At 47.1% G+C, this 576,716-nt stretch overlaps 2 protein-coding genes across 2 annotated transcripts; one reads left to right on the top strand and one right to left on the bottom strand.

The window, feature by feature from the left end:
- The first annotated feature begins 55,793 nt into the window (after window positions 1-55,793).
- trh (thyrotropin-releasing hormone) lies at window positions 55,794-58,738 on the top strand. Its single transcript, XM_060835043.1, has 3 exons — window positions 55,794-55,983; window positions 57,850-57,876; window positions 58,164-58,738. The coding sequence occupies exons 1-3, from the start codon at window positions 55,794-55,796 to the stop codon at window positions 58,736-58,738; spliced, it is 792 nt and encodes a 263-aa protein (XP_060691026.1).
- A 52,974-nt stretch (window positions 58,739-111,712) lies between these two features.
- Window positions 111,713-369,001, bottom strand: grip2b (glutamate receptor interacting protein 2b; the record flags this gene model as incomplete). The annotated part of the gene is made up of 23 exons (XM_060835042.1): window positions 111,713-111,925; window positions 116,109-116,255; window positions 118,777-119,001; window positions 130,766-130,877; window positions 141,714-141,870; window positions 150,081-150,257; window positions 154,366-154,505; window positions 155,573-155,717; window positions 156,883-157,028; window positions 160,489-160,555; window positions 162,937-163,017; window positions 165,946-166,091; window positions 171,994-172,180; window positions 181,124-181,276; window positions 186,536-186,670; window positions 192,421-192,590; window positions 193,897-194,044; window positions 311,578-311,723; window positions 312,203-312,278; window positions 313,519-313,605; window positions 322,041-322,186; window positions 366,503-366,638; window positions 368,917-369,001. Coding segments are annotated over 23 exons (3,225 nt in total), but the record flags the coding sequence as incomplete, so codon positions are not given.
- Between the last annotated feature and the right edge of the window lie 207,715 nt (window positions 369,002-576,716).

Here is a 576,716-nt window from a genome sequence, read left to right as displayed (position 1 = left end):
AGCTGAGATCAGCAGAATTTTCCAGAAAAGCCTTGGGAACCATAAAGGATTAACTGGCGTGGAGACAGAAGGTGGAGGATGATAAGCAGATGAGTGCTGAAGCAAACACTACCAGGAACGGAGCCAGGCTATGTCCAGATAAGAGGCTTTGCCGTTGATGTGATTATGTACTGACAAGGTTGAATTTCAAATATTGAGTTATGAATGTGAATCCTTGTGTATAAAAAAGATTGGTTTCTTACATTTGGGAGCACTAGCTAGCCTGGGAAAGTTTCTCCCGGTGTACACTTGACTAAACAATTGTGAATCTGCACTTGAGACTCCTGTGACCAATCAATAGAAATAATCGCAACAGTTTTTAGATTAGATTAGATTAGACTTACAGTGTGGAAACAGGCCCTTCGGCCCAACAAGTCCACACCGACCCGCCGAAGCGCAACCCACCCATACCCCCACATTTATCCCTTACCTAACACTACGGGCAATTTAGCTTGGCCAATTCACCTGACCTGCACATCTTTTGTCATTGGAAAACTGGGCCTTGATAAATGCTGAGGTCATCTTGGGTTCAAATTCAATGCTTAGAAACAAATGTCACATCTTCTTCCAGAAAATGATTCTTTGATTTTCACGGGGATAATTTGAAGCTGATCACCCCTTCACATGTAACTCTGTTGTTCTGTGGGTCTTTGGGCTTCAGGTATTGGATTGCAGGTTTACAGGTGCTCTCCCAGCCAGAATGCAATCCATTGCCTTACCCTCTCTTCCACCTTTGCTGATGATGCCACAGTGATTATCTCTTGCCAACTCATAATCCAATACTTTATGTCTTTTAATATCAGTACAGTAATGACTCTCTGTGACACCACCATCAATCTCAACATCATAGATAGAACAGCAGATCTATTTTTTATTCAATGGCATGATGAGGGTGTTGCTATCTAGGCCAATATTTATTGCCCATTCCTAATAGCCCAGAGGGCAGTTAAGAGTCAACCACTTAGCTGTGGGTCTGGAGTCACTTGTAGTCCAGAGCAAGTAAGGATGGCAGTTTCCTTCATTTCTGACAATCAACAATGGATTCATGGTTATCATTTGACTCTTAATTCTGATTATTTCATTGAATCCTGACAGTGTGGAAACAGGCCCTTTGGCCCAACAAATCCACACTAACCCTCAGAAAATTAACCCACCCAGACCCATTACCCTACCCTATATATATATATCCTATATTTACACTTGACCAATGCATCTAATCTACACACTCCTGAACACTATGGGCAATTTAGCATGGCCAATTCACCTAATCTGCACATCTTTGGGTTGTGGGAGGAAACCCACACAGACACAGCGAGAACGTACAAACCCCACACAGACAGTCGCCCGAGGCTAGAATAGAACCCATGTCCCTGGTGCTGTGAAGCAGCAGTGCTAACCACTGAACCACCAGGCCATAGTGTTTTAAATTATGGAATTCAATTGCTCCAGCTGCCATGGTGGGAATTGAACTCGGGTCCTTGGAACATTACCTGGGTCGCTGGATTAACCATCCAATGATGATGGCACTAGGCCATTGCCTCCCCTCATTGACGATACTCATCTCTTGACTCCTCGGAAACTTTCCACCATCATTGAGACCCAACACAGGGCCCTGATTGTATACTCACCACTCACCTAGTTAGGGGCAGCCATAACAACACTCAAGGTGAATAACACTGACTGCGGTAAAATAATTCATTAGACTAAGCTCCATGCTGCTGTTAGAAATGGAAAGGATTAGGACCTGACACCGATCAGTTATAACAACGATTGATTGTCACACAATAGAGATCAACCCATTTCAGAGTTCAGATAATAAGCTTCAATTCCAAACATTATTTATTCCCCATTCAGTTAGTGGGTAGAGTAGTACTTTTTTCTTCTCTTGTTTTCCCTGCTTCATATTTTCTTCTTCATCTTTGTAGTTAATCAGCAATCTAGCCAGTATTTACTCCCACCCACTCATTGAACATAAAACATTACAATGCAGTACGGGCCCTACAGTCCTTGAAGTTTGTTGACCTGTGAAACCAATCTGAAGCCCGTCTAACCTACACCCTTCCATAATCATCCATATGTTTATCCAAAGATCATTTATATGCCCTTAAATCTGGCGAGTCTGCTACTGTTGCAGGCAGGGTGTTCCACATTCTTACCACTCTCTGGGTAAAGAACCTATCTCTGACGTCTGCCCTTTATCACCCCTCAATTTAAAGCTGTGTCCCCATGTGCTAGCAATCACCATTTGAGGAAAAGGCCTCTCGCTTACCATCCTATTGGATCCTTTGATTATCTTATATGTCTCATTAGGTCACCTCTCAACCTTCTTCTTTCTAACAAAAACAGCCTCAAGTCCCTCAGCCTTTCCTCATCACACCTTCCCTCCATACCAGGCAACATCCTCGTAAATGTCCTCTACACCCTTTCCAATGCTTCCACATCCTTCCTAAAATGCAATGATTAGAACTGTACACAATATTTCAAGTATGGCCATACTAAAGTGTTGTACAGCTGCAGCATGATGTTATGGTTCCAAAAATTAGTCCTTCTGCCAATAAAAATAAACACACTGTATCTTAACAACCCTATCAACCTGGATGGCAACTTTCAAGGATCTATGTACCTGGACACTGAGATCTCTCTGCTCATCCACGCTACCAAGAATATTACCATTAGCCCAGTGCTCTTTATTCCTGTTACTCCTTCCAAAGTGAATCACTTCAGCGTTTTCCACATTAAACTTCATTTGCCACCTCTCAGCTGAGCTCTGCAGCTTATCTATGTCCTGCAAAATTCTTCTGCGCTGTCCACAACTCCACCTACCTTACTGTCATCGGCAAATTTACTAACCCATCTTTCTACGCCCTCATCCAGGTCATTTATAAAAATGACAAACAGCAGTGGCCCCAAAACAGATCCTTGCAATATACCACCACTAGTAACTGAACTCCAAGATGAACATTTCCCATCAAACACCACCCTCTGTCTTCTTTCAGTTAACCAATTTCTGATCCAAACCACTAAATCACCCTCAATCCCATGCCTCTATATTTTCTGCAAGGAGGGAGCCTTATCAAAAGCCTTACTGATATCCATATACACCACATCAACCACTTTACTCTTATCCACCTGTTTGGTAATCTTCTCAAAGAACTCAGTAAGGTTTGTGAGACACAACCTACCCTTCACCTAATCAACTTAATCCTTTCTAGATTATAAATCCTTTCGCTTTTAATCCTTTTCAACACTTTACCCACAACCAAAGTAGGGCTCACTCGTCTATAATCATCAGTGTTGTCCCTACTCCCCTTCTTGAACAAGAGGACAACATTTACTATCCTCCAGTCTTCTTGCACTATTCCTATAGAAAATGGCAACATAAAGATCAAAGCTCTGCAATCTCCTCCATAAGTTCCCAGAGAATCCTAGGATAAATCCTATCCAGCCCAGGGGACTTATCTATTTTCACACTTTCCAGAATTGCTAACACCTCCTCATTATGAACTTCAATCCTATCTAGTCTAATTGCCTGTATCTCAGTATTCTCCTCGACAACATTGTTTTTTGCCTTTGTGAATACTGACGGAAAATATTCATTTAATCCCTCTCCTGTCTCCTCGGACTCCACACATAACTTCCCACTACTGTCCTTGACTGGCCCTAATCCTACTCTTTTATTCTTTTATTCCTGACATACTCATGTGAAGGAACTCTTTCCACCATCTTCTAACTCAGTTAGAATTCATTAAAATTCCTTCTCCTCTATACCCCTTTCTGATGGTTATGTAACCCAGTGAATCTAATCATGCAGTTACCTATTTGAGGTCCCCTATCCATGCGCACTAATGCTTTTACCACTCCCCTCTTTCCAATTTAAGAGGGACTGTGCTTTTCTCCTCTCTCTACACCTTGTCAACCTGGTCTATCCAGTTCAACAATTACCCAATCATCCACTGTAATAGCTAAAATCTCAATGAGCAATTTGTGATACAGAATGGCAGTTGCTATTATAAGTTGATAGTTTAGACTCATCATCAATCATAAACGCCTCTCTAAAATAGTTTGTTATTCAAATAGTTCATTTTCTAGACATAGGATTCACATTAACATTACTCAAATTGCTGCATTTCTAAAATTACCCTTATTACTGCGTCTTTAACATTTACTCTGACTACTGCATTATCAAAGACAAGGAGCTGGAGTAGGGCTGTGGGTAGCTGTATTATCTATGAGCTGGAAGACCCACAGTTCAAGTCCTACTGCAGAGCCTCTTGGCTCTGAAAGAACCCCACTTATGCAGGCAAGCCAGTGTAACTTGGTGCTGTTACCCAGCCTGGATAAATGGGTGGGGTTATTGAGAGGAATAAATCCTTTGTCATATACACATTTGAAAGTCCCAGCATTATGGCAACTTCTCCTAACATGGGAAAGGCTGCAAGAGGAAGAAGTAAAGACTAATGGGGTAATCAAATTACTTTTAAGTGAAACAATCTTCTGAATGCTTTACCCACAAGTGAAATAAGGCTCACTGATCTATAATTGCCAGTGTTGTTTCTACTCTCCTTCTTGAACAAGGGGACAACATTTGCTATCGTTCAGTCTTCTGGCACTATTCCTGTAGACAATGGCAACAGAAAGATCAAAGCCAAAGGCTTTGCAATCTCCTCCCTAGGTTTACAGAGAATCCTAGGATAAATCCCATCTGGCCCAGGGGACTTATCTATTTTCACACTTTCCAGAATTACTAACACCTTCTCACTATGAACCTCCACAATCAACTCTATGTAATGTACAGAAAGCACTACAGGATGTCACCAAACGTGATTGGACAGAACCCCTCAGCTTCTACCAGAATAGCAAATTATTGGAATCTATAAATATACACTTCGAGAAATATGAGCTGATCAAGGAGTAACAACATGGTTTTGTAAAATATATGTTATACCTAATGAATTAATTAAAATTTTGAGGTTTATAAGAAACAGAAGACTGGGGAATGTCTCTAGATGTAGGTCATACGAATTTCCAGAAAGCATAAGGTAAGGTTCGACAGAAAAGACAGTTATCTGAAATTAAAGCCCATGCAATTGACAGCAAATTGTTGTCTGTTTCCTTCAAGGTAACAGTGCTACCCGTACATTGAGATACCAGGCTGGAGTATCTCAGGCTGTGGGTGCCTGCACATACACTGTCTTTAAGACTATTTCCACCTTATCTTTAATTAAGGGTTTTCAACTCCTTAATTTTGTAACTTTTTTTCACATATATACACAACAAGTTATTAAATACAGCTCACAAGCATAAGAGCTAAGACTTGTTGTTCACATGCTTATTGTAGACTTGTGTCTTCTCTCTTCCTGATATTAGAATCATGCCATCAGCTGCCTTACAATTCATTATTGATCTGCATATGTGATTGGTTAGACAATGGAAGACAGAAAGTAGGATATCAAATTGAAATGAAGTGACTTGCAGTATTCCACAAACAGCTTTGTTGTGTCAGCTTTGCAATGAATCATAGAATCCTAGAATGCTTACAGTGGGTAAGCAGGCTATTCAGCCCATCGAATCTACATCGACCCTCTGAAGAATATCTTCAGAGTTTTAAGGCTTGAGTTTACCATTTCTTTACCCCAACACCCACTCACTTGTTCCCACATAGTCTGCTAATACACACAATCCATTGTTAGCCACTAACAGTCCCCACTAATAGCTATTCACCCTCCTAGCCAGCTTGTTATCCATTCCTTTGTTATTCTCTCTCTTTGCGGTCCCTCCCTACCTAACATTTACTCCTTACTCCCTCCCCACTCACCCACCCTATTTTCTGCATATAAAATGACATTTTCCTAGTGATCATCAGTTTTGAAGAAGGGTCACTTAGCCTGAAACGTTAATTCTGATTTCTTCCCACAGATACTGCCAGACCTGTCACATTTTTCTAGCAATTTCTGTTTTTACAACGTCCATATTTATTTCAGTTTTTATAATTACTTTTATGCTCATTTCCTCTTGTAAAAAGCATAAAATCCATTTAGCATTCTAAATTACTCACTGCAACCTGCATATTAACCCGTTATACTCATGCACCAGAATTCCTAGATCCCTCTACACCTCAGAATTCTACAGTCATTCTCCATATAAATGGCAGTCTGCTCTTTCATTCTTCCTTTCAAAAGGAAACATTTGGCATTTTCCCACATTATGCTCCATCAGCCAGATGTTTCTGCACTCACTCCATCTATAAATATTTTGATTGACTCATGGGATGTAGGCATCATTGTCTAGGTCAGCACTTACTGTCCATCCCAGTTGACCAAGGGGTAACAAGGAGTCATCCACATTGCTGTGAATATGGACTCACCAGCCAGATTTCCTTCCCTGAAGGGTATTAATGAACTGATGGGTTTTTAAACAAACAAAAATGTGGCTACACAGTCATCGCAAGGCCAGTTTTTTATGCCCCCTTCCCCCAGATTTTTATTAAATTCAAGTTTCACCATGGTGGGATTCAAACCCGTGTCCCAGAGCGTTTGCTTGGGTTTCTGGTCCAGGGACATTGCCACAAAATCATTTATCTGCCTCAAATTCCAAACATACCTCCTGACCTGTCTTGCTGAGGTCTGCAAATTCAGCACCAAGCCTTCAGTCTCAGCGTTGATGTAAATGGAAAAAAGATTGAGACCTCAGCACAGACCCCTGTGAGACTCCACTCATCATATTCTGGCAATCCAAGACTCATTTATGCATTGCCAACCAATATTCTAATCATGCAAATATGTTAGCCCCTCCCCCACACCATGAGGGCGGCACGGTGGCTCAATGGTTGGCAATGCTGCCTCACAGCGCCAGGGACCCGGGTTCACTTCCCACCTCAGGCAACTGTCTGTGTGGAGTTTGCACAATCTCCCCGTGTCTGCATGGGTTTCCTCCGGGTGCTCCGGTTTCCTCCCACAGTCCAAAGGTGTGCAGGTTAGGTGAATTGGCCATGGTAAATTGCCCGTAGTGTTAGGTGCATTAGTCAGAGGGAAATGGGTCTGGGTGGATTACTCTTCGGAGAGTCAGTGTTGACTTGTTGGGCCGAAGGGCCTGTTTCCACACAGTAGGTAATCTAATCTAATCATGACTGCCATTCTTAATAACTAACCTAACTACTATTATGTTATTTACTTACTTATGTTGCTTTTTATAGGTTAAATACCTTGAAAACCAGTAATTGTAAACTATAAGAATTGGGAAGTGCATTGAATAGAGGAATTGGGAGGTTATGTTGTGGCTGTCTAGGGCATTGGTTAGGTCACTTTTGGAATACTGCATTGAATTCCAGTCTCCCTGCTACAGGAAAGATGTTGTACCCCATTTGGAGTACTGTGTCCAGTTTTGGTCCCCACACCTCAGGAAGGACATACTGGCACTGGAGCGCGTCCAGCGAAGATTCACACGGATGATCCCTGGAGTGGTTGGTCTAACATACGAGGAATGTGTGAGGATCCTGGGGTTGTATTCATTGGAGTTTAGAAGATTAAGGGGAGATTTAATAGAAACTTACAACATAATACATGGCTTGGAAAGGGTGGACGCTAGGAAATTGTTTCCGTTAGGCAAGGAGACTAGGACCCGTAGACACAGCCTTAGAATTAGAGGGGGTAAATTCAGAACAGAAATGCGGAGACATTTCTTCAGTCAGAGAGTGATGGGCCTGTGGAATTCATTGCCGCAGAGTGCAGTGGAGGCCGGGACACTAAATGTCTTCAAGGCAGAGATTGATAAATTTCTGATGTCACAAGGAATTAAGGGCTACGGGGAGAATGCTGGTAAGTGGAGTTGAAATGCCCATCAGCCACGATTGAATGGCGGAATGGACTCGATGGACCGAATGGCCTTACCTCCACTCCTATGTCTTATGGTCTTATGTCTTATGTTGTGAAACTTGAAAGAGTTCAGAAAAGATTTACAAGGATATTGCCAGGCTTGGAGGGCTTGAGCCAGAGGGAGAGGCTGAACAGGCTGGGGCTACTTTCCCCTCGAGCATCAGAGGCTGAGGGGTGACCTTATAGAGGTTCATGAAATCATGAAGGGCATGGATAGGATGAATAGCCAAGGTCTTTTCCCCAGGGTAAGGGTGCCCAAAACAAGAAGGCATAGGTTTAAGGTAAGGGGGTAATATTTAACAGGGACTTAAGGGGCAACTTTTTCCTGCGGAGGGTAATGTGTTTATGGAATGAGCTGTCAGAGGAAGTGGTGGAGGCTGGCACAATTACAACATTTAAAAGGCATCTGGATGGGTACATGAATAGGAAGGGTTTGGAGGGAAATGGACCAAATACTGGCAAAAGGGACTAGATTAATTTAAGATATCTGGTCGGCATGGACGAATTGGACCGAATGGTCTGTTTCTGCGCTGTACATCTCTATCACTCTAAAGACCTCACCAGAGACTCGCCAAGCAGATCCTTTCATTAGAGCAAGAACCAATTCCAATCAGCTTCAACAAATTCTAGCTCAGTCTCTGAATGTCTGCCATGAGTCCTTTCTCAGTTGCTCCATTTGCCGATATTGACAGTGTGTCTAGGAATCTTGAAATAAAAGCAATTAAGGGCTGATTTAATTGGGGTTATAGGATTTGGAATGACGTCTTTCAGTAGATAGAGAGAACTTTTCCTGCTGGTAGCTGGGACAAGAGGACATAACCCTAAAATCAGAGCAGGGGCTTTTCAGAGTACAGTCAGAGACATGTTCTCACACAATGCCAGGTGGAAGTGTGGAACATTCACTGACAAAAAGCAACTGTACTAGCTCAGTTAATCATGTTCAAATTATTTCAGCTGAATTTTTCTTGGCCAAGATTTTAAAAGATATCAAGCATAAGCGAGGGAACTTTGAAGAATACTGTTACTAATACATTGATTCAACAATTATTTTTATACTGTAACAATAGAAGGACCTGGGTGTATATGTGCATAAGCCTTTGATGGTGGTGAGATGGATCGAAAGAACAGTTAATAAAGCAGAGACAATCCTTGGCTTTATTAATAGGGGCATAAGGGAAAAGAATAAGGAGGTTATATTGAAATTGTACTAGACACCAGTCCTCGAATCATGGTCTGGGAAAAGCCCAGCATAGCTTGAGCAAGCCTTCTGCTAACTTACACCCCAGTTACTGCAGAATTCAACAGTCCTGTTTTTGCTGCTCTTCTCAATCAGATTGAGAATCAAGTCAACATCATTCTATGGAAGATTTTCATTCGCTGTTTTCCTTCCTAGACAGAACATTTTGCATGGCTAACTTTAGATCCTATCTGTAATTGTTCTCCACTTCGAGGGGAAGTAGCCCCAGCCTGTTCAGCCTCTCCCACTGGCTCAAGCCCTCCAAGCCTGGCAACATCCTTGTAAATCTTTTCTGAGCTCTTTCAAGTTTCACAACATCCTTCCTGTAGCAGGGAGACTGGAATTCGATGCAGTATTCCAAAAGTGACCTAACCAATGTCCTGGACAGCCACAACGTAACCTCCCAACTCCTCTATTCAATGCACTTCCCTATTCTTACAGTTTACACTGATCCAACTCAATTCTGAGCTGCCTGCTTCGACTGGCACCCCCTTGGCAGGTTTGGCATTTTCATGTTGAGTTCCTCAAGTTGTCAATGGAAATAAGAAAAACAGATAAGGTTCTGAAGTACCTTTCCTCTCCACATTTCTTCCCCTTCCCACAGCCCAGACAAACCCTTTGAGTAAGGAGCCGCTTTCTAAATTTGCAAGATTCCCAATATTTCCCCTGAATCGTCATCACTGGGCAGACGTCAATGAGTGGACATTAGTGCCCTGACATTACTGAGCATGCACTTGTGGGTGGACGCTGACGAATTAACAGTCTGACATTTCTAATACTTTCACCATCAATTGAAAGGAAATCTTTTCTTTCTCTTTCAACAAAACTGAGATACAAACCCTTTAGAAGCCATGACATCAATAAAAATGATTTTATTTCAAAAAAGCAAAAATCCTCATGATCCTTTGAGAGTTTTGAAGTGAGTGTTCTAATTGACATGTTGCCAACGGCAGTAGAATGTTTGGTAGTTTTTCAAAACAAAAATCCTGTCAGCGAAAATTGCTCACGACTTCAAGAAGTCTCCTTGGCATTTCTGAACCTGGAACTCAGCACAAATGAGAAAGTTCTCTCCATTTTCATTCACAGACCATAACTTGAATGGAAATGTTTTTGTACTGAATCAATAGCACGTGGAGAGGCCATTGCTCCGTACCATTGCTTATTTTCCAGAGAAACACCCTCTAGTCCTGTTTCATCGCACCCAATCTGCACATCTAGTTTCTCTTTAAATGCATTGATAAAACTTGCCTTAACCACTTCAGTGCTACCTAGTCCGATATTCTAACCACTCACTGCACAGGGAAGTTTCTCTTGGATTCTTTTTGTCATAACGACTGCCTGATAACTTTAGCCCTCACTCACACATTAAACCCCCTGTCTTGCTTTCATGTTTGAAGATATGCACTGGAGTCCAATTCTTAATTTGGTCCTTAACTTGAAGCATGTTTTAACGCAATCAGATTGGATGTTAGATAAGAGGATCTTAGAGCTGAGATGAGGCACAGAGCTGTGTAGTTGGCCGGTGGTTTATTATTATGCATGCTTGTGATTGACTATTGCTTGAGGATTTCAATGAAGTTCAAAGTGCCCAGGAGCTCCCCCCCACTGACCCTCACACCCCACCATAGAGCCAGTAGGATTCCATTGTCTTGTGTTGTACTCTGCCACACAAATCAGGAAAGACTTAACCCAGTCCAGTGCTTTGACTCCTGCTGGAGTGTGGTTTGCTATTACTATGAGTCTGGTGAGTTGAATGTAAGCAGCTTGGGTTCCTACTTCTGCGTTTGTTTCATGTGTCGGTGAGCACGTGTGGAGAGTCTGGGTGCATGTGTGTGTGCATGCTTGTATGTGTATGTGTATACGATTATATATGTGTGCATATCTGTGTATATTTGTTTGTGTGAATGCATGCATGTGTGTGTGTATGTTTGTGTACGTGTGTGTGTGTGTGTGTGTGTGTGTGTGTGTGGACACCTGATGAGTGATCCATTGGCTACTTGACTGAGGGACTGGAAAGCACTCGGTGCCCAATGGAGCCATAAGGAGTAGTATTTCAGAGTGAGATTGAGAGGAAATTCAGGAGGGTGAAGGATTAGCTAAGTCTGAGTTCAGGTTATGTATCTGCACTTTCTACAGTTTACAAGCATACTTGCACCCCCAGCATGGGCAAGTTTGGGTAACCTCAGAAGCAATTTATTACATTAGCGCTTTTAGTTATGTTTGGAATCATATATCTGACTGCCAGTGACCTTACATCAGCAAGTCACTGAGTTAGTCTCCAATTATCTTCTGTTGTCTACCGTACTAATTAGGAGCAGGAAGGCAAAACCATTAGATGAAGTTATGTCCTGAGATCTGTTTCATTCTTTGAACTGATAAAATTGCCAGGCTGACTAGTCAAGATGGATATTTTTTGCTGACAATCAGGATTAGAACTCTTGGCCAAAGGCAATGGAGTCTACAATGGGGACAGGATGGTAACTGGAGGTGGTGCAGAAGTGGGTGCCATGTTGGCCATCATCTCCTCATCAGCATTGGAATGTTACCCAGAATAATGGAGGCCCGAAAGAGAATGATTGACGGCCTATTAAGGGCCTTCACCCACCACCTTTGAAACATTCTCTGTGGCAGGAGATCTCAATGTCCTGCCAGTTGAGTCCTGGTCCCCCTGTTGTTTCTGTGCCCAGCCACTCCTCTTATACAGAAACTAGTCCCTTTCCACACTCACCCTCAGATTGACTTCGCAGTGTGGGGCCATGGTGACTCTCCTCATGCACTGCCAGTAGTCCCAGAAATGGCCTACACTCCCAGGGACACTGCAAGGACTAGAAGGATGCTGATCATTTGGTCAACTTGTAGATCATGCACATGGAGCTTTTACCTCACCTATAGCTACCAAAATGAAGCATTTAATCAATATGCCATAAGGACTAATGCTCTTTGAATGTCTTTATCAAATGCAGATACAGACCTTGCAGTCTGAGTTCACGTCCCCTTCCACCTGAATATTCGCTTCTGATCTCTTTCATAGGTGCTACTCCATATGCTCCAGAAGTGCGTGCCCTCCAGAGCTCATTGAAATGTCCACTTCACGTGTGTGTCGTTCCAGATATTGAGAGTTTGTCTGTTTGACTGTGGAAGGCGTCAGAGGTAAGCCGGACAGTATCACTTTACCCTGTGTAATCAATAGACAGATTTTGCAGCTCCCTCAGAAATCCTGGAATCCAGTAGAGGGAGGTAATGGCAGAGTGGTGATGTCACTGGTCTAATTTTAAGGTAATATGCTAGGTTAACATTAGGGTTCTTGGGTCACAGGTTCGAATCCCATCGTGACTGATTTGAATTCAATAAAGATCTACCAACAATGGCGATCATGTTGCAAAAACCCATTGGGTTAACTAATGTTCAGTGAGGAGAGTAATCTGCCATTCTAATCTAGTCTGGTCTACACGTGAGTTCAGCTCCACAGCAACGCAGTTGACATAACTGCTCTCTGGGCAATGTGGGATGAGAAATTAAGGCTGGCCAAGTCAGCAACACCTACATCCCAGGAACGAGTGAAAGAATTGTGGCATTGTCATAACTTCCATCTTTCAGAGCTCCGTATGGCCTCTCAGACTGGCATCAAAGATCCCACAGGACTGCTAACAGAAATGCAGGACTGTTCTATTAAACATTGCACACTACCTAAAGCACATAATCAGATCATTTTCTCACTGCTACTTGTAGGAGCATGGCTGCACAGATTCTTGGTTTGCAGCACTTCCAAAGTATTTAATTTTCTCTCTGAAATGCTTTTGGGACTTACTGAGACGGTGACAGCCGCTATGTGAATGCAAGTTTCTTTCTTCCTTCCACAGTTTTATTGTTCTTCCCTGAGTGCAGTCCACTAAAAAAGACTGTGATATCTGGAGGTTTGATCGAAACAGTTCACTGTGCTGTACTCGCAATTTACACTGAGCTTAAAATGCAGAGTAACATTCCCACCCTGTATGGAGCTGTCCCAGTTGTTCCAGTTGCTGACTGTAACTGTGTATGGTGTGCAGGGAGAGACGAATGTGCAGCCTCTGGCAGACAGCACACAGAGGAGTTGTAACTGCAAGAGAAGCAGACAACAGAAATAACAGAGCATGGAAGCAGCCATTAACAGAGCTGCAGGGTTAAACATTTTCAACTTGAGGCTCCCTGCTCAAGAAGGATGGGGTTAAAATGCATTCATGAAAATTACAGAACATTAGCGAACTAGCTTTTCATTGTTCTTGGTGAAATTGCTCAGTGTGAAGGTAGACAACTCAGAAAATCAGTCTGGATTTCCACAAGAAAGTGAGTGGACAGGACAGATTAATCCCGGGGCAGCTTCCCTTGTCGCTGTGATATCATGCACGCCTGGGCAAGTACAACACAGGAGTTAGAAGTAGAGGTCAATAATGTAGAAAATAATTGTTCTGAAAGAATTAATGATAAAGTTGCTTTATTTCCACACAGCCTGATGTTGTTTTTTCAGGGAAAAGTAGCTAGTCTTGCTTGGAAGCCCTTAGGAGACAGATACGAAACACTTAGTTCCTCTTGTAATAATGCCTAAATAATTAATTTTAGTTGTACCTATTATTATGTTTACCACCTAGGTTGGAAATGTGCACTGTTTCCTTTTCTAGATTCCTTCTCCAAGGATCAAAATCAATTTTAAACATAATCAAGTCTGCGGGTTCGATATTAAGAAACAAGTCAGTCAGATCTCTTCAGGCAAAAACAAATAACTGGCTTATTGCCAAAAGTATACTGATGTAAACAAAGACTGTTGATGAACAATTTGGATGATGTAAATACGTACATCTATATTTTACACACGCACACAAACACACACATATTAGAAATGCACACACACTCACATACGTACACACAGAGACATAATACTTACATACGCACACACAGACACAGATGCATGCAAACGCGAAGGCACACCTATATGTGCCCACACACATACACATAGACAGATGTGTTCTCACAAACACACAATTTCAGGCCCTGGATGTCAATGCCATGATTGGTATTCATACGTGAAACATTAGAGCATTTTGGGGAATGTTGCTCACAAATCTGGGGAGAAACAAAAAAATGAAAATTCTGCAGAATGATAACTTTAAAGGATGAACAAAGGTAACGTTGTAGATTGTCCCAAATGGTGTCCAGCATCCGGAGTTATTCTGCACACACAAGCTGCTGGCACTGGGACATCTTCCTGGAACTGTGGCATCTGGTTCAATTCCTTCTGTCTGAGACAATGGGGTTGATTCCAACATGTCCGCTCCAGCAATCCACCAAGACTTTGATGGGTTTTTTACCTTACACACTTTGCAGAGAGAGATTGCAAGTAAAGAAAAAGGCAGCAAAGGGCTGATGCTTCTCAGTCAGGTCTCAAAATCTTTATGACTGAGTTCGAAATGCAATAATCGTATTCAAGACAAAACCTGCACCATGTGACTTTACTCTGAAAATCTTCCAAACCGAACTACTCCATCCAAACTCACCACTTCTTGCTGTTGTATCACCATTCATAGAATCCCTACAGTGTGAAACAGGCCCTTCGGCCCAACAGGTCCATATTGACATCCAGTGCCCAAAATCATGTGTCTATGAGATTACATCCGTGAAGTGTGTGTGTGTGTGTGTGTGTGTGTGTGTGTGTGTGTGTGTGTGTGTGTGTGTGTGTGTGTGTGTAATGCAGATGTACGTATTTGCATCATTCACATTGTTTCTCAACACTCTTTGTTTACATAAGCATATTTTTGGCAATGAGTCAGTTATTTGTTTTTGACTGAAGAGATTGACTTGACCCAGACCCATTGCCCCCACCTATATTTACCCCTGACTAATGCATCTAACCTACACATCCCTGAACACTATGGGACAATTTAGCCTAGCCAATTCACCTAACCTGCACACCTTTGTGATTGTGGGAGGAAACCCATGCAGTCACGGGGAGAATGAGTAAACTCCACACAGACAGTTGCCTGAAACTGGAATTGAACCCAGGTCCCGGGCACTATGAGGCAGCAGTGCTAACCGTTGAGCTACCATGCTGCCATTCCTTCCTTGTTGCCACAGGTCAAAATCCTGGAACTCCCTCCCCAACAGCATTGTGTTTTCTTACACCAAATGGACTGTGGTGGTTCAAGTAGACAGCTCACCACCACCTTCTGAAATGCAACTAGGAATGAGCAATTAATGCTGGTCCAGCCAGTGATTTTCACATACCATGATTGAACATAAGAAAAAAGACAAATGCAACTTCGTGTTAAGACTACTTAATGATCAAGAGAATTTATGGAATACAGAACATGCAGAGAAGCTAAATGATTACTTTGTGCCTGTATTCACCGAGGAAAGTACAAGAAATCTCACAGAAATAGAGATTAAATGACTAAGGAGAATAAGGAGTGGAAGGAAACTGGTATTAGTGAGAAGATTGTACTGGAGAAGTTAATTGTGCTTAAAATTGGTAAGTCCTGGGACCTGATAGTCTTCTTCCAGAGTGTTGAAGGAGAATACTATAGAGACATTTGATATGTTGGTGTTTATCTTCCAAAATTTCTGAAATTCTGGGATGATTCCTGCAGATTTGAAACTTGTAAATGTCATCTTATTATTTAAGAACAGAGCAAAGGAATAAAATAGGAAACGACTGAGCTGTCAGCCTGAAATCAACAGCAGGGACAATGTTTGAATTTATCATATGAGATGTGATAAATGGATCAAAATGATCTGATTGGGCACAGCCAGCATGGATTTGTGAATCGTGTTTGACGAACTTATTGTGAGAAACCAGGAGCCGTGGAGGAACAAAGAGATTTAGAGAACCACCTCCAGAAATAACTAAAGTGAATCGTGGAAAAATAATTAAAATTAAAATGGCAACGGAATATGAGGCATTATCTTAAGGGGTCTGCAATACAAAGGATTGAAGTTATATTAGAGTTATATAAAGTTCATCTTAGATGCTACTCTGTTCTGTCTGGTTACTGCATCTCAGGCCTTGAAATAATGCAAATTCATCAGAATGGACTGGGGTTAAAAGGGTTAAATTATGAGGACAAATATTTCTATTAATTCATGGGATGTAGGTGTCATTTGTAGCCCACTTTTACCTACCTTTGAGAGGTTAGTAAGCTATCTTATCCACTTCATCCACACAGTGCTGTTGCCCCCACAGTGCTATTAAAGAAGGAGTCCTATGATTTTTAACCTCATTACAATGAAGGGCAAAATATTTCTAAGTCAGGAGTTGGTGTAAATTGGAAGGGGAGGATCTTGAAGTTGATGGTGTTCCCATATATCCACTGTCCTTGTCCTTGTAGGTAGGAGAGATTGGGAATTGGAGTGTGCTGTCAAAGGAGTCTGAATGAGTATTGCAGTGCATCTCGTAAATGGTACACACTGTTGATACTGTGCACTGGAGGTAAAGGGAATAAATATTGAAGACAGTGGATGTGATGACAGCCAAACTGGCTGCGATGTGTTCTATAGTTTATGTTTCCTGTTAGGTCTGCAGTGATACAAGCTAGATGACAGTATTCATCACATTCCTGACTGGCCCCTAGTAGATGGTGGACAGACCTCCTTCCCAAAATCCACAAAACCAGGCTGTCCCAGTAAGCTCATCGTATCAGCCCGTTCCTGCCCCACTGAGCTCATTTCCTCCTACCTTAATTACATCCTGCCTCCCCTTGTCCAGACTCTGCCCACCTACATCTGTGATTCCCTTGATGCCGTCTGCCATACTGACAATTTCCAGTGCCCTGGCACTAACTGCCTCCTGTTCACCATGGATGTCCAATCCCTTTATAACTACGTTCCTTGACCAAGATGGTCTGAGAGCTCTCGGCTTCTTCCTTGACCAGAGGCTTGAACAATCCCCATCTACCATCACTCTCCTCCTCCTGGCTGAACTTGGTCTGTCATTGAATAATTTCTCCTTTCATTCGTCTCACTTCTGCCAAGCCAAAGGAGTGGCTGTGGGCACCCGCATGGGTCCCAGTTATGCCTGTGTCTGCATGTGGAATAATCCTTGTTCAAGTCCTACACAGGCCCCCTCCCACAACTGTTCTCTCAGTACATCAACAACTGTTTTGGATGCATTTCATGCTCCCATCTGGATATTGCAAAGTTATTTCATTTTGCCTCCAATTTCCACCCCTCTATAAATTTCACATGGTTCATCTTCAACATTTCTCTTCCTTTCCTTGACCTCTTTGTCTCCATATTGGGGAATAAACTGTCCACTGCCATCCACTGACCCCTATAGCTACCTTCACTACAGCTTGTCACACCTCACCTCCTGCAAGGACTCCCTCCATTTGCCCTGTTCCTTTGCCTACATTGTATCTGTTTGGATGATGCCAGCTTCCAAATCAACATGGTTTCCTTCTTCCATGGCTATGGTTTCCCACCCACTGTGGTTGACAGCGCCCTTAACCACATCTGACCTGTGCTTTCACTCTTGCCCCTTCCCATCATTCACAACAGTGTGATCAGGTTCCACTTGTCCTACTTTTCACCCCACCAGCCTCTGCATTCAAAGAAATTATTCCCATCATTTCAGACAACTCCAGCAGAATGCCACAATCAAACGTATTTTCCCCTCACTCCTCCGACTGCATTTTGCATGAACCATTCCTCGCAGGACATCCTAGTCCATTCCTCGATCACCAACACCACACCTCCCCTTCCAACGGCACCTTCCCACGTAACTGCAGAAGGTGCAACATCTGCTCCATTACCGAAACCAGCAAATCCATTCTAAAAGATGAAAGACTTAACAATCTAGGTTTGCTCAATGCATCATTGTATCGCTGTAATCTTTTTGCTATAAATTCTGTGTCTATTGTCCTGTTTCACAACCACCTGCTGAAGGAGCAGTGCTTCCCAATATATCTGTTGGACTATAACCTGATGTTGTGCGATGTTTAACTTCATCTAGATTTGGAACATTAGCATGCCCTTTCTCTCTGGACGCTGTCTGACCCACTGTGATCTCCAGTCTTTTGTTTTCAGATGGTGGACAGAGTTTGGGAAGTCAAACAGTGATCTATTGTAGTACACAGGCTCAGTGGGTACCTCTCTAATCTTGGATTTTGAAGTTTGTGGTTTCCATTAAGCATTAAGATTACTGCTCCAGTGTAGGAGGGGTGGAGGTGTTGCTTTTTGGATGAGATGTTAAATCAAAGCCCTGCCTATCTCTTCAAATGGATGTTACATATTCTGCAGTGTTATTTCAAAGAGCAGGGGATTTATTCCTGATGTCTTCGCTCAATATTAATTAACATCAATAAAAGAGCTTTTGTAGTTGCTTATTGTGTTCACGCCAGCTATTGTATTTCCCACATTATAGCTGTGACTAGTTTTCAAAACTGGCAGTAAAAATGTATAGATGAATTTCTAGAAATTTGCAGCTTGTTTTGAGATTTCTGGTAAGTGCATATACGACTTGTCCTATGTTCTCCCTTCTGTCATTTTTTTTGCACAGTTTCCTCTTCAAAATTTTAAAAACACGTATCAGTGATCCCACACTCAAGCAAAATGACAGGGCTGAGTGTGCAGCAATAAACAGGAAACTAACTTCAAATCGTTGTCACTGACTAACTCTTCTGGTGTTGCCAGCTGCTAAATGCTGGAAGCACCTTTTCTACCCTGTAGGAGTTCAGAGCACTGAATATATTTGCTCAACAAGTTTGCTCGTGTCACTCAGGGATTGAAACCTTGTATTGTACTTGCCTCAGACCCTGCACCATTCAGATGTTCAGATTGTCCCCTGGAAGGGGTCATAAGAGGTGCAAAATGCATTTGGGTTGCTCTTGTCTTCACTTGCTACAGAGCACCTAACCTTTTATCAGCCCATGTAACCACAGTATTCACGATAGGCTAAGTTTCTGATATGAGCATCACAGGCCCTTTATGAATTTTACTTCCCTTTTCCATATAAACCAGGGATCATCTCACTATGAGGGAGCTTTCCATACATTCCATTGGGTATGAAAGGTTCAAAGATGATCTGGTTGGAGTGCTAAGGTGATTCAAAACAGAGAGGAGACAGAGAGAAACCTGCCCCTCTCGTTGGGAAGCACAGAGCAAACCATCAGCCGAGAGCCAGGCATTCTGGGTGGTTCCGGGAACCACCAGACACACAGTCCGGTAGTCCGGTGGAGATTTAGAACTCTGGCCCCACAAAATGCTGCTGAGACTGGGGTGGTTTCAAATGAACATTTTAAAACTGAGATTGCTAGATTTTTGTTGCGGTAAATGTGCTAAAGGCTTAAAATATTTATTTGCTTTGATTTAAAAGAACGGTTGAACAGAACAAGAAGGCTAAGGTCTATGATGTCAGGGTATTAGTGGGGACACCGCTCACAAAGAGGTAGCTTCAATCTACCACGTATCGAGTGACATCTTGTTATTTGTACTGCTTTCCCCTGACCAGTCTTCCACAGGGAGTGAAGTTAGCTGGGTTGAAATATTGAGTCTCCAAAGCATTAACACTGACCGACCCCAGTTTGTTTGGATATGTAAGACATCTGCATTGAAACAGGCTCTTTGGCACATCCAGTCCGTGCCAATCATTCCTGCTTGTCACCCATTTGAAAGGAATACAAAGGTCAATGCTGTAGAGTCTGCCCCTCATAAAACCCAACTATGGAAACCTTTGGACCGAATCACATAAATGACGCATCAATGAGATTCTAGTCTGGACAACCAGTACAAAAGCCCCTTGTGACTGTCCCCAGATAAGCACTGGCCAGCCTTGGGGAGGTATCCCTGAAGAAGTTGGACCGGCAGAGGTACAATCCGGGTTCCCATTACTCAGTTCATGTCACCTCCTGTGCTCTGCGTGCCATTCATGGTGTGCGCCACTACAATCCAAACTTTGCAGCATGCCGTCTCCATGGAGACAAACCTCAAGGCAAAGAGACGATATTTTCTGCATGGCCATTTAATTTCATGAGCCTAACTCTGCAAATTAAGTGTAGATTAAACCACGAGACTGTGGAGAGACTCTTTGCTGCTGACAGTAATTGCTTTCTCTTTTTGTTGACCCATTTAAAGAGGAGAGGTGTCACATCATTGCAAATAAGCAGCAGATTAAGTGTAAGGTTTATTGTAGTGATTTGGAGGGGACGTCCCTTGGCATTGTTCATGTCACCTCATGAGATTACATGCTTTACAAAGTGAACCCACTGCAGCTCCCCAGTGGTGTCAGACGCCAATAAGTTTTCGAGGTCCTTCCTTTCCTCCCTACTTGACAATAATTAAGTTGACTGAGTCTCATATGAACTGAACCCTGCTGTTTTTATTTATTCCTTGTCATGTTTTCATTAGATTAGCCCGAGCCTAACATGTATCCCTGAAACATGTTGCATCGTTTGCAGAAGATTATAAAGGAACCGCCGCCACAATTTCCCATCCCCTCAGTTGGTATGCCAATGTTACTCACTAGAGTACTGCATGCAAGCTAAAATTATAGTCCAGCCTTATTTGCATATAAAGAAAAATAAAAAAGATTTATGTGTGCATCGCAGCTTTCACAATGTCAGCTTGTGGAGCATTATTTGAAGTGTAATTGTTCTTGCTATTTAGGAAATGTGTTGGCTAAATTTGCACACAACCAGTTCCCAAAAATATGCTCATGAACAAATGATGTTATTTTGTGAGGGCTAAATACTGATATAGATGCTGGGCCTGGTGCTTCTCTTTTTCTTTGAAGAATGACATGACAACTATTCAAATAAGAAGGGCTTGCCTGGATTTTGCCTGGAGTGGGACTAGAATCCAAATTAGTCTGTTTAAAATGTGACACCGAAATGAGGCATAAAGCTTGCTGGGAGGTAATAAATGGCAATGTCCCATCAGCTCAATTAACATGACAATGTTACCCTGCTAGATTGTTATATGCAGGCTAAAGCTATTGCCCAAATTTATTTACAGATCAATGCTATATAAAGAAACATTGTGACTCCACCAAAATATGGAAGTGAAATGGGTTTGTTTTTACAAACAGCTCAAGATGGCTTGTCAGAAAACTGTTATTTGCTGCAGCTTGATACTCTTTCCAAGAAAGTTGGTTTGTTTCCTAGGTCATTGTCTTCTGGGCTAAAATGGTACTTGTAGTTCTCAGGAGTTGATTCTCCTGCCCCTCAGATGATGCCTGGCCTGCTGTGCTTTTCCAGTGTCACACTTTTCGACTCTGATCTCCAGCATCTTCAATCCTCACTTTCTCTCAGGAGTTCATCCTGCTCATAGAAGCTGAAAGGTTTCATCAGGACTCCTGAAAACTTTCCTTGTTTATGCACTTTTATTCAGAAAATGATTTCAAGAGAAACTCACTTCATGTTAAGTGTGTAGTATCTGGTCTCAAGTACATGTAAGATTCTTCCACAATATGCATTACAATCTGTACATGAATCAAAGCAAATTTAGCTCAACCAATTTGTTGATTTGACTTTGTATTGTGTTCCTGCAGATGGCAATGCTTCCATCCCAGCTTCGAGTTTAGCAAGGTGGAAAGTAGCCTACATGTTAATCCAAGTTGCTTCAAACTCCATGAAATGGGGGCAAACAAAGTGATCAGATTCTGCCTATCATTCCTCCAGCTTCCACCTTTCCTTTATTAGGGTCTTTCCCATTGGAACATTCTCCTCCCACCCCCCGTCCTCCCCACCCCTGCCCCCGCCATAGCAATCTTCCCATTCCCATTACCATCACAACTAAGTTTGTTTCTTTTATCCCTGACTCAGTTATGTGGAAATCTTTCTCTCTCCTCTGTCCTTCCTAATACCCTCCTCTCTTTTCCCTTGCTTTTCATTCCCGCTGCCTGATCTCCAACAGTGTTCATTGATTTGATTCAGAGAACGCTAATTGCTCAGTTTCGGGAAATTCTTCATTATCAAAAGATTTTCAAACATTTTCATTTTAACCACTGAGCATCTTGTTATCCTCCAGCTAGGAACCATGAGTCACAGCATGGTTACAGCTCAGAAGGAGACCATTCTACCACTCATGTCTGTGCTAGCCTTCTGAAGGAGCACTTCCCCTGGGGCCACTTCTTACCTTTCCCCATAACTCTGAATACTTTCCCTTTTCAGATAATAATCCAATTCTCTTTAGGGTGTCTCGTTTGAAGCTGTCTCCACCATACTGTCGGGCAGTGCAGACCAGATCTTAACTCCTCGCGTGTTAAATAAGCTTTTTCCTCATGTTGCCATAGCTACTTTGGCCAATTATTGTACAACTCGGCCCTCTTATTCTTCAACCTTCTACCAAGGGGAACAGCTTCTTTCGATTCCCTGATTATGAATACCTCTATCAAATCTCCTCTCTCTCATCTTCTATAAGCAAAACAGTGCTACGTTCTCCAATTTATCTTTCTACGTGAAGTTCCAATCCAGGACCAACTTTTTCTGAATCTTTTCTACACACTCATTAAAATGCCTTTCCTAAAGTGGGCTGCCTAGAACCAAGTTCAGTAGTCCAGTTGAGGCTAGGTCAGTGTTTTGTAGAGCTCTACACAATTTTAAGCTATCTGCTTGTGGTCCATGCTCCTTATTAACAAGGCCTATGGTACTGTATGCTTTAGTAACAGCTCTCTCAATCTGTTCTGCCATTTTCAATGATTTTGGCACTTGTACCTCCAAGTCCCTGTGCTCCTGCAATTTCTTGAGAGCTGTACCTTTGTCTTGTATTGCCTCTCTGTGATCTTCCCAGCAAAATGAATCTTGTCTTGCACATGACGTGCACTCGTCTGACAGCAGGAATCCAACTGACAACAGCACCCCTGGGCAAAGCAAATCAATGCCAAGCCCTAGTTCAGACTGAGCCACAAAGGGATAATGTTTCTGGAGTAGGAATAGAGGCAGAGGAGTCCTCTGTCACACCCTGCCAGTACTCCGGTCCTGCTGCCACCTCCTCCCCACCCAAAGCAGTGCTGAGATGAGGGTGATACAGTGGCTCAGTGGTTAGCACTGCTGCCTCACAGTGCCAGGGTCCCGGGTTCGATTCCAGCCTCGGGCATCTGTCTTTGTGGAGTGTGCACATTCTCCCCGAGTCTGCGTGGGTTTCCTCCCACAGTACAGGTTAGGTGAATTGACCGTGCTAAATTGCCAATAGTGTTCAGGAATGTGTAGGCTAGGTGCAGTAGTCAGAGGTAAATATAGAGTTGGGGAATGGGTCTGGGTGGGTTACTCTTCAGAGGGTCAGTGTGGACTTGTTGGGCCAATTGTCCTGTTTGCACACTGTAGTGAGTCTATGAGTAAGCCTAAAAAGGCTGGAAGGGGCTTCATCCTTCAACATTCAGAGGGTAGATAGTGGAAACAGTGGTCAAGTGGCAATTCTGGCAGGAGATTCAATGAGGGGCCAAATGGACTCTTTCGGTGCTGTATTTATGATTCTTTGAGATTGTCAGACTACCACAGTGGGATTATGATCTCGCAGAACTGCAGGTAACAGATCTGCACTTCCGATTATGCTTTCAATTACTAAAGATTAAATGAACACAGTTCAGGAAGAATGCTTCAGACAACATTCAGAAGAGCTTCATTTCTGTAATTGCCTCCAGAAGATTGACGGGAGTTTTCATTAGACACTACTAGATTGTGCAATCGTCTAGTTGAGCTCTGGTGCCTCTGCTCCTCACAGAGTCTGTGCACTGCCTGCACTTTCATTATAACTGATGCTCTCACTGGGGAACACATTTCACCAGAACAGTATGAGTTTCATATTTATCATATTGCAAACACAGAGCAGTTCAGTCCCTGAATATTTTGCTGCCATATTTCCTTGTATCAATAAACTGAACAAAGAAATTTGAAGACAGTGGGGAAATGTGTTCCCCGTGATCTCGCAGCTCCCATGCTTTGACTTGCTATTATTATCACACAGATGTGAAAATAAATGAATCAACACAAGTCAACTGACTGCCCCTGTAACTTAAGTTGTAAGGTTCTGAGATCCATTCAAGGTCTGTGCTGACTTTGCTGATCCTAGGAAGTTGCTGAAGGTTGGGGAGGGGTTGGGAGTAGGGGGGGAAGGGGTTTTTACGCTTGGTTGCAGCATCCTGTGGTTTGAGCAAAAGTTACACCTGGTTAATGCTCATGCTTCTAATTGTTATCTGAAAATAGAATGCATATATATCAGTAGGATTGGTCCGGCCACCATAAAGATCGTTTCAAATGTTCAAGGAGAAGGAAGCTGACAAATTCAAATAGTGAACTAAATAGCGAACATACTCTAGAATCCTGGAGAAAGAAAAGAGAGGTTTGAGTTAAGCCTCTGCAATCTAAAATGCTGGTTGAAGTGCAACATTAAGTCATTATTTGACATTTCCGTTACAGGCTGACATTGGTCATTGTAGTGTCTTATTTCCAGTTACAGTGTGACATTACACTATAGGATGGTTTTCTGGTTACAGGCAACATTTGCCAGTTAGCATGTGGCATTGCTGGTTATTCTGTGATATTGCCGGTAATGAGTGACATTATCATTTAAAACGATAGTAATGGTTACTGTGTGTAGTTACCTGGTTTCAATGTGACATTTTACTGCTATTTACAGTGTAATATTGTCACCTAAAGTGTCACATTGCTGGTTAAAGTGTCACATTTCTAGTTACAGTGTCACATTTCCAGTAACAATGCAATTTTTCATTGCTAGTTATAGTGTTACATTCCCATAGTGTGATATTGTTGGTTACAGTTCTACATTATCAGTTATAGCATGACATTGCTGGTTCCAGGACCATATTACTGGTTATAGGGTTACATTTCTAGTTACGATCCAACATTTCTAGTTAGACTGTGGTATTTCAGTTAGTGTGTAGTTTTTCTGCTTAGAGATCAACATTTCCATTATTCGACGAGGATCCTCGATTATCCGAATGAGATGGGCAGGCACTATTTCATTCAAATAATTGATTATTTGGTTAATTGATTCAATGGCTCTCCTCTGGGGCTCAGAGTTTTCCAAAGTTCTCTTTTTCCTCATTCTGCCTTCCTTGCTCCCTCTCTTTGTCTCAGGGTTTGTTTCTGAGCAGACACACACTTGTGTGTAAGGAACTTGCAGCATTGCTGAGCATCACACCCCCTCCCCCCACCCTCTTCCCTCCCCCTCCCCCACCACCAAATCAGTTCAATGGGATTGACACAGTGAGCACTTGCAAAGTCCGCTCCCCAGGCATCGAGGCTGCCCCCAAACCTCAGTGGCCCCTATTTGCCCCCTACCCCATCCAAACCTACCCCCTGCCCGCTCCAAGGTCATTCAACTCCGCCCCCTGCCTGCTCCGAATCCTGTCCAACCCCACCCCCTGCCTGTCACAACGCTGTCCAAGCCTCTCCGCCCCCAACCCCACCCTGCCTTCAGCACCCACCCCCGTCCACATGACTCTCCCCCCAGCTCCATTAATTTCTGCCCTATGTCCACGCCCCCAATCCCACCCCGCCTTCGGCCCCCAACCCTGTGGTCCCATCTGTCACGACAACCCCGCCGCCCCCCCGTCCGACCGCCCCCAACCCCATCCAATACTGCCTTTCATTTGCCCCTCACCCACTCTCTCGCACCCCCCCTTCTGACCTGCCCCCCCTGCCTCCGCCTTCCCATCAGCACCCGTGAGCCGAGCATTTCAGCAAGGCAGAAGTGGGTACTGCAGATGCTGGAGGTGAGAATCTAGATTAGAGTGGTGCTGGAAAAGCACAGCAGGTCAGGCAGCATCCGAGGAGCAGGAAAATCAATGTTTCGGGCAGGAGCCCTTCTTCAGGAATCATCATGCCTGACCTGCTGAGCAGTTCAGTGAGCTGAGTTCATTTTTGATCATTGTAAACAAAAGACACAATCAGTGCTGAAACACCTCTTTGATGTAATGTTTCTATTGGGACCTTGTGATCTTTTTCGGATAATCCAAAATTCAGATAATTGATATTCGGATAATCGAGGTTCCTCTGTATATGGTCACAGTGCTGGTCATGGTGCGACATTGCTGGTTGCTGTGATACTTTTCTTGTTACCAAGTCACATTTGTAATTGCAATAGAATATTACTGATGTCATGTTGCCAGTTACAGTGTTACATTTCTAGTATATTTAATTTCAAAAATATACTTTATTCATAAAAATATTTTGATGATCTGTACAATTGGTCATGCCATACATACGTAAACATTCCATTTCTTTGCATACAGAGATAGAGTAATCATTCGTATATATAGGTCTGTACGTTTACAATGCATATGTTTAGCTGAGGCGTCAGCGGAGCCCACTTACTGAGTGGGCCCCCTGTTCTTCTTAGGCAGGCATGCATTACACAGTGGTCTTTCCCACCGTGCCTTCGCGGCAGCTGCCCCAAGCTTCAGTGCGTCCCTCAACACATAGTCCTGGAATGTGCCAGTCCGCAACACTCAGTCGGGGTCAGCTCCTTCAGCTGGAAGATCAACAGGTTTCGGACAGACCAAAGCGCGTCTTTCACAGAGTTGATGATCCTCCAGGCACAGTTGATGTTCGTCTCGGTGTGCGTCCCGGGGAACAGACCGTAGAGCACGGAGTCCCGCGTCACGGCGCTGTTCGGGACGAACCTTGACAAACACCACTGCATTCCTCTCCAGACTTCTTCTGCGTAGGCACATTCCAGAAGGAGGTGTGTGACAGTCTTGTCCTCCCCGCAGCCGCTTCGAGGGCAGTGTGTGGTGCGGCTGAGAGTCCGGCCGTGATAAAGGATCTCACAGGCAGAGCCCTTCTCATGACCAGCCAAGCCATACCTTGGTGCTCGTTGGAAAGTTCTGGCGATGAGGCATTCTGCCAAATGGCTTTGACAGTCTGCTCAGGGAACTGCTCGAGAGGATCCATCCTCTCCTTTTCCCGAAGGGTCTTAAGGACACTACATGCTGGCCACTTCCTGATGGACTTGTGGTCAAAGGTGTTTTTCTTCATAAATTTCTCCACGAAAGACAGTGATACGGAACAATCCAACTACTCGGAGCGTTCCGCGGCAGCGAGGCCAGGCCCATCCTTCGCAACACTGGGAATAGGTAGAGCCTCAGTACGTAGTGACACGTTGTGTTTGCGTACCGGGGATCCAGGCACAGCTTGATGCAGCCACACACAAAGGTAGCCATCAGGGTGAGGGTAGCATAGGTTGTATTTTTTCCCCTATTGCCCAGATCTTTATACATTGAGTCTCTTTGGACACGGTCCATCTTTGATCTCCATACAAAATGGAAGATGGCCCCGGTGACTGCAGCAACACAAGTTCTGGAAATAGGCCAGACCTGTGCCACACATAACAACACTGATAGTACCTCACACCTGATGACCAGGTTTTTTCCCGTGATGGAGAGCGAGCGTAGCTTCCATCTGCCCAGTTTCTGCCTCACTTTCATGATACGCTCCCCCCAGGATTTGGCACACGCCCCAGCCCCTCTGAACCAAATACCCAGCACCTTCAGGTGGTCGGTCCTGACGGTGAAGGGGATCGAGGATTGATTGGCCCAGTTCTCGAAGAGCATGGCCTCGCTCTTGCCTTGGTTTACTTTGGCCTCTGAGGCCCGTTCGAACTGGTCACATATGCACATGAGTCTGTGCACGGACAGCGGATCCGAGCAGAAAATGGCAACGTCATCCATGTACAGGGAGGCCTTAACCTGCAGGCCCCCGCTGCCAGGAATTGTCACCCCTCTCAGGCTCGCATCCTTCCTGATGGACTCGGCAAATGGCTCTATGCAGCACACAAACAAGGCAGGAGAGAGAGGGCAGCCCTGCCTGACTCCAGATCTGACTGGGAAGCTATCTGATTACCACCCATTGATTGAGACTGCACTGACAATGTTGGTGTAGAGCAGTCTGATCCAATTACAGATTTCCTCCCCAAAGCCCATTTTGGAGAGAATATCCCTCATATATGTATGCGATATCCTGTCAAAGGCTTTCTCCTGGTCCAGGCTGTTTACTAAACAGTCACAGCTACCACAATAACTTTCCACACAAGATGGTGGAGCCAGCAAGGTAGGCAGCACTCAGGCTCTTGGGTCTGCTCGCTCCAGGTAGCTGCTTCCTCCCATCTTTCCTTACCCTTTGTGTCTCTGTTCTTTTTCTTTCTCTTCGTCTTCTTCATGGGTCGGTGGAAGCAGAGGGAGTGACATTGTAGAGGGCAGTGTGACTCTTGCCAAGGCAGCACCCTGGCCTGGTGGTGGAGCTAGGATCTCCCACCTATGGTGGGCCCAGAACAGGGGGACTTCCTGGCTGTGGTGGGCCTGGAACAGGGGGACTCCTGGCTGTGGTGGGCCCGGGAAGGAGGAGACTCCTGGCTGTGGTGGGCCTGGAGCTGGGGGACTCCTGGTTGTGGTGGGCCTGGATCGGGGGGAATCCTGGCTGTGGTGGGCCTGGAGCTGGGGGACTCTTGGCTGTGGTGGGCCCGGAGTATGGAGACTCCTGGCTGTGGTGGGCCTGGATCAGGGGGAATCCTGGCTGTGGTGGGCCTGCAGCAGGAGGACTCGTGGCTGTGGTGGGCCTGGAGCAGGGGGGCTCCTGGCTGTGGAGGGCCTAGAGCAGGGGGGCTCCTGGCTGTGGTGGGCCTGGATCGGGGGGACTCCTGGCTGTGGTGGGCCTGGAGCAGGGGGATTCCTGGCTGTGGTGGACCTGGAGCAGGGGGATTCCTCGCTGTGGTGGGCCTGGAGCAGGGGGATTCCTGGCTGTGGTGGGCCTGGATTGGGGGGACTCCTAATTGAGGAGTGAGTGTGGTTCCAGCCTGGGACTCGACATCGGTGGCCCAATGGCGAGCTGGGCCCAGCATGAAGAAATGGTACCTGAAGAGTGGCGACTCTGATATTGATGGCTGCAGTGTGAGAGGGCAGTGCAGATAGCATTGGTCAGATGGCTCAGGGCTTGGGGACTATGGTGGGCTTTGCCTTTTTATTCTTTGTACTCTTGAAGTATTCAAATGACGCTGGATTGTGGTGACAGTCAAAGCTTTTCACTATATTTTACCGCGTTGCTCACTGTAGAGTAAAAGTGACAATAAATCATTCACTCCCCCCCCCGCTCATCAAAAATCTATCTACTCCTGTCTTAAAATATCTGAAAGACTCTGCTCCCTTTTAAGAAAGAGAATTCTTCTGTGAGAAAAATATTCTTCTCATCTTTTTCTCATAAATGGGTGACAGCTTTTATTTAAACAGTGACTTTTTGATCTTCCCTCAAGAGTCATAGAGATGTACAGCATAGAAACAGACCCTTCGGTCCAACCCGTCCATGCCGACCAGATATCCCAACCCAATCTAGTCCCACCCGCCAGCACCCGGCCCAAATCCCTCCAAACCCTTCCTATTCATATACCCATCCAAATGCCTTTTTAATGTTGCATTTGTACCAGCCTCCACCACTTCCTCTGGCAACTCATTCCATACACGTACCACCCTCTGCATGAAAAAGTTGCTCCTTGGGTCTTATCCCTCAGGATTTTATATGTTTCAATCAAATTGTTTCTTACTGGTCTAAACGCCAATAGTTACAAGCCCAATCTGTCTAACCTTTCCTCATAAGACAACCTGACCATTTCAGGCACTTGTTTAATGAGCTTTCTCTGAACCACTTCCACCACGTTTACAGCCTTCCTCAAATAAAGAGCTCAGTATCGTACACAATACTCCCAATGCGGTCTCACAATTTCCCTGTATAACTGAAGGATAACTTCTTATGTTCTGCATTCAATTCCGCTCACAATAAACAATTACATTCTATCAGCTTTCCTATTTACTTGCCATACCTGCAACCTTCCACAATTCATGCACGGGGACACATAGATCCCTCTAAACTCAGAGCTCTGCAATCTCTCACTATTTTCATGCTTGTTGCTGACAATACTGCCAGTTTCACATTTTGTTGCTTAATACTCCGTTTGCCAGATCCTTGCCCACTGACCTAACTTGCCTGTACCCCTTCTGGCCTCCCTGTGACAGGTTAGAAGGGAGGAAAGTGGTGAATGGAATAGGAGGTGCTGTTGATGAAATGGTAGCATCGCAGTAACATCACCAAACTTGTATTGCAGATGTGCAGGCTCTGAGAAAATGGGTTCAACTCCCATAAGATCATAAGAGTAGAAATTAGGCCATTCAACCCATCGAGTCTGCTCTGCCCTTCAATCATGGCTGATAAGTTTCTCAACCCCATTGTCCCACTTTCTCCCTGTAACCATTGACCCCCTTGATACTCAAGAACCTATCTATCTCAGTCTTAAATATACTCAATGACCTGGCCTCCACAGTCTTCTGTAGCAATGAGTTCCATACGCTCACCACTCTCTGACTGAAGTAGTTTCTCCTTATCTACATTCTAAAAGGTCTTCCCTTTACTCTAAGGCTGGACCCTAGGGTTCTAATGTCTCCCACCAATGGAAACATCTTCACAATGACCACTCTGCCTAAGCTATTCAGTATTCTGTAAGTTTCAATTAGATTCCCTGCTCCCCCCCTCCACATCCTTCTAAACTCCATCGAGTATAAACCTCAAGCATTCCTCATTTGTTAAGCTTTTCATTCTTTGGACATCTTTGGACCTACTTCCTGAGATATGATGCCCAAAACTGCACATAATACTCCAGATGTGGTCTGACCAGAGCCTTATAGTCTCAGTAGCACATCCCTGCTTTTATATTCAAGTCCTCTCAAGATTAATGACAACATTGTATTTGTCTTCCTAACTGCTGACTCAACCTGCAAGTTAACCTTAAGAGAATCCTGGACTAGGACTCCCAAGTCCCTTTGCACTTCAGTCTTCTGTATTCTCTCCCCATTTAGAAAATAGTTTGTGCCTCTATTCTTCCTACCAATGTGCATGACCTCCCAATTTCCCACGTTGTACTCCATCTGCCACTTCTTTGCTCACCTCTTCCTAATCTGTTAAAATCCTTCTTCAGCTTCCCTGCCTTCTCAATACTATCTGTCCCTCTACCTATTCTAGTATCAGTAAACTGAACCAGAATGTCCCCAGTTCCTTCATCTAGATTGTTAATGTATAAAGTGAAAAGTTGTGGTCCCAGCACGGAGCCTTGTGGAACACCACTTGTCACTGGCTGCCATCCTGAGAAGAACCCTTTTATCCCCACTCTCTGCTTTCTGCCAGCCAATCTTCTATCCATGCCAGCACCATGGGCCCTTATCTTACTCAGCAGCCTCCTGTGAGGCACCATGTCAAAGGTCTTCTGAAAGTCCAAGTAGATAACATCCTTGGTCTAACCAACTCATATTGTCCTCAAAATAGTCTCACAGATTTATCAGGCATGATCTCCCCTCGGTGAAACCATGCTGAGTTTGCACTATTTTATCAAACACATCCAAGTATTCATAAAACTGATCCTTCATAATGGGATCGAAAATTTTAACAATAAGTGAGGGCAGGCTAATCAGTCTGTAATTCCTGTCTTTTGCCTCACTCCCTTCTTAAATGGTGGGGGGGCGGGGGGGGGTGGTACTAGCAATTTTACAGTCCTCTAGGACCCTCTCTGACTCCAGTAATTCCTGAACTTACACCACTGAAGCCTTTACTAGTTGTTCAGCTATCTCCTATAGTACTCTGGGGCGTACTCCAATTGGCCCTTTCAATTTTTCTAGCACCTTTTCCTTGGTGATGGCTACCTACTCATCTCTGCACCACCTAGCACCACCCCCCCCCCACCCATTCTCTTAAATGTTTGAGATGTTAGATTAGACTTACAGTGTGGAAACAGGCCCTTCAGCCCAACAAGTCCACACTGACCCGCAACCCACCCATACCCCTACATTTACCCTTACCTAACACTACGGGCAATTTAGCATGGCCAATTCACCTGACCCGCACATCTTTGGACTGTGGGAGGAAACCGGAGCACCCGGAGGAAACCCACGCAGACACGGGGAGAATGTGCAAACTCCACACAGTCAGTCGCCTGAGTCGGGAATTGAACCCGGATCTCAGGCGCTGTGAGGCAGCAGTGCTAACCACTGTGCCACCGTGCTGCCCAAATTATTAATTACTCGTGTCTTGCACAGTGAAGACTGATGCAAAGTACTTGCCATTTTTTGGCAATTTTATTTCCACATGCCATGCCATTTCTTTGCTCCCCATTACTACTTCTCCAGTGTCATTCTCCAGTGACCGAATCTACACTTTTGTCTCTCTCTTACCTTTCATATAGCTAAAGAGATTCTTGCAATCTTCTTTTATGTTACTGGCTAGCTTACCCTCATCTTTGGTCTGCGCCCTCCTAATTCTTTTTTTTTTAGTTGTCCTCTGTTGGTCTTTGTGGGCTTCCCAATCCCCTGGCTTCCCACTGCCCTTTTGCTTACAGCCTTACTGCACCTTCATTCAAAATCATAGGATCTTCAAGCACCCAAAGAGAAGGCCAATTGTGCTTGCGCCAACACTTTGACAATGTCATCCAAGTAAGTGATTGCTTTGGCGGGAAGGATGCATCTTTAACATACCGTTTTTTCTGACCACTGTCAGAATGGGCAAGAGTAGAGTGCCTTGCATACCATCCCAGTGATACTGAGGATCCAGTGGGAAATATAGCTTTCCAATTTTTTTCTCCACCTGTTCCCTCAGGCAGCAAATAGTGACATTGCCATTTCTCAATGCTGAGCTGTAGTGTTGAGTGATTTCTTTCATTGGATTTCTCTTTAATTTCTTAAAGTCACGTAGCCTGGGCAGGACAAGACTCTGACCTTTGTCAACTGTCTGCCCACCATGTCTTCAATCAAATGATGGATGTCGGCTCCTGAACTGACTTCACAACCAGGACTGTCTGCTTTGGAAAAGTTACATCTGATCTGCTGCTCTCGGAGCCAGGCCCCATACACTGGATCATTCTCTCGCTGCACAATTCCACCTCGCATGTTTTGCGTAGAGCTTCCAATCAACTGAGAGGTATTTTGCACAGCAACCATTCCTCTCTTTGATCAATGATTCTGCGTCAGTTGTATCTCAATTGGTTTCCTTTCAAAAAATGCAAAGTAAAGAATGACAGAGAGCAAGAAGCGAGACTCTCAAATTAACATTACTTTGTGTCAAAAATGCAAATTGCTCTTTGTGAACTGATGTACCAAAGAGTCCATGGGGAAGCTCCCTTCTCTTTATTTGTCAGCTTTAGTTCCATGGGTGACATTCTTGGCTCTGAGTCAGACGGCTGTGGGTTCAAGTCCCACTTCTGTTATTGGAAGAATAAGGAGAACTGAAGGGAGGGGGAGGGAACAAGCCAGTGGCATTATCACAAGACTGTTAATCCAAGTACTGTTCTGGGAAGCCAGGTTCAAATCCTGCCACAAGAGATGGTGGAATTTGAATTCAGTTAAAAAAAAACCTGGAATAAACAGTCTAATGATGACCATGAGACCACTGTCAGAAAAACCTATCTGGTTCACTAATGATCTTTAGGGAAAGAAACTGCCATCCTTACTTGGTCTGACCGACATGTGACTCCAGACCCACAGCAAGGTGGCTGACTAGCCTGGCCAGTGATGCCCTTGTCCTGTGACTAAATAAAAAATTGTAGACTGCGCTGAAGAAAAGGCATATTTGACTTGACATGTCAACTCTATTTCTTTTTCCGCAGATGCTAGGGACTTGCTAATTACTTTCAACACTTTCTCTTCCTACATTCGAAAAATGAGGTTACTATGATAGTGTGACACTGTGAGATGTCTTGAGATGGTGAGAGTAGGTATTATTAAAGTAGATGATGGCCGGATGGTATTATTGCTAGGTTATTAACCTTTTACACACAGACCATATGGACTAGCTGCCAGAGGAAGTGGTACTGACAAGTACCATTACAACACTTAAAAACATTTGGACAGTTACATGGATAAGAAAGGTTTAGAGGGATATAGGCAAAATGTAGGCAAATGGGACTAGTTTAGTTTCGGAAACCCCAACTTGGCATGGATGAGTTGGGCCAAATAGTCTGTTTCCATGCTTTATGATTCTAGAATTGTAGAACGATTGAATCCCTACAGAGTGGCAGCAGACCAGTTTGGCCCATCGAATATACACCGACCATCCTGCCCACACTCACCCCACCCCACTCCACAGCCCTCTCCCTGCTTTACATTGGTATTGTGATCGTTTGGGAGGGTGCTCCTGAATTGGCTGCCATGCAGATTAATTTTGTGGGTTCCGATGAAATAGTTCTGCTCATCCATGCTCCCGTGAAGCTAAGTTGGCACTCACTGTCTTTAGGTCTATTCCATGTCCCGCTGGTGGTAGTGAAGGACTGGAACACTTGCAACCCAAAACATCAGTTGTTTTCCGTTTACCCAACAGGATGTGATTTCCCTGTTTAAAAGGGCCCTTCTCCGGAGCAATCAGATCCTTCAGGAAGCTAGTACCTGCCTAAGTAGCAGTGGGCCCACTGTGAATGTAAAATGGGTGCTAAGGCTATTGACACTGGGGTTTTTTTAGGTTATACAACCAGGGTCTTTAGGGAACATATTTTGTAGCTCCACCACAGCCAAGCACAATGTATGACATATACATGTGTCAGCTCATAATGCTTTATGAGGTGGCACTTGTGGTGAGGGTCTCTGCCATTATTTGCTTTAATTGTAAGAAATTCCAGGTCCTGTTTGGTCCAGTATGAGAGAAGAAAGTCCCTTCCTTTTTTTATGTAATCACCCATGGAGCATGGGTATCACTGGCTCGGCCAGCATGTCCCTAGTTGCCCTTGAGGCGGTGGAGGGGAGATGCCTTCTTGAACCGTTGCAGTCCATGCACTGTAGGTTGGCTCACACTATCTTTAGGGAGGGAATTCCAGGGTTCTGATCCAGATACAGTCCTGGATTAGCTAGAAGACTATCTTGTAGTTGACATCATCATTGCATTTTCACCCTTTCTCCATAGTTCTCCACTTTTGAATTCCTCTGTTATGTTTCATTGCAGCGTTCCACTTTGGCCAACATCCTGAGATGAAATCACGAACAAAACAATCATTCCATGACAACGTTATCGAGCAACTATCCAGTAATACACACAAAGCTGAATAATTTCCACTTGCCTTAGTGCCTGTCCAGTGGGTACCTCTGCCTGTCCCGCTGCTCCCACCCCAGTGGCTGTTGCAGTGTAGCTGCCTGATGGAGAGCTCCTGACTTTCACTGGAGGGAGCCACAGGTCAGACTGAACACCACCACCAAGAAGAGTCTTGGAGTAGCGGGGGAGAAGATCGCTGTCATTCCTGAGGGAGCAGGGCGCACTCGTGCATATTGGAGTCACCGCCACTCTGGAATCCTGGCCATCCTGGGGTTCCTGGATGGCTGTGTGCCAGGCGGTAGGCCCCTGGATGTTGCAGAGATCCAAAGCCTTGGCATTGGCAGCAATCTTGACACCAAGCTCGGATCACTTGATCCAAGGTCCCTCTGCAATACTCAGAGGTTGGAGTGGGGGAGAACGTTATTCCGCTACTGCTGAGCAGTGACTGGAACACTGGGTAGGTGAAACCATGTGATGGCGCTACATCCATTGACCTTGACCATTCAAATGAGATTGTTGAACCTTTTGTGACACTGAGATCAGACTCATGGGTCAGACTCCAGGAATCACACTGCCTGATGACTTGATCCTCGGAATAGTCTGTTTCAGAGCTGTATGCCAGTGCAATCTGGGTATCTTGAACATGTCCTGCCTTACTGTGGAAACAATGTCTCCTTTCATTCACCTCTGTCCTAATGCATCTAGCACCATACCTGGAAACCTGTGAGCCTGTCTATCCTTCAGTGCTCTATTTCCTCATGTAGCCAATTCCTTCACAGACAGTGAGCATGCAGTATCAGTTTGGGGACACAGGACCCCTTTAAGAGGAGCAGGCTGCCTTTAAGAAATGCAGATTAGATGAAACAATCCAGCCACACCCACAGCTGAATGTACAGAAACCTGAAACCCATGCGTGAAAATGAGAGTACTCGATTTCACCTCGTCATTGCCTCTAGATGTTGGATGGAGTTGGGTGAGGGAGCGAGTTAACTCATGTAGCAAGTGTGTGGTTTCAAATGGCACCAACAGCCAGGATTCAATCTGATTGAGCTAGAGGCTTCCTGCTGGGAGTTGCCTCCCTGTCTTAGGTGAAGCACAGCAGAAACTGTGCCAAAGTCCATAATTGAGTTACTTACAGGGACAGAGTGAGTGAGGTGGGCTGGGGATGGTCACGGCCTAGTTAATCCAGGGGCTCATGCTAGCTGGCTATGGTCAGCATTCATTAAAAGGACATCAGTGGCAATGGCAAATATTTAAAAGAGTCCATGGACGAACTGCAGTAATGGTTCATTCCTGTCTGACACGAAAAAAAAGTGGCGAAGCTGTCCCAACTGTGACATAACAAGGGAAATTAGAGATTGTATATCTCATAGAGCCATAGAAATCTTAGGGATGTACAGTATGGAAACACACCCTTCAGTCCATCTCGCCCATGCTGACCAGATAAATCTAGTCCCATTTGCCAGCATTTGACATATCCCTCTATACTCTCCCTATTCATTGAGTCATAGAGTCAGATGTACAGCATGGAAACAGACTCTTTGGTCCAACTTGTCCATGCCGACCAGATACCCTAAATTAATCTAGTCCTATTTGCCAGCAGTTGGTCCATATCCCTGTAAACCCTGTCTATTCATATACCCATCCAGATGACTTTTAAATGTGGTAATTGTACAGGCATCCACCAATTCCTCTGGCAGCTCATTCCATATATGCACCACTCTCTGTGTGAAAATGTTGCCCCTTAGGTCCCTTTCAAATCTTTCCCCTCTCACCTTAAACCTATGACCTCTAGTTCTGGCTACTCCCACCCCAGGGAAAAGACCTTAACTATTTACCCTATCCATGCTCCTCATAATTTTATAAACCCCTATAAGATCACCCCTCAGCCTCCGACACTCCAGGGAAAACAGCCCCAACCTATTCAGCATATCCCTATAGCTCAATCCCTCCAAGCCTTGCAACATTCTTGTAAATCTTTTCTGAACCCTTTCAAGTTTCACAACATCCTTCCTATAGCAGGGAGACCAGAATTGCACACAGTATTCCAAAAGAGGTCTAACCAATATCAAAATTAGCAGGGCACCATACAAAGTAGGAAGGTGCATCCAATGTCTAGGATGCTTCTGAGGCCAGTGACGCACACAACTGACAATCATAAGGAAACTTGTCTTGCTTGTTCTGTGATAAACGCCCTTTTATGTCAACATTTGTAGCAGAAACTGTCACAGCAACTACTTTTGGCAAATCGTTTCAGGGCGAAAGCTAAGGTTTTAGAAGCAAGGTATTGACTAAAAACAGGAAGCACCAAGCTAAAAAGGTGAAAATGTCAAGAATTACCCAATGAGGAGTGTGAAAGTTGGCTGTCAAATTCAATGCAGGTTGAAGACTTGAGGACGTACTGGACTGTACTTAAGTCCTTAACATCCAGTATTGTGGATGGTGTTTCATAGAATCCCTGCAGTGTGGAAACAGGCCATTTGGCCCAACAAGTCCACACCGACCCTCTGAAGAGTAATCCTCCCAGACCTATTCCCCTATCTTATTATATTCTATATTTCCCCTGACTAATGCAACTAACCTACACATCCTTGAACATTATGGGCAATTTAGCATGGCCAATTCACCCTAACCTGCACATTGTTGGACTGTGGGAGGAAACTGGAGCACCCGGAGGAAACCCACGCAGACATGGGGAGAATAGGCAAACTCCACACAATTACCCAAAGCTGCCATTGAACCCGGGTCCATAGCACTGTGAGGCAGCAGTGCTAATCACTGAGTCACTGTGCCACTATTTTTCAGGCAAGTCCTGTGCTCATTTCCTGCTCCATGCCATTTGGTCAATCCTCCTCCTAGATAAATGTTTAGGACACAGGCCTGAAGATGCTGCTAGGTCTAAAGAGGGGGATTTGTTTGCACCTGATCAAACCCAGAGAGAGTTGGAGGTTGCCGTCAGAATGGTAACTTTGCCATTCTCTAGAATAGGTGCGAGACAGCAGGAAGCCTCTGTCAGATCTACATTAAACCCATGAGTTACTGTAATTCCTTTTTACTGGCCCCGCTCCATTCCACTAACTACTTGGGATGGCACTGATGCCAGTTGAGGCTAAGGGCTGTGCAACTCCCTGTGGATTTGCTCGCAGTTCACAGTGACTAACCCGGTGAGGCTGGTATACCAGCTTGTTATCCTGATCCTGACAATATCCTGTCTGGCCGAGGCTGCCCCCAAGACAGAAACACCACCCAACTTAAGCAGGTCGGTTCAGGATGAAGTGGCAAGGCAGCTCCTGGTCCATTGTTGTGTTGTGTTTTTGCCTCAGACGGGGGAGTGTGTCTCAGACTGGGGCCCACAGGGGGCTGAAGGAGGTTGACAGCCGATGAGTCCTCCAATCGCAGCTGAGAAGTTGTGACCTAACCACAGCGCCTTCATTAAGCGATAATTTGTGGGTGATGGCACAGTCATTATTTATTGCAGCAAGGCAAATGAAAGCAGAATCTAAAGCTCAGGAGTATGAATATAGAGGAAGAAAATAGCAACACTTTCTTATCAAGGAATGGAGTTACAGAACTTATTGTGTAAAATGACATCCGTTCCTCCCTCCTGTATGAGGCGAGTGTTATAATTATACACTGCTATTAAATATGACTACACTTAATGAATATTTATTTGCAAAACTGAACACTAGTGAATCACAGTAAACATCAGGTATGATAGCACAAAGTTGACTTTTTGAAAGTGGTTAGGTCATATTTTTAGACACATGAAGGTCCTTTATGTAAAGCTTCCATGAACTTGCTAATTAACTGAGTATTTTTGATCTCTCAATTGCTTCCTTGCACCGCACCAAATTACTCACTCTAAGGATGGCCAAAAAAAGCAATGTTTTCTGTCATTAACAGGAAAATGAATTGGCCTTAAAGAGCAGGTAACTCAATCAACCTCCATCACTTGGTTCTACATTAGGATGCATCTTGAAAGATTTTATTATAGGTCAATAGAGTTGTGCGTGTACACTGTACAATGTTTACTATTTGAAAGAAAACTCATCTGTTTGTTTAAAAGGAAATATAACACAAGCATCAGAGCTGGTGCCAGAGACGGGAACTGACACATTCCTCACTATCACATTCCTCATTATCATGTATTTCATTATCGCATCCCTCATTATCATGTCCCTCACTGTCACATCCCTCATTATCCCATCCCTCATTATCATGTCCCTCACTGTCATATCCCTCATGACCACATCCCTCACTATCACATTCCTCATTATCATATCTCTCACTATCAGATCGCTCATTATCATGTCCCTCACTGTCACATCCTCATTATCCCAACCCTCACTATAACACCCCTCATTATCACATCCCTCACTATAACATTCCTCATTATCACATCCCTCACTGCCCCATCCCACATTATAATATCCCTCATTATCACATCCCTCACTGTCACATCCCTCACTATCATGTCCATCAATATCAGATCCCGCATTATCACATTGCTCACGATCACATCCCGCATTGTCACATTCCCCACTGTTACACTGTTGCTGTCATTCCTCAGTGCCATCCCATCACTGTCAACAATCTCTGCCACACGCTCACTTTCACCCTGTCATTTTACCCCCCTCATTGCCATTCCCCTTTTAGTCATCCCTCACTGTCATATCCCTCACTATCACATCCATCACTATCACATCCCTCACTGTCACCCCCTCACTTTCACCCTGTCATGGTTACCCCCCTCACTATCACCCCACTCTTGGTTACCCTGTTATTGTCATGTCCCTCACTGCCATTCTCTGACTGTACAAGCTGTTTGCAAAGCCCTGCCTTAGATGATGGGTATCATTCCAGTCACCTGTCCAGACATTGCTGTAAGTACCTCCTACGTAAATTACTCAAAGATATCGTTTTGGTGATATCCACAGGACTAATGAAGAACGTAAATCTTCACAGTCCTCTGTCAGAGAGAAAGAAGTTTGAAATACATTGAATTTGTTGTTTCACTCATCAATGACACCGACTAATACCTTAATGTGTTTATTTCATATCTTGGGATTTAAACACATCAAATTACAAATTGCTTGTCTGACTGAGAAGTTTGAAATAAAGGCTCATATTACATTAAACTTCTTATAATTTAGATTAGGGAAACCAGAAGTAAATGTGAAATCCTTTAGAAATGACAACAAGTTGGACAAAGACAGAGTGGTTAGTTAAGTTTAATACTCATTATGTTGCCAGGAACAAGGTACTTCTAATTTTAAAAGAATTGACAGCAAAAATATATACTGATAACACCTCAGGGCCAGACAGTAAAAGAGACCCTGTCTGTTCACTATAAGACTGTAGCCAGTGGAGTCTCACCAACACTGGTGTTCTGAAATCTCTATTAGACAGCAATCTGTAGAGTCTCTTGTTAATATTGAGGACTGGCTGTGCAATCTCTCTAAACTGGGACAATTAAACCACTGGCCTGTAGAATGAAGAGTCTTTGTTAGAACCCTTGCTGCTTTTTCATCACTTTGACTTTATTATCTTATCCATTTTGGTTTGGAGCTCTGAACTGGGAACTGTAAGTTAAAGAGAACTTTGGACTGTGGGCAATAGCTTGTGCTTCAAGGGAAACAGATGAAACAAATTTTTGTTTATTCATGAGGCCAGTCCTGAGAGTTAATTGCAGGTTTAGTTTCTGATCAGAAGGTTTTTTAGATGCTTTGTCACTGGGGAAAAATTTAGTGTTTAAATAGAGAGCAGAAGTTATTATTAACAAGGTCAGTACCTGGAATTGGTTCCAGCAAGTATGGAAAAACACTTACACTCAAGCAGATGGAAGATATTGAATGGTATCTGGGACCTGGTGGAGGAGATTATCAGTCTGTTAGGGAGTAGTCAGAGCTGAGTTGGTTTTCGACAGTGTTTACAAAGTGAGAACAAAGCCAATCTGGCTATTGATACAGATTTGAACAGTCCCATGAGCAGCTCTTGGAAGCTCAGAGAGTAGAAAACCAAATTATAAGTATTACTGCCTTTACCTGAAAAGGTGAACCTGTATGACACCTTCAGCAAATTAACCAAGGCACCACCATCTCTACCTGTGAAGCAACACAATGTGAAAACCACTGAAGTAATCTGGTCAGTTTTGTTATTTTCTTCTATTTATGATCTCACCTCTTGCCTGAGCTATGGTGACCCTCCCAGTTAAACACACTGCCAGTCATCTTTCTCTAGTGCTAGAGGACTCCAATGGTCCTCTGTGACGATACTGTTGCCTGAGGTTGTAGCACTGCCACTTCAGGAGTGGAACATGCAGGGTTCAAAGTGCACTCAAGGCAGTCCCAGCAAGTGAAGACTGGAACTCAGGTTCTGACTTGTCAATCAGTGAATACATGTCTGCCCCTCATCATTTGGATTGTGGAAGTCTGAATGCCCTTGCACAATACTATTGGCTGAAATAAAGATGGCTATGGACATAGGGAAAGTGTTCACTTTCTACCCTAGCAGCCTGAGAATCTTTTTTTATTATCCAGAGAAAGTTACAAAGGCAACAACAGTTTGTATTTTTAATTTGAGACAAGGTTTTCCCGTTGGGTTTTAAGACTGTAGCTGAGGCTAAATATGCCTTTTTAATCACAGACAATACATTTTCTTGCTCTTTTATATGACAAAAATAACAAACCTGCAATTAGCAACCAGTGAGTTGATAGACTTCATCTGAGCAAAACATAAAGAAGAAAATAGATTCCAGAGAGGGCTTTCTGGCTCAGTGTAAGATTAGCATCAACTGATTTATCCACCATACATCTTAGGAGGAAGACTGTAAGAGTTATTTTATGCATTTTTGTCAGCTAATGAAATGATTCAAATCTGAACCACTATGTGACTACTATTAACTCATAACAAAATAAAGAATGTTTGTGCTAGCTAACAATGATGGTTTGGAAATATTAATGTATGATGATAGCTGTCTTCTGAATCCTTTGTGCTGAATGGAATTCATTTTCTCTCGTTCTTCGCCTTCATGTCTAACTGTGATGATAGCACAGTTAATAGAGCTGTTTTGCGACTGGAATATTTAAGTGATATGGAAACTAATTTTCACACTAAGCAGGGGAGCAGCAGGAAGCTCAGTGCAGAATGGAACACCTGTCTCAAGAAGTAATTGTCCGATGTTGTACATTCCCGATGTAGGATACATAATGTTTCATCTGAAATAATAAATTGATAGTACATTCCCACTTCTTCAGCAGTCCAAGTTCTCCACTTTTAATTTAATTAATGCTCACTGGGTATCTGGGGCGAGTATTCATTTTCAGTTCACTCTGATTCTACCAGTCAGAAGAAGTTGGGAATATAGGCACATAGGAATTGCTGCATTAACAAGGACCAAAGACCCATCTGGTTTGCCATCTCAATAATGAATGATGCAACAATATAGGTGTTGGCTAAACAGGGTGATCAATCAGTTAGCACAGAACATGACATGAAACCTAAACATGAAACAAGGAAAACTCCAGTGCCAGACACCATGGGAACTGGAGTCCAAAAGACTGTAGACCTCATCTTAGTAAAACATATATGACGGAAGAAAAGAGATTCAAAAACTAGAGACCCTGAGTCACTTGTCATCTCAGCACATCAAGTTTCAAATTACTTTTGTATGTTACCTTCTTTCATTCAGATGGCACCTTATCATGTCATGTCTCACATCACAAAGCACTTCCAAAACAATGAAATAACTTTGATATATAATTGCTGTTACATACACAACATGGCATACGCACACACACACACCAAAGTCACCATGTCCGGTTACAATAGCTTCAGAAAGACTACACCATATATCTGGAAGAGCTCCAGTGTGCAATATCTTTACAGTTTTATTTACTGAGGACATATATGGATGCCACTTACCAACAGATTCACTGCACACACTGTTCAGTTTGTCTCATCGTAATGTACTTGTCATTCACTTTGCAGGCCATCATTATCTTAGATTGCTTATAGCACATTGGACAGTGAGCATTAGCTCTCCATTGCATTCAATGTCTTACATAACCATTGCAGATTGAGTATTAATATGTGGATGTGTACTTTAACTGTTATTGTTCTACCTGGTCTCTCACAGGAGGCAATGGCCAGTTGTATTATTGTTGGACTATCAATCCTGCAACTCAGCTAATGTTCTGGGGGCCAGGGTTCAAATTCAATTAAAAATATCTGGAATTAAGAATCTACTGATGGCCATGAAACCATTGAAAAGCCCACTTGATTCACTAATATCCTTCAAGGAAGGAAATCTGCCATCCTCACCTGGCCTGACCTACACATGACTCCAGACCCACAGCAATGTTATTGACGCTCAACTGTCCTCTGAAATGGCCTAGCAAGCCAGTTGTATCATTTGCTACAAAGTCTCAACAAAGGAACAGACGGACCACCAGGCATCGACCCAGGCACCAGAAAAGACAACAGCAGAAACAGCCCTGTTGACCCTGCAAAGTCCTCCTTGCTAACATCTGAGAGCTAAGTGCCAAAATTGGGAGAGCATTCTCACAGACTAGTCAAGCAACATCCTGACATAGTCAAGCTCATGGAATCATACTTTACAGACAATGTTCCAGACACCACCACTACCATGCCTGGATGTGACCTCCCACTGGCAGGACAGACCGGTAGAGGTGGTGGCACTGTGGTGTACAGTTGGGAGGGAGTTGCCCTGGGAGTCTTCCAAATTGAATCTGGACTCCATGAAGTCTCATGGCTTCAGGTTAAACATGGGCAAGGAAACCTCCTGCTGATTACCATGTACTGTTCTTCATTGTCTGATGAATCAGTGCTCCTCCATGTTGAACAACACTTGGAGGAAGCACTGAGGGTGGTAAGGGTACCAAATGAGCTCTGAGTAGGGGATTTCAATGTCCACCACCAAAAGTGACTCGGCAGCAGCATTACTGATCCGAGCTGGTTGGGTCCTAAAGGACATAGCTGCTAGACTGGGTCTGTGGCAGGTGGTGAAGGAACCAACAAGAGGGAAATATAAAATTTGACCCCATCCTTACCAATCATTCGGCTTCAGATGCATCTATCCATGACAGTATCGGTAAGAGTAGCCACCGCACAGTCCTTGTGGAGATGATGTCCCATTTTTACATTGAAAATGTTCTCCAATGTGTCATGTGGCACTATCACCATACTAAATGGGACAGACTGCGAACAGATCTAGTAACTCAAGACTGGGCATCCATTAGGTTCTGTGGGCCATCAACAGTGGCAGAATTGTACTCCAGCACAATCTGCAACCTCATGACCCAGCATATTTTCCACTCAACCCTTACCATCAAGCCAGGGAATTAACCCTGGTTCAATGGAGAGTATGGGAAGGCATTCCAGGACCAGTACCAGGCATACCCGAAAAGGATGTGTCAACGTGGTGAATTAGCAAACATGCCCAACAGCACCAGCAGCAAGGGACAGACAGAGCCAAGCGATCCCTCAACCAATGGTTCAGGTCTAAGCTCTGCAGTACTGTCAGGTCCAGTCATGAATGGTATTGGACAACTAAACAACAACATCCCCATCATCAATGGTGGAAGAACTCAACATATCAGTGCAAAAGATAAGGCTTTAGTGTTCACAGCAATCTTCAGCCAGAAGTTCAGAGGGGATGATCCATCTTGGCCTCCTTCAGTGGTCCCCAGCATTACAGATACCAGTCTTCTGCAAATTCAATTCACTTCATATCATATCAAGAAATGGTTGGAGGCACTGGATACTGCAAAGGCTAAGGGCCTTGACAACATTCCGACAATAGTACTAAATGTGTGTATGGCAAAACCAGCAGCTTAGCTAGCCAAGCTCTTTTAGTATAGTTCCAAGGCAGGCACCTATCTGACAATGTGCATTGTACACAAAAGTGCATCAGTACACAAAAAACAGGAAAAAATCCAACCCGGCCCCATCAGTCTACTCTTGATCGTCAGTAAAGTGATGGAAGGTGTCATCAGCAGTGCTATCAAACAGCATCCGTTCAGCACGAACCTGCTCAGTGGGTTCTGCCTGCGCTACTCAGCTCTTGACCTCATTACAGCCTTGGTTCAAACCTGGACAAAAGAGCTGCATTCCAGAGGGGAGGGGAGAGTGACAGGCCTTAAAATCAAGACCACATTGAACTGAGTTTGGCATCAAAGAGCCCTAGGAAAACTGGAATTAATGGGTATTGGGGGTAAACTCTCCAATGGTTGGAGTCATACCTGGCACATAGGATGATGATTGTGGTTATTGGCGATCAGTTATCTTAGAGCTAGAACATCTCTGCAGAAGTTCCTCAGGGTAGTGTCCTAGACCGATCCATCTTCAGCTCCTTCATCAATGACCTTGTCTCCAATATAAGTTGTCATGTTCTGAAATGATTACACAATATTCAGTATGATCCTCAGATACTGAAGCTGTCCATGTTCAAATGCACCAAGATCTGGGCAATATCTAGGCTGAGGCTAAAAAGTGGCAAGTAACGTTTGTGCCACAGAAATGCCAGGCTATGCCAGGCCATCACCAATAAGAGATACTCTAACCACTGCCATGTGACATTCATTGATGCCACCATCATTGAATCCCCCACTATCAATATCCTGCAGGTTTCATTGACCAGAAACTCAGCTTGCCACGTAAACACTGTGGCTACATGAGCATGTCAGTGGCTAGGAATATTACTTCTGATTCCCCAAAGGCTGCCCACCATCTACAAGGCACAAGTCAGGAGTGTGGTGAATACTTCCCACTTTCCTGGATGGGTGCAGCTGCAACAGCACTCAAGAAGCTTGACACCATCCTGGACAAAGCAGGCTACTTGATTGACACCACATCCAGTCACAGCAGTGTGTACTATCTACAAAATGCATTGCAGTAGTTCACCAGAAATCCTCACACAGCACCTTCCAAACCCATGACCACTTCCCATCAGGGCAGCAGATAAATGGGAACCCCACCATCTGCCAACTCCTCTCCAAATCACTCACTATCCTGACTTGGAAATATATCATTATTCCTTCATTGTGTCTGGGTCAAAATCCCAGAATTCCCTACCTACGGACATTAAAGGGCTTCCTACAGCAGGTAGACTTCAGCGGTTCAGGTAGGCAGCTCACCACTACCTTCTCAAGGACAATTAGGGACAGGCAATAAATGCTGGCCAACCAGCAACACCCACATCCCATGAGTGAATAAAAAAATATCTGTATTCCTACTCCCCTCCCTGGCAACTAACCATCATCAACAAAGTGGTACTTGCATTTATATAGTCCCTTTATCATCTCAAGATGTCCCAAAGCACTTCACAACCAATGTCATCCTTTTGACATTTCTGATATAATGTGGGAAAGGCACAAGCTAATTCGAAAATAACAGCTAGTATGATAATGTCCCATAAACAATGGGTTTAAGATGTTGGTCATGAACTGAATGTCAGCCAGGACATCATGGTGGCGGGTGGGGGTGGTCTTCCCTGGTCCACTTCAGGATCATTTGCATCCATCTCGCAGCACGGAAACAGACCCTTCAATTTAACTCATCTGTGCCAGCCAAATTTCCCAAACTAAACTAGTCCCACTTGCCTGTGTTTGGCCCATGTCCTTCTAAACCCTTCCTATTTATATACCTGTCCAAATGGCTTTCAAATGTTGCAGCAGTATCTGTATCCACCACTTCCTCTGGCAGTTCATTCCACCTACAGACCACCCTCTGTGTGAAAACGTTGCCTCTCGGGTCCCTTTCAAACCTTTCTCCTCTCACCTTAAAACATTATTTTTGAAAACTCCCACATCTGAGAGGGACGCCCCTGTTTAAGGATACTAGTGCTTCACTTACTTAATGGAGTGTCAGTCTAGATTTTGTGCTCAAGTCCTTGGAGTGGGACTTTAACACATACCCTACTGACTCAGAGATGACAGCGCCACCACAGAGCTGTGGATGAACCTGTTCAATTGATCTTTAGCACTTGGGAAATGTGCTGTGCACAAAAGTGGCTGCCACAATTGGCTTCACCACAGTAGTCACTATATTTCAAAACCATTCCTTTTGTACAAAACCCATGAGATGCTTTTGAAAGATGAATAGAAGCACGATTTTCAGTCAAGCCAGTTTAAAGAATGATGCGACCTAGATTAATTATTTTATCTTCTTTATGTTCAGCAGACACTGTAAAGAGACTCTACCTTCACGAAAAAGCCTCTGCTAAACACAGGCTACCACAACACTTAGGAGAAGCTGATTACATAGAACTACACTGCACTTCCAGCCATTACAGGTCATTTGGCCCAACTAATCAATTGCCTGCCACTTCAATGTCTCACTGTGTTCCCTGGCCAATATCTCTGTCTGGGTCTTGCTACAGTTACCCCAGCGAAGCTCAGCGCAAGCTAGAAGGACAACACCTCATTTTCCATTTGAGAACTCTGAAGCCTTCTGGGACTTAATAGCAAGTTCAATAACTTTAGGGTTTGTGGCACCTTCTTCCATTTCCTCAACCCAACCCCCACACACCAGACCTTGTTATCACATGGGCTGCTACCACACTCAACCCATTTTCAGCTACCAGTAGTCCCCATTACCAGCTATTCATTCCCCTAGATTGACTTTCAAGCACTCCTTTGTCTGTCCAACTGTACCTCTCTCTCTTTGTGCTCTATCTTCACCTTTCATTTACTCTCTCCTCCTTCCTCCATCCCATAGAACATAGAACAGTACAGGCTCTTCAGCCCTCAATGTTGTGCCAACATTTTATCCTACTCTAAGATCAAACTAACCTACATACCTTACATTTTACTATCATCAATGTGCCTATCCAAGAGTCCCTTAAATGTCCCTAATGTATCTGACTCTACTACCACCGCCGGCAGTGCACTCCACGCACCCACCACTCTCTCTGTAGAGAACATACCTCTGGCATCTCCCCAAACCTCCCTCCATCACCTTAAAATTATGAACCCTGTGATAGCCATTTTCACCCTGGGAAAAAGTCTCTGGTTATCCACTCTATCTATGCTTGTCATCATCTTGTACACCTCTATCAAGTCACCTCTCATTCTTCTTCATTCCAATGAGAAATGTCTTAGTTCCCTCAAACTTTCTTCATAAGGCATGCCCCCTAGTCCAGGCAGCATCCTGGTGAATCTCCTCTGCACCCTCTCTAAAGCTTCTACCTCCTTCCTACAATGAGGCGACCAGAACTGAACAATATGCCAAATGTGGACTAAACAGAATTTATAGAGCTGCAGCATAACCTCACGGCTCTTAAACTCAATCCTCCTGTAAATGAAAGCCTTCTTAACAACCCTACCAACTTGGGTGGCAACTTTGAGGGATCTAAGGATGTGAATCCCAAGATCCCTCTGTTCCTCCACGCTGCCAGGAATCCTGCCTTTAACCCTGTAATCTGTATTCAAATTTAACCTTCCAAGATGAATCACTTCACACCTTTGCAAGTTGAACTCATAGCAATTGATATCATAGCAATTACAGAAACATGGCTCAGGGATGGACTGGACTGGCAGCTTAATGTTCCAGGATACAAGTACTACAGGAAGGACAGAAAGGGGGGCAAGAGAGGAGGGGGAGTGGCATTTTTGATAAGGGATAGCATTACTGCTGTACTTAGGGAGAATATTCCTGGGAATACATCCAGGGAAATTATTTGTGTGGAACTGAGAAATAAGAAAGGGATGATCACCTTATTGGGATTGTACTATAGGCCCTCTAATAATCAGAGGGAAATTGAGAAACACATTTGTAAAAAGATCGCAGTTAACTGTAAGAATGATAGGGTGGTTATGGTAGGGGATTTTAACTTTCCAAACATAGACTGGGACTGCCATAGTGTTAAGGGTTTAGATGGAGAGGAATTTATTAAGTGTGTACAAGACAATTTTTCTGATTCAAAAAGTAGTGCAAAACTTGACCTACTCTTGGGAAATAAGGCAGAGCAAGTGACTAAGGTGTCAATGGGGGAGCACTTTGGGACCAGTGACCATAATTCTATTAGATTTAAAATAGAGATCAAAAAGGATAGACCAGATCTAGAAGTTGAAGACCTAAATTGGAAGAAGGCTAAGTTTGATGCTATTAGGCAAGAACATTCAAAAACTGATTGGGGGCAGATATTCGCAGGTAAAGGGACGGCTGGAAATTGGAAAGTCTTCAGAAATGAGATAATAAGAGTTTAGAAACAGTAGATTCTTGTTAGGGTGAAAGGAAAGGCTGGTAGGTGTAGGGAATGCTGGATCTCAAGACAAATTGAGGTGTTAAGAAAAAGAAGGCAGCATATGTCAGGCATAGATAGGAGAGATTGAATAAATCCTTAGAAGAATATAAAGGCAATAGGAGGATACTGAAGAGGGAAATCAGGGGGACAAAAAGGGAACGCGAGATAGCCTTGGCAATTAGGGTTAAGGAGAATCCAAAGGAATTTTGTAAATACATCAAAGACAAAAGGGTAACGAAGGAGAGAATAGGGCCCCTCAAAGACCAGCAGGGAGCCTTAGTGTGGAGCCACAGGAGATGGGGGAGATACTAAATGAGTATTTTTCATCAGTGCTTGCATCAGGACATGGAAGATATAGAACGTGGGGAAATAGATGGTGACATCTTGAAAAATGTCCATATTACAGAGGAGGAATTGCTGGATGTCTTGAAATGCATAAAAGTGGATAAATCCCCAGGATCTGATCTCCTGGGTACCCTAGAACACTGTGGGAAGCTAGAGAAGTGATTGCTGGGCCCTTTGCTGAGATATTTGTATCATTGATAGTCACAGGTGAGGTGCCGGAAAACTGGAGGTTAGCAAAAGTGGTGCCACTATTTAAGAAAAGTAGGAAGGACAAGCCAGGGAACTATAGACCAGTGAGCCTGATGTAGGTGGTTGGCAAGTTGCTGGAGGAATCCTGAGGGACAGAATTTACATGTATTTGGAAAGGCAAGGACTGATTAGGAATAGTCAGTATGGCTTTGTCTGTGGGAAGTCATGTCTCACGAACTGGATTGAGTTTTTTGAAAAAGTAACAAAAAGGATTGATGAGGGCAGAGCGGTGGATGTGATCTATATAGATTTCAGTAAAGCATTCGACAAGGCTCCCCATGGGAGACTGATTAGCAAGGTTAGATCTCATGAAATAGAGGGGGATCTAGCCATTTGGATACAGAACTGGCTCAAAGGTAGAAGACAGAGGGTAGTGGTGGAGGGTTACATTTTCAGTCTGGAGACTTGTGACCAGTGGAGTGCCACAAGGATCGGTGAAGGGTCCACTGCTTTTTGTCATTTGTATAAGCCATTTGGATGTGAATACAGGAGGTATGGTTAGTAAATTTGTAGATGACACCCAAATTGGAGGTGTAGTGGACAGCGAAGAATTTTACCTCAGATTACAACAGGATCTTGATCAGATGGGCCAAGGGGTCGAGGAGTGACAGATGAAATTTAATTTAGATAAATATGATGTGCTGCATTTTGGAAAGACGTAGGAATGCAGGTTCATAGTCCCATGAAAGTGGAGTTGCAGATAAATAGAATAGTGAAAAGATGTTTGGTTTGCTTGCCTTTATTGGTCAGTGCATTGAGTATAAGAGTTGGGAAGTCATGTTGCAGCTGTACAGGACATTGGTTAGGCCACTTTTGGAATATTGCTTGTAATTCTGATCTCCTTCCTATCGGAAGGATGTTGTGAAACTTGAATGGATTCAGAAAAGATTTACAAGGGTGTTGCCAGGGTTGGAGGGTTTGAGCTGTGGGGAGACACTGAATAGGCTGGGTCTGTTTTCCCTGGAGGCTGAGAGGTGACCTTATACAGGTTTATAAAATCATGAAGGGCATGGATAGGGTAAATAGGAAAGATCTCCTCCCCAGAATTGGAGAGTGCAAAACTCGGGGACATAAGTTTAAGGTGAGAGGGGAAGATATAACAGGGACCTAATGGACATCCTTTCCATGTGGAGGGTTGTGAGTGTATGGAATAAGCTGTCAGAGAAAGTGGTGGAGGCTGGTATGATTACAACATCTAAAAGGCATCTAATGGGGGCATGAATAGGAAGGGTTTAGAGGGATATGGACCAAGTGCTAGCAAATGGGGCTAGATTAGGTATGGATATCTGGTTGGCTTGGATGAGTTGGACACAAGGATCTGTTTCTGTGCTATATAGCTCCATGACTCTATGATTCTATGAGTCTGCACTGAGGAAAAACAAGCCCTAAATATCCTAATTCCATTTTCCAACACTTAGACCATAGCCTTGTTGCGTTCACATTGTAAGTGCTTATCTAAGTATTTCTTAAAAGTTATGAGGACTTTGCCACTCTTACAGGCAGTGAATTTCAGATTCCTATCACCATCTGGGTGAGAAAGCTTTTCCTCACAATCTCTCTGAACCTCCTGCCTCTTCCCTTCAATCTATTCCCCTGGTCATTGATCCCTCCATAAGGGGAAAGGTTCCTTCCTGTCTGTGCCCCTCACAATTTTATCCATTTCAGTCATGTCACCCCTCAGCCTCCTCTGCTCTAAAACAACCCAGTCTGTCCAATCTCTCTTTGTAATTAAAATTGTTCAGTCCAGGCAACATCCTGGTAAATCTACTCTATACTCTCTCCAGTGCAATCACATCCCTTCTAGCATAACCTCCCTGTTCTTAATCTCTATGCCTCAAGTATTAAAGGCAAATATGCCATATGCTAGCTTAACCCTTTATCTCCCTGTCCCGCCTCCTTAAGTGGACATGCACACCAAGGTCTCTCTGATCTATGGTGCTCTCATGGCCATCATGTAGTCCCTTGCTTTGTTTATCCTGTCCAAGTGCATCACCTCACATTTATCTGGATTGAATCCCATTTGCCACTGATCAGCTCATCTGACCAACCTATCGATATCCTCCTGTAATCTCATTATTTACCATACAATAAACCTAAAATAGACCTGAGCTGTGCAATAGTGATTTTGATAAAGTAATAGCAAGCTCCTGATAGATTGTTTCAGAAGAGCATCAGGCGAAGTTTGTCACACCTCCATTCTCACTGTTCCTATTTATTCATGTTAATATATGCAAATGAAAGGTATTGCTTTTCATTAGCAGTTCTAGGGTTAAGGGAGAGGGGGAAAGAAGGAGACTGACTAAAAAAATCAGGACCCATAATTAGAAATTAGGCAACTGACTGAGCTTCAGGGTCCTCAGCCGAAGTATCCCCTTTAGATTTGAAGCCATGATTAACTTGCCTAGAGATTAACAAGAAATGTTACATAGACAGTGGGCCAGTGTTGACTCACTAACTTCCCACCTGGAATCGATCCTGCTCTTGTGTTATTTCTTTCTCTACATCCTCCTTCTTGGCTTCTTACTTTGATTAGTTTTGCATTTATATCTCCTTTCACACATCATGTATTAAATAAAAATTTAGTTTCAAATTCAGAAACCGCCTGTTACTCATACATAACAAATTTGTCCAATTACCATTGTAAGCACTCTGCGCATAAGTCTCTGATAGCTGTATAATGAAATCTCGACACGACAGACGGCCTGTCATCTCCAATACAGACACCTGTCAATATTACACTAAATTAGGGACACAGACATCGATCAAAGATGCTTGTGTACCCAGGTGCCATGTTTTTGAAATATGAGCCTTTCATCTGTTTGAGTAAATGTCCCCTTCTGTTTTGCTCAATTCACTAAAGTGAGAAGCGAGATGAGGAATGGGATTCCAGTCAGGATGGTAGCTGCACACTGCTCCACAGCTCCCCCAAGGATATAAACTGAGCACACGGAGAATAAAGAGAAGGAATAAGGTTAGCAGCTGTGGATAGAGACCAGGTCTGACAGCAACAGCAAAGAGAAGGACAAAATACAAATTACGAGAATTGAATGAAAGCCAGAAATAAAATAGCAGAAGCAGAACAGGAAAAAGCAACTGACCTGAGCTCACTCATTCTCCTCTGAATTGTTCGTTCTCTACTCTCTGAGGCTTAGGATGTTGCAATGGTTACATTACACCTCAGCCATCCCTGAGTGCAGTGACTGTATCTGCATAGGTCAGTGAATAAGATACAACGGCACAAATTGAGTGGCATGGCATTAGAGGGAATTGATCTAAATTAGCATAACTCTGCAGCAGGAAAGACTGCAGTATTGAAAACAAAAGGACATGAGCAGGCTTGGACAGATTTGCATACCTTTTCCACATCCACGTGCTCAGATGGCTGTTCATAAAAAAGGTTGTGCTGCCAGGCTGAGATTAATAAGGTGGATTGAGGCCCAGGTGGAGGCATAAGCACCATCAACCAACCTGTTGACCTGAATGGGCTGTTGCAGGGTTGTAAACTCCTATACCAATTTGTGAGTGTGAATGATGCTGCAATATAATTTAACCTTCTAATTATTTTTAAAGTCTTCTTACTGTCAAACTGTAGAAAAAAAAGTGATGATTGCTTGTAATTAACCTATTGGGAATATATTAGCTAACAACACTGTTAAAACAATTGCCTGAAGAATATGTTATTCAAGTGCTTTTAGTGTTTGCCCAAGTCAGATTGCTAACAATAGATGATAGCCTTATACTTTAGATTGCTTGCTGTGTGCCTTTAGATCAAACTACATTAGTCTTGATTTCCTTGCTGTGCTCAGTCAGTCACTTAAACCAAGGAGATCATTAGATTTGTGAACGGTACGTGATGCTTGAACTGAATTAGCAGTGAAGACCAACAGCTAAGCATTAGCTGTCATGGAAGTGTGGCAACATTCACAGAGCACATTCATTCAATGGAACGTTACGCAGTACTTAAACAATAAATGTTCCCTTTCATTCATAAGCCTTCAAGACATCAGCTTTGGCTTAGTGAGTAGCGCACTTACCTCTAAGGCAAATGGCTTTGGGTTCAAGATCCTCTTGTGGATTTTGAGCATATACAATAGACTGACAGTTAGATGCTGTACTATTGGTGATGCCATCTTTCAGATGAGAAATAAAACCAGGGCCTTCTTAGATGGTTATAAGATTTCATATAACTACAAGAGGTGAAGAGGAGCAACAAATGTTGCCCTCAAATAATGCTCAAAATTTATCTTTCAGTCCTTATCACTTGCACAGATTATGTGGCCAGTTTTATCACTGCTGATTGTGGGACCGTACATTGTATACAATTGCCAGCTGACTATCCTACCTTAAAGTTATGACTACACACTACTACAATAGTTGCAAAGCACTTTACCAGTCCGGAGTTATGAAAAGTATTATATGAGTCTAAGATTTCTTTCATCTTTTGAAATGTTGCAAAAGGAAAATCTAGTACCTGTGAGTCAGCAAAAGTTGATTAAATTAGACATTGATTAAATACCCATGTATTAACTGTTTGGTCTGAGATTCATTATGCAAAAGCATTTTTAATTCATATCTTTGGGAATTTTGTACTCCACTTCACCTAACTCTTAACCAAATAATACAAACAAGAGAACTAGATTTGAGAATGGAAACCTCTGATTATCTGTTAATGGATGTATATGGATATCTAGGAATGTTTCTGTGAGTGTGTCTATTAGTGTATGTGTATGTGTTTCTATCAATGTTTCAATGAATAAATGTGTTTGAGCCCGCATGTGTATATTCTTGCTTGTGTCTGCATACATATGGATTTGTGCCGGCATGTATATTTTCAACTGTTTATTAAGATGTGTGCATGAATGTATTTATGTGAAGCATGTACGTGTTGCTGTATACCTGCATGCATGTCTGTGTGTACGTTAGTGATATGTCAAGGTGTGTGTATTTCTGTGACTTTGTTTACAGTTGAATGCAAATATGTCTAAGTCCATGTGCAGGCTTATATATGACATAGATGTCTCCATGTAAGTGTATATATATGTGTATATATATATCCATCTATATGTGTGCGTGTAGTCATGTTTTCATGTTTCTGTATGTATGTATCTCTCTTTATGTGTGGGTCCAAATGTATCCATCCCCTCTTCCGATATATGCATGCGTGTCCGTTTCTATGTGCGTGTGTAAATTTGAGCTTTCAGGAGATATACGTTTAACTTACGACTTGCTAATTTGCATATTAGGGGGTGGGGGAGATGCTAAACGGCTATAAATGTGCAGCCTTCGATCGTCAGAGGCAAACACGTTCCTACAACGATATTGGGAGCAGAAAAGCTCAGTCCGAGACAAGACCTTCGACATAGGACCAAGTCTGGGACAGACAGAACATACCTGACCCGCCGGACAGGTAACAGTACTCAGGAAGAACTTGTGCCTGTTGCTGTTTGCAAGTGTGACTGTGTATTTAAATGTTTTTGTGTGTGGCTGTTTATGTTGGTGTGTCGTGTGTAGCTGAGTGTTGAACGTGTGTGTTGTGGGGGAGGTTGGGGGGGGGAGGTGGTGTGTGGGTATCAGTTCTGGATGTACAAGTTGCTTGTTTTCAGCACGGTGGACAGCGCACAGCGTCTCCCCTGTAACATTGGAAGTACTGTAAACTCCAATTCTTTGTTTCTCGCACACAGAGCGGCCCAAACTTTTTATTTTATTTTTTCTCTCTCTCTTGTTCTCATTCCCCACCCACCCCGCCCTGTTATTGCACCGAGATGAGGTCGGGATGGTTCCTGCTGCTGCTGCTGGGTTACCTCAGCCTACACAAGTCTGTGACCGCGAGTGAGCACACGGCGGCGGGCGAGGACAGGCTGGGGGCAGAGGCACAGCCGCTGGAGGAGATGCTTCAGAGAGCGGAGACCGTCCTCATTCGCTCCATTCTGGAGGAAGGGCGGAACGATGACGGTACACACCCAATTCTCACTGTGTCAGCTTCGGCCATCCTTGTGTTAGTCTGACCCTCGAAAGTTAAGCAACTGTAGCTTCTTAAATCTCAACTGCATGTTTTTCCTTCTTAACATTTAGAGCTGAAAATGTGTTGCTGGAAAAAGGGCTTAGTTGAGCGAGCTTGATGTTAACGCCTCGCTCTAAGAGTTAGAATCACACTTTTAGATGTTTTGCAGTATCTGACATCGGGTTCTGGAGAGAAAGTCGCTAACGAAAAAGGAATCCCGCAGCCGAGTGTAGGGAGGTTAAAATTCCGGAAATAAAACCGGGGGTAAGGAAAGAGGTGCCAGAACAGGAGAAGGGATTTTTTCAGATCCAGGTTTTTGTTTTAATTGTGGTCAATGAAGGCCAGAGTGGACCGGAGTTTTATAAACTCAGATAGCTAGTACACTGGCCGGTAGGACGTAGGCACCGTGTAGGAATCCGGCAAACGGTGTGTGTCTTTTATTCAGTTGGATGAAGCCAAGTCCCCCACTGTCAGTGTGTAATGTCGAGCTCCCTCGCCCTGTGAGAGTGAGATCAGTCTGAAGGTCTAGCGCACGGGCTGAAAGGTCCTGAGCAAGGCGCTATTCACAAGCACAAACTCCTCAAGAAGGAAAGAACTGAACTGGGATAACCTGTTTACAGCTCTTCAGAAAACCCCACACCTCAAAAGGAGACCATTCGGCCATTCCCTCTACCCATTGAAGCAGATAGAGTCACAAAACAGGGAAACGGACCCAGTCCATGCTGACCATAATCCCAAACGAAACTAGCCTCACTAGCCTGCGCTTGGGTCATATCCCTCCAAACACTTCTTAATTATGTACTTATTAAATGTCTTTTAAACATTGGAATTGTATTTGCATCAACCTCTTCCTCTGTCAGTTTATTCCGCTCTGTCTGTAAAAACAAAAATGCCCCTCTGACTTTTTTTTCTAAATCTTTCTCCTCTCATTCTAAAAATATGCTTCTTTGTCTTGAAATCCCCCGATCTAGGGAAAGGACAGTTGCCATTCACCTTGTTTATACCCCTCATGATTTTATAAACTTCTACAAGGGTCATTGTCTACACTCCAGTGAATAATGTCCTAGCCTATCCAGCCTCTCCCCATAACTAAGACCCACCATTTCATCTAATTCATTACCCACACCCTCTCTTTTTCCTGTGCCCGGTTACTGGGATTTCAACTCAGTTGGGAAGAGTCCAACAGGTGGGGTTGGGGAGCTTGGTCCTATTTGGATGGATGCTGGGTTTAAACAATCTATCTCTTAAGGGGCAGCTTCATCTCCCTAAATGCACAGACCAGAAGAGGCTTCCTTTATTGGGACTATGATCAGAGATATGGCTTGCTTAGGTTCTTTCCTTTAAACCTAGGTCAAATACTCCTCACTGCTCCACCCTGTGTTTTATGTTGCTGTCATTCAGGAGACGACCTCCACTGGTTGGGACAGAATGTATTGCCCACCCCCAAACTCTCTTGCGTTTCAAGAAAAGGGAGTGTGTTAATAATATTGCACTCTCGTAATCCATAGTCCCAAGCTAATGTTCTCAGGACATGAGTTCGAATCCCACTGTGGCAGATGGTGAAGGATGAATTCAATAAAACCTGGAATTTAAATAAAAAGGCAATCACTGTCAATTGTCCTTAAAAACAAACTGTCTGATTCACTGTTGTCCATTAGAGAAGACAATCCACCCTTCTTACCTGGCCTACGTCTGCCTCCCAACCCACAGCAATTACGGCATCTCTGAAATGATCTAGAGGAGCAATTAGGGATGGATGACAAATATTGAAGCAAAAAACAGAAATTGCTGGAGAAACCCAGCTGGTAACTCATAAGGAAAGCAGAATCAAGGTTTTGAGCCCAGTGACCTTCTCTCAGACATGAAATGGTTGACCTTGCCAGTGACACCCACGTGTAAGAATAGAAACAGTCGCTGTCGTGCAAATATCTTTTCATAGAACAAAACACAGAGGAACCGAACAGGATCATGTAACTTCCACAGAGTTGAACAGTTGAACTTTAACAAAGCAGTGACGTAACCAAGTTTCACATTGTCTGCCAGTATCAGGCTGATTGTGTAGAGGTTGTCATGCCTCACCGGGGTAAGCAACTCATTCATGAGCCTCTGGTTTTGCCCTCGCCAGCTTTAGGTGCGGACTCGCAGGTCCTCAAGCGGCAGCACCCTGGGAAGCGGCTGGTGGGAGAGCTGGAGAAAAGGCAGCACCCTGGCAAACGCCAACCCGGCCAGGACGAGGAGGACGGAGGCTGGGCACCAGAGAAGAGGCAGCACCCGGGGAGGAGAGAGCTGGATGGGGCTCCCCTGGAGGTGCAGGCAAGGCAGCATCCAGGGAGGAGGTCAGCCTATGAGCCCCTCCCGGGGGAGAGCACGGCCCGCCAGCTGGACACCTTCCTGGGAGAGCTCTCCAAGCGCCAACACCCCGGCAAGAGATCCGTGATGTATGGCCAGCGTCCCGGCCACTGGAGCTGGCAGGAGAATGGTGACGACTCTGGGGAAAACCAGTACAACTCACCACAGTACCTGGAGGCAGCCGGCGGCAGCAGTGAGTTCCTGTCCCCCTGTGATCTCCAGGAGTCTGGGAGTTGCAGCAAAGTCAATTCTCTGTTAGCCTTGCTCAGCAATGCCAACAAGGATAGGGCAGAGGTAAAGAGGCAGCACCCTGGTAGGAGGCTCGCTTCAGATGAAGAGATGCAGGGAAGAGCCTGAACTTACCGAAATGTGATTTACTCTGTTGTAAAAACAAATGTTTGCTTTCATTTACATCAGGGGGTGCCCTCTAAGACCATGTAAAGCTCTGCTTCCTGGGCAGGAATCAGTTTTTGTTCAGTCTGGTTCACCCATCACATTCCCCAGCATGTCCCTTAATGCATGTCCCATTACCCAAGAGAATTGCAAAGAAGGCCAGAGGAAGGGAGGGAGGGAGAAGGAGAGAGAGAGAGCAAGAAACCAGAGGGAGAGGGTAGGCGGAAAGGAAGAGGGGTGGAGGGAATGAAAAGAGAAGCCAAAGGGAAGAAGAGGAGAGGGGAGAGAAAAGGGAGTAGGGAGAGATGGATGGGCATAGGAAAGGGAAAGAAGTGGAAAAAGAGGGAGAACAAGCGAGGAGGAGAGATAAGAGGGATGAAGTGTGGGTGAGAACAAAGGGTAGAAAGAGAAGGGAGGAGAGGAAGAAGGGATGCGGAAAGAGCGAAAATAAGGTACAGAGAGAAAATAGAGAAAAAGGAAGTGCAGATGGGGAGGGGGGAGAGGAGTGTAAGGAAGACAGAGAAAGAACGGATGGAAAGAGGAAAGCTGAGAGAGAGGGAGAGCTGGCAAAAGAGAGAAAACAAATTGGGAACTGGAGATGGAGAGAAAAGGCAAAGAAGTGATGTCGGAAACGGAATGGGATTTTCAAGAGAAAATAAAACATTTCTAACGAGGAAACACTGAATATGTTGGGTGGGATAATAATAGAATGTAAAAAGAGTGCTGTAGGTTTAATCTCCATTGCTCTCAGTTATTATTAACTCATTGCCTGGGAATCATACATCTTCATTTATGTGGTCTCAAAGTGCAAGTTATTCACTGAACACGCATTGACAGACACTGTCAAATTTCAAACTCTGTAAGATACCAGCTTGATTCTGAGTTCTAATAAAACGCATGTCGAAATTATTTTTCTACACCAAACCTCAAGTGCCACATTGTTCAAAGAAATGAATGTTTATTGACTCTGTGCCTATTTAAACAGGGGAGATTGCCATGTGGTGTTCTATGTATCCACCCCTCGAACTGGGCCCATTCCTGATTGTATTCCTTTAACTTTGAAAAATAGAATGCATTCCTAACCTTTCCTTTCCATTACTGACTTAGAGACATAGTCATAGAGACATACAGCATGACAACAAACTCTTTGGCCCAACACATCCAAGCAGAGATATTCTAAATTAATCTCGTCCTATTTGCTAGCATTTGGCCCAGATCCCCTCCAAACCCTTCCTATTTATATACTCATCCAGATGCCTTTTAAATGTTGTAATAGTTCCCACCTTCACCACTTCCTCTGGCAGCTCATTCCATACACCCTCTCCATAAAAAAGTTGTCCCTTAGGTCTCTTTTAAATCTTTCCCCTCTTACCAATGCCTCTAGCTTTGGACTCCCCTACCCTGGGGAAAATTCCTGGACTATTCACCCTTGATTTTCCCTCAGTGTTTGTAACAATTCATGACATTTAAAATATCACTGAAGGCACAAAAACACAAATTATAGTTGTGGGTGATGTAACTCTGACCCAGTCAGCATGCCTGAATGGCTTCTGTTCCTCAGGTTCCCATCTTAAGGGGCTCATGAACTCCTGTTCTGATGCTCTCATTTCTTTCTGTCTAATTGCACCAAATTCTCCACCAATCCATGATCACGTTTTCACCACGATAATTTTTATTGGTTCAGAGTGGAATCCCAACATTGATCCCAGTGAAACAGACCGAAGCAAGACCTTCACAAGGAGGAGAAAGTGATGCTGCAGAGTTAGAGTCAAGAGTGTGGTGCTGGAAAAGCACAGCAGGTCAGGCAGCATCCGAGGAGCAGGAAAGTTGACACTTCGGGCATAAGGCATTCATCAGGAATTCCTGATGAAGACCTTACGGCTGGAACATCAACTCATTAGAAATGGGGCCCAAAACTTCACGAAGTCTGACCAAAGCCTCATATAGTCTCAGCACTGCATCCCTGCTCCTGTATTTAGAGCCCTCTCGAAATGCATGCTAACGTTACATTTGCTTTCCTAACTAATGGAACCTGTCTGCTAACCTTGAGAGAATCCTGAACCAGGCCTCTTGAATCCCCTTGTGCTCCAGATTTTTGAAGCCTTTCCCATTTAGGAAATGGTCTGCACTTCTCTTCCTGCCAAAGTGCATAACCTCACATTTTCCCGTGTTGTATTCCATCTGCCACTTCTTTGTCCACTCTGCAGCACAGAAACAGACCCTTTGGTCCAACAGTCCATGCTGAACATAATCCCAAGCTAAACTAGTCTGGCTTGCCTGCTCCAGGCCCATATGCCATCAAACCTTTCCTATTCATGTACTTATCCAAATGTCTTTTCAACGTTGTAATTGTAATTGCACCCGCATCCACCACTTCCTCAAAAAGTTCATTCCACGTGTAAATCACCTTCTGTGTAAAACAATTGCCACTCATGTCCTTTTTAAGTGCCTCTTCTCTCACCTTAAAGATGTTCCCCCTTGTCTTGAAATTCCCCCATCCTAGGGAAACGAAACTACCATTAGCTCTATCTATACCCCTCATTATTTTATAAATCTCTATAAGGTTGCCTCTCAACTCTCTATGATCCAGCTAAACAAGTCCCAACCTATCCAGCCTTTCTTTAAAATATAAATCTTCAATGGCCAGCAACATCCTCATCAATCTCTTCTGAACCCTCCCCAGCTTAATAATATCCTTCTTATAACTGGGCAACCAGGACTGGACAAGTATTCCAGAAGAGACCTCATCAATATCCTATACAACCTCAACATGATGTCCCAATTCCTATACTCAAAGGACTGAAGAATGAAAGCAAGCATACCAAACACCTCTTTAACCACCCTATGTGTGACTACATGCACTCCTGGTCTCTCTATTCTACAACACTATCCAAGGTCCTACCATTAATTGTAAAGCCCTATCCTTGTTTGTTTTACCAAAATACAATAGCTGGCATTTATCCAGATTGAACTCCATCTGCCATTTCTCAGCCCATTGACCCATCTGTTCGAGGGAGCCCTTTGTAATCTGCCTGTCAAAGTCGTTCTGTAACATCTCTGTCTCCTAAACAATACCTATCAGCGTCATCTGCAAAGTTAGCAACAACGCCCTTGGTCCCTGCATCCAGATTATTAATGTATAACGTGAATAATTGTAATCCCAAAACTGACTCCTACAGAACTCCACTAGTTGCCGGCTGCCATCTTGAAAAAAACCCTTTTGTCCCCACATTCTGCCTTCTGCTAGCCAGCCCATCCTCTATCCATGCCAGTACCTTACCCCAAACAACATGGAGTGTTGTCTTATTTAGCAACCACCTGTGCAACACCTTGTCAAAAGCCTTCTAGAAATCAAAATAGATCACATCCACTGGCTCCCCTTTGTCTAAGTTGTATGTTACCTCCACAAAGAATTCTAACAGATTTGTCAGGCATATCACCCCTTGATGAAGCTGTGCTGACGCAGCTCTATGCATTTTCAAGTTCTTGGTAATCTCATCCTTAATTGTATCAATGATCAAGGTCAGGCTAACCAGTCTGTAATTTTCCATCTTCTGTTTCCTTCCCTTCTTAAATGGGGTGTTAGCATAGCCATTTTCCAGTCCTCTATGATCACTCCAGTGATTCTAAAAAGATCGCCACCAGTGCATCCTCAATTTCCTCAGCTATCACCTTCACAACTCTGATCCAGGTGATTTATCCACCTTCAGAAAGTTTAGCTTCCCCAGCATCTTCTCCTTAGTGATGGCCACTACATTCACCTCTGCCCCCAATCTGTCTTGAAGTTCTGATATGTTGCTGGTATCTTCCACCAAGAAGACTGATGCAAAGAGTTCCTCTGCTAGTTGTTTTTGTTCCCCATTACTACTTCTCCAGCTTCATTTCCCAGCCGTCCAGTGTCTGGTCTTGTCTCTCTCTTACCTTCTACATAAGTCAAAAACTTCTTACAATCTTATTTTACATTGCTAGCTAGCTTACCCTCATATTTCAACTTCTCTTCCTATTGCTTTTTAGTTGCCCTCTGCTGGTTTTGAAAGGATTCCCAATCCTCCTGCTCTCACTGAATTCTAAGTTTTTTCGTTTGCTTTTATGCCTTATCTTCCCCTTAGTTTGTTTCTTCTTCATAGAGATGAATCTCTGCTGTGCTTCCTGAATTATCCCCAGGAACCCCTGCCATTGTTGCTCCACCATCTTCCCTGCTCAGCTCCCCTTCCAATCAACTCTGGCTAGCAACTCCCTCATGCCTTTGTAGTTAACTTTACTCAGTTGTAATATCGTTACATCTGATTCTAGCTGCGGGGTGAATTCTATCACAGTATGGTCACTGTCTCCGAGGTGTTCCTTCACCTTAAGTTGCCTAAGTAAGTCTGCTTCATTACACACCACCAAATCCAGTGGGCTCTACCACAAGCTGCTCCAAAATACCATCTTGTAGATATTCCCCAAATTCTTTTTCTTGAGATCTGCTGCCAACGTGATATTCCCAGTTCACCTGTATATTGAAGATTCCCCATGATTGTTGTAACAGTGCCTTTCTATCTCCTGATTTATATTCTGTCCAATTCTGACTATTCCAACGAGGCCCGTTCACAACTTCCATCAGGGTCTTTTTTCCTTTGTGGTTCCTCAACTCTACTCATCCAGATTCCACACGTTCTGATTCACTATCACTTCTTGCTGTAGATTTATTTGCATTGCTTACTAACAAGGCAGTCCCACCCCTTCTGTCCATCTCCCTGCCCTTTCAATAAAATGCATATTTAGTTCCCATCCCCAATACCCTCGCAGCCACATCTCTGTATTACCCACCACATCAATGCTAATTGCAATCTGCACTACCATCTTATTTACCTTCTTTTGCATGCTGCATCCTTTAAAGTACAGCACCTTCAGTTGACTGAACCCCTTCTTGGAGTTGTCCCCTTATCTGCTGCGCCTGAAGTTAGATTCCTGACCTTTCCCATACTCTCTGCCTATTACTTTTCTGGAAACTTTAAAAACCTCTCCTGAGCCATCACCTCTTTAACTAGTTGAAAGTTCTTATGATGATACAGTTCCCTCCTGTCCTAATACTGATGCCAGTGTCTCCCCAAAATGGAATTTCCCATGCTACTCCTTCAGCTATATATTTACATCCCTAACTTTCTTACCCAGAGATTACAACCTTTGAGGTCCTGTTTTGTAATTTTGTCCCTAATACCTGATATTCCCCGGACAGGAACGCTTGCCCTTGTTATTGGTGCCAATGTGGACCAGAACAACTGGATCATCCTCCTCCTGCTTCAGGATCCTTTCAAGTTGCCTTGAGATGTCCATCACCTTGGCACCAGGTAGACAACAAACTCAGCCGTGCTCACAAAGGGCGCTCACTGTTCCCCTAATTATAGAATTACCCAACTGTTTGACTGGCTTCCTGGGCCACGGTGCAGTGGTCAGTTTGACCAACCTTCCTGCAGACCCTTTCCTCATCCATACAGGGAGCAAGTGCCTCATTCCTGTTGTAAAAGATCAAGAGCTGAGGCTCCTCCAATGCAATGTCAGGATCTCTTGACCTGCCTCACCTTTGTCACACTCTCCTGTGGCCAGATTCAAAACACTTAAATTACAGGGTGTAACCGCCTGGAACTCATCGTCAGAGTAATTCTCTCCCTCTCGGATGTGCCACAGTATCTGTAGCTTGGATTCCAGCTCATCAACTCTGAGCTGGAGTTGCTTAAAGTGCAGATACTTAATGAAGGTGTGCTCAGTGTGGCTCACAATGGGATTCAGCAGCTCCTATATTATGCATAAACAATACATCGCCTGTACTGCTTTTGCTGATGCAGTTAATTAGGTTTTAACTTATTGTTAAAAATATTATTTCTCAGATAGCTCCTGAATGATTGTACTCCTTCCTGAATCTCAGGGGCCTGGATGGGACCTCATCCCCTGAAGACAAACATGAGAAGGATAGAATCCTGCTATCCCACCTAATTTGGTTGCCAGATCAGCATCTATTTGCCAGAAAGTTGTTTGCTGTATGGTTGATTAGATTAGATTACTTACAGTGTGGAAAAAGGCCCTTCGGCCCAACAAGTCCACACCAACCCGCTGAAGCGCAAACCCTCCCCATTCCCCTACATTTACCCCTTCACCCACGGGCAGTTTAGTATGGCCAATTCACCTCACCTGCCCATCTTTGGACTGTGGGAGGAAACCAGAGCACCCGGAGGAAACCCACGCAGACGCGGGGAGAATGTGCAAACTCCACCCAGTCAGTCGCCTGAGGTGGGAATTGAACCCGGGTCTCTGGCGCTGTGAGGGTGCAGTGCTAACCACTGTGCCATCGTGCTGCCCCACTGTGCCACCGTGCTGCCCACATTTTGCTGTTCCCTCTTATGTCCAGGCAAACATTGTTCCACCAATCAAAACTGGTTAACTGTTTAGTCGTTAAATTGTCTGTTGCACCTCAACCAAGGAGGCATGGTGGCTCAGTGGTTAGCACTGTTGCCTCCCAGCACCAGAGTCCCAGGTTCAATTCCAGCCTCAGGTGACTGTCTGTGTGGAGTTTGCACATTCTCCCCGTGTCTGCGTGGGTTTCCTCTGGGTGCTCCGGTTTCCTCCCAGTCCAAAGGTGGTTTGGCCATGATAAATGTTTCATATTGTTAGGTGTATTAGTCAAAGGGGTTTGGGTTGCTCTTCGGAGGGCCGGTGTGGACTTGTTGGGCCGAAGGGCCTGTTTCCACACTGTAGGGAATCTAATCTCAACACAAATTGGCTTCATATTTGCCTATGGTATTTTGCGTTTTCTTTTCGTAGGATGTGGATGTGGGTCCACATTTGTTGCCCATTCTTTGGTCTGTGCTATATAAGCGCTGACCACTTTGTTGTGTGTCTCAAGTCACACCAGGTATTGGTCAGACCAGGTAAGGAAAACATATTTCCATCCTTAAATGACATTCATGAATTGGAGTGTTTATTTTTCACAACAATCGATGATGGTGTCACAGTCACTGTCCCTTGAGTAAGCTTTCAATTCTAGATTTTATGAACTGAATTGAAGTTTCACCAGCTGCTGCCATGAGGATTGAAGGCATGTCTCCAGAGAGTTAGGCTAAGTGTTTGGATTTCAAGTCCAGCGACCTGATCATGCTGCACCACCTTCCACCACAAAACTACGCCACAGCATTAAGCCAATGCCTGCGAAGAACTCTCGGATATTTCAAGGACACATATAAATGTGAGCAGGTCGGTTAGGAACATAGGTACCAACTCAAACTCCAGTGATTATCTCATTCAAGTTGCCAAGTCAACTCCACTTCCAAGTTGAGCATCTGGAATCTGTCCCCTTCTCTGTGCCCCTTAGTTCTCAGTTTATGTCCATTGTTGACATTCATCTGAGTGGCCTCTCTTCTGATTCTCAGGTAGAGAACAAGATGACTTAAATAAACCCCAGGAACATTGAGGCATTTCATATTCGGCGAGATTCCTCAGATCAATGTAAACCTGAAAGGCCTGTACAGACAGACGATATGACTTTAAATGGATTCATTGTCCATTTTGTTATTGTAAAATACCAAAGCAGAATCAATGCTAATCTCCCTAGTAGTGTTCTAGTCTCACAGTCTATATTAAAGAGAAAGGAACACAAAAGGTGTTTTATGATTGTGTGACACTTAGAATGGGTTCTCCGTGCAATAATTGCTCATTCCCTCATAAGACGTCCCACCTCTGTTACTGAAAGCTAACCAATCCAACTTGCAGGATAGTTTACCATCTGCATACTGTTGCAGAGTTTATGGGAGTTTGTGGGTGGCTGTAGGAGTTGTGAAAAGCTGACGAAGTCAACAGGAAGTGCTAATGGATATTGTGAAAATGTTTATGTGCTTCAGAATGACTTCTGGGTTTGCCATGTGCACACAGTCATCTAGATTATTGTTGCAGAGTCACAGAGTCATAGAGCTCCACAGCATAGGATAAGACCCTTCGGCCATTTGAATCTATGCTGGTCAAAAACAACCACCTAACTACACTAATCCCACTTTCCAGCAGTTGGCATGTAGCCTTGTATGCCTTGACATCCAAGAGTATTTCTAAATATTTCTTAAATGTTATGAAAGTTTCTGCTTCAGCCATGCTTACAGACAGTGAGTTGCAGATTCTGACCCATTGCTGGGTTAAAAAAAATCCACACATTCCCTCTAAAGCTCCTGCCCCTATCTTTACATCTATGCAAGTTCACTTGCATCTACCCTGTCTATATTCTTCATAATTTTATACATCTCAAAGATATTCTGCTCTGCTCAGAGGAAAACAAGCGCAGTCTGTCATATCTCGCTTCATAACTGAAGCTCTCCAATTCAGGCAAGATTTCCTCTCTCTCTCTCTCTCTCTCTCTCTCTTTCTAGTGCTATCACATCCCTGCTATAATGTGGATTCCAGAACTGTGCACTACACTGTGGCCTAACCAACAATTTTTATAGTTCCAGTTGTGGACCCTTTGGGCTGCAACTTCAGAGAGGGGTGGAACAACGGGAGCAGAGAAGACACTGAGGGAGGAAGAGGGCTTTCACAGGGGGGGGGGGGGGACCTTGGCCAGGACATTGCCAATGGCTATCAAGATGATTGTTGCTTTGAAGTTTTACACATGCAGATTCTTCCTGGCTGAAACCAGTGACATTGGAAATGTGGCACTGTTCACCATTGATTACTGTCTCTAGAAGGTCACGCTAGCTCTGAATGGTAGGAGTGAGGTATACATTATCCTCTTTTTAAGCAGGGAACGGCAAGAGAAATGGACATATGGTTTTGCCAAGATAGGTGGCTTCCCAATGACGTGGGAGGGTGTTCTTTCCATGGGTGTGTTCTTGTGGGTGATGTATCTCAATGCATTGAAGGAATATCATTCACTCCAGGGGCACTTTATGTCAGACAGTACCCAGACCATCAAGTTAGCGAGTGCCCACTACCCCAGCCACACACATGATGTTTGCATTGTGAGACAGTCTGGTGTGACAGTAATGTTTCAGCTACCACATCAAACCTGAGAGTGGCTGATGACTCCCATATGTAGTCAGTGTTCATGCAGCGAGAGTCTTGTTGCAGTTAGGAAGGTCTTCAGGCAGTCCAGCAGGAACGTAAAGAAACAGTTCCACTGCCGAAACGTCCTGGGAGGTTCTCCAGTACTTACTGAAGTTAGAATCCTAATTCAGGGTGAGCTGTACCTCTTCTGCAATCTGACCACCATGAGGATGTATCTTTCGCCAACACAGCCTCAGCAACCTGCCTTATGAGGGAGAGTCAATCAGAGACTTAAAACACGAAATAGACCCTTTGGTCCAACGAGTCCATGCTGAACATAATCCCAAACTAAATTAACCCCACCTTGCCTGCTCCTGGCCCATATCCCTGTAAACCTTTCCTATTCATGTATTTTTCCAAATTTCTTTTAAACGTTGTAATTGTGCCCACATTCATCAGAAGAGAGAATGCGGAAAGAGGAAGAGTCATAGAGTTACAGAATCATACTGTTGTACAGCATGGAAACCAAACTGTTTTGTCCAACTCATCCATGCTGACCAGACATCCCAATGTTACCAAGTTCTATTTGCCAGCCTTTGGCCTATATCTCTCTCCAAACCCTTCCTATTCATATACCCATCCAGATGCCTTTTAAATGTTGCAATTATAACACCCTCCACCACTTCTTCTTGGCAGCTCATTCCATACCTGCACCACCCTCTGCACGAAAAAGTTGCCCCTCAGGTCTTTTTTAAATCTTTGCCCTCTCACCCTAAACCTATGCCGTCTAGTTTTGGATTGCCCTACCCTGGGAAAAAAAAACTCTTGTCTTCTTACCCTATGTATGCCCCTCATGATTTGATAAACATCTTATGATGTCACACATCGGCCTCCGACGCTTCAGTGATAAAAGCTCCAGCCTATTGTCAGGAGGAGAAATTGTGAGTTCTTTGCTGCCTTCCACCAATCACCTTCTACCTACCACCGCATCCTACAAGAAAGAGAGAAGAATGATGGCGATGTTCATGGTGTGATGTGTATGGAAGGCATGAGCATCCAGTGTGATGTCAATGTGAGTCTGACAGCAACTATCTACCCGTGAGCATGAGGTGGTGTGTGCAAGTGGGGTTGTTGGAAATTGAGCACTGTGTGGGGAATGTGAAAGGATACTGTGTGGTATCCTGTCACCAATTCACCTTTTATTTACACGTGTATAGCTCTCCCTGACTTTAGCAAAGCCTTTGACAAAGTTCAGCATGGTAGACTGATGAGTAAAGTTAAATCACATGGGATTCAGGGAGAGCTTGCCAATTCGATACAAAATTGACTTGATGGTAGAAGACAGAGGATAGCTGACCCAGCTTCCTCAGAGCCAGCTCTCAGACTGAGCAGAACTTCTGTCACTCCTGTTTACCTCTGTCAGCCAGTGCTCACTGATTGAACCAGATTAACAGCCTCAATCAGGGAACTCATCTTCCATGAGGTCCCGCTCGCTGAGCTGGTTACAACCACTACACGGGCTGTTAGTGGAATATGGCATTTGAAGAATCACTCATGAAGTCACTGGAATTCTTCAGACTATCCAGATTGGTGAGTATTTGCTGCCACTGCCGTTGCAGTGCCCATGTGGATTGCCTCCTGATCCCCATGACTGAACGTACTCTCCTATCCTTTTGGTGTATGCTGGAGCATATTCTACTGCATTTGAGAAGCGAGACACTTTAAGCTCTAGCACCATTCGTCAGGTTTTCCTTTTCCTTAAGTGTTTCCGAATGAAAGAATACACCCCAAGTCCCATCCCCTTTAAGGAGTGCAGGTTACCTTTAACTGGTGTTAACCAGGCAGATATTTTCTAATGTGTTCAGAGATATTGGTGCATACCTCAGGAGCAGGTGGGATGTGAAGCCAGGCTGCCTGCCTCAGAAGTAGGAACACTACCACTTCACCAGAGGAGCTCCTAACTGTGAATAAGCTCAGGTTTCCTATTGTATCCGCAGGCAACATCCTGGTAAATGCTTTCTGAACGCTCTCCAGTTATATAATATCCTGCCGATAACAGGATGACCAGAACTGTGCACAGTCCACCAGAAAAGGTTGCACCAACATTCCTGTATGGCCGGAACTGGACACAGTAGGGCAGAGCTTTAGACCTTGTCTACAAGGACTTTGGTAAAGACTTTGACAAAGTTCAGCACGTAAGACTGATTAGTAAAGTTAGATCATGTGGGATTCAGGGAGAGTTTGCCAGTTGGATATAAAATTGGCTTGATGGTAGGAGACAGAGGATAGCTGACCCTCGCAATGGAGAAATTGTGGTGATGAGGAAAGGTGAAATAGGTTGGGCCTGTGCTCATTGGAGTTCAGAAGAACGCGAGGAGACATTAGTGAAACATAGAAGATTCTTCCAGGATTTGACCCTGTAGAGGCAGAGAGGTTGTTTCCCTTTGTGGGGCAGTCTACATCCAGAGAGCATCATCTCAGAGTAAGGGGGACGCCCATTTATGGCAGAGATGAGAAGGAATTCCTTTTCTTGGGAAGCGAATCTGTGGAATTCTTTACCACAGAGAGCTGGGACATGAAGTATATTCAAGACTGAGACAAATAGATGTTTCATCAGCAATGGAATCAAAGATTAGGGTGAAAAGGCAGGAAAGTGAGGTTGAGTATTATCATCTCTCCACCCTGCAGGCACTCTGCCTCTATTCTTGATGAAGGGCTTTTGCCCGAAAGGTTGATTTTCTTGCTCCTTGGATGCGCCTGAATTGCTGTGCTTTTCCAGCACCACTCTAATCTAGAATCTGAGTATTATCATGTCAGCCACGATTGAACTGAAATGTCAGACCCCTCTTCCCATTAAAAACAAGGCTGCAAAGCAGCTGGCACATCTTGGGGGTGGTCTCGGTGAGAATGGGACCTCTGCTCCTCAGCAGCGCCACACCTCAGTAATGGTCACTACCAGGACTGCAACAAAGTGCATGGTTGAAGAAGACATGGGTCTTAGAGCGAGGCAACACGAAGGCGTTGGGAATTGGTGGGTGGTGGGGGTGGGGTGGGGGCGGGGGGGAGTCATGGAGGTGGGGCTTTGGAGGAGAGGTGGTAAGGACAGTGGAGAGGTGTTATCATGGCTGGGGGTAGGGTGCAGCCACTGAGGCACAGAGGACACCACCTGACACAGTCTACAGAGACTCCTGGAAAATGAACCCCAATTCCCTATCTGCATTTGAAACAGTGAAATTTGAAAAAAAAACACACTCAATCCTGCCCATGTGCCCATGCCCACTGCATTGTGGTGGCAATACATTTGTTCACTCATTTGACTTGGTAACAAAATCTAGTCACCATTTATCGTTTAATTAAAATTGGTGGGCAGACTTCTTGTTATGGGAGCATCTGTTGTGGGGAGGGGAAGGGAAGGAGGTGATGTTGCCAACTCTCGTATCTTACTTGTCAGTGGAGAACTGGAGATGACACAGATATTGTTCCCAGTGGTGGATGGGTTGGGGAAGAGGAGGAGGTGACAGGAGATCTGGCAGAGGTGGAAGTAGGTAGTTTGTGTGATTGAGTGGGAAGTTTACCCAGGATTGAGCCTGGTTCTGTCTCTGTGAGGGGGCTGGAGCGACACTAAGGGAGCCTTGGTAATGAACTTGAAGCAGAGGTACTTAAACACCCTCATCATGATGATGAGCTGATCTTTGTTGGAAGTAGACACAGCAGACAAGAATGACTCAGACAATATTGGGTGGAACAGTAATATCTGTCTCTGAATTCTTAGATGTTTTTAGAACTTCACAATGATCAAAAGTGGGGAACGTTGGTGAGGTAAAACAACCATTTCAAAAGAAGACGTGAATTACAATTTTAAAAGTTCTGAATGAAATATGGTAAGTTAGTGCCTAACCCTTCTGCAAGGGTACAGAGGTTGATAGAAGACATAGTGAGAAATTAAATGTCCTTTTGTAAAGTGACGCGAATGTTACTGAATAATTTGCCCAGGGCTTCATAAAAGGGGTCACAGAAGGTGTGAATGCAGAGAAAGTAGAGCCTACTGAAGCACTGCATTTCAATCACAAAACTCTTGATGCAGGGCACAATGGTCCAGATGTGGCAGAAGGAGAGGCAGGCAAAGTAGAGACCCCAGCACACAGACAGGGGGACTCCACAGAGAGCAGAGAGTATCCAATAGCACCAGTATTTTGGCACAGTGAAGGTTGTGACGCTGACTTTCCACACACCATCTAAGCTGTGAATTCCTTCGGGCTCCGCAATCACATCTTCAAAATCTATCTGCGGACACTCAATAGGCCACGTGCCACAATCAGTATGCTAAGTTATCTGCATTAATTTCAACGGGTTTGGATTAAACTGTGTGCCTGCTACCACAGAGTTAACGAACATTTAGTATTTTCCAAAATTATCACTGCTCCAAGACTTAATTACTCTCACCAGATTAAAAATTGTGAGAAAACGAATGACAGAAACAAAAAAAATACCAAACTTTTGTTAAAAAAGGCAGAATGGATCCAAATCTATGTTAAAAGTGATATTTATGCAATCACAGAATGGAAGAGGAGAGCCAGATTGTCAGAAAGGGGAAAGTTCTATCACAGCAGGGATTAGCTGAGATTAAATTGTTTCAATCTAGGTGTGAATTGATTTACAAATGAGAATGAAATGAAGATATACACTTCTTGGCTTCTCTAATTATAAGAGATTGCCAAATCTGGTCTGTGTTATGTAGTCACAGATTCAAGGGTGCCAGAAAATAAATGCCAAACAACTTGTACTCCTTTTATGCATTTTAAAATAAGTTTTAAGTCTTGGTTAGATCGCAGTTAAAATACATTGTTGAATCCTAGTTGCCATATTATGATGATGATGGCGAGATTTTCTCAGATGATACTGGAAGCGAGAGGCTTTAGCAATCAGGAAAGAGTGAAGAAGCCAGTGTTCTTTCCACTGACTGCGAGGTGACCTGACCATCAGGATTATAACAGGGTTTGTAACTGGGGACACTGAGCTGATGCTGTCAGTTTGGGCACGTGAACTAGAATGGACGGGTTACAAATGCAAGATATTCACAAATACATGGAATAGGGAATTCGGGAGAAAACACTCATAGAATGTTTAGGATGTGGAGGCAAGGACCTCAGAGAGTTGACAAACAGTGTCAATGCATTTACGGGGAAACTGGTTAAACATATCAGGGAGAGAGGCATTTGTCAATAGAGTTAGACAAAGGCATGTTGGAGGAGGTTGATATGGAACATAAATATCAGTAAGGATCTGTTGGCCTGAATGGCCTGTTTCGATAAAATATTTTACAGCATTGTAATAATGTGCAAGTTTGTATTTTTAAAATGCATAAAAGGAGTACAAGTTGTTTGGCATTTATTTTCTGGCACCCTTGAATCTGTGACTACATAACACAGACCAGATTTGGCAATCTCTTATAATTAGAGAAGCCAAGAAGTGTATATCTTCATTTCATTCTCATTTGTAAATCAATTCACACCTAGATTGAAACAATTTAAGTTTTATGTAACTTCTTTGTCAATTCTATCAAAGCCCAAACTCTTTGTTTTTCTTTCCCAACTTGTGGAGAACCCTAACTCCAGATACCTTGATTCCTCTAACCCCATTTTTCAAGATGCGACCCCCTTGGACTTCCTGCCAGTATGTACCACTTCACTCTGAACTATGTTAAAGTTACATTCAAGATTATTCCCCTATTCTGCTTCTATTAATATCTTCCTGTGCTTCATCACAGTTCCAACTCACTGCCTGAAGGCAGATCCTCAATTCATTGTCTCCTGACACTTCATCCTGAACTGTTTGTCCTGGCAAATTTTCATAAAATTCCTACAGTGCATAAAGAGGCCGTTCAGCTCATCAAGTGTGCACTGAAACTCTGAACGACACCCCATCCAGACCCAAATACCCATCCTATCCCTACATTTACCATGACTAATCAACCTAGTTGATTAGTTGTGGAAACTATGTGTAAGTTAGCAAGGCTACCTAACCCACAAATCTTTGTACTGTGGGAGGAACCAAAGCACCAGCTGAAACCCCCGCAGACAAGGGGAGAATATGCAAACTGCATACAGTCAGTCACCCAAGTCTAACAGCAAACCCCGGTTCCTGGTGCTGAGGCAGCAGTGCTAGCCACTGAGCCACCAGTCAGTACTGCTGTCTGCCATTGTCCTCCACTCTCAGGAGCATGGTGAGGAAGGGAGCCTCAAATCTTCCTTGGCCAGAGCAGGAACCAACCACATGCTGTTGATATTAACCTAAGCCACACACTAGCTTCCAACTGACTGAGATAACCAGCCCTCTTGATCTCCATCTGTCTTAATCAGATCTCATTAGCATCAGCAAGCAATTGAGAATTCTAACATTATGCTGGCATTTTACCATAAGAGGATTTGAGTACAGGAGCAAAGAAGCTTTGCCTAAGTTTTACAGATTACTGTTGAGACCAGACCTGGAGTATAGTTCTAGTTGCCTTCCCTTACAAAGAGTATACTTGTCATGGAGGCTGTGCATGGGAGGTTCCTGGGATAGCGCAATTGTTCATTGAGGAAACTGGGCTGGTGTTCACTGGAGTTTAGAAGAATGGACGACGATCTCGCAGAAACATGGAGCCGTAAAGGGATGGGCAGAGTACATGCTGAGATGGTAGTTCCTCTGGCCGTAGGTTCTGAAAACAGGGACGCAATCTCAGAATAAAAGGCAAGACGTTTGGAATTAAGATGAGGAGGTTCCCCTTCACGCAAAGGGTGGTGAATCCTTGGAATTCTCTACTGCAGAGGACTGTGGAAGCTCAATCATCGAGTAAATAGATTTCCTTTTCCTAATAATAGATTTCCTGTTGCTGATGTGAATATGGAATCACAAATAATTAGAATGGATGCCCTGGAAATATGCAGGGAAGAGGTTTTGGGAATATTGGAAAGGATGAATATAGATAAGTCTCCTGGGCCTGATGGCATTTACCCCAGAATCCTATGGGAAGCTAGGGAGGAGATAGCAGAGCCATTGGCCTGGATTTTTATGTCGTCATTGTCAACGGGAATAGTACCAGAGGACTGGAGGATAGCGAATGTGGTCCCATTGTTCAAGAAAGGGAGTAGGGATAGCCCTAGTAACTATAGGCCAGTGAGTCTGACTTCAGTGGTGGGCAAAGTCTTAGAGAGAATGGTAAGGGATAAGATTTATGAACATCTGGGTAGGAATAACGTGATCAGGGATAGCCAGCATGGTTTTGTGAAGGGCAGGTCGTGCCTCACAAACCTTATTGAGTTCTTTGAGAAGGTGACTAAGGAAGTGGATGAGGGTAAAGCAGTAGATGTTGTGTATATGGATTTTAGTAAGGCGTTCGATAAGGTTCCCCATGGTAGGCTAATGCTAAAACTTCGGAGGTATGGCATTGAGGATACATTAGAGGTTTGGATTAGGAATTGGCTGGCTGGAAGGAGACAGAGGGTAGTAGTTGATGGATTATGTTCATCTTGGAGCGCAGTTACTAGCGGTGTACCACAAGGATCTGTTTTGGGACCATTGCTGTTTGTTATCTTTATAAATGATCTAGAGGAAGGACTTGAAAGCTGGGTAAGCAAGTTTGCGGATGACACAAAAGTCGGTGGAGTTGTGGATAGTGAGGAAGGAAGTGGTAGGTTACAGCGGGATATAGATAAGTTGCAGAGCTGGGCGGAAATGTGGCAAATGGAATTCAATGTAGCTAAGTGCGAAGTCGTTCACTTTGGTAGGAATAACAAGATGATGGATTACTGGGCTAATGGTAGGCTACTTGGTAGTGTGGATGAGCAGAGGGATCTTGGTGTCTATGTACACAGATCTCTGAAAGTTGCCACCCAGGTAAATAGTGCTGTGAGGAAGGCATATGGTGTACTGGGCTTTATTGGCAGAGGAATTGAGTTCCGGAGTCCTGAGGTCATGTTGCAGTTGTATAAGACTCTGGTGAGGCCTCATCTGGAGTATTGTGTGCAGTTTTGGTCGCCATACTATAGGAAGGATGTGGAAGCTTTAGAACGAGTGCAGAGGAGGTTTACCAGGATGTTGCCTGGAATGGTAGGAAGATCGTATGAGGAAAGGCTGAGGCACTTGGGGCTGTTCTCATTGGAGAAGAGAAGGTTTGGGGAGATCTGATAGAAGTGTATAAGATGATTAGGGGTTTAGATAGGGTAGATACTAAGAACCTTTTACCGCTAATGGAGTCAGGTGTTACTAGGGGACATAGCTTTAAATTAAGGGGTGGTAGGTATAGGACAGATGTTAGGGGTAGATTCTTCACACAGCGGGTTGTGAGTTCATGGAATGCCCTGCCCGTATCAGTGGTGAACTCTCCTTCTTTATGTTCATTTAAGCGGGCATTGGATAGGCATTTGGAAGCTATTGGGCTAGTATAGGTTAGGTAGGACTCGGTCGGCGCAACATCGAGGGCCGAAGGGCCTGTACTGCGCTGTATCCTTCTATGTTCTATGTTCTATGTTCTATGTAATGGCATGAAGGGATATGAGATAGCATGAGAATATGGCATGGAGATAGCCGAGCATTCATGACCTTGAATGGCAGAGCAAGATCTGGGCATTGAGTGGCTTCCTCTTGATTCTAAGTTCCTGCCCACAAATATTGGAATTGTGCTTTTGATTTCTGAGTCCAAATATTTATTAAAATGGTGAACAGCAGCAGTCCCAGTATCAGATCTGGTGAAATATCATTCCCATCATTGGCTGCATTATTCTGTTTTATGTTACATGGCTAGTTTGCTATCCATTCTGCTACTTGCTGCTTGAATCCGTGTGCCTATCCCTGTCAGGAGCCTGCTACATATCAAACGTTTTTTTGGAAATTCACCAATATTACAGGGATTGCATAAGTTTTATCTTCCATTTCTGTTATCAATCATTCAGTAGGGTTCATCTAGTGCGATGGCTCTTTTGAAATCAGTGCTGACTACTCTTTGCTGTGCTTTCACTCTGTAAGTCACAGAGTCACAGAGTCATAGAGATGTACAGCATGGAAACAGACCCTTCGGTCCAGTGTTCTCTATTACATCTTTGTGCTTTGTAGACCTTTTCTTTTAATGTCATGTCAACTGTGTTAGTTTCCCTGGTTATTCAGTATTCGTTGGCTGTCTATCTCATTGCAGTGCATACCTAGGCTTGTCTTTCTGAAGTTATGTAAGCACTTTGCAACCAATGATGTACTTTGGAAGATTGTCACTGTTATAGTGTAGGAAATACAAACGCTAATTTGTACAAAGCAAGTTCCCATAGACAGAATTAAAATGTATGCCACGATCATCTATTTTACGTGTTGACTTCTGCTTCTCCCCTAATGCTATGGGGTTCTTACAGTTTTTAAAAATTCATTCAAAAGATATGGGTTTCACTAACTGGGCCAGTATTCATTAGCCATCCCAAATTGCCTTGTCTGCAGTCCTTGGGGTTCAGGAACATCGATAGTGCTGCTAGGTACAACGTTCCAGGATTTTGACCCAGTGTTAGTGAAGGAACGGCGATATATTTCCAAGTCAGAGTGATAAATGGCTTAGAGGGGAACTTACTGGGGGTTGTGTCCTCATGTATCTGCTGCCCTCATCTATTTAAGTGACAGAGATTGAGGGTACGGAGAATTTCTGAAGAGTTTCTCAGGAGCCTTGGTGGTTTTCTGCAGTGCGACTTGCATACACTGCTGCTGCTGCTGTGCATCGGTGATGGAGGGAGTGAACATTGAAGGTGTTAAATGGGGTTCCAATCAAGCAGGCTGCTTTGTCCGAGTAGGTACTGAGCCTTTTGAGTGTTGTTGGAGCTGCACCCATCCAGACAAGTGGAGAGTATTCCATCACACCCCTGACTTGTGTCTTGTAGACGGTGGAGAGTCAGGAGGTGAATTACTCATTGTAGGATTCCTAACCTCGCATGTTCTCTTGTAGCCACAATATTTATGCAGTTGGTTGAGTTCCAGTTTAGAATCTGGTCAGTGGTATTAGCCAGGACATTGATAGTGGAGGCATTCAGCAACAGTAATGTCATTGAATGTCAAAGAGTGTTGGGCTGGGTTTTGTATTGTTAGAGATGGCTGTTGCCGGGCACCTATGGGGCACAAAGGTTACTTACCATTTGTCAGCCCAAGCCTGGATATTGTCCAGGTTTTGCGATATTTGGATGTAGACTGTTTCAGTGTCTGAGGAATTGCAAATGTCGCTGAACCTTGTGTAATTATCAGTGATAATCCCCACTTTAAGAGTGGAATATGAACCCACAACACTCTGAGTCAGAGACAAGGTTGCTAAAACAGTAACAAGGAGATCATTGTTGTTTATCAGTAAGAGGTGGCCAAGAAATTGATACCAATTGTGAGTCAGTTCATAATCCTTAGGGTCAAAAATTGAATGGAATATTCATCACCCTGTTGAAAAAAAGCAGAAGATGAGTCGGATCTCATTCTAGTGGGGACCCAATCAAAACTTTGATTTGACAGTTCACATTTCAGTTAAGAGATTCTGCCCGGCAGGAACACAAGAAAAATGATAGGGCAGGCTGAGACAATAAAGCACAGGTTAAAGTCATGACAGTGAGTTCAGACTGAAAACTTCTGCCAGTGGCTGAATTGTTCTCTACCTGCCATTGTATCTCGGTGTGACCCCAATGTCAGCAGCCAAAGGGGAGACAGGATTAGGGTTAGGATTAGGGATAAATTAGGGTTAGCGTTATGTTATGATTTCTGCAATGATATTGGTGGGAGCCCTCTGGAAATTGAAGGTCTCGAGAACTCAGGCATAATGCATAGGAAGTGGACAATCTCCTTTATCATGGTTGCTGGAGGCAATAGGATTAATGGTAGAGGGGACACGGAGCAATAAGGGGATGCCTCTAGGGCAATTGCCACGTGTTCCTGCTCCATGTGGGTGCACAATGGTGCCTCTATGGCTTCATGAGGAAAAGGAGCAACTGGAGGGACTTTCAGGTACCTTGTCCATCTCTCATTTAGCCACTGCTGTATGCAGCCCATGACCAGGGTGAAGAAGTGCAGATCAGAGCACATGTTGATTGTATGAGAAGCCTCCACCTCAACCTGATATTCATCAAGCTCTCCACGGAGGAAGCCATGAAAGGAATCCAAGAAGGTAGAATATAAAGCAAGAAACGTCCCTATATGTCAGAGAGTTTTACAACCATTGAAGCTCTTCTGAACTGTTACAGGCAGTACGTCAGCAAATCTGTCCCATAATTCCCTATAATAATGGCTAGGCAATCTGTTGGATTAGAGTGGTGCTGGAAATGCAGAACAGGTCAGGCAGCATCTGAGGAGCAGGAAAATCGATGTTTTGGACAGGAGCCCTTCATCAGGTCATGTTACGGCTGTACAGGACATTGGTTAGGCCACTTTTGGAATACTGCATGCAATTGAGTGATGTTGTGAAACTTGAAAGAGTTTGGCAATGATTCACAAGGATGTTGCCAGGGTTGGAGGATTTGAGCTACAGGGAGAGGTCGAACAGGCTGGGGCTGTTTTCCCTGGAGTGTCAGAGGCTGAGGGGTGATCTTATAGAGTTTTATAAAATCATAAGGGACATGAGTAGGGTAAATCAACAAGTTCTTTTCCCTGGGGTGGGAGAGTCAAAAATTAGAGGGCATAGGTTTAGGGTGAGAGGGGAAATATTTAAAAGGAACTTAAGGGGCAACCTTTTCACACAGAGGGTGGTATGTGTATGGAATGAGCTGCCAGAGGAAGTGGTGGAGGCTGGTGCAATTACAGCATTTAAAAGGCATCTGGATGGGTATATGAATGGAAGGGTTTAGAGGGATATGGGCCAAGTGCTGGCAAATGGGACTAGATTAATTTAGCATATGTAGTTGGCATGGATAAGATGGACAGAAGGATCTATTTCTGTGCTGTCTAACTCTTTGGTTCTACGTTATTGAGAAGGTTGCTAAGATAAAGAAATATAATTGGTTATTTGCTTTATTAATAAAGTACTTAAGCAAGAAGTTATGTTAAATCCTTTATAAAACATTGGTTAGGAGTTGGCTGGAGTGTTACATTCAGTGTTGGACACCACTCTTGAGGAAGGATGAGGCTTTGGCAAGGGTCCAGAGAAGATTTACTAAAACTGTTTTCAAGATGATATACTTCAGTAATGTGGGGATATTTGGCTGTTGGCCTTAGAGCAGAGAGATTAAGAGCGAATTTGATACAGTGACACCTTTGGTTTAGATGTCTAAGGAAGGAATTACAAAGACAGCATTTGTAACTTTTTAAGAGAAAGGGAAATTATGTTTGACAAATTTATTAAGTGCTTATTGAAGAGGTAAAAAGCAACATTGATAAAGGGGAATGAGTAGGTAAAATGCGTTTGAATTTCCAAATGGATTCAATATGTTGGTCGAAGTTTATTGTAGAAGATAAAAGTTCTTAGTTTACTGGTGAGGTACTAACATGGATCGAGCTTTGTCTAACTAACAGGAGACAGTGAGTTAGGATAAACGGCTTGTTTTCAGATTGGTAAATGGTAGTACATAGAGTCTCATCATGTTCACTGCTGGGACCTCAACTTTGTAGCAATGACTTGGATGGACAGACCGATTGTATTGTAGCCCAGTTTGCTAATGATGCAAATATAGTTAGCAACTCAAATTGTGAGGATGATACAAATAATCTGAAAGGAATATAGATAAGTTTAACACCTGGGCAAAATATTTTCGGATAGTGTGGGAAACAATGAAGTTGTCATTTTTGGCAGGAAGCATAGAAAAACAGTATATCATTTGATGGAGTGAGATTGCAGAAATCTGGAAATAAATCTGGATACCCGGGTAGATTAACCTAAAAACATTTGTACGTAGAGATCGCAAAATGATAAGGAAGACAAGTGGAGTGTTGACATGTGCTGCAAAGGAAATGGAATATATAAGTAAGGAGGTGTCATGACAGATTTACAATGCATTGGTGAGACCACACTCAGAGTACTGTGTATATTTTCGAACAGCTTTCATAAGGAGGAATATACATGCATTGAATGTAGATCATAGAAGCTTCATTGATGATTCCTGAGATAAGGGATTTGTTTTCCGGGGAAAGGTTAGGCAGCTTGGCTCTACACTCAATTGAGTTTAAAAGACGTAGAGGTGATCGCATGTAAATACATAAAATTCTGAACATCCTTGACAGGGTCATTGAAGGGACAATGGTATACCTCCTCCCCTCACCACCAGGATTTTCAGACCAGCTGTCATCGTTTTAAAAATAAGGGGTTTTCCATTGAAGGCAGATATTAGGAAGAATTTCTTCTGTCAGACAATTTTCTTTGATAGAGATTTGTGTAAGGTGGGTGATTTAATGTATTCTAGGGTTAATTGGGCAGATTTTTGTGAGTCGAGAATTATAGGGGGCGCTGACAGGAGGGTGGAGTTAAGGCCTCAATCAAATCTGCCATAGACAGCACAGAAACAGGCCCTTCGGTCCACCCCGTCCATGCCGACCAGATTCCCTAATCTAATCCAGTCCCATTTGCCAGCACCTGGCCCATATCTCTCTAAACCCTTCCTATTCATGTACCCATCCAGATGCTTTATAAATGGGGGGTTGTAAATGTACCAACCTCCACCACTTCCTCTAGCATTCCAAACATGCACCACTCTCTGCATGAAAATGTTGCCCCTTAGGTCCCTTTTAAATCTTTCCCTTCTCACCGTAAACCTATGCCCCTCTAGCTTTGGACTCCCCTATCCTGAGAAAAAGACCTCGGCTATTTAGCCTATCCATGCCCCTCTTGATGTCGTAAACCTCTGTAAGATCACCCCTCAGCCTCTGATGCTCCAGGGAAAACAGCCCAGCCTGTTCAGCCTTTCCTTATAGCTCAAACCCTCCAACTCTGACAACGTCCTTGTAAATCCTTTCTGCACCCTCTCAAGTTTAACGACATCTTTCTTGTAGCAAGGAGACCAGAATTAATTATCGGCCTAACCAATGTTCCATGATTCTTATTGAATGGTGGAGCAGGCTCAACAGTCATCCTATGCTCTTATTTCTTAAGATATTCTGATGTTCTGTGAAATGGTATGGCCTGCCATTGCTCTGAGCTTTGAGAGGGAGCCTTATAATGGGTCAATTCCATCATAGTGAACAGAGAGCAAAACATTGAAAAGACAGCACAATAGCCCAGTATGGGCCAGTCCATGAGAAACTCACCAGATAGTATGGAGTCCTTTCTACAGAGCATACTTCAGCTCCCTTCACTGCTGGTGGTCTGTGTCTGAAACAGAAAGTGTCCCTTCCCCTCACCTTGGGCACATAAGTGTTGGAAGTGCTGTCACTGTGTTTGTCCCTAACTGTTACTTTCCACTAAACGAGGCACTCTTAAATAAAGCCAGCTATTACTTTCGCATTAAGAAATCACCCCTGTTTTCTATCCCATTTTCAAGGAATCTTTAGCTCGAATAAAAGTATCAATTAGTGAGATTTATGTGACATGGACACAGAGCTGATAAGCAATTTCACTGTCTGACTCACTTGCTGTACGATTCCAAGTGGAACACACCAGAGCCTATAATTCCACTCAAGCTGTGACTCATTAAATTACCGTTCTGCATTGTCTAAGCATCTGTCAAAATGCAGCTCTCCAATTATGCGTTAAACACACCGACTAACTAGGTTGTCGTCAGGCCTGTCGCATCTGAGGTGCTTCACCTCCTAACTTCAAGCTAATGAAGGGGGAGCATAGGAACAGGAGCAAGCTAACAGCCTCTGAAGCTTGTTCAGTGCAGTATGGTCAGTCTGTACCTGTGCCTGTTTTGCCTCTGTGATACATTCAATTCCTCTTCTTGAGTTTGAACACCAGGCATTACAGTGTGCTAGTGAGGGAGTGCTGCACTGATGTTTTAGCAGAGATATTTAACACTGGCACTTTATTTCTTCTGGACATAACATTGAATTCAACAACTTCAGACCGTGTTGTGTTCCTTATAGATGCCCATTTCCTGTTTACTGGGTGTTCGCTTTCAGTCAGAGTTCATCATTATTCTGTTTTCAGCTGTTTGAAAAATTCACTTGTGGGACATGGACAATGTTGGCTGGGCCAGCATTTATTGCTGGTCCCTAGTTGTCTCTGAGAAGGTAGTAGGGTGTTCCCTTCTTGAACTGCTGCAGTCTGTGTGCGCTGGGTTGACCCACAGTGCTGTTAGGGCAGGAGTTTGATCCAGTGACAACGAAGGAATGATGATATATTTGCAAGTCAGGATGGTGTGTGGAGGGGAACTTGCAGGTGATGGCGTTCCCTTGTACCTGCCTCCCTTGTCCTTCGAGATGGAAGTGGTTGTGGGTTTGGAAGGTGTTGTCTAAGGGTCATTGGTGAAATTCTGCTTTGCATCTTGTAAATAATACACACTGCTGTTATTGAGTGTAGGTGGTGTAGGGAGTGGATGTGGTGCCACATGCGGGCTGCTTTGTTGTGGTTAGTGTTAAGCTTCTTGAGTGTTGTTGAAGCTGCCCCCATCCAGGCAAGTGGCTAGTGTTCCATCACGCACCTGACTTTGTCTTGTACATGGTGGACAGGCTTTGGGAGACAGGAGGTGAGTTACTTGCTGCAGTATTCCTAGCCTCTGGCCAGCTCTTGTCGCCACTGTGTTTAGATGGGTGAGTCCAGTTCAATTCCTAGCCAGTGGATATTAACAATACAGAATTCATTAATGGTAACACCACTGAATGTCAAGAGGTGGTGGTTAGATTGTGATTTATTGGTGATGATCATTCTCCTGACATTTTTGTGGCACACATGTTACTTGCCATTTGTCAGCCCAAGCCTGGATATTGTCCAGATCTTGTTGCATTTGAACATGGACTGCTTCAGTATCTGAGGAGTCATGAATGCTGCTGATCCTTGTGCTATCATCAATGAATGCCCAAATGTCTGACCTTATAATGGAGGGAAGGTCATTGATGAAGCAGCTGAAGGTGGTTTGGCCGAGGACATGACCCTGAGGAACTCCTGCAGAGATGTCCTGGAGCTGAGATGACTGACCTCCAACAACCACAATCATCTTCCTAAGTACCAGGTATCACACCAACCAGCAGATAGTTTGCTGCCTGATATCCAGATTTGCTAGGGGTCCTTGATACTACATTCAGTCAAATGTGGCCTTGATGTTAAGGGCTGTCACTCTCCCCTCCCCTCTGGAATTCAGCTCTTTTGTCCACTTTTGAACCAAGGCTGTAATGAGGTCAGGAGCTGAGTGGCTCTGGCAGAACCCAAACTGGTGGGGTTCACTGAACAGGTTATTGCTGAGCAGGTGCTGCCTGATGGCCCTGTTGATGACACCTTCCATCACTTTCCTGATGATCAAGAGTAGGCTGATGGGGCAGTCATTGGCTGGGTTGGATTTGTCCTTTTTTATGTACAGGGCATACCTGGGCAATGTTTCACATTGTCAGGTAGATGCAAGTGTTATAACTGTTACTGGTTATAACACTGAACGCTGATCTTCTTTGAAGAAAATTCATACTGGTTCTGAAACATTAACACAATCTTCTCTCCACAGATACCTGCTGAATTTCTCCAGCAATTTATGCCTTTTATTTATGCAAAGGTATATCCCCGGTTTCAATAATAAATAAGCTAACTAATTTTAAGAGTGCACCAATGGCTACATTAACAACCAATTTTTGATAATCAAGCTCATAAAGTTAATCGTTTACATTTTTTAGAAGTGGCGTTCATATACAGGGGCCCATTTTCTGCAATCACAAGAAATCAGTTTCAACCGATTTTGATGTCACCTGCAAACTTACTAATCAGATCGTTTACATGTTCCTCCAGAATATTTATACATATTATAAACAACAAAGGTCCTAGTATTGATCCCTATGGAACACCATTCCAAAATGCACCCTTCCATAGCTACTGTCTGTCTTCTATGATCAAGCCAGTTTTGTATCCATCTAGCCAGCCCAGCCCAGATCCCATGAGACTCGACCTTTTGTACCAGCCCCCCATGAGATATCATATTAAATGCATCACGAAAGCCTATGTAGCTAACATCCACAGCCCTTCCCTCATCAATCATTCTTGTTGCCTCCTTAAAAACTCAATCAAGTTGGTGAGACATGACCTCCTCCGCACAAACCCGCATTAACAAGTCTATTCCCTTCCAAATGTGAATAAAGCCTGTCTCTCAGTATCTTCTGCAACAACTTCCCCAACACCGATGTCATGCTGACCAGCCCGTGATTACCTGGATTCTCTGTTTCCCTTCTTAAACAAAGGAAAAACATTAACCATTCTCCAGTCCTCTGGAACTTCTCCTGAGGCTACAGAGGTTGTAAAGATATCTGTTAAGGCCACAACTATATCCTCCCTTGCCTCCACAGTATCCTTGGATAGATCCCATCTGGCCTTGGGGACTTGCCTACCTTAGTGTGTTTCAAGACACTTAATACTTCCTCCTTCACTCTGTTGACTTGCCCAAGAGTATTCACACACTTTTCCCTAGTCCCTCACATCCCTCTCTCTGGTGAATCCTGACATAAAGTACTTATTGTGGATCTCACCCATTTCCTCTGGCTCCATTCACACCCTCCCTTCTTTATCAGCTACCCTCTTGCTCTTAATATCTGTATAAAATGCCTTGGGATTCTCCTTTACCCTGCTGGCCAATGACATTTCATAGCCCCTTTTAGCCCTCCAAGTTCCTTGTTTGAGCACCTTCCTTTATATTCTTGAAGAATTTTGTCTGTTTTAATTGCTGAGACCTAAGGTATGCTTCTTTTTTTTTGACTAAGCTGGTAATTTCTCCTGTCATCCAAGATTCCCAAATCCTGCCATTCCTGTTCTTCATTTTGACAGGAGCATGCCTGCCCTGCGATCTGACCAACTGGTCTTTAAAAGACTCCCAGTGTTTCATGCAACCGATAGAGGCATTTCTTATACGTCACCGTCAAGTTATGCTCAGATATCTCACTTTGTTCTTTTGAAATATTTATTACGTTTGATTTATGAAGGTGTCTCAGTCATAGGGATAGCCTGTTACAGGACCTGGATGCCCTGTAGTTTGGGAAAGATATCCAAATCCTGCTAAGAGCCAGACGATTCCCAGTCTCTGTTTATCTAAGACTGACCTCTGCTGGCCAACCTTATGATGTGATGATGGAAGTGTTTCATTGTAAGGGAGAGCTTCACAATTCATCTGGGGAACTGATCAAGTTGTTATTTTTTAAAACAGGTTTTGCATTCCTTTAAGCAACACAGGAGAGACCAGCGTCATCAGACTTTCAGAGTGTCCCACTTTCCCAGTTTTTGGGAAAGATGGGAATGATCCAGAACAGACTGTGAAGTGAGTGTGTGTCCCCTGCACACCTGGAGAGTGCTGAAATAATATACAGAATCAAATAAAACGATAATATACACATAGGATTTGACTTGTCCAGTAGTAACATCAGCTGTGATGATATCAATCATATCCTTTCAACATTTCAGACTTGGTCTGATTTATAAATTCAGAGGAATGACCAGGAAAGCTCCAAGAACTTGGTATCATAATTAAACACCCTAAGCCCAGGTGTCATGGAGAATTGTCCAAAGTTAACACACTCTTCCTGAGGTGCTGAACCATGCCCAACACTCTGAATGGGGATTGTTGACTAGCTAATACCTGCTGTGTTTATATGGGAAGGACTTTCATTGACCTGAGCTGAGGTCAGATTTATCTGATTCAAGCTGCATGCAAAATGCAAAATCCTTCACCATGTGTTAGCCAGCATTGGCCATTTAAATAAAGCTGCTAAGAAGGGTGGTTATCAATGTACACCTCTTCTCTAGTGCATTTCGATAGTGTGTATTCAAGTATTTTGCCACACTTATCACACCCCCCTTGCATCACAGGAAATACATAGAGACCACACCCTTAGGGTGAGGGAATTGAAACAAACATGATCTTAAAGATATCACTTGGCAGCACAGAACTTGAATATTGCTGCAGCATTTTATGTTGTATTCATCAGAACAAATGCAAGGACACTAAATTTCAAATGATCACAACAATTTATACTACAGGAAGAAAAGGAGCTGATAGATTGGCAAGGCAGCTCTGATTAGATTATGATTTGGAGATGCCGGTGTTGGACTGGGGTGTACAAAGTTAAAAATCACACAACACCAGGTTGTCACCTGATGAAGGAGCGTCGCTCCGAAAGCTAGTGTGCTTCCAATTAAACCTGTTGGACTATAACCTGGTGTTGTGTGATTTTTAACTGATTAGATTAGATTACCTACATTGTGGAAACAGGCCCTTCAGCCCAACCAGTCCACACCGACCTCTGAAGAGCAAACCAACCAGACCCATTTCCCTCTGACTAATGCACCTAACATGTGGGTAATTTAGCATGGCCAATTCACCCAACCTGCACATCTTTGGACTGCGGGGCACTCAGGGGAAATCCACACAGACATGGAGAGAATGTGCAAACTCCACACAGACAGCTCTCCAAGGCTGGAATCGAACCTGGGACTCTGCTGCTGTGAGGCAGCACCTCAAACCACTGAGCCACCATGCCGCCCCCAGTCCATATCCAACTTCTTAGAGGGGCAAGTGGTGTACTTTGGGTTCCAGGGGGTGTATGGTTGCAAAGCTGAAACTTAAAGGAATTAGATAACTAAAACCATGGATAAAACAATGGGGAACTGTAGGCTTTGCAAGCTCATTGGTGGTTGACAAAATCTTCCAGGTTGGAAGTGATTTCTTGTGGTTGCAGAAAACGGGTGTGTGGAAGTCATTTCAAATAATATAAATGAATAACTTTATGAGCTTGATTGATTACCGTAAATTGGTGTTAGTGTAGCTATTGGTGCACACTTGAAATTAGAGTTAGGTTATTTATTATGGAAATCAGGAACATACTTTTGAATAAATTAAAAAAAAAAGAAAGTGCTGGAGAAACTCAGCAGGAATCTATGCAGAGCAAATGGCGTTAATGTTTCAGATCCAGTATGACTCTGCTTCAAAGAATATTAACATTCGATGATGTTGCTACCATTGAATCCCCACAATCAAAACCCTAATAGTTAACAAAACTTCAACTGGACAAGAGCACGTGGTTACAAGAGCAGCTCAGAGGCTCAGAATACTGTGGCCAATAACTCACCTCCTGACTCCCCAAGGTCTATCCATAATGTACAAGTCTGGGGTGTTATAGAATACACCCCACTGGTCTGGATGAATGCAGTTCCAGCAACACTCAAGAAGCTTTGACACCATCCAGCACAAACCTATCACATTGATTTGCATCATATCCACAAAGAATCCACTTTATCCGCTGCTCACTCACAACAGTAATAGTGTACGATCTACGAGATGCAAAGCAGAAATGCACCAAGGCTCCTTCGGTAGCACCTTCCAAACCCATGACCACTACCATTTAGAAAAACAAGGGGAGTAGAACAATGGCAGGGGAACTCCACCAACTGCAAGTTCCTTTCCAAACCACTCACCATCCTGACTTGGAAATATATCACTGTCGTTGGATCAAAATCCTGGAAATCCCTTTCCTAATGGCTTTGTAGGTCTAGCTACACCAAATGGACTCCAGTGACTTGAGAAGACAGCTCATCACCACCTTCTCAAGGCTATGTGGGGATGGGCAATAAATATGGGACAAGCCAGGGATGCCATAAATTAATTTCAAAATTCAGTTTCAAAATGTTAACTCTATTTCACTCTCCATTGATACTGCTACATCTGTTGAGTTTCTCCAGTGCTTTCTGTCTGTATTTCAGACTCCCTGTATGCTCATTACTTTGCTCTTACTTAAACATTTCATATTTTGCACAAAAAATAACAGAAAAAGAGTTTTATGGCATTGTGGTAGTTTTCCTATTCTTTGGTTTAAGACAGTCCTTGGGTATGATGGTTATAGAGATGTGTCACAATGCATCCAAATAGATTGATTTATGTAGGAAAAAGCTCAAATCTAGAACACTTTACTGAAAATCATAGAATCCCTACCGTGTGGAAACAGGCCATTTGGCCCAACAAGTCCACACCAACCCAACCCCTTAACTAAAGCACCTAGCCTATACATCTCTGAACACTATGGGCAATTTAGCATATCAAATTCACCTAACCTGCATATCTTTACTGTGGGAGGAAACCAGAGCACCTGAAGAAAACCCACACAGACACAGGGAGAACATGTAAGCTCCACACAGACAGTACCCAAGGCTGGAATTGAACCCAGGTCCCTAGCACTATAAGGTACCAGTGCGAACCACTGAGCCATTGAAAATGCTGCAGATCAGCTGAAACTTTCAAACAAGACAAGGCTTTTTAGGTGAGTGATATGGAGCAAAAACTGAATTGAGTTCCAGGTCATAGTCCAGTTGAAAGGTAGAATAGACTTAGGAAGCAGAATGGCTTACTCCTGCTCCTCTGTACAGGTGGTACAGCTGTAATGGGACACCCCTGTATCTTGTAACTCCATTTGCAATCACATTTTGGATCCTATTCTTCTAATCCATTATTCTGGGGACGAGCAAACAAAGCACATTTCCAACTTAAACCATCCACCCACAAACCCTCACAAGATGCTGTAAAAGCAAACTACTGGGGATGATCTGAATAGCAGAACATATTGAGATTGCACAGCATCTGTGCAAGGAGAGAAAACAACAGAATTAATGATTTGGGCAATGACTATTCAACAGAACTGGGAAAAGATTGAGACGTCACATGTTTGAAGCAAGTGGAAGTGGGAGGGTGGGAAATAGAACGACAGGATGGTCTGTGTAACGATGAAAGCTAAAGAAATTAAATGATAAAGGGATGATGGTGCAAAGGCAGTGGTAATAGGACAAGAGAAGAAAATTCTCTCTTCTCCTTTGAGATACGTTTTAAATACATCTCTTTAGCTGAGCTGCTGCTAACCTTTACTACTATCTTGTTATCGAAAGTCGATTTCTTTATGAAGCTCGCTGTCTCGCTGTAATGCAGTTCAGAGAAACAATAAACAGAAGTCATTATTGTACTCAACGAATTGCTGAAGTTTCTTAAATTTGATTGTGAAATGCTTCCAAATCAAATATCAGGAAAAAAACTAACAGCCTAGCTGCCACAAAGGATGTATTTTTATTAAATCACATCTCATTATCATTGAAATTTTGCTCAGGCCCTGTTCTTCATATTGCATTAATGTCTCCATCATGAAGCTAGTGTAGGCAGTTAACCAAGCATTCAAAATAATACTGAGGAGACAGTCAGATCTGTTTGATTTGATTTCTGCCGAGCCATAAGTTCTTTAATCCAAAACTAATGAAGTATGCTTTTCTTGTGCCAATCATTTCAGACTGTTCTGAAAAACAGTTTTTAGGTAATCAGCAGAATGATTGGTCACTGTTGAAATGATGAATAAATCAAAGGCCATCTATCACAGAAAAGGCTTTCTGCCTACACTGTCAACTTTATTAACCAAGGAATTTAAGAAGCCTTTCAGTGCGGGTGAAGGAAGGGGTTAGCATCACTTGTCAGCTGTGGGGCATTTGGAATCAATGGATCCTCCCGAAATGACCACTTCACATTGCAGTGTTCCAGTCATGTTCTGCCCAATGACTGAACCCACCCCCATAACACCTGCCTCAAATGTCCCTCCCTCTGAGACAGGAAGTTCTGATTCAAATCCCACTGACCCAGAGGTGTGCCATAACATGTCCAAACAGACTTGACCGGCTCCCGAATAGGAACCTATTCACTGCAGCATCTGTTTGCCAAGTATGGTCTGAGGCGGTGATGGACAGATTTTGTTTGACTTTTGTATTGAGCTCATAAACCTCTCTAACCCCACCACCAGTGTCTGTGCCTTCAGTTTAATCTGTACAGTTACACCATGCCATTCAAATCAATCTGTACAGTCACACCTACCCCCCCCCCAACCCATTAATTCCAACTGTATAGTCAGACTTCCCCATATTTAATTCAGCTCAATTAAAATATTTTACATTTATTTCACATGCTGTTAAATTTGTGGCAGTAATAGACATTAAACATGTTAAAGCATCTTAATCATGGATTGACTAAGAATAGGATATAGGATATAGATAGACTATTCAGTCCATCTACTCTGCTCCACCATTCAGTAAGATCATGGCTGACCTGATAATCCTCAACTCCACTTTTTTGCCTTCCCCCATGACCCCTGATTTCCTTTCTGATTCCAAATCTGTCTGTCTCAGTCTTGCACATATTGAACAACTTGACAGCCTTCTGTGGTAAATAACTCTACAGCTTCACTGCCCTCTGAGAGAAAATCAACCTCCTCACTCTGAGATTATGCCCTCTGCTCCTAAATTCTCCCACAGGAGAAGCAACCTCTTCACATCTACTCTGTCAAGCCTCTAAGAGTCTGAAATGTTTCAACTGGGTCACCTCACATTCTTCTAAACTACAATGATGTATCTGGACTGCCTCCAATTCCAGTATATCTTTCCTTAGTTAACATGCCAAAACTGCTTTATGTATTCTGGGTGAGGTCTTGGGAAAGCTTTGTATAGTTTTAGAAAGACCTATTTTCATATTCCATTTCCTTTGAAATAAAAGCCACCGTTCCATTTGCCTTTCCTATTACCCACTGAACTTGGATACTAGCTATCTGTGATTTATGCCCCAGGACTCCCAAACCCCTTTGTGCTGTAGCTTTCCGCACTCTTTAACATTCAGTGTGTCTATTCTTCCAGCCAAAGAGTATAACCTCATACTTGTCCATATTATATTCTATATACTGAGTTTTTGCTCACTCACATACCCTCCTTAGATGCTTCTTATAGATTCTGTGAATAATCTAAGAACAGTTGGGAAGGTAAATAATGAAGATGATACAAAGATGACATAAACTTGTTCATAGTACACACTTTCCTCATCAAAATTATTCATATATTTTATAAATCCTTGTGGGTCCAGCACTGATCCCTATGGCACACTGCTAGTTATGGTTCCCATGCTAAAATGCCCTCTTATTCCAATTACTGAACTTTCTATCATGCCAAATACCCCAAATACCATAGGCTCTTAATTTATTAAGTAACTTTATACACAGTGCCTTATCAAATGTCTTTGAAAATCAAAATATATTACATCTACAAGTTCCCCATTATCTATCCTAATTGGCACCTCCTTAAAGAGTTCTAATCAATTTGGCAGACATGATTTCCCCTTCGTGAAGCCATGCTGCATCTATTTGTTCATATTATGTGTTTCTAAGTGCACTGCTATTACATCAATGACAGATGTTAAGCTAACGGAGTTAATGTTTTGAGTCCAATGACTCTTCAGAACTATAGATGAGTTTTTTTTGCCTCCTCGTTTTATATAAATGTGTTACTTTTCCAGTCCTCTCAGACATTTCTAGAACCTAGGTGTATTACCAATGCATCCATTATCTCTGGGGATAATTCTTTTAAAATCCTAGAATGCATTCCATTTGGCCCTGGGTCTCTAATGCAATTAGCTTCCCCGATGCCTTTTCTCTAGTGATAATTGTTGTATTTAATTCCTCCCCCTTTCTTTTGCTCCTTGATTAGTTAGCACGTTTGGGATGCTTTTAGTGTCATCTGATGTAAAGACAAATACAAATTTTTACTCAACTCCTCTGCCATTTTCTAATTCCCCGTTATTGTTTTCCCAGCCTCAGTCTCATGGAAACTATGCCCACTTTAGGCTCTCGTTCCCTTTCATATATTTTCAAAAAGCTCTTTATACATGTTACTTTACCCTCAAAGCTTATTTTCTCCCTCTGCTATGTTTAATCATCTTTTGTTGGGTTTTAAAACTTTCCCAGTCCTTCAGCACACCACTAAATTTTGCCACCTTGTATGTTTTTACTTTTAATTTGATTCTGTACTGAACTTCCCAGGTTAGTCATGGTCAGTTAATCCTCTTCCTCGAATCCTCACTGGCTGAACCATGGGCTATTTTCTAAAATGTCTACTGTTGTTTCTCAACTACCTCTTCCTTTCCCATCCAGCCAATTTTGCTATTCATTTGTAATTGCCCTCATTTAAGTTGAACTCAATTGTTTCTGAGCCAGAGTTTTTCTCTCAATCTACCCCTTTTGGCTCAATTTGCTGATTTTTAAAAAATACTTGCACAATTTGACTCCTTCTGTCCCACTCTTGGTGTCATTCTGTTAATAGTTGCTCTGTTTCACTACCATCTCCTTTTGCTTTGTAAGCATACCTATCCCTTCTCACCCCCTGTATTTAGTTCAAAGCCATCTCTACAGCCCTAGTCATTTGACTTGCCAGGACACTGGTCCTTGCACAGTTTAAGTGAGTCCTATACCATTGGAACAGCTCCCTGTTGCCCCAGTGCTGGTACCTGTGCCACCCAAACTGAAACCTATTCCACTCACTCCAAAATTTGAGCCACATATTTTACATGCTGCAGCTGTACAGGACATTGGTTAAGCCACTATTGAAATTCAGCGTTCAATTCTGTTCTCCCTACTGTAGGAAAGGTGGGTTCAGAGAAGGATGTTGTCAGGATTGGAGGGTTTGAGCCATAGGGAAAGGCTGGGACAAAATTCCCTGGAGGCATCAGAGGCTGACGAGTGACCTTTTAGAGGTTTATAAAATTGTGAGAGGCATGGATAGGGTAAATAGCCAAGATTGTTTTCCCAGCGTAGGTGAGTCCAAAATGAGAGGGCATAAGGTTTAGGGTGAGCAGGGAAAGATTTAAAAGGGTCCTAAGGGGCAACATTTTCACACAGAGGGTGGTGTGTGTTTGGAATGCCAGAGGAAGTGGCAGAGGTGGGCACGATTACAACATATAAAAGACATCTGGATGGGTGTATGAATAGGAAGGGTTTAGAGGGATATAGGCCAAATGCTGGCAAATGGCACTAGATTAATTTAGCATATCGGATCAGCATGGATGAGTTGGACAGAAGGGTCTGTTTCTGTACTGTACGTCTCTATGATTCTATAACCCCTTGACTTTATTTGTCCACAGCTTGGACCTTTAAAGTTCTCCTTTTCAATTTAGCTCTTTGAAAATCTTTCAGAAGAACTTCCTTCCCAATTTTATCAATATCTTTGGTACCAACAGGGACGACAATAAATAGATCTGTTCTCTCTCTGTCCAGGTTCTTCACAAGGTTAATTGAGTTGCCCTTCCTCATGGCACTGGGCAATACAGCCTCTGCGATTTGCATTGAAAGCTGCAAGGAATAATATCGATCCACCTAATCACACTGGCCTCTATCACGTTGCTATTTCCTCCCTCCACTTGGATACTGTGGCCAGGCCGCTCATCCTCCTTACAGCCCCACTTTTATTCACACAACTTGCACAAATCTAATAACTGCTGGACAATTTGTCAAGGCTCCTCAAACGCTACTCCCTGGGTCCCTATTCCTGCCTCACCTGCAGTCGCACCCTCCATGATCTCTGATCATGGACCACAACTTGGGGGGAGTGACAACTTCCTGAAGCAAAGTGTCCAGGTCACTTTTCCTGCTTGCTGATGTGATGCAATGTCTGCAGCTCATATTCCAGCTCCTCAACTCAAATCCAAAGCTCCTCAAGCTGCAACTTGGAGTCCAGCAGCTCTCACATGCTACAGTAGCAACACATCACTCCTGCTGCCATCACTGTTGCATTTTCTTTCCTTTACTCATTAATGACTCTAGAATCCCCTGCCTCCTACATTTTATTGCCATTAATTATCTTTTTCCATTCTGTTATCAATCTTGTACTTAATAAACTATTTTTTAAAAAGTCAAAAAGAAATGACTAAAGACCTAAACACAAATTGAAAACCTTGCTTTGACTTTGAAGGTGAGAAATACTCAACTACCCTACTCAATAATCAGCAGCTTTCCCTGCACTCACGTCATGTTGTGGTCACTCTGACTCACTGCAGGTAGGCCGTGTGATGGCTACCTTTTATCCTCTCCCGCTCACCTCTTGTTGTGAAGACCTTATTTCTTTCAGTAAGTAAAAATTACTTTCCCCTGCTGCCCTGAATTCCCACTTTGAACCAACTTCTCAGGTATATGCGTGGATGAAGCAAATGAAATTCCTGCTCAGTCCTCGAGGAATGCTGCATATGCAAGCAAGGGGCTGACAGCCAACTGTGAAAATGAAACAACACGGATGAAAGTTTCAACACAGCTCAGTGTGTGGCTCACTCAAAAGTTCTTTCTGACTTGGTAGACCAATTGCTCTCTCTTTTCCCTCTCTTTGACAGTGTTCCTGGTCCACCTCATAACGTTCACCTCAATCCCCCTTCTCTGTGATTCCCTCATGCTCTTGTATCACCGCCGCTGTCCTCATATCACCTCTTTGATGGCGGAGATGGTGTTGGTTGTAGCTCACCATGACAATGTAGGGCACTCTGTGTGGGGCATACTGCCTGACTGGTACAGGCATCAGAACCTCACCCTTCAGAAGGTCTGTGGCCTCTTCTAGAATAGACAGACAGGAGGCTGAAAGAACACAGCAAGTCTTCCAGCCTCCTGCCTGTCTACTTTGGATTCCAGCATTTGCAAGTTTTTCTTTGTCTGAAGATTTCTTAGAGGCCCCATCAGCCAGGTGTGGAGAGGGTAATCCTTGATGCCAACAACATATGCAGCATTCCTCGAGGACTGAGCAGGAATGTCATTTGCTTCATCCATGCAGTAAAATGGGGACATTCCCTTTCTACTCTGGTTCTGAACTCCTCACTTCTGGAAAAGCTAAAGTGTTTGCACAAACCTTGTTCCAGACCAACGTTAGGGATAAAGCAGCAGGGATACATTGAACACTTCCATCATCACGGGCATGGTTACATTAAAATGGTCTTTGTGTTGCAGATATGTGTCACATTAGGAAGTCCATGCCTTGGTGAATGATAACGAATTATCCCACATTATGAGACGGTTCTTCTTCCTCCAACACCCTCGCATTGCAACACAGTGAAGTGATGCTTCACTGTGTCATTGCAATGCTGAGCATCCTCACCGTCAGTGCTTCACATACTACAGACTACAAACGTTGAGCCCTTCCCTCCATTCAGTAAGGGCAGTAAGGAGCACAGGTAAGTGTGAGGGAAACTTGGCCTGAGTGAAACAGAGGACAAGGGGTTATACCTGAGACGTTGGTTCAAAGTGGGAATTCAGGGCAGCGGGGGAAATTAATTTTTACTTACTGAAAGAAATAAGGTCTTCACAGCAAGAGGCGAGCGGGAGAGGATAAAAGGTAGCCATCACATGGCCTACCTGCAGTGAGACAGAGTGACCACAACATGACATGAGTGCAGGGAAAGCTGCTGATTATTGAGTAGGGTAGTTGAGTATTTCTCATGGGACGGTACTATGGCTTTAAGAGGTATATATTGTCCTGTTTGTTTTGAAGAGAGATTTTTAAGGCAGAGGTGCTGATTTACCATTGAAAGTCCATATAGTAAACAAATTGTGAGGCCTTTTTTTTAAGTTGGAACAATAGAAGCAGCCTGTATGGGTGGGGCAAGCTCCCACAGAACCGGGATTTTTAAATTTTAATTTATCCGTGGCAGTTGTTGGGGTCTTGAAGCCATGTTCTGAAGCTGCAGTACATCTCCCCCGCCAATCTCTCTCTCAGAGTTTTCTCTTTTTTTTAACCTCCCGGAATGGAGAATTGCCTGTGAGACAATCTATTTTTTTCTGCACTTGCCTTTGTCAAGGGGGTGTTTATGGGATGTTATTGCATCAGAACAGTTCATTCCTAATAGTTAATAATATGTTATTCTGTTGAGTTTTCTAATAGTTATTTGAAATGCTTCTTTCTTTTTTGTATTTTAATAATAGTGCATGAATAAGGTGTGTTTTGCTTCAAATCTGGTAGTCTGACCAATTGAATTGCATTCACACACAACTTTAAAATAAGAAAAAGTTAGGGTTAACGCTATCTTCTTAACATATTTTGAGGGTGTTTGATCTCGTGCATAACACTAAGTAAAGTAATGTCCTACTTCAATATCCTGCCCCATGAAGTCTCTAGGTCCTGCCCTCACACCTCACGAAGGCTCCAGGTAGCATGTGATTCTGTATAGCTGTGTGGCTTGAACAGTAGCCCCTGCCACCAACATTGCAGGAGCTTGGAGGCAATCCCCTCCAGTCTGACAATCCCCCTTCCCATGCATGAGCCAACTTTCCTTCATGTAAGGTGGCCCAGGAGAGTGTCAATGTGCAATGAAGAGATATGCTATCACTCACCCCGTTAACCATACCTGCTCTCACTTGTTAATGCACAGCCGCACTCTGCATGCACAGGTACTGTGTTTGCTGTCTGCCCTATGGGCACATTTACCACCCTTGGATGATAATGCAGCACAGTGCTGTATAGAGACATGTACCTTGCCTTTCATATCATTGCATCAATGTTTTCTACAGCCACATGTTCCTGCCTTACCTTCCGTACTGAAGTGCCATCTGTGTGCCAAACCCTGCCTCCCACTAGTGAAACAGATGTTAGTGTTCTCCTGTATGTTTCAGAGCCGGTCTGAGACACATCCTGCCTTGGTCCCCATTCGAGGAGTCTGCACTGCGGTTGTAGATCTAACACCAAGGAAGATTGAGGAGGCTTTGCTCGAGACAGTACACTCACCTGGACTGGAGACTGAAGATCAAGTCAACAGGTGCAGTGAAATTTCTAAAGTTAATTGGGGTTAATTCTAACATGCTGTGCAATTAATGAGATACAAATATGTGTAAATAAACTCCACACGGCCTGATGTCAAGGAAGTCATCGCATCATCTGAGCAGAAAGGTTTTTAACTGAGAAAGTTTACCTCACCCGTGAGAATCTGGTTTCTCAACACTCGCCTGATTACGTTGAAACCACCACCATTGCTCTTGCCACTATCACATCCTGATTGCTTCCCCATCCCAGTTAAAAAAAGACAATCTCTCCCTTGCAGATCTGCTGATTCAATGGGACATGTCAAGCCTCCTGAAAGGTTTGCTGAGAATAGGCAACAAATGCTGGTCTTGCCACTGATGTCTCCATCTCATACATAAATTAAAAACAATATCGAAGCCGAGCTTCTCTGAGTTATATCATAGGACCAGCCTGTTGCTGCTGCTGCTCTAGGTGTTTTTAAAATTTGATTTGATTTGATTGTTTATTGTCACATATACCTAGGTACAGTGAAAAGTCTAGTTTTGCGTGCAATACAGACAGATCATGCCATACATTGGAAAAGCACAGCAGGTCAGGCAGCATCCGAGGTAGCAGGGTAAAAGCCCTTCCTCGGATGCTGCCTGACCTGCTGTGCTTTTCCTGTACCATTCTAATCTAGACTCTGATCTCCAGCATCTGCAGCCCTCACTTTCACCATGCCATACATTGGGTTAATAGAACAGAGTGAGGAATACAATGTTATGGTTACACAGAGAGTGATAGTAACATCAAATTTAAAATATGAGAGGTCCATTCAGAGGTCTAATAACAGCAGGGAAGAAGCTGTTCTTGAATCTGATGATGGGTGTGTTTAAATATTTTTTGTCTGTCTGTTGCTGTAGATGCCGTTCTGTAACGTTCAGTAGAAAATCACTGGGAAAGGCTATCGGCTTGGTGTGTGATAATCGGTATCCAGGTTAGGCAGTGCCTCCAACCAATTTAGGACAAGTGCTTTCACTTCAAGCTCTTTGGAGGGCATTAAATCACATACTAAAGTTCTTTTATATAAAAAGAAAATGCTGCAAGTAGTCAGCAGGTGAGGCAGCATCTGTAAGGAGCAAAATTATTTCCAATTGGAAAAATGGGATTAAAATAGTTAGGTGGTTGTTTTTGACCAGCATGTTTCAATGGGCCAAAGGGCTACTTCTGTGCTATAATTCCACATTTAAGCAAGTATGGAGGTGGCAAATGGCAAGAGAGAACATTCAGGCCAAGAGGAAAGAGGGATCAAAATAATGCAAAGCAGAAGGGCTCCAGTGAAGATACAGATTCTCGAGGAGGTGTGAATGACGACAGCAGAACGAATACTGACCATCTGAAAAACTAGGGTCAGCGCTTATGATGTGGCATTGTCGAACTGGATGTTGAGTCAGGAAGGTGCTAAAACATCTCATAGCAAGGGGAGGTGCCGTTGTGCAGAATTCCACTGCGCGTCCCGGAGACAGTGTTGGACGGCAAGGGTAGAGAGGTCAGAGTTAGCCTGAAGGGGTGAATTTCAGTGACAGGCGAGTGGAAGATCTGGGTCCCATTTGTGGATCGATTGGAGGTGTTCAGGGCAGCGGAGGTTGATGTGCCAAGTATCGAGAAGAGCACATTGCAAGCTGTGAGAAGTAAATTGAGGGAAATTGCTTCATATGGGAAGAATGAACAGCCATTGACACAAGAGGAGTTTAAAAGGGCCGCTGGTAGAGGCCTAGGGTGGGGCAGTGCCGTGGGAAGGGAACTGAGTGAAAGGCAAACAAGTTGTAAGGGGAATGATCCCCATCAGGATACTGAAAGGAGCAGGCCTCCCTGGTGGCAACACAGCCATCAAGGGATTAGACGTCCATCAGAGGAGACGTACGTATCAAGAATCTGTTAGAAATGACTGAAGGCATCAGTACAGTTACAGATAAAAAGCTGAAGAAATTGTAAAATAGGTGAAAGAATAGAGTTGAGAATCGAAGATTCCAGGGAATAACCCAGGGAAACAAGGAGCTCCTAAGGAAGTCCTGCACTTGGGAAGAATATAGAAGCAGGCTGCAAGGGGATGGAGAGGCTGTGAGGGGATGGAGAGGGGTTTGACATTTAAGGCTGTGGGGAAGGGAGAGGGGTTTGACATTTGGGGCTGTGAGGGGAGGGAGAGGGGTTTGACATTTGAGGCTATGGGGCAAATCTTTCCAGAGGGAACGTGGTCCCTAGACGTTTGGGGAACGATGGTATGACATTGGGCACTGGGGTCTGGGTCTGGGACCATAAGGAAGCATTGGAAAGTTGGCTTTCAGCTGCCCTCCAGTCGAGATAGATTTACCAAACTGCATTAGCATAAATGTCAGGCTGCTGTCAGAGGGAAGGTCAGCATTTTGAGATGGTGAGGCAGTTCTCAGTGGAAGAATGCAGAGGTGGCAAATGTTCAGAAGGGTGGGGGAGGGGGAGTGAGTGGGAATTCTGAAGAAAGATAAAAGTCATCCCTTACTTGGGGAGCCGGGGAGGGGTGAAGGTTAGGATGCTGGCCAAAGGAGTGACTATTCATGTTGTCTTTTCTCATTGAATCACTTATATGTTGTCCTCTCCTTCCCTCGCAGCTATAATACTTTCCAGTCCTGATGAATGATCACTGACTGGATCACTATCTTGGCCTTTTTTCTTCCACAGACCATTGAGTCTCTTTTTATCATGTTCTGTTTACATTTCAGATTTGCATGCACAGTATTTTGCCTTATGTATAATTTGCTCCCTGCTGATTAAAGTGCTGATCTTCGAATGGCTGATTTTATTGTCGGGATTATTCACAGGAGATTTCCAGCACATTACTATTTGAGGTAGGGGTATAGGGGCACTGATTCTAACCCATGCAATTTGGAGACAATCAGTATAATCCCCTGCTGAGATGATAATAGAAGTTTCATTTATAGTACAGTGGTCCCTTAATGTCAGCACACAAGCTAGGCTCAGCCACTTCTGCCATTCAAAAGTTGAAGACAGAAAGAGATTGCATTTATGTAGTGCCTTTCACGACTACAGGACACCAGATCGCACACTTCACAGCTGGTAATGTCCTTTTGAAGTGAGCTCAGTGGTGTGACACAGTGTCACTCAGCTGTGGGCTCAATAACATAAGAAGCAATAACCACTCTGTTTGTTTTAAGTGGATGTTGGTCGAAGGATAATTACTGATCAAGCTCTGCTTCTGAACAATCTCCAACCAGCTGAAAAAAATGGTGAAATATTGACTGCAATTTCACCCAGATTGGAATTTGAATTTTTTGGAATAAATGTTCCCTCTTGATTTAATCTTGGAATTGTGCAGCTTTGAGGGTGTCCCATTGTGCCTGTGGAAAATTCTCTGCAGGACCCAACAATTAGTTATGGGTCAGAGTGGGGCCATTCAGCCCATTATGCCCACACTGGCTTTTCAATCAAGCAATGTCACCAAGCACCAATCTCCTGCCTTTCTCCCAAATCACTGCACCGCATTTCTATCCAAATCGCTACCCACTCCCTGCCCTCTTAAACGGCCCAGTTGAATGTGCCTCCACCACATTTTCAGGCATTCCATACCCTAACTCACTGTATGGGAACAAAATTCCCACACATCACCCTCGCCTCATTTACACATCTCATTAAATGCCCTCTTGCCCTTGGTTCATTTTACAATCATGAACAGCTTCAAATCATCAACAAATTTAGCTGGTCATACCTTTCATATAATCCCTACAGTGTAGAAATGCAGCCCATTCAGTCCACACTGAAGACCATCCCGCCCAGACATCCCTGGAACTCTACATTTCCCATGGCTAGTCCCCTTAGTCTGCATATCTCAGGACACGATGACAATTTAGCATGGCCAATCCATCTAACCTGCACAACTTTGGATTGTAGGAGGAAATTGGAGCAAGCTCACGCAGACATGGGGAGAATGTGCAAACTCCACACAGACAGTCGCCCAAGGCTGGAATCAAACCCAGGACCCTGGTGCTGTGAGGCCGCAGTGCTAACCACTGAGCCACAGAGATTGTTCAAGGTTAATCTCTTGGGGGATAATATTATGAACTTCATTATACAAGCTTCAGAAAGAACTTTATTTACCAATATTACAAAAATTGGTCCCTTCATTCAAATCATTCATAGAAATTTATATAAATGATTTTGATGTGAGCATGAGTGGTATAGTTAGTAATTTGGCAGATGACACCAAAATTGGAGGTGTAGTGGACAGCGAAGATTACAATGGAATCTTGAGCAGATGGCCCTATGGCTGAGGAGTAGCAGATAGAGTTTAATTTAGATAAATGTGATGTGCTGCATTTTGGGAAAGCAAATCTTAGCAGCACCTATGCACTTAATGGTAAGGTCCTAGGTAGAGTTGCTGAACAAAGAGACCTTGGAGTGCAGGTTCATAGCTCCTTGAATGTAGTTGAGGGTAGATAGGATAGTGAAGAAGGCTTTCCTTTATTGGTTAGCGTATTAAGTACAGGAGTTGGGAGGTCATGTTGTGGCTGTACAGGACATTGGTTAGGCCACTTTTGGAACATTAGGTCCAATTCTGGTCTCCTTCCTTTCGGAAGGATGCTCTGAGACTTGAAAGCGTTTCAGAAAAGATTTATAAGGCTGTTGCCAGGGTTGGAGGATTTGTGCTATAGGGAGAGGCTGAATAGGCTGGGGCTGTTTTCCCTGGAGCATCGGAACCTGAAGGGTGACCTCAGAGGTTTATAAAATCCTGAGGGCATGGATAGGGTAAACAGAAAAGGTCTTTTCCCTGGGGTGGGGGAGCCCAGAAGGAGAGGGTATAGGTTTAGGGTGAGAGGGGAAGATATAAAAAAGACAGAGGGTGGTACGTGTATGGAATGAGCTGCTAGAGGAAGTGGTGTAGGCTGGTTTAAAAGGCACCTTTATGGGTATATGAATAGGAAGGGTTTGGAGGGATAAAGGCCGGGTGCTGGCAGGTGGGACTAGATTGGGTTGGGATATCTGGTTGGCATGGACATGTTGGACCGAAGGGCCTGTTTCCATGCTGTACGTCTCTATGAATCAATGAATTATAAAGGGTTGCTGCCCCTTGCAGCATACCTTTTGTGATGTCCTGCTTGCCCATTTACTTACTTCCTGATAGGCAACCAAGCTTCTATCCATGCCAATCTGTTATCCCTTACACCATGAACTCATATTTACACAGGCACATTTAGTGCTATCTATCAGATACCTGATCCCATTTTCTTACTTCTCTCTCTTTTTCCATTGGGTACCCCGCACTCCATTCCTCCTCACTGTGCCCATTCAGCCCATTCCTTCTGTGCTGGCTCTTTGAACAAACTACCCACAGTCCCATTGCATGTACTCTTTGGGAGGGTTTAAACTAACTCCGCGGGGGCATGGGAACCAGGACTGTAGCTTTAGGGTACAGGACCTTGAGTGTAGGGAGGTTAGGAATAATGCAGCGATCTCTAAGGAGGGTGCCTGTAACCAGAAAGGAGGATTGAAGTGTGTATACTTCAATGCCAGAAGTATAAGGAATAAGGTAGGTGAACTTGCAGCGTGGGTTGGTACCTGGGACTTCGATGTTGTGGCCATTACAGAGACGTGGGTAGAACAGGGACAAGAATGGCTGTTGCACGTTCCAGGGTTCAAATGTTTTAGTAAGATCAGACATGGGGGTAAAAAAGGGGGAGGCGTGGCATTACTTGTCAAAGACAGTATCACAGCAGTGGAATGGACGATGGAAGAGGACTTGCCATCTGAGGTAGTTTGGGCTGAGGTTAGAAATAGGAAAGGTGAGGTCACCCTGTTAGGTGTTTTCTACAGGCCTCCTAATAGTCCTAGAGAAGTAGAGGATAATATTGCGAGGATGATTCAGGAAAAGAGTGAAGGTAGCAGGGTGGTTGTTATGGGGGACTTTAACTTCCCAGATATTGACTGGGAGAGCTATAGCTCGAGTTCATTAGATGGGTCGGTGTTTGTACAATGTGTGCAGGAGGGTTTCCTGACACAATATGTCGACAGGCCAACAAGAGGGGAGGCTATATTGGATTTGGTTCTAGGTAATGAACCAGGCCAGGTGTTAGACTTGGAGGTAGGTGAGCACTTCGGGGACAGTGACCACAACTCGGTGACTTTTACTTTAGTGATGGAGAGGGATAATCGTGCGCCGCAGGGCAAGAGCTATAGCTGGGGGCAGGGAAATTATGATGCAGTGAGGCATGACTTAGGTTGTGTGGATTGGAAAAACAGGCTTCAAGAGAAGAACACTAATGAGATGTGGGGATTGTTCAAGGAGCAGCTACTGCGTGTCCTCGATAGGTATGTACCAGTCAGGCATGGTGTAAAGGGCCTTGTGAGGCAGCCGTGGTTTAGTAAGGAATTGGAGTCCCTTGTGAAAGGGAAGAAGGCGGCATATGTAAAGATGAGGCGTGAAGGTTCAGTAGGGGCGATTGAGAGTTATAAGGTAGCCAGGAAGGAGCTAAAGAGGGAGCTAAGAAAAGCGAGAAGGGGACATGAAAAGTCTTTAGCTGGTAGGATTAGGGAAAACCCAAAGGCTTTCTATAGGTATGTCAAGAATAAAAGGATGACTAGGGTAGGTATCGGTCCAGTCAAGGATAGTAGTGGGAAGTTGTGTGTGGAGGCGGAGGAGATTGGAGAGACATTAAATCAGTACTTTTCATCAGTATTCACTCAGGAACAGGACACTGTTGCTGATGTGAATATGGAATCACAAATAATTAGAATGGATGCCCTGGAAATATGCAGGGAAGAGGTTTTGGGAATATTGGAAAGGATGAATATAGATAAGTCTCCTGGGCCTGATGGCATTTACCCCAGGATCCTATGGGAAGCTAGGGAGGAGATAGCAGAGCCATTGGCCTGGATTTTTATGTCGTCATTGTCAACGGGAATAGTACCAGAGGACTGGAGGATAGCGAATGTGGTCCCATTGTTCAAGAAAGGGAGTAGGGATAGCCCTAGTAACTATAGGCCAGTGAGTCTGACTTCAGTGGTGGGCAAAGTCTTAGAGAGAATGGTAAGGGATAAGATTTATGAACATCTGGGTAGGAATAACGTGATCAGGGATAGCCAGCATGGTTTTGTGAAGGGCAGGTCGTGCCTCACAAACCTTATTGAGTTCTTTGAGAAGGTGACTAAGGAAGTGGATGAGGGTAAAGCAGTAGATGTTGTGTATATGGATTTTAGTAAGGCGTTCGATAAGGTTCCCCATGGTAGGCTAATGCTAAAACTTCAGAGGTATGGCATTGAGGATACATTAGAGGTTTGGATTAGGAATTGGCTGGCTGGAAGGAGACAGAGGGTAGTAGTTGATGGATTATGTTCATCTTGGAGCGCAGTTACTAGCGGTGTACCACAAGGATCTGTTTTGGGACCATTGCTTTTTGTTATCTTTATAAATGATCTAGAGGAAGGACTTGAAAGCTGGGTAAGCAAGTTTGCGGATGACACGAAAGTCGGTGGAGTTGTGGATAGTGAGGAAGGAAGTGGTAGGTTACAGCGGGATATAGATAAGTTGCAGAGCTGGGCGGAAATGTGGCAAATGGAATTCAATGTAGCTAAGGGCGAAGTCGTTCACTTTGGTAGGAATAACAAGATGATGGATTACTGGGCTAATGGTAGGCTACTTGGTAGTGTAGATGAGCAGAGGGATCTTGGTGTCTATGTACACAGATCTCTGAAAGTTGCCACCCAGGTAAATAGTGCTGTGAGGAAGGCATATGGTGTACTGGGCTTTATTGGCAGAGGAATTGAGTTCCGGAGTCCTGAGGTCATGTTGCAGTTGTATAAGACTCTGATGAGGCCTCATCTGGAGTATTGTGTGCAGTTTTGGTCGCCATACTATAGGAAGGATGTGGAAGCTTTAGAACGAGTGCAGAGGAGGTTTACCAGGATGTTGCCTGGAATGGTAGGAAGATCGTATGAGGAAAGGCTGAGGCACTTGGGGCTGTTCTCATTGGAGAAGAGAAGGTTTAGGGGAGATCTGATAGAAGTGTATAAGATGATTAGGGGTTTAGATAGGGTAGATACTAAGAACCTTTTACCGCTAATGGAGTCAGGTGTTACTAGTGGACATAGCTTTAAATTAAGGGGTGGTAGGTATAGGACAGATGTTAGGGGTAGATTCTTCACACAGCGGGTTGTGAGTTCATGGAATGCCCTGCCCGTATCAGTGGTGAACTCTCCTTCTTTATGTTCATTTAAGCAGGCATTGGATAGGCATTTGGAAGTTATTGGGCTAGTATAGGTTAGGTAGGACTCGGTCGGCGCAACATCGAGGGCCGAAGGGCCTGTACTGCGCTGTATCCTTCTATGTTCTATATATGTTCTATGTACTCATTTAGTTTTTCGACTGCTGACGAAACGTCTGAAAACGAACCTTCCAGCTCAGCGAGCAGACCTACATCCAGTTTTTCTCTGTTGAAAATAAGAGGTCTCCAGTCCTCTTTCACAAACATTTGTGGGTTCTGTGCTTCTTTACTGTCTATTCAGCTTACATGGCCCACTATACTGCTTCGGAAAGGGTCGTCCATATTCAAACAGACCCTGATGGCAACAAACTCAGCCCCCTTCTCCACACCTCCCCCCCACCACCCTCACCCCGGCCCCCTCCACCACCACCACCCAGTCATTACGAATTCAGCAAATATCTATGATCAAAACTCCTCATTACTTTAAAACCTTCCCATCACCTCTCCTCCTAATCTCCACCCTGAGGGGAATAAAGACTTAGAGGCACTACAGCTGGTAAGAGCTTGTAAGAGGAGCTACAGCGAGCAGCTGGAAAGTGTTTACTTTATTAATTCTGGATTTACAATGATAACAAAATCCCGGAGCTCACCCACAGTGTTTCAAATTCTCTGCAGCTGTCAGAGATTTGATAATTATAGAAATTACAGGAGAGACAAAACATCACAGAGGCTAACAAATCTTCATGTACATATTTTACAAATCTGAATATCACCAGGAACTTTTTTCTTTGTTCAAAAAAAAAACAAATTAAGATGTAAAAATTGAATTTAAATGATCAGTTACCCAGAGGTGTGATGGTTTTCATTTCGGAAGAACCGCTAGTGAAATTCACAGGGGTTTGGCATTGTCTTCACAGACTGTCAGACCCAAAGGCTTTCAGCAGTAGCGAAGGTTTTGAATTTCCGCTGTGCTGAAATGGATGGCAGATGCTCACCAGCACTTACCACCTTTCCATGGGATGTAGGCATCATTTGATGCCTATCTCTAATTGCCCTTGAACTGCGCGGTTTCGAAGAGCAGTTAAGAATCTGTAGCGCCTGTAGACCCGGGTTCAATTCCCGACTCAGGCGACTGACTGTGTGGAGTTTGCACGTTCTCCCTGTGTCTGCGTGGGTTTCCTCCGGGTGCTCCGGTTTCCTCCCACAGTCCAAAGATGTGCGGGTCAGGTGAATTGGCCATGCTAAATTGCCCGTAGTGCTAGGTAAGGGGTAATGTAAGGGTATGGGTGGGTTGCGCTTCGGCGGGTCGGTGTGGACTTGTTGGGCCGAAGGGCCTGTTTCCACACTGTAAGTAATCTAATCTAATCTAATCCCAGGATCTGGAATCATACTTGGATAAGGAAGCAAGGCTTACTTTCCCTCACAGACATTAGTGAACCAGATGGGTTTTTACAACAATTGATTATAGTTTCATTCCTAGAGGGTTATTTTTTTCTTTAAATGTTTCATGAAAGTGGGCATCACTGGCAAAACCAGCTTAGCTGTTGTCCCTAGTTGCCCTTGAACTGAGTGGCAAAGAGCAGGGAAGTGTGGGTTGCTGTGGGTCTGACTATGTGAGGACACCAACTCTCCTTCCTTTTCAGATGGAAAAACTAGTGAGAATTACAAATGACACAAACTACCTCATAAACTTTAAAACAGAGCTCCCGTGCACCTATTTCGAAGTCTAGCTGCTTTATTTGTCCTCTAGGTAGTGAACCTGTTGGGTTTTATAAACAGAGCACAGAATACAGGGGTATGGCTGTATAAGACATTGGTAAGGCCACGTTTGGAACTGCGTACAATTCTGGTTGCCCTGCTAAAGGAAGGATATTATGAAACTGCAAAGGGTGCAAAAAAAGATTTACAAGCATGTTACTAACACTGGAGCATTTGAGTTATAAGGAAAGGTCAGCATCGGAGGTTGAGGGGTGACCATCTAGAGGTTTATAAAATCCTGAGGGGCTTAGATAAGGTGAAAATGTCTTTTTCTCCAGGGTAGGGGAGTCAAAACTAGAAGGGTAAGGTGAAATGGATAAGATTTAAAAGGCACCTGAGGGGCAACGTTTTCATACAGAGGGTGGTATGCATATGGAATGGCTGCCAGAGGAAGTGGTAGAGGTGGTTACAATTGAAACATTTAAAAAACATTTGGACAGATACATGGGTAGGAAAGGTGTAGACGGATATGGGCCAAATGCAGGAAAAATGGGTCTAGTTCAGTTTAGGAAATTGGTCAGCACAGACATGTTGAGGCAAGAGTCTATTTCCATGCTGTGTGACTAAATAATTTCATGGTCACTATTACTGAGAGGAAATTTCTTTTTTGCATTTATTTGCATTTAATGCTCTATTAGTCACCATGCTGGATTTGAAACTGTGTCCCCAAAGCATTAGCCTCTGGAGTATTAATCTAATGACATTACCACTGTGCCATCTCTTCAAGACCACCTTGGTGAACAGTCAAATGTGTACTCAATGTGCCATGTCCTGTACCTAACAATCATGGGTGGTTTGGAAAGTAGCTGTTTCCAATTTGATTCAAATTTGAATTGAACCAAGAGTTGGATGATTCACGCCAATGGCGTCATTTCACATCAGAGACTGTGACCGAGCAGGTGGGGCTGGTAAATATCAATGTCGTATGTTGTCACTGAAGAGTATGGTGTAGACTGGAAGCCTCTGGCCACCTGTACTATGTGCGTGTCATGTATGTATACAAGACTGGCGTTGGACCAATACTAGACCCTTGTGAGATCCATGGGGTGTGTGCTGACAGAGTCTTACAGTGCCTAGAATGAAAAGGTCCACTCGCTGAACTGAACAACCTCCATTTTGTTTTTATTTTGCATTAAAAAAAAACCTGTTTGTTGCATTTCCTTTCATACAGAAATATATTAACAATATCTCCCGCCGGGGACCAAAAGATTTAAGTCTGTCACATTGTGCTATAACAAGCGATTAAGAAAAATTCATAGAAAAATAATATCAAGGGCATACAGCATAAACCATTCAATATTACACATTTAAAAATACAAGTTTGTGGATGCATCAGTCCAAAAGCCATCAACACGTACCTTTGCCCCAAATACAACATCAGGGTATATTTTAAAGTCATTTTTCTTTAAATAGTTTCCATCAATAATTTTTCAAATTATTGGCAATTAACGTAGAGAGATTTCATTCCCCCCATCCCCCCAACCTCCGACAATAGGTTGGATTTCGAACAATATCTTACATTTAAATATGGCACATTGCAATCGAGCAGTGATGGGAATTAGAAGACATTTTGACTTGAGAGATTCTGACATTGTGGCAACTGAGGGGGGCCAGTATCACAAAATGGCTGCCCTTCACTGTTAGACTAACATGGACTGAGGTGACTGACGAACACACACACTAAAAAAACACAGACTTTTCAATTATTTCTCCTCCTTCCCAACTGAAATTTCCAAGTTAACTGATCATTCTGCGTCAGTGGGCTACAGGACCAGGAACAGCAGTAAGCTATTCCACTATGCAGGCCTTTGTGACCAAGCCCACTTCCTTTATCCAGCCACACAGTGACCAGGAACCATTTTCCCTGGCACATTTCATATGTCCAGAGGGGACCAAGGCCAAGTGTAGAAACCCTGCCAAGGGGAGGGAGCTGGATAGAGATTGGAAGCCACTGTGGAGGGTGGAGGAGGATGGGTAGTCAAGGGAGGGATGGATGGATGTTTGTGGTTTTGGGCAAGATGGATGGATGGATGACCAAAGTGGAGGAAAGAACAGATGTTTGAGGTGAGAATGGTCAAGGGTGAGGAGGATTTTGAAGTCAACTCACAACAAATTCCGAATGTTAAGATTAGATTAGATTAGATTAGATTAGATTACTTACAGTGTGGAAACAGGTCCTTTGGCCCAACAAGTCCACACCGACCCGCCGAACCGCAACCCACCCATACCCCTACATTTACCCCTTACCTAACACTACGGGCAATTTAGCATGGCCAATTCACCTGACCCGCACATCTTTGGACTGTGGGAGGAAACCGGAGCACCCGGAGGAAACCCACGCAGACACGGGGAGAACGTGCAAACTCCACACAGTCAGTCGCCTGAGTCGGGAATTGAACCCGGGTCTCAGGCGCTGTGAGGCAGTGCGAGCAACAGTGGCTACAATCAGCCTCAGTGGGGCTGGCTTACGGACGCCAATAAATTAGGATTTAACCATTCCCCTCCCCACAAACTGAGCATGTTCAGGAAAGAACAACAGCAATGTTCTGACTGACACTGGGTTCCTATGGAAACTGTGCCTTGGCCGGAGTTAATGTCCTTGGGAGAGGAAGGGAAGAAATCAGGAAATCAGTGAGTGTGCCTGTATTTGGAACCTGTCACCTTGACCCTCCAATGCCATGACTGAGGCCTTCACTAACACAGTATGGATGGGATGAGTTCAAGACTACTTTAGCAACGAATGGTCCTCAATTTGCTACGGAAGTGCAGTTTCTTTCTCTTGTTAAAACGGTTGACATCCTAGGACAAAAAAGGTGCTTAACTTACACACAAAAACTCACAAACACACGCACGCACACACACACACATCAAAGCTCAACACACCGGCCTCACAGTGCAAGGCCTGACCCATCTGAGTTACTTTAATTGTGCTTCATTTCCATTCACTGGTAGAAGGGAGTTCTCCATTCTGATTGTCTTTCTCGCTCTCCCACTCCCCTTTCCCACTGCTCACATACCTTTCCCACCAATCCTCAGCGCGGAATGTCAGGCTCATCCGAGTCAGAGTTTTGGGCTGACTTCCGGTTCGGATTGATGGAAAGTATTCCACACCCCACCCCTTACCCCCCCCTCCCCCCCACTCCCTCCACCCATAACCCTCCCCACTTACCCTCACCCCACCACCTCATCCCCAAATCCAAACATCAGGTGCCGGATAGATGCATGTCCTGCTGGAGCTTTGTCACCTTTGACCTCAGGAATGCCAGTTTCCTGGTTGACAGGAGTCCTGGGAAGGATGTCATTGGAGTTAGGGTGTGCGGGGCAGGGAGGGATGGGGGTGTGCGTGATGGGTGTGAGGTTGGGGTGGCAGAGAGCTGGGTATGGCCAGCATGAGTTTACCAGCCTCCTGATTGGACAGTAGTCTAAGTGGGCAGTGTGTTTGGATTGCAAACTCACATCCTTAAAATTTGACATCCACTGGATAAAATACCCATCAGAATGCCCCTTTTGAAATGTTCCTCCCGTTCTTTTGTTATTGGGGCAATAGTGCCCTGTTTTAATTAAAACCAACTCCATTCAGTCTCGTGTTCACTTCCCTCCATGTTCCATACAGCGTTTTGAACCCACCTGCCCTGAGAAGCTGACCAGAAATCTTTGACGGAGGGAATAAGGCCTACACCATCACCAGAAAGCCTCAAACCTTCAGATGATATCCTTAAATAGTTGAAACTGGACATTTGGGTCGTTGGGTATTTCTAAGGACAATATAATTTGAAAGTTTGGTTGAGGGGCTGGAGTGGGGGAGTGTATTTTGGAATTATTGCACTTAAATAAATATGAACCCCTCTTGCTATTACGCGATGGGGCAGCTACAGGAGACAGGCTGTCATCTCTGGCCACCCACGTTCTTGAGGTTTTTATCCTGCCAACTGCCACGAGGAGCCAAGCAACCTTTCACCCCCAGTAACACAGAGCCAACAAACACTTCTTTAGAAATCCTCTCTGATTGCACCCCACCCCCCACCGACTTCACCAGGAATCCTCAACTCCCGGCATTTCCGGGAAAGCACCGGCAAGTTGGCGATCAATCCTCTGGAGGTCAACGGATGGGCCATTCAGCCCCTCCTGCTGTTCAGCTGTGCCCCGTGACATCGTTTGGCCGGCGTCCAATCTGAAACGAGGTTGGGGGAAGGTAGCACCATTGGAAAGAGCCCAGCAGTGTTTAGGGGGGGTGGGGTGGAGGGGAGGTGGATGGTGGGTGGGGGAGAGGAGGGAGGGGGAGGGACAGTGTGACGTCTTGGCCTCTCCTGCTCACAGCGACCTGGTGTTCTTCCTGCTCTCCCTGAACCCCGCCCGCTGCAAGAGGCGGTGGCCATTTCGCGAGCGCTCACAATCTTCGGACCTGGTGCGGGTGGTCAGCGCCAGGGGATTCCGGCTGACCACCAAGTCCAGCCTGTCCCCCGACTCGGAGATAAGGGGCACTGTCAGGCAGCAGTCAAAGTCCCTCGTCCTGACGTGATTGACCTGCCGGCAGAGAAACATGCACAGCTTAGCAATCGGGCCGTTTCCCCAACCCTCAAACCCATTGAAAGGGAAGGCGATGGCCTAGTCCTATCATTGCTGGATTTATTAGTCCAGAGACCCAGGGAATGTTCTGGGGCCCTGGGTTCGAATCCCACTAAGAGTCTAATGATGACCATGAACACAGAACATCGACCAGTGCAGGCCCTTCAGCCCACAATGTTATCTCGAGCATTTATCTTGATCTAAGACCAAACTAACAGCTTATGCTCGAAACGTCGACTCTCCTGCTCCTTGGATGCTGCCTGATATGCTGTGCTTTTCCAGCACCATGCTTTTTGACTCTAACCTACACACCCCTCAATTTACTGCCATCCATGTGCTTGTCCAGCAGTCGCTTAAATGTCCCTCGTGTCTCTGCCTATTGTCGGGGAAAACAATCCAACTGGTCCACTAGTGTCATTTAGGGAAGGAAATTGCCATCCTTACCTAGTCTGGCCTACATGTGAGTCCAGACCCACAGCCATGTGATTGACACTAACTGCCCTCTGGGTAATTAGGGGTGGATATTAAATGCTGGTTTGACCAGTGACACCTACATCCCATGAATAAATAAAGTTTCTTTTTTAAAAGTCAGATGGCCTTCTTCTGAAATGTCTACTGGTGTTTTATGAGTGAAAGGTGGGAGGGAAAGTTGAATAATGGAGGTGAAGGATCACAGCACAGAAAGAGGCTGCCACTGTGGGCACTGCATGGGCTGTGATGTATCGCCATCCCAGACAAAGCCTTATGACAACTCGCTAACTCTGTGTTATTTCTCTAAGTTTCTGTTAACTGTTTGAGTTTGTTTCTGTTGCAATGTCCCTAGCAGGGGCTGTTTAACCTGATTGAAGATTTGTCTGAAAGGAGCAGAAATTGGGGTCCTGAAAGATTGAGGACTTCTCGTAGACCTCGCCCGCCCCTCGGCCTGTGTCAATTCTTTGCAAGAGCAAGGCGACCAGTTCCTTTGCAAGTTCCTATCTGATTCCCCTTTGGAAGTTACCATTGAGTCTGCGTCCACCGGCCCTGCATTCCAGATTAGAAGTCACGATTTAAAAGACAAGTGCTCGCTGCAACCCAATCTATCGCCAATGGTCTTGGGTTCCAAAACCTCCCGCCAATTTTTCATTCGCTCACAGGATATGGGCATTGATGGACTGGTCAGCATTTATTGCCCAGATGGCAGTTTTAAAAGTCAATCGTGTTGCTGGGTGTCTGGAGTCACATGTTGGCCGAGACTGCGTAAGGATGGTACATTTCCTTCCTTAAAGGATGTGAGTTAACCAGATAGCTTTTCTCCTTGGAGAGCTAAATTTAAATTTCAAGTCATGGCCTGACCCCAGGTTCTGGATTACTCGTCCATTTAGGTTACCACCCTCTCATGATAAACTGAAACAATTCATTCTTATTTACTCTTATCAGAGCTCCCATAATTTGGAGCATTTCTATTATATTTCTCCTGAAAACCTGAGTGAATTAAAATAGTCAGTGATAGGAATGGAGGAATTAGGAGGCTGTTCAGTCCCTTTGAGCCTGATTGAAGTTTGAGCTAGATTATGACAACTCAGCACCATCTTCCCACTTTGTCCCCATATCCCTTTATACTTTTAATATCTACAAATCTTTACTGCAAACTTGGCACAATCCTTTTACAGTTAGAACTATAAGATCATTAGATGGAGGAGCAGGAGTAGGCCATTCAGTCCATCGAGTCTACCCTACCAATCAATGAGACCATGACTGATGAGATAATCCTCAGCCCCAATTTCCCTGGCCTTTCCCCAAAAGCCTCCATTCCTTTACTGGTTAAAAATCCGTCTCCACATTGATTTTAGTGATCCAACCCAAACAGCCTTCTCTTGTGGTGAAGAATTCCACAGATTCACTCCCCCTCAGAGAAGAAATTCCTCCTCATCTCTGTCTGAAATGTGCTGAGCCTTACTCTGAGAGTAAGTCCTAGACTCTTCCCACAATGGGAAACCACCTCTCCACATCTACCCTGTCACTTGCCCTAAGGACCTTGAATGTTTCAACAAGGTTAGTGATATCATCATTTTTACCTTGCTACTACTCGGGCCTGTGTCCAAAGATTGAGTCTGAAGATAATCCTACAGCTCACCACACAAAATGGCGCCCCTCCCCTCTTGAAAACCGTGGCCCTGAAAAATAACAATTTTCCTTGCACTATCTAAGCCAGTGGGTCGGCCACAATCGCTGGCCTTTTGATCCCAACACAACATGGCTGTAGTTTATCACAAATCCCAGCGTGCACTGCATTAGCTCCCCAGAAGCTCTTCCACTAAGCAAAGCTGGCCTTCAAGTGATGGAGCACGATGACTTCAACATACACTTCCATTTGTTCATTGTTGCAAGGCCCAAGATCCTACTAGACAGTTACCCAACACCTTCAGGGGAAGTCCTTCGATGTATGGACCCCAGTAAAATCATAGAGATGTACAGCTTGGAAACAGACCCTCAGTCCAACTCATCCATGCCAGCCAGATATCCCAACCTAATCTAGTCCCATTTGCCAACACTTGGCCCATATCCCTCTAACCCATCATCCCCTTTCAAGGGTAATGTGGAGTGAACAATAATAGCGGCCTTGCTCATATCCTTAGAACAAAACAACAGGGAAATATTACCCTTTGTTCACACTTTGCTCTGCACCCAAGGCAGCCAAGGGAACTGAGCACTGGTATTTGTTACACCTAACATTTCCTACAGGCAGAACGAGGAGGATGGGTGTCAGCAGGTTGCTGTACCATGACCAAAGCTGGGTTTCCATTTCTGGTCATTGGGCCAATATTGTTCTCAACTCCAAGGCTGGCTCTCCCTTAGTTCCAAGCTGTGGCTGTTTGGCTAGCACTCCTGCCTCTGAATCAACAAGAGGCTGATGGGATGTTAAACCATCCTGGGGTGACAGTCCACAACGAGGTCACTAGCCAAACCCCCAGCAATGCAAGATCCAATGCAGCAATGGCCGCTGTGAGGTTATTTTTAACCGTGCAGGTTTTTGAACAGTGGGTGCTGCCTGAACTTGTTGGTCTGAATCCTGTGCTCAAGGAACTACTGTAATGGGAAAGTAGGTGGCTACTTTACTTCAATGTCTTGAGGATTAAATAGCATTTCTCCACCCAGCCCCCCAACCCCTAATCTCCTTGCTCACTGTCAGAGGACTCTCATTTCCTCCCACCCCAACCTCCCTCCACCAGTGAGATACAACATCTCTGGGGTCTCTGCAATTCCCTCGATTGAAGAAGATTGAGGTAACTGAAGAACTTGAGAGGTTGGATGTTTCCTCGAGTGAGGCAGCCCAGAACAGAAAGCCATCACGTTAACGTCAGAGCCAAGCCACTCTGGCTAAACGTCAGGGAGCGCTATTTCACACAAAGGTAAGTTCTAGGATAGAAACCCTATATTGTGGAAAGAGGCCATCTGGCCCATCAAGTCTGTGCTGACCCTCCACAGAGCATCCCACCCAACTCCACCCCATCACCCCAGAGTTCTCATGGCTAATCCACCCTAACCTGCACATCCCTGGACACTGTGGGCAATTTAGCATGGCTAATCCACCCTAACCTGCACAACCCTGGACACTGTGGGTAATTTAGCATGGCCAATCCACCCTGACTTGCACATCCCTGGACACTGTGAGCAATTTACCGTGGCCAATCCACCCTGACCTGCACATCTCTGGACACTGTGGGCAATTTACCATGGCTAATCTACCTAATCTGCACATCCCTGGACACTGTGAGCAATTTAGCATGGCTAATCCACCCTGACCTGCACAACTACAGCCTCTGGGAGGATGCCAAAACTTGGGTTCCTGGTGTTGTGAGGCAGCAATGCTAACCACTGGGCCACTGTGTATTCCACAAAGTGCTCCCGCCCACAAAAAAAGAGGTTGAGACTGAAGGTATGGCAACATTTTAAAGCTGAGATCAATAGATTTGTGTTAAGGGGTTAAAATACAGATGGCAGAACAGGGGCTGATGGGTCTATTTGCCTTCCCACCCCCACACTGATGTTTCCTACATGAAAGCACTAATTGCACTTCACAAACATTTCATCAACTGTACGGTGGTTGGAGACATCCTGAGGTGGTAAAAGGCACCATACAAATGTACACTTCTCTTCTTACCTGCAATATCCGGTCGTAGGGCTGAAGCCCACTTCCCTCAGCAGGACCATTGGGTCTTATCAAGTTGACATAAACCCCTTTCTCTAAGAGGCCATCAGAGATACTAAAGCCAAAGTCTTCATTCTCGGAGCTCTTGTGGATGGTGATCTGAGAAAACAATACTGCTAATTAAAGAAAGGCTTCAGAAAAATTGCCTAATTTACCATGATCGTTTCTGGCTATCCAATAGTAACTGACGTGAAAAATCATTAATCTGGAGCAAAGGATGGAATGGATGCTCTAAGGAAAGGTCATTGGACCCGAAACGTTAACTCTGATTTCTCTCCACAGATGCTGCCAGACCTGTTGAGCTTTTCCAACAATTTCTGTTTTGTTTCTGATTTCAAATGGAACAGGAAGGTCAGGTCAAAAAGATGCAGCTACAGCTGGAGTTGGGGTCTGATGACAGGATGTTTTCTCCACACTGAGCGAGGTTAACACCTGGAATTGATGTCAACATCTGGGTGGCATGGGCATGTTGGACCGAAGGGCCTGTTTCAATGTTGTAGGCTTCCACGACTCTATGACTTGGAACTGCCCTTAATAACAGAATTGATGTAAACATTGGATTAACCTCAACTCCCAGAGTCACCCGGAGTTGACTTTGTCACTAGAGTCAACACTGGCACTCAGAGTCAATCTTGACACCTGGAGTGGATTGCAAAAGCTGCCATTAACCTCCTTCCTGTAATTGATTTCCAGACCTGCGGTCTGATCCCAAAGCTGAAACCAGGAGGTGAAACCTCTTGGAATTATTTTCCAGGCAGCTCAATGCAACAATGGATTGAGTGCGGCCTTGGTCTGCATGGATGGCTTTCCACTTTCACACTAATATTATCCCATGTTTATCTGCCTTTCTCCCATTTTGGAAATGCTAAATTACTTATATTAAAAGGAGCTGGTTAGCTCAAAATGCACTTTTCAGGCAACCAGAGTCAAATAAAAGTGACAGATGAAGGGGGTGAATCTACAACGCAATTTCCTTTGTTAAATTACATGCTTTCTGTGCAAGTTTTAACATGGTCTTTGTAAATGATCTTACATCAAATGTGTCCTCATACAAAAACCATCCAGTGCTGCTCACCTGAAAGTGTATGCGCACTTTTAGCCAAAGTGCAACACACTCTTTCACACAACAATACACACTCGTACCTGCTTATTCACACCCAGTCTCCTACTTCACATGCAACGTGTGCGACTGGCAACAGAGAGTGCAAATGCTGGTCTTTTCCCCAGGGTGGGAGAGTTTGAAACTAGAGGGCATAGGTTTAAGGTGAGAGGGGAAAGATTTCGAAGGGACCTACAGGTCAACATTTTCACACAGAGGGTGGTGCCAGTGAAAGTGGTGGACTTAGGTACAATTACAACATTTAAAAGACATTTGTACAGACACATGAACAGTAAAGGCTTAGAGGGGCATGGACCAAATGCAGGCAAATGGTTCTAGTCCCATTTAGGGGACTAGGATGGCACGGACATGCAGGGCCAAGGACAGACAGACAGACAAACAGACACACACATATACACGCACTAAGAACCTCAGCACCACCAAGATAAAGGAACTTGCTTAACTACCTTAACGCCTCACTCATTCTCTTCCTCTCCCACCAACACGCGGTAGCAACTGTGTGTACCATCTAAAAGATGGAATGCAGTAAGTCACCAAGGCTAGGAGCAAATTATTGCAGATGCTGGAATCTGTACTGAAAACAGCAAATGCTGGAGATCACAGCGAGTCAGGCAGCATCCATGGAGAGGCAGCATGTTAACGTTTCAAGTCGAGATGACTTTTCATCAGAATCTTCATCTAGAAACGTTAGCTTGCTCACTCTCCATGGATGCTATCAGACCCGCTGTGATTCCCAACACTTTTTGTTTTCATTCAGGTCACCAAGGCTCCCTTGACAGCACCTTTTATACCTATCACCTCTACCATCTAGAAGGACACGGCAGCAAATGCATGGGAACCTGCAAACACATCTGAAAGCCACACACCATCCTGATTCAAGAGTTGTATCAGTGTTTCTTCAGTATCACTGGCTCAAAAACACTGTGGGTGTCCCTTCACTCCATGGGGGGGTTTCAGTGATTCAAGAGGGCAGCTAGCCACCACCTTCTCACGGCCAATAGGGACGGGTGAGAAATGCTACTATTGCATTCCCTTGAATGAACAGGGAAACAAAAGACAAACTCAAGAATTACACACAGACACGTACTAAATTATCTTGTTTCCTGTGACAAATGCAGTAACAATCCGAACCTTCTATGTTCAGAGACTCGGGTTTCTGTCTGTCTCATTGCCCAGTTTCTTTCACAATCGGTTAACACTACCATTTCTCTGCCTGAGTACGCGTGTCCATTGATGAGGGCACTCAAGAGGGTTACACATATCTTGCTGGACTTTGAAAGTTCCCTCCTAAAGCCCGTTACAATTTGACATAGTTATTCAGGGTTGGTGCGCACAGCTCTGGGATTGAGGAATCTTCAATGGATGGAGTCACGGGGACTTTGCTCCGTACCCATGTTATGATCCTTGGTAGACAGTTTCTCACTGGCATCTCACACTGTCTCTCTCTCTGGCCTGAGACACCTTGTGCCCCTCAGCTCAAAGCTAGCTATGGAAACTCACCTTGTGCAATTCAGCAGGACTGGTTGGCGTAACCTCTTCCTTAATTTTCTTCAGTTCCAATCTTTTTTCCTTTCCCAGCGTGGGCACCACCGGGCACTCATTCTGTTCCTCACTACCCTCCAGCGGACCCTCTTCCTGCAGCTTCCCCAGCACTGAGTGGTTTACAGCTTCTGATGGGTGGCCTTCAATCCCCAAAGTCAGTTCACTTCCAGACATTATAGAAGCCTGTGGAGAGGCAGCACGGACACAGGTTTACAGCACCGCACACATGTGTGCGACAACATAGGAAACACGGGGTGAGCAGGAGGCCATTCAGCCCAAATCCACTCTGCCCTCCATAGAGAGGTGCTCTTCAGGTCTACCTACCTGCCCTTGCTCCACATCCTCAACTCACCTCATCTGACAGAAATCTATCCAGAGCAGACTGGGGACTTGCAATGGACTCTCAGCATCAATAACATATGGGAAAGAGACGCGCAGATTCCACTACCACTCTGTAAGAAATGCTTCCTAACAATACTCCCTGAATGGTTGCTCCAATTTTATGGCTATGAACTCTCCCTACCAGAAGAAATAATGCATTCCTACATCTGTTACCAATTCCATTAATCTTTACTTAAATTACCTCTTATTTTTCAAGAATTACATCGATAATGTTTCAGAGGGGAGAAAGTAGATCTTCAATCCTGTTTAGGTATGAATAAAGTGTGCCCTGCTTTCAATTCTGAAGGGGCCCTGTTAAGACGGCGATGGTGCCAACAGCAAACGCTCATGGCACCAACTGAACCACCTCCCTGGAGCGCAAGGGAGCCACCTGGCATGGAGGAGTGCTTCTCTCCTGGTACAAAGAGGTCTTCCCTTTCAACACACGCCCCTGGAATTCTACACTGACCGATAAAAAGGGAAGGGCTTTCTTTTTTCCAAAATGATAATGATGCAATCTATCCAGAGGGCAGCACAATGAGGAGCTCTCTGAGCAATACTTCTACGCAAATGCCTTGCGTCTTCGGTAGTGCACTCAGTAAACAAGCTGTGAAGCACATGCATCCACCACGCATTATTTATTGGGCTCAACTCTGGCTGGTCATATCACAGCAGCAGTGTGGAGCGGGAGATGGTAATTGATTATAGATTTCCTACAGTGTGGAAACAGGCCCTTTGGTCCAACCAGTCCACACCAACCCTCCGAAGAGTAACCCACCCAGACCCATTCTCCTACCCTAATACTCTACATTGACCCCTGACTAATGCACCTAACCCACACACCCCTGAACACTATGGGCAATTTAGCATGGCCAATTCACCAGACCTGCACACCCTTGGACTGTGGGAGCATCCATGGAAACCCACGTAGACACGGGGCAAATGTGCAAATTCTGCACAGACAGTCCCCCAAGGCTGGAATCGAACCCGGCTCTCTGGTACTGTGAGGCAGCAGTGCTAACCACTGAGCCACCATGCCACCCTGGTAGCTGGTGTGTGTCAGCACACTGCATAAATTACATATTATGGCCTTTTATACCGATGTACGTAGTGAGAGAAATAAATGAGCTGTTGCCATTGTTCCTAGATTAATACCTGACCCTCAAATCGTTCATTTGTTGGATCAATCCATTACAAATATCCTGCAGAACCAATTACAGTGTATGATGTTTATAGGCTGTATTTGTGAGAGTAATTAAATCTTCCGGGTGGTTAGGCCAGAGTTTAAGATGGAATCTACCCCAAACCCTACCAGAGAGGTCAGAGGTCAGCTCATCTTTACTTAGTTGGGTTTCCCTGTAGCAATTTAGCAACCAATAGACCACCACCTGTTCAGAGCAAATGATCTGCTCTCACCTAGGAGGACGGCCTGCCTCACAGAGCTGCTCTGCCAATCAGATGGCTGGCACTTCTCTGGTGCCAACAGTGTCACCAGCAGGTAGTCCCCAACACCAAGTTTCCGGAGCATTGGAGATTTACCAGGTCCTGCTCTCTGCCAGGACCCAATGAGGGGGCGCCTGGGATTCATAGGGCAGTAGAGGAGGGGGTCTGGGCAGGAACACTCAACGGTGGAATTACAGCGAGGGGCTTTTGTTCCAGAATGGTGTCCCCCATCCCAATCCACCAAAAGCTTGCTCGTGGTGTCAGCATGTGACGCTGACACCTGGTGGTGGAAGGAGGCTCTGCAGAGGCTATGAGTGAGCTGGGGTGGGCTGTCCACACTCCCGGTCAATGCCCATTTGGGCAGAAAAGTGACATTGCTGTCAAATTTGGTTTTTACCTCACGCCTACAGCCTACTCCGAGTGGCACCATGAATTAAACCTACCATGCCCCCTACATTTATATCTCTCTAAATGAACTCTGCAGCATTCAGCCTATTAAGAGAGAGCCATCAATCTGGATTTATCAGAGGTACCTAGGCTAGTCAGAACAGATTTGCAACCCAAATCAGGATGCCAAATGCAGGTCCTGAAGGAGAGTCATCCTTGACTCAAATGTTCATGCTGGTTTCTTTTCTCTTTCAAACCAGAAGACCCGCTGAGATTTTCCTGGAACTTCTTGTCTTTATTTCAGATTTCCAGCATCCACAGTATTTTGCATATGTGCAGATTGACTGCCTGGTATTGAAACATTGTGTGTGTGTGTGGGGGGGGTTCTATGATGATAGATTTGCCACACAGACCATTGTTAGGTGATCCCTAGGTGGCAAATCACTAGGCTAGTACCCCTGAGTGCCAAGTTCATACTCTGAGAACGTGAGTTCAAATCCCACAACAGTGCAATTTAATTTTGATTAATAAATACATAATCCTAATAATAATGAGCTTCAGACTCCAGTCAATTGTAAAATCCCATCTGGTTCACTAATACCCTTAGGAAAGGGAATATGCTTTGCTTACCTAGTCTGACTCCAGAATGACAGCAATGTCATGAACATATTTGCTCTCTGAAAGGGCTAAGCAAGGGCAGTCAATTTAAAGGTAATTAGGAACAAGCAACAAGTTGGCCTTGCCAGTGTGTTCTTGCCCACTTTTATTAAAAAAATGGTCTGGACAATAAGAATATCTCAAAGACCAGCCTCAAGACACAGCAAAAAGGGAGAACATGCTGTTGCTGATGTGATTCTGAAAAGGATAGTGAACTTGATAAGTTACGCAGGATGTGCATTATAGACTCAACTGGTCTAAGGTCTAGATTAACCTCCTGCCTTCCTATTTCAGATCACGTGCCAGTACCTTTTTCCCTCGTGTACATATCTATATTTCCTTGAAAGGTATCTGTGCTATTCACCTATAAGGTTGCAGCCAGTTCCATATTATTACCATTCGCTCAGTAAATAATTCTCTCTTGCATCAATTGCTGACTATCTCATGACTTGACCCCTTATTTTTGTCCTCCTTCGCAAGCAGGGGAGATGTAAAGTGCCTCGGGACGTCCTACATAGCTACTTTATTAAAACATTTCTTCATTTTGTAGAGCTCTTATCAAGTTAGCTCAGTCCTCGCTCTCTCTCTCTCTCTAGAGAAGAGCCTGGAGCTGTCCCAGTTCTCTCTAGATGGATAAATCTCCTCCTAGGGGGCAGGATGTCTGTCTCCCAATGGAGAATGAGGTCAGGGGAAGTTTTAAAAAAAAGGTTAGGACTTTTGTCTACAAGTTCTGACTGGCAGTGCCTTCCTGACCCTGCATGATTTTCACAGATCGGAAAGGATATCAGTGTGAAACCAGGATGCGCTCCTTCGGAGGTTTTTGTTTGAGAAGGGGTGTGAGCTGGACAATTTGATTGATGCTTACAAATGAACTTGAGGAAAGGTAGAGGCAGGGAATGTTCTCCTGTAGTGCTGGGGGTGGGGGGCACAGTATTCATCTACATTTAAGGCAAAACTAATAACAGTGAGTTGAAAAACAGGCACAGCACTACTGGGCATTACAATGTACTCAATCCCCACACACCATAGACCGGTGACACTGGCAGCAGCATCCTTAGGTTACAGTACCCTCTACTGGTAACTGAGTGTCTGTGCACCTCCTGAACTGCCATAGCCATTCAGGGGCTCAGATAATTTAGATATAGAATAACACAGAGCCAAGAGTGACTTATGGGCTGGAATATAATTTTTTTTTAAGATTAGAATCCCTACAGTGTGGAAACTTCAGCCCTTCAGCCCAACAAGTCCATACCGACCCTCCAAAGAATAACCCACACCGACCCATTCCCCTATTTACCCCTGACTAATACACCTACCACTACGGGCAATTGAGCACGGCCAATTCACCTGACCTGCACATCTTTGGATTGTGGGAGGGAAACCGGAACACCCGGAGGAAACCTACGCAGACACAGGGAGAATGTGCAAACTCCACACATACAGTCGCCCGAGGGAACCCGGGTCCCTGGCGCTGTGAGGCAGCAGTGCTAACTACTGAGCCACCGTGCCACCCAATAACTGAGAGTACTGGATGGTTTCTATTTGGAATAATGTGGATTAGGGAGTGAGTTACAGATTGTAATGTAATTGAGAGATTCTGAAGATTTCCATAATAGAATAACTGAGACGCAGGTGTGTGTTACAGGCTGAAATGTAAATGAGAGCTTTGTTTAGTTTCTATATACAGTAGGATAATGTAGACCTGGAGGTGAGTTACAGGCAGGAATCCAATTCAGTACTTCATTGCTTAATTGATAAAATACCCTTTTCTGAAGGCAAAAGAACGATCCCACTGATCACTTTCTCTGTCCATCATCCCCTCTATCTGTTACTCAAGCTCCACCTTCAACAACTGCTGCAAACATCAAAATCCCTTCCCATTAACCATTGGTTTCCTTACACTATTCCCAGTGGTTCACCCTCCAAAGTTGCTGGTCAATGAGTGGGTCTATCTACTTCAAGGTATCTCTTTCCTTCCACAGCTGTATTCTCTTCCTGGTCCAAGGTCACCGCGGGGCATGAAGCCTCTGAACTTGGAGGGAAAGGATTGTCCCTTCAACACCACCACCACCCCCCCCAATCTGGCCTCCCACTTCACTTCTAACAGCAAAGATAAACTGGCTCATCCCCAAAAGTGAGTTGTCCCATTTGGCCCTGAGTGAAGTTTAACATGGATAAGTGTGACGTTCTCTATTTTGATGAGAAAAATAGAAAGACAACTTATTATCTAAATGATCCAGATTCAGGGTAATCCAAGATGGAGGACGGGAAAAATTTCTGGCTGTAACAGCTGCTCCTTTTTTGAGGTATTTTATGTGCTGGAGGTGATTTCCTCTAATTCCAGGAGCAGCAATTACTGTTTTATATGCTGTTGCATTGTTTTGGAACTTTGGGGGAAAAAGATCAAAACAACAGCAGTTTTAACAGGGAGAAGAACAGACAAAGGAAGCACATGGTGAGGTCAGTGCAGGTGAGAGAGAAAGAAACTGACACCACAATTACTGCCTTTGCTGTTTGAATTCATGTATCGCTGGACATTGGAGTGAGTCTGGGAAAATTAACAAACAGTGATAATCACAACTAATCTTGGAGGAACTGTTGGGCAAAGTTCACAGCACAGAAGCAGATAAGTTACTTGGTTTAAGTGGCCTACAGAAAGTCTGCAGTAGTGAGTAGAGTGGGTTCTTTCTTGATTATATGTATTTGGAGATACGTCTCTTGATTAAACTTAAAATGTAAGCCATAACTATTAATTTAACCTGGGGCAGTGTTTGTAGAGGAATAAGACGGGGTTATTTTCTGGGTTTGTAAATTGTGAAGGAGCAAAAATGGCCTTTCATACAGTGATATGTGCTTCTTGTTAGATGTGGGAGTTTAAAGAGAGTTTAAGGGTTACTGCGGATTACATCTACCATAAATGCTGCTGGCTGCAAATCTTATCAGATTGAGTGGAACAGTTGGAGAGACAGTTAGAAGGAATGAGGAATTTGCAATAGCAACAGTATGTAATGGATGGCAGTTATAGGAAGTGGGGAAGTCTCAGATACAGTCACATGGATAGGTTAACTCCAGGAAGGGTAAGAGAGGTAGGCAGCTAGTGCAGGAGCCTTTTGTGGCTATACCAATTTCAAACAAGCATGGTGTTTTGGAAAATGTAGAGGGTGATGGATTCTCAGGGGAGTGTGGCATGAACAGCCAAGTTTCTGGTATGAAGACTGGCTCTAATGCAACAAGGGGTACGATGGCTTCCAAGAGATCAATTGTGTTAGGGGATTCCCTAATCCGAGGTACAGACAGCAGGAGGTCATTGTCCACATTGGAAGCAACGACATTGGAAGGGGAAAGGTTGAGATTCTGAAGGGAGATTACAGAGAGTTAGGCAGGAATTTTAAAAAGGAGGTCCTCAATATCTGGATTGCTCTCAGTGCTACAAGCTAGTGAGGGCAGGAATATGAGGATAGAGCAAATGAATGTGTGGCTGAGGAGCTGGTGTACGGGAGAAGGATTCACATTTTTGGATCATCGGAATCTCTTTTGGGGGAGAAGTGACCTGTACAAGAAGGATGGATTGCACCTAAATTGGAAGGGGACTAAAATATTGGCAGGGAAATTTGCTAGAGCTGCTCGGGAGGATTTAAACTGGGGGGGTGGGGGTAGGACCCAGGGAGATAGTGAGGAAAGAGATCGATCTGAGACTGGTACATTTGAGAACAGAAGTGAGTCAAACAGTCAGGGCAGGCAGGGACAAGGTAGGACTAATAAATTAAACTGCATTTATTTAAATGCAAGGGGCCTAACAGGGAAGGCAGATGAACTCAGGGCATGGTTAGGAACATGGGAGTGGGATATCATAGTAATTACGGAAACATAGCTCAGGGATGGGCAGAACTAGCAGCTGAATGTTCCAGGATACAAATGCTACAGGAAGGATAGAAAGGGAGGCAAGAGAGGAGGAAGGGGGGGGGGGGGTGTGGCAGAGTGGTGTTTTTGAGCAGGGATGGTATTACAGCTGTGCTGAGGGAGGATATTCCTGGAAATACATCCAGGGAAGTTATTTGGGTGGAACTGAGAAATAAGAAAGGGATGATCACCTTATTGGGATTGTATTATAGACCCCCTAATAGTCAGAGGGGAATTGAGAAACAAACTTGTCAGGAGATTTCAGTATCTGTAAGAATAATAGGGTGGTTATGGTAGGGGATTTTAACTTTTCAAACATTGACTGGGACTGCCACAGTGTTAAGGGTTTAGATGGAGAGGAATTTGCTAACTGTGTACAAGACAATTTTCTGATTCAGTATGTGGATGTACCTACTAGAGAAGGTGCAAAACTTGACCTGCTCTTGGGAAATAAGGCAGGGAAGGTGACCAAGGTGTCAGTGGGGGAGCACTTTGGGGCCAGCGACCATAATTCTATTAGATTTAAAATAGTGATGGGAAAGGAGAGACCAGATCTCAAAGTTGAAGTTCTAAATTGGAGAAAGGCCAATTTTGACGGTATTAGGCAAGAACTTTCAAAAGCTGGTTGGGGGCAGATGTTCGCAGGTAAAGGGACGGCTGGAAAATGGGAAGCCTTCAGAAATGAGATAATGAGAATCCAGAGAAAGTATATTCCTGTCGGGGTGAAAGGAAAGGCTGGTAGATATAGGGAATGCTGGATGACTAAAGAAATTGAGGGTTTGGTTAAGAAAAAGGAAGACAGGATAGATCGAGTAAATCCTTAGAAGAGTATAAAGAAAGTAGGAGTAAACTTAAGAGGGAAATCAGGAGAGCAAAACGGGGATATGAGATAGTTTTGGCAAATAGAATTAAGGAGAATCCAAAGGGTTTTTACAAACACATTAAGGACAAAAGGGTAACTAGGGAGAGAATAGGGCCCCTCAAAGATCAGCAAGGCGGCCTTTGTGTGGAGCCACAGAAAATGGGGGAGATACTAAACGAGTATTTTGCGTCAGTATTTAGTAGGAAAAGGATTTGGAAGATATACACTGTAGGGAAATAGATGGTGACATCTTGCAAAATGTCCATGTTACAGAGGAGGAAGTGCTGTATGTCTTGAAACACATAAAAGTGGATAAATCCCCAGGACCTGATCAAGTGTACCCGAAAACTCTGTGGGAAGCTAGAGAAGTGATTGCTGGGCCTCTTGCTGAGGTATTTGTATCATCAATAGTCACAGGTGAGGTGCCGAAAGATTGGAGGTTGGCTAATGTGGTGCCACTGTTTAAGAAGGGTGGTAAGGACAAGCCAGGGAACTATAGACCAGTGAGCCTGACATCGGTGGTGGGCAAGTTGTTGGAGGGAATCCTGAGGGACAGAATGTATATGTATTTGGAAAGACAAGGACTGATTAGCGATAGTCAACATGGCTTTGTGTGTGGGATCTATATGGACTTCAGTAAGGCGTTTGACAAGGCTCCCCAGGGAGACTGATTAGCAAGGTTAGATCTCATGGAATACAGGGAGAACTAGCCATTTGGATACAGAACTGGCTCAAAGGAAGAAGACAGAGGGTGGTGGTGGAGGGTTATTTTTCAGACTGGAGGCCTGTGACCAGTGGAGTGCCACAAGGATTGGCGCTGGGCCCTCTACTTTTTGTTATTTACATAAATGATTTGGATGCGAGCATAAGTTAGTACATTTGCAGATGACACCAAAATTGGAGGTGTAGTGGACAGCGAAGAGGGAGACTTCAGATTACAACAGGATCTTGATGATATGGGCCAATGGGCTGAGAAGTGGCAGATGGAGTTTAATTCAGATAAATGCAAAGTGCTGCATTTTGGGAAAGCAAATCTTAGCAGGACTTCTACATTTAATGGTAAGCTCCTAGGGGGTGTTGCTGAACAAAGAGACCTTGGAGTGCAGCTCCTTGAAAGTGGAGTCGCAGGTAGATAGGATAGTGAAGGCGGCGTTTGGTATGCTTTCCTTTATTGGTCAGAATACGGAGTACAGGAGTTGGGAGGTCATGTTGCGGCTGTACAGGAGATTGGCCACTGTTGGAATATTGCATGTAATTCTGGTCTCCTTCCTATTGGAAAGATGTTGTGAAACTTGAAAGGGTTCAGAAAAGATTTACAAGGATGTTGCCAGGGTTGGAGGATCTGAGCTACAGGGAGAGGCTGAACAGGCTGGGGCTGTTTTCCCTGGAGCGTCGGAGGCTGAGGGGTGACCTTACAGAGATTTATAAAATCATGAAGGGCATTGATAGGACAAATAGACAAAGTCTTTTCCCTGGGGTCGGGGAGTCCAGAATTAGAGGGCATAGGTTTAGGGTGAGAGGGGAAAGATATAAAAGAGACCTAAGGGGCAACTTGTTCATGCAGAGGGTGATACGTGTACGGAATGAGCTGCCAGAGGATGTGGTGGAGGCTGGAACAATTGCAACATTTAAAAGGCATCTGGATGGGTATATGAATAGGAAGGGTTTGGAGGGATATGGGCCAGGTGCTGGCAGGTGGGACTAGATTGGGTTGGAATATCTGGCCGGCATAGACGGGTTGGACCGAAGGGTCTGTTTCCATGCTGTACATCTCTATGACTCTATGAGACAAACAGTGAAGTGCGTGCTGCAGAGGGGCTGCAATGGAGGCAGTTCAGAGCAGGCTCACTAGATTGATTCCGGAGCTGAGGGGGTTTATTTTATGAAGAGAGAGTGAGCGGTTTAGGTTGATCCTCACTGGAGTTCAGAAGAAGACTAACTGAGGTATGAAGATGCTAAAGGGCATTGATGAAGTAGATGTGGAGAGGATGTGAGCTGTCTCAGCGGTTAGCACCACTGCCTCACAGTCCTGGGTTCAATTCCAACCTCAGGCGACTGACTGTGTGGATTTGCACATTCTTCCCTGTGTCTGTGTAGGTTTGCTACGGTTTCCTCCCACAGTTGAAAGATGTGCAGGTTAGGTGTGTTGGCCATGCTAAATTGACCATAGTATTCAGGGATGTGTAGGTTAGATACATTAGTCAGGGGTAAAGGTAGCGTAATAAGGGAATGCATCTGTGTGGGTTACTCTTCCAAGGGTTGGTGTGGACCCCTTGGGCCAAATTGCTGGTTTCCACACTGTTTCCATTCTATAAACCTAGAACAAGAAATCATAGCTTTAAACTATGGAGTAGCAGATATAAAATAAAGATGAGGAGAAATGACTGCCCTCAAAGGGTCATGAATCCGTGGCATTCACTTCCCCAGAGTGCGGTGAATGCTGCAACATTGGGTAAATTTTAAGGCAGACATAGATAGATTTTTAGTAAGTGATGGGCTGAAGGGCTGTGGGGAGTGTGCAGGTTGAGGCCGAGATAAGATCAGCCAGGATTATAATAAACGGCAGAGCAAACTTGAAGTGGGGGGGATAAGGGGGGTGAATGGCCTACTCCTGCTCCCAGTTCTTATGATTGATCACCATCTGTTCCAGAGACCACCAAACTCTGGCTTTGTGGTTTATCCACTCTGTCTGAACCCTAAACTCTGTAGCCACGGCAACCTCAAGGCTAAATGTGTCAAACTTCCCCTCCAGATTCAGATGCCTGGTTGCTCCTGGCACGAACTCTTGCCCAGACCACCAGAGTCTGTGCTCCACCTTGGGGACAACGTAGTGAGATATAATTAAACAATTAGCCTCGTTACAATGGTGAATGTCACATCGTAATTTCATCTGCCAGCCTCAGCTCAGTGGGTTTTGGTAGGCAGTAGAAACAGAATATCATGGGCTCAAATCACACTCACAGGCCTGTAAGCCAGGCCAATGCCATGTTCTGAAAGATATATCAACATTGCTATACAGCGCTGACGTTTCAATGTGTTCATGTTGAGGAACAAGGAATAAATGAGATTAGGGCGCAAATTTTCTCTGGCATTGTTTAACGTTGGAGTGGGTTTAAGGGCTTAAGCGCCTTAATTCTGTTGGTGCTGGGGGAGAGGGTAGATCCTCGCTGAGAAAGGCCGTTGGGATTGTCCTGGCCCACGTTTATCACTGAAACAGATTATCAGCTCCTCACCTTTATCTTTCGGAGCTTGCAGTGCACACAATGGCTGCTGGACTTCAAAAGTACTTCACTGGCTATCAGTTATTTGTTTCGGGATGGCCAGGAAAGGAGCTAAAACAATCCATGTCTTCCCCTCCATCCCCCAGGAGCGATAATGCACTGGCAACAGTCTCACACAAGCACTGGCTGTGTGCAGTATGGGTGGTTTAAACATTGAAATCCCCTCCACGCTGGATGTTATGGGACCATCCCTTGGTCAGTGCAGGTTATCTCAGCTCGCAGGCTGTTTGCTGTTGGGATGGCCTTTGCCCAGAGATGGTTTTTGATTTGCACACTGCCATAACAATCTGGGCATGCCTGCTGCGTGCCACACTCAACACTGCCCTCCCCCCCACCCTACTTCCATGATTTAAATAACATTCAACCACCCCCTCCCCACCCATGTCCCCTTCCCAAGTCTGGAAACTCCTCCTGACTCAGCACCCACCCACCCAGTTACATTCCTCTCCACAAGTCTGGGTAATGTACGTCCATTTGCACAGTCCCCCAAGCTCAATGTATTCCTCAACATCCCATGCCCCACTCCTGCCACAAAGGATGATGATAGTTTGTAACTGCATGACAGAAAGTGTGTTTGCCACACCCCCCATCACAACACCCCCTCAAAAAAAAAGGGCACCCACGAGGGGAAAGTCAAAGCTTCACCTAAGCTGACAAAGGTCCCAAACTTCACCTAGGCCGATGAAGGCCCCAAAGCCTCACCTTGGCCGACGAAGGCCGATGGAGACCATAAAACCTCACCTAGGCCAACAGAAGCCCCAAAGCCTCACTTAGGCAACAGAGACTATAAAGCCTTACCTAGGCCAACTGAGGCCAGAAAGCCTCATCTAGGCCAACTGAGGCCAGAAAGCCTCACCTAGGCCAACTGAGGCCAGAAAGCCTCACCTAGGCCACAGAGGCCCCAAAGCCTTATTTAGGCTGACAGAGGCCAGAAAGCCTCACCTTGGCTGACTGATACCCAAAGACTGACCTAGGCCTTCAATGCATGGCTACAACTTTACAGAAAGTGGAATAACAACAAGAAGAATGTAATTACCTCAATTTCTCTTAACAGTTCTGATTGTCCGCACGTTTCTAAGTCTTCCAGGGCCTGAGACCAAAAAGTGTCTTCCTGGTTCTGCTCGTGTCCGTTGTGGTTACTAAGGTATCTGTTTAACGTACGAACCAAAGTGTCAGTATCTTCAACTCTATGCCTCCAGCACCATGGGGGCAAAGGTCACGCTTCTCTTACTGTCTGAACTGAACCGAGGGGGGGGGGGGGGGGGGCAACTGGGTGGGGCAGAAAGGGAGAGGTGGGGTGCAAAACTGTAATTCTGCCATGTGGACACTTGGAGAGAGAGGAGAACGGACAACGACAAGGGAAGGCAAAGGAGTGAGGGAAACACAGTTCTGTTGGATTGCAGTGCAGGCAAGGATAAAGCCTTTGGCAAAGACAGGACGAGAGAGAGTGAGCTGTCTGGGAACACAAAGATTTCAGGCGAAAATGAAACAAGACATGATGACGAAACAGGTGGGTGATTAGGTATAGTGATACACAGAAGATGCAAAAGAGGAAGTGTGGGGTGTGGGGTGTGGGATGTGGGGTGGGGGGTGGGGGGTGTGGGGTGTGGGGTGTGGGGTGTGGGATGTGGGGTGTGGGGTGTGGGGTGTGGGGTGTGGGGTGTGGGGTGGGGGGTGGGGGGTGTGGGGTGTAGGGTGTGGGGTGTGGGGTGTGGGATGTGGGGTGTGGGGTGTGGGATGTGGGGTGTGGGGTGTGGGGTGTGGGGTGTGGGGTGTGGGGTGGGGGGTGGGGGGTGTGGGGTGTAGGGTGTGGGGAGCTGATGTGGGGGGGGGGCAGCTAGGAGCCTCCCAGATGGTTAGTGAAGGCTGACAGGCAAAGAGGTCAGAGCTGAGACACAGACAACCTGGGAAGAGAAAGAGAACAAAGACAATGTAACAGACCACAAGATGAAGGGAGGGAGAGACAATGAGGACAGTGAGAAACTGTGAACTTTCACATTCAGACACATGCACACCTAGAGATCTGAAGGTGGGAGCTAACTGTCAGACTGGAATAAGACCCACAGGTGTCTTCCTAATATCAAAAACTGCTATCGAGCTTCCTAGCACTGACAACGACCATGGAAGAAGTGAAAGGCTGGTGAGTTGGGGAGGGATGGTTAACTATTCACAATTATTGTATTTAATACTTAGAGATACAGGCACACAGATTTCTCTCTTTAAGCTATGAGAACTCTAGGTGTGCACTGATTTTTAGCCTTCTCTTCTATATGCATAAGAACCATTTCATTTCCCTCCTTCCTTCCCTGCTCACCCCTTCCACCTCCCTCTCCTCATTCCTTCCACCTCCCTCTCCTCACCCCTTCCACCTCCCTCCACCCACCCCTTTCCCCCTCTCTCCCCTCACCCTTTTCCCCCTCTCTTCCTTCAACCTTTTCCCCCTCCCTCCCCTCACCCCTTTCCCCCTCTCTCCCCTCATCCCTTCCCCCTCTCTCCCCTCACTCTTTTCCCCTTCCCTCTCCTCACCCCTTTCCCCTTCCCTCCCCTCATTCCTTCCCTCTCACTCTCCTCACCCCTTCCCCCTCCCTTTCCTCACCCCTCACTTCTCTACCCCCACCCCTACCCCTCCCCTCCCTTGCCTCACCCCTTACCTCCCCTCACCCCTTCCCCCTCCCTCTCCTCACCCATTTCTCCCCACCTTCCCTTGTCCCTCTACCCCTCTCCTACCCTCACCCCTTTCTGTCTTAGATGGCCTTGGGTGAGCGCTGGTGACTTGACCAACCAACCTTCCTTTACTTGAGAACTGTGGGAATGCAACAAATGAATCTCACTGACAAGAGGGACCATTCTGAGCAGTTACCTCAATGTGCTTCCAGTCACAGCGATTCTAAGGTTCCCCCAACCGACCATTTTCAGTCAGCACACCCCCATCTCCCAAAACAAAATTAGCAATTTGTGGACAGGAGTGGCTGTGATGCACTCTGTGGCCGAGCAGCCACAGCCAAGGCTCAAGGTGAAACCTTCTCTACTGCCATCAGGAGAGAGGAGGAAATGGGCAGTGGACAACTTTCAAATGCGAGGTCTTCTCAAGGGAAGGAATAAGTGGCAAGCCATCCTCCAGTTGTCCGGCTGGAGGAGAAGTCCTGGCATCTCTTTTTATCACTGCGACATTCACATTTAAGCATTTGCAGGTTCCGATCCCACCATTCTGTGGGATAGCAGTGTGATGTCTACCATCACAAGCCACTGCCTGGTTTCAAAGTGCTGGAGGAGACGGTAACTTTAAGGATGCTTTTTTCTGAACAATGCTTCCCTCCGCATCTATCTCACAGCAGAAGATCGAAGACCCACAGAAGTCTTCACTCTTCAAATGACTTGTATCCTCCTCGTATATTACTGATGGCACAGGCAAAAGCATGAGATTAGCTCCCATACAAAATGGGGTTGCAGGGTATAGCCAGGAGTTGCCTTGTATTATTTCCTGCTCCCACGTACTGCATGCTCTTAAATTGGAACCAGCTCGTTTTTATACAACTTAGAGCCAAGAGCTGAACCATAAAATGCAATGTCCTACAGGGTCTAGCTGGGTGAGGGGATGCACACGAGGAAGGTACATGTCATTCAAAGGATGGAGAAGTCATGTGAGGTGTGTAACCATTGTGTCAATAAACAGCCAGCACACATTGTCAGAAGGCCCCAACACAACACAATATAAATACGTGGCTTAGATGAGTGAAGTGAATATAATACCTCCAAGCAATCATTGAAGGAAGAACAGGACAGGGGAGGGGTTGGGGTGGGGGTGGCAACATTCCAGGTTATAGGAGTTCCGAATGTGATAGGGGGACGTAAGAGAAGGTGGGGTGTTGCATCATTGATTATAAAAAAACAGCCGTCACTGCAGGAATGAGGGAGAATGTCACTGAAGGCTTTTCAAATGAGGCCATCCGGGTAGAGATCATAAATTTAAAAAATGGCGATCTCGTGGCAGGGATTAGACTTACAGAACCTCTCAATGGCTGGAGGGAGGTGGAGGCCAATCACACAGAGGTGTGAGAGGACTGGGGTTATCGCAGTCGGGGATTTCAACTTTATCGTTCATTAACTAGGATCGTCTTAACTTTAAAGGATTAGACAGGGTGGGATTTTTTTATGTGGATCCAGGAGAGCTTTTTTGTGCCAGTACTGATCGTCCTAGTGAAGATAGAGGAGTACCAGACCTCATTCCAGGGAATGAAGCCGGCCAAGTGGTTTAAGCTTCAGTGGGCAAGCGTTTTGGGATTGGTGACTATAACTCAAAGTTTCAAAGTTATAATGGAAAGGGACATGGATCATGCTGATGTAAGTGTCTAAATTGGGGGAAGGTCAACTTCAATATCATTATAGGGGATCTGGCAAACACAGAGTAGGAGCAGCTGCTTGAATGTAAGTCCACTTTGGGAAGGTAGGAGTGCTTTAAAAGTAGTACAGTGAGGTGTCAGGGCAAGTGTGTTCCTCTAAGAATGAAGGGCAAAGCAAACAAGTCTAGGGAACTCTGTGTGTCTCGGGATATCGAGAATTTTATAAGGGAAAAGGAGGAAACAGATATTAGATACAATGCATAAACCGGGGAGGTCCTTCAGAAGTGTAGATGGTGTAGGAGGGCGCTTTATAAAGAAATTAGGAAGACAGAGAGGTCTACAATATGGCATTAGGATTGAGAAAAACTCCAAAAACATTTTACAAAGAACACTAAGAGCAAAAGGATAACCAGGGAAAGAGCGGGGCCTATTAGTGACCAAAGGGACAAACTGTGGGTGAGGCCTTGAATGAATATTTTTCATCTTTATTCCCAGAAGAGAAAGATTTTTGCGGCCATGGATTTCAGATGGGATGGTGAGGTTCTAGAATGTATTAAAATTAATGAGAAGGAGGTATTAGAGGGCCTGTATCCCAGGGAGGTAAGGGAAGAGATTGCTGGGGCCCTGTCAGAGATATTTACTACTTCACTGACCACTGGTGACCGGAGAATAGCTAATGTGGTTCCTTTGTCAAGAAAGGCAGCAGGGATAGGCCAGGTCATTACAAACCAGTTAGTCTGATGTCAGTGGTAGGGCAATTATTGGAAAAGTTCTGAGAGGAAGGATTAATCAACACTTGGGGAAAAGCAGGAATTGGTCATGGATAGTCAGCATGGATTTGTCAGAGGGAGTTCCTGTCTGACTAATTTATTACAATGCTTTTTGAGAATGGTAAGAACCGAGTGGTTCAAGACAAGTTGGTGAACTGGATCCAAACCAGGCTTGTGAACAGGAAGCAAAGCGTGATGGTCGAGGGTTTGTTTTGGGACTGGAAGCCTGTGACCAGCAATGTATCACAGGGATTGGTGCTGGGACCTTTGCTGTTTGTTCTGTACATTAATAACTTGGATGTGAATGTCAAAGTTATGACTAGTAAGTTTATAGGTGACACACATAGGTGGGTGTTGATAGTGAGGAGGATGGTCTCAGGCGACACTCGGATACTGATCAACTGATAAACAATGTCAGGTGGAACTGAATCCTGATAAGTGAGGTGATAAGGGAGGTCTAATAAGGGAAGGACTTCCGTAATGAATGGTAGATCCCCAGGGAGTACTGAAGAATAAAGGGACCTTGGTGCACAGGTCTGCAGCACAGGTAGACAGGGTGGCGAAGAAGGCATACTGGATGCTTGCTTCCATTAGCCGGGGTGTAGATTATGACAGCAGGGAAGTCTTGTTACAACTACACCGAGCATTGGTTAGGCCACACTTGGAATGTTGTGTGCAGTTCTGGTCGCTACACTGTTGGAAGGACATGACTGCATTGGGGAGGGTGCAGAGGAGATTCACCAGGGTGTTGCCTGGGATGGAAAGTCTCCATTATAAGAGAGACTGGACAGGCTGGGTTGGTTTTCCTTTGAGCAGAGTAGGCCGGGGGTGGGTCTGTTTGAAGTATACAAAGTTATGAGAGACATAGACAGAGTAGATCTTGGTAATCTTTTCCCCATGGCAGACATGTCTAAAAACAAGAGGCCATAAGGTTAAAGTGAGAAGTAAGTGGTTTTGAGGAAATCTGAGAAAGATTTTTTTTTCGCACAGAGGCTGCTAGGAATGTGGAATGTGTTCCCTGAGAGGGCAGAGGAGGTAGGTACTTTTGCAACATTAAACATTTGTGGGCGGCATGGTGGCACAGTGGTTAGCACTGCTGCCTCACAGCGCCTGAGACCCGGGTTCAATTCCCGACTCAGGCGACAGACTGTGTGGAGTTTGCATGTTCTCCCCGTGTCTGCGTGGGTTTCCTCCGGGTGCTCCGGTTTCCTCCCACAGTCCAAAGATGTGCGGGTCAGGTGAATTGGCCATGCTAAATTGCCCGTAGTGTTAGGTAAGGGGTAAATGTAGGGGTATGGGTGGGTAGCGCTTCGGCGGGTCGGTGTGGACTTGTTGGGCCGAAGGGCCTGTTTCCACACTGTAAGTCTAATCTAATCTAAACAGTATCTGGGTGAGCTCTTAATATGCCAGGGCACAGTAGGCTACAGACCAAGTGCAGGAAAATGGAGTTGGTGTAGTTTGGTGCTTATTGATTGTCAGAGACATGATGGACCCAAGGGCCTGTTTCTACACCGCATGACCCTTTGAGTCTAGGTTTACCGGTGACACCAAGTTGGGTGGGAGGTTGAGCTCTGAGCAGGATGCAGAGATACTTCAGTGTGATTGGGACAAGGTGATTGAGTGGGAAAATCCATGGCAGATGCAGGATAATTTAGACAAGTGCAAAGTTATCCACTTTAGGAACAAAAACAGGAAGGCAGATTATTATCTGAAACGGTGATAAATTCGGAATGGGGGGGCGGGGGTGTGGGGGGGGAAGTGCTGCAAGGCCTGGATGCTCTTGTGCACCAGTCGCTGAAGGTAGACACGCGGGTGCAGCTGGCAGTGAAGATGATAAATGGTATGTTGGCCTTCATAGTGAGAGAATTTGTACATAGGAGCAGGGAGGTCTTGCTGCAAATGCACAGGGCTTGCTGAGATCATGCCTGGTGTGTGTGCGCAGTTTGGGCCTCCTTATCTGAAAAGAAAATCCTGGAAATGGAAGGAGTACACCAAAACTTTATCAGACTGATTCCTGGGACAGCTGAACTAATGTATGAAGACAGACTGGAACAGTTAGTGACCGGAGATTAAACGGCATCTCCTATAAACCAATAAAATTCTAAGATGACGAGACAGGGTAAGTGCAGGAATGATATTCCCGGTGACTGGAAAGGGAAAGTTAAGCCATTGCACAACTAGCAGATCAGATCTAAGCTTTGCATTCCTGCCACATCCAGTCGTGAATGGTGGTTGGCTATTAAATAACTCCATCACAAGCTCCATAAATATCTCCATCCTCAAAGATGGAAGAGCCTAGCACATCAGTGTAAAAGATATGGATCCTGTAAGTGAAGACAGTTTTAGTATGGAAGGGCAAAATGTGTCGGTGCAGGCTTGGAGGGCTGAAGGGCCTGCTCCTGTGGTGTATTGTTCTTTGTTCATTCACACCAACCTTCAGCCAGAAGTGCCAAGTGGATAACCCAACTCGGTCTCCACCAGTGGTCCCCAGCAAGACTGATATCAGTCTTCAGCCAATTCAATTCATTCCACGTGATATTAGGAAATAGTTGGTGGAAGTGGATACTGCAAAGGCTATGGGCCCTGACGACATTCCAGCGATAGTACTGAAGACCTACACTTCAGAGCTTGCTGCTCCCCGGCCAAGCTGTTCCAGAACAGTTACAGCACTCGCATCTTCCCAAACAATGTGGAAAATTGCTCAGGTATGTCCTGTACATAAAAAGCAGCACAAATCCAACCCAGCCAATTACCACCCCATCGGTCTACTCTTGAGCATCAGTAAAGTGATGGAAGGTGTCATCAACAGTGCTTTCAAACAGCACCCGCTCAGCAATAACCTGCTCAGAGACTCCCAGTTTGGGTTCTACAGGGCCACTCAGCTCCTGACCTCAGTACAGCTTTGGTTCAAACATGGACAAAAGAGCTGAATTCCAGAGGTGAGGGGTCATCAAGGTTGCACTGGACCACATGTGACATTAGAAATTAATGGAAATCAGAAGAGAGTCCCTGCTGGTTGGAGTTATACCTGGCACATAGGAAGATGGTTGTGGTTGTTGGAGGTCAGTCATCTCAGGCACAGGATATCTCTTCAGGAGTTCATCAGGATCATGGCCTAAGCCCAACTGTCCTCAACTGCTTCATCAATGACCTATCATAAGGTCAAAAGTGTGTACGTTCGCCAATGATTAAACAATGTTCAGCACCATTCGTGACTTCTTAGATACTGAAGCAGTCCATGCCCAAACGCAAAAACATCTGGACAATATCCAGACTTAGGCTGACAAGTGGCAAGTAACATTCATGCCACACAAATGCCAGGCAATGATCATCTCCAATAAAAAATGATCTACCATTCTCCCCTTGATAGTCAATGGTGTTACCATCACTGAATCCCTCACGATCAACATTCTGGGGGTTACCATTGACCAGAAACTCAAGTGGACTCAGCAAATAAACCAAGTGGCTACAAGAGCAGGTTAGAGAGTAAGAATACAGCAGTGAGTACCTCACCTCCTGACCCAGCAAAACCTGTCCACCATCTACATGGCAGAAGTCAGGAGTGTGGTGAAATACTCCCCACTTGCCTGGAAAGGTGCAGTTCCAATAAACACTCAAGAACCTTGATACCACCCAGGACAAGCCGGCCTGCTTGGCTGACATCACTGATCAAAAACTAGCCCCATGACAACTGCAAGTTACTCGAGATGGAAAGCTTTAAGTGGAACGATGCCAGAGTAAATGGGAGGGGAGTACATTTCTGGGACGCAAAGGAACAGATGAAGATGTTTTAATGGAAATGTGCATGAAGAGCCGAAGTCATGTTGTACTAGAGGCTGAACGGTTCATTGATGTTGAACAGGCAAGTCTCGAACCCTGGTCTGCCTATCATCTCTTAAACACCACAAGTAATTAATATGAGGAAAGCTTGTCTGAGTAACACCATGCACATTTCTTTACTTTAATCCTGCATTCTTAGGAAAGCTTCAAGTTTGTGAACTATTACAGCTGTTTGCACATCAGTGAACATTTTGTTATCTCTGATACTGCAGGCATACTGGCCAAATGACCTGACATGGCACTGCCTATTGACTGTGGCCTTGTACTAGATAGAATCCTTTTCACGAAGGGCAAGGGACATTTAGCTTGTTCCTTTCCTTTACATACATCCATCCTATATTTTAAGCACCTAGGTCCACAGAAACAAATTATAACTTCAGTTTCTTTAGTTTCTAAATAGATGTTTGTTTCTGGGATGTGAGTGCCACTGGCTACACAAGCATTTCTTACTCATTCTTAATTGGTGTCCAGTAGGTGACGGTGAGCCACCATCTTGAACAACTCTCATCTACCTGGTACAGAGGCATCAAGTTGCTGTAAGAGGGAAGGAATTGCAGGATTTTGACCCAGCAACCCAGCAGGAATGACAATTATTAATCCATGTCAGGATGGTGTATGGTTTGCAAGTGGTTACGTTCCATGATTCTGCTTCCCTTGTCCTTCCAGGTGATAGAGGCCAAATGTCAGCCCAAGCCCGGATATTGTCCAGGTCTTGATGTATTTAAATATGAGCTGCCTCAGGATCAGAATAGAGGAGGGTAGGGAAGACCCTATTGGAAGTATCACTGGACTGTTAAATCTAAGACCCAGATAAGGTTCAGGAGGCCTGGGTTTGAATCCTGCCACGGCAAATGGTGGAATCTGATTCAATAAATATCTGGAATTGAGGGTCTCATAGTGACCATGACTTGTTGATTGTTGGAAAAACTCATCTGGTTCACTTACGTCCTTTATGGAAGGAAACTGCCATCCTTACCCAGTCTGGCCTACACGTGACTCCAGACCCACTGCAAAGTGGCTGACTCTTAATTGTCCTCTGGGTAATTAGGGATGGGTAATAAATGTTGGCCTGACCAGAAATGCCCTCATCCCGTGAATGAATAAAAGAAAAATAAGGTGCTGAACCTTGTGTAATCATTGGTGAACATCCTTCTGACCTTATGATGGAGGGAAAGTCATTGATGAAGCAGCTGAAGATGGTTGAGCCGAGGACATGACTCTGAGGAACTCCTGCAGAGATGTCCTGGAACTGAGATGACTGACCTCTATCAGCCACAACTATCTTCCTAAGTGCCAGGTATGACTCCGATCAGCAGGAACTCTCTCCTGAATCCATTTATTTCTAACACCAAACTTGGTTGAATGAAATCTTAATGTCAAGAGCTGTCACTCTCACCACCTCTCTGGAATTCAGCTTTTTTGTCCATGTTTGAACCAAGGCTGTAATGAGGTCAGGAGCTGAGTGGCCCTGGCAGAACCCAAACTAGTGGGTCACTGAGCAGATGCTGATGATAACACTGCTGATGACACCTTCCATCACTTTACTGATAATTGAGAGTAAGCAGATGAGGCAGAAACTTGTTTGGTTAGATTTTTTCAGCTTTTTATACACGGGACAAAGCTGGGCTAATTTCAGTAGCTGTACGAGCGCAGCTTGGCTTGGGGAATGGCCAGTTCTGAAGCATAGGTCCTCAGGAACTTTGCTGCAATGCCTTCAGTATTTTGTACCAGATAACTAGCAAGCTGGACTGTACTTGTCAGTGGAGTCTAGCCAGACTAGGTCAATCAGCTTGAATCAGCACTGATAGGAAAGTGAAAGCCATCAGATAAATGGCAGCTGGGAACGTAACTAGAACCTATACAAGAATGACCTGATACAAGCTGTGAAAAAGCTTCTCCCAATTCATGGAGAAATGCAAGGTTCAGGGGACACACAGCCCCTTCAGTGCAAAACGAACAGAATGGTCCAATGAGGCAGGCCCAGGGACTCCATAGGAACGTGAGGATGTGCAGATTGTGAGATGGTTATTAATGTAAAAAGAGTGTGTGTGTGTGTGTGTGTGTGTGCGCGTGCACCTATGTGCAGGTGTGTGCGTGTCTGTCTTTGGGTGTATATATGTGTCTGTGCATGTATATCTGTGTGTGCATGTGTGTGTGCGCGTGTATGTGATCTTGTGCATTTATGTGCAGGTGTGTGCCTGTATGTATCTATGTACATGCATATCTGTGTCTGTGTGCATGTCTGTCTTTGGGTGTATGTATGTGTATGTGCATGTATATCTGTGTGTGCATGTGTGTGTGCGCGTGTATGTGTCTTTGTGCATTTATGTGCAGGTGTGTGCCTGTATGTGTCTATGTACATGTGTGTCTGTGTGCGTGTCTGTCTTTGGGTGTATGTATGTATCTGTGTGCATATATACCTGTGTATGCACATGTGTATAAGTAATTTCTTCAGTTGCATGTTCAAGTGAAAAGGTGGTACAATGTTTCTCAAAAACAGAAGACCTGCTGGACACAGTCACAGAGAACAAAACCTCACTGAGTTTTAAAATTTCTGAGGGCAAAGGTTCACATTTACTCTCCTCCAATCCTCTGGTTACAAATTTGCCCAGGGAAAAAAGAAGCTATGTCTACTCTGGCGTTGAGACTGAAGCTTGCTGAGGTGGCATGGGGGAGTTGTCCAAAATGGGATTGGAGGTGGGCGAGGTGAAATCTGCCAACAGCCCAATTTCAGGGGATCCAGCAGCTAGTGTGGGTACCTCAGGTCAACACTGCGACGCCAAACATGGAGGAATGGGCTTCTCAGTCCATGTACCCTTCTTGCTTTTCCAGGCTGTTGCGTGAAGGATTGTACAAGGGATGACCAGTGCCCTTGGTGAGAGCTCACTGCCTCCTGGAGAGAGGAGGACAGGACCTGGAATAGGCATCAGCTCAAACCCACTGAACTGAAGTGGCCTTTGATGGGGGTTCGGCAGTGGGGGAAAGGGGAAAGGGATGAAGGTAAACACGGAGGGAGAGGATTTCCATCTCTCACCGAGCTGTCTTGTCCCAGTCATCCTCGCTGAAACCACCATCTGTACAGGGGTAGCTCTTCCGACGGTTGGCACGCGGTGCCGGGCTATTGTTCCGACTTGTGTCCTGACACTCATGAGGACGTGGCACAATCCCTGCCGTTTGGTGATGGTAGGAAGCTGTCAGGGTAAACACAGACAGGAGCCCAGGTTATAGTAATGGAAACATTACACAATGTGTGTGTGTGTTGGGGGTGGGGGGGGTCTCCAATCACTGACTACAGCACTGAGCGTTCCATGAAGCTCTTCACCAGAAAGTACGCGAGCTGACTGACCATGTGATGCTGACAAGATCCCCCCACCCCCGCCCCCAGGTTTGAAATAAAGTTCCTTCTAAATGTAGACCACACGTTTCAAGTTTTAAGTTTCAAGGCTTGCACAGCTGACTGCATTGCTGTTTTCGCTGTTCACACTGAACTTGCGTTTTTGCAGACAGAGGATCCTGAGGCTGGGAATTGCTGTTCAGCTGGTGCTGGGGATGGAATCGCGTCACAGCAAACGGGCGTTGGCTTTATTTTTTAAAAATCCACAAGTTACAACTAAATCACATTTAAACGCACGTGATATGAGAACGACCTGTATAGCACAGTAAAAAAAGTCCCAAAGTGCTTTTTAAAAAATGTTTTACAATTGCTGATGGTGTAGCCTACAGCTTGGGACAGAGAGAGCAAATCTGTGTGTTTTAAAAACTCACAGAGGTGAGACTTTGTCCATGAGACTAAACTACGCTCCAGTTACTGGGAGACAGCGTCCTGACTCCTCTGTCACTCCAGGGCCAACCTATGGGAAGCTCTGTGCTATACACACTCTCCTCAATCCCAACAACAACTGTTTAATGCTACTCTCTGTTTCCTGCCTCCCAACCAGCCTCAGAGCCACTGTCCCTCTTTATTCCTTGGGCTTCAGCTTTGATTACCAGCCTGGGGTGCAGCTCCTTACTGAGTGCTTTTTCAAGACGGAGGTAGGTATAGCCCTCGTAGCTCGAGGGATCAAGGGATATGGGGGAGGGCATTGCAATCAATGGGTAAAAAATGAGGTCTGCAGATGCTGGAGATCACAGCTGAAAATGTGTTGCTGGTTAAAGCACAGCAGGTTAGGCAGCATCCAAGGAACAGGAAATTCGACGTTTCGGGCCAGAGCCCTTCATCAGGATGAAGGGCTTATGCCCGAAACGTCGAATTTCCTGTTCCTTGGATGCTGCCTAACCTGCTGTGCTTTAACCAGCAACACATTTTCAATTGCAATCAATGGTCAGTCACAATCATATTGAATTGTGGAGCAAGGGGGTGGGGTTTGAATAAGCTACTCCTGTCTCGATCCATGTACAGCTTGGGTTCAAACCCCAGCTTTGTTTGTCTGATCTTTCGCCCAGCGGGTAACAGTCTCGGGTGGACTGGAACCATTTGAACCATCGTAAAGGCAGTCCGTCGTTCCATTACAGTTTTTCCAGACCATCTGATTCCTGTTTATCGGGGCTAGTTCCTTTCTCATCTCACTGGACTTCAAATTCTTTTCCCCGAGTGTTAATCTAAACGTTGTGGATGACATTTTCCAGTAAGAAGCATTGGAGAACGGGCGTACGACTCAGATTCACATCAGGACACCATGGAAGGCCCCAGTGTGTGGAACTACCCAGGAAGCGCAAACCTCCAATGGGTGATTCCCCTGCCTCCTGCCATATTCTGTCTAAAGAAAATAAGAAATAGGAAAAGTAGGCCATTCAGCCTTTCTTAACCACTCCACCGTGGGGTGAAATCCTGGCTAATCTCCTAGACCTACACCATTTTACATAGAACAGTACAGCACAGTACAGGCCCCTCAGCCCACGATGTTAGGCCAAGCATTTACCTTAATCTAAGATCAACCTAACCTACACATCCCTCAATTTACTGTCATCCGTGTGCTTGTCCAGCAGTCGCTTAAATGCCCCTAATGTCTCTGACTCTACCACTATCGCTGGCAATTCCACACACCCACCACTTTCTGAGTAAAGAACCTATCTCTGACATCTCCCCCAAACCTTCCTCCCATCACCTTAAAATTATGACCCCCCTCGTGACAGCCATTTCTGCCCTGGGGAAAAATCTCTGGGTATCTACTCTACCTATGCCTCTCATTACCTTCTACAACGCAATCAAGTCACCTTTCTTCCTTCTCCTTTCCAGTGTGAAAAGACCTCACTCACTCAACCTCTCTTCATAAGACCAGCCCTCTAATCCAGGCAGCATCCTGGTAAATCTCCTCCACACCCTCTCTGAAGCATCCACATCCTTCCTATAATGAGGCGACCAGCACTGGACACAATATTCCACGTGTCGTCTAACCAGGGTTTTATAGAGCTGCAGCAAAACCTCACAGCTCTTAAACTCAATCCCTATATTAATGAAAGCCAACACACCATTTTCCTGCACTAACCCTGCATCTCTGATTAGTTCTGAAATGTAGAATCACAGACTCTCTGCAGTGCAGTTAGGGGACATTTGGTCCATTGAGGCCGCACCAACCCTCTGAAGAGCACCCACTCAGACCCACTTCCCCACCCTATTCCTGTAACCCTGCATTTCCCATGGCTAAGCTACCTAGCCTGTACATCCCTGGACACTATGGGTAATTCAGCATGGCCAATCCACCTAACCTGCACATCTTTGGATTTGTGGGAAGAAACCAGAGGACCTGGAGGAAACCCACGCAGACACGGGGAGGATGTGCAAACTCCACACAGACAGTCATCTGCAGACCTCACTTTCTCCTCAAGGGTGGATCAAACCTGGGACCCTGGCGCTGTGAGGCAGCAGCGCTACCTGCCACATGTAGAAATCTTTCAGTCTGGAACATTCTCGGCGATTGAACTTCTGACAGTCCTCAGAAACATATATCAGAAATGTTGCACAGATTAAAACCTAGTCTAACTGTTGGGTGAATGCACCCATCCATCTGCCTACCCCCGGCATTTGACTGACCCCCAGTAACACAACTACTCCCCCAACCATTTGACACCTCCTACCCCTGACTACCACAATCACCCAGTTCTGCCCCCACGACTACCACCATGGCAGTCCTGCCCACCCAAGTAGGCCCCACCTATCAATTACTTTCCCAGCATGATGCTAAATATACCTCACCATCTGGTTGTCCAACCAACTACCCTGACAACCTGACTAACCACTCACTCACTCCCATCCCAAACCACCTACCTGTTTACTAACTCCATCCTCTGATCTTCCAGCTGGACATTTAAACTTGTCAATATATCAGTTAGTGCCATAAAAAGAGGAGTATCTTGTCTCCCCCCAACTCTACTTTGATCTAAAGGATTCTCAGAGTATCGCAGGGCTCTGGATTTTTGGGATGGCCCCAGCAGAAGAGGGTTGGATTTGGGTAAGCAACAATCTGATGACAAGTGCCTCATTGGAAGATCTGAATATATCATGATGATGATATTATGACCACTGTTCCCTAAACGTTTCACTGCTGAGACTTGAATTTCCTTAGAGCCAGGTCCAGCAATGCCTCCTTCCTTGTTGGACCGGAGATGTACGATATGGAAACCACCCCCGCTCAGCCCTTCACAGTACTTCTATTCTAGTTTAGAATACAATAATTAAAATCTCCGTTTATAACTAATCAATAGATTTTGCATGCTTCTGGAATTTCCTTTCAAAGCTATCTTTCCCAATAGCCATTTGCCTATAGAATACATCCAAGCGTGTAATCTCAGAATAGCTCAATCATTTCCAACTGCAAAGCAAACCCATTCTGCTTTTGATCTCTCTTTGATAGCCTCCCTCTCTAAAACTGTAATAATCCCCTTAGTCAATTCTCCCATCCCTCCACCTTTCTCACCTAGCTTTCCTGCTTCCCTTTCATCCCAAAATATGTAGTACCAAACCCGGAGTTATTTTAATCCAGGTCTTGATTCACGTGTTGCCATTATCTCATGTGAGCATTTGTGACTGCAGCTTACCAACCCTATTTTCTGCATTTTTGTGCATTTATCTACTTGCACGGTAATCTTCATCGACACCATTTCCCGTTCCCTCTTAGCCTAAGCCTAATGCTTCGACGGTCTCTCCCAATCCTTTGTGCGCCTGGTTTCACTTTATTGTGGCAAGGTGCTGGTTCCTGTTCCCTGCCATATTAGTCTAAAACTTTCTCAACAGCTTGAGCAGACTGCCCCCAAGAGGGGGAATATTCCCTGAGTACGCCCAAAGCGGGGTCCTCCTGACTCGGCAGCAGAGCGAGGGACTCCTGGTTGCAGTGGGCCCAGGGTGGGGATTCCTGGCACTGGTATGGCAGCGGCTGTAGTGTGTTCTGCCCGGAGCAGGGACCCCTAGTGTCACTGAAGCACCAGCGAAGCCAGGGGCTCTTGGTTGCGCTCACACTAGGCCCGGAGCGGGGACTTCTGGTTATTGGTGAACTGGGGTCTCCAGGTTGCGGGGACAGTGTGGGTTCAGCGGAGAAGAGATGGTATCTAAACTGGACAACTCCTACGTTAGCGCAGGTATCAGTGAGATGGTAGAGGTCTCTTTGTCAGTTACTGGATGCTAGGTGCCAGCATGGAGTGGGTTGGAAAGACTGCTATTCCGAACTGTCCTTTATCTAATTTATTCCTATGATCTGCAAGCCTGGACTTTTTATTTCTTTAACTTAATAAATTTCTTTCTCCCCTAAGAATTTTTCTTTAGAACCTGTACCTAGGTACAGTAATGTGGCAACGTGTAAACTTCCCACTGAGTACTTGCGACAATAAAGCCAATTCAATTCAATTCAATTCAGCTTGGTCCTGGTTCAATCTGTCTGTCACAGGGAATTCCTCTCTCCCCCAGGATGAGTCTCACGTCCTTGACGTGCTTGAACTGAGTCTATGTGTAACACTTGCAAACTCCTTGGTGTTGGCTGTGACTCAGTTGTTAACACCCTCAGTTCCAAATCAGAAGGTCCAGAACCCCAATCCAAATTGACCTGGTCTCTCAGATCACTGTAAAAGATCCCACAACACGATTTCAATGAAGTAGGGTGGCACGGTGGCTCAGTGGTTAGCACTGCTGCCTCACAGCGCCAGGAATCTGGGTTCAATTCCTGCCTCGGGCGAATGTCTGTGTGGAGTCGGCACATTCTCCCCGTGTCTGTGTGGGTTTCCCCCGGGGTGCTCCGGTTTCCTTTCACAATGTGCAGGTTAAATGTATTGGCCATGCCAAATTGCCCATAGTGTTCAGGGATGTGTAGGCTAGGTGTGTTAGTCAGGGGTAAACGCAGGGAAATGGGTCTGGGTGGGTTACTCTTCGGAGCGTCGGTGTGGATTCATTGGGCCAAATTGCTTGTTTCCACACTGTAGGGATTCTGTGAAGTGGCAGATGAGTTCTAAAAAGACAGGGGAGGTTGGAAACACCCAACAGATCTGATAGTAACTGTGGAGAGAGAAGCTGAGTTCACATTTCAAGTCAGATATGATATTTCTTCAAGTTATTCACGCATGGGACATAGGTGTTGCTCAGTCAGTATGTATGGTCTGTCCCTTGAACAGCTGATACATGAACCGCTGCTGTCCATGCGCTGTAGGTAGACCCACAGTGTTTTTCTCTCTCTCTCTCTCTCTCCACAGATGCTGCCAGATCTGTCGGGTTTCTCTGGAACTTGCTGTCTTTATTTCAGCATCCTGCAGTGCTTCACTTTCAATCCTGCGTTCTCCCTAACTGAGATTTTCTCTCTAAACTGTACTGCAAATCACACACAGGTCGCCCCCTTTAAATTACCACACGGCCAATGCAAAAAACAAAATTACAGGGGCCACACGCTTCAAGAAATGTCTTGGACAGTTGAAGAAAAAAAAATACACAAGGGCATTGAGCCTGGATTTGATTTATCCCGGGCAATATTTACCCCTCGATCTATATCACTCGGAACTAGTTAGTTGAACATTATTACAATGTTGTTTAATGGGAATTGCCTGCAAATTGGCTGTTGTATTTCTGACAGAACAGCTAGGTCTACACTTCAAAAGTGCAACCTTGGCTGTGAGCCCTTTGGAATATGAAGAAGTTATTTAGGATGCTATGAAAATGCAAGCCTGTCTTTTTCCCCATTCACACAAAAATGCAAACTCCGATCCTCTGATGGGCAGCAGCTCTTTGTGGTTTCCCTGATTAAAGGAAGAGGAACAGTACAACCACAGGGTGGCAGCAAATACCTGCAGTGTGGTTCAGGCAGTTCGTGCAGCCTCAGGCCAGGCAATGGCTCTGAAACGCCCCTGGCAATGGTCCTCAAAACGTACATGGGTGGCCACAGCATCAATTCAATTGGCCAATGATTACAAGGAGAATTGAAAAAGTGAAACCAGTTACCCTCGAAATCAATGTCAGTATCCAAGGGCCCAAACACACCTTTCAGTTGAAACGCCGATTTTCCGACGCAATCCAGTCTTCTGCATTCACTCCTCCACAATGTGGACCACTCAACAGAACATCTATGTTCTGCCCGCAAAAAAAAGACCCTGAGCCTCCAGTTGTCTGCCACTTTAACAGCCCACCATGTTCCCTGGTCTCAGGCTCGCTGCAGTGCTCCAGTGAAACCCAGCACAAGCTGGAAGAACAGCACCTCGCTTTCTGCTTGGGAAGCCTGCAGCCTTCTACTCAATATCGAGTTTACCCCCTTCCCCACACACCAAGCCTTGTATCTGCTATTACGCATAACGCGTTGTTAGCCACTAACAGTCTCCATTAACAGCTATTCACCCTCCTAGCCAGATCATTATCCACTCATTTGTCTGTCCAACTGTTCTTAGATTAGATTAGATTCCCTACAGTTTGGAAACAGGCCCTTCGGCCCAATATGTCCACACTGACTCTTTGAGGAGTAACCCACCCAGACCCATTTCCTGCTGACTAATGCACCTAACACTATGGGCAATTTTAGCATGGCTGGTTCACCTATCCTGCACATCTTTGGACTGTGGGAGGAAACTGGAGCATACTGAGGAAACCCACACAGACACATTGGTTGGGGGGGGGGCGGGGAATGTGCAAACTCCACACAGACAGTCGCCCGGGGCTGGAATTGAACCTGGGACCCTGAGGCAGCAGTGCTAACCACTGAGCCACCATGCCTTTTCTCTCTTTGAGCTCTAATCCCACCTATTGTTTACACTTTACCCCTTCCCCCCAAACTATCCCCCTGCATATACAACCACAATTTCCAAGCTACCATCAGTTCTGGGGAAGGGTCGCTCCACCCAAAACGTTAACTCTGATTTCTCTCCACTGATGCTGCCAGGTTGGCCGAGTTTTTCCAGCAACCTCTGCTTTTGTTACGATCAAAATCAAACTGTGTCCTCCGTCTGGTAGCCAATCACTATCCAGGTCAAACTGGGACCCCTATCACCAACAGCCAATCATCATCCAGGTTAAAAACAAGCCATAAGAACTGCAGATGCAGGAAATCAGAAAATGCTGGAAACACTCTGCAGGTCTGGCATCGTCAGTGGAGAGAAATCAGTTTCGGGTCCAGTGACCATGTTCTGATGAAGGGTCACTGGACCCCAAAATGTTAACACTGACGTCTCTCGACCTATGCTGCCAGAATCCTCTTGCAAGGATGCCTACCTTGAAGAAGGTCTCCTCCCTCGCTCTACAAGGATCAGTATTCCCAGTGCCCCTCCCCCAAATCCCCCCCCCCCCCCTACCTTTTATCTCAGCCCGCCTGGCACACCAGCCTCATTCCTGAAGAAGGGCTTATGCCCAAAACGTTGATTCTCCTGCTCCTCGGATGCTGCCTGGCCTGCTGTATTGTTCCAGCACCACATTTTTCAACTGCGGTGTTCCAACAATTTCCGATTTTTTTCCATCCACGTCAAACTGCGTCCCCTACCCCAACACCCGCAGCCAATCACCATCAAGGTCAAACTGTGCATCCAATACCAGTAGCCAATCATCACCCAGGTCAAAATGCATTCTTTATCCAGCAGCCAACCATCACACAAGTCAAACTCTGTCCCTACCCAGTAGTGAGAAGTTTTCCAGCTTGGAAAAGAATTGATCTTCTCCCATTCCTCGGTTTCCCTGACCAATAAAGAGGCCACTTTGAATGGCTCCTGGTAGAAACTGACTGAAACAAAAATGGTGCATCTCTCCATCCCTTTCCTCCAATTCCACAGGGAGATATCTAGGTTCTACTGAAGTTGCCTTTACAAGGTGGCTGAGATGGAGACCTCACATTAGCAATGGTTTTAAATCCATACCCCACCTCTCCTATGCACCAAAGTAACAAAACGACCAAGCTCATGAATACGAACCTAATGTTGAAACAGGCATATTTGAGTCACGCTATAAGCTCACCGTGGCTTCCAAAGGCCCCTTCCAGCCCTGAGCCATCCCATGATTCCATGGCACTGTCCATACTTGGAATGGTGTTTGAGTGGACTTTGGAGAGTTTGTTGGTCTTCTGAGAGTCAGGGAGCTCATCTTCAGGGTCACTCAGTTCACATACAGCACTGGGCTTCTTCGAAAAAGAACCTGGAAGAGAGGTTCCAATGTTAACCAAGACAAAAAGCTATTGTGTTGTTCATTCTCAGGATAAGAGTGTTGCTGGCATTTATCATTCATCCCTAGGTACTCTTGAGAAGACAGCAGTGGGTTGTCTCCTGAAGTCTTCTGTCTCAATGTCAAGAAGGTGTTGTAAGGAGGAGAGATCCAGAGTAGCCCCAGAAGGAACAGCATTATCTTTCCCAGTCAGAATGCTGTGTACGAAGGAGAGATCTAGAAAGGGATAGAATCACCCTAGGTTATTGAGGTATAAAAAGAAAGTGCTGGAGAAACTCAGCAGGTTTGGCATGATCTGTGCAGAGAGAAACAGAGTTAAAGTCAATAGACCCTCTCTTTGCAGTTAACCAGAAATGTCAAGAGATGGGATCAAATTCAAAGAGAAAGCATATAATTGAGCAAAGACAGGTGGCAGGTCATACGACAGGTGGCACGGTGGCACAGTGGTTAGCACTGCTGCCCCACAGCACCAAGGACCAAGGTTCGATTCCAGCCTCGGGCGACTGTCGGTGTGGAGTTTGCACATTCTCCCTGTGTCTGTTTGGGTTTCCTCTGGGTGCTCCGGTTTCCTCCCACAGTCCAATGATGAGCAGGTTCGATGGATTGGCCATGCTAAATTGCCAGTAGTGTTCATGGATATGTAGGTTAGGTGCATTAGTCAGGGTAAATGTAGGATAATAGGGTAGGGGAATGGGTCTGGTTGGGTTACTCTTCAGAGGGTCGGTGTGGATTTGTTGGGTTGAAGGGCCTGCTTCCAGACTGTACGGATTCTATGGTTTTATTTTTTTTTCATTCATTCATGGGACAAGGGCGTCGCTGGCTAAGACAGCATCATTGTCCATCCCTAATTGTTAAGAGTCAACCACATTGCTGTGGAGTCACATGTACGTCAGACCAGGGAAGGGTGACCGATTCCTTCCTTGAAGGACATTAGTGAATCAAACGGGTTTCTCTGACAATTGACAATAGATTCATGATCACCCTTAGACCCGTAGTTCCAGATCTTTTGTTGAATTCAAATTCCACCATCTGCTGTGATGAAATCCAAATCCATTACTTGGGTCTTTGATTCAACAGTCCAGTACCACTAAATCCATTGTCTTATAAAAGATGCAAAGAATGACCAAAAATTAATAAAGAGGGAAACATTAGATCATGAGAGAAGGCTAGCCAGAAACATAAAAACAGGTGGTAAGAGTTTCAATAAATTTTGCTCTTATAATAAACATTGCTCTTATAGAAAGTGGGACTGCTGAATTAATAATGGAAAATAAAGAAATAGCAGTTGAGTTTTGAACAGATATTTTGCATTGGTTTTCTCTCTCTAGACAATATAAATAACATCCCAGAAGTAATAGTAAGTCAGGAAATGGAAGGAGGAAGGAAATCAGCAAACTCTCAATCACCAGAGAAGTGGTCCTGAGTAACATGGTGGGGTTGTGGGAAGACAATTGCCTAGCTCCTGATGGACTGTATCCTCGCTCTTATAGGAAGTGGCTAGTGAGATAGCTGATGCACTGGTTTTAATTTTCCAGGGTCCCCTTGATTTGGGGACAGTGCCATTAAATTGTAAGATTGCAAACATCACTCCTTTATTCAAAAACAGAGAGAGATTGAAATCAGAACGTATGTGCCAGTTAGCAAAAGGGAACATGTCAAAAGCCTTTACTAGTCATTGCAGAATACTTTGAAAAGTTCAAGGTAAACAGGCAGAATTAACAAGGCTCTGTGGAAAGGAGATTTAGGTTTGACCATTCTATTGAAATTATTTAAGGAAGTAACATGTTAATAAAGGGGAAACAGTAGAGGTACTGTACTTAGATTGCTAGAAGGCATTTGATAAGGTGCCTTATCAGAGGTTATAATGGAAAATAAAAGCTCACGAAGAAGAAGGTAGCATATTGGCAGGGATAGAAAATTGACTGGTTAACAGGAATCAGAGAGGAGGGATAAATAGGTCAATTTCAGGTTGGCATAGTGTGACAAGTGGCTTGCCATCAGGATCAGTGCTAGGATCTCAACTTTTACCAATTCATAGGAATGACACAGTATTAGTTGCCAAAGTGGCTGCCAACACAAATATGCAGCGAGGAAACTAAGTTTTGAAGAAGACAAAGAGGCTAGAAAGGGATAGTGATAGGCTTAGGGAGCTGGCAAAGATATGGCAAATGGACTATAATGTGGGAAAAATGTGAAATTGTTCATTTTGGCATGAAGAGTGAAAAGAAGCCTACTGTCTAAATGGTGAGAGATTACAAACTTCTGAGATGTAGAGAGATCTGGGTGTCCTGATGCATGATTCACAAAATGTTAGTATTATCACACATGTAATTAGGAAAACTCATAGAATGTTATTGTTTATTGTGAGGAGAATTGAATAGAAAAGATATAAAGAGCATCGCTGAGATTGCATTTGTAGTACTGCCTACAGCTTAGATACCTGATTTAAGGAAGGATGTAAATACGTTCAGAGAAGATTCACTGAATAATATAATGGGAATTGTCTTATGTGTGTTGGACAGGCTAGGTCTGTACCTGCTGGAACTGTCTTGTGTGTGTTGGACAGGCTAGGTCTGTACCTGCTGGAACTGCCTAATGTGTGTTGGACTGGCTAGGTCTGTACCTGCTGGAACTGTCTTGTGTGTGTTGGACAGGCTAGGTCTGTACCTGCTGGAACTGCCTAATGTGTGTTGGACTGGCTAGGTCTGTACCTGCTGGAACTGTCTTGTGTGTGTTGGACAGGCTAGGTCTGTACCTGCTGGAACTGCCTAATGTGTGGTGGACAGACTAGATCTGTACCTGCTGGAACTGTCTTGTGTGTGTTGGACAGGCTAGGTCTGTAGCTGCTGGAATTTCAAAGAGTAAGAATTAACTTGATTGAAACATGTAAGATCCTGAGGGGTTTTGACAACATAGGTGTGTAGAGGATGTATCCTCTTGTGGGAGTATCCAGAATGAGGGGTCACTGTTTAAATGTCAGGGGTGACCCATTTCATTGAGGTGAATTTGTTTTCTTGAACAGGGTTTTACATTTTTATAACATTCTTGATTATTTTGGAATACCAAAGTTCCATATCCCTCAATCCCTACATCCAAGAGAAATCTGTCAGTCTCAGTCTCAAGAGATCCAATTCTCGCCCTGCCTCAGCATCTTTTTTCCAGTGAGAGGTGTTCCAAATTTCTACACACTTTCCTGTAGAAGACTGTTTCCTGACTTCCCTGCTCAGTGGCCTGGCTCCAAATTTAAGATCATATCCCCATATTTTTGATTTCCTATACCCACCCCATCACATCCTTTGAATATTTTAGATACCTCGATCAGACCACTCTCTGAACAATAAGCTCGTGTACAAGCTCAGTAGGCAGTAGGGAAGGCAAGTATAATGTTGGCCTTTATTTCAGAGCGGATGGATAAGGAGATCTAACTAAAACTATATAAGGGGACTGGTCATACCACAGGTGGAATGTCGGGAACAGTTTCGCTCCCAAAGGAAAGATACACTCATGCTGGAGACAGTCTGGAAAAGGTTCACTTGGATGACACAAAGAATGAAAGACCTGCCTTATGAGCAGAGATTGAGCATGTTAATAGAATTTAGATGAATGAGAGGTGACCTAACTAAAACAGACAAAGATCCTGAGGGGCTTGACAGATTAGACGCTGAGTGGCTGTTTCCCCTTGTGGGAGAACCTCAGACCAGAGGGTATCATCTCAGAGTAAGGGAGAATTAAGACTGAGACAAAGGGGAACTGTTTTCTCTCGGAGGGTAACAAATCCATGGAACTCTTCACTGCAGGAAGTCTGCTGAAGCTGGGTGTTTGTGTATTCAAGGCTAAGGCAGATAGGTTTTTAATCAGTAAGGGAATGAGTACAGATTATGGGAACAAGGTACAAAAATGGATTTGAGGGTTAGCAGACCAGTCATGATTTCATTGAATAGTGGAGCAGAGTTGATGGACCGAATGGCCTACTGCGACACCTACTTTGTACGGTGGAGCCAAGTTTGCACAATCTGCCTTTGAACTTTAGCCCCCTTGTCCTTTTCACCCTGTAATTCTACGCCCCGCAGTCAATACTCACAGTCTGCTTGCTTCTTGATTTTCAAGGTGACTGTCTCCCCCGCCATTTGGAGCAGGTGGATGGCTTCACTCAGCGGTTTACCTTTCAGGCTTACTGCATTGATGGCTAATATCCTGTCCCCTATGTGAATGGCTCCAGTCCTGAAACCAGAAGGGACAATTAGGCCAAAGTCTGTCTCTGAATCCCAACTCCTGCAAACCAATAAATCATTGCAATGACAACTGCCTCCTTAGTCCAATGTCGGATGATCCATTTTCAAATGCACAAGTTTCAGATGCATGTGCAGACTACTAACTGGGGAGGGGCTTTCCTTCTCAATAAAACATCAGGCTCCATGGGCAATACTGCAAGGCTCCATCAGGTAGTGAGGGTCACTAGGCTTTCTAACCAGGAAGCTAACTGGAAAATCCCAGTCGGCCTTCATGGACAGGTTTTAATTGGTGCAGTCATGAGCCCACTGTTCTGATTGCCCTCAAAATTGAGTCCCTAGAATCAGTGGGATCTCTGCTAATTGGCGTGGTCTCGCCACTCAGTCTGACACCTGCACTGTGAAGACAGCAAGAGAAAAGTGAGGCTCAAAGTATGGATTTCAACTCCTCGTTCACCGACCCATTGTTCTCTCAGGAGTCCAACTCCCTGCAGCTCCCGGGCACGGTGGCTCAGTGGGTAGCACTGCTGCCTCACAGCGCCAGGGGCCTGGGTTTGATTCCAGCCTCAGGTGACTGACTGTGTGGAGTTTGCACATTCACCCCGTGTCTGCGTGGGTTTCCTCTGGTGCTCCCGTTTCCTCTCTCAGTCCAAAGATGCACAGTGGATTGGCCAGGCTAAATTGCCCCAGCGTATCCAGAGATGAGCAGGCTGCATGGGTTAGCCGTGGAAAATGCAGGGTTACAGGGATGGGGTGGGTCTAGGTGGGATGCTCTTCGGAGGGTCAGTGTGGGCTCAATGGGCCAAATGGCCTACTTCCAGACTTCTATGAAAAGCAGGTCGCTGACAGGAAAACTTTAGCTGGGCCCTTCAGAAACAAAGCTTGCCACTTTATTCGGGTTGGGGCTGTTTAATGGCCGCTCCATTGGCAGGGAATCCACAAGCCTATTTTGCCGTGAACCCCGAAATGTACTCTGCTTCCAGCCTGTGCAGGAACTAACTCAGATCGCAATCATCTGTTACCCACTCCCACTTGCGGAGTCTTACAGTGGGTTTTTACCTTTCGGCCAGGCCTTTCTTGGTGAGGGCACTGATCACGATGGGGTCGAAAGGCTCCTCAGTCCCAGAAATGGTGATTCCCAATGGCCCACCGTACCTCTTCAGTTCCACAGTGTATATTATGGCCCCGGTACTTTCCTGTTCATCTGATGCAGGCAGAGGATTTAAAACGTAACGAGACAGAAAAGCAGAGTGGTTACTGGACAAAGGAAAGACCATTGGAGCGCCAAACACAAGAAACAGAACCTGGCATTTAAATGGTCTTTGGATAGACATATGGATGAAAATGAACTAGTGTAGGTTAGATGGGCTTCTGGCGTGGTCAGTGCGACATCGAGGGCTGAACGGCCTGTACTGCGCTGTAAAACTCTATGTTCACTGGAACTCACAGTGTTCTGGGTAACCAGTTCAAGCCATACAGGTTAATTAAACAGAACCAATATGAATTTTGGTTAGGAGTTCCTGTTAGTTCACTACTTGCACTCATTTAAAGCCCGCAACACTAATCTAATAAGAAATGGGAACAGGTAGTGCTGGAGAAACTCAGCAGGTCAGGCAGCATTGAGTCAAGTGACCTTTTGTCAGAACAGGAGGTTTGTCTCTGCACTTTGAGTCATATCTGCTGGTCACCAGAGAGAGCTTTCCTCAACATGTAACCCGTGCTGTACCTGCCCTTAGAGAGTTCAGATGGAACAGTGCAGAAGAAGCTTTATTCTGTATCTCACTCTAACAGAGTATTCAATGGTGACAGAGTCGATGATGCTTTAATTTCATTTAAAAGAATAGAGAAAGCTTTAGTTTCCTTTCAAAGAGTACAGGAGCTTTACTCTGTATCTAACCCTGTGCTGTACCTGTCCTGGGAGTATTTGATGGGGAGAGTGTAGAAGGAGCTTTACTCTGTATCTAACCCTGTGCTGTACTTGGTCTGGATATGTTTGATAAGGACCAAAGCACTTTACATTCAGTTTAAAAGGATAGAGCGAGCTTTATTCTGTAAGTAACCCCATACTGTCCCTGTCCTGGGACTATTTGATGTGGACAGTGTAGAAGGAGCTCTACTCTGTATCTAACCTCATGTTCTTCCTGTCCTGGAGTGGACAGTGTAGAGGGAGCTTGACTCTGTATCTAATACCATGCCGTGGAGGAATTGATTGGAAATGAATTAAGTATTTTGTTACCGCTGCTGTACACCTTTAGCTCATCAAGATAAGCTCATCCCTCCCGTGGATCTGTTTTTGTAAGAACAACCCTGTCAGAGATGCGGAACCTGGTCACGGTTGAAAGAGAGCGTTCTCTGTGCATGCTCAGTACCTGAGTTGTCCTCATCCTTTCGAATCTTCAGCTTGACTAGTTCGTCACACTGCTGCAGGATTTGCACAGCGTCCTCCATCGAGCAGTTCTCAAGTCGGATGTTATCAATGGCTAAGAGTTTGTCCCCTGGTTCCAGAGTCCCAGTTCTAAGGAGAGAGGGATAGAGTGGCTGAGAATACCAGGCTGCAGAGCTGTGACACTAAGACAGAACAGCTTCCAGTATCCAGAGGCTGGAATCCTGCTGCTAAACTGCATGTCCATTGCACTATTCACTTTATGTCTTCAGTATGTTGAAATTAAAGCTGATCTTCAGATCTCTGACTATTGCAATCTTTTGCAAGGTCTCTTGGAACATGATGGGAATCCCCATTCTGCCTGTGTGTTCTGGTACAGTGTCAGCTGGGATTCTCGTTTCTGAGCCACATGTGAAACACACTGAAGCACCAAGAAACCAGCTTTACACAGAACATGGCAGAAAGCATAAATAGTGCTGCCTTGCAACGGGACCGCAGCTGCCTCCCTGGGTGGTAACAAAAGACTCCATGGCCTTATTTGAAAGATAGGCGGAGGGGTTATCCTCAGTGCCCTGGCCAATACTCCTCAATCAACATCACACAGACAGTCATTGACACAATGGGAAATTCCTGTGCACATACTGGCTGCTGCAGTTCCTGCAATTCAACAGCATCTCCAAAGGCCCTCCGTCAGCTGTGGATTAAGGGGCCTGGTGGTCCAATTAAAAAAAGCAAGGCTTTCTGTACATTTACAAACAACAGAAATTTAAAACCCAAACGTCAGGCCTTCTCACTGTTGGCCTATGATTTGATCTCATCTCTGCCCATTCTTTCAATCCCAAAATGGTTCTGACCTTTGACTCTGCATCTTCGTTTCTCCATTAACAAAGAAAACAAATAGCACCTCAGACGCTATCACGCACCAACGTACAAAAGGTTTATGGACATCTGAACACTGTACAAATATTTCACTGTTAAACCGACTGCCAATGAACAGCTTCATTTATCTGGATGGAGTGCCCAGATTGCCACGGTAACAACCTGGAGAAATCAAAGTGTCTTCATTAAGGGATGGGAAAAATTGAATTGGCCTCGAGCAGAGTCAGTCTGAGCGTAAATTCAATCTAACTAAATGAGGAAGTAACAATTGAGGCTGTCTTTTCCTTTGTGACGTGTCTAACTCACCTTAACTCAGGAAAGATAGACGGAAAACTGGGGACATTTTTGCACAGGTTAGGAGAAGGTTCAGGAAGGACCTTTTCACGAACTCAGGATGTCTAAAAAAGAATGTTACTGCTAATTAAGTATTTTTGGAAGAGTCCCTGTTGTAATATAGGAAAAGCTTCCTCAAACTGCAGTGTGATTAATGACCAGATCATTTTTTAAATGATGTGAGGGCTGATGGGGCTTCACTTAACATTTGTTTAAAATTCTGTTTCAAACTCTAAGGAGTGCGGATTTAGAAGTGCCCAAACAGACACAACTCACAATGTCTCTAAAATAAAACAAAGAACAGCTGGAGATCTGAAACAAAGACAGAAATTGCTGGAGAAACTCAGCTGGTCTGGTTGCATCTGTCGAGGGAAAGCACAGCTAACGTTTCCAAGTCTGGTGACTGATTTCTGTTTCTGTTCCACAGTGTCTCTAAACCTGGGGACACTGGCAAGAGAAGGGATTGTGGAAAACCAATTCAAACATAGCTACGTCACACAGAAAGTGGTGAAACTATGGCAAGGACTGGCCAAAGGAAAAAGAAAGACACATTTATATAGTGCCTTTCTCATCCTGTTCTGTCCCAAAGTACTTCTTAGCCAGTTCATTACTTTTGAAATATAGGAAATGTGGCAGTCAACTTGTCCACAGCAAGATCTCAAAAGCATTAAAGAGACCATGACAACTGATAATCTGCTTTATTGTAATGTTGACTGAGGGATAAATATTAACCGGACACTCGAAATAACTCTCTCCGAAACAACTTCCTACTCTTCTTCCTCGGACCTGCTACAGATAAGAAAGGGTTTGGTTTCAGGTCTCACCTGAAATACAGGACCTTCAACATTTCAGCATCCCCTCCGCACTGTGCTGGACTGCAGCCTGGACTATTATGCTTATGCCCTTGGCTGGGACCTGAACCCAGAAACATGGGACTGACAGACAAGAGTGCTGCCAAATGAGCCACATATCTACTCACAACTGGGAGCAGTGTCAGTAAATTTAACACACCATGGAATAAGGCTTGTTTAGCACAGGATGCTTGCAATTCTGAACATACTCAAATGGTTTGCAATGATCTTTGTTGATCCTGCACATTCCTCTACCCCTCAGTTTTCTGTTTTCTGAGAGTCAGAAGCTGTAATTTTACTGATTACACAGAAATCTATCCTTCCCACACACTTTGTGATTAGATTAGATTAGATTCCCTACAGTATGGAAACAGGCCCTTCGGCCTAACAAGTCCACACCGACCCTCCATTGAGTAACCTACCCACACCCATTTCCCTACCCTATAATTATGCACATGGGCAATTTAGCATGGCCAGTTCTCCTAACCTGCACATCGTTGGACTGTGGGAGGAAACCGGAGCACACGGAGGAAACCCATGCAGACACAGGGAGAATGTGTAAACTCCACACAGTCAGTCGCCTGAGTCGGGAATTGAACCCGGGTCCCTGGCGCTGTGAGGCAGCAGTGCTAACCACTGCGCCACTGTGCCGCCCACTCAGCTGTAGCTGAGCTCAGTGCCTGCTGGGCCTAGCGTGGGAATGTGAACCCACAGCCATGTTCCAAGTCGTCCCTTGGCAGCTTCTGCTGGAAAATCCATGCCCACGAATGGTGAATGACTGCAGGACTGGGCTGAGTCGTTGATGCTTTCAAATACTTTCCTCACCCTGGCTTCTCCAGCTCAAATATCTGTGCTCGGGAGAGGGTAGAAACACCCTTTAGAGGCACCCTTCGTTAACCAGGGAAATTCCAAAGTGGGGGGACAGCAGGAAGGGAATATTACTGAGGAAACATCGTGGGAAAGAGAGGAAGGATGCACAAGGCGAAGGCTTAATGGTGTCACGTTCAGCACCATATTGTGGGCCGAAGGGGTGGAGCAAGGAGGGCAACAGGATTGTCACCTTCCACAGCTCAACCTCAGTGTGGAGTCACACACAGGCTCTCTCAGGATTTGGGAGCCAGTGCTGAGATCACTATGTGAGGTCTAGCCTACTCTGCTTTGAGGGGATCGCAGTTGTGTCAACTTGTTGAACCACAATGGAGTGCCTTGCTGGGAGCTCCGCAGAGAGAGAGGTTAAGAGTTAACCAGGTGACTGGGAGACCAGAGTCACCTGTAAGCCCAGATTAGGTACCAACGACTGGGCTGTCAGTGCTGTGACAGTCGCACATTCCTTTACACCAGAGTTTTCGGAGAGTCAGACGCTGTAATTCCTTTACTGGTTCCACCCACATCTATCCCGAATACACTCTTCGGAAAGATGCCCGAATATGCCTGGTGAAACTGGAACATTAATATATTGCCAGGAGAACCGCTTACTCTCCCACATTGTTGGACCAAACACATGCAGCAGTTTCCAAGCAGATACCTACCGGTGTGCTACACTACCCTTTTTAATATCGGAGATAATCAGTGGATCCCCAGGCTTCCGGCTGACAGCTGCTGAATGGAAAAACATTGCATGAATCAGTCAAGCCAAAAGACCTTCTTATATACACTGAATACCCACACTCTCCAAACACATTAACTTTGTTGACAAATACTACAGCCCAGTACGACCAACTCATCCCAGAGATGCTAGGGAACGGGAGACTACTGGCCAATGTCTTTACTAAATACCGTGGAATCTTTCACATACACCGGTTCAGAATACAGGAACTCCTTTTGGAAAGATCTTCCAAAAGGTGGTACAGCAGACAGCGCAGGGTACCCTCAGGAACCCACGGGGCAGCAGGGCATAGTAACTGGCGTGAAAATCCAACCAGTCAACTTCCATATAGCAAGGTCCCATCATTCAGCCACTGGAGAGGGGAAGCATGGCTCCAATAGGCCAGGGACCAGTGTGTGAAAATGCTTTAGGGAAATATAACACCTCTTGGGCTTGAAGGACAACCAGTTTTATGAAGACGAGCCCAACAAATGGAAACAAGAGGGGAAAGAGTGAAGGCGGCTGCAGATTCTGAAGCAGTGGTGTGTGGTCCATCAGCTGTAAAGCCCCTGCTGGGAACACCTTATTCAGAGAGAGCTGCAGAAACCTAGAGGTTACAGTTAGAAGGATGTTGGGAAACTTGAAAGGGTCCAGGAAAGATTTACAAAGATGTTGCCAGGGTTGGAGGATTCGAGCAATTGGGAGAGGCTGAACAGGCTGGGGCTGTTTTCCCTAGAGCGTCGGAGGCTGAGGGGTGACCCTATAGAGGTTTATAAAATCATGAGGGGCATGGATAGGGTGAATTGGTAAGGTTTTTTTCCCTGGGGTGGGGGTAACTCTTTCATGCAGAGGGTTGTGCGTGTATGGAATGAACTGCCAGAGGAAGTGGTGGAGGCTGGTACATTTATAGCATATAAAAGGCATATGGATGGGTATTTGAATAGGAAGGGTACAGAGGTTTATGGGCCAAGTGTTGGCAAATGGAGCTGGATTAGGTTGGGATATCTGGTCGGCATGGACGAGTTGGATTGAAGGGTCTGCTTCTGTGCTGTACATCTCTATGGCTCTATGACTCTACAAACAAAGAGCAAAAGACTGCGAGGAAGGCAATTAAGGGGCTGGATCTCCCTGCAGAGGTTCAGTTTGGCTGATTGCTTTACAATGGGAACAAGAGGTGCTCTGAGCCTCCTGGGTGCATTCTGAATTACAGGCTGCTCGGAATGGGATCCTCAACTGATTCAACTGACCCCTGACCCACTGATAAAAAGATAAACATCATGGCAGCCTGGAAATTGTGTTGCTGAATGGCGTACATTTCCAAAGCTGCTTCCAGCCCTTTGGGAGCCCAACATCGGTATGCCAGAGGGAGCCGCACTTAACCAAGTGCTTCCCTCTTGACCTCCAGTTCTGTTACCCCCTGGCAATCAGGAGGCTAATGATGAATCTCAACTCTAGATACATTGTGTAGGATGCTAACTTGCCAAACCTCCAGCTGAACATCAAAATAACTGGAACCGTGATTATTCTAGCAGACTACGGATATTTTCAACCTGCTTCACTATTGTAACTTCACTGATTTTTCACGGAATTGCAAAGAGAAAATGTGGATTTGCTTGCCAACCTACACTGAGGGTAGACAATAGGAGGCTGGAAGACTTGCACTGAGGGAGCCGAAATGGTTTCAAAGAAATTCATAGCCTCTGGTTCCATTACCGTTGCCAAATATCTAATCAGACGGAACCGAGCCATAACAAACTTAAGATATCCTGCTCAGTTTTAGGCTCAGAGCACACACTTTAACCATCGCCAAGTCTGTGTATCTCCACATCCCCAGCATCCTGAGTCTTCACATCCGCTGTTTAAAACACAGTGTTTCTCACCACTCCGTTTCAACAATGCTATAACCACCACCGCCCCATCTTCCACCATCCCCCCCCCCCCCCCACTGCAACCTGTCATAGAATGAGTGTAGCGCTGAATGAGGCAGTTCTGCCCATCATTTGCACAATACGTTTCACATCCTTGGAATATTCCAGAACACTTCACAGCCCTTTTGTGGTAATGTGGGAAATGAAACAGGCAACAGCTTCCACAAAACAACCACTGAAACAAATGACTGGATGATGCGTTTTTGGGTGAAGTGATGAATGTTAGGCTGGTCATGTGAATCCACCTGATGGTGGAGTCAGGGCCTGCGTCTAACATCTTAACAAGAAACAGCAACTGCACCATTCCTAGAGGCAACTGAAAGACCCTCCCAGCATCGGCATTCCTCACTTTCCCCTCAGCATGAAGGACACAGATTGACTAACAAATTTACCAGAGTTGGGTCTTCTCAGCTTACACATGCCTGTACGACAAAAGTGAGGTGGTTTGGGAGCAGAATACTCACAGCTGATGGTAATGCCGAGCTCAACTCCTCTTTTCTTGGGGAGTTTCACATGAAAAGTCCCACTGCTGGGAATAACCGATTCTGAGGAAGAGAAACAAAGAGGGCAGAAGTCATGTAAGTTGTCAGGAGTCGGTGACAATGAGGCCTAGAAAATGTGCAGCGTGCTGCGCTTGGCCTAAGTTAGTTTCCAATCGTCCTGCACCTGATGGTTGGAAACGCTCCATGAATACAGAACACGAAATCAAAAAGCTGCAGATGCTGGAAATCAGAAACGGAAACAAAATTTTAAAAATGCTGGAAATGCCCTAGCAGGTGTGGCAGCATCTGAGGAGAGAGAAAGAGAGTCTACATTTCAGACATTTGACCTGAAACTTTGTTTCTTCCTCCACTGGTGAATATTTTCTGTGAATGTTTAACACAGTTTTTCGCTTTCGTGTAGTCCATTTCTTTAATGCAGTGTCTTTACATCACCTGGCACACTCCTTCTCGAAGATGCTGCAGCAGGAGGATGTCACAGGGTGTGTGAAATGTTCCTACACTGGGATCCGTGGTAGCATTTACCTGGGTTTCTACTGTGTCATTCCTGGTGCGTCCAGCAGATGGAGCCAAGAATGCTGAAGGCAATTCGGCCTACCTGGCCCGTGCCAGCCCCTTTAAAGAGCTGCCCGGTTCATCCCACATGCCAGCCCACATAGGTAACTCTTCATTTCCCTCCCGTGAATTAGGGCTGGGAAATAATCGCTGGCCTACCCAGTGATGCCCACATCCCCTGGACGAAACAATCAGCTCTCTACTGCAGGGGTCTAACACTTGCAGCTAGGCTCACACATGAAGGACAGCTACTCTCCTAAAGTGCCAGAGAAGTCTACCAACTTCCCATCCAGCAGGTGGCAGTGGCCTTCGGGAACCCACCAGGATTGTCCTCATGTCTTCGGGTACTGCTGCAAGCAAACCAGGCCAGAAATTAAAATAAAACATAGCATCACTAAACGAGAAGTTGTTTTTGGTTAACATGCTCTTTGGATGGTTTTGTCGATTGGATGTAGAAGTAGCAGAGACGGAGAAGGAAGGCTGTTTGATGGGATGGAGTTACTGGGAGGAAAGAGGCCTGTCAGGAAATCTCCATGGAGGCGTTCAACCAGAGCTGGCTACTACTGAGAGCAGCAATGGATGAAGACACAAATGGGAGGGGGGTAATGTTCTTCAGAGGGTCAGTGTGGATTTGATGGGCCAAATCACCTGCTTCCACACCATAGGGATTCTATGGACAGTGCCACTCACTTGACCTCTCAACATCAACTGTGGGCACATTGATATTGGAGTAAAAAATGAGGTCTGCAGATGCTGGAGATCACAGCTGCAAATGTGTTGCTGGTCAAAGCACAGCAGGCCAGGCAGCATCTCAGCCTGCTTGGCTCTCTCTCTCTTATTCCTGATGAAGGGCTTGTGCTCGAAACGTCGAATTCTCTATTCCTGAGATGCTGCCTGGCCTGCTGTGCTTTGACCAGCAACACATTTGCAGCTGTGATCTCCAGCATCTGCAGACCTCATTTTTTACTCGAAGATTTTAACCTACTGCGAATCCTCTTACAAGGATGCCTTCCTTGAAGAAGCTCTCTTCCTCCCTCTACAAGGATTTCAGTGAGTCCCTCTCTCACTGCACCCCCCAGGTCATCTCCTCTGCCCCTCCCCCTAGTCCCTCCTCCCTACCTTTTATCTCAGCCTGCTTGGCTCTCTCTCTCTTATTCCTGATGAAGGGCTTGTGCTCGAAACGTCGAATTCTCTATTCCTGAGATGCTGCCTGGCCTGCTGTGCTTTGACCAGCAACACATTTGCAGCACATTGATATTGGTCGACTTAGTCCATCTGACATCTTTACATACACAAGAGCCAAACTTCCAATCTTAACTCTGGCAGAAGTATTCTCGTTTTTAGCCTTTATAGACCAGAACACATTATGGATTATGCCAGGTTCTGAGCCAGGTCAAGTCACCGGCAACTTTGTAATGTCAGGAGCAAGAAACCTATTTATCACCTAAAATTCCCATCTAGTGTGACAATAGACAATAGGTGCAGGAGTAGGCCATTCTGCCCTTCGAGCCTGCACCACCATTCAATATGATCATGGCTGATCATCCTTAATCAGTATCCTGTTCCTGCCTTATCTCCATAACCTTTGATTCCACCTCCTTGAGAGCTCTATCCAACTCTTTCTGAAATGAATCCAGAGACTGGGCCTCCACTGCCCTCTGGGGCAGAGCATTCCACACAGCCACCACTCTCTGAGTGAAGAAGTTTCTCCTCATCTCTGTCCTAAATGGTCTACCCCGTATTTTTTAGCTGTGTCCTCTGGTTTGGCACTCACCCATCAGCGGAAACATGTTTCCTGCCTCCAGAGTGTCCAATCCTTTAATAATCTTATATGTCTCAATCAGATCCCCTCTCAGTCTTCTAAACTCAAGGGTATACAAGCCCAGTCGCTCCAGTCTTTCAGTGTAAGGTAATCCCGCCATTCCAGGAATTGACCTCGTGAACCTATGCTGCACTCCCTCAATAGCCAGAATGTCTTTCCTCAAATTTGGAGACCAGAACTGCACACAGTACTCCAGGTGTGGTCGCAGTGTAGATAGTTCTGATTGCTGATTATGAACAATCCCACTGCTCTTATCCATGATTTATCTCATGAATAAATCAAGGAGAAAGGGCAGCACTTTTGCAAATACATTATGAGTCCCAAACAGAGCCAAAATATAAGCTGAGAGAGCCCCCTAGCGGGCATGATTGGCAGAGCCCAAGGTAACTAAAGGCATCAGGCCTCTCATCCACAGTAGACATAGTTTCAATGCAATACCCCCATATTACCGGTCCCAGTCTATCACCACCTTTAGTAACTGCTCTATAGCTAGTGCCAGCTGCCCACGACCAGCCACGTCAATGATCTGCCTGATGGGAATTCTATTTAAAAGGTCTTCACTCGTGCCTCACACACTACACCCAGCTACCACATACCTGCCACATCGAACTCTATCTCCAAGGTTACTTTGTTGGAGAGAGCCGCATCTCGTAACAGCTGGTTGGCCTCCTCCAAGGTCCCGTCTTCAGTTGGCACGCCATTAATGGAGAGCACCCGATCGCCCACCTGCACAAGTCCACATCTGAACCCAGAAAGCACCAGTTGAGAATGGTTTGGGAAGAGAAAAGGAACAGAGAAAAGTGATAGAGAAACATGATAGAGAAAGGTATTTAGTTACCCATGAGTAAGAATCTGCAGCCCTCCACCGAGCAGCTTAGAAACCATGTATTCTTGTCTTTTACATAAATTTAGAAACTGTCTCTACAATAAATGAATAAACTTTTGATAGGTCAGTGAAGAAAGAACTTGCATTTAGACAGCATCTTCCTTGACTTCAGGATGACCTATATCCTTGTACAACCTATTAAGCACTTTTCAAGCGATACCCTATTTGGAATGTGGGAAACGTAGATGTATGAACAGCAAGATCCCACAAACAGCAATAAAATAAATGACCAGGTAATCTATTTTATTTATTTTATTGTTGAAGGTCAAACCGTGGCTGCAGAACTCCCCGGCTCTCCTACTCGTGGTGCTTTTCCCATCTCTCCCATATTGCTCAAACTGACTGGCTAACCCACCTGAGAGCTCATTTAGTTTTCACTCGAGTTGGTGTGGCTAGATAAAGGCCAGTCCGGCTAAGGACAGCACGTTTCTATCTCTGAAGGAACTGCGCAAATTACCTCTTTTGCAGATGTTACAAATTGGTTTTAATAAAAATCAGGTCCTGAAACTGAAACAGTGTCATTTGAACCGATGCTTTCTGAAATCATAGTTCAGTACTTGAGCTTGCTGAACAAGGGGGAAATCTTGCATTTCAGAGAATCTCTGCAGTGTGGGGATTGGCCCAATAGGTCTCCACCAACCCTCTGAAGAGTAACCCATCCAGATCCACTCCCCTACATTTACCCCTACTTTACCTACATATCCCTCAACACTGTGAGGCAATTTATCATGGCCAATCCACCCTGCACATCTTTGGACTGTGGGAGGAAACCCATGCAGACACAGGGAGAATGTACAAACTTCACACAGACAGTTGCTTGAGGCTGGAATCGAACCCAGGTCCCTGGTGTTGTGAGGCAGCAGTGCTAACCACTGAGCCACCGTGCAGCCCTTCATGAAGGAACAATATAATTCCAAAGAGAATTATAGCCCATTAAATACCTGCTTCTCATTTCGAGTCATTGCTGCAATGCTAGCCATTCTACAAAGTGATAATCACCAGATATGCTGTCTTAAGGTGTTGTTATAGGATTAAAAAGTACTCAAGAATTTTTGCTGCACTTCTTTAAAGTCATGCTGTGCAACATTCCTTCTAATTTATCCTTGTAATGGCAGTCTGTTTTTGTAGCATTGTGTGGTTCCTTTGAGATTGCTGCACACACGCTTAAAGGGAACAATGCTTGTACTATATGAAGCTTCTCTCTTCACTATGCCATCCAGCTCAGATGGCTGTAAAGCTGTGCACCACTGCACTCTGCAGGAATATTAAACACCAGAATTAGGAGGGGTAGGCATTTGCCCCATTACCTCACTGTCATTCATGACCAATCTGACTCTGACCTTAGCTCCAACTACCTGTCTGTACCCCCCATATCCCTTGTCTTTCTCTGTCAATAAAACAAAAGGGTTGATCGAACTCAGCTTGAATAAATTTGATCTCCCAGTTCCTACCGCTTTCTGGGGAAGAGATTGTCACAGGCCAACAGTGCTGAGGGAAGAAAAGAGTTCACCTCACCTCAACCACAAATGGGAGTATCCTAATTACGAAACTGTGTTCCCGAACTGTAGACCCTCCCAAAAGGGGAAACATCCTCTCAGCACCTGCCCTTAGGGCCATAAAGGGCTCAAGTAAGATCAGTTCTATTTCTTCTCCATTCAACCATGTATACACAAACCCCTTCATCACACAATCAGCTGAGTGAATCTTCTCTGAACTGCTTCGAACATAATTGTACCTATTCTTAAGTAAAAGACAAAAACTATGCACCATGCTCCTGATGTGTTCTCAGCAAGACCCTATACAGCACTAATTCCCAACATTTATATTTGGTTCCCTTTCAGTAAGCACAACATTTCCTTTGCCTTTCACTTCACTTGCTGCACCTGCACGCTAACATTTTGCAACTCATGGACCAGGACACGCAGATGTTTTTTTGTCCCATAGATTTCTGCAGGCTTTCCCCCTCCACTTAAATCCTGCCCTTCCACTCTGCTGGCTAAAAAGTGTCTAAGTTCAAATTTTCTCCCATTATATTCCAACACTTTCCCCAGTTGCTTAATCTATTGTACAACTTACTTTCCTGGCTGTCTTGGTGTCATTGGCAAATTTAGCAACCATACATTCAATCCCTTCATACACATCATTGACATCGATTGTAAACAGTTCAGCTGCCAGCACTGATCCTTGTGGCACTCCATTAGTTACACTTTGCCAACCTAATTATCTCTACTGTTTCCTTTCTGTCAGCTAACCGAGCCTCCAGCCTTGCTAATATATTAGCTCCTACAATATGCTCTTACTTTGTGCAGCAGCCTTTGTGGTCACATCTTACTGACTACCTTTTGAAAACCCAAATAAACAACATTCCAAGGTTCCCCTTTATCCATCTTGTTTGATACTTCCTCAAAGAACCTGCTAGTTAATTAGTTAAATATGTTTTCCTTTTCACAAATACATGTGAATTTGCCCGATATAGTATTACAAATGTCTGCTACTATCTTTTTAACAGTAGATTCCAGGTTTGGATGTAGGTTTGCTCGCTGGGCTGGAAGGTTCATTTCCAGACGTTTCGTCACCCTACTAGGTAACATCTTCAGTGGGCCTCAGGCGAAGCAATGCTGAAAATTCCTGCTTTCTATTTATATGTTTGGATTTCTTTGGGTTGGTGATGTCATTTCCTTTGGTGAAGTCAGTTTCTGTTCCTTTTCTCAGGGGGTGGTAGATGGGGACTAACTCGATGTGTTTATTGATAGAGTTCTTGGTTGGAATGCCGTGCTTCTAGGAATTCTCGTGCTTGTCTTTGTTCGGCTTGTCCTAGGACGGATGTGTTGTCCCAACCAAAGTGGTGTTCATGTATCCTGGTGGCTAGTTTTCTGCCTGTTCGTCCAAGGTAGTGTTTGTTACAGTCCTTGCACAGTATTTTGTAAATGACATTAGTTTTGCTCGTTGTCTGTGTAGGGTCTTTCAAGTTCATTAGCTGCTGTTTTTGTGGGTTGGTGGGTTTATGGGCTACCATGATGCCAAGGGGTCTCAGTAGTCTGGCAGTCCTTTCCGAGATGTCTCTGGTGTATGGGAAAGTGGCTAGGGTTTCCGGACGTGTTTCGTCTGCTTGTTTGGGTTTGTTGCTGAGAAATCGGTGGACTGTGTTCAATGGGTACCCATTCTTTTTGAATACACAGTATAGGTGATTTTCCTCTGCGTAGTTCCTCTGTGCTGCACTGTGTGTTGGCTCATTAAAATGATGTTCGGATGCAGCTTCGTTTGTGGATGTTGGGATGATTGCAATATTTGGTCCATATGTGTTGTTTTCCTGTAGACGCTGGTTTGAAGTTCCCCATTGGCTGTTCAGGAAAACAACACATACGGACCAAATATTAAACTACAGAAGCAATCATCCCAACACCCATAAATGAAGCTGCATCAGTACATTATTTCAATGAGCCAACACACACTGCAGCACAGAGGAACTACGCAGAGCAGAGGAGAATCACCTAGACAGTGTATTCAAAAAGAACGGGTACCCAATGAACACAAACTGCTGATTTCTCAGCAACAAACTCAAACAAGCAGACAAAATACGTCCTGAAAACCTAGCCACTCTCCCCTACATTAAAGACATCTCAGAAATGACTGCCAGACTACTCAGACCTCTTGGCATCATGGGAGCCCACACACCCACCAACACACTAAAACAGCAGCTAATGAACTTGAAAGACCCTACACAGACAAAAAGTAAAACTAATGTCAATTACAAAATACCGTGCAAGCACTGTAGCAAGCATTACCCTGGACGATCAGGCAGAAAACTAGCCACCAGGATGCATGAACACCAACTAGCCACCAAAAGACATGACCCTCTCTCACTAGTATCCTTACATACAGATGAGGAAGGATACCACTTCCACTGGGACAACACATCCATCCTAGGACAAGCCAAACAAAGACATACATGAGAATTCCTAGAAGCACAGTATTCCAACTGGAAATCTATCAACAAACACATCAAGTTAGACCCCATCTACCATCCCTGAGAAAAGGAAGTGACTTCACCACAGGAAATAACATCACCACAGGAAATGACATCACCAACCCAAAGACGCCCAAACATATAAATAGAAAGCAGGAATTTTCAGCAGTGCTTCGCCTGAGGCCCACTGAAGATGTTACTTAGTAGGGTAACGAAACGTCTGGAAATAAACCTTCCAGCTCTGCGAGCAAACCTTCATCCAAAACTAGAACCTACTGTTAAACCTAGGGAATTTTGGAAGTTTGCAACGAATCCATCTAATATCTCTTCAGCCATTTCTTTGTAAGACTCTGGGATGCAGGTAGTCACCTCTAGGGAACTTGTCAGATTTTAGGATGTATAATTTTCCCAGTGACTACGATTGTTTCGGTTCTTCCTTCCCCTTTTGTGTCTTAATTTTCCAGAATGTTTGGGATGACTTTTGTCTCTTCCGGTGGGAAGACAAATTCAAAATAACTTCCCAATGCTTTCATCCTTTCCTGGTTGCCATGATTTACTCTAGTCTCACTCACTACAGAGTCAATGCTCACTTTAGTCACTTGCAGAAAATCTCTCTCACTGGTTTTGTGTTTTTATCTATCATTCTCTAATTTCTCCCTCCTTATTATTGTTGGATTCCAAAATATGCCCAATCTTCTGATGTACCACTATAGTACAAATATTGTACTTTATTGTCTTCCAACTTGATATGACGCTTAACTTCCAGAGTTAGTCAAGGGTTGCGCGTCCATCTCACAGAGTCTTTCTGTCTTGCATCCTCCTGTAAGGGAAGATGAGGTCCTTGTTCGAAAGGCTCATCTGAGAGATGGCACCTTCACTCTTACAGCATCCCCTCAATGCTGCACTGGGAGTGGTCAGCCTGGGCACCAGCCTGCGCCCACCCCAGGACAACATCCAATGAAATAACCTGGGCACCAGCACTCCCACGCTGAAACAATACACGGTCAGGTTCCAAGAGTAGACCCTCCTGTGTGGCGTGGCATTAAGTCCATAATCTCTGGTTCGGGATTGCAGTCAGCCGTCATTTGGAATGAATAATCGGAAATAATGTGAGTGTGTCATGTAGCTGCAACTCAATGCAAACTGCTGATGCTACATGGTCCCTTCAATGCCAGGTAGTAATTTTACTCAATCTGCAAATGAATCATAATGGAAAATATATAGACTGTTAATCATAATAATTAACACATCTAACTAATTGCTGAACAAATTGGTGTACCTTATTTACTCAACAGTATTTCACTTTGATGGAATTTCCCTGTTGCTGAGTTGGCAACCAAGGCGTGAACAGTACCAGTGAAGCACATGAATATTCTGTCACATCAGCACCTCCTCACATGGTTTGTTACTGTGTGCCTCATTCCCCCCAACGGCCTTTCCATCTCCAAGTCCTCCAGCCGTATCACCCGCGGAAATCTCTGCTCTCTTCCAGCTCTGGCTTCTACAGCCTCCCGGGTTCAATTGCCCCAAAATTCGGGGCCAGACCTTCAACTTGTTGTGATTCCCTTCAGGAATGTCCCTGCCTCTCCAGCTTGCTTCCCTTAAAGTGCTCCTTAAATCCTACCTTTCTCACCCATCTCATAGCTTCTGATTCCAATTCTAATTTGGAATACTGCTCTTTGGAAGGCTCCACCGTGTTAAAGGTGCTTAAAGAAATGTAAGCTGCCCTCCTCTAGCCCCATGTTCTCATTAGCGTTTGCCGCGCAACAATGTCAAGTGGTGCGTTCTAACCTTTCAGCAGGACTGTCTGGTTCTATAAACCGTACGAGTGGTGGAGACGAGAGGGGTTCGGTGGCAAAGATTCCTCCCTGAAGTTGCAAACCAAATCCATTCAGCGGATCCCCTTTCAGAAAGATTTCCGTTGTCTCCGTGTGGACGATTTGTCCTCCCGGGCCTATTGTGCTCGAAGTCAGTGACACTAGAGGGCAGAAAGAGTAGCACTGAACATCAGTCAGACTCGTGGCTTTGGCATAACATGTGCAACAGTTCGTCAGCATTGTCCAGGAGCCCCAGTGAGACTTCATGTTGGGTGCTGAGCAGAGAAGACCCATTCTCAACCAGCCCACCACAAAGCCCTCACCTCCTAACTTCCCAGCTTTTGCTTTGTTCAGACTTGTCCTTCTCCCTGCCTCTTTCTATCATTATCCCCAAGCCAGGAGCCTGGGAACTGAGGTCTGTACACATGTCTGCTGAATGAAATTGATCATGGATAGATGAGTTCCCAGGGATCCCTGGACTATACAGTTAGTTCCAGACCATATTTGGAATACTCTGAGCAGTTTTAGGCCCCGTATCTAAGGAAGAACGTTCTGGGATTGGAGACATCTCCAGAGGAGGATGACAGGAATGATCGTGGGGATGAAGGGCTTGACGTGTGAGAAATGGTTGAGGACTCTGCGTCCGTAGCCAATGGAGTTTAGAAGGATGAGGAGGAATCTGATTGAAATTTAGGAAAACCAAGAGGCCTGGATAGATTGGACATGGAGAAGTTGTTTCCACTAGTCGTACAGACTAGGACCCGAGGGCACAGCCTCAGAGTGAAGGGACATTTCTGTTGATATGAGATGAGGGGGAGTTTCTTCAGCCAAAGGTTGATTAATCTGTGGAACTCATTGCTGTAGAGTGCTGTGGAGGCCAAGTCATTGAATGTCTTTAAGAAAGAGTCCTTGATTAGTAAGGGGATCAAGGGTTACAGGGAGAAGACAGGAGACTGAGGTAGGGAAATTGGATTGAATGTTGGAGCAGACTCAATGGGCCAAATGGCCTAATTCTGCTCCCATATCCTACGGTCTAATCAATGTGACATATTGAGGGAATACTGCATTGTCAAAGGACCATACCATGGATGAACTGAGTGCAAACAAACCTTATAATTCAGAGAAGAGCGGGGGGGAGGGGGTTCCCCTTACCAGTGTCAATCCACCAGGCAGCATCACTGAAAGGCAGGTAATCCCATCATTATCTTGATGCTGGTGTGGGATCTTGCTGTGTGCAAGATGGCTGCCTTGTTTCTCCACACCAGAGCATTGGCTACACTTCCCAAAGTATTTCAGTCGCCTGTAAAGGACGAGTCTTTCCTGTGTGGCACAAGTGTGTGTTCGGTAGCAGTAACGGTGAGCTAAAAAGGCCCTTACAAACAGCAACCGATAAACTTCATTCCCTCTCTCTCAGCCAGCAAAAGCTCCAAAGGAACTCTTGATATGGTTGCTCTTTAAGGAAAAAAAAATGCTGATTAACTTTAATTTATTTTCTCCACTGATTTAATTTTGTGCTAATGATATTAATGGCTGGGAACAGTCAGTGAACATGGCAGTCAAATTAAAACACACACTTAAACTGACAGGGTCCCTGATGCCTTTCATACATAATGAGTACTGACGGGGGTTATTTTAACTCTCCTTCCTCACCATGATCCAACTGATGGAAATGCACCTTTCCAAACAAATGTGTTTGACAGAAAAGCTCGTAAACTTTATTATAATCCACAGTAAACCAAGACAAAATGTGAATGCTTGCAACGCTGCACTTTTTACATAAGCAAATAAAGTCTGCTTGTTTATAACTGAGGGAGGGTGCAGGCTGCTAAACCTCCAAGGACATTTTTACAGCAAGTTCAGCCTGAAAGCTGAACACCATTCTTGCTACAACTGACTGCACCCATGCTCACAGCTCAACTAGTCATTCATCTCACAGAGGTACACAGGGATATCACTGACACTTGCTCAGTTGCTGCGTTTGCCTGTGTGTCAATAGTCACTGTGCTTCCAAAAACAATTCACTTTTCCAGCCCTTTGAATCACAGCGTTTTGATGAGCCGACAGGTAAACGTTAAGCATTTCAACAACATGTTAAATCGACACAAAAGGGCCTCAGTCTATCTAGTTAACTTACAATCTTCCTGGTGGTTGCTGAGCACTTCTACATTTATCCTGGCAGCATCCTCTGGTTCTATTTATGGAGACAAAGTCAGGCTGATGGTCACGTAATGTGGTCCCCTCAGAATCTTAAAAACTGCAATCATGTCACCTGCCAACCTCCTCTTTGCCAGTAAGAACATGGCCCAATTTACTTAATCACTCTTCATAATTGCTGCTCATCAGTTAAGACACTACACAGACTCAACGGGCATCAATTATACACACAATTTGGTGAACTGAACTTCTGAATAGTATAGCACCCTTCTGCTGACTCTAACTGCTGAACTTCAATCTAGAATTGTTCGTTTGCCTTGCTTCCATTTTTACTCCTGTTACTTGGCCAGCCATTTTGTAGTCCTTCGTCCAGCCTCTTGGCAACTAAACATAGCAGTTCATCCCATTTTCCAAATTTGGTGACTTTGGTGATGATACAGTGAGTTAAAACTAATCCATCATTATGACAAAAAACTACGATTCCAAAGTGATAGCGTAATGAGATCAAATATACTGGCTTTGTTTTTCTACAATGCCATCGTGACTAAACTGGCAGGCTGTTCTAGTAACTGACGGTCAGTCCTCCTAATCTGAAGATGGTGGGTTCAGTTTTCAGTGCTGTATTTGAGGGGGGTGCTGCACTGTTGGAGGTGCCTCATCCTTTCGATGCAATTGACAAACTGAGGAAAACTCCTTCTGCCTACGTATTCGGAGGCAATAGATCCCATTAGGAAAAGGGGAATTCACAGAACATGTCAACAACATTGCTAAGTTGTCTAGCACAGCTGGTACAAACAAACTGGTCACTTATGCCAGTTCTGTTTGTAGATGCTTGTGGAGTGCAAACTGTTGCTACGCTTGCCTCAAGGCAAGAGTAGTACAACCTCAAAACGTATTTCATTGGCTGTGTAGCTTTTGGATTCTTTCAAGACATTGTAAGGTGCCACTTAAATGATGGGCTTTTGCCCGAAACGTCGATTTCGCTGCTCCTTGGATGCTGCCTGAACTGCTGTGCTCTTCCAGCACCACTAATCCAGCCACTTAAATATAAGTCAGTTGTTTCTCCCTGGGCGTGTGGAAATTATTGGAAAGGTGAAACTCGTGACAACTTCTGCCATTTGGGAAAGAAAGACTTGATTACTTTAGTTCCTGTGCAACACAAGGGCATCCCAAAGCTAATGACTTTGGATTTGGAGTCACTGGTATAAAAAAAAAGTGGTGACTAATTTGTGCACACCAGAGCCCCAAACACTGCAAGGTGATAATGTCAAAGTAAAGAGTATTAATACACGAACAAATCGATTCAAGAACAGCTTTTTCCCTGCTGACCTTTGAACTGACCTCTCACATGTTAATTCTGATTTGTCTCTGTACGGCTGCAACACTGCATTCTGCGCTCTGTTCCTCTACCATGATGCACTTTGGATGGTACGACCTGCTTGCATAGCAAGCAAAACAACACTTTTCACTGTACTTCTGTACATGTGACAACAATAAATCAATCAGTTTTAGTGGCTTCCTTGCTCTACTACAAAATGGTGCCACAGGATGTATCATGTCCATCAGAGAGGGAAAATGTAGCTTCAGTTTAACATCTCCATCCAAGAAAGTGTCAACAGTACAGCACTTACTCAATGCCACACTGCACTGGCAGCCAGGATTGAGTAGAGGTGTGACTCATACGTGAGCAGTTTTGCATTTTTCCAATCCTTCTCTTCATGCTGGTTTCAATCCCATAGACTCACAAGATGTCTTTCTGCTGACTGGCAATAGCCAGGTTCGAATCCGAGCTTGTGAGATTTTTTCATCTCAAAGTACTTGCTTAGCTTCACAGAACACAATGTCATAACCAAAGACTGTGGTCATGTAAGCAGAGCCTGTGGGATAACAACAGTAATTTCATGAACGGTAATAGCATCCCCAGGATTATATCTTCCATTATTAAAATGCTGATGTTAACTGGCAGATTTTACAGCTCAGAAACCTTACCAATTAACTGGGGTAGCGTCACTGTGGCTAATATTGCAAGTGGCAGTTACCGAAGATACAAACTGTCCAACTGAAAATTCTGCTCAGCAAGCAGCACTCTGCTCTAACGGGAGAGGGAACTGTGGGGTAACGCCTCACCACCGGCTCTGCCAGCTGCTGTGAGGCACATGACTATTAACTTCCCACCTTCTCCTTGTTTCCAGCGGTGAGGAACCTCACTTCACAAAGACCAAGGCAGGACGAAGAACTCCCAAGTCCAACTCATTTCAGGCTCTTCTGGTGCAGTGGTAGTGACCCTGCCTCTGAGCTAACCTGGCCCAGAGATGTGTAATAACATCTCTGAACAGTTTACTCAGAACTTATCTGTATCCCTACTTTTAGACCAGGACTTTCACCTGCTCCGGTGGTGTGTTATAACATTACTTCCCTTTAATGAACAAAAATGCAATGTGAATGGTGTAAAGTGTTGGCTCTTCCTTTATATAAGTAATGGGCATCATAGGAACTAATAACCTGTCCTTTTGTGAAGCCTATCATAATGTCAGGACATCCCAAAGGATTTCAGACTCAATGCTGTCCTTTGAATTGTATTCTCAGTTATAATACAGCCAATTTGCACACAGCAAGGCCCCAATGAAATGAAGGCCCTAACTGCCCATTTTCAACATCGGTTGAGGGGCAATTAGTGGACCAGGTTTCTGGGACAGTTCCTTTGCACTTCTTCACAGCAGCAGGATTGTTTTCATTCATCCGAGCTGTCCCACAGACTAGTCAGCCAACAGCCTGATCTCATCACACTGACTGAATCAGCCAATTTCCCAAACACTGCCATCACTGTCACTGTCTCTGGCCTGTACCACAGACAGATCAGAACCAAACATGGTGCCACATGGCCATCAGTTGTCAGGGAGAGATCCAGAAAGTCATTGACATTGATGTTGGATATTATGAGGTCACTTCCTGCTGATCACCAGCCTTTCCATCCTTCAGCTGATGAATCAGTACTCCTCCATATTGAACACTGCTTGGAGAGACCACTGAGCTCTCACACAATAGACTCTGGAGAGGGGACTTCAATGTCCGTCACCAAGAGTTCCTTAATCTTGGAAGCAGTTGCCAAGATTTGAAGAACTTGCCTGTCAAATTGGGCTTGTGGCCGGTATTTTACTCATCATTCATGGGACATGGGCATCACTGCAAGGTTAGCATTGACGTCAATAAGATAGCGATGAGCTGCCTTCTTCAACGGCTGCAGTCCATGTGGGTTAAGAAGGTAACTTTAGCATTGTGACCCAGTAACAGTGAAGGAACTATATAATCCCAAGTCAGGACAGTGCATGTGTTGGAGAGGAACATTTAGGTGGTGGTTCTCCTACATATCTGCTAACCTTAGAAGTTACAGATTTGGAAGGTGCTGTCAAAGCAGCCCTGGTAGATTGCTGCAATACACATTGTAGACGACATAGTTTTTGCAATGACAGGGTCTAGGGAGTGAATGTTGAAGCTGGTGCATTGGGTAACAGTCATGCTGGTTGTTTTGTCCAGGATGGTGTCCAGCGCATTGAGTGTTGCTGGAGCTGTACTTCGCTGGCCATGTAGAGTGCATTCCAGCAGACTTCTGACTTGTGCCTTGTAGGTGGTGAACAGGCTTTGGGGAATCACAACTTACCGGAGTCATTCTACTAACTGGAGAATTCCCAGATTCTAATCTGCTCTTATAGCCTGTGCCTTATCCAATGGAAAATGGAATAGATTCAGACCCAACTCAGAAACTCAAAACTGAACATCCATGAGGTGCTGCGGGCCACAGGAATGGCAGAATTGTATTTGAGCACAATGTGTAATCCTCCACTCTACCAGTACCAAGAAGCCTGGAGAGCATTGCTGGCTCAATGAAGGATGCTGTTCAGTGCAGTGCTCAGTCTAGATGCATGCTACCAACTTGGGGAAGCTGTGGAAGCGGCATGCTACAGATAGATCACAGCTCTGTAATCCAACCCATTAAGAATAGCATTGATCAGTTAAATACATCATGGGAACAGTCAGGTGCACAAACATCCCTATCCTCAATGATGGCACAGCCCAGCACATCAGTGCAAAAGACAAGGCCGAAACATTTGTAACCATCCAGCCAGAAGTGCCAAGAGGATCACTGATCAGGGCCTCCAGCAGAGGTGACCAGCATTACACATTCCAATCTTCAAGCAATTTGATTCACACAGCTTGGGGCACTGGATACTGCAAAGTCTAGGATCCTTGGTAACTTTCCAGTTGCAGTGCTGAAGCCACTCCATCTAACCAGTCTATTTTTGAACATCACTATGTTATCAAGTAGCACACAATCATCAAATAATCCATTCCTCAACGTTCAACTTGGGTTCCACTGACTTCCAAACCCCATTTTAGCCTTGATCTGAACATGGTCAAAAGATCTGAAGTCCAGAGGTGAGGTGAGAGAGGTACCCTTGAGACTGAGGCAACAGTTGGCCCAGTGCGACACCAAGGAAGCCGAGAAACCTAGAGTCAATAGGAATCAGGATAAATACCCTCTGCTGGTCGGAGTCAGAGAAATGTCATAGTTGTTGGACATCAATCAAATGAGCTCCAGGACATCCTTGGCCCAAACACCTTCAGCTATATTAGATTAGATTACTTACAGGTTAGATTACTTACAGTGTGGAAACAGGCCCTTCGGCCCAACAAGTCCACACCGACCCGCCAAAGCACAACCCACCCAGACCCATTCCCCTACATTTACCCCTTCATCTAACACTACGGGCAATTTAGCATGGCCAATTCACCTAACCTGCACATTCTTGGACTGTGGGAGGAAACCGGAGCATCCGGAGGAAACCCACGCATATTATCAATGACCTTTCCTCATCAGGGTCAGGAGTGGGACGCTCATGGATGATTGCATAATGTTCAGCACCATTAGCAAACCCTCAACTATTCAAGCAGTTCATGTCCAGGTGCAGTACGACTTAGATGACTTTCAAGCTTAGCTCATACATAGCAAGGAACATCCAAGCCACAGAAAAAAATACTAACCCCTTCCAACCACAGGATGGCTTACTGTTACTACTAGTCGGTACGTTCATACAGAAAAGGAGGGTGACCGTAACCTCACTGACCAAGATATCAGAGGTTTTCTGGTTCTGCTCTGACTCTGGATTCTAGCCCCAGCTTTCACCCCTCTAGAGTGAAAATTGCTAGTCCTAAGGAATTCCTTTAAATAATTTGAATTTGAAAACAGCTATCAAACCTTTTATTATCCCAGGTTTCCTTTATTCTTGTTAAAACTAGATTCTCTTCATGAATCGTACTTGCTTTTTTGGGGCTTTTCAATTTTGTTTTTAAAAAGTGTCTCCACCTGCATGCATTTCTGTTTTCAACCATCTCGGTCCAGACTTTCCTATTAACCTTCTACCTAAACACAGTATCGTGAATCTGTTCACTCCCTGATCGGTTTATTGAAGTTCGGGACCAGCAATTTGTCCTTGATATCCAGTTACTGGGGTTGTCTACGAGAATATCCTCACTGGCTGGCCCTAGGTTGTGTTGCCATCTCTTAGACGAACAGTCTCCAGACAGCAATTAATAAGATGTACTATTATTTCCAAAATGCTCTTATTGTAACTGTGATGTGGAGGTGGCAGTGTTGGACTGAAGTGGACAAAATTGAAAATCACGCAACATCAGGTTATAGTCCAACAGGTTTATTTGGAAGTACTAGCTTTTGGAACACTGCTCCATTATCAGGTAGCTGATTAAATAAACCTGTTGGCGTGTAACCTGGTATTGGGTGATTTTTAACTGGCTGTAATTGATAAAAGTGCTTATTTGCTTGTTGACAGCTTTAGTGAGGCTGTTAGTATCATCCCGCTTCCTGTAAGTCTCCCTCACTCCACCTGTCAATGTTGTCTATGCATCCCATCTCCCTTCTGGTTTTACTTTCAATTTCTCCTTCAAATGTTTGTTTTGATTCATTATTGTGACATGTTCCTAAGTAAGTGAAAAGGTTTGCATGCAGTACAGACAGATCATACCATGCAAAGATCAGAGGGTGATTGAACAGAGCGAGGTATACCAAGTTATGGCTGCAGAGGTTCATTCAGAAATCTAAAAACAGCGGGAAGAAGCTGTTCTTGAATCTGTTGGTACGTGTGTCTATGCTTTTGTATCTTCTGCCTGATGGAAGAGATTATAACCGGGGTGGGAGGGCTCTTCGATAATGTCGATTGCCTTTCTGCAGCATTGAGAAGTGTAGATGGAGCCAATGGATGGAAGGTTAGCTTGTGCGATGGTCTGGGCTGGGTTCACAACTTTCTGCAGTTTCAGGGTGAAACTGTCAAGGCTTAGTAGTCCAGATTTGACTATCTCTTTCTTCTTAACTGTACTTAGTGACCCCTTTGATTTATGAACATTTACTCTTGACCAAATCCATTCATGGTCTTTGTGGCCTTCAGCTAATCCTAATAAGGCACACTTGCTGTAAGTGATCATAAACAATTTCAACCTAGGTCCGATACCTTCCCTATCCCTGACATCACCACTGCTTTTGAAGCTTGCAACATACACTCATCATCCCTGTAGTGTTTTAGCAAAACACAGTCACCAGTTTTTCAAGGGGGTTAATGTTGTGGCTGAATTTCAGACAGATAATACAAAACAAAACCCTGTAGACAGATTCTGAAACCAAAGCAGAAAATACTGGGAGTACTCAGGAGGTCAAGCAGCATCTGTGGAGAGAGAAACAGTTTCATAACAAAGAAACTGCTTATGACCAATAATTGCAAGTGTAACGTTACTAGATAATAGTAAGCACAAATTAATATTATAAGCCATATGATTGTCATAATTTCAGAGCACGAATGCTCTACATCAATTGAATTATTTTATTGACTGACAGAAATCAAGAGATGTCAGCTTTGAAAGTGAAAGACAATAAAGAGACTCACGTGAACTTTTATACTCTTTCCTTCTCATTCTCCGCCTCATCATAGTTGCTCGCGGGCTCATGGGAAGAATATTGCGCGTCAGCGTGTTTGTGTTCTGGGAGCTGAAACCTGATGTGCCGGATGAAGGAGGAGAACAACTGGCTGGTACTAGAGCTATGGAAGGTGAGAGAGGTGGAGAGAGAGGGGGAGGGGGAGAGAGAGAGAGAGAGAGAGAGAGTGTCAACTCACAATCAGGAAGGAAGTCATACAAATAAAAAAGAGACTGGTCTTTCCGAAGGGTTGAATATGGCTACATGCACTGTGCAATGATTTGGGGCTGAAGCAGGGTCGTCAAACCTCCAGTAGTGAGCTAAGATCTCCAAGAACCGAATCCAGGGAACTAACATCACTAACAGTTTGTTCTGCTATTCTCTTTGTACACTTTTGCTTTTTTACTTTCAGAAATAATGGAAATGGGAATTAAAACCTGTTTGACTGAAGATTGAGATTGATACCATTGGATACAAGGAGTAGGCCCATTTCCTACTTGGACCGTGATGATGCACTTGGAAATGATCAGAAGGTTACAGCTCAGAATGGGACTGTCCTGTCCATACCTGCTGTCTGCGAGAACGACTCAACCCCCAAACCCAATTTCTCCGACTTTTCCACTGGCTGTCCTGATAACCTTTTGATTCTCATTTGAAAGCCATAATCCATGCCCAACACCCACTCTAGCAGTGCCTTTTAACTAACCACTCACTCCCTGTATATCAGGGTAACCAATAGCTACAGGGAGGTGGGACACTTAGATTGAGAGGTCATTTGATTGAATTCTAGGGATAGACGCCATCAGAATTTACAATGACACAGTGGCTCAGTAGTTAGCATTGCTGCCTCACAGCACCAGGGACCCGGGCTCGATTCCAGCCTTGGGTGACTGTCTGTGTGAAGTTTGCACATTCGCCCTGTCTCCCCTCTGGGTGCTCCAGTTTCCTCCCACAGTCCAAAAATGTGTGGGTCAGGTGGATTGGCCAGGCTAAATTGCCCATTGTGTTAGTCAGAAGGAAATGGAGGCTGTGTGGGTTACTCTTTGGAGGGTCGGTGTGGACTTGTTGGGCCAAATGGCCTGTTTCCACACTGTAGGGAATCTAATCGGCAAACCCAGAACTAACACCTGAGGGGGAATCTCGGGACACAGAGCTTTGAACGAGGGATTGGGGATTCAGTGCCTTACGGACTAGGAAAGTGAACCATAAGTGCTGACATCTGTGTCGGAATTCCCAACAAGAGCTTCTCTGGCAGAGAATTCCATATATTTGGTAAAAATCTATGGGAGCAACATTCTTATAACCCTGAATTTCTCTTTAGATTGAGGAATGTGCACTTTGAGCTCCAGTGTTTATAACTGCAGTAATAGAGAGTGTAGGATCACATGATCACAGAATTATTACATCGACCCATTGTGCCTGTGCTGGATATCAAACAGAACTTCATGTCAGAGAAATGCAGTATGAAAAATTAGGACTTAGTGCCTTTAAGGCAGGGTCATCTTTAAAAATAGACAATTATGTAATTAAGCCGTAACACTGGAAGGCAACTGATTCACAACCCCTCAGATTGTCCTAAAATCTCCAAGAATCAAAGATTAACTTCCCGAATTGACATTTTCAGTCCAATACGACTCTTCGTCAAAGGCAGAACAAACTGCTAATTCTGTTTTTCTCTCTCCACAGATGCTGCCAGACCTGCCTAATTTCTCCAGCATCTGCAGTATTTGCTTTTATTCATCTCCTGACATGAGTAAATCTGAGCAAAAGTAAAGTGCAGGCCCCTCAGAACAATGGTACACACATTTGTTTTCAATTTCTTTTCAATTACTTGTTTCCAAAATATTGGAGAAGCCAAAACCTGTGTTACGATCACTGTGGGAAAATGGGCCCAGACAGTTTGGTTGTGTCAGGTGACCACTGGTGGGAATGTGAGTAGCAGCTCTGGTGAGGAAACCTCCACTCAGAATACAGGCCCCATCCTACCCCTAGAAATGGCAGTCAGCAATGAAGACTGAGGGCAGCTCCATCAAAAACAACAGCTAAGCAGTTAAATGCTGGTGGTGGTGATTTGAGGAGGTGAACTCTGAGCTGCTCTCTTTGAGTCAATCGCATATTAACAGATGAAATGAAACTCACTTAACAAAAGTATCTCCTGAAATTAAAATGACAGGAGTACTATTGGTTGATTAAGGAGAGAGCATCCATTTTACAATTCCAGGATACTGTAACATCCCTCGTCCCTGCCAATCTGGGTCTTGAAGCTTAGGTAACTTGGTCCCTCTCGTTCTTCTATCCCACATTCACCAGGCTAGCCCATTTGAGCTGTACAATGGGGCAACTCAATATCAGATGCTTGGCCTTATTCCTGACTGGTACATCTCTGTTGGAGGAAAAGCCCACTGCACTAAAATGTGGGAAGGAGGACCTCTGGGCAGTCATTACTGTAAAGGAAGTTCCCAGTTTTTGGTCAAAGTTGATATCAGAGATGCTGCAGAGATCTGTCCCCTTCATAGCATCTTAGAATCCTTACAGTGTGACAACAGGCCATTTGGCCCAACAAGTCCATATTGACCCTCTTGAAGAGTATCCCACCCAGACCCACTCCCCTACATTTCTCCTGACCAAAGCAGCTTACCTACACATCCCTGAACACTATCAGCACATATTAGCATGGCTAATCTACCTAGCCTGCACAACTTTGGATTGTGGGAGGAAACCAGAGCACCCGGAGGAAATCCATGCAGATACAGGGAGAATGTGCAAACTACACGAAGACAGTCACCCGAGACTGGAATTGAACCCGGGTCCCTGGGGCTGTGAGGCAGCAAGGCTAACCACTGAGAGCTATTGTGCTGGCGCCTAAAGTTGCAGTAATCTATTTTGCTAATCAACCTGTATAGAGGTATTATTACATATCTCTGGAGCATGTGGGACTCGAACCTGGGCCTCACAGTCTAAGGGTAGAGGCACTACCACTGCACCATCCTTCAATCCTGTCTGGGTTGCTTCATTGGAGATCTGTGTGGCTCTTCTCCATGTTTATTTTCCCCCTTCGGTCTGCTTATTCCCCATGTACCACGGATCTGTTAACTTTCATTTCTCTTTGTTATTCAGAATACATTTCTATCAATGACAGTAAAAATTCCTTCCAGTTTAGACATAGGTTATACTTCGACGTTTTAACTTGTCATAAATACTCTGTCTGATGCACTGATTTAGTTTTCACTTTGTTTAACATCATCATGGATTTATATTCATTTGTGTGCTCAACAATTCGAACAAGATACACAGCCTTGTCTAATTCAGTACTATCATTTTAGCTCTTGAAATGATAAAAATTGTAAGGAATCTGGGCCCTTGGTTGAGCCATTTTTATCATTCCATCTTAAATACTGTGATTCAGGAAATGCCTTTTTAATACAGTGATAACACCACTGAGGAGTATCCACGTCTCTTCACACATTAATGTTATTTCAGTCAAATATATGAAGCTTGAACAGATAGGAATTGTTGGCTGAACTCTATCAATCCACATCAGACAGGGTTTCCGCTAATCTACTTCTATGTCACACAGTCACTTCATATAATCCCTAAAGTGTGGAAGCAGGCCGTTCAGCCCATCGAGTCCACACTGACCCTCCCCCCACCTTATTGTTGTAATCATGCATTTCCCATGGCTAATCCACCTAGCCTGCACACCCCTGAACACTATGGGCAATTTAGAATGGCCAATCCACCTAATCTACACATCAGTGCCCACAAATGCCGAAAGACTTTCAGCACTGTCATGGAGTAAAGCAAATGCCTGACTCTTTTCCAACAAGGAAGAATAAAAAAATTGTAAGTAGAAATACAGTGGCTGGACTTTAAATACACCATCCTGGACTAAAGGTCCCTTTGTGCATCCACTTAGAAAAGGATAGCACTGAACACAGTGGACTTGATCAGAGTCAGAAATTGATCAGATCAGAAATCAACCCTGGTTAGATTAAACATTATCCACTTACCTTTGGATATCTTCTGGGCTGGAGATTCCTGGACAGTTGTTTCTTGTTACAAACCTGTCCAGGAAGCTACAAGCCAAGCAGCAGGAAGAATTGGCATGGAGGCTACAGATCCTTTCACAGCAGTAGTTGCTGGATTCTGTGATTGAAATGCTCAGCAACACAGACATCAGCTTTGACAGTTCCCGTGAAAGGGGTATGTATGTAAGCTTAGTATGGGTTTACGGTGACAACTGGGTGAAGGGATCTGATGGTGTGTCAGGTGGACAATATTGGTCAGGATGCCAGGTGGGTGAGGTCAGTAGGATGCCAGATGGGTGAGGTCAGTCGGGTGCCAGGTGGGCGAGGTTGGTAGGGAAGCCAGATGGGTAAAGTCAGTAGGAAGCCAGCTGGGTGAGGTCAGTATGAAGCCAGGTGGGTGAGGTCAGTAGAAAGCCAGGTGTGTGAGGTCAGTAGGAAGCATGGTGGGTGAGGTCAGTAGGGAAGCCAGGTGTGTGAGGTCAGTAGGAAGCCAGGTGGGTGAAGTCAGTAGGAAGCCAGGTGTGTGAGGTCAGTAGGATGCCAGGTGGATGAAGTCAGTAGGATGCCAGGTGGGTGAAGTCAGTAGGAAGCCAGGTGTGTGAGGTCAGTAGGATGCCAGGTGTGTGAGGTCAGTAGGATGCCAGGTGCGTGAGGTCCGTTGGGTGCCAGGTGGGTGAGGTCAGTAGGAAGCCAGGTGGGTGAGGTCCGTTGGGTGCCAGGTGATTATGGAGGGTGTAAGGTACAGTGGTGATGTAGCTGGGGCGTGGTCAATGATAAGTTTGAAAATTAATTTATGAGTTACCTAGGTTTTAGCATACAGTTTCAATCATCTAAGATTTGTTGAGTAACTATTAAACTTGAGTGAGTATGAACTATCCGAGTTCTCCATCTTTAATGCAGGCTTGGGGGCGTGAACGTATGAAACTGAACCTCAGAAGGTGATGGTGGCCAGATCACTGAATATATTCAACAAGTAGGAATTCTTTTAGATTATAAAGGCATCAAAAGTTATTGGGAGAAAGTGAGAATATGGTATTGAGATAGAGGATCAGGTGGTCATGTTAAATAGCAGAAGAGGTTTGAAGAGTCAAATGGTCTACTTCTGCTGCTCATTGCTACAAGTCTGCTCCCTCAGGCATCCTGCATGGTCCAGTGCGTAACTCTACAGAAGTGACTCCCTGGGTAGTGGCAAATTGGAGACTATGTCACTAAAGGAAGGGAATAGGGAGAGGAAATAAACAGGCTTGCTTGTAAGTAAAAGGTTCACTCCCCGGCACAGGATGCTCTCGGAGCTGATGTTGAAGGGGTTGCTGGGTTTGAGGGTTGCTCCAGAAGGTTAAGCCAAGTTACTGTACATTTGCAGTAGTCCGAGTTGGAGAGAGGGGTTGCTGCATTCCAGGTTGGTGTCTTGCAATGCCCTGGATGATAGGTGTGACAGTAGTTGACACAGGGGTCCCAGCAATGATGGTGGTCACTCTTCTGAATCTTAACTGTCCGTTGGCCAACGTGAGGTTCAGGAAAGATGGAGAGACAAGAGAAAGAGAAGATGAATAAAAGGCAACTGCTCCATAACTTAAAGGACCCTAATCAACATCGTAACACCAGAATATACATCGACACAATCTTGAGGTGAGGTTGTTCTGTAAATGACTGATCTTTTCCTCTACTGACATTCATGAAAATAATAAGACTATCATCTAAATTACTTTTGCACTTAGGTCAAGAGTTTGTCTTCCCCAAGAAGACAGCTGCCCTTTAAGAACCTGCCTTGGTTCAAATCTTGTGTTTAAATGCATTTGTATAATTTACTCACTGTGATTAATATCAGACTTTGCACTGAGTGTTCATCACAGTGCTTTGACCTCCAGAAACTGCAACAATCGCAGAATACTAATAAATCTAAAAATCACCTTTCATAAGGCCTGGCTAACACAAAATCATTCACACTCTTCTAGTTAAACATGCTTCACTCGTTTGCCTTATAATGCACTGATCATCTCCGATTATAGATGGCAGGTTTCCAACCCTATAATTCCAAGGATACATCTGAAACTGCTTATTAAATACCTGGAGAACGACATGTACAGAGAGTGAGTTACTGGCTCGAATTGAATTGAGAAGTTCTGAAGGTTTATATATGGATAAAAATGAATAAAGCAAAGTCTAGGGCTGGAAACTAATTGAGTGCTTGGGATGGTTTATGTACAGTGTAACAGGGAGCTCAGAATGAGTTATAAGGTGGAATCTAATTGAGAGCTCTGGATGGTTTATATATACAATAACAGACTCCCGACAGTGAGATACAGACTGGAATCTAATCAAAGGACTTGGTTTAAATACAGAATAAAGAAGCACAGGTGAGAGTTGCAGGCTGCTATCTGATTGTAGTTACATATACAATAACAGATACATTGGAGTTACAAACTGCAACCTAATTGAGCGGTTGGAATGGTTTATGTATAAAATATTGGATATCTGGGAGTACGCTACAGGCTGGAATCGAATTGAAGGGTTTGGACCGTTTATATATGGAATGGCAGATTCCTGGGAGTGAGGTACAGTGAGGTTTGGATCATTTAAAGCATCAACAACTCTTGTTTATTCTGGCCAGTCCTAGAAGGATATCCCACATTCACAGAATCTAAAGGTCAGTCTTTTTTTTTTGTCCATCCACCGCAGTAAATAGATTATAGCTACAGCTTGGACCTAGAGACTTCTAGATTTTCCCATCACAGCCATGTCTGAGGCAGCAAAACATGCCCATATGGTGAACCGCTGACCCTGAACTCAAGTAGAATGGGATCTTTGATGTTTCCACAGAGCAGAAAACAGGTAAGAAATTACATTTAAACACTGATTTCAGTTTCATTTCCCATAATGCTTTTTCAAGATTATCAAAAAGAAAATCAATACAAGTGCACTCCTTATCAGAGTGATGGATTAGAAATAAATGCTTATTCTACTCAGGAGCATTTAACTAAATGGTGCATTTATTTGCCCGACTTTCTGTTTGTAATATAATGACTTTTCACACAGAATTGTGACAATGATATAATCCATATGCTTAATTTCAATACATCAGCCCCACTACTTATTTGTATATCCCAGACAGCCACCTATGTTGGACAAATAGCACCTAACTACCAAACACTAAGATGGCACTTAACATGGACCACTTTGGAAGGTTAAGTGCTTTCTTACTTTCTAAATTAAAAGGCACAAACTTAAATAAAACCAAGACACTCCAGCAGAGGTTGGCCTGATCTCACAGTAGATATCTCAGCTGATTAAAGCCATCCCAAAATCTCCAATCTCTGAAGCTACCCAAAGTCTGCTGGGGGCAGTCAATCAGTTGTTGGCTCTGTTAAAAAACAGCAGAAACAAGTGGAGCCATTCTGTTAACAGCCATCCAGCCTACAACCCCCGCGACTACTGCTTCTGCCACTCCTTGTCACTGCATACGCCAAGCTGCAGGCAGCACGAGATAATGTGTGACTCCAACAGAACCTAACAAGGTCGTGCTACCTTCCATCTACAAGAACTAGGGCTGCAGATACAGGGGAACACCACCACCTTGGACGCTCCCCTCCAAGCCACTCACCATCCTGACTTGGAAATATATCGCCGTTCCTTCACTGTCACTGGGTGAAAATCCTGGAATCCTCTCCCTCGGGGTGTAGTGGTTTGAACTAAAGCACATGGACTGCAGCAGTTCAAGAAGGCATCGCTTTCTCAAGGACAGATGGGGAGGGGCAATGATACTGGCCCGGCCAGTGACACCCGCATCCAGAGAATGTTTTACTAGAAAGTCTTTGCTGGAACAATATCATTTCACTCAGCAAGAGCAACCTTCTTAAGCACAACGATGGTGTTTCTATTTATATAATTTCATTGTGGGTTTTTCTTGCTCAATATTCTCCTTGAAAATTATTTTGGTGACCCTGACCACCAAATGGTAAGTGGCTTCCTCAACCTTGTCAGAACCAATGAAGGATATTTGAAGTTTGGTCCCTGCTCTAACTGAGGAAACTTAGGGTGTCAAATTCTACACAGCAACCCTCATATGAAGCGACGTGACAGTGGCCAGGTCATCCGATGGTCCCGAGATTGATAACTGGCGAGCTATTTTCTTCACTTCATTCCCAGAGTGAAAGCAAACGCTGCTTCAGTCCACATTACACAGAAAGTACACAAACACTCCTTAGTGCATCCCTCAATTTCTGAACAATATTGAACTTTCAGCCAAAAACCAACAACCAGGGTACCTTATTGGTGGAAGTTGTTCGGAGGTGTCCTGTACTGGGAAAGTTAATGGAAGTGCTACCTTCCTTTTCCTTTTAATCCACTTTCAATTTTCCAGGACTATGGCTACTTGAAGTTGGTACCTGGTTCTGAATGCTGTTGGGCTTTCCATTTATCTTCACTGTCATTAATTGCCATATCAGCCCAAAAGTCCTTGATACAAACACGGATGTTCTCATATTCACCAATGCCATCCTGTCATGGCACTCATTCTTTGTGCTGTCTCATGTTCACCATCTGCTCTCTCACCTAAGCGCCCAAGGTTCAGGTGTGAACCATAATGCGCTGGAACCAAGCACCCGATGTATACATCTTGAAGCAAAGATTTAAGGGTGAGAGTTCGGGGGTGGGGCAAGGAATTCTGTCAGATTCACTCCCCTCCTAGACAGGCCCACTCGGTAGTGGACCAAGTGAAGGTTCCCAGCTGAATCAGCTGTCTGGCAGGGATCAAACCTGGAACCTTCAGAGCTACACGACCACAGACGATTTCTCTCATTAAACCAGCAGGAGATCTTTAAAGGAAATTCTACCCTGTGTGGTTCACGCATTTATAGAACTGTACAGCATGGAAACAGACCCTTTGGTCCAACTCTTCGATGCCGACCAGCTACCCTAAATTAATCTAGTCCCATTTACCAACATTTGGTCCATATCCCTCCAAACCCTTCCTATTCACATACCCATCCAGATGCCTTTTAAATGTTGTAATTGTACCAGCCTCCACCACATCCTCTGGCAGCTCATTTCATATGCGCACCACCCTCTGTGAAAAAGGGTCACCTTAAACCTCTGCCCTCTAGTTTTGGACTCTCCTACCCTGGGGCAAAAGACTTTGTCTATTTATCTGATCCATGCCACTCATGATTTTCCAAACCTCTATGAGGTCACCCCTCAGCTTCTGGCACTCCAGGGAAAATAGCCCCAGCCTACTCGGTCTCTCCCCATGGCTGAAACCCTCCAACCCTGGCAACATCCTTGTGGATGTTTTCTGAACACTTTCAACTTTCACAATATGCGTCCTGTAGCACGGAGATCAGATTTGAACGCTGTATTCCAAAAATGGCCTAACTAATATCCTGTAGAGCTGCATCAGGACCTCCCAACTCCAATACTCAACACATGAACCAATAAGGGCAAGCATACCAAATGCCTTCCTCACTGCCCAATCGACCTGTGACTCCACTTTCAAGGAACTATGAACCTGCACTCAAGGTCTCCTTGTTTGGCAACACTCCCCAGGACCTTACCATTAAGTGTACTCAATTTGCTGAAAGATTTTAAACATTTCACTGTTGATTTTGCTGATAAGGTAAACTAGGAGTCAATTGTGAGGGGAAATGAAAATGATGGTGCGGCGGTAATGTTGCTGGGCTAGCAATCCAGAGGATGAGGCTAATACTCTCTGGCAGCATTAGTTTAAATCACAGGACAGGAGCTAGTGGAATTTACATTCCCTTAATAAATCTAGTAACCACGATCATGAGACCATCAGTATTCGAAATTAAGATTCAATGGACAGAGTAAAGACATGTCTCCACAGAGAATATGGGTGGCACCAACAAATCTGGAGGCCCCAGCCCCAGTTATCCAGATGCATGCAGGGTAAAATAAAGCAGAGCTTATGACAATATCAAAAAGTAATCTTTTGGAAGCCTAGAAAAATAATTACAGAGGTGAAGAGATAAAGGAAATTCGGAAAACAGAGGATATGAAAACATTTGGCAGGTAAATTTAAGGAAAATCCAAAGGTGTTCTGTCAATATGTTAAAGTCAAGAGAACAAGTTCTGAAAAGATTGTGCCAATCAGAGATGTTTATGGTAACTTGTGTGAGGGTGCAGAAGATGTGGGCAGGTTTCCGAAGGTGTACTTTGTCTCTGCCCTCACAAAGCAGAACGCTGATGCAGACAGAGGAGGCATGTGAAATATTAACTAAAATAGGCACACTGAGAATGGACGTACTGAAGGGACTGACCTGCTCGAAGCAAGACAAATCACCATGGCCAACTGATCCTACACTGTTAATGGAAGGAAATAACGGGTGCTCTGAAGATCATTTTCAAATCCTCACTAAATACAGGTGAGGTACCAAATGATTAGAAAGGCTGGGGTTATTTTCCTTAGAATGGAAGTGGATGAGGGAGTGACTTATTGACACATATAAAATAATGAGGGGCTTGGATAGAGTGGATAGGGGAGACAGGCTTGCCTGAGCACACAGGTCAGTTACAGATTTAAAGTGATTGGTAGAATGACTAGAGGGATCATGAGGAAAACCTTTTTCACCCAGAGGATGGTAGGGATCTGGAATTAGTTGCCATGATTGGTGGTCAAGGCGGAAACTCTTAAATCATTTAAAGGAACCTGCATCGACACCTGACGTGCTGCAACTTCCAAGGGCAACGGACCAAGTGCTGACACATGGGATTAGGATGGGCAGCTAGCTTATTCAGTCAGGGCAGACACAATGGACTAAATGGCCTTTTATCTACGTTGTGAGTTTTAATGAAAACCTCCTCTCGTTCTTTAATGTCCTTTAGGGATGGAAATCTGCCATCCTTACCTGACCTGGCCTAATGTGACTCCAGATCTACAGCAATGTGGGTGATTCATAAATGCCTTCTGAAATGGCCTGGCTCTGAAGATCATTTTCAAATCCTCATTAAATACAGGTGAGGTACCATATGATGAGAAAGGCTGGGGTTATTTTCCTTAGAATGGAAGTCAGTTATGTGGCCAAAAAGGGACAACCAACAACCCCTGGCCCTGTCAGTGATGCAGACATCTCACGAAAGAAGAAACAAAACTAATTATTGGGATCCTCCTGTTAAAATTCCTGGTTGGAAAACAGAGGGCACCGTGTGCTTGGCCTATAAGGTGGGCTCCCTCTTGCCATATGAAGGCTAATCTTGGTCTGTCTTATACAGAAAAAGGCAGTACCTTGCTCTGTCGGCTTCAGTGACAGCCGACTCTGGTGCACTGGCAGGATCTCCAGCTTAACGTTGTCGGAGGTGCTGCTCAGGAGCTGGGTAGCTTCCAACACAGTGCAATGTTCAGTGCTCATCCCATCAATCGACAAGATGTGGTCACCAACGTGCAACGCTCCACATCTAAAGCAGGGGCAGAAAAAGACAGAAGTCAAGCTGATAGGCGTTCACCCTTCCACTTGTACTGATCTAATATTATTACATTTAACGTCAATAGTTGTGTTTTCAGACCTAACTCCATTTTAAAACTTGAAATTAACAAAGTCGAGTTTTTAAAAATTAATTCCCTTCCCTCTGTTCTCCGTGTCCCTCTCTCTGTGTGCCGTTAATTGAACCGAATTGAAAAGCCCTGAGCTTTGGACATGAGGTGCTGAACAAGGACAGAGAGTGGTTGAAAATTCTCCTCCTCATTTTCAAACATCCTCCCGACCTCTCCCCCTACCCTATTACCAGTCCATTACTCTTCTCCTGCCCTGTGTTCTTCCATCCTGCGCACTACCTACTGCATTTACACACACCACTCTCCATGTCTCTCGTGTTAATACACTTTTAATTCCACTGCATGGGATTTCGAAGCCCCAAACTCTGGATTCCTTCTGCAAAACTCATCACCTCTCACTCTCATTTAAACTACTGCTTAAAAACCCAAAGTTTTAGTCCCTTTGTCTCATTGTATTGTTAACTATTAGCACTTAATTACACTCCTGTAAAGTACCTGAGGACAATTCTCCATTTTCAAGGTCCCAGAGGTTCACATTGACCAGCGATATAAATCCTGTGGCTACAAAATCAGGTCAAAGGCTGGGAGATCCATCGTGTACAACTCCCCTTCTGACTCCCCAAAGTCTGTCCAAGAAAAATTTCAAGTGGGCCAAGGAATCCTCCCCACTTGCCTGGATGGGTGCAGCTCCAACAGCACTCAAGAAGCTTGACACCATCCAGGACAAAGCAGCCCGCTTGATTGGCACCACATTCAGAAATATCCACTCCCCTTCAACACTGATGCTCAGTAGCAGCAGTGTACTATCTACAAGATGCACTGCAGGAATTCATCAAAGATCCCCTGACAGCACTTTCCAAACCCACCACCACTACCATCTAGAAGGACAAGGGCAGCAGATACATGGGAACACCACCACCTGCAAACTCCCCTCCAAGGCACTCACCATCCTGATTTGGAAACGTATCACCGTCCCTTCACTGTCGCTGGGCCACTTTCCTGCAACTCCCTTCCTAAACAGACAGTGGGTGTTGCTACATCCACGGACTGCAGCAGTACAAGAAGGGAGCTCACCACCACCTTCGGCAGGGCAGCTGGGAATGGGTAATAAATACTGACCGAACGAGCAATGCCAACGTCCCATATCAACTGAGCCAGACCTTCCCAAGCTGAGACCCCTATTGAAACACCAGAGAATGAGCTGAGTACCTGTCCACAATGCTCGCTGCTTTGATCTTGTCAAGGACAATGACTTGTTTGTTGCGATGGGTCCCGCTGGACAGTGACATTCCCAGTGTGCAACCCGGAGTTTTTGTGATTTCCACCAGTAAAGGTCCGGAGGCATTGAGTACAGAATCTGTAAGATAGACCATCCATCACCACCATTGTCCAAATAAATACCCTTTTGAATTATATTCTCTGTCAACTCAAAAGCTGCAAGGTTCCATCAACCAATACAATGGAATTGCAAATGAAAATGTTTCACCTTAACCTACAGCCCCAGAGTAACAGAATAAAACACAGATACCGGTCTGATTGAGGGGTCTGGATGATTCATGTGGAAAATACCAGACAACAAAGGGTGAGCTACAAGGTGAAATCGATTGGAGCGTTAACATAAACAGAGAGAGACTCAGTTAAAACCAGCAATCTAGGATACAATACCATGCCAGGTTGCTGCTGGATTTGAGGTTCGGCACTGGGTCAGTGGCCAATTCAAGTCAATACAGGTGGCATGAGGTCAAAGGTCTTTCAGAGGGCAGGACTACACTGGCCATCGAGTAGCAAAACAGATAAATGTAACCCAATTGTCCTGCTAAGTTAATTTTAACCGAGTTGCTTTTTTTTTGAAAAGTAATGTGCAGCACATTCTAAAACTGTCTGATTTTTGGGGAAACTCTGGCTTTGAGCTCGCTGGCTTTGAGAGAGTGCACCTATAAAACAGCAGAGCCCTGGGGAGAGGTAGCGACTGGAAGATAACAAAAGCGTGCTTGATGTACAGGGTAATGGAAACACAGGAGTGAGGCCCAGACCCGAACACCACTGATGAGGCGGAATGGTTAATACGTGATCGCTGATGCCAGGAAACACAAACCCTGATCTTTCTTTCTTCACAAAGTCTTCTTCATACATTCCTGATGGGAGGGCATACCCCAACAAAAAAGTCTTTCCTCAAACCCTGTGCTCCCCTTCCCTTCAAGGGCTGTGTATCCCTGCTCCAAATCTCCTTGCCCCAAGGGTGTCCCATCCTGGTCCTGACCAACGTGCTCCCAACGCACCTATCACCTAGTGCCTGCCTGCAGTTCCAGCAATGGCCACCAGTCCCAGTGGTGCTGCTGACATATCACAGAGTAACCGGCCAATCAGATTGGCCGGTGACTTTTAGAAGCAGGACTTTTTAAAAACTTTTTCACAGGATGAGGGTGCCACTCGCAAGGCCAGTTGTCTATCCCTAACCACCCTCAAGGACAAATACATCAATTGCTGTGGGACTGGAGTCACATGTAGGTCAGACCAGGTAAGGACAGCTGATTTCCTTCCCTGAAAGGCACGAGTGAATCAGATGGATTGTTAATAACAATCATTTTGTGGTGACCATCACAGTGACTGGCTTTCAACTCCAGATTTTTAATAACTGAACTGAGATTTAGACTGAGATTTGAAGCCATATCCCCAGAACATTAACCTAAGCCTCTCGATTACAAGCCCTCATCTTCCTAAGCATGGGATCAAAAATCCTATCTCATGTGAGATAAAGTCCTTTGAAGCTTGAAAGAACTAAAACCAGACACAATGGTTGTGGAACTTTGGTCCTGCATTTCAAATTTAATCTATTTTATAATTAACAGAATCAGATAATTCAGTTCATGTGTGCATTTTGACCTTTAACATCAGGCATTAGGTCAAGAACGAGACACAGTAAGCTAGATCCTCAGTTTTACAGTGGCCCTTTCAGTGTTAGATTTCCAGAATTTTTGACTTTTGTTTCAGATGTTTTGCATCTGCGGTCTTTTCCTTCCGTATGTGAGAATCCCAGGGCTGTTCTCCTGACAACCGAGGAAGTTCAGGGGGTAACTCAGTAGATGTGTTGAGGTTCTAAATAATTGTAACAGAGCTGGAGCAGACCAGGGGGGGCAAATGGCCTCCTCCTCAGCTGTATCATTCTCTGAAGCCATGCATAAAGTCACCAGTCTCTAGAAGCAAGTTGTAAACTTGAGTCTAGTTTGGATGGTTTATAAATAAAACAATGGCTTCGCAGGTCTGAGCTTTAATTTGAGGTATTCGCTCATCATGTGAACTCCAAGAATGGTTTATCATTTTAACATCACTGTGGGGATTCTGCTGTTAGTTATTGACTGCACTTTCTAATATTGCTGATTTGGCGGAGGTAGGGTTGTGTTCCTCTTCATGTGCAGATCTAAAATAGGACTCACGACCCATAACTTTGAGAGCATCAGGAATTGAAGCTGCCACTAAGTGGGAGACACTCACATGCTGTTCTCTAGGTATAGTGAAGCTTTTGTTTGTAAAATCAGCGCAGTTTTGTTTTGAGTAACGTGGAAAGAGATGTCCTGTTGGTGATTTTCATCTTGCCCTCACCAGAACAGACTTGCAAGAATCTGAAGGTGAACAATAACTTATACGTCCTGAGCAGGGTACCAACTGATCAGCAAGTGGACAATAAGCTGTTTCGCTGTTTGGGAATCTTGTGCTGGTAAGTGCAAGATGAATATGTTTATCAGCAACATCCTAGCACACATTTAATTGGAAAGCAGCAGAAACAGAACAAGCTCCACTGCAAGCCACATCAGGAGAGTGCGGTGAGCAGTCTTGCAAGGAGAGCCGGGAGGGGGTTTTTCAAAGGGAAGTATCTGCTACCAGCTAATCAGCATCACTAGCAAACAAGTGGCTTGCCATTAGTCGGACAAGGGATGTAAGTGAAACCACGGGAGCAATATTCATTCATTAACCCTTTATCAAACAGAGTTCAAATAACTTTGGGGAATTTTAAAGGGCATTGAAGACTGTTTTGCTTTCTCCCACTCAATTTTATTTAAGGAAATTGATCTGATCTGCTGAAGGTTTGTGAGTGGTTTGAAACATAGATATGATGAGAAGCAGGAGAGATATATCATCTGGCATGTCCCTTTTGTCTCAGTCTCTATAGTGTCTATACTGCAATTGATTCTCACTGTATTTGAAGTTCAAGATGCAAATTATAGATGGGGAAATAACCTCCACATTTCAGCCCTGACATCAAAACATCTCCAGAAGAAATGATTGTTTCTTTGTTCAGAATTTAACTTGCATGTGTATCCTTAACAGGGTTACAGTAACCATTATAATACGGTGATAGGGCAGAGTATTGAATTTGTCATGTTGAGGTACAGAATACAAGCTCTGTATGGGGGTACAGTATCAAAGGGTTAACTGGATTCGTTTTAAAATAGTGATGGGAAAGGATAGACCAGATTTAAAAGTTGAAGTGCTAAATTGGAGAAAGGCCAATTTTGACGATATTAGGCAAGAACTTTTGAAAGCTGATTGGATGTTCGCAGGTAAAGGGATGGCTGGAAAATGAGAAGCCTTCAGAAATGAGATAACAAGAATCCAGAGAAAGTATATTCCTGTCAGGGTGAAAGGGAAGGCTGGTAGGTGTACCTGAGAGCTCTGTGGGAAGCTAGAGAAGTGAATGCTGGGCCTCTTGCTGAGATATTTGTATTATCAATAGTCACAGGTGAGGTGTCAGAAGACTGGAGGTTGGCTAACGTGGTGCCACTGTTTAAGAAGGGTGGTAAGGACAAGCCAGGGAACTGTAGACCATGAGTCTGACCTCAGTGTTGGGCAAGTTGTTGGAGGGAATCCTGAGGGACAGGATGTACATGTATTTGGAAAGGCAAGGACTGATTAGGGATAGTCAACATGGCTTTGTGCATGGGAAATCATGTCTAACAAACTTGATTGAGTTTTTTGAAGAAGTAACAAAGAAGATTGATGAGGGCAGAGCAGTAGATGTGATCTATATGGACTTCAGTAAGGCATTCGACTAGGTTCCCCATGGAAGACTGATTAGCAAGGTTAGATCTCATGGAATACAGGGAGAACTAGCCATTTGGATATAGAACTGACTCAAAGGTAGAAGACGGAGGGTGGTGTTGGAGGGTTGTTTTTCAGACTGGAGGCCTGTGACCAGTGGAGTGCTACAAGGATCAGTGCTGGGTCCTCTACTTTTTGTAATTTACATAAATGATTTGGATACTAGCCTAAGAGGTACAGTTAATAAGTTTGCAGATGACACCAAAATTGGAGGTGTAGTGGACAGCGAAGGGGTTACATCAGATTACAACAGGATCTGGACCAGATGGACCAATAGGCTGAGAAGGGGCAGATGCAGTTTAATTCATATAAATGCGAGGTACTGCATTTTGGGAAAGCAAATCTTAGCAGGACATATACACTTAATGGTAAGGTCCTAGTGAGTGTTGCTGAACAAAGAGACCTTGGAGTGCAGGTTCATAGCTCCTTGAAAGTAGAGTCGCAGTAGATAAGATAGTGAAGAAGGCATTTGGTATGCTTTCTTTTATTGGTCAGAGTATTGAGTACAGGAGTTGGGAGGTCATGTTGCAGCTGTACAGGACATTGGTTAGGCCGCTGTTGGAATATTGCGTGCAATTCTGGTCTCCTTCCTATCGGAAAGATGTTGTGAAACTTGAAAGGGTTCAGAAAAGATTTACAAGTTTGTTGCCAGAGTTAGAGGATTTGAGCTATAGGGAGAGGCTGAACTGGCTGGGGCTGTTATCCCTGGAGCGTAGGAGGCTGAGGGGTGACCTTATAGACGTTTACAAAATTATGAGGGGCATGAATAGGGTAAATAGACAAAGTCTTTTCCCTAGGGTCAGGGAGTCTAGAACTAAAGGGCGTAGGTTTAGGGTGAGAGGGGAAAGATATAAAAGACCTAAGGGGCAACTTTTTCATGCAGAGGGGTGGTATGTGTATGGAATGAGCTGCCAGAGGATGTGGTGGAGGCTGGTACAATTGCAACATTTAAGAGGCATTTGGATGGGTACATGAATAGGAAGGGTTTGGAGGGATATGGGCTGGGTGCTAGATTGGGTTGGGATATCTGGTCGGCATGGACAGGTTGGACCGAAGGGTCTGTTTCCATGCTGTACACCTCTATGAGTCTATGTAGGAGTACAGTATGACTGGCATCCCGTGGGATCCAATATCATAAATCTCCACCTTGGCATACAATATGACAAGGTCCTTGTTGGTGTACATATGACAGTCCGAGGTACAGTTGAGCCTGGGTGAGGTATGAACGTCTCTTTGTGGGTTTACAGTACAAATTCTTCTTGATAGACGCAAGTACACAAGCTTAGCTACAACAACTCCTTATACTCCTGTAGGGTATAAGGTCACAGACTTCTGATTGGGGAATAACGCCACAGGATCCTTGTTGAGGTACATGGTCACAGAATCCTTATTGAGGTATAGGGCCACATGATCCTTGTTGAGAGACAGGGCCAGAGGCCCCTTGTTGAGGTACAGGGCCACAGGCCCCTTGATGATGGAGATAACCACAGGCTTCTTGTTGGAGTATAGGGCTACAGGCCCCTTGTTGGAATAAAGGGCCACAGGCTCCTTGTTGAAGTATAGGGCCACAGGACCCTTGCTGAGGGAGAAGGCCACAGGCTTCTTGTTGGAGTATAGGGCGATAAGCCCCTTGTTGGAGTGTAGGGCCACAGGCTCCTTGTTGGAGTACAGGGTCACAGGCACCTTGTGGGAGTATAGGGCCACAGGCTCCTTGTTGAGGGAGATGGCCACATGCTCATTGTTGCAGTGCAAAAGTCATTACCTTCCTGGGAAAAATTCTGACAGTCTTCATGCTGAGGATGACGCTACCTGACAATATGTTGTGTGTACAATATGCCAGTATTATTATTAAGGTAGAGTATTAGAGTTTCCAAATTAATTGCAATATCACAATCCCATTTCTGTGAAACTGGTATACAGACATCAACCTGCAGATCAGTATCACAGTCTCCTGTTTGGGATACAGTATGATAGTCTACATTTTGGTGTAGAATATTGCTGTACTTGTGTTGATGCACAGTATGTAGGGTACAGCATATCTTTCTACTTGGGGGTTAGGTCTCAAACCTGCCACGCAGGGGTACAGTATCACAGTGTCGACGCTAGGATACAGTATCACAGTGTCCACGCTGCAGTACAGCATTACAGTGTCCAAGCTGGGGTACAGTATCACAGTGTCCGTGCTGGAGTACAGTATTACAGTGTCCATGCTGGGATACAGTATTACAGTGTCCAGGCTGGGGTACAGTATCACAGTGTCCGTGCTGGGGTACAGTATTACAGTGTCCACGCTGGGGTACAGTATCACAGTGTCCGTGCTGGGGTACAGTATCACAGTGTCCGTGCTGGAGTACAGTATTACAGTGTCCATGCTGGGGTACAGATTACAGTGTCCACGCTGGGGTACAGTATCACAGTGTCTGTGCTGGAGTACAGTATTACAGTGTCCATGCTGGGGTACAGTATTACAGTGTCCACGCTGGGGTACAGTATCACAGTGTCCATGCTGGAGTACAGTATTACAGTGGCCACGCTGGGGTACAGTATCACAGTGTCCATGCTACGGTACAGTATCACAGTGTCCACGCTGGGGTACAGTATCACAGTGTCCATGGAGGGGTACAGTATCACAGTGTCCACGCTGGGGTACAGTATCACAGTGTCCACACTGGGGTACAGTATCACAGTGTCCATGTTCGTTATAGTATCACAGTGTCCATGCTCGGGTTTAATATCACAGTGTCCACGCTGGGGTACAGTATCACAGTGTCCATTATGGGGTACAGTATTACAGTGTCCACACTGGGGTACAGTATCACAGTGTCCATGTTCGTTATAGTATCACAGTGTCAATGCTCGGGTTTAATATCACAGTGTCCACGCTGGGTACAGTATCACAGTGTCCATTATGGGGTACAGTATCACAGTGTCCACGCTGGGGTATTGTAACATAGTGTCCATGCTGGGGTATAGTATCACAGTGTCCACGCTGGGGCACAGTATCACAGTGTCCATGCTGGGGTATAATATCACAGTGTCCATGCTGGGGTATAGTATCACAGTGCCCACGCTGGGGTATAATATCACAGTGTCCACGCTGGTGTACAGTATGACAGTGTCCATGCTGGTTATAGTATCACAGTATCCACGCTGGGGTACAGTATCTCAGTGTCCACGCTGGGGTATAGTATCACAGTGTCCACGCTGGGGTACAGTGTCACAGTGTCCACGCTGGGTTACAGTATCACAGTGTCCACGCTGGGATATAATATCACAGTGTCCATGCTGGGGTATTGCATCACAGTTTCCATGCTGTGTTACAGTATTACAGTGTCCACGCTGGGGTACAGTATCACAGTGTCCGTGCTGGAGTACAGTATTACAGTGTCCATGCTGGGGTACAGTATCACAGTGTCCGTGCTGGAGTACAGTATTACAGTGTTCATGCTGGGGTACAGTATCACAGTGTCCATGCTGGGGTACAGTATCACAGTGTCCATGCTGGAGTACAGTATTACAGTGTCCACACAGGGGTACAGTATCACAGTGTCCACGCTGGGGTATTGTAACATAGTGTCCATGCTGGGGTACAGTATCACAGCGTCAATGCAGGGGTGTAGTTTCACAGTGTGCTCACTGGGGTACAGTATCACAGTGTCCACGCTGGGGTACAGTATCACAGTGTCCATGCTGGTGTACAGTATCACAGTGTACACGCTGGGGTACATTGTCACAGTGCCCACACTGGGGTACAGTGTCAGAGTGTCCACGCTGGGGTACGGTATCACAGTGTCCATGCTGGGGTACAGTATCACAGTATGCACGCTGGGGTATGTATCACAGTGTCCATGCTGGAGTACAGTATTACAGTGTTCATGCTGGGGTACAGTATTACAGTGGCCACGCTGGGGTACAGTATCACAGTGTCCATGCTGGTATACAGTATCACAGTGTCCACGCTGGGGTACATTGTCACAGTGCCCACACTGGGTTACAGTATCACAGTGTCCACGCTGGGGTACGGTATCACAGTGTCCATGCTGCGGTACAGTATCACAGTATGAACGCTGGGGTATGTATCACAGTGTCCACGCTGGGGTATAGTATCACAGTGTTCACGCTGGGGTACAGTATCACAGTGTCCATGCTGGGGTACAGTATTACAGCGCCCACGCTGGGGTACAGTATCACAGTGTCCATGCTGGGGTACAGTATGACAGTGTCCACGCTGGGGTATTGTATCCCAGTGTCCACGCTGGGGTACAGTATCACAGTGTCCACGCTGGGTTATTGTATCACAGCGTCCATGCTAGGGGACAATATCACAGTGTCCATGCTGGGGTACAGTATCACAGTGTCCATGCTGGGGTACAGTATCACAGCGTCAATGCAGGGGTGTAGTTTCACAGTGTGCTCACTGGGGTACAGTATCACAGTGCCCACGCTGGGATATAATATCACAGTGTCCATGCTGGGGTATTGCATCACAGTTTCCATGCTGTGTTACAGTATTACAGTGTCCACGCTGGGGTACAGTATCACAGTGTCCGTGCTGGAGTACAGTATTACAGTGTCCACGCTGGGGTACAGTATCACAGTGTCCATGCTGGAGTACAGTTTTACAGTGTCCACACTGGGGTACAGTATCACAGTGTCCATGCTGGGGTACAGTATTACAGTGGCCACGCTGGGGTACAGTATCACAGTGTCCATGCTGGTATACAGTATCACAGTGTCCACGCTGGGGTACATTGTCACAGTGCCCACACTGGGGTACAGTGTCAGAGTGTCCACACTGGGTTACAGTATCACAGTGTCCACGCTGGGGTACGGTATCACAGTGTCCATGCTGGGGTACAGTATCACAGTATGCACGCTGGGGTATGTATCACAGTGTCCACGCTGGGGTATAGTATCAGAGTGTTCACGCTGGGGTACAGTATCACAGTGTCCATGCTGGGGTACAGTATTACAGCGCCCACGCTGGGGTACAGTATCTCAGTGTCCATGCTGGGGTACAGTATGACAGTGTCCACGCTGGGGTATTGTATCCCAGTGTCCACGCTGGGGTACAGTATCACAGTGTCCACGCTGGGTTATTGTATCACAGCGTCCATGCTAGGGGACAATATCACAGTGTCCATGCTGGGGTACAGTATCACAGTGTCCATGCTGGGGTACAGTATCACAGCGTCAATGCAGGGGTGTAGTTTCACAGTGTGCTCACTGGGGTACAGTATCACAGTGTCCACGCTGGGGTACAGTGTCACAGTGTCCACGCTGGGGTACAGTGTCACAGTGTCCACGCTGGGGTACAGTATCACAGTGTCCACGCTGGGGTATAGTATCACAGTGTCCATGCTGGGTTATAGTGTCAAAGTGTCCATGCTAGGCTACAGTACCACAGTGTCCATGCTGGGGTATAGTATCACAGTGTCCATGCTGGGGTACAGTATCTCACTGTCCACGCTGGGGGATAGCATCACAGTGTCCATGCTAGGGGACAATATCACAGTGTCCATGCTGGGGTATTGTATCACAGTGTCCACGCTGGGGTACAATATCACAGTGTCAACGCTGGGGTATTCTATCACAGTGTCCACGCTGGTGTACAGTATGACAGTGTCCACGCTGGGGTACAGTATCTCACTGTCCACGCTGGGGGATAGCATCACAGTGTCTATGCTAGGGGACAATATCACAGTGTCCATGCTGGGGTATTGTATCACAGTGTCCATGCTGGGTTATAGTATCAGCGTGTCCACGCTGGGGTATTGTATCACAGTGTCCACGCTGGGGTACAGTATCACAGTGTCCACGCTGGTGTACAGTATGACAGTGTCCACGCTGGGGTATTCTATCACAGTGTCCACGCTGGGGTACAGTATCACAGTGTCCACGCTGGTGTACAGTATGACAGTGTCCATGCTGGTTATAGTATCACAGTGTCCACGCTGGGGTACAGTATCTCAGTGTCCACGCTGGGGTATAGTATCACAGTGTCCACGCTGGGGTACAGTGTCACAGTGTCCACGCTGGGTTACAGTATCACAGTGTCCACGCTGGGATATAATATCACAGTGTCCATGCTGGGGTATTGCATCACAGTGTCCATGCTGGAGTACAGTATTACAGTGTCCATGCTGTGTTACAGTATTACAGTGTCCACGCTGGGGTACAGTATCACAGTGTCCGTGCTGGAGTACAGTATTACAGTGTCCATGCTGGGGTACAGTATCACAGTGTCCGTGCTGGAGTACAGTATTACAGTGTTCATGCTGGGGTACAGTATTACAGTGTCCACGCTGGGGTACAGTATCACAGTGTCCATGCTGGAGTACAGTATTACAGTGTCCACACTGGGGTACAGTATCACAGTGTCCATGCTGGGGTACAGTATTACAGTGGCCACGCTGGGGTACAGTATCACAGTGTCCATGCTGGTGTACAGTATCACAGTGTACACGCTGGGGTACATTGTCACAGTGCCCACACTGGGGTACAGTGTCAGAGTGTCCACACTGGGTTACAGTATCACAGTGTCCACGCTGGGGTACGGTATCACAGTGTCCATGCTGGGGTACAGTATCACAGTATGCACGCTGGGGTATGTATCACAGTGTCCACGCTGGGGTATAGTATCACAGTGTTCACGCTGGGGTACAGTATCACAGTGTCCATGCTGGGGTACAGTATTACAGCGCCCACGCTGGGGTACAGTATCACAGTGTCCATGCTGGGGTACAGTATGACAGTGTCCACGCTGGGGTATTGTATCCCAGTGTCCACGCTGGGGTACAGTATCACAGTGTCCACGCTGGGTTATTGTATCACAGCGTCCATGCTAGGGGACAATATCACAGTGTCCATGCTGGGGTACAGTATCACAGTGTCCATGCTGGGGTACAGTATCACAGCGTCAATGCAGGGGTGTAGTTTCACAGTGTGCTCACTGGGGTACAGTATCACAGTGCCCACGCTGGGATATAATATCACAGTGTTCATGCTGGGGTATTGCATCACAGTTTCCATGCTGTGTTACAGTATTACAGTGTCCACGCTGGGGTACAGTATCACAGTGTCCGTGCTGGAGTACAGTATTACAGTGTCCATGCTGGGGTACAGTATCACAGTGTCCGTGCTGGAGTACAGTATTACAGTGTTCATGCTGGGGTACAGTATTACAGTGTCCACGCTGGGGTACAGTATCACAGTGTCCATGCTGGAGTACAGTATTACAGTGTCCATGCTGGGGTACAGTATCACAGTGTCCGTGCTGGAGTACAGTATTACAGTGTTCATGCTGGGGTACAGTATTACAGTGTCCACGCTGGGGTACAGTATCACAGTGTCCATGCTGGAGTACAGTATTACAGTGTCCACACAGGGGTACAGTATCACAGTGTCCACGCTGGGGTACAGTATCACAGTGTCCATGCTGGTGTACAGTATCACAGTGTACACGCTGGGGTACAGTATCACAGTATGAACGCTGGGGTATGTATCACAGTGTCCACGCTGGGGTATAGTATCACAGTGTTCACGCTGGGGTACAGTATCACAGTGTCCATGCTGGGGTACAGTATTACAGCGCCCACGCTGGGGTACAGTATCACAGTGTCCATGCTGGGGTACAGTATGACAGTGTCCACGCTGGGGTATTGTATCCCAGTGTCCACGCTGGGGTACAGTATCACAGTGTCCACGCTGGGTTATTGTATCACAGCGTCCATGCTAGGGGACAATATCACAGTGTCCATGCTGGGGTACAGTATCACAGTGTCCATGCTGGGGTACAGTATCACAGCGTCAATGCAGGGGTGTAGTTTCACAGTGTGCTCACTGGGGTACAGTATCACAGTGCCCACGCTGGGATATAATATCACAGTGTCCATGCTGGGGTATTGCATCACAGTTTCCATGCTGTGTTACAGTATTACAGTGTCCACGCTGGGGTACAGTATCACAGTGTCCGTGCTGGAGTACAGTATTACAGTGTCCATGCTGGGGTACAGTATCACAGTGTCCGTGCTGGAGTACAGTATTACAGTGTTCATGCTGGGGTACAGTATTACAGTGTCCACGCTGGGGTACAGTATCACAGTGTCCATGCTGGAGTACAGTTTTACAGTGTCCACACTGGGGTACAGTATCACAGTGTCCATGCTGGGGTACAGTATTACAGTGGCCACGCTGGGGTACAGTATCACAGTGTCCATGCTGGTATACAGTATCACAGTGTCCACGCTGGAGTACATTGTCACAGTGCCCACACTGGGGTACAGTGTCAGAGTGTCCACACTGGGTTACAGTATCACAGTGTCCACGCTGGGGTACGGTATCACAGTGTCCATGCTGGGGTACAGTATCACAGTATGCACGCTGGGGTATGTATCACAGTGTCCACGCTGGGGTATAGTATCAGAGTGTTCACGCTGGGGTACAGTATCACAGTGTCCATGCTGGGGTACAGTATTACAGCGCCCACGCTGGGGTACAGTATCTCAGTGTCCATGCTGGGGTACAGTATGACAGTGTCCACGCTGGGGTATTGTATCCCAGTGTCCACGCTGGGGTACAGTATCACAGTGTCCACGCTGGGTTATTGTATCACAGCGTCCATGCTAGGGGACAATATCACAGTGTCCATGCTGGGGTACAGTATCACAGTGTCCATGCTGGGGTACAGTATCACAGCGTCAATGCAGGGGTGTAGTTTCACAGTGTGCTCACTGGGGTACAGTATCACAGTGTCCACGCTGGGGTACAGTGTCACAGTGTCCACGCTGGGGTACAGTATCACAGTGTCCACGCTGGGGTATAGTATCACAGTGTCCATGCTGGGTTATAGTGTCAAAGTGTCCATGCTAGGCTACAGTACCACAGTGTCCATGCTGGGGTATAGTATCACAGTGTCCATGCTGGGGTACAGTATCTCACTGTCCACGCTGGGGGATAGCATCACAGTGTCCATGCTAGGGGACAATATCACAGTGTCCATGCTGGGGTATTGTATCACAGTGTCCACGCTGGGGTACAATATCACAGTGTCAACGCTGGGGTATTCTATCACAGTGTCCACGCTGGTGTACAGTATGACAGTGTCCACGCTGGGGTACAGTATCTCACTGTCCACGCTGAGGGATAGCATCACAGTGTCTATGCTAGGGGACAATATCACAGTGTCCATGCTGGGGTATTGTATCACAGTGTCCATGCTGGGTTATAGTATCAGCGTGTCCACGCTGGGGTATTGTATCACAGTGTCCACGCTGGGGTACAGTATCACAGTGTCCACGCTGGTGTACAGTATGACAGTGTCCACGCTGGGGTATTCTATCACAGTGTCCACGCTGGGGTACAGTATCACAGTGTCCACGCTGGTGTACAGTATGACAGTGTCCATGCTGGTTATAGTATCACAGTGTCCACGCTGGGGTACAGTATCTCAGTGTCCACGCTGGGGTATAGTATCACAGTGTCCACGCTGGGGTACAGTGTCACAGTGTCCACGCTGGGTTACAGTATCACAGTGTCCACGCTGGGATATAATATCACAGTGTCCATGCTGGGGTATTGCATCACAGTGTCCATGCTGGAGTACAGTATTACAGTGTCCATGCTGTGTTACAGTATTACAGTGTCCACGCTGGGGTACAGTATCACAGTGTCCGTGCTGGAGTACAGTATTACAGTGTCCATGCTGGGGTACAGTATTACAGTGTCCACGCTGGGGTACAGTATCACAGTGTCCATGCTGGAGTACAGTATTACAGTGGCCACGCTGGGGTACAGTATCACAGTGTCCATGCTGGTGTACAGTATCACAGTGTACACGCTGGGGTACATTGTCACAGTGCCCACACTGGGGTACAGTGTCAGAGTGTCCACACTGGGTTACAGTATCACAGTGTCCACGCTGGGGTACGGTATCACAGTGTCCATGCTGGGGTACAGTATCACAGTATGCACGCTGGGGTATGTATCACAGTGTCCACGCTGGGGTATAGTATCACAGTGTTCACGCTGGGGTACAGTATCACAGTGTCCATGCTGGGGTACAGTATTACAGCGCCCACGCTGGGGTACAGTATCACAGTGTCCATGCTGGGGTACAGTATGACAGTGTCCACGCTGGGGTATTGTATCCCAGTGTCCACGCTGGGGTACAGTATCACAGTGTCCACGCTGGGTTATTGTATCACAGCGTCCATGCTAGGGGACAATATCACAGTGTCCATGCTGGGGTACAGTATCACAGTGTCCATGCTGGGGTACAGTATCACAGCGTCAATGCAGGGGTGTAGTTTCACAGTGTGCTCACTGGGGTACAGTATCACAGTGCCCACGCTGGGATATAATATCACAGTGTTCATGCTGGGGTATTGCATCACAGTTTCCATGCTGTGTTACAGTATTACAGTGTCCACGCTGGGGTACAGTATCACAGTGTCCGTGCTGGAGTACAGTATTACAGTGTCCATGCTGGGGTACAGTATCACAGTGTCCGTGCTGGAGTACAGTATTACAGTGTTCATGCTGGGGTACAGTATTACAGTGTCCACGCTGGGGTACAGTATCACAGTGTCCATGCTGGAGTACAGTATTACAGTGTCCACACAGGGGTACAGTATCACAGTGTCCACGCTGGGGTACAGTATCACAGTGTCCATGCTGGTGTACAGTATCACAGTGTACACGCTGGGGTACATTGTCACAGTGCCCACACTGGGGTACAGTGTCAGAGTGTCCACACTGGGTTACAGTATCACAGTGTCCACGCTGGGGTACGGTATCACAGTGTCCATGCTGGGGTACAGTATCACAGTATGCACGCTGGGGTATGTATCACAGTGTCCACGCTGGGGTATAGTATCACAGTGTTCACGCTGGGGTACAGTATCACAGTGTCCATGCTGGGGTACAGTATTACAGCGCCCACGCTGGGGTACAGTATCACAGTGTCCATGCTGGGGTACAGTATGACAGTGTCCACGCTGGGGTATTGTATCCCAGTGTCCACGCTGGGGTACAGTATCACAGTGTCCACGCTGGGTTATTGTATCACAGCGTCCATGCTAGGGGACAATATCACAGTGTCCATGCTGGGGTACAGTATCACAGTGTCCATGCTGGGGTACAGTATCACAGCGTCAATGCAGGGGTGTAGTTTCACAGTGTGCTCACTGGGGTACAGTATCACAGTGCCCACGCTGGGATATAATATCACAGTGTCCATGCTGGGGTATTGCATCACAGTTTCCATGCTGTGTTACAGTATTACAGTGTCCACGCTGGGGTACAGTATCACAGTGTCCGTGCTGGAGTACAGTATTACAGTGTCCATGCTGGGGTACAGTATCACAGTGTCCGTGCTGGAGTACAGTATTACAGTGTTCATGCTGGGGTACAGTATTACAGTGTCCACGCTGGGGTACAGTATCACAGTGTCCACGCTGGAGTACAGTTTTACAGTGTCCACACTGGGGTACAGTATCACAGTGTCCATGCTGGGGTACAGTATTACAGTGGCCACGCTGGGGTACAGTATCACAGTGTCCATGCTGGTATACAGTATCACAGTGTCCACGCTGGGGTACATTGTCACAGTGCCCACACTGGGGTACAGTGTCAGAGTGTCCACACTGGGTTACAGTATCACAGTGTCCACGCTGGGGTACGGTATCACAGTGTCCACGCTGGGGTACAGTATCACAGTATGCACGCTGGGGTATGTATCACAGTGTCCACGCTGGGGTATAGTATCACAGTGTTCACGCTGGGGTACAGTATCACAGTGTCCATGCTGGGGTACAGTATTACAGCGCCCACGCTGGGGTACAGTATCACAGTGTCCATGCTGGGGTACAGTATGACAGTGTCCACGCTGGGGTATTGTATCCCAGTGTCCACGCTGGGGTACAGTATCACAGTGTCCACGCTGGGTTATTGTATCACAGCGTCCATGCTAGGGGACAATATCACAGTGTCAATGCGTGGGTACAGTATCACAGTGTCCATGCTGGGGTACAGTATCACAGCGTCAATGCAGGGGTGTAGTTTCACAGTGTGCTCACTGGGGTACAGTATCACAGTGTCCACGCTGGGGTACAGTGTCACAGTGTCCACGCTGGGGTACAGTATCACAGTGTCCACGCTGGGGTATAGTATCACAGTGTCCATGCTAGGCTACAGTACCACAGTGTCCATGCTGGGGTATAGTATCACAGTGTCCATGCTGGGGTACATTATCTCACTGTCCACGCTGGGGGATAGCATCACAGTGTCCATGCTAGGGGACAATATCACAGTGTCCATGCTGGGGTATTGTATCACAGTGTCCACGCTGGGGTACAATATCACAGTGTCAACGCTGGGGTATTCTATCACAGTGTCCACGCTGGGGTACAGTATCACAGTGTCCATGCTGGGGTACAGTATCTGACTGTCCACGCTGGGGGATAGCATCACAGTGTCTATGCTAGGGGACAATATCACAGTGTCCATGCTAGGGGACAATATCACAGTGTCCATGCTGGGGTATTGTATCACAGTGTCCACGCTGGGGTATAGTATCTCAGTGTACACGCTGGTGTACAGTATGACAGTGTCCACGCTGGTGTACAGTATGACAGTGTCCACGCTGGGGTACAGTATCTCACTGTCCACGCTGGGGGAGAGCATCACAGTGTCTATGCTAGGGGACAATATCACAGTGTCCATGCTGGGGTATTGTATCACAGTGTCCATACTGGGTTATAGTATCAGCGTGTCCACGCTGGGGTATTGTATCACAGTGTCCACGCTGGGGTACAGTATCACAGTGTCCATGCTGGTGTACAGTATGACAGTGTCCACGCTGGGGTATTCTATCACAGTGTCCACGCTGGGGTACAGTATCACAGTGTCCACGCTGGTGTACAGTATGACAGTGTCCACGCTGGGGTACAATATCACAGTGTCCACGCTGGGGTACAGTATTACATTGTCCACGCTGGGGTACGGTATCACAGTGTCCACGCTGGGGTACAGTATCACAATGTCCACGTTGGGGTACAGTATCACAGGGTGCACGCTAGAGGACTGTATCACAGTGTCCACGCTGGGGTACAGCATCACAGGGTGCACGCTAGGGGACTGTATCACAGTTCCATGCTGGGGTACAGTATTACAGTGTCCACGCTGGGTTATAGTATCACAGTGTCCATGCTGGGGTACAGTATCACAGTGTCCATGCTGGGGTACAGTATCTCACTGTCCACGCTGGGGGATAGCATCACAGTGTCCATGCTAGGGGACAATATCACAGTGTCCATGCTGGGGTACAGTATCACAGTGTCCATGCTGGGATGCAGTATCAAAGTGTCCACGCTGGGGTACGGCATCACAGTGTCCACGCTGGGGTATTGTATCACAGTGTCCATGCTGGGGTCCAGTATCACAGTGTCCACGCTGGGCTACAGTATCACAGCGTCCACGCTGAGGTATTGTATACCAGGTCCATGCTGGGGTACGGTATCACAGTGTCCATGCTGGTGTACAGTATCACTGTGTCCAGGCTGGGGTACGGTATCACAGTGTCCACGCTGGGGTATTGTATCACAGTGTCCACGCTGGGGTACGGTATCACAGTGTCCACGCTGAGGTATTGTATAACAGGTCCATGCTGGGGTCCAGTATCACAGTGTCCATGCTGGGGTACGGTATCACAGTGTCCATGCTGGTGTACAGTATCACAGTGTCCACGTTGGGGTATTTTATCATAGTGTCCATGCTGGGGTACAGTATCACAGTGTCCACGTTGGGGTATTGTATCATAGTGTCCATGCTGGGGTACTGTATCACAGTGTCCACGCTGGGGTATTGTATCACAGTTCCATGCTGGGGTACAGTATCACAGTGTCCATGCTGGGGTACAGTATCACAGAGTCCACGTTGGGGTATAGTATCTCAGTGTCCATGCTGGGGTACAGTATCACAGAGTCCACGTTGGGGTATTTTATCATAGTGTCCATGCTGGGGTACAGTATCACAGTGTCCACGTTGGGGTATTGTATCATAGTGTCCATGCTGGGGTACTGTATCACAGTGTCCATGCTGGGGTACAGTATCAAAGTGTCCACGCTGGGGTACGGTATCACAGTGTCCATGCTGGGGTATAGTCTCACAGTGTCCATGCTGGGTTATAGTATCACAGTGTCCATGCTAGACTACAGTACCACAGTGTCCATGCTGGGGTACAGTATCACAGTGTCCACGCTGGGGTACGGTATCACAGTGTCCATGCTGTGGTATTGTATCACAGTGTCCACGCTGGGGTATTGTATTACAGTGTCCACGCTGGGGTATAGTATCACAGTGTCCATGCTGGGTTATAGTATCACAGTGTCCATGCTAGGCTACAGTACCACAGTGTCCATGCTGGGGTATAGTATCTCAGTGTCCCTGCAGGGTACAGTATCACAGTGTTCACGCTGGGGTATATTATCACAGTGTCCACGCTGGGTTATAGTATCAGAGTGTCCACGCTGGGGTATTGTATCACAGTGACCACGCTGGGGTATAGTATCAGAGTGTCCATGCTGGGGTATTGTATCACAGTGACCACGCTGGGGTACAATATCAGAGTGTCCACGCTGGGGTACAGTATCACAGTGACCATGCTGGGGTACAGTATGACAGTGTCCACGCTGGGATACAGTATTTCACTGTACACGCTGGGGGATGGCATCACAGTGACCATGCTAGGGGACAATATCACAGTGTCCATGCTGGGGTACAGTATCACAGTGTCCACACTGGGCTACAGTATCACAGTGTCCATGCTGGGGTCCAGTATCACAGTGTCCAAGCTGAGGTATTGTATCACAGGTCCATGCTGGGGTCCAGTATCACAGTGTCCATGCTGGGGTACGGTATCACAGTGTCCATGCTGGTGTACAGTATCACAGTGTCCACGCTGGACTACAGTATCACAGTGTCCACGCTGGGGTATTGTATCACAGTGTCCATGCTGTGGTATAGTATCACAGTGTCCACGCTGGGGTACAGTATCACAGTGTCCACGCTGGGATACAGTATCACAGTGTCCACGCTGGGGTACGGTATCACAGTGTCCACGCTGGGGTACAGTATCACAGTGTCCACGCTGGGGTACGGTATCACAGTGTCCACGCTGGGGTACAGTATCACAGTGTCCACGCTGGGGTACGGTATCACAGTGTCCATGCTGTGGTATTGTATCACAGTGTCCACGCTGGGGTATAATATCACAGTGTCCATGCTGGGTTATAGTATCACAGTGTCCATGCTAGGCTACAGTACCACAGTGTCCATGCTAGGCTACAGTACCACAGTGTCCACGCTGTGGTACAGTATGACAGTGTCCACGCTGGGGTACAATATCACAGTGTCCACGCTGGGGTATTGTATCACAGTGTCCACGCTGGGGTACAGTATCACAGTGTCCACGCTGGGATATTGTATCACAGGGTCCACGCTGGGGTACGGTATCACAGTGTCCATGCTGTGGTATAGTATCACAGTGTCCATGCTGGGCTACAGGATCACAGTTGCCCACGCTGGGGTACAGTATCACAGTGTCCAAGCTGGGGTACAGTATCACAGTGTCCACGCTGGTGTACGGTATCACAGTGTCCATGCTGGGGTATAGTCTCACAGTGTCCATGCTGGGCTACAGTATCACAGTTGCCCACGCTGGGGTACAGTATCACAGTGTCCAAGCTGGGGTACAGTATCACAGTGTCCACGCTGGTGTACGGTATCACATTGTCCATGCTGGGGTATAATATCACAGTGTCCATGCTAGGCTACAGTACCACAGTGTCCACGCGGGGGTATTGTATCACAGTGACCACGCTGGCGTATAGTATCACAGTGTACACGCTGGGGTATTGTATCACAGTGACCACGCTGGGGTATATTATCACAGTGTCCACGCTGGGTTATAGTATCAGAGTGTCCACGCTGGGTTATAGTATCACAGTGTCCACGCTGGGGTACAGTATCACAGTGCCCACGCTGGCATGCAGTATCACAGTGTCCACGCTGGGGTATTGTATCACAGGTCCATGCTGGGGTCCAGTATCACAGTGTCCACGCTGGGGTACGGTATCACAGTGTCCACGCTGAGGTATTGTATCACAGGTCCAAGCTGGGGTCCAGTATCACAGTGTCCACGCTGGGGTATAGTATAGAGTGTCCACGCTGGGGTACAATATCACAGTGTCCACACTGGGGTAAGTATCACAGTGTCCACGCTGGTGTACAGTATGACAGTGTCCACGCTGGGGTACAATATCACAGTGTCCACGCTGGGGTATTCTATCACAGTGTCCACGCTGGGGTACAGTATCACAGTGTCCACGCTGGGGTATTGTATCGCAGTGTCGACGCAGGGGTACGGTATCACAGCGTCCACGCTGGGGTACAGTATCACAGTGTCCACGCTGGGGTATTGTATCGCAGTGTCGACGCAGGGGTACGGTATCACAGTGTCCACGCTGGGGTACAGTATCACAGTGTCCACGCTGGTGTACAGTATGACAGTATCCACGCTGGGGTACAATATCACAGTGTCCACGCTGGGGTATTCTATCACAGTGTCCACACTGGGGTACAGTATCACAGTGTCCACGCTGGGGTATGTATCACAGTGTCCATGCTGGGGTACAGTATCACAGAGTCCACGTTGGGGTATTTTATCATAGTGTCCATGCTGGGGTACAGTATCACAGTGTCCACGTTGGGGTATTGTATCATAGTGACCATGCTGGGGTACTGTATCACAGTGTCCATGCTGGGGTACAGTATCACAGTGTCCACGTTGGGGTATTTTATCATAGCGTCCACGCTGGGGTACAGTATCACAGTGTCCACGCTGGGGTATTGTATCGCAGTGTCGACGCAGAGGTACGGTATCACAGTGTCCACGCTGGGGTACAGTATCACAGTGTCCACGCTGGGGTACAATATCACAGTGTCCACGCTGGGGTATTCTATCACAGTGTCCACGCTGGGGTACAGTATCACAGTGTCCACGCTGGTGTACAGTATGACAGTGTCCACGCTGGGGTTCAATATCACAGTGTCCACGCTGGGGTACAATATTACATTGTCCACGCTGGGGTACAGTATCACAGTGTCCACGCTGGGGTATGTATCACAGTGTCCATGCTGGGGTACAGTATGACAGTATCCACGCTGGGGTATTGTATCATAGTGTCCACGCTGGGGTACAGTATCACAGTGTCCACGCTGGGGTATTGTATCACAGTGTCCACGCTGGGGTACAGTATCACAGTGTCCATGCTGGGGTACAGTATCACAGTGTCCACGTTGGGGTATTTTATCATAGCGTCCATGCTGGGGTACAGTATCACAGTGTCCACGCTGGGGTATAGTATCACAGTGTCCATGCTGGGATACAGTATCACAGTGTCCACGTTGGGGTATTTTATCATAGCGTCCACGCTGGGGTACAGTATCACAGTGTCCACGCTGGGGTATTGTATCGCAGTGTCGACGCAGGGGTACGGTATCACAGTGTCCTCGCTGGGGTACAGTATCACAGTGTCCACGCTGGGGTACAGTATGACAGTGTCCACGCTGGGGTACAATATCACAGTGTCCACGCTGGGGTATTCTATCACAGTGTCCACGCTGGGGTACAGTAACACAGTGTCCACGCTGGTGTACAGTATGACAGTGTCCACGCTGGGGTTCAATATCACAGTGTCCACGCTGGGGTACAGTATTACATTGTCCACGCTGGGGTACAGTATCACAGTGTCCACACTGGGGTACAGAATCACAGCGTGCACGCTAGGGGACTGTATCACAGTTCCATGCTGGGGTACAGTATCACAGTGTCCATGCTGGGGTACAGTATCACAGTGACCACGTTGGGGTATTTTATCATAGCGTCCATGCTGGGGTACAGTATCACAGTGTCCACGCTGGGGTATAGTATCACAGTGTCCATGCTGGGATACAGTATCACAGTGTCCACGTTGGGGTATTTTATCATAGCGTCCATGCTGGGGTACAGTATCACAGTGTCCACGCTGGGGTATTGTATCACAGTGTCCACGCCTGGGTACAGTATCACAGTGTCCACGCTGGGGTACAGTATCACAGGGTGCACGCCAGGGGACTGTGTCACAGTTCCATGCTGGGGTACAGTATCACAGCGTCCACGCTGGGGTACAGTATCACAGTGTCCATGCTGGCGTACAGTATCACAGTGTCCACGCTGGGGTACAGTATCACAGGGTGCACGCCAGGGGACTGCATCACAGTTCCATGCTGGAGTACAGCATCACAGTGTCCATGCTGTGGTATTGTATCACAGTGTCCATGCTGGGGTACAGTATCACAGTGCCCACACTGGGGTATAGTATCAGAGTGTCCACGCTGGGGTATTGTATCACAGTGACCACGCTGGGGTATAGTATCACAGTGTACACGCTGGGGTATTGTATCACAGTGTTCAAGCTGGGGTATATTATCACAGTGTCCACGCTGGGTTATAGTATCAGAGTGTCCACGCTGGGGTATTGTATCACAGTGTCCTTGCTGGGTTATAGTATCACAGTGTCCACGCTGGGGTACAGAATCACAGCGTGCACGCTAGGGGACTGTATCACAGTTCCATGCTGGGGAACAGTATCACAGTGTCCATGCTGGGGTACAGTATCTCACTGTCCACGCTGGGGGATAGCATCACAGTGTCCATGCTAGGGGACAATATCACAGTGTCCATACTGGGGTACAGTATCACAGTGTCCATGCTGGGGTGCAGTATCAAAGTGTCCACGCTGGGGTACAGTATGACAGTGTCCACGCTGGGGCATAGTATCTCAGTGTCCATGCTGGGGTACAGTATCACAGTGCCCACGCTGGGGCATAATATCAGAGTGTCCACGTTGGGGTATTGTATCACAGTGACCACGCTGGGGTATAGTATCACAGTGTCCACGCTGGGGTATTGTATCACAGTGTTCACGCTGGGGTATATTATCACAGTGTCCACGCTGGGTTATAGTATCAGCGTGTCCACGCTGGGGTATTGTATCACAGTGTCCACGCTGGGATACAGTATCACAGTGTCCACGCTGGTGTACAGTATGACAGTGTCCACGCTGGGGTACAATATCACAGTGTCCACACTGGGGTAAGTATCACAGTGTCCACGCTGGTGTACAGTATGACAGTGTCCACGCTGGGGTACAATATCACAGTGTCCACGCTGGGGTATTCTATCACAGTGTCCACGCTGGGGTACAGTATCACAGTGTCCACGCTGGGGTATTGTATCGCAGTGTCGACGCAGGGGTACGGTATCACAGCGTCCACGCTGGGGTACAGTATCACAGTGTCCACGCTGGGGTATTGTATCGCAGTGTCGACGCAGGGGTACGGTATCACAGTGTCCACGCTGGGGTACAGTATCACAGTGTCCACGCTGGTGTACAGTATGACAGTATCCACGCTGGGGTACAATATCACAGTGTCCACGCTGGGGTATTCTATCACAGTGTCCACGCTGGGGTACAGTATCACAGTGTCCACGCTGGGGTATGTATCACAGTGTCCATGCTGGGGTACAGTATCACAGAGTCCACGTTGGGGTATTTTATCATAGTGTCCATGCTGGGGTACAGTATCACAGTGTCCACGTTGGGGTATTGTATCATAGTGACCATGCTGGGGTACTGTATCACAGTGTCCATGCTGGGGTACAGTATCACAGTGTCCACGTTGGGGTATTTTATCATAGCGTCCACGCTGGGGTACAGTATCACAGTGTCCACGCTGGGGTATTGTATCGCAGTGTCGACGCAGAGGTACGGTATCACAGTGTCCACGCTGGGGTACAGTATCACAGTGTCCACGCTGGGGTACAATATCACAGTGTCCACGCTGGGGTATTCTATCACAGTGTCCACGCTGGGGTACAGTATCACAGTGTCCACGCTGGTGTACAGTATGACAGTGTCCACGCTGGGGTTCAATATCACAGTGTCCACGCTGGGGTACAATATTACATTGTCCACGCTGGGGTACAGTATCACAGTGTCCACGCTGGGGTATGTATCACAGTGTCCATGCTGGGGTACAGTATGACAGTATCCACGCTGGGGTATTGTATCATAGTGTCCACGCTGGGGTACAGTATCACAGTGTCCACGCTGGGGTATTGTATCACAGTGTCCACGCTGGGGTACAGTATCACAGTGTCCATGCTGGGGTACAGTATCACAGTGTCCACGTTGGGGTATTTTATCATAGCGTCCATGCTGGGGTACAGTATCACAGTGTCCACGCTGGGGTATAGTATTACAGTGTCCATGCTGGGATACAGTATCACAGTGTCCACGTTGGGGTATTTTATCATAGCGTCCACGCTGGGGTACAGTATCACAGTGTCCACGCTGGGGTATTGTATCGCAGTGTCGACGCAGGGGTACGGTATCACAGTGTCCTCGCTGGGGTACGGTATCACAGTGTCCACGCTGGGGTACAGTATGACAGTGTCCACGCTGGGGTACAATATCACAGTGTCCACGCTGGGGTATTCTATCACAGTGTCCACGCTGGGGTACAGTATCACAGTGTCCACGCTGGTGTACAGTATGACAGTGTCCACGCTGGGGTTCAATATCACAGTGTCCACGCTGGGGTACAGTATTACATTGTCCACGCTGGGGTACAGTATCACAGTGTCCACACTGGGGTACAGAATCACAGCGTGCACGCTAGGGGACTGTATCACAGTTCCATGCTGGGGTACAGTATCACAGTGTCCATGCTGGGGTACAGTATCACAGTGACCACGTTGGGGTATTTTATCATAGCGTCCATGCTGGGGTACAGTATCACAGTGTCCACGCTGGGGTATAGTATCACAGTGTCCATGCTGGGATACAGTATCACAGTGTCCACGTTGGGGTATTTTATCATAGCGTCCATGCTGGGGTACAGTATCACAGTGTCCACGCTGGGGTATTGTATCACAGTGTCCACGCCTGGGTACAGTATCACAGTGTCCACGCTGGGGTACAGTATCACAGGGTGCACGCCAGGGGACTGTGTCACAGTTCCATGCTGGGGTACAGTATCACAGCGTCCACGCTGGGGTACAGTATCACAGTGTCCATGCTGGCGTACAGTATCACAGTGTCCACGCTGGGGTACAGTATCACAGGGTGCACGCCAGGGGACTGTATCACAGTTCCATGCTGGGGTACAGCATCACAGTGTCCATGCTGGGGTACAGTATCACAGTGTCCATGCTGGGGTACAGTATCACAGTGTCCACGTTGGGGTATTTTATCGTAGTGTCCATGCTGGGGTACAGTATCACAGTGTCCACGTTGGGGTATTGTATCATAGTGTCCATGCTGGGGTACTGTATCACAGTGTCCATGCTGGGGTACAGTATCACAGTGTCCACGCTGGGGTATGATATCACAGTGTCCACGTTGGGGTATAGTATCACAGTGTCCATGCTGGGGTACAGTATCACAGTGTCCATGCAGGGGTACAGTATCTCACTGTCCACGCTGGGGGATTGCATCACAGTGTCCATGCTTGGGGACAATATCACAGTGTCCATGCTGGGGTACAGTATCAAAGTGTCCACGCTGGGGTACAATATCACAGTGTCCACGCTGGGGTATTCTATCACAGTGTCCACGCTGGGCTACAGTATCACTGTGTCCACGCTGGGGTATTGTATCGCAGTGTTGACGCAGGGGTACGGTATCACAGTGTCCACGCTGGGGTACAGTATCACAGTGTCCACGCTGGTGTACAGTCTGACAGTGTCCACGCTGGGGTACAATATCACAGTGTCCACGTTGGGGTATTTTATCATAGCGTCCACGCTGGGGTACAGTATCACAGTGTCCACGCTGGGGTATTGTATCGCAGTGTCGACGCAGGGGTACGGTATCACAGTGTCCTCGCTGGGGTACGGTATCACAGTGTCCACGCTGGGGTACAGTATGACAGTGTCCACGCTGGGGTACAATATCACAGTGTCCACGCTGGGGTATTCTATCACAGTGTCCACGCTGGGGTACAGTATCACAGTGTCCACGCTGGTGTACAGTATGACAGTGTCCACGCTGGGGTACAGTATCACAGGGTGCACGCCAGGGGACTGTATCACAGTTCCATGCTGGGGTACAGCATCACAGTGTCCATGCTGGGGTACAGTATCACAGTGTCCATGCTGGGGTACAGTATCACAGTGTCCACGTTGGGGTATTTTATCACAGTGTCCACGCTGGGGTACAGTATTACATTGTCCACGCTGGGGTACAGTATCACAGTGTCCACACTGGGGTACAGAATCACAGCGTGCACGCTAGGGGACTGTATCACAGTTCCATGCTGGGGTACAGTATCACAGTGTCCATGCTGGGGTACAGTATCACAGTGACCACGTTGGGGTATTTTATCATAGCGTCCATGCTGGGGTACAGTATCACAGTGTCCACGCTGGGGTATAGTATCACAGTGTCCATGCTGGGATACAGTATCACAGTGTCCACGTTGGGGTATTTTATCATAGCGTCCATGCTGGGGTACAGTATCACAGTGTCCACGCTGGGGTATTGTATCACAGTGTCCACGCCTGGGTACAGTATCACAGTGTCCACGCTGGGGTACAGTATCACAGGGTGCACGCCAGGGGACTGTGTCACAGTTCCATGCTGGGGTACAGTATCACAGCGTCCACGCTGGGGTACAGTATCACAGTGTCCATGCTGGCGTACAGTATCACAGTGTCCACGCTGGGGTACAGTATCACAGGGTGCACGCCAGGGGACTGTATCACAGTTCCATGCTGGGGTACAGCATCACAGTGTCCATGCTGGGGTACAGTATCACAGTGTCCATGCTGGGGTACAGTATCACAGTGTCCACGTTGGGGTATTTTATCGTAGTGTCCATGCTGGGGTACAGTATCACAGTGTCCACGTTGGGGTATTGTATCATAGTGTCCATGCTGGGGTACTGTATCACAGTGTCCATGCAGGGGTACAGTATCTCACTGTCCACGCTGGGGGATTGCATCACAGTGTCCATGCTTGGGGACAATATCACAGTGTCCATGCTGGGGTACAGTATCAAAGTGTCCACGCTGGGGTACAATATCACAGTGTCCACGCTGGGGTATTCTATCACAGTGTCCACGCTGGGCTACAGTATCACTGTGTCCACGCTGGGGTATTGTATCGCAGTGTTGACGCAGGGGTACGGTATCACAGTGTCCACGCTGGGGTACAGTATCACAGTGTCCACGCTGGTGTACAGTCTGACAGTGTCCACGCTGGGGTACAATATCACAGTGTCCACGCTGGGGTATTCTATCACAGTGTCCACGCTGGGGTTCAATATCACAGTGTCCACGCTGGGGTACAGTATTACATTGTCCACGCTGGGGTACAGTATCACAGTGTGTACGCTGGGGTATGTATCACAGTGTCCATGCTGGGGTACAGTATGACAGTATCCACGCTGGGGTATTGTATCACAGTGTCCACGCTGGGGTACAGTATCACAGTGTCCACGCTGGGGTATTGTATCACAGCGTCCACGCTGGGGTACAGTATCACAGTGTCCATGCTGGGGTACAGAATCACAGCGTGCACGCTAGTGGACTGTATCACAGTTCCATGCTGGGGTACAGTATCACAGTGTCCATGCTGGGGTACAGTATCACAGTGTCCACGTTGGGGTATTTTATCATAGCGTCCATGCTGGGGTACAGTATCACAGTGTCCACGCTGGGGTATAGTATCACAGTGTCCATGCTGGGATACAGTATCACAGTGTCCACGTTGGGGTATTTTATCATAGCGTCCACGCTGGGGTACAGTATCACAGTGTCCACGCTGGGGTATTGTATCGCAGTGTCGACGCAGGGGTACGGTATCACAGTGTCCACGCTGGGGTACAGAATCACAGTGTCCACGCTGGTGTACAGTATGACAGTGTCCACGCTGGGGTACAATATCACAGTGTCCACGCTGGGGTCTTCTATCACAGTGTCCACGCTGGGGTACAGTATCACAGTGTCCACGCTGGGGTATTGTATCACAGCGTCCACGCTGGGGTACAGTATCACAGTGTCCATGCTGGGGTACAGAATCACAGCGTGCACGCTAGTGGACTGTATCACAGTTCCATGCTGGGGTACAGTATCACAGTGTCCATGCTGGGGTACAGTATCACAGTGTCCACGTTGGGGTATTTTATCATAGCGTCCATGCTGGGGTACAGTATCACAGTGTCTACGCTGGTGTATGTATCACAGTGTCCATGCTGGGGTACAGTATGACAGTGTCCACGCTGGGGTATTGTATCACAGTGTCCACGCTAGGGTACAGTATCACAGTGTCCACGCTGGGGTATTGTATCACAGTGTCCACGCTGGGGTACAGTATCACAGTGTCCACGCTGGGGTATTGAATCGCAGTGTCGACGCTGGGGTACAGTATCACAGTGTCCACGTTGGGGTATTTTATCATAGCGTCCATGCTGGGGTTCAATATCACAGTGTCCACGCTGGGGTACAGTATCACAGTGTCCACGATGGGGTACAGTATCACAGTGTCTACGCTGGGGTATGTATCACAGTGTCCATGCTGGGGTACAGTATGACAGTGTCCACGCTGGGGTATTGTATCACAGTGTCCACGCTGGGGTACAGTATCACAGTGTCCATGCTGGGGTACAGTATCACAGTGTCCATGCTGGGATACAGTATCACAGTGTCCACGTTGGGGTATTTTATCATCGCGTCCATGCTGGGGTACAGTATCACAGTGTCCACGCTGGGGTAATGTATCACAGTGTCCACGCTGGGGTACTGTATCACAGTGTCCACGCCGGGGTACAGTATCACAGTGTCCATGCTGGGGTACAGTATCACAGTGTCCACGCTGGGGTACAGTATCACAGGGTGCACGCCAGGGGACTGTATCACAGTTCCATGCTGGGGTACAGTATCACAGCGTCCACGCTGGGGTACAGTACACAGTGTCCATGCTGGGGTACAGTATCGCAGTGTACACGCTGGGGTACAGTATCACAGGGTGCACGCCAGGGGACTGTATCACAGTTCCACGCTGGGGTACAGCATCACAGTGTCCATGCTGAGGTACAGTATCACAGTGTCCACGTTGGGGTATTGTATCACAGTTCCATGCTGGGGTACAGCATCACAGTGTCCATGCTGGGGTACAGTATCACAGTGTCCACGTTGGGGTACAGTATCACAGTGTCCACGCTGGGGTATTGTATCTCACTGTCCTTGCTGGGGGATTGCATCACAGTGTCCATGCTAGGGGACAATATCACAGTGTCCATGCTGGGGTAGAGTATCACAGTGTCCATGCTGGGGTACAGTATCACAGTGTCCATGATGGGATGCAGTATCAAAGTGTCCACGCTGGGTTACGGTATCACAGTGTCCACGCTGGGGTATTGTACCTCAGTGTCCATGCTGGGGTACAGTATCACAGTGTCCACGTTGGGCTACAGTATCACAGTGTCCACGTTGGGGTAATTTATCATAGTGTCCATGCTGGAGTACAGTATGACAGTGTCCACGTTGGGGTACAGTATCACAGTGTCCATGCTGGGGTACAGTATCACAGTGCCCACGCTGGGGTACAGTATCACAGTGTCCATGCTGGGGTACAGTATCATAGTGTCCACGCTGGGGTACAGTATCACAGTGCCCACGCTGGCATACAGTATCACAGTGTCCACGCTGGGGTATTGTATCACAGGTCCATGCTGGGGTCCAGTATCACAGTGTCCACGCTGGGGTACGGTATCACAGTGTCCACGCTGAGGTATTGTATCACAGGTCCAAGCTGGGGTCCAGTATCACAGTGTCCACGCTGGGGTATAGTATAGAGTGTCCACGCTGGGGTATTGTATCACAGTGTCCAAGCTGGGGTATAATATCACAGTGTCCACACTGGGTTATAGTATCACAGTGTCCATGCTAGGCTACAGTACCACAGTGTCCATGCTGGGGTACAGTATCACAGTGTCCACGCTGGGGTACGGTATCACAGTGTCCACGCTGGGGTACGGTATCACTGTGTCCATGCTGTAGTATTGTATCACAGTGTCCACGCTGGGGTATAGTATCTCAGTGTCCATGCTGGGGTACAGTATCACAGTGCCCACACTGGGATATAGTATCAGAGTGTCCACGCTGGAGTATTGTATCACAGTGACCACGCTGGGGTATAGTATCACAGTGTACACACTGGGGTATTGTATCACAGTGTTCACGCTGGGGTATATTATCACAGTGTCCATGCTGGGTTATAGTATCAGAGTGTCCACGCTGGGGTATTGTATCACAGTGTCCTTGCTGGGTTATAGTATCACAGTGTCCATGCTAGGCTACAGTACCACAGTGTCCCTGCTGGGGTACAGTATCACAGTGTCCATGCTGGGGTGTTGTATCACAGTGTTCACGCTGGGGTATATTATCAAAGTGTCCACACTGGGTTATAGTATCAGAGTGTCCACGCTGGGGTATTGTATCACAGTGACCACGCTGGGGTATAGTATCAGAGTGTTCATGCTGGGGTATTGTATCACAGTGTCCACGCTGGGGTATATTATCACAGTGTCCTTGCTGGGTTATAGTATCACAGTGTCCACGCTAGGCTACAGTAACACAGTGTCCCTGCTGGGGTACAGTATCACAGTGTCCATGCTGGGGTATTGTATCACAGTGACCACGCTGGGGTACAGTATCTCAGTGTCCACGTTGGGGAATTGTATCACAGTGTCCACGCTGGGGTACAGTATCACAGTGTCCACGCTGGGGTACAATATCAGAGTGTCCACGCTGGGGTACAGTATCACAGTGTCCATGCTGGGGTACAGTATGACAGTGTCCACGCTGGGATACAGTATTTCACTGTACACGCTGGGGGATGGCATCACAGTGACCATGCTAGGGGACAATATCACAGTGTCCATGCTGGGGTACAGTATCACAGTGTCCACGCTGGGCTACAGTATCACAGTGTCCATGCTGGGGTCCAGTATCACAGTGTCCAAGCTGAGGTATTGTATCACAGGTCCATGCTGGGGTCCAGTATCACAGTGTCCATGCTGGGGTACGGTATCACAGTGTCCATGCTGGTGTACAGTATCACAGTGTCCACGCTGGACTACAGTATCACAGTGTCCACGCTGGGGTATTGTATCACAGTGTCCATGCTGTGGTACAGTATCACAGTGCCCACGCTGGCATACAGTATCACAGTGTCCACGCTGGGGTACAGTATCACAGTGTCCACGCTGGGGTACGGTATCACAGTGTCCACGCTGGGGTACGGTATCACTGTGTCCATGCTGTGGTATTGTATCACAGTGTCCACGCTGGGGTATAGTATCTCAGTGTCCATGCTGGGGTACAGTATCACAGTGCCCACACTGGGGTATAGTATCAGAGTGTCCACGCTGGGGTATTGTATCACAGTGACCACGCTGGGGTATAGTATCACAGTGTACACGCTGGGGTATTGTATCACAGTGTTCACGCTGGGGTATATTATCACAGTGTCCACGCTGGGGTACGGTATCACTGTGTCCATGCTGTGGTATTGTATCACAGTGTCCACGCTGGGGTATAGTATCTCAGTGTCCATGCTGGCGTACAGTATCACAGTGCCCACACTGGGGTATAGTATCAGAGTGTCCACGCTGGGGTATTGTATCACAGTGACCACGCTGGGGTATAGTATCACAGTGTACACGCTGGGGTATTGTATCACAGTGTTCACGCTGGGGTATATTATCACAGTGTCCATGCTGGGTTATAGTATCAGAGTGTCCACGCTGGGGTATTGTATCACAGTGTCCTTGCTGGGTTATAGTATCACAGTGTCCATGCTAGGCTACAGTACCACAGTGTCCCTGCTGGGGTACAGTATCACAGTGTCCATGCTGGGGTATTGTATCACAGTGTTCACGCTGGGGCATATTATCAAAGTGTCCACGCTGGGTTATAGTATCAGAGTGTACACGCTGGGGTATTGTATCACAGTGTCCACGCTGGGGTATATTATCACAGTGTCCTTGCTGGGTTATAGTATCACAGTGTCCACGCTAGGCTACAGTACCACAGTGTCCCTGCTGGGGTACAGTATCACAGTGTCCATGCTGGGGTATTGTATCACAGTGACCACGCTGGGGTACAGTATCTCAGTGTCCACGTTGGGGAATTGTATCACAGTGTCCACGCTGGGGTACAGTATCACAGTGTCCACGCTGGGGTACAATATCAGAGTGTCCACGCTGGGGTACAGTATCACAGTGTCCATGCTGGGGTACAGTATGACAGTGTCCACGCTGGGATACAGTATTTCACTGTACACGCTGGGGGATGGCATCACAGTGACCATGCTAGGGGACAATACCACAGTGTCCATGCTGGGGTACAGTGTCACAGTGTCCACGCTGGGGTACAGTATCACAGTGTCCATGCTGGGGTCCAGTATCACAGTGTCCAAGCTGAGGTATTGTATCACAGGTCCATGCTGGGGTCCAGTATCACAGTGTCCATGCTGGGGTACGGTATCACAGTGTCCATGCTGGTGTACAGTATCACAGTGTCCACGCTGGACTACAGTATCACAGTGTCCACGCTGGGGTATTGTATCACAGTGTCCATGCTGTGGTACAGTATCACAGTGCCCACGCTGGCATACAGTATCACAGTGTCCACGCTGGGGTATTCTATCACAGTGTCCACGCTGGGGTACGGTATCACAGTGTCCACGCTGGGGTTCAATATCACAGTGTCCACGCTGGGGTACAGTATTACATTGTCCACGCTGGGGTACAGTATCACAGTGTCCACACTGGGGTACAGAATCACAGCGTGCACGCTAGGGGACTGTATCACAGTTCCATGCTGGGGTACAGTATCACAGTGTCCATGCTGGGGTACAGTATCACAGTGACCACGTTGGGGTATTTTATCATAGCGTCCATGCTGGGGTACAGTATCACAGTGTCCACGCTGGGGTATAGTATCACAGTGTCCATGCTGGGATACAGTATCACAGTGTCCACGTTGGGGTATTTTATCATAGCGTCCATGCTGGGGTACAGTATCACAGTGTCCACGCTGGGGTATTGTATCACAGTGTCCACGCCTGGGTACAGTATCACAGTGTCCATGCTGGGGTACAGTATCACAGTGTCCACGCTGGGGTACAGTACAAAAGGGTGCACGCCAGGGGACTGTGTCACAGTTCCATGCTGGGGTACAGTATCACAGTGTCCACGCTGGGGTATGATATCACAGTGTCCACGTTGGGGTATAGTATCACAGTGTCCATGCTGGGGTACAGTATCACAGTGTCCATGCAGGGGTACAGTATCTCACTGTCCACGCTGGGGGATTGCATCACAGTGTCCATGCTTGGGGACAATATCACAGTGTCCATGCTGGGGTACAGTATCAAAGTGTCCACGCTGGGGTACAATATCACAGTGTCCACGCTGGGCTACAGTATCACTGTGTCCACGCTGGGGTATTGTATCGCAGTGTCGACGCAGGGGTACGGTATCACAGCGTCCACGCTGGGGTACAGTATCACAGTGTCCACGCTGGGGTATTGTATCGCAGTGTTGACGCAGAGGTACGGAATCACAGTGTCCACGCTGGGGTACAGTATCACAGTGTCCACGCTGGGGTACCGTATCACAGTGTCCATGCTGGGGTACAGTATCACAGTGTCCACGTTGGGGTATTTTATCGTAGTGTCCATGCTGGGGTACAGTATCACAGTGTCCACGTTGGGGTATTGTATCATAGTGTCCATGCTGGGGTACTGTATCACAGTGTCCATGCTGGGGTACAGTATCACAGTGTCCACGCTGGGGTATGATATCACAGTGTCCACGTTGGGGTATAGTATCACAGTGTCCATGCTGGGGTACAGTATCACAGTGTCCATGCAGGGGTACAGTATCTCACTGTCCACGCTGGGGGATTGCATCACAGTGTCCATGCTTGGGGACAATATCACAGTGTCCATGCTGGGGTACAGTATCAAAGTGTCCACGCTGGGGTACAATATCACAGTGTCCACGCTGGGCTACAGTATCACTGTGTCCACGCTGGGGTATTGTATCGCAGTGTCGACGCAGGGGTACGGTATCACAGCGTCCACGCTGGGGTACAGTATCACAGTGTCCACGCTGGGGTATTGTATCGCAGTGTTGACGCAGAGGTACGGAATCACAGTGTCCACGCTGGGGTACAGTATCACAGTGTCCACGCTGGTGTACAGTCTGACAGTGTCCACGCTGGGGTACAATATCACAGTGTCCACGCTGGGGTATTCTATCACAGTGTCCACGCTGGGGTTCAATATCACAGTGTCCACGCTGGGGTACAGTATTACATTGTCCACGCTGGGGTACAGTATCACAGTGTGTACGCTGGGGTATGTATCACAGTGTCCATGCTGGGGTACAGTATGACAGTATCCACGCTGGGGTATTGTATCACAGTGTCCACGCTGGGGTACAGTATCACAGTGTCCACGCTGGGGTATTGTATCACAGCGTCCACGCTGGGGTACAGTATCACAGTGTCCATGCTGGGGTACAGAATCACAGCGTGCACGCTAGTGGACTGTATCACAGTTCCATGCTGGGGTACAGTATCACAGTGTCCATGCTGGGGTACAGTATCACAGTGTCCACGTTGGGGTATTTTATCATAGCGTCCATGCTGGGGTACAGTATCACAGTGTCCACGCTGGGGTACAGTATCACAGTGTGTACGCTGGGGTATGTATCACAGTGTCCATGCTGAGGTACAGTATGACACTATCCACGCTGGGGTATTGTATCACAGTGTCCACGCTGGGGTACAGTATCACAGTGTCCACGCTGGGGTATTGTATCACAGCGTCCACGCTGGGGTACAGTATCACAGTGTCCATGCTGGGGTACAGAATCACAGCGTGCACACTAGTGGACTGTATCACAGTTCCATGCTGGGGTACAGTATCACAGTGTCCATGCTGGGGTACAGTATCTCAGTGTCCACGCTGGGGTATAGCATCACAGTGTCCATGCTAGGGGACAATATCACAGTTTCCATGCTGGGGTACAGTATCACAGTGTCCATGCTGGGGTACAGTATCAAAGTGTCCACGCTGAGGTACCGTATCACAGTGTCCATGCTGGGGTACAGTATCACAGTGTCCACGTTGGGGTATTTTATCGTAGTGTCCATGCTGGGGTACAGTATCACAGTGTCCACGTTGGGGTATTGTATCATAGTGTCCATGCTGGGGTACTGTATCACAGTGTCCATGCTGGGGTACAGTATCACAGTGTCCACGCTGGGGTATGATATCACAGTGTCCACGTTGGGGTATAGTATCACAGTGTCCATGCTGGGGTACAGTATCACAGTGTCCATGCAGGGGTACAGTATCTCACTGTCCACGCTGGGGGATTGCATCACAGTGTCCATGCTTGGGGACAATATCACAGTGTCCATGCTGGGGTACAGTATCAAAGTGTCCACGCTGGGGTACAATATCACAGTGTCCACGCTGGGCTACAGTATCACTGTGTCCACGCTGGGGTATTGTATCGCAGTGTCGACGCAGGGGTACGGTATCACAGCGTCCACGCTGGGGTACAGTATCACAGTGTCAACGTTGGGGTATTGTATCACAGTGTCGACGCAGGGGTACGGTATCACAGTGTCCACGCTGGGGTACAGTATCACAGTGTCCACGTTGGGGTATTGTATCATAGTGTCCACGCTGGGTTATAGTATCACAGTGTCCATGCTGGGCTACAGTATCACAGTGTCCACGCTGGGTTATAGTATCACAGTGTCCATGCTGGGGTACAGTATCTCAGTGTCCACGCTGGGGTATAGCATCACAGCGTCCATGCTAGGGGACAATATCACAGTTTCCATGCTGGGGTACAGTATCACAGTGTCCATGCTGGGGTACAGTTTCAAAGTGTCCACGCTGGGGTACAGTTTCACAGTGTCCACGTTGGGGTACAGTATCACAGTGTCCACGCTGGGGTACATTATCACAGTGTCCACGCTGGGGTATAGTTTCACAGTGTCCACGCTGGGTTATAGTATCACAGTGTCCATGCTGGGCTACAGTATCACAGTGTCCACGCTGGGGTACAGTTTCACAGTGTCCACGTTGGGGTACTGTATCACAGTGTCCATGCTGGGGTACAGTATCACAGTGTCCACGCTGGGGTACATTATCACAGTGTCCACGCTGGGGTACAGTATCACAGGGTGCACGCTAGGGGACTGTATCACAGTGTCCATGCTGGAGTACAGTATCGCAGTGTCCATGCTGGGGTACAGTTTCACAGTGTCCACGTTGGGGTACTGTATCACAGTGTCCATGCTGGGGTACAGTATCACAGTGTCCACGCTTCGGTACGGTATCACAGTGTCCATGCTGGGGTACAGTATCACAGTGTCCATGCTGGGGTATAATATCACAGTGTCCACGTTGATGTATAGTATCACAGTGTCCATGCTGGGGTACAGTATCTCAGTGTCCACGCTGGGGTATAGCATCACAGTGTCCATGCTAGGGGACAATATCACAGTTTCCATGCTGGGGTACAGTATCACAGTGTCCATGCTGGGGTACAGTATCAAAGTGTCCACGCTGAGGTACGGTACCACAGTGTCCACGTTAGGGTATTGTATCACAGTGTCGACGCAGGGGTACGGTATCACAGTGTCCACGCTGGGGTACAGTATCACAGTGTCCACGTTGGGGTATTGTATCATAGTGTCCATGCTGGGGTACAGTATCACAGAGTCCATGCTGGGGTACAGTACCACAGTGTCCACGTTGGGGTATTGTATCACAGTGTCCATGCTGGGGTACGGTATCACAGTGTCCACGTTGGGGTATAATATCACAGTGTCCACGCTGGGGTATAGTTTCACAGTGTCCACGCTAGGGTACTGTACCACAGTGTCCACGTTGGGGTATTGTATCACAGTGTCCATGCTGGGGTACGGTATCACAGTGTCCACGCTGGGGTACATTATCACAGTGTCCACGCTGGGGTACAGTATCACAGTGTCCACGCTGGGTTATAGTTTCACAGTGTCCATGCTGGGCTACAGTATCACAGTGTCCACGCTGGGTTATAGTATCACAGTGTCCATGCTGGGGTACAGTATCTCAGTGTCCACGCTGGGGTATAGCATCACAGTGTCCATGCTAGGGGACAATATCACAGTTTCCATGCTGGGGTACAGTATCACAGTGTCCATGCTGGGGTACAGTATCAAAGTGTCCACGCTGAGGTACGGTACCACAGTGTCCACGTTGGGGTATTGTATCACAGTGTCGACGCAGGGGTACGGTATCACAGTGTCCACGCTGGGGTATTGTATCATAGTGTCCATGCTGGGGTACAGTATCACAGAGTCCATGCTGGGGTACAGTACCACAGTGTCCACGTTGGGGTATTGTATCACAGTGTCCATGCTGGGGTACGGTATCACAGTGTCCACGCTGGGGTATAATATCACAGTGTCCACGCTGGGGTATAGTTTCACAATGTCCATGCTGGGGTACAGTATGACAGTGTCCACGTTGGTGTTCTGTATCACAGTGTCCATGCTGGGGTACGGTATCACAGTGTCCACGCTGGTGTATTGTATCACAGCGTCCACGCTGGGGTACAGTATCACAGTGTCCATGCTGGGGTACAGTATCACAGGGTGCACGCTCGGGGACTGTATCACAGTGTCCATGCTGGGGTACAGTATCACAGTGTCCACGTTGTGGTACTGTATCACAGTGTCCATGCTGGGGTACAGTATCACAGTGTCCAGGCTTGGGTATAATATCACAGTGTCCATGTTGGGGTATAGTATCACAGTGTCCACGCTGGGGTACAGTATCACAGTGTCCATGGTGGGGTATTGTATCACAGCGTCCACGCTGGGGTACAGTATCACAGTGTCCACGCTGGGGGATTGTATCGCAGTGTCGACGCAGGGGTACGGTATCACAGTGTCCACGCTGGGGTACTGTATCACAGTGTCCACGTTGGGGTATTGTATCACAGTGTCCATGCTGGGGTACAGTATCACAGAGTCCATGCTGGGGTACAGTATCACAGTGTCCACGTTGGGGTACTGTATCATACTGTCCATGCTGGGGTACAGTTTCACAGTGTCCACGTTGGGGTATTGTACCATAGTGTCCATGCTGGGGTACAGTATCACAGTGTCCACGCTGGGGTATGTATCACAGTGTCCACGCTGGGGTATTGTATCACAGTGTCCACGCTGGGGTATAGTATCACAGTGTCCACGCTGGGGCACTGTATCACAGTGTCCACGCTGGGGTATTGTATCGCAGTCTCGACACAGGGGTAGAGTATCACAGTGTCCATGCTGGCGTACAGTATCTCAGTGTCCACGCTGGGGTACATTATCACAGTGTCCACGCTGGGGTACAGTATCACAGGGTGCACGCTAGGGGACTGTATCACAGTGTCCATGCTGGAGTACAGTATCGCAGTGTCCATGCTGGGGTACACTATCACAGTGTCCACGTTGGGGTACTGTATCACATTGTCCATGCTGGGGTACAGTATCACAGTGTCCACGCTGGGGTACGGTATCACAGTGTCCATGCTGGGGTACAGTATCACAGTGTCCATGCTGGGGTATAATATTACAGTGTCCACGTTGGTGTATCGTATCACAGTGTCCACGCTGGGTTATAGTATCACAGTGTCCATGCTGGGGTACAGTGTCACAGTGTCCATGCTGGGGTACAGTATCTCAGAGTCCACGCTGGGGTGTAGCATCACAGTGTCCATGCTCGGGGACAATATCACAGTTTCCATGCTGGGGTACAGTATCACAGTGTCCATGCTGGGGTACAGTATCAAAGTGTCCACGCTGAGGTACGGTATCACAGTGTCCACGCTGGGGTATTGTATCACAGGTCCATGCTGGGTTCCAGTATCACAGTGTCCACGCTGGTGTACAGTATGACAGTGTCCACGCTGGTGTACAGTATCACTGTGTCCACGCTGGGGTACGTTATCACAGTGTCCACGTTGGGGTATAGTATCACAGTGTTCATGCTGGGGTGTAGTATCACAGTGTCCATGCTGGAGTACAGTATCACAGTGTCCACGCTGGGTTATAGTATCACACTGTTCATGCTGCGGTGTAGTATCACAGTGTCCATGCTGGAGTACAGTATCACAGTGCCCACGCTGGGGTATTATATCACAGTGTCCACGTTGGGTTATAGTATCACAGTGTCCATGCTAGGGTACAGTACCACAGTGTCCACGTTGGGGTACGGTATCACAGTGTCTACGCTGGGGTATAATATCACAGTGTCCACGCTGGGGTATAGTTTCACAGTGTCCACGCTGGGCTACAGTATCACAGTGTCCACGCTGGGTTATAGTATCACAGTGTCCATGCTGGGGTACAGTATCACAGTGTCCATGCTGGGGTACAGTATCTCAGTGTCCACGCTGGGGTATAGCAGCACAGTGTCCATGCTAGGGGACAATATCACAGTTTCCATGCTGGGGTACAGTATCACAGTGTCCATGCTGGGGTATTGTATCACAGGTCCATGATGGGTTCCAGTATCACAGTGTCTACGCTGGTGTACAGTATGACAGTGTCCACGCTGGGGTACGTTATCACAGTGTCCACGTTGGGGTATAGTGTCACTGTGTCCATGCTGGGGTACGTTATCACAGTGTCCACGTTGGGGTATAGTATCACTGTGTCCATGCTGGGGTACGGTATCACAGTGTCCACGCTGGGGTATAATATCACAGTGTCCACGCTGGGGTACAGTATCACAGTGTCCACGCTGGTGTACAGTATGACAGTGTCCACGCTGGTGTACAGTATCACTGTGTCCACGCTGGGGTACGTTATCACAGTGTCCACGTTGGGGTATAGTATCACAGTGTTCATGCTGGGGTGTAGTATCACAGTGTCCATGCTGGAGTACAGTATCACAGTGTCCACGCTGGGTTATAGTATCACAGTGTTCATGCTGGGGTGCAGTATCACAGTGTCCATGCTGGAGTACAGTATCACAGTGTCCACGTTGGGTTATAGTATCACAGTGTCCATGCTAGGGTACAGTACCACAGTGTCCATGCTGGGGTACAGTATCTCAGTGTCCACGCTGGGGTATAGCAGCACAGTGTCCATGCTAGGGGACAATATCACAGTTTCCATGCTGGGGTACAGTATCACAGTGTCCATGCTGGGGTACAGTATCAAAGTGTCCACGCTGGGGTATAGTTTCACAGTGTCCACGCTGGGCTACAGTATCACAGTGTCCATGCTGGGGTACAGTATCACAGTGTCCATGCTGGGGTACAGTATCTCAGTGTCCACGCTGGGGTATAGCAGCACAGTGTCCATGCTAGGGGACAATATCACAGTTTCCATGCTGGGGTACAGTATCACAGTGTCCATGCTGGGGTACAGTATCAAAGTGTCCACGCTGAGGTACGGTAACACAGTGTCCACGCTGGGGTATTGTATCACAGGTCCATGCTGGGTTCCAGTATCACAGTGTCTACGCTGGTGTACAGTATGACAGTGTCCACGCTGGGGTACGTTATCACAGTGTCCACGTTGGGGTATAGTATCACTGTGTCCACGCTGGGTTATAGTATCACAGTGTTCATGCTGGGGTGTTGTATCACAGTGTCCATGCTGGAGTACAGTATCACAGTGCCCACGCTGGGGTATTATATCACAGTGTCCACGTTGGGTTATAGTATCACAGTGTCCATGCTAGGGTACCGTACCACAGTGTCCATGCTGGGGTATTGTATCACAGTGTCCATGCTGGGGTACAGTATCACAGTGTCCATGCTGGGGCATAATATCACAGTGTCCATGTTGGGGTATAGTATCACAGTGTCCACGCTGGGTTATAGTATCACAGTGTCCATGCTGGGGTACAGTATCACAGTGTCCATGCTGGGGTACGCTATCACAGTGTCCACGCTGGGGTACAGTATCACAGTGTCCACGCTGGGATACAGTATCACAGTGTCCACGCTGGGGTATAATATCACAGTGTCCACGTTGGGGTATAGTATCACAGTGTCCATGCTGGGGTACAGTATCACAGTGTCCACGTTGGGGTATTGTATCATAGTGTCCATGCTGGGGTACGGTATCACAGTGTCCACACTGGGGTACAGTATCACAGTGTCCACGCTGGGGTACAGTATCACAGTGCCCACGCTGGCATACAGTATCACAGTGTCCACGCTGGGGTACAGTATCACAGTGTCCACGCTGAGGTACGGTATCACAGTGTCCATGCTGGGGTATTGTATCACAGGTCCATGCTGGGTTCCAGTATCACAGTGTCCACGCTGGTGTACAGTATGACAGTGTCCACGCTGGTGTACAGTATCACAGTGTCCACGCTGGGGTACGTTATCACAGTGTCCACGTTGGGGTATAGTATCACAGTGTTCATGCTGGGGTGTAGTATCACAGTGTCCATGCTGGAGTACAGTATCACAGTGTCCACGCTGGGTTATAGTATCACAGTGTTCATGCTGCGGTGTAGTATCACAGTGTCCATGCTGGAGTACAGTATCACAGTGCCCACGCTGGGGTATTATATCACAGTGTCCACGTTGGGTTATAGTATCACAGTGTCCATGCTAGGGTACAGTACCACAGTGTCCACGTTGGGGTACGGTATCTCAGTGTCCATGCTGGGGTACAGTATCACAGTGTCCCTGCAGGGGTATAATATCACAGTGTCCACGTTGGGTTATATTATCACAGTGTCCATGCTAGGCCACCGTACCACAGTGTCCATGCTGGGGTATTGTATCACAGTGTCCATGCTGGGGTACAGTATCACAGTGTCCACGCTGGGGCATAATATCACAGTGTCCACGTTGGGGTATAGTATCACAGTGTCCACGCTGGGTTATAGTATCACAGTGTCCATGCTGGGGTACAGTATCACAGTGTCCATGCTGGGGTACGCTATCACAGTGTCCACGCTGGGGTACAGTATCACAGTGTCCACGCTGGGATACAATATCACAGTGTCCACGCTGGGGTATAATATCACAGTGTCCACGTTGGGGTATAGTATCACAGTGTCCACGCTGGGGTACAGTATCACAGTGTCCACGTTGGGGTATTGTATCATAGTGTCCATGCTGGGGTAGAGTATCACAGAGTCCATGCTGGGGTACAGTGTCACAGTGTCCATGCTAGGGGACAATATCACAGTTTCCATGCTGGGGTACAGTATCACAGTGACCATGCTGGGGTACAGTATCACAGTGTCCACGTTGGGGTACTGTATCACAGTGTCCACGCTGGGATACAGTATCACAGTGTCCACGCTGGGGTACAGTATCACAGTGTCCACGTTGGGGTATTGTATCATAGTGTCCATGCTGGGGTACAGTATCACAGTGTCCATGCTGGGTTATTGTATCACAGTGTCCATGCTGGGGTACGGTATCACAGTGTCCACGCTGGGGTATTGTATCACAGCGTCCACGCTGGGGTACAGTATCACAGTGTCCACGCTGGGGTACAGTATCACAGGGTGCACGCTAGGGGACTGTATCACAGTGTCCATGCTGGGGTACAGTATCACAGTGTCCACGTTGGGGTATTGTATCACAGTGTCCATGGTGGGATACAGTATCACAGTGTCGACGCAGGGGTACGGTATCACAGTGTCCACGCTGGGGTACAGTATCACAGTGTCCACGTTGGGGTATTGTATCATAGTGTCCATGCTGGGGTACAGTATCGCAGAGTCCATGCTGGGGTACAGTATTACAGTGTCCATGCTGGGGTATTGTATCACAGTGTCCATGCTGGGGTACAGTATCACAGTGTCCACGTTGGGGTACTGTATCACAGTGTCCATGCTGGGGTACGGTATCACAGTGTCCACGTTGGGGTATTGTTTGATAGTGTCCATGCTGGGGTACAGTATCACAGAGTCCACGCTGGGGTACAGTATCACAGTGTCCATGCTGGGGTATTGTATCACAGTGTCCATGCTGGGGTACAGTATCACAGTGTCCACATTGGGGTACTGTATCACAGTGTCCATGCTGGGGCACGGTATCACAGTGTCCACGCTGGGGTACTGTATCACAGTGTCCATGCTGGGGTACAGTATCACAGTGTCCACGTTGGGGTATAATATCACAGTGTCCACGTTGGGGTATAGTATCACAGTGTCCATGCTGGGGTGCAGTATCACAGTGTCCACGCTGGGGCATAATATCACAGTGTCCACGTTGGGGTATAGTATCACAGTGTCCACGCTGGGTTATAGTATCACAGTGTCCACGCTAGGCTACAGTACCACAGTGTCCATGCTGGGGTATAGTATCTCAGTGTCCATGCTGGGGTACGGTATCACAGTGTCCATGCTGGGGTATTGTATCACAGCGTCCACGCTGGGGTACAGTATCACAGTGTCCACGCTGGGGGATTTTATCGCAGTGTCGACGCAAGGGTACGGTATCACAGTGTCCATGCTGGGGTACAGTATCACAGTGTCCACGCTGGGGTACAGTATCACAGGGTGCACGCTAGGGGACTGTATCACAGTGTCCATGCTGGGGTCCAGTATCACAGTGTCCATGCTGGGGTATTGTATCCCAGTGTCCACTCTGGGGTACCTTATTACAGTGTCCATGCAGGGGTACAGTATTGCAATGTCCACGCTGGGGTACAGTATCACATTGTCCCTGCAGGGGTATAATATCACAGTGTCCACGTTGGGTTATATTATCACAGTGTCCATGCTAGGCTACCGTACCACAGTGTCCATGCTGGGGGATTGTATCACAGTGTCCATGCTGGGGTACAGTATCACAGTGTCCACGCTGGGGCATAATATCACAGTGTCCATGTTGGGGTATAGTATCACAGTGTCCACGCTGGGTTATAGTATCACAGTGTCCATGCTGGGGTACAGTATCACAGTGTCCATGCTGGGGTACGCTATCACAGTGTCCACGCTGGGGTACAGTATCACAGTGTCCACGCTGGGGTATAATATCACAGTGTCCACGTTGGGGTATAGTATCACAGTGTCCACGCTGGGGTACAGTATCACAGTGTCCACGTTGGAGTACTGTATCATAGTGTCCATGCTGGGGTACAGTATCACAGAGTCCTTGCTGGGGTACAGTATCACAGTGTCCATGCTGGGGTCCAGTATCACAGGGTGCACGCTAGGGGACTGTATCACAGTGTCCATGCTGGGGTACAGTATCACAGTGACCATGCTGGGGTACAGTATCACAGTGTCCACGTTGGGGTATTGTATCACAGTGTCCATGCTGGGGTACAGTATCACAGAGTCCATGCTGGGGTACAGTATCACAGTGTCCATGCTGGGTTATTGTATCACAGTGTCCATGCTGGGGTACGGTATCACAGTGTCCACGCTGGGGTATTGTATCACAGCGTCCACGCTGGAGTACAGTATCACAGTGACCAAGCTGGGGTACAGTATCACAGTGTCCACGTTGGGGTATTGTATCACAGTGTCCATGCTGGGATACAGTATCACAGTGTCCACGTTGGCGTACTGTATCACAGTGTCCACGCTGGGGGATTGTATCGCAGTGTCGACGCAGGGGTACGGTATCACAGTGTCCACGCTGGGGTACAGTATCACAGTGTCCACGTTGGGGTATTGTATCATAGTGTCCATGCTGGGGTACAGTATCGCAGAGTCCATGCTGGGGTACAGTATTACAGTGTCCATGCTGGGGTATTGTATCACAGTGTCCATGCTGGGGTACAGTATCACAGTGTCCACGTTGGGGTACTGTATCACAGTGTCCATGCTGGGGTATGGTATCACAGTGTCCACGTTGGGGTATTGTGTGATACTGTCCATGCTGGGGTACAGTATCACAGAGTCCACGCTGGGATACAGTATCACAGTGTCCATGCTGGGGTATTGTATCACAGTGTCCATGCTGGGGTACAGTATCACAGTGTCCACGTTGGGGTACTGTATCACAGTGTCCATGCTGGGGTACGGTATCACAGTGTCCACGCTGGGGTACTGTATCACAGTGTCCATGCTGGGGTACAGTATCACAGTGTCCACGCTGGGGTATAATATCACAGTGTCCACGTTGGGGTATAGTATCACAGTGTCCATGCTGGGGTACAGTATCACAGTGTCCACGCTGGGGCATAATATCACAGTGTCCACGTTGGGGTATAGTATCACAGTGTCCACGCTGGGTTATAGTATCACAGTGTCCACGCTAGGCTACAGTACCACAGTGTCCATGCTGGGGTATAGTATCTCAGTGTCCATGCTGGGGTACGGTATCACAGTGTCCATGCTGGGGTATTGTATCACAGCGTCCACGCTGGGGTACAGTATCACAGTGTCCATGCTGGGGGATTTTATCGCAGTGTCGACGCAAGGGTACGGTATCACAGTGTCCATGCTGGGGTACAGTATCACAGTGTCCACGCTGGGGTACAGTATCACAGGGTGCATGCTAGGGGACTGTATCACAGTGTCCATGCTGGGGTCCAGTATCACAGTGTCCATGCTGGGGTATTGTATCCCAGTGTCCACTCTGGGGTACGGTATTACAGTGTCCATGCGGGGGTACAGTATCGCAATGTCCACGCTGGGGTACAGTATCACATTGTCCCTGCAGGGGTATAATATCACAGTGTCCACGTTGGGTTATATTATCACAGTGTCCATGCTAGGCTACCGTACCACAGTGTCCATGCTGGGGGATTGTATCACAGTGTCCATGCTGGGGTACAGTATCACAGTGTCCACGCTGGGGCATAATATCACAGTGTCCACGTTGGGGTATAGTATCACAGTGTCCACGCTGGGTTATAGTATCACAGTGTCCATGCTGGGGTACAGTATCACAGTGTCCATGCTGGGGTACGCTATCACAGTGTCCACGCTGGGGTACGCTATCACAGTGTCCACGCTGGGGCATAATATCACAGTGTCCACGTTGGGGTACAGTATCACAGTGTCCACGCTGGGTTATAGTATCACAGTGTCCACGCTAGGCTACAGTACCACAGTGTCCATGCTGGGGTATAGTATCTCAGTGTCCATGCTGGGGTACGGTATCACAGTGTCCATGCTGGGGTATTGTATCACAGCGTCCACGCTGGGGTACAGTATCACAGTGTCCACGCTGGGGGATTTTATCGCAGTGTCGACGCAAGGGTACGGTATCACAGTGTCCATGCTGGGGTACAGTATCACAGTGTCCACGCTGGGGTACAGTATCACAGGGTGCATGCTAGGGGACTGTATCACAGTGTCCATGCTGGGGTCCAGTATCACAGTGTCCATGCTGGGGTATTGTATCCCAGTGTCCACTCTGGGGTACGGTATTACAGTGTCCATGCGGGGGTACAGTATCGCAATGTCCACGCTGGGGTACAGTATCACATTGTCCCTGCAGGGGTATAATATCACAGTGTCCACGTTGGGTTATATTATCACAGTGTCCATGCTAGGCTACCGTACCACAGTGTCCATGCTGGGGGATTGTATCACAGTGTCCATGCTGGGGTACAGTATCACAGTGTCCACGCTGGGGCATAATATCACAGTGTCCACGTTGGGGTATAGTATCACAGTGTCCACGCTGGGTTATAGTATCACAGTGTCCATGCTGGGGTACAGTATCACAGTGTCCATGCTGGGGTACGCTATCACAGTGTCCACGCTGGGGTACAGTATCACAGTGTCCACGCTGGGGTATAATATCACAGTGTCCACGTTGGGGTATAGTATCACAGTGTCCACGCTGGGGTACAGTATCACAGTGTCCATGCTGGGGTACGCTATCACAGTGTCCACGCTGGGGTACAGTATCACAGTGTCCACGCTGGGGTATAATATCACAGTGTCCACGTTGGGGTATTGTATCACAGCGTCCACGCTGGGGTACAGTATCACAGTGTCCACGCTGGGGTACAGTATCACAGGGTGCACGCTAGGGGACTGTATCACAGTGTCCATGCTGGGGTACAGTATCACAGTGTCCACGTTGGGGTATTGTATCACAGTGTCCATGCTGGGGTACAGTATCACAGTGTCCACGTTGGGGTACTGTATCACAGTGTCCATGTTGGGGTACAGTATCACAGTGTCCACGCTGGGGTATAATATCACAGTGTCCACGTTGAGGTATAGTATCACAGTGTCCATGCTGGGGTACAGTATCACAGTGTCCACGCTGGGGCATAATATCACAGTGTCCACGTTGGGGTATAGTATCACAGTGTCCACGCTGGGTTATAGTATCACAGTTTTCAATGCTAGGCGACAGTACCACAGTGTCCATGCTGGGGTACAGTATCACAGGGTGCACGCTAGGGGACTGTATCACAGTGTCCATGCTGGGGTACAGTATCACAGTGTCCATGCTGGGGTACAGTATCACAGGGTGCACGCTAGGGGACTGTATCACAGTGTCCATGCTGGGGTACAGTATCACAGTGACCATGCTGGGGTACAGTATCACAGTGTCCACGTTGGGGTATTGTATCACAGTGTCCATGCTGGGGTACAGTATCACAGAGTCCATGCTGGGGTACAGTATCACAGTGTCCATGCTGGGTTATTGTATCACAGTGTCCATGCTGGGGTACGGTATCACAGTGTCCACGCTGGGGTATTGTATCACAGCGTCCACGCTGGGGTACAGTATCACAGTGTCCACGCTGGGGTACAGTATCACAGGGTGCACGCTAGGGAACTGTATCACAGTGTCCATGCTGGGGTACAGTATCACAGTGACCATGCTGGGGTACAGTATCACAGTGTCCACGTTGGGGTATTGTATCACAGTGTCCATGCTGGGGTACAGTATCACAGTGTCCACGCTGGGGCATAATATCACAGTGTCCACGTTGGGGTATAGTATCACAGTGTCCACGCTGGGTTATAGTATCACAGTGTCCACTCTGGGGTACGGTATTACAGTGTCCATGCGGGGGTACAGTATCGCAATGTCCACGCTGGGGTACAGTATCACATTGTCCCTGCAGGGGTATAATATCACAGTGTCCACGTTGGGTTATATTATCACAGTGTCCATGCTAGGCTACCGTACCACAGTGTCCATGCTGGGGGATTGTATCACAGTGTCCATGCTGGGGTACAGTATCACAGTGTCCACGCTGGGGCATAATATCACAGTGTCCACGTTGGGGTATAGTATCACAGTGTCCACGCTGGGTTATAGTATCACAGTGTCCATGCTGGGGTACAGTATCACAGTGTCCATGCTGGGGTACGCTATCACAGTGTCCACGCTGGGGTACAGTATCACAGTGTCCACGCTGGGGTATAATATCACAGTGTCCACGTTGGGGTATAGTATCACAGTGTCCACGCTGGGGTACAGTATCACAGTGTCCATGCTGGGGTACGCTGTCACAGTGTCCACGCTGGGGTACAGTATCACAGTGTCCACGCTGGGGTATAATATCACAGTGTCCACGTTGGGGTATGGTATCACAGTGTCCATGCTGGGGTACAGTATCACAGAGTCCTTGCTGGGGTACAGTATCACAGTGTCCATGCTGGGGTACAGTATCACAGGGTGCACGCTAGGGGACTGTATCACAGTGTCCATGCTGGGGTACAGTATCACAGTGACCAAGCTGGGGTACAGTATCACAGTGTCCACGTTGGGGTATTGTATCACAGTGTCCATGCTGGGATACAGTATCACAGTGTCCACGTTGGGGTATTGTATCACAGTGTCCATGCTGGGGGATTGTATCGCAGTGTCGACGCAGGGGTACGGTATCACAGTGTCCACGGTGGGGTACAGTATCACAGTGTCCACGTTGGGGTATTGTATCATAGTGTCCATGCTGGGGTACAGTATCGCAGAGTCCATGCTGGGGTACAGTATTACAGTGTCCATGCTGGGGTATTGTATCACAGTGTCCATGCTGGGGTACAGTATCACAGTGTCCACGTTGGGGTACTGTATCACAGTGTCCATGCTGGGGTACGGTATCACAGTGTCCACGTTGGGGTATTGTGTGATAGTGTCCATGCTGGGGTACAGTATCACAGAGTCCACGCTGGGGTACAGTATCACAGTGTCCATGCTGGGGTATTGTATCACAGTGTCCATGCTGGGGTACAGTATCACAGTGTCCACGTTGGGGTACTGTATCACAGTGTCCATGCTGGGGTACGGTATCACAGTGTCCACGCTGGGGTACAGTATCGCAATGTCCACGCTGGGGTACAGTATCACATTGTCCCTGCAGGGGTATAATATCACAGTGTCCACGTTGGGTTATATTATCACAGTGTCCATGCTAGGCTACCGTACCACAGTGTCCATGCTGGGGGATTGTATCACAGTGTCCATGCTGGGGTACAGTATCACAGTGTCCACGCTGGGGCATAATATCACAGTGTCCACGTTGGGGTATAGTATCACAGTGTCCACGCTGGGTTATAGTATCACAGTGTCCATGCTGGGGTACAGTATCACAGTGTCCATGCTGGGGTACGCTATCACAGTGTCCACGCTGGGGTACAGTATCACAGTGTCCACGCTGGGGTATAATATCACAGTGTCCACGTTGGGGTATAGTATCACAGTGTCCACGCTGGGGTACAGTATCACAGTGTCCATGCTGGGGTACGCTGTCACAGTGTCCACGCTGGGGTACAGTATCACAGTGTCCACGCTGGGGTATAATATCACAGTGTCCACGTTGGGGTATGGTATCACAGTGTCCATGCTGGGGTACAGTATCACAGAGTCCTTGCTGGGGTACAGTATCACAGTGTCCATGCTGGGGTACAGTATCACAGGGTGCACGCTAGGGGACTGTATCACAGTGTCCATGCTGGGGTACAGTATCACAGTGACCAAGCTGGGGTACAGTATCACAGTGTCCACGTTGGGGTATTGTATCACAGTGTCCATGCTGGGATACAGTATCACAGTGTCCACGTTGGGGTACTGTATCACAGTGTCCATGCTGGGGGATTGTATCGCAGTGTCGACGCAGGGGTACGGTATCACAGTGTCCACGGTGGGGTACAGTATCACAGTGTCCACGTTGGGGTATTGTATCATAGTGTCCATGCTGGGGTACAGTATCGCAGAGTCCATGCTGGGGTACAGTATTACAGTGTCCATGCTGGGGTATTGTATCACAGTGTCCATGCTGGGGTACAGTATCACAGTGTCCACGTTGGGGTACTGTATCACAGTGTCCATGCTGGGGTACGGTATCACAGTGTCCACGTTGGGGTATTGTGTGATAGTGTCCATGCTGGGGTACAGTATCACAGAGTCCACGCTGGGGTACAGTATCACAGTGTCCATGCTGGGGTATTGTATCACAGTGTCCATGCTGGGGTACAGTATCACAGTGTCCACGTTGGGGTACTGTATCACAGTGTCCATGCTGGGGTACGGTATCACAGTGTCCACGCTGGGGTACTGTATCACAGTGTCCATGCTGGGGTACAGTATCACAGTGTCCACGCTGGGGTATAATATCACAGTGTCCACGTTGGGGTATAGTATCACAGTGTCCATGCTGGGGTACAGTATCACAGTGTCCACGCTGGGGCATAATATCACAGTGTCCACGTTGGGGTATAGTATCACAGTGTCCACGCTGGGTTATAGTATCACAGTGTCCACGCTAGGCTACAGTACCACAGTGTCCATGCTGGGGTATAGTATCTCAGTGTCCATGCTGGGGTACGGTATCACAGTGTCCATGCTGGGGTATTGTATCACAGCGTCCACGCTGGGGTACAGTATCAAAGTGTCCACGCTGGGGGATTTTATCGCAGTGTCGACGCAAGGGTACGGTATCACAGTGTCCATGCTGGGGTACCGTATCACAGTGTCCACGCTGGGGTACAGTATCACAGGGTGCATGCTAGGGGACTGTATCACAGTGTCCATGCTGGGGTCCAGTATCACAGTGTCCATGCTGGGGTATTGTATCCCAGTGTCCACTCTGGGGTACGGTATTACAGTGTCCATGCGGGGGTACAGTATCGCAATGTCCACGCTGGGGTACAGTATCACATTGTCCCTGCAGGGGTATAATATCACAGTGTCCACGTTGGGTTATATTATCACAGTGTCCATGCTAGGCTACCGTACCACAGTGTCCATGCTGGGGGATTGTATCACAGTGTCCATGCTGGGGTACAGTATCACAGTGTCCACGCTGGGGCATAATATCACAGTGTCCACGTTGGGGTATAGTATCACAGTGTCCACGCTGGGTTATAGTATCACAGTGTCCATGCTGGGGTACAGTATCACAGTGTCCATGCTGGGGTACGCTATCACAGTGTCCACGCTGGGTTACAGTATCACAGTGTCCACGCTGGGGTATAATATCACAGTGTCCACGTTGGGGTATAGTATCACAGTGTCCACGCTGGGGTACAGTATCACAGTGTCCATGCTGGGGTACGCTATCACAGTGTCCACGCTGGGGTACAGTATCACAGTGTCCACGCTGGGGTATAATATCACAGTGTCCACGTTGGGGTATAGTATCACAGTGTCCATGCTGGGGTACAGTATCACAGAGTCCTTGCTGGGGTACAGTATCACAGTGTCCATGCTGGGGTACAGTATCACAGGGTGCACGCTAGGGGACTGTATCACAGTGTCCATGCTGGGGTACAGTATCACAGTGTCCATGCTGGGGTACAGTATCACAGGGTGCACGCTAGGGGACTGTATCACAGTGTCCATGCTGGGGTACAGTATCACAGTGACCATGCTGGGGTACAGTATCACAGTGTCCACGTTGGGGTATTGTATCACAGTGTCCATGCTGGGGTACAGTATCACAGAGTCCATGCTGGGGTACAGTATCACAGTGTCCATGCTGGGTTATTGTATCACAGTGTCCATGCTGGGGTACGGTATCACAGTGTCCACGCTGGGGTATTGTATCACAGCGTCCACGCTGGGGTACAGTATCACAGTGTCCACGCTGGGGTACAGTATCACAGGGTGCACGCTAGGGAACTGTATCACAGTGTCCATGCTGGGGTACAGTATCACAGTGTCCATGCTGGGGTACAGTATCACAGTGTCCACGTTGGGGTATTGTATCACAGTGTCCATGCTGGGATACAGTATCACAGTGTCCACGTTGGCGTACTGTATCACAGTGTCCACGCTGGGGGATTGTATCGCAGTGTCGACGCAGGGGTACGGTATCACAGTGTCCACGCTGGGGTACAGTATCACAGTGTCCACGTTGGGGTATTGTATCATAGTGTCCATGCTGGGGTACAGTATCGCAGAGTCCATGCTGGGGTACAGTATTACAGTGTCCATGCTGGGGTACAGTATCACAGTGTCCATGCTGGGTTATTGTATCACAGTGTCCATGCTGGGGTACGGTATCACAGTGTCCACGCTGGGGTATTGTATCACAGCGTCCACGCTGGGGTACAGTATCACAGTGTCCACGCTGGGGTACAGTATCACAGGGTGCACGCTAGGGAACTGTATCACAGTGTCCATGCTGGGGTACAGTATCACAGTGACCATGCTGGGGTACAGTATCACAGTGTCCACGTTGGGGTATTGTATCACAGTGTCCATGCTGGGATACAGTATCACAGTGTCCACGTTGGCGTACTGTATCACAGTGTCCACGCTGGGGGATTGTATCGCAGTGTCGACGCAGGGGTACGGTATCACAGTGTCCACGCTGGGGTACAGTATCACAGTGTCCACGTTGGGGTATTGTATCATAGTGTCCATGCTGGGGTACAGTATCGCAGAGTCCATGCTGGGGTACAGTATTACAGTGTCCATGCTGGGGTATTGTATCACAGTGTCCATGCTGGGGTACAGTATCACAGTGTCCACGTTGGGGTACTGTATCACAGTGTCCATGCTGGGGTACGGTATCACAGTGTCCACGTTGGGGTATTGTGTGATAGTGTCCATGCTGGGGTACAGTATCACAGTGTCCACGCTGGGGTACAGTATCACAGTGTCCATGCTGGGGTATTGTATCACAGTGTCCATGCTGGGGTACAGTATCACAGTGTCCACGTTGGGGTACTGTATCACAGTGTCCATGCTGGGGTACGGTATCACAGTGTCCACGCTGGGGTACTGTATCACAGTGTCCATGCTGCGGTACAGTATCACAGTGTCCACGCTGGGGTATAATATCACAGTGTCCACGTTGGGGTATAGTATCACAGTGTCCATGCTGGGGTACAGTATCACAGTGTCCACGCTGGGGCATAATATCACAGTGTCCACGTTGGGGTATAGTATCACAGTGTCCACGCTGGGTTATAGTATCACAGTGTCCACGCTAGGCTACAGTACCACAGTGTCCATGCTGGGGTATAGTATCTCAGTGTCCATGCTGGGGTACGGTATCACAGTGTCCATGCTGGGGTATTGTATCACAGCGTCCACGCTGGGGTACAGTATCACAGTGTCCACGCTGGGGGATTTTATCGCAGTGTCGACGCAAGGGTACGGTATCACAGTGTCCATGCTGGGGTACAGTATCACAGTGTCCACGCTGGGGTACAGTATCACAGGGTGCATGCTAGGGGACTGTATCACAGTGTCCATGCTGGGGTCCAGTATCACAGTGTCCATGCTGGGGTATTGTATCCCAGTGTCCACTCTGGGGTACGGTATTACAGTGTCCATGCGGGGGTACAGTATCGCAATGTCCACGCTGGGGTACAGTATCACATTGTCCCTGCAGGGGTATAATATCACAGTGTCCACGTTGGGTTATATTATCACAGTGTCCATGCTAGGCTACCGTACCACAGTGTCCATGCTGGGGGATTGTATCACAGTGTCCATGCTGGGGTACAGTATCACAGTGTCCACGCTGGGGCATAATATCACAGTGTCCACGTTGGGGTATAGTATCACAGTGTCCACGCTGGGTTATAGTATCACAGTGTCCATGCTGGGGTACAGTATCACAGTGTCCATGCTGGGGTACGCTATCACAGTGTCCACGCTGGGGTACAGTATCACAGTGTCCACGCTGGGGTATAATATCACAGTGTCCACGATGGGGTATAGTATCACAGTGTCCACGCTGGGGTACAGTATCACAGTGTCCATGCTGGGGTACGCTGTCACAGTGTCCACGCTGGGGTACAGTATCACAGTGTCCACGCTGGGGTATAATATCACAGTGTCCACGTTGGGGTATGGTATCACAGTGTCCATGCTGGGGTACAGTATCACAGAGTCCTTGCTGGGGTACAGTATCACAGTGTCCATGCTGGGGTACAGTATCACAGGGTGCACGCTAGGGGACTGTATCACAGTGTCCATGCTGGGGTACAGTATCACAGTGTCCAAGCTGGGGTACAGTATCACAGTGTCCACGTTGGGGTATTGTATCACAGTGTCCATGCTGGGATACAGTATCACAGTGTCCACGTTGGGGTACTGTATCACAGTGTCCATGCTGGGGGATTGTATCGCAGTGTCGACGCAGGGGTACGGTATCACAGTGTCCACGGTGGGGTACAGTATCACAGTGTCCACGTTGGGGTATTGTATCATAGTGTCCATGCTGGGGTACAGTATCGCAGAGTCCATGCTGGGGTACAGTATTACAGTGTCCATACTGGGGTATTGTATCACAGTGTCCATGCTGCGGTACAGTATCACAGTGTCCACGTTGGGGTACTGTTTGATAGTGTCCATGCTGGGGTACAGTATCACAGAGACCACGCTGGGGTACAGTATCACAGTGTCCATGCTGGGGTATTGTATCACAGTGTCCATGCTGGGGTACAGTATCACAGTGTCCACGTTGGGGTACTGTATCACAGTGTCCATGCTGGGGTACGGTATCACAGTGTCCACGCTGGGGTATTGTATCACAGCGTCCACGCTGGGGTACAGTATCACAGTGTCCACGCTGGGGTACAGTATCACAGGGTGCACGCTAGGGGACTGTATCACAGTGTCCACGCTGGGGTACAGTATCACAGTGTCCATGCTGGGGTACAGTATCACAGTGTCCACGTTGGGGTATTGTATCACAGTGTCCATGCTGGGGTACAGTATCACAGTGTCCACGTTGGGGTACTGTATCACAGTGTCCATGCTGGGGTACAGTATCACAGTGTCCACGCTGGGGTATAATATCACAGTGTCCACGTTGAGGTATAGTATCACAGTGTCCATGCTGGGGTACAGTATCACAGTGTCCACGCTGGGGCATAATATCACAGTGTCCACGTTGGGGTATAGTATCACAGTGTCCACGCTGGGTTATAGTATCACAGTTTTCAATGCTAGGCGACAGTACCACAGTGTCCATGCTGGGGTATAGTATCTCAGTGTCCATGCTGGGGTACGGTATCACAGTGTCCATGCTGGGGTACAGTATCACAGTGTCCACGCTGGGGTACAGTATCACAGGGTGCACGCTAGGGGACTGTATCACAGTGTCCATGCTGGGGTACAGTATCACAGTGTCCACGTTGGGGTATTGTATCACAGTGTCCATGCTGGGGTACAGTATCACAGTGTCCACGTTGGGGTACAGTATCACAGTGTCCATGCTGGGGTACAGTATCACAGTGTCCACGCTGGGGTATAATATCACAGTGTCCACGTTGGGGTACAGTATCACAGTGTCCACGCTGGGGGATTTTATCGCAGTGTCGACGCAAGGGTAAGGTATCACAGTGTCCATGCTGGGGTACAGTATCACAGTGTCCACGCTGGGGTACAGTATCACAGGGTGCACGCTAGGGGACTGTATCACAGTGTCCATGCTGGGGTATTGTATCCCAGTGTCCACTCTGGGGTACGGTATTACAGTGTCCATGCGGGGGTACAGTATCGCAATGTCCACGCTGGGGTACAGTATCACATTGTCCACGCTGGGGTACGGTATCACAGTGTCCATGCTGTGGTATTGTATCACAGTGTCCATGCTGGGGCATAGTATCAGAGTGTCCACGCTGGGTTATAGTATCACAGTGTCCATGCTAGGCTACAGTACCACAGTGTCCATGATGGGGTATAGTATCTCAGTGTCCATGCTGGGGTATTGTATCACAGCGTCCACGCTGGCGTACAGTATCACAGTGTCCACGCTGGGGTACAGAATCACAGTGTTGACGCAAGGGTACGGTATCACAGTGTCCACGCAGGGGTATTGTATCACAGCGTCCACGCTGGGGTACTGTATCACAGTGTCCACGTTGGGGTATTGTATCATAGTGTCCATGCTGGGGTACAGTATCGCAGAGTCCATGCTGGGGTACAGTATTACAGTGTCCATGCTGGGGTATTGTATCACAGTGTCCATGCTGGGGTACAGTATCACAGTGTCCACGCTGGGGTACAGAATCACAGTGTTGACGCAAGGGTACGGTATCACAGTGTCCACGCAGGGGTATTGTATCACAGCGTCCACGCTGGGGTACTGTATCACAGTGTCCACGCTGGGGTACAGTATCACAGGGTGCACGCCAGGGGACTGTATCACAGTGTCCATGCTGGGGTACAGTATCACAGTGTCCACGTTGGGGTATTGTATCACAGTGTCCATGCTGGGGTACAGTATCACAGTGTCCATGTTGGGGTATTGTATCACAGTGTCCATGCTGGGGTACAGTATCACAGTGTCCACGTTGGGGTACTGTATCACAGTGTCCATGCTGGGGTACAGTATCACAGTGTCCACGCTGGGGTACGGTATTACAGTGTCCATGCGGGGGTACAGTATCGCAATGTCCACGCTGGGGTACAGTATCACATTGTCCACGTTGGGGTATTGTATCACAGTGTCCACGCTGGGGTACAGTATCACAGTGTCAACGCTGGAGTATAGTATCACAGTGACCATGCTGGGTTACAGTATCGCAGTGTCCACGCTGGGGTAAGTATCACAATGTCCATGTTGGGGTGTAGTATCTCCGAGTCCACGCTGGGGTACAGTATCGCAGTGTCCATGCTGGGGTACAGTATCGCAGTGTCCGCGCTGGGGTACAGTATCGCAGTGTCCATGCTGAGGTATTATATCAGTGTCCACGCTGGGGAGTATTATCACAGTGTCCATGCTGGGGTATAGTATCACAGTGTCCATGCTGGGGTACAGTATCACAGTGCCTAAGCTGTGGTACGATATCACAGTGTCCATGCTGGGGTACTGTTTTTCAGTGTCCACGCTGGGGTATCATATCACAGTGTCCATACTGGGGTACAGTATCGCAGTGTGCATGCTGGGGTACAGTATCACAGTGTCCATGCTGGGGTACGGTATCACTGTGGCCACGCTGGGGTACTGTATCACAGTGTCCATGCTGGGGTATTGTATCACAGTGTCCACGCTAGGGTACAGTATCACAGTGTCCATGCTGGGGTACAGTGTCACAGTGTCCATGCTGGGCTACAGTGTCACAGTGTCCATGCTGGGGTAGGGAATCACAGTGTCCACGCTGGGGTATAGTATCACAGTGTCCATGCTGGGGTACAGTATCACAGTGTCCATGCTGGAGTATTGTATCACAGAGTCCACGCTGGGGTATAGTACCACAGTGTCCACGCTGGGGTACAGTATCACAGTGTCCATGCTGGGGTATTGTATCACAGAGTCCACGCTGGGGTATAGTACCACAGTGTCCACGCTGGGGTACAGTATCACAGTGTCCATGCTGGGGTACAGTGTCACAGTGTCCACGCTGGGCTACAATATCACAGTGTCCATGCTGGGGTACAGTATCACAGTGTCCACGCTGAGTATAGTATCACAGTGTCCATGCTAGGTTACAGTATCACAGTGTCCACACTGGGTTATATTATCATAGTGTCCACGCTAGGGTACAGTATCACAGTGTTCATGCTGGAGTACAGTATCACAGTGTCTAAGCTGGGGTACAGTATCACAGTGTCCATGCTGGGGTACTGTATTACAGTGTCCACGCTGGTGTATCATATCACAGTGTCCATATTGGGGTACAGTATCGCAGTGTGCATGCTGGGGTACAGTATCACAGTGTCCACGCTGGGGTACAGTATCGCAGTGTGCATGCTGGGGTACAATATCACAGTGTCCACGCTGGGGTACAGTATCACAGTGTCAACGCTGGAGTATAGTATCACAGTGACCATGCTGGGTAACAGTATCGCAGTGTCCACGCTGGGGTAAGTATCACAATGTCCATGTTGGGGTGTAGTATCACCGTATCCACGCTGGGGTACAGTATCGCAGTGTCCATGCTGGGGTACAGTATCGCAGTGTCCACGCTGCGGTACAGTATCACAGTGTCCATGCTGAGGTATTATACCAGTGTCCACGCTGGGGAGTATTATCACAATGTCCATGCTGGGGTATAGTATCACAGTGTCCATGCTGGGGTACAGTATCACAGTGTCTAAGCTGTGGTACGATATCACAGTGTCCATGCTGGGGTACTGTATTACAGTGTCCACGCTGGGGTATCATATCACAGTGTCCATACTGGGGTACAGTATCGCAGTGTGCATGCTGGGGTACAGTATCACAGTGTCCACGCTGGGGTACAGTATCACAGTGTCCACGCTGGTGTATAGTATCAGAGTGCCCATGCTGGGGTATAGTATCACAGTGTCCATGCTGGGGTACAGTATCACAGTGTCCACGCTGGGGTATTGTATCACAGTGTCCATGCTGGGGTATTGTATCACAGCGTCCACGCTGGCGTACAGTATCACAGTGTCCACGCTGGGGTACAGAATCACAGTGTTGACGCAAGGGTACGGTATCACAGTGTCCACGCAGGGGTATTGTATCACAGCGTCCACGCTGGGGTACTGTATCACAGTGTCCACGCTGGGGTACAGTATCACAGGGTGCACGCCAGGGGACTGTATCACAGTGTCCATGCTGGGGTACAGTATCACAGTGTCCACGTTGGGGTATTGTATCACAGTGTCCATGCTGGGGTACAGTATCACAGTGTCCATGTTGGGGTATTGTATCACAGTGTCCATGCTGGGGTACAGTATCACAGTCTCCACTTTGGGGTACTGTATCACAGTGTCCATGCTGGGGTACAGTATCACAGTGTCCACGCTGGGGTATTATATCACAGTGTCCATGTTGGGTTATAGTATCACAGTGTCCACGCTAGGCTACAGTACCACAGTGTCCACGTTGGGGTATTGTATCACAGTGTCCACGCTGGGGTACAGTATCACAGTGTCAACGCTGGAGTATAGTATCACAGTGACCATGCTGGGTTACAGTATCGCAGTGTCCACGCTGGGGTAAGTATCACAATGTCCATGTTGGGGTGTAGTATCTCCGAGTCCACGCTGGGGTACAGTATCGCAGTGTCCATGCTGGGGTACAGTATCGCAGTGTCCGCGCTGGGGTACAGTATCGCAGTGTCCATGCTGAGGTATTATATCAGTGTCCACGCTGGGGAGTATTATCACAGTGTCCATGCTGGGGTATAGTATCACAGTGTCCATGCTGGGGTACAGTATCACAGTGCCTAAGCTGTGGTACGATATCACAGTGTCCATGCTGGGGTACTGTTTTTCAGTGTCCACGCTGGGGTATCATATCACAGTGTCCATACTGGGGTACAGTATCGCAGTGTGCATGCTGGGGTACAGTATCACAGTGTCCATGCTGGGGCACGGTATCACTGTGGCCACGCTGGGGTACTGTATCACAGTGTCCATGCTGGGGTATTGTATCACAGTGTCCACGCTAGGGTACAGTATCACAGTGTCCATGCTGGGCTACAGTGTCACAGTGTCCATGCTGGGGTAGGGAATCACAGTGTCCACGCTGGGGTATAGTATCACAGTGTCCATGCTGGGGTACAGTATCACAGTGTCCATGCTGGAGTATTGTATCACAGAGTCCACGCTGGGGTATAGTACCACAGTGTCCACGCTGGGGTACAGTATCACAGTGTCCATGCTGGGGTATTGTATCACAGAGTCCACGCTGGGGTATAGTACCACAGTGTCCACGCTGGGGTACAGTATCACAGTGTCCATGCTGGGGTACAGTGTCACAGTGTCCACGCTGGGCTACAATATCACAGTGTCCATGCTGGGGTATAGTATCACAGTGTCCACGCTGAGGTATAGTATCACAGTGTCCATGCTAGGTTACAGTATCACAGTGTCCACACTGGGTTATATTATCATAGTGTCCACGCTAGGGTACAGTATCACAGTGTTCATGCTGGAGTACAGTATCACAGTGTCTAAGCTGGGGTACAGTATCACAGTGTCCATGCTGGGGTACTGTATTACAGTGTCCACGCTGGTGTATCATATCACAGTGTCCATATTGGGGTACAGTATCGCAGTGTGCATGCTGGGGTACAGTATCACAGTGTCCACGCTGGGGTACAGTATCACAGTGTCAACGCTGGAGTATAGTATCACAGTGACCATGCTGGGTTACAGTATCGCAGTGTCCACGCTGGGGTAAGTATCACAATGTCCATGTTGGGGTGTAGTATCACAGTGTCCATGCTGGGGTATTGTATCACAGAGTCCACGCTGGGGTATTGTATCACAGTGTCCATGCTGGGGTACAGTATCACAGTGTCCACGTTGGGGTACTGTATCACAGTGTCCATGCTGGGGTACAGTATCACAGTGTCCACGCTGGGGTATAATATCACAGTGTCCACGTTGGGGTATAGTATCACAGTGTCCATGCTGGGGTACAGTATCACAGTGTCCACGCTGGGGTACAGTATCACAGTGTCCATGCTGGGGTACAGTGTCACAGTGTCCACGCTAGGCGACAGTACCACAGTGTCCATGCTGGGGTATAGTATCTCAGTGTCCATGCTGGGGTACGGTATCACAGTGTCCATGCTGGGGTACTGTTTTTCAGTGTCCACGCTGGGGTATCATATCACAGTGTCCATACTGGGGTACAGTATCGCAGTGTGCATGCTGGGGTACAGTATCACAGTGTCCATGCTGGGGTACGGTATCACTGTGGCCACGCTGGGGTACTGTATCACAGTGTCCATGCTGGGGTATTGTATCACAGTGTCCACGCTAGGGTACAGTATCACAGTGTCCATGCTGGGGTACAGTGTCACAGTGTCCATGCTGGGCTACAGTGTCACAGTGTCCATGCTGGGGTAGGGAATCACAGTGTCCACGCTGGGGTATAGTATCACAGTGTCCATGCTGGGGTACAGTATCACAGTGTCCATGCTGGAGTATTGTATCACAGAGTCCACGCTGGGGTATAGTACCACAGTGTCCACGCTGGGGTACAGTATCACAGTGTCCATGCTGGGGTATTGTATCACAGAGTCCACGCTGGGGTATAGTACCACAGTGTCCACGCTGGGGTACAGTATCACAGTGTCCATGCTGGGGTACAGTGTCACAGTGTCCACGCTGGGCTACAATATCACAGTGTCCATGCTGGGGTACAGTATCACAGTGTCCACGCTGAGTATAGTATCACAGTGTCCATGCTAGGTTACAGTATCACAGTGTCCACACTGGGTTATATTATCATAGTGTCCACGCTAGGGTACAGTATCACAGTGTTCATGCTGGAGTACAGTATCACAGTGTCTAAGCTGGGGTACAGTATCACAGTGTCCATGCTGGGGTACTGTATTACAGTGTCCACGCTGGTGTATCATATCACAGTGTCCATATTGGGGTACAGTATCGCAGTGTGCATGCTGGGGTACAGTATCACAGTGTCCACGCTGGGGTACAGTATCGCAGTGTGCATGCTGGGGTACAGTATCACAGTGTCCACGCTGGGGTACAGTATCACAGTGTCAACGCTGGAGTATAGTATCACAGTGACCATGCTGGGTAACAGTATCGCAGTGTCCACGCTGGGGTAAGTATCACAATGTCCATGTTGGGGTGTAGTATCACCGTATCCACGCTGGGGTACAGTATCGCAGTGTCCATGCTGGGGTACAGTATCGCAGTGTCCACGCTGCGGTACAGTATCACAGTGTCCATGCTGAGGTATTATACCAGTGTCCACGCTGGGGAGTATTATCACAGTGTCCATGCTAGGGTATAGTATCACAGTGTCCATGCTGGGGTACAGTATCACAGTGTCTAAGCTGTGGTACGATATCACAGTGTCCATGCTGGGGTACTGTATTACAGTGTCCACGCTGGGGTATCATATCACAGTGTCCATACTGGGGTACAGTATCGCAGTGTGCATGCTGGGGTACAGTATCACAGTGTCCACGCTGGGGTACAGTATCACAGTGTCCACGCTGGTGTATAGTATCAGAGTGCCCATGCTGGGGTATAGTATCACAGTGTCCATGCTGGGGTACAGTATCACAGTGTCCACGCTGGGGTATTGTATCTTAGTGTCCATGCTGGGGTATTGTATCACAGCGTCCACGCTGGCGTACAGTATCACAGTGTCCACGCTGGGGTACAGAATCACAGTGTTGACGCAAGGGTACGGTATCACAGTGTCCACGTTGGGGTATTGTATCACAGTGTCCACGCTGGGGTACAGTATCACAGGGTGCACGCCAGGGGACTGTATCACAGTGTCCATGCTGGGGTACAGTATCACAGTGTCCACGTTGGGGTATTGTATCACAGTGTCCATGCTGGGGTACAGTATCACAGTGTCCATGTTGGGGTATTGTATCACAGTGTCCATGCTGGGGTACAGTATCACAGTCTCCACTTTGGGGTACTGTATCACAGTGTCCATGCTGGGGTACAGTATCACAGTGTCCACGCTGGGGTATTATATCACAGTGTCCATGTTGGGTTATAGTATCACAGTGTCCACGCTAGGCTACAGTACCACAGTGTCCACGTTGGGGTATTGTATCACAGTGTCCACGCTGGGGTACAGTATCACAGTGTCAACGCTGGAGTATAGTATCACAGTGACCATGCTCGGTTACAGTATCGCAGTGTCCACGCTGGGGTAAGTATCACAATGTCCATGTTGGGGTGTAGTATCTCCGAGTCCACGCTGGGGTACAGTATCGCAGTGTCCATGCTGGGGTACAGTATCGCAGTGTCCGCGCTGGGGTACAGTATCGCAGTGTCCATGCTGAGGTATTATATCAGTGTCCACGCTGGGGAGTATTATCACAGTGTCCATGCTGGGGTACAGTATCACAGTGCCTAAGCTGTGGTACGATATCACAGTGTCCATGCTGGGGTACTGTTTTTCAGTGTCCACGCTGGGGTATCATATCACAGTGTCCATACTGGGGTACAGTATCGCAGTGTGCATGCTGGGGTACAGTATCACAGTGTCCATGCTGGGGTACGGTATCACTGTGGCCACGCTGGGGTACTGTATCACAGTGTCCATGCTGGGGTATTGTATCACAGTGTCCACGCTAGGGTACAGTATCACAGTGTCCATGCTGGGGTACAGTGTCACAGTGTCCATGCTGGGGTAGGGAATCACAGTGTCCACGCTGGGGTATAGTATCACAGTGTCCATGCTGGGGTACAGTATCACAGTGTCCATGCTGGAGTATTGTATCACAGAGTCTACGCTGGGGTATAGTACCACAGTGTCCACGCTGGGGTACAGTATCACAGTGTCCATGCTGGGGTATTGTATCACAGAGTCCACGCTGGGGTATAGTACCACAGTGTCCACGCTGGGGTACAGTATCACAGTGTCCATGCTGGGGTACAGTGTCACAGTGTCCACGCTGGGCTACAATATCACAGTGTCCATGCTGGGGTATAGTATCACAGTGTCCACGCTGAGGTATAGTATCACAGTGTCCATGCTAGGTTACAGTATCACAGTGTCCACACTGGGTTATATTATCATCGTGTCCACGCTAGGGTACAGTATCACAGTGTTCATGCTGGAGTACAGTATCACAGTGTCTAAGCTGGGGTACAGTATCACAGTGTCCATGCTGGGGTACGGTATCACTGTGGCCACGCTGGGGTACTGTATCACAGTGTCCATGCTGGGGTATTGTATCACAGTGTCCACGCTAGGGTACAGTATCACAGTGTCCATGCTGGGCTACAGTGTCACAGTGTCCATGCTGGGGTAGGGAATCACAGTGTCCACGCTGGGGTATAGTATCACAGTGTCCATGCTGGGGTACAGTATCACAGTGTCCATGCTGGAGTATTGTATCACAGAGTCCACGCTGGGGTATAGTACCACAGTGTCCACGCTGGGGTACAGTATCACAGTGTCCATGCTGGGGTATTGTATCACAGAGTCCACGCTGGGGTATAGTACCACAGTGTCCACGCTGGGGTACAGTATCACAGTGTCCATGCTGGGGTACAGTGTCACAGTGTCCACGCTGGGCTACAATATCACAGTGTCCATGCTGGGGTACAGTATCACAGTGTCCACGCTGAGTATAGTATCACAGTGTCCATGCTAGGTTACAGTATCACAGTGTCCACACTGGGTTATATTATCATAGTGTCCACGCTAGGGTACAGTATCACAGTGTTCATGCTGGAGTACAGTATCACAGTGTCTAAGCTGGGGTACAGTATCACAGTGTCCATGCTGGGGTACTGTATTACAGTGTCCACGCTGGTGTATCATATCACAGTGTCCATATTGGGGTACAGTATCGCAGTGTGCATGCTGGGGTACAGTATCACAGTGTCCACGCTGGGGTACAGTATCGCAGTGTGCATGCTGGGGTACAGTTTCACAGTGTCCACGCTGGGGTACAGTATCACAGTGTCAACGCTGGAGTATAGTATCACAGTGACCATGCTGGGTAACAGTATCGCAGTGTCCACGCTGGGGTAAGTATCACAATGTCCATGTTGGGGTGTAGTATCACCGTATCCACGCTGGGGTACAGTATCGCAGTGTCCATGCTGGGGTACAGTATCGCAGTGTCCACGCTGCGGTACAGTATCACAGTGTCCATGCTGAGGTATTATACCAGTGTCCACGCTGGGGAGTATTATCACAGTGTCCATGCTGGGGTATAGTATCACAGTGTCCATGCTGGGGTACAGTATCACAGTGTCTAAGCTGTGGTACGATATCACAGTGTCCATGCTGGGGTACTGTATTACAGTGTCCACGCTGGGGTATCATATCACAGTGTCCATACTGGGGTACAGTATCGCAGTGTGCATGCTGGGGTACAGTATCACAGTGTCCACGCTGGGGTACAGTATCACAGTGTCCACGCTGGTGTATAGTATCAGAGTGCCCATGCTGGGGTATAGTATCACAGTGTCCATGCTGGGGTACAGTATCACAGTGTCCACGCTGGGGTATTGTATCTTAGTGTCCATGCTGGGGTATTGTATCACAGCGTCCACGCTGGCGTACAGTATCACAGTGTCCACGCTGGGGTACAGAATCACAGTGTTGACGCAAGGGTACGGTATCACAGTGTCCACGCAGGGGTATTGTATCACAGCGTCCACGCTGGGGTACTGTATCACAGTGTCCACGCTGGGGTACAGTATCACAGGGTGCACGCCAGGGGACTGTATCACAGTGTCCATGCTGGGGTACAGTATCACAGTGTCCACGTTGGGGTATTGTATCACAGTGTCCATGCTGGGGTACAGTATCACAGTGTCCATGTTGGGGTATTGTATCACAGTGTCCATGCTGGGGTACAGTATCACAGTCTCCACTTTGGGGTACTGTATCACAGTGTCCATGCTGGGGTACAGTATCACAGTGTCCACGCTGGGGTATTATATCACAGTGTCCATGTTGGGTTATAGTATCACAGTGTCCACGCTAGGCTACAGTACCACAGTGTCCACGTTGGGGTATTGTATCACAGTGTCCACGCTGGGGTACAGTATCACAGTGTCAACGCTGGAGTATAGTATCACAGTGACCATGCTGGGTTACAGTATCGCAGTGTCCACGCTGGGGTAAGTATCACAATGTCCATGTTGGGGTGTAGTATCTCCGAGTCCACGCTGGGGTACAGTATCGCAGTGTCCGCGCTGGGGTACAGTATCGCAGTGTCCATGCTGAGGTATTATATCAGTGTCCACGCTGGGGAGTATTATCACAGTGTCCATGCTGGGGTATAGTATCACAGTGTCCATGCTGGGGTACAGTATCACAGTGCCTAAGCTGTGGTACGATATCACAGTGTCCATGCTGGGGTACTGTTTTTCAGTGTCCACGCTGGGGTATCATATCACAGTGTCCATACTGGGGTACAGTATCGCAGTGTGCATGCTGGGGTACAGTATCACAGTGTCCATGCTGGGGTACGGTATCACTGTGGCCACGCTGGGGTACTGTATCACAGTGTCCATGCTGGGGTATTGTATCACAGTGTCCACGCTAGGGTACAGTATCACAGTGTCCATGCTGGGGTACAGTGTCACAGTGTCCATGCTGGGGTAGGGAATCACAGTGTCCACGCTGGGGTATAGTATCACAGTGTCCATGCTGGGGTACAGTATCACAGTGTCCATGCTGGAGTATTGTATCACAGAGTCTACGCTGGGGTATAGTACCACAGTGTCCACGCTGGGGTACAGTATCACAGTGTCCATGCTGGGGTATTGTATCACAGAGTCCACGCTGGGGTATAGTACCACAGTGTCCACGCTGGGGTACAGTATCACAGTGTCCATGCTGGGGTACAGTGTCACAGTGTCCACGCTGGGCTACAATATCACAGTGTCCATGCTGGGGTATAGTATCACAGTGTCCACGCTGAGGTATAGTATCACAGTGTCCATGCTAGGTTACAGTATCACAGTGTCCACACTGGGTTATATTATCATAGTGTCCACGCTAGGGTACAGTATCACAGTGTTCATGCTGGAGTACAGTATCACAGTGTCTAAGCTGGGGTACAGTATCACAGTGTCCATGCTGGGGTACTGTATTACAGTGTCCACGCTGGTGTATCATATCACAGTGTCCATATTGGGGTACAGTATCGCAGTGTGCATGCTGGGGTACAGTATCACAGTGTCCACGCTGGGGTACAGTATCACAGTGTCAACGCTGGAGTATAGTATCACAGTGACCATGCTGGGTTACAGTATCGCAGTGTCCACGCTGGGGTAAGTATCACAATGTCCATGTTGGGGTGTGGTATCACAGTGTCCACGCTAGGCGACAGTACCACAGTGTCCATGCTGGGGTATAGTATCTCAGTGTCCATGCTGGGGTATTGTATCACAGCGTCCACGCTGGGGTAGAGTATCACAGTGTCCACGCTGGGGTACAGTATCACAGTGTCCACGCTGGGGGATTTTATCGCAGTGTCGACGCAAGGGTACAGTATCACAGTGTCCACGCTGGGGTACAGTATCACAGGGTGCACGCTAGGGGACTGTATCACAGTGTCCATGCTGGGGTCCAGTATCACAGTGTCCATGCTGGGGTATTGTATCCCAGTGTCCACTCTGGGGTACGGTATTACAGTGTCCATGCGGGGGTACAGTATCGCAATGTCCACGCTGGGGTACAGTATCACATTGTCCACGCTGGGGTACGGTATCACAGTGTCCATGCTGTGGTATTGTATCACAGTGTCCACGCTGGGGCATAGTATCAGAGTGTCCACGCTGGGTTATAGTATCACAGTGTCCATGCTAGGCTACAGTACCACAGTGTCCATGATGGGGTATAGTATCTCAGTGTCCATGCTGGGGTATTGTATCACAGCGTCCACGCTGGCGTACAGTATCACACTGTCCACGCTGGGGTACAGTATCACAGTGTCGACGCAAGGGTACGGTATCACAGTGTCCACGCAGGGGTATTGTATCACAGCGTCCACGCTGGGGTACTGTATCACAGTGTCCACGATGGGGTACAGTATCACAGGGTGCACGCCAGGGGACTGTATCACAGTGTCCATGCTGGGGTACAGTATCACAGTGTCAACGCTGGAGTATAGTATCACAGTGACCATGCTGGGTTACAGTATCGCAGTGTCCACGCTGGGGTAAGTATCACAATGTCCATGTTGGGGTGTAGTATCACCGTGTCCACGCTGGGGTACAGTATCGCAGTGTCCATGCTGGGGTACAGTATCGCAGTGTCCACGCTGGGGTACAGTATCACAGTGTCCATGCTGAGGTATTATACCAGTGTCCACGCTGGGGAGTATTATCACAGTGTCCATGCTGGGGTACAGTATCACAGTGTCTAAGCTGTGGTACGATATCACAGTGTCCATGCTGGGGTACTGTATTACAGTGTCCACGCTGGGGTATCATATCACAGTGTCCATACTGGGGTACAGTATCGCAGTGTGCATTTTGGGGTACAGTATCACAGTGTCCACGCTGGGGTACAGTATCACAGTGTACACGCTGGTGTATAGTATCAGAGTGCCCATGCTGGGGTATAGTATCACAGTGTCCATGCTGGGGTACAGTATCACAGTGTCCACGCTGGGGTATTGTATCACAGTGTCCATGCTGGGGTACAGTATCACAGTGTCCACGTTGGGGTACTGTATCACAGTGTCCATGCTGGGGTACAGTATCACAGTGTCCACGCTGGGGTATAATATCACAGTGTCCACGTGGGGGTATAGTATCACAGTGTCCATGCTGGGGTACAGTATCACAGTGTCCACGCTGGGGCATAATATCACAGTGTCCACGTTGGGGTATAGTATCACAGTGTCCACGCTGGGTTATAGTATCACAGTGTCCACGCTAGGCGACAGTACCACAGTGTCCATGCTGGGGTATAGTATCTCAGTGTCCATGCTGGGGTACGGTATCACAGGGTCCATGCTGGGGTATTGTATCACAGCGTCCACGCTGGGGTACAGTATCACAGTGTCCACGCTGGGGTACAGTATCACAGTGTCCACGCTGGGGGATTTTATCGCAGTGTCGACGCAAGGGTACGGTATCACAGTGTCCATGCTGGGGTACAGTATCACAGTGTCCACGCTGGGGTACAGTATCACAGGGTGCACGCTAGGGGACTGTATCACAGTGTCCATGCTGGGGTCCAGTATCACAGTGTCCATGCTGGGGTATTGTATCCCAGTGTCCACTCTGGGGTACGGTATTACAGTGTCCATGCGGGGGTACAGTATCGCAATGTCCACGCTGGGGTACAGTATCACATTGTCCACGTTGGGGTATTGTATCACAGTGTCCACGCTGGGGTACAGTATCACAGTGTCAACGCTGGAGTATAGTATCACAGTGACCATGCTGGGTTACAGTATCGCAGTGTCCACGCTGGGGTAAGTATCACAATGTCCATGTTGGGGTGTAGTATCTCCGAGTCCACGCTGGGGTACAGTATCGCAGTGTCCATGCTGGGGTACAGTATCGCAGTGTCCGCGCTGGGGTACAGTATCGCAGTGTCCATGCTGAGGTATTATATCAGTGTCCACGCTGGGGAGTATTATCACAGTGTCCATGCTGGGGTATAGTATCACAGTGTCCATGCTGGGGTACAGTATCACAGTGCCTAAGCTGTGGTACGATATCACAGTGTCCATGCTGGGGTACTGTTTTTCAGTGTCCACGCTGGGGTATCATATCACAGTGTCCATACTGGGGTACAGTATCGCAGTGTGCATGCTGGGGTACAGTATCACAGTGTCCATGCTGGGGTACGGTATCACTGTGGCCACGCTGGGGTACTGTATCACAGTGTCCATGCTGGGGTATTGTATCACAGTGTCCACGCTAGGGTACAGTATCACAGTGTCCATGCTGGGGTACAGTGTCACAGTGTCCATGCTGGGGTAGGGAATCACAGTGTCCACGCTGGGGTATAGTATCACAGTGTCCATGCTGGGGTACAGTATCACAGTGTCCATGCTGGAGTATTGTATCACAGAGTCCACGCTGGGGTATAGTACCACAGTGTCCACGCTGGGGTACAGTATCACAGTGTCCATGCTGGGGTATTGTATCACAGAGTCCACGCTGGGGTATAGTACCACAGTGTCCACGCTGGGGTACAGTATCACAGTGTCCATGCTGGGGTACAGTGTCACAGTGTCCACGCTGGGCTACAATATCACAGTGTCCATGCTGGGGTATAGTATCACAGTGTCCACGCTGAGGTATAGTATCACAGTGTCCATGCTAGGTTACAGTATCACAGTGTCCACACTGGGTTATATTATCATAGTGTCCACGCTAGGGTACAGTATCACAGTGTTCATGCTGGAGTACAGTATCACAGTGTCTAAGCTGGGGTACAGTATCACAGTGTCCATGCTGGGGTACTGTATTACAGTGTCCACGCTGGTGTATCATATCACAGTGTCCATATTGGGGTACAGTATCGCAGTGTGCATGCTGGGGTACAGTATCACAGTGTCCACGCTGGGGTACAGTATCGCAGTGTGCATGCTGGGGTACAGTTTCACAGTGTCCACGCTGGGGTACAGTATCACAGTGTCAACGCTGGAGTATAGTATCACAGTGACCATGCTGGGTAACAGTATCGCAGTGTCCACGCTGGGGTAAGTATCACAATGTCCATGTTGGGGTGTAGTATCACCGTATCCACGCTGGGGTACAGTATCGCAGTGTCCATGCTGGGGTACAGTATCGCAGTGTCCACGCTGCGGTACAGTATCACAGTGTCCATGCTGAGGTATTATACCAGTGTCCACGCTGGGGAGTATTATCACAGTGTCCATGCTGGGGTATAGTATCACAGTGTCCATGCTGGGGTACAGTATCACAGTGTCTAAGCTGTGGTACGATATCACAGTGTCCATGCTGGGGTACTGTATTACAGTGTCCACGCTGGGGTATCATATCACAGTGTCCATACTGGGGTACAGTATCGCAGTGTGCATGCTGGGGTACAGTATCACAGTGTCCACGCTGGGGTACAGTATCACAGTGTCCACGCTGGTGTATAGTATCAGAGTGCCCATGCTGGGGTATAGTATCACAGTGTCCATGCTGGGGTACAGTATCACAGTGTCCACGCTGGGGTATTGTATCTTAGTGTCCATGCTGGGGTATTGTATCACAGCGTCCACGCTGGCGTACAGTATCACAGTGTCCACGCTGGGGTACAGAATCACAGTGTTGACGCAAGGGTACGGTATCACAGTGTCCACGCAGGGGTATTGTATCACAGCGTCCACGCTGGGGTACTGTATCACAGTGTCCACGCTGGGGTACAGTATCACAGGGTGCACGCCAGGGGACTGTATCACAGTGTCCATGCTGGGGTACAGTATCACAGTGTCCACGTTGGGGTATTGTATCACAGTGTCCATGCTGGGGTACAGTATCACAGTGTCCATGTTGGGGTATTGTATCACAGTGTCCATGCTGGGGTACAGTATCACAGTCTCCACTTTGGGGTACTGTATCACAGCGTCCATGCTGGGGTACAGTATCACAGTGTCCACGCTGGGGTATTATATCACAGTGTCCACGTTGGGTTATATTATCACAGTGTCCATGCTATTCTACAGTACCACAGTGTCCATGTTGGGTTATAGTATCACAGTGTCCACGCTAGGCTACAGTACCACAGTGTCCACGTTGGGGTATTGTATCACAGTGTCCACGCTGGGGTACAGTATCACAGTGTCAACGCTGGAGTATAGTATCACAGTGACCATGCTGGGTTACAGTATCGCAGTGTCCACGCTGGGGTAAGTATCACAATGTCCATGTTGGGGTGTAGTATCTCCGAGTCCACGCTGGGGTACAGTATCGCAGTGTCCATGCTGGGGTACAGTATCGCAGTGTCCGCGCTGGGGTACAGTATCGCAGTGTCCATGCTGAGGTATTATATCAGTGTCCACGCTGGGGAGTATTATCACAGTGTCCATGCTGGGGTATAGTATCACAGTGTCCATGCTGGGGTACAGTATCACAGTGCCTAAGCTGTGGTACGATATCACAGTGTCCATGCTGGGGTACTGTTTTTCAGTGTCCACGCTGGGGTATCATATCACAGTGTCCATACTGGGGTACAGTATCGCAGTGTGCATGCTGGGGTACAGTATCACAGTGTCCATGCTGGGGTACGGTATCACTGTGGCCACGCTGGGGTACTGTATCACAGTGTCCATGCTGGGGTATTGTATCACAGTGTCCACGCTAGGGTACAGTATCACAGTGTCCATGCTGGGGTACAGTGTCACAGTGTCCATGCTGGGGTAGGGAATCACAGTGTCCACACTGGGGTATAGCATCACAGTGTCCATGCTGGGGTACAGTATCACAGTGTCCATGCTGGAGTATTGTATCACAGAGTCCACGCTGGGGTATAGTACCACAGTGTCCACGCTGGGGTACAGTATCACAGTGTCCATGCTGGGGTATTGTATCACAGAGTCCACGCTGGGGTATAGTACCACAGTGTCCACGCTGGGGTACAGTATCACAGTGTCCATGCTGGGGTACAGTGTCACAGTGTCCACGCTGGGCTACAATATCACAGTGTCCATGCTGGGGTATAGTATCACAGTGTCCACGCTGAGGTATAGTATCACAGTGTCCATGCTAGGTTACAGTATCACAGTGTCCACACTGGGTTATATTATCATAGTGTCCACGCTAGGGTACAGTATCACAGTGTCCACGCTGGGGTACAGTATCACAGTGTCCACGCTGGTGTATAGTATCACAGTGTCCATGCTGGGGTACAGTATCACAGTGTCCACGCTGGGGTATTGTATCTTAGTGTCCATGCTGGGGTATTGTATCACAGCGTCCACGCTGGCGTACAGTATCACAGTGTCCACGCTGGGGTACAGAATCACAGTGTTGACGCAAGGGTACGGTATCACAGTGTCCACGCAGGGGTATTGTATCACAGTGTCCACGCTGGGGTACTGTATCACAGTGTCCACGCTGGGGTACAGTATCACAGGGTGCACGCCAGGGGACTGTATCACAGTGTCCATGCTGGGGTACAGTATCACAGTGTCCACGTTGGGGTATTGTATCACAGTGTCCATGCTGGGGTACAGTATCACAGTGTCCATGTTGGGGTATTGTATCACAGTGTCCATGCTGGGGTACAGTATCACAGTGTCCACTTTGGGGTACTGTATCACAGTGTCCATGCTGGGGTACAGTATCACAGTGTCCACGCTGGGGTATTATATCACAGTGTCCACGTTGGGTTATATTATCACAGTGTCCATGCTATTCTACAGTACCACAGTGTCCATGTTGGGTTATAGTATCACAGTGTCCACGCTAGGCTACAGTACCACAGTGTCCACGTTGGGGTATTGTATCACAGTGTCCACGCTGGGGTACAGTATCACAGTGTCAACGCTGGAGTATAGTATCACAGTGACCATGCTGGGTTACAGTATCGCAGTGTCCACGCTGGGGTAAGTATCACAGTGTCCATGTTGGGGTGTAGTATCTCCGACTCCACGCTGGGGTACAGTATCGCAGTGTCCATGCTGGGGTACAGTATCGCAGTGTCCGCGCTGGGGTACAGTATCGCAGTGTCCATGCTGAGGTATTATATCAGTGTCCACGCTGGGGAGTATTATCACAGTGTCCATGCTGGGGTATAGTATCACAGTGTCCATGCTGGGGTACAGTATCACAGTGCCTAAGCTGTGGTACGATATCACAGTGTCCATGCTGGGGTACTGTTTTTCAGTGTCCACGCTGGGGTATCATATCACAGTGTCCATACTGGGGTACAGTATCGCAGTGTGCATGCTGGGGTACAGTATCACAGTGTCCATGCTGGGGTACGGTATCACTGTGGCCACGCTGGGGTACTGTATCACAGTGTCCATGCTGGGGTATTGTATCACAGTGTCCACGCTAGGGTACAGTATCACAGTGTCCATGCTGGGGTACAGTGTCACAGTGTCCATGCTGGGGTAGGGAATCACAGTGTCCACACTGGGGTATAGCATCACAGTGTCCATGCTGGGGTACAGTATCACAGTGTCCATGCTGGAGTATTGTATCACAGAGTCCACGCTGGGGTATAGTACCACAGTGTCCACGCTGGGGTACAGTATCACAGTGTCCATGCTGGGGTACAGTGTCACAGTGTCCACGCTGGGCTACAATATCACAGTGTCCATGCTGGGGTATAGTATCACAGTGTCCACGCTGAGGTATAGTATCACAGTGTCCATGCTAGGTTACAGTATCACAGTGTCCACACTGGGTTATATTATCATAGTGTCCACGCTAGGGTACAGTATCACAGTGTTCATGCTGGAGTACAGTATCACAGTGTCTAAGCTGGAGTACAGTATCACAGTGTCCATGCTGGGGTACTGTATTACAGTGTCCACGCTGGTGTATCATATCACAGTGTCCATATTGGGGTACAGTATCGCAGTGTGCATGCTGGGGTACAGTATCACAGTGTCCACGCTGGGGTACAGTATCACAGTGTCAACGCTGGAGTATAGTATCACAGTGACCATGCTGGGTTACAGTATCGCAGTGTCCACGCTGGGGTAAGTATCACAATGTCCATGTTGGGGTGTAGTATCACAGTGTCCACGCTAGGCGACAGTACCACAGTGTCCATGCTGGGGTATAGTATCTCAGTGTCCATGCTGGGGTACGGTATCACAGGGTCCATGCTGTGGTATTGTATCACAGTGTCCACGCTGGGGTAGAGTATCACAGTGTCCACGCTGGGGTACAGTATCACAGTGTCCACGCTGGGGGATTTTATCGCAGTGTCGACGCAAGGGTACGGTATCACAGTGTCCATGCTGGGGTACAGTATCACAGTGTCCACGCTGGGGTACAGTATCACAGGGTGCACGCTAGGGGACTGTATCACAGTGTCCATGCTGGGGTCCAGTATCACAGTGTCCATGCTGGGGTATTGTATCCCAGTGTCCACTCTGGGGTACGGTATTACAGTGTCCATGCGGGGGTACAGTATCGCAATGTCCACGCTGGGGTACAGTATCACATTGTCCACGCTGGGGTACGGTATCACAGTGTCCATGCTGTGGTATTGTATCACAGTGTCCACGCTGGGGCATAGTATCAGAGTGTCCACGCTGGGTTATAGTATCACAGTGTCCATGCTAGGCTACAGTACCACAGTGTCCATGATGGGGTATAGTATCTCAGTGTCCATGCTGGGGTATTGTATCACAGCGTCCACGCTGGCGTACAGTATCACACTGTCCACGCTGGGGTACAGTATCACAGTGTCGACGCAAGGGTACGGTATCACAGTGTCCACGCAGGGGTATTGTATCACAGCGTCCACGCTGGGGTACTGTATCACAGTGTCCACGCTGGGGTACAGTATCACAGGGTGCACGCCAGGGGACTGTATCACAGTGTCCATGCTGGGGTACAGTATCACAGTGTCAACGCTGGAGTATAGTATCACAGTGACCATGCTGGGTTACAGTATCGCAGTGTCCACGCTGGGGTAAGTATCACAATGTCCATGTTGGGGTGTAGTATCACAGTGTCCACGCTGGGGTACAGTATCGCAGTGTCCATGCTGGGGTACAGTATCGCAGTGTCCACGCTGGGGTACAGTATCACAGTGTCCATGCTGAGGTATTATACCAGTGTCCACGCTGGGGAGTATTATCACAGTGTCCATGCTGGGGTACAGTATCACAGTGTCTAAGCTGTGGTACGATATCACAGTGTCCATGCTGGGGTACTGTATTACAGTGTCCACGCTGGGGTATCATATCACAGTGTCCATACTGGGGTACAGTATCGCAGTGTGCATTTTGGGGTACAGTATCACAGTGTCCACGCTGGGGTACAGTATCACAGTGTACACGCTGGTGTATAGTATCAGAGTGCCCATGCTGGGGTATAGTATCACAGTGTCCATGCTGGGGTACAGTATCACAGTGTCCACGCTGGGGTATTGTATCACAGTGTCCATGCTGGGGTACAGTATCACAGTGTCCACGTTGGGGTACTGTATCACAGTGTCCATGCTGGGGTACAGTATCACAGTGCCTAAGCTGTGGTACGATATCACAGTGTCCATGCTGGGGTACTGTTTTTCAGTGTCCACGCTGGGGTATCATATCACAGTGTCCATACTGGGGTACAGTATCGCAGTGTGCATGCTGGGGTACAGTATCACAGTGTCCATGCTGGGGTACGGTATCACTGTGGCCACGCTGGGGTACTGTATCACAGTGTCCATGCTGGGGTATTGTATCACAGTGTCCACGCTAGGGTACAGTATCACAGTGTCCATGCTGGGGTACAGTGTCACAGTGTCCATGCTGGGGTAGTGTATCACAGTGTCCACGCTGGGGTATAGTATCACAGTGTCCATGCTGGGGTACAGTATCACAGTGTCCATGCTGGAGTATTGTATCACAGAGTCTACGCTGGGGTATAGTACCACAGTGTCCACGCTGGGGTACAGTATCACAGTGTCCATGCTGGGGTATTGTATCACAGAGTCCACGCTGGGGTATAGTACCACAGTGTCCACGCTGGGGTACAGTATCACAGTGTCCATGCTGGGGTACAGTGTCACAGTGTCCACGCTGGGCTACAATATCACAGTGTCCATGCTGGGGTATAGTATCACAGTGTCCACGCTGAGGTATAGTATCACAGTGTCCATGCTAGGTTACAGTATCACAGTGTCCACACTGGGTTATATTATCATAGTGTCCACGCTAGGGTACAGTATCACAGTGTTCATGCTGGAGTACAGTATCACAGTGTCTAAGCTGGGGTACAGTATCACAGTGTCCATGCTGGGGTACTGTATTACAGTGTCCACGCTGGTGTATCATATCACAGTGTCCATATTGGGGTACAGTATCGCAGTGTGCATGCTGGGGTACAGTATCACAGTGTCCACGCTGGGGTACAGTATCACAGTGTCAACGCTGGAGTATAGTATCACAGTGACCATGCTGGGTTACAGTATCGCAGTGTCCACGCTGGGGTAAGTATCACAATGTCCATGTTGGGGTGTGGTATCACAGTGTCCACGCTAGGCGACAGTACCACAGTGTCCATGCTGGGGTATAGTATCTCAGTGTCCATGCTGGGGTATTGTATCACAGTGTCCACGCTGGGGTAGAGTATCACAGTGTCCACGCTGGGGTACAGTATCACAGTGTCCACGCTGGGGGATTTTATCGCAGTGTCGACGCAAGGGTACAGTATCACAGTGTCCACGCTGGGGTACAGTATCACAGGGTGCACGCTAGGGGACTGTATCACAGTGTCCATGCTGGGGTCCAGTATCACAGTGTCCATGCTGGGGTATTGTATCCCAGTGTCCACTCTGGGGTACGGTATTACAGTGTCCATGCGGGGGTACAGTATCGCAATGTCCACGCTGGGGTACAGTATCACATTGTCCACGCTGGGGTACGGTATCACAGTGTCCATGCTGTGGTATTGTATCACAGTGTCCACGCTGGGGCATAGTATCAGAGTGTCCACGCTGGGTTATAGTATCACAGTGTCCATGCTAGGCTACAGTACCACAGTGTCCATGATGGGGTATAGTATCTCAGTGTCCATGCTGGGGTATTGTATCACAGCGTCCACGCTGGCGTACAGTATCACACTGTCCACGCTGGGGTACAGTATCACAGTGTCGACGCAAGGGTACGGTATCACAGTGTCCACGCAGGGGTATTGTATCACAGCGTCCACGCTGGGGTACTGTATCACAGTGTCCACGCTGGGGTACAGTATCACAGGGTGCACGCCAGGGGACTGTATCACAGTGTCCATGCTGGGGTACAGTATCACAGTGTCAACGCTGGAGTATAGTATCACAGTGACCATGCTGGGTTACAGTATCGCAGTGTCCACGCTGGGGTAAGTATCACAATGTCCATGTTGGGGTGTAGTATCACCGTGTCCACGCTGGGGTACAGTATCGCAGTGTCCATGCTGGGGTACAGTATCGCAGTGTCCACGCTGGGGTACAGTATCACAGTGTCCATGCTGAGGTATTATACCAGTGTCCACGCTGGGGAGTATTATCACAGTGTCCATGCTGGGGTACAGTATCACAGTGTCTAAGCTGTGGTACGATATCACAGTGTCCATGCTGGGGTACTGTATTACAGTGTCCACGCTGGGGTATCATATCACAGTGTCCATACTGGGGTACAGTATCGCAGTGTGCATTTTGGGGTACAGTATCACAGTGTCCACGCTGGGGTACAGTATCACAGTGTACACGCTGGTGTATAGTATCAGAGTGCCCATGCTGGGGTATAGTATCACAGTGTCCATGCTGGGGTACAGTATCACAGTGTCCACGCTGGGGTATTGTATCACAGTGTCCATGCTGGGGTACAGTATCACAGTGTCCACGTTGGGGTACTGTATCACAGTGTCCATGCTGGGGTACAGTATCACAGTGTCCACGCTGGGGTATAATATCACAGTGTCCACGTTGGGGTATAGTATCACAGTGTCCATGCTGGGGTACAGTATCACAGTGTCCACGCTGGGGCATAATATCACAGTGTCCACGTTGGGGTATAGTATCACAGTGTCCACGCTGGGTTATAGTATCACAGTGTCCACGCTAGGCGACAGTACCACAGTGTCCATGCTGGGGTATAGTATCTCAGTGTCCATGCTGGGGTACGGTATCACAGGGTCCATGCTGGGGTATTGTATCACAGCGTCCACGCTGGGGTACAGTATCACAGTGTCCACGCTGGGGTACAGTATCACAGTGTCCACGCTGGGGGATTTTATCGCAGTGTCGACGCAAGGGTACGGTATCACAGTGTCCATGCTGGGGTACAGTATCACAGTGTCCACGCTGGGGTACAGTATCACAGGGTGCACGCTAGGGGACTGTATCACAGTGTCCATGCTGGGGTCCAGTATCACAGTGTCCATGCTGGGGTATTGTATCCCAGTGTCCACTCTGGGGTACGGTATTACAGTGTCCATGCGGGGGTACAGTATCGCAATGTCCACGCTGGGGTACAGTATCACATTGTCCACGCTGGGGTACGGTATCACAGTGTCCATGCTGTGGTATTGTATCACAGTGTCCACGCTGGGGCATAGTATCAGAGTGTCCACGCTGGGTTATAGTATCACAGTGTCCATGCTAGGCTACAGTACCACAGTGTCCATGATGGGGTATAGTATCTCAGTGTCCATGCTGGGGTATTGTATCACAGCGTCCACGCTGGCGTACAGTATCACACTGTCCACGCTGGGGTACAGTATCACAGTGTCGACGCAAGGGTACGGTATCACAGTGTCCACGCTGGGGTATTGTATCACAGTGTCCACGCTGGGGTACTGTATCACAGTGTCCACGATGGGGTACAGTATCACAGGGTGCACGCCAGGGGACTGTATCACAGTGTCCATGCTGGGGTACAGTATCACAGTGTCAACGCTGGAGTATAGTATCACAGTGACCATGCTGGGTTACAGTATCGCAGTGTCCACGCTGGGGTAAGTATCACAATGTCCATGTTGGGGTGTAGTATCACCGTGTCCACGCTGGGGTACAGTATCGCAGTGTCCATGCTGGGGTACAGTATCGCAGTGTCCACGCTGGGGTACAATATCACAGTGTCCATGCTGAGGTATTATACCAGTGTCCACGCTGGGGAGTATTATCACAGTGTCCATGCTGGGGTACAGTATCACAGTGTCTAAGCTGTGGTACGATATCACAGTGTCCATGCTGGGGTACTGTATTACAGTGTCCACGCTGGGGTATCATATCACAGTGTCCATACTGTGGTACAGTATCGCAGTGTGCATGCTGGGGTACAGTATCACAGTGTCCACGCTGGGGTACAGTATCACAGTGTCCACGCTGGTGTATAGTATCAGAGTGCCCATGCTGGGGTATAGTATCACAGTGTCCATGCTGGGGTACAGTATCACAGTGTCCACGCTGGGGTATTGTATCACAGTGTCCATGCTGGGGTACAGTATCACAGTGTCCACGTTGGGGTACTGTATCACAGTGTCCATGCTGGGGTACAGTATCACAGTGTCCACGCTGGGGTATAATATCACAGTGTCCACGTTGGGGTATAGTATCACAGTGTCCATGCTGGGGTACAGTATCACAGTGTCCACGCTGGGGCATAATATCACAGTGTCCACGTTGGGGTATAGTATCACAGTGTCCACGCTGGGTTATAGTATCACAGTGTCCACGCTAGGCGACAGTACCACAGTGTCCATGCTGGGGTATAGTATCTCAGTGTCCATGCTGGGGTACGGTATCACAGTGTCCATGCTGGGGTATTGTATCACAGCGTCCACGCTGGGGTACAGTATCACAGTGTCCACGCTGGGGTACAGTATCACAGTGTCCACGCTGGGGGATTTTATCGCAGTGTCGACGCAAGGGTACGGAATCACAGTGTCCATGCTGGGGTACAGTATCACAGTGTCCACGCTGGGGTACAGTATCACAGGGTGCACGCTAGGGGACTGTATCACAGTGTCCATGCTGGGGTCCAGTATCACAGTGTCCATGCTGGGGTATTGTATCCCAGTGTCCACTCTGGGGTACGGTATTACAGTGTCCATGCGGGGGTACAGTATCGCAATGTCCACGCTGGGGTACAGTATCACAGTGTCCATGCTGGGGTACGGTATCACAGTGTCCATGCTGTGGTATTGTATCACAGTGTCCACGCTGGGGCATAGTATCAGAGTGTCCACGCTGGGTTATAGTTTCACAGTGTCCATGCTAGGCTACAGTACCACAGTGTCCATGATGGGGTATAGTATCTCAGTGTCCATGCTGGGGTATTGTATCACAGCGTCCACGCTGGCGTACAGTATCACAGTGTCCACGCTGGGGTACAGTATCACAGTGTCGACGCAAGGGTACGGTATCACAGTGTCCACGCAGGGGTATTGTATCACAGCGTCCACGCTGGGGTACTGTATCACAGGGTGCACGCCAGGGGACTGTATCACAGTGTCCATGCTGGGGTACAGTATCACAGTGTCCATGCTGGGGTACAGTATCACAGTGTCCATGTTGGGGTATTGTATCACAGTGTCCACGTTGGGGTATTGTATCACAGTGTCCATGCTGGGGTACAGTATCACAGTGTCCATGTTGGGGTATTGTATCACAGTGTCCATGCTGGGGTACAGTATCACAGTCTCCACGTTGGGGTACTGTATCACAGTGTCCATGCTGGGGTACAGTATCACAGTGTCCACGCTGGGGTATTATATCACAGTGTCCACGTTGGGTTATAGTATCACAGTGTCCATGCTATTCTACAGTACCACAGTGTCCATGTTGGGTTAGAGTATCACAGTGTCCACGCTAGGCTACAGTACCACAGTGTCCACGTTGGGGTATTGTATCACAGTGTCCACGCTGGGGTACAGTATCACAGTGTCCACGCTGGAGTATAGTATCACAGTGTCCATACTGGGGTACAGTATCGCAGTGTCCACGCTGGGGTACAGTATCACAGTGTCCATGCTGAGGTATTATATCATAGTGTCCACGCTGGGGCATCGTATCACAGTGTCCATACTGGGGTACAGTATCGCAGTGTCCATGCTGGGGTATAGTATCACAGTGTCCATGCTGGGGTACAGTATCACAGTGTCCATGCTGGGGTATAGTATCAGAGTGTCCACGCTGGGGTATAGTATCACAGTGTCCACGCTGGGTTATAGTATCACAGTGTCCACGCTGGGCTACAGTATCACAGTGTCCATGCTGTGGTATAGTATCACAGTGTCCATGCTAGGGTATAGTATCACAGTGTCCACGCTGTGGTATAGTATCACAGTGTCCACGCTGGGGTATAGTATCACAGTGCCCACGCTGGGGTATTGTATCACAGTGTTCACGCTGGGGTATATTATCACAGTGTCCACGCTGGGTTATAGTATCACAGTGTCCATGCTGGGGTACAGTATCACAGTGTCCATGCTGGGCTACGGTATCACAGTGTCCACGCTGGGGTACGGTATCGCAGTGTCCACGCTGGAGTACAGTATCACAGTGTCCAAGCCGGGGTATCGTACACACAGTGTCCATGCTGGGGTACAGTATCACAGTGTCCATGCTGGGCTACGGTATCACAGTGTCCACGCTGGGGTACAGTATCACAGTGTCCACGCTGGGGCACAGTATCACAGGTCCATGCTGGGGTACAGTATCACAGTGTCCGTGCTGGGGTACAGTATCACAGTGTCCATGCTGGGGTACAGTGTCACAGTGTCCACGCTGGGTTACAATATCACAGTGTCCATGCTGGGGTACAGTATCGCAGTGTCCACGCTGGGGTACAGTATCGCAGTGTCCACGCTGGGGTACAGTATCGCAGTGTCCACGCTGGGGTATAGTATCACAGTGTCCACGCTGGTGTACAGTATCACAGTGTCCACGCTGGGGTACAGTATCGCAGTGTCCACGCTGGGGAATCATATCACAGTGTCCATGCTGGGGTACAGTATCACAGTGTCCATGCTGGGTTATTGTATCACAGTGTCCATGCTGGGGTATAGTATCCCAGTGTCCATGCTGGGGTACAGTATCACAGTGTCCACGCTGGGGTATAGTATCACAGTGTCCACGCTGGTGTACAGTATCACAGTGTCCATGCTGGGGTACAGTATCACAGTGTCCATGCTGGGTTATTGTATCACAGTGTCCATGCTGGGGTATAGTATCACAGTGTCCATGCTGGGGTACAGTATCACAGTGTCCACGCTGGGGTACAGTATCGCAGTGTCCACGCTGGGGTACAGTATGGCAGTGTCCACGCTGGGGTATAGTATCACAGTGTCCACGCTGGGGTACAGTATGACAGTGTCCACGCTGGGGTATAGTATCACAGTGTCCACACTGGGGTACAGTATAGCAGTGTCCACGCTGGGGTATCATATCACAGTGTCCATACTGGGGTATAGTATCACAGTGTCCATGCTGGGGTACAGTATCACAGTGTCCCCGCTGGGGTACAGTATCACAGTGTCCATGCTGGGTTATTGTATCACAGTGTCCATGCTGGGGTATAGTATCACAGTGTCCATGCTGGGTTACAGTATCGCAGTGTCCACGCTGGGGCATAATATCACAGTGTCCACGTTGGGGTATAGTATCACAGTGTCCACGCTGGGTTATAGTATCACAGTGTCCATGCTGGGGTACAGTATCACAGTGTCCATGCTGGGGTACGCTATCACAGTGTCCATGCTGGGGTACAGTATCACAGTGTCCACGCTGGGGTATAATATCACAGTGTCCACGCTGGGGTATAGTATCACAGTGTCCACGCTGGGGTACAGTATCACAGTGTCCACTTTGGGGTATTGTATCATAGTGTCCATGCTGGGGTACAGTATCACAGTGTCCATGCTGTGTTATTGTATCACAGTGTCCACGTTGGGGTATTGTATCACAGTGTCCACGCTGGGGTACGGTATCACAGTGTCCACGCTGGGGTATTGTATCACAGTGTCCACGCTGGGGTACGGTATCACAGTGTCCACGCTGAGGTATTGTATAACAGGTCCATGCTGGGGTCCAGTATCACAGTGTCCATGCTGGGGTACAGTATCACAGTGTCCATGCTGGGGTACAGTATCGCAGTGTCCACGCTGGGTTATATTATCACAGTGTCCACGCTATGGTACAGTATCACAGTGTCCATGCTGGTGTACAGTATCACAGTGTCCACGCTGGGGTACAGTATCACAGTGTCCATGCCGTGTACAGTATCGCAGTGTCCACGCTGGAGTACAGTATCACAGTGTCCAAGCCGGGGTATCGTATCACAGTGTCCATGCTGGGGTACAGTATCACAGTGTCCATGCTGGGGTACAGTATCGCAGTGTCCACGCTGGGGTACAGTATCACAGTGTCCACGCTGGGGTACAGTATCACAGTGTCCACGCTGGGGTATAGTATCACAGTGTCCACGCTGGAGTACAGTATCACAGTGTCCACGCTGGGGTATCGTATCACAGTGTCCACGCTGGGGTACAGTATCGCAGTGTCCACGCTGGGGTATCATATCACAGTGTCCATACTGGGGTACAGGATCACAGTGTCCACGCTGGGGTACAGTATCACAGTGTCCACGCTGGGGTACAGTATCGCAGTGTCCACGCTGGGGTATAGTATCGCAGTGTCCACGCTGGGGTATAGTATCGCAGTGTCCACGCTGGGGTACAGTATCACAGTGTCCACGCTGGGGTATAGTATCACAGTGTCCACGCTGGGGTACAGTATCACAGTGTCCACGCTGGGGTATAGTATCACAGTGTCCATACTGGGGTATAGTATCACAGTGTCCATGCTGGGGTACAGTATCACAGTGTCCCCGCTGGGGTACTGTATCACAGTGTCCATGCTGGGTTATTGTATCACAGTGTCCCCGCTGGGGTACAGTATCACAGTGTCCATGCTGGGTTATTGTATCACAGTGTCCATGCTGGGGTATAGTATCACAGTGTCCATGCTGGGTTACAGTATCGCAGTGTCCACGCTGGGGTACAATATCACAGTGCCCACGCTTGGGTATAGTGTCAGAGTGTCCACGCTGGGGTATTGTATCACAGTGTCCACGCTGGGGTATAGTATCACAGTGTCCATGCTGGGGTACAGTATCACAGTGTCCACGCTGGGGTATAGCATCACAGTGCCCACGCTGGGGTATTGTATCACAGTGTTCACGCTGGGGTATATTATCACAGTGTCCACGCTGGGTTATAGTATCACAGTGTCCATGCTGGGGTACAGTATCACAGTGTCCATGCTGGGCTACGGTATCACAGTGTACACGCTGGGGTACAGTATCATAGTGTCCACGCTGGGGCATAGTATCACAGTGTCCACGCTGGGCTACAGTATCACAGAGTCCATGCTGGGGTGCTGCATCACAGTGTCCACGCTGGGCTACAGTATCACAGTGTCCATGCTGGGGTGCTGTACCACAGGTCCATGCTGGGGTACAGTATCACAGTGTCCGTGCTGGGGTACAGTATGACAGTGTCCATGCTGGGGTACAGTATCACAGTGTCCCCGCTGGGGTACAGTATCACAGTGTCCATGCTGGGTTATTGTATCACAGTGTCCATGCTGGGGTATAGTATCACAGTGTCCCCGCTGGGGTACAGTATCACAGTGTCCATGCTGGGGTACAGTATCACAGTGTCCACGCTGGGGTACAGTATCGCAGTGTCCACGCTGGGGTACAGTATGACAGTGTCCACGCTGGGGTATAGTATCACAGTGTCCACGCTGGGGTACAGTATGACAGTGTCCACGCTGGGGTATAGTATCACAGTGTCCACACTGGGGTACAGTATCACAGTGTCCATGCTGGGGTACAGTATCGCAGTGTCTACGCTGGGGTATCATATCACAGTGTCCATACTGGGGTATAGTATCACAGTGTCCATGCTGGGGTACAGTATCACAGTGTCCCCCCTGGGGTACAGTATCACAGTGTCCATGCTGGGTTATTGTATCACAGTGTCCATGCTGGGGTATAGTATCACAGTGTCCATGCTGGGTTACAGTATCGCAGTGTCCACGATGGGGTACAGTATCACAGTGCCCACGCTGGGGTATAGTGTCAGATTGTCCACGCTGGGGTATTGTATCACAGTGTCCACGCTGGGGTATAGTATCACAGTGTCCATGCTGGGGTACAGTATCACAGTGTCCACGCTGGGGTATAGTATCACAGTGCCCACGCTGGGGTATTGTATCACAGTGTTCACGCTGGGGTATATTATCACAGTGTCCACGCTGGGTTATACTATCACAGTGTCCATGCTGGGGTACAGTATCACAGTGTCCATGCTGGGCTACGGAATCACAGTGTCCACGCTGGGGTATAGTATCACAGTGTCCATGCTGGGGTACAGTATCACAGTGTCCGTGCTGGGGTACAGTATCACAGTGTCCATGCTGGGGTACAGTATCGCAGTGTCCACGCTGGGTTATATTATCATAGTGTCCACACTATGGTACAGTATCACAGTGTCCATGCTGGGGTACAGTATCGCAGTGTCTACGCTGGGGTACAGTATCACAGTGTCCATGCCGTGTACAGTATCGAAGTGTCCACGCTGGAGTACAGTATCACAGTGTCCAAGCCGGGGTATCGTACACACAGTGTCCATGCTGGGGTACAGTATCACAGTCTCCATGCTGGAGTACAGTATCGCAGTGTCCACGCTGGGGTATAGTATCACAGTGTCCACGCTGGGGTACAGTATCACAGTGTCCACGCTGGGGTACAGTATCGCAGTGTCCACGCTGGTGTACAGTATGACAGTGTCCACGCTGGGGTATAGTATCACAGTGTCCACGCTGGGGTACAGGATCGCAGTGTCCACGCTGGGGTACAGTATCACAGTGTCCACGCTGGGGTACAGTATCGCAGTGTCCACGCTGGGGTACAGTATCACAGTGTCCACGCTGGGGTACAGTATCGCAGTGTCCACGCTGGGGTATAGTATCACAGTGTCCACGCTGGGGTACAGTATCACAGTGTCCACGCTGGGGTACGGTATCACAGTGTCCACGCTGGGGAACAGTATCACAGTGTCCCCGCTGGGGTACAGTATCACAGTGTCCATGCTGGGTTATTGTATCACAGTGTCCATGCTGGGGTATAGTATCACAGTGTCCATGCTGGGTTCTAGTATCGCAGTGTCCACGCTGGGGTACAGTATCACAGTGCCCACGCTGGGGTATTGTATCAGTGTTCACGCTGGGGTATTGTATCACAGTGTCCACGCTGGGTTATAGCATCACAGTGTCCATGCTGGGGTATAGTATCACAGTGTCCATGCTGGGGTACAGTATCACAGTGTCCACGCTGGGGTATAGTATCACAGTGTCCACGCTGGGGTACAGTATGACAGTGTCCACGCTGGGGTATAGCATCACAGTGTCCACACTGGGGTACAGTATCGCAGTGTCCACGCTGGGGTATCATATCACAGTGTCCATACTGGGGTACAGTATCACAGTGTCCATGCTGGGCTACGGTATCACAGTGTCCACGCTGCGGTACAGTATCACAGTGTCCACGCTGGGGCATAGTATCACAGTGTCCAAGATGGGCTACAGTATCACAGTGTCCATGCTGGGGTGCTGTATCACAAGTCCATGCTGGGCTACAGTATCACAGTGTCCACGCTGGGTTATATTATCATAGTGTCCACGCTATGGTACAGTATCACAGTGTCCATGCTGGGGTACAGTATCGCAGTGTCTACGCTGGGGTACAGTATCAAAGTGTCCAAGCCGGGGTATCGTACCACAGTGTCCATGCTGGGGTACAGTATCATAGTCTCCATGCTGGAGTATAGTATCACAGTGTCCATGCTGGGGTACAGTATCACAGTGTCCACGCTGGGCTACAATATCACAGTGTCCACGCTGGGGTATAGTATCACAGTGTCCATGCTGGGGTACAGTATCACAGTGTCCGTGCTGGGGTACAGTATCACAGTGTCCATGCTGGGGTACAGTGTCACAGTGTCCACGCTGGGCTACAACATCACAGTGTCCATGCTGGGGTACAGTATCGCAGTGTCCACGCTGGGTTATATTATCATAGTGTCCACGCTATGGTACAGTATCACAGTGTCCATGCTGGTGTACAGTATCGCAGTGTCTACGCTGGGGTACAGTATCACAGTGTCCATGCCGTGTACAGTATCGCAGTGTCCACGCTGGAGTACAGTATCACAGTGTCCAAGCCGGGGTATCGTACCACAGTGTCCATGCTGGGGTACAGTATCACAGTCTCCATGCTGGGGTACAGTATCACAGTGTCCCCGCTGGGGTACAGTATCACAGTGTCCATGCTGGGTTATTGTATCACAGTGTCCCCGCTGGTGTACAGTATCACAGTGTCCATGCTGGGTTATTGTATCACAGTGTCCATGCTGGGGTATAGTATCACAGTGTCCATGCTGGGTTACAGTATCGCAGTGTCCACGCTGGGTTACAATATCACAGTGCCCACGCTTGGGTATAGTGTCAGAGTGTCCACGCTGGGGTATTGTATCACAGTGTCCACGCTGGGGTATAGTATCACAGTGTCCATGCTTGGGTACAGTATCACAGTGTCCACGCTGGGGTATAGCATCACAGTGCCCACGCTGGGGTATTGTACCACAGTGTTCACGCTGGGGTATATTATCACAGTGTCCACGCTGGGTTATAGTATCACAGTGTCCATGCTGGGGTACAGTATCACAGTGTCCATGCTGGGCTAGGGTATCACAGTGTACACGCTGGGGTACAGTATCATAGTGTCCACGCTGGGGCATAGTATCACAGTGTCCACGCTGGGCTACAGTATCACAGAGTCCATGCTGGGGTGCTGCATCACAGTGTCCACGCTGGGCTACAGTATCACAGTGTCCATGCTGGGGTACAGTATCACAGTGTCCGTGCTGGGGTACAGTATCACAGTGTCCATGCTGGGGTACAGTATCACAGTGTCCACGCTGGGGTACAGTATCGCAGTGTCCACGCTGGGGTACAGTATGACAGTGTCCACGCTGGGGTATAGTATCACAGTGTCCACACTGGGGTACAGTATCGCAGTGTCCACGCTGGGGTATCATATCACAGTGTCCATACTGGGGTATAGTATCACAGTGTCCATGCTGGGGTACAGTATCACAGTGTCCCCCCTGGGGTACAGTATCACAGTGTCCATGCTGGGTTATTGTATCACAGTGTCCATGCTGGGGTATAGTATCACAGTGTCCATGCTGGGTTACAGTATCGCAGTGTCCACGATGGGGTACAGTATCACAGTGTCCACGCTGGGGTATAGTGTCAGATTGTCCACGCTGGGGTATTGTATCACAGTGTCCACGCTGGGGTATAGTATCACAGTGTCCATGCTGGGGTACAGTATCACAGTGTCCACGCTGGGGTATAGTATCACAGTGCCCACGCTGGGGTATTGTATCACAGTGTTCACGCTGGGGTATATTATCACAGTGTCCACGCTGGGTTATACTATCACAGTGTCCATGCTGGGGTACAGTATCACAGTGTCCATGCTGGGCTACGGTACCACAGTGTCCACGCTGGGGTATAGTATCACAGTGTCCATGCTGGGGTACAGTATCACAGTGTCCGTGCTGGGGTACAGTATCACAGTGTCCATGCTGGGGTACAGTGTCACAGTGTCCACGCTGGGCTACAATATCACAGTGTCCATGCTGGGGTACAGTATCGCAGTGTCCACGCTGGGTTATATTATCATAGTGTCCACACTATGGTACAGTATCACAGTGTCCATGCTGGGGTACAGTATCGCAGTGTCTACGCTGGGGTACAGTATCACAGTGTCCATGCCGTGTACAGTATCGAAGTGTCCACGCTGGAGTACAGTATCACAGTGTCCAAGCCGGGGTATCGTACACACAGTGTCCATGCTGGGGTACAGTATCACAGTGTCCATGCTGGAGTACAGTATCGCAGTGTCCACGCTGGGGTATAGTATCACAGTGTCCACGCTGGGGTACAGTATCACAGTGTCCACGCTGGGGTACAGTATCGCAGTGTCCACGCTGGGGTACAGTATGACAGTGTCCACGCTGGGGTATAGTATCACAGTGTCCACGCTGGGGTACAGGATCGCAGTGTCCATGCTGGGGTACAGTATCACAGTGTCCACGCTGGGGTACAGTATCGCAGTGTCCACGCTGGGGTACAGTATCACAGTGTCCACGCTGGGGTACAGTATCGCAGTGCCCACGCTGGGGTACAGTATGACAGTGTCCACGCTGGGGTACGGTATCACAGTGTCCACGCTGGGGAACAGTATCACAGTGTCCCCGCTGGGGTACAGTATCACAGTGTCCCCGCTGGGGTACAGTATCACAGTGTCCATGCTGGGTTATTGTATCACAGTGTCCATGCTGGGGTATAGTATCACAGTGTCCATGCTGGGTTCTAGTATCGCAGTGTCCACGCTGGGGTACAGTATCACAGTGCCCACGCTGGGGTATTGTATCAGTGTTCACGCTGGGGTATTGTATCACAGTGTCCCCGCTGGGTTATAGCATCACAGTGTCCATGCTGGGGTATAGTATCACAGTGTCCATGCTGGGGTACAGTATCACAGTGTCCACGCTGGGGTACAGTATCGCAGTGTCCACGCTGGGGTACAGTATGACAGTGTCCACGCTGGGGTATAGTATCACAGTGTCCACGCTGGGGTACAGTATGACAGTGTCCACGCTGGGGTATAGCATCACAGTGTCCACACTGGGGTACAGTATCGCAGTGTCCACGCTGGGGTATCATATCACAGTGTCCATACTGGGGTATAGTATCACAGTGTCCATGCTGGGGTACAGTATCGCAGTGTCCACGATGGGGTACAGTATCACAGTGCCCACGCTGGGGTATAGTGTCAGATTGTCCACGCTGGGGTATTGTATCACAGTGTCCACGCTGGGGTATAGTATCACAGTGTCCATGCTGGGGTACAGTATCACAGTGTCCACGCTGGGGTATAGTATCACAGTGCCCACGCTGGGGTATTGTATCACAGTGTTCACGCTGGGGTATATTATCACAGTGTCCACGCTGGGTTATACTATCACAGTGTCCATGCTGGGGTACAGTATCACAGTGTCCATGCTGGGCTACGGTACCACAGTGTCCACGCTGGGGTATAGTATCACAGTGTCCATGCTGGGGTACAGTATCACAGTGTCCGTGCTGGGGTACAGTATCACAGTGTCCATGCTGGGGTACAGTGTCACAGTGTCCACGCTGGGCTACAATATCACAGTGTCCATGCTGGGGTACAGTATCGCAGTGTCCACGCTGGGTTATATTATCATAGTGTCCACACTATGGTACAGTATCACAGTGTCCATGCTGGGGTACAGTATCGCAGTGTCTACGCTGGGGTACAGTATCACAGTGTCCATGCCGTGTACAGTATCGAAGTGTCCACGCTGGAGTACAGTATCACAGTGTCCAAGCCGGGGTATCGTACACACAGTGTCCATGCTGGGGTACAGTATCACAGTCTCCATGCTGGAGTACAGTATCGCAGTGTCCACGCTGGGGTATAGTATCACAGTGTCCACGCTGGGGTACAGTATCACAGTGTCCACGCTGGGGTACAGTATCGCAGTGTCCACGCTGGGGTACAGTATGACAGTGTCCACGCTGGGGTATAGTATCACAGTGTCCACGCTGGGGTACAGGATCGCAGTGTCCATGCTGGGGTACAGTATCACAGTGTCCACGCTGGGGTACAGTATCGCAGTGTCCACGCTGGGGTACAGTATCACAGTGTCCACGCTGGGGTACAGTATCGCAGTGCCCACGCTGGGGTATAGTATCACAGTGTCCACGCTGGGGTACAGTATGACAGTGTCCACGCTGGGGTACGGTATCACAGTGTCCACGCTGGGGAACAGTATCACAGTGTCCCCGCTGGGGTACAGTATCACAGTGTCCATGCTGGGTTATTGTATCACAGTGTCCATGCTGGGGTATAGTATCACAGTGTCCATGCTGGGTTCTAGTATCGCAGTGTCCACGCTGGGGTACAGTATCACAGTGCCCACGCTGGGGTATTGTATCAGTGTTCACGCTGGGGTATTGTATCACAGTGTCCACGCTGGGTTATAGCATCACAGTGTCCATGCTGGGGTATAGTATCACAGTGTCCATGCTGGGGTACAGTATCACAGTGTCCACGCTGGGGTACAGTATCGCAGTGTCCACGCTGGGGTACAGTATGACAGTGTCCACGCTGGGGTATAGTATCACAGTGTCCACGCTGGGGTACAGTATGACAGTGTCCACGCTGGGGTATAGCATCACAGTGTCCACACTGGGGTACAGTATCGCAGTGTCCACGCTGGGGTATCATATCACAGTGTCCATACTGGGGTATAGTATCACAGTGTCCATGCTGGGGTACAGTATCACAGTGTCCCCGCTGGGGTACAGTATCACAGTGTCCATGCTGGGCTACGGTATCACAGTGTCCACGCTGCGGTACAGTATCACAGTGTCCACGCTGGGGCATAGTATCACAGTGTCCAAGATGGGCTACAGTATCACAGTGTCCATGCTGGGGTGCTGTATCACAGGTCCATGCTGGGCTACAGTATCACAGTGTCCGTGCTGGGGTACAGTATCACAGTGTCCATGCTGGGGTACAGTATCACAGTGTCCATGCCGTGTACAGTATCGAAGTGTCCACGCTGGAGTACAGTATCACAGTGTCCAAGCCGGGGTATCGTACACACAGTGTCCACGCTGGGTTATATTATCATAGTGTCCACGCTATGGTACAGTATCACAGTGTCCATGCTGGGGTACAGTATCGCAGTGTCTACGCTGGGGTACAGTATCAAACTGTCCAAGCCGGGGTATCGTACCACAGTGTCCATGCTGGGGTACAGTATCATAGTCTCCATGCTGGAGTATAGTATCACAGTGTCGATGCTGGGGTACAGTGTCACAGTGTCCACGCTGGGCTACAATATCACAGTGTCCACGCTGGGGTATAGTATCACAGTGTCCATGCTGGGGTACAGTATCACAGTGTCCGTGCTGGGGTACAGTATCACAGTGTCCATGCTGGGGTACAGTATCACAGTGTCCATGCCGTGTACAGTATCGAAGTGTCCACGCTGGAGTACAGTATCACAGTGTCCAAGCCGGGGTACCGTACACACAGTGTCCACGCTGGGGTACAGTATCACAGTCTCCATGCTGGAGTACAGTATCGCAGTGTCCACGCTGGGGTATAGTATCACAGTGTCCACGCTGGGGTACAGTATCGCAGTGTCCACGCTGGGGTACAGTATGACAGTGTCCACGCTGGGGTATAGTATCACAGTGTCCACGCTGGGGTACAGGATCGCAGTGTCCACGCTGGGGTACAGTATCACAGTGTCCACGCTGGGGTACAGTATCGCAGTGTCCACGCTGGGGTATAGTATCACAGTGTCCACGCTGGGGTACAGTATGACAGTGTCCACGCTGGGGTACGGTATCACAGTGTCCACGCTGGGGAACAGTATCACAGTGTCCCCGCTGGGGTACAGTATCACAGTGTCCATGCTGGGTTATTGTATCACAGTGTCCATGCTGGGGTATAGTATCACAGTGTCCATGCTGGGTTCTAGTATCGCAGTGTCCACGCTGGGGTACAGTATCACAGTGCCCACACTGGGGTATTGTATCAGTGTTCACGCTGGGGTATTGTATCACAGTGTCCACGCTGGGTTATAGCATCACAGTGTCCATGCTGGGGTATAGTATCACAGTGTCCATGTTGGGGTACAGTATCACAGTGTCCACGCTGGGGTACAGTATCGCAGTGTCCACGCTGGGGTACAGTATGACAGTGTCCACGCTGGGGTATAGTATCACAGTGTCCACGCTGGGGTACAGTATGACAGTGTCCACGCTGGGGTATAGCATCACAGTGTCCACACTGGGGTACAGTATCGCAGTGTCCACGCTGGGGTATCATATCACAGTGTCCATACTGGGGTATAGTATCACAGTGTCCATGCTGGGGTACAGTATCACAGTGTCCCCGCTGGGGTACAGTATCACAGTGTCCATGCTGGGCTACGGTATCACAGTGTCCACGCTGCGGTACAGTATCACAGTGTCCACGCTGGGGCATAGTATCACAGTGTCCAAGATGGGCTACAGTATCACAGTGTCCATGCTGGGGTGCTGTATCACAGGTCCATGCTGGGCTACAGTATCACAGTGTCCACGCTGGGTTATATTATCATAGTGTCCACGCTATGGTACAGTATCACAGTGTCCATGCTGGTGTACAGTATCGCAGTGTCTACGCTGGGGTACAGTATCACAGTGTCCATGCCGTGTACAGTATCGCAGTGTCCACGCTGGAGTACAGTATCACAGTGTCCAAGCCGGGGTATCGTACCACAGTGTCCATGCTGGGGTACAGTATCACAGTCTCCATGCTGGGGTACAGTATCGCAGTGTCCACGCTGGGGTACAGTATCACAATGTCCACGCTGGGGTACAGTATCACAGTGTCCACGCTGGGGTATAGTATCACAGTGTCCACGCTGGAGTACAGTATGACAGTGTCCACGCTGGGGTATAGTATCGCAGTGTCCACGCTGGGGTACAGTATTGCAGTGTCCACGCTGGGGTATCATATCACAGTGTCCATACTGGGGTATCATATCACAGTGTCCACGCTGGGGTACAGTATCACAGTGTCCACGCTGGGGTACAGTATCGCAGTGTCCACGCTGGGGTATAGTATCGCAGTGTCCACGCTGGGGTACAGTATCGCAGTGTCCACGCTGGGGTATAGTATCACAGTGTCCACGCTGGGGTATAGTATCACAGTGTCCATGCTGGGGTACAGTATCACAGTGTCCCCGCTGGGGTACAGTATCACAGTGTCCATGCTGGGTTATTGTATCACAGTGTCCATGCTGGGGTATAGTATCACAGTGTCCATGCTGGGTTACAGTATCGCAGTGTCCACGCTGGGGTACAATATCACAGTGCCCACGCTTGGGTATAGTGTCAGAGTGTCCACGCTGGGGTATTGTATCACAGTGTCCACGCTGGGGTATTGTATCACAGTGTCCATGCTGGGGTACAGTATCACAGTGTCCACGCTGGGGTATAGCATCACAGTGCCCACGCTGGGGTATTGTATCACAGTGTTCACGCTGGGGTATATTATCACAGTGTCCACGCTGGGTTATAGTATCACAGTGTCCATGCTGGGGTACAGTATCACAGTGTCCATGCTGGGCTACGGTATCACAGTGTACACGCTGGGGTACAGTATCATAGTGTCCACGCTGGGGCATAGTATCACAGTGTCCACGCTGGGCTACAGTATCACAGAGTCCATGCTGGGGTGCTGCATCACAGTGTCCACGCTGGGCTACAGTACCACAGTGTCCATGCTGGGGTGCTGTACCACAGGTCCATGCTGGGGTACAGTATCACAGTGTCCGTGCTGGGGTACAGTATGACAGTGTCCATGCTGGGGTACAGTATCACAGTGTCCCCGCTGGGGTACAGTATCACAGTGTCCATGCTGGGTTATTGTATCACAGTGTCCATGCTGGGGTATAGTATCACAGTGTCCCCGCTGGGGTACAGTATCACAGTGTCCATGCTGGGGTACAGTATCACAGTGTCCACGCTGGGGTACAGTATCGCAGTGTCCACGCTGGGGTACAGTATGACAGTGTCCACGCTGGGGTATAGTATCACAGTGTCCACGCTGGGGTACAGTATGACAGTGTCCACGCTGGGGTATAGTATCACAGTGTCCACACTGGGGTACAGTATCGCAGTGTCCACGCTGGGGTATCATATCACAGTGTCCATACTGGGGTATAGTATCACAGTGTCCATGCTGGGGTACAGTATCACAGTGTCCCCCCTGGGGTACAGTATCACAGTGTCCATGCTGGGTTATTGTATCACAGTGTCCATGCTGAGGTATAGTATCACAGTGTCCATGCTGGGGTATAGTATCACAGTGTCCATGCTGGGTTACAGTATCGCAGTGTCCACGATGGGGTACAGTATCACAGTGCCCACGCTGGGGTATAGTGTCAGATTGTCCACGCTGGGGTATTGTATCACAGTGTCCACGCTGGGGTATAGTATCACAGTGTCCATGCTGGGGTACAGTATCACAGTGTCCACGCTGGGGTATAGTATCACAGTGCCCACGCTGGGGTATTGTATCACAGTGTTCACGCTGGGGTATATTATCACAGTGTCCACGCTGGGTTATACTATCACAGTGTCCATGCTGGGGTACAGTATCACAGTGTCCATGCTGGGCTACGGTATCACAGTGTCCACGCTGGGGTATAGTATCACAGTGTCCATGCTGGGGTACAGTATCACAGTGTCCGTGCTGGGGTACAGTATCACAGTGTCCATGCTGGGGTACAGTGTCACAGTGTCCACGCTGGGCTACAATATCACAGTGTCCATGCTGGGGTACAGTATCGCAGTGTCCACGCTGGGTTATATTATCATAGTGTCCACACTATGGTACAGTATCACAGTGTCCATGCTGGGGTACAGTATCGCAGTGTCTACGCTGGGGTACAGTATCACAGTGTCCATGCCGTGTACAGTATCGAAGTGTCCACGCTGGAGTACAGTATCACAGTGTCCAAGCCGGGGTATCGTACACACAGTGTCCATGCTGGGGTACAGTATCACAGTCTCCATGCTGGAGTACAGTATCGCAGTGTCCACGCTGGGGTATAGTATCACAGTGTCCACGCTGGGGTACAGTATCACAGTGTCCACGCTGGGGTACAGTATCGCAGTGTCCACGCTGGGGTACAGTATGACAGTGTCCACGCTGGGGTATAGTATCACAGTGTCCACGCTGGGGTACAGGATCGCAGTGTCCACGCTGGGGTACAGTATCACAGTGTCCACGCTGGGGTACAGTATCGCAGTGTCCACGCTGGGGTACAGTATCACAGTGTCCACGCTGGGGTACAGTATCGCAGTGTCCACGCTGGGGTACAGTATGACAGTGTCCACGCTGGGGTACGGTATCACAGTGTCCACGCTGGGGAACAGTATCACAGTGTCCCCGCTGGGGTACAGTATCACAGTGTCCATGCTGGGTTATTGTATCACAGTGTCCATGCTGGGGTATAGTATCACAGTGTCCATGCTGGGTTCTAGTATCGCAGTGTCCACGCTGGGGTACAGTATCACAGTGCCCACGCTGGGGTATTGTATCAGTGTTCACGCTGGGGTATTGTATCACAGTGTCCACGCTGGGTTATAGCATCACAGTGTCCATGCTGGGGTATAGTATCACAGTGTCCATGCTGGGGTACAGTATCACAGTGTCCACGCTGGGGTACAGTATCGCAGTGTCCACGCTGGGGTACAGTATGACAGTGTCCACGCTGGGGTATAGTATCACAGTGTCCACGCTGGGGTACAGTATGACAGTGTCCACGCTGGGGTATAGCATCACAGTGTCCACACTGGGGTACAGTATCGCAGTGTCCACGCTGGGGTATCATATCACAGTGTCCATACTGGGGTATAGTATCACAGTGTCCATGCTGGGGTACAGTATCACAGTGTCCCCGCTGGGGTACAGTATCACAGTGTCCATGCTGGGCTACGGTATCACAGTGTCCACGCTGCGGTACAGTATCACAGTGTCCACGCTGGGGTATAGTATCACAGTGTCCACGCTGGGGTACAGGATCGCAGTGTCCACGCTGGGGTACAGTATCACAGTGTCCACGCTGCGGTACAGTATCACAGTGTCCACGCTGGGGCATAGTATCACAGTGTCCAAGATGGGCTACAGTATCACAGTGTCCATGCTGGGGTGCTGTATCACAGGTCCATGCTGGGCTACAGTATCACAGTGTCCACGCTGGGTTATATTATCATAGTGTCCACGCTATGGTACAGTATCACAGTGTCCATGCTGGTGTACAGTATCGCAGTGTCTACGCTGGGGTACAGTATCACAGTGTCCATGCCGTGTACAGTATCGCAGTGTCCACGCTGGAGTACAGTATCACAGTGTCCAAGCCGGGGTATCGTACCACAGTGTCCATGCTGGGGTACAGTATCACAGTCTCCATGCTGGGGTACAGTATCGCAGTGTCCACGCTGGGGTACAGTATCACAATGTCCACGCTGGGGTACAGTATCACAGTGTCCACGCTGGGGTATAGTATCACAGTGTCCACGCTGGAGTACAGTATGACAGTGTCCACGCTGGGGTATAGTATCGCAGTGTCCACGCTGGGGTACAGTATTGCAGTGTCCACGCTGGGGTATCATATCACAGTGTCCATACTGGGGTATCATATCACAGTGTCCACGCTGGGGTACAGTATCACAGTGTCCACGCTGGGGTACAGTATCGCAGTGTCCACGCTGGGGTACAGTATCGCAGTGTCCACGCTGGGGTACAGTATCGCAGTGTCCACGCTGGGGTATAGTATCACAGTGTCCACGCTGGGGTATAGTATCACAGTGTCCATGCTGGGGTACAGTATCACAGTGTCCCCGCTGGGGTACAGTATCACAGTGTCCATGCTGGGTTATTGTATCACAGTGTCCATGCTGGGGTATAGTATCACAGTGTCCATGCTGGGTTACAGTATCGCAGTGTCCACGCTGGGGTACAATATCACAGTGCCCACGCTTGGGTATAGTGTCAGAGTGTCCACGCTGGGGTATTGTATCACAGTGTCCACGCTGGGGTATTGTATCACAGTGTCCATGCTGGGGTACAGTATCACAGTGTCCACGCTGGGGTATAGCATCACAGTGCCCACGCTGGGGTATTGTATCACAGTGTTCACGCTGGGGTATATTATCACAGTGTCCACGCTGGGTTATAGTATCACAGTGTCCATGCTGGGGTACAGTATCACAGTGTCCATGCTGGGCTACGGTATCACAGTGTACACGCTGGGGTACAGTATCATAGTGTCCACGCTGGGGCATAGTATCACAGTGTCCACGCTGGGCTACAGTATCACAGAGTCCATGCTGGGGTGCTGCATCACAGTGTCCACGCTGGGCTACAGTACCACAGTGTCCATGCTGGGGTGCTGTACCACAGGTCCATGCTGGGGTACAGTATCACAGTGTCCGTGCTGGGGTACAGTATGACAGTGTCCATGCTGGGGTACAGTATCACAGTGTCCCCGCTGGGGTACAGTATCACAGTGTCCATGCTGGGTTATTGTATCACAGTGTCCATGCTGGGGTATAGTATCACAGTGTCCCCGCTGGGGTACAGTATCACAGTGTCCATGCTGGGGTACAGTATCACAGTGTCCACGCTGGGGTACAGTATCGCAGTGTCCACGCTGGGGTACAGTATGACAGTGTCCACGCTGGGGTATAGTATCACAGTGTCCACGCTGGGGTACAGTATGACAGTGTCCACGCTGGGGTATAGTATCACAGTGTCCACACTGGGGTACAGTATCGCAGTGTCCACGCTGGGGTATCATATCACAGTGTCCATACTGGGGTATAGTATCACAGTGTCCATGCTGGGGTACAGTATCACAGTGTCCCCCCTGGGGTACAGTATCACAGTGTCCATGCTGGGTTATTGTATCACAGTGTCCATGCTGAGGTATAGTATCACAGTGTCCATGCTGGGGTATAGTATCACAGTGTCCATGCTGGGTTACAGTATCGCAGTGTCCACGATGGGGTACAGTATCACAGTGCCCACGCTGGGGTATAGTGTCAGATTGTCCACGCTGGGGTATTGTATCACAGTGTCCACGCTGGGGTATAGTATCACAGTGTCCATGCTGGGGTACAGTATCACAGTGTCCACGCTGGGGTATAGTATCACAGTGCCCACGCTGGGGTATTGTATCACAGTGTTCACGCTGGGGTATATTATCACAGTGTCCACGCTGGGTTATACTATCACAGTGTCCATGCTGGGGTACAGTATCACAGTGTCCATGCTGGGCTACGGTATCACAGTGTCCACGCTGGGGTATAGTATCACAGTGTCCATGCTGGGGTACAGTATCACAGTGTCCGTGCTGGGGTACAGTATCACAGTGTCCATGCTGGGGTACAGTGTCACAGTGTCCACGCTGGGCTACAATATCACAGTGTCCATGCTGGGGTACAGTATCGCAGTGTCCACGCTGGGTTATATTATCATAGTGTCCACACTATGGTACAGTATCACAGTGTCCATGCTGGGGTACAGTATCGCAGTGTCTACGCTGGGGTACAGTATCACAGTGTCCATGCCGTGTACAGTATCGAAGTGTCCACGCTGGAGTACAGTATCACAGTGTCCAAGCCGGGGTATCGTACACACAGTGTCCATGCTGGGGTACAGTATCACAGTCTCCATGCTGGAGTACAGTATCGCAGTGTCCACGCTGGGGTATAGTATCACAGTGTCCACGCTGGGGTACAGTATCACAGTGTCCACGCTGGGGTACAGTATCGCAGTGTCCACGCTGGGGTACAGTATGACAGTGTCCACGCTGGGGTACAGGATTGCAGTGTCCACGCTGGGGTACAGTATCACAGTGTCCACGCTGGGGTACAGTATCGCAGTGTCCACGCTGGGGTACAGTATCACAGTGTCCACGCTGGGGTACAGTATCGCAGTGTCCACGCTGGGGTACAGTATGACAGTGTCCACGCTGGGGTACGGTATCACAGTGTCCACGCTGGGGAACAGTATCACAGTGTCCCCGCTGGGGTACAGTATCACAGTGTCCATGCTGGGTTATTGTATCACAGTGTCCATGCTGGGGTATAGTATCACAGTGTCCATGCTGGGTTCTAGTATCGCAGTGTCCACGCTGGGGTACAGTATCACAGTGCCCACGCTGGGGTATTGTATCAGTGTTCACGCTGGGGTATTGTATCACAGTGTCCACGCTGGGTTATAGCATCACAGTGTCCATGCTGGGGTATAGTATCACAGTGTCCATGCTGGGGTACAGTATCACAGTGTCCACGCTGGGGTACAGTATCGCAGTGTCCACGCTGGGGTACAGTATGACAGTGTCCACGCTGGGGTATAGTATCACAGTGTCCACGCTGGGGTACAGTATGACAGTGTCCACGCTGGGGTATAGCATCACAGTGTCCACACTGGGGTACAGTATCGCAGTGTCCACGCTGGGGTATCATATCACAGTGTCCATACTGGGGTATAGTATCACAGTGTCCATGCTGGGGTACAGTATCACAGTGTCCCCGCTGGGGTACAGTATCACAGTGTCCATGCTGGGCTACGGTATCACAGTGTCCACGCTGCGGTACAGTATCACAGTGTCCACGCTGGGGCATAGTATCACAGTGTCCAAGATGGGCTACAGTATCACAGTGTCCATGCTGGGGTGCTGTATCACAGGTCCATGCTGGGCTACAGTATCACAGTGTCCACGCTGGGTTATATTATCATAGTGTCCACGCTATGGTACAGTATCACAGTGTCCATGCTGGGGTACAGTATCGCAGTGTCTACGCTGGGGTACAGTATCAAACTGTCCAAGCCGGGGTATCGTACCACAGTGTCCATGCTGGGGTACAGTATCATAGTCTCCATGCTGGAGTATAGTATCACAGTGTCCATGCTGGGGTACAGTGTCACAGTGTCCACGCTGGGCTACAATATCACAGTGTCCACGCTGGGGTATAGTATCACAGTGTCCATGCTGGGGTACAGTATCACAGTGTCCGTGCTGGGGTACAGTATCACAGTGTCCATGCTGGGGTACAGTGTCACAGTGTCCACGCTGGGCTACAATATCACAGTGTCCATGCTGGGGTACAGTATCGCAGTGTCCACGCTGGGTTATATTATCATAGTGTCCACGCTATGGTACAGTATCACAGTGTCCATGCTGGTGTACAGTATCGCAGTGTCTACGCTGGGGTACAGTATCACAGTGTCCATGCCGTGTACAGTATCGCAGTGTCCACGCTGGAGTACAGTATCACAGTGTCCAAGCCGGGGTATCGTACCACAGTGTCCATGCTGGGGTACAGTATCACAGTCTCCATGCTGGGGTACAGTATCACAGTGTCCGTGCTGGGGTACAGTATCACAGTGTCCATGCTGGGGTACAGTGTCACAGTGTCCACGCTGGGCTACAATATCACAGTGTCCATGCTGGGTTATTGTATCACAGTGTCCATGCTGGGGGATAGTATCACAGTGTCCCCGCTGGGGTACAGTATCACAGTGTCCATGCTGGGGTACAGTATCACAGTGTCCACGCTGGGGTACAGTATCGCAGTGTCCACGCTGGGGTACAGTATGACAGTGTCCACGCTGGGGTATAGTATCACAGTGTCCACGCTGGGGTACAGTATGACAGTGTCCACGCTGGGGTATAGTATCACAGTGTCCACAATGGGGTACAGTATCGCAGTGTCCACGCTGGGGTATCATATCACAGTGTCCATACTGGGGTATAGTATCACAGTGTCCATGCTGGGGTACAGTATCACAGTGTCCCCCCTGGGGTACAGTATCACAGTGTCCATGCTGGGTTATTGTATCACAGTGTCCATGCTGGGGTATAGTATCACAGTGTCCATGCTGGGTTACAGTATCGCAGTGTCCACGATGGGGTACAGTATCACAGTGCCCACGCTGGGGTATAGTGTCAGATTGTCCACGCTGGGGTATTGTATCACAGTGTCCACGCTGGGGTATAGTATCACAGTGTCCACGCTGGGGTATAGTATCACAGTGCCCACGCTGGGGTATTGTATCACAGTGTTCACGCTGGGGTATATTATCACAGTGTCCACGCTGGGTTATACTATCACAGTGTCCATGCTGGGGTACAGTATCACAGTGTCCATGCTGGGCTACGGTATCACAGTGTCCACGCTGGGGTATAGTATCACAGTGTCCATGCTGGGGTACAGTATCACAGTGTCCGTGCTGGGGTACAGTATCACAGTGTCCATGCTGGGGTACAGTGTCACAGTGTCCACGCTGGGCTACAATATCACAGTGTCCATGCTGGGGTACAGTATCGCAGTGTCCACGCTGGGTTATATTATCATAGTGTCCACACTATGGTACAGTATCACAGTGTCCATGCTGGGGTACAGTATCGCAGTGTCTACGCTGGGGTACAGTATCACAGTGTCCATGCCGTGTACAGTATCGAAGTGTCCACGCTGGAGTACAGTATCACAGTTTCCAAGCCGGGGTATCGTACACAGTGTCCATGCTGGGGTACAGTATCACAGTCTCCATGCTGGAGTACAGTATCGCAGTGTCCACGCTGGGGTATAGTATCACAGTGTCCACGCTGGGGTACAGGATCGCAGTGTCCACGCTGGGGTACAGTATCACAGTGTCCACGCTGGGGTACAGTATCGCAGTATCCACGCTGGGGTACAGTATCACAGTGTCCACGCTGGGGTACAGTATCGCAGTGTCCACGCTGGGGTACGGTATCACAGTGTCCACGCTGGGGAACAGTATCACAGTGTCCCCGCTGGGGTACAGTATCACAGTGTCCATGCTGGGTTATTGTATCACAGTGTCCATGCTGGGGTATAGTATCACAGTGTCCATGCTGGGTTCTAGTATCGCAGTGTCCACGCTGGGGTACAGTATCACAGTGCCCACGCTGGGGTATTGTATCAGTGTTCACGCTGGGGTATTGTATCACAGTGTCCACGCTGGGTTATAGCATCACAGTGTCCATGCTGGGGTATAGTATCACAGTGTCCATGCTGGGGTACAGTATCACAGTGTCCACGCTGGGGTACAGTATCGCAGTGTCCACGCTGGGGTACAGTATGACAGTGTCCACGCTGGGGTATAGTATCACAGTGTCCACGCTGGGGTACAGTATGACAGTGTCCACGCTGGGGTATAGCATCACAGTGTCCACACTGGGGTACAGTATCGCAGTGTCCACGCTGGGGTATCATATCACAGTGTCCATACTGGGGTATAGTATCACAGTGTCCATGCTGGGGTACAGTATCACAGTGTCCCCGCTGGGGTACAGTATCACAGTGTCCATGCTGGGCTACGGTATCACAGTGTCCACGCTGCGGTACAGTATCACAGTGTCCACGCTGGGGCATAGTATCACAGTGTCCAAGATGGGCTACAGTATCACAGTGTCCATGCTGGGGTGCTGTATCACAGGTCCATGCTGGGCTACAGTATCACAGTGTCCACGCTGGGTTATATTATCATAGTGTCCACGCTATGGTACAGTATCACAGTGTCCATGCTGGGGTACAGTATCGCAGTGTCTACGCTGGGGTACAGTATCAAACTGTCCAAGCCGGGGTATCGTACCACAGTGTCCATGCTGGGGTACAGTATCATAGTCTCCATGCTGGAGTATAGTATCACAGTGTCCATGCTGGGGTACAGTGTCACAGTGTCCACGCTGGGCTACAATATCACAGTGTCCACGCTGGGGTACAGTATCACAGTGTCCGTGCTGGGGTACAGTATCACAGTGTCCATGCTGGGGTACAGTGTCACAGTGTCCACGCTGGGCTACAATATCACAGTGTCCATGCTGGGGTACAGTATCGCAGTGTCCACGCTGGGTTATATTATCATAGTGTCCACACTATGGTACAGTATCACAGTGTCCATGCTGGGGTACAGTATCGCAGTGTCTACGCTGGGGTACAGTATCACAGTGTCCATGCCGTGTACAGTATCGAAGTGTCCACGCTGGAGTACAGTATCACAGTGTCCAAGCCGGGGTATCGTACACACAGTGTCCATGCTGGGGTACAGTATCACAGTCTCCATGCTGGAGTACAGTATCGCAGTGTCCACGGTGGGGTATAGTATCACAGTGTCCACGCTGGGGTACAGTATCACAGTGTCCACGCTGGGGTACAGTATCGCAGTGTCCACGCTGGGGTACAGGATCGCAGTGTCCACGCTGGGGTACAGTATGACAGTGTCCACGCTGGGGTACTGTATCACAGTGTCCACGCTGGGGTACAGGATCGCAGTGTCCACGCTGGGGTACAGGATCGCAGTGTCCACGCTGGGGTACAGTATCACAGTGTCCACGCTGGGGTACAGTATCGCAGTGTCCACGCTGGGGTACAGTATCACAGTGTCCACGCTGGGGTATAGTATCACAGTGTCCACGCTGGGGTACAGTATGACAGTGTCCACGCTGGGGTACGGTATCACAGTGTCCACGCTGGGGAACAGTATCACAGTGTCCCCGCTGGGGTACAGTATCACAGTGTCCATGCTGGGTTATTGTATCACAGTGTCCATGCTGGGGTATAGTATCACAGTGTCCATGCTGGGTTCTAGTATCGCAGTGTCCACGCTGGGGTACAGTATCACAGTGCCCACGCTGGGGTATTGTATCAGTGTTCACGCTGGGGTATTGTATCACAGTGTCCACGCTGGGTTATAGCATCACAGTGTCCATGCTGGGGTATAGTATCACAGTGTCCATGCTGGGGTACAGTATCACAGTGTCCACGCTGGGGTACAGTATCGCAGTGTCCACGCTGGGGTACAGTATGACAGTGTCCACGCTGGGGTATAGTATCACAGTGTCCACGCTGGGGTACAGTATGACAGTGTCCACGCTGGGGTATAGCATCACAGTGTCCACACTGGGGTACAGTATCGCAGTGTGCACGCTGGGGTATCATATCACAGTGTCCATACTGGGGTATAGTATCACAGTGTCCATGCTGGGGTACAGTATCACAGTGTCCCCGCTGGGGTACAGTATCACAGTGTCCATGCTGGGCTACGGTATCACAGTGTCCACGCTGCGGTACAGTATCACAGTGTCCACGCTGGGGCATAGTATCACAGTGTCCAAGATGGGCTACAGTATCACAGTGTCCATGCTGGGGTGCTGTATCACAGGTCCATGCTGGGCTACAGTATCACAGTGTCCACGCTGGGTTATATTATCATAGTGTCCACGCTATGGTACAGTATCACAGTGTCCATGCTGGGGTACAGTATCGCAGTGTCTACGCTGGGGTACAGTATCAAACTGTCCAAGCCGGGGTATCGTACCACAGTGTCCATGCTGGGGTACAGTATCATAGTCTCCATGCTGGAGTATAGTATCACAGTGTCCATGCTGGGGTACAGTGTCACAGTGTCCACGCTGGGCTACAATATCACAGTGTCCACGCTGGGGTATAGTATCACAGTGTCCATGCTGGGGTACAGTATCACAGTGTCCGTGCTGGGGTACAGTATCACAGTGTCCATGCTGGGGTACAGTGTCACAGTGTCCACGCTGGGCTACAATATCACAGTGTCCATGCTGGGGTACAGTATCGCAGTGTCCACGCTGGGTTATATTATCATAGTGTCCACACTATGGTACAGTATCACAGTGTCCATGCTGGGGTACAGTATCGCAGTGTCTACGCTGGGGTACAGTATCACAGTGTCCATGCCGTGTACAGTATCGAAGTGTCCACGCTGGAGTACAGTATCACAGTGTCCAAGCCGGGGTATCGTACACACAGTGTCCATGCTGGGGTACAGTATCACAGTCTCCATGCTGGAGTACAGTATCGCAGTGTCCACGCTGGGGTATAGTATCACAGTGTCCACGCTGGGGTACAGTATCACAGTGTCCACGCTGGGGTACAGGATCGCAGTGTCCACGCTGGGGTACAGTATCGCAGTGTCCACGCTGGGGTACAGTATCACAGTGTCCACGCTGGGGTACAGTATCGCAGTGTCCACGCTGGGGTATAGTATCACAGTGTCCACGCTGGGGTACAGTATGACAGTGTCCACGCTGGGGTACGGTATCACAGTGTCCATGCTGGGTTATTGTATCACAGTGTCCATGCTGGGTTATAGTATCGCAGTGTCCACGCTGGGGTACAGTATCACAGTGCCCACGCTGGGGTATTGTATCAGTGTTCACGCTGGGGTATTGTATCACAGTGACCACGCTGGGTTATAGCATCACAGTGTCTTTGCTGGGGTATAGTATCACAGTGTCCATGCTGGGGTACAGTATCACAGTGTCCACGCTGGGGTACAGTATCGCAGTGTCCACGCTGGGGTACAGTATGACAGTGTCCACGCTGGGGTATAGTATCACAGTGTCCACGCTGGGGTACAGTATGACAGTGTCCACGCTGGGGTATAGCATCACAGTGTCCACACTGGGGTACAGTATCGCAGTGTCCACGCTGGGGTATCATATCACAGTGTCCATGCTGGGCTACGGTATCACAGTGTCCACGCTGCGGTACAGTATCACAGTGTCCACGCTGGGGCATAGTATCACAGTGTCCAAGATGGGCTACAGTATCACAGTGTCCATGCTGGGGTGCTGTATCACAGGTCCATGCTGGGCTACAGTATCACAGTGTCCACGCTGGGTTATATTATCATAGTGTCCACGCTATGGTACAGTATCACAGTATCCATGCTGGGGTACAGTATCGCAGTGTCTACGCTGGGGTACAGTATCAAACTGTCCAAGCCGGGGTATCGTACCACAGTGTCCATGCTGGGGTACAGTATCATAGTCTCCATGCTGGAGTATAGTATCACAGTGTCCATGCTGGGGTACAGTGTCACAGTGTCCACGCTGGGCTACAATATCACAGTGTCCACGCTGGGGTATAGTATCACAGTGTCCATGCTGGGGTACAGTATCACAGTGTCCGTGCTGGGGTACAGTATCACAGTGTCCATGCTGGGGTACAGTGTCACAGTGTCCACGCTGGGCTACAATATCACAGTGTCCATGCTGGGGTACAGTATCGCAGTGTCCACGCTGGGTTATATTATCATAGTGTCCACACTATGGTACAGTATCACAGTGTCCATGCTGGGGTACAGTATCGCAGTGTCTACGCTGGGGTACAGTATCACAGTGTCCATGCCGTGTACAGTATCACAGTGTCCACGCTGGAGTACAGTATCACAGTGTCCAAGCCGGGGTATCGTACACACAGTGTCCATGCTGGGGTACAGTATCACAGTCTCCATGCTGGAGTACAGTATCGCAGTGTCCACGCTGGGGTATAGTATCACAGTGTCCACGCTGGGGTACAGTATCACAGTGTCCACGCTGGGGTACAGTATCGCAGTGTCCACGCTGGGGTACAGTATGACAGTGTCCACGCTGGGGTATAGTATCACAGTGTCCACGCTGGGGTACAGGATCGCAGTGTCCACGCTGGGGTACAGTATCACAGTGTCCACGCTGGGGTACAGTATCGCAGTGTCCACGCTGGGGTACAGTATCACAGTGTCCACGCTGGGGTATAGTATCACAGTGTCCACGCTGGGGTACAGTATGACAGTGTCCACGCTGGGGTACGGTATCACAGTGTCCACGCTGGGGAACAGTATCACAGTGTCCCCGCTGGGGTACAGTATCACAGTGTCCATGCTGGGTTATTGTATCACAGTGTCCATGCTGGGGTATAGTATCACAGTGTCCATGCTGGGTTCTAGTATCGCAGTGTCCACGCTGGGGTACAGTATCACAGTGCCCACGCTGGGGTATTGTATCAGTGTTCACGCTGGGGTATTGTATCACAGTGTCCACGCTGGGTTATAGCATCACAGTGTCCATGCTGGGGTATAGTATCACAGTGTCCATGCTGGGGTACAGTATCACAGTGTCCACGCTGGGGTACAGTATCGCAGTGTCCACGCTGGGGTACAGTATGACAGTGTCCACGCTGGGGTATAGTATCACAGTGTCCACGCTGGGGTACAGTATGACAGTGTCCACGCTGGGGTATAGATTCACAGTGTCCACACTGGGGTACAGTATCGCAGTGTCCACGCTGGGGTATCATATCACAGTGTCCATACTGGGGTATAGTATCACAGTGTCCATGCTGGGGTACAGTATCACAGTGTCCCCGCTGGGGTACAGTATCACAGTGTCCATGCTGGGCTACGGTATCACAGTGTCCACGCTGCGGTACAGTATCACAGTGTCCACGCTGGGGCATAGTATCACAGTGTCCAAGATGGGCTACAGTATCACAGTGTCCATGCTGGGGTGCTGTATCACAGGTCCATGCTGGGCTACAGTATCACAGTGTCCACGCTGGGGTACAGTATGACAGTGTCCACGCTGGGGTATAGCATCACAGTGTCCACACTGGGGTACAGTATCGCAGTGTCCACGCTGGGGTATCATATCACAGTGTCCATACTGGGGTATAGTATCACAGTGTCCATGCTGGGGTACAGTATCACAGTGTCCCCGCTGGGGTACAGTATCACAGTGTCCATGCTGGGCTACGGTATCACAGTGTCCACGCTGCGGTACAGTATCACAGTGTCCACGCTGGGGCATAGTATCACAGTGTCCAAGATGGGCTACAGTATCACAGTGTCCATGCTGGGGTGCTGTATCACAGGTCCATGCTGGGCTACAGTATCACAGTGTCCGTGCTGGGGTACAGTATCACAGTGTCCACGCTGGGTTATATTATCATAGTGTCCACGCTATGGTACAGTATCACAGTGTCCATGCTGGGGTACAGTATCGCAGTGTCCACGCTGGGGTATCATATCACAGTGTCCATACTGGGGTATAGTATCACAGTGTCCATGCTGGGGTACAGTATCACAGTGTCCCCCCTGGGGTACAGTATCACAGTGTCCATGCTGGGTTATTGTATCACAGTGTCCATGCTGGGGTATAGTATCACAGTGTCCATGCTGGGTTACAGTATCGCAGTGTCCACGATGGGGTACAGTATCACAGTGTCCACGCTGGGGTATAGTATCACAGTGTCCATGCTGGGGTACAGTATCACAGTGTCCACGCTGGGGTATAGTATCACAGTGCCCACGCTGGGGTATTGTATCACAGTGTTCACGCTGGGGTATATTATCACAGTGTCCACGCTGGGTTATACTATCACAGTGTCCATGCTGGGGTACAGTATCACAGTGTCCATGCTGGGCTACGGTATCACAGTGTCCACGCTGGGGTATAGTATCACAGTGTCCATGCTGGGGTACAGTATCACAGTGTCCGTGCTGGGGTACAGTATCACAGTGTCCATGCTGGGGTACAGTGTCACAGTGTCCACGCTGGGCTACAATATCACAGTGTCCATGCTGGGGTACAGTATCGCAGTGTCCACGCTGGGTTATATTATCATAGTGTCCACACTATGGTACAGTATCACAGTGTCCATGCTGGGGTACAGTATCGCAGTGTCTACGCTGGGGTACAGTATCACAGTGTCCATGCCGTGTACAGTATCGAAGTGTCCATGCTGGGGTACAGTATCACAGTCTCCATGATGGAGTACAGTATCGCAGTGTCCACGCTGGGGTATAGTATCACAGTGTCCACGCTGGGGTACAGTATCACAGTGTCCACGCTGGGGTACAGTATCGCAGTGTCCACGCTGGGGTACAGTATCACAGTGTCCACGCTGGGGTACAGGATCGCAGTGTCCACGCTGGGGTACAGTATCACAGTGTCCACGCTGGGGTACAGTATCGCAGTGTCCACGCTGGGGTACAGTATCGCAGTGTCCACGCTGGGGTATAGTATCACAGTGTCCACGCTGGCGTACAGTATGACAGTGTCCACGCTGGGGTACGGTATCACAGTGTCCACGCTGGGGAACAGTATCACAGTGTCCCCGCTGGGGTACAGTATCACAGTGTCCATGCTGGGTTATTGTATCACAGTGTCCATGCTGGGGTATAGTATCACAGTGTCCATGCTGGGTTCTAGTATCGCAGTGTCCACGCTGGGGTACAGTATCACAGTGCCCACGCTGGGGTATTGTATCAGTGTTCACGCTGGGGTATTGTATCACAGTGTCCACGCTGGGTTATAGCATCACAGTGTCCATGCTGGGGTATAGTATCACAGTGTCCATGCTGGGGTACAGTATCACAGTGTCCACGCTGGGGTACAGTATCGCAGTGTCCACGCTGGGGTACAGTATGACAGTGTCCACGCTGGGGTATAGTATCACAGTGTCCACGCTGGGGTACAGTATGACAGTGTCCACGCTGGGGTATAGCATCACAGTGTCCACACTGGGGTACAGTATCGCAGTGTCCACGCTGGGGTATCATATCACAGTGTCCATACTGGGGTATAGTATCACAGTGTCCATGCTGGGGTACAGTATCACAGTGTCCCCGCTGGGGTACAGTATCACAGTGTCCATGCTGGGCTACGGTATCACAGTGTCCACGCTGCGGTACAGTATCACAGTGTCCACGCTAGGGCATAATATCACAGTGTCCAAGATGGGCTACAGTATCACAGTGTCCATGCTGGGGTGCTGTATCACAGGTCCATGCTGGGCTACAGTATCACAGTGTCCGTGCTGGGGTACAGTATCACAGTGTCCACGCTGGGCTATATTATCATAGTGTCCACGCTATGGTACAGTATCACAGTGTCCATGCTGGGGTACAGTATCGCAGTGTCTACGCTGGGGTACAGTATCAAACTGTCCAAGCCGGGGTATCGTACCACAGTGTCCATGCTGGGGTACAGTATCATAGTCTCCATGCTGGAGTATAGTATCACAGTGTCCATGCTGGGGTACAGTGTCACAGTGTCCACGCTGGGCTACAATATCACAGTGTCCATGCTGGGATACAGTATCGCAGTGTCCACGCTGGGTTATATTATCATAGTGTCCACACTATGGTACAGTATCACAGTGTCCATGCTGGGGTACAGTATCGCAGTGTCTACGCTGGGGTACAGTATCACAGTGTCCATGCCGTGTACAGTATCGAAGTGTCCACGCTGGAGTACAGTATCACAGTGTCCAAGCCGGGGTATCGTACACACAGTGTCCATGCTGGGGTACAGTATCACAGTCTCCATGCTGGAGTACAGTATCGCAGTGTCCACGCTGGGGTATAGTATCACAGTGTCCACGCTGGGGTACAGTATCGCAGTGTCCACGCTGGGGTACAGTATGACAGTGTCCACGCTGGGGTATAGTATCACAGTGTCCACGCTGGGGTACAGGATCGCAGTGTCCACGCTGGGGTACAGTATCACAGTGTCCACGCTGGGGTACAGTATCGCAGTGTCCACGCTGGGGTACAGTATCACAGTGTCCACGCTGGGGTACAGTATCGCAGTGTCCACGCTGGGGTACAGTATGACAGTGTCCACGCTGGGGTATAGTATCACAGTGTCCACACTGGGGTACAGTATCGCAGTGTCCACGCTGGGGTATCATATCACAGTGTCTATACTGGGGTATAGTATCACAGTGTCCATGCTGGGGTACAGTATCACAGTGTCCATGCTGGGTTATTGTATCACAGTGTCCATGCTGGGGTATAGTATCACAGTGTCCATGCTGGGTTACAGTATCGCAGTGTCCACGCTGGGGCATAATATCACAGTGTCCACGCTGGGGTACAGTATGACAGTGTCCACGCTGGGTTATATTATCATAGTGTCCACGCTATGGTACAGTATCACAGTGTCCATGCTGGGGTACAGTATCGCAGTGTCTACGCTGGGGTACAGTATCACAGTGTCCATGCCGTGTACAGTATCGCAGTGTCCACGCTGGAGTACAGTATCACAGTGTCCAAGCCGGGGTATCGTACCACAGTGTCCACGCTGGGGTACAGTATCACAGTCTCCATGCTGGGGTACAGTATCACAGTGTCCACGCTGGGGTACAGTATCGCAGTGTCCATGCTGGGGTATAGTATCGCAGTGTCCACGTTGGGGTACGGTGTCACAGTTTCCATGCTGGGGTACAGTATCGCAGTGTCCACGCTCGGGTACAGTATCACAGTGTCCACGCTGGGGTACAGTATCGCAGTGTCCATGCTGGGGTATAGTATCACAGTGTCCACGCTGGGGTACAGTATGACAGTGCCCACGCTGGGGTATAGTATCACAGTGTCCACGCTGGGGTACAGTATCGCAGTGTCCACGCTGGGGTATCATATCACAGTGTCCATACTGGGGTATAGTATCACAGTGTCCATGCTGGGGTACAGTATCACAGTGTCCATGCTGGGTTATTGTATCACAGTGTCCATGCTGGGGTATAGTATCACAGTGTCCATGCTGGGTTACAGTATCGCAGTGTCCACGCTGGGGCATAATATCACAGTGTCCACGTTGGGGTATAGTATCACAGTGTCCACGCTGGGTTATAGTATCACAGTGTCCATGCTGGGTTACAGTATCGCAGTGTCCACGCTGGGGCATAATATCACAGTGTCCACGTTGGGGTATAGTATCACAGTGTCCACGCTGGGGTATAATATCACAGTGTACACGTTGGGGTATAGTATCACAGTGTCCACGCTGGGGTACAGTATCACAGTGTCCACGTTGGGGTATTGTATCATAGTGTCCATGCTGGGATACAGTATCACAGAGTCCATGCTGGGTTGTTGTATCACAGTGTCCACGTTGGGGTCCTGTATCACAGTGTCCATGCTGGGGTACAGTATCACAGTGTCCATGCTGGGGTACAGTATCGCAGTGTCCACGCTGGGTTATATTATCATAGTGTCCACGCTATGGTACAGTATCACAGTGTCCATGCTGGGGTACAGTATCGCAGTGTCTACGCTGGGGTACAGTATCACAGTGTCCATGCCGTGTACAGTATCGCAGTGTCCACGCTGGAGTACAGTATCACAGTGTCCAAGCCGGGGTATCGTACCACAGTGTCCACGCTGGGGTACAGTATCACAGTCTCCATGCTGGGGTACAGTATCACAGTGTCCACGCTGGGGTACAGTATCGCAGTGTCCATGCTGGGGTATAGTATTGCAGTGTCCACGTTGGGGTACGGTGTCACAGTTTCCATGCTGGGGTACAGTATCGCAGTGTCCACGCTCGGGTACAGTATCACAGTGTCCACGCTGGGGTACAGTATCGCAGTGTCCATGCTGGGGTATAGTATCACAGTGTCCACGCTGGGGTACAGTATGACAGTGCCCACGCTGGGGTATAGTATCACAGTGTCCACGCTGGGGTACAGTATCGCAGTGTCCACGCTGGGGTACAGTATGACAGTGTCCACGCTGGGGTATAGTATCACAGTGTCCACGCTGCGGTACAGTATCGCAGTGTCCACACTGGGGTATCACATCAACACATTTGCAGCTGTGATCTCCAGCATCTGCAGACCTCATTTTTTACTATCACATCACAGTGTCCATACTGGGGTATAGTATCACAGTGTCCATGCTGGGGTACAGTATCACAGTGTCCCCGCTGGGGTACAGTATCACAGTGTCCATGCTGGGTTATTGTATCACAGTGTCCATGCTGGGGTATAGTATCACAGTGTCCACGCTGGGGTACAATATCGCAGTGTCCACGCTGGGGTACAATATCACAGTGTCCACGCTGGGGTATTGTATCACAGTGTCCACGCTGGGGTATAGTATCACAGTGTCCACGCTGGGGTACAGTATCACAGTGTCCACGCTGGGGTATAGTATCACAGTGCCCACGCTGGGGTATTGTATCACAGTGTTCACGCTGGGGTATATTATCACAGTGTCCACGCTGGGTTATAGTATCACAATGTCCATGCTGGGGTACAGTATCACAGTGTCCATGCTGGGCTACGGTATCACAGTGTCCACGCTGGGGTACAGTATCACAGTGTCCACGCTGGGGCATAGTATCACAGTGTCCATGCTGGGCTACAGTATCACAGTGTCCATGCTGGGGTGCTGTATCTCAGGTCCATGCTGGGGTACAGTATCACAGTGTCCGTGCTGGGGTACAGTATCACAGTGTCCATGCTGGGGTACAGTGTCACAGTGTCCACGCTGGGCTACAATATCACAGTGTCCATGCTGGGGTACAGTATCGCAGTGTCCACGCTGGGTTATATTATCATAGTGTCCACGCTATGGTACAGTATCACAGTGTCCATGCTGGGGTCCAGTATCGCAGTGTCTACGCTGGGGTACAGTATCACAGTGTCCACGCTGGGGTACAGTATTGCAGTGTCCACGCTGGGGTATAGTATCACAGTGTCCACGCTGGGTTACAATATGACAGTGTCCACGCTGGGGTATAGTATCACAGTGTCCACGCTGGGGTACAGTATCGCAGTGTCCACGCTGGGGTATCATATCACAGTGTCCATACTGCGGTACAGGATCGCAGTGTCCATGCTGGGGTACAGTACCACAGTGTCCACGCTGGGGTACAGTATCACAGTGTCCACGCTGGGGTACAGTATCGCAGTATCCACGCTGGGGTACAGTATTGCAGTGTCCACGCTGGGGTATAGTATCACAGTGTCCACGCTGGGTTACAATATGACAGTGTCCACGCTGGGGTATAGTATCACAGTGTCCACGCTGGGGTACAGTATCGCAGTGTCCACGCTGGGGTATCATATCACAGTGTCCATACTGGGGTACAGGATCGCAGTGTCCATGCTGGGGTACAGTACCACAGTGTCCACGCTGGGGTACAGTATCACAGTGTCCACGCTGGAGTATAGTATCAGAGTGTCCATGCTGGATTATTGTATCACAGTGTCCATGCTGGGGTATAGTATCACAGTGTCCATTCTGGGGTACAGTATCACAGTGTCCCCGCTGGGGTACCGTATCACAGTGTCCACGCTGGAGTATAGTATCACAGTGTGCATGCTGGGTTATTGTATCACAGTGTCCATGCTGGGGTATAGTATCACAGTGTCCATGCTGGGTTACAGTATTGCAGTGTCCACGCTGGGGTACAGTATCACAGTGTCCATGCTGAGGTATTATATCATAGTGTCCACGCTGGGGCATCGTATCACAGTGTCCATACTGGGGTACAGTATCGCAGTGTCCATGCTGGGGTACAGTATCACAGTGTCCATGCTGGGGTACAGTATCACAGTGTCCACGCTGTGGTTTAGTATCACAGTGTCCATACTAGGGTACAGTATCACAGTGTCCACACTGGGGAGTATTATCACAGTGTCCATTCTAGGGTACAGTATCACAGTGTCCACGCTGTGGTACGGTATCACAGTGTCCATGCTGGAGTACAGTATCACAGTGTGCCACGCTGGGGTACAGTATCACAGTGTCCATGCTGGGGTACAGTATCACAGTGTCCATGCTGCATTACCGTGTCCTATACCCATTCTGGCCCTCACCCCAATGAAGTTGATGTGCAAGTTTGATCAGTGGGTGCCTGCCAGGTGTTTTTTCCTGGAAACGATCACATCTGAACATGACTTTGTCTGCCTTAACCACAAGGGAAAAGACTGATTCCTGACAACAATTATTGTCAATGTCACTCCGAGTGTCTTTGGGTCGTTAGCATTAACAGACCTTCCAGTCAAGGGTACAATCCAGTCTATAGATCTGCTTTTCAATGTAGACACTGAAACCTGAGATGAATCAATGAAAAGGGACAGCAACTTTCATGTCAGCCTTGATTACGATGCACTCTCTAGTAGGATCTATGGTTATTTACATATGAACAATTGCAGGAGCAGTGTCATCATTAAATATATGGCAAAGCCATCAATGCCAAACAAATACAGAGAATTATACAAATAATCTGAAGGACACGGGTGAGGAGTATGTCAGATAACATTGTTTAGCCAAGCATCGGGAAATTGTGATTAGATTAGATTACTTACAGTGTGGAAACAGGCCCTTCAGCCCAACAAGTCCACACCGACCCGCCGAAGTGTAACCCACCCATACATTTACCCCCTACCTAACACTACGGGCAATTTAGCATGGCCAATTCACCTGGCCCGCACATCTTTGGACTGTGGGAGGAAACCGGAGCACCCGGAGGAAACCCACGCAGACACGGGGAGAACATGCAAACTCCACACAGGCAGTCGCCTGAGGCGGGAATTGAACCCGTATCTCTGGGGCTGTGAGGCAGCAGTGCTAACCACTGTGCCACCGTGCCGATCTTGTTGGATAATCCGAAATTTGGATTATCGAATGCCGGCTAATCGAGGTTCCTCTGTACTGCAAATCCACCATGGTTGGTAGGTAAAGAAAAAGGTTTCTTTTAACAGAGAGGACTGAGGTAGAGTTCTCAAGGAGGAGCAATGTTCCATCTTAGGCAGTTTGTAACAGATGCCTTCGTCGCGATTGGAAAACACAAAGAGCCTTCTTTCCTGGGCGGTGCTGGAGAAGAAATGTCATAAATCTAGCGTTCAGATGAAAATGGGGCCTGGCAGACCACAGTGAGGGTTGTTATTGGAAGGAGTGAGTGTATCTTATAGAGGTTCGGGGAGGAGGTTTATAGGAAGGGTGGGTGGCTATGACTCCATGGAAAAATGCCTTCAATAGATCTAGTGATGTCATCCCCCAGTCCTGGAAGGAGGTAACTCTTTGCCTGCTGGATAGCACCCTGCACAGTGAAAGCTGTTAGGCTGCCCCCTTGTTCCAACATTTCCCTGCCACTTGAATTAAAACAGTACAAGGGGAATGAGACCCTTAGTGGCCATTAATTGTCTACTTCAGTAGGCTCACAGGTTGACCTGGCTTGATGCCTCTTTTGGAATATAGCTGGAGGTGGGCAACAAGTCAGCGGGCAGACCGGCTTTTAGTTCAGGAAGGAGTCTTCGCCCAACTTCAAATCCCCCAATGGGGGAAGAGGGGGCATTTCTGTAGTTTACCCCCTATGTTTACCCCACCTTAGAGACGGAGCACAAGTTAAAGGCTAACACTTCAATGCAGCCACTCATGAGTGCTCCAATCTTGGGGAGCCTACCTTTCAGAAGAAACTGTAAGTTAAGGCACAAAAGAGACTGGGGTGGGGGGGGGTGGAATGTTAAAGGCGTGACACTTGTTCAAAATTCCCCTTGATGGGAATGGATGGAGTCTAGGAAAAGTACAAGACTGAACTCTAGTCTGGATAAGGGCTGTGCTTTGGCAGACTCCAGACTTGTACTCCTCCTTGAGTACTGCTGTGTGTACCCTCCTTGAGTTTCTCTCACCTCCCAGTCCCTTGTTGCTACCAGGTCCACATCTGGTGCCCAGAAGCTGGTCAGCTCTCTGTGTTGGCTGGTGATGAGACTGTATGGCATGTGGATTGGAGAATATTCTGATGATCAAGTGTTAATCAAGAACATTTTCCATTATATGTGAGCACCTCCTCCACTCCTGCACCCCTGTAAAAAGACTTCCACCAACACGGCAACACATTCCTTACCCATGACGTTGACATCATACTCGATCTGGTAGATGGCTTCTTGCCCACACTGCCTCATGATGTTGAGGGCTTCTCCATGAGTGACATTGTGAAGTGAAATCCCATCCACACTCAATATCCGATCCCCAACTTTCAACGTCCCCTCTCTGCAAACACACAGACAAAAATTGTTATCTTTTTGGGCTGTTCCTTCTTTGACTGGGAGGACAGACTGGGGAGCTGGTGTTAGGGCACCAGTGGGCATTATCTAGAGACAGAATCCCCTTCTTAGGAGCAAAATCCCCTTCTTTTTCTCTCTCATTTCGAGCCCTGGTGATGTACTTCCCATCAAGCCCACAGCCAAGTGTGTGGCTGAGATTAGGGTGCGCGGGGTGGGGAAGGAAGGGTTACAGCAGGGATATCAGAAGAGTGGCATCTCCTTTAAACTTCCGCCATTCACACCATTGTAACAGTTGATGGATGCCTCAAAGTTACCAACTCTAAAGCAGCAGAACAACAGACATTTGGAGTAATGGCTGCATTCCCAAGCAATGAGGGACAAGTACTTTCTTCCAGTTACTCCCCAGTATCTAACACCAATCCTTACGAGAGAGATAGAGAGAAACTGTCATGCAGCAGTTGTTACCTATCCGCAGGCCCACCATGCCTCACGTGGGTCACCACCAATGCACGAGACTTGTTCCAGTCTTCATGGGCTCCACCTGCAACACAACGTCCAGTTTCCTCAGAGCTTCTGCTGTTTTAAAGAGACAATCACCTGCTCTCCCATCTGATTGCTTCTCCGGTCCCTGACCCTAGCACAGAATGAGCTGGCTGAGAAGGTATGTGGGCAAGACACAGACATAAAGAGCCCTGATCAAGTGGGTGTACACCAGCTCTTTGGATCTGAGTGGGAGACATCTTAGATTAGATTAGACTTACAGTGTGGAAACAGGCCCTTCGGCCCAACAAGTCCACACCGACCCGCCGAAGCGCAACCCACCCATACCCCTACATTTACCCCTTACCTAACACTACGGGCAATTTAGCTTGGCCAATTCACCTGACCCGCACATCTTTGTGACTGTGGGAGGAAACCGGAGCACCCGGAGGAAACCCACACAGACACGGGGAGAACGTGCAAACTCCACACAGTCAGTCGCCTGAGTCGGGAATTGAACCCGGGTCTACAGGTGCTGTGAGGCAGCAGTGCTAACCACTGTGCCACCGTGCCGCCCACAAAGTGGGAGACTTCTCTTTCAGATATCTCTTCTCTGAGTAGAAGAGGCTTACAGATTCTTTTTGTTTGTTACGTTGTATTAATGTAGTGTGTTCCTTTCTGAATCAAAGGTTTCATCTTCACTTCTGGAAAGATCTCAGTTTAGCCCTGGAAGTAAGACTGTCACCTCAGAGTGGTAAGGAAGTGGGTTGAGTTCATCGCCATGAAGCCTGAGTATGTGTCTAGGCTAGCACCTGCCATAGTACTGAGGTAGTACAGTACAAACAGATGTCACCTTTCTGATCAGATGCTGAACTGAGACCTTATCTGATCCCTCAGCCAACTCTCATTGTGCATTCTTGTCTGAGAGCCCAGACATCCATTAGATTATTCAGACAGCTGAGCCCCAGGGTAAACATTGCTCAATTAGCAGCTCTCCATCTCTTCTATCATTTGTGAGTTTAAAATTTAACCTATATTTCTAACCAACCTATGCAGAGGTGTTATTACACACCTTGGAGCAGATGGGATTTGAACCCAGGCCTTTTGTAGTGGTTAAGTCCATAACTCTGGAATGGGAGGCCCAGGTACAAGACTCACCTACTCCAGAGGCTTGTAATAACATCTCTGTATTATTTATTTTCAGAAAGTATCTCCACTAGGCAGGCCTGAATCAGACAAATACTGACTGCAGAAGCAACTGAAGGAAGAGAGAATCATTGAAATTAAGGAGAATGACTAACCCCTCATCACAAAGCCAAAGCTGTTCCCTTCCTTGTAGAGCGAGATCTCAATGGTCTTTGGAATAACTCTTGAGTTGCTATCTGAAGCTGAAACAGAAAACAAAAGAGGATTTTGTTTTTAATATACAAGAGGATTTGTTACACGGAACAGGTCTTTAGCCAGTCTGGTGCTGAGTCATATAGACCATGGAGGTATCAGGCGTGATCCTTGCTGATCACAACTAAGATAGCAGTGGAGATGTTACTTTTGGCTTACCTTTGAATTACAGAGGTGAACTATCCGTAAAACCAGCCAGGATTACTTCTGTTGACTGCTGTCCAGTAACTGAGGGCCAAATACCTCCACATGTACATCAGTTGAAGGTAGGCCCAGATGGACTTGTGACATCACTCATTTGGCATTCATTGTCAAGCCTCACCTGAATGGCAACTTGAGTGAGACACTATCGGATGACTGACACATCTGGGAATTGTATACAAACTTGTCTTCAGGGTAAAAAGAAGGAGATGTTTGTAAGACATTAAGAAATACATAGATTTTTTTTAAAAAATCATTCATGGAATGAATGCCAGCATTTATTGCCTGTCTCTAGTTATTCGAGAAGGTAGTAGTGAGCTGCCTTCCTGAACTACAGTGCTCCTTTTGTTGTAATAGTGAGTGAACGAATGACAATACATTTCCAAGTCAGGATAGTGTGTGCTTTGGAGGGGAATTTGCAGAGGGAGGAGTTCCCGTGTATCTGCAGCGCCTGTCCTTCCGGATGGAAGTGGTCATCGGTTTGGAAGGTATTGTGAAAGTGATTTTGATGAATTTCTGCAGTGACTGATAGTATAATACTGCTGCTACTGAGCATCGGTGTTGCATTTTTGTGGATGTGGTGACAATTAAGTGGGCTGCTTTGTCCAAAGACACAGTAACAAGCCCTTCTGCCCAATGTGTCCAGGTCAACATTTCACCTGTACACAGGAACATTATTCACATCAATCCATCTGCTCCCATATTTCTTCAGCCCCTTACTCCTTCATCCACCTACACAATTCAGGGTGAGAACCTGATATAGTTTCTACTTGAGCTGATTATCATGGCAATGAATTCCACAGACAAAATCTTATAAAAGGTCTGAGTGGTGTGGGCTATGGCGAGAAATGGGCAGAGTTATGTCAGAATTCCCGTGAGTTCTATCTCAAAGTCAGGAACGATTTGCTACATCTTTCATGCATCTGCCAGGCAGCCAGGTGGCTATGAGTTATCTCTTGGTGCAGGGTGGGGGAAGGTTGTTTGTTAATGACCTTATTAACTGCACCAGCACATATCAGTAATACACAGGTACCTGTCCATAACAAACCCTGCTGAGCAAATCAGACGTCGAGAGTGCTTGACGTGGGAATGAGAGTGCGTACCTGGTGACTTCAGCTCATGGGTTACCCCTAAGGTCCTCCAACGGTGGTCAGCTGTAACATCTCAGGCCACACTATATGGACACTGGCAGCCTCCAACCATAGACATTGGCATCAAACATCTCGGATCCTCATGGCACCTCTCCAGCCACTTGCTGGAATCTTACAAAGTTTACACACCCTTCCATGCCCATCCTTCCCTCCCTGGCCCCCTTTATCAGTAGCTCAGAATTGAATTCAACAATGACAAGTAACCTCATGACAGTCCACCATTAGTATCAAGCTAAGCAATTAGAGTCATAGAGATGTACAGCACAGAAACAGACCCTTTGATCCAACTCGTCCATGCTGACCAGATATCCTAACCTAATCTAGTCCCATTTGCCAGCACTTGGCCCATGTCGCTCTAAACCCTGTCTACTCATATACCCATCTAGATGCCTCTTAAATGTTGTAATTGTACCAGCCTCCTCCACTTCCTCTGACAGTTCATTCCATACACGCACCACCCTCTGTGTGAAAAAGTTGCCCCTTAGGTCCCTTTAAAATTTTTCCCCTCTCACCCTAAACTTATGCCCTCTAGCTCTGGACTCCCCCACCTCATGGAAAAGACTATTTGGACTATCTATGCCCCTCGTGATCTTATAAACCACTATAAGCTCACCCCTCAGTTTCCGACATTCAAATGAAAACAACTTATTCAGCCTCTCCTTATAGCTCAAACTCTCTAACACTGGCGACATCTTTATAAACCTTTTCCTGAACCCTTTCAAGTTTCACAACATTCTTCCGATAGGAAGGAGACCAGAATTGCACACATATTCCAAAGGTGGCCTAACCAATGTCCTGTACAGCCACAACATGACTTCCCTCCCCAATACTCGATAGTCTGACCAATTATTGAAAGCACACCAAAAGCCTTCTTCACTATCCTATCTAACTGCGACTCTACTTTCAAGGAGCTATGAACCTGCACTCCAAGGTCTCTGTTCAGCAACACTCTCCAAGACCTTACCATTTAATGTAGGAGTCTTGCCCTGATTTGCCTTTCCAAAATGCAGCTCCTCACATTTATCTAAATTAAACTCCATCTAAACTCCATCTGTTATTCCTCAGCCCAGTGGCCCATCTGATCAAGATCTCATTGTACTCTGAGTTAATCTTCCTCGCTGTCCACTACACCTCCAATTTTACTGTCATCTGCAAACCTAGTAACTATTGGCTCACCTCAATGAGAAGTGCAGGCCAGCAGCACCAGGTATATCTGAAATTGTGATGCCAACCAGATGAGGATAAAATACAGGCTATGGACATGTTAAACAGTGGAGGCAGTCTGCTACAGATGGAGTTAAACCACCAACAGATCAGATGAAACCTCTGCAGTCCTGCATCTCCAGTCATGAATGGTGGACAATTAAACAATTGACTAGGGAAACAGTCTCGAAGGCCAGCCTGAATGATGGGGCAAAAAATCCAGCAAGTTATCACAAAGGATGAAGATGAAGTGCACCCTCAGGCAGAACTGTTGAGTCAGTGCTTCATCTTGGCCTCCTCCTCCAGTGATCCCATCTGTCTACTGTTAATCATTAGTAAAGTAATGGAGAGTGTTGTTGACTGTGTTATGAAATGGCACTTACTCAGCAATAACCTTCTCACCAGTGCTTGGTTCGGGTTCTGCCACAGGACACTCAGCACTGTCTTAAACTATGAACAAAAGATAAGCTCCAGTGGTAGAGTGACAGCCCTTGAAATCAAGCCAGCACTTTATTGGGGGGTGGAATCAAGGAGATTTAGGCCCGTGGCTCTGAGCCAGACACTTGGATTTGAATCCCCGATGGCAGTAGATGGAAGGCGCATTGTAACATAGTCAAACAGGTCACACAGCAACCTGTGAGCTCTTCCAGCATATGCTAATCTCAGACAGTAAGGGCAGGAGAGATTCCTGGTCAACCAGAAGCCTCTACATTTTCTTTTATTTCTCCAGGACTACAAGCCACATTTAAGGTAAAAGTGTACTTTGCCAAAGCAATTTACACTCAGTTGGCTAGAGGACTGGTTAGAAGTTCGTGAGAAGATTTGTAGCTCGGGTGCTTGTTGTTGTAGTTCTGCTCGCCGGGCTGGGAGTTTTTGTTGCAAACGTTTCGTCCCCTGTCCAGGTGACATCTTCAGTGCTTGGGAGCCTCCTGTGAAGCACTTCTGTGCTGATTCCTCCGGTTGTCAGTTGCTGTCTGCTGCAGTGGCCGGTATATAGGGTCTAGATCGATGTGTCTGTTGATAGAATTTGTGGATGAGTGCCATGCCTCTAGGAATTCCCTGGCTGTTCTCTGTTTGGCCTGCCCTATAATAGTGGTGTTGTCCCAATCGAATTCATGCTGTTTGTCATCTGAGTGTATGGCTACTTGGGATAGCTGGTTGTGTCGTTTCGTGCTAGTTGGTGTTCATGGATGCGGGTTGTTAGCTGTCTTCCTGTTTGTCCTATGTAGTGTTTTGTGCAGTTCTTGCATGGGATTTTGTACACTACGTTGGTTTTACTCCTGCTGGGTATCGGGTCCTTTGTCCTGGTGAGTTGTTGTCTGAGAGTGGCTGTTGGTTTGTGTGCTGTTATGAGTGCTAGTGGTCGCAGCAGTCTGGCTGTCAGTTCAGAAATGCTCCTGATGTATGGGAGTGTGGCCAGTCCTTTGGGTTGTCGCATGTCCTCATTTCGTCGTCTTTCCCTTAGGCATCTGTTAATGAAATTGCGCGAGTATCCGTTTTTGGTGAATACCTTGTATAGGTGTTCTTCTTCCTCTTTTTGTAGTTCAGGTGTGCTGCAGTGTGTTGTGGCCCTTTTGAATAATGTCCTGATGCAACTTCGTTTGTGTGTGTTGGGGTGGTTGCTTTCATAGTTCAGGACTTGGTCTGTGTGTGTGGCTTTCCTGTATACCTTCGTGGTGAATTCTCCGTTCGGTGTTCTTTGTACCATCACGTCCAGGAATGGGAGCTGGTTGTCCTTTTCTTCCTCTCTCGTGAACCGGATTCCTGTGAGTGTGGCGTTGATGATCCGGTGTGTGTTCTCTATTTCTGTGTTTTTAATGATTACAAAGGTGTCGTCCACGTATCTGACCCAGAGTTTAGGTTGTAATTGTGTTAAAACTGTTTTTTCTAACCTTTGCATTACTGTTTCTGCTATGAGTCCGGAGATCGGTGAGCCCGTGGGTGTTCCGTTGATTTGTCCATATATCTGGTTGTTGAATGTGAAGTGTGTTGTGAGGCACAGGTCCAGTAGTTTAAGTATGCTGTCTTTGTTAATAGGTTCAGCGTCCTGTTGTCTGTTCTGTATGTCCAGCAGGTTAGATATTGTTTCTCTGGCTAGGGTTTTGTCGATAGCGGTGAACAGTGCCGTTACATCGAATGAGACCATGGTTTCTTCCTTGTCTATGTGTATATTTCTAATGATGTCCAAAAATTCTTGTGTTGACTGTATAGAGTGTCTGGATCTGCTAACCAGGTGTTTCAGTTTCTGCTGTAGCTCTTTAGCCAGTTTGTGTGATGGTGTCCCTGGTAGTGATACTATGGGTCTGAGTGGGATGTCTGGTTTGTGTACTTTAGGTAGTCCATAGAATCTGGGGGTGCTGTTGCTTTCAGGTTTCATTCTCTATACGTCAAACCTGATTATCTGTCCGTTTTTTGTAGGTTCCTCAGTGTGTTGTTTATCCTATTAGTGAGCTGTGGGGTGGGGTCAAACTCCCTCTCTTGGTAGGTGTCGGTATCTGCAAGCAGTTGTTCTGCTTTGTGAATATAATCTGACTTATCCAGTATCACAGTCATTCTGCCTTTGTCTGCTGGTAGTATGATTATGGTCTTATCGTTTCTTAGTGATTTTAGTGCTTCTTTCTCCTTAGTGTTGAGGTTGTGTGTTTGTCTTTTCCTTGTTATTAGAGGTACGATACTTTGTCTCACTGTTTGTTGTGTCTCTTCTGTCAGTCCATTGTTCCTGAGTGTGCATTCCAGTGCTGCTAGGAAGTCTGCTGTCTTGGCATCCCTGTGGTTGTAGTTGAGTCCCTTGGCCAGTATTGTTCTTTCCGTGTCCGTGAGCTGTCTGTGGGAAAGGTTTTTAACCAAGGTTTCTGTTGTGGTGTCCTTTTCGTTGTGTGTTAATTTGGCCATTTTTTATTTTAGTGCTTTTTTTTTGCGATGTGTGGTCCTGTTCTGTACTATGGTGATAGCCTGTTCTATGGTCCGGGCCCATTCCTGATTGGTAGTTTTTAAAATTAACGATTTTTGGCGCGCAATTTCTTGTCTGTATTTGTGAAGTCTGTTGTGAACGTCTGTAATCATTACCTGAATCATCCTGAATCCGTTCTGTCTGACTGTGTCCCTGGCTTGTGGATTGTTGACTGGTGGTCTGTATCTGACACATGGTGGAAGGATTCGATTCTTTCGGCATTCGTGCAGGAATCGGAGTTGTTCATATGTGGCGCTTAAGTGATTGGCACAGGATTCCCATTTCCTGGCTTGTCTTAGCGTCTCTCGCCCGTAGGTGTTCAAAGTTCATGAGAAGATTTGTAGCTCGGGTGCTCGTTGTTGTGGTTCTGTTCGCCGAGCTGGGAGTTTTTGTTGCAAACGTTTCGTCCCCTTTATAGGTGACATCTTCAGTGCTTGGGAGCCTCCTGTGAAGCGCTTCTGTGCTGATTCCTCCGGCATTTATACTGGTTTGAATCTGCCGCTTCCGGTTGTCAGTTGCTGTCCGCTGCAGTGGCCGGTACATAGGGTCTAGGTCGATGTGTCTGTTGATAGAATTCGTGGATGAGTGCCATGCTGGTTAGATTGGATTGGTGCCAATAACATAGGATTCTATCCTAATATCTGTCCAACTTTATTTTATGTGCCTCCCTCCACTTCACCTGATGAAGGGATAGAGCTCCAAAATAAACCTGTTCGACTACAGCCTGGTGTTATGTGACTTCTGACTGTTACAGTAGCTAGTTGCTCTGCTGCTGTTTTCTTATGGAGGCAGGTTTCAGCACATCAGACCCTGGAGCTCTCTAACTGGTTGCTCTGTGACATCCTCCAACAACTCATGAAGGTGGCGGAAGGTGCAGTACCATCCCGGTTAGTATAAGCAATGGTCTTCACTTCACAGAAACACAGCAAAAGCTTCTATCCCCACCAGTGAGGAAGACAACCACTGTCCAGCATTCAGAGAGCAATAATTCCTCCATCTCCCAACCTGGGACAATCAAAAAGCCGACACTAACAGGACAGAAAATACACTGTAAGCTTTCAATCATCAAAACCGTCAATGATTTGGTGGTTCTGAGGATGCAACGTTAGATAGCTGTGTCAAATGTCACACATGGGTGCTGATTTAGATTCTGTGACTGAAGTGCTGTACGGTGAACAAGAGGACAGGTGGTAATATCTTAAGGGATCACCATTCAATAGAAGAAGTGTTGTTTGGAACTTATTTTTTACTTTTTTATAAACTTACAGCATTGAATATTCATCCTTAATATCCAATCTGCTGGGGCACTCTTAGGGAAGGGCATTACGTGTAGCATTAGACACCAAACTGTCATGGAGCCTTCTTAATAAACATTAGCAGATATTTTAAGTCACTATCAACTGCTTAATGAATCCCGAAGTGCCCATTCATTCTTTGATGAGAAGATATTTTGTGTTAAATGCAGACAAAACCAACATGCACTTTAGAATCCCAACCTGGCCACCTTGTAGGCTGTTTCGTTTGTAAAAGTGCAGAAAAATTGGTTTCCCGATCATCTGTATCTCCCTCACTCTCTCTGATTTTCTTGGTCTGTTCATCTTTTAGCCTCTGGTTCTCCCTCTCAGTCTGTCCATCTCTCTATGATTCTCTCCATCTCTTACCATCAATCTCTATGATTCTTTCTCTATCCCTTTCTCTCCTGATTGAATCTTCAATTGCTTCTCATATGACAAGCCCCTCATCCACGGGATCATTCATGGAAACCTATTCTGGAGTCCTCCAATGCCAGTATGTCATTCCTTAGATACGGGGCCCAAAACAGCTCACCATATTCCAAATGCGGTCTGACCAGAGCCTTATAGTGTGGAATACCATGTCTGAGCAGGTTGATTAGGAAAAATAACTACAAACACAGGCAATCCCAAACAAATTGATACTGACTTTGTGTCAGTCTTTACAGGGCATATATATACAGAGTTGGACTCTCTTGTGATACAAGAGTAGTGTCCCTATCGCTGGAGGCTCAGGTTCAAGTCCCACCTGTCCCAGAGGGGTGGAATAACATATGTGAAAAGTTTGATTAGAAAATAGGTTAGATTTGAATGAATGTTGTACAAGGCAGTTACACTGAAAAGAGTAACTTACATTACTAAGTAATTTCCATCAATTAGGAGATAAAGGACTGGTCCTGGGTGGATTTAACCAAATTTCCAGTCCCCGTTTCTAAGCACTAAGCTCAGTGTAGCCAAATGGTCATGTGTACTCGCTCTTAATCCTAGCTAGTGCGCTCACATGAGGCTATCATTGAACTCAGATGGAACTCACTATGATGTTCTAGATTAGTTCTAGTTCTTTGTTCAACAAACTGAGCCTGCTGCCTGCCAAGGATTTCATGTGGTCATTGCTCCCCACTTGATTTCTGTAACTTGGTCAAATCCTGGTCGGACGGATTGGTAGCAGTGAATTTACCGATGGTATCTCAAATGGTTCTGGTAGAGACAACCACAGCCTAGGCCAGACAGCTGTTACAATGCTGGAGGAGGGCTGCTCTTCAGGAACACTGAGATCTACTGGGGTAAATGGGTACTCAGCGTCAGAACCTATCTGGTGATTCTGAGGGGGAAGGCCTTGTTGAGGATTGAGGTTGAGGTGTAATTGGGAACAGCAGAGGGTATAGCACTGTGTGTCTAGCCACACTATACATGACTTGGGGTAGAGGTAAGGCTGACAAGGAGCCCTGAAAAGGATCCTTTTTATTCCCATTCCACCCCACCCCCAAAAACCTTCCCTCACTTTGAATGGATATGAGACAGTACAGTAACAACATTAAGGCACCACCAGATGTCCATGGTCTATAATCCTGACTCAGCCCATTCTGGTTAGTCTTTGTTTAAAAGAACAGGAGGCTTCATGCTCTCACCAACAGGGGGAAGCTCATATTCCACTTCAAGGACCACCCGTTCTCCCACGTTCTTCAGCAGGCTGATAATCTCGTTGTGCCGGAGTTTGGTCAAGTTGATCCCATTAACTGACTTGATGTAGTCTCCAATATTTAGCTGGTCACTCCTACAATGAGGAATTGGATCAATGAAGGCGCAGTAAGGCAGACTGGTTTGACAATAAAATTGCAAGATGCACCACCCACACAGGATTACTCTCTTCGGGGGTTGGACTGGACAAAACTGGACTCCATCTTTCTAAATCCTTACTCATGGATTATCTTCTTCCTGGCACCAGCTCAGTGTTCTGCCCATGCTAAGATAAAACAGATCGGAGGGTGCTGGAGTGCCATCCTGAACTACCCCCTGGTGACCCCATTATTGAATGTTAGCTCAGCAAGGGAAGAATTGTAATCACATAACTTCATTCTATCTCCTAGTGAGAGGATCAGCCTACAAGCCGATGACAGAAATCAGGGTGACCTTCCCCTACTACCTGCCAATGTTGGTGCGGCCATTTTGAGCCTCTGGCTGAGAATAGACCATCCCATAGGTTTCCAAATTTCTGATTCCAATACGAAGGAGCTCAACTGTAATCTAAACAGTGCTGAGTCTTTGCACTAGGTGGGTAATTACCCATTGTCCACAAGGGAGCATTGGCATTTCTCTTTATTGGAGCATGAAGCAAATGAGGAGGCATGTTGCAAATCTACCTCAGCCAGAATGATGCCAACAGGTTAAGTTCAACTCAAAGAGTTGTGACTCACTGGAATTCTGCACTCCAGAGAGCTGTGGACACTCAGTGTCAAGCACCTTCAAACAAATGCCTGGCAGAGCCGAGTGTACCCAGGGAATGTGGCATAGTGTGGGAAGGTGAGGTCGAGATAGAAGGCCAGTCAAATCCTATTGAATGATAGGGCCGGCAGGAGGGGCCAAATGGCCTACTCAGGCTCCCATTTCTTGTGTCTTGACCCAACACAAATGGAAATTAAAGGGGACAGCCATCAAGAAAGGCCTTCCATTTCTGTAGCCCCAGTTACGCTTCAATGCCCTTTGCATACAGTGTAGTGCGAATAATCATAAAATGCCAGGGATGCTGGAAATCTGAAACAAAAAAGCAGAGACTGCTGGAGAAATTCAGCAGGTCTGGCGGCATCTGTGGAGAGAGAAACAGAGTTAACGCTTTGAGTCGATTCTTCAAAATGCATCTTACATTTGTACTGCAGGAATCATGGCAGCCAACATCAGCACAGCAAGATCTCACAAACAGCAATGAGATAACATTACTGCCTGCCTTTTGTTGAAGGATAAATATTGGTTGAGTAAGCCTGAGGAGAACACCGCTGTCCTTTGTCAGAACAGAGCTTGTCGAGTTCTTTATGTCTGATTGACAAGACAGACAGTGTCTCGGTCTAACGTCTCATCTGGAAAATGAGTCACCTCAAGCTTCTGCAGTATGAAATGGGACTTAGTCACTCAAGGTTTGGGAGAAGATTTGTAGCTCGGGTGCCCGTTGTTGTGGTTCTGTTCGCCGAGCTGGGAATTTGTGTTGCAAACGTTTCGTCCCCTGTCTAGGTGACATCCTCAGTGCTTGGGAGCCTCCTGTGAAGTGCTCCTGTGATGTTTCCTCCGGCATTTATAGTGGTTTGTCTCTGCCACTTATGGTTGTCAGTTCCAGCTGTCCGCTGCAGTGGCCGGTATATTGGGTCCAGGTCAATGTGTTTGTTGATAGACAATACACCGGCCACTGCAGCGGACAGCTGGAACTGACAACCGGAAGCAGCAGAGACAAACCACTATAAATGCCAGAGGAAACATCACAGAAGCACTTCACAGGAGGTTCCCAAGCACTGAGGATGTCACCTAGACAGGGGACGAAACGTTTGCAATACAAATTCCCAGCTCAGCGAACAGAACTACAACAGGGACTTAGTCACTTCCACACTGAGCAGCCAGAAGTGATCCCAATTTCACAGACGCAGTGTAGTCCTTCCCAATGTGTAACTGATTTTAGTTACCAGGGATAAAGTGACTCGGCCCCTTCCACGTGTCGCAGGAATTAAGCCGTGCGCAGAATGCTGGACCATCAATGCACAGAGGAGGTCAGAATTTCATTCACTGCCCTGGGCAGACTGAGAGTCTCCAGCCCACCCTGTCGGCCAGAGGCTGCACTGTGGATTGGCAAATACCTTGGTCTGGGTGCAAAACGTTTGCATTCATACAGTTCCTTCCATTCCCTCGGAACATCCCACAGTGTTTCAGAGCTCATGTGGAGTAATTGCACACTGCACCTTGGCACAGACCTCCCAACAGATAAGTTATGAAAGAATCCAGTTGAGGACATGATTTGCAATCTGGTTGGTAGCGTTTCCATCTCTGAGCCAGAAGGCTTGAGTTCCAGTCCCACCTGCTCCAGAGATGTGTCATTAACATCACTGAACATGATGATTGCAAAATACCATGCCTGTTTTTTGGTGTTGGCTGAGGGCTATAAATAACAAGGAGAAAGTGAGGGCTGCAGATGCTGGAGATTAGAGAAGAGTGAGGTGCTGGAAAAGCACAGCTGGTCAGGCAGCATCCGGGGAGCAGGAGGATCGATGTTTTGAGGAATGAAGAAGTTCCTGATGAAGAACTTATGCTCGAAATGTCGACTCTCCTGCTCCTCGGATGCTGTCTGACCGGCTGTGCTTTTCCAGCACCACACTCTCCGACTCTGAGCGGTGTAATTGTCCAGGAGATCAGGATGGACTTAGCTGCTGTTTTCAACATCTAGTTCAATGACCAGCAAATACTGAGGGAGGCAAACGTGGGAGACTGTATTCACACGGAACATAGTCACTCTAACCAGAGAGAAACTGGGTGAATTGAATCATTCCCATCGAAGGTCACGCCCAGTCCTGAATTCATTGACCTTACCTGGGAGAGCAGTTGTTCCAATGAGATATGGAGGTTAATTAGCCTCAAGACCTATAGGGCAGAAATGATGAGATGACTGGGGGGGGGATGGGGAAGGATGATCAACCTGATTGTAGCTATTACTTATTGCCCTTTGTACAGGAAACAAAGGGGCCCTCTCTGGGTATGTTGGGTGCAGGCCACTCTGCTGATCCAACCTCTTCCAAACACTCAGTTAAGCTCATGACTGACAACTCCTTTGACACAAGTTGCAGAAGTGACTGGTTGTGATGCCTCTTCCATCAGAATATCTGGCAACACTTGCCAAAATTCAGACACACAAACAGTCACTGCAAGGGGGCCAGTGAGAGATTGGACAGTCAGCTCCAGGAGAGATGGAAGTGATCAGTCAGAGAAATGGGATAAGACTTGGTTTGGCTCCATGCCAAGGGTGGCAGTGCAAGAAGGACTTTTAAAAACAAAGAAACAAGCAAGCATTTAATTAAGTTTAATCTTTTTTTAAAAGCAATGAATTGATGAACTCTAATATAAACCTTGTTTCAGCAATTCCACTTGCCGTCACATGGTGCAGGAAGACAGTAGCAGAGTGCAGATAGACTGGGCCAGAGCTCACTCCCAGGCCTGAAAATGCCTCTACATTGCGGGTTACACAACAATCATGAAGTACCTGGGGATGCACAAATCTCCTGGGGAGCCATGCGTGTAACAGAGATTTGAATGAAAGACATAGTCTGTCAGTTAGTGAAGAAGTGGTATTGTTTTTCTTTTATTTCATCGCAGCCTCTGAGTCCTTCCCCTTCACTGCGGCAGCACTCCCCTCCTCCAGTGACACAGTACACCCAGAAACCCACTCCTCCAGTGAAATAGTACACCCAGACACCCACTCCTCCAGTGGTACAGTACACCCAGACACCCACTCCTCCAGTGGTACTGTACACCCAGACACCCACTCCTCCAGTGACACAGTATACCCGGACACCCACACCGCCAGTGGTACTGTACACCCAGACACCCACTCCTCCAGTGGTACGTACACCCAGACACACACTCCTTCAGTGACACAGTATACCCAGAAACCCACTCCTCCAGTGACACAGTATACCCAGAAACGCACTCCTCCAGTGACACAGTATACCCAGACACCCACTTCTCCAGTGGTGCTGTACACCGAGAAACCCACTCCTCCAATGGTACTGTACACCCTACACCCACACCGCCAGTGGTACTGTACATCCAGACACCCACTCCTCCAGGGGTACAGTACACCTAAACACCCACTCCTCCAGTGGAAAGGTACACCCAAACACACACTCCTCCAGTGACACAGTACACCCAGACACCCATTCCTCCAGTGACACAGTACACCCAGACACCCACTCCTCCAGTGAAACAGTACACCCAGACACCCACTCCTTGAGTGACACAGTACACCCAGACACACACTCCTCCAGTGGTACAGTACACCCAGACAGCCACTCCTCCAGTGACACAGTACACCAAGACACACACTCCTCCATGGTACAGTACACCCAGACAACCACTACTCCAGTCGTATGGTACACCCAGACACACACTCCTCCATGGTACAGTACACACAGACACCCACTCCTCCAGTGACACAGTACACCGAGAAACCAACTCCTCCAATGGTACTGCACACCCAGACACCCACACCGCCAGGGGTACAGTACACCTAAACACACACTCCTCCAGTGACACAGTACACCCAGACACACACTCCTCCAGTGACACCGTACACCCAGATACCCACTCCTCCAGGAGTACAGTACATCCAGTCTGCCAGGGACACAGTACACCCAGACACACACTCCTCCATGGTACAGTACACCCAGACACACACTCCTCCATGGTACAGTACACCCAGACAACCACTATGCCAGTGATACAGTACACCCAGACACACACCCACTACTCCAGTCGTACGGTACACCCAGACACACACTGCTTCAGTGGTACAGAACAAACTGACACCCACTCCTCCATGGTACAGTACACACAGGCACCCACTCCTCCAGTGACACAGTACACACAGACACCCACTCCTCCAGTGGTACAGTACACACAGACACCCACTCCTCCATGGTACAGTACACCCAGACAACCTCTATGCCAGTGATACAGTACACCCAGACACCCACTACTCCAGTCGTACGGTACACCCAGACACACACTACTCCAGTGGTACAGAACAAACTGACACCCATTCCTCCATGGTAGAGTACACACAGACACCCACTCCTCCAGTGACACAGTACACACAGACACCCACTCCTCCATGGTAGAGTACACACAGACACCCACTCCTCCAGTGACACAGTACACACAGACACCCACTCCTCCATGGTAGAGTACACACAGACACCCACTCCTCCAGTGACACAGTACACACAGACACCCACTCCTCCAGTGACACAGTACACCCAGACACTCACTCCTCCATGGAACAGTACACCCAGACAACCACTCCTCCAGTGGGACAGTACACCCAGACACATACTCCTCCAGTGGTACAGTACACCCATACACCCACTACTCCAGTAGTACAGTACACCCAGACACCCACTACTCCAGTGACACAGTATACCCAGACACCCACTCCTACAGTGAAACAGTACACACTGACACACACTCCTTGAGTGACACAGTACACCCAGACACACACTACTCCAGGGGTATGTACACCCAGACACACACTCCTCCAGTGAAAAAGTACACCCAGACACCCACTCCTCCAGGGGTACGTACACCCAGACACCCACTCCTCCAGTGGTACAGTACACCTAGACACCCACTCCTCCAATGGTACTGTACACCCAGACACCCACATCTCCAGTGGAACAGTACACCCAGACACCCACTCCTCCAGTGGAACAGTACACCCACTCCTCCAGTGGTACAGTACACCCAGACACACATTCCTTAAGTGACACGGTACACCCAGACACACACTCCTCCATGGTACAGTGCACCCAGACAACCACTAATCCAGTCGTATGGTACACCCAGACACACACTACTCCAGTGGTACAGAACAAACAGACACCCACTCCTCCAGTGGTACGGTACACCCTGACACATACTCGTCCAGTGGTACAGTACACCCAGACACCCACTCCTCCAGTGGAACACTCTACACACAGACACACACTCCTCCAGTGGTACAGTACACCCAGTCCGCCAGTAGTACAGTACACCCAGACACCCACTCCTCCAGTGACTCAGTACACCCAGACACCCACTCCTCCAGTGACACAGTATACCCAGACACCCACTCCTCCAGTGACACAGTACACCCAGACACCCAGTCCTCCAGTGGCACAGTATACCCAGAAACCCACTCCTTCAGTGACACAGTATACCCAGAAACCCACTCCTACAGTGACACAGTATACCCAGACACCCACACCTCCAATGGTACTGTACACCCAGACACCCACACCTCCAGTGGTACAGTACACCCAGTCCGCCAGTAGTACAGTACACTGAGACACCCACTCCTCCAGTGACACTGTACACCCAGACACCCACTCCTCCAGTGACACAGTATACCCAGACACACACTCCTCCAGTGACTCAGTATACCCAGACACCCACTCCTCCAGTGACACAGTATACCCAGATACCCACTCCTCCAGTGACACAGTACACCCAGACACCCACATCTCCAGTGGAACAGTACACCCAGACACCCACTCCTCCAGTGGAACAGTACACCCACTCCTCCAGTGGTACAGTACACCCAGACACACATTCCTTAAGTGACACGGTACACCCAGACACACACTCCTCCATGGTACAGTGCACCCAAACAACCACTAATCCAGTGGTACAGAACAAACAGACACCCACTCCTCCAGTGGTACGGTACACCCTGACACATACTCCTCCAGTGGTACAGTACACCCAGACACCCACTCCTCCAGTGGTACTGTACACCCAGACACCCACTCCTCCAGTGGAACACTCTACACACAGACACACACTCCTCCAGTGGTACAGTACACCCAGGCACACACTCCTCCAGTTGTACAGTACACCCAGTCCGCCAGTAGTACAGTACACCCAGACACCCACTCCTCCAGTGACTCAGTACACCCAGACACCCACTCCTCCAGTGGTACAGTACACCAAGTCCGCCAGTAGTACAGTACACCCAGACACCCACTCCTCCAGTGACACAGTATACCCAGACACCCACTCCTCCAGTGACACAGTACACCCAGACACCCAGTCCTCCAGTGGCACAGTATACCCAGAAACTCACTCCTTCAGTGACACAGTATACCCAGAAACCCACTCCTACAGTGACACAGTATACCCAGACACACACTCCTTGAGTGACACAGTACACCCAGACACACACTCCTCCAGTGGTACAGTACACCCAGACACCCACTCCTCCATGGTACAGTACACCCAGACAACCACTATGCCAGTGATACAGTACACCCAGACACCCACTACTCCAGTCGTACGGTACACCCAGACACACACTACTCCAGTGGTACAGAACAAACTGACACCCACTCCTCCATGGTACAGTGCACACAGACACCCACTCCTCCAGTGACACAGTACACACAGACACCCACTCCTCCAGTGGTACGGTACACCCTGACACATACTCCTCCATGGTACAGTACACCCAGACACCCACTCCTCCAATGGTACTGTACACCCAGACACCCACACCTCCAGTGGTACAGTACACCCAGTCCGCCAGTAGTACAGTACACTGAGACACCCACTCCTCCAGTGACACTGTACACCCAGACACCCACTCCTCCAGTGACACAGTATACCCAGACACACACTCCTCCAGTGACTCAGTATACCCAGACACCCACTCCTCCAGTGACACAGTACACCCAGACACCCACTCCTCCAGTGACACAGTATACCCAGATACCCACTCCTCCAGTGACACAGTATACCCAGACACCCACTCCTCCAGTGGTACGTCCACCCAGACACACACTCCTCCAGTGGTACAGTACACCTAGTCCGCCAGTAGTACAGTACACCCAGACACCCACTCCTCCAGTGACACAGTATACCCAGACACCCACTCCTCCAGTGGTACAGTACACCCAGACACCCACTCCTACAGTGAAACAGTACACCCAGACACACACTCCTTGAGTGACACAGTACACCCAGACACACACTCCTCCATGGTACAGTACACCCAGACAACCACTATGCCAGTGATACAGTACACCCAGACACCCACTACTCCAGTCGTACGGTACACCCAGACACACACTGCTCCAGTGGTACAGAACAAACTGACACCCACTCCTCCATGGTACAGTACACACAGGCACCCACTCCTCCAGTGACACAGTACACACAGACACCCACTCCTCCAGTGGTACAGTACACACAGACACCCACTCCTCCATGGTACAGTACACCCAGACAACCTCTATGCCAGTGATACAGTACACCCAGACACCCACTACTCCAGTCGTACGGTACACCCAGACACACACTACTCCAGTGGTACAGAACAAACTGACACCCATTCCTCCATGGTAGAGTACACACAGACACCCACTCCTCCAGTGACACAGTACACACAGACACCCACTCCTCCATGGTAGAGTACACACAGACACCCACTCCTCCAGTGACACAGTACACACAGACACCCACTCCTCCATGGTAGAGTACACACAGACACCCACTCCTCCAGTGACACAGTACACACAGACACCCACTCCTCCAGTGACACAGTACACCCAGACACTCACTCCTCCATGGAACAGTACACCCAGACAACCACTCCTCCAGTGGGACAGTACACCCAGACACATACTCCTCCAGTGGTACAGTACACCCATACACCCACTACTCCAGTGACACAGTATACCCAGACACCCACTCCTACAGTGAAACAGTACACACTGACACACACTCCTTGAGTGACACAGTACACCCAGACACACACTACTCCAGGGGTACGTACACCCAGACACACACTCCTCCAGTGAAAAAGTACACCCAGACACCCACTCCTCCAGGGGTACGTACACCCAGACACCCACTCCTCCAGTGGTACAGTACACCTAGACACCCACTCCTCCAATGGTACTGTACACCCAGACACCCACATCTCCAGTGGAACAGTACACCCAGACACCCACTCCTCCAGTGGAACAGTACACCCACTACTCCAGTGGTACAGTACACCCAGACACACATTCCTTAAGTGACACGGTACACCCAGACACACACTCCTCCATGGTACAGTGCACCCAGACAACCACTACTCCAGTCGTATGGTACACCCAGACACACACTACTCCAGTGGTACAGAACAAACAGACACCCACTCCTCCAGTGGTACGGTACACCCTGACACATACTCGTCCAGTGGTACAGTACACCCAGACACCCACTCCTCCAGTGGTACTGTACACCCAGACACCCACTCCTCCAGTGGAACACTCTACACACAGACACACACTCCTCCAGTGGTACAGTACACCCAGGCACACACTCCTCCAGTGGTACAGTACACCCAGTCCGCCAGTAGTACAGTACACCCAGACACCCACTCCTCCAGTGACTCAGTACACCCAGACACCCACTCCTCCAGTGACACAGTACACCCAGACACCCAGTCCTCCAGTGGCACAGTATACCCAGAAACCCACTCCTTCAGTGACACAGTATACCCAGAAATCCACTCCTACAGTGACACAGTATACCCAGACACACACTCCTTGAGTGACACAGTACACCCAGACACACACTCCTCCAGTGGTACAGTACACCCAGACACCCACTCCTCCATGGTACAGTACACCCAGACAACCACTATGCCAGTGATACAGTACACCCAGACACCCACCATTCCAGTCGTACGGTACACCCAGACACACACTACTCCAGTGGTACAGAACAAACTGACACCCACTCCTCCATGGTACAGTGCACACAGACACCCACTCCTCCAGTGACACAGTACACACAGACACCCACTCCTCCAGTGGTACGGTACACCCTGACACATACTCCTCCATGGTACAGTACACCCAGACACCCACTCCTCCAATGGTACTGTACACCCAGACACCCACACCTCCAGTGGTACAGTACACCCAGACACCCACTCCTCCAGTGACACTGTACACCCAGACACCCACTCCTCCAGTGACACAGTATACCCAGACACACACTCCTCCAGTGACTCAGTACACCCAGACACCCACACCTCCAGTGACACCGTACACCCAGACACCCACTCCTCCAGTGACACAGTATACCCAGACACCCACTCCTCCAGTGACACAGTATACCCAGACACCCACTCCTCCAGTGACACAGTATACCCAGATACCCACTCCTCCAGTGACACAGTATACCCAGACACCCACTCCTCCAGTGGTACGTACACCCAGACACACACTCCTCCAGTGGTACAGTACACCTAGTCCGCCAGTAGTACAGTACACCCAGACACACACTCCTCCAGTGACACAGTATACCCAGACACCCACTCCTCCAGTGGTACAGTACACCCAGACACCCACTCCTACAGTGAAACAGTACACCCAGACACACACTCCTTGAGTGACACAGTACACCCAGACACACACTCCTCCATGGTACAGTACACCCAGACAACCACTATGCCAGTGATACAGTACACCCAGACACCCACTACTCCAGTCGTACGGTACACCCAGACACACACTACTCCAGTGATACAGAACAAACTGACACCCACTCCTCCATGGTACAGTACACACAGACACCCACTCCTCCAGTGACACAGTACAACTAGATACCCAGTCCACTAGTGACACAGTACACCCAGACACTCACTCCTCCATGGAACAGTACACCCAGACAACCACTATGCCAGTGATACAATACACCCAGACAACCACTCCTCCAGTGGTACTGTACACCCAGACACCCACTCCTCCAGTGGAACACTCTACACACAGACACACACTCCTCCAGTGGAACAGTACACCCAGACACACACTCCTCCAGTGGTACAGAACACCTAGTCCGCCAGTAGTACAGTACACCCAGACACCCACTCCTACAGTGACACAGTACACCCAGACACCCACTCCTCCAGTGGTACAGTACACCCAGACACCCAATCCTCCAGTGACACAGTATACCCAGAAACCCACTCCTTCAGTGACACAGTACACCCAGACACACACTCCTCCATGGTACAGAACACCCAGACAACCACTATGCCAGTGATACAGTACACCCAGACACCCACTACTCCAGTCGTACGGTACACCCAGACACACACTACTCCAGTGGTACATTACACACAGACACCCACTCCTCCATGGTACATTACACACAGACACCCACTCCTCCATGGTACAGTACACACAGACACCCACTCCTCCATGGTACAGTACACCCAGACAACCACTATGCCAGTGATACAGTACACCCAGACACCCACTCCTCCAGTCGTACGGTACACCCAGACACAAACTACTCCAGTGGTAGAGAACAAACTGACACCCACTCCTCCAGTGACACAGTACACACAGACACCCACTCCTCCAGTGGTACGTACACCCTGACACCCACTCCTCTAGTGGTACAGTACACCCAGTCCGCCAGTAGTACAGTACACCCAGACACCCACCCCTCAAGTGACACAGTACACCCAGACACCCACTCCTCCAGTGACTCAGTATACCCAGACACCCACTCCTCCAGTGGAACTGTACACCCAGTCCGCCAGTGACACAGTACACCCAGACACCCACTCCTCCAGTGGTGCAGTACACCCAGACACACTCCTACAGTGAAACAGTACACCCAGACACACACTCCTTGAGTGACACAGTACACCCAAACACCCACTCCTCCAGTGGTATGTACACCTCGACACACACTCCTCCAGTGGTACAGTACATCCAGTCCGCCAGTGGTCCAGTACACCCAGACACCCACTCCTCCAATGGTACTGTACACCCTGACACTCACTCCTCCAATGGTACTGTACACCCAGACACCCACTCCTCCAGTGGTACAGTACACCCAGACACCCAGTCCGCCAGTGACACAGTATACCCAGACACGCACTCCTCCAGTGACACAGTACACCCAGACACCCACTCCTCCAGTAGTACAGTACACCCAGACACCCACTCCTCCAGTGACACAGTACACCCAGACACCCACTCCTCCAGTGACACAGTACACCCAGACACCCACTCCTTCACTAGTACAGTACACCCAGATACCCACTCCGCCAGTGACACAGTATACCCAGACACCCACTCCTCCAGTGGTACAGTACACCCAGACACCCACTCCTTCACTAGTACAGTACACCCAGATACCCACTCCTCCAGTGACACAGTACACCCAGACACCCACTCCTCCAGTGGTACGTACACCCAGACACACACTCCTCCAGTGGTACAGTACACCCAGTCCGCCAGTGACACAGTACACCCAGACACCCACTCCTCCAGTGGTACAGTACACCCAGACACCCACTCCTCCAGTGACACAGTATACCCAGAAACCCACACCTCCAGTGGTACAGTACACCCAGACACCCACTCCTTGAGTGACACAGTACACCCAGACACACACTCCTCCAGTGGTACATTACACCCAGACAACCACTATGCCAGTGATACAGTACACCCAGACACCCACTACTCCAGTCGTACGGTACACCCAGACACACACTACTCCAGTGGTACAGAACAAACTGACACCCACTCCTCCAGTGACACAGTACACACAGACACCCACTCCTCCAGTGGAACACTCTACACACAGACACCCACTCCTCCAGTGGTACAGTACACCCAGACACCCAGTCCTCCAGTGGTATTGTACACCCAGACACCCACTCCTCCAGTGACACAGTACACCCAGACACCCACTCCTCCAGTGGTACAGTACACCCAGACACCCACTCCTCCAGTGACACAGTACACCAAGACACCCACTCCTCCAGTGACACAGTACACCAAGACACCCACTCCTCCAGTGACACAGTACAACTAGATACCCAGTCCACTAGTGACACAGTACACCCAGACACCCACTCCTCCAGTGACGCAGTATACCCAGACACACACTCCTTGAGTGACACAGTACACCCAGACACACACTCCTCCAGTGGTACAGTACACCCAGACACCCACTCCTCCATGGTACAGTACACCCAGACAACCACTATGCCAGTGATACAGTACACCCAGACACCCACTACTCCAGTCGCACGGTACACCCAGACACACACTACTCCAGTGGTACATTACACACAGACACCCACTCCTCCATGGTACATTACACACAGACACCCACTCCGCCATGGTACAGTACACACAGACACCCACTCCTCCAGTGGTACAGTACACCCAGACAACCACTATGCCAGTGATACAGTACACCCAGACACCCACTCCTCCAGTCGTACGGTACACCCAGACACCCACTCCTCCAGTGGCACAGTACACCCAGACACCCACTCCACCATGGAACAGTACACCCAGACAACCACTATGCCAGTGATACAGTACACCCAGACACCCTCTCCTCCAGTCGTACGGTACACCCAGACACAAACAACTCCAGTGGTACAGAATAAACTGACACCCACTCCTCCAGTGGTACGTCCACCCAGACACACACTCCTCCAGTGGTACAGTACACCCAGTCCGCCAGTAGTACAAAACACCCAGACACCCACTCCTCCAGTGACTCAGTATACCCAGACACCCACTCCTCCAGTGACACAGTATACCCAGACACCCACTCCTCCAGTGGAACAGTACACCCAGACACACACTCCTCCAGTGGTACAGTACACCTAGTCCGCCAGTAGTACAGTACACCCAGACACCCAATCCTCCAGTGACACAGTACACCCAGTCCGCCAGTGACACAGTACACCCAGACACCCACTCCTCCAGTGGTACAGTACACCCAGACACCCAATCCTCCAGGGACACAGTATACCCAGACACCCACTCCTCCAGTGACACAGTATACCCAGAAACCCACTCCTTCAGTGACACAGTACACCCAGACACCCACTCCTTGAGTGACACAGTACACCCAGACACACACTCCTCCATGGTACAGTACACCCAGACAACCACTATGCCAGTGATACAGTGCACCCAGACACCCATTACTCCAGTCGTACGGTACACCCAGACACACACTACTCCAGTGGTACATTACACACAGACACCCACTCCTCCATGGTACATTATACACAGACACCCACTCCTCCATGGTACAGTACACCCAGACACCCACTCCTCCAGTGGTACAGTACACCCAGACAACCACTATGCCAGTGATACAGTACACCCAGACACCCACTCCTCCAGTCGTACGGTACACCCAGACACAAACTACTCCAGTGGTACAGAACAAACTGAGACCCACTCCTCCAGTGACACAGTACACACAGACACCCACTCCTCCAGTGGTACGTACACCCAGACACCCACTCCTCAAGTGACACAGTACACCCAGACACCCACTCCTCCAGTGACTCAGTACACCCAGACACCCACTCCTCCAGTGGAACTGTACACCCAGTCCGCCAGTGACACAGTACACCCAGACACCCACTCCTCCAGTGGTACAATACACCCAGACACCCACTCCTACAGTGAAACAGTACACCCAGACACACACTCCTTGAGTGACACAGTACACCCAAACACCCACTCCTCCAGTGGTATGTACACCTAGACACACACTCCTCCAGTGGTACAGTACACCCAGTCCGCCAGTGGTCCAGTACACCCAGACACCCACTCCTCCAATGGTACTGTACACACAGACACCCACTCCTCCAGTGGTACAGTACACCCAGACACCCAGTCCGCCAGTGACACAGTATACCCAGACACCCACTCCTCCAGTGGTACAGTACACCCAGACACCCACTCCTTCAGTAGTACAGTACACCCAGATACCCACTCCTCCAGTGACACAGTACACCCAGACACCCACTCCTCCAGTAGTATAGTACACCCAGACACCCACTCCTCCAGTGGTACAGTACACCTAGTCCGCCAGTAGTACAGTACACCCAGACACCCACTCCTCCAGTGGTACAGTACACCCAGACACCCACTCCTCCAGTGGTACAGTACACCCAGACACCCACTCCTTCAGTAGTACAGTACACCCAGATACCCACTCCTCCAGTGACACAGTACACCCAGACACCCACTCCTCCAGTGGTACAGTACACCCAGACACCCACTCCTACAGTGACACAGTATACCCAGAAACCCACTCCTCCAGTGGTACACCCACTCCTTGAGTGACACAGTACACCCAGACACACACTCCTCCAGTGGTACAGTACACCCAGACACCCACTAATCCAGTCGTACGGTACACCCAGACACACACTACTCCAGTGGTACAGAACAAACTGACACCCACTCCTCCAGTGACACAGTACACACAGACACCCACTCCTCCAGTGGTACTGTACACCCAGACACACACTCCTCCAGTGGTACGTACACCCAGACACACACTCCTCCAGTGGTACAGTACACCCAGTCCGCCAGTAGTACAATACACCCAGACACCCACTCCTCAATTGACACAGTACACCCAGACACCCACTCCTCCAGTGACTCAGTACACCCAGGCACCCACTCCTCCAGTGACACCGTACACCCAGTCACCCACTCCTCCAGTAGTACAGTACACCCAGACACCCACTTCTCCAGTGGAACAGTACACCCAGTCCGCCAGTGACACAGTACACCAAGACACCCATTCCTCCAGTGACACAGTACACCCAGACACCCACTCCTCCAGTGGTACAGTACACCCAGACACCCACTCCTCCAGTGACTCAGCACACCCAGACACCCACTCCTCCAGTGACTCAGTACACACAGACACCCACTCCTCCAGTGACACAGTACACCCAGACACCCACTCCTCAAGTGGTACGTACACCCAAACAACCACTCCTCCAGTGGTACAGTACACCTAGTCCGCCAGTAGTACAGTATACCCAGACACCCACTACTCCAGTCGTACTGTACACCCAGACACCCACTCCTCCAGTGGTACAGTACACCGAGAAACCCACTCCTCCAATGGTACTGTACACCCAGACACCCACACCGCCAGTGGTACGTACACCCAGGCACACACTCCTCCAGTAGTACAGTACACCCAGACACCCACTCCTCCAGTGACTCAGTACACCCAGACACCCACTCCTTCAGTGACACAGTACACCCAGACACCCAATCCTCCAGTGACACAGTACACACAGACAGCCGCTCCTCCAGTGGTACGGTACACCCAGACACATACTCCTCCAGTGGTGCAGTACACCCAGACACCCACTACTCCAGTCGTACGGTACACCCAGACACAAACTACTCCAGTGGTACAGAACAAACTGACACCCACTCCTCCATGGTACAGTACACCCAGACACCCACTCCTCCATGGAACAGTACACCCAGACACCCACTCCTCCAGTGACACAGTACACCCAGACACCCACTCCTCCAGTGAAACAGTATACCCAGAAACCCACTCCTCCAGTGACACAGTACACCCAGACACACACTCCTTGAGTGACACAGTACACCCAGACACACACTCCTCCATGGTACAGTACACCCAGACACCCACTCCTACAGTGAAACAGTATACCCAGACACCCACTCCTCCAGAGGAACACTCTACACACAGACACACACTCCTCCAGTGGTACAGTACACCCAGACACCCACTCCTCCAATGGTACTGTACACCCAGACACCCACACCTCCAGTGGTACTGTACACCCAGAGACTCACTCCTCCAGTGGTACGTACACCCGGACACACACTCCTCCAGTGGTACAGTACACCCAGTCCGCCAGTAGTACAGTACACCCGGACACCCACTCCTCAAGTGACACAGTACACCCAGACACCCACTCCTACAGTGGTACAGTACACCCGGACACCCACTCCTCCAGTGACACTGTACACCCAGACACCCAATCCTCCAGTGACACAGTACACCCAGTCCGCCAGTGACACAGTACACCCAGACACCCACTCCTCCAGTGACACAGTACACACAGACAGCCGCTCCTCCAGTGGTACGGTACACCCAGACACATACTCCTCCAGTGGTACAGTACACCCAGACACTCACTCCTCCAGTGGTACTGTACACCCAGACACCCACTCCTCCAGTGACACAGTATACCCAGAAACCCACTCCGCCAGTGAAACAGTACACCCAGACACACACTCCTCCAGTCGTACGTACACCCAGACACACACTCCTCCAGTGGTACCTACACCCAGACACACACTGCTCCAGTGGTACAGTACACCTAGTCCGCCAGTAGTACAGTACACCCAGACACCCAGTCCTCCAGTGACACAGTATACCCAGAAACCCACTCCTTCAGTGACACAGTATACCCAGACACCCACTATGCCAGTGACACAGTACACCCAGACAGCCACTCCTCCAGAGGGACGGTACACCCAGACACATACTCCTCCAGTGGTACTGTACACCCAGACACACACTGCTCCAGTGGTACAGTACATCCAGACACCCACTACTCCAGTGGTACAGTACACCCAGACACCCACTCTTCCAGTGGTACAGTACACCTAGACACACACTCCTCCAGTGGTACAGTACACCCAGTCCGCCAGTGGTACAGTACACCCAGACACCCACTCCTCCAGTGGAACAGTACACCCAGTCCGCCAGTGACACAGTACACCCAGACACCCACTCCACCAGTGGTACAGTACACCCAGACACCCACTCATTCAGTGAAACAGTACACCCAGACACACACTACTCCAGTGACACAGTATACCCAGACACCCACCCCTACAGTGGTACTATACACCCAGACACCCACTCCTCCAGTGACACAGTACACCCAGACACCCATTCCTTGAGTGACACAGTATACCCAGACACCCACCCCTACAGTGGTACTATACACCCAGACACCCACTCCTCCAGTGACACAGTACACCCAGACACACACTCCTTGAGTGACACAGTACACCCAGACACCCACTCCTCCAGTGACACAGTATACCCAGTCCGCCAGTGACACAGTACACCCAGACACACACTCCTCCAGTGGTACAGTACACCCAGACACCCACTCCTACAGTGAAACAGTACACCCAGACACACACTCCTTGAGTGACACAGTACACTCAAATACACACTCCTCCATGGTTCGGTACACCCAGACAACCACTATGCCAGTGATACAGTACACCCAGACACCCACTACTCCAGTCGTACGGTACACCCAGACACACACTACCCGAGTGGTACAGAACAAACTGACACCCACTCCTCCAGTGACACAGTACACCCAGACACTCACTCCTCCATGGAACAGTACACCCAGACAACCACTATGCCAGTGACACAGTACACCCAGACACCCACTCCTCCAGAGGTACGGTACACCCAGACACATACTCCTCCAGTGGTACTGTACACCCAGACACATACTCCTCCAGTGGTACTGTACACCTAGACACACACTCCTCCAGTGGTACAGTACACCTAGTCCGCCAGTGGTACAGTACACCCAGACACCCACTCCTACAATGGTACTGTACACCCAGACACCCACTCCTCCAGTGGAACAGTACACCCAGACACCCACTCATTCAGTGAAACAGTACACCCATACACACACTCCTTGAGTGACACAGTACACCCAGACACACACTCCTCCATGGTACAGTACACCCAGACAACCACTATGCCAGTGATACAGTACACCCAGATACCCACTACTCCAGTCGTACGGTACACCCAGACACACACTACTCCAGTGGTACAGAACAAACTGACACCCACTCCTCCATGGTACAGTACACACAGACACCCACTCCTCCAGAGACACAGTACACACAGACACCCACTCCTCCAGTGGTACGGTACACCCTGACACACACTCCTCCAGTGACACAGTACAACTAGATACCCAGTCCACTAGTGACACAGTACACCCAGACACCCACTCCTCCAGTGGTACTGTACATCCAGGCACCCACTCCTCCAGTGGAACACACTACACACAGACACACACTCCTCCAGTGGTACAGTACACTGAGAAACCCAGTCCTCCAATGGTACTGTACACCCAGACACCCACACTGCCAGTGGTACTGTACATCCAGACACGCACTCCTCCAGTGGTACAGTACACCTAAACACACGCTCCTCCAGTGGTACGGTACACACAGCCCGCCAGTAGTACAGTACACCCAGACACCCACTCCTCCAGTGACACAGTATACCCAGAAACCCACTCCTTCAGTGACACAGTACACACAGACACCCACTCCTCCAGTGGTACAGTACACCCAGACACCCACTCCTCCAGTGACACAGTATACCCAGACACCCACTGCTACAGTGGTACTGTACACCCAGACACCCACTCCTCCAGTGAAACAGTACACCCAGACACCCACTCCTCCAGTGACACAGTACACACAGACACCCACTCCTCCAGTGGTACAGTACACCCAGACACCCACTCCTCCAGTGACACAGTATACCCAGACACCCACTCCTACAGTGGTACTGTACACCCAGACACCCACTCCTCCAGTGACACAGTACACCCAGACACCCATTCCTTGAGTGACACAGTACACCCAGACACACACTCCTCCAGTGGTACAGTACACCCAGACACCCATTCCTCCATGGTACAGTACACCCAGACAACCACTCCTCCAGTGACACAGTATACCCAGACACCCACTCCTACAGTGGTACTGTACACCCAGACACCCACTCCTCCAGTGAAACAGTACACCCAGACATCCACTCCGCCAGTGACACAGTACACCCAGACACTCACTCCTCAAGTGACACAGTATACCCAGACACCCACTATGCCAGTGACACAGTACACCCAGACAGCCACTCCTCCAGAGGTACGGTACACCCAGACACATACTCCTCCAGTGGTACTGTACACCCAGACACACACTGCTCCAGTGGTACAGTACATCCAGACACCCACTACTCCAGTGGTACAGTACACCTAGACACCCACTCTTCCAGTGGTACAGTACACCCAGTCCGCCAGTGGTACAGTACACCCAGACACCCACTCCTCCAGTGGAACAGTACACCCAGTCCGCCAGTGACACAGTACACCCAGACACCCACTCCACCAGCGGTACAGTACACCCAGACACCCACTCATTCAGTGAGACAGTACACCCAGACACACACTCCTCCATGGTACAGTACACCCAGACAACCACTATGCCAGTGATACAGTACACCCAGACACCCACTACTCCAGTCGTACGGTACACCCAGACACACACTACTCCAGTGGTACAGAACAAACTGACACCCACTCCTCCATGGTACAGTACACACAGACACCCACTCCTCCAGAGACACAGTACACACAGACACCCACTCCTCCAGTGGTATGGTACACCCTGACACACACTCCTCCAGTGACACAGTACAACTAGATACCCAGTCCACTAGTGACACAGTACACCCAGACACCCACTACTCCAGTGTTACTGTACATCCAGGCACCCACTCCTCCAGTGGAACACACTACACACGGACACACACTCCTCCAGTGGTACAGTACACCTAAACACACGCTCCTCCAGTGGTACGGTACACACAGCCCGCCAGTAGTACAGTACACCCAGACACCCACTGCTCCAGTGACACAGTATACCCAGTCCGCCAGTGACACAGTACACCCAGACACACACTCCTCCAGTGGTACAGTACACCCAGACACCCACTCCTACAGTGAAACAGTACACCCAGACACACACTCCTCCATGGTACAGTACACCCAGACAACCACTATGCCAGTGATACAGTACACCCAGACACCCACTACTCCAGTCGTACGGTACACACAGACACACACTCCTCCAGTTACACAGTACACCCAGACACTCACTCCTCCATGGAACAGTACACCCAGACAACCACTATGCCAGTGACACAGTACACCCAGACACCCACTCCTCCAGAGGTACGGTACACCCAGACACATACTCCTCCAGTGGTACTGTACACCCAGGCACACACTGCTCCAGTGGTACAGTACATCCAGACACCCACTACTCCAGTGGTACAGTACACCCAGACACCCACTCTTCCAGTGGTACGTACACCTAGACACACACTCCTCCAGTGGTACAGTACACCCAGTCCGCCAGTGGTACAGTACACCCAGACACCCACTCCTCCAGTGGAACAGTACACCCAGTCCGCCAGTGACACAGTACACCCAGACACCCACTCCACCAGTGGTACAGTACACCCAGACACCCACTCATTCAGTGAAACAGTACACCCAGACACACACTCCTTGAGTGAGACAGTACACCCAGACACACACTCCTCCATGGTACAGTACACCCAGACAACCACTATGCCAGTGATACAGTACACCCAGACACCCACTACTCCAGTCGTACGGTACACCCAGACACACACTACTCCAGTGGTACAGAACAAACTGACACCCACTCCTCCATGGTACAGTACACACAGACACCCACTCCTCCAGAGACACAGTACACCCAGACACCCACACTGCCAGTGGTATGGTACATCCAGACACGCACTCCTCCAGTGGTACAGTACACCTAAACACACGCTCCTCCAGTGGTACGGTACACACAGCCCGCCAGTAGTACAGTACACCCAGACACCCACTCCTCCAGTGACACAGTATACCCAGAAACCCACTCCTGCAGTGACACAGTACACACAGACACCCACTCCTCCAGTGGTACAGTACACCCAGACACCCACTCCTCCAGTGACACAGTATACCCAGACACCCACTCCTACAGTGGTACTGTACACCCAGACACCCACTCCTCCAGTGAAACAGTACACCCAGACACCCACTCCTCCAGTGACACAGTACACACAGACACCCACTCCTCCAGTGGTACAGTACACCCAGACACCCACTCCTCCAGTGACACAGTATACCCAGACACCCACTCCTACAGTGGTACTGTACACCCAGACACCCACTCCTCCAGTGACACAGTACACCCAGACACCCACTCCTCCAGTGGTACAGTACACCCAGACACCCATTCCTCCATGGTACAGTACACCCAGACAACCACTCCTCCAGTGACACAGTATACCCAGACACCCACTCCTACAGTGGTACTGTACACCCAGACACCCACTCCTCCAGTGAAACAGTACACCCAGACACCCACTCCTCCAGTGACACAGTACACACAGACACCCACTCCTCCAGTGGTACAGTACACACAGACACCCACTCCTCCAGTGACACAGTATACCCAGACACCCACCCCTACAGTGGTACTATACACCCAGACACCCACTCCTCCAGTGACACAGTACACCCAGACACCCATTCCTTGAGTGACACAGTACACCCAGACACACACTCCTCCAGTGACACAGTATACCCAGACACCCACTCCTCCAGTGGTACTGTACACCCAGACACACACTGCTCCAGTGGTACAGTACATCCAGACACCCACTACTCCAGTGGTACAGTACACCTAGACACACACTCCTCCAGTGGTACAGTACACCTAGTCCGCCAGTGGTACAGTACACCCAGACACCCACTCCTACAATGGTACTGTACACCCAGACACCCACTCCTCCAGTGGAACAGTACACCCAGTCCGCCAGTGACACAGTACACCCAGACACCCACTCCACCAGTGGTACAGTACACCCAGACACCCACTCATTCAGTGAAACAGTACACCCATACACACACTCCTTGAGTGACACAGTACACCCAGACACACACTCCTCCATGGTACAGTACACCCAGACAACCACTATGCCAGTGATACAGTACACCCAGATACCCACTACTCCAGTCGTACGGTACACCCAGACACACACTACTCCAGTGGTACAGAACAAACTGACACCCACTCCTCCATGGTACAGTACACACAGACACCCACTCCTCCAGTGACACAGTACACACAGACACCCACTCCTCCAGTGGTACGGTACACCCTGACACACACTCCTCCAGTGACACAGTACAACTAGATACCCAGTCCACTAGTGAAACAGTACACCCAGACACCCACTCCTCCAGTGACACAGTACACACAGACACCCACTCCTCCAGTGACACAGTATACCCAGACACCCACCCCTACAGTGGTACTATACACCCAGACACCCACTCCTCCAGTGACACAGTACACCCAGACACACACTCCTCCAGTGATACAGTACACCCAGACACCCACTACTCCAGTCGTATGGTACACCCAGACACATCTACTCCAGTGGTACAGAACAAACTGACACCCATTCCTCCAGTGGTACGGTACACCCTGACACACACTCCTCCAGTGGAACAGTACACCCAGTCCGCCAGTGACACAGTACACCCAGACAACCACTATGCCAGTGATACAGTACACCCAGACACCCACTCCTACAGTGAAACAGTACACCCAGACACACACTCCTTGAGTGACACAGTACACCCAGACACCCACTCCTCCAGTGACACAGTATACCCAGTCCGCCAGTGACACAGTACACCCAGACACACACTCCTCCAGTGGTACAGTACACCCAGACACCCACTCCTACAGTGAAACAGTACACCCAGACACACACTCCTCCATGGTTCGGTACACCCAGACAACCACTATGCCAGTGATACAGTACACCCAGACACCCACTACTCCAGTCGTACGGTACACCCAGACACACACTACCCGAGTGGTACAGAACAAACTGACACCCACTCCTCCAGTGACACAGTACACCCAGACACTCACTCCTCCATGGAACAGTACACCCAGACAACCACTATGCCAGTGACACAGTACACCCAGACACCCACTCCTCCAGAGGTACGGTACACCCAGACACATACTCCTCCAGTGGTACTGTACACCCAGACACACACTGCTCCAGTGGTACAGTACATCCAGACACCCACTACTCCAGTGGTACAGTACACCTAGACACACACTCCTCCAGTGGTACAGTACACCTAGTCCGCCAGTGGTACAGTACACCCAGACACCCACTCCTACAATGGTACTGTACACCCAGACACCCACTCCACCAGTGGTACAGTACACCCAGACACCCACTCATTCAGTGAAACAGTACACCCATACACACACTCCTTGAGTGACACAGTACACCCAGACACACACTCCTCCATGGTACAGTACACCCAGACAACCACTATGCCAGTGATACAGTACACCCAGATACCCACTACTCCAGTCGTACGGTACACCCAGACACACACTACTCCAGTGGTACAGAACAAACTGACACCCACTCCTCCATGGTACAGTACACCCAGACACCCACTCCTCCAGTGACACAGTACACACAGACACCCACTCCTCCAGTGGTACGGTACACCCTGACACACACTCCTCCAGTGACACAGTACAACTAGATACCCAGTCCACTAGTGACACAGTACACCCAGACACCCACTCCTCCAGTGGTACTGTACATCCAGGCACCCACTCCTCCAGTGGAACACACTACACACAGACACACACTCCTCCAGTGGTACAGTGCACCTAAACACAAGCTCCTCCAGTGGTACGGTACACCCAGCCCGCCAGTAGTACAGTACACCCAGACACCCACTCCTCCAGTGAAACAGTACACCCAGACACCCACTCCTCCAGTGACACAGTACACACAGACACCCACTCCTCCAGTGGTACAGTACACCCAGACACCCACTCCTCCAGTGACACAGTATACCCAGACACCCACTCCTCCAGTGACACAGTATACCCAGACACCCACTCCTACAGTGGTACTGTACACCCAGACACCCACTCCTCCAGTGAAACAGTACACCCAGACACCCACTCCTCCAGTGACACAGTACACACAGACACCCACTCCTCCAGTAGTACAGTACACCCAGACACCCACTCCTCCAGTGACACAGTATACCCAGACACCCACTCCTACAGTGGTACTGTACACCCAGACACCCACTCCTCCAGTGACACAGTACACCCAGACACCCATTCCTTGAGTGACACAGTACACCCAGACACCCATTCCTCCATGGTACAGTACACCCAGACAACCACTATGCCAGTGATACAGTACACCCAGACACCCACTACTCCAGTCGTACGGTACACCCAGACACACAATACTCCAGTGGTACTGTACACCCAGACACCCACTCCTCCAGTGACACAGTACACCCGGACACCCACTCCTCCAGTGGTACTGTACACCCAGACACCCACTCCTCCAGTGACATAGTATACCCAGACACCCACTCCTCCAGTAGTACAGTACACCCAGACACCCACTACTCCAGTCGTACGGTACACCCAGACACACACTACTCCAGTGGTACAGAACAAACTGACACCCACTCCTCCATGGTACAGTACACCCAGACACCCACTCCTCCAGTGACACAGTACACACAGACACCCACTCCTCCAGTGGTACGGTACACCCTGACACACACTCCTCCAGTGACACAGTACAACTAGATACCCAGTCCACTAGTGACACAGTACACCCAGACACCCACTCCTCCAGTGGTACTGTACATCCAGGCACCCACTCCTCCAGTGGAACACACTACACACAGACACACACTCCTCCAGTGGTACAGTGCACCTAAACACAAGCTCCTCCAGTGGTACGGTACACCCAGCCCGCCAGTAGTACAGTACACCCAGACACCCACTCCTCCAGTGAAACAGTACACCCAGACACCCACTCCTCCAGTGACACAGTACACACAGACACCCACTCCTCCAGTGGTACAGTACACCCAGACACCCACTCCTCCAGTGACACAGTATACCCAGACACCCACTCCTCCAGTGACACAGTATACCCAGACACCCACTCCTACAGTGGTACTGTACACCCAGACACCCACTCCTCCAGTGAAACAGTACACCCAGACACCCACTCCTCCAGTGACACAGTACACACAGACACCCACTCCTCCAGTAGTACAGTACACCCAGACACCCACTCCTCCAGTGACACAGTATACCCAGACACCCACTCCTACAGTGGTACTGTACACCCAGACACCCACTCCTCCAGTGACACAGTACACCCAGACACCCATTCCTTGAGTGACACAGTACACCCAGACACCCATTCCTCCATGGTACAGTACACCCAGACAACCACTATGCCAGTGATACAGTACACCCAGACACCCACTACTCCAGTCGTACGGTACACCCAGACACACAATACTCCAGTGGTACTGTACACCCAGACACCCACTCCTCCAGTGACACAGTACACCCGGACACCCACTCCTCCAGTGGTACTGTACACCCAGACACCCACTCCTCCAGTGACATAGTATACCCAGACACCCACTCCTCCAGTAGTACAGTACACCCAGACACCCACTCCTCCAGTGGAACAGTACACCCAGTCCGCCAGTGACACAGTACACCCAGACAACCACTATGCCAGTGATACAGTACACCCAGACACCCAATCCTCCAGTGACACAGTATACCCAGACACCCACTCCTCCATGGTACAGTACACCCAGACAACCACTATGCCAGTGATACAGTACACCCAGACACCCACTACTCCAGTCGTATGGTACAACCAGGCACACACTACTCCAGTGGTACAGAACAAACTGACACCCACTCCTCCATGGAACAGTACACCCAGACACCCACTCCTCCAGTGGTACAGTACACCCAGACACCCACTCCTCCAGTGACACAGTACACCCAGACACCCACTCCTCCAGTGAAACAGTATACCCAGAAACCCACTCCTCCAGTGACACAGTATACCCAGAAACCCACTCATGCAGTGAAACAGTACACCCAGACACACACTCCTTGAGTGACACAGTACACCCAGACACACACTCCTCCATGGTACAGTACACCCAGACACCCACTCCTACAGTGAAACAGTATACCCAGACACCCACTCCTCCAGTGGAACACTCTACACACAGACACACACTCCTCCAGGGGAACAGTACACCCAGACACACACTCCTCCAGTGGTACAGTACACCCAGACACCCACTCCTCCAATGGTACTGTACACCCAGACACCCACACCTCCAGTGGTACTGTACACCCAGAGACTCACTCCTCCAGTGGTACATACACCCGGACACACACTCCTCCAGTGGTACAGTACACCCAGTCCGCCAGTAGTACAGTACACCCGGACACCCACTCCTCAAGTGACACAGTACACCCAGACACCCACTCCTACAGTGGTACAGTACACCCGGACACCCACTCCTCCAGTGACACAGTACACCCAGACACCCAATCCTCCAGTGACACAGTACACCCAGTCCGCCAGTGACACAGTACACCCAGACACCCACTCCTCCAGTGACACAGTACACACAGACACCCGCTCATCCAGTGGTACGGTACACCCAGACACAGACTCCTCCAGTGGTACAGTACACCCAGACACTCACTCCTCCAGTGGTACTGTACACCCAGACACCCACTCCTCCAGTGACACAGTATACCCAGAAACCCACTCCTCCAGTGGAACACTCTACACCCAGACACACACTCCTTGAGTGACACAGTACACCCAGACACCCACTCCTCCATGGTACAGTACACCCAGATACCCACTACTCCAGTCGTATGGTACACCCAGACACCCACTCCTCCAGTGGTACAGTACACCCAGACACCCACTCCTCCAGTGACACAGTACACCCAGACACCCACTCCTCCAGTGAAACAGTATACCCAGAAACCCACTCCTCCAGTGACACAGTATACCCAGAAACCCACTCATGCAGTGAAACAGTACACCCAGACACACACTCCTTGAGTGACACAGTACACCCAGACACACACTCCTCCATGGTACAGTACACCCAGACACCCACTCCTACAGTGAAACAGTATACCCAGACACCCACTCCTCCAGTGGAACACTCTACACACAGACACACACTCCTCCAGGGGAACAGTACACCCAGACACACACTCCTCCAGTGGTACAGTACACCCAGACACCCACTCCTCCAATGGTACTGTACACCCAGACACCCACACCTCCAGTGGTACTGTACACCCAGAGACTCACTCCTCCAGTGGTACATACACCCGGACACACACTCCTCCAGTGGTACAGTACACCCAGTCCGCCAGTAGTACAGTACACCCGGACACCCACTCCTCAAGTGACACAGTACACCCAGACACCCACTCCTACAGTGGTACAGTACACCCGGACACCCACTCCTCCAGTGACACAGTACACCCAGACACCCAATCCTCCAGTGACACAGTACACCCAGTCCGCCAGTGACACAGTACACCCAGACACCCACTCCTCCAGTGACACAGTACACACAGACACCCGCTCATCCAGTGGTACGGTACACCCAGACACAGACTCCTCCAGTGGTACAGTACACCCAGACACTCACTCCTCCAGTGGTACTGTACACCCAGACACCCACTCCTCCAGTGACACAGTATACCCAGAAACCCACTCCTCCAGTGGAACACTCTACACCCAGACACACACTCCTTGAGTGACACAGTACACCCAGACACCCACTCCTCCATGGTACAGTACACCCAGATACCCACTACTCCAGTCGTATGGTACACCCAGACACACACTACTCCAGTGGTACAGAACAAACTGACACCCACTCCTCCATGGTACAGTACACACAGACACCCACTCCTCCAGTGACACAGTACACACAGACACCCACTCCTCCAGTGGTATGGTACACCCAGACACATACTCCTACAGTGAAACAGTACACCCAGACACACACTCCTTGAGTGACACAGTACACCCAGACACACACTCCTCCAGTGGTACAGTACACCCAGACACCCACTCCTCCATGATACAGTACACCCAGACAACCACTATGCCAGTGATACAGTACACCCAGACACCCACTCCTCCAGTCGTATGGTACACCCAGACACAAACTACTCCAGTTGTACAGAACAAACAGACACCCACTCCTCCATGGTACGGTACAACCTGACACACACTCCTCCAGTGACACAGTACAACTAGATAACCAGTCCACTAGTGACACAGTACACCTAGACACCCACTCCTCCATGGAACAGTACACCCAGACAACCACTATGCCAGTGACACAGTACACCCAGACAGCCACTCCTCCAGTGACACAGTATACCCAGACACACACTCCTCCAGTGGTACAGTACACCCAGACACCCACTCCTACAGTGAAACAGTATACCCAGACACCCACTCCTCCATGGTACAGTACACCCAGACAATCACTATGCCAGTGATACAGTACACCCAGACACACACTTCTCCAGTCGTACGGTACACCCAGACACACACTACTCCAGTGGTACAGAACAAACTGACACCCACTCCTCCATGGTACAGTACACACAGACACCCACTCCTCCAGTGGTACAGTACACCCAGACACCCACTCCTCCAGTGACACAGTACAACTAGATACCCAGTCCACTAGTGACACAGTACACCCAGACACCCACTCCTCCATGGAACAGTACACCCAGACACCCACTCCTCCATGGAACAGTACACCCAGACACCCACTACTCCAGTGGTACAGTACACCCAGACACCCAACCCTCCAGTGACACAGTACACCCAGACACCCAATCCTCCAGTGACACAGTATACCCAGTCCGCCAGTGACACAGTACACCCATAAACCCACTCCTACAGTGAAACAGTACACCCAGACACCCACTCCTCCAGTGATTCAGTAATCCCAGACATCCACTCATCCACTGGTTTAGTACTCCCAGACACCCACTCCTCCAGTGGTTTAGAACTCCCAGACACCCGCTCCTCCAGTGGTATAATACTCCCAGACATCCACTCTTCCAGTGGTATAGTACTCCCAGATATCCACTCCTCCAGGGGTATAGTACTGCCAGACACCCAGTCCTCCAGTGGTAAAGTACTCCCAGACACCCACTCCTCCAGTAGTTTAGTACTCCCAGACACCCACTCCTCCAGTGGTAATGTACTCTCAGACACCCACTCCTCCAGTAGTTTAGTACTCCCAGACACCCACTCCTCCTGTTGTATAGTACTCATAGACCTCCACTCCTCCACTGGTTTAATACTCCCAGACCCCCAGTCATCCAGTGGTAAAGTACTCCCAGACACCCACTCCTCCAGTGGTTTAGTACTCTCAGACATCCACCCTCCAGTGGTATAGTACTCCCAGACACCCACCCATCCAGTGGTATAGTACTCCCAGACACCCACCCATCCAGTGGTATAGTACTCCCAGACATCCACTCCTCCAGTGGTTTAGTACTCCCAGACATCCACACCTCCAGCGGTTTAGTACTCCCAGACACCCACTCCTCCAGTGCTTTAATACTCCCAGACATCCACTCCTCCACTGGTTTAGTACTCCCAGACACCCACTGCTCCAGTGGGTTAGTACTCCGAGACACCCACTCCTCCACTGGTTTCGTACTCCCAGACATCCACTCCTCCAGTGGTTTAATACTCCCAGACATCCACACCTCCAGTGGTTTAATACTCCCAGACATCCACACATCCAGTGGTTTAGTACTCCCATACATCCACTCCTCCAGTTGTTTAGTACTCCCAAACACACACTCCTCCAGTGGTTTAGTACTCCCTGACATCCACTCCTCCAGTGGTAAAGTACTCCCAGACATCCACTCCTCCAGTGGTACCGTACACCCAGACATCCACTCCTCCAGTGGTAAAGTACTCTCAGACACCCACTCTTCCAATGGTATAGTACTCCCAGACATCCACTCCTCCAGTGGTTTAGTACTCCCAGACATCCACACCTCAAGTGGCTAAGTACTCCCAGACATCCACACCTCCAGTGGTTTAGTACTCCCAGACATCCACTCCTCCAGTGGTTTAGTACTCCCAGAAAACCACTCCTCCAGTGGTTTAGTACTCCGAGACATCCACTCCTCCAGTGGTTTAGTACTCCCAGAAAACCACACCTCCAGTGGTATAGTACGCCCAGTCATCCACTCCTCCAGTGATTTAGTACTCCCAGACATCCACTCATCCACTGGTTTAGTACTCCCAGACACCCACTCCTCCAGTTGTATAGTACTCCCAGACACCCACTTCTCCAGTGGTTTAGTACTCCCAGACATCCACTCATCCACTGGTTTAGTACTCCCAGACACCCACTCCTCCAGGGGTATAGTACTGCCAGACACCCAGTCCTCCAGTTGTAAAGTACTCTCAGACACCCACTCCTCCAGTGGTAAAGTACTCTCAGACACCCACTCCTCCAGTGGTATAGTATACCCAGACACACACTCCTCCTGTTGTATAGTACTCATAGACATCCACTCCTCCACTGGTTTAATACTCCCAGACACTCAGTCCTCCAGTGGCTTAGTACTCCCAGACATCCACACCTCCAGTGGTTTAATACTCCCAGACATCCACTCCTCCAGTGGTTTAGTACTCCCAGACACCCACTCCTCCACTGGTTTAGTACTCCCAGACACCCACTCCTCCAGTGGTATAGTACTCCCAGACACCCACTCCTCCAGTGGTTTAGAACTCCCAGACATCCACTCCTCCAGTGGTTTAGTACTCCCAGACATCCACTCATCCACTGGTTTAGTACTCCCAGACACCCACTCCTCCAGGGGTATAGTACTGCCAGACACCCAGTCCTCCAGTTGTAAAGTACTCTCAGACACCCACTCCTCCAGTGGTAAAGTACTCTCAGACACCCACTCCTCCAGTGGTATAGTATACCCAGACACACACTCCTCCTGTTGTATAGTACTCATAGACATCCACTCCTCCACTGGTTTAATACTCCCAGACACTCAGTCCTCCAGTGGCTTAGTACTCCCAGACATCCACACCTCCAGTGGTTTAATACTCCCAGACATCCACTCCTCCAGTGGTTTAGTACTCCCAGACACCCACTCCTCCACTGGTTTAGTACTCCCAGACACCCACTCCTCCAGTGGTATAGTACTCCCAGACACCCACTCCTCCAGTGGTTTAATACTCCCAGACATCCACTCCTCCAGTGGTTTAGTACTCCCAGACACCCACTCCTCCACTGGTTTAGTACTCCCAGACACCCACTCCTCCAGTGGTATAGTACTCCCAGACACCCACTCCTCCACTGGTTTAGTACTCCCAGACACCCACTCCTCCAGTGGTATAGTACTCCCAGACACCCACTCCTCCAGTGGTTTAGTACTCCCAGACACCCACTCCTCCAGTGGTATAGTACACCCAGACACACACTCCTCCAGTGGTTTAGTACTCCCAGACACCCACTCCTCCAGTGGTTTAGAACTCCCAGACATCCACTCCTCCAGTGGTTTAGTACTTCCTGACACCCACTCCTCCAGGGGTATAATACTCCCAGACATCCACTCTTCCAGTGGTATAGTACTCCCAGATATCCACTCCTCCAGGGGTATAGTACTGCCAGACACCCAGTCCTCCAGTGGTAAAGTACTCCCAGACACCCACTCCTCCAGTAGTTTAGTATTCCCAGACACCCACTCCTCCAGTGGTAATGTACTCTCAGACACCCAGTCCTCCAGTGGTATAGTACTCCCAACATCCACTCCTCCAGTGGTATAGTATACCCAGACACACACTCCTCCTGTTGAATAGTACTCATAGACATCCACTCCTCCACTGGTTTAATACTCCCAGACCCCCAGTCGTCCAGTGGTAAAGTACTCCCAGACACCCACTCCTCCAGTGGTTTAGTACTCCCAGACACCCACTCCTCCAGTTGTGAAGTACTCCCAGACATCCGCTCCACCAGTGGTATAGGACTCTCAGACACCCACTCATCCAGTGGTATCGTACACCCAGACACCCACTCCTTCATTGGTTTAGTACTCCTAGACACCCACTCCTCCAGTGGCTTAGTACTCCCTGACATCCACTCCTCCAGTGGTATAGTACTCCCAGACATCCACTACTCCAGTGGTTTAGTACTCCCAGACATCCACTCCTCCAGTGGTTTAATACTCCCAGACACCCACTACTCCAGTGGTAAAGTACTCCCAGACATCCACTCATCCACTGGTTTAGTACTGCCAGACATCCACACCTCCAGTGGTTTAGTACTCCCAGACATCCACTCCTCCAGTGGTTTAGTACTCCCAGACACCCACTCCTCCAGTGGTTTAGTACTCTCAGACATCCGCTCCACCAGTGGTATAGTACTGCCAGACACCCACTCGTCCAGTGGTACCGTACACCCAGACACCCACTCCTCCAGTGGTATAGTACTCCCAGACACCCACTACTTCAGTGCTTTAGTACACCCAGACAATCACTCCTCCAGTGGTTTCGTACTCCCAGAAAACCACTCTTCCTGTGGTATAGTACCCCCACACCTCCACTTCTCCGGTGGTTTAATACTCTCAGACACCCACTTCTCCAGTGGCTTAGTACTCCCAGACATCCACTCCTCCAGTGGTATAGTACTCCCAATATCCACTCGTCCAGTGGTATAGTTTACCCAGACATCCACTCCTCCAGTGGTATAGTACTCCCAGACATCCACTCCTCCAGTGGTATAGTACTCCCAGACATCCATAACTCCAGTGGTTTAGAACTCCCAGACATCCACTCCTCCAGTGGTTTAGTACTTCCTGAAATCCACTCCTCCAGTGGTACCGTACACCCAGACACCCAGTCCTCCAGTGGTTTAGTACTCCCAGACACCCACTCCTCCAGTGGTATACTACTCCCAGACATCCACTCCTCCAGTGGTAAAGTACTCTCAGACACACACTCCTCCAGTGGTTTAGTACTCCCAGACATCCACTCCTCCAGTGGTATAGTACTCCCAATATCCACTCGTCCAGTGGTATAGTTTACCCAGACATCCACTCCTCCAGTGGTATAGTACTCCCAATATCCACTCGTCCAGTGGTATAGTTTACCCAGACATCCACTCCTCCAGTGGTATAGTACTCCCAGACATCCATCCGTCCAGTGGTATAGTACTCCCAGACATCCACACCTCCAGTAGTTTAGTACTCCCAGACATCCACACCTCCAGTAGTTTAGTACTCCCAGACATCCACTCCTCCAGTGGTTTAGCCCTCCCAGACATCCACACCTCCAGTCGTTTAGTACTCCTGGACACCCACCCCTCCAGTGGTAAAGTACTCTCAGACACCCACTCCTCCAGTGGTATAGTACTCCCAGACACCCATCCGTCCCGTGGTATAGTCCTCCCAGACATCCACACCTCCAGTCGTTTAGTACTCCCAGACATCCACACCTCCAGTCGTTTAGTACTCCCAGACATCCACTCCTCCAGTGATTTAGTACTCCCAGACACGCACTCCTCCAGTGGTTTAGTACTCCCAGACATCCACTCCTCCAGTGGTTTAGTACTCCCAGACATCCACTCCTCCAGTGGTTTAGTACTCCCAGACATCCACTTCTCCGGTGGTTTAATACTCTCAGACACCCACTTCTCCAGTGGCTTAGTACTCCCAGACATCCACTCCTCCAGTGGTATAGTACTCCCAATATCCACTCGTCCAGTGGTATAGTACTCCCAGATATCCACTCCTCCAGTGGTATCATACTCCCAGACATCCACTCCTCCAGTGGTATAGTACTCCCAGATATCCACTCCTCCAGTGGTATAGTACTCCCAGATATCCACTCCTCCAGCGGTATAGTACTGCCAGACACCCACTCCTCCAGTGGTATAGTACTCCCAGATATCCACTCCTCCAGTGGTATCATACTCCCAGACATCCACTCCTCCAGTGGTATAGTACTCCCAGATATCCACTCCTCCAGTGGTATAGTACTCCCAGATATCCACTCCTCCAGCGGTATAGTACTGCCAGACATCCACTCCTCCAGTGGTATAGTACTCCCAGATATCCACTCCTCCAGTGGTTTAGTACTTCCTGAAATCCACTCCTCCAGTGGTTTAGTACTCCCAGATATCCACTCCTCCAGTGGTATAGTACTCCCAGATATCCACTCCTCCAGTGGTATCATACTCCCAGACATCCACTCCTCCAGTGGTATAGTATACCCAGATATCCACTCCTCCAGTGGTATAGTACTCCCAGATATCCACTCCTCCAGCGGTATAGTACTGCCAGACACCCACTCCTCCAGTGGTTTAGTACTCCCAGACACCCACTCCGCCAGTGGTTTAGTACACCCAGACATCCACACCTCCAGTGGTTTAATACTCCCAGACATCCACTCCTCCAGTGGTTTAGTACTCCCAGACATCCACTCCTCCAGTGGTTTAGTACTCCCAGACACCCACTCCTCCAGTGGCTTAGTACTCCCAGACACCCACTCCTCCAGTGGTATAGTACTCCCAGACATCCACTACTCCAGTGGTTTAGTACTCCCAGACATCCACTCCTCCGGTGGTTTAGTACTTCCAGAAACCCACTCCTCTAGTGGTATACTACACCCAGACACCCACTCCTCCAGTAGTTTAGTACTCCCAGACATCCACTACTCCAGTGGTTTAGTCCTCCCAGACATCCACACCTCCAGTGGTTTAATACTCCCAGACACCCACCCCTCCAGTGTTATAGTACTCCCAGACATCCGCTCCACCAGTGGTATAGTACTGCCAGACACCCACTCGTCCAGTGGTACCGTACACCCAGACACCCACTCCTCCAGTGGTTTAGTACTCTCAGACACCCACTCCTCCAGTGGTGTAGTACTCCCAACATCCAGTGGTATAGTATACCCAGACATCCACTCCTCCTGTGGTATAGTACTCCCAGACACCCATCCATCCAGTGGTATAGTACTCCCAGACACCCACTCCTCCAGTGGTAAGGTACTCTCAGACACCCACTCCTCCAGTGGTATAGTACTCCCAATATCCACTCGTCCAGTGGTATAGTATACCCAGACATCCACTCCTCCAGTGGTATAGTACTCCCAGACACCCATCCGTCCAGTGGTATAGTACTCCCAGACATCCACTCCTCCAGTGGTTTAGTCCTCCCGGACATCCACACCTCCAGTCGTTTAGTACTCCCAGACATCCACACCTCCAGTAGTTTAGTACTCCCAGACATCCACACCTCCAGTGGTTTAGTACTCCCAGACATCCACTCCTCCAGTGGTTTAGCCCTCCCAGACATCCACACCTCCAGTCGTTTAGTACTCCCGGACACCCACCCCTCCAGTGGTATAGTACACCCAGACACCCACGCCTCCAGTGATTTAGTACTCCCAGACACCCACTCCTCCAGTGGTTTAGTACTGCCAGACATCCACTCCTCCAGTGGTTTAGTACTCCCAGACACCCACTCCTCCAGTGATTTAGTACTCCCAGACACCCACTCCTCCAGTGGTTTAGTACTGCCAGACATCCACTCCTCCAGTGGTAAAGTACTCTCAGACACCCACTCCTACAGTGGTATAGTTCTCCCAATATCCACTCCTCCAGTGGTATAGTACTCCCAGACACCCATCCGTCCAGTGGTATAGTACTCCCAGACATCCACTTCTCCAGTGGTTTAGTCCTCCCAGACATCCACACCTCCAGTCGTTTAGTACTCCCAGACATCCACTCCTCCAGTGATTTAGTACTCCCAGACACCCACTCCTCCAGTGGTTTAGTACTCCCAGACATCCACTCCTCCAGTGGTTTCGTACTCCCAGAAAACCACTCTTCCTGTGGTATAGTACTGCCAGACACCCACTCCTCCTGTTGTATAGTACCCCCACACCTCCACTTCTCCGGTGGTTTAATACTCTCAGACACCCACTTCTCCAGTGGCTTAGTACTCCCAGACATCCACTCCTCCAGTGGTATAGTACTCCCAGACACCCACCCCTCCAGTGGTATAGTACTCCCAATATCCACTCGTCCAGTGGTATAGTATACCCAGACATCCACTCCTCCAGTGGTATAGTACTCCCAGACATCCACTCCTCCAGGGGTATAGTACTGCCAGACATCCACTCCTCCAGTGGTACCGTACACCCAGACACCCACTCCTCCAGTGGTTTAGTACTCCCAGACACCCACTCCGCCAGTGGTTTAGTACTCCCAGACATCCACACCTCCAGTGGTTTAATACTCCCAGACATCCACTCCTCCAGTGGTTTAGTACTCCCAGACATCCACTCCTCCAGTCGTTTAGTACTCCCAGACATCCACACCTCCAGTGGTTTAGTACTCCCAGACACCCACTCCTCCAGTGGTTTAATACTCCCAGACACCTACTCCTCCAGTGGTATAGTACTCCCAGACATCCACTCTTCCAGTGGTATAGTACTCCCAGACATCCACTCCTCCAGTGGTTTAGTACTCCCAGACACCCACTCCTCCAGTGGTACCGTACACCCAGACACCCACTCCTTCATTGGTTTAGTACTCCTAGACACACACTCCTCCAGTGGTATAGTACTCCCAACATCCACTCTTCCAGTGGTATAGTATACCCAGCCACACACTCCTCCTGTTGTATAGTTCTCCCAGACATCCACTCCTCCAGTGGTTTAGTACTCCCTGACATCCACTCCTCCAGTGGTTTAGTACTCCCTGACATCCACTCCTCCAGTGGTACAGTACTCCCAGACACACACTCCTCCAGTGGTATCATACTCCCAGACATCCAGTCCTCCAGTGGTATCATACTCCCAGACACACCCACTCCTCCAGTGGTTTAGTACTCCCAGAAAACCACTCCTCCAGTGGTAAAGTACTCTCAGACACCCACTCCTCCAGTGGTGTAGTACTCCCAACATCCACTCCTCCAGTGGGATAGTATACCCAGACACACACTCCTCCTGTTGTATAGTACTCCCAGACATCCTCTCCTCCAGTGGTTTAATACTCCCAGACACCCACTCCTCCAGTGGTTTAGTACTTCCAGACATCCACACCTCCAGTGGTTTAGTACTCCCAGACATCCACTCCTCCAGTGGTTTAGTACTCCCTGACATCCACTCCTCCAGTGGTATAGTACTCCCAGATATCCACTCCTCCAGTGGTTTAGTACTCCCTGACATCCACTCCTCCAGTGGTTTAGTACTCCCAGACACACACTCCTCCTGTTGTATAGTACTCCCAGACACCCACTCCTCCAGTGGTTTAATACTCCCAGACACCCACTCCTCCAGTGGTATAGTACTCCCAGACATCCACTACTCCAGTGGTTTAGTACTCCCAGACATCCACTCCTCCGGTGGTTTTGTACTTCCAGAAACCCACTCCGCTAGTGGTATACTACTCCCAGACATCCACTCCTCCAGTGGCACCGTACACCCAGACACCCACTCCTCCAGTGGTAAAGTACTCCCAGACATCCACTCCTCCAGTGGTTTAGTACTCCCAGACACCCACTCCTCCAGTGGTAAAGTACTCTCAGACACCCACTCCTCCAGTAGTATAGTACTCCCAATATCCACTCGTCCAGTGGTATAGTATACCCAGACATCCACTCCTCCAGTGGTATAGTACTCCCAGACACCCATCCGTCCAGTGGTATAGTACTCCCAGACATCCACTCCGCCAGTGGTTTAGTCCTCCCAGACATCCACACCTCCAGTCATTTAGTACTCCCAGACATCCACACCTCCTGTAGTTTAGTACTCCCAGACATCCACACCTCCAGTCGTTTAGTACTCCCAGACATCCACTCCTCCAGTGGTTTAGTCCTCCCAGACATCCACACCTCCAGTCGTTTAGTACTCCCAGACATCCACACCTCCAGTGGTTTAATACTCCCAGACACCCACCCCTCCAGTGGTATAGTACACCCAGACACCCACGCCTCCAGAGATTTAGTACTCCCAGACACCCACTCCTCCAGTGGTTTAGTACTCCCAGACACCCACTCCTCCAGTGGTTTAGTACAACCAGACAATCACTCCTCCAGTGGTTTAATACTCCCAGACATCCTCTCCTCCAGTTGTGAAGTACTCCCAGACATCCGCTCCACCAGTGGTTTAGTACTCCCAGACACCCACTCCTTCAGTGCTTTAGTACACCCAGACAATCACTCCTCCAGTGGCTTAGTACTCCCTGACATCCTCTCCTCCAGTGGTATAGTACACCCAGACACCCACTCCTTCATTGGTTTAGTACTCCTAGACACCCACTCCTCCAGTGGTTTAGTACTCCCAGACACCCACTCCTCCAGTGGTATAGTACTCCCAATATCCACTCGTCCAGTGGTACCGTACACCCAGACACCCACTCCTCCAGTGGTAAAGTACTCCCAGACATCCACTCCTCCAGTGGTAAAGTACTCTCAGACACCCACTCATCCAGTGGTATAGTACTCCCAATATCCACTCGTCCAGTGGTATAGTATACCCAGACATTCACTCCTCCAGTGGTATAGTACTCCCAGACACCCATCCGTCCAGAGGTATAGTACTCCCAGACACCCATCCGTCCAGTGGTATAGTACTCCCAGACACACACTCCTCCAGTGGTTTAGTCCTCCCAGACATCCACACCTCCAGTCGTTTAGTACTCCCAGACATCCACACCTCCAGTAGTTTAGTACTCCCAGACATCCACACCTCCAGTGGTTTAGTACTCCCAGACATCCACTCCTCCAGTGGTTTAGTCCTCCCAGACATCCACACCTCCAGTCGTTTAGTACTCCCAGACATCCACACCTCCAGTGGTTTAATACTCCCAGACACCCACCCCTCCAGTGGTTTAGTCCTCCCAGACACCCACTCCTCCAGTGGTTTAGTACTGCCAGACATCCACTCCTCCAGTGGTGAAGTACTCCCAGACATCCTCTCCTCCAGTGGTGTAGTACTCTCAGACATCCGCTCCACCAGTGGTTTAGTACTCCCAGATACCCACTCCTCTAGTGATTTAGTACTCCCAGATATCCACTCCTCCAGTGGTACAGTACTCCCAGACACACACTCCTCCTGTTGTATAGTACTCCCAGACATCCACTCCTCCAGTGGTTTAGTACTCCCAGACATCCACACCTCCAGTGGTTTAGTACTCCCAGACTCCCACTCCTCCAGTGGTTTAGTACTCCCAGACACCCACTCCTCCAGTGGTTTAGTACTCCCAGACATCCACACCTCCAGTGGTTTAGTACTCCCAGACTCCCACTCCTCCAGTGGTTTAGTACTCCCAGACATCCACTCCTCCAGTGGTTTAGTACTCCCAGACATCCACTCCTCCAGTGGTTTAGTACTCCCAGACACCCACTCCTCCAGCGGTTTAGTACTCCCTGACATCCACTCCTCCAGTGGTTTAGTACTCCCAGACATCCACATCTCCAGTGGTTTAGTACTCCCAGACACCCACTCCTCCAGTGGTTTAGTACTCCCAGACATCCACTCCTCCAGTGGTATAATACTCCCAGACATCCACTCCTCCAGTGGTTTAGTACTCCCAGACACCCACTCCTCCAGTGGTTTAGTACTCCCAACATCCACTCTTCCAGCGGTCTAGTATACCCAGACACACACTCCTTCTGTTGTATAGTACTCCCAGACCTCCACTCCTCCTGTGTTTTAATACTCCCAGACATCCACTCCTCCAGTGGTCTAGTACTCCCAGACATCCACACCTCCAGTGGTTTAGTACTCCCAGACTCCCACTCCTCCAGTGGTTTAGTACTCCCAGACACCCACTCCTCCAGTGGTTTAGTACTCCCAGACATCCACACCTCCAGTGGTTTAGTACTCCCAGACTCCCACACCTCCAGTGGTTTAGTACTCCCAGACATCCACACCTCCAGTGGTTTAGTACTCCCAGACATCCACACCTCCAGTGGTTTAGTACTCCCAGACACCCACTCCTCCAGTGGTTTAGTACTCCCAGACATCCACACCTCCAGTGGTTTAGTACTCCCAGACTCCCACTCCTCCAGTGGTTTAGTACTCCCAGACATCCACTCCTCCAGTGGTTTAGTACTCCCAGACACCCACTCCTCCAGCGGTATAGTACTCCCAGACATCCACACCTCCAGTGGTTTAGTACTCCCAGACTCCCACACCTCCAGTGGTTTAGTACTCCCAGACATCCACACCTCCAGTGGTTTAGTACTCCCAGACATCCACACCTCCAGTCGTTTAGTACTCCCAGACATCCACTCCTCCAGTGGTTTAGTCCTCCCAGACATCCACACCTCCAGTCGTTTAGTACTCCCAGACATCCACACCTCCAGTGGTTTAATACTCCCAGACACCCACCCCTCCAGTGGTATAGTACACCCAGACACCCACGCCTCCAGAGATTTAGTACTCCCAGACACCCACTCCTCCAGTGGTTTAGTACAACCAGACAATCACTCCTCCAGTGGTTTAATACTCCCAGACATCCTCTCCTCCAGTTGTGAAGTACTCCCAGACATCCGCTCCACCAGTGGTTTAGTACTCCCAGACACCCACTCCTTCAGTGCTTTAGTACACCCAGACAATCACTCCTCCAGTGGTTTAGTACTCCCAGACATCCTCTCCTCCAGTGGTATAGTACACCCAGACACCCACTCCTTCATTGGTTTAGTACTCCTAGACACCCACTCCTCCAGTGGCTTAGTACTCCCTGACATCCACTCCTCCAGTGGTATAGTACTCCCAGACATCCACTACTCCAGTGGTACCGTACACCCAGACACCCACTCCTCCAGTGGTAAAGTACTCCCAGACATCCACTCCTCCAGTGGTTTAGTACTCCCAGACACCCACTCCTCCAGTGGTAAAGTACTCTCAGACACCCACTCATCCAGTGGTATAGTACTCCCAATATCCACTCGTCCAGTGGTATAGTATACCCAGACATTCACTCCTCCAGTGGTATAGTACTCCCAGACACCCATCCGTCCAGAGGTATAGTACTCCCAGACACCCATCCGTCCAGTGGTATAGTACTCCCAGACACACACTCCTCCAGTGGTTTAGTCCTCCCAGACATCCACACCTCCAGTAGTTTAGTACTCCCAGACATCCACACCTCCAGTGGTTTAGTACTCCCAGACATCCACTCCTCCAGTGGTTTAGTCCTCCCAGACATCCACACCTCCAGTCGTTTAGTACTCCCAGACATCCACACCTCCAGTGGTTTAATACTCCCAGACACCCACCCCTCCAGTGGTTTAGTCCTCCCAGACACCCACTCCTCCAGTGGTTTAGTACTGCCAGACATCCACTCCTCCAGTGGTGAAGTACTCCCAGACATCCTCTCCTCCAGTGGTGTAGTACTCTCAGACATCCGCTCCACCAGTGATTTAGTACTCCCAGATATCCACTCCTCCAGTGGTACAGTACTCCCAGACACACACTCCTCCTGTTGTATAGTACTCCCAGACATCCACACCTCCAGTGGTTTAGTACTCCCAGACATCCACACCTCCAGTGGTTTAGTACTCCCAGACTCCCACTCCTCCAGTGGTTTAGTACTCCCAGACACCCACTCCTCCAGTGGTTTAGTACTCCCAGACATCCACACCTCCAGTGGTTTAGTACTCCCAGACTCCCACTCCTCCAGTGGTTTAGTACTCCCAGACATCCACTCCTCCAGTGGTTTAGTACTCCCAGACATCCACTCCTCCAGTGGTTTAGTACTCCCAGACACCCACTCCTCCAGCGGTTTAGTACTCCCTGACATCCACTCCTCCAGTGGTTTAGTACTCCCAGACATCCACATCTCCAGTGGTTTAGTACTCCCAGACACCCACTCCTCCAGTGGTTTAGTACTCCCAGACATCCACTCCTCCAGTGGTATAATACTCCCAGACATCCACACCTCCAGTGGTTTAGTACTCCCAGACATCCACACCTCCAGTGGTTTAGTACTCCCAGACATCCACACCTCCAGTGGTTTAGTACTCCCAGACACCCACTCCTCCAGTGGTTTAGTACTCCCAGACTCCCACACCTCCAGTGGTTTAGTACTCCCAGACTCCCACTCCTCCAGTGGTTTAGTACTCCCAGACATCCACATCTCCAGTGGTTTAGTACTCCCAGACACCCACTCCTCCAGCGGTATAGTACTCCCTGACATCCACTCCTCCAGTGGTTTAGTACTCCCAGACACCCACTCCTCCAGTGGTTTAGTACTCCCAGACACCCACTCGTCCAGTGGTATAGTACTCCCAGGCACCCACTCCTCCAGCGGTATAGTACTCCCTGACATCCACTCCTCCAGTGGTATAATACACTTAATTTCATATATGCACCACTCTCTGTATGAAAATGTTGCTGCTTAGGTCCCTTTATCCCTCTCACCTTCAACCCATGCTGTCTATTTTTGGACTGCCCTCCCCAGGGGAAAATACCTTGATTATTCACCTTATCTATGCCCCTCGTGATGCCCCTCTAAGGTCACCACTCAGCCTCCGACGCTCCACTGAAAGACATTCCAGCCTATCCTTGTCACTCAAACAATCTCGTCGCAGTGACACCCTTGTCAATCTTTTCTGCACCCTTTCCAGTTAAATAACAGCCTTCCAATAGCAGCGTGACCAGAATTGTATGCAGGACTCCAAACGTGGCCTCTCCACTGTCTTGGGCACCCAGTGAATGACATCCCAACTCCTATACGCAATGCTCTGACCAATGAAGGCAAGCGTGCCAACCATCATCTTCAGTGTCAATCGTGACAGTTCAATTCCTACTCTAGCTAAAGTAGGTTTGGAACCTTACAAAATTTACACTCACTGGTCCGATAATGTTCTGGGGACACTCAGGGCACTGTGTAAATGTAAGCCTTTCTTGTAGCTTGTAGATATCTTCTTGGAGAGTTGCAGTCTCAGTGAATTTAAGGAATTATTTTTTTGGCACAATACCATGATCGCCCAATGACGTTCATTAATGAACGAGGTGGTTTCTGAACAAAACGAAACCTGTGAAGAAGCCAGAACTGCCCACGCTGATGACACCGACACCTCGAGCTGATCCAGGTATGTGTTTGCTCTGCTCTGTACTTCAAATCACAGAATTCCCTACAGTCTGAAAGCAGGCCATTCAGTCCACACCAACCCTCTGAAGAGCATCCCTCCCAGACAGCCCCCCGACCCCACCCCAATACCCCATCCTATCCCTGTAACCCTCTATTTCCCATGGCTAATCCAATTAGGCTGCACATCTTTGAATTGTGGGAGGAAACTGGAGCACCCGGACGAAACCCACGCAGACACGGGGAGGACGTGCAAATTCCGTGCAGTCACCCAACCGTGGAATCGAACCCGGCTCCCTGGCGCTGTGAGACAGCAATGCTAACCACTGAGCCACTATACCAAAGAGATTGTCTTCCCCTGTCTCAGCTGAGGCTTAGAACCAGCTACAGGATAGGATACTCGAGAGCTGGCTCAGATGATGAACAGGTATGAAGTATAACTGTACTTTTGTTACAGAGAAATAAACACAGTGGGTTCTAAACAAATTGTAGCAGAGGAGAATGGTACTGGTTGATTGTACGCCTCACCTGGCAGCCAATCCTCCAGGTCGCAGGTTCGATACTCGGGGCCTGCCATCTTTGTCAGTCCCACCAGATATCGTCAGCCCCAGGGTGCAGCCTTCTTTCTTGATGAGGTCCACCATCGTAATTCCCTTCAGCTCCTCTGTTAGTGAGACACAATAGTAACACATATATATATCCGCTGCTTGAGACTCCGACCTGCGTTAGGATCACAGAACCACACATTGCAGAAATAGCCCAGTCACCCCCGTCGTATGTGTGATTGCTGACTCATTGAAAGAGCTGCCCACTTTCTGTTGCTCCTCATTTGAGGGCGGCACGGTGGCACAGTGGTTAGCACTGCTGCCTCACAGCGCCTGTAGACCCGGGTTCAATTCCCGCCTCAGGCGACTGACTGTGTGGAGTTTGCACGTTCTCCCCGTGTCTGCGTGGGTTTCCTCCGGGTGCTCCGGTTTCCTCCCACAGTCACAAAGATGTGCGGGTTAGGTGAATTGGCCATGCTAAATTGCCCATAGTGTTAGGTAAGGGGTAATGTAGGGGTATGGGTGAGTTACGCTTCGGCGGGTCGGTGTGGACTTGTTGGGCCGAAGGGCCTGTTTCCACACTGTAAGTCTAATCTAATTACACCACCACTGTAGCCTTTACTTCCCAATACCTGCTTGCTTGTATTGAGACTTCACACTTAAAGTAGCACCTTGAAAAAGTATAACTATAATTCCGAGTGAGAGCCCCCTTATTGTTTAAATCCATTATCTGATGAAGGGCTTTGGCCTGAAATGTCAATTTTCCTGCTCCTAGGATGCCGCCTGACTTGCTGTGCTTTTCCAGCACCACTCTAATCTTAAAAACCCGAGAAATCTATCAGATATCATAGCTGACATGTCCTCTTAGTGCTCCTGACCGCCAGTGGCATATTTATTTGGATATTTATTCTCAGATATTTTTAATCACCTTTAAAATAATTCTGCCTTTGTTAGTCAGCACTTCCTCCACAAGTACTCACTTTAAGCACACCGGTCCTTCACTGATTTAACTCAACCCCCGGCATCATTGTTCTTATCATATCTCCAGCTATTGGTGATCAAGTGTAGTTTTGAGCTCTTGCATAGCTTGACTTTTGATCAGGAGAATTAATAAATAAATAGATACTAAGGAGGAAAGGTTACTTGTGTGGACAGAATAAGGGAACAAGCTTAATTGGCTAGCTAGCACAGGTACAGTGGGCAGAATGTGCTGAACCATTCTACGGTCTGTAATTGATTTCCTTTGCAGGCAAATATTCAATTGCAGTGGAGTGTTACTTTTAAGTCTCCCTCTACCCCCCCTTACAGGGAGTGCTGGGTGAAGGAATAAATTGGTTGCAGAAAACAAAAAGATTTTGTGCATCTCTACTCTGGCGGTTGCTGCCGTTTATCTGCTCATGTTCCAAAAGGGATTTGATAGTATCCACACTGCAGTAATAAGGAGATTAACGACAGATAGATACTCAGCGGTCCAATAAAAGATGCACAATGACCTTCTTTTGCCCTCTCAAACAATAATCAAATGCACATCAGCCACAACTAGACTTTATTCAGTCGGACTCAATGATCTGCCCGAGCAAGACGTGACAGAGATTGGAAACCTGAAAGGCTGAGACTCTGCCAGCTTCCGTGGAGAGAGAAACTGGGCGATGAGAACTCTTGCTTCCCTGTCCACTGGTGCTGTTGAGTTTCTGCAGCAATTTCTTCAGTCGTAATGCACAACGTCCCGTCCATTCTCCACTCGGCTTTGCCATGTTCAGGCAGCCGGCCGTGGATCTAAAATTCGGCTTTCAGCCCCACGCGCCCAATCTGATCAACAGCGAGAGCTGCATTGCTGGTCGCCTCAGGGGCAAGCCTACCCAGGGCAGGGCGCCCATGGAGCACCACAAAGATGTCGACTGTCCAGGATGGACAACCAATGCCAACCCAACAATGTGAGGGTCCATCTGCTGTAATGTTTCAGCAATCCAGAACCACTGGCCCCCTGAAAGGTGGCGCAGTGGAACGTGCTCTCGCTCACACCGTGAGTTGGCAATTCCTGAGCCAGTGGCTCAGTCAGTGCAAGATGGAGCGTGCAGTCAGAGAGGATGAAACGACACCCACCGCCCCATTCCCAGTCAATATGGACTCTTCCCAAGTGGCTTTGGAAGGCTTGCTTCTGTACCACTCCCAGAAGCATCTATCTTCTGGATTCAGTCCTGACGATTCAGATCCAAGCTTGCCCTCACGTCAATCAGTGTTTCAACCCCTGCCCTTCCCAGTCAGCCAAACCAAACAGCTCCATTTCATGCAGCATCTACCGAGAGGTTGGATGGGTGCCCCGGGGAAGTGGGATAGGTGGAAAGTTGAGGTAAGGAAGTAACCTCCTGCTCCAACCTCTGGTTATCAGCTCCGTACCTGGTATGCTCTGTCTCCTTGCGCACACTGTTGTTTCGGATGCTGCCGTTTCCTTTCTCCCCTTCGCGTAGGGGCCATCATCTGTAATTAAACCACAATGATGGAGTTAGACAATTCAAGCACAGTCCAAAACACCCTCAGTCCTATTCATTCTGCTGCTCCTCCACCTTTAGTCCCACTTGGAGCTGATTCTCCTGTATGGGGAGGTAATAACCTAGTGGTATTATCACTAGATTGTAAATCCAGAAATCCAGTCATGTTTTTGGAACTCAGGTTCGTACCCTGTTACGGCAGATTGTCAAATTTGGTTAGATTAGATTCGATTCGATTCCCTACAGTGTGGAAACAGGCCCTTCGGCCCAACCAGTCCACACCGACCCTCCGAAGAGCAACCCACCCAGATCCATTCCCCACTGACTAATGCACCTAACACTACCGGCAATTTACCATGGTCGATCCACCTGACCTGCACATCTTTGGACTGTGGGAGGAAACCGGAGCACCCGGAGGAAACCCACACAGACACAGGGTGAAAGACAGTCGCCCAAGGCTGGAATCGAACCTGAGTCCCTGGCGCTGTGAGGCAGCAGTGCTAACCACTGAGCCACCATGCCATGAATTCAATAAAAATCTGGATCAAGAGTCTGATGATGATTGGGCGGCACAGTGACTCAAATGGTTAGCACTGCAGCCTCACAGTGCCAGGGACCCAGGTTTGATTCCAGTCTCAGGTGACAGCCTGTATGCAGTTTGCACTTTCTCCCCATGTCCATGTGGGATTCCTCTGGGTGCACCAGTTTCCTGTCACAGTCCAACGATGTGCAGGTTAGGTGAACTGGCCATGCTAAATTGCCCATAGCCTTCAGGGATGTATAGGTTAGGTGCATTAGTTGGGATAAATGTAGAGTGATAGGGTAGGGGATTGGGTCCGGATGGGTTACTCTTCGGAGGGCCGGTGTGGACGTGTTGGGCTGAAGGGCGTGTTTCCACACTGAATGGATCCTATGGTTATGGGTAAAATCCATCTGGTTCACTAATGTCCTTTAGGGAAGCAAACTGCTATCCTTATCGAAATGTGACTCCACCTAATATGGTTGACTCTTAACTGCCCTCTGGGATGGACAGTAAGTGCTGGCGTCATCCTGTGAATGAACATTTTCAAAAAATTGGTTACACGTACAGCATGAAGACACATAACAGGTACCAGCCATGGCTCAGTTGGTAGTGGTCTTGTGTGAGTCAGATGGTCAGAGTTTCAATCTCTTTTCTCGAATATTGAACTGAAAGTTTCAGCTGATGGCATTTGAAGATTCTTGTGCTGGTACATTAGATGTGAAAACCAGTCCGGGTCAACACACTCAATCAATTTGGACACAGCAAGATCCCACAAACAGCGACTGTGATAATGATCAGCTAATCGGAGTTTGTGTTGCTGACTGCTTGAGAAAAGAAGAAGACCTTCCATTTGTACATCTCTCTGTGATCACCAGATGTCTCAAAGGGCTTTACTGGAATTCAGCAGGTTTTGAAGAGCAGGCACTGCTGTAGTATTGAAAATACAGCAGTTCCCAGCAAACGCTCACAGGCACGAAGAGTTCAGATTTGACATCCATCAAGATCGCTCACACATAACCAATGAATCCAGCACCAGTTGCACCTTCTGTTTAAGAATAATTGCTGTTGATTCTATTTTAAAACCTAATTAGATGTACTAATGTCTAAGAAACAGAACAGCATCCACTTTGCAGACATCCAGAAGCATTTTTAATCAACCTGCTCATGCAGATTATAACACACCTGGGACTTGTACCTGGAATCTTCTTGCTTAGATAATCTGCTTTCTTTTCAAATGTGGCATTTTTTTTTAGATTAGGTTAGATTACTTACAGTGTGGAAACAGGCCCTTCGGCCCAACAAGTCCACACCGACCCACCGAAGCGCAACCCACCCAGACCCATTCCCCGACGTTTACACCTTCACCTAACACTATGGTAATTTAGCATGGCCAATTCACCTAACCTGCACATTTTTGGACTGTGGGAGGAAACCGGAGCACCCGGAGGAAACCCACGCAGACACGGGGAGAAATTTATTGAGGGATAAAGACTGAGATTGGGAGAACACGCCTACTCTTCTTTTGTAACATGGTCATAAGAACTTTAACAGCCATCTGAGCAGACAAATGGGCCTCGGTTTAATATTTCAGTTGAAAGAGGGCACTTCTAACAGCAAAGTGCTCCCTCAGTATTACACTGGACGATCAGCCTTGGTTATTGTGCTGATATCCCGCTTTGGGACTTCAGCTCTTAATCTGCAGAGTCAGAGGCAAGACGTAGCTATGGCTGGCACCAAGAGATATTGGGCGAAAGTGGGTACTGCAGATGCTGGAGATTAGAGTCAAGACTAGAGTGGTGCTGGAAAAACTCAGCAGGTCAGGCAGCATCCGAGGAGCATCAGGAAGGGCTTTTGCCTGCAACGTCAATTTTCCTGCTCCTTGGATGCTGCCTGACCTGCTGTGCTTTTCCAGCACCACTCTAATCTTGACCAAGAGATACTGGCTATGAGAGGCCAGAGAGTGTTTTCCTGGTCTTCAAATGAATACCATGGGATCTTTTACATTCATCTGAATGAAGGGTTGAAGCCTTGACTTGGCACCTCATACAACAAGTGCTACCTCCCTCATATGAAGCCTCTGCTGCACTGAGGAGGTTGGGAGAGCAAACTCCTTATATTTAATAGCTGACTTTCCTCAGCTTTAAGCAGTTAACTGACACATTTAGTGCTTTCCATAACCAAGGAATAGATGGGAATTAAGTTCTCTCACTGTGAAAGCTGCTCACTCATGTATTTTATGAAAGAACAATTTCTGGGTGTGTCAGAGTACGTTTTATTCTGTCTTCCGTGATAATAAGGTGGTATCTACCAAATTCTAGCCGTCACTGGCTGGAGCAAGGGTTCCTGTACCGATCGCATTCTCTGCTAGCATTTTACTGGATGCTTGTCTGTGCAAGGTATAATCCAGATCATACTGCACTAGTGATTCACATACAGAAGTAACTAAATGCACTGAATCACAGAAAATACCATTGTTTGTAAAATTATGATGCAAAGCCACACCGTTGTTCTCGTTCATGAAGGTACAAAGATATGATTAACCAAGGACATCCTTTGGGAAGGGTGAAGACGGTGTGAGGCAAAGCCTGTGGGATAACAAATCTAAAGCACCATTACCACATCTTTACTCAGCCTATGGAAATGAAGCTTTGATCTTTAGGATGTCATAAAACGGAGGGATAATGGATGACAAGTCAAGGCATTCAGATATCATCAGTGTTTTAATGCTCTTCCCTTGGAGGGCAATACTGAAGGATTGATCGCTCCCACAGAGTATCTAAACACCTTCATTCCAACTAACAGCCCCTGAACACAAAGATGGAAAGGACGCACACTCACCAGCTGTCAGTATGCACACAGCCAGGCCTCAGTCTCCACTAACTGGGACTATCTAGAGCAGGGTTCAAAATCCTACACCTTCTGATTCAGACAAGCAAACGTTATTGCTAGGTCAAATGATCCAGAGGATAACACCGTAGCTGGAGCTCAAATCATCACCTTAAATCAGATTAACAAACACGTTTTAAAAAATCAAAGAAAGAAATGGGATCAGTCGCTCCACAGAAAGAATGGAATCATTGAGAAACTAAATAAAACCTGCTCAGAATCAAAGTTAAAAATGCACTCGTTGTGGTCTTCACGTTCTAAGGTGTACACAGAGCATTGACAAATGTGTAAGAAGATTCACATACTCAAGTGAAAGGTTCTACTTATCCAGAAAGGTTGAGCAGCCTGGGCTCTTTCACTCCAGGAAAGGGAAGGTCCAGATTGGATTTGAGCAAACTTTAAAATCACAAAAGGAGTAGATAAAGAGAAAAATGTTCTTAGTTATGGGGAGTCCCAAGCTAAAATGCATAAATATAGAATGAATCAATTAAATCCATTAGGAATTCGGGACAATTTTCTTTCCTGAAAAAAATGGTACAAATGTAGGATGTGCTTTCACTCAATGAAGCTGAGGTGAGCAGTACAGATGAATATAAGCTTTCTGGAGTCAGGCAGTGAGTTACTTGCAGCAAAGTTCCTAGACTCTGGCCTGCTCTTGGAGCCACAGTATTTATATGACGAGTCCAGTTCAGTTTCTGGTCAATGGTAACCCCAAGATGTTGATAGCAGGGGGAATTCATCGATGGTAATGTTGTGGGATGATTGTTAGATTCCCTCATCGTGGGGATGATCATTGCCTGGAACTTGGGTGGCACAAAAATTACTTTATTAGCCCAAGTGCGAATCTTGCTACATGGACTGCCTCAGTAACTGAGGTGTCGTAGATGGAGCTGAACATTGCACGATCATCAACAAGCTCGCCTTATGATGGAGCGAGGTCATTAATGAAACAGCTAGAGATGTTTGGGCTGAGGACACTATCCTGAGGAACTGTCAGTGGTTGTTATAAAAATCCATCCTGAGCGACGCTGGATCAGAAGGTCTGGGTTCAGTCCCACCTGATTCTTTGGTGTGTCAAAATATGTCAGAACCAGTTGATTGAAAATATCACCCCCGAGGAACTCCTGCAGAGATGTCCTGGAGCTGAGATGACTGACGTCCAACAACCACAACCATCTTCCTGTGTGCCAGGTATGACTTCAATCAACAGAGAGTTTTCGTTGTGATTCCTTTGACTCTAGTTTTGATGCCACACTTGATCAAAAGCTGCCTTGATGTCAAGGGCTTTCACTCTCACCTCCCCTCTGGAATTCAGCTCTTTTGTCCATGTTTGGACCAAGGCTGTAATGAGGTACAGAGCTGCGTGGACATGATGGACCCTACATTGAGTGTTAATGAACAGGTATTGCTAAGGTAGTGCAGTTGTGAAGCCTCCGTCACTTTACTGATGATTGAGAGTAGACTGGTTGAACAATAATTGTTGGGTTGGATTTGTTGTACTTTCCATGCACAGGACATATCTGGGTCATTGGTGAGTAGATGCCAGTGTTGTAATTGTACTGGAAGAAGCTTAGCTACAAACACGGTAAGCTCTAGAGTACACGTCTTCAGTATTATTGATGGAATATTGTCAGGGTTCATAGCTTTTGTAGTATCTATTATCCTTAGCCATTCCTAAATAACATTCTAAAATGAATTACATTGGCTGAAGATTGACACCTATGATAATGGAAACTCAAGAGAAGGCTGGGATGGATAATCTGGCACCTCGGCTGAAGATTGCTGTGAATTCTTTAATCCTGTTAGACCTTTCGACGTCTGACCCATTGAGCCCAGTGTTTGGGGCACACAACATGTTGAGAGGGTACCTCTATGGGAAGACAGGACTTCATTTCCATAATGACTGTACTGTGGTACTGACACTGTCTTGGGCAGCTGCATCTGCGACAGCCAGATTGATGGGGATGAAGTCATGTATCGGTGCCCTCACCATCTGCTACAGACCCTGTCTTGGCCAGCTCAGTCAATAATGGTGCTCCTGAGCCACTCATAATGGTGGACATTGAGGATTTTCCACACAGAGCACAGTCTGCGTCCTTGCCACTCTCAGTGCTTCCTCTAAGTGGTGTTCAACATGCAACAGTACTGACTCATCAGTCAATATGTGCACAGCTCATTGAATATGACAGGACAGATTGAGCTAACCCTCACTACAACATACAGGATCCTAGATTTTATTAACAGAGACAGAGAGGACAAAAGCAAGGAGGTTATGTCGAATTTGTACCAGTCATTCACTTGGCCTTAGATGGAGTATTGCATCCAGTCCTGAGGCCACACTTTAGGAAAGGTGTAAAGGCACTGAAGTGAATGGAGAAAAGATTCACATGAATGCTTCTGGAGATAGGAAGCCTCAACGGTGAAGGCAGACGGAAAACATTTCTCTTTGAGTAGAACATTCTGGGAGGTGGCATTCCAAATCATGAGAGGATCTGGTCAGGGTGGACAGGGAGAAACTACTCCCACCTGTGAAGTTCAAGATCGGAGAGAGAGAGAGGACAGATTAGATTAGACTTACAGTGTGGAAACAGGCCCTTCGGCCCAACAAGTCCACACCGACCCGCCGAAGCGCAACCCACCCATACCCCCACATTTACCCCCCACCTAACACTACGGGCAATTTAGCATGGCCAATTCACCTGACCCGCACATCTTTGGACTGTGGGAGGAAACCGGAGCACCCGGAGGAAACCCACGCAGACACGGGGAGAACGTGCAAACTCCACACAGTCAGTCGCCTGAGTCGGGAATTGAACCCGGGTCTACAGGCGCTGTGAGGCAGCAGTGCTAACCACTGTGCCACCGTGCCGCCCACAAATTTGAAGTGATGAGTGAGAAAAACAAAAGTGAATAAGAGAAAGCGTTTTCACGCAGTAATGCATTGCCTCAGAGTATGGGGGAGGCAGGCTCAATGAGGTTTTCACAAGTAAACTGGACTGCGATTTGAAAAGGAAGCGATTGCAGGGAGTAAGTGCAGAAAGGAAACTTCTCGTCATTTGAAAGGGTTGGCGCAGACACTAGGGGTAGAATGGCCTTGTGAGCAGTCTGTGGCTTCTATTTCCCATCTAGAAACAGGAAACAATAAAACAAATATTTAATAGACTAGATTTATGGGCACAGATTTACAATAGGGAAATACAAAAAGTGGGACAAATGTGAGGAAATTTGTCTCTAGATTGGGAAAATGCTGAGGAGCAGTATAATAAGGTATTTAGGGAATTAAAACAAGCAGCTTATCCTGATGGCTAAGACTCATTGGAGGATATCATTCATTTCTGAGTGAGAGTGGGCTGTTATTCCCAGTGGAATATTACAGGAATTCTACAGCAATGAATTCCAGTATTTGCTGGAAATGCCCAGAGCAACACAATATAAATCCAATCCCAAAAGAATTCATCCATTGCAATTATCTTTTGAGGGGGACATTTGAGTCTCAATGAAAAAGGTCATAGAATTCAGCATTATATTTCACAGGAACAATCCATTGCATCAACTTTCACAAACTCTAGTGAACATCCCTCTGCAATATAGATTGTTCAATAGCTCAGTGCTCAGAGTCTGTCTGTACAAAATACCTACAGGTCATTTATCTTCAACAGTAATGTTCCACAACAAACTGGAGACAGATTTAATCAATAGCATCGGAGTTCAGGGTATGGGATCAAATATCCATGGCGACAGTGGTGCAAGTTTGCAAATCTTTGGAGAACGAGAGGGGCCAAACTCCCACAATTCCCTCATTGGTTCGTAATGGTCCTGAGTTATTCAGTCCTCCCAATGCTTCATATACTCTTTAAAGGTTCATTCACGGGATGTGGGAATCACTGGCGAGGACAGCATTTATTTGCCATCCCTAATTGCCTAAAACAGGGCAGTTAAACCTCAACAACGTTACTGTGGGTCAGGAGTCACATGTGGATCAGATGAGGTGAGTATGGCAGATTTCCTTCCATAACTTTCCAACAATCAGCAACAGTTTCATTAGAATTACAATCAGACCCACACTGACCCTCCAAAGAGTAACCACCCAGACCCATTCCCCTCCCCATCACTCTACATTTACCCCTGGCTAATGCACCTAACCTACACATCCCTGAACACTATGGGTAATTTTGCATGGCCAATTCACCTGACCTGCACATCTTTGTGACTGTGGGAGGAAACCGAGAGTACCTGGAAGAAACCAGCGTAGACATGGGGAGAATGTGCAAACTCCACACAGACAGTCACCTGAGGCTGGTATCGAACCTGGGTCTCTGGCGCTGTGAGGCAGCAGTGCTGACCACTGAGCCAATGTGCCGCCCGTCATCATTATCATCAGATTCTTTCAGATTTTAATTGAATTCAAACTCCACCATCTGACATTACCTAAATTGTCATCCAACAATACCACTAGATCATTGCCTCCTGCAACTTACACCAACAAACAGCTCCAAAATGAGGCAATTTCAACACCTCATGGCGTCTGAGACATGCCAGCACAATTAAAGGGCAGCAATGTGATAATAATCAGATAATCTGTCTTATTGACAAATATTGCTCAAGAGAGCTTCTATAAATTTCACCACAGCAGCATTTGCACCCCGAGTCGGCATTTTGTCTGAAAAATAGCACTCTGATGCCACAGGACTCCCTCAGTACTATGCTAATGTGTCGGCTTCAATTTTGTGCGCAGGTCTTTGGAGCAATGTTCCCTCTGAGCTGTGTGGCTCTGTTGCTCGGTGTGCGGATGTATTGACTTCCAGTTCCCCGAGTCTCTGCCCCACCACGGACCTTGGGGGTCAATACATGTAGCAGGAAAAACAAGAGACAACAGGCACCCCTGGACCTAGCCCCCAGTGATCACTGACTCAGGTTGCCAGCTTACTCGCTGAGCTGGTGGGTTTGTTTTCATAGTTTCATAGTAATAGAAGCAGGAGTAAGCCACTTGGCCCACCAAGCCTGCTCTAGCATTCATTAAGATCATGACTGATCTACCCATCATCTCAGCTCCTCCTACCTGCACTATCCCCATAACCATGCAAAAACCCATCCAACTGTCTCTTGAATATACTTAACAAAGCTGCCTCTACTGCTTCCTTAGGCAGAGAATTCCATAGATTCACTATTCTCTGGGAAAAGCAGTTCACCTGTCCTAAATCTACTCCCTCTAATCTTGAAGCCATATCCTCTAGTCCTGATCTCACCAACCAGCGGAAACCATTTGCCTACCTCTGTCTTATCTATCCCTTTCATAATTTTATATGTTTCTATTAGGTCCCCTCTCATTCTTCTAAATTCTAGTGAGTACAGTTGCAGGCAGCTCAACCTCTCCCCTCATCCCCGGAATCAACCTGGTGAACCTCCTTTGCACTGCCTCCAAAGCCTGTATGTCCTTCCTCAAGTAAGAAGACCAGAACTCTGCACAATACTCAGATGCGGCCTCACCAGCACCGTGTACAATTGCAGCAGAACCGCCCTGCTCTTAAATTCAATCCCTCTAGCGATGAAAGCCAATATGTCTTCCTGATTACCTGTTGCACCTGCAAATCAACTTCTAGTGATTCATGTACGAGCACTCCTCAGTCCCTCTGCACAGCAGCACACTGCAATATTTCACTACTTAATCAATACTCTAACCTACTACTTTTACTTCCAAAGTGGATAACCTTACATTTACCAACATTATACTCCATCTGCTAGACCCTTGCCCACTCCCTTAACCGATCTAAATCTCTCTGCAGACTCTCCACATCCTCTGCACCGCTTGCCTTTCCACTCAATTTAGTGTCATCAGCAAACTTGGATATATTACACTTGGTCTTCTCTTTCAAATCATTTATATATGTCATGAACAGTTGCAGGCCCAACACTGACCCCTGCAGCATGCTGTCCACCACTGGTCTCCAACCAGAGAAACACCCATTTATATTAGCTCTTTGCTTTATATTAGTTAACCAGTCCTCTATCCATGCTAGATATTTTCAGACGTTTCAATACCATGCCAGGTAACATTATTAGTGAGCCTCCGGGTGAAGCGCTGGTGTTCTGTCTTACTTACTATTTATGTGTCAGCCATAGACACCAGCCACCCTACCATACATCAAAGACATTTCAAAGACGTCCGCCAGACTACTCTCGCCCCAAGGCATCATGGTAGTCCACAAACCTACCACCACTCTGAAAGAGCTCCTGATGAATTTAAAGGACCCTGTACCAAGAATGAGCAGAATGAACAATCATATACAAAATACCCTGCAAGGACTGCAACAAACATTACATTGGACAAATGGGCAGGAAACTAGCCACCAAGATACATGAACACCAACTAGCCACCAAATGACATGACCAACCATTACTGGTATCCATACACATACACAATAAGGGACACCAATTCGACTGGACAATACATCCACCCTGGGACAGGCTAAACAAAGACACGCACAGGAATTCCCAAAAGTCTGGCATTCAAACCGGAACTCCATTAACAAACGTATAAAGCTAGATTCCATTTACCGACCTTTCCCAAACAGAACCGGAAGAGCTATCACCCACCACAACAGACCAAGACACACAAACAGCAAGCGGGACAGAACACCAGCACTTCACTAGAGGCTCACTGATGATGTTACCCAACATGTGACAAAACGCCTGAGAACAAACCCATCAGCTCAGCGAACAGACCGACAACCTGATCCACAACCTGAGCTACAAACCTTCTCCAAAATCCCAATCACTGACTCAGAGGCAAAAGCACTACCACTGAGTTGTGATCTGGTTTAAACACAGTCTCTTACTTACAGGCCATTTCAACGCAGTAACTATTTCTTTTTTTGAGTTTGTGTATATAAATCATTCCAATCTTTAGTCAGACAAAATATCGACTGCTATGGCTATTTATAGATAACTACGGAGAAATTTCATCGGCTCTGCACATAACCAGGAGCAGCAGTCGGCAATTCAGCTCCTCGAACCTGCTCTGCCATTCCATATAATGAGGAGACTTAAATTTTTGGTGTTCTGAGATCTGTGCCTTCTGTCACAGCATCTCTCTGACATTACCCCTTTCCCAAGGAAGCTCACTCACGCTGGATGTTCTCTTGGGTAGCTTGTTCCACTTCATGCCCAAACTGGTGAACATGGTATCTGACATAGAGTCACAAGGTCACACAGAACAGAAACAGACCCTTCAGTCCGAAATTTCCATGCTGAACATAATCCCAAACTAAACTAGTCCCACCTGTCTGTGCTTGGCCCGTACCTACTCACATACACATCTAAATGTCTTTTATACATTGTAACCGTACCTGCATTTACCACTTCCTCTGGTAGTTCATTCCACACTTGAATCACTCTCTGCGTAAAAGCAATCGGCCCCATTCTTTTTTTAAATCTTTCTCTCCTCACTTTAAAATATGCCCCCTAGTCTTGAAATACCATCCTAGGGAAAAGACACCTGCCATTCAATGTATCTATACCCCTAATGATTTTATGAACCTTTATAAGGTCACCCCTAATCTCCAATGCTGCAGTGAAAAGCCTATCCAGCCTTTCCTTACAACTCAAACCCTCCATTTCCAGCAACTTCATGGTAAATCTCGTCTGAACCCTCTCCACCTTAATAATATCCTTCCTGGAACTGGGTGACCAGAACTGGACATGGCACTCCAGAAGAGGCCTCGCATACTTCCTATACAACCTCAACACAGCGTCCCAACTCCTATACTCAAAGATCCAAACCATGAAAGCCAGCATGGTAAATGCCATCCTAACCACTCTACGTGTGACACAACTTTAGAAACTTGTGTACGGAACCCCTAGGTCTCTCTGTTCCACAACACTATCCAGGGCCCTATTTTTAGTGATTAGATTCCCTACAGTGTGGAACAGGCCCTTCGGCCCAACAAGTCCACACCAACCCTCCGAAGAGTAAGCCACGCCCCCCCCTGACTAATACAACTATGGACAATGCAGCATGGCCTATTCACCTGACCCGCACATCTTTGGAATGTGGGAGGAAACCGGAACACCCGGAGGAAACTCACACAGACACGGGGAGAAGGTGCAAACTCCACACAGACAGGCGCCCAAGGCTGGAATTGAACCTGGGACCATGGCACTGTGAGGCAGCAGTGTTAAACATTGAGCCACCGTGCCACCTGCTTGAACAAAAATGGCCTTTCAGATGAGTGAGGCAGTGAGAGTAGCAATGTATTAATTATTAATTATTAATTAAATATTAATCATTAATTATCCAGACATGGTTTGGGGACATTGGCTCAAATGCCACCACAGTAAATAGTGAAGTTCAAATTCAACAGAACCTGGAGTTAAAGTGTAATCTAATGGCAATTGTTGTTTGGGAATTTTAGGGAAGGAAATCTGCCATCCTTATCTGATCAGTCCTTCATGTGACCCCAAACCAATAGCTATTAATTAACTGAATTGAGTTAAATTGAATTTGTTGTCACATGTACCGAGGCACAGTGAAAAGCTTTGTCTTGCCAGCAATACAGGCAGATCACTGAGTTAAGTAGCTTAGATAAGTAGATAATAGGTAAACAGCGGCAAAAACAAAAACACAGGTACAGGCGAACTGCCCTTTGATATAGCCCAGCGAGCTGCGTAGTTAGGGATTGGCAATAAATGCTGACATAGACATCTACAAGACATAAGTCAGGAGTGTGATGGAATCCTCCCCACTTGCCTGGATGGGGGCAGCTCCAACACTCAAGAAGCTTGACACCATCCAGGACAAAGCAACCCACTTGACTGGCACTGTATCCAGAAACATTCACTCCCTCCACCACCGGCGCTCAGTAGCACCAGTGTTTACTACCCACAAGATCCGCTGTGGAAATTTGCCGAAGACCTCTGACAGCATCTTCCAAACCCGTGACCACTTCCATCTCGAAGGACAAAGACAGCAGATACATGGAAACACTACCACCTCCAAGTTTCCCTCCAAGCCACTCAACATCCTGACTTAGAAATATCTTGCTATTCCTTCACTGTCGTTGGATTGAAATCCAGATCTCCCGCCCTAAAGGCATCCTGAATCAACCTACTGCACATAGACTGTAGTGGTTCAAGAAGGCAGCTCACCACCACCTTCTCAGGGACGGGCAATTAATACTGGCCCAGTCAGCAACACCCACGTCTCATTAGTGAAGAAAAAATAACAGCCAGTGATGTGCACCTCTCATGCAAAAGGTTTAAAAAGATGTTTAACTGAATCGTCACCTGCCCTTTGCGGTGATCAGGAAAGGTCCGATGGCACGATTTGGTGGAGACCTGAGGAAATCTTGCCCTCCCCACAGTCCTGTGGGGCAGCCTTTGCCAGCTTTTATATCAATATAGGAATCTGCAGCAGGAGTAGGCTACACACTGCATTGAATCTGCTCCGCTACTCAATAAAATCATGACTGACCTGATTGTTCCACATTCCCGCCTACCCCCGATGACCTTTCACCTCGTAGCTTATCTATTCACCTTTGCCTTTAAGTATTCAAGGATTCCACTTCTATTGACTTTGGATGAAACACATTCCAGAGTCTCTCAACCCTCTGTGAGAGGAACAGTTCTCCTTAGCTCCAACTTAAATGGGTGATCTCTCATTTTGAAATGAGATTAGATTAGATTACTTACAGTGTGGAAACAGGCCCTTCGGCCCAACAAGTCCACACCGACCAGCCAAAGCGCAACCCACCCATACCCCTACATATACCCCTTACCTAACACTACGGGCAATTTAGCATGGCCAATTCACCTGACCCGCACATCTTTGGATTGTGGGGGGAAACCGGAGCACCCGGAGGAAACCCACACAGACACGGGGAGAACGTGCAAACTCCACACAGTCAGTCGCCTGAGGCGGGAATTGAACCCAGGTCCCTGGCGCTGTGAGGCAGCAGTGCTAACCATTGTGCCACCGTGCTGCCCTTGTGCCACCGTGCCGCCGTTTTAGATATTCCCAGTACAGGAAGCATCCGAAACATATGAATCCTGTCAAGATCTCATAAGGCATGCTGATATGTTTTAAATAAGTTGATTCTAACTCTTCTAAACTCAATAGGTCTGTACAACGTCTCCTCGGAAGGCAACTGGACCATTCTGGATATTAGGCAGAAGTGGGTCCTGCAGATGCTGGAGATCAGAGTCAAGATTAGAGTGGTGCTGGAAAAGCACAACAGGTCAGGCAGCGTCCGAGAAGCAGCAAAAATCAACGTTTCAGGCAAAAGACCTTCATTGAGAATGAACCTCATTCCTGATGAAAGGCTTTTGCCCCGAAACGTCGATTTTCCAGCTCCTCTGATGCTGTCTGACCTGCTGTGCTTTTCCAGCACCACTCAAATCTTGACTCTGGATAATAGTCTAGTAATCCTTCTCTGAAAAGCTTCCGAGGCATTTACATCTTCCTTAAATACTTCACGCAATACTCCATTGTATATTGGTCATTGCACTAACCATTACCAATATTACATATAACTGAAGGTCTATTGGCACTCCTAATTACCTGCTACATGTTCACACTGACCTTTTGTTATTCATGGAAGAGGACACCCAGATTCATCTGCTTGTTGTGTTCTATTTTCAAGATCTTTGCCCACTTAATCTCTCTATATCCCTTGTAACATCCTCACACCCTTTTTACAACTTACTATTTAAATGCCTCTACATCATTACCATCAAAAGTCATCTAAATTGTTTAGGTGTATTGCAAAAGGGTGAGGCCTTAGCATTGAATGCTATAGCATTCCGCTCACTACATCATGTCAACCAGAAAATGTCCTTTTTTGAGTTTATTCATGGATGAGGGTGTCACTGGCCAGGTCAGCATTTACTGACCATCTCTAATTGCCCAGAGGGCAGTTAAGAGCCAACCACATTGCTGTGGGAATGAAGTCATGTGTAGGCCAGACCTGGGGAGGGGGGAAATTTTCCATTAGCAAAGCAGATGGGTTTTCCTCGCATTTGAACCCAGGTGGGGTTGAACCCAGAACATTACCTGGATCCCGAGATTAGCAGCACAGTGATAATACCACTAGGTCGTCATCTCCCCAATTATTCCTACTTTCCATTAGCCAGCCAATCTTCTATCCATGTTAATATGCCACCCTCTGCACTATGAGGTTTTATTTTCTACAGTAACCTTTGAGGTGACACGTTCTCAAATGTCTGCTGTAAATCTAATTCCATATGAACAGGAAGGGTTTCCAGGGATATGAGGCAAATGCTTAATGGGACTAGATTTAGATAGGATGTTGGACCAAAGGATCTATTTCCATTGCTGTATATCTCTATGACTGTATGACATCCACTTGTTCCCCTTATCCACAATATATGTTACTTCCACAAAGAACCCCAATAAGTGGATGAGACATGGTTTCCCTTATCACCAAACCTGACGGATTGACCTTGAACTTTTCTACTGGATAAGGCATTTTCAGCTGGTCCGACCCCAGTCCAAGTGCCAGAGATTTTAGGTTGTGTTTTGAAGTATGAAAACTCCCCCCCCTTGCCCCACACAATCGATGAGCTCTGCATATAGTTCCCACCTCAACTAATGGAGCCCTTCCTCCAGCCACTCCTGGTTTGTGCCTGCCTGGGCCCTGGGTCACCACCTTTCACTCCTGCCCAGCACCAAATCGAATCCCTGCACTGTCACTGCAGTCAATACCATCCCATTACAAGCCTGGCACCCCTGGCCATCCCAAGTTTTTACCTTGGCACAAGGAGTACAGAAGGGTATGACTCTGCATCACAAACAGGAAACATGCAGCGAGAGTGTGAGGATGTGGACGTTGGAGGGGAGTGTTTCATAGAATCCCTACAAAGTTGAAGTAGGTCATTCAACTCATCAAGTCCACACCGATCTTTGAAGAGCATCCCGCCCTTATCCCTGTACACGTGCATTTCCTATGGCCAATCCACCTAACCTGCACTTCTCTGGATTGTGAGAGGAAATTGGAGCACCCAAAGGAAACCCACACAGACACTCAGAGAACGTGCAAAATCCATACCGGCGGTTGCCCAAAAGTGGAATTGAATCCATGTCCCTGGCGCTGTGAGGCAGTAGTGTTAACTGTGCCATTTAACATTCTGGAGGCTTTTCAGTGGCCACCCTAGTCACTACTGTCTCTCAAAGAACATGCTGGGAAAGCAGTTTAATTGGTTATTTCCCTACGTTACAACAGTGACTAGATTTCAAACTGACTTTGTCAACGTATGAGGTTGGGAATCAACTCAAGTTCTGAAGCAGAGTCATACTGGACTCAAAGTGTTAACTCTGGTTTCCCCCTCCCCAGAAGCCACCAGGCCAGCTGACTCTCTGTCTTTGTTGCACATTCTTTATTTATTGCATTCAGGAATGTTACTTTGTGTGAAAACCTCCCACATTTCAACAGTCTGCACTATTAGGTTGAGTATTTAATTGGTTGTAAAGTGTTTTCCGATGTCCTAAGGCTGTGGAAGGTGCTATGTAGTTGCAAGTTCTTTCGTTCTAAACTGTTGTTCACTTGTTGGGCATCCTTAACGTAGCGGTGTAGATTCTAATCATCTACTTGTCTGAGAAGCACCTTAGCTGACAGTCATCGGACAGAACAGTCAATAAGCAGACTGCCAGTAAGGACCAAGGCACCAGTTTCACTGTGACAACAATTTAATCATTGTGATGAGGCATTGCACTGAACATAAGCAGTGAGTACCCAAATCTAAGACAGATTCTATCAGCTGTATTGAAAACTAACATGACCATCCAAAGACAAGAAATCTAATAGGAAATTCAGAAGAAATTAGGAACAGGTGATAGTTCCTTGAAGGTGGAGTCACAGGTCAACAGGGTGATGAAAAAGGTGTTGGCCACACTTGCCTTCATTGGCCAGAGCATTGACTATAGGAGTTGGAACATCATGTTGCGGCTGTACAGGACATTGGTGAGGCCACGTTTGGAGTATGTGTACAATTCCAGTTTCTCTTCTATAGGGAGGATGTTGTTAAACTTAAGAGGGTGCAGAAAAGATTTACAAGAATGTTTCTGAGACTGGAAGGTTTGAACTACAATAGGCCGGGGCTGCTTTCCCTGGAGAGTCGGAGGCTGAAGGGTTTATACAATCATAAGGGGTATGAATGGGCCAAGGGTGAAGTCCAAACTAGAGGGCACAGGTTTAAGGTGAGAGGGGAAAGATTTAAAAAGTACCTGAGGGCAACTTCTTCAATCAAAAGGTGCAGTGTGTATGGAAGGAGCTGCCAGAGAGGAAGTGGTGGAGGTTGGTACAATAACAACAGTTAAAAAGGTAAAAAAAAAGCAAATTACTGCGGATGCTGGAATCTGAAACCAAAAAATGCTGGAAAATCTCAGCAGGTCTGGCAGCATCTGTAAGGAGAGAAAAGAGCTGACGTTTCGAGTCTTTGTCAGACAATTAAAAGGTGTTTGGATGGCTATATGAATAGGAAAGGTTTAGAGGGATACGCACCAAATGCTGGCAAATGGAACAAGGTCAGATTGGGATGTCTGGTCAATGCGGATGAGTTGGACTGAAGGATCTGTTTTCATGCTCTATGAGTCTTGAATATGCTATAATATCTGGCTTAATAAGAGCAGATTTACTTAATTAAACACTACATCTTTTCCTTGCTGCCTGAATTAACAAAGTTTAATTAGAAAATGACATTAAACCTGCGTGGCTCTGCCCTCCCAACAGCATGTACTAATTCCTAGTTTTATAAAAGATCTTTAGGCTGAAGAGACCCAGTCTCTCTTCATTGATCTCTGCTCCTATCCACCTTTTTATAAGATCCTTATGTCGTGTCTCAGCCCTAAAGCACAACAAGTTATCTTTTAAACTCAGTAACCTATTTCACAGCCTGTTCCTGATCACATTTACCACAAATCTGTTTCCCTTTAGGGGCAGATGTCTCGCTAGAAACACAAGGAGATGTACGAGTTAGGAAAAGGAATGGAGGAATGCCCCCCGTTTGGGTCTGTATGGGATCTTCCTCCATACAAGTCAGTGTGTGATTACCATGGTCAAAGGTCAAGTGGCATCTGCTGTCCCTGGTCAGGGAGGCACCCACAGTCCCTGGTCAGGGGGTGGCCCACAGTCCCTGGTCAGGATGCTGCCCACAGTCCCAGGTCAGGGGTGGCCCACTGTCCCAGGTCAGAGGGCTGCCCACAGTCCCTGGTCAGGGGGTGGCCCACAGTCCCTGGTCAGGGGGTGGCCCACTGTCCCAGGTCAGAGGGCTGCCCACAGTCCCTGGTCAGGGGGCGGCCCACTGTCCCTGGTCAGGGTGGGTCCCTCTGTCCCTGGTCAGGGGGAGGCCCACTGTCCCTGGTCAGGGTGGGTCCCTCTGTCCCTGGTCAGGGTGGCGCCCACTATCATTGCAAATTCTCATGTTGTGCTATCCATCCTGTTCCCATCTGGCACATTGATCAGAGACAAAACAGCAACCCAACACCCTGACTCCACACACCAGACTGTTCTTGTATCATGCACAGTGTGCATGAAGCTGGAAACGGCACTTGGGGCAGGTTCGTCTGGACGCAGAAATGTCTAAGTCCCAAGCCTTGTGCTCAAACCAATTCCCCCTTAACAACAAGCTCTTCCTAATCCTTCTCTATAAATGTAATGGAAACAAGCTCTGTCGTTGCTCACTTTCCAAACCTCTCGTATTTGTTATTTTTCCTCAACACTGGGGTTTGCTCCAGAGGTTGGTCAACGTTGCCCAGCGTTAACTGTACTCCAGTGAGCACTGGGCTGGTCCAAGGCTGGATGGCAATTGAACAAGAGAGAGATCACAGTGCCATTTCTCATGGGTAAGAATCAATGCATCTCAAACCACACCACACCTGTCAGTGTGGAATGGGGTGGATGTAAAGTGGGTTCTGGCTCTGTGTGTGTGCGTGTTTGTGTGTGTGTGTGTGTGGTGCAGGTGCGGGGTGGGGGTGGGGAGGAATTCTGAATGGGTATATAGTGAGGGTCTAGGCGTGGAGTGGGATCAGGGGAGACATCTCAGTGGCATGGACACCATGATGACCACTGAGACAGCAACATCTGAAGCAGAACAATCTTTTTAATTGGAAGAGATGGCTCTGCATTTACATTGTCACGTGTTGGGCCCTTGGGTGGGGGCAGGGAGGAGCTGAATTCTGGGTACTCAAATGCATTGCACCCTGATACAAACCTCTTCCTAATGTATATTCATGAAATGTTATTGCGAGATAGGAACAAACTCATCAAGCCGCAGAAATGTCATCACTGATTGCTCCAGCATCCTGTCAGGGAGATTAGCTCCTTGAGAGACTGATGAGCAGGACAGGATATGAACCGTTCAGAGAGGTCGCGTGCAGCATTTTAATTACTCTCCTGTTATTGTGATGACAGAAAATTTAATAAAGGTTCATCTTCCAGATACTGATGCTACTTGTAGATTTTCATGTTTCTTCTACCTTTCAATAAAGCTTGGCCTTCAGATTTATTTCCGCTGATAAGTCACTCACATGGAAATGTGACAGATGAGATGATTTGAAAAAAAAAGGACAGATGCCGCAGTGAAATGTCTCCCCTGATCCCACCCCACGCCTAGACCCTCACTGTGTACCCATTCCGAATCCCCCCTGCACCACACACACACACACACACACACACACACACACTCCACGTTACACCCACCCCATTCCACACTAACCAGAACTCCAATACCACGGTACAACTCTATCCTCCCACCAAGGCCTCCTCTTCAGGTCTCTTGGGGCTTCCTTCATTTGGTATGGGGGCCACGTTTCCATTCTCACTAACTTCTACCTGATGATGTAGTCACACAGTAACATGACTTTCTGCCTTTGAGTTGATGTTGGGGCATTTTGATTCCCGCAGAATAAGAACAATTCAGCAATATCATCAGTAATTACCAACTCTCCATTAAACTTAAAGCTACAGCACATCAACTTTCTCTGCATCTCAATATTTAAACTGAATAACAAGTTAGCAACAAAAGGTATTTTTCTACCCTCTAGTGCTGAATGCTCCGTCATTAACAGGTTTGAACTTGTTCCTTTTTCGTTGCCCTACACCCTTTGCAGCCTCCCTGTCTCTTCCTGGCTCACTGTTATGGCTAGGAAAGGAAAGCTTTGTGGATAGGACTCTGTCCTGCTGTCAGACACAGTCAATGATCGAGATAGAGTCTGGCTCAATAGAGAAGCCCAGCAGTGCAGCAATAAAACCAACGGTCCTCTGCACTCTGTGAGGGTAAATGCCACCATCGAATCTCAGCTACCTCATGTTTACAGGACACCACTCACTCGAACTCTGTCGCTGCGCACACCTCTCACCAAGCTTCAAGACCTCCAACCCTACCTATTGCATCTATCATGTCCACTCATTGGCTCTCACTCATTGCTTCCTTCCAAACTGCTAACTCTGTCTACGCTATGTGCTTCCTACTCATTCACTGGGGCTTCTTAATCACTCTGTCTATAAGCCATGCAAACTTCAAAGAATTATGTACTTGAACCCCGAGGTCTCTCTGTTCCACTACACTACCCAAGGCCAGACTTTTAATTTAATAAGTTTTGTCTTTGTTTGTTTTACCAAAATGCAATACCTCCATTATGCAAACTAAACTCTTTGGCCTGCTGATGCAATTGATCAAGATCTCTTTTTAATCTTCGATAACTATCCTCACTGTCCCCATAACATCAATTTTGGTGTCATCCCCAAACGTACTAACTACGCTTTCCCTATTCTCATCTAAATCATTTCTATGAATGACAAATAAAAGTAGACCCAGCAGTGATCCCTATGGAACACCATTGGTCACAGGCTTCCAGCTCGAAAAACAACCCTCCACCACCACCCTCTGTCTCCTGCCATTAAGCCAATTATGTATCCAGTTAGAAAGCTCAGCCAGAATCCCATGAGATCTAACTTTACTAATTAGTCTACCATGTCTTTAATGGCTTTAATCTACTGTCCTTAATGAACACACAGACAGTCCACCCACACACTAATCCTTACGTACTATAAGGCAGTAACTAAGAATAGGATGTTGTCACATGAAGTGACACATGGTCTATGTATTGAAGGACTTCCTCCATGACAGTCATGTGGGGCTCTCTCCGAGCTCTGTATATACCACAGATAATTCAATAGACATCTTGTTACCGAGACTTGCTCTCTTGTTATATTACAATTCTATATACATATCCAATGTTTTGTGGCACCTTTTAGCTGAATAAAATATCTCAAGGCATTTTTTTTATTATTAATCATTCATTGGAACATGGGCATCGCTGAGAGAGCCAGCATTTATGGTCAATGGTAGCCTCAAGAATATAGATTGGGGTGGAAGGTGAGATTCAGTGATGGTAATGTTATTGAATGTCAAGGGGTGATGGTTAGGTTCTCCCTCGTTGGAGATTTGTGGTGTGAATATTACTTGCCATTCATCAACACAAATCTGAATGTTGTCCAGGTCTTCCTGCATACGGACATGGTCTACTTCTGTTTTTTAGGTGTCATGAGTGGTGCTGAACACTATGCAATTATTGGCGATTATCCCCATTTCTGACCTTATGATACAGGGAAGGTCATTGATGAAGCAGCTGAAGGCATTAGGCCTGGGACACTACCCTGGGGGAGCACCTGCAGAGATGTCCTGGAGCTGAGATTACTGACCTCCAACAAAAACAACACAGTCTTCCGAAGTCGGACTCCAACCCCAAATCCCATTGATGCCAATTTTGCTAAGATTCCTTGAAGCTAAGCTCAGCCTTGATGTTGATAGCAATCATGCTGACCGCCATTCCAGAATTCAGCTGTTTTGTCCATGTTTGAACCAAGGCTGTAATGAGGTCAGGAGCTGAGTGGCCCTGGTGGAACCCAAACTAGGTGTCACTGAGCAGGTTATTCCTGAGCGGATGCTGTTTAATAGCATTGTTGATGACACCTTCCATCACTTTACTGATGACTGAGGCTAGATTAATGGGATGGTCGTTGGATGGGTTGGAATTGTCCTATTTTTTGTGCACAGGACACATCTGGGCAACTTTCCACTCTGTTGGGTAGATGCCAGTGTTGGGACTGCACTGGAACAGCTTGGTGAAGGGTGCAGCTAGAACTCAAGTCTTCAGTACTTTTGCCAAGATGTTGTTAGGTGCCATAGCCTTTACAGTATCTAATGTCTCCAGCCAGTCCTTGATATTAAGGGGAGTGAATTAAACTAGCTCAAGACTAAGGACCTCAGGAAGAGATTGAGATGGATCGCCCAGTGGCAATTCTGGGAGAGATTGTTGGTCTCCTCCATCATGGAGAACGGGGATGTTTGTGGAGCCACCTGCTCCAGTGAGTTGTTTAACTATCCTCCACCATTCACAAATGGATGTGGCAGGACTGCAAAGCTTCGGTGTGATCCATTGGTTGTTGGATCGCTTAGCACGGTCTGTTACCTACTGCTTCGCAGCCTGTTTTAAAGCTCCATCAACTTGACACCTCTTTTATATTATGGTCAATACTGCTCCTGGCATGCCCTCCTTCAATCTCCATTAAAACAAGGTTGATCCCCTGGCTTGATGGTGATGGTTGAGTGGGGGATAAGCTGGGTGCTGAGGTTGATGATTGTACTGTAGTACATTTCTGCTGCTGTTGACGGCCAGGTTTCAGTTGTTAGAATGAACAGCTGAAGCCTGCCCCATTCAGTATGGCGATAATGTTCACAGAACATTGTGGAGAGCTTTCTTAACATGAAAGTAGGACTTTGTCTCCATAAGGACTGTGCAATAGTCATTCCTACAAATACTGTCATGGATGGGTATGTCTGCGACAGGCAGACTGGTGAGGATGAGGTCAAGTAGATATCTCCCACTTGTTGGTTCCCTCACCAATTGCTGTAGACCCAGTCCAACAAGCTGTATTATTTGGGACTTGACCAGCTCAGTCAGTAGTGATGTCATTGAGCCAATGAAATTCCCCATTTAGAGTATATTCTGTGCTTGAATCATCCTCACTGCTCCCTCCAACTGTTGGATGAAGACTGACTGGAGAGGGGGAAGCAATATGTGGTAATCATCAGGAGTCCTCCTCACCCATGTTTGACCTGATGCCATGAGACTTTATGGTGTCGAGAATTGAGCACTCCTAAAGCAACCCCCTCCTGCTGGTACAGCTCTACTGGGTCTGACCTGTCGGTGATTTCCTTCCCTAATGGGCATTTCGGGAATGGGTTTTTTTGTGACATTGATTACATGTTCACCATTAAGATAGCTTTTGATTTCAAGTTCAATTGAATTCCAATTTTATTCTCCACCATGACGGGATTCAGACTTATAGGTCTGAGTTGGACCTAGCTTGGAGTTCCAGATGACCACTTACCTCCATGCCACTGCCTCACCCTGATATTCCAAAATGGATCAGTAAACAGATATAATTGACATGCAACGTGTTTACTCAAACACATAACACCTATACAGAAAGTCAAACAGTAAGCACGTACTCTGTCCCTGTCTTTGCAATGACAATCAGAAGCAGTTTGCTGTTTTTATTAATTTCCTTTTCCAATATTCTGCTGAGAGACACAATGTCAATAAGACTAGTCATACAACTGCCTTGCTCCCCCCATAGTGTTACAGACAAAAAAAAACTGCAGATGCTGGAATTCAAAGTAGACAGACAGGAGGCTGGAAGTACACAGCAAGCCAGGCAGCATCAGGGAGGTGAAGAAATCAACGTTTCAGGTGTAACCCTTTTTCAGTCCTGAAACATCAACTCCCCTGTAGTGTAGCAAGCTGAGCGCAGGCTAGGACTCAAAGCTGGGACTAACCCCCCTGATCTCAACCATCGGGTTATTGTACTGATTCCCAATTCACAGTGTGTAGAAGAGCAAAATACTGTGGATCCTGCAAATGTGAGATTCAAACAAAATATGCTGGAAATATTTAGCAGGACAGACAGTATCTGTGCAGAGGGGGAGAGACACCAACTGTATTGGGTTGATGAGCAGAACAGGGAGACATTACAATGCAATTCGTTTGAAGGAGTGCTGGAGTGGAGGCAGGGGGGTTGGTTTGAGGTAACGGTGAGAGTTTTGGAGAAGTTACAATGGGATGACAGTGCGAGGCCAAAGAGAGTGGAATAAGCAAAGGAAGAAAAGCTGGACCCAGAGGAGGTGTCGATGGCAAAATGGTGAACAGCAGCCACCCAAAAGCAGAAGTAAACAACTGGGGGCAAAAGGTTCTGATCTGCTATCACTGACCTCAATGTTGAGCAGCTAAGGACCTTCCCTGCTCTTCTTTATCTCTCCTTTCCCCTCACACTGCCTGCCCTCAGACTTGTTTCAAACTGATTATGTCTCAAACTTCTCCCATTTCTGTTGAAAGCTCGGCTGGACTCAGATAGGGTTAATGGTAGGTGTCATTTGCCTCAGGTGGGGGAATTTCATAACTGAGGGGCATAATTTTAAGGTGAGAGGCGAGAAATTTTTTTAAAAAAAGGCATGGGAGCATTTTCTTTAAACAGAGGGTGGGTGTGAGTCTACAATGAACTTGCTGAGGAAGTAGTGGATACAGGTACAGTTACACCATTGAAAAGACACTTAGCTAAGTGCATGAATAGGAAAGTTTGGAGGGATATTGGTCAGGAGCAGTCAGGTGGAACTAGTTTAGTTTGGGGTTATGTTCGGCATGGACTGGTTGGACCGAAGAGTCTACTTCCAAGTTGAATGACTTTATGACTCCTTAACTCCTTTGATTTGGAGATGCCGGTGTTGGACTGGGGTGTACAAAGTCAAAAATCTCGCAGCACCAGGTTATAGTCCAACAGGGGGAGTTTGGAAGCGCTAGATTTCGAAGCACTGAACATAACCACCTGATGAAGGAGCAATGCTCCAAAAGCTAGTGCTTCCAAATAGACCGTACTGCCCTGTGCTAACCACTGGGTGGCACGGTGACTCAGTGGTTAGCACTGCAGCCTCACAGCACCAGGGTCCCAGGTTCGACTCCAGCCTTGGGCGACTGTCGGTGTGCAGTTTGTATATTCTCCCTGCGTCTGCGTGGGTTTCCTCCCACAGTGAAAGTGAGGACTGGAGATCAGAGCTGAAAATGTGTCGCTCAAAAAGCGGAGCAGGAGAGCTGACGTTTTGGGCATAAGCCCTTCATCAGGAATGAGGAAAGGCACTTTCCTCATTCCTGGAGGGCTCATGCCCGAAACGTCGACTCTCCTGCTCCTTGGATGCTGCCTGACCTGCTGCGCTTTTCCAGCGACGCATTTTCAGCTCTTTCCTCCCACAGTCCAAAGGTGTGCAGGTGAGGTGAATTGCCCAGAGTGTTAGGTGATTAGTCAGGAGTAAATGTAGGGAAATGAGTCTGGGTGGGTTACTCTTCGGAGGGTCGGTGTGGACTTGTTGGGCCGAAGGGCCTGTTTCCGCACTGTAGGGAATCTAATCATAACCTGGTGTTGTGCGATTTTTAACTTCTAACTCCTTTGAGGCACTGAAAAGGGGCCCTGGACGATTATTTGGACAAAATTGATGTGCAGCGATTCAGGGGAACTAGCATAAGATGGACACTAGGTAATGCTGAAGAGCTGGTGTCGGCATGATGGGCTGAATGGCCTCTTTCCGCATGGTTTGTGATTCTATGATTATTCTCCCTACTGTCATCTCTTGCCAGGCATCTCCAGCATTATCCACCTTTGTTCCCGTTTCGTTGACACTGTCACCTCTGTTGGCTGGGCAACAGTGCGAATACATAAGAGCTATTAACTCAGTTATCAGCAGACTGATCAGGAAATGGTAGCGCTCACCAATAATACTGAGAGCCAGCCACTTAACTGAGCTCTAATCCTCCAGTTGGAGAGGGTCGAGGAGAAGCAACAAGCAGTGGGAGAAACCGGCCTAGTAATGAAGGCTTTAGAAGATTGTGGCTCTCGTAGCCAGAACAGTATCTGGATGTTGGTCTGAAAATAAATTTGCAGGATGCGATTGCGAGATTGCGACTGGCTAATCTGACAGGGTTTGCAAATCACTCCACACTCGAGAGGCAAGAAATTCTGCTCCCGCGGCGATTTCTGCAGTTTTGCTAAATTGCAACCCAGATCTCATTAATAGATGCTGGACTCACACAATTCCTGCCCACAATTTGCTGAAATTAAATCTGATAATGTACACCTCTTGCTGATCGGAAGCAATCTTGTCTCACGTCCTGTCAAAAGCCAACGGCAGAGCCTCACAAAGAGTCCCTTGTGTTCGAATCCAGAACATCTGGCTCCTTAGCTGTTGGCAAAAGGGGAACTGTTAGGAGTTAGATTTATATAGCTGAAGAGAGAGGGAGTCTGTCAAGCTTACTCTGTTAGATCGTGTGTTTCTGCTTTTGCCTTCTTAACAGCAGACAATAAGGGAGATTCTACAGCTTGAGATGAGTGATCCTGCGCCAGGGAAGCAGTGGGATAGAGACAAGCATCATCTATAGTCTAAGGACAAACATAAAACAGATGGGAAGTGAGGTCCCAGTGTAGGGGTGGCCAATCAGCTCTTCACTAACATCATTCGGTTTTTTTTGGTAGGACTGAAATCCCCTTCCCTAACTTCTCAGTCCCCAGCCTGAGGGGATGCTGCTAATAACAAACTGCAACCACAGCACCTTGCAAACCCCTTCACCCCCGGGAGATCTGCAGGAGTGTTATCCAATGAAGCGTTACAACGGCGTGATGTAACGTTATACTAGGAGCGGGAAAGCCTGGTCAGCGGGAAGGGCCAGTTCTGGGAATGGGTCGGGTAAATCTGAGGGTCCATCAAAAGCTCTCTCCAACGGGGTGTGGGTGGGAAACCAGACACCACGGGTTAAAATGACGACCAACCCAATGCAGACCGGCGTTGTGGCATAAGTGGCATTTTGCCACCAGTGCTGGTGGAGGGGAGTCGGAGGAAGAAATCTCTGTATTTAGGGTCTAGACCACAGAAAGCGTAACAACACGTGGGCAAGAAAATAGTGAAGGAACGAGAGAATAAAAATCAGAGAAACCAATTATCCATGCCACGTGATACTTGTGTAGCGCCTTTAACAAATCATAATATTCTAAGGCACTTCACAGGAGCTCCCTAACCCAGTGAGAAACAGGAACAGGAGGAGGCCATTCAGACCCTGTCAGCCTGCTCAGCCATTCCATAGCTGAGTCTAGATTAGAGTGGTGCTGGAAAAGCACAGCAGGTCAGGCAGCATCCGAGGAGCAGGAGGAGGCAGCCTGACCTGCTGCGCTTTTCCAGCACCACTCTAATCCAGACTCTGATTTCCAGCATCTGCAGTCCTCACTTTTGACCATTCTATAGCTGATCGGACATTCCTCATGCCCACTCGCCTACCCTATCTCCATAACCCTCGACTCCTCCACTGAATCTAATATAACTCCACAGATGCCAGCATCCCATTGCCAAGTCACTCTTTAATTTGATTCTGGCGCAGCCTCCTGGAAGTCAGCATCCTGAGTGTCTGCCCTTCCTGTTTGGATCAGTCAGCCAGGACTCCCAGACCAAACACTGTCACTTTGATTTCTCTGCACAGGTGCTGCCAGACCAGCTGAGCTTTTCCAGCAGCTTTTGTCCCTGATTTTGCAGCATCTGGGGTTCCTTTGATGTTTAGCCAGGGCTCCCTGATCAGACCAAATTAACATTCTATGAGGTGCACTCATTACAACCCCCACACCCTTCCACCTCTCAGTCTGACAAAAGCCGGTCCTTGATCTTCGAGAGGCTCCAGGGGTGTTTTAGCGCTGGGTCAGATTCCTCTGACTCAGCATCCCAGTATGCAGTGATGGGCGTTCACCTCCTGTGCCAGGAATACCTCAGTAGAGACTTGCTCTCTTCTAGCCTCAGTGCGGTTACATCCGTCAGAGTACTTTTGGAAACAAAGCATCTGGGACAACTTGCTTTCATTGGTCATGGCACAGAGTTTAAGAACAAGGAGATAATTGTTGGAGCTGTACAGAGTATTGGTCAGGCCACAACTGGAATACTGCATGCAGTTCTGGTCACCTCACTACAAGAAGGATGTGCTAGCAATGGAGGGGGTACAGAGGAGTCACACCAGGATGTCGCCTGGGGTGGAGAAATTCAGCTATAAGGGGAGATTCGATAGGCTTAGATTGTTTTCTTCAGAGAAAACCGAGGGGTCATGACTGAGGTATGTCAGATTATGAGGGCTATGGACATGGTGGATAGACAGCACCATGAGGGGGTCAATGACAAGGAGGCATAGTTTTAGGGTAAGGGGCAGGAGATTTAGAGGGGATTTGAGAAAAAAATGTTTTCACCCAGGATGGTAGGAATCTGGAATGCACTGCCTGGGAAGGTAGTGGAGGCCAGAAACCTTACAGCCTTTAAAAAAGATATTTGGGGATGAGCTCTTCAAATATCATAACATTTGAGGATGTGGGACAAGTGCAGGAAGTTGGGATGAGGCTTTAGTGGTAGTTAATGTCAGTGCAGACTCAATGGGCCGAAGGTCCTTTTCTGTGCTGTATGACTCTAAGCATCAAAGTGGATTGGATTAGCCACAGCAAAACAGCTGACCTTACCAGCCTCACTCTATAGGACGTTCAAACCTTGAGGGATAGTGCTGGAATCTCCAAAAACTGACAGGGATCTTCTGGACACTGCTGCAAGATACCAGGGAGAATTGATATTCTCAAGATATGTTCGGCAAAATTACATGATTCCCACCATTTCTTATGCATATATCTTGCGATAGATTACACATCGTATGAGCAAGCCCACAGCATAATGGATTTCATTGCCTCCCGTGTCCTCTCATAATAGAAGAGGGGTCAGCATGGATGTCCGTGGGACTGGCAGTCCATATTGTCATTGTTAGGGCATTTATAATGATGGGACATGATCTTTAAACAAGAGCCAGCCAAGTGGCAGTGAAGGCGCATTGTTTGTTTCATGCTGTGTGTGTGAAATATGGCACTCCAAAATTTGGTGGATGCTGGGGCTCAATTGGAGTCTTGGCTGAATTGTCTTTAGCAAAGGTATGAGAAGATTTGGATGCCAACATTTAAAAAGCATTTGGATGGGTATATGAATAGGAAGGGTTTGGAGGGATATGGGCCGGGTGCTGGCAGGTGGGACTAGATTAGGTTGGGATATCTGGTTGGCATGGACGGGTTGGGCCGAAAGGTCTGTTTCCACGCTGTACATCTTTATGACTCTAATTGAGGAAAGAAGCCACAGATTAGCCACTGAAAACCACCTTAGTCTTGATGCACTGAATAGTTTACTCTTGCTGTTTACCACCAGGAGCACTTTTAGTGGTTATAAATAAAATTGAGATGAGGGAATATAGGGACAATTGACTTAGTGAAAGGAATAGAGGTGAGTGGTAATGCATGAAACCTCCACAAATATGTCCAATGAGCATTGGGATCCAGCCAATGAGACATTTTGAATGGACTATGCCAAATGAGAGTAAAGGAAGGAAGGATATTCCCAATGATAGGGGAGTCCAGGGTCAGGGGTCACAGTCTAATGATACAGGGTCATCCATTTAGGACTGAGATGAGGAGAAATTGCTTCACTCAAAAGAGTGTTGTGCCTGTGGAATTCTCTGCCACAGAGTGGGTTGAGGGCAAAACATGGGACGTTTTCAAGAAAGAGTCAGATATATCTCTTAGTGCTAAAGGGATGAAAGTTTAGGGGAGACAGCGGGAGCTGGGTACTGAGTTGGATGACCAGCCATGATCATACTGAATGAAGGACACAGCAGTCTCAAAGGGCTGACTGGCCTAGATCCACTGCTGTTTTTCATTAACCATTCCAACAGGATCTTGTGCTGCCTCTCAGCTATCTGGCAAGGTAGAGCTGGGGTTCCCAACCTAGGATTCGTCTGTCTGCAAAGTGGCTCTTTACCCTTTCATGATGAAAGAGATTAAGAAAAAGGGCATGGGGATATTTTCTTTCCATATCCACTTCTCTGTCCCAGAACATAGACAACCATTACTAATGGACTTGGGTAAGAGGTAGTGTGGGAGTGATTCAAGTGCTCTCTCTCTCTCTCTCTCTGTACTCCACCACTACTCCCACGACATGCAACTTTCAGGAAGGCCTGTTTAAATACGAACACCAATATGTTTGACTTTACGACTCAGTTTTGGAGTGCGGCTAGAAAATTCTGCATCAAACCTCCACCCACTGATTCAAGAACACCTCTCTCCTACTACTCAACGCATTTCAGGGTGAGCAACAAACAGTCTGCAAAGAAGGTAGAGATGGCTTCAGTGAGTGGGCAGCAAGAAGTATAACGTGGGGAGGTCCGAGTGCATTCAGGTTGGCTGCAGGAATGGAAAAACAGAGTATATATATTTTTTAAAGATATGCAAATTTTTAAAATGTGGCTATTACAGGTGTGCTCGCACGGGGATGCAAAGTTATAATGCAGACACAGGTGGACAAAAGTCTTGGCTGAAAATGTGTTGCTAGAAAAGCGCAGCAGGTCAGGCCGCATCCAAGGAACAGGAAATGCACCGTTTCGGGCATAAGCCCTCCTCATGAAGGGCTTATGCCCGAAACGTCGAATTTCCTGTTCCATGGATGCGGCCTGACCTGCTGCGCTTTTCTAGCAACACATTTTTCAGCTCTGATCTCCAGCATCTGCAGACCTCACTTTCTCCTCGACAAAAGTCTTGCCCTAACTGTGTAGTGGTTTGGTGAGACGATGCCTGGAATACTGTGTGCAGCTTTGGTCCCGACAGAAGAAGCTATCTGCAGTGGTGACAGTGCAGTGACAGATCATCGGACTGTTATCTGGGATGAGGAGGTTGTCCCACAATGAGTAAAACTGAGCCTATTGTCCCTGGAGCCTGGAAGAATGAGAGGGATGATCTCAATGCAACATGAACTGAACAGGGAAAGCCCTGAAACATTGTTTCCCCTTGCTGGTTAGTCTAAACCAAGGGAGCACAATCTCAGGAGTAGCCATTGACTGACTCCTTTTTTTTAAACATAAACTACACATCGGTTAACCATAGTTATCATCAATAGTTCTGGTGTTAGCTCACAAATTACCCGATTCCTTCCATTCAGTTTCACAACTTATTCTGGCAGCAATCACTGGGTGAGTACTTGTACATTACCCAGAGCCACTGGACTACGACACTATGTAAATATTTGCACCAATTCACCTCAAATACTTTCAATCATCCTTCAACTGCTGTTCCAGCAAGTAAGGTCATTGCAAAATAATTCTGTTTTCAGGGGAGGCTCAGTACAGAAGATTTATTTTATAATCTTAAATTTCGTTATTGAATTTTAATGCTGGGTAATGTGTTTAACATCAGGCTCTGCCTGTGAAACTGCGGAACACTATGGGTGAGATTAATCATGGTTAGATTAGATAGTGCAAGTGGTGTAAAATAGGCCAAGATCAAATCACTCGCCTCTTTTACACCACAGGCAGCCTCTTCTCAAAAAGACACCAACAGGGGCGCTCAATTGCATTTCCTAAAATTCTTCCAGAGTGCTGACGTTTTTATATTGCCCGCAATACTGCTTCCCCCCCACCCCGTCCAACAGTCATCTTACACATTTATAAATATGCTTGTGATAAATGATGAGAACATTGTTTCCGCCAGCCAAAATCTTCAAGATCGATCGAGGGTGACTCTGGACCGGTGGCAGTTCTTGTAACCGAGACTACAACCCCATATTCCACAGCAGCGTAACCGGGAGAAAGTGCCACAGCCATTTCCTAAACTGTATACTGCTCGTCAGACTAGCCGCCTGTGGGATTTGGGAGGAATTCTCACCCACCTAGTTAGCAAGCCGAAACATCCCGACAGGGCTGGTTGTCGGTGAGAAATGCTTGATGCACAGAATCAGGAAGAGTCACAGCACTACAGGAGACCATTCAGCCCGTCGGGTCTCTACACGAGCAACTCAGCAATCCCTACTCCCCATTTTTCCTCTGTGGTCCTGGACTGATTTCCTACTTTGATCATCATCCATTTGCCTTTTGAAAGGCAGGCCTGCACCTGCATGCACTCCTCCCAGGAGGTGTATTCCAATACAGTTCTGGATCAGTGGTGCTGGAAGAGCACAGCAGTTCAGGCAGCATCCAACGAGCAGCGAAATCGACGTTTTGGGCAAAAGCCCTTCATCAGGAATAAAGGCAGTGAGCCCGAAGCGTGGAGAGATAAGCTAGGGGAGGGTAGGGGTGGGGAAGAGAGTAGCATAGAGTACAATGGGTGAGTGGGGGAGGGGATGAAGGTGATAGGTCAGGGAGGAGAGGGTGGAGTGGATAGGTGGAAAAGGAGATAAGCAGGTCGGACAAGTCCGGACAAGTCATGGGGACAGTGCTGAGCTGGAAGTTTGGAACTAGGATGAGGTGGGGAAAGGGGAAATGAGGAAGCTGTTGAAGTCCACATTGATGGCCTGGGGTTGAAGTGTTACCTCGTATTCCAATACGGAACTACCCACTGAGTCCAGGAATCTTTCCCCATGGCCCCTTATCATAAGTCACCTTAACTTGTCATCGTCTGGTTCTCGACACCCAAATAAAGAGAGCTGTTTCTCAGCGTCTACTTTGTCCAGACCCCTCCAAATTTTGAACATCTCCATCGACTCTCCTTTCATCCTGACTTTTCTCGATGGAGAAAGTTCAGCTTTTCCGCTGTCCCCACGTAACTGGAACCCCAACATCCTTAAACAATGGTGTAAATCCTTCCTGCACTCTCCCTAGTGCATTCACTGTCTTCTGACCCAGAGCTGGACACAACACTTCAGACCAGGTAAAAACAATGACTGCAGATGCTGGAAACCAGATTCTGGATCAACGGTGCTGGAAGAGCACAGCAGTTCAGGCAGCATCCAAGGAGCAGCACAACACTTCAGACCAGGCCAGACAAGTGTAGGTTTATTGTCACATTTTACACTCCACACTTCAGTTTATCAAGCCCAGGATTGCACAGGCCTGAACATACTTCTAAATGTCTCCAATCTGATGGGATGAGCTATTCTGGTCTTTCAATGATAGCAAATGGAAAATAATTTAATGAATACCTGTAAAAGCAGGCACACTCCTCGTAGGTTTAAACTACTGTTAGGTGAAAGTGAGCAGTGCAGGTGCTGGGGATAAGAGTCAAGAGTGTGGTGCTGGAAAAGCACAGCAGGTCAGGCAGCATCCGAGGAGCAGGAGAAGGGCTTTTGCCCGAAACGTTGATTCTCCTGCTCCTCGGATGCTGCCTGACCTGCTGTGCTTTTCCAGCACCACGCTCTTAAACTACTGTTAACTGTGAATTGAATTATTTTGTGACCAGAGCACATGGATTACTGTAGGAGTTGGGGTAGAGGGGGGATAACTTTACAACAGAATCAACGGAAAGTAAAATCAAGCTGTTACAATCAGACCCCTTCTGATTAAAATAGACAGAGCTCACAGGTATATTTGGAACACAATTTACTGACCATGTAACAAAACATACATAAGGTCTGTTATGTCGTCACAATACACCAGCCTGGTTTATTGTATTGAATTAGCTGGAAGATGCCTGTCTCCAGTGAGTGCCTCATGGTAGAAGTCACATTGACTGCAAGAAGTCAGGAGGCACTTAGTACTGTATTGCATTCCTCTCTCAAACATCCTCCTTTCCACACAAACAATTGCATGTAACATTGTAAGTTACTCAAATTACCCATGTTGCACACAACTGCCCTCATTTAGTTTAGATTGTTGTGGTCATGTGTACCTAAGTACAGTGAAAAGCTTTGTTTGTGAGCAGTACAAACAGATCACAGTGAGCAAGGACATACAGCTCACAGGGTGCTCGGACAGAGGGAGGCATACAGATTGCACTGCAAAGGAGGTGAGCAAGCCAAGATCAACATTACTTGAAGTTAGCGAGTCCATTCATCAGGGAAGATGCTGTTCTTGAACCTGTTGGAGCCTGTGTTCAAGCTTCTGTATTTTCTGCCTGACAGACAGAAGAAGTTGTAGGAGAGCAACACTCAGGGTGGGAGGGGTCTTTGATGATGTTGGCAGCCTTTCTGCAGCACCGAGAAATACAAATGGAGCCCATGGATGGAAGGCTGGCTTCCACAAGGGTCTGGGCTGTACACATAACTGTACGTAGTTTCTTAGTGTCCTGGGCAGTGCAGTTGCCAGACCAGGCCATTATGTACCCAAACAGTATGCTTTCTAGCTTGTATCTGTGAAGGGTCATTATGGACAGGTTGAATTTCCTGAGCCACCTGAGGAGAAGAGGCGTTGCTGTGCCTTCTTGACCCTCGCGTCTATGTGGGAAGACCAGGACAGGTTGTCGGTTACTGTCACCCTTAGGAACTTGACGTTCTCAACCCCTGCTTGATTGATGTAGAGGGGGCATGTTCTCCTCCTTTCTTTCAGCAGGCAATGATCAGTCCTTTTGGTTTCGCGGACATCGAGAGAGAGGTTGTTATCATTGCACCATGTCACCAAGCCCTCCATCTCCTTCCTGTATTCCAACTCATGGTTATTCGATATCTGTCCTACCACAATGGTGTTGTTGGTGTAGATGGCATTCGTTCAGAATTTGACTTCACAGTCGTGGGTATAGAGGCTGTATAGTAGGGGCTGAGAACACATCTTTTTGGGGGGGGCCCCCAGTATTGAGGGTTATCATGGAGGAGGCGTAGTAGTCTATCTTCACTTGTGTTAGACTAGTCAGTCCTTGCATACCCATCGCACATGCTGAGTGGATTATTGTCGAGGTCTCAGTGACGTGGGCTTTGCCAAGATGTGTGGCAGAATTAGACAACAACTGGTGTCGGGCGTCCATGTCGATGTCAGGAGGTGCATCTTGTGCCATCTTTTTAAGACATGGCATGGCAAGATTCTCACTACGGAGCAGCAAGATGCAGATTGACAGGGATTCATGTTTGTTAAACACCTCGTTAACAGCACAACTCACCTCATTAATATTCAGCCTCCCATCCTACCAAACTCATCAAACAAGCTCAATTTTGGGAAAATTCACCAAAGGAAACCAGAGCAGGATTCAGCTCGCTCTGACTAACCTGCATGTTGGAAGCTGGGCACCAGCATCTTAGCGCAGGGTCTATCGGCACTGGCCCCACATCCACATGTATCTTACATGTGCCAATCTCGAAGACACCCCATGGCACTCCTCACTTTGATTTTTTTCATTTATCCTGTTATTAATTCCAACCTTCAGCAGTTGTTTTTAAACCTGTTGGGCGCATAATTTGTACGTGGCATGACGTTAGTTTCCACGTCGTCAGTAGCTACTCACTCTCTCTGCTCAAAGAGAGTTTCAGGAGTCAATCTGCATGAATTTGCTCAATTTCCTCATGATTCCTTTACCAATTTTCACTACAGCGTCAGCGTTTCTTTTTGATTGGGGATGGAGCAGAGATGGTGTGTGGTGGTGATTTTTCCAATACTGTTTGTGAACCGGCTGAGCTCTTCACTCATGATCTCTGTTGCTCTTCACAATGTTGGGATTGGAAGAGTGCTTCCAGGTATTTGATAGTCTCAGTGATAGTCCTTGAAGTTAACTGGCCCACCTCCTAGTTGCCAGAATAATAGTCTCCAATGATAAAGTAATCAGTTCCTGCGGGTGTGAAGAGATCTACTCCCAGATTTATCCATGGTTTGTCTGGGATGCCATGCCTCTCTAATTTGCTTAGCTTGATAGTCCTTACAAACACTACACTGTCTGATGTGACCCTTGATTTCATTGCTCATGTTTATTCAGTGAAGCACTTCCTTTGCCTTTCCCAGACACGACTCACTTCCTTCGTGGCTTGTATGAACGTGCTTTAGCATCTCTCTTGTCACCTCCTTAGGGATAATGACTCTATTCCCATTGTACAGCACCAGCTCTGAAGGAGGCTCACTGGACTTCAAATGCTAACTCTATTTTGTCTTTACTGATGCTGCCAGACCTGCTGGATCTTTGTCTTATTTTAGTGTACAATGCGCCGTAGGCAGTCAGTTAATCTCTGTATGCTCTTCTGAGCACTGGAGTGTCCCTGTTGCTTTCTGACCATTCTTTTGTCAGACCTGCCTGTAACACTCGGATCTTGTCGGGCAATATCCTCCACATGAGCCAGTGGCTTCTCTGTTCGAATTCAAGTCCCTGCTGGGTGGATGCACTCCGCCACACAGCAAGCTGCTGCCTCCTGTTGGGCATTTCATATCATAGCATCATATCATAGTATTCTCTGCTTTATTCAGAGGGAATGCTGCTGTTGACAGCATGTCAGCTATGCACATCCTGCTTGTAATCACATCCCAATGATATCTCTGGAGCTACATTCCTCGCAGCCAGTTTGGAAAACAGTTTGAGGTGACCAGACCCAACTGCCTGGCTAACTTCTTCCATCCATTTCTGTGATATACTTGGCTTCTAGCAACTTCGAACATCTCTGTCTCACTCTTTTAGTAGCTATGCTTCCATGTAGCTGATCAACACTGAATTTCAGCTCCACTCTGGTGCCAAGTTCGGAGCTCAATACACAACCACTTGGCCTGTACTCTGTCTTTATTGATCTGGCTATATGCTGGATACCTGTAGAACTCTGGTAGAACACACTCGACCACGGCAAATAAGGAGACACAATATTCCTGTATTTCACTTCTATTCTAAACAAGATTCAAGTAACTAGCCTGTTCTTCCCACCACCAAACCTCTTATTCTCAGTTACATGCATTTGATTGCTCTGTCACACACCATGACAATCGACAATATACCCTCTGGATCTAAACATGGAAATTCTGTCAGGGCAGATCGAAACATCCAGCTTCCACAATGCTTCTCTCTCACACCACCACTTGCCAAGAGAGGCTCGAGTTCCACAGCCCAAGGCCTGGACCTGAAAGAATAAGCCAAGTCCTAAAGACTGCTGTCAAATTTGGCTCATTGCATCCTTGGAGATTTCAGTCAATGACCTGCCTCTGGCTGCTCAGCCCTCACTCGGGCCACTAGGCACACAATGCACTTTCTCCGTGAAAAACTCTTCCTTTGCTTGGATCAATGTCAGCTGACAGCCAAATGACCGTTTCGCCTAGTTTGTTTCAACAATAAATGGAATTAGACCAAATAAATGGAAGTAAACACAACCTCTCCATGCCTTGTTTTCCGAGGAGACTCACTCACCATTGTTAAAGTTTAATCTTCAATTTGTGCAGCTATACCAGGGCAGCGTTAGAGGATTGGCAATCAAAGCCAGACCCTGGAGATACCGGCACGGATGGGATGGGCCAAATGTAAGGTGCTGCATTTCGGTAAGGCAAACTGAACAGGACTTATACCCTTAATGGTAAGGCCCTGGGGAATGTTGCTGAACAGAAAAACTTAGGAGTGCAGGTGCATAACTCCTTGAAAGTGGAATCGCAGGTAGACAGGGAGGTGAATTTGGCACATTGCCCTCCATTGGTTACAGCACTGAACCTAGGAGTTGGGACATTGTATTGTGGCTGTACAGGACATTGGTGAGGCCACTTCGAGAATACTGCATACAGTTCTGGTCACCCTGATGTAGGAAAGAAGTTAAACTTCAGTGATGCAGAAAACATTTACAAGGATGTTGCCAGAGCTGGAGGGTTTAATTCAGAGGGAGAGGCTGAACAGGCTGGGGCTATTTTCCCTGGAGCGTCAGAAACTGAGGGGTGAACTTACGGAGGTTTATAAAATCATGGCGGTCATGGATAAGGTAAATAGACAAGGTATTTTCCCCAGCATAGGGGAGGCCAAACCTAGAGGGCTTAGGTTTAAGGGGAAGGATTTTAAAAGGAACTGAGGGGCAACTCTTTCACACGGTGGGGTGGAGTGTGTATGGAATGAGCTGCCAGAGGAAGTGGCAGAGGCATTTTACAACATTTAAAAGGCAGCTGAATGGGTATATGAATAGGAAGGGTTTAGAGGGATATGGGCCAAATGCCGGCAAATGGGACTAGATTAAATTGGGATGTCTGGTCAGCATGGACGAGTTGGACCGAAGGGTCGGTTTCCGTGCTCTATGACTGTATTACTAAGACTCTCTGACAAATGTGCGTAGGAGCTACTGATTCCAGGAATTTCTAAAGTTCAGAAATCAGACTTACAGGATATGCAGTACAGTACAGCAAAATGTAGTAGATTTTCCAAAATTGTAAACTTCAAAGATCATTGTTGCGGTAGGTGTAGCAATGTTCTCTCTCAGATATCTCTTTTAAAGAATACATGTCAACTGCATCACAGCTATTAGTCTTAGCTCTCTGGTCTACTCCTCATGCTTTGAAGATGCTATTTGCATTAATTTGAATTAAGGAACGCTGATTGAGGAGCAGACTGAAGTGGCTCAAAGCAATTTGAAGAAATAATGAGGGGCCTGACAAGTTTCCCTTGCGCTCGCTTGAGCTGTTCTGTTTGCTTCTCATTCTGTGGGGGTGGGCTCTATTGGGAAGATGGGCCATCCCCACCGAGTGTGAACTGTGGTGGTGGTCGACCCTTTGCTGAATTTCAAGTTAATTTATTGCAACGGAGAGGATTTGAGAGAGAAGTCAAGCGCAGTGGTGCAAGACTGAAGCCACAACAGACTGATGAGCAAGGGTGGCAGCAGGCTAACGTGCTTTCATCTTTCATCCTGACCTTTTATGTATTGCCTGCAATTTTCTGTTTTTATTGCTGATTAACTGAGCAGATATTAAGCTGCCAACTACCCAAAGACAGACAAATCTAAAGTGCCCGGGATCTAATTTGGAACGCTCGACTGGTCATTAAAGGATGATGAGTGATCTTTGCAGGATATTCTACGATGTAGATTTTTGCATTGTTGAGGAACACATAACTGCTCAACGAGGAAGTCATTGAACAAGATGATGACGATTTTTACAAAGAAAAGCAGACCAGAGATTCGCTTGTTGCAATAAGCTTTCTAGACCATTCTTTTAATAAACCATTTACCGCACTAAAGCAAAAGGGCTTGTTTTTGTGTGCTCGCGTGCAAATTATCATCACGACGGCCCTCGGACCAACTTGAGCTCAACCATGTAAAATCTGCAAGACATTAAGCAAAGCAATCCAGGACCACTGCAGGAAGCAATTATTGACACATAAAATGGTCTCGAAATATCACTATAAATAAGACGGTCCTCCTTCCCCTGCACAAAGAACTGCAAATCCACCAAGAGTAACAGGTTAAAGGGGACAAATACTGGCCTGATTACAATCGCTCAACAGTGCACTGTGGTTGTGATTATGAGGAAAAGGGAATGAAGCTAAAATTGGGAAAATTTCAGACACTGGGAATCATGTGCAGATTGTTGCTTTGTGTCCCTTTAACAATATAAGGATGTGTGATGCTGGTGATCCCCATAGGGTGCTAATTGATTCCACTATCAGCGTACTTAATGCTGACCACCAAACAATACAATCTAATGAGTGCTGTCTAAAAGCACCCACCCCCCCCCCCTTCCCCAGTCTGAGAGCTGATTTGTTTGCTGAACTGGTGCGAACAGTTTTGTGGATTGCTGCCAATGGCGACTCCCCCTCCCCTCCCCAGTTCAAGATGCCAGGCCGCCAAAGTGCGGGAATCTGTGCCCACAAAATGGGCACCAGCGAGAAGCAAGTGCACAAAAGGCGATGGGTCAGCAGGAGTGCTGCTCAGAGGGGAGACACAGGGACGGAGGAAGTTCTTCTGTCAGAGATTAGATTGCCTACAGTGAGGGTTCAGGCCCTTCGGCCCAACCAGTCCACACCGACCCTCCAAAGAATAACCCACCCAGTCCCATTTCCCCTCTGACTAAAGCACCCAACACTCTGGGAAATTTAGCATTGCCAATCCACCTGACCTGCACATCTTTGTGCTGTGGGAGGAAACTGGACCACCCGGAGGAAACCCACGCAGACACGGGGAGAATGTGCAATCTCCACACAGACAGTCGCCCGAGGCTGGAATTGAACCTGGGACCCTGGTGCTGTGAGGCAGCAGTGCTAACTGCTGAGCCACCGGGCTGCCCTTAAAGGTGAATCTTTACTGCAGAGGGCTGCTGTTGATACTGGGACATTAAACACGTTCACGGCTGAGACAGATTTATAATCAGTGAGGGAATTCAGTGGGCAGGCAAGTGGAGCTATCAGATCAGCCATGGTCTCATTGAATGGCAGAGCAGACTCTGTGGGCTGCTTCTGCTCCACTATCTTATGGTCTTATGGGAGGATATCACTGTGACTGATGCTGGGAGGGATATCTGTGGGCACCTACCAGGAGGAGGAGGAGTAGACAGTGCGATGGAGTCAGTGTGTGGGCAACACCCTGATGGGGGCCAGAGTTAACTGGAGAGGGGATGAATTGAGAAAGAAAGAGCATGGCCACTTTAACCAGAGGAGAGGGAGACTGACAAGCAAAAAGCAATGTGAATCTAGGGATGGGGAAATGGAGAATCCCAGGAAAACCTAATCAGGGTACGAAGGAAGAATACTGTGGACATACACTGGACAGCAGAGGGAGCTAAATGTGAGCTTGAATCTACAGGAATACAAGAACAGGAATCAGCCATTCCAAGCTTTGAACTGAACCCTCAACTTAATTAGATTTTGTTTTGCTGTCAACGCTATCTCTCCATTTTAGCTTCAGACCCTTTGATACCTTTACCTAACAGATATCTATCAGTGCCATGGACTCAATTTGCACAGCAGGGCAGAGTTCCATTTCTCTGTGTGGGGGAATTCCTTGACTTGATTCCTTGACCTCACACCAGTTTTAAGATTCTTTTCACCCACGTCCACTCAGGAACAGGGCTTCTTTGCATCAATTCTGCTGATTCCCTCTGTCATTTGAAACTTCTCAGTTTTCTGAAGGTGAGAACAGAAAGACTTGCAGTGCTTTCACATTTTTCATAATTACCGGATGCAGTGAATGGGAAAAAAGGTCAGCCAGGTGGACATAATAGAATGTGAGCTCCCTGACTGGGGGCTGTTAACCTGGTCCCATCCAGGAGCCTTGGCTGACAGACACAGACAGGAGGGTCAGGAGTTCTGCCCTCTCTGGGAACAGGGGCTGAGGAAGCCGGAGCAGAGACAAGTACTGTGCACCTGTCATAAAGGGTGACTTGGTGACAGGATATCGGCCTGTCTGGTGTTATTCCATGTCATGTCTCAGTGCTTTCCAATCCTTTTGAAATACGGTATACTGCTGCAGGCAGTTGTGTACAGCAAGACCTTGCAAACGACAATGCACTAACGATCAGATGAGCTGTTATTTTGTGATGTTGTTTGAGAGATAACTTCCCGATTCTTCTCGTACCACAGTGTCTTCCACATTCACCTAATTGAGCAGAAGGAGCCTCATTTTAACATCTCATCCAAAAGACAGCAACACCTCCTCAGGCCAAAAGACTATAAGAAATAGGAACAGGAGGCGACCGTTCAACCCCTCGAGCCTGCTCTGCCACTCGGTGGGCTGCTCCGAAACTCTTCATATCCACTTTCCTGACCTTCCCCTGTAACCGTTCATTCCCTCCTGATCAAGAATCTATTGATCTCAGCCTTAACTATACACAAGGGCTTAAGATTAGATTAGATTAGATTACTTACAGTGTGGAAACAGGCCCATCGGCCCAACAAGTCCACACGGACTCGCCGAAGCGCAACCCACTCGTACCCCTTCATCTACCCCTTACCTAACACTATGGACAATTTAGCATGGCCAATTCCCCTAACCTGCACATCTTTGGACTGTGGGAGGAAACCGGAGCACCCGGAGGAAACCAACACAGACACAGGGAGAATGTGCAAACTCCACACAGTCAGTCGCCGGAGGTGGGAATTGAACCTGGGTCTCTGGTGCTGTGAGGCAGCAGTGCTAACCACTGTGCCACCATGCCGCCCACAGTTCTCTGTGGCAAGGTGTTCCAAAGACTCTCAACACTTAAATTGGTGCAGCTTAATTCTGGGACTGTACAATCTGGTCCTACACTCTCCCATGAGGGGAAACATCCTGTCAGCATTTACCTTGTCAAGTCCCTTTAAAATCCTATAAGTTTCAATGAGATCACCTCCAATGAATAGAGTCCCAACCTTTTCGATCTTTACTCATAAGATAATCTCTCCATACCAAGAATCAGCCCTATGAACCTTCTTCAAACCACCTCCAATGAAATAAAAGGATCCAAAACTGCTCTCAGTACTGCAGATGGAGTCTCACCAGCACCATGTATGGTCGCATTAAGACTTCCCTATTCTTAAAACTCCTACACTGCAGCACTCCCTCATTCACGAAAACAGAAATTTCTGGAAAAACCCAGCAGGTCTGGCCACATCTATGGAGGTGTGGAGTTAATGCTCCCAGTCCATGACACTTTTTCAGCACTCTCCCAGTACTGCACTGATACCAGCCTAGAATTGTGGGATTTGAACTTGTAGAGATGAGAGTGCTCCCTCCTGAGCCAGTGACGCAGATGGAAACCTGAACTATGTGTATACAATTAGAATTTAATTGTGTATGCCCCTTTGCCATTCTGGTAAATTTGCAATACACTCTACTATAAAATGCAGCTACTGATGATCAATCCCTTCACTGAATCACGTCTGTCCAGAGAAATTGTTGCTTGGAAAGTAGATGGATTACTTACATTAGATTAGATTACTTACAATGTGGAAACAGGCCCTTCGGCCCAACAAGTCCACACCGACCCGCCGAAGCGCAACCCACCCATACCCCTACATTTACCCCTTACCTAACACTATGGACAATTTAGCATGGCCAATTCACCTGACCCACACATCTTTGGACTGTGGGAGGAAACCGGAGCACCCGGAGGAAACCCACGCAGACACGGGGAGAACGTGCAAACTCCACACAGTCAGTCGCCTGAGGCGGGAATTGAACCCAGGTCCCTGGCGCTGTGAGGCAGCAGTGCTAACCACTGTGCCACCGTGCCACTGTTCAGTAAAATTAATCTATTAAACACAGAATTGGCTGCTGGAAGGTTTTAGTAACTGAAATACCATGTTGCACAGTTTGCTTCAAATCTAATCCTTGCAAAATTCTCTCAAAAAGACACAAATCATTGCATCACCCTGGTGCACGTTCTCCAGGAACCATTCAGAATATCAGTTGCCATAGCTACAGATTGATTTCAGAATTATTTTCGCCATAATCACAGTTATTCTTTATTATTTTCAAATATTGAGCTTAAGGATCTTGCAAAAGCTGACTAACTTCTTTGGGAAAGCTAATGCAGCCTTGAAATGGCTCGGAGTATAAGCACTGACATCTGAATGTAGTTGATGACAGTGATAGTGCATTGGGACAGGAGTCTGCAATTTAAACTATAATGAAGGAAATACACTAAATCACACGACTATCGCAAGTTACACACAGGTGTTGAAGACTCAAGATGAAACTGCTAGGGAAGAGTTGGGAAGGAGAGATGGGTTGTGGAAATGCCCACATCACAAGCAGGTTGGCTTTAAAGTGGCTGAGCCCATTGATTTCAGAGCTGTACCTCCTCTCAATGACATTGAAAAGGTGAATATCCATTTGGAGAAGCTTGCTAACTGGGGCGAAACATAATGCATGGGGAGACAATGGTCTAGCAGTATTAATCCAGAGACCAAGGTAATGCTCTGGGGATCTGGGTTCAAAGCCTGCCACAGCAGATGCTGGAATTTGAATTCAATAAAAACCTGGAATTAAGAGTCTAATGATGACCATAAGGTGATTGTCAGAAAAACCCATCCAGTTCACTAATGTCTGTTAGGGAAAGAAACTTACCTGGGCTTACATTGACCCACAGCAATGTGGTCGACTCTTAACTGCCCTCTGGGCAATTAGGAATGGACAATAAATGCTAATCTAGCCAGTGATGTCTTCATCCCTTGAATGAATAAAGAAATGCCATCCCTTCAAGAACCAATTGTACATATCACTCTGTGTTAACCTCCAACAAATAGCCACCCCAGCAATGAAAGTGACTACAATTGGACTTGAGTAAGTACTGTGGCACTATTAACAATATGTCACCACCTCACCTACCTCAGTTTCAATACTGCCTATCTTGTTATCAGATCCCTCAATGGTCTCGCTCCTCCCTACCTCAAGACAACCTTCTCTTGCCCGACCATCGTCTGAGAGCACTGCAGTTTCCAATTCTTTGAATCCTCCATTTTCACTGCACTCTTTGTTGTCCTGCTTTCAGCTGCTTGGACTCCAAGATTTTGGAATTCCTCTGCCAATCTCCTAAGGACAAAACCTACTCTTTCAACGTCTCTGCTTCTATAAATCATTGGTCAAACCATTCCCAATTTGTCCTAGTTGAATACAAGTGTCAGGAAGTGACATTGCAGCTTTAGAAGACTTTGTTTTAGGCTGCACTAAGAGTATTGCGTTCAACTCCGGTCGCCACATTCCAGAAAGGAGGTGGATGCTTTGGTGAGGGTGCAGAATACCAGGTTGCTGCCTGGATTAGAGGGTGTGAACTAGAAGGAGAATCTGGAGAGATTTCGGGTGTTTTCTCTGGAGCAGCAGAGGCTGAGGGAAGACTCGATAGAAATCTATAAACTTATGAGAGGCAATGATAGAATTGACAGTCAGAATCTTTTTCCCAGAGTTGAAATATCTAATACTAGGGAGCATGCATTAAGGTAAGCAAGGTGGGGGGGGGGGGATTTGTAAGAGATGTGAGGCAGGTACAACAAGGACATTTAAATAAGCACATGGGTAAGGAAGGACTGGAGGAATATGGACCATGAGTGGGCAAAAGGGATTAGTTTAATTTAGCTTCATCCTTAGCACAACATAATGGGTCAAAGGACCTGTTTCCATACTGTACTTTTCTATGTTCTAGTTTTGGGTTATTTTAATATCTATTTATGTAGTGAAATGCCATTTAACAATACTCCTGTGAAAACTCCTTGAAATATTTTACCATGAAAAGGTGTTATATAAATGCAAATTATTGGTGTCTATTACTCCTGCCTGACTAAAGGGAAAGGGAATGGAATATCTTCTTTTGCTTGGTCAACTATCTGGAAGCTGCAAATACACAAGCCTTACAGCTTATTAATTCCGAAAAAGGAAGGGCCATTTGCACAAATTTATTGGAAATTATTTTCCTCGCTTTCGGGAATTAATTACTTCTTTTTAATCTCTAAAAACTTCTTTCTCCAGGGGTAGCAGATAATCTCTTACGGAGCAGGAAAAGAATGGTTTCAATCAATTTTGTTCTTTCTTTTAAAGTACAAAAACATAATCAAACTGAAAAAGAGGGAATTACAAAAGCACTTCTGAATAGAGACTGTTGTAGCTGCGGCTACACACAACCAATGCAAAACTCTGCTCCCTCTACCCAGATTTTGCACCAACCCACATCTGTGTTTCTCATGAAGGTCTGAGAATATATTCCCATGGAAAATGTAAAATTTTACTGCATCAGACTGTACCTTCCAGTGTACTTTAATTGCTTTAACACTTCACGTCTCCTACTTTTAATCAGAAGCGAATGGGAAAATTCAGAGACAGCGCAGTTTTTAACCAAATAACCACCGTCCTTTGTTAAAAAAGCAGCAACAATTGGTTTTTGCCCTTCAAAAGGGGCACTTTCTTCTCCATTCCCCCTCAATAACGTAGCCCTTCGCCAAGAGCTTGCAGATATTCAATGCCCCTACACGTCCTGTTCATTGGCACACTCACCCCCTTCGTCTGCCACGGCCAACCACGCTGCTCCTCCCCACGGCCATCCACGCTGCTCCCCACTGCCAACCACGCTGCTCCCCACTGCCAACCATGCTGCTCCCCACGGCCAACCACACTGCTCCTCCCCACGGCCAACCATGCTGCTCCCCACGGCCATCCACGCTGCTCCCCACTGCCAACCACGCTGCTCCCCACGGCCAACCACACTGCTCCTCCCCACGGCCAACCATGCTGCTCCCCACGGCCAACCACGCTGCTCCTCCCCACTGCCAGTCATTGAATCTGACCCCTCTCCTCACCTGCCCAATTCAAACTGCATCATGTCTCCCATCCAAACACTCCTCCCATACGCTCAATCTGCCTTCCTTCTCTCCAGCTCCCTGGCTAAATCAGCATGATCTTTCCAGCCAAATTCTTAACTACCTACTGGTAGGGGCCTCAGCAAAAATGTGCCGGATGAGCACAACATCTGGATGGAGAATGTACAATCTGCTGCCTGTTGCACTCGCCGCTCCAACCTTATCTCAAACATACCTTTCCAAATTCCCTCCTGATAGCAGTGCAGTGAAGCCTCGAAACATCCCTTCAGAAATGAAGGTTGATGCAGACACAGAGGACAAAAGTCAATCCCTGTCATGGGCATGGGTGATGCAATGACCAAGATAGATGGCATGCACTCTCCTCTGTTTAAGGGCATGTCTTAAGTGACTATATCTCTGCACAAACTGGCTGTATCACCGTTTTGATTCCTTCTGCCCAGTTATAAACAAAACATTTGAGGCTGACCGCTGGTTGGAGTACAGGCTTGCAGTGATGGAGCCGTGCTGAAGTGTTGGCCAAGATGCCGACCAAGTGCGAGAACCGGAATATATTGGGACTGAGATGTTTGGATCTCCTTAGATGCTGGGTTGATGTTTGAGCCACAATCTAGAAGCATTGAATCCCTACAATGTGGAAGCAGGCCATTCAGCCCATTGAGCTCACATCAACCCTCTGAAGAGCATCCCACCCAGAACCACCTCCGCCCCCCCCCCCCGACCCTCTGTATCTCTGCATTCCCCATGGCTAACCCACCCAGCCTGCATACCCTTGGACAATTTAGCATGGCCAACGCACCTAAGCTGCACATCTTTGTGACTGTGGGATGAAACCGGAAAAAACCCACACAGGTACAGGGAGAATGTGCAAACTCCACACAGACAGTCGCCAGAGGCTGGAATTGAACCCGGGTCCCTGGTGCTGTGAGGCAGCAGTGCTAACCACTGAGTCATCAACCCTTACCACAGCAGATTATTTCCATTTTTAGAAAATTGAGTTAGAACTTTTTTTCTTTGGAAAGCATGCTCAGCAACTGATTATCTGCTGTCTTTGGGAGAAAAAAAAATCTTCCACTGTGTGAGCTGTGACTCAGTTGATAGCACCCTTCCCACTGAGTCAGGAGGTTGTGGGCTCAAGTCGCACTCTTGGCCTTGCTTCTAGCACAATGATCTAAGCAGAACCAGGACAGTACGGAGCGGGTGCAACACTGCCGGTGGTGCTGTCATTGGATGGAATATCCAAACAGGGGCCCATCTGTTCTATGGGTTTGGTTAGAAGAATCGTTATCACCAGTACAGTGTCAAACGTTAACCCATTGTTACTGTCACATCACCGTTACGGGATCTCACTGCAAAAGTTAACCACAAAAGAATTTCATTGGGCATTAAGCACTTTCAGATGATTGGTTGTTGTGTTAGGCGCTATACAAATGGAACTACGTGACTAGATTAGTTGTGAAAATTGGGCGTGATGGACAAGTTGGGCTGAAGGGCTTATTTCCGTGCGGTCTCCCTCAGCAGCCTCCCTCCCACATTCAAGCTTTCCTACCTACCCCATCCCCTTCACCTCAAAGTGGTTCCAACAGTTAAGGAACATTAAGTATTTAGTCTAGCGTATATAAATGCCAGCCTTTTCTTTTTGAGAGACTTCATGTTGAGTTAAAAGTCCACAACAAGAAAACATGTTTGGAAAGTATTTTCCCAAAAGTAGGTTGCAAAACACACCGTGTTATCAATTAATTTTCTTTTGCAGAACAGATCATGACAAATTCTCCTCCTCGTGCTGCGTTCAGCCAAAGATTGTAGCTCACGGTCACAGCTAGTAACACACAAACAGATTGCCTCTGGAAGAAAACTGTTAACCATATGGGACATGGGATAATGAGTTGCACACTTGCCTCGGAGTCACAAGGTCCTGGGTTTGAACCTCACTCCAGTACACGAGCACTAAGCTGACACTTCTGGTGCATAACCAAAGGAGTGCTGAGCAGTTAGAAGTACCGTTTCAGATGAGACCAAAGACTCATCTACCTGCTCTGAACATCCTGAAGAACAACACAGAACTTCTCTCCAGCTTCGTGGCCAATATTTATCTTTTAACCGTCATCATGGAAACAGATTCTCCTGCCATTATGACACTGCTGTTTGTTGGAGTTTGCCGAACAGAAATTGACTGCTACCTTCCCTACAACTGTGGCCGCGTTTTTACTCGTTCACGGGATGTGGGTGTTACTGGTTGTACCAGCATTAATTTCCCACTGTTAATTGCCCTTGAGGTGGTGGGAAGCTGCCTTCTTGAACTGCAGCAGCCCCCTGTTGTGCAGATACACCCACAGCGCTGTTAGGGAGTCCTAGGGTTTTAGCTCAGTGGCAACGCAAAATATACTTCCAATGATGAGTGCCTTGGAGGAGAACCTGCAGGTGGGTGGGTGGCACTCTCATGTGTCTGCTACCCTTGTCCTGCTAGATGGTAGAGACTGCAGATTTGGAAAGTGCTATCAATGGAGCTGGTGAGCTGTTGCAGTGCATCTTGTAGATGGTACACATTGCTGTCTTCATGTATCAGTGGTGAAAGGAGGGAACATTGAAGGTGATGGATAAGTTGCCAATCAAGTGAATGCTTTGCAGAACATCTCTGGTTTGTGCGCAAGCATGAGCCCGACCCTCCTGTAGCCAGTCATTTTAACACAGCATCCTACTCACATGCCCATGTGTCTGTCCTCAGTACGCTACAGTGTCCCAGTGAATCACAGCACAAACTGGAGGAACAACATCTCATCTTCAGACTAGGCATTTTACAAGCTTCTGTACTTAATTATGAGTTTAACACCTTCAAATCGTGAACCAGCTTCCACTCCTTCCCTTTCTGTTAGCTTGACTGGTTACATTCTCTATCACCATGCCCTCTCTCCCCTACTCCCAACTCCAGTGGAATTATCTGTTCTTTCAAATCTGATTGTTAGACACATCATTGTTCTACCATTCTCACATTCCAATCACTTGATCTTTTCTCCACCAGTGGTCTACACACCGCCATCCCACCCCAACTACAACATAAATGCTGCCTCCTTCATAATTCAGCTCTGATGAGGAATCATTGAGACGCAAAACGTTAGCTCATTTTCTCTCCACGGATAATGGCAGACCTGCTGTGATCTCCAGCATTTGTTGTTTTCAGTACAGATTCTAGCAATTGCAATAATTTGCTCCTGCCAATCAACTGGGTTGCTTTTCTTTGGATAGTGTCAAGCTTCATGCGTGTTGTTGGGGGCTGCAACCATCAACGCACATGGTGAGTACAGTATTCCATAACACTCCTGACTTGTGCCTTGTAGATAGCAGGCAGAGTTTGAGGGGTGAGAGAAGGTGAGTTCCTAGCCTCTGATCTGCTCTTGTAGCCACCATATTTGTATGGCTTGACCAATTCAGTTTTACATCAATGGTAGCCCTCACGAGGTTGATCATGGGGTCTCAATGATTGGAACACCATTGAATATTAAAAGGAAGGGGGGTTACAGTCTCTCTTGGTGGAGATGGCCATTTCCTGGCACTTGTGCAGAATGGATTTTAAGTGCCTCTTGTCAATCCAAACCTGAGGTGTCCAGCTCTTGCTATACATGGATGCAGACTGCTTCATCCTTCCCACACACTAGCCCACTTCCCAGTTCAGGGTGAACAGCCTGTAGTCTCAGCACAAATGGATCCCTGAATCCCTAATTCCAGTCTGCTGTGGGCAGTTGCACGAGAATGACAGTACTGGGTCCTTTAGTAGTTTGAGACAGATATTTGGACGGGCTGCACTAATGGACAATACCACTGTTGGTGAATTGTTCCATTCTTAAGCTGTCCCTTGGGATTAAGGATGATGATCTTCCATTCTGGTGTTATGTTTTTGATAGTGAGTAAACAGGCCAATGCAGGATCCACACACCCAGCTGTAGTTAGGATGCTCAGGATTTCACACCCTCTTTCCAATGTTTCTGTTTGTCCTCCAACTGACTGAACATTTTGTCCACGAGACAATACCTTCAGGGCACTCAAAATAGTTGGCTCCTTTGTGAATGCCTCGTCTAATTGGATGGTCTTGAGTCGGAATATCACTAGCCATAGAGACGTACAGATGGAAACAGACCCTTTGGTCCAACCTGTCCGTGCTGACCAGATATCCTAAATTAATCTAGTCCCATTTGTCAGCACCCAGCCCATATCAGTCTTAACCCTTCCTATTCATATACCCATCCAGATGCCTTTTAAGTAGAAGGTGGCACGGTAGCTCAGTGGTTAGCACTGCTGCCTCACAGCACCAGGGACCCGGGTTCAATTCCTGCCTCGGCCAACTGTCTGTGTGGAGTTTGCACATTCTCCCCGTGGGTTTCCTCCGGGTGCTCCAGTTTCTTCCCACAGTCCAAAGATGTGCAGGTTAGGTGAATTGGCCATGCTAAATTGCCCACACTGTTAGGTGTATTAGTCAGGGGTAAATGTAGAGGGGTGGGTCTCTCTTTGGAGGGTCGGCGTGGACTTGTTGGGCCGAAGAGCCTGTTTCCACACTGTAGGGAATCTAATCTAAAAAATGTTGTAATAGTACCAGCCTCCACCACTTCCCCTGGCAGCACGTTCCATACACATACCACTCTCTACATGAAAACGTTACCCTTCAGGTCCTTTTTATGTCTTTTTCCTCTCACCTTAAACCTATATCCTCTAGTTTTGGACTCCCCTACCCTGGGAAAAAGACCTTCGTTATTCACCCCATACATGTCCTTCATGATTTTATAAACCTCTATAATGTCACCCCTCAACCTCAAACACTCCAGGGAAAACAGCCCCAGCCTATTCAGCCTCTCCTGATAAGTCAAACCCTCCAATCCCAGTAATATCCTTGTAAATCTTTTCTGAACCCTTTCAAGTTTCACAACATCTTTCTTACAGCAGGGAGACCAGCTTTGCACACAATATTCCAAAAGTGGCCTAACCAATTACCTGTACAGCTGCAACACAACCTAACTCTTATACTCAATACTCAGACCAATAAAGGAAAGCATACCAAACGCCTTCTTCACTATCCTATCTACCTGCGGCACCACTTCCAAGGAACTGTGAACCAGTGCCCCTAGGACTCCCTGTTCAGCAACACTCCCCAGGGCCCTACCTTTACCCTGCCCAGATTTGCCTGACCAAAATGCAACACCTCGCATTTTATCTAAATCAAACACCATCTGCCACTCCTCGGCCCAGCTGATCAAGGTCCCATTGTATTCTGAGATAACCTCCTTCGCTGTCCACTGCGCCATCTATTTGGTTATCATTTGCAAACTTATGAATATCGCATTTTTATAGTGAAGCTCTAGGGCAGACTTAAAGCATTTCCCTGGCAATCCCCACCCTCCCCACCAGTAACTGATGCCATGAACAAGTTTGGAGTAAAATCTGTGTTTGAGTCTATGAGTAGCAATTTAATTAGTATACAGCTATCACTGTAAGGTGGAAGTTAACTCGGCAGCATCTGCCATTGTGAGTAGTGAAGTATTGAAAAGCACATTCTGAATTCAACACTTCGAAACATCTTTGTGGATGAGTGATGGCTAGTGATTTGGAGTAAGGTGTAAGGCAGAGAGGAGTCACTAGTTAGTGCTGGATGAGTTTTTAAAAAATAAGAACAAAACATTTTTGTCCCTGACTCTTTCCTGGAGACATGTGAGGAATGTTGTGGATTGACAGGAAGGAGGGAGAACATGACTTTGGGGTGGGGATGCGGGCTCTGACATCATGTATATCAATTTCTGTCAACTGACAGTGAAGTTGTGCGTGCGAATGATGTCACAGTGCAACTGAGCATGTGCAGATGGACCGCAGTGGCCATTTTTTGCACTGGGAGTGCACGCTCTTAATTGGTTAACACTGTGAATCTAGGATTTGTACAAACAGGGAGTTGTCCCAAACCAAGATGCTTCATGTTGAGCAGAGGGCCACACTTTTACAACATAAGCCGTAGGGAACAGTGATCGAGATTCAGGAATTTCCATTCATTTAGTACGAACCCTCAAGCCCAACAGCAAGTGTAACAGAAGCATGACCTCTCCCACTCTCCCCAAGTCCTACAAGTTCCATTGATCTTGTAATCGGCAGTGAGACAAACACATTCCTATTTAGATAAATTAAACGGCACTTGCCTTCAGCGAAATACTGAATCAATGTCTACATGACTTAGAAACGGGCAGAATACCGAGGTCGCCCCCATCCATCAATAACTCAAAATAATGACATCCAATTTAAGGCCCAGAGTTCTTTAGCCCATAATCCGGGCCCACCCACAGCTCCCAACCTCGTAGTCCGGGAACCCCGCACTGCCTGGTTCTACCTCCTTCCCAAGATCCACAAGCCTGACCACCCTGGCTGACCCATTGTCTCAGCATGCCCCTGCCCCACTGAACTCATTTCTACCTACCTCAACACTGTCCTATCCCCCCTAGTCCAGGAACTCCCCACATACGTTCGAGACACCACCCACACCCACCACCTCCTCCAAGACTTCCGTTTCCCCGGCCCCCAACGCCTCATCTTCACCATGGATATCCAATCCCTCTACACCTCCATCCGCCATGACCAGGGCCTCCAAGCCCTCCGTTTCTTCCTCTCCCGACGTCCCCAACAGTACCCTTCCACCGACACTCTCATTTGTCTGGCCGAACTGGTCCTCACCCTTAACAATTTCTCCTTCGAATCCTCCCACTTCCTCCAGACCAAAGGAGTAGCCATGGGAACCCATATGGGCCCCAGCTGTGCCTGTCTCTTTGTTGGCTACGTAGAACAGGCCATCTTCCGTAATTACACCGGCACCACTCCCCACCTCTTCCTCCGCTACACTGATGACTGCATTGGCACCACCTCGTGCTCCCGCGAGGAGGTTGAGCAATTCATCAACTTCACCAACACATTCCACCCCGACCTTAAATTTACCTGGACCACCTCTGACACCTCCCTCCCTTTTTTGGACCTCTCCATCTCCATTAATGACGACCGACTTGACACTGACATTTTTCACAAACCCACCAACTCCCACAGCTACCTGGATTACACCTCTTCTCACCCTACCTCCTGCAAAAATGCTATCCCGTATTCCCAATTCCTCTACCGTATCTGCTCCCAGGAGGACCAGTTCCACCACAGAACATACTAGATGGCCTCCTTCTTTTGAGATCACAATTTCCCTTCCCATGTGGTTAAAGATGCCCTCCAACACATCTCGTCCACATCCTGCACCTCCGCCCTCAAACCCCACCCCTCTAAATGTAACAAGGACAGAACCCTCCCCCCCTTCCACCCTACCAACCTTCGCATAAACCACATCATCTGCTGACATTTCCACCACCTCCAAACGGACCCCACCACCAGGGATATATTTCCCTTCTGTAAAGATCGTTCCCCCGTCACTACCTGGTCAGGTCCACGCCCCCCACCAACCCACCCTCCCTTCCTGGCACCTTCCCCTGCCATCGCAGGAATTGCAAAACCTGCGCCCACACCTCCTCCCTCACCTCCATCCAAGGCCCCAAAGGAGCTTTCTACATCCATCAAAGTTTTACCTGCACATCTACTAATATCATTTATTGTATCCGTTGCTCCCACAGCGTTCTCCTCTACATTGGGGAGACTGGGAGCCTCCTAGCAGAGCGCTTTAGGGAACATCTCCAGGATACCCGCACCAATCAACCACACCGCCCTGTGGCCCAACACTTCAACTCCCCCTCCCACTCTGCTGAGGACATGGAGGTCCTGGGCCTCCTTCACCGCCGCTCCCTCACCACCAGATGCCTGGAGGAAGAACGCCTCATCTTCCACCTCAGAACACTTCAACCCCAGGGCATCAATGTGGACTTCAACAGTTTCCTCATTTCCCCTCACCCCACTATACCCCAGCTCCAACTTCCATCTCAGCACCGTCCCATGACCTGTCCTACCTGCCAATCCCCCTTCCCACCTACCCACTCCACCCTCCCCTCTGACCTATCACCTCCATCCCCACCCCCATTCACCCACTGTACTCTTTGCTACCCTCTCCCCAGCCCCACACCCCCTCTCATTTATCTCTCCACCCTGGACGCTCCGTGCCTTCATTCCTGATGAAGGGCTTCTGCCCGAAACGTCGATTTTCCTGCTCCTCGGATGCTGCCTGACCTGCTGTGCTTTTCCAGCACCACTCTAATCTAGACTCTGATTTCCAGCATCTGCAGTCCTCATTTTTGCCCAGAGTTCTTTAACCCTGCCTTGAATAAAGGAAAGGAAGATTTGCATTTATATATAGCCCTCTATACTGACACTGGATGGCTCACAGTGCACCACAGCCAACTAAGTATTGTTTGAAGTACAGCAACAGTAGTTTTTACTAATATTGCTGGCAACATTCGCGGATGCTACAGCCTCCCATGTCCTCCTGCTGCCAACGCCTCCTCCAATTCTGTAACTCCCGGTGCCATAACCAGGTCCTAGAACATTCTTGAGCAAGGAGGGGGATGGTTTTAACTGCTGCATGTGATGCATTGACAAGCCACCAACACCATCATGGAACAATGGGGAGGGGCAATGAATGCTGACACTACAAGTAGCTAAGTGGGTAGTTGTGTTCAATTCCAGCCTTGGGTGACCATTCGTGTGGAGTTTGCACATTCTCCCTGTGTCTGCGTGGGTTTCCTCCGGGTGCTCTGGTTTCCTCCCACAGTCCAAAGATGTGCAGGTCAGGTGGATTGGCCGCGGTAAGTGCAGGGTTATGGGGATAGCACAGGAGGCTGGATGGAATGCTCTTTGGAGGGTCAACGTAGACTCAACAGGGGGAGTGGCCTCATTCTGCAGTGTAGGGATTCTAAATGAAGCCACAGCACAAGAACGATATCAACCTCCTTTAAATCTCTTTCACTGCAACAGTCCATTAAATTAATTTTAAGAGTAACTGATTCATACTGAGAATTTGAACTCCATTTACAGAATTAATTTGTATTGATTCAACAATCCCAGGTGGTCAACGCCTTGTAATCTGGGTGAATGAGTTGCCTGGAGTGCGACATAGGACACCGGGTGGTGTGTTAAAGATTGCCACGTTCAGCAAATTAACACATTGCACTAAATCATGGGAAAGCGCTGAGGAGTGACTTTGATTGTGCAGGGAGCTTAGCTGCTAATTAATTTATATCCAGCCAACTCACACCTAAAGGAAAGCGGTCACATCAAAATGCACCTTGCTGTCACTGTTTTGTTGCGATCCAAAGCAGACTGCATCGTTTTAGTTTAAAGTTGGAAACAGTTCCAACAGGATGCTCACAGCACATCCTGCTCCGCTACCCTCTCACCTCCCAAAACTGCACACACTGGGATGTAATCTGGGGAAAGGGAGGATAACACCGACTTACTCTGCTCTCCCGCTTAACACCTGGAACACATGGAAAGAAAGTAATGTGGGGTGGGGGGAGAAGGAATAAGCCAGAAATGACTCACATTGAATGCAAGTTTGCTCGCTGAGCTGGAAGGTTCATTTTCAGACATTTCGTCCCCATACTAGGTAACATCATTAGTGAGCCCCAGGATGTATCACTGGTATTATGACCTGCTTTCTATTTAGATTTTTAGGTTTCCTTGGGTTGATGATGTCATTTCCTGTCCTTTTTCTCAGAGGGTGGTAAATGGGGTCCAGGTCAATGTGTTTGTTGGTAGAGTTCCTATTGGAATGCCAGGCTTCTTGGAATTCTCGTGCGTGATGCCGTTTGGCTTATCCGAGGATGGATGTGTTGTCACAGTCAAAGGGGTGTCCTTCCTCATCTGTATGTAAGGATGCTAGTGAGAGAGGGTCATGCCTTTTTGTGGTTAGTTGATGTTCATTTATACTGGTGGCTAGTTTTCTGCCTGTTTGTCCAATGTAGTGTTTGTTACAGTCCTTGCACGGTATTTTGTAAATGACATTAGTTTTGTTTGTTGTCTGTATAGGGTCTTTCAAGTTCATTAGCTGCTGTTTTAGTGTGTTGGTGGGTTTAGAACATAGAACATAGCACAATACAACACAGAACAGGCCCTTCGGCCCACGATGTTGTGCCGAACACTTATCCTAGCTTAAGCACCTATCCATGTACCTATCCAATTGCCGCTTAAAGGTCACCAATGATTCTGACTCTGCCACTCCCACAAACAACGCATTCCATGCCCCCACCACTCTCTGGGTAAAGAACCTACCCCTATACCTTCCACCCTTCACCTTAAATTTATGTCCCCTTGCAACACTCTGTTGTACCTGGGGAAAAAGTCTCTGACTGTCTACTCTATCTATTCCCCTGATCATCTTATAAACCTCTATCAAGTCACCCCTCATCCTTCACCGTTCCAATGAGAAAAGGCCTAGCACTCTCAACCTATCCTCGTACAACCTATTCTCCATTCCAGGCAACATCCTGGTAAATCTCCTCTGCGTTCTCTCCAGGTTTCCACATCTTTCCTAAAATGAGGCGACCAGAACTGCACACAGTGCTCCAAATGTGGCCTAACCAAGGTCCTGTAAAGCTGCAACATTGCCTCACGACTCTTGAATTCAATCCCTCTGCTAATGAACGCTAATATATCATAGGCCTTCTTACAAGCTCTATCCACCTTAGTGGCAACTTTCAAAGAGCTATGAACATAGGCCCCAAGATCCCTCTGCTCCTCCACCTTACTAAAAACCCTACTGTTAACCCTGTATTCCGCATTCTTATTTGTCCTTCCAAAATGGACAACCTCACACTTGGCAGGGTTGAATTCCATCTGCCACTCCTCAGCCCAGCTCTGCATCATATCTAAGTCCCTTTGCAGCTGACAACAGCCCTCCTCACTATCCACTACTCCACCTATCTTCGTATCGTCTGCAAGTTTACTGACCCACCCTTCGACTCCCTCTTCCAAGTATTAATAAAAATTACTAACAGCAGAGGACCCAGAACTGATCCCTGCGGAACTCCACTTGTAACTGGGCTCCAGGCTGAATATTTACCATCTACCACCACTCTCTGACTTCGACTGGTTAGCCAGTTTTCTATCCAACTGGCCAAATTTCCCTCTATCCCATGCCTCCTGACTTTCCGCATAAGCCTTCCATGGGGAAACCTTCTCAAATGCCTTACTAAAATCCATGTACACTACATCCACTGCTCTACCCTCATCCACATGCTTGGTCACCTCCTCAAAGAATTCAGTAAGACTTGTAAGGCAAGACCTACCCCTCACAAATCCGTGCTGGCTGTCCCTAATCAAGCAGTGTCTTTCCAGATACTCATAAATCCTATCCCTCAGTACCCTTTCCATTACTTTGCCTACCACAGAAGACAGACTAACTGGCCTGTAATTCCCAGGGTTATCCCTATTCCCTTTTTTGAACAGGGGCACAACATTCGCCACTCTCCAGTCCCCTGGTACCACCCCCATTGACAGTGAAGACAAAACAATCAGTGCCAATGGTTCTGCAATTTCCTCTCTTGCTTCCCACATAATCCTAGGATGTATCCCGTCAGGCCCAGGGGACTTGTCTATCCTCAAGTTTTTCAAAATGCCCAACACATCTTCCTTCCTTCTTCTAGCTTACCAGTCCGTTTCATACCCTCCTCTTCAACAATACGGTCCCTCTCATTTGTAAATACTGAAGACAAGTACTCATTCAAGACCTCTCCTATTTTTTCCGACTCAATACACAGTCTCCCACTACTGTCCTTGATCGGACCTACCCTCGTTCTCGTCATTCTCATGTTTCTCACATACGCATAAAAGGCCTTGGGGTTATCCTTGATCATACCCACCAAAGATTTTTCATGCCCTCTCTTAGCTCTCCTAATCCCTTTCTTCAGCTTCTTCCTGGCTATCCTGTATCCCTCCAATGCTCTGTCTGAACCTTGTTTTCTCAACCTTATGTAAGCCTCCTTCTTCCTCCTTACAAGACATTCAACCTCCCTCGTCAACCAAGGTTCCCTCACACGACCATCTCTTTCCTGCCTGACACGTCGTATCTGTTCCTTGAAAAAGTTCCACATTTCAATGACATCCTTCCCTGACAGCCTATGCTCCCAACTTATGCTCCTCAGATCCTGTCTTGCAGCATCGTATTTACCCTTCCCCCAATTGTAAAACCTATCCTGTTGCATGCACCTATCTCTCTCCATAACCAAGGTGAAAGTCACAGAATTGTGGTCACAATCACTAAAATGCTCACCCACGAACAAGCACATCATTTGTCCTGGTTCATTACCGAGTACCAAATCCAAAATGGCCTCCCATCTGGTCGGTCAATCTACATACTGAGTTAGAAAAGCTTCCTGGACACACTGCACAAACACCGCCCCATCCAATCTACTTGATCTAAAGAGCTCCCAATCAATATTTGGGAAGTTGAAATCGCCCATGACTACTACCCTGTGGCTTCTGCACCTTTCCAAAATCTGTTTCCCAATCTGTTTCTCCACATCTCTGCTGCTATTGGGGGGCCTATAGTAAACACCCAACAAGGTGACTGCACCTTTCCTATTTCTGACTTCAGCCCATACTACCTCCAAAGGCAGATCCCCCTCGAACTGCCTTTCTGCAGCCAGGGTTTGTGGGCTACCATGATGCCAAGAGGTCTGACAAGTCTGGCAGTCATTTCCAAGATGTCTTTAATGTGGGGGGGGGGGGTGGGGGGGAAGAAAGAGTGGCTAAGGTTTCTGGACACTCTCCCGACAAAAACATCTCAGAAATGACTGCCAGAAACTTGATTCACACTGAATTATAGGGAGACAATCAGTTGTCCTGGTTTCACAATTGAAAATCTTGACGAAACGACAGAACCTTCAACAGTGCATACTCCCTCAGCACTGCAAGAAATTGTCAATCTAGCATTTTTAGAACCAGGTACTCCTACAGTATGGAAGCAGGCCATTGCCTTCACACCAACTCTCCGCAGAGCATCCCATCCAGATCACTCACCCATCCCTATAACCCTATAGTTCCCATGGCTAATCCACCTAGCTGGCACATCCCTGGACATTGTGGGCAATTTAGCATGGTCAACCCACCCAACCTGGACTATGGAAGGAAACCCATGCAGACATGGGGAGAATGTGCAAAGGCGACACAGATCGTTGTCAGAGGCTTGAATCGAACCTGGGTCTATGGGGACTGTGAGGCAGCGGTGCTAACCACTGAGCCACTCGGCCTTGGAAGGAGATGCCTTCATTTGAGGAGACACGAAGGAACTGCCGAGCGACAGAGACACCTTTGTGCCCTGCATAAGTATAGAGTTGCAACCCTGAGCGTCCATTGCACGTGACTGCCCAGGTTCTCCAGCACTGCACGCAGGTCAATCTCAGGAAGTCTGAAACATTTACCTCGGACTACAGTAACCCTCAGCCAGGGCAGCATTTGGCCATTGTGCACAGACAGAAACTTGACATCAAACAATTACAACCCTGGTTACAATAGAATAGGATGGGAACTCAACATACCCACACCACAGCCTCCTCCCCACATCAGATCCAGTGTTACTCATTCACTAATACTGTGGCACTGGTGATATATATCAATCTGTAAACTAATCTGCTATAGTTTACACCTTCTCCCCCTGTGTGCGTGGGTTTCCTCTGGGTGCTCCAGTTTCCTCCCACAGTCCAAAAATGTGCAGTTTAGGTGGATTGGCCATGCTAAATTGCCTGTAGTGTTAGGTGAAGGGGTAAATGTAGGGGAATGGGTCTGGGTAGGTTGCTCTTCGTAGGGTCGGTGTGGACTTGTTGGGCCAAAGGGCCTGTTTCCACACTGTAAGTAATCTAATCTGTAAAAAAAAAGACAACACACTGTTGTTCAAAAGAACAAGCCTATCCCTTAATTGGATATAGCAACTAACGAGTCCATTGCTGTAACTATGTCCAATATATGGGGGTGGTCCTTGATTTATGAACATTTCCAGTACTTACAGACAGCTCTTTTACACTGGCCTCATCATGTTCAGAATTTTGAACAGACTCCTTTATTGGTCAGGAGTATTGAGGACAGGAGTTGGGAGATAATGTTGTGGCTGTACAGGACATTGGTTAGGCCACTTTTGGAATATTGCGTGCAATTCTGGTCTCCTTCCTATCGGAAGGATGTTGTGAAACTTGAAAGGGTTCAGAAAAAGTTTACAAGGATGTTGCCAGGGTTGGAGGATTTGAGCTATAGGGAGAGGCTGAACAGGCTGAGGCTGTTTTCCCTGGAGCGTCAGAGGCTGCGGGGCGATCTCATAGAGGTTTATAAAAGCATGAGGGGCATGGATAGGATAAATAGGCAAAGTCTTTTCCCTGGGGTGGGGGAGTCCAGAACTAGAGAGCATAGGTTTAGGGTGAGAGGGGAAAGATATTAAAGAGACCCAAGGGGTAACTTTTTCACGCAGAGGGTGGTACGTGTATGGAATAAACTGCCAGAGGAAGTGGTGGAGGCTGGTACAATTACAACATTTCAGAGGCATCTGGATAGGTACATGAATAGGAAGGGTTTGGAGGGATATGGGCCGGGTGCTGGCTGGTGGGAATGGTTTGGGTTGGGATATCTGGTCGGCATGTACAGGTTGGACCGAAGGGTCTGTTTCCCTGCTGTACATCTCTACGGCTTCAGAATGGAACCTATCTGCAACCTAGGGACTACCTGTACTTCTACAACATACAGCGGTGCCCAGAAAACATTAACAGTGATGTGCAAGCAAAAGCTGAGGGAGCGGTGAGAAAAACAACTCTTTCACAGAGCAGGTTTGGAAACATGGCAGAGGCAGGTTCACCTGAGGCCTTCGAGATGACTATTTGGTTAGACATGGCGTGCTGGGAAAAAGGCAGGGTATTGGCGTGAGGTAACAGAACCAGGGCAGCCTGATGGCCTCCTCCTGCATTGCAACAACTCTGCGGTTCTTAAAAAAAAATCAAGCCACCCAGCTGCTTTTTCCAGCATTTCTGTTCATACTCTTAACTCCCTGCATTCCAGTGAATACTCATTTAGTGGTTTGCGTTAGTGCTTGAACTCTCATTTCAGAGGATCGTAGATTGAGTCTCACTCCAGCCACTTGAGCACGCAATCCAGGCTGGCACACCAATGTGTTCGCGAGGGATTGCTGCACCAGAGATGCCACCTTCCACACACACACACACACACGAGGTGTTAAATGCAGGGACTTGCCCGATCCACTGGGTACAAAATACTCCACAGCACTCTTCTGAAGAGTAGGAGTTAAAAATAAAATACTGCAGATACTGGAAGTCTGAAATAAAAACAAAGTGCTGGAGAAACTCAGCAGGATCTGCGGAGAGAGAATATCAGAGTTGATGCTTTGAGTCAAAAACATGGTGCTGAAAAAGCACAGCAGGTCAGGCAGCAACCAAAGAGCAGGTGAATCGATGTTTCGAGCATAAGCCCGTCATCAGGAATGAGGCTTATTGGCTGGGGGGGCTGAGAGATAAAATGGAGGGGGCTGGGTGCAGGGGGGAGTTAACTGAGATATCTGATATGACTGTCCTTCTGCACTCCCTAGTGTTCTGGTCCGAAGTGAACCAACATTACTAAACAGGACTGCCTTTTGCACATTTGTGTGAGGCATTGCTATACATATATTGGTTCCTGTGTTATTCTCTATCAGTGTAGTCTCTCTACTTCAAAACAGGGTGTAGACTAAAGAGCACTGCAGCAATCCCTGAGGTTGTGAAAACAGGTATAGTAATAAGCACCTAATGAGAAGGGAAGAGAGAAATGTCACCATGCGAAACATTAACTGTCTCTCTCTCTCTGTACAAATGCTTCTAGAAGTGCAGAGTATGTTCCACTTTGCTCTGTTTCACCTTCACAACATCAGCTTTCGTTCCTCGAGTTGTACAGCACAGGATTTGCAATGCCAACATTCAGCAAATGTTTCAGTTTGCTGAGGACCAGGCACTGGTGGCAACAGCTGATAAGCCGACCTTGTGAAGTTGGTCATTGAAACAGAACAAAGCAGATCTAGCAGCATTTGTACACACACACACACACACACACACACACACACAGAGTCAGAGAGAGAGAGAGAGAGAGAGAGAGAGAGAGAGACAGACAGACAGACAGACAGACAGACAGACAGAGACAGACAGAGAGAATGAGTGAGTTAATGTTTCACATGGTGACATTTCCCTGGTCCCTTCTCATAAGGTGCTGCTGGAGCTAAAATGTAAGCTCAGAATTTTCTGTTTCTATATCAGATTCCCACCAATATGATGATGGTAAGTATGCTACACTCTAATGCAAAAAAAAACTCAATGGTCTGCTCCAAAGAGAGAGGAGGAACAAAATCATTTGACCAATTCTGCACAGCAAGTGCGGCCATTGGTGGAAGCATATCCGGTGACCTTGTACCCATCCAAGTTAATAGGACATTAAACATTAATTAACTAATGGGGCAGGTTGCTCCCAGCTCAGAATCAGCCCTCAAGCCATCCTAGTTTGTCTTGTGTTCAATGAATTGAAAGTCAGGCATAAACAGAGTTAATAAAAACTGACATCGGTGCACTAACATTATTCTGTATACCCAAACATACTCTCACACACCACCAGACTGGTGTGTATCAAGTGTTACAATGCACATGCATGGTAAACTGTGGCTCAGGGACCTTGCCTCAGAGTTAGGTCATTGAGAGTTCAAGTCCAAGTAGTTGGAACCTGTCTTTTATGAAGAAATTTGCAAAGAAAAACAATTTTGACCATAAATCCTTCAGGAAGTGTTTAGCAGATTGCATCCTCGAGTGTGTGTGGGAAAAGAAGAAGGTGGATCCCACTGGATGGTCCCTGAACAGATTGTCAAAGCCATTTGGCAGAATGCCTCGTCACCAGAACTTCCCAACAAGCACTAAGACATGGCTAAGCTGGTGATGAGAAGGACACTTCCTGCGGGATCCTTCACAAACACCCAAAATCTCTGCACGACCTCACACTGTCCTCAAAGTGGCTATGGGAGGAGGGGGGGTGGGGGGGGGGGGGGGGAGAAAGAGGGAAACAGGGGCAGGGAGCAGTCATAGATGCTATCATACCTCTCCTTCCAGAACATGCCTTTGCAAAGGAAACCTGGAGAAAGATGCAGTGTTTTCTTGTTGAGATTTGTCTCGAACAGCTCCGTGATGTGGCACTCTGTGCTCTACGGTCCATTCCTCGGATCCACACTGAGACAAACATCGACTGCGCCTGGAGGACCGTCAACTCAGTGAAAGATGCTCTTTGGTCTGCCCGAAATGTGTTGGTCTTCCACAGCAAGGTGCTGGCTTTGACCGGAGTGTTGCAGACTGGCACACTCCAGGGTCCCGGACTGCGTGCTGAGGGGCACACATTAAAGCTTGGGGCAACTGCTGCCAAGGCGCAGTGGGCAAGAGCACGGTCCGAGGTCTTTCAGCTGAAGTTAAGTGGGAGTCCGTTCAGTTTACAGACCCTCCTGATGCCTCAGATCTATGTAAATATAACCTTGTACAAGTAAGAGATGCCTTTGGTTTGTTGACTGGATAGTCAAACTCTAATGTTTGTTTGTTTCTTCACATTACTATGCAGAACCAAACCGCTTCTGTGACAAATATTTTTATGAATTAACCCAATGCAATGGTGCCCTCCCTCAGATGAAGCCTGTTCACCCTCTCAGGCAGCACTATTTGAAAACAGCAAACCTTCCTCTCGTGTCCTGAGCAATATTTATCCCACGGCTGAGATCACTAAACCAGAGTCCCTGCTTACTTCCTTGACCAGGTTCCATGAAAGTGGATTTCTATATTTTCCACAATTCCTATGCTTCAAAAAAAAGTACTGAAATGTTTTGCGACACACTAGGTAGGCAAAAGATTCTACTATAATGTTAAGTCTCTTGTATTTCTTTCAGATTTATACACCAGAGAGATGCGACACATAACTCATGAGACAAAAGAGTTTACCCATGTTGAACAGTTAGATATCAAACCACCCATACATACACACACACACACACACACACACACACACAGAACCATAAAACATCAAACAAGAATTACAGATTATACTTTTTGATACAGCATTCGTTTATGATACTTGGAAAAGCAGGAAATTTACACACACCAAATTCTATATCTGATAATGATCAAATAAGCAGTTTTGTGGTATTTATTGAGGGATAAATATTGAAGAACAGGTCTGTCCTGGCCAATGTAGTGCCACCAGTTGTATTGTGTCTGTCTGAAAGGCAGCTCCTCTGACCCTGCAGCACACCCTCACTACTGCCCTGGACATCAGCCTGGGTTGTAGTGTGCAAGCTTCCAGGGTGCAACAGGAGCCCTAAACCTCCTGGCCCAGAGGTAACGCTCCACCTGCTGGATCGGCTGAGGAAATCACCTCCTGACCATTTCTCCTGGAAAGCCTGCCCACCACCTACAAGGCACAAGTCAGGAGCGTGTGATGGAATACTCCCCACTTGCCTGGATGGGCACAGCTCCAGTGACATCAAAGCTGCCTTACACCAGGGCAAGGCGACCTGTTAGATTAGCACTCCATTCACCACTTTAAGCAGTCACTCTCACTCACTCGTGCACATTGGCAGGATAGTGAACCATCTAGAAGGTGCACTGCAGCAAACCCCCAAGATTCCTTTGACAGCATCTTCCAAACCTGGCACCTCCCCCACACAGAAAGACCAGATACAGAGAAACACCACCACCTACAAGTCACTCACCATCCTGACCTGGAAACATATCACTGTCCTATCACAGTCACAGGGACAAAATCCTGGAACTCCCTCTCTATTGACATTATGGGTCTTATTTACAGCACATGGACTACTGTGGTTTGAGAAGACAGCTCACTACCACGTTCTGTCCTTAGGGGCAATTAGGGATGGGCAAAAAAAAGGCTAACTTTACCAGCAGCACTCATTCCAAGAATAGAAGAAAAACATTAAGGTTAAAGCCCACAAATGTCCAGAGATTTTTTTTTAAAAACCTGCAAACTGTTAACAATACAGTATTTTACAGCAAAAGCCCACTAATACTTAGCCCGTTGTTTGTTGAACCCACTGGTTCCCAAATGCTACTTTCTTTTACCCTGGGATCTCCCTGTACATTTCAGAGTGTTTCACTCAAACAGTAACGGAGCAACCCCTCTCTGCATTCCGGTTCTCTCGGTTGGTGCCGGATCTGGTGGCCCCCCCATCGACAGAGCCGGGAGTTTACCATGTCCTGACCCGAAGGCTGGCTCGCAAGTTCTTTCCAAAAGAAAAATGAAAACTGCCGACCCGTGAGCCGGGCAAAGAGTTAAGTGGGGGCGGGTGAACATCCACCCGCCTTCCCAATTCAGCGCGAAACACGAGCAAATGACTGGTCTCTTTTCCTGAGGGACTCACCGAAGTCCGAGTGCAGGTCTTTCCTGAGCCCACACAGCATAGTAGCTCAGCCGGCAGCTGCTGAAGCCTGTGCAAGAGCTCGGCGGGACCGCTCTACTGTGACAACAAGACAAGTGTCAGCTCTCTCAGTCACTGGCTCCGGGGGAAAGAGGGGAGGGACACCGCGTTAACCCCAGCCTCCCGGGCGAGGCATTTTCACTCCCACAACCCCGTCCTTGGAAAGGCTGGGACGGGCAAAGTCACCAAACACACCGCCTCTGGTCCAAATGCAATAGCACTCCAACGGCGGGAGGGTCAGTCCAGCTGCGCCCCTCACAGTCAATGACCCGGCGCCTCCAGCAGACAGGCTGCAGGGCTCCTACAGTGTGCTGAGGCGGTGCTCCCTGGGGAGTCAGCTCCACCCCCCTCTCCTCTCGGGAGCGAACTACACGCTCCCCTCTGCCTTGTGGAGATGCTCTGCTCCCTCTGGCTCAACCCTTTTAGCTCCCGCTTTCCCGTCTGCAGGCAAAAAAAAACCCCACCAGGACGCGACTCCATTGAAATCCCAGACTTGTCTTTCCTTTTTTGCGTGTGTGTCCCACCCACCGGCCCCCCAGTCTAGCAATAGAAAACTCCGACTGATTCCCTACACACACACACACACGACAGATTTATGAATGTATCTCGGCTAACTTGTCAGTCGCCATCCCTGCAAAATATCTCATACCCTGCCTTTCACTGCTTGACTCTTCCCCCTCCCCCCCCCCCCCTCTCCTGCATTTGGAGCAGGTGGAAAGTGGGCAGTTTAAAACCTTGCACATCTTTCAACAGGGCACTGATGTATCAGCTAAAGTCTGGCGCTGGAATCCAAATTGTTGGGACCGGTTTGACTATATCCCTTGCACCATTTCCCTGACCCCTCCTCCCCCGCCCTGCTTCGGATGAGAGCATGCAAGCGAAATGTGTGCTCGAAAAGAATGCAAACCAACTTTCATTGCTGTAGCGCCGCTCAGCCGTCTGCAAACGTAAGGTCTCACGCAGCACAGATTCACTGCCGCTGGGGGGGAACAGCTGAGGCCAAAAACATGGGAGGTTTTCAAGAAGCCGTTAGATATGGTTCCTGGGTCTGAAGGGAGCAAAGGATAGGAGGGTTAAAGTGAGGAGAGATACAGAGTTGGATGGTCAGCCATGATTTGATGGATTCATTACTGTCACATGTACCCTGCTGCAGTGAAAGAGTGGTGCCTTATGTGCTCTACCGGCTGATCGTACCCCACAAGTGCATGAGAGTTACAGAACACAATGTTACAGCTGGCCATAGAGAGATCAATATTTCAGAGGTCCATTCCAAAGTCTGATAACAGCTGTTCTTGAATGTTCATACCTGTTTACCAACAATGAGTGGCAGAACAGGCTCGAAGGGCCGAATAGCCTCCTCCTGCTTTTTTTTTACTTTTCTAAGTTCCTACAAACAACAGTGTAATCATAACCACAGAATCTGTCTCTGCGATGTTGATTGAGGGCTTAAATACTGACCCAAGGATAACCAGGCTGCTCTACTTTAAAGGAATACCTGAGGATTTTAAAATCCCTGTTCCATACAGCAGACTGGGGTTCTCCCATCCAATATCTAATAGTGTAACACGTGTGGAGCACTACACAACAGTGAGCTCAGCCAAACCCAGTATGTGCTCATGCACTGCAGTCTGTCATCTCAGATGTCTGTTATTTGAAAAAACACAGGGGAGTTCACCCTCATCTTCTGACCAATATTTATCCATCAAATAATACCATTAAAATACTAATTGGTCATCCATCCATTCCTGTTTTTGAGGATCATACTGTCTTTTCCAGTGGGCCTCCGTTTGTAAAGTTGCCTTTTATTTCCTTTTGCCTTCACACTCATGTCTTAGAATGGAAAGAGTTGCTTGATACCTTATCTATTGGGGTGGCACGGTGCTCAGCACTGCTGCCTCACAGCACGAGGGACCCAGGTTCAATTCTAGCCTTGGGCGACTGCTCGTGTGGCGTTTGCACATTCTCCCCGTGTCTGCGTGGGTATCCTCCCACACTCCAAAGATGTGCAGGTCAGGTGTATTGGCCATGCTAAATTATCTGTAGTGTTAGGGGGGTCACTCTTTAGAGGGTCAGTGTTGACTTGTTGGGCTGAAGGGCCTGTTTCCACATTGTAGGGAATCTAATCTAGCTAGGCCTTATTCCCCTCTCCCCTCACACCCTGCCATCACCTCTCGTGTATGCTGGAGACAGAGGAATTAAGGGCCAAGGGGAGAATGCTGGTAAGTGGAGTTGAAATGCCCATCAGCCATGATTGAATGGTGGAGTGGACTCGATGGGCCGAATGGCCTTACTTCCACTCCTATGTCTTATGGTCTTATTCTACCCTCTCTGAGCTCACCTACAGTCAGAAAGGTAAACTTCATTGTCACCAAGATAAGCTCCACCCATTCATTCAACTGTCTTGCCCCATTGCCTCACAAAGCCACACATCCCCAGCATCTCTGCCCTGTCAATCTTCAGTCTCTTCGAGATTCACTTGCATTTCTCTCCATGCCTCCTCATCTCCCTTGACAGATGTCTTCTTTATCGACCTGTTCAGAAATGCTAAAAGAACCTCTGGAGAAGGTGGGACTTGAACCTGGGTGTCCTGGCACAGAGGTGTGGATGCCATCACTGCATCACGCAAGCCCCTCTAACTCCTTTGGCACCACTCCTGCTGAAATACAGAGCACCTGACTTCACTTGCTACCTCCTCATGTTGGTTGACATTGCAAATGATTCGTTCCGCGCAGTTACTGGGTGGTCTTATCCATTCACAACTCTAACTTTCCCTTCAAGAAATTCCACCCTGGACAATTCTATCACTACAAACATGGATGGATGGACGAGTGGGTGGGTAGATGGATGGATCGGTGGATGGGGATGGAGGGGTAGATGGATGAACTTTTTAATACCTCACTTCAGCCTGCCAGGCCAGATTCCTCAACTCTGGATTAGTGGTGCTGGAAGAGCACAGCAGTTCAGGCAGCATCCAAAGTGCAGCGAAATCAGGCCCTTCTTTTGCCCGAAACATCGATTTCGCTGCACTTTGGATGCTGCCTGAACTGCTGTGCTCTTCCAGCACCACTAATCCAGAATCTGGTTTCCAGCATCTGCAGTCATTGTTTTTACCAGATTCCGCAACTGTTCAATCTCACAGCTCAGCTCTCCTCAATAGTGCTACTTTGGTACAAAATTGGCTAATTGAAGAGCGCAACAAGATTGATGAGCAATAGGCCCGAGGTGATTAGTCATTAACAGCTATCAGATGTACAGAGTGGAAAGCACAACATTTAGGTTGCAATGGGCTGGCTGCCAAGCGTGGACTTCTAGCTGATCGCAGCACACTGAAGTTGAAATCAGCTCCTATTAGCTGCTCCTGCAGGGTGCAGAGCTGCACACTTCAGTCCAAAAGGTCGGTTGCCGCTCCTGTCCTCAAATAAACCCTTTAATTTGCATTGTACTGCTCAAACTACTCCATTCATCCCATACATGCAAGGTGACTGACATCCTACTATCCATTTGGCTGACAGCTTCATTTGCAGTGAAGTTGCAATGCAGGAATTTGTAAACTTGTCACATTACTGCTTCTTTGTACTTCTTTGAAACAGATTATTCACAGGATGCTGGTGTCAATGGCTAGGCCAGTATTTATCGCCCATCAGGCAGTTAAGAGTTGACGCGGACCAGACCAGACCAGGTGGGGACGGAAATATTTCCATTCCTTGAAGGACATTAGTGAACCAAGTAGGTGATAATTGACACTGGTGAAACGGTTTGCCGGTAGGCCAACTTTTTAATTCCAGATTTTTACTGAATTGGAAGTCCCCATCTGCAGTGGGGCATGTGAACCCAGGTGCCCAGAACACTGGTCTTGAGCATCATTGCAATGACATTATGACTACATCACCAATACTTTGTTATGAGCCCAGCTGCTGATAACATTGGGCAAGTCCAATCCCAGAGTGAAAGACCATAAGTTTTGTTTTTGTCATTTGTTTATCGTGCTGGTCAGTGACTTTCACTGACTCTCTGCCAATGTACTTTCAACAATGTACTTTAAGAACTAATTAAAATAGTCTTATTAAAACTAAAACCACAACTTTAATCTCAACAGCAATGTTACAGATACTGAAACCTCAATGAAACCTTAATGACACGCCGTGTCCACTTAAAGCTCCTTGGTGTACAGCTGTACTTACTGTTCTGGCAACTCTGCATTCATTTAATGTCGGGGAGGAGGAAGTGAGGACTGCAGGTGCTGGGGATCAGAGTCAAAAGGTATGGCACTGGAAAAACACAGCTGGTCAGGCAGCATCCGAGGGGCAGGAGATTTGACGTTTCAAGCTCTTCATCAGGATTGGAGAAGGGATTATGCTCGAAACATTGACTCTCCTGCTCCTCGGATGCTGCCTGACCTGCTGTGCTTTTCCAGCACCACACCTTTTGATTCATTTGATGTCAGCTTCTTTAGTTAATGTCTCTTCAATGACAGCCTTAAATATACTGCTAACTCAGAGCAGAATGGTGCTGGAAAAGCACAGCTGGTCAGGCAGCACCCAAGGAGCAGGAAAATTGACGTTTCGAGCAAAAGCCATTCATCAGGACTTTTTTTTCCTGCTCCTCGGATGCTGCCTGACCTGCTGTGCTTTTCCAGCACCACTTTAATCTTGACTCTAATCTCCAGCGTCTGCAATACCCACCTCTGCCATATTGCTAACCCAGCTCACTTATCTTTTAACGTGGATTCTCTTTCACAGCCTTCTGTTTCTGGAGGCTCCTAGTACTGACATTAAACCACTCAGGACTCCTTACTCCTGCTCTGATTCCGCTGGAGACTGCCAAACTGCACTGTTGTTTCCAAGAATGGCCTGTTTTTTTCTGAAAGAAAACTGTCAATGTTCACTGATCTTCTGTATGAGTCTCCCTTTCTAAAGGGAAATGTTTACTACTGCTGATGCCTTCTGTTATATATGACCTTGTTGCTAGGTAGCAACCAGGGCTTTCCTCTCTTCTCCTCTTGCTTTCTAAAGCCCTTGAACTATTCATCACAAGGCTTGTTTTTCAGAAGTCCCAATTAAATGCAGATGAACACATTACCAAATGATTTGATAATGCCCACAGAATTCAAGATTGAAGGTGGAACTAAACAATCCTTAGATAAGATCATGGATGATTTTGGGATAGTGTAGAGGGACGAGCTGAGAATAGTCCACAGGTCGGTGCAACATCAAGGGCCGAAGGGCCTGTTCTGCACTGTACTGTTCTATGTCTTTCAGTCTTTAACTGAAAGACTAGAGCGACTGGGCTTGTATACCCTTGAGTTTAGAAGACTGAGAGGGGATCTGATTGAGACATATAAGATAATGAAAGGATTGGACACTCTGGCAGCAGGAAACATGTTTCCGCTGATGGGTGAGTGCCGAACCAGAGGACACTGCTTAAAAATACGGGGTAGGCCATTTAGGACAGAGATGAGGAGAAACTTCTTCACCCAGAGAGTGGTGGCTGTGTGGAATGCTCTGCCCCAGAGGGCACTGGAGTCCCAGTCTCTGGATTCATTTAAGAAAGAGTTGGATCGAGCTCTCAAAGATAGTGGAATCAAAGGTTATGGAGATAAGGCAGGAAGAGGATACTAATTAGGAATGATCAGCCATGATCATATTGAATGGCGGTGCAGGCTCGAAGGGCTGAATGGCCTACTCCTGCACCTATTGTCTATTGTCTATTGTTTATGTTCTTAAACAATGTTTTTTTTACCCCCTCATAATGCATAAAATTTATAAATCTAAATCAGACTTGAGGTTATACATTGTTCTATTCACCTCAGAACTCCAGTTTCCAAATAATAATTACAATACCTCGTGAACCTTCATCATATTTTGCATTTTAAGCAGAAGGTTATGGGCTGAACAATTTAGATTCCAGCGCCAGACTTAAGCTGACACATTAGTGCACAGTTGAAAGATGTGCCACTTTGCCACACAAGATTTTAAACCGCCTGCACATTCAGGTTAATATGAAGATCCCATAAGACAACACAAAGGAGTTGTCGTCGTGATTTTTCTTCCTTCGACTCACACCTCCAAAATAAAACAGGTCATTTAGTTGTTCGCATAAAGTCCATAAAATCATTGGAGTGTAAAATTGGGCAGTGTGTAAATCAAACCTGTCCACACACCAGGAACAAGAAATAGCATGCAGCATGTTGAACATTTGCCAACATTCTTTTGCATCCTGGTTGGTGTGTATAGGAAACCCAACTTTGCTCCCTATCGTAATTTGTGAGGTTTAACATTGTTGCAAGAAAGCTACCAGCACTTTAATTGGGTACAGAGTGAATGCTGGACGGATGCAGGGATCCCTTTGTTTAGGCCTCAATGACCACATGTAATGTAAGGCACAGGAGGTTTAACTACGATGTGAGGAAAAGGTTTCTCACCCAGAGGGTGGTGGAAATCTGGAACTGGCTGCCTGTCATGGTGGTACAGGAAGAAACCCTCATAACGTTTAGGAAATGTTTAGATGTGCACTTGCATTGCCGAGGTATACAGGCTATAGGCCGAGTGCTGCAAAATGGGATTTGAATAGTAAAGTGTTTTTTTGTGTGACGGGCGCAGACATGATGAGTTGACGGTCCTTTTTCTGTGCTATCGATGTCCAAGGTTCTAACCGCACACATATGCAAATATGGCATGATCAGAAGGGCAGGAGAATGCGAGGACTGCAGATGCTGGAGGTCAGAGTCGAAGAGTGCAGTACTGGAAAAACACAGCCGATCAGGCAGCATCCGAGGAGCAGGAAAGTCGACGTTTCGACTGATGAAGGGCTTATGCTCGAAACGTCGGTTCTTCTGCTCCTCAGATACTCCATGATCAGAAGGGCAGCCAATAGTGTCCAGTTGAATTCTTTAGCGCATATTTAATACATGAAACAAAGGACCATTTATAGACGTTACAGATATTGATTTCTAGGAGATATTTGATAGGTCCCACATGGGAGATTACCAGCAAAACACACGGAATTGAAGAAAGCATTTTGAGGTTGAAAATTGGTCAGAAGGTAGTAGACGGAGGATGGGAGTAAAGTGTGTGCACTCTGTTTAATAGCGAGTTTTGAGAAGATTTGTAGCTCAGGTTGGGGTTATGGATGTAGGTTTGCTCACTGAACTGGAAGGTTCATTTCAATGGACTTTCAGCTCAGCGAGCAAACCTACATCCAGAACTCTGATTAATGTGGTGATATTCACTGGGAATCTGTTCTTGGGTCTCAACCTTTCACCAAATTCATGAGTGCCTTGGTAAAGGAAACAGGGAGCCGTGTATTCAAGTTTCCAGACGGCAATGAGCTAGGAGGGGTAACAACTAACAGTTAATATTTTAAAAATTGGAATACTGCATCAGGTTTGAGGGTCTGAATGACCTAATGTTGTATCAGATGTTCTTTTTCACTGATAAAAAAAACTGTCAATCTCAGCTTCCAAAAACCCAGTATCCAGAGCTTTTGGGGAGTTACAGATTTTGGAATTCCCGGTGCTTCCTGATTTCATTCTTCGGTAACTTAGCTCTAATTTTAGGATTATGTCCACTAGAGGTTAAAATCAGAACTCGGAAGACATGTTGAAATGATGAATTTGTCAATAAAGGAGCAGGCATTCTTGGTGTTTATTCATTGTTAATTGCAGAATACTTTGTGGGTGTAACAGGATGTCTTTGACACAATGTGCAACAGCTGTATGTATGTGTGTGTGCGCGCCAAAGTCTTCACTCTCATGCCAATTTCACCAAGAAACCTCACCCTTCTTTTCTTTAGATGCAGAAGACTCGCTATCTCTCTGTCCAAAGTTAAAAATCATACAACACCAGGTTATAGTCCAACAGGTTTAATTGGAAGCACACTAGCTTTCAAAGCAACGCTTACTATCACCTGATGAACCTGTTGGACTATAACCTGGTGTTGTGTGATTTTTAACTTTGTATACCCCAGTCCAACACCGGCATTTCCAAATCATATCTCTCTGTAATCTTGCACTGTGGATGTTTAATCCCTTTCCCATTGGTGTAGTTAACTATTTCATTCCCAGCTTGGCCAATATTGTAATTTTAAACAAAAATCTGGGTGTGCCTTTAGTCCCCCAAGTATGGGAAATATTGGAGTTTCTTTCATTTTGTGTTTGACAGTTTGCTTCAATAATTTCTGCATCTTTACGATGAAATAAATTGAGTTGTTCTACATAATTTGTCAGAATAGGCAATAGTGGATCTTGTCTGATGATCCGACTCAGAGATGTTATGGGACACCTTTTGATGCAGATGGTCACTCCCATGGCACCACAAGAGCACCAAGGTTAACAATAGATCACAAATTGTTAACTGACATTACCAGACTGTGTTTAAGTACACAAGGCAGTATACCTTAAGTGAAAACCATTTATTGAACATGTTCTTGCTTGTTAATGTGCTTAACACATTGTAAATTGTGCTTTTTAATTAGCAGTAGTGGTAATGCAGATTTGTTAGTGGCATTTTCCTGATTTACCTAGAAATTAAGAGCAGGGCAAGACCATTTGGCCCTTTGAGTCCACTTTACCAGTCCATAAGGTCATTACTGATCTGGCTGTGTGCTTCAATTTCCTGCCTGCTCCCCATACCCCTTGACTCTCTTGTCTCTCAAAAATCTATCCAACATAACATGGAACAATTGTAATGACCATGCCTCCACTGTTCTTTGGGAAAGAGAATCTTGCACACTAATAACCCTCAGAGAAAAAAAAATAGATTGTCCTCATCTCTGCCATAAACGGAACATCTCTTATCCTTAAACTGCTGCCATACAACAGAAAATGTGCTGTCAAAGCCCTCGGGATCTCACAAATTGCAATAAGTTTGCCTCACATTCTCCTAAAGTTCAAGTAGTAACCTGTTCAACTTTTCTTCGTAGGCATGATGTGGAGGAGCTGGTGTTAAAAATCACACAACACCAGGTTATAGTCCAACAGGTTTATTTGGAAGCACTAGCTTTCGGAGCGCTGCTCCTTCATCAGGTGGTTGTGTTCAGCGCTCCCAAAGCTAGTGTGCTTCCAAATAAACCTGTTGGATTATAACCTGGTGTTGTGTGATTTTTAACTTTCTTCGTAGGATAAGCCTTTCATCCCAGGAATGAGTTGTGTGAACTTTCTCTGAACTGCTCACAACACAATTTTATTCCTTTTATTTTCAAATAAGGACCACAGTGTTCCAGCTGTGGTCTTAAAAAGGCCTTGTGCAGTGTTAGTTGGACTTCCCTACTTTTATATTCTATGTTGCTGGCATTCAATGCTGACAGTCTGTGTACCTTCCTAATAAGTTGCTATTCACACACATTAATCTTTTGGGGAAGTTGTGGATGTGGGTACAATTACAACATTTGAAAGACTTTTGGATGGATACATGAATAGGAAGGGTTTAGAGGGATATGAGCCAGGAGCAGGCAGGTGGGACTAGTCAGTTTGGGATTATGTTCAGCATGGACTGGTTGGACCGAAGGGTCTGTTTCCATGCTGTATGACTCTAAGACTCTATCTTCAGGACACTTAGATCTCTCTGTACCTCCAATTACTACAGTCTATCCCTTGCTTAACTGTGGCTCCTCTCAAATTGGACAGGAGGGTTCACCTTTGTGCTCCTTATAGTCTTTGAGGCTATTTTATTGTCCATTCACTTAACCTGTGTCTACCTCCTGACAAAATCTCTGCCTTCTTATAACCTTACCTGTCTTGGTGTTGTCAGCAAAGTTAAAGGCCATACCCACCTCCCAGTCATTAATTTACAGTTATAAACAGTGGAGGATCCTGCACTGATCCTTGTGGTACTCCAAGTGTGTTTTTAAAACTTATTCATGGGACGTTAGGTATCACTAGTTTGGTCAGCACTCACTGCCCACCCCCAAATGTCCAGAGTGAAGTTAAGAGTTCTCATTGAATAACTGCTGGTATCTCATAGAATCCCTACAGTGTGGAAACAGGCCATTTGGCCCAACAAGTCCACACCGACCCTCCGAACAGTATCCCACCCAGACCCATTCCCCTGACTAATTCAGCTAGCCTACACATTCCGGGCAATTTAACATGACCAATCCACCTAACCTGCTACATCGTTGGACTGTGGTCGGAAATCGGAAACACCCAGAGGAAACCCACGCAGACACGGGGAGAATGTGCAAACTCCACACAGACAGTCACCCAAGGCTGGAATTGAACCCGGGTCCCTGGCGCTGTGAGGCAGCAGTGCTAACCACTGAGCCACCATGTTTAACCACATTGCTGTGGGTCCGGAGAAACTTGTCAGCCAGACCAGGTTAGGATTGGCAGAATTCTTTCCCGAAAGGAGATTAGTGAACCTGATGGGTTTTCCTGACATTCGACCAGGAGGTCCAGCTTGCTAACCTGAAAAGCCCTCCTGGTGAAGGGCTTATGCCCGAAACGTCGAATTACGTGTTCCTTGGATGCTGCCTGACCTGCTGCGCTTTTCCAGCAACACATTTTCAACCTGAAAAGAAACCCATTTACCCCTAATCTTTGTTTCCTGATGGCTAATCAATCTTTTATCCATGCAAAAAGAAAGGGTTCAATGAGAGTCACGCTGTAGATGTGATATACATGGATTTCCAGAAGGCATTTCATCCAGTGCCTCAAACAGACTTGTGAGGAAAGTTACAGCTCATGGTTATAACAGTAACTACATGGATTCAAAATAAAACTGGCTGAGTGATAGAAGACAAAGAGGAATGGTCAATGGATATTTTTCAGGCTACATTTGTATAGTTTTCCAGGGGGTTGGTGTTAGGACTTTCATTGTTCCTGATATATGTTAATGATCTGGATTACCTTGTGGAGAATGGGTAGGCATCTCATGCTTTGCTTGGGAACTCTGAAGCGTGCAGGACTCTGAGTATTGAATTCAATAACTTTGGAGCCTGATCACGTCAATGTTTATTTTTTACTAACCCCCTCACACCTTGGTCCTGACATGACATGTGTCACGTTCAGCACAGCATACCCACTCTCTTCTATTAGCATTCTCTCCTAATCCTTAGCATTATCATTTATTCAACTTGTCTTCTGCCTGGGCCTACTATTCCTCATCTGCCTGCCCCTGTCATATCTCTCTCTCTTTCAGCTCCTTCTCCACCTACTTGCTCACCCCTCTCTCCACCCCACAAGGAGGTAATGTTCAAATTGTCCAAGACACTTGTTAGGCCTCAGCTGGAGTATTGTGTACAATTGTGGGCACCACATTATCGGAAAGGTGTTAATGCATTGGAGCTAATGCAAGAAGGAATTAGCAAGAAGGAATTAACAAGAGTGGTCCAGGAATGAGAAACTTCAGTTCTGATGATAGTTTGACAAAGTTGGGACTGATGTCCTTGTAAAGAAGAATGCTGAGAAGAGATCTGATAAAGGTTTTCAAAATCATGAATGTGTTGAAAGGGTGATGCTCCTTCCATTTGTCAAAGAACCAAGACAAGAGGACATAGATTTAAAATGATGTTCAAATGAAGTAAGGGTGATGAGGGAAAAAAATCCCTTACACACACAGTGAGTTGTTTGGACGTGGAATGGGCTGCCTGGATGTGTGGAGGAGGCAGTTTCAAATGAGGCATTCCAAGAGGGGAAATGAATGGATTCTTCAAAGTGGTACAGGTGGGCAAGGATATGGGAAAAGGCAGGAAACTGGCACTAGGTAATGGAGCCAGTGCAGGCAAGTTTGGCTGAATAGCTTCCTTTTGCAGCATAACAATTCTGTGGTATTACCCCCGTCCCCATACCATAAGCCCTCGTTCCTGGATTTAAACATGGGCAGGTTATGTGACGCAGATTTCCAATTACGACAAACAAGGAACAGAAGTGGGCCATTTGGCCCTTTACGCCTTCTCCCCCATGGTGTGTGGTCAGCTATCATTCTTTGTTTCCTTTCCCTGGAACGGCCCTTTCCTGAAGAAGGGCTTATGCCCGAAACGTCGATTCTCCTGCTCCTTGGATGCTGCCTGACCTGCTGCGCTTTTCCAGCAACACATTTTCAGCACAGTCAATCAACTGCAAGGTTTGAGCCTGGATCAGGAGGGAAGGCAGATAAGTTGTGATTTCTAAAGTTTAGTGCCCAATAGCATCAAACATTTTGCTTGGAGTTGGGCAGAAGAACCTTCCTGGCCCCCTGGAAGCAGGAATGGAGGAGTGGGGGGGGCCTGTCAAAATAACCAGGAGCTGTGTTTGGATTGGATCATCCAATTGTTTCATGTTTGATTGAGTGAGTCTGGTAACTGATCTATATATACAGCGCTTGATTGATTAGACCTGTTGTGAGCTCAGAACAAGGTCAACAGACGCCTCAGGAGCTGTAAGCATCAGTGCAGAAATATTGTTAATTTTTACAACACTTGGAAGTAACTGTAGCACTCTTAGAAGGTGCATTGCTCTGAAATATATATAAAAACAACTATACAACACCACCACTGGAAAGCAACTTGAAATGAGTAGATTCCCTTATGAGGAGTGACGAGAAGAACCAGGCCTGTGTTCTTTGGAGTTCAGAAAATTCAGAAGTGACTTTATACAAGATACTGAGAGAACTTCACTGGGTGGATTTGGAAAGAATGTTTCCTCTTGTAGAAGAGGAGAACTATGGATCATGGCTTCAAAATAAGGGGTCGTTTGAGATGGAAGTGAGGAAACATTTTTTTCTCTCTCTCTCTCTCAGAGGGTTGTAAGTCTTTGGAATTCCCTTCCTGCAAAGGCAGTAGATGCAGAATTGTGAATTATTTTTGAGGTAGAGGTCGAGAGATTCTTGACCACCCCCCGACTAGACGAAAGATTATTGGGATATACAGGATTGTAGAGTTGAGGTTGAAATCATGATCCTACTGAATGGGGGAGAAGGCTCAAAGGGCCAAATGGCCTACTCCTGTTCCTTGTTTGTCGGCTCATTGCTGGGGAGTTTTCCAGCCATGTGGGGAGATAGGCAGTTTAATGTAGGCAGCTGAAGATGTGTTGCTGGAAAAGCGCAGCAGGTCAGGCAGCATCCAAGGAGCAGGAGAATCGACATTTCGGGCATATGCCTTGGACGCTGCCTGACCTGCTGCGCTTTTCCAGCAACACATTTTCAGCTCTGATCTCCAGCATCTGCAGACCTCACTTTCTCCTTAATGTGGGCAGCAGTTATCAGCTTGGAAGATCTTAGAGGGTTTTCCAGTCTGCTCTAAGGGCCTCTTCCCTCCCCACACAGATCTTTATATCCTCCTTATGCCAGAATGAGGGTGCATGCATTTTGAGGTGCCGTTGTGTTCCTACATCTACATAACAGGACTCACTGGTCCTGCTGGTGAGGTACGGAGGCTCTGAAACCAACTGGAAGCTCTCGATTGTGATTGTGAGTCCACTATCAAACCTGCCATCTTTAATCTTCAAACCTACCCATACCTTGCTCTGGGAACTGCTATAGATTGTCTGTTCAGCAATCCAAGAGGCAAAATTTGACACTAAGCCATGTGAAGAGTTAAAAGACCAGTAATCAAAAGCTCCACATGATTGGTTTTGAGGAGCAAAAAGAAATAGAGTCAGACAGAGAGAGAGAAAGAGGTGGACAGAGAGAGAGAGAGAGAGGTAAAAATATTTAGGAAGAGGAGTTTAAGAGCTTAAGGGTGAGAAAGCTAAAGTGACAGTTGTCAGTGGTACTGATAGAAGGGTAGCCTTACAATATTTAAGCATATGTAGATGGATGGTTGAAGAAAAATGGGAGGAAGTGATATGGGAAGGAACATGGAATTAGGCAAATTGTTCACATGGAGATAAATATAAATGTGACTGGTTAGACCATATGGCTTATTGAAGGGTTGCAATTTCTGTGCAATTCTTAATCAATCAGTTCAGGATAACACATCTCTGGAGCATGTGGGACTTGAACCCAGATCTTCTCGCTCAGAGGGGGGGGGGACACTACACTATTTCACAAGAGCCCTTGCTGTGTGATTCGATGCAGACTCACAGCAGTGTCATAATGGACTAGTTCTAGCTGGAGAAATAGCTGCAGGTTAAAGACACGTGGTGTTGTTCATGTGCAAATCAGCCAATAAACTCACGGGATTTCGAGATACACTATTAACTTACAAACCTCCAGGAGATTATGGGTGATCTGTGCAGCTCAGCTGTGGTCTTTGCACATATGGCATCTCTCCCACAGCATCCACATTATTGGTCAAACCTTGTTGGATTTTGTACCTTGATTGAGCGTTAAACCTGGTACAGAAAGCTACAGGAGCCTGTTACCAGCATAAGATGCCTCTTAAATGACTAATTGCTAATGACTATCAGTCAAGACCTCTTGCCCAGAAAATGATAATTTAAATTGTGGAGATTCATTCCTTGAGGTAATAGATGATTGTTGAATCTCTTAGAAATGTTAGATTTTGTCTTACGTTTCTGTTCTGTGTCTCTTTCTTCTTTCAGACCTTAATCCAATCTTTTCCCTCTTTATTTCTTTCCCTATACCTGATTGGATTCTAGTTTACCCTCTTCCTCTGACAGTTATTTTGCAATGCTTAAAAATTTGCTGTCTCCAAAGATTTATTGCTCACTCCAGTGTTCACTCAGACACCAGATATTCTGCTTAATTCAGTGAACTGTTATCAGGACCCATTTGCAACAAGTTAGAGCACTAAAAATATTCAACGTTAAGGATTCAGGAGAATGTCTAACGGGCATCTTATGGTGCAAGATGTCTCACTCTAGGTCAGTATAAATTAATCTAAAATCCCTTATAGACTGACTAGGTCATTACTTAAATAGTAAAATGATTCTTTTATACAAATTACCCATTCTCGTATTCTCTCAATCTAGTTACAATTTGGAATCATTCAGAACTGCTGCTCATTCCTCATTTCTATCGCATTTTTCATGGAAGAGCTCTTATGGTGCAGTGGTAGTGCCCCTATCACTGGGAGAGGAGGCCTGGGTTCAAGTTGCATCTTGCTGCAGAGCTGTGTAATTACATCTTCAAATAGTTTGGGTAAATAATATCCAGCACTTTTCACAATTACAGCATGCATCAATACACATTTTAGCCAATTAAGTACTTCATAGAATCATTGAATCCCTACAGTGTGGAAGCTGGCCATTCAGCCCATCATGTCTACGCTGACCCTCCAAAGAGCATCCCACCCGGATCCAACCCCGACCCTATTCCTGTAACCTGGCATTTTCCCATGGCCAGTCTGCCTAACCTGCACATCTTTGGACTGTGGGAGGAAACTGGAGCACCCAGAGGAGACTCACATGGACAGGAACAGATGTGCAAACTCAACCAGGACGGTTGGCTGGGGCTGGAATCGAACCTGTGTCCCTGGCACTGTGTGGCAGCAATACTAGCCACAGCGCTAACATGCTGTCCCTACCTTTTGAAGTGTAGCCCGTATTGTAACATGGGAAAAGTGTCAGCCGATTTGCACAAAGCAAGCTTCCACAAACAGTAATATGTAAAGGCCAGTTAATCAGTTTTAGTCATGGCTGAGGGAGAACTCTCTTGCTTTTACTTCAATGATACCATGGAATTATTTACACCTACCCAAAAGGGCAGGCCAGAGTCTTGTTTTTTTTAATTCATCCAGAAGTCAGCATCTCTCGCACTGCAGCTCTCCCTCTACAATGCACCGGAGTCTCGGTTTGGATTGTGAGCTCAAATGAGCACAACGGAAGTCAGCGATTCTGACTCAAATTCAATGGATATCTACTGAATCAAACTGAATTTATTTTATTAAATTCCCAGCTTTCCTTGTCACCAAATACCGTGCATATTTGAAAGAAAGATAGAGTAAGATACGATGGCAGAGTGGACTCTGATGGGCCAAATGGCCTTACTCCCACTCCTATGTCTTATGGTCTAAAAATATTGGGAGAAAGAAGAGGGAGGGAGAGAAAAGAACGAAATAGACTTAAATTACTGTTAACCTAAGGTCAACACTCCACCCCCATGTGGCAATTCAGTCAGAACGAGTTTAAGGTAAAAGATGCCAACAATATTCATCACTGCCTTGGCAGCATCACCAAAGCAGGCAGGTTTAGGACACCAAATGGATACAGGAGGAGTAGAAACTGTATTCTGTATAGACCTCGCACGGCCTGACTCCACCTTTCCTCTGGGTCTGCAGATTGCCATTAAAGTGTTAGACAGGCAGGAGGCTGGAAGAACCCAGCAAGCCAGGCAGCATCAGGAGGTGGAGAAGTCAACGTTTCGGGTGTGACTCTTCTCCAGGATTTTCTCCACTTCCTGATGCTGCCTGGCTTGCTGTGTTCTTCCAGCCTCCTACCTGTCTAATTTGGATTCGAGCATCTGCGGTTGCTTTTTGCCTCTATTAGAGTGTTAGACAGCAAATGGCAGCAAGTTATTGAATTATTGAGTTATCAGAGCCTGGGGAGGACAGTGGAGCTGATCATCAGCAGGAAACCTAGCTGTCCCTCAAACCACCCTGAGCATTTTCATCTCCAGTTCTGAGCCTAGTTTCAATTCGAAGCATTCACTCCACCTCCCTCTCCACAGATGCTGCTGGTGTTTCTCTAGGGCTTTCTGTTCCTCATTTCAGATTTCCCACAAGCACAGCATCTTGCTTTTATGTTAGCATCAGCTGAGCCAGACTGAGAGGCCCAGTGCAGACCTAGGCTCACCCAGTCTGAACCCCTGAAAGTTTGCTGTCTTACGTCAAATCTCTTTGCACAGTCATTCATCCTGCTAAGATTTCCTGCATCTCCAATATCACCGAAACTGCTTAAAAGAACATGAAACAAAAAAACAAAATACATGTTTTCCCATCTGGGATATTGACTCTGCATTCCCTGGAGATTCTGGAGCGTTAGTGGCCCCACATTGATCAGGGTATGTTTCTGGAATCCTCCAGTTCATTTCCAGACCTGCATACATACCCATTAATCCTTCAGCAGAGCAACATTATGCATTGATTAAATACAATTTTTACACAGACACACATAGGCGCACAGCAGTGACCTGGAAGCAAGTACTTACCTAAGGTATTCCCACGTCCTTTAATGCAACAGCATTCCTGATCAAAAGGGTCATTCCTCGCTGATGTCCGGCTGATGTGTCTGTCCATTGTTCTGAACGTTTAGGCAGGAATTCTAAGCTCAGCCCATCCCCAGCACTCGCCATCGCACACTGAGTCATCGCTCTGCATCCTATTTGACTATTTCTAAATTCAAGTGTCAAAATGATGTTAAAAAGCTAGAAACCACATTAAAATGCTGCAGTGCATTTTTGCGTTTGTTGAAAAGAGCTCTCCACCAGCACTAGAGTTGGAAAATTTGTCCGGGTAAAAAAATAAAATAAACTCTTGGTCCTCAACATGATCGCTACCAAATGACATCCATTTTCTCTAATGTTCTGGGGTTAGGCTCTGAAAGTTCACCCTCTGAGCTCATTCTGCTGTTCCATAGAGCATCATTGTGATCTCTATTTTAGTTCCATTGATTTGTCCCGGACCTTACCTAAACAAAACCCTCTCAATCTCCAATTTAAAACCTTTAATTGATTCGCTCCCAACTCCCACCCCCCTCCACCCACTAGGATACAGCTGTTACAGTTAGAGAGTTCCACATTTCCACAATTCTTTGTGTAAGAAATTGATTCTGGTGCCAACCTTGATTAGTCTCATTCTAAATTTAAGGACAAATCCTCTTTTTCTGGCCTCGTCTGCCAGAGGAAGTAATTTCTCTGAATGTACCCTATCAACTTGTTTAATTATCTGCAGCATATCTATTAGATTCCCTTATACTGCAGCTGACCAAGGCACCTCCAACAGCACCTTCCAAACCCATGACCACTTCCATCTACAAGGACAGGGGCAGCAAATACGTGGGAACATCACCACCTGCACATTCCCCTCCAAGCCACTCACCACCCTGACTTGGAAGTATATCGCTGTTTCTTCACTGTCGCTGGGTCAGAATGCTGGAAATCCTTTCCTAATAACACCCACACCAAACAGACTGCAACAGTTTGAAAAGCCAATCACCACCACGTTCTCAAGGGCGATTGGACATGGGTAATAAATGCTGGCCCAGCCAGCGGGGTTCACATCCCGTGAATAAACATAAAAATGAAGCACACAGAACTGTAGACAAGCCCAGACGATACAATCGGTCATTCATAGCCTGTCTCCTACCTCAAGACCCATGGGTCCTCAAAATAAACACAGTCTTCTCCATGTAGTCTAGGCAGGGCATAATAAGCGAGTAACACAAATTCAAACCTTTGAATTATAGATTTTTCTAGGTCCTGGTGCTCTATCCTCACTATGATACCCGTTTCCCTAAGGAGATGAATCTTGAACTAGGTGTAATATAAGGGGCCAACCCCGATGTGATTTGATTTGATTTATTAATGTCACATGTACCGAAGTACAATAAAATGTTTCATTTTGCTTGCAGTACAGACAGAACATAATACACAAAGATCAGGAGGTGATTGAACAGGTCAAGGAATGCAAAGTTATGGCTGCAGTGAAGGTGAACAAACAGCAAGATCAACATTAGATTGAAAGTTTGAGGGGTCCATTCAGAATTCTAACAACAGCGGGGAAGAAGCAGTACCTGTTGGTACTGAGATTTAAGCTTTTGTGTCTTCCATCTGACTGAACAAGTTGGAAGAGATCATAACCGGAGTGGGAGCGGTCTTTCATGATGTTGGCTGACTTTCTGTGGCAACAAGACATGTAGATGGAGTCAATGCATGGAAGACTGGCTTGGTTGGTGGTCTGGGCTGTGTTCACAGCCTTCTTATGGTCCTGGGCAGAGCAGTTGCCGTACTAAGCTGAGATGATGCATCCAGGTAGAATGCTGTCTGTGGTGATTCTGTAAAAGTTATTGAGGGTCTTTATGGACATGACGGATTTCCTTAGCCTCATGAGGAAGAAGAGGCATTGTTGTGCCTTTGTGATGTGCTGATACAACGTGGAATACAGCATGATGGGAAGGGTTGCAGCGTCACATGTTCTTTCTCTCTCCATTCCCTCCACATGCCTCACCTAATCCTCAGCCCAAACCTCTCTCACCTCCCGAGAGGCCCTAGCCCTAACCTCCAGCCATTGGTCCTCCCTCTCCTCCCCACCCCTGTCAGCCAGACTGTCCACTTATCTGGTTACCATGCGGGAAATGACCCAGAGAGTGTTACTGAGGCCCTGCTGTTAGGTTTAGTGGCACCTCTGACCTTGCTAGATACTTCACCACCACCTGCCCACACAAACCCCATTCTCCTCTCACCCGTCCCCTCTGTAAATGCCACAGTATCATAACTTGTGTTAAAAAAACTTTCCAGGCAAGATAATACATTGGAATTGGTGGACTGAAAGCACTGCATAAGTTGACTTTTACAGCAACATCCATGCCCTTCAATACCACTCCATTGAGTTGGCAGCTTGCGGGAAAGAAGAGATATTGCTGAGCAAGACAAAGGCTTCAGCTTTTTGTGTTCTTTAACGAGTGAGCCATTGTTTCTGAGTCTCTCCCTCATCATTGGTGACTGAATGTGACTCACAATGGCCCACAGTCACTGCACTGTAGAATTCTGATGCTGAGACAGTGAGGACCACGAACATAACGGTCAATATTTCCTTTGTGCTGTCATGAGATAGGCTGATAAGTGGAGGTGACCTTGTCCTGTCACCACATGTGAGACAGAATTGTGCAGAGGGTCCCCTGCCTGCCAATAACCTTCATTAGAGAGGCATTTACATAGCAGATTGCTGCAGGCTCTTGATCAGCTTGCTGAGCACCAGCCATTGCATCCATTAGTAATAGGTGAAGCCTGTTATTACAGGAAGGCTAAGGGTGGGGGGGAATAGCAGTGACAGAGACTTTCTGACACTTCTTGCTAATGGGAAACAGCCATTGGAGTAGTCAGCAAGTGGTCTGCTCTAACACAAAGACTGAGCAACCCACACCATTCCATCTTTGTGTATTGCAAGGTAATGAACACAGCATTAAAGGGCTGCATATCCCAATACATTTTTGCACATTACATCTTCCTGTTGAAACCCTTATTGTCACGACGACAGATCGGAACCCCAAAGTCCCATGGATATTCTTACCTTTTTACTCTATAGTCTTTTACTCTATTTTACAAAGAAGAGGCTGGGATGTGAATTCAGTCACATGCTGGCAAATCCCTGCGTGCGAACCACGGAATGTCACATATGGTAAAGTTTATGGAAAACGTCAAACAGGGAGGAAAAAGTGACAGGAAGAGATAAGGTGGGGCTTGAGTATCTCGTCCCCTCTCAGCAGAGAGCTACCCGTTGCACAGTCCTTGTTTCTTGGGCTTTGCAGAAACCAAGGGGTCAAAAACTGACAGCTGCACCCCTCTGTGTGCCTCATGTGCACATGCAGGTGAACCAGGGATGGGTACAGCTTTGAGAACACCCTGCGCTGCAGGTAAAGCAAGGAGAAAGATTCTCTCTCACTCAGCGCAGGCAACCAGCTGAAAGGACTCAGGACTAAAGAGTCTGAATTAACCTCTAAACCCAAAAGTCTTGAAATTAACTGTCCAACTACCAATGTTAGCACTATCAGTAACATTCACTACAACAGCCACAAAGTTTAACTATCCACACTTCCTAAATAATTCAAATTCTGACCTGCTTTGGATTTTTCTATTTGGATTGACCCTCTTACTTCTCAGCTCAGCCCTTGTATTTAGTAAACTCACTCTTCTTGTTCATTCAAAACAGCCTGGTTAAATTGGCTTCTTTGAAAACAATTGCATTTGGATCTGGTAGAAGGGCTACCACAAGCGGAGTGATCCTTTTCAAATCAGCCTAGCTCTGACCAGACAAATGGGTATATGCACTCAAAACAGGAGCCATCTACAGAAACCTCCGTGAAATAATTAGAATCGTGTAATCCCTACAGTGTTAGGAAGCCAGCCATTCAGCTCACACTGACCCTCTGAAGTGGAGCATTCATACCCCCATCCTATCGCTGCTGCATTTCCCATGGCTAATCCACTAACCCACACTTCATTGAACACTATGGGCTGTTTAGCATGGCCCAATCCACCTGACCTGCACATCTTTGGACTGTGGGAGGAAACCAGAGCACCCGGAGGAAACCCAAGCAGACACCGGGAGGATGTGCAAATTCCACACACAGACAGTCACCCGAAGCTGGAACTGATTCCAGGTCCCTGACACTCTGAGGCAGCAGTGCTAACCACTAAGCCACCGTGTCACCCAGTTCTCCTTGGTGAGTTGAAAAACTCCATCCACCTTCCATTGAGAACATATCTTGAGGAACAGAGGGTGACTGAGTCTGGGTAGGATGCCCCATGAGCTGATGATTATGAGCTACTGTGTAAACCTTTATTCTAAAAGAAGCCCTCCCCTAGTCACCTGGAAAGGATAAAGGTGGCGAGAGTGATTGGGGGAAAGGAGCCCTCCTCAGGACACAAAGTATGATGCTGAGATGAAAAGTAGGGCCAAGAAGCCTATGTGTTTTGGGCTGACCACTGGAAGCTACAGGAAAAAAACAATGGGATCTCTCAGGGCTGGGCACACTCCATGTAGAGAATGGGAGTCAGTCAGAGCAGAGCGGACCAGGGCTTTGTCTCTGAGTGTGACTGTAAATCCCCGTAAAGGCACTCCTCAGGATGCTGAGGAGATTAAACAAAAGCCCTGAGGGTTATGGGGGTGGATACATTTCCACAGGACGAGGTGAGCAAGCAGGTACAGGGACAGAGGGATATCAACACGAGCCAAACCCTCCTGCTGGGAAAAACCAAGAGCCTCCCAGCAGAGGGTGCAGGAAGGGCCAAGCTGCTGGGAAAGGGATTGGAGGAAGACATAAGCCCATTTCCCCCTTCACTAGCTGCATTTGGAATATGACCTTGTGTTGGGGACCGGTGACCATGGGAGGCTTCCCTACTTTCCTGAGGACAGGATTGACCTGCCCCTCACAATGACCCTGCAGGATCTGAGGTAATAGCGCCTCCCAGGGGAGTGGGAGGAATCTGTTGAGTTCGGGGGTGTAGGGAGCAACCCAGCATTTCCCTGACCACGTGGTCACACGGTCTGTGGCCAAACAAGCTCACCAGCCCCCAGCGATGGCTGAAGTGACACTGCAAACAGATGACATCCAGGTCTGATTGTCAGAATGCCCGTTCTCAGGAACAGAATGTGGAAAGAGGCCAATCGGCCCACTGAATCTAGAAAACCCCCCAGCAGGTAATAAATAGAAGTTCCTCGGTAGCAGCCCGTCACGTTTCCCCCACTGTTAAGGACACAAGCTCCGAACGGCGCATCCTGAAGCTGAGGCCGAAGCCGGACCGGAATGTTCCCATGTAACAAAGGATGGGAAACGGAGACCCTCACTGACCTGCAGACCAGAGGTGAGCACTGACCACCAGGTATGTGCGGGGTCACTGGGCTTCCACAGGGAAACCCTGCGGCTAGCTGAGAGGATTCCAATGGCTGGGAATGTCGCTATCAGCAAAACCCAAACCGGGATCGTGCTGTGTTTGTTTCTTACCGGCCACAACTCCATAGGGAGAGGTTTTACAGAAGCTGCTGCCCCTGCCCAGTTTGTGGGATAACCCCTGCCCACCATAACTCTGTGATCCCCGTGCTGCGTCTGGGGGGAAGCCTTCGACAAGGCGTTAGTGTACACCCCGTCAGAGTCCTGCACGAAACAGAAAGGGGTGGGGTGGGGAGGGGGCAAGGAGTGACCAATATATCCTAATGTCGTGAACATGGCCCCACCCCCATTTCCCAGGGGCTGTTCCCCTGAGAACCATCTCCCCCGACACAGTGGGTGGGGGAACTGACCCAATTCTAACAGTTTGTATGGTTTGCCCATTGAGATCCAGGCCTCGAATTTCACATCCAAAGTATTCCAGGAAGACATGGGATAATCCCGGTTGCGTGGTCCAGCAGAGGTCCTCACTCTATCACTCACAGTCACAGAGCACACTAGAACTGTACCAGCAGGCTCTGAGGACAATAGTCCATGGCAACGTAGGGCGTCACAAGAACCCCCAAGACTGACATAAACGAATAGATCTTCTGCTCACTGTCAGAGACCGACCCAATGAGTCCACTGGTTTTATTCCATTTCAGTTAGGTTACAGTCACTGGGTACAAGGGCGGTAAAATAAACATGGAAAGTTTGAGGTATAAAGAAAGACCGGATAGGCCGGGACTTTTTCACCAGAACACAGGAGGTTGAGAGGCAAACTTACGTTTATAAAATAATGAGGGGTGTAGATAGAGTTAATGGGAGTTATCTTTTCCCTGGGATGGGAGATTTTGAGACTTAGGGGCACATTTTTAAGGTGAGAGGAGGAACGTTAAAAAGACATGAGGGGCAAATGTTTTTACACAGGGAGTGGTTCGCATGTGTAATGAACTTCCTGAGGAAGTGATGGATGCAGGTACAATTACAACCTTACACAGACATTTGGATAAGTACACAAATAAGAAAGGCCTGGAGGGGTATGGGCCAGGAGCAGGCAGGAGGGACTAGTTTAGTTTGAGATTATGTTGGACATGAACTGGTTGGACCGAAGGGTCTGTTTCTCTGCTGTGTGACTCTATGGGGAGGCTTGTAGTGCAGAGAAGGAATATCCCACATTCATCTACAAGCCTGTAATCTCCCAGACAATGGTTAACCAAAGGACAGACAAGCATGACCATTCGATTGAATCTTGCCAGAAATCAGCTGTGTCATTTTCATCGGATTTCCTGGAATGTTTCTCTCTGCGGCTTTTCTCGTGCAACTGTCTCAAAGCTGCATCTTTGATGAGGTCCCGCCTTCCCTAAGGCACCCCTTTTGCCCAGTGCCAGCACAGTTCTCCCAGTCACCACAGGTGGATGTGTTCACCACTGCCAGGATCCCTGGTGCCAGCGCCGTCTTGGAACCCCCGCCAGTTCACCCAGTCAGGAACTGGCAATGCAGGGTGAGTCTACACTGTGTACAGAGTGGCACAGCAACCACAAGCGCGCGGTTTCCCACAGCGCGCAGTTGGCACCAGTAATGCTTACTTCTTTGCACATATAACTGCACATTCCTACATCGAACACTGTATAAGCACCAAGCCCCATAGTTTCACGTGCTTAGCCATATCCTGTCTCACTGACCTGTCTAAGTCACTGCTACACTTCTTTAATGCCACCAAATCCCAGCACTTTTTAACCATAGTTCAATGGTTGGTCATCACTTAAAGGGAAACCTTTCTAATGCTTCAAAATAATCACACTGTTCACCAAGACCGAAAGCAGAACCAAAATCAGGCAAACAGAAATCGCATTTGCCTCTTGGAACAGAAAGGGAGGATTGGTCTTTCAGCCACCAATGATCTTCCAGTCAATGAGTGATCACTGTACCCAGCTGTCATCTACTGGAGCCAAGGTCAATTGAGTTTTGTCTGGCTTGTCGTGTTTGATGTCACTGTGCTCTATCATGCAGAAAGTGATGTTCCTCTTGCTCAATGTTCTCCTCCTTGCCCTCTTGGCCTGTCAGCCTCCATCACATCACCTCTTTGCCCCCTCCAATTGTGACAAGGACAGCATGCTAGGAATAAACAGCGCACTGATTCTCTCTGGAGTACCCTGCAACTATCCCACGGACCGGTTCAAACAGCAGCACTACCTCATCTTCAGGAGGTCTATTGTCTGCTCCACCTTGGGCCTGGTCAAAGAATGGGCTGTATTTTATCTGTGCTCCATCTCAGGGGGATTGAGAGTCATTAACAGCACAGACAGAGGGTGACCCTTGTTCCTCAGTAACCATCCTTCCACGGCATCTGGGCCCTCAAAAGCAGCAAAACATAAGAATTCTCAAAGGTACAGGTAACATGACAGCTTCCATTGACTTTTAAGTCTATAACCAGTTGGACTTTGATGGAATGGAGCCCTTTCCCATTGATGACCTCAGTTATATTACGGATGTGAGGTCATAGAGTCCGAGAGTCCTACAACACAGAGACAGGCCCTTTGGCCCAAACTGGTCCGTGCTGACCAAAATGTCCGTCCACGCTAACCCCATTTCCCTGCACTTGGCCCCATTTCCTTCCAATCCTTCCCTACTTGTGATTTGTCCAAATGCCTTTTAAACATGAATGTACCAGCCTTAACCACTTCCACTAGCAGCTTATTCCACAGGCGTACCTCCCTCTGTGTAAATAAAGTGCCCCTCAGGTTCCCTTTCTTCCTTTTCCCTCTAATCTTGAACTAATGGCCTGTGTGCAGTCTACTGCACCCTTTACCTGGGGGAGGCCAGCTATATCACCACTGCCTGGGGCTGTGGCACTGAGTGTGTCACAGGCAAACAAGTACCGTGATCTTTGTTGGGTGAGGATTGGGAGATCCCACACGGTCCCAGGGGCTTCCTGGAAGGTGACGATTGCTTAAATGTTCATTGCAGCTGTCACCTTGATGCCAACGGGGATAGATTCACCCCCCCCATCCTACCCCCTGATCCCCCGACTGCTTCAGGTCACAGCTCCTACTGCAGCAGCTGGTTGTAGTTCAGTGATAGTGTCCTGGGACATCCTCAGTCTGAGTTTACACTGTGCCTTGCACTAATGTCATTGACGACCGTGGAATCTGAGCCTCCTGCACATTCTGAGGGGAACTTCAGCCGTGACTGTTTCCTGGGGAGGCCGGTTGGTCGCTGCTGGTCCCGGCCTTGCTGTCTGATCTGTTCCTCCTCCGTTCCTCTGCCCCTGCGCTGTGAGCAGCAACAGCAATGGGAACCCCCTCTGCTCCAGATGGATCCATCGATGAACCCGTGTGGGGAACGCAAGAAACAGGGCAGGTCCTTAGTGATGTGAGCAGTCAGCATACTCCTCGACAGTGGGCCATGCAGCACCCCAACATGGAAGGCCACAAAATACCTCCGCATGGGTGGGAATTTGACATTGGACCTGAGCTAGTGAATGTAGCACCAGTCATCTGACAGAGATTATTATACCAATACTGTAATACTTACCCATTAAAGTGAGAAGGAATCAATTCTATGCTGCTGTGCAGTCCCCAGGTCTGGGATTGTCTTTGTGATTTATGAACCATAAAAGCCATTTTGAATTCTCTGATATTCCTTCTGCTTCACAGAAATGACTATCTTCAATCTGCAATGACCAAAATCATGGTCAGACGTACCTGTGACCAGCATTTGACCTCCACACACACACAGTCAGACATTACAGGCATTCCCCATGCACTGTATTACAATCGCAAATGTACTCTGCCATGTGCACAATTGATGCAGTTTTCCTTTTGGAGAATCTCCCATCACTCAGACATTTTGGGACAGAAAAACAAATGGACTCCACCCCCTCCAGATGTGGCCAAAGCCACGTTCAATCTGGGAATTAGGAATCGAGAGATCACAGAACAATGCAGCTCACAGCAAACTCTGAGCCTGGTTCTCAGCTTCCCGTCCCCTTCCCACCATCCGCAAGGCACAAGTCAGGAGTGTGATGGCGGAAGCCCCAACAACACTCAAGAAGCTTGACACCATCCCATTTCCACAAACCTCCCGATTCTCTTCCTACCTGGCATTCCTTGGACAACCAACACTACTATTCTCCCGTGCCCCCAACCCCTTCCCCAACCAACACCATTCATAGTCCTTTATGTCTTGGAGTTACAACTCCAACTCTCATCCTTACCCACTGAACCTCATCTCTTCCTATTGGTCCTGCCCACTATCATTCTCCACATTCCTCCTGTCAAAGCCATGGTGGTGGAGACGACCTATCACTTTCTCAGTCCCAGAGCACCACCTCCTCCCATGCACTATCGCCTCCAGCCCCCTTGCACGTCAAATTTCTCATCTTCACTATCCTTGTCCCCTTTGCATCCCAGGTTGCCACCTCCCAACCCAAGCAATGTGACCCTGCACCTCCCTACCTCAACCTGTTGTCTGGTAATCCCTCATCATTCAGTGACATCTCAGAACTGTCCGGGGATCACCCCTGACAGACTTGGACAGACAGTCTCTCCAAGACAGACAGACCCGTTCTGAGGAAGGGTCGCTTGACCCAAAAAGCCAACTCTGATTTCTCTCTGCAGATGCTGCCAGCTATGCTGCACTTCTCGAACAGTTTCTGTTTCACTCCTGACTGCTGATTCCTGATCACTCACTGACTGACAAACTGCGAATCCCCTGACTGCCTGCTCTGGACATGCAGGACTAATCATGACCCACTCCCCGGACTGTGGTGAGACTGTGATGCATCTTGTAGATAGTACATACTGCTCCTACTGAGCATCAGTGGTGGAGGGGGTGGGTGTTGTGGATGTGTGCCAATCAAGTAGGCTGTTTCGTCCTGGATGGTGTCAAGCTTCTTGAGTGTTGTTGGAGCTGCCATCCAGGCAAGTGGGGAGTATTCCATCCCCCTCCTGACTTGTGCCGTGTAGATGGTGGACAGGCTTTGGGGAGTCAGGAGGTGAGTTACCCTCTGCAGTATTCTTTGACCGGCTTTTGTCGCCTTTGCGTCCAATTGAGTTTCTGGTCAATGATAACCCCCTAAGGATGTTGATAGTGGGGAATTCAGTGATGGTAACACCATTGAATGGCACAGGGCGGGGTTTTGATTGTCTGTTATGGAGATGGTCATTGTCTGGCATTTGTGTGGCGTGAATGTTACTTGCCATTTGAATATTGAACACATTTCGCTGCATGTGTACACGGACTGCTTCAGTATCTGAAATACCGTCCTAAAGGTCTGCCAATTCATCGACTGATCCTCTAACCTAATTGGCCAATTTCATGCTGCTTCTTGCCCCTATAACTTTCCTTATCGCAATTTAAAAATATAGTCTTGCACTTACCTCAGACCTCTCTCTCCCGATCATATTATGTTTGTTGCTACGTAAGGGCACCCTTTCGATGCAATAAATAATGAATTTGATTTCATCACTCAATACCAGGTCTGGTATAGCCTGCTTTCTGGCTTGTTGTAAACCTATGTTTTAAAAATACGTATCCTGAAAATATGAGGTGTACTCCTCTTTTGGGCTACCTTGGTCATTCTGACTTCTGCCAGTCTACAGTGGCTCAGTGGTTAGCACTGCTATCTCACAGCACTAGGCGCTTTGGTTTCGATTTCAGCCTTGGGTGACTGTCCATGTGATGTTTGCACATTCTCCCCGTGTCCCCCCCCCGGATTTGATCTGGTTTCCTCCCACAGTCCAACGATGTGCAGGTCAGGTGGATTGGCCATGCTAAATTACCCATAATGCCCAGGGATGTCTGGGTTGGCCACAGGAATTGCATGGTTACAAGGATGGGTGGGTGGGTTGGTCTTCTTGGGGGCGGCCGGTGTGGACTCAATGGGCTGAATGGCCTGCTTCCACATTGTAGGGATTCTATGATTTTATGCTATTGGGTGTCATCTGCCTTTAAGGACAGTCCTGATTACATTCAGTTGCATTCTCAGGGTGGCCAGTTCAACATTAATACAATTTCACATGAGATCCACCCATGAAGGATGCAGATGAAAGCTTTTCAACTGATGTACACCCGAATCTCAGTACATCACTACAAATGGGAAATAACTTGTGGCATCTAACCTGTTCCTCCTCCTTTTAGATGATGCTCCTTTCTGCAGAGCTAGATTCCTGGACTGTAGAGCTGTCTGATCTCTGGGAAATGAGAGTATTTTAACACCTCCGTGCTCTGATTTATCTGAAAATCTCTGAGGGCCCGATGATAAGTGGTTTCTTCTTTAAGAGAAGAACAAGCGCTACTTCAAATTGAAAACTGGTCGACTGGGATTCCTGTGGAGTTGAGTTCACAGCTGTGTTAGCACTGAAAACCAGGCCTCGCCTTTAATGAGTATAAATTACCAGAAGAAAGTGAGGACTGCAGATGCTGGAGATCAGAGCTGAAAATGTGTTGCTGGAAAAGCGCAGCAGGTCAGGCAGCATCCAAGGAGCAGGAGAATCGACGTTTCGGGCATAAGATTCCTGAAGAAGGGCTCATGCCCGAAACGTCGATTCCCCTGCTCCTTGGGTGCTGCCTGACCTGCTGCGCTTTTCCAGCAGCACATTTTCAGCTATAAATTACCAGAGCCCGCACCTTTCTGAAAATGATAGAGTGTTAGCTTTCACATTCAGGGCAGTATTCGCCACACAGCCCAATTCCTTACAGAGAAGTTGTAGCCCTGTGAATGGCTCCTAAACTGACTTCATTGCTGTGATCAATGTTTCGGAAATCGGTTTTCCTCTTCCGATTTGAAACATGCTTCGTAACGTCACTGTTCATTCTGACTGTCAATCAATCAGCATCTGTAGCTGCTGCAGAAGTAACTGGCGTGGATTATCTGAAATGGGGCACTCTTGCATTTGTCCTGATGAGGGCACAGCTCTGCCTGACCAAACAACGGCCTGTAGTTTTGTATTTCCCAGCCCAGCCGTGTTCATATCCCAGTGTGGTCTGTGAGTTTGTGATACTGAGCTGTCTGTCTGTTTGATCCAGGACAATTTAAGCCACTTATGCACAGTCAAGATCCAGACAACTGGTACTTTTACATTTGTAATCTGGATCAGCCACAGTTCCTGTTAAAACAGTCTTCCACCCTCTCTTGCATCAGTCAGAAGACATAAAAGTTTGAATGTTTGTACAAATTGATTCCTCCCTACTCTTATCAGACTTTTGAATGGACCGCTCAAATGTTAATTCTGATCTCTCTCTCTGCAGCGGTAACATTGCATTCTGCACTGTTCCTCTACCTTGCAGGGTACAATCTGCCTGTATAGCACACACGAAACAACACTTTTCACTGCATCTTGGTACATATGACAGGAATCAATCAGATCACTCAGTCTTGCCTGGGACGGTGGAACATTGTGAGGTCGAGTACAGGGAATATAAGCACATGCCCCGGCTGCCATCTCAATGCAGTTCTACCAGAGTTGTCAGCTTGCAGATGAGACATGAAAGTGAGGCCCTGTCTGACTGCAGGTGAACACAAAAGGTGAACCATTCAGCCCAACATGTTCATGCTAGCTCTTTGCATGAGCAATGGACCTGGTCCCCACTTTCCTGTAGCCTGACAAATTTCCCTTCTAGGTATAATGTTCTTTTCGAAAACCATGACTGTATTGCCTCCAGTACACTGTGAGACAGGGCATTCCAGCTCCTAGCAATCATGGAAATGTAGAAAATAGGAGCAGGTGTAGGCTATTTGACCCATCGAGCCTACTCCATCACGCAGTAGGATCGTGGCTGATCATCAACTCCATTTTCTCCCCATCACCTTTAATCCTAAGATCCAAATCTAACTCCTTCTTAAAAATGAACATTCAATGTTTTGGCCTCAACCACTTTCTGAGGCAGAGAATACCACGAGCTCTCCACACTCTAGGTGAAGGTATTTCTTATCACCGTGCAAAAAGGTTTTTCCTCATATCACCGCTGTTGTGCCTGGATGTAAATACTCCAATTGTGACTGAACCAGTGATTCATCGAGATTTATCACAACGCCCTTCCTTTTGTACTGTCTGCCTGTATTCATAAAGCCTGTATGTTTAATTACTCCCTCCAGCCTCAATAATTTATTTATGCTCTCCACAAATTTTTTGCTTTATGTTGTTTTTCTCTGCAGTTTCTGACAAAACAAATCACGTCATATTTCTCTGCATTAAACTTCATCTGCCACTTGTCTGCCCATTCCATCAGCCTGCCTTTGAAACCTGCCACTATCCACCTCAGAGTTCACAATACGTCTAAGTTTTGTGTCATCTACATATTGTGAAACGTTGAAATCGGCTCCAAGGTCTAGTCATTGCATCAAAGAGAGTAATGATTGTAACATTGTCACCCGGCAATCTTCTCTCCGCTCTGCAAATGCATTCATGAACCAATCACATCTGTTTTCTGTCACTTAGCCAAGTTCATTTCCTCTTGTTCTGGTTCCTTTTGGTGTCCATCACAAAGAGAAGTGGAGCTCCCCCTGGTGGTCTGGCCAACCTTAATCCTTACTCCATATCAGTTAGGAGGTTAGAGGTCATTTTTATTGCCATTTGTCAGAGCTTGCTCTGTACAAAATAACGGTTGCTTTACAACAGACACCACAGTTCAGAAACACTGCACTAAGTTGTAAAGCTAGCATTGGATTTATCCTGAGGGCCTGAGTGACGCGAGTGAAATGCAGGCTCCTGTTGATGTCAGCACAGGCACTACATACCTCTGGTAGGTATCTGTGATGGGTTCAGCAGTCTCCTACTGACGCTATATCACCGGACCGCAAGGATTCCTCCACAATGTCAGGGTAACATTTGTAAAGTTCTCATGTCTCACCCGCGTTTGGACATGGTACAGTCCAGCATCTTCACATTATATAGCACAGGCCAATCAAAGGGATCGTTCCAAAGGAGGCAAGTGACAACCTAGCGGGAGTGATGCAAAATGTCACTGATGGTTTCCCAGCCCCAGCCACAGCTGCCTGTTTTCCATTATCCCCCACTATTTCCATTATCCCCCACTATTTCCATTATCCCCCACTATTTCCATTATCCCCTACTATTTCCATTATCCCCCACTATTTCCATTATCCCCCACTATTTCCATTATCCCCTACTATTTCCATTATCCCCCACTATTTCCATTATCCCCCACTATTTCCATTATCCCCCACTATTTCCATTATCCCCTACTATTTCCCTTATCCCCCACTATTTCCATTATCCCCTACTATTTCCCTTATCCCCCACTATTTCCATTATCCCCTACTATTTCCATTATCCCCCACTATTTCCATTATCCCCTACTATTTCCATTATCCCCCACTATTTCCATTATCCCCCACTATTTCCATTATCCCCCACTATTTCCATTATCCCCCACTATTTCCATTATCCCCTACTATTTCCATTATCCCCTACTATTTCCCTTATCCCCCACTATTTCCCTTATCCACCCAAGTTGATTTTTTTATCATTCCTCAAAAATATCAAATTGCCAAATGAGGAGAAAGTAAATACAGTGGAAACCTGTACCCTACAGTCTGCAGGTGCTTTTCCTACCAATAGCACTGACCCCGTGAAGTTCACAAATTCCATCCTCAGCCTGTGTTGAGTCATTTGCTCACAATCATTGGAGACACCAAGGGGGGGGGCAGAAGAGGTTCACTAGTTCGATTCCAGAGATGAGAGGGTTAGCTTATGAGGAGAGATTGAGTAGAGTGAGATTTTGTTTAGTGGAATTTATAAGTATGAGGAATAATCTTATAGAAACATATAAAATTATGAAGGGAATAGATAAGGTAGAAGCAGGGAGACACTTTCATGGTCGCCGGGAATTGAACCTATGCTACTGGGCATGACATACCAGCCATCCGAGCTAAACCTACCCCTGATCTACCATACGGTACAGTATCTAACTGCTAAGACAGAAAGAACACGTTTTGCATTTTAAAGACTGTCAATCAAAGAATCCCAGGAGCAGGCTGCATTTTTGATTTGTTTTCCATTTGGGATGGAGATTAATGGAAGTAAAAAGTGCTCAAACCCACAGTGGAGCCTGTAGTCCTGAGCACCGGGCGGTCTGACTTTGTGCATCCCTCTCTTGTGTGCAGATGCAAATCTTTGGAAACCAGAATGGGGTCAGGAATCCCAGAATTGGGGTGTCCATGCTCTGAGTGATACTCTAGACCTAATGTCTGCGATAAAGTTAAAATTCACACAACACCAGATTATACCCCAACAAGTTTATTTGGAAGCACTAGCTTTCACAAAATAAAACCTTTGGACTATGATTTTTAACTTGGTCCACCCCAGACCAACACCGGCTCCTTCAAATCATACCTGTGATAGATAGACGTTTGTTCAGTAAATGTATTAAGGTGGATGGAGCAGAGGTGGTTAAGTAGAACTAGATTGTAAGACCATTGAAGATCCGACTGAATAAGGGAATGGGTTGCAGGGGCTGCAGAACCTATTTTCAAGATAGTGAGCGAAAAAGGAAGCCAATACTACATCCCTGTGGGATTTAGCAGTGACATTGTTTAGATTAGATTCCCTACAGCATGGAAACAGGCCACTTGGCCCAACAAGTTCACCCCGATCCTCCAAAGGGTAACCCACCCAAACCCATTCCCTCTGACTAATACACCTAACACGACGGGCAATTTAGCACAGCCAACCCACCTGACCTGCACATCTTTGGACTGTGGGAGGAAACCCACACAGACACTGGGAGAGCGTGCAAACTCCACACAGACTGTCACCCAAAGCTGGAATTGAACCTGGTGCTGTGAAGCAGCAGTGCTAACCACTGAGCCACTGTGCTGCCCAAGTATCAGGAAGCCTAACTAATTGTTCCCACTTAAAAGCAATGCTTACAAAGCTTCCACAGATCATTGTTTTCTACTTTATTCCGAGTCATTTTCCAAACCTCCCCCCTTTGTCTGGGAGGCAGCCAAATATAAATATTCCCGATTTATTCAGCTTCCTCTTCAATCTGTGTCCTCCGATTCCGACCTCTGCACACGCGCACAGACAGCACAGAAAATTGCTTTCCAAAGTAATTCCCGAAGTTAGTCAGAGTAGTTGGAAAGTCTGCCCACTGGATGGGGCGGACTAATTGTAACCTGGTGTTGGAAGTTACCCAGCAACAGTGACGTTATTTTACTCAGACTCCTCTGATGTCAGAGAATCACACAACTAATAAGCTTAAAATACTTCTGACAACACAATGCTTTAAATCCGCGTTGCTGAGTCAGCCCATCATGTCAAATGACTCCTTTGATCTGTGTGGATTTAATACTTAAGTATCATAAAGATTAATGTAGGGGAGTGGGGGCCGCCAAGGAGGTGATGCATCAGCTGAAAAGGACAAAAAAGGAGCTGTTGAAAGTTCCACACACAGTCATATATTTCTATATATGTACAGTCTTGATATAAACTGGGTCATTTACTCGTTCCTGCCAACAAAGCTGGTGTTCACTCAGTGAATGAGAAGATCAGAAAGTCTCTCCTCATTTCCTTTCCGCTGCACTAGTTGCTCATATAGAAAAGTGACTGAAGCTGGGATCCTTCACTTTGGAAATGTTCAGTAGGTTACCCTTGACTGATAAACAAGCCCAGACGCAGGGTTATATCTTTGAGAAAGGAGGAGAAGGTGCACATTTAGGGAGGGAATTCTGCACCTACATTTAATCCATCAAGTTCTCTGTCCCTTTCTCCCTCTCAAACAGCTCTCTCTCACACACAAACACCTCCCTGTCCCCTATTAACTCAAACTCCTCTCTGTTCTCTCGCTTTCTCTCAAACACCTCTCTGTCCCCCTCTCTCTCTCTCAAACACTTCTGTCTGTCTCTCCCTCTCTGAAACGCCTCTTTGCCCCTCTTTCTCTCAAACATCTATCTCTCTTTCAAACACTTCTCTCTCTCTCAAACACCTTTCTGTCTCTCTCACAAACACCCATCTGACTCTCTCTCTCACGAACAACTATGTGTGTGTCTCTCTCTCTCTCTTAAACATCTCTACACCCCTCTATCTCTCAAACACCTCTCTCTCTCTATCTCTCTCACAAACACCCATCTGTCTGTCTGTGTATCTCTCTTCCAACCACTTTTCTGATCCTTTCTCTGATCCCTTACAATACTTGTTAAAACTCACTTCTTTGACTAATTTGTGCTTATGTGTGTCAGTGTTGGATTTGACATTTCTGTGAAGTACATTGAGAAGATTCACACTGTTAACCGTGCTACAGAAAAACAAGTAGTCATTGTAGCTGCTATGTAGAAATACTGTACTCAAGCATTATTCATTAAACACACACACAATATAACCCTCATTTCCAGCAAGGAGAATTTTCCCTTTGATGAGCTCACATGTTCTGTGAAAAGGGATGTACTTAAAAAAGGAGATTGGCTTTTACACTCCCAACTTGTGCACATTTTAAGCTTTCTCTTTATCACTCATTGTACAAAATCACACAGTTACCAGCTCATTCCGTCACGATGGAAACATCTGCATCCCTATATTTGGTTTTGGGAGCTCAAGCAGCAGGTGAATTGCTACATCGTTTCCAACATTTCCTCACAGGTTATTGGTATTTTTGCAGGCATTCAGAAACACAAAAAATAGGAGCTAGAGTAGGCCATTCAGCCCCTCAGGCCTGCTGTACTGTTCAATATGATCATGGCTGACCATTGAGCTCAATAAGGGTAAAAAATGAGGTCTGCAGATGCTGGAGATCACAGTTGAACATGTTGCTGGTTAAAGCACAGCAGGTCAGGCAGCATCCAAGGAATAGGAAATTCGACGTTTCGGGCATAAGCCCTTCATCAGGAATCCCTTATTCTATCATGCCCTCATATCCCTTGATCCTTTCAGCCACAACACCTAATATCTACTTCCTTCTTGAGAACACACACATGTTTGGGCTTCAACCATTTCCTGTGGCAGTGGATTCCACAGGCTCACTACTTACCTGTGCGAAAGCATTTCAGCTCCTCTCAGTGCTGAAAGGTTTATCCCTTAGCCTGCTTTTGGACTCCTCCATCACCGGGAACATGTTTCCTACATATGAGATGCCTCTCATTCTTTTAAACTCCAATGAGTATAACCCTAACCAAGCTAATCTCTCCTTAGACATCAGTTCTGCCATCCCATGAATCAATCTGGTAAATCTTTGGTGTACTGCCTCTATAATGACAGGCTGTGCTAGATCTAGAGCCATAATTTGTGCTTCCCAACTGGTATTGTGCCTATTAGTTACTGTAGAAAGCACTTGTATTTCTGTAGCACATTTCAGGATGTCCCAAAGCACATTACAGTCAATTAAGTCTTATTGTAATCTAGGAAATGTGGAGGCCAGTTTAGCCAAATGATTTCTCATGACCGGCAACGAGATACTGCTCAAATGATCCACTTTAGTGAAGTTAGTTGAGGAATAAATTTTAATTGGGACAGAGGAGAAAATTCCAATAGCAGAGAAAATTCCCTTGCTGTACGTTAAATGGTTTATCTGAAATAGCAGGTGGAGTCTCAGTTAAATGTTTCAGTTGAAGGGTGCCGATGACACAGTAGCTGTCCCTCAGCACAGTGCCTGATTTTTAATTTGGATTGGATGCTGAAGTCTCTGAACTGAGGTTCACACCCACAATTAGCTGATTCAGAAATGGCTTTTATAGCTATTACCCCATTCTCCAAAACTCCCATATCCATTCAAAAAAGAAGAAAGAGAAAAGAAAATTTACAGCCCAGGAACAGCCCCTTCGGCCCTCCAAGCCTGAGCTGATCCAAATCTATTGTCTAAACCTGGCGCCCAATTCCTAAGCATCTGTATCCCTCTGCTCCCCACCTACTCATGCATCTGTCCAGACGCATCCTAAATGAATCTACCGTACCTGCCTCCACCCCCTCTGCTGGCAACACATTCCAGGCACCTACCTCCCTCTGTGTAAAGTACTTTCCATGTGTATCCCCCTTAAACTTATCATCTCTCACCTTGAAAAAGTGACCTCTCATTATTGAATCCCCCTCACCCTGGGAAAAAGCTTATCTCTATCCACCCTGTCTATACCCTTCATGATTTTGTAAACCTCAATCAGGTCCCTCCTCAATCTCCTTTTTTCTAATGAAAACAATCCTAACCTACTCAACCTCTCTTCATAGCTGGCACCTTCCATACCAGGCAACATCCTTGTAAACCTTCTCTGCACCCTCTCCAAAACATCCACATCCTTTTGGTAATGTGGTGACCAGAGCTGTACACAGTATTCTATCTGTGGCCAAACCAATGTCTTGCACAATTTTAACATGACCTGCCAGCTCTTATACTCAATACCCCGTCCGATGAAGGCAAGCATACCATATGCCTTCTTGCCCACTTTATTCACCTTTGCAGCAACCTTCAGGGTACAATGGACCTGAACTCCAATAGCTCTCTGCTCATCAACTTTTCCCAAGGCTCTTCCATTTACAGTTTGGTTCACTCTAGCAATAGACTTCCCAAAATGCATCACCTCACATTTGTCTGGATTGAACTCCATCTGCCACTTCTCCACCCAATTGTCCAGTCCATCTATATTTTCCTGTATTCTTTGACAGTGCCTTATACTTTCTGCTATTCCACCAATCTTCGTGTCATCTGCAAACTTACTGATCAGGCAACCAATGCCCTCTTCCAGATCATTTATGTACATCACACACAACAGTGGCCCCAACACTGACCCCTGTGGAACACCACTGGTCACCTTTCTCCATTTCCACTTGATGTCACGAGGAATTAAGGGCTACGGGGAGAATGCTGGTAAGTGGAGTTGAAATGCCCATCAGCCATGATTGAATGGCGGAGTGGACTCGATGGGCCGAATGGCCTTACTTCCACTCCTATTTCTTATGGTCTTATTTCAAGAAACTCCCTTCAACTACTACTCTCTGTCTCCAGTTGCTCAAACAGTTCTTTATCCACCTAGCTAGAACATCCTATACACCATGTGGCTTCACTTTCTCTATTAGTTTACAATGGGGAACCTTATCAAATGCCTTACTAAAGTCTATGTATATGACATACACAGCCCTTCCTTCATCTATCAACTTTGTTACTTCCTCAAAGAACTCTATTAAGTTGGTAAGGCACGATCTCACCCGCACAAAACCATGTTGCCTATCACTGATAAGCCCATTCTTTTCCAAATATAAATAGATCCTATCCCTTGGTATCTTCTCCAGCTTTTTTCCCACCACTGATGTCAGACTCACTGGTCTGTAATTACCCAGACTATCCCTACTACCCTTCTTGTACAGGAGGACAACATGAGCAACCTTCCAGTCCTCCGGCATCTCACCTATGTTTAAGGATGCCACAAAGGGCCCCAGCTATTTCCTCTCTAGCCTCCCTCGGCAACCTGGGATAGATCCCAACCGGTCCTGGGGATTTGTCCATCTTAATATCCTTTAGCCTACCCAACACATAATTGCCCCTTATGTCAATGTGATCCAAAGTAAACAAACTTGTATCTCTAACCTCAGCATTCATCACCTCCCGTTCCTCAGTGAACACTGATGCAAAGTAAGTGTAGGAATTGTTCTAGGGTGAATGGTACAAAGCAGGTAATAGCTGAACTGTTAGCTCACTGTTCATTCCCATTGTCAGGACCTCCCAAATCCATGACCACTTCCATCTAGAAAAACAGCGGATACATGGGAACACCACTATCTGCAAATTCCACTCCAAGCCACTCTCCATCCTGATTGGAAATATATCAACTTTGTCACTGGGTCAAAATCCTGAAATTCCCTCCCTAACAACTGTACTGACAGCAAATTGACTGCAACAGTTCAAGAAGGCAGCTCACCACCACTTCTCAAGGGCAACTAGGGACGGGCAATAAATGCTTGGCCAGCCCGCAGTGCTCACAAGCATAAATGAATCAAAGATAAACTTCAGTTGACTTCAATGGAAATGGAGATTACAGCAAAAAGACGTGTTAATTTGTGATCAGTAAACTCTGTCTCAAAGTGCCTAATAGGCAAGGAAGTGTTGCATTGTGGTCACTGTTACAACACGGGGAGCAGTGCACTAATTTAAACTGTGCCAACTGTCCCAAACAACAACAATCATTGTTGTCAGGTCGTTTGAGGAATAAATATTGGCCAGGACACCAAAGGATAACTCCTCAGCCGCTCTTGGAAGTGGCACCATAAGTTTCTTCACAAATTTATAAGCTCCAAACAGGATCTTATTTCTGCATCTTGTCTAAAAGGGTTGGGCCTTCACCAGTGCATGCTTCCTCAGTGCCCAAGGGTAGCTTAGCGGTGAACATGGTGATCAAGTACTAGAGTGGGACCTGAACTAAGGCACAGTTAACACACAAATAAAGACCAAAGTGCATCTCTTCACTTTCTACCATCCTGTTAATTACTTGATACAATGATAAATGGAGTTATTGACTAGTCATCATAATCAGTATCAACTTGTTAGTCTGAGGTGAGGAAACTCCCTCTGATGGAGAGCTTTGGGATATTTAATGGTAAAGTCACCCGTCCCTCCCAACCATAGCCCACTCACCACAATGTTGACCGACAGAAAAGCGTCAGAGTCGGGCTGGGTTCAGGTCTTTTGAGACAGTAGTAGTGTACCTACCTCTGGGCCAGAACAGCTAGGTTCCAACCCTGGAGTGTGTCATGGCAGGTCCAAGCATGTTGCTTAAAAATGGTTGCTTTCATTCAGCTGAGCCAGATGTGGGCCACCAGCAAGGGTGGTGGAATGGCCATTAGGAGCTGAAATTGCGTCTCATTTTCCCCACTGTTGGCCAGAGAAAGAGAGGTCATGTATAGACCCCCTCAGAGCTGCTCTGTGGTCAGTCTGAATACAGTAAGATCAAGCCTGACACCTTCTTGACACCTTTTGTGGATTTTCGGTTCAGTATTTCAGCTTCCCACTCCTGTGTGTTTCTTCCTTCTGTTCCTCGTGTTCGCTCGAATTATCTAGAAGTCCTACAGCTCCAGGCCAAGAGCCCCGGAATCGCCAGCTCAGGAAACCCAATGGCTCAGTAGCTGGGATTGACCCAGGAGAGCAGTTTCTGCTCCCTGCTTTTCCAATTTTCAATCATTCCGATTTTTAAAAAAAAAATAATTTCTAACACCAGATGCAATTCGTAAATTTTTCCTTCTGATCGTTGTTCGCTCTGAGCTCAGTTTTTTGCTTTGCTCACTTATCTGTCAATCCCGATGACTTCACGCAGGCTACATTGAGCAATCCTGCTCATGTGAAGGAGCTGCTGGTGGTACCTTTGGTCCTTGTTGGCATGGTAGGTAGTGCCCCGCCACCACAGCTATGACTTCATCAAATCCTGGCCCCATAACATCGTTTCTTTGGCAGCACAGCGGCCAGCACTGCTGCCTCATAGCACCAAGGTCCCAGGTTTGATTCCACTTCAGGCTACTGTTTGCACGTTCTCCCTGTGTCTGTGTGGATTTCCAGTGGGTGCTCTGGTTTCCACCCGCAGTCCAAAGACATGCAGGTTAGGTGGATTGGCTGTGGGCAATGCAGGGTTACAGGGATAGGGTAAGGTGGGTGGGTGGGATGCGCTTTGGAAGGTCAGTGGGATTTGATCAGCCAAATGGCCTGCTTCCACATTGTGAGGATTCTGTTTAAGTACATTTACATTCCTTATAAAGCAGCATAGATTAAATACTGAGTAATTAATGTCAACAACAAACAGCCCACAAGGGTTTAATTGACCTTATCTAAGGGCCAGGCTATCCTTAGATAAAATTCAGTCAGTACAATTTATTACAGAGGAATGAATAGATAAATCTTACTGCATCCTGGTTTCCAAATTGATGATTCTGTGTCTTCACAGAACGGCACATTTTGAATACACTGATCACTCTCACATCTGCGAAACAGTGTCCTGTTAACATATTTGATGCAGACAAAATCTTCAGTGCTTGAAACAAACACTCACCTTTCTTAGAGATTCATAGCTAACATGACAGTTTGGGAATGAGTTACTGAAGAGCAAAAGGAATCAGAAATCAGAAGGTGGAGTGCACCTCGAAAGAGCAGATAATGGCCCGTCACGTCAGCTGCAAAGCTACCTTTTTTTCAACCACCAAACTCTTAGCAAACTTGCCACAGGCAAAACTCCAAATGTACAAGAGAAAAAAAACAGTGTGAAAAAGTTACCCCTTAGGTCCCTTTTATATCTTTCCCTTCTCACCCTCAAACTATGCCCTCTAGTTCTGGACTCTCCCACCCCAGAGAAGAGACTTTGTCTATTTATCCTATCCATACCCCTCATGATTTTATAAACCTCTATAAGGTCACCCCTCAGCCTCCGACGCTCCAGGGAAAACAGCCCTGGCCTATTCAGCCTCTCCCTATAGCACCTCACCTGTGACTATTGATGATACAAATATCTCAGCAACGGGTTCAACAATCGCTTCTCTAGCTTCCCACAGAGTTCTAGGGTACACTTGATCAGGTCCTGGAAATTTATTCATTTTTATGCATTTCAAGCATCCAGCACTTCCTCCTCTGTAATATGGACACTTTTCAAGATGTTACCAACTATTTTCCCCACATTTTATATCTTCTATGCCCTTCTTCACAGTGAATACTGATGCAAAATACTCGTATAGTATCCCCACTCCCCCCCCCAACATCTCCTGCAGCTCTACACAAAGGATGCCTTGCTGATCTTTGAGGGGCCCTATTCTGATTGCTGGGCCTCTTGCTGAGATATTTGTATCATCAATAGTCAAGTGAGGTGCTGGAAGACTGGAGGTTAGCTAATGTGGTGCCACTGTTTAAGAAGGGCGGTAAGGACAAGCCAGGGAACTATAGACCAGTGAGCCTGACCTCAGTGTTGGGCAAGTTGTTGGAGGGAATCCTGAGGGACAGGATATACATGCCTTTGGAAAGGCAAGGACTGATTAGGGATAATCAACATGGCTTTGTGCATGGGAAATCATGTCTCACAAACTTGATTGATTTTTTTTGAAGAAGTAACAAAGAGGATTGATGAGGGCAGAGCGGTAAATGTGATCTATATGGACTTCAGTAAGGTGTTCGACAAGGTTCCCCATGGGAGACTGATTAGCAAGGTTAGATTGCATGGAATATAAGGAGAACTAGCCACTTGGATACAGAACTGCCTCAAAGGAAGAAGACAGAGGGTGGTGATGGAGGGTTGTTTTTCAGACTGAAGGCCTGTGACCAGTGGAGTGCCACAAGGATCGGTGCTGGGCCCTCTACTTTTCATCATTTATATAAATGATTTGGATGCGAGTATAAGAGGCATAGTTAGTAAGTTTGCAGATGACACCAAAGTTGAAGGTGTAGTGGACAGCAAAGGTGGTTACCTCAGATTACAACAGGACTTTGATTAGATGGGCCAATGGGCTGAGAGGTGGCAGATGCAGTTTAATGCAAATAAATGTGAGGTGCTGCATTTTGGGAAAGCAAATCTCAGCAGGACTTATACACTTAATGGTAAGGTCCTACTGAGTGTTGCTGAACAAAGAGACCTTGGAGTGCAGGTTCCTAGCTCCTTGAAAGTGGAGTCACAGGTAAATAGGATAGTGAGGAAGGCGTTTGGTATGCTTTCCTTTCTTGGTCAGAGTATTGAGTACAGGGGTTGGGAGGTCATGTTGTGGCTGTACAGGACATTGGTTAGGCCACTGTTGGAATATTGCATGCAATTCTGATCTCCTTCCTATCACAAAGATGTTGTGAAACGTGAAAGGGATCAGACATGATTTACAAGGATGTTGCCAGGTTTGGAGGATTTGAGGTACAGGGAGAGGCTGAACAAGCTGGGGCAGTTTTCCCTGAGCATCGGAGGCTGAGGGGTGACTTTATAGAGGTTTACAAAATTATGAGGGGTATGGATAGGATAAATAGACAAAGTCTTTTCCCTGGGTTGGGGGAGTCCAGAATTAGAGGGCATAGGTTTAGGGTGAGAGGGGAATGATATAAAAGAGACCTAAGGGGCAACTTTTTCATGCAGAGGGTGGGACGTGTATGGAATGAGCTGCCAGAGGAAGTGGTGGAGGCTGGTATAATTGCAACATTTAAGAGGCGTTTGGATGGGTATATGAATAGGAAGGGTTTGGAAGGATATGGGCTGGGTACTGGCAGGTGGAACTAGATTAGGTTGGAATATCTGGCCGGCACGGACGGGTTGGACGAAGGGTCTGTTTCCCTGCTGTACACCTCTGTGAGTCTATGACTTTCTTATCTTTCCTGGAGTTAGCTGTATCTTTGGCTTTTCTCCTTTCCCATTTGGGATCTTTACTAAGCTGTCACCTCATTGTCAGGTACGCCTGGTGCTGCTCCCGGCATGCCCTCCTGCACTCTCTGTTGAGCCAAGGTTGATCCCGTGGCGTGGTGGTTATGGTTGAGTGGGGGGATATGCCGGGCCACGATGCTGCAGATTATGTTGGAGTATGATCCTGCCTCCTGTCGATGGCCCACAGCACCCCATGGATGCCCAGTCGTGAGTTTCTTGATCTGTTTAAAACCTGTGGGCGGCACGGTGGCACAGTGTTTAGCATTGCTGCCTCCCAGCGCCAGAGACCCGGGTTCAATTCCTGCTTCCACACTGTAAGTAATCTAATCTGTCATACCAGTCTCAAAATGCTAGCTGTGTTTTTTGTCTCTCTCCACAGATGCTGCTAGTTTCCCCAGCACTTTCAGATGCGATTTTAGACAAAGCCATGATGTGCCCATTCCCTTAGAGGGGAACTATACAAGAAATGGTTGTTCAGAAAATGGTTCTATTTTCTTCAGTGGGGGCAAAGGAATTCCACCCAAACTCCAACACCTCTGTGGGTGCCGCCCTTCCCGGTCCCTGCTCACCTTGAGACAGACGCCATCCAATTTCACACCCTGGGGGTTTGCAGTGAGTTATCCATTTCTTTCCTGAACCTCACCAGAGGTCCCTGAGACCTTACACAAGGTAAGAACTACTGAGGCCTTAGTGTGTCACAAGCTACCAGAGACCTGTGAACGGAGTCTGATCCCTGGGGTCTGCTCCCTATCGCCTTGGCCAGCAGCTCAGGGCTACCCTTTCATACCACTGTGCTCAGCTAAAGAAGAACAATGAATTGGAAACTTATCACTCCCTATCTTTTCCTTCCTTGTTATAATGTGAAAGAGGGTTAGGGGATGCCAGCAAGGTCAAAATTTCTGGCTCATTCATTGCGCGTTCAATGGCCTACCCCAGCCACCCACTACAGGGGAAGAGGATACCTCATGAGGACAGAAGCGGGTGCTGGGTCCCACATGACGATCTAGTACTGGGAGAGGGCTGCAGTTCTGAAGGTGCCATCGATCAGACGAGGCGTTGAACTGAAATTCAGCTTGGTCAGGTGCAAATGATCCCATTCCAAAGGAGAGCAGAGGAGTTATCCCCGGCTACCAGCCAAGACTATCCCTCAATCAGTGTCACCCAAAGAAAAGACACACCATCTCCTTATTATCTGATTAGTGTTTGTTAGATCTTGCTGTGCATAGATTGGCCACATTCCAAAAGCACCTGTGATTCAAAAGCATCACCTTGGACTGCGACCAACGTCACGATACATCAGTGCAATTCTTTCTCTCCACCTCTTGGGATGGAACATCTCATGAGGAAAGGAATGGGTCTTACTTGGTCCAGCCACTCACTGAATTATCTCCGGAGGGGTGAGGGGGGGGTCCACAGCACATTCCCGGCCATTTGCGTGGAGTCACAGTGGAGATACTGGAGGAGTGATTGGGAGGAGAGTCTATCAATCCGTATACCAGCAAGAGGGAAGGGAGTGGAACGGTGCGGGGGAGAGGTAAAGGAGGAGATGATTGGGGTTAGATAGGAAGTGCAGCAAGGAAAAGCAGTACGACACCAGAAATGCCCTTTTATAAAATCTCAGAGTCTGGAAATAAGCCAGAAGTAATGATCGGAACATGATCCTCACTGCAGTTGACGCTGTTGCTGCAGCTGGAGTGAGACAATAGCAGACACCTGCAGCCTATTAGTGATCAAACATTCTGTGGCTGGCTCTAATCCTCATTCCTGAATACCGAACAAATGCCTTTTTGACAAGCCTACCTCTGCAAATTACAGCAACTCCAGCTCTCCTTATACATTTTAACTCCTTTCCTTCCCAGTGAAGTCTGCAGCTCTGCTGAACTGTGTCATGTTCCAGTCCCCATCTCGGTCTTTATCCCCAATCTTCCCCAGTCACGTTCAGAAGCATCTGCCAGTACAGGGAACGACACAATTAACCCTGACTGAAGAAAGGATCAGCTATTATCAATTAATTCACCTTGCTTAACTCAAGACTGTTAGGCCTTGCTTGGAGCTGAGTGGTAGTGTCCCTACCTATGGGCCAGGTAACCTGAGTTCAGGTCCTCACCTTCTCCTGAGATGTATATGAACATCTCCGAGCAGCTGATGAGGAAAAGTAGGTTAATTATTTTTTAAAATCATTGAGGTATTGTATTTCTACTCAGGTACTGTAGCTAAGCTGGATGGTTTCACACACATCTGGGAACACAAATGTTTCCTCCTCTAATTCCCTTAATCTTGAAAGAGCCTATAAAATCAGAACAAATGGAGTGAAAAGATTGTGCTAAACTGAAACTGTCTTGTAACTCATGCTTCTCATGCAGAAGAAAGCAATTTTCTCAAAGGTTGGATCGTCCACACAACCAGTTTCCATTTGGCATTTTAGCACCCAAGAATTAAATCTTATGAATAAAGAATAAAAAAGATGGGAAAAAAAAGAAAAAAATCTGTAGGGTTCCAGTGGGGCACTGTTTGCGCTCCTACTTCTAAGCCGGGAGACGTGGGTTCAAGTCCTCACCTTCTCCTGAGGTGTGTAAGAACATCTCTGATCAGTTCGATGGTAAACATCAGCCATCTTTAAAACTAGCTGCCATGGCACACAATGTGAACCAGGCTGCCTATGGGGAGCTGTCCATCATCCCCAGTAAATCCACAGAATTCAGCTCCACTCACAACTGCTCTGCTAATAAAGCGCTGCAGGCCAGTCTACAGTAGGAACTGGGAAGGGTTCACTGTGCAGTGGTAGTGACCCTACTCTTGGTTCACAAGGGTCTGAGTTCTAAGCTCTCCTGCAACGGAGGTGTGTCATAACACATCCAAATTGGTTGATTAAAAATAATTGTGGCAGTACCTGGATAGTACCTTGTGCTGACAAGCTAATGGGTAAACTTTGTGCCACACAAGTGTTAGCTAATGATCAGTTCAAACAAGGGGAACAACACAACCCCTCTTTCCCTATTCATAAACCGTGTCATTCGGCACCTCTCTCTAATCAGCAACATCTTATTGTCAACATCCGGTGAAGTGGGGGCAATCAGCGCCCCAGGACCAACCATCTTTGCTGCCAGAGCAGGGTTCAGGGACCAGGCCCTGTCCTAAACTGGTTCATTGTCTAATTCCTCAAAGAGTTGGAGATAGTGAGGACTGCAAATGCTGGCGAAGTCAGAGTCGATACTTTGTGATGAAGGGTCAAGCCCGAAATGATGACTCTCTTGCTCCTCATGCGCTGTTACAGATCACACAACATCAGGTGATAATCCAACAGGTTTACCAGGTGGTTGTGAAGGAGCAGCGCTCCGAAAGCTAGTGCTTCCAAATAAACCTGTTGGACTATAACCTGGCATTGCGTGGTTTGTAACTTTGTCCACCCCAGTTCAACCTCAGCTCCTCCACATCTTCCTCAGACACTGCCTGACCTGCTGTGCTTTTCCCAGCGCCACACTACATTCACATCAATTCCTCAAAGAGTGCCCAGCATCTGTAAAGTTCAAGCCTGGATGGAATGACAATGATTGGCAGTATATTGTACCTGATGCCACAAAACATCCAGAAGCATCCCCTATACAGGATGTGTGGAATGTCAGGAAGTATTGCAGGGTAGCTCCCCAATGTTTTCCTATCATTAACATCTGCAATATGATATCTCAAACATCATGCTGGAAAGGTAACACATTGAGTGCAATTCCCCAAGGGTGATGTTTAAATCAGTTCATCTGAAATGTGAGATTCTGATCACTTTTCTTTTTAGATGAGTAAATCTCCTATGATCTTGTCTATGGTTAAAAATCACACAACACCAGGTTATAGTCCAACAGGTTTATTTGGAAGCAGTAGCTTTCAGAGTGCTACTCCTTCATCAGATTCAGGTGAACGAAGGAGCAGCGCTCCGAAAGCTAGTGCTTCCAAATAAACCTGTTGGACAATAACCTGGTGTTGTGTGGTTTGTAACTTTGTCCACCCCAGTCCAACAACGACACCTCCAAACCCTTGCCTGTGGGTGCCTGCTATTGTCTTTGCTGTAAGGCAGAGGTTACAGCGCCACACCTGGAACATGTAGGAATTACAGGTGTTGTTGGCGCTCTTGGAGGTTGCAACAGCCACACTGCATCAGATGAGGACGATAATGTTGCAGTATCATCCATCAACAACATTACAAATCCATAGATTTTATATAGGTAGTCAACTTCATGTGGCTCTGCCAACATGACATCAAGAAATGTGTAGTCTTTATGCAAAGATGAATGTAGGGATGTAACATTAATGGATTACAGCTTGCAGATTTTACATGTCACAACCTTAAATGCATGCGTCCAGTATTCATTTTTGTAACTTCCAAGGTAAAGGTTTATCATGGTTGCTGCCAATGTTGACTTGTCTTAGTGCAATTCCATCCTCCAGCCAGTGGCAGTGCTGCAAGATCTCCAGTGTTGGAGGCTGGGGTCTGACTTTGGTAACTTTCATTCTGAAGTTCATTTAGTTTAAAGAAGGAGTAACATGTGCTCCGCATAAAGGGAACCCTGTAAACTTACTGCACTTGGACTCCTAGAAGGCATTACTCAGGTTTTGTGAAAAATAAAGGCTCTTGGTGTAAGAGTATGGATCAAAACTTGGCAGAAAACAGAGAGAGTCTTTGTCTGTTTGACAGGATACCTATGAGTAAGGTCCCAAGGGGGTCTGTGCTGGGGCTCCAACATTGTACAATTCTCAACAACGACGTAGATGAGGGAAGTGAGGCATGGTGCTTAATTCACGGATGACACCAAAATAGTTAGCAAAGTCTGTTGTAATGAAGACAATAAAGAGATTGCAGACAGATTTGGCTAATTTGAACAAGTGAACAAAATCTGGCAGACAGAATACAATGTGTGAAAGTATGAAATTGTTCACTTTGGAAGGAAGAATGAAAATAAAACAGTATTATTTAGACGTTGAACGGCTGTAGAATTGCGAGATGCAGTGCAGTTTAGGTGCATGAGTCACAGGAAATTAATATTCAGGTACAATCATAATCAAGATAGCTCATGGGACTCTCTCCTTTATTATGAGAGGAATTGAACATAACAGGATGTTATGCTCCATTTATGCAGGGTATTGGTGAACCGCATCTCCAGTACTGTGTGTAGTTTTGATCTCCCCCTGTAAGAAAGGATTTACATATACTGGAGGTGTTTCAGATGATGTTCACTCAGAGGGAGTGGGTTGTAAGTTGAGGAAAGGTTGGATAGAATGGCCATGTTTCTAGTAGAGTTTAGAAGGTTGAGGTTGTGTTGATTGAAGTGTATTAGATCATGAATAGACTTAACAAGGTGAACATAGAAAGGATGTTTCTTCTTGTGGGTCAGTCCAGAACCATTGTTTTATAATTAGGTGGGGATTGTTAAACGTTTTCAAGGCAGATATAGATTCTTGTTAGATAAAAGACTCAAGGATTCAGTATACAAGCAGACCATTTGGTTCACACCGATTCTCCAAAGAGTTCCCCAGCCAGTCCCACTCCCCTCTACCCAATCCCTGTAACCCTGAATTTCCAGTTGTTTAAAGATCTAGCCTGCACATCCTAGACACTATGGGCAACTTAGCATGGCCGATCCACCTAACACATCTTTGGATCGTGGGAGGAAACCAGAACACCCGGAGGAAACAGGCAGACACAGAGAGAATGTGCAAACTCTCGCACATGCATAGTCACCCGAAGGTGGAATCAAACCCAGGTTTGGGATTATTAGAGGTAGATGGGAATATGCAATTTGAAATACAAAGAACTCAATCTGGCCTGTGTTGATTGGCAGAGAGGTCTCAAGGTGCTGAATGATCTGCTTCTGCTCCTGCTTCATATGTTTGTACGTTTGTGTGAATGTGGACAAAAGTGTTACAAGTGGAAAGCGTGTTAGGAAGTGCACGCAGATGGAAAACTTAGAGTGCTACCTATGAAAATAAAAGCCATTGAGAGGCACTTTGCAAGCGTAGCAGTGAAAGGGTTAACCATGAGAGCATGGTGATGTGCGCAGGAACTATGATATACTCTCCTACACACACTCACAAACATGCTCACACACTTTCAACAAAAGAAAATTAAATCAAAGTACTGTTAATTATAGAACAGTGGTGGTAATTACGTGGAAAAGTGCGGAGATTGAATATCAATGACCGAGCGCAATCAGCATCACTTTGTATTGTGGCACCGAACTCAAGGACCTTCACATGGTTATGAAGAGCCCTTGATCTCTGTTGCAGGAGGAGAGATCACGCTCCATTGACGAGAGCTGGTTGTTTACTTTTTATGGTTTGTTCCAACCAGTTGTTAAGTTTTCTTTAGGCCTTCGCACAACAGTGAATTGCAATCAGCCCAGCATGCAAAGCCAATCCGTCTTTGAACAGACCTACAAGGAACCTGGAACTTCTCATGACTATGAGTGGTGTTGTAGCGGTGACGTAGCCGGGCTAGTAATTCAGAGGCCAGTGGGTTCAAATCCCACCGTGGAATTTCAATTCAATTTACATATCAGGAATGTAAAGCTACCCTCCGTGTGGAGACCATGACCAGCTATCATTGTTTGTTGTCTAAGAGCACCCAACCAGTGCAACGATCGCCTTTAGGAAAGGCAATCTACATGTGACTCCAGACCTACAGCAAAGTGGTAGATTCTCATCCCTCCTCTAAACTGGCTGAGCATCTCTCTGAGTTCAGAGGCAACAGGGATAGGCAACCTCTTATTCTGAGATTAAGACTTCCAATCAGAGATTTTTTCACAAGTGGAAGCACCCACCATGTCGTGGACACATCTACCTTGTCATGGACACATCAACCCTGTCATGGACACATCTACCCTGTCGTGGACACATCTACCCTGTCGTGGACACATCTACCCTGTCATGGACACATCAACCCTGTCATGGACACATCTACCCTGTCGTGGACACATCTACCCCGTCGTGGACACATCTACCCTGTCATGGACACATCTACCCTGTCGTGGACACATCTACCCTGTCATGGACACATCTACCCCGTCGTGGACACATCTACCCCGTCGTGGACACATCTACCCCGTCGTGGACACATCTACCCTGTCATGGACACATCAACCCTGTCATGGACACATCTACCCTGTCATGGACACATCTACACTGTCATGGACACATCTACCCTGACGTGAACACATCTACCCTGACATGAACATATCTACCCTGTCGTGGACACATCTACCCTGTCATGGACACATCTGTATCCTAGCTTGTGTCTGTATCATAAGATCATAAGATGCTGGAGAAGAGAGAGGACATTCAGCACATCGAGTCTGTTCTATCATTCAAGGCTAATCTGACCATTCTCAACCTCACTTTGCTGCATTTTCCCCATTACCTCTGATGCCCTTGCTGAATTGAAATCTGTCCATCTCAGCCTTAAATATACTTAATAACTTCTGTGGTAAAGAATTCCATAGATTAACTCGCCTCTATGAGAGGATATCTTCCTCATCTCTGTTATAAATGTACAACCTCTTATTCTATGATTGTCTCCTCCCATCCTAGATCTTCCCACAAGTGGAAACAATTTTTCCACATCTTCCCTGTCAAGTCCTCTAACAGTCTGTATGTTACAGCAAGGTCACTCTCATTCTTCTATACTTCAACAAATACAGGCCCAAGCCTGTACTCAAGCTCGCCTCCTGAGACATTCCTTCCATACCTGGAATCAGCCTCCTGCACCTTCAGTGGGCTGTCTCTGATACCAGTATATCTAATCTGTGCCTTGTGTAGTTTTTAGCAAACTCTCTGTACTTTTGTACTCCATTTCCTTTGAAATAAACACCAATATTCCACTTGTCTGTCCTCTTGCCAGCTCAGCTGGGTTGCTCGTTTTTTTTGTCATTCAAGATGAGAACTCCCAACTCACTCTGTTCCATAGCTTTCTGCAGTCTTTCTCTATTTAAATAATATTCAGCTCCTCTATTCTTCCTGCCAAAGTGCAAAACTTCACATCTCCCCATTATATTCCATCTGCCAACTTGCAGCCCAATCACAACTTGTCTATATCACTCTGCAGACTCTTTGTGTCATACTCACCTATTTTTGTGCCATCTGCAAACTCAGAATTATAGAGTTGTACAGCACAAAAACAAACCCTTCAGTCTAACTTGTCCATGCCGAGCAGATATTTTAAATTAATCTCATCCCATTTGCCATATTTGGCCCATATTCCTCAAAACCCTTTCTATCGATATATCCATCCCAGATGCCTTTTAAATGTTGTAATTGTACTAGCCTCCTCCACTTTCTCTGGTAGATCATTCCATACACACCATCCTCTGCATGAGGATGTTGCCCTTAGGTCACTTTTAAATCTTTCCCTTCTCACCTTAAACTTATATCCTCTAGTTTTGGACTCCTCTGTCCTGGAAAAAAGACCTTGTCTATTCACCCTATCCATGCCCCTCATAGAAACCTCTACAAGATCACCCCTCAGCCTCCAACGCCCCAGGAAGAACAGCCCCAGCCTATTCAGCCTCTCCCTATAGCTCAAACCCTCCAACCCCAGCAACATCCTTGTAAATATTTTCTGAACCCTTTCAGGTTTAACAACATCTTTCCAGGAGCAAGGGGACCCAACTTAGTGCAGCATCCAAGATGGCCTCACCAGTATCCTGTATAACTGCAATGTGACCTGCCAACTCCTATACTCCATGAACTGACCAACAACAGTAACTTCACTCTCGTCATCTCAGTCTTACTATGGATCACTTGAAGCATAACATGCTGATGGAAGCATGCTGCAGTTTGTCACCAAATAGACTAATATGAGCCCAGACACTTATACATCTATGTGAAATAATGATATATAATAGACAGCTGTAATAAATTTCTGTTAGATCCTTCAACACCTATTATCCATGTTCAGTTTTGCATGCTGTGAGACGTTGTTTTATCAGGCAAAGATATCCTACTGGAGGTGAATCCACATCAAAGTGTGGGCAGATGCCCTGTTCTAAGATCTGTGACTTCTGCACTACATGAATGCCAGAGACTGAGAGAGACAAGAGACAATCTAACCATCTCCCTTGCCATTCAATAGCATTGTCACAGCTGAATCCTTCACTGTCAACGTCCTTGGGGTTACCATTGACTAGAACCTGAACTGCGTCAAGGTTAGAGTGGTGCTGGGAAAGCACAGCAGGTCAGGCAGCATCTGAGGAGCAGGAAAATCAACATTTCGGGCAAAAGCCCTTTATCAGGAATGAGGCCAGCCATACAAGTTATGGCTAAAGGTCAGGTCAGAGGCTTGGAGTTCTGAAGCAGGTAACTTATCATTTAACTTCCTGTTCCTGGAGAAGGAGGAGGCCATTCAATTTTCACAATACGGTAAGATCATGGAAAATCTTATTGAGGTCTCAACTCCACAATCCCGCCTCTACCTTCAATAACCACCGACTCCTTTGTTTAGTCAAGAATATGTCAAACCTTGCCTCAAAACTATCCGTGGACTCTACCTCTGGGGAAGAAAATTCCAAAGATTCATGACAGGGAGGAAAAGAAAATCCTCATTTGTTTTAAATAGGAGACTGAAAATAAAGCACGTCCTCTAATTCTAGTCTGTCCCTGAAAGAAATATCCTTTTCGATCAAGTGTTCTTAATAAATCTCAGGCATTCAGAAATTAATGAGATGCTTTACCTGTGAAACCAATACTGCACTTTTGACGTGGGGGTCAGAATTAAACGTATGGTTTGGTTATTGCTCATGCATGTAGCTGGGTCCTAATGCAATTTGCCAAACTGGTGGTATGGGTAAATTCTACATCAGCATTTGTTCTTCATGTCAAAGAACAGCCAAATTCCTACACTAATAACATTTAAAAGGCATTTGGACAAATACTTGGATAGGAAACGTTTAGAAGGATATGGAGCAAGAGCAGGTAAATGGGGTTAGCGTGGCTGGACATTTTGATTGGCATGGAGCAGTTTGGGACAAAGTGTCTGCACACTGTAGGACTCTATCAGAATCCAACCTGTCACACTCTCTCAGGATCTTGTATATCTCAATACGATCACTTGTCATTTTCCAAAACTCCAACTGTGCCACGTAAGAAAATCGCATGCCTGGGGAACTTGTCTTGTGAGCCTTCTCTGAACTGCTTCTGAGGCAGAAGTTGAGGTTGTGATGGAATACTCTCCATTTGCCTGTTGCTGGAACAACACTCAAAAACACCACCCAGGACGAAGCAATCCATTTGAGCAGCACCCCGTCCATCACCTTCCATACTCACTATTGGCAGCAGTGTGTACCATCTACAAGATGAACTTCAGCAACTCCTTTCCCACCAGCCTTGTGGGGTTTACCTACCTCACTGAACTGCAGCAGTATGAGAAGGCAGCTCACCATCACTTTCACAGAGATGGGCCAGCCCAGCCAGTGAAGGAATAAATTTTAACAAGTACCAACAACAGCAGTGGCCCCACCTGGTTCACGCTCAGAAGGAGGTTGGATGTACTATAAGACCATAAGACATAGAAGTGGAAGTAAGGCCATTCGGCCCATCGAGTCCACTCTGCCATTCAATCATGGCTGATGGGCATTTCAGCTTCACTTACCTGGATTCTCCCCGTAGCCCTTAATTCCTTGTGACATCAAGAATCCATCAATCTCTGCCTTGAAGACATTTAACGTCCCGGCCTCCACTGCGCTCTGCGGCAATGAATTCCACAGGCCCACCACTCTGGGTACTGCACTCAGAGTACCTAGAGTCCACGTCAATTCTGATTATCGATGGATTGCTGACCTTCATCAGCTTCCAGTCTCCGCTACTCAATTCAGATTCCCTCCTGGTCTTTCACCGTAGTCTGTCTGTCACTGCCTCCAGCCTCACAAACATCCGCATTCCTCCAATTCTGACCCTACGCACAGACAACAGCTTCCATCTGGAATTGCTGACTCAATCTTCAGCCACTTATGTCCCAGGCTATTTGATTCCATCCTTCAACATCTCCAGTACCATGGTGGCTCAGCAGTTAGCACTGCTGCCTCCCAGCACCAGGGTCCCAGGTTCGATTCCAGCCTCAGGTGACTGTTTGTGTGGAGTTCGCATGTTCTCCCTGTGACCTTTGGGTTTCCTCTACAGATGTGCAGGTCAGGTGAATTGGCCATGCTAAATTGCCCATAGTGTTAGCTTTATTAGTCAGAGGGAACTGGGTCTGGGTGGGTTACTCTTTCGGAGGGTCAGTGTGGACTTGTTGGGCCGAAGGGCCTGTTTCCACACTGTAGGGATTCTAATGTCTCTCCCCACCCCCATAGCTTTAAGCCACTCTGTAAAACCTACTGCTTGACCAATGTGTTCTACCATCACTTTTTCAGGCTTGGAAGCAGTGTATTTCTATCAGTTATACTCTGTGAAGTGCCTTGATTATAGAAAATACACCCTAAAGTTGCAACTTGTTTTTAACACAGTGGATACTGACACTAAGTTTAAATTCATGAAGTCACTCTGTAAGCCAGCTCATTCTCTGCACGCACAGTAATAAGTGAAAAACAATGAATACTGAGACAGTTCAAAGCTGAGAGTTAGACGGTCAATGTATTTATAATGATTTAGGTTGAATGGACTACAGTTAAGAGCTACAAACCTGTATTGTCTCGAATGATTAAACAATATGATTTTGTTGACCATTGCCTCATACACTCAGTAATATCAGTGATAGATGTCAATGTCCATTTTGCACTTTGGTGTTCTAGGCAGGCAACAGTTAAATTGCACTTTACTCTGTGTTAAACCTTCATGTGTTTGTTGACGAGCAATTTAGTTTGGTCAATAATCAACACTAAACAGCTAGTTTATTAAGGGTGGAGAAGGACCTTATCTCTCTCCTTTTGGGCCTACCCACTGTATTTCCTGCAGATGTGCATGAGAAAAACCTTTTCAATATTCTCGCGTTCTGTGCAAAAAAGAATATCTTGCTAGGTTGGATATCTGAAAACCCCCCAGGCCTGTCAGGTTGGCGGAAGATTGTCATGGAGCATATTCCCCTGGATTTTCTCACAAATATGGTACACCACAAGACTGAGAATTTTTACAAAACATGGCAGCCCTTCCTGGAGTACCTGGACACAGATTTATGTGCCACACTAACAAGGGCTTTTATATAGCCATAACGATTGTGTTTCATGAGTCCAATATCCAGGGAGGAGGAAGTGTGAATGTATGAGGGTTTTGTTTGGCTGGGCTAGGTTATTACTATTTATTTGTTTGCTACTGGTTATTTATTTATTTAGTTAAATTGCCAGTTTGGGTTCTTTTAATTCTATATTTTTTCTATATATGTTTATACATTTGTACATGAGGGTGGGTTGGGAATTTTGTTTTATTTGGATTTTTTGTGTCCTGTTTAGAATTGCATTGTTTTGTATTTGTAATATTAAAAAAATCTATATTTTCAATAAAACTATATTATATAAAAAAGCAGCTATTTTAATTTATCATCATCGACATTTTGAATAAACCTTGGACAAGAGGTACTGATGTATTTCCTGCAGATATGACCATCCATTCACACAAGCTGCCTACTGCAACTTGTTGACCATTACTTAATTAGCTGTTGAGGGACTCCAGGGAGATACTATGGTGGTTTAACTCTGATTCCCATTAATTGACTTTAAAGCTGGATAAGAGCACTACTCTAAATACTGGAAGATCAACATTTCTGTGTTACGACAGGAGGTAAACCCTCCGTTTAAATTAAAACCAGCAACACAGAAAAAAATTATCCCGTGCATTAATTTGAGAGGCCAAGAACTATTTAAAGCAAAAATTAACAACTTTATTTCTTAAAATATAACTGAGAATAATAAACTAACAACTATATACGAGTCCTTCCTCTAACCTACTTTTTATCTTCCCTTCTGTAATACTAGTCTGATAAAACTCCCAATTAAAATTTTCAAGACAACACTTCTTATCTCAAAACCAAAATCTGCTGTGGTCTCCATTTCCGCCTTAGGATTCTATTTTTCACATAATAGCCCTCCGGAATATACTCTGCCTCCTTTTCATTGCACACAACCACATATATATCTTTTATTGTCTAGTCTTTCTGTTGCAAGTCCCTTCGCCTTTCAGGAATAAACACCTCTGTCTGGCCCTCTGCCTGTTCAGGTTTTTCCTGCACCAACAGGGTATCTGTTAACTGAACCTCAACTCCTTCAGCTTTCTCTTTGCATTTTGCTTCGTGCTGTAAATTATGATAGTGTGATCTGGCTACTACACAGTCTGGGAAAATACCGGGATATTTCTGTTTTAACTCCTCAGCTTCTTGATCTTCCTTGGGCTTCTCCACAACAAGGGGTGTCACTCCCACCTTGGATCCTGCCAAATCATTCCCAGAACAAACTGAACTCCTGGAACTGACACTCTGTCAATCGCTCTCACTTTAACTTTCCCAGGCACTCCAACCTGATCAGACATAGGCGGGGGGTCACTAAATTTCTGCCCATCTATCCCACAAATTACCACACTCTCAGGTAACACATCAGAAAGAGTGCATATTCACTCATCCCTTACTATCAGCGAATGGTTAGATCCTGTATCTCTCAAAATTATAACTTCTTACCCTTCTCCTCCTGTTGTTTCTGAGTAAACTTTACCCACAGAGGCAAATTCTTTGTAGAGATCAGGTACTAAGTCCATCCCCAGCCCCTGCCTAGGCTGCAGTTCCTCGGCTCCTCTTAGGGTCTCCTTTACTACCTTCACTAATGCCACTGGCTTAGCTTCTTTTACCACATCTTTTCCCACAGTGCCTTTCTTTAATGACCAGCGCTGTGTTTTTCCATGTCCCACCTTCAGGCAGTGAAAACACCTTTTCCCACTGCCCTTCTTGAACCATTACCACCTCTTTATTGCTACCTTTGCTTCTGGAGCCATGACTCACCTTCTCTCAGCCCAGTATAAATAACTCCCTATTTCTCATTTTTGTTTAGCTTTAACAAAGGGTCAGTTAGACTCGGAACGTCAGCTCTTTTCTCTCCTTACGGATGCTGCCAGACTTGCTGAGATTTTCCAGCATTTTCTCTTTTCTGGTTAAAAATTAGCCATGTTGCTATAGGTTTAGAGTCACATGTAGGCTGGACCAGGTTCCTTCCCTAAAGGAAGGACTCCTTGCACCAGTCAATGATGATGGCGCCACTCTGTCACAGCCACCTATTCTCTTCTACTTAGGCGTCTATTCAATGCCTGACAATACTTGGGGCAGCCTATTTAAGGACAGAAGAACAAGGTAAGACAGAGTTAAAACACAGTACCAATTGACATTTGGAAATTTGCAACATACTTAAAGACCAGATGGCTAAAGTGAACCAAATGGGTTTTTCCTGACAATGGATCTCATCATTACAGATTTTGACTGAATTCAAAATCCATCAACTACCACGACGGGATTCAAACCCAGTTCCCCCTCACATGACCTAGCTCCAGCAATACCACTAAGCCACCATCTCTCCTAGCCATTTCTGTCCTAATGGAAAGGGCCCCAGTCTATTCAGTTTTCCCTGATCGTTTCGATGAGATGCAATGAGGGATAGTGCAGGAAGGTTAAAATCAAATCCAACAAAGTAGGACAGAGTTAAAACACAGCACCAATTGACATTTGGAAATTTGCAACATGCTTAAAGACCAGATGGCTAAAGCATGAGAGGCCATAATTAAGTCCTTATTATAAGCAAATGACAGTCAAACGTAATGTGTGGGGGAAGGAGAGTTAGGAAATGGCTGCTTCAGACCTTAGATACCAGCATCTCAGTGAAGATAAAACCACAACAGGCAGCACAACTGCAGAATAGGATTAAAAAGCTTGCCCTTTCACAAAAAGTTGCAGGGTTGTGGGATTGGATGTATTCTTTAATACCTTTAAGAACCTTCAATATTGGAATCTTTGTCCCACAGTACTGTGCCCATGCTCCCTGCACCAGTTTTGGTATGTCAATGATGATGGCGCCACTCTGTCACAGCCACCTATTCTCTTCTACTTAGGCATCTATTCAATGCCTGACAATACTTGGGGCAGCCTATTTAATACTTGCTGTGGTGTCACGTGCAAAAGACCATATTCTGAGTAAATGCTGACACCGATCCGCTCCCAGGATTGAACAGAAAGCTGTCTGAGAGATCCAGATTGGCAGGGAGAGGTCAGAAATTGAAAGTTTGGGAGGTCACACAAGCTTGGCAGATGCATTGCTTATTTCTTCACAAGCCACTGCCATCTTAACTCACTGCAAGTGTGTAGTGAATGATCCTGCCAAGTGCTTGGATGGTAGCAGAGCATGGGCAGCTTTGTAGAAAGGTACTTGGCATGTCACCTTTCTTTGACCAGCCTTAGTGTCCAGAAAGGGGGAGGATAGCATTAGCTGTAGTGCATTAGCAGTGTGCCTACACTTGTGGCCATTCTGAAAATGATCAGGGTCCCTGGGCTGTTATTACTAATTCAGATGGAAGACAATGCTTTCTCAGACCCCAGACCTTCAGTTCACAACAGGGAAGCCATGGCCGAGTGACATTATCACTAGACTGTTAAACTGGAAATTCAGCTGGGAACCTGTGGTCAAATCCTGCCATGGCAGATAGTGGGATGTAAATTCAATAAAGAATCCGGAATTAGGAGCGTAATAGTGACCATGAATTCATTGTGGATTGTGGAAAAATCTACCTGGTTTCACCATTGTCCTTCAGGGAAGGAAATCTGCCATTCTTACCTGGTCTGGCCTACACGTAACTCCAAACCCACAGCAATGCGGTTGACTCTTAAATGCCCCCTGGGCAGTTAGGGATGGTCAATAAATACTGGCCTAGCCAGAGATGCCTGTATGCCATGAGTAAATTTTTAAAAAAGCCCACTTGGAGTCCCAAACCCAACAATGGGCCAGGACTGGATAGAAGAGAGAGGGAGAAACTGCTCCCACTTGCAAAAGGAACCAGAACGAGAGGGCATAGACTTGAAGCAATTTGCAAAAGGAAGGAAGGGTGATGTGAGAAATAAACCTTCCCATACAACAAGTAGCTAGGGTATGGGACACATTCCAGGAAGTGTGGTGGAGTCAGGTTCAATTGAGTCGAGAGTGGGGTGCTGGAAAAGCATAGCAGGTCAGGCAGCATCAGAGGAGCAGGAGAGTCAATGTGTTGGGCACGAGCCCTTCGTCATGAACATCAGTTTCAGTTGAGGCATTCAAGAGAGGCATTGGATGGTTATATGGATAGCAACAGGTGCTAGGATGTTGGGATAAAGCAGAACATTGGTATGGTCGAGGGGATGATCTCTTGAAGAGTTGGTATAGATACAATGGCCTTCTGCACTGTAAAACCTCCATAATTTTGTGACCCCCAAGCAGTCCAAAAGATAGACCATCCAACCACAGAACTACCAGTTGTTCAGGGTGTACCCATTGCTGTGATGTAGGAAACATGACAGAAAATAAAATGTACACAACAAGATTCCACGCATGCATTAGTATTCAGTTAATCTCTTCCATTGATGCTAGTTGAGAAATAAAGACACCAGAGAGAAGGGCTTTTGCCCGAAATGTCGATTTTCCCCTACTCCTGGGAAGCTGCCTGACCTACTGTGCTTTCCCAGCACCACTCTAATCTTGACTCTGATCTCCAACATCTGCAGTCCTCACTTTTGCCTAGAACTATCCCACTGCTATTTCATCCAAATACTGGGATCCTTTAGCATTTACCTGATGGGACTTGTGTTTAAATGCCACATCTGGCTGGTGACATCTCTGCCAGTGCAGCATCTAACCTTCAGCACGGCTGCTGGAGTTTGATGGCCAGGGATGTGGACTGAAACCTGACCTCACAACATTATGATCGGGGATGGGGGAGCTGTCAGGGAAACAGAAGCGATGGTGACAGTCAGCAAAGACGGGCTGAAACAGTTCTTTGAAAAGGCCTGACTCAAGAGAATAAAAATGCCTGCTGCCAAGATAATGGAGTCAGTCGAAAAATTGATGAGTTATGAAATCGATTTCTTTTTTTCTGTGGGTTTTTCACATCATTCCCACCCACCGTTAGACTTGGCAATTTGCATGATTGCTACCTTATCTTTTATAGCTATGCTATTATATTCTTGGAAAAACATATACTGGGAGTGGAAGATTTCAACCACTTTAGCACTGTAGCGCTCAATAATGCATTGAGAGTTTAAATAGAAGTCATCTCACAGGACTTTTCAGTATAATTGTGTCACATCAGGGCTTGAATCAATGTGTCAGTGATGCATCACGCTGTGCCCAGTTCAACAGCGTGTTGTTGGTCTTTGGCATTGCATTAGACAGAAGTGACACTTACCATGATCTCAGTGCCCAACTATCCATGATATCCCCTCCCCAACCCAGCCGAGGACTATGTGGCTTCGTATTTGAAATGCACATTCCTGCAGGTCAATCAAAGCAAACATCGACTCTTCGGCACACAGCTGAGGTGCGGTACGGCCAGAGGAACTCGGTGACTGGAAACCAATCAGTTCCAACAACTGTGGTGACAAACCCAAAAGCCACGTCAAAGCAAGCCCTAGCATTTGACTAGTGCCTTTTCATGGCCATAGGGCCATAGAGACAAAGCGGTTTTCGAAATGTCTGAGGGGTCGGGATGGAGAAAAACATCACAGCCAATTGTCACACATCGAGATCCCATGAACAACAGTGTGTTAATGGTTGGATAGCCCGTTTTCTTCTGCCATGTGGTCGGCGAAGATTACGTATTGGCGCCAAACTCCCAGAAGTGCTCCACTGTTTGATGAGTCCTCCTGAGAGATAGGACTTCATCTGAAAGACAACATCTGAGGGCCACTCCGCTCCATGTTGGGAGTGTCAGTCTGGATTTGGAGTGCGGCATGAACCTACAACATTTTAGACTCAGAATATACAACTCCTGCCCATTGAGTAATGCCTGATACCATGTTGTGTTTGAGTGGATCATGTTCAAAACAAAAGCAGTGCCTGAGCATTAAAAGGTTTACAAACAATGCAGGACTGTACCTTGGCTGTTAAAATACCTCACCCTTTTCAATGAAACACAGAACTGTGGATACTGAAGACCTGAAAAGAAAACAGTAATAGCTGGAAAAACTCAGCAAGTCTGGCAGCATCTGTGAAAAGAGAAATAGGGTTATCGATTCCAGTCCAATGACCCTCCTTCAATTGTTCTTAGCTCTGATTCAAAATGCTAACTCTGCTTTTTGTCCACAAATGCTGTCAGACTTGCTGAGTTTCTCCAGCTATTTCTGCTTTTATTTTGGCACTTTTCAGTTCGCTTAATGCAGGACAAATGGAGCGAATTAATACATTGCGTCAAACCTCATGGCACATAAGACGAGTTGAAAATGTTTTCCAATTAATCCCACCCCTCTTTTGTCTCTGAGATTTTAGCCTTTCCAAATATTGATTCAATTCTCTTTGAAAATTATTTTGAAAGACTTCCTTTCCCATTCTTTCATAGGCATCACTGGCAAGACTAGAATTTGTGGCCCTTCCCAAAAGCAGCTGCCTTGCTGTGAGTCTGGAGTCACATGTAGGCCAGGCCAGGTTAGAATAGGAGATTTCCAATACCAAAGGGCATTAATGAGTCAAATCTACGTCATACAATGATAGTTACACAGTCAGCATCACTGAGCTTTCAAGTCCAGATTACATTGATGGAAATTAAACTCCACCATCTGACACGGTGAGATTTGAACCTATGACCCAGAATATTAGTCTGTTTTAAATTATGAGTCCAGCAATATTGCAACTATGCAATCGTTACCCCTAACTGCTTCCAACCATGTTTCAAATAAAGCCGTGTCTGCTGACAAGCAAGATGCATTTTAAAGAAAGAGAGATAAAAAGCTCACACACATAAAAAGAAATAAAGTGAAAGGATATGTTAGTAAATACTAAAAGAGTGTCACGCAAAGTTAATTCTTTTAAAATTTAGTTTATGATGGACTTTCTTACTGTGTGTGGATGGAACGAGAATAATCAGAGGTGGGGATGGGTAGTCGGCAATTACCGGCGGTTTGTTGGTGCCAACAAATACGTTGTTCAAAGAATGGCAGTGGTCTGACTAAAGGCAAGTGCCATGTTCCATTCACCATGTGTCATGGTCTTGCACTTTCCTCTTTAGTTGGTTATGGGGGCTTCCCATTTTGGATTGCAATGAGGAAAATGGCAAGAGGGAAGATGACGTGAGGCATTTTCCCATTGTCTTGCATAACACAAACCCTCTTCCTCAAAACATCCTCTGCCTTTACAGAGCCATTCTCCCTCAAGTGCCATGAGCACCAAAGTTCACAGGTTCTGCTGGTAGCCATGAGCAGGGAGCCCTTACATGGGTTAGGGGCAACTTATAAATAGGCTATCCCTTTCAGGTCACTGCTTTCAAACATTTCCCCAGCTCCCCATCTCCTAAACCATAAAAGCAAAGTATTGCAGATGCTGGAGATCAGAAATAAAATTAGAAAGTGCAGGGGAAACTTAGCAAGTCTGGTGGGGAGAGAGAAAACAGAGTTAACTTTTTGAATCTGAGATGACACTCCCCATCTCCCCTCTAATGCTTTTACAAATCATCTTAACTACACACCCTCTGGCAACTGATCCATCAAGCAATGGAAACAGTCTCTCTTCATTCACTCAGTCATGAAATCGCACATCAATCTTCCCGTAACCTTCTCTTCCCTTGATATTTCTAATCAGTCTGTTCAGCGATTTAATAGCACACACTGCTGGAGCAGGTGGGACTTGAACCCTAGCCTACTGGCCCAGGTAGGGGCACTACCACTGCACCACAAGGTCCTTCGTTTCCTTCTCTAAACAAAACCTCAGCTTTGTCACATGATTGAAGTCAGTGATGTGATGATACAGTGACTCCTCTTAAAGAGATGTTTTAAGACAGAGGTACTGAGCTGGCTAGTTGGAAAGTAAACAGCTTGTGAGGCCTTGGGGATTTTTAAAGAAGTTGGGGCAATAGAAGCAGCCTGGATGGGTGTGGTCAGCTCTGTCAGAGCAGGATTTCTCCTTTTTAGGTTTTTTTTTAGTTTTGAGATTTAGCATCTGTTGTATTCAGCATTCGGCATCAATGGAGTCTCAACACGGTTGGAAGCTGCAGTAAATATCTCCTGGCTGCTACTCTCTCTACGTTTTCACTTGATTCTTTCCTCCCCCTCTCTGAGCTGCAGGTTTGCATGTGAGAAAATTGGATTTCTGAATTTACCTTGTTGCCAAGGGATGTTTATGGGATGTTACTCTATTTGGACAGTTAATTAGTAATAGTTACTGCATCTATCATTCTGTTAAGTTTTCCAGTAGAGTTAAGTTATTCTGAGTTCCTCTTTCTTTGATTGTACTTAAACTACAGTGTTGAAATAAATTATGTTGTGCTTAATGTCGAGTAGTTTGACCAGTGGCATCATATCTGGAACAGACACTTCTCATCTATCTTTAAAATAAGAAAACGTTAATGGCTAGGCTACCTGCTTAAGATATTTTGAGGGGGTCTGGTCTGGTCTGGTCTGTAACAGAGATTAACTGCAAGCAAGCAATCCCAACTTTTAACCCCATGACCTGCTGTTCCATTCTTCATAGCAAAAGGCCACTGCATTCTTCGTCTTGTGTGTTTGGGTCCTGTTGCTAGAAGCAGCCATTCTTGGCTCAAATGCTTCCTTAAAGGTGCAAGTCACAAACTGAAATAGATCAGCTGTAAATGTACGCTGAGATGGTGTGGGAGCTGGCCTCAAGCAATGGCAGTGAGAACCAGCCAGGGTTCCCTCTCCCAGTGATGAGACTTGTTATACGCCCTTATGTGTTGACTGTAGGGTGAGAAGAGAATTGGACTCAACCCTGTCTGTGGTCATAAGATCCCCTAGACTGTTGATGTTCACCCTCTGGGACCATACAAGAGAAATGGCCACTTACTTAGCTCAGGTATCTTTAGGGGATGTACGGCCTACTCCTGTTTTTATGGTGCTATGACTGTAGAATACCTGTGGAACTTCACCTTAGCGTGAGATGTCAAAGAGTATGATTAACAGAGAGAAAAAGCTATGGAATACTTGAGTTTAGGAGATACACACAGGGCAGTCCCTCTCCTGTCATGAGCTTCACTGATTAGAAACAAGTCTCCAAAGTTATTGAGGGAAACTTGTGTCCCATCTCAACCCTCACATTTAGGGGCAGCACAGTGGCTCAGCAGTTAGCACTGCTGCCTCACAGTACCAGGGACCTGGGTTCAATTCCAGCCTCTGGTGACCGTCTGTGTGGAGTTAGCACATTCTCCCAGTGTCTGTGTGGGTTTCCTTCGGGTGCTCCGGTTTCCTCCCACAGTCCAAAGGTGTGCAGGTCAGGTGAATTGGCCATGCTAAATTGCCCGTAGTGTTAGGTGTGTTAGTCAGGGGTAAGTGTAGGAGAATGGGTCTAGGTGGGTTACTCTTCGGAGGGTTGGTGTGGACTTGTTGGGCTGAAGGTCCTGTTTCCACACTGTAGGAAGTCTAAAAACAAAGTAGTGGATTCCAGGTTAACGGTGGGATTTGGGCTCGAGATATCTGACACTTAGCTTTGAGCTGCCTCCCTGTACATCTCTTTTTCACACTCTGTCTAAGGTAAGCACATTCTGCCTTATGAAGATTCAGCATGGGGTAACTGAACAGCCTGTGTTTGACCCTTTGGTCATTAGATAGTGAACTCCCGCCTCGAGTTAATCTGCAAATGACCTTAGTCAGATAGGTTCGGAACCTTTGTCTCAATCACTGATCCACAGGAACTGGTCTTGTCTCAGTCTTTATTGATATGCTCAATATATAGTACTTTTCATTCTTCTGTGAGACTTGAGTATCATTGCAAAGGACAGCATTAACTGCTCATTCCTATCCACCCTTGAACTGAATGGCTTGCTCGGCTATTTCAGAGGGCAGCTACGATTCACCCAAGCTGCTGTGGCTCTGGAGTGACAGGTAAGAACGACATATTTCCTTGCCAAGAGAATATCATTGAATCAGGTGGATTTTTACAACAATCAACGTTGATCTTGCATCCCCATTACCGAGACTGGATTTATCTTTCATTGACTGGACATTGCACCATTTGTTGTGGGCAGATTTGAACCCATGTCCCCAGTGGCTTCTGGATTACGAGTCCAGTGAATTGCCGTTATCACTCCATAACGTGATGTAATAAAGTGCCCAGGCCCCTATACGATGCCTCTGCACCTCTCCCCTCTTGTCTAGGCTGGACACTATACCATCACAGGACTGATTATGACCTATTCCCTGGACTTCAACCCCTGACCGAGAACACCCCTGACTGGATGCTGGGAAAGGCCTACATATTCTTTAGTCCGATGCCCCTTTAAAATTATTCTTCGGATTTTGGAGAAGGACTGTGGGTGGTGGTGGGAGTAATTGAACAGCTCATTCAAAGAACCAGTACTGGCAGAACAAGATTGACTGACCTCCTTCTGTGTAGTACAATTCAATTAAATGGTATGTTGGCTTTATTGCAAATACAGGGGGAAATAAAAATGTCTTACAGCAATTAAATCAACCCTTGGATGCCGTGCATAGTTTTGCTTTAATAATAAAGGTAGTATATACTTGCCATAGAGGGAGTGCAATGGCGATTGCTGGGATTGCCTCAGGAAAGCAGACTGAAGAAACATGACCTGTGTCATAGAGTCATAGATTCATACAGCACAGCAACTGACCCCTTTTGGCCCTACTCATCTCTGCCGGCCAGGTTTCTAAACTGAACTAGTCCTGTTTGGCCCATATCCCTCTCAATCTTTCTCATCCATGTACTTGTCCAAATGTTATTTTTAAATGTGGAAATTGCACTTTCCTCTATCACTTCCTCTGGCAGCTTGATCTTCTGTGTGAAAAGATTGCCCCCTCAGGCTCCTGTTAAATCTTTCACCTTAAACCTATGCCCTCTAGTTTTGAACTCCCCTTCCCTGGGGAAAAAAAAAGACCTTGGTTATCCACCTTATCAATGCCCCTCATGATTTTGTAAACCTCTACACAGCCATCCCTCAGCCCCCTACATTCCAGGAGAAAAAGTCCCAGCCAATCCAGCCTCTCATAGAGTCAGAGAGTCCTACAACACAGAGACAGGCCCTTTGGCCCAATCTGGTCCGTGCTGACCAAAATGTCCATCCACACTAACCCCATTTCCCTGCACTTGGCCCCATTTCCTTCTAAACATTTCCTCTTCATTTATTTGTCCAAATGCCTTTTAAATGTTATTAATGTACCCACCACAACCACTTCCACTGACAGCTCATTCCAAATGCGTACCATCCTCGGTGTTAAAAAACAGCCCATCAGATTCCATTTTATTCTTTTTCCTCAAACCTTAAACTGATGCCGTCTAGTCCCTGGGGAAAAAAAAACTGAGTGAATTCACCCTATCCATGCCTCTCATGATCTTATACGTTTCTATAAAAATCCCCCCTCAGTCTCTCATGCTTGAAAGAAAAAAGTCCTAGTTTGTGGAACCTCTCCCTGTAACTCAGACCCTTGTGTCCTGGCAACATCCTTGTAAATTTCTTCTGCACTTTTTCCAATTTAATAACATGTTCTTACAGCAAAGTGACCAAAACCGAACACAATACTCCAAGTGCGGCCTCACCAATGTCCTGTACAACTGCAACATAACTTCCCAACTCCCATACTCAATGGCCTGACTGATGAAGGCCAGTGTGCCACCAGCCTTCCTCACTGCCCTGTCTACCTATGACTCCACTTTCAGAGAACCGTGCACCTGTACTCTAAGGTCCCTCTGTTCCACTACACTCCTTAAGGGCCCACCATTCACCATGAAACTCCTACCTTGATTTGACTTTCCAAAATGCAAGCCCTCACACCTAACTATATTATACACCATTCGCCACTTCTTGGCCCACTTCCCCAGCTGATCAAGGTCCGGCGACAGTTTCTGAGAAACTTCCTCACTGTCCACAATACCTCCTATTTTAGTGTCATCTTCTTATACGTCAAACTCTCCAGTCTTGTTAACTTCTTTGTAAATCTTTTCTGTTTAATAGTGACCTTTCTATAGCAGGATGACCTAGAGCCCTTTCTGTGGTCACTCTAACCGTAAGGTAATGTTCCCACAGTCAGGGCTCTCCTACCACTGATACCTTTCTCCAATGCTGCCCTGTTGAATTCTTTCCTCATTTTAAACATCTTGATTCAGCCGCCTGTCTGAATTTAAAGCAAATGGAACTTGCCCTGAAAGTTTGACATCGTTAATGGTGATAACACACCGATGAATTAACACTGCAACCCCTCAGAACAACATGATGACCCCTCCCAATATCAATAAAATCATGTGAATTGTGATTGATAAAGGGGAGTGAGACTGGGGATTAGAATAGTTAGGTGGCTGTTTTTGACCTGTGCAGATGTGCTGCAGATCTCTGTGACTTCTATGGGACCTTTCCGCACTCTCACTGGCTGATGATAAAATTAATATGCCCTGTCGTTCTTCATCCTGACAGAAGGGAGTGCTGCATCAGGTTCAGTGTTCTCAGACTGGACAGGTCAGAGACAAGTTGCATGTATTTCATGCCTTTTACTACAGACCCCGTTATGGCTTATGAAGTACGTTTTGAGATGTTGTCGCTGTTGTAATATGGAAACTGTGAGAGTCAGGCTGTGCACTGCAATACAGAACAAGCAGCATTGTGATAATCGAACAGATAGTTTCCCTCAATGTTGTTGGTCATTGTAAATAATGACCAAGGCGTTGGGAGAACCAGTACATGTTATAAAGTGTGCCATTCCCATGCCTCAAAGGGTTTTCTGAAGGGCAGACAACCTAGCTAATACTCTCAACTCTGAACCTACAACCTCCCTGAGTCAGGGACATGAGTACTAGACCGGGAGGCTGTTCATACCCACTAACCTATACAAGCAAACAAGCTCCTGCACACATTTACCAAGAGAAGGCCAGTGTGCCGAAAGCCTCCTTCACTGCCCTGTCTACCTGTGACTCCACTTCCAGAGAACCGTGCACCTGAACTCCAAGGTCCCTCCGTTCCACTAACACTCTTTAAGGCCCTACCATTCATCATAGAACATAGAACATTACAACGCAGTACAGGCCCTCCAGTCCTTGATGTTGCGCTGACCTGTGAAACCAATCTAAAGCTTATCTAACCTACACTATTCCATTATCATCCATATGTGTATCCAATGACCATTTAAATGCCCTTAAAGTTGGTGAGTCTGCTACTGTTGCAGGCAGGGCATTCCATGCCCTTACTACTCACTGAGTAGAGAAACTACCTCTGACATCTGTCCTAGATCAATTACTCCTCAATTTAAAGCTATGTCCCCTCGTGCTAGCCATCACCATCCGAGGAAAAAGCCTCCCCTGTCCACCCTATCTAATCCTCTGACCATCTTGTATATGTCTCTATCAAATCACCTCTCAACCTTCTCTCTAACGAAAACTGCCTCAAGTCCCTCAGCCTTTCCTCATAAGACCTTCCCTCCATACCAGGCAACATCCTGGTAAATCACCTCTGAACCCTTTCTGATGCTTCCACATCCTTCCTATAATGCGGTGACCAGAACTGTACACAATACTCCAATTGCGGTTGCACCAGAGATTTGTACAGCTGTAGCATGACCTCAATCGAAACGCAATCCCTCTACCAAGAAAAGCTAACACACCCTATGCCTTCTTAACAACCCTATCAACCTGGGCAACTTTCAGGGATCTATGTACATGGACACCGAGATCTCTCTGCCCAGCAACACTACCAAGAATCTTATCATTAGCCCAATACTCCTTATTCCTCTTATTCCTTCCAAAGTGAATTACCTCACAGTTTTCTGCATTAAACTCCATTTGCCACTTCTCAGCCCAACTCTGCAGCTTATCTGTGTCCCTCGGTAACCCGCAACATCCTTCCGCACTGACCACAACTCCACCTACCTTAGTGTCATCCGCAAATTTGCTAACCCATCCTTCTACGCCCTCATCCAGGTCATTTATAAAAATGACAAAAGTAGTGGCCCCAAAACAGATCCTTGCGGTACACCACTAGTAACTGAACTCCAGGATGAACATTTCCCATCAACCCACCACCCTCTGTCTTCTTTCAGGTAGCCAATTTCTGATCCAAACGGCTAAATCACCTTTAATCCCATGCCTCCGTATTTTCTGCCTACCGTGAGGAACCTTATCAAATGCCTTACTGAAATCCATATACACCACATCAACCACTTTACCCTCATTCACCTGTTTGGTCACCTTCTCAAAGAACTCAATAAGGTTTGTGGCCAACACTTCACAAAACCTTGTTGACTATCCCTAATCAACTTATTCCTTTCTAGATGATTATAAATCCTATCTCTTAAAATTCTTTACAACATTTTACCCATAATCGAAGTAAGGCTCACTGGTCTATAATTACCAGGGTTGTCTCTACTCCCCTTCTTGAACACGGGGACAATATTTGCTATCCTCCAGTCTTATGACACAATTCCTTTAGATAACGACAACACAAAGATCAAAGTCTTTTTATATGAGATAGGATTTATAATAATCACCAAGAGAGTGATAAATTGCAGCAATGGATGAAGAATGTCACCAGCCCATCTAGTTCAACCTCTGTCTGACCTGGTGCTTGTCTGTACTGTACTGAACAGTGTGAGACTCTGAGACCAGGCTGCCCACTGTCCTTACATCAACAGTAGGTCACAGTGTCTGCTAACCTACACAGCATTCTCTTGAAAATGTAACAGGCAACAAGAACAACTTACACCTGGAGAGTGCCTTTGACATGTCATGATATCTCTGGCACACAACAAAGTGAAGTTTCACACTGAGACACAGAAAGCCTTAGCCCCAGTGACCAAAGAGACAGCACACCATAGAGGCAGAAAGCAAGGGGATTCCAGGGATTAGGGCTCTGCCTCATAAAGGTAGCAATGGTGGGGCAACTGAGAAAGCTCCAGAGGCTACAATTACAAAAACATAGATGTTTTGAAGTTTGGTGGAGGTTGGAATAGAATTTAAAAATGTAGACTGAATAGAGCATGTGTGGTATTTCAGGAAGTTCTCACTTTCACCGAGTATTTGAGGAATCCCCCGCCAGAAGCTTTGTTGACATGTCAAACCTGTAACTGGGCACTCTGTGTGGCATGTGAACAATACAGTGCAGTATATAGGTGGCACACAGAAGTAAGATCTTGAGTAGGCCAAGTGTCACAGAGCTGGCAGTTCCATAGGTACCACCAGGTGGCAGTCACACGCACATAACAATTTACATAATATTCGCCAACACAGTGAAGATCCAAAAGGATTGATCTATGATATCTGTCACCACTGTGACAAGTTGAAACAAAGTTATCCCTTTATTCTTACAATTCAAAACTCTTCTGAAGGAAGACATCAGGGATTGTAAGAATCGGGGTTAAAGTAAACAGAATGGAAATATTTAACCTGGTACCGTAAAGAGTTTGTGTTGCATTTTGGAGCATATAGGAATCAGGACAGGGTTGGGGTTGTAATATGGATTGTTGGGGACATGCACATTTAAGGTGGAGTGTGTGGGTGTGTGACAGAGAGGGACCTTGTGGGGTTGTGTGTGGGGGGTTATGTGCAGGTTTGTGTGTGATTGAGTGTGTGTGTTTGTATGAGGGGTGCGTTTATTAAGAGTTGTGTGTGTATTTACACGTGGGTTTGTGTGGGGGGGTTTACAAGTGTGTGAAATATCCCTATTTAATTTCAGTGGTTTCTGATCAGATTGAGTTTAGAAAATCTTTGCAAAGTGATTTTACTTCAACACCCACTGTACAGTAGCAATGAAGAGCATGTGGACAGTGAGACAGTGGTTTTGGCTATTTCTCTATCCGCATGGTTTCATACCTCACCATGGGAGTGGTAACATTTAAATTCAATTAATAAATCTGGAATTGGAGTTAGTCTCAATGATGGTGACGATGACAACTGTTAATAATTGTTATAAAATCACCTGGTTCTCTAATGTATCTTAGGGAAGGATATCTGCCATTTTAAACATTACAACAAAGGGAGATCAGAGTCACAATCTTTAGTCTTTCCCCTGGCTTGGTCTCTTAGCACTGTTTCAAGACAAGGAGTAACCCTCACAACATACCTGCAGCAAGTCACTGATGGTGTGTCGGGCAGTGTAGAATCAGTATGAACTGTTTCTGAATGTCCTGAGGAAGCAGATGGTACTAGGTAAATGTAAGTTGTTCTTTCTCTTTTAACTGTTGCCTGTTAATCTCAGATGGTTGACACACCAACACAAACGCATCTACATGTCCACACCTCGCAGCAGAGCACTGTGAGGAAGTGAGTCTTCATGGCCAATTCCAACACACTTTACAGCTAACGAAGTGATATTTGAAATGGGGCCGCTGTTGTCAGGCAGGGAGCAGAGCAGCCAATTGTGCCTACTGCAGGTGATTAGATTAGACTTACAGTGTGGAAACAGGCCCTTCGGCCCAACAAGTCCACACCGACCCGCCGAAGCGAAACCCACCCATACCCCTACATTACCCCTTACCTAACACTACGGGCAATCTAGCATGGCCAATTCACCTGACCCGCACATCTTTGGACTGTGGGAGGAAACCGGAGCACCCGGAGGAAACCCACGCAGACACGGGGAGAACGTGCAAACTCCACACAGTCAGTCGCCTGAGTCGGGAATTGAACCCGGGTCTTCAGGCGCTGTGAGGCAGCAGTGCTAACCACTGTGCCACCGTGCCGCCCATAAGCGGTGCTGGAGGGAGTGAATGATACCATCCTCTCAGCATCTCCACTGCCCTTTCATGGTGGCATCGGGAATCTGCCTTAAGTTTAAGTTTGATTTCTCTCAATCCTCCTAAAAGAGGTATTTGATACACCTGCCACTTATCGCGAGAGTGGGCATGAGCAGCCAGCAGGACCCTTCAGCTAAGACCTGGTTGGATGTTGTGATGATATAACTCATTCCTGGCGGCGCTGCTTAATTCCACTTTCTCAGCTGCCACCTTCCGTACAGAGTACGACTGCTCAGGCATTCCCGGCAGCCAGTCATTTATCTTCAGCTCACCAGAAGCTGGAGTGTTGGAATTCAAAACACAGGGAGCTTTACATTTCTCATTTCTCCTCCCTAATGCCCTCGGTGATAAATGGGGCCATTTCCCCTCAATAAAGCTCACTTATCACTCTGCAGAGTCCCTTCATCGTTTTTAATCTCGGACTAAAGATTGGATTGTTCTGCACATGCCTGAGGGAGCATAGCCTTCCCTCCAACCTCCTGGTGAAAGCATTCGATACAGCAGCCACTGTGCACGTAAAGTCCTAGTTCCTTCCTTCTTCTGTCATGATCTTAACCGTTCTTTGATATCTCTCCTGAGACGGGATGACCCAGAAAGTCTGACTCCAAATATCACTTTGTAATGAACTGGATCCAGCACCAGCCCTCAGCAATTCCTGCGGCAGTCCCTGGGTCAATGGGTAAACTCTTAAGAGAAGCTTAAGGTTCAAGGGGCACAGATCCCTAAACTGGGCAGTAGGTGACTTGGGCTAGGAACAGCGTGTGAAGGAAATCAGCCAAATTTCCCACTGCTGGCCTCCCCTCTCGGACAATTTCTACTCTAAAGTGAGCCACCAGGCACAACACACAATCTCACCAGGAGGAATAAAGCAGCCATCTATGTGGTCCCAAGGCCTGCTATGTATGTGGCTGAGGGTTGTTAACATTATCATGCGCTAAACAGCAGAGCATCAAAGTTCAAACCACTTTGGAGGTTGCAGATGGGCCTGCAAGGAGGAATCTCATGCTTAGATGGTCCTAATGTAGAATCATACAGGCCCTTCGACCCAACTCCTTCATGCTAACCAGGTTTCCTAAACTGAACCAGTCCCACCTGCCTGCATTTGGCTCTATCATTCTGTCCATTTCCTAGCCATGCCCCTGTCGGAAATCCTTTGTAATGTCATAATTTGCGGTTCATTCTAACCGCAGCTCGCTGGCCTACGATTGGTGCCAACCACCAACACCCAAGTTTAAAATACTCATGCTTATTTCTAAAACCACTCAGCAACCTCTTCCTTCCCTCCCAGCCCCCAGTGTGTCTGCGCTCCTCCCACACTGGCCCCTTGCCCGTTTTTCCGTTGCTTCGCTCCATCGTCAGCAGCCAGATCTCCACGTTTCCCAAGTTTGGAAAACCGTTTGGCTAAAAGGTCTCGATCACAACCCTCTTGGCACTTATGTTAAAGCATCTTTCTTTAACCAGACTTTCAGTCTTTTGCCCTAATGCCCTGATGTTGTTTGGGGCCAACATCTGTTTGACGTTCTGTCTGTGATGTGTCGCGATATAAATGTGAGCTGTTTCCTGTGATACTCAGAACTAAGTTAGAGATGACTTCCATCACTCCAATAGTTTTTGAGGTAATTCTTGTCACTTACACCATTTATGCCTCGGATGTTGGATATTTCTGGAATATTCACTATTTATTAGTAATCTTTTCGAAGGCCTAGGGTACAGCAGGAGTTGTTTGACCAGCAACATGAGAGGTCAGTTAAGAGTCAATCATGCTGATCTGAGACAGGGGATTTTTAGGTCAATTCAGGGCAACTAGTAATGGGCAATAAATGCTGGCCTGCCAGTGATGCCCATGGGGAAGGTTCAAAGGGCCAGGCGGCCTACTCCTGCTCCTAGTTTTTATTCCATGAGCAAATAAGCAAAAGTGAATTTGTTTCCCTAAAAGACTTGTGAATAATTTAGCCAGATCTTAATGAAAATCTGACAGCCTCAGGGTCACTTGAACTGTGTTACGGTCACCGTAGAGACTAGTAACTGTTAAAAACAAATCACCGATTGTTCAAATAAAAATGCACAAGATTTTCATGTTTCAAGACTTACTTTTGAGTATTGCTGAAAAAGGAGACATGCTGTTGAATTTTTTTTTTGTCTTGCGTGAACACTAAAGGGAGCGACAGTTACTCCACGTGAGAATGAGGAGCTGATTTTGTAAAAGGCAGTAGCAACATGAAACAGCTCACTCCAACTATTGAGAGACCTTACCTTCCTGGGATAATCTGCGGCATACAGGGGTGGCCTTAGCCATTCAGGAGACGCAGTGCACACATATATCAGCTCAGGCTCTGCTCTACTGTGTGAGTAACTGTCACCATAGTGAACAAACTCAAAGGAGTGTTGATTAACAATGTGCTTTGATTCTTTCAACTGCAGAAAAGTCTCCTCACGCTGATTTTTAACATGAGCAACTATCGCACGCTAAACTGACAGTTTATACTGTGCCTTGCAATGGACGCTCTATTCTTATGAAACAGGTTCAAAGTTGTTCTCTCCACTCCCTGTGACCTGGTCTTTTTACACATTCCCATCTGGGTAACTTCTAACCTCCAAACTAAACTTCAAATCCCATCATGAGGAGGGAAATATAACTTCCCTCCTAACTCCATCCACAAGTTCGCTGATGACGCCACAAACAACGACGACAGAGAAGAAGATAGAGTATTGGTGCCATGGTGTAAAGACAACAATCTGTCCTCAATGCCAGCAAAACGAAAGAGTTGGTCATTGACTTCAGGAGGCAAGGTGGAGGGCCTGCCCCAGTCTACATCAATGGTGCTGAGGTGGAGATAGTTGACAGCACCATTGTGACACTCACCAACAATCTGTCCTGACCCACCCACGTTGATGCTATGTTCAAGAAAACACTGCACACATACTGAGGAAATTCAGCGTGTATATAAAAACTCTGACAAATTTATAAAGATGCACCATAGAAAGCATTCTATTTGGAGACATCACAGCTTGGTAGGGCTACTGCTTTGCCCAGGAACTACAGGGAGCTGTGAACACAGCCCAGTCCATCACACAAACCAGCCTTCCATCCATTGACTCTATCTATACTTCCCACTGCCTCGGGAAAGTAGCCAACATCATCAAAGATCCCTCCCACCCTGGTTATAATCTCGTCCACCCTCTCCTGTCAGGCAGAAGATACAAACGCTGTGAAACACATATCAGCAAGTTCAAGAACAGCTTCTACCCCGCTGTTTTAAGCCTTCTGAATGGGCTTCTTCAAATATCTAATTTAACGTTGATCTCACTCTTTTGTGCGCCTTCACTGCAGCTGTAACACTGTAATCCTGGCTCTGTTCTATCCCCCCAAACGCACTTTGTATGGTATGATGTGCCCATACTGCACACAAAACAGTGCTACAGCAGGCGCACAGAGAGGGGAGCCGGAAGGTAAGTGGAGACCAGTTTAAATTAACGTTTTTCTTTTCGCAGTCTGTGTTTTTTTTTCAACTAGGAGCGGGAACCCAGAAGTCGTCGACAGAGGCTTCTGGGCAGGTAAGAGGTTTGAGTGGAGAGGGAACCCGAGACACTACACGTGTAGTGTCTCCCACCCTCCCTCCTCCTCTAACCTTAAAAAAAGGACTCAGTCGGCTGAACAGGTAAGCTACTTAGTATTCTTGTTTTGGAGACTAAGTGTAGAGTTATGGCAGCGCAGGCAGGCAGTGGAATGTTCCTCCTGCAGGATGTTTGAGGTAGGGGTGACCACCGATGCTCCTGCCAACTTCACCCGCTGGAAGTGCAGCCAGCTCCAGCTCCTCACAGACCGCGTTAGGGAACTTGAGCTGGAGTTGGATGAACTGAGGATTATTCGAGAGGCTGAGAGGGTGATAGATAGAAGCTACAGGGACAGAGTTATTCCAGAGAACAGAGGTAGCTGGGTAACAGTTAGAGGTGGGAAGGGGAGGAAGCAGGCAGTGCAGGGATCCCCTGTGGTCGTTCCCCTCAACAATAAGTATACAGCTTTGGATACTGTTGGGGGGGACGGCCCAGCAGGGGTAAGCTGCAGTGACCAGGTCTCTGGCACGAGGTCAGGCTCTGAGGACCAGAAGGGAAAGAGGGAGAGGAGGAGAGTGCTAGTTATAGGAGACTCTATAGTTAGAGGGGCAGACAGGCGGTTCTGTGGACATGGGCGAGACTCTCGAATGGTTTGTTGCCTCCTGGGTGCCAGGATGCGAGACGTCTCGGACCGTGTCTTCAGAATTCTTAAGGGGGAGGGTGTGTAGCCAGAAGTCGTGGTACACATTGGCACCAACGACATAGGTAGGAAGAGGGGTGGGGAGGTCATTCAGGAGTTCAGGGAGTTAGGCTGGAAGCTAAAAGCTAGGACGGACAGAGTCGTCACCTCTGGGTTGTTGTCGGTGCCACGTGACAGTGAGGCAAGGAATAGGGAGAGAGTGCAGTTGAACATGTGGCTGCAAGGATGGTGTAGGAGGGTGGGCTTCAGGTATTTGGACAATTGGACTGCATTCTGGGGAAGATGGGACCTGTACAAGCAGGACGGGTTACACCTGAACCAGAAGGGCACCAATATCCTGGGGGGTAGGTTTGCCAGCACTCTTCGGGGGGGGGGGGTTTAAACTAATTTGGCAGGGGGATGGGATCCGGACTTGTAGTCCAGCAAGTAGGATGTCCAAGAATGTAGGGAAGCTGTGGAGAAGGTAGCACTGACAGGGAATACTTGCGGACACAGAGATGGGCTCAAGTGTGTATACTTCAACGCAAGGAGTATCAGAAATAAGATGGGTGAACTTAAGGCGTGGATCGGTACTTGGGACTACAGTGTTGTGGCCATCACGGAAACGTGGATAGATGAGGGACAGGAATGGTTGTTGGAGGTTCCTGGTTACAGATGTTTCAGTGAGAAAGGTGGGGGGGGGGGGAAGTGGTAAAAAAGGAGGGGGGGTCGTGTTGCTAATTAGAAATTATATAATGGCTGCAGAAAGGTAGTTCGAGGGGGATCTGCCTTTGGAGGTAGTATGGGCTGAAGTCAGAAATAGGAAAGGTGCAGTCACCTTGTTGGGTGTTTACTATAGGCCCCCCAATAGCAGCAGAGATGTGGAGAAACAAATTGGGAAACAGATTTTGGAAAGGTGCAGAAGCCACAGGGTAGTAGTCATGGGCGATTTCAACTTCCCAAATATTGATTGGAAGCTCTTTAGATCAAGTAGATTGGATGGGTCAGTGTTTGTGCAGTGTGTCCAGGAAGCTTTTCTAACTCAGTATGTAGATTATCCGACCAGAGGAGAGGCCATATTGGATTTGGTACTTGGTAACGAACCGGGACAAGTGATTGGCTTGTTAGTGGGTGAGCATTTTGGTGATGGTGACCACAATTCTGTGACTTTCACCTTGGTTATGGAGAGAGATAGGTGCGTGCAACAGGTTAGGTTTTACAATTGGGGGAAGGGTAAGTACGATGCTGCAAGACAGGATCTGAGGAGCATAAGTTGGGAGCATAGGCTGTCAGGGAAGGATATCATTGAAATGTGGAACCTTTGCGAGGAACAGATACGATGTGTCAGGCAGGAAAGAGATGGTCGTGTGAGGGAACCTTGGTTGACGAGGGAGGTTGAATGTCTTGTAAGGAGGAAGAAGGAGGCTTACATAAGGTTGAGGAAACAAGGTTCAGACAGAGCGTTGGAGGGATACAGGATAGCCAGGAAGGAGCTGAAGAAAGGGATTAGGAGAGCTAAGAGAGGGCATGAAAAATCTTTGATGGGTATGATCAAGGCCTTTTTATGCGATTGTGAGAAACATGAGAATGACGAGAACGAGGGTAGGTCCGATCAAGGACAATAGTGGGAGACTGTGTATTGAGTCGGAAGAGATAGGAGAGGTCTTGAATGAGTACTTTTCTTCAGTATTTACAAATGAGAGGGACCGTATTATTGAAGAGGAGAGTATGAAACGGACTGGTAGGCTAGAGGAGATACTTGTTAGGAAGGAAGATGTTTTGGGCATTTTGAAAAACTTGAGGATAGACAAGTCCCCCGGGCCTGACGGGATACATCCTAGGATAATGTGGGAAGCAAAAGAGGAAATTGCAGAACCATTGGCACTGATCGTTTCGTCTTCACTGTCAATGGGGGTGGTGCCAGGGGACTGGAGAGTGGCGAATGTTGTGCCCATGTTCAAAAAAGAGAATAGGGATAACCCTGGGAATTACAGGCTAGTTAGTCTTACTTCGGTGGTAGGCAAAGTAATGGAAAGGGTACTGAGGGATAGGATTTATGAGTTTCTGGAAAGACACTGCTTGATTAGGGACAGCCAGCACGGATTTGTGAGGGGTAGGTCTTGCCTTACAAGTCTTATTGAATTCTTTGAGGAGGTGACCAAGCATGTGGATGAGGGTAGAGCAGTGGAAGTAGCGTACATGGATTTTAGTAAGGCATTTGATAAGGTTTCCCCATGGTAGGCTTATGCGGAAAGTCAGGAGGCATGGGATATGGGAGGTTTGGCCAGTTGGATAGAGAACTGGCTAACCGGTCGAAGTCAGAGAGTGGTGGTAGATGGTAAATATTCAGCCTGGAGCCCAGTTACAAGTGGAGTTCCGCAGGGATCAGTTCTGGGTCCTCTGCTGTTTGTAATTTTTATTAATGGCTTGGAAGAGGGAGTCGAATGGTGGGTCAGTAAATTTGCAGATGATACGAAGATTGGTGGAGTTGTGGATAGTGAGGAGGGCTGTTGTTGGCTGCAAAGGGACTTAGATATGATGCAGAGCTGGGCTGAGGAGTGGCAGATGGAGTTCAACCCTGCGAAATACAGGGTTAACGGTAGGGTTCTTAGTCAGGTGGAGGAGCAGAGGGATCTTGGGGTCTATGTTTATAGCTCTTTGAAAGTTGCCACTCAGGTGGATAGAGCTTGTAAGAAGGCCTATGGTGTATTAGCGTTCATTAACAGAGGAATTGAATTCAAGAGTCGTGAGGTGATGTTGCAGCTGTATAGGACCTTGGTAAGGCCATATTTGGAGTACTGTGTGCAGTTTTAGTCACCTCATTTTAGGAAAGATGTGGAAGCTTTGGAGGGGGTGCAGAGGAGATTTACCAGGATGTTGCCTGGAATGGAGAATAGGTCGTACGACGATAGGTTGAGAGTACTCGGCCTTTTCTCATTGGAACGGTGAAGGATGAGGGGTGACTTGATAGAGGTTTATAAGATGATCAGGGGAATAGATAGAGTAGACAATCAGAGACTTTTTCCCCGGGTACAACAGAGTGTTACAAGGGGACATAAATTTAAGGTGAAGGGTGGAAGGTATAGGGCGAATGTCAGGGGTAGGTTCTTTACCCAGAGAGTGGTGGGGGCATGGAATGCATTGTTTGTGGGAGTGGCAGAGTCAGAATCATTGGTGACCTTTAAGCGGCAATTGGATAGGTACATGGATAGGTGCTTAAGCTAGGACAAATGTTCGGCACAACATCGTGGGCCGAAGGGCCTGTTCTGTGCTGTAGTGTTCTATGTTCCATGTTCTAAAACAAAATTTTTCACTGTACCTCGGTCCATTTGACAACAATAAATGAAATGAAATCAAAACTGTGCCTGGAATTACAAAGTTAGTCTCCTGAATGGGGTCCATGCGCTGTTAGATTGTGATGAAGAACCAAACTGCTCATTAATGTTCTGTCGTCAAGGGAGCAGTGGAGAATAGCTGCTATCCTCACTTGGTCTGATCTATATGTAACTCCAGACCTACAGCAATGTGGTTAGGTCTGAAATGGCCTAGTAAGCTGCTCAGGGTTTACAACATCCACTGCCAATGATGGCCGTGAACCAAGCTGAGGCTCAGTTTCTGCTGGGTACTGAAGACAGTGACAGACCAACGTTGTGGTCAATGAAATTCCCCCATGGCAGTGGGGGAAATGGCCACTCAAGGAAGGTGAGGGATGTGAAAGTTTCACCTTGTAAAACAGCATGACACCCACCCAAAAAACAACGCCAAGTTCTACATACAAATGCAGAATCAGATTGACCTGTCTCAGACGCCAGCATTGCTATTAATCAGTGCTTTTCACATTCAGCAGGTCATCAGTTGTTTTAAGTGCATTGCTTATCCAACCCTAGTACAAAATAAATGACCAAATAGCCCCGTTCCTGACATGGCAATGAGAACTTTTCATTAAAACTGCGTGATTTACTGGGATGAAGAAATGAATATAGTTCCACAATCCCATAAATCTGACGTCCAGGAATTGGAGATAAGGGAGATACAACATAAGGTCAAGATTAGACAAGGTAATACAAAACTTGGCTCCACTGAGCTAATGTGGTCTTATATCACTTGCAGAGTCTAGAGTAATGTGGGCCAAGCTGTGAAACGTCACAATAGCAGAAGAGGGCACTCCAAGCCAATTGGTGTCAAGTGGATGGGTTGTTGCTTTGTGCTGGAGATGTTAAAACGCTGGCTACAAGCATCCACAATGCTGCCCACTTCCCCACTCATGATGACCCACTGCCCAGCTTCCATCTCTGTGCCCCATAAGGAGTGACTGTCTCAAGTAAGGTCCATCAACTGATGTCCTTTGGATCAAACCGATGGAAACGCGGGAAGTCAGGAACAAGTGACAAATCCCATCCGTGGAATATCAGGCTTTGAACTACCACAGGGAGAATGATTCTTACTAAATGGGTTCAGGCAAATCAGGGCCACCTATGCCAGCAGTCTCCACTGTGAAGGACCCTGATGGAAAGACACAAACAACGCTGCACATTATCAAGGAGAGTGTCCTCAAATGACTAAACCACCTTAGATACAGCACATAAGGACACTACTGATCCACATTGGGGATTTGCAGCTGCTAACTAAATTATAGTAACAGACACTGGAGTGCTTTTGAAGTGTTGTCAATGCTGTAAAGTAGAAAACGTGCCAGAACATTTGCACACAGTAAAATGGCAATGACCAATCATTCTGCTGGATAGATATTAGCAAGGATGTGGAGGGGGATGGGGGGTTGACCGTCACCCCTCCCCTCCCCCTCCTCCCCTGCCACTCCCTGTCCTGCCATCTCTCCCAACTGGCTCTTCACACCTTCCTGTCTGACTTTTTGCCCTACCCCGGCAAATGCAGGCAATTGGGACTAGTTTAGTTGAGGAAACCTGGCCAGCATGGATGAGTTGGGCTGAAGGGTCTGTTTCTAAGCTGTGTGATGCTATGACTCCTGGTTGGCTCTTCTTTGAGAAAAAAAGCCTTAGGAGGACACCACAGGGCTTTGGTTTATCATTTCCAACAAGCGTCTCTGACAATACGGCACTCCCTTGGTCCCACACTGAAACATCAAGCTTGATTTGTGTGTTCAAACCCAGCAAGGTCTTGAAACTTTCAGGACTCCTTCAGTGGGAGAGAGAATCTCCACAAGTCCATTGCTGACTCCCCCTCCTGTCCACACTGAAACATGATGGTTCCATTGTCCATCACGAAGAACATGGACTGAGGCGCAACTGAAGAGTTGCAGTGGCTCAGTGGTTATCATTGCTGGCTCACAGCACCAGAGACCCGGTTCAGTTCCAAGCTCAGGTGACTGTTTGTGAGCAATTTGCGTGTTCGCCCTGTGTCTCTGTGGATTCTTCTGGGTGCTCTAGTTTCCTCCCACAGTCCAGAGATGTGCAGGTTAGGCGGATTGGCCATGGGAAATACAGGGATAGGGTGGGATGCTGTTTGGAGGGTTGGTGCAGATTTGATGGGCTGAATAACCTGCTTCCACACTGTAAGGATTCTATGAGTCCAGGTCAAGCCTGTTCAACCTTTATTTTCAATGGGGCGCCTCAGTACCCATTACTGAGAGTGGTTTGGTAATACCCCATTTGATTGAGTTGGCAGAGTGCTGGACGAACAAACATCCACCAGATTGGGTCTGGGGAGTTGATGAGAGAACAACCGAGATGTATGAACCTACTTGACCACCTCCTGACCTGTACTGATGCATGTGTCCAAGATGGTACTGGTAAGACTGTGGTGATGAGACCCCCTGCTGGAAGTAAAGGCCACCTTACACCGAAGGCACACTCCATCAGGCTGTGTGTGGAATTATCACCATACCAGATTTAGGAGAGATTTAACAGCTTAAAAGCTGGAGGTACAAGTGACCGTTGGCAGAAGCAGAATGGTATTAATCCACCATCTTGAACATCAGGGTTGGCACGGTGGCTCCTCGGGCGACTGTCTGTGTGGAGTTTGCGCATTCTCCCTGTGTCTGCGTGGGTTTCCTCCCACAGTCCAAAGATATACAGGTCAGGTGAATTAGTCATGCTAAATTGCCCATTGTGTTAGGTGCATTAGTCAGAGGGAAATGGGTTTGGGTGGGTTACTCTTTGGAGGGTCGGTGTGGGCTTGTTGGGCCGAAGGGCCTGTTTCCACACTGTAGGAAATCAAATCTAATCTAATCATAGCACCCGCTCCACGATTACCATCGGTCTAGGGGCTGAAAATTAGTTCATTGCAAAAAACATGCCTGCATCAGAATCCAGCGTACCGAAATATATGGCATTGCAACTAGTGATGTTACAATACTGAACAATGCCACTGCTAAACGGTGGAGGCAGCGAGCAGTAAACAAAGCTTTATGTCCACAACAAACAGGACAAATGCAACCCACCCAATTACTGCCGTATCACTACTTCTGATTGTAAGGAAAATTATTGAAGAGATTATCGACAGCGCTATCAAGCAGCACCTTCTCGGTGACCCCCACCAGTTTGGGTTCTGCCAGGGCCACTCAGCTCCTGTCCTCATCACAGCCTCGGTTCAAGCATGGACAAAAGAGCTGAACCCCAGAGGGGAGGGGAGAGGGACAGTCCTTGACATCAAGGCAGCATTCGTCCAAATGTGGCATCAAGGAGTCCTAGATACGAGAGTAAATAGGAATCAGGGGAAATCTCTCCACTGGTTGGAGTCATACCTGACACATAGGAAGATGGTTGTGGTTCTTGGGGGTTAGTCATCTCAGCTCCAGGACATCTCTGCAGGAGTTCCTCAGGGTCATGTCCTCGGCCCAACCACCTTCAGCTGCTTCATCAATGACCTTCCCTCCATCATAAGGTCAGAAGTGAGGATGTTCGTCAATGATTGCACAATGTTCAGCATCATCCACGACTCCTCAGAGACTGAAACGGTCCACATCCAAATGCAACAAGATTTGGACAATATCAAGCCTTGGGCTGAAAAGTGGCAATTAATATTTGTGCTAAATAAAAGCTAGGCAACAATTATCTCCAACAATGGAGAATCTAACTACTTTTCCTTGATATTCTGTGGTGTTACCATCACTAAGAACAAACCACTATCAACATCCTTGGGCTCACCATTGACCAGAAACTCAACTGGGCTCATCATAGAAACACAGTGGCTACAAGAGTAAGTCAGAGGCTGGGAAACCTGTTTCAAATACCTCACCTCCTGACTCCCTAAAGCCTGTACAAGGCACAAGTCAGGGGTGTGATCGAATACCCCCCACTTGCCTGGATGGGTGCAGCTCCAACAACACTCAAGAAGCACTACATCCACAAACATTCACTTCCTCTATCACAAATGCTCAGTAGCATAGTATGTGCTATCCACAAGATGCGCTGCAGAAATTCACTATAGATCCTCTGACAGGAGTATCTAAACCTGTAACATCTACCACTGTGATGGATAATGGCAGCAGAAACATGGGGACATTGCTGACTGCAAGAATCCCTCCAAACCATCCTGACTTGGAAATATATTGCCGTTCTTTCACTGTCGCTGGGTCAAAATCCAGGGACCCCCTCCTAACAGCACTGTGGCTGTCCCTAGACCCTAAGGACTGCAACAGTTCAAGAAGGCAGTTCACTACCACCAACCAGGGCAACAAGGGATGGCCAATAAATGATGCAGTGTGGCACTGGAAAAGCACAGCAGGTCAGGCAGCAGCTGAGGAGCAGGAGAGTCGACATTTCACATTCCGGATGACCCTTGGATGCTGCCTAACCTGCTGTGCTTTTCCAACACTACGTTTCGACTCTCATCTCCAGCATCTGCAGTCCTCACTTTCTCCCAACAAATGATGCAGTCAATGACGCTCACATCCCATGGATGAGTTTTATAACGCAATGCAATCCTGCATCCAATTTAACAGATCAGAGCTCTCCTGCCCAGTCACATCCCAGTCCAGCCTCAGCACTTGACAACAGCTATTCAACTCTACCAATCTCAACAATTGGCCTTAAAGTGTTAATGCAAGCAGTCTTAGTGGAATGAATATCTCCAGCTATTTCTGGAAACAGTACTCTTTTCCAATTCATAAACAGCTCACAGAGCTACAGAAAGCCGTGTATGCCTATTATGTCTGTGTCAGCAGAATTGGCCCCATTTTGCTAACACAGTGAGAATGCATGTGCTTTAAATAATTCATCACAAACACAGCATCCTATTAACAGAAATTAGCTTGAAACATATATCAGATGGTGCAGTGAAGAATGTTAGTAAATACACAAAAAATTGTTATCTGCATTTATATGAGAAAATATATATGATTACTTTCCTTTGTAAAGCGCTTTGCCCTGAGCTTGTGAAAGGAGCTATAGATATGCAAATTTACCCTATTTCCCTGATCAGGAAATTCCTTGTTCCAGCAGAATTTCACTGGAAGTGTGGCAGAACGCCTGAGCTTCTGGTCCTGAAATGTCAATGAGCTCTGTCGCTGTACACTTACTGTGAGTCACGAATGGTATACTGCAGATTTCTGGGCCTATTGTCCTCTGCATGCACTTATATCCCTGCCTCATGCTACAGAATTGCCTCCCTAATCTCTCTCCACCATGTCAACTCCTCTTTGTTGACACCGCTTTCGAGCATCACTTCCTTTAGCTTTAAGTTTATCCAGTTATCCATGTTGTTGCCGGCTCTTCCCTGACCTGGAGAATGGTGTCCACTCAGTCTGTACTAGGGGGCTTTGTGTGACTGAGGAGGCCAGATCCCAACCCGGTGATCTTTGGACACAGGGTGGGGATGCCCCATGAGGTGAGCTGGTGCAGAATACAGGATTTGCTGCCTTTTCTTTCCCTGTCTGCCATTATTCTACATCACCCATTTCAAAGAGCTTGGACCTTGAAGCACAATGAAACTTGGTGTACAAGTTGTCCTCCTGCCAGTCATTAATCTCAATGTTGCTGTGCTTGATGGAGAGCTTCACAGCATCTATGTCTGGTTTTCCTTATCCTCCCAAAAGAGTACCCCAAGCATGCCGAGTTACAGCACAATTAGAAAACACTTTAAACACAGGGGTAACTGCATGGGAACAGCGTCACTCTCAACAGGTTTAACTTTTCACCCCCATTTTTGGACTTTTTCTATTGACTATTTTCAAATTGTCCAAGGGTGTAATTCCCCCACTAAACCTGCGTAGATTGAAGGAAAGAATATTAAGAACCATTCTTTAGTCATAAATCCAGCCGATACGTTGCAGGGCATGATGGGTCAACATAGAGTCAGAGAGTCCTACAGCGCGGAGACAGGGCCTTTAGCCCAACTGGTCCATGCCGACCAAAATGCCCATCCAAGCTAACTCCATTTCCTGCACTTGGCCCATATCCTTCTAAACATTTCCTATTCGTGTATTTGTCCAAATGCCTTTTAAATATTGTTAATGTACCCATCTCAAATACTTCCACTGGCAGCTCATTCCATATGGGTACCACCCTCTGTGTAAAAAGGTTGCCCCTCAGGTAGCCTTTTATTCTTTCCCCGCTAATCTTAATCTGATGCCCTCTAGTCCTCGATTCCCCAACATTGGGAAAAAGACTGAGTGCAGTCACCCTATCCTTGCCTCCCATGATCTTATACACCTCTATAAGAATCCCCCTCAGTCTCCTATGCACTAAAGAAAATGTGAAAATGTCCTAGCTTGAACAACCTCTTCCAATAACTCAGACCCTTGAGTCTTGGCAACATGTTTGTAAATTTATTTTGCACTCTTTCCAGTTTAATAAAATCCTTCCTATAGCAAGGTGACTAAAACTGAACACAATACTCCAAGCATGGCCTCCCCAAGTCCTGTACCACTGCACCATAACTTTCCAACTTCTATACTCAGTGCCCTGACTGATGAAGGTTAGTGTGCCAAAAGCCTTCCTCACTGCCCTGTCAGAGAACCATGCACCTGAACTCCAAGGTGCCTCTGTTCCACTAACACTCCTTAAGGCCCCACCATTCACCATGAAACTCCTACCTTGATTTGACTTTCCAAAATGCAACATCTCACACTTATCTATCTTAAACTCTATTTGCCATTTCCTGGCCCACTCCCCCAGCTGATCAAGATCCTGGTGTAATTTCTGAGAACCTCCCTCACTGTCCACGATATTGCCTATTTTGTAGTGTCATCTGCAAACTTACTAATCATGCCTTGTATATTGTCACCCAAATCATTGACATAGATAACAAACAGCAATGAACTCAGCACTGACCCTTGTGGCACTCCACTGGTCACAGGCCTCCAGTCCAACAAGCATCCTTCCACTATTACCCTCTGCTTCCTACTACTAAGCCAACTGTTTATACCGTTTGCCAGCTCCCCATGATTCCATGCGATCTAACCTTCCAGACCAGCTATCGTGTGGAACCTTATCAAAGCCTTATTGAAATCCATATAGATTATGTCTACCACCCTGCCCTCGTCAACCTTCCTGGTCACTTGAATAGATACCGGGAGATATGCTGGTGTATATAAAAGGCACAGTGTGTAGCATGAATTTGTCCCACACAGGGAAACGCACCATCAACAAAGAAATTACTAACTCCAAGGATCACCGATAAAGATCTTCCCAGAACCTTTTACCTGGCACCTTTATCCCTCTCCCTCAACTCCCCCTCCCCCACCCCAGGCATTTCCTGTTCCAGCAGCCTGTGCTGCTCATGCACCAGGAGTCCGGATACGCCAATGAGGGGGAAAATGCTGAACCTTGAACACATCACCACTGTCTTCTGAAACAACAAAAAGTGCTGTTAGGGAATTCCTAGTGCTGTCCTGGGGAGGTACCATCCTCTGAGTTAATCCCATAATGGAGCTGGGCCCACCCATCCAGGTACAGAAACAGAGGACTGCACTTACACAGCGCCTGTCACAACCCAAGATTGGGCCGACACACTCGAACAACCAATGAAACGCATTTAAGGGTATATGCCATTTGGAATGCAGGAGGCGTGGCCACTGATTGGTGCACAGTATGTTCCCATAAAGAACGATGAAATAAATGACCAGATTTCATTCAGGGGTACGCAGAATGGGAGGGGGAGGGCCGTGAGGAGGTGTTGATTCCCCACTTCCAGAATAACGTCCACTCTCCCCTTTATGGATTACAGATTCATCCAGCACGGAAACAGACCCTTCAGTTCAACCAGTCCATGCCAAACATAATCCCAAACTAAACTAGTGCCACCTGCCTGTTCCTCATCTTCGGATACTGCTATGAAATCTTATCTGCCTACCCAGGAACGCAGACTAGAATTTAGTTTATCGAACTCATGCAAAAGACTGGCAGTGCAGCCGTCCCTCAGCTGTGTCCCACAGCAAGTGGTTATATGCTCGGATCTCCTGACCGGATCAGGAATTCCCAACCTGAATCTGGCTGATGTTTATTGGCTCCATGATGCTCTGTGGTTAAGCAAACTAGTGGGCGGCATGGTGGCACAGTGGTTAGCACTGCTGTCTCACAGCGGCTGAGACCCGGGTTCAATTCCCGACTCAGGCGACTGACTGTGTGAAGTTTGCACGTTCTCCCCGTGTCTGCGTGGGTTTCCTCCCACAGTCCAAAGATGTGCGGGTTAGGTGAATTGCCTGTAGTGTTAGGTTAGGGGTATGGGTGGGTTTCGCTTCGGCGGGTTGGTGTGGACTTGTTGGGCCGAAGGGCCTGTTTCCACACTGTAAGTAATCTAAAACTCTGTGCATGTTCCTTTACAGACTGTGTAACTGGTAAAAGCTTTTCCCACAGTCAGTGTGCTCTGGACCACTCTCATTGGGTGTTGGTGTTTGTCCAGTCAACACTGCTGTTTGCAAGTTTTTTCAATGTTTGATTTGATTTATTAGTGTCATATGTACCCAGGAACAGTGACATGTTTTGTTTTGCATGCAGTCCAGGCAGATGATACCATACAAAGTGTGTGAGGATAATAGAACAGAGCAAAGCGTGCAATGTTACAGCTACAGAGAAGGTGGACAGAGAGCAAGACCAACATGTCTTTTGAACTTTGAGAGGTCCATTCAGAAACCTAATAACAACAGAGAAGAAACAATCCTTCAATCTATTCATATGTGAATACAAGCCTTTCGATCTTCTGCCCAATGGAAGAGGGTGGAAGAGAGTTATAATTGGGGTGGGATGTTGGTCGCTTTCCCGAGGCAGCGGGAAGTATAGATGGAGTCATTGGATGGGAGGCTGGTTTTCCGTGATGGACTGAGCTGTGTCCACAACTCTCGATAGTTTGTTTCAGTCTTGGGGAGAGCAGTTGTCAAACCGTGACGTGATTGCATCCATATAGAATGCTTTCAATGGGGAATCCATACAAAACGGACAATTATTTCTCCTTCTATTGCCATCCAAACACAAACTAAATCTGCAGTGCAACTGAAGAGCTGAAAGCCAGCTCGTTGCAACACGCAAGAGGAAAGCGACCACACAGAATACAGGGAGAACTTACCATTTGGATACAGAACTGGTTCAAAGGTGATGGTGGACGGTTGCCTTTCAGACTGGAGGCCTGTGACCAGTGGAGCGCCACAAGGATCACTGATGGATCCACTGCTTTTTGTCATTTATATAAATGGTTTGGATGTGAACATAGTAAGTTTGCAGATGACACCAAAATTGGAAGTGTAGTCGACAGCAAAGAAGGTTACCTCATACTACAGTAGGATCTTGATCAGATGGGCCAATGGGCCAAGGAGTGGCAGATGGAGTTTAATTCAGGTAAATGCTGCATTTTGGAAAAGCAAATCAAGGCAGGACCTTTACACCTAACAGTAAGGACCTGGGGAGTGTTGCTGAACAAAGAGACCTTGGAGTGCAGATTCATAGGTCCTTGAAAGTGTAGATAGGATAGTGAAGAAGGTGTTTAGTATGTTTGCCTTTACTGGTCAGTTCATTGAGGATAGGAGCTGGGAGGTCATATTGCGGCTGTACAAGATGTTGGTTAGACCATTATTGGAATACTGTGTGCAGTTCTGGTCTCCCTGCTACAGGAAGGATGTTGTGAAACTTGAAAGGGTTCAGAAAAGATTTACAAGGATGTTGCCAGGGTTGGAGGGTTTGAGCTATAGGGAGAGGCTGAACAGGCTGGGGCTGTTTTCCTTGGAGCATCGGAGGCTGAGGGGTGACCTTATAGAGGTTTATAAAATCATGACAGACATGGATAGGATGAACAGACAAGGTCTTTTCCCTGGGGTGCGGGAGTCCAGAGGGCATAGGTTTAGGGTGAGAGGGGAAAGATATAAAAGGGACCTAAGGGGCAACGTTTTTGCACAAAGGGTGAATGCATGTATGGAATGAGCTGCCAAAGGATGTGGTGGAGGTTGGTACAATTACAACATTTAAAAGGCATCTGGATGGGTAAATGAATAGGAAGGGTTTGGAGAGATATGGGCCAAATGCTGGGAAATTGATTAATTTAGGATATCTAGTCAGCATGGATAAGTCAGACTGTTTCTGTGCTGTACATCTCTATGACTGTAATTCCTGATAAATGTTTACCAGATACAGGCTGGTTCTTGAGGGCACCAAAATGAGAAGATTAATGTCTTCATGAAAGGGGCTCTTGAGTAGGGCACGCACACTGACTATATCATCTGCCAGATCCAATTTAAAAACAAATCTCATCAGAATATTAACTACATGTGAAAATGAGCATTAAAAATGAGAGAAATGTTTGCCTTGTTGGGTGCACTAACCTGCTAATTCCTTTAGTGTTGATTAGCAGTCAGAGGAAGGAACATGTATTCATTTACTGCCATCCCCAGAAGTTACCTCTTCGCTATGAAGTTGGTTATTTGGCCCTTTGCTGTTCCGGTTGAGATACAGATTGCCCATGAGCAAACTGAGAAGCAGAAGAGACTCAATGGGCTCAATGGTGCATCGAATAGATTGCTCAATGTGAATGAGCTGGGCTTTGATGGTGGACACAATATAGTGTAAAAACAATGCCTTCTCATTTTTACTGTGAACTGAAATGGTGAAATAATTGTTTCATAAATCAAGGATTGTTGAAAGATTATTGCATGCTTTGAAAATAAGTAACCTGACCATCATTGTAAGCACAGTTTACACAGTTGTTGATTAATGCAATAGCAGGAGAAGATACACATGAGCTAAAGCCAAGGGTGTGTGCAAATGGAGATTCAGCCAGCAATGTGTAGCTGATTGGTCTATGGACTGGTAACCAGTCCTTGATAATACAAGCCTTTTGCCTGCAAAACTATGTGATGGACATTTAGGTAGCTGAGCAGCTCATGGCTGTGAACAAGGTACAGAATAACTTCCAAATCTCCACAAGCTAAAGAGTTCTGTTTACTCTGTGATAAAATCTGAAGGGACCCAGTTTCTTCTTCAGCTGACTTTTAATTCATGATTCATCTACATATGAACCAGCCACCCTGTCCCTCCTGCAAAGCAGTGAAAATACCTGGAGAAGAAAGAATAAGAAGCAATGTTCTGCTCAGCACAAGCACCATCTCAGCAAATCCTGTAAACAGGGACCGCAGAACTGCTTTCCCAGTTTTTCCCTACACTTATAGCACCATGTTTTCTTGTGTGTGTGTGTAAGGGCTTAGAGTTTTAATCAGTAGAGTTATATGTCAATGGATCTCAAAAACTTACCTGTAAACGAGAGTCTGTTTACATGTAAGAAATAGTTGATCGTGTAAAGTACAGAAACCTGCTCTGTGCTTTCTCTCAACCTGTTCTGAAAGTCAAGAAAATTGGGGAATTCTGCATACTTTTTAAAAATCTTTAATTTCTACGATGACTCTGGGAATAATGGGGCTTGATTTCCAACCAGCTGTCCCAGTGAGGAAGGCATGGCCATCCCTTATTTTTGGTGAATGGTGAAACCTTGGCCAGGATAGAAACCTTTTTACATCAAGGAGAGTGGCCCGCAGTTTAATGCCTCATTGGAACAACAGCATCACTGATGCATTCCTGGGAATGATGATCACCAACAATCTGTCCTGGTCCAACCACATTGACGCTACAGTCAAGAAAGCACAGCATTGCCTCTACTTCCCCAGGAGGCTAAGGAAATTAGGCATGTCCACAAAGATTCTTACAAACTTTTATAGATGTACCATAGAAAGCATCCTGCCTGGATGCATCCTAGCCTGGTATGGCAACTGCACTCCCCAAGACTGACAGAAACTGACAGTCATGAACACAGCTCAGTCCATCGCACAAACCAGCCTTCCATCCATTGACTCCATCTATTCTTCCCGCTGACTCAGGAAAGCAACCAACATCATCAAAGGCCCCTCCCACCCTGGTTATACTCTCTTCCACCATGTTCTGACGGTCAGAAGATATGAAAGTTTGGAGAGGCGTAAGAACAGATTCAAGAACAACTTCTTCCTCTCTGTTATCAAACTTCTGAATGGACCTCTGTAACGTTAATGTTGATCTCTCTCTTCCTCTTCCTGGCAGCTGTAACATTGTTTCCTGCCCTCTGTTCTGTTAGCCTGATGCCCTGATATAGTACAATCTACCTGTCAAGCATGCAAGACAACACTTTTCACTGTATAGGGCGACCCCGTATCCACAGAATCATTTTCCATGGTTTCAGTTACCCGCGGTTTACCACAGCCCAAGCATATTATAGTGAACATTCCAGCACTGTGGACCAGGACACTGCCAGGAAGGTATTTTCCCATTTAGATGATTGTGTTCACTCATATCCACAGTTTCGGGCTTCCATGGTAGGTCCTAGAATGTAACCCTCTGGGTACGGAAGTGGGGTTACTGTACCTCAGTACACATGATAGTAATAAATCAAATCAAATCAAATACAGCCCTGTATCAGTATAGCACTGGCATGCCAGCCTTCTACATTGAGGACTGTCGGAAATGGGAATTTGAACCCCTGAACTTGTGAGTCAGAAGTGAGCCGTTACCATTGGAGCAAGGATGTTAGTAAACCAAGCAGTGAGCCCCAATCGTTAATGTAACATTTCGGAAACCTGTCAGAGGGCATGTCGGCCATGCAGATCCCAAGGCAGGAGAACGTCTGACTGCTTTGAAGACCCCTTCAGCTCACTCTGTCAGTATGACCCTGTGGTTCCAGCGGCCATCTATTTTAATTCTGTCTTTCTGTCTGTCCTCAGCCTGCTCCACTTTGGCACTACATTATTGGGAAAAGTTCACCAATAATCATGCCACAGTTTTCCACAAGCTGTCACAAAGTATCTGAAAGCATAAAATCCCAGTGAAACCACCAAAATGGCCAATGGGCCTGACTGACTGCTGAAAAAGCCATTCGCGCCAGGTTACTGCAAGGACAGTGAAAAATGCCAATATATTGTAACACTCTTATGTTTGACAAAACAAAGTGAAAAGAAAGGATTTCTAATTTATACCACTTAAACTTTGAAATCCTAAATATACACACACTCGATTACAATAAAGACAGACAAAATAGAAATGGTTGAATACTACTCTCTAGGTGGAAATGAATATATACAGAGTTAACAAGACCCCAAAGGTAAAATGTCCAGACCAAAAGGTGGAAAGTTTCATTTCTCATGGTCCTTTTGCTTGTTGTAAAGATGCTACACTGTTCTCCATTGGTGTCACGGACCGTTTTGGTCAGAGCTGACCTCTCTAGCCGAGTGGTTAAGCCAAAAGCCCTAGCTAAATGACTGAAAGTACTGGCTCATTGAATCACCTTCAGTTATGCAGCTTTTGACTTATTCTGTTTTCAACATCAGAACAGGAAGGGGATCCAAATGTAGCTAACACTCGCCACCGACCTCAATCTCTCTCTGTCTCAAGTCTGAATCTTGGAAAGAAACCTGTATTTCACATGCAAGGTGAACAAATTGCCAGATTACAAGCATTGTGTCTTGGCCAATAAGCTGAATGATTCTGTGAATGGAACTTCTGCGTACTGTCAACTGAAAGAACTTCTACTGGCCATTGACTTACTTCACTCTCCTTTTATGTGAATACAAGTTCTTTGATGACAGAAACCTTCCAACCTTATGTGGTCTGGCCTACGTGTGTCTCTAGACCCACAGAAACGTGATTGACTCTTAACTGTCCTCTGAAAAGTCCAAGCAATTCAGTTCAAGGACAGTTAGGGACAGTTAGACCCTGCTAAACCCAGTCCTAATGCAGGCATTTAAAAGATCTGATATTTTTCTCATTTTAAGCAATTTGTAATTCCTCTTCTTTCCTTTGTTTTACCTTCCTTGGATATGATTGTATGTGATTTATTGCTGCGACCCATTCCCCTGGGTTTTGAATGCAGTAAGAAAGGATACTTTAGTTTTAACCCAGAAGAATTTACTACGGATTAAAATGGAAACTTGACCAATAGTGTTCTGGGAAACACATCGCTGCCTATTTTTAAAAGGACAAAGAAAATAATAATTCTTAAAAGAGCTTTTACAGACAGGAGACGATAGCGTAAATAATTTAATTCACCTCATCCTCTTGCATGTTTAATCCTTTATTTTTCATTTTTTTTCTTCCTTTTAGACAGCAACTGCTAATTACTCTGCCATTCACACCTCCACTGCGTGTATCTATGATTTGTTCACCTGTCCCATTACCATTCCCTTCGGCCGTGTATGACCATCTCTTTGTCCATTAATATCCCTCATCTTCCATCCTATCACCCCAAACCGTTCGCCATGTTTACCTGCCCACCCCTCTTCACTTGCTTCAAACTTGTGACTTATTTTGTTTGCAACATCAGAACAGTAAGCAGATCCAGATGTAGCTAACACTCGCCACCGATCTCAATCGCTCTCTCTCTCTCTCTCAAGTCTGAATCTTGGAAAGAAACCTGTATTTCACATGCAAGGTGAACAAATTGCCAATTTGTTACAACAATTGTGTCTTAGCCAATAAGCTGACTGTGTTAGAATTTCTGTGAAAGGAACTTCTGTGCACTGTCAACTGAAAGAACCCTGTCCCAGTTGTGATTAGCAATTATCAACCAAAAGTGTTCACTGTGTGTGTGTGTGTGTGTGTCTCTCTCTCTCTCCAAAGTTGCTGTCTGACCACTGAGTATTTCCAGCATTTTTGGTTTTGATTACGTGGGGAGTATGGTGGGACGAGAATGGAGTTTCAGCTGATCAGAATCTTAAGAAGCAGAGCACTATAAAGCAATGACAGACCATGATTCAAAGAAAAGTAGAGCTAAATGGGAGAGAGGAAACATTATTTAAGGCAGGAGTAAATAATAGAGAACACCCCTTTCTTCAAATACCTAACGGTGTGTTGGTTGGTGTGAGAGGTGATGGGAGAGGCGAAACGAGAGGGGAGAATTTAGGAGGAAATGAAAGGGGGAATTAATTAAGAGAGAATCATGCAATGAAAATTAGGGTTAGAAATTAAAGAGAATAAATAAATTGGGAAAAGAGGGCAACGAATTGAGGAAATAAGGGGACAGTGAGAGTAGAAAACAGAAATGAAGGTTAGAGTGAGGATGGAAATGAGGGAGTGAGAGGGAAAGTGAGCCGTAGACTGGGGGAGGTGACAGGGAGGAGGAGTTAATGAGGGGGAAGAGGGGGGAATGATGGGGCAGGTAATGGGGAGGGAGGGCAGAAACGAAGGGAGGACGGAATGAGAGAGGGGCGGAACAAGAGAGGGAGTGTGGGGGAAATTGAGCCATTAGCTGGCGGAAGTGAGGAAGGGAAATGAGAAAGGGTAATGAGGTAGGGGGCAAGTAATAGAAAAAATGACTTGGAATGAAAGCAAAATACCAACAGTAGCACTAATTAAACTCCACTCCCTGGTTTCTGAAATGATTCAAATCCCAAGTCACTGGTAATAGGACAAGGGGATGTGCTCAACTCAGTCTGAGAGAAACATCGTCTGTGAGGGTAAAACAATTAAATAACTTCTTTCAATCTATTCCTCCCTCTTCTGTCAGGTAATGAGTGGTGCCAACTCTCCAACATCCTTAATCTGCTCCAGTAAATACCACACAACAGGAAGATCTTATTGTGGGGATTAGAATTCCAGCCAGCAGACTCAATGAGGTACAAGTGGGAGATCAAAGGCTTGTCAAAAAAATGAACACAGCCATCAGCACACCCAGCTCTGCTAATACTAGAACAGATTTAAATATTTCTCTTCCTCCCTCTCTCTCACACACGCAGCGCATTAAGCCATCCCCTCATCCAGTGCCCTCCTTCAGTGCATAATGCGATCATTCATGCGATTAATTACTTGGCATTAATGTTCTGGCTGCAAGCTTTTCCTTCCATCACTGCATTTCCTGTGATGACATCCTGTGCAGTCACTCATTTATCACTGCCTTAAATGAAGCTCATGATAAACAGCCTGAAAGTGTCAAGTTAACTTCTAAAACAGATTTTAAAACTATCCACAAGATTTCAAGCCGAACCGTCAACTAATTCAGGCCACATTGTTCTTATCGGCACAGAAGAGAATTCAGCCCTCACCACACCAAGTTATAGCTTGCAGCTTCACTTCAAGCAATTGTGTTTGCAAATTAATAATGTGCCCCGGGTCTAATTTAAAAATTAAGACCAACATCTGAAACGTTTAGCAAGAACAGTAGCACAGTCTGGTTAAGAGGAGAGCAGGTCAGGTGCCTTGGGATCTTGCAATGCTGATCTAGTTTCAGTATCCCCTCCCAGTCAATGCTGTCAATCCATTGCCACAACACACAGCATGCAGGCAGATTAACCGGCAGGAGCTGAGGGCTGAACATTACCTGCTGTCGACACACGGGCAAGTCCGAGATGGCATTTGAAGGAAGCTGCCAAGACCTTCATCGTCTTCATCCTCCCCCTCGTGCCCTCGCCACCCCTCCCCCCAACCAGAATCTCTTATAAGAAGCACTAATCGCTTTCCCCTTCAATCTCCCATAGCTGAAGCAGACGACTCAGAAAAAGGAAGGAGCTCTGCTTAGAGAAATGAGATACTCCTTTTCCCTCCAGTTCGCCTGTTACTGTCTCGCCCTTTCAGTGCTGGTCAGATCACAAAGCAATCATTTCACAAGTTCTCACAGCACCCAGCGTCCGCTGATCAGCTGTGAGAAAAGTGCTGTTAATGTGAGGCTGTTACATTATCTCATGGCCTCTAATGTTAATAGCATCAGGAATAATGAACAATTAACATTTACAGAGTTATAGAGATGTACAGCACAGAAACAGACCCTTCAGTATAACTCGTCCACTCCGACCAGATATTCTAGATTGATCTATTCCCATTTGGCAGCACCTGGCCCATATCCCACTAAACCCTTCTTATTCATACACCCACCCAGATACCTTTTAAATGTTGCAATTGTACCAGCCTCCACCACTTCCTCTGGCAATTCATTCCATATAGACACCACCCTCTGTGTGAAAACTTTGCCCCTTCGGTCCCTTTTACATCTTTCTCCTTTCACTTTAAACCTATGCCCTCTAGTTTTGGACTCCCCCACCCTGGGGATAAAAAGACCTTACCAATTCACGCTATCCATGTCCCTCAGAGGATATTTAACATAATGAATCCCCCTCCTCCTGCCCCATGCTCCTAATCTCTAATTTGAACAGTTGCTAACAAACAGTCAGAAATGGGAACTTCTGTTTAATTCTAAAACAGAGTGGTGCATGCTACATTGCTGTTGGGGCTCAGTTGGGCACATCCTTATCCCTGAGTCAGGAGATTGCAGCTGCAAATCATAGCTTACAGACTTATGCACAAATCGGAACTGACCCTGTGAACAAATATGTGCTGCCTCTTGGATGAGGCTTCTCCAAGGTGGATATGATACACTCCGCAGCAGTCCTGATGAAATTTGGACCATTAATGTACTTTTCCTTGCTCGCCCCACAGATACAGCCTGACACACACTGAGCATTTTCTGATTTTATCTCAGTTCCCACTATTTTAAACATGAGCTGCCAGCTATTGCCAACATCCTGCCCAATATTTCTTTCTCAGTCACTGTCTCTCATAGCCTGGTGTTCAGAACATGATTGTTTGTGGGAGTTTGCTGTGGACAGATTGACAGCTGTCCCTCTGACATTACAATGAGGTTCAACGGGTACCTTCTTACTGGGACTCTCAAGGCTTGTGAACAGTGTCGCATGAATGCAAGTTCAGGGGGAGACAGACAGATTGGTCATGAGCAATGGGTTGAAGGGCTATGGAGAGTGTGCGAGACAGTGGAGTTGAGGCCAAGATCAGCCATGATTGTATTGAGTGATGGAGCAGGTTCGAGTGGCTGAATCGCCTATCCCTGCCTCTGGTTCTTATAGTCATACAGTCATGCAGCACAGAAACACACCTTTTGATCCATTTGTCCAAATGACCAGACATCCCAATCTGACTTAATCCCATTTGTCAGCATTTGGCCCATACCTCTGAACCCTTTCTATTCATGGACCCACCCAGGTGCCTTTGAAACGTAGCAACGGCAGCTCGTTCCATACATACGTAAAAATGGTGTTCTTTGTTGTTTTGAATGGAAATAGTGAGGGCTGCAGATGCTGGAGAGTCGGAGTTGATAAAGTGTGGTGCTGGAAAACGCACACAGCAGGTCAGGCAGCATCTGAGGAGATGGGGCACCCAACGTGATGAAGCTTCCTGCCCTAAACGTCAACTCTCTTGCTCCTCGGATGCTACCTGACCCGCTGCGTGTGTTTTCCAGCACCACGCTTTATCGGCTTTGTTTTGAATGGTAGGGCACCCACCTGTCTGCAAGTGACCTCATTCTGGGAGCTGCCCCTTCCTATCACTGAACTGTCCGCCAACACCCCTCTCTCCCCTCGCAGGCCCATGTGCTCCTCTTTCCAGACCCCCAACCCCCAGTTTACTGTCCTCCACCAGCTCATCCAAGTGGCTATACTTTATCTATTATTGCGACCAGAGAGTGGCATCTGTCTATTCAACTGCAGAAGCATCACATTTAAGACTAATCCAAATTTCCAATCCAATGTTCAGCCATATGTTCTTTCCAAGAGAGAACAGACGCAGTAGCCTGACCCTGTTTCTAATGAAAGCTCGTTAGACTGCTGTCTCAGGCAAGACCTGCTTACTCAGCGTAACCTTGATCGATATGAGAAGATATTAATTTGTTCCAGTGATTTGGCCAAGGATGTCTCTTTATCATTGGGAATTCAAAGAGTCAATATGCTTCTGTTAAGTCTAAGCAATTATGCATCTGAGTGCCTTCCAGTTCCCGCTAAACTGCATTTGGACTAATTTTATGCACCCATCCAGGTTTTATTTTTGCGATATGCTAGATACCGACCTTACAATTTGTACCAATTGATTATTTTGTCTTTAGTGAGAGATGATCAAAATGTCTCTACGGCGAGCCATTATCCAACCAGACGGCTCCTCATGGGATTATCATCTCTGTTAAGCCAGATTAGATTTGAGGGTTACACACATCTCAAACGGCATCTGCTGCTAATTAAGCATTTAATTGCATTCAAAAGCTCTTCAAACATAGAGATCACCTCACAGTCATTTGACATTTCACAGGCTACAGACAGTAAACACTTCTTGTGAAGCAGACACGTACTGGGGTGGCAGGGTGAGGAACCCATGGCTGGTGGGTTTCTCCTTGAGTTAGTGATGAATTTCATTGCTTCAGGGTAGAAATTGGGAAACCACACTCCAAATCATGATCTGCAGTATTATTTATTCTTTGCTCAAGACTCGGTTGCTGTCATTAAATGGAGATTGGGGAAGGGAGGAAGCTGTTCTGTTTTTGTTTTATTCACAGGATGTGGGTGTTATTAGCTAAGCCTGATTTAAAGCTCATCCCTAATTGCCCCAGAGTCAACCATGTCGCTACGTGTCTGAAATCACATGCAGACCAAACCTGAGTGAACCAGGTGGGGTTCAGCTTAATAGTCTAGCGGCAATACCATGACGGCCATTGTCCTCACCAATTCCGGGCCTACCTCATCCAAGGCCAGCCATGAGAGAAAGTGAAGTGGTTTTCTCACACGTTTGCTTTACCACTTTACAGAATGAATGACTCTGGTTTGACAGGAAGTTTCATCACAAAACTTCCTGTCAACTGCCTCATCCAATCAAAACGCTGCCATTAACATTCTGATACATGACAAAAAATAGCAATTTTCTTTTCAAAAAGCTCATGAGGTATATTTTTCCAAAGATTCTCAGCTTGGTGCTCAACAAGTTGACGCTTGCAGGTTCCAGGGCAATTCACGGGGGCAGTTGGGCTACCTGCATTTTGCAGACTCTATTTGGAGGCAATGTAAGATAATCACGACAAAAAAAACCCAAACGAACTGCAAATGCTGGAAATCAGAAACAAAAAAAGAAATTGCGGGAAAATCTAATCAGGTCTGGCAGCATCTACGGAGAGAAATCAGAGTATAACGTTTCGGGTGGAGTGACCTTTCTGCAGAACCCGTTCTTGCAGCAATTTCCATTTTCATTGAAGATAACCACGAGATAGATTTTACATTTATACGGGAGAACGCAATATTTGTTCAGCGTGAAAAGGAGATCTGTTGCGCCATCCACTTGACAGTTGAAGGGCTTATGCCCGAACCGTTGACTCTCCTGCTCCTCGGATGCTGCCTGACCTGCTGCGCTTTTCCAGCACCACACTCTTCAAGACAGTTGAAGAGAGGGGAGGCTTGTATACAATGGTAGACGGGATAACGATTTGTCATTAATATTAGGTTTATCTTGTATTGATCTTTCTGAGGCTGGTTCCGCTGAGGTCTTTGTACACATTTTATATGTATATTTTTATACATACCTCGTGCAACTACAAGATACTGAGGCAAATAGGACAAGGGGCCATGAATGATGGCACCCTTATTACATAATGTGTGCCGGAAACAAACTGGTCAGCAAGAGGAGTCTTTGTCAGTCTGGCCCCAGGGTTAGGTGGGGAGGGGGGGATGGTAAACTGTAGTGGAGATTATGGATTTCCATGCTAGACTGGGTCACTAGTTTAGAGAGATTTGGGGTCCAAGTTTCTGGCAAGGCGGATTATAAACTGTAGCCCTGGGTACGCGCCTCATCGCAAACTCAGCCCTTCATAACCCACCAGTATATGACATGGCGTTATGGAATCCAATCCTTCTCCGGTTACCAGGTATCTGCACCACTCTTAGCCTGATCACGCCACCAGGTATGGCATTATCCCAGTGACTAACCAATTGCTATTCATCAGTTGAATCAGCAGCAGAAGACTTTCAGAGATTCACAAGCGGTTTATTGCACAAAGATTGATTTCCACCTTCTTGGTCATTGCCTGACCAATAACCCCTGCCCCTGCCCCTGCCCCAATTGGGGAAGAACACAGTTCTTTTCTTTAATTCACTTATGGGATGTGGGTGTCAATGTCTAGCCCAGCATCTAATACCCATCCGTAATTGTCCAGATGACAGTTCAACTACATTACTGTGGGTGTGGAGTCACAGATCAGGTAAGGAAGGCAGTTTTAGTGAACCAGGCATTAGTGAGCCAGATGGGGTTCTCCCACCAATCGCCAATGGAGTCATGCTCAATATTAGAGTTCAGCTTGTCTCGAATCACTTCTCTGAACAACTGATATAATCTGCAAAGTTCTTCCTCTTAGCACACTGGGTAATTCCCTATGAACTCTGGGTAACTTCCTTTCTCTTGGAATCACCACTGACTTCACTGTGCCCGTACATTGGCATGCAACAGATGCCTTTGCCCTTCTAGCTGGTAGAGATTGCCGCTTTTGGAAAGGGCTGTTGTTGGAAACTTAGTGCACTTGTAAAAGATACACACTGCTGCCACTGTGCATTGGAGGTGGCAGCAATGAATGTTGATGGTGATGGATACAATAGAAATCACCCAGGCTACTTTGTCTTGGATAATGTCGCATGTCTTGAGTGTTGTTGGAGTGGCATTCACCTAAGCAAGTGGAGAGTATATCTTCGCACTCCTGACTTATACCTCCTAGGTGATGGATAGAAGGTGCATAAGTTGCCAAAGAATTCCTAGCTACCAAACTGCTACCATAGCCACAATATTTGTTTGGCTGGCCCAGTTCAGTTTCTCATTAATGGTAAACCCGAGGATGTTAATGGTCGAGGAGTCAGTGATGGCAATGCCAGAGAATAGCACGGGGAGAGAGTTAGATTCTCTCTTGTTGAGAGGGATTATTGCCCAACTCCTGTGTGTGAAAATGAATGTTGTTTGATGCCACACTCAGTCAAACTCTGCCTTGATGTTGAGGGCAGTCACTCTGACCTCAGCTCTGGCATTCACTTCTTTTGTCTATGATTAAACTAAGGCTGTAATGTGGTCAGGAACTGAGTGGAGTCCAAACTGGGTGTCACTGAACAGGTTATTGCTGAGCAGGTACTGTTTGATAATGCTCTTGATGACACTTTCTATCACTTTACTGATGATCAAGAGTAGATTAATGGGGTAGTACTTGGCTGTTTTGCTTTAGTGCTGTTTTTCTTCTCATGTTACATCTGGACAATTTTCCTCAATAAATTACATGTACTGTAGCTGTACCTGGCTGTGTCTGGAGTCAAATGCAGGCCAGACCAGGTGAAGACAGCAGTTTCCTTTCCTAAAGAAGACTACCAAACCAGATGAGTTTTTCCCATTTATTAACAATGGATTTTATGGTCCTCATTAGAGTCCAGATGATCTCAAACAGCTTTCCAGCAGTGACTGACATAATCTGCAACATTCATCCTTTAAGGCCTCTGGGTAACTCCCTGGGAACTCTGGGTAATTCATGCTAGAATGGGGGATGAGCCAGGCCAATGATGTTACAGGTTGTGATTGATTCTAATTCTGCTGGAGATGGTGGTGTCAGCAGCTGTTGGATGCTCAGTCTTGAGTCGGTAGATCTGTTTAAAATCTATTTCATTCAGCAGGGTGGTAATGCCACACAACGCAATGGAATCCTCAATGCGATGTCAGGACTTTGTCCCCACAAGGATTGCGCAGTGGTCACTCTTATCAATATTATGGATATGTCTGTGACAAATGGATTATGGGTGTATATTAAATGCTGGTCTAGCTAGCACTGTCCGAATCCTGTGAATAAATATTTTTAAAATATTTTGTGGCCCTGTTTATTGGATCTTGGTAGCAATCTGCAACCTTGGACCTATGTCTTAAAATCTGCAAACATCACAGAGCCCTAAAATGCAATTGTCTGCATTTTGCTGTCTGAGGACATTTAGCCTAAAGGCAAGGGCAGAAACAATGAATAAGTCAGTGTATTTTTGAAGGCTGAGTGTTTTCCTGAATTGGTTTTCTTTTGTTTCTGCCTGGAAGTCTGTTTAATTATAAAAAATTCACCCCAAGTAAAGAATAATTCGTTTCTTCACCTCCCCACCTTATTCATTGGCTCAATCCCCCATTAGTGGGCGGCACGGTGGCACAGTGGTTAGCACTGCTGCCTCACAGCGCCTGTAGACCCGGGTTCAATTCCCGACTCAGGCGACTGACTGTGTGGAGTTTGCACGTTCTCCCCGTGTCTGCGTGGGTTTCCTCCGGGTGCTCCGGTTTCCTCCCACAGTCCAAAGATGTGCGGGTCAGGTGAATTGGCGAAGCTAAATTGTCCGTAGTGTTAGGTAAGGGGTAAATGTAGGGGTATGGGTGGGTTGCGCTTCGGCGGGTCGGTGTGGACTTGTTGGGCCGAAGGGCCTGTTTCCACACTGTAAGTCTAATCTAATCTAATCAAATCACAGCCATACGGACACGCTACCCCTTCCTCAGTTCTTGGTGATACTCCCCTCATCTCGGCTTTTAAATGAAAAGCCTGGGAGGGTGAAAAGGCTCAGAGGAGACTTGTCTTGGGGCTTGGAAGAATAGCTTCACAGCTGCATGCAATGTGTGAATTTCATTTCTCAACCAATCTCTTAAAAACGAATGTAAAAGGGAGACATTTAACCTGGTTGGTGTTGCCTGCTGAAGATAATGGGCGGCACAGTGGCTCAGTGGTTAGTACTGCTGCCTCACAATGCCAGGACCAGAGTTCAATTCCAGCCTCGGGTATGTGGAGTGTGAACATTCTCTCTGTGTCTGCGTGGGTTTCCTCCGGGTGCTCCGGTTTCCTCCCACACTCCTAAATTGCCCACAGTGTTCAGGGGTGTGTAGGTTAGGTGCGTTAGTCAGGGGTAAACGTAGCATAATAGGAGAGGGGAATGAGTCCGGGTGGGTGGCTCTTCAGAAGGTTGGTGTGGACTTGTTGGGCCGAAAAGCCTGCTTCCACACTGCAGGGATTCTATGATTCCATGACCTCACATATCGCTTGTCATCGTCATGGGACCTCCACTGTAAGTTGCTTTCACTGTGTAGCCATTAAACACATGGCATGAAACACGGTGGCCGTTTGTGGAGCTGAAATTGAGTGGGATTTTCAGAGCTGCAAGAGAGCCAGTAACTGGAACAGAATAGTAGGCTGCAGCCTTGAGGTACAGGCATCACAATGACTGTGAATTAGTTAGTCATTGGCACTGTGCAAGTGAAAGATGTTACGAGGCAAAACTGGAATTTCTCACTCGTAAATAGTGACATAACTAAACACAAATCCTGAACAAAAAAAAAGCACCTCTATTATTGGTCCTGAGAAAAGAGTGCTAGATACCTCATTGTACCCTAGACCTCAATGAGGTACAGAAAAGCCAGACATGGGATATTAGTAAGGCCTTGAGCACATTCTTTGAGCATCTCTCATTGTTATTTATGAACTATTTCAACAATAAAGCTTGGGGTGGGAAAAATAATGATCTGTATGTGATGGCACTGAGACATCTATCTGAATCCTATGAGTTTGGACAACTGAATGATGATCTTATTACAGATAGGACTGCCTTAGGTATGAACGATCTTCCCATGAGAGCAGGTCAACTGAGAGAGATGAAACTTGCTCTTGAGAAAGTTATCAAAACTTGTAGAGGCCTGAGCTTGTCAATCAGCTCAAGGCTATTCATTGGAGAAGGCATGAGGCTTTGCATCATGCCAACACACAGTCCCGAGCTAATAAGTACTATAGCAGAAAAGGAAGAAATATTTGCTGAAAAATCACTGCCGGGGGATGGGTACAAAACCCAACGCAATGGAGAGAATGAATATCTGCAGTTCCAAATGGCAGACATTAAGCAAACCCATGCACCTCAGCTGAAGTAAATCTAAAACCTGACGGGTAACCCTCCAGTCACAGGCCACTAAGCAATTGATCAGTGACAGAACCTAGAAGATGACAAAGATATTATTACAGGTCTTGGATGTCTTCTTATGAGACCAGACCACCACAAGAAATAGGTACAGGAGTAGACCATTCAGCCTGTTAACTATGCTCTGCCACTCAGTAGGATCATGGCTGAGCTGAAAATGTGTTGCTGCTTAAAGCACAGCAGGTCAGGCAGCATCCAAGGAACAGGAAATTCGACGTTTCGGGCAAAAGCCCTTCATCAGGAACTCACGGCTGATCCAACATTCCTCAGGTCCACCTTCCTGCCCTTTTCCTGCAACCCTTGATTCTCCTTTTGTTCAAGAGTCTGTCTGTCTCAGCCTTAAATATACATAAGGACTCGGCCTCTCAGCTCAGTGGCAAGGACTGTCAGAGACTCTCAAACCCCTGAAGAGAAAAGATTTTCCCTCATCTTAGTCTTAGATCGGTGCCCCTTTATTTTGAGATGATGCCTTCTGGCCCTCGACTCCCCCACAAGGGGAAAACATCATCTCAGCATTTAACCTGCCAAATGTGTCAATGAGATCACCTTTCATGCTTCTGAGTCCCAGTCTGTTTAACCTTTGCTCCTAAGACAATCCCTCCCTCCCGAGGATCGTCCTCGTGAACCCTCTCCAAACCTGCCTCCAACTTCCTCATGAACACACTCTTGAAACAGATGGAAGTGTTGGAGCCACTAGCAGCGGCTGAGGAGAATTCCAGCTGCCTTCAAGGCCAGCCTGAGAGACAAGAGAAAGGAACTGGGATGGAAAAGGAAACTGAAGAAAGTGATAACTCTGACAGACTGTGTAAAGGAAGACAGGACAACAGAGTGTATGCATAAGTCCAAAGGATCTCTATAGACATCTGAAATGATCATATTATCCCATTTCAATAAATTTTGCCTTGGCTTGCCAAGGTAGTGACTTTGCAATCCTAAGGTAAAGGATATTTACTGGTAAGTGATACCATATAAAAGCAAATGTTTTCTGATTATGCTCAGGAAGCAATTTGGGAGGTATGAGTGTTTGGCATTTCCATTGTTCTGGAGAAGTATCAATGCAGGTAATATGAGATAGTTAGTGATAATCCCAGAGCAGAGGCAGTCGTGGTTGGTCTGCTAACCTGCTATAAATGTGGAGACATGAGGGAAGAAGCCAGCACAGGCCGCAATCAGAATCTATCGCCACTGCTACAGAAAGCTTGAATGAAGCTTGAATCTGACGATGTCTGAAGTCAAGTAAGTAAGTCACAACCTGACAGCAGAAGGACAAGGTGAGATCTGAGGCAGAGGCACAGCAACCAACAGAGGATAAGGCAGTGCGCCGAACACTCGCATATGTGACCCACCTCGCAAGGTTCTCGTCTAGTTTGTTATAATTGTGTAAACCCCTTTGCCAGTTCACTGTCGAGCGTGTGCCCTGGTTTTGGGGCACGGAAGGAGTGTTTCACTCGAATCAAACAATACCTGCTCTGGAAGGCACCAATGCAGCAGAGATGTTGAATTGAAAAGATGACTGTCCTGCTTTTGTTGTGGGGAATGATAACCACACAAAAGGAGCATCACCCCAAGAACAAGTAGATACCAGATGAATTATACTTCCAACATCCCGCTGGCTGTTACATTATGTGGTCCTGACTGTCTCTTTTGCTATATTGTGAGTGTGCACTAAATACTCTGTGTCTGTCTGTATTAAATACTGTACTGTATTTGGAGAGGCGATGACATAGCGGTGATGTCACCAGACTAGCCATCTAGAACTCTAAGCTCATGTTCTTGGGATATGAGTTTGAATTAATTTCTTGACGTCAGTTAGGGAAGGGAATCTGCCATTCTTATCTCAGCTGGCCTACATGTGACTCTAGACCCATGGCAATGCGGTTGATGCATAATTGTTTTGGTTTCGCAAGCCACTGAGTACAAAGACAACTAGGGATGACCTAAATGTGTTTCGCAGCCAACAACACCTCAACACCAAGAGTAAAGAAAGAAAATATGGAACTGAAAGGAATGCTTTGTAGGCCATAGGGCTACACAGGTACAAGGTCAGACAGCATGGTTAGCAGCAAGAAACCTCAATTAAATTTCTGCTAATGTTAATGCTGCAGCTGAGAGTGTTGTTTTTCATCATGTGATGCAGCATCTCTCTCACTACATAAATGGTATTGCTTCTCCACACACAACTGTCAACACATTTCAGACTTACTAATTGCATGTGATACATTTTGAGTCTTCTCTGAAGTATACATTATGTGCCATCAAGTCTGATTTTTGAATATTGTATTAAATTCCATCTTAAATTTATTTTCCAAGTCTCTTTCCATTTCTATTCGTTATTACCATTGGGACCATTTTTCTGACTGCAAAACCTATAAAAATGATTCCCTTTTACCCAGACAAACATACCATTTCCTCCCTTCCTCTTCCAATAGTCTGAGAAAGGTTGGTTTTTCCATTCCTGTGTCATAGCGGCCATTTTGGAGTAAACCATCCCAAAGGAAAATGGTCCCAAACTGCGGAATCATAAGTATTCCTGAAGATTTGTGATTTCCAATGTTGGCATAACTGGACATTGCCACCAATTATTGTACCTTTTGCGTTAGTTTGACAGACTAAGGGATAGAAATGTGTCTTAGATGGTGGTACCTAATCCATGGTATTGAATCAGCCATTCTAACCAGTAGCTGATATTCAATTCCATTGCAGCCAATTTCAGACACTGCTTCTGAGGGGGAACCATTTGATATTGACACATTTCAACTCCTAGGTTTGACCTTTGAACTTTACAGGGCTGAAGAAGGCCTTTTGGCCCATCATGCAGGTTCTTTCATAGAGCTATCCAAATGCTCCTATCCCTCCCACTACTGCTCTTTCTCCTTATCCCCACATTCCTTCTCTCATTTCAAGTATTTATCCAATTTAGAAAGTGACAGCAGGAACTGCTGGCCCTCCCTCCTAGTCTTTCAGGCAGTGCATTCCAAGTGATGACAAATTGCTGTTTAGAAATAATTAAAAATTCATACTCAGCCCACCCCTTGATTTTGCGATGGTTATTAATTTCTATTACATTCTGTCATATCCTTTTAACACCCATACTTCAGGTCTCACTGCTTATTTTGGAAACAGTTCCCCACTTACCCATGTAGATCTTGTTAACAAGCTTATTGATAAACAATGGCTTTTCTCCACTTCCAACGTCTTCCTCTCTTGAACGGGTGCCTCTTGCTGGATTATCGGCCTCTCAAGTGCCAATGCCTTCCATACTTGGTTCCGGGTGACTATTCCCCATGATCGAGCTTCACTCTGCGGCCTGGATGAGTCTGTGCTTCACGTTTCTTGTTTCTTACGCCTCACCTCAACATCTGGCTCTACTTGCTCCTGACCTTCTACTGTCCACTGAGAGGTTTGGGGTGGGCTACGTTGGTGCACTTCCCCCTGGTTCAGTTCCAGGGTCTCAGCATAATGGAACCTAGAACATTGGACCCGGGGTGGGGAGGGGAGGCCATTCAGCCTATCAAGCATATCCCACCACTCAATTCGATCATGGCTGAAAAGGTACCAGAATGTCTTTAACCCACCCCTTCTCTTGGAGTTCTGTACGCCACAGATTATCAGAAATGTATTCATTTTGACCTGAAACATACTCAAAAGCGGAACCCTCTATAGTAGACAATTCCAAAGGTTCACAATCTGCTGAGTAACAACATTTCCCCTCATCTTGAATCTCAGCCCTTATTTTTAAAGTGATTCTTGGCTCCCCAGCCAGTGGAAGCATTTTGCCTGCATCTACCCAATCTATCCCTTTGAGTGTTGTGTAGGTTTCATTGAGGTTGTCTCTTAGTCTTCACAACTTGAGAGAATACAGACCCAGTTCGCCCAATACCTCTCCAGAGGACTGTCCCACCATCCCGGCAATAAGTCTGGTGAACCTTCATTGCTTTCCCTCTATGGCCATCATACCTTTTCTAAGATAAGGAAACCCAAACTGCACACAGTATTCGAGGTATGGTCTAACCAAGGTGTTGCACAATTGGGGTGGCGTGGTAGCTCAGTGGTTAGCACTGCTGACTCACAGCACCAGGGACCCAGGTTTGATTCCACCCTCTGGTGTCTGTCCATGTGGGGTTTGCACGTTCTCCCTGTGTCTGCAGGGGTTTCCTCCGGGTGCTCTGGTTTCCTCCCACAGTCCAAAGATGTGCAGTGGCCATGTTAAATTGCCCAAAGTGTCCAGGGATCGTAGAATCAGAATCATAGAATCTCTACAGTGTAGAAACAGGTCATTTGACCCAACACTGACCACCTGAAGAGCAACCCAAACAGACCCATTCCCCTACATTTACCCCTGACTAATGCACCTAACCTACACATCCCTGAATACTATGGGCAATTCGCCATATCCCAGTCTTTGGACTGTGGGTGGAAACCGGTGCACCCAAAGAAAACCCATACAGATACAGGGACAATGTACAAACTCCACACAGTCGCCCGAGGCTGGAATCGAACCTGGGTCTCTGGCGCTGTGAGGCAGCAGTGTTAACCACTGAGCCACCGTGCTGCCCCAGGCTAGGTGCAGGCTAGGTGGATTGGCCATGGGAAATGCAGGGTTACAGGGTTGGGGTGGGTCTGGGTGAGATGCTGTTTGGAAGGTTGATGTGGAGACTCGATGGGCCGAATGGCCTGCTTCCACATTGTGGGGATTCTAACTAAAGTAAGACTTGACTACTCTGATCTGTTGCCTACCTCTCTACTGTATTTTTCTTTTGTTCTTAAAATTAAACATTTATTCTGGCCAAGTTTTCATTGCAAAGAGCAGGGTGCATCCTTTGGTCCTAAGGAATAAGCTTCTGCCATTGGAATACACTGCAATGTCTGGAGTGTTTCACACATGTTCAGAACAGAGTAATTCCTTAGTTCAATACCTTTCATTCTTATGTTTGAAATTAGTCACGGCACCTGAGAGGACAGGAAGTCACAGTTGTTTGATGTTAACAGTGTACTCTCAGTTGTTCAGTGAATTCCAGTACGACAGACAGATAGAGCCAGGAACCCTGATGGCTCTTAGTCACTGGCAGACTTGTGGTAAATCATCCACTTTCAAACAGCAAGGCGAAAGTGAGGACTGCAGATGCTGGAGGTTAGAGTCGAAGAGTGTGGTGCTGGAAGAGCACAGCAGGTCTGGCAGCATCCGAGGAGCAGGAGAATCGACATTTCAGGCAAAATCCCTTCATTTTCAAACAGCAGTCTCCTACCTCCTACAGGAAGTGTCTCAAATGGATAACAACATCCCTGACCTCGGGGTCAAAGTAAATTTTCTCCAGCAATGACAATTCATTGGTTGTAAAATGCCTTCGTATCACAGAATTATTACTGTGCAGAAAGAAGCCATTCGGCCCATCCCACCTGCACTGACTCATTAAAGTATAACCCAGTGCCAATCTCTTACACTTTAACCCTGTACTCTTGAAAATGTGTTGCTGGTTAAAGCACAGCAGGTTAGGCAGCATCCAAGGAATAGGAAATTCGACATTTCGGGCATAAGCCCTTCATCAGGAATGCTGCCTAACCTGCTGTGCTTTAACCAGCAACACATTTTCAGCTGTGATCTCCAGCATCTGCAGACCTCATTTTTTAACCCTGTACTCTTGCACATTATTTCTATCCAAATGCTCATCCAATATCCTCTTGATTGCTTCAAAATATTCGCAGCAGAATGCAGGTCCTATGGTTGCTATAAAAACGCAAGTCCCTTCTATTTTTAATCAAGATTTAAACTGATCTGAATCCCCTGAAGGCCCGTAAGGAATTATTTTTATCCTAACCAACTGAGGCCTGGAGGATTGAAAGCAAGTTGCTGACAGCCCCAGGAAAGGGCTCATGGCAGGGTCAGGATTAAGGAAATCTGTGACACTCCAGTGGGATCTGGAGCAGCTTGGATTACACCACTTTCTGCTCCGACCCGCTGATAAACAGTAAAAACGCCACTTCAAGATTGAGATGTCAAAGTGTGTGATGGGTATTTCCAGCCTGAAGGAGAATCCATTGTATTTCAAACCTCTCTATTCTCCCTGTGACGAACAAGTAAGTATTGAACTGATGAAATATTCATTCTCTCTTAGGGCAGAATCACTACAGAAGAAACACTTAACCGTATGCAATGGAGTCATTGTTCAGCAGATGTACAAACCCATTACAATTTAATGAAGCCAAGATTTATGATGCATCTACAGAACTTTCCACAGTCTCTGGTCTTATGAAAGGGAAGGGAGGTGACATTAAGTCCTATATATAGAGTAGCATTCAGCTCACAATTAGAATTGATGCATTTATAATTTTAGGAGTGTAATTCAGAAGGAAAGGGCACCCTGGCACATCATCAAGGATCATTTGATTAAAAGGTTCAAAATCAATGGGTGAGTATCTCCCTTAAGGTGGTGGGCAGTAGAAGGTCATACATATCTGTTAATAAACTTGTCTGTGAACATCAGCTGCCATCATTTCTCAGGGAGTAACTCTTTTGGAAAATCATTTGTGTCCTAATTTTGTGATAGAGCTATAGAGATGTACAGCACGGAATCAGACCCTTCTACCCATCTTATCCATGCTGACCAGATATTCTAAATTAATCCAGTCCCTTATACCAGCATTTGGCTCATATCCATCTAATTAATGTTCTTCTTCCTATTCATGTTCCCATCCAGATGCCTCTTAAATGTTGCAATTGTACCAGCCTCCACCACTTCCTCTGGCAGCTCATTCCACATACGTACCACCCTCTGTGTGAAAAAGTTGCCCCTTAGGTCCCTTTTAAATCTTTCCACTCTCACCCTAAACCTATGCCCTCTAGTTTTGGACTCCCCCACCCTAGGGAAAAGGGTTTGTTTATTCACCCCATCCATGCCCCTCATGATTTTATAAACTTCTATAAGGTCACCCCTCAACCTCCGACACTCCCGGGAAAACAGCCCCAGCCTGTTCAGCCTCTCCCCGTAGTTCAGATTCTTCAACCTTGGCAACATCCTTGTGAATCTTTTCTGAAACCTTTCAGATTCCACAACATCCTTCCTATAGCAGGGAGACCAGAATTGCACACAGTATTGCAAACGTGGTCTAAAAATGGCCTGTACAGTGGCAAAATGACCTCCCAACTCCTATACTCAATGTACTGACCAATAAAGGAAAGCATACCAAACGCCGCCTTCACTACCCTATCTACCTGCAACTCCACTTTCAAGGAACTATGAACCTGCACTCCAAGGTCTCTTTGTTCAGCAACACTCCCTGGGACCCGCCCATTAAGTAAAGGGGGAGTACTGGACAAAAGCTGAATCTCCTTCCTGAGAGGTGATTAATTGCTTATCCTCATAGTAGTTTGCTAGGAGCAGTTTGGATTGATTCTCAGCAGCACATTCAGTAGTCCTGTACCACATGGGTCTCCATGTGGTTCTGGATACCGTCTGGATTGTGGATGGGATCTGGAAGGACAGCCATTCAAGCTGAGGTCTGACTACTATAGGCATAGCAAAACCTCTCCATCTTTATACTACATTGGAAGGCAGATTATTATCTGAATGGTGGCATTGGGAAAAAGGTGAGGTGTAAGGAGACCTGGGTGGAACAGTTGCTGAAGGTCAGTGTGCAGGTGCAGCAGGCAGTGAGGAAAGCTAATGACATGCTGACCTTCATAGCGAGAGGATTTGAATCTCAGAGTAAGGATATCTTGCTGCAGTTACACAGGATGAGGCCACAGCTTGAGTATTGGGTGCAGTTCTGGTCTCCTGGTCTGAGGAAGATCATTCTTGCTTTTGAGGGAATCCAGGACTGACATATGAAGAGAGATTGGATCGATTGGACTTGTACTCCCTGGAATTCAGAAGAATGAGGGAGGATCTCATAGAAACATAAAATCCTGACGGGAGTGGACAGGTGAGACGTGGGAAGAATGTTCCCAATGTTGGGGAGGTCCAGAACTAGGGGCCACAGTCTAAGAATAAGGGGAAAGCCATTCTGGGCTGGGATGAGGAAGAATTTCTTCACTCAGAGAGTTGTGAACCTGTGGAATTCTCTCCTACAGAAACTGCTGAGGCCAGTTCAAGAGGGAGCCAGGCATGGCTCTTGTGGCTAAAGGGGTATGGAGGGAGAGCAGGAGTGGGACACTGAGATTGTATGATCATATTGAGTGATGGTGCAGACTCAAAGGGTCTACTCCTGTGCATATTTTTCTATGGTCCTGCGCTTATACTTCCTTTGAAAGTAGTGAGCTTTTGCTAATGGAACCTCGTGCAATCTTAGTAGCTGTGATTCCTGTGATAAAACAGTGACTAAAATTCAAAACAGGACGCAGTTAGCTCTGAAGAGCTGTGAGATGTCCTGAAGTCATAAAAGGCACATGATAACCTACTGTATCTTATTCCTTTTCCTATCTTTATAGCCATATTAACTTGTCAACATTAACTTCAATCTTAACAATCATTAAGTTACAAGTTAATCCAGTTTTAGAAAGCTGTACGTTATCAGGGTCTGACCAATGACCGCAAAACGTCTTCATATTACTGACAATGTTAACTGTGAGTACAACGTTATCTGCTTATTGTAATTAAGGTTCAAGTGCAGAGCCAGAGATTAATTGAACAGGGTGCAGCTACACAAATTGGACAACTGTTGAACAAGTTTAGGAAAATATGCAGATATCAGCAAAATACTGAATAACGGCAAACCAGCAATGGAAATTCAATCACAGCTCATTTCAGTATTGCCAAAACATTGAACTGGAACAGACACTCACTCAGTTACCTGGCCTGGTGAATCAAACTACAGTCCAGTCATATATTCAGAACTGAATTCCAGTCAGGTAATTTACCCCGATTCACTCCTTTGTAATGAGAGTGCCAAGATTTAATAAGAAGAGTCAGATCAGACTCAAAGAGACCTTTCTTTGTTTTTCTCTCTCTACAGATGCTGCAAAGTCTGCTGGGTTTCCCTGAACAGAGTGGCACGGTGGCTCAGTGGTTAGCACTGCTGTCTTACAGCCCCAGGTAACTGTGTAGGGATTCCATACTTGCCCCACACCTGCATGGGTTTCCTCTGGATGCTCTGGGTTCCTCCCATAGTGCAAAGGTGTGCAGGTTAGGTGTATTGGCCATGTTAAATAGACAATAGTGTCCACGGATGTGCATCGTAGGTGGGTTAGCTGTGGGAAATGTAGGATTGCATGGATAGGGTAGAGGGTGGGATGCTCTTTGGAGGGGTCGGCGTGGACTCAATGGGCCGAATGGCCTGCTTCCACACTGTAGGGATCCAATGATCCTCCAGTGATTTCTGCTTTTACTTCCATTGAAGGCACATCCCTTTGAAAGGGACAGGAGGTGTTGGTGTGAGATACAAGGTGGACAAGGATGAGCAGCAAGATGAGCAGTACCACCTTTAGGACATGGGATTAAACTCCTCTAGGCAGGAGATTAGGGAAGTGATCAAATTCAAGGTGATTGAAGGATATCTCAGAGTAGATGAAGAAAAAGCTTATTTCCTCTAATGACGTAATCAAGAACGAGAGAACGTTCTCTTCAAATCAGAACTTGACCGTGTTGAGGTAAAAACAAGATGGGGGTGGGGGGGTGGGTGGGTGTTAGGATTTCTCCCCCAAGCAGCTGTTGAGCTGGAAAGTGAAAACTTCAGAATGGAAGTTTTGTGTTAAGTGGGCTTATTTCAGGGTAAGGAACGAGCAAAGTCAAATGGAGTGAAGATAAAGATCAACTGTGGTGTAGTTGAATAATGAAACAGGTTTGAGAGGCTGAATGGTTTAATCCTGCTTAAGGGTCCTAGTAAACAGTCATCCCTGAACTGGGAATGGTAATGCAGTGATTACATGAATGGACTAGTGACTCAGAAGCTGGATTAGTAATACAGAAATACTGGGAAAGGCTTCCAACATCAGGACCAACTTGGGGTACTGAGCCCTCAGCTCATTGCGGGCTCGGCTTTGGGGGAGGTTTAGTGCAGGAGGGAGGGGTTCAGATTTTTGGGACATTGGCACCAGTTCTGGGGGGGTGGGATTATTAGAAATTGGACAGTCTACACCTGGGCTGGACTGGAACCAATGTCCAAGGGGGTATTTTTGCTCACGCTGTTGGGGAGGGTTTAAACTAATGTGGCAGGGGGATGTGAACCAAATGAGGTGTTTCGTGAACAGGAAGGAGGTAGCAATTAAAACCTGTAAGGAACTAGATAATAAAGGGGAAGAGTTGGCAGGGAGCAGATGATGAACGCAAAGTTCAGGTGATGTGAGGTGCATTTGTTTTACTGCAAGAAGTGTAGTCAGTAAGGCAGATGAACTTAGGGCTTGGATTAATACCTTGGGAGTATGATGTTATTGCTATTACTGAGACTTGGTTGAGGGAAGGGCATGATTGGCAGCTAAATATTCCAGGATAGCGATGCTTCAGGCGAGATAGAGAGGCAGGTGAAAGGGGTGGAGGAGTTGCATTACTGGTCAGGGAGGATATCACAGCTGTGCTGAAGGAGGGCACTGTGGAAGATTCAAGCAGCCATTTTCCTGGAGCTGCCCTCCGAATTGTCCACCTGGACTGCTGACTCAGCCACAGGGCTGGCAGCTGTTGTAGGCCTCGGTAACCTCAGTAGGACAGGTGGACTCAGCTGAGTCAGGTCGGAGAACACGCGGGCACCTCCCTCGGAGCGGAAATATGAAATATGTTAAGAAGATAGCAAGTATCACTATTGTTGACAGGGTCGGAAATAAGCAGACTGCCCATGAGGAACAGATAGACAGGCGAGGCCTTTATCCCCTAGAGTTTAGGAGACTCAGAGGTGACTTCATTGAAACATATCATAAATAATTTGGACAAATACATGAACAAGAAAAGGCTGAAGGGATGTGGGCCAAGTGCAGGCAGATGGGGCTAGTTTAGTTTGGGATTGTGGTTGACATGGAGAAAGTGAGGACTGCAGATGCTGGAGATCAGAGCTGAGAAATGTGTTGCTGGAAAAGTGCAGCAGGTCAGGCAGCATCCAAGGAGCAGGAGAATCGATGTTTTGGGCATAAGCCCTTCTTCGGGCTTATGCCCGAGACGTCGATTCTCCTGCTCCTTGGATGCTGCCTGACCTGCTGCGCTTTTCCAGCAACACATTTCTCAGCTCGATTATGGTTGACATGGACTGGTTGGGCCGAAGGGTCTGTTTCCATGCTGTATGACATTATATAGGATCCTGAGGGGTACTTGACCAGATGAAAGTCGAAAGGATGTTTCCTCTCGTGAGAAAGTGCAGATCAAGGAGCCATAGCTTAAAAACATACAGGGTGGCCCATTTAAGATGGAGCTGAGGACATATTTTTTTTTCTCTCGGAGGGTTGGGTGTCTTTGGAATTCCCTTCCTCAAAAGGTAGCAGATGCGGAATCGCTCATTATTTTTAAGGCAGAGGTAGAGAGATTAGCAAGGGGATGAGAGATTATTGAGGACCTGCAGGAATATAGAATTGAGGTTAAAATCAGATCAGCCATGATCTTATTGACTGATGAATCGAGTGGCTGATTCTTGTTCATTGTTTGTATGCTCATATTTATTGCCCATCCCTCGTTGCCCTTGAGATGGGTGGTGACGGGCTGCCATCTTGAACCACTGCCCTCCACGCAGGAAACTATTTTCATCCATTCCTGTCCCACAGGTTGGAAGTAAATGAGAAAGAGCCTGCTCATTTTAAATATTTTCGCAATGGGAGTAATTAAGAAGTGGGTTTCGTCCTGTGGAATGCACTTAAGTGTATATACGCCAGAACCTAATACAATCTGAATGGACACAGACTTGTTCCATGACCCACTGTACAAATTCCAACGGACTAAACCTCACTAATGTTGTATGCCAGTCCCATGGATGAAACCATTTCTTGTTCACTTTGCCATTATAAATTTCCAACGGGGTGGACCCATTCTAGAGCCAAGGAGAAAGTGAGGACTGCAGCTGCTGGAGAGTCAGGGTCAAAAGGTGAGGTGCTGGGAAAGCACAGCAGGTCAGGCAACATCCGAGGGGCAGGAGAGTCGATGTTTCGGGCATAAGCCTTTCATCAGGAACAAATGACAAAAGGCTTATGCCCGTGGGCGGCACGGTGGCACAGTGGCTAGTACTGCTAACTCACAGCGCCAGAGACCCGGGTTTAATTCCCGCCTCAGGCAACTCTCTGTGTGGAGTCTGCACATTCTCCCCGTGTCTGTGTGGGTTTCCTCCGGTTTCCTCCTACAGTCCAAAGGTTAGGTGAATTGGCCATGCTGAATTGCCCTTAGTGTTAGGTGTAGGGGAATGGGTCTGGGTGCGTTGCACTTTGGCAGGTCGGTGTGGACTTGTTGGGCCAAAGGGCCTGTTTTTACTCTGTAAGTAATCTAATCTAAACACCCACTTGGATGCTGCCTGACCTACTGCGCTTTCCCAGCACCTCGCTTTTCCATTCTAGAGCTGAGAACACCAATGGAGCCCACTTCCGGTTCACTCCCACCGGTTCGAGGGCTCCCTTTCCTCTTCCAGTTGGACGGGACAGATTGAAGGCTTCAAACTCTCCCAAACCCCTCTCACTGCTGAGTGAAACTCTCCCCTTTTGTTGAAGTGATTTTCTCACATTTCTTGATGAAGGGATCAGGCCGTAAACCTTCTCGCTGCCTCCCATCAGTTTGTTTGTGAAAACAGGAGATATGACAGAGAAACCTGGCTCTCCCTTTCAGCTTCTCTCCCTTGCCGAACACGAGCTCTGCCCTCAGTGCCTTGCCCCGGAGGTGTGCCTGTGACTGTGAGCTCATTGTGGGGTGAACTGTGGAAAGCCCCAAAAATAGGTAACCTCTGTTGGCTCCTCATCTCGCTGTCTGCAGCTATCACACACCTCCCAACTGTTGCAGCTGTAATCCTTATTAAAGTTGATGTATCGTTGCAGTGATACAACTGTTCAATAATTAAAATGAAGCTTCTTCATCCAGCTGACAAATTAAGCCACTGCTAATGCCAAAAGACTATTCCATTTAATGCAGAAATACATTATCCTTTTAGAAGCTTTGTTGTGAATTTGATAGTGCTGTAGCTGACTAGACCCTGTTCTGTCGGCATAATCTAATTGAAAAACTGGGCGTTTTTTTTGGCTAAATTCAAGTTGCCTCAAGCTTTTTATTGGGGGCGGGGAGGTGGGATTCCTGCCAAGATTCCTCACTGTTACCTTATCAAACTTCTCTCATTAATTAGGCAAAAGTGGGGACTGCAGATGCTGGAGATGAGAGTCTAGATGAGATTGGCGCTGGAAAAGCACAGCATCCGAGGAGCAGGAAAATCGACACTTCGGGCAAAAGCCCTTCATCAGGGATTCCTGATGAAGGATTTATGCCTGAGATGTCAATTTTCCTGCCCCTCGGACGCTGCCTGACCTGCTGTGCTTTTCCAGCGCCGCTCTAACCTCGACTTTTTTCTCATTAATGCACCGACAGCAGACCTCACACCCGATTCTGGCCCCATCCCAGCCTGCACCCAGAACAAGTTGCCACTCACCAGATAGCCGCCAAAAGGCTGACCTTCCTTGCAGACACGTTCAAAGCCCATTTTGCACCCAGGCAAACCACCCTCCCCAAGCCCCTGGGCTGGTGTCAGAGGCCATCCCTGACTTCCTGTGCCAGGATCTGCTGTTCAAAGGCTATCTCCCCTTTGACTTGACTGAGGCCTGCTACCAACCATGTTACCATCCCAGCTTGGTGTCTACATTAAAGAGCATTGAAGCGCAGAAGAACCATGAGACCCCAAAAGATATAGGAGCAGAATTAGGCTATTCAGGTTCCTCCTCCTCCTCTTTTTCCTCCTGCTCCTCAGATGCTGCCTGACCTGCTGTGCTTTTCCAGCACCACTCTAATCATTCAGCCCATTCAGTCTGCTCTGCCATTCGATCATGGCTGTTAGGTTTCTCAACCCCATTTTCCTGCCTTCTCCTCATAGCCCTTCATCCTCTTACTAACCAAGAACCTATGCACCTCTGTCTTAAATGCATGTAACAACTTAGCCTCCATGGCCTTCTGTGTGGCAATGAGTTCCACAGATTTACCAACCTCTTGCTGAAAAAAACTCCTTCTCATTTCAGTTCTACAGGGTCCTTCCTTCACTCTGAGGCTGTGCCCTAAGGTCCTAGTTTCTCCTATAAATGTGGAAACATCGTCTCCGTGTCCATTCTATCCAGGCCTCTCAGTATTCTGGAAGTTTCAATCAGATCCCCCCTCGTCCTTCTAAACTCCGTCAAGTACAGACCCGGAGTCCTCAACTGCTCCTCAGGTGACAAGCCCTTCCCTCCTGGGATGGGGCAGTATAGTGGTTAACACTGCTGCCTCACAGTGCCAGGGACCTGGCGCAATTCCAGCCTTGGGTGATTGTCTGTGTGGAGTTTGCACGTTCTCTCGTAACTCTGTAGGTTTCCTCCCACAGTCCAAAGATGCGCAGGTCAGGTAGATTGGCTGTGCTGAGTTACCCTGTCATGTCCAGAGATGTGTAGGTTAGGTGGGTTAGCCATGGTAAATGTGGGACTATGGAGTGGGGAGTTGGATCTTGATTGAATGCTCTTCAGAAGGTCAGTGCAGACTTGATGGGCTAAATGGCCTCTTTCTTCACTGGAAGGATTTTATGATCATTCTTTTAAACTTCTTCTGGACTCCTCCAAGTCTAGCACATCCTTTCTTAGACATGGGACCCAAAACTGCCCACCCAGTATTCCAACCATGGTCTGACCAGCGCCTTATACAGACTCAGCAGTACATCTCTGCTCTTGAATTCTAACCATCTTGAAATGAATGTTAACATTGCATTTACCTTCCTAACTGAACCTTCATGTTAACTTGAAGAGAATCCTGAACCACGACTCCCAAGTCTCTTCGTGCTTCAGATTTCTGAAGCCTTTCCCCGTTTAGAAAATAGTCCACGTGTCTATTTTTCCAACCAAAGTGAATTTCCCACACTGTCCCATTTCTTTGCTCAATGATGCACCCTGTCAAGATTTGGCCATCCAACTGTTCAGCGTTAATGGCAGGGCAGAGTTAGTTTCTGGGCTGGTTTGAATTTTATTTACTGAGTGTTACTAAGGACACCGCCAATGGTTGAGGTTTTACAGGCTGTGTTCTTGCACACGGTCTGTATGCGCACTTAACACATTTTCTTCACCCCTTCTTCCTTATCCTTTCACAGTCAGTAAGTGGTTGGGACTTCATCTCTCCTACTCATCACCTTCCTCCCCCAAGATTCAACCCATTACTTTGATAGATTATGCCCAAAGTGCATCAACAATCCGAAACACAATTCACAGATTGCACAACACAGACTGTGAAGAGATTCATACTTTAATGATGTCCTGGAGGCTGTTTAATTCAACCGTAAATGCACCCAGTGCTGATGCTGCTGGGAAGATGTCCTGATAACATTTCAGTGGTGCTGGATAATCTCCTCAAAAGGAGTTCTCTCATTCAGCAGACTTCCGCTGGAATTGATTCGGAGACGTACATCCCACATCAAGACTTTCAGCACTGCACACGCTGCCCCCTCATGTGTGGGCCCAGCACGTGTGGCTGCACACTGTGAACATGTGGTCAGAAAATCAGATCCGAGTAATTGCTCGCTGGTGGGCATTCTGTTGCATCTTCCTGTCCTAATCAAAACGTACCAGCGGGCAGCGAGGGTGGTGGTACCATAATTTACATATTGACAAAATCATGCAATTCTCTAGTCCTCTGCCACCATCAAAGTATCAGCTGAATAAAAAGAAATATTGCCAGTTCTTCCACAATTTCCACTCATTTCCTTCACTGTCCTTCTCGGTATATCACCAGATCCTGGTACATATCAACTTTTGGTGGAGTCAACCTTTCCGATACCACCTCCTTAATTTGAGTGGCTGAATTTCCTCCTCTTTCACCATGGCCTGAGTGGAACTTTCTTCTTGGTAAAGACAGATACAGAGTATCTGTTTAATACATAAGCCATTCCATCTACCTCTCCTGAAGTAAGTCCCCTTTTAGGTCCCCAATTGTTTCCCCTCTCCTCTCCTTTTGCCAGCTTTTCACTATCTATATATATAATATCTATATCTATATATATATATATATATATATACACACACACACTATATATATATACAAGATGTTGCATTTTGGATATACAAGCCAGGGCAGGACTTATACATTTAATGGGAAGGTCCTGGGGAGTGTTGCTGAACAAGGATACCTTGGAGTGCAGGTTCATAGCTCCTTGAAAGTGGAGTCGCAGGTAAATAGGATAGTGAAGAAGGCGTTTGGTATGCTTTCCTTAATTGGTCAGAGTATTGAGTACAGGAGTTGGGAGGTCATGTTGCGGCTCTACAGGACATTGGTTAGGCCACTTTTGGAATATTGCATCCAATTCCAGTCTCCCTGCTATAGGAAAGATGTTGTTAAACTTGAAAGGGTTCAGGCAAGATTTACAAGGATGTTGCCAGGGTTGGAGGATTTGAGCTACAGGGAGAGGCTGAACAGGCTGGGGCTGTTTTCCCTGCAGCCTAGGAGGCTGAGGGGTGACCTTATAGAGGTTTATAAAATCATGAGGGGCGTGGATAGGGTGAATAGTCAAGGTCTTTTCCCCAGGATAGGGATGTTAAAACTAGACGATATAGGTTTTAGGTGAGAGGGGAAGACTTTAAAAGGATTAGGGAGCATTTTTTCACACAGCGGGTGGTGCATATATGGAACAAGCTGCCAGAGGAAGTGGGTACAATTACAGCATTTAAAAGGCACCTGGATGGGTATGTGAATAGGAAGGGTTTAGAGGGATATGGGCCAAATCTGGAACCAGGTCAAATTGGGATGTCTGATCGGCATGGACGAAGTGTCGGTTTACAAGCTGTATATCTCTATGACTCTAAAAAGGAAAGTCACATCATACATCCTGGTTACAGCATCCCTGCCCAGTTAGTTTAAACCCTCCGAATAGCTCTCGAAAAATGTCCTGCAAAGATTGATAGCCAATCTGTGCAGAACAAGATTCCTCAAACCACACTAAGGATGAACAAGCAATTCATCTGCTTTTGGTGACATGTTGCAGGAAAAAAATATTGATCATGATACTGGACAGAACCTCTTTGCTCTTTGACAAATAATGCCAAGGGATGGATCTTTTGCAACTGCCGTTTAAACAGTTCAACATCTCATCTGAAAGACCACATCGCCAACAATGCAGCATACCCTCATTGGATACATCCACGTTTGTGGATCAGTGGGTTGAGCACCCAAGCTTTTAACGATAGGTGAAAACACAACAATCAATCCAAGCTGACAGTTCAATTAATTTGATAATATTCTGATCAATTCTTAGCACCACAAACCTGATGATTATCAGAATTATTTTCCCTAAATCCCCCAATATTTACATGTGAGGGGACTTAGACTAGCCCTATAAATACAGCAGCTACCAGGACAGATCTGAGGCTGGAAGTTTCACAATGGCTTTCTCAACTCCTGACTCCAAAAACCCTTTTCACCATCTGCATGGCCCAACTCAGGACTATCCTCCACTTGTCCGGATGTATGAAGCTCCAACAACATTCAAGAAACTCTAAACCACCCAGGGCAATATAGCTCACCTCATCTTCCATTCAGGGACCCTGCAGCCCTCTAGACTCAATATTGAGTTCAATGATTTTAGGGCCTGAACTCCCCCATGCCCTAGCCCCCTACCACAAATACCGGGCTGTGTTATCACATAGTCTGCCATTACACACTTCCTATTGTTAGCCACTAATCGTCTCCATTAACAGCTATTCACCCTCACAGCCAAATCGGTATTGACTACTTTGTCTGTCCAACTGTTCTCTCTCTTTCAGCTCTATCCTTATATATCGATGACTCCCTTCTCCCCCCCCCCCCCCCCCCACCATCTCTTCTGCATAGAAATCGACATTTTCCTAACTACCATCAGTTCTGAGGCAGGATCACCGGACCCAAAACATAAACTTTGATTTCTCTGCACAGATGCTGCCAGACCTGCTAAGCTTTTCCAGGTAGCTCAGTGGTTAGCACTGCTGCCTCACAGCACCTGGGATCCAGGTTTGATTCCTGCCTCAGGCGACTGTCTGCGTGGAGTTTGCACGTTCTCCCCGTGTGTGTGTGGGTTTCCTCCGGATGCTCCGGTTTCATCCCACAGTCCAAAGATGTGCAGGTCAGGTGAATTGGCCATGCTAAATTGCCCATAGTGTTCAGGGACATGTAGGTTAGGTGCATTAGTCAGGGGTGAATGTAGAGGAATGGAATCGAGGTCTGGGTGGGTTACTCTTTGGATTTGTTGGGTCAAAGGGCCTGTTTCCCCACCATAGGGATTCTATGAAATATGAACGTCACATCGGCTGAGGAATTATGTTGATGATATTAGCAAATGAATATTGAATACAATCATGCAGAATTCTTCGTCTGTCATTGACAAGAAATGAACTCTTGGTAATTGGCTTAATGACTCCATTAAAACAAAACACACATCCCACGACCACATGATGTGTTGGTATTGACTTTGCGATGTCAGTGAGACATACATTACACTTGCCCAGTCAAATACCCAGCCCCACTGGTAGGTGAGGAATAACGAAACCTTACTGTCTCATATGCACGCAGCTCAATGGAGCATTACGGACAGGGATTTACATAGCATCTAATCACACTATACTTCATCCATAGCTAATACTTTTGTGTTGCTATTATCAATATCCCATAAATAGTGAGAGAGCAGAATATTTAAAAGGCACTTGCCAATGCGATTGTTTTCTGCATACAGAGAGTGAATTTCCAGCTGGCAAGCAAATGATCTTTCATTCATTGTAAATATGGCAAATTCTGTTTCCATTAACTGAAGATTGAAAATGATTTGAATGCAATTACTGTGGGCTGCCTACTTTTGATAATCATGTTGCCTGGTCCATCATCTATACTGGGAGAAAGTGAGGACTGCAGATGCTGGAGATCAGAGTCGAGAGTGTGGTGCTGGAAAAGCACAGCAGGTCAGGCAGCATCCGAGGAGCAGGAGAATCGACGTTTCAGGTATAAGCCTCTCTTCAGGATGATTCTCCTGCTCCTCGGATGCTGCCTGACCTGCTGTGCTTTTCCAGCACCGACTCTTGACCCACATCCTCTGTAGTGGCCTTGATCCGTCCACGTCAGATCCCATCGGCCATGTTGCCACCGGACTCTATAGCACGGTTGACACATCAACCCTGAGAGCTGAACCCAAGCATACAGCATGCTACCTTCAGTTTGGCATTCATTGGAAATTCGCCTCAGGCACTCATATATGACAAATTGCAAAGTTTGGATTGGACTGAACATACTTTATCGAAGATGATTAAACATAACTCAATATCAGAGAGCAATAAGCATTAGTCCCCATTAAATTATATGCATTGGGTTACTGTTTCAAAAGGATGCACTATCTGCTGGTGTCATGTGTTTAGGGATCAGCTACTTAAGCCATTTATCCTTTCACATTTCCATCCTTTGCCAGAACAGCGGGAGAGCACAGCATCTGACCCTTGAACAGGGGCTCAAACTGTCTTCAGGCTGAGCTTGTTCTCACATTAAACAACATCTCATTACAGTGTCCCACCGTGGGAAGTTAAATGAGCTCTAACTATACTAGTCTTTTTTTTTGATGGAACATTTGTTACCCCTCTTATCAAAAAATTGGTATGAGTTTTCTTAGTTTTGCCTGACCCATTTCCCACGTTCTTTCTGGCACCTCTTCTCTTCCCTCCAAACCCCACGATCGGGAAGTCCCATGTCCTCACCACAACCTCCCAGCAGCCCTCACATTCCAAGGACCACACACCACCGTTTGTATTGCCCCCAGCAGTGTCTCCTTCATGTCAGCATTCTGAAGGGCCCAGTTACACTGTGATACCTGACCCACTGCTTGGTCACCTCTGCCAAGTCCCTTGGCAACTCTCCATGCAAGCACAAACCTTTAGATCTCCTCCTCTCTCTCACCCCGAACCGCCTGTTCCCAACATGTCTTTCTGGTCAAAACAGCGATGAATTTGTACTTTTCTCGATTCAATGCATTCACTCCTCATTTTTTACAGCCTCCTCTACTTGGAGTGATCAAAGGGTAACTGCCTTACGCAGCACCTCTGTTCAGCACACAAGCATGACGCTGAGTTACCACTCCCACACTGAACACTCCATCCTTAACCGTCCACACCTTTCCAAGCCAGCAGGAGTTTAAAGTAGAATACCTCACCTTGCAACCAGCCACCAGCGAGTTCAGGCGATAACTAATTTTGTTTTATTCATGAGGGCATCAGTACCTACGCCAATATTTATTGCCCTCTTTAATTGCTCTTGGGAGGATGGTGAGCTGCCTTCTTGAATGTTTCCCATTGTTGGTACATCCGACTGTCAGGCAGGGAGTTCCATAATATTGACTCAGCCAATATGAAGGATGGTGTGTGGCTTGGAGGGGAACCTGTAGGTTGTGATCTTCTCGTACAATCTTCTGCTCTTGTCCTTTTTAGGAGTAGGGAGTTGCTGTCAAAGGAGCCACATGAGTGGCTCTTGCAGATGGTACATGGGCTTGCCATTATGCATTGGTGGTGAAGCGAGTGAATGCTTTGGTGGTGGTGAATGTGGTGCCAACCAAGCGGGCTGCTTTGTCCTGGATGGTGTCAAGCTTCTTGAGTGCTGTTGGAGCTGCTCCCCCTCCCCCCCCCCCTCCCAATCCAGGCAAAATGTAAAATAGTCCCTTGCACTCAAGACTTGTGACTTGTAGATGGTGGACAGATTTTGGGGAGTTAGGAGGTGAGATACCGGCTGCAGAATTCCTTGCCTCTTGTAGCCTCACTGTGTATAAGGCTGGTCAAGTTCAATCTCGGGTTAATGGTTACTTCCAAGATCTTGCTAGTGGGGAACTCAGAGTTTTAACATTATTGGTCACCAAGGAGCAATGGTTGGACTGCCTGTTATTGGAGATAGTCATTGCACTGGCATTTGTGTGGCGCAAATGTTACTTGCCACTTGTCAGTCCAATCCTGGATATTGTCTGGTCTTGTTGCATTTGAATGTGGACTGCCTCAGTATCTGAGGAGTCACAAGTGGTGCTGAACACTCTACAATCATTGGCAAATATCCCCACTTCTGACCTTATGATGAAGGGAAGCAGCTGAAGATGAATGGGCCCAGGTTACTCCTCTGAGGGTCTCTTACAGAGGTTTCCCAGAGCTGAGATGACTGACCTCCAACAACTACAACCATCCTCCTATGTTCCAGGTATGACTCCAGCCAGCAGCAAGTTTGCCCCCGATACACATTGATTCCAGTTTTGCTAGGACTTCTTGATGCAACATTCTGGTGAATGTAGTCTTGATATCAAGGGCTGTCACTCTCCCCTCCCCTCTGAGATTCAGCTCTTTTTGAATCAAGGCTGTAATGAGGTCAGGAGCTGAGTGGCCCTGGCAGAACCCAAACTGGTGGGGGTCACTGAGCAGGTTATTGCTGAGCGGGTGCTGCTCGATAGCACTGTCGATGACACCTTCCATCACTTTACTGATGATCGAGAGTAGACTCCATCTGCAATTGGCCGGGTTGGGTTTGAGCTGCATTTTGCACATGGGCTATTTTCCACATTACCAGGTAGATGCGGTCTTACAGCTGTAGTGGGGTGGTTGCGGAGCGCAAGTCTTAGAGTCATAGTCATAGAGTCATACAGCACAGAACTAGACCCTGTGGTCCAACCAGTCCATGCCAGCCATAATCCCAAAATAAACTAGTCCCACTTGCCTGTGCTTGGCCCATAACCCTCCAAACCTTTCTAATTTGTGAACTTATCCAAATGTCTTTGTAAGACTCAGTGCCTGTACCCGCATCCACCACTTCCTCTGGCAGTTCATTCTACGCATGAACCACTCTCTGTGTAAAAGAATTCCTCCCCCATGTCTTTTTAAATCTTTCTCCTCTCACCTTAAAAATGTGCCCCCTTGAAATCCCCCACCCTAGGGAAAAGACACCTACCATTCGCCTTATCTATACCCCTCATGATGCCATTAACCTCTAAAAGGTCATCCCTAAACCTCAAGTGTTTAAGTGAAAAAGGTCCCATGCTACATAGTCTCTTTGCAACTGAAACCCTCCATTTCTGGCAACATCTTGATAAATCTCTTCTGCGTCCCCTCCATCTTAATAATATATTCAGTGGGTTTGCTGAAATGGTATCAGGACCCATAAGCTTTGCAGTGCTGCCAGTCATTTCTTGTTATCGCGTGCGGTGAACCGGTATCTGTAGTGCTTCGGATCACTAGAGGGAGCTGAGGTGGATGAAAGTTGCAGCGAATGCTTCAGCCTGGTCTTTTGCTCCTGCTGCTCCCATTTCCTCAGACTGTGGAAGCTGGTCAAGGTTCGGGTTTTGCCACTTTCCAGTTCTTTTCTTTCTATCTTTTGATTTCCTCACTTGTCCGTTTAGTGCTTCCCTTTGCCTTGGTTGAATCTGTCCACCACCCGGCCACGTTTCTGTCCCCTCCTCCTCCAGCGCCTGTAGCTGCCGATAACGGTTTACATTTGTAACGTCTTCACAGTTCTAATGAAAAGAATGAGAAAGCAGAATGCCTACATCCCAAGGTGGTGGGATTTGAAATATTCACACTGTTCCCCTCTCCCAAGGGTTTCTTAGCAGCTTCTATTTTCATCATTCTTCCCTCCTGCTGCCCTCCAGTCAAATCTGAAACTTTAAGAAGCTAGAATATTGAGAGTGACTTATTACTCCTCATATACCATGGGATTTTTTTACAATTGGCTGTAAGACACTTCCATACTGCCTCGCTCAAGAATCAGTACCTTAAACAGCCACGAGCATAATCTGTTTTCAATAATATCCACTGTGGGACGAATATTGGTCATAAGAATTCTCCTTTCTGTCTTCCAAATAGCACCATAAAGCCTTTCACATCCCTCTAAGTAGGCAGGGCACCAGTTTTAATTGTCAGCTGAAAGTCTGACAAATACAGCTCTGCACTGGAGTGTCAGAGGCTTAATTATTGTGCTGGTTTTGAGCCCACAGATTCATCAATCAGTAGCAGCACAGTGGTTAACATTGTTGCTTCTACAACACCAGGGACCTGAGTTCAATTCCAGCCTCGAGTGACTGTCTGCGTGGAGTTTGCACAATTCCCCCCCCACCCAACCCCCGTGACTATGTGGGTTTCTGCTGGTTTCCTACCACTGTCCAAAGATGTGCGCATTATGCGGATTGGCCATGCTAAATTTTGCAGATTAAATGGGTCAGCTGTGGGGAATGCAAGGTTATAGGGATGGGGCGGGTCTGGCTGGGATGCTTTTAGGAGGGTCAATGTGCACTCTATGGTCTGAATGGCCTATTTCCACATTGTTGGGATTCTATACGCTACCCATAGCATCAGCCTTTACTTCAGACAACATATTCCATTTGATACATTTTCTTTACCATTTTCATGCCTTTTCACAATGTAGGGTTGTACCTAGGTATGGAATTTTGTGTCATTTTACTTCATGTTCTAAATGGCTTGCCTGCCCCTTGTCTTTTCAATTGCTTTGAAAGTATCAACCAGGTTCTGAGGAACTCTAGACGATAGCTCAGTAGTTAGCACTGCTTCCTCACAGCACCAGGGACCTGGGTTCAATGCCAGCCTTGTGTCTGCGTGGGATTCCTCTGAGTGCTCTGGTTTCCTCCCACAGTCCCAAAGATGTGCAGGTTAGGTGGATTGGCCATGTTAAATTGCCTCCAGGAGCCTTCAGTGCCCATTGTAGGTGAGGTACCTTAGTTAGGGGTAAATGTAGGGGAATGGGCCTAGGTGGATTACTTTTTGGAGAGTCAGTGTGGACTGGTTGGGCCAAATGGCCTGTTTCCATACTATAGGGATTCTATGATAAACTTAATTTTTAGATTAGACGTTGTGCATCTGAACACATTTTTGATGTTACAGCAGTATAAGACATTGGCAATTCTTGATGAAGGGCTTTTGCCCGAAACGTCGATTTTCCTGCTCCTCAGATGTTGCCTGACTTGCTGCGCTTTTCCAGCATCACTCTAATCTAGAATCTGTACAGGACATTGGTTAGGCCACTTTTGGAATATAGTGTGCAGTTCTGGTCTTCCTGCTATAGGAAGGATATTGTGAAACTTGAAAGGGTTTAGGAAAGACTTACATGTTGCCAGGGTTGGAGGATTTGAGCTATTGGAGAAGCTGTTTTCCCTGGAGTGTCAGAAATTGAAGGGTGACCTTATAGAGGTTTATAAAATCATCAGGGGCACGGATAGGGTAAATAGGTCTTTTCACTGGGGTTGGGAAGCCCAAAACTAGACAGTATAGGTCTAAAGTTAAAAGGGAAAGATTTAAAAGGGATCTAAGGGGTAACTTTCTCACACAGAAGGTGCTGTGTGTATGGAATGAGCTGCCAGAGGAAGTGGTGGGGTCTGGTATTCTGATGAAGGGCTTTTGCCTGAAACGTCGATTTCGCTGCTCGTTGGATGCTGCCTGAACTGCTGTGCTCTTCCAGCACCACTGATCCAGAGTCTGGTACAATTACAACATTTAAAAGGCATCTGGATGGGTGTATGAATAGGAAGGGTTTAGAGGGATATGGGCCAAGTGCTGGCAAATGGGACTAGATTAATTTAGGTTATCTGGTCAGCATGGACAGGTTGGACCAAAGGTCCTGTTTCCGTGCTGCACGTGTCTGAGACTCTGTCTATGACTCTGTTCCTGCAAGAATAAATTCTTGAAAGACTATTGCTTGTTAAAGGCTTTGCAGAAACATTTTTTCTCTGATAGTAAATCTTATGATTTACAAAGTCACATAATTGAGGATTGTGGTGTGTTCACTCCCTATTGAAACTATTTCTTCCGAGATGTCAGAAGTGTGATCATTGGACTTCAGCTTCCAAACAAAAAGAAAGCAATTTGCTACGGTGATCCCAAAACAACACATTATGCTATTCAGTTGCCCTGAAGCATTGATCCTTTCTGTCACCAATAATTCAGGGCTGTTTTGAAGATGCACTTTAAGTTTGACGTTGACAGTTTTTTGAAAGCTGGTCATCAACTTTTCTGAATTTTGTCTCTTGGTTTAATGATCAGACTGAACATTCCTGATCAATGACAAAAAGAAGCAGACAGCAAATACAGAAATAAGAAATAATAGAAATATTCTGCATCTAACTTGACATATAATCTATGAAATAAAAAGTCTGAGATACATGAGTTTCATGAGCTAAAATTATTTTTGTGTGTTTCTGAGGGTCTTACATTTGGTGTGGGTTAGCAAGTGATTTTCTGTGACGTGTCTTGGTGTGGGAATTCTTGTGTCTGAGTGAGGGGCGTTTGGAATCAGTCCTGAGACTTGAGAACATCGTGGAGGTTGGGCTATCCAGTGCCAGTGCTGAGGAAGTGCTGCATTGTCAGAGGAGCTGCCTCTCTGAGGCGAGGTTAACCTGAGCTGGAAATGTAGTCAATAATTATCCCTCCACCACCATCAGTAAAACAGATTTCAGCTCATTTCTCCTATTTGTTTACATAAAGTGTTGGCCCTGTTTCTTTGTATTAGGATATTAGGAGTGAATTGACTGTGAAGCATTCTTATGTCCTGGGGCAGCACGGTGGCTCAGTGGTTAGCACTGCTGCCTCACAGCATCAGGGTCCCAGGTTCGATTCCACCCTTGGGTAACTGTCTGTGTGGAGTTTGCATATTCTCCCTGTGTCTGTGTGGGTTTGCTCCAGTTTCCTCCCACAGTCCAAAGGTGAGGTGAATTGGCCATGCGAAATTGCCTATAGTGTTAGGTGCATTAATCAGAGGGAGATGGGCCTGGGTGGCTTACTCTTCAGAGGGTCAGTGTGGATTGGTTGGGCTGAAGGGCCTGTTTACACACTGGAGGGAATCTAATCTAAATCCTGTTCAAATGCTAGGTGCATGCATTGACCTATGAGAATGATCCCAATGTTAAATATTGAGAACACAAAGGAGGACGTTTAGTCCGTTATAGCTGTGCTGGTCAAAAAATACGCGATCCAATCTAATTTTCAAATTTATCTGCTCTAATAATTTAGAGTGTAAGCTGTAGACTTAGGAATGTAGGAACAGCAGCAGCTCACTGACCCTACTCTGACCAAGGCTGATTGAACATGTCAATGCCTTGTATTCACACCCCTCCTCTGCCCCCGTACGCTACCAACTTGCCATTTTGACTTCTCTGACCTTGTTTTGTAGCTCAGTAAGAACACAATCTACCATTTTGGAAGGAGTCACACCCCTTAATGGGAGGAGCAGCAGTGGCAATACATCGAAGAGAGGAACATCATCAGCAGTCATTCCTGCTGCTATCAGTAACAATGATTTCTCTTGTCTACATCTTTTATTAAGTAGGGGGATACCAAGTGAACCAGACACACCAACTATGGTCTCATTAATTCTTTATAGATTATTTGAATTGCCTCCTTGAATTTCTATTCAAGGTACCTACTTAAGTGGCATAAAATGCTTTTCCCTTATTGATACAGCCTCTGTGCATTATGAAGGTCCCTTTGTGTTTCGTCCATTATTCACTGACGTGACTATCATTTTACAATAATATCTTTTATTTTCATGTTCTATTCTGAAAGCAACTATGCTAGGTTCATCTGTTCAGTCTCTCTCTGTGGGTTTCTTTGAGTCTCTTGCATCTATATAAGGAACAATAACATAAATTACTATCGTAATGACAGGTCTTTCAATCACACTAAGTTTTGAAACTGCAGGAAATTTAAGTATACATAATAGTGAGGCTCCTGTGAAGTATGATTGGGGATTGAGGAGAGGCATGGTAACTTATTGTATTTATGTCTTTTATAATAAAGGTTAGAAATTTGCATATTAAGCAATCAATACCAAGAATATGCTGAAATAAGTTTGCATATCGTAAAGACTTTTTACTGTTCTTTATTTTTGATTATGGACTGCAGTAGAAAAGGGGCTGATTTAAAATCAATAACCAAAGAAGGAGCTGCTGCACTTTTAAAAGCAAGTTACCAGAAGTCATTGGGAGTTGTGTTGACACTGTCGCCTTATAAGCAGCCAGAGGGGAGAGGAGAGACTGCATAGTACACATGAGCATCTGTCGAAATGAGATTTAGCCAGCAACAGATCACTGATCAATTTGTACAATTGTGACTAGCCAGATGACAATTCTCTGGTTCCAATGCAGCTGAAAGGCGGGTGTGTGTGGATGATACAGTGGCAGACTGGAAGAAACATGGGATATGACCTTGGAGTGCAGGTTCATAGCTCCTTGAAAATGGAGTCGCAGGTAGATAGGATAGTGAGGAAGGCGTTTGGTATGCTTTCCTTTATTGGTCAGAGTATTGAGTACAGGATTTGGGAGGTCATGTTGCGGCTGTACAGGACATTGGTTAGGCTACTGTTGGAATATTGCGTGCAATTCTAGTCTCCTTCCTATCGGAAAGATGTTGTGAAACTTGAAAGGGTTCAGAAAAGATTACCAAGGATGTTGCCAGGGTTGGAGGATTTGAGCTGTACGGAGAGGCTGAACAGGCTGGGGCTGTTTTCCCTGGAACGTCGGAGCCTGAGGGGTGACCTTATACAGGTTTATAAAATCATGAGGTGCATGGATAGGATAAATAGACAACGTCTTTTCCCTGGGGTGGGGGAGTCCAGAACTGGAGGGCATAGGTTTAGGGCGAGAGGGGAAAAACTTAAAAAGGATTGAAGGGGCAATTTTTTCACACAGAGGCTGGTATGTGTATGGAATGAGCTGCCAGAGGAAGTGGTGGAGGCTGGTACAATTGCAACATTTAAAAGGCATCTGGATGGATGTATGAATTGGAAGGGTTTAGATGGATATGGGCCAAGTGCTGGCAAATGGGATTACATGAGGTTGGGATCTCTGGTTGGCATGAATAGGTTGGACTGAAGGGTCTGTTTTCATGCTGTACATCTCTATGACTCTATGACTCAATAGCAAATTAACTCAGGTCTGAAAACAGTCAGTTAATCTGCCACCTTTGCCAGAAACTGCTTCTTCTAACCACTGACTGTCACCTTAACAAATAATATGCAATTTTCTATGTCTTTAGCCATAAAAAATAACTACCTGAAAGGAAAAAGAGAGGATTTATGATCCGGTGGGAAAGTAAACACCTAATTAAAGCTTGTGGAATTGTTCCATTGAACTGTGTTTCCCTAGTGCTTTATCTTCCCTCCACCCATAACACCAATGTTTCTTTTTGTTTGTCTATTCCTGTCTGAATACGTTCATAGGAAGTTACATTTTCAATTAGTATCTGCTGTTAGTTTATAGTTTTGTTTACCTGTGGCTAAAGCATACTTATTTGGAATAAATAATAGTTCTGGTCAAGTACTGGAAGCTGCTCGGTGTTTTCTGTTAACCCAAATCCATTAACAATTAAATTGTGGATTTTGCATACTCTTATTAAATCATCAGCTTTTGTGTGACTCTAGGAGTAGCAGCACGTAAGAATCTGCACACTTTCCCAAGTGGGTCCTATCAATATAGTTACAGCAAACCTTGTATTAACCAGCACTTTATCAACCAACAAAAATTATACACCTCAAATACCACAAAGTGTACTGTGTTGTTCTTCCCAATTATTATAGTTTTTAAACTGTATTTACCACAATGTAAATACACTTGTCGTGGAAGCAAATGGCCACAGAAAACATAAACAATTGATTCACTTTTGAGTCAATTTCTCCCCAACTACCGTTATTACAATGTCCGGCTAAGGATGCAAGTGATGGCTGTCTGCCAGTAAGTTTTATTTAAGGCAGTTTTGCATTATTATTTAAGTGATTTATGCTGTAAATTAAGTATAACAGTGATGGGTATACCCCCTGCATTATGTTTTCTATAACTTAGTGTGTATTTTTACATTGATTACTGGATCTATTGAGTATCTAGAATATTTGATCAACTAGCATACTCCTGGTCCCATAGGTGTTGGATAATAAAAGGTTTACTGTGCGTAAGACATGTTGGAGAGTAATGACCAGCTCATACATCATTTATCTTTGTTTGACTAACAGAACTCCTTTGGATTTATTCAAGATGTATTGGAGGATAAATGATTGTACATTCCATAGTGTAGAATGTATTGACAGAACCATTGATTTAAGGCAATTAAATAATTGAACTTGTTTAGTCAGTGTTATGATTACTGATAGTATTTCCAAATTAACATTATGCAAGTATCAACATACTCCCTGTGTAAGCCCTTGATTTGTAGTATCTGTTTGCTTTATCGTTTTCTATTGTGCAGAGTTGAGGTTAAGACAGGAAACATATAACAGTCTGATGAGGAATTAATCCTTCATTCCCAACACTAGTAGAGTCATAGAATCACAGAGGTGTACAGCATGGAAACAAACCCTTCGGTCCAATTCATCCCAATATCCCGATACTGATCTCTTTCCTCAGTATCTCCCTGGGTCCCACCTTCCACCCCATCCCTCTTAATAGTTTACATTGTCCTGAGCAGCTTTAGCAAATCTCCCTGCCAGTATGTTAGTCCCCTTCCAATTCAGGTACAATCCATCCTTCTTGTAGACATCACTTCTACCCTAGAAGAGATTCCAATGATCCAAAAATGGGAACCTTTCTCCCATACACCAGCTCCTCAGCCAAACATTCATCTGCTCTAGATATTACTACCCTCAAGGACCTCCTTCTTAAATTCCTGCCTAACTTTCTATATTCTCCCTCCACAATCTCATCTTTTTCCTTTCTTATGTCGTTAATTCCAATGTGTACAATGATGATCCCTCCTGCTGATCCCTCACCCCTTTCAGAATATTCTGCACCCTCTCTGAGACATCCTTGATCCTGACACCAGGGAGGCAACACACCATTCTGCTTTTTCGCTGCTGGCCACAGAAACATCTGTCTGTGTTTTTGGTTAGAGAGTCCCCCTATCACAATCGATCACTTGGAATCTGACGTACCCTCATTACATTAGAGCCGTCTTGGTACCAGAAACTTGACTGGTCATGCTACATTCCACTGAGAATCCATCACCCCCTATATTTTCCAAGACAGCATATTGTTGGAAATGGGGATAGCCACAGAAGACTCCTGACCACCTGTCTACCTCTCTTACCTTTCCTGGAGTTAACCCATCTACCTGACTGCATCTGTGGCTTTTCCCCCCTTCCTATAACTGCCAGCCATCACACCTCCTAGCTCTTGTAACTTCCTCATTGCCTCTAACTACTGCTCTAACCGATCCATGTGATTTGATCAGATTCACAACCAAACACACTTTCTGCAGACAGAACCATCAGTAACATGGAACTCTCCTAATCACCCAAATCTGACAGGAAAAGCTGACATCACTGTACTAAAGGTAAAAACTAGGTCGGTATTCCTGATGAAGGGCTTTTGCCCGAAATGTCGATTTTACTGCTCCTCGGATGCTGCCTGAACTGCTGTGCTTTTCCAGCACCTTTAATCCAGAATCACTGTACTGAAGGCCATCTTTGCTCCTTATCAATCTACAGACTCAGAAAATAGCACCGTCTTACTTCTTTAAAAACACTGCTCCAGACTAACATATCACCCACGTTTAAAATTTAATTAAGTGACAGATCTCAATAAAACTACAATCGAAAAAGGAACCCACCCTACTCACTATTGTAGATTTACAATAGGCAGCAAGGTTCCACTTAAAAACTATGCACTAGGCCCCGCCCCTTGCTGTGAGCTTCCCCACACAGGTTCCTCCAAGGTCAGCTGGGAATTTCCCTGTTTGTTAATTTAAATGATGTGGTGAGGTTCTCCCAGGACTAGAAACATTGAGAAGGGTCGCTGTTCTCTGTGAAATGGTTCAAGTGAAGTGTAGTTCTAAGAGATGGGAGAGTGAATAGAGGGGAGGGAATTGAGACAAGCAGAATGAATAACAAAACAGAAGTGGCATTGGAAAACAGTAGGAAGGGGAGAATGTTTGGAAAAATGGGAGGTGCAAAAGGTATGTTGAAATGATGACAGACGTTGAACAGGACCATTCCTGAAGGATTCAAGAGCAATGATAGGGTAGTTTTGCTATGGACAGCCATGACTGGGAAATTAAGTTCCTTTGAGCATTCTCTCTGCTATCAATAAAGATACACCAAGCACTTTATCCTTCTATTCTCTATCATACCTCAGTGATCAATTGCCAAACTAAGGCAACATGTGATTTTTAAATTACAATTCTAGTAAGGAGGCAGGCCCTAAATCTATCTCAGCCAGAACGCGAATCGAGTCCCAGAAACTTTCCAAAAGATCTGTTCAGGAATGTTATCACATCTTTCCGGAGCAAATGCGATTTGAGCCCAAAAGAGAACATGCTGGAAAATCTCAGCGGGTCTGGCAGCATCTGTAAGTAGAGAAAAAGAGCTGACGTTTTGAGTCTAACTGACCCTTTGTCAAAGCTAAAACAAGGGAGAAATAGGGAGGTATTTATACTGGGCTGAGAGAAGGTGAGTCATGGCTCCAGAAGCAAAGGTAGCAATAAAGAGGTGATAATGACAGTGCAGAGAGAGATTATAGGGAGATTAGGAGCTGTGAATGACCAAGGCTGAAGCCAGTGCTGTGTGACAAAATAGTGGGGGATGGGTGAAGCAGAGGCAAAATGGAAAACAGAGGAGAAGGGTAGCAAAGAGGGAAGAGGAGAGGAAAAAGGTGATGAGAGAGTGGGGAGCGAGAGAAAGAGACAATCAAGAAATAAGAGGTACAGAACAGTGAAAAAAGATATAAGAAAAGATAAATACAATAAATGAAATGAAATTACAGAGCAGAATGAAAACAGAGGGGTCGAGATGGGATAATCATCTGAAGTTGTTGAATTCAATGTTCAGACCGGCAGGCTGTAACGTGCCTAGTCGGAAGGTGAGATGCTGTTCCTCCAGTTTGTGTTGAGCTTCACTGGAACATTGCAGCAGGCCAAGGACAGACATGTGGGCATGGGAGCAGGGTTGGGTGTTGAAGTGGCAAGTCACAGGAAGGTCGGGGACCTGATTGCGTACAGACCGAAGGTGCTCAGCAAAGCAATCACCCAGTCGGCGTTATGTCTCTCTTTATAGAGGATACCACACTGGGAGCAACGAATGCAATAGATCAAATTGAAAGAGGTACAAGTGAAACGCTGCTTAATCTGAAATGTGTGTCTGGGGCCTTGGATGGTGAGCATGGAAGAGGTAAAGGAGCAGGTGTTGCACCTTCTGCGATTGCATGGGAAGGTGCCGTGTGTGATGGGAGAGGTGTTAGGTGTGATGGGAAGGTGCCGTGTGTGATGGGAGAGGTATTAGGTCTGATGGGAAGGTGTCGTCTGTGATGGGAGAGGTATTAGATGTGATGGGAAGGTGCTGTGTGTGATGGGAGAGGTGTTAGGTGTGATGGGAAGGTGCCGTGTGTGATGGGAGAGGTGTTAGGTGTGATGGGAAGGTGCCGTCTGTGATGGGAGAGGTGTTAGGTGTGATGGGAAGGTGCCGTCTGTGATGGGAGAGGTGTTAGGTGTGATGGGAAGGTGCTGTGTGTGATGGGAGAGGTGTTAGGTGTGATGGGAAGGTGCCGTCTGTGATGGGAGAGGTGTTAGGTGTGATGGGAAGGTGCTGTGTGTGATGGGAGAGGTGTTAGGTGTGATGGGAAGGTGCCGTCTGTGATGGGAGAGGTGTTAGGTGTGATGGGAAGGTGCTGTGTGTGATGGGAGAGGTGTTAGGTGTGATGGGAAGGTGCTGTGTGTGATGGGAGAGGTGTTAGGTGTGATGGGAAGGTGCTGTCTGTGATGGGAGAGGTGTTAGGTGTGATGGGAAGGTGCTGTGTGTGATGGGAGAGGTGTTAGGTGTGATGGGAAGGTGCTGTGTGTGATGGGAGAGGTGTTAGGTGTGATGGGAAGGTTCCGTCTGTGATGGAAGAGGTGTTAGGTGTGGTGGAAAGGTGCAGTGTGTGATGGGAGAGGTGTTAGGTGTGGTGGAAAGGTGCTGTGTGTGATGGGAGAGGTGTTAGGTGTGATGGGAAGGTGTCGTCTGTGATGGGAGAGGTGTTAGGTGTGATGGGAAGTAGTCGTCTGTGATGGGAGAGGTGTTAGGTGTGATGGGAAGATGCTGTGTGTGATGGGAGAGGTGTTAGGTGTGATGGGAAGGTGCTGTCTGTGATGGGAGAGGTGTTAGGTGTGATGGGAAGGTGCTGTGTGTGATGGGAGAGGTGTTAGGTGTGATGGGAAGGTGCTGTGTGTGATGGGAGAGTTGTTAGGTGTGATGGGAAGGTGCCGTCTGTGATGGGAGAGGTGTTAGGTGTGATGGGAAGTTGCTGTATGTGATGGAAGAGGTGTTAGATGTGATGGGAAGGTGCCGTGTGTGATGGGAGAGTTGTTAGGTGTGATGGGAAGGTGCTGTGTGTGATGGGAGAGTTGTTAGGTGTGATGGGAAGGTGCTGTGTGTGATGGGAGAGGTGTTAGGTGTGATGGGAAGGTTCCGTCTGTGATGGGAGAGGTGTTAGGTGTGATGGGAAGGTGCCTTCTGTGATGGAAGAGGTGTTAGGTGTGATGGGAAGGTGCCTTGTGTGATGGGAGAGGTGTTAGGTGTGATGGGAAGGTGCCGTCTGTGATGGGAGAGGTGTTAGGTGTGATGGGAAGGTGCCGTGTGTGATGGGAGAGGTGTTAGGTGTGATGGGAAGGTGCCGTCTGTGATGGGAGAGGTGTTAGGTGTGATGGGAAGGTGCTGTGTGTGATGGGAGAGTTGTTAGGTGTGATGGTAAGGTGCTGTGTGTGATGGGAGAGGTGTTAGGTGTGATGGGAAGGTGCCGTCTGTGATGGGAGAGGTGTTAGGTGTGATGGGAAGGTGCTGTGTGTGATGGGAGAGTTGTTAGGTGTGATGGGAAGGTGCCGTCTGTGATGGGAGAGGTGTTAGGTGTGATGGGAAGGTGCTGTATGTGATGGAAGAGGTGTTTGATGTGATGGGAAGGTGCCGTGTGTGATGGGAGAGTTGTTAGGTGTGATGGGAAGGTGCTGTGTGTGATGGAAGAGTTGTTAGGTGTGATGGGAAGGTGCTGTGTGTGATGGGAGAGGTGTTAGGTGTGATGGGAAGGTTCCGTCTGTGATGGGAGAGGTGTTAGGTGTGATGGGAAGGTGCCTTCGGTGATGGAAGAGGTGTTAGGTGTGATGGGAAGGTGCTGTGTGTGATGGGAGAGGTGTTAGGTGTGATGGGAAGGTGTCGTCTGTGATGGGAGAGGTGTTAGGTGTGATGGGAAGATGCTGTGTGTGATGGGAGAGGTGTTAGGTGTGATGGGAAGGTGTCGTCTGTGATGGGAGAGGTGTTAGGTGTGATGGGAAGATGCTGTGTGTGATGGGAGAGGTGTTAGGTGTGATGGGAAGTAGTCGTCTGTGATGGGAGAGGTGTTAGGTGTGATGGGAAGATGCTGTGTGTGATGGGAGAGGTGTTAGGTGTGATGGGAAGGTGCTGTGTGTGATGGGAGAGGTGTTAGGTGTGATGGGAAGGTGCTGTGTGTGATGGGAGAGTTGTTAGGTGTGATGGGAAGGTGCCATCTGTGATGGGAGAGGTGTTAGGTGTGATGGGAAGGTGCTGTGTGTGATGGGAGAGTTGTTAGGTGTGATGGGAAGGTGCCGTCTGTGATGGGAGAGGTGTTAGGTGTGATGGGAAGGTGCTGTGTGTGATGGGAGAGGCGTTAGGTGTGATGGGAAGGTGCCGTCTGTGATGGGAGAGGTGTTAGGTGTGATGGGAAGGTGCTGTGTGTGATGGGAGAGTTGTTAGGTGTGATGGGAAGGTGCTGTGTGTGATGGGAGAGGTGTTAGGTGTGATGGGAAGGTTCCGTCTGTGATGGGAGAGGTGTTAGGTGTGATGGGAAGGTGCCTTCTGTGATGGAAGAGGTGTTAGGTGTGATGGGAAGGTGCCTTGTGTGATGGGAGAGGTGTTAGGTGTGATGGGAAGGTGCTGTGTGTGATGGGAGAGGTGCTAGGTGTGATGGGAAGGTGCTGTGTGTGATGGGAGAGTTGTTAGGTGTGATGGGAAGGTGCTGTGTGTGATGGGAGTGGTGTTAGGTGTGATGGGAAGGTGCCGTCTGTGATGGGAGAGGTGTTAGATGCGATGGGAAGGTGCCGTCTGTGATGGGAGAGGTGTTAGGTGTGATGGGAAGGTGCTGTGTGTGATGGGAGAGGTGTTAGGTGTGATGGGAAGGTGCCGTGTGTGATGGGAGAGGTGTTAGGTGTGATGGGAAGGTGCCGTGTGTGATGGGAGAGGTGTTAGGTGTGATGGGAAGGTGCCGTGTGTGATGGGAGAAGTGTTAGGTGTGATGGGAAGGTGCCGTCTGTGATGGGAGAGGTGTTAGGTGTGATGGGAAGGTGCCGTGTGTGATGGGAGAGGTGTTAGGTGTGATGGGTAGGTGCCGTGTGTGATGGGAGAGGTGTTAGGTGTGATGGGAAGGTGCCGTCTGTGATGGAAGAGGTGTTAGATGTGATGGGAAGGTGCTGTGTGTGATGGGAGAGGTGTTAGATGTGATGGGAAGGTTCTGTCTGTGATGGAAGAGGTGTTAGGTCTGATGGGAAGGTGCCATCTGTGATGGGAGAGGTGTTAGGTGGGATGGGAAGGTTCCGTCTGTGATGGGAGAGGTGTTAGATGTGATGGGAAGGTGCTGTGTGTGATGGGAGATGTGTTAGGTGTGATGGGAAGGTTCCGTCTGTGATGGAAGAGGTGTTAGGTCTGATGGGAAGGTGCCGTGTGTGATGGGAGAGGTGTTAGGTGGGATGGGAAGGTTCCGTCTGTGATGAAAGAGGTGTTAGGTCTGATGGGAAGGTGCCATCTGTGATGGGAGAGGTGTTAGGTGGGATGGGAAGGTGCTGTGTGTGATGGGAGAGGTGTTAGGTGTGATGAGAAGGTGCCATGTGTGATGGGAGAAGTGTTAGGTCTGATGGGAAGGTGTCGTCTGTGATGGGAGAGGTGTTAGGTGGGATGGGAAGGTGTTGTGTGTGATGGGAGAGGTGTTAGGTGTGATGGGAAGGTGCTGTGTGTGATGGGAGAGGTGTTAGGTGTGATGGGAAGGTGTTGTGTGTGATGGGAGAGGTGTTAGGTCTGATGGGAAGGTGTCGTCTGTGATGGGAGAGGTGTTAGGTGTGATGGGAAGGTTCCGTCTGTGATGGGAGAGGTGTTAGGTGTGATGGGAAGGTGCCGTCTGTGATGGGAGAGTTGTTAGGTGTGATGGGAAGGTGCTGTGTGTGATGGGAGAGGTGTTAGGTGTGATGGGAAGGTGCCATCTGTGATGGGAGAGGTGTTAGGTGTGATGGGAAGGTGCTGTGTGTGATGGGAGAGGTGTTAGGTGTGATGGGAAGGTGCTGTGTGTGATGGGAGAGGTGTTAGGTGTGATGGGAAAGTGCCGTCTGTGATGGGAGAGGTGTTAGGTGTGATGGGAAGGTGCTGTGTGTGATGGGAGAGGTGTTAGGTGTGATGGGAAGGTGCTGTGTGTGATGGGAGAGGTGTTAGGTGTGATGGGAAGGTGCTGTGTGTGATGGGAGAGGTGTTAGGTGTGATGGAAAGGTTCCGTCTGTGATGGGAGATGTGTTAGGTGTGATGGGAAGGTGCTGTGTGTGATGGGAGAGGTGTTAGGTATGATGGGAAGGTGCTGTGTGTGATGGGAGAGGTGTTAGGTGTGATGGGAAGGTGCTGTATGTGATGGGAGAGGTGTTAGATGTGATGGGAAGGTGCTGTGTGTGATGGGAGAAGTGTTAGGTGTGATGGGAAGGTGCTGTGTGTGATGGGAGAGGTGTTAGGTGTGATGGAAAGGTTTCGTCTGTGATGGGAGAGGTGTTAGGTGTGATGGGAAGGTGCTGTGTGTGATGGGAGAGGTGTTAGATGTGATGGGAAGGTTCCGTCTGTGATGGAAGAGGTGTTAGATGTGATGGGAAGGTGCTGTGTGTGATGGGAGAAGTGTTAGGATTGATGGGAAGGTGCTGTGTGTGATGGGAGAGGTGTTAGGTGGGATGGGAAGGTGCTGTGTGTGATGGGAGAGGTGTTAGGTGTGATGGGAAGGTGCTGTGTGTGATGGGAGAGGTGTTAGATGTGATGGGAAGGTTCCGTCTGTGATGGAAGAGGTGTTAGATGTGATGGGAAGGTGCTGTGTGTGATGGGAGAGGTGTTAGATGTGATGGGAAGGTGCTGTGTGTGATGGGAGAGGTGTTAGATGTGATGGGAAGGTTCCGTCTGTGATGGAAGAGGTGTTAGATGTGATGGGAAGATGCTGTGTGTGATGGGAGTGGTGTTAGGTGTGATGGGAAGGTGCTGTGTGTGATGGGAGAGGTGTTAGATGTGATGGGAAGGTTCCGTCTGTGATGGAAGAGGTGTTAGATGTGATGGGAAGGTTCCGTCTGTGATGGAAGAGGTGTTAGGTCTGATGGGAAGGTGCCATCTGTGATGGGAGAGGTGTTAGGTGGGATGGGAAGGTTCCGTCTGTGATGGGAGAGGTGTTAGATGTGATGGGAAGGTGCTGTGTGTGATGGGAGATGTGTTAGGAGTGATGGGAAGGTTCCGTCTGTGATGGAAGAGGTGTTAGGTCTGATGGGAAGGTGCTGTGTGTGATGGGAGAGGTGTTAGGTGGGATGGGAAGGTTCCGTCTGTGATGGAAGAGGTGTTAGATGTGATGGGAAGGTGCTGTGTGTGATGGGAGAGGTGTTAGGTGGGATGGGAAGGTGCTGTGTGTGATGGGAGAGGTGTTAGGTGTGATGGGAAGGTGCTGTGTGTGATGGGAGAGGTGTTAGGTGTGATGGGAAGGTGCCATGTGTGATGGGAGAAGTGTTAGGTCTGATGGGAAGGTGTCGTCTGTGATGGGAGAGGTGTTAGGTGTGATGGGAAGGTGCTGTGTGTGATGGGAGAGGTGTTAGGTGTGATGGGAAGGTGCCATGTGTGATGGGAGAAGTGTTAGGTCTGATGGGAAGGTGTCGTCTGTGATGGGAGAGGTGTTAGGTGTGATGGGAAGGTGCTGTGTGTGATGGGAGAGGTGTTAGGTGTGATGGGAAGGTGTCGTCTGTGATGGGAGAGGTGTTAGGTGTGATGGGAAGGTGCCGTCTGTGATGGGAGAGGTGTTAGGTGTGATGGGAAGGTGCTGTGTGTGATGGGAGAGGTGTTAGGTGTGATGGGAAGGTGCCATCTGTGATGGGAGAGGTGTTAGGTGTGATGGGAAGGTGCTGTGTGTGATGGGAGAGGTGTTAGGTGTGATGGGAAGGTGCTGTGTGTGATGGGAGAGGTGTTAGGTGTGATGGAAAGGTTCCGTCTGTGATGGGAGATGTGTTAGGTGTGATGGGAAGGTTCCGTCTGTGATGGGAGAGGTGTTAGGTGTGATGGGAAGGTGCCGTCTGTGATGGGAGAGGTGTTAGGTGTGATGGGAAGGTGCTGTGTGTGATGGGAGAGGTGTTAGGTGTGATGGAAAGGTTCCGTCTGTGATGGGAGATGTGTTAGGTGTGATGGGAAGGTTCCGTCTGTGATGGGAGAGTTGTTAGGTGTGATGGGAAGGTGCTGTGTGTGATGGGAGAGGTGTTAGGTGTGATGGGAAGGTGCCATCTGTGATGGGAGAGGTGTTAGGTGTGATGGGAAAGTGCCGTCTGTGATGGGAGAGGTGTTAGGTGTGATGGGAAGGTGCTGTGTGTGATGGGAGAGGTGTTAGGTGTGATGGGAAAGTGCCGTCTGTGATGGGAGAGGTGTTAGGTGTGATGGGAAGGTGCTGTGTGTGATGGGAGATATGTTAGGTGTGATGGGAAGGTGCTGTGTGTGATGGGAGAGGTATTAGGTGTGATGG

This window comes from Hemiscyllium ocellatum, chromosome 14 (assembly GCF_020745735.1).
Source record: "Hemiscyllium ocellatum isolate sHemOce1 chromosome 14, sHemOce1.pat.X.cur, whole genome shotgun sequence".
Taxonomy (NCBI): Eukaryota; Metazoa; Chordata; class Chondrichthyes; order Orectolobiformes; family Hemiscylliidae; genus Hemiscyllium; species Hemiscyllium ocellatum.
Note: the sequence above shows the minus strand (reverse complement) of the source record. Positions and strands in the feature narration are given on the sequence as shown.

Bases quoted from the DNA above. Each gene is read 5' to 3' on its own strand.
- trh (XM_060835043.1), top strand. From the start codon at position 55,794: ATGAGGTCGGGATGGTTCCTGCTGCTGCTGCTGGGTTACCTCAGCCTA. The intron at 55,984-57,849 runs GTACACACCCAA...GTAACTCATAAG, and splicing joins GGAAGGGCGGAACGATGACG to GAAAGCAGAATCAAGGTTTT. The intron at 57,877-58,163 runs GTGACCTTCTCT...CGCCAGCTTTAG, and splicing joins GAATCAAGGTTTTGAGCCCA to GTGCGGACTCGCAGGTCCTC.